The sequence below is a fragment of the Colletotrichum abscissum genome (assembly GCF_030869225.1).
Source record: "Colletotrichum abscissum strain IMI 504890 chromosome Unknown Scaffold_1.1, whole genome shotgun sequence".
Classification (NCBI taxonomy): Eukaryota; Fungi; Ascomycota; class Sordariomycetes; order Glomerellales; family Glomerellaceae; genus Colletotrichum; species Colletotrichum abscissum.
In genome coordinates, this window is record NW_026849987.1 from 1,392,545 (window position 1) to 1,926,063 (window position 533,519).

General features: G+C 52.7%; 187 protein-coding genes across 187 annotated transcripts in view; 94 read left to right on the forward strand and 93 right to left on the reverse strand.

The window, feature by feature from the left end:
• Nucleotides 1-823: 823 nt before the first annotated feature.
• On the reverse strand, nt 824-2,399 carry CABS01_00429 (uncharacterized protein; the record flags this gene model as incomplete). Its single annotated transcript, XM_060533810.1, has 2 exons — nt 824-1,856; nt 1,906-2,399. The coding sequence occupies 2 exons, from the start codon at nt 2,397-2,399 to the stop codon at nt 824-826; spliced, it is 1,527 nt and encodes a 508-aa protein (XP_060406324.1).
• A 445-nt stretch (nt 2,400-2,844) lies between these two features.
• Nucleotides 2,845-3,234, forward strand: CABS01_00430 (uncharacterized protein; the record flags this gene model as incomplete). Its single annotated transcript, XM_060533811.1, has 1 exon — nt 2,845-3,234. The coding sequence occupies one exon, from the start codon at nt 2,845-2,847 to the stop codon at nt 3,232-3,234; it is 390 nt and encodes a 129-aa protein (XP_060406325.1).
• A 4,085-nt stretch (nt 3,235-7,319) lies between these two features.
• Nucleotides 7,320-8,292, forward strand: CABS01_00431 (triosephosphate isomerase; the record flags this gene model as incomplete). The annotated part of the gene is made up of 4 exons (XM_060533812.1): nt 7,320-7,357; nt 7,477-7,547; nt 7,606-8,211; nt 8,264-8,292. The coding sequence occupies 4 exons, from the start codon at nt 7,320-7,322 to the stop codon at nt 8,290-8,292; spliced, it is 744 nt and encodes a 247-aa protein (XP_060406326.1).
• Nucleotides 8,293-8,640: 348 nt separating this feature from the next.
• Nucleotides 8,641-9,384, reverse strand: CABS01_00432 (uncharacterized protein; the record flags this gene model as incomplete). Its single annotated transcript, XM_060533813.1, has 3 exons — nt 8,641-8,932; nt 8,990-9,072; nt 9,127-9,384. The coding sequence occupies 3 exons, from the start codon at nt 9,382-9,384 to the stop codon at nt 8,641-8,643; spliced, it is 633 nt and encodes a 210-aa protein (XP_060406327.1).
• A 168-nt stretch (nt 9,385-9,552) lies between these two features.
• CABS01_00433 (U1 small nuclear ribonucleoprotein) lies at nt 9,553-11,139 on the forward strand (the record flags this gene model as incomplete). The annotated part of the gene is made up of 4 exons (XM_060533814.1): nt 9,553-9,814; nt 9,872-9,999; nt 10,054-10,303; nt 10,394-11,139. 4 exons carry the CDS (start codon nt 9,553-9,555, stop codon nt 11,137-11,139), a joined length of 1,386 nt encoding a protein of 461 aa, XP_060406328.1.
• Nucleotides 11,140-12,376: 1,237 nt separating this feature from the next.
• On the reverse strand, nt 12,377-13,360 carry CABS01_00434 (ribosomal protein L10; the record flags this gene model as incomplete). Its single annotated transcript, XM_060533815.1, has 3 exons — nt 12,377-12,455; nt 12,542-13,024; nt 13,170-13,360. The coding sequence occupies 3 exons, from the start codon at nt 13,358-13,360 to the stop codon at nt 12,377-12,379; spliced, it is 753 nt and encodes a 250-aa protein (XP_060406329.1).
• A 566-nt stretch (nt 13,361-13,926) lies between these two features.
• On the reverse strand, nt 13,927-16,651 carry CABS01_00435 (Cullin family protein; the record flags this gene model as incomplete). Its single annotated transcript, XM_060533816.1, has 3 exons — nt 13,927-13,984; nt 14,037-15,949; nt 16,004-16,651. The coding sequence occupies 3 exons, from the start codon at nt 16,649-16,651 to the stop codon at nt 13,927-13,929; spliced, it is 2,619 nt and encodes an 872-aa protein (XP_060406330.1).
• An 887-nt stretch (nt 16,652-17,538) lies between these two features.
• On the reverse strand, nt 17,539-26,789 carry CABS01_00436 (phosphatidylinositol 3; the record flags this gene model as incomplete). The annotated part of the gene is made up of 6 exons (XM_060533817.1): nt 17,539-19,996; nt 20,180-24,647; nt 24,698-25,035; nt 25,091-26,479; nt 26,537-26,690; nt 26,738-26,789. 6 exons carry the CDS (start codon nt 26,787-26,789, stop codon nt 17,539-17,541), a joined length of 8,859 nt encoding a protein of 2,952 aa, XP_060406331.1.
• A 660-nt stretch (nt 26,790-27,449) lies between these two features.
• CABS01_00437 (uncharacterized protein) lies at nt 27,450-27,722 on the forward strand (the record flags this gene model as incomplete). Its single annotated transcript, XM_060533818.1, has 1 exon — nt 27,450-27,722. One exon carries the CDS (start codon nt 27,450-27,452, stop codon nt 27,720-27,722), a length of 273 nt encoding a protein of 90 aa, XP_060406332.1.
• A 31-nt stretch (nt 27,723-27,753) lies between these two features.
• On the forward strand, nt 27,754-32,940 carry CABS01_00438 (uncharacterized protein; the record flags this gene model as incomplete). Its single annotated transcript, XM_060533819.1, has 4 exons — nt 27,754-27,943; nt 28,008-28,631; nt 28,684-32,822; nt 32,884-32,940. 4 exons carry the CDS (start codon nt 27,754-27,756, stop codon nt 32,938-32,940), a joined length of 5,010 nt encoding a protein of 1,669 aa, XP_060406333.1.
• A 654-nt stretch (nt 32,941-33,594) lies between these two features.
• Nucleotides 33,595-34,942, reverse strand: CABS01_00439 (uncharacterized protein; the record flags this gene model as incomplete). The annotated part of the gene is made up of 2 exons (XM_060533820.1): nt 33,595-33,782; nt 33,832-34,942. 2 exons carry the CDS (start codon nt 34,940-34,942, stop codon nt 33,595-33,597), a joined length of 1,299 nt encoding a protein of 432 aa, XP_060406334.1.
• Nucleotides 34,943-36,938: 1,996 nt separating this feature from the next.
• On the forward strand, nt 36,939-40,448 carry CABS01_00440 (DNA polymerase family A; the record flags this gene model as incomplete). Its single annotated transcript, XM_060533821.1, has 2 exons — nt 36,939-37,113; nt 37,168-40,448. 2 exons carry the CDS (start codon nt 36,939-36,941, stop codon nt 40,446-40,448), a joined length of 3,456 nt encoding a protein of 1,151 aa, XP_060406335.1.
• A 581-nt stretch (nt 40,449-41,029) lies between these two features.
• CABS01_00441 (ABC transporter) lies at nt 41,030-43,268 on the reverse strand (the record flags this gene model as incomplete). Its single annotated transcript, XM_060533822.1, has 6 exons — nt 41,030-41,653; nt 41,710-41,760; nt 41,822-41,901; nt 41,957-42,404; nt 42,470-42,966; nt 43,031-43,268. 6 exons carry the CDS (start codon nt 43,266-43,268, stop codon nt 41,030-41,032), a joined length of 1,938 nt encoding a protein of 645 aa, XP_060406336.1.
• A 2,416-nt stretch (nt 43,269-45,684) lies between these two features.
• Nucleotides 45,685-47,958, reverse strand: CABS01_00442 (uncharacterized protein; the record flags this gene model as incomplete). Its single annotated transcript, XM_060533823.1, has 4 exons — nt 45,685-46,231; nt 46,284-46,564; nt 46,619-47,578; nt 47,635-47,958. 4 exons carry the CDS (start codon nt 47,956-47,958, stop codon nt 45,685-45,687), a joined length of 2,112 nt encoding a protein of 703 aa, XP_060406337.1.
• Nucleotides 47,959-49,916: 1,958 nt separating this feature from the next.
• Nucleotides 49,917-53,669, reverse strand: CABS01_00443 (urea carboxylase; the record flags this gene model as incomplete). The annotated part of the gene is made up of 2 exons (XM_060533824.1): nt 49,917-53,418; nt 53,470-53,669. 2 exons carry the CDS (start codon nt 53,667-53,669, stop codon nt 49,917-49,919), a joined length of 3,702 nt encoding a protein of 1,233 aa, XP_060406338.1.
• Nucleotides 53,670-54,411: 742 nt separating this feature from the next.
• On the forward strand, nt 54,412-55,197 carry CABS01_00444 (LamB/YcsF family protein; the record flags this gene model as incomplete). The annotated part of the gene is made up of 1 exon (XM_060533825.1): nt 54,412-55,197. One exon carries the CDS (start codon nt 54,412-54,414, stop codon nt 55,195-55,197), a length of 786 nt encoding a protein of 261 aa, XP_060406339.1.
• A 766-nt stretch (nt 55,198-55,963) lies between these two features.
• Nucleotides 55,964-57,703, forward strand: CABS01_00445 (uncharacterized protein; the record flags this gene model as incomplete). The annotated part of the gene is made up of 3 exons (XM_060533826.1): nt 55,964-56,072; nt 56,168-56,525; nt 56,569-57,703. 3 exons carry the CDS (start codon nt 55,964-55,966, stop codon nt 57,701-57,703), a joined length of 1,602 nt encoding a protein of 533 aa, XP_060406340.1.
• Nucleotides 57,704-58,597: 894 nt separating this feature from the next.
• On the forward strand, nt 58,598-59,332 carry CABS01_00446 (uncharacterized protein; the record flags this gene model as incomplete). The annotated part of the gene is made up of 1 exon (XM_060533827.1): nt 58,598-59,332. One exon carries the CDS (start codon nt 58,598-58,600, stop codon nt 59,330-59,332), a length of 735 nt encoding a protein of 244 aa, XP_060406341.1.
• Nucleotides 59,333-60,125: 793 nt separating this feature from the next.
• On the forward strand, nt 60,126-62,162 carry CABS01_00447 (uncharacterized protein; the record flags this gene model as incomplete). The annotated part of the gene is made up of 1 exon (XM_060533828.1): nt 60,126-62,162. The coding sequence occupies one exon, from the start codon at nt 60,126-60,128 to the stop codon at nt 62,160-62,162; it is 2,037 nt and encodes a 678-aa protein (XP_060406342.1).
• A 702-nt stretch (nt 62,163-62,864) lies between these two features.
• Nucleotides 62,865-63,122, reverse strand: CABS01_00448 (uncharacterized protein; the record flags this gene model as incomplete). Its single annotated transcript, XM_060533829.1, has 1 exon — nt 62,865-63,122. The coding sequence occupies one exon, from the start codon at nt 63,120-63,122 to the stop codon at nt 62,865-62,867; it is 258 nt and encodes an 85-aa protein (XP_060406343.1).
• Nucleotides 63,123-64,832: 1,710 nt separating this feature from the next.
• CABS01_00449 (uncharacterized protein) lies at nt 64,833-65,559 on the forward strand (the record flags this gene model as incomplete). The annotated part of the gene is made up of 2 exons (XM_060533830.1): nt 64,833-64,861; nt 65,181-65,559. Coding segments are annotated over 2 exons (408 nt in total), but the record flags the coding sequence as incomplete, so codon positions are not given.
• A 2,843-nt stretch (nt 65,560-68,402) lies between these two features.
• Nucleotides 68,403-68,789, reverse strand: CABS01_00450 (uncharacterized protein; the record flags this gene model as incomplete). Its single annotated transcript, XM_060533831.1, has 1 exon — nt 68,403-68,789. One exon carries the CDS (start codon nt 68,787-68,789, stop codon nt 68,403-68,405), a length of 387 nt encoding a protein of 128 aa, XP_060406345.1.
• On the forward strand, nt 68,478-68,864 carry CABS01_00451 (uncharacterized protein; the record flags this gene model as incomplete). The annotated part of the gene is made up of 1 exon (XM_060533832.1): nt 68,478-68,864. The coding sequence occupies one exon, from the start codon at nt 68,478-68,480 to the stop codon at nt 68,862-68,864; it is 387 nt and encodes a 128-aa protein (XP_060406346.1).
• A 4,836-nt stretch (nt 68,865-73,700) lies between these two features.
• On the reverse strand, nt 73,701-75,004 carry CABS01_00452 (uncharacterized protein; the record flags this gene model as incomplete). The annotated part of the gene is made up of 2 exons (XM_060533833.1): nt 73,701-73,806; nt 74,409-75,004. The coding sequence occupies 2 exons, from the start codon at nt 75,002-75,004 to the stop codon at nt 73,701-73,703; spliced, it is 702 nt and encodes a 233-aa protein (XP_060406347.1).
• Nucleotides 75,005-78,267: 3,263 nt separating this feature from the next.
• On the reverse strand, nt 78,268-78,453 carry CABS01_00453 (uncharacterized protein; the record flags this gene model as incomplete). Its single annotated transcript, XM_060533834.1, has 1 exon — nt 78,268-78,453. One exon carries the CDS (start codon nt 78,451-78,453, stop codon nt 78,268-78,270), a length of 186 nt encoding a protein of 61 aa, XP_060406348.1.
• A 597-nt stretch (nt 78,454-79,050) lies between these two features.
• CABS01_00454 (uncharacterized protein) lies at nt 79,051-80,024 on the reverse strand (the record flags this gene model as incomplete). The annotated part of the gene is made up of 3 exons (XM_060533835.1): nt 79,051-79,113; nt 79,182-79,203; nt 79,792-80,024. The coding sequence occupies 3 exons, from the start codon at nt 80,022-80,024 to the stop codon at nt 79,051-79,053; spliced, it is 318 nt and encodes a 105-aa protein (XP_060406349.1).
• Nucleotides 80,025-82,313: 2,289 nt separating this feature from the next.
• Nucleotides 82,314-82,780, forward strand: CABS01_00455 (uncharacterized protein; the record flags this gene model as incomplete). Its single annotated transcript, XM_060533836.1, has 3 exons — nt 82,314-82,435; nt 82,488-82,701; nt 82,745-82,780. 3 exons carry the CDS (start codon nt 82,314-82,316, stop codon nt 82,778-82,780), a joined length of 372 nt encoding a protein of 123 aa, XP_060406350.1.
• A 1,311-nt stretch (nt 82,781-84,091) lies between these two features.
• CABS01_00456 (uncharacterized protein) lies at nt 84,092-84,722 on the forward strand (the record flags this gene model as incomplete). The annotated part of the gene is made up of 3 exons (XM_060533837.1): nt 84,092-84,176; nt 84,260-84,518; nt 84,581-84,722. 3 exons carry the CDS (start codon nt 84,092-84,094, stop codon nt 84,720-84,722), a joined length of 486 nt encoding a protein of 161 aa, XP_060406351.1.
• Nucleotides 84,723-85,127: 405 nt separating this feature from the next.
• Nucleotides 85,128-86,786, reverse strand: CABS01_00457 (uncharacterized protein; the record flags this gene model as incomplete). Its single annotated transcript, XM_060533838.1, has 1 exon — nt 85,128-86,786. One exon carries the CDS (start codon nt 86,784-86,786, stop codon nt 85,128-85,130), a length of 1,659 nt encoding a protein of 552 aa, XP_060406352.1.
• Nucleotides 86,787-87,538: 752 nt separating this feature from the next.
• CABS01_00458 (glycosyltransferase family 28 domain-containing protein) lies at nt 87,539-91,438 on the reverse strand (the record flags this gene model as incomplete). Its single annotated transcript, XM_060533839.1, has 1 exon — nt 87,539-91,438. One exon carries the CDS (start codon nt 91,436-91,438, stop codon nt 87,539-87,541), a length of 3,900 nt encoding a protein of 1,299 aa, XP_060406353.1.
• A 1,262-nt stretch (nt 91,439-92,700) lies between these two features.
• CABS01_00459 (uncharacterized protein) lies at nt 92,701-93,045 on the forward strand (the record flags this gene model as incomplete). Its single annotated transcript, XM_060533840.1, has 1 exon — nt 92,701-93,045. One exon carries the CDS (start codon nt 92,701-92,703, stop codon nt 93,043-93,045), a length of 345 nt encoding a protein of 114 aa, XP_060406354.1.
• A 262-nt stretch (nt 93,046-93,307) lies between these two features.
• CABS01_00460 (uncharacterized protein) lies at nt 93,308-95,182 on the reverse strand (the record flags this gene model as incomplete). The annotated part of the gene is made up of 2 exons (XM_060533841.1): nt 93,308-94,270; nt 94,328-95,182. 2 exons carry the CDS (start codon nt 95,180-95,182, stop codon nt 93,308-93,310), a joined length of 1,818 nt encoding a protein of 605 aa, XP_060406355.1.
• Nucleotides 95,183-96,889: 1,707 nt separating this feature from the next.
• On the forward strand, nt 96,890-98,405 carry CABS01_00461 (uncharacterized protein; the record flags this gene model as incomplete). The annotated part of the gene is made up of 2 exons (XM_060533842.1): nt 96,890-97,664; nt 97,720-98,405. The coding sequence occupies 2 exons, from the start codon at nt 96,890-96,892 to the stop codon at nt 98,403-98,405; spliced, it is 1,461 nt and encodes a 486-aa protein (XP_060406356.1).
• Nucleotides 98,406-99,363: 958 nt separating this feature from the next.
• CABS01_00462 (uncharacterized protein) lies at nt 99,364-100,806 on the reverse strand (the record flags this gene model as incomplete). Its single annotated transcript, XM_060533843.1, has 2 exons — nt 99,364-99,980; nt 100,062-100,806. The coding sequence occupies 2 exons, from the start codon at nt 100,804-100,806 to the stop codon at nt 99,364-99,366; spliced, it is 1,362 nt and encodes a 453-aa protein (XP_060406357.1).
• Nucleotides 100,807-103,047: 2,241 nt separating this feature from the next.
• Nucleotides 103,048-104,746, reverse strand: CABS01_00463 (sulfatase; the record flags this gene model as incomplete). The annotated part of the gene is made up of 3 exons (XM_060533844.1): nt 103,048-103,905; nt 103,962-104,546; nt 104,609-104,746. 3 exons carry the CDS (start codon nt 104,744-104,746, stop codon nt 103,048-103,050), a joined length of 1,581 nt encoding a protein of 526 aa, XP_060406358.1.
• Nucleotides 104,747-105,810: 1,064 nt separating this feature from the next.
• On the reverse strand, nt 105,811-106,374 carry CABS01_00464 (uncharacterized protein; the record flags this gene model as incomplete). Its single annotated transcript, XM_060533845.1, has 1 exon — nt 105,811-106,374. One exon carries the CDS (start codon nt 106,372-106,374, stop codon nt 105,811-105,813), a length of 564 nt encoding a protein of 187 aa, XP_060406359.1.
• A 3,653-nt stretch (nt 106,375-110,027) lies between these two features.
• On the forward strand, nt 110,028-110,720 carry CABS01_00465 (uncharacterized protein; the record flags this gene model as incomplete). Its single annotated transcript, XM_060533846.1, has 2 exons — nt 110,028-110,381; nt 110,484-110,720. 2 exons carry the CDS (start codon nt 110,028-110,030, stop codon nt 110,718-110,720), a joined length of 591 nt encoding a protein of 196 aa, XP_060406360.1.
• An 855-nt stretch (nt 110,721-111,575) lies between these two features.
• Nucleotides 111,576-112,319, reverse strand: CABS01_00466 (uncharacterized protein; the record flags this gene model as incomplete). Its single annotated transcript, XM_060533847.1, has 1 exon — nt 111,576-112,319. One exon carries the CDS (start codon nt 112,317-112,319, stop codon nt 111,576-111,578), a length of 744 nt encoding a protein of 247 aa, XP_060406361.1.
• A 1,545-nt stretch (nt 112,320-113,864) lies between these two features.
• Nucleotides 113,865-114,101, reverse strand: CABS01_00467 (uncharacterized protein; the record flags this gene model as incomplete). Its single annotated transcript, XM_060533848.1, has 1 exon — nt 113,865-114,101. The coding sequence occupies one exon, from the start codon at nt 114,099-114,101 to the stop codon at nt 113,865-113,867; it is 237 nt and encodes a 78-aa protein (XP_060406362.1).
• Nucleotides 114,102-118,843: 4,742 nt separating this feature from the next.
• On the forward strand, nt 118,844-121,750 carry CABS01_00468 (uncharacterized protein; the record flags this gene model as incomplete). The annotated part of the gene is made up of 4 exons (XM_060533849.1): nt 118,844-118,855; nt 119,127-119,286; nt 119,350-120,803; nt 120,851-121,750. The coding sequence occupies 4 exons, from the start codon at nt 118,844-118,846 to the stop codon at nt 121,748-121,750; spliced, it is 2,526 nt and encodes an 841-aa protein (XP_060406363.1).
• A 1,098-nt stretch (nt 121,751-122,848) lies between these two features.
• Nucleotides 122,849-124,186, forward strand: CABS01_00469 (MOZ protein represents a chromatin-associated acetyltransferase; the record flags this gene model as incomplete). The annotated part of the gene is made up of 2 exons (XM_060533850.1): nt 122,849-123,841; nt 123,908-124,186. The coding sequence occupies 2 exons, from the start codon at nt 122,849-122,851 to the stop codon at nt 124,184-124,186; spliced, it is 1,272 nt and encodes a 423-aa protein (XP_060406364.1).
• An 884-nt stretch (nt 124,187-125,070) lies between these two features.
• CABS01_00470 (uncharacterized protein) lies at nt 125,071-125,457 on the forward strand (the record flags this gene model as incomplete). The annotated part of the gene is made up of 1 exon (XM_060533851.1): nt 125,071-125,457. The coding sequence occupies one exon, from the start codon at nt 125,071-125,073 to the stop codon at nt 125,455-125,457; it is 387 nt and encodes a 128-aa protein (XP_060406365.1).
• Nucleotides 125,458-128,476: 3,019 nt separating this feature from the next.
• CABS01_00471 (uncharacterized protein) lies at nt 128,477-128,914 on the reverse strand (the record flags this gene model as incomplete). The annotated part of the gene is made up of 1 exon (XM_060533852.1): nt 128,477-128,914. The coding sequence occupies one exon, from the start codon at nt 128,912-128,914 to the stop codon at nt 128,477-128,479; it is 438 nt and encodes a 145-aa protein (XP_060406366.1).
• Nucleotides 128,915-131,946: 3,032 nt separating this feature from the next.
• On the forward strand, nt 131,947-132,637 carry CABS01_00472 (uncharacterized protein; the record flags this gene model as incomplete). Its single annotated transcript, XM_060533853.1, has 2 exons — nt 131,947-132,422; nt 132,487-132,637. The coding sequence occupies 2 exons, from the start codon at nt 131,947-131,949 to the stop codon at nt 132,635-132,637; spliced, it is 627 nt and encodes a 208-aa protein (XP_060406367.1).
• Nucleotides 132,638-134,781: 2,144 nt separating this feature from the next.
• On the forward strand, nt 134,782-135,072 carry CABS01_00473 (uncharacterized protein; the record flags this gene model as incomplete). Its single annotated transcript, XM_060533854.1, has 1 exon — nt 134,782-135,072. One exon carries the CDS (start codon nt 134,782-134,784, stop codon nt 135,070-135,072), a length of 291 nt encoding a protein of 96 aa, XP_060406368.1.
• A 1,018-nt stretch (nt 135,073-136,090) lies between these two features.
• CABS01_00474 (uncharacterized protein) lies at nt 136,091-138,274 on the reverse strand (the record flags this gene model as incomplete). The annotated part of the gene is made up of 2 exons (XM_060533855.1): nt 136,091-136,816; nt 138,221-138,274. The coding sequence occupies 2 exons, from the start codon at nt 138,272-138,274 to the stop codon at nt 136,091-136,093; spliced, it is 780 nt and encodes a 259-aa protein (XP_060406369.1).
• Nucleotides 138,275-138,610: 336 nt separating this feature from the next.
• CABS01_00475 (endo-beta-1,6-glucanase) lies at nt 138,611-140,129 on the reverse strand (the record flags this gene model as incomplete). Its single annotated transcript, XM_060533856.1, has 4 exons — nt 138,611-138,678; nt 138,729-139,161; nt 139,209-139,619; nt 139,668-140,129. 4 exons carry the CDS (start codon nt 140,127-140,129, stop codon nt 138,611-138,613), a joined length of 1,374 nt encoding a protein of 457 aa, XP_060406370.1.
• A 1,654-nt stretch (nt 140,130-141,783) lies between these two features.
• On the reverse strand, nt 141,784-142,107 carry CABS01_00476 (uncharacterized protein; the record flags this gene model as incomplete). Its single annotated transcript, XM_060533857.1, has 1 exon — nt 141,784-142,107. One exon carries the CDS (start codon nt 142,105-142,107, stop codon nt 141,784-141,786), a length of 324 nt encoding a protein of 107 aa, XP_060406371.1.
• Nucleotides 142,108-142,714: 607 nt separating this feature from the next.
• CABS01_00477 (uncharacterized protein) lies at nt 142,715-144,103 on the reverse strand (the record flags this gene model as incomplete). Its single annotated transcript, XM_060533858.1, has 3 exons — nt 142,715-143,182; nt 143,240-143,926; nt 143,990-144,103. 3 exons carry the CDS (start codon nt 144,101-144,103, stop codon nt 142,715-142,717), a joined length of 1,269 nt encoding a protein of 422 aa, XP_060406372.1.
• Nucleotides 144,104-146,038: 1,935 nt separating this feature from the next.
• CABS01_00478 (carboxymethylenebutenolidase) lies at nt 146,039-147,354 on the forward strand (the record flags this gene model as incomplete). Its single annotated transcript, XM_060533859.1, has 4 exons — nt 146,039-146,306; nt 146,357-146,745; nt 146,801-146,988; nt 147,045-147,354. 4 exons carry the CDS (start codon nt 146,039-146,041, stop codon nt 147,352-147,354), a joined length of 1,155 nt encoding a protein of 384 aa, XP_060406373.1.
• A 203-nt stretch (nt 147,355-147,557) lies between these two features.
• CABS01_00479 (uncharacterized protein) lies at nt 147,558-148,954 on the reverse strand (the record flags this gene model as incomplete). Its single annotated transcript, XM_060533860.1, has 4 exons — nt 147,558-148,069; nt 148,122-148,186; nt 148,239-148,680; nt 148,744-148,954. 4 exons carry the CDS (start codon nt 148,952-148,954, stop codon nt 147,558-147,560), a joined length of 1,230 nt encoding a protein of 409 aa, XP_060406374.1.
• Nucleotides 148,955-150,321: 1,367 nt separating this feature from the next.
• CABS01_00480 (uncharacterized protein) lies at nt 150,322-151,299 on the forward strand (the record flags this gene model as incomplete). Its single annotated transcript, XM_060533861.1, has 2 exons — nt 150,322-150,780; nt 150,952-151,299. The coding sequence occupies 2 exons, from the start codon at nt 150,322-150,324 to the stop codon at nt 151,297-151,299; spliced, it is 807 nt and encodes a 268-aa protein (XP_060406375.1).
• Nucleotides 151,300-157,379: 6,080 nt separating this feature from the next.
• Nucleotides 157,380-160,353, reverse strand: CABS01_00481 (uncharacterized protein; the record flags this gene model as incomplete). The annotated part of the gene is made up of 2 exons (XM_060533862.1): nt 157,380-159,665; nt 159,751-160,353. Coding segments are annotated over 2 exons (2,889 nt in total), but the record flags the coding sequence as incomplete, so codon positions are not given.
• A 2,451-nt stretch (nt 160,354-162,804) lies between these two features.
• Nucleotides 162,805-163,650, forward strand: CABS01_00482 (uncharacterized protein; the record flags this gene model as incomplete). Its single annotated transcript, XM_060533863.1, has 2 exons — nt 162,805-162,895; nt 162,992-163,650. The coding sequence occupies 2 exons, from the start codon at nt 162,805-162,807 to the stop codon at nt 163,648-163,650; spliced, it is 750 nt and encodes a 249-aa protein (XP_060406377.1).
• A 3,478-nt stretch (nt 163,651-167,128) lies between these two features.
• Nucleotides 167,129-168,420, forward strand: CABS01_00483 (prephenate dehydratase; the record flags this gene model as incomplete). The annotated part of the gene is made up of 2 exons (XM_060533864.1): nt 167,129-167,228; nt 167,528-168,420. The coding sequence occupies 2 exons, from the start codon at nt 167,129-167,131 to the stop codon at nt 168,418-168,420; spliced, it is 993 nt and encodes a 330-aa protein (XP_060406378.1).
• A 3,415-nt stretch (nt 168,421-171,835) lies between these two features.
• CABS01_00484 (uncharacterized protein) lies at nt 171,836-173,893 on the forward strand (the record flags this gene model as incomplete). Its single annotated transcript, XM_060533865.1, has 4 exons — nt 171,836-171,907; nt 172,252-172,434; nt 172,976-173,503; nt 173,753-173,893. The coding sequence occupies 4 exons, from the start codon at nt 171,836-171,838 to the stop codon at nt 173,891-173,893; spliced, it is 924 nt and encodes a 307-aa protein (XP_060406379.1).
• Nucleotides 173,894-174,414: 521 nt separating this feature from the next.
• CABS01_00485 (uncharacterized protein) lies at nt 174,415-175,712 on the reverse strand (the record flags this gene model as incomplete). The annotated part of the gene is made up of 2 exons (XM_060533866.1): nt 174,415-175,392; nt 175,509-175,712. 2 exons carry the CDS (start codon nt 175,710-175,712, stop codon nt 174,415-174,417), a joined length of 1,182 nt encoding a protein of 393 aa, XP_060406380.1.
• Nucleotides 175,713-176,414: 702 nt separating this feature from the next.
• CABS01_00486 (hsp98-like protein) lies at nt 176,415-179,186 on the forward strand (the record flags this gene model as incomplete). The annotated part of the gene is made up of 1 exon (XM_060533867.1): nt 176,415-179,186. One exon carries the CDS (start codon nt 176,415-176,417, stop codon nt 179,184-179,186), a length of 2,772 nt encoding a protein of 923 aa, XP_060406381.1.
• Nucleotides 179,187-182,318: 3,132 nt separating this feature from the next.
• CABS01_00487 (uncharacterized protein) lies at nt 182,319-182,588 on the reverse strand (the record flags this gene model as incomplete). Its single annotated transcript, XM_060533868.1, has 1 exon — nt 182,319-182,588. One exon carries the CDS (start codon nt 182,586-182,588, stop codon nt 182,319-182,321), a length of 270 nt encoding a protein of 89 aa, XP_060406382.1.
• Nucleotides 182,589-187,322: 4,734 nt separating this feature from the next.
• On the forward strand, nt 187,323-190,934 carry CABS01_00488 (uncharacterized protein; the record flags this gene model as incomplete). The annotated part of the gene is made up of 2 exons (XM_060533869.1): nt 187,323-187,567; nt 187,628-190,934. The coding sequence occupies 2 exons, from the start codon at nt 187,323-187,325 to the stop codon at nt 190,932-190,934; spliced, it is 3,552 nt and encodes a 1,183-aa protein (XP_060406383.1).
• Nucleotides 190,935-192,181: 1,247 nt separating this feature from the next.
• CABS01_00489 (uncharacterized protein) lies at nt 192,182-192,409 on the forward strand (the record flags this gene model as incomplete). The annotated part of the gene is made up of 1 exon (XM_060533870.1): nt 192,182-192,409. One exon carries the CDS (start codon nt 192,182-192,184, stop codon nt 192,407-192,409), a length of 228 nt encoding a protein of 75 aa, XP_060406384.1.
• A 658-nt stretch (nt 192,410-193,067) lies between these two features.
• On the reverse strand, nt 193,068-197,411 carry CABS01_00490 (PHD-finger domain-containing protein; the record flags this gene model as incomplete). Its single annotated transcript, XM_060533871.1, has 7 exons — nt 193,068-193,490; nt 193,546-193,729; nt 193,784-194,227; nt 194,322-194,650; nt 194,939-195,035; nt 195,249-197,338; nt 197,391-197,411. 7 exons carry the CDS (start codon nt 197,409-197,411, stop codon nt 193,068-193,070), a joined length of 3,588 nt encoding a protein of 1,195 aa, XP_060406385.1.
• A 1,467-nt stretch (nt 197,412-198,878) lies between these two features.
• CABS01_00491 (DNA-binding protein) lies at nt 198,879-200,540 on the reverse strand (the record flags this gene model as incomplete). The annotated part of the gene is made up of 4 exons (XM_060533872.1): nt 198,879-199,102; nt 199,159-199,950; nt 200,039-200,227; nt 200,525-200,540. The coding sequence occupies 4 exons, from the start codon at nt 200,538-200,540 to the stop codon at nt 198,879-198,881; spliced, it is 1,221 nt and encodes a 406-aa protein (XP_060406386.1).
• Nucleotides 200,541-201,797: 1,257 nt separating this feature from the next.
• CABS01_00492 (snf5/smarcb1/ini1) lies at nt 201,798-204,473 on the forward strand (the record flags this gene model as incomplete). Its single annotated transcript, XM_060533873.1, has 3 exons — nt 201,798-201,891; nt 201,974-204,093; nt 204,150-204,473. 3 exons carry the CDS (start codon nt 201,798-201,800, stop codon nt 204,471-204,473), a joined length of 2,538 nt encoding a protein of 845 aa, XP_060406387.1.
• Nucleotides 204,474-205,640: 1,167 nt separating this feature from the next.
• On the reverse strand, nt 205,641-207,011 carry CABS01_00493 (uncharacterized protein; the record flags this gene model as incomplete). The annotated part of the gene is made up of 1 exon (XM_060533874.1): nt 205,641-207,011. The coding sequence occupies one exon, from the start codon at nt 207,009-207,011 to the stop codon at nt 205,641-205,643; it is 1,371 nt and encodes a 456-aa protein (XP_060406388.1).
• Nucleotides 207,012-208,735: 1,724 nt separating this feature from the next.
• CABS01_00494 (uncharacterized protein) lies at nt 208,736-209,626 on the forward strand (the record flags this gene model as incomplete). Its single annotated transcript, XM_060533875.1, has 2 exons — nt 208,736-209,284; nt 209,387-209,626. The coding sequence occupies 2 exons, from the start codon at nt 208,736-208,738 to the stop codon at nt 209,624-209,626; spliced, it is 789 nt and encodes a 262-aa protein (XP_060406389.1).
• Nucleotides 209,627-209,986: 360 nt separating this feature from the next.
• Nucleotides 209,987-210,679, reverse strand: CABS01_00495 (uncharacterized protein; the record flags this gene model as incomplete). Its single annotated transcript, XM_060533876.1, has 1 exon — nt 209,987-210,679. The coding sequence occupies one exon, from the start codon at nt 210,677-210,679 to the stop codon at nt 209,987-209,989; it is 693 nt and encodes a 230-aa protein (XP_060406390.1).
• A 1,099-nt stretch (nt 210,680-211,778) lies between these two features.
• CABS01_00496 (uncharacterized protein) lies at nt 211,779-212,400 on the reverse strand (the record flags this gene model as incomplete). Its single annotated transcript, XM_060533877.1, has 3 exons — nt 211,779-212,066; nt 212,160-212,291; nt 212,350-212,400. 3 exons carry the CDS (start codon nt 212,398-212,400, stop codon nt 211,779-211,781), a joined length of 471 nt encoding a protein of 156 aa, XP_060406391.1.
• Nucleotides 212,401-215,566: 3,166 nt separating this feature from the next.
• CABS01_00497 (uncharacterized protein) lies at nt 215,567-221,138 on the forward strand (the record flags this gene model as incomplete). The annotated part of the gene is made up of 4 exons (XM_060533878.1): nt 215,567-215,628; nt 215,707-215,859; nt 215,951-220,673; nt 221,124-221,138. The coding sequence occupies 4 exons, from the start codon at nt 215,567-215,569 to the stop codon at nt 221,136-221,138; spliced, it is 4,953 nt and encodes a 1,650-aa protein (XP_060406392.1).
• Nucleotides 221,139-222,165: 1,027 nt separating this feature from the next.
• On the reverse strand, nt 222,166-224,434 carry CABS01_00498 (sodium/hydrogen exchanger 3; the record flags this gene model as incomplete). The annotated part of the gene is made up of 5 exons (XM_060533879.1): nt 222,166-223,301; nt 223,358-224,017; nt 224,074-224,220; nt 224,290-224,319; nt 224,389-224,434. The coding sequence occupies 5 exons, from the start codon at nt 224,432-224,434 to the stop codon at nt 222,166-222,168; spliced, it is 2,019 nt and encodes a 672-aa protein (XP_060406393.1).
• Nucleotides 224,435-227,598: 3,164 nt separating this feature from the next.
• Nucleotides 227,599-229,575, forward strand: CABS01_00499 (general alpha-glucoside permease; the record flags this gene model as incomplete). The annotated part of the gene is made up of 1 exon (XM_060533880.1): nt 227,599-229,575. The coding sequence occupies one exon, from the start codon at nt 227,599-227,601 to the stop codon at nt 229,573-229,575; it is 1,977 nt and encodes a 658-aa protein (XP_060406394.1).
• A 1,046-nt stretch (nt 229,576-230,621) lies between these two features.
• On the reverse strand, nt 230,622-233,308 carry CABS01_00500 (uncharacterized protein; the record flags this gene model as incomplete). The annotated part of the gene is made up of 2 exons (XM_060533881.1): nt 230,622-233,083; nt 233,158-233,308. 2 exons carry the CDS (start codon nt 233,306-233,308, stop codon nt 230,622-230,624), a joined length of 2,613 nt encoding a protein of 870 aa, XP_060406395.1.
• Nucleotides 233,309-234,973: 1,665 nt separating this feature from the next.
• CABS01_00501 (phosphatidylserine decarboxylase) lies at nt 234,974-236,353 on the reverse strand (the record flags this gene model as incomplete). The annotated part of the gene is made up of 1 exon (XM_060533882.1): nt 234,974-236,353. The coding sequence occupies one exon, from the start codon at nt 236,351-236,353 to the stop codon at nt 234,974-234,976; it is 1,380 nt and encodes a 459-aa protein (XP_060406396.1).
• Nucleotides 236,354-237,738: 1,385 nt separating this feature from the next.
• On the reverse strand, nt 237,739-240,068 carry CABS01_00502 (asparagine synthase; the record flags this gene model as incomplete). The annotated part of the gene is made up of 5 exons (XM_060533883.1): nt 237,739-238,336; nt 238,562-238,799; nt 238,959-239,217; nt 239,280-239,809; nt 239,879-240,068. The coding sequence occupies 5 exons, from the start codon at nt 240,066-240,068 to the stop codon at nt 237,739-237,741; spliced, it is 1,815 nt and encodes a 604-aa protein (XP_060406397.1).
• Nucleotides 240,069-240,830: 762 nt separating this feature from the next.
• On the reverse strand, nt 240,831-242,257 carry CABS01_00503 (uncharacterized protein; the record flags this gene model as incomplete). The annotated part of the gene is made up of 2 exons (XM_060533884.1): nt 240,831-241,596; nt 241,689-242,257. 2 exons carry the CDS (start codon nt 242,255-242,257, stop codon nt 240,831-240,833), a joined length of 1,335 nt encoding a protein of 444 aa, XP_060406398.1.
• A 420-nt stretch (nt 242,258-242,677) lies between these two features.
• Nucleotides 242,678-243,811, reverse strand: CABS01_00504 (metalloproteinase; the record flags this gene model as incomplete). The annotated part of the gene is made up of 2 exons (XM_060533885.1): nt 242,678-243,510; nt 243,571-243,811. 2 exons carry the CDS (start codon nt 243,809-243,811, stop codon nt 242,678-242,680), a joined length of 1,074 nt encoding a protein of 357 aa, XP_060406399.1.
• A 1,200-nt stretch (nt 243,812-245,011) lies between these two features.
• CABS01_00505 (uncharacterized protein) lies at nt 245,012-245,629 on the forward strand (the record flags this gene model as incomplete). Its single annotated transcript, XM_060533886.1, has 1 exon — nt 245,012-245,629. One exon carries the CDS (start codon nt 245,012-245,014, stop codon nt 245,627-245,629), a length of 618 nt encoding a protein of 205 aa, XP_060406400.1.
• A 120-nt stretch (nt 245,630-245,749) lies between these two features.
• CABS01_00506 (uncharacterized protein) lies at nt 245,750-250,909 on the reverse strand (the record flags this gene model as incomplete). The annotated part of the gene is made up of 5 exons (XM_060533887.1): nt 245,750-245,794; nt 245,933-246,072; nt 246,124-249,356; nt 249,420-250,728; nt 250,783-250,909. 5 exons carry the CDS (start codon nt 250,907-250,909, stop codon nt 245,750-245,752), a joined length of 4,854 nt encoding a protein of 1,617 aa, XP_060406401.1.
• Nucleotides 250,910-252,653: 1,744 nt separating this feature from the next.
• On the reverse strand, nt 252,654-254,504 carry CABS01_00507 (uncharacterized protein; the record flags this gene model as incomplete). Its single annotated transcript, XM_060533888.1, has 3 exons — nt 252,654-253,243; nt 253,323-253,863; nt 254,127-254,504. The coding sequence occupies 3 exons, from the start codon at nt 254,502-254,504 to the stop codon at nt 252,654-252,656; spliced, it is 1,509 nt and encodes a 502-aa protein (XP_060406402.1).
• Nucleotides 254,505-255,751: 1,247 nt separating this feature from the next.
• Nucleotides 255,752-258,426, reverse strand: CABS01_00508 (uncharacterized protein; the record flags this gene model as incomplete). The annotated part of the gene is made up of 3 exons (XM_060533889.1): nt 255,752-256,161; nt 256,213-256,312; nt 256,366-258,426. The coding sequence occupies 3 exons, from the start codon at nt 258,424-258,426 to the stop codon at nt 255,752-255,754; spliced, it is 2,571 nt and encodes an 856-aa protein (XP_060406403.1).
• A 7,797-nt stretch (nt 258,427-266,223) lies between these two features.
• CABS01_00509 (glycyl-tRNA synthetase) lies at nt 266,224-268,529 on the reverse strand (the record flags this gene model as incomplete). The annotated part of the gene is made up of 2 exons (XM_060533890.1): nt 266,224-266,619; nt 266,676-268,529. 2 exons carry the CDS (start codon nt 268,527-268,529, stop codon nt 266,224-266,226), a joined length of 2,250 nt encoding a protein of 749 aa, XP_060406404.1.
• Nucleotides 268,530-269,451: 922 nt separating this feature from the next.
• Nucleotides 269,452-270,729, forward strand: CABS01_00510 (brix domain-containing protein; the record flags this gene model as incomplete). The annotated part of the gene is made up of 1 exon (XM_060533891.1): nt 269,452-270,729. One exon carries the CDS (start codon nt 269,452-269,454, stop codon nt 270,727-270,729), a length of 1,278 nt encoding a protein of 425 aa, XP_060406405.1.
• Nucleotides 270,730-271,201: 472 nt separating this feature from the next.
• On the reverse strand, nt 271,202-272,509 carry CABS01_00511 (triose-phosphate transporter; the record flags this gene model as incomplete). Its single annotated transcript, XM_060533892.1, has 4 exons — nt 271,202-271,247; nt 271,304-271,494; nt 271,552-272,181; nt 272,249-272,509. 4 exons carry the CDS (start codon nt 272,507-272,509, stop codon nt 271,202-271,204), a joined length of 1,128 nt encoding a protein of 375 aa, XP_060406406.1.
• Nucleotides 272,510-273,551: 1,042 nt separating this feature from the next.
• Nucleotides 273,552-274,383, forward strand: CABS01_00512 (uncharacterized protein; the record flags this gene model as incomplete). Its single annotated transcript, XM_060533893.1, has 3 exons — nt 273,552-273,633; nt 273,730-273,998; nt 274,231-274,383. Coding segments are annotated over 3 exons (504 nt in total), but the record flags the coding sequence as incomplete, so codon positions are not given.
• Nucleotides 274,384-277,384: 3,001 nt separating this feature from the next.
• Nucleotides 277,385-278,101, forward strand: CABS01_00513 (uncharacterized protein; the record flags this gene model as incomplete). The annotated part of the gene is made up of 2 exons (XM_060533894.1): nt 277,385-277,525; nt 277,838-278,101. 2 exons carry the CDS (start codon nt 277,385-277,387, stop codon nt 278,099-278,101), a joined length of 405 nt encoding a protein of 134 aa, XP_060406408.1.
• A 738-nt stretch (nt 278,102-278,839) lies between these two features.
• On the forward strand, nt 278,840-280,292 carry CABS01_00514 (dTDP-glucose 4,6-dehydratase; the record flags this gene model as incomplete). The annotated part of the gene is made up of 4 exons (XM_060533895.1): nt 278,840-278,876; nt 278,941-279,076; nt 279,132-279,667; nt 279,724-280,292. 4 exons carry the CDS (start codon nt 278,840-278,842, stop codon nt 280,290-280,292), a joined length of 1,278 nt encoding a protein of 425 aa, XP_060406409.1.
• A 2,002-nt stretch (nt 280,293-282,294) lies between these two features.
• Nucleotides 282,295-282,828, reverse strand: CABS01_00515 (uncharacterized protein; the record flags this gene model as incomplete). The annotated part of the gene is made up of 1 exon (XM_060533896.1): nt 282,295-282,828. The coding sequence occupies one exon, from the start codon at nt 282,826-282,828 to the stop codon at nt 282,295-282,297; it is 534 nt and encodes a 177-aa protein (XP_060406410.1).
• Nucleotides 282,829-284,580: 1,752 nt separating this feature from the next.
• CABS01_00516 (methyltransferase) lies at nt 284,581-286,078 on the forward strand (the record flags this gene model as incomplete). The annotated part of the gene is made up of 2 exons (XM_060533897.1): nt 284,581-284,948; nt 285,055-286,078. The coding sequence occupies 2 exons, from the start codon at nt 284,581-284,583 to the stop codon at nt 286,076-286,078; spliced, it is 1,392 nt and encodes a 463-aa protein (XP_060406411.1).
• An 801-nt stretch (nt 286,079-286,879) lies between these two features.
• Nucleotides 286,880-289,903, forward strand: CABS01_00517 (Pep3/Vps18/deep orange family protein; the record flags this gene model as incomplete). Its single annotated transcript, XM_060533898.1, has 3 exons — nt 286,880-287,099; nt 287,180-289,763; nt 289,819-289,903. The coding sequence occupies 3 exons, from the start codon at nt 286,880-286,882 to the stop codon at nt 289,901-289,903; spliced, it is 2,889 nt and encodes a 962-aa protein (XP_060406412.1).
• A 304-nt stretch (nt 289,904-290,207) lies between these two features.
• CABS01_00518 (V-type ATPase) lies at nt 290,208-291,035 on the reverse strand (the record flags this gene model as incomplete). The annotated part of the gene is made up of 3 exons (XM_060533899.1): nt 290,208-290,356; nt 290,515-290,917; nt 290,997-291,035. The coding sequence occupies 3 exons, from the start codon at nt 291,033-291,035 to the stop codon at nt 290,208-290,210; spliced, it is 591 nt and encodes a 196-aa protein (XP_060406413.1).
• A 3,875-nt stretch (nt 291,036-294,910) lies between these two features.
• Nucleotides 294,911-296,363, forward strand: CABS01_00519 (eukaryotic aspartyl protease; the record flags this gene model as incomplete). The annotated part of the gene is made up of 2 exons (XM_060533900.1): nt 294,911-295,102; nt 295,152-296,363. The coding sequence occupies 2 exons, from the start codon at nt 294,911-294,913 to the stop codon at nt 296,361-296,363; spliced, it is 1,404 nt and encodes a 467-aa protein (XP_060406414.1).
• Nucleotides 296,364-297,463: 1,100 nt separating this feature from the next.
• Nucleotides 297,464-298,141, reverse strand: CABS01_00520 (AIG2 family protein; the record flags this gene model as incomplete). The annotated part of the gene is made up of 1 exon (XM_060533901.1): nt 297,464-298,141. One exon carries the CDS (start codon nt 298,139-298,141, stop codon nt 297,464-297,466), a length of 678 nt encoding a protein of 225 aa, XP_060406415.1.
• A 718-nt stretch (nt 298,142-298,859) lies between these two features.
• Nucleotides 298,860-300,665, reverse strand: CABS01_00521 (uncharacterized protein; the record flags this gene model as incomplete). Its single annotated transcript, XM_060533902.1, has 3 exons — nt 298,860-299,058; nt 299,117-300,311; nt 300,380-300,665. 3 exons carry the CDS (start codon nt 300,663-300,665, stop codon nt 298,860-298,862), a joined length of 1,680 nt encoding a protein of 559 aa, XP_060406416.1.
• A 1,500-nt stretch (nt 300,666-302,165) lies between these two features.
• Nucleotides 302,166-303,730, forward strand: CABS01_00522 (uncharacterized protein; the record flags this gene model as incomplete). Its single annotated transcript, XM_060533903.1, has 5 exons — nt 302,166-302,405; nt 302,460-302,496; nt 302,552-302,622; nt 302,721-303,097; nt 303,187-303,730. The coding sequence occupies 5 exons, from the start codon at nt 302,166-302,168 to the stop codon at nt 303,728-303,730; spliced, it is 1,269 nt and encodes a 422-aa protein (XP_060406417.1).
• A 3,188-nt stretch (nt 303,731-306,918) lies between these two features.
• On the reverse strand, nt 306,919-308,055 carry CABS01_00523 (uncharacterized protein; the record flags this gene model as incomplete). Its single annotated transcript, XM_060533904.1, has 1 exon — nt 306,919-308,055. One exon carries the CDS (start codon nt 308,053-308,055, stop codon nt 306,919-306,921), a length of 1,137 nt encoding a protein of 378 aa, XP_060406418.1.
• An 836-nt stretch (nt 308,056-308,891) lies between these two features.
• On the forward strand, nt 308,892-309,612 carry CABS01_00524 (uncharacterized protein; the record flags this gene model as incomplete). The annotated part of the gene is made up of 3 exons (XM_060533905.1): nt 308,892-309,190; nt 309,242-309,408; nt 309,464-309,612. 3 exons carry the CDS (start codon nt 308,892-308,894, stop codon nt 309,610-309,612), a joined length of 615 nt encoding a protein of 204 aa, XP_060406419.1.
• Nucleotides 309,613-309,764: 152 nt separating this feature from the next.
• CABS01_00525 (uncharacterized protein) lies at nt 309,765-310,358 on the reverse strand (the record flags this gene model as incomplete). Its single annotated transcript, XM_060533906.1, has 1 exon — nt 309,765-310,358. The coding sequence occupies one exon, from the start codon at nt 310,356-310,358 to the stop codon at nt 309,765-309,767; it is 594 nt and encodes a 197-aa protein (XP_060406420.1).
• A 1,354-nt stretch (nt 310,359-311,712) lies between these two features.
• CABS01_00526 (uncharacterized protein) lies at nt 311,713-314,086 on the forward strand (the record flags this gene model as incomplete). Its single annotated transcript, XM_060533907.1, has 5 exons — nt 311,713-311,759; nt 312,012-312,368; nt 312,459-312,896; nt 312,967-313,223; nt 313,296-314,086. The coding sequence occupies 5 exons, from the start codon at nt 311,713-311,715 to the stop codon at nt 314,084-314,086; spliced, it is 1,890 nt and encodes a 629-aa protein (XP_060406421.1).
• Nucleotides 314,087-314,398: 312 nt separating this feature from the next.
• Nucleotides 314,399-315,540, reverse strand: CABS01_00527 (2OG-Fe(II)oxygenase family Oxidoreductase; the record flags this gene model as incomplete). Its single annotated transcript, XM_060533908.1, has 2 exons — nt 314,399-315,029; nt 315,242-315,540. The coding sequence occupies 2 exons, from the start codon at nt 315,538-315,540 to the stop codon at nt 314,399-314,401; spliced, it is 930 nt and encodes a 309-aa protein (XP_060406422.1).
• A 622-nt stretch (nt 315,541-316,162) lies between these two features.
• On the reverse strand, nt 316,163-317,850 carry CABS01_00528 (uncharacterized protein; the record flags this gene model as incomplete). The annotated part of the gene is made up of 3 exons (XM_060533909.1): nt 316,163-317,347; nt 317,431-317,491; nt 317,552-317,850. The coding sequence occupies 3 exons, from the start codon at nt 317,848-317,850 to the stop codon at nt 316,163-316,165; spliced, it is 1,545 nt and encodes a 514-aa protein (XP_060406423.1).
• Nucleotides 317,851-318,707: 857 nt separating this feature from the next.
• CABS01_00529 (uncharacterized protein) lies at nt 318,708-322,497 on the forward strand (the record flags this gene model as incomplete). The annotated part of the gene is made up of 4 exons (XM_060533910.1): nt 318,708-318,962; nt 319,035-319,345; nt 319,402-320,734; nt 320,791-322,497. 4 exons carry the CDS (start codon nt 318,708-318,710, stop codon nt 322,495-322,497), a joined length of 3,606 nt encoding a protein of 1,201 aa, XP_060406424.1.
• Nucleotides 322,498-322,721: 224 nt separating this feature from the next.
• CABS01_00530 (uncharacterized protein) lies at nt 322,722-323,027 on the forward strand (the record flags this gene model as incomplete). The annotated part of the gene is made up of 1 exon (XM_060533911.1): nt 322,722-323,027. One exon carries the CDS (start codon nt 322,722-322,724, stop codon nt 323,025-323,027), a length of 306 nt encoding a protein of 101 aa, XP_060406425.1.
• A 644-nt stretch (nt 323,028-323,671) lies between these two features.
• On the forward strand, nt 323,672-324,685 carry CABS01_00531 (uncharacterized protein; the record flags this gene model as incomplete). Its single annotated transcript, XM_060533912.1, has 2 exons — nt 323,672-323,876; nt 324,150-324,685. 2 exons carry the CDS (start codon nt 323,672-323,674, stop codon nt 324,683-324,685), a joined length of 741 nt encoding a protein of 246 aa, XP_060406426.1.
• Nucleotides 324,686-326,402: 1,717 nt separating this feature from the next.
• On the forward strand, nt 326,403-326,732 carry CABS01_00532 (uncharacterized protein; the record flags this gene model as incomplete). Its single annotated transcript, XM_060533913.1, has 1 exon — nt 326,403-326,732. The coding sequence occupies one exon, from the start codon at nt 326,403-326,405 to the stop codon at nt 326,730-326,732; it is 330 nt and encodes a 109-aa protein (XP_060406427.1).
• Nucleotides 326,733-327,043: 311 nt separating this feature from the next.
• On the reverse strand, nt 327,044-327,271 carry CABS01_00533 (uncharacterized protein; the record flags this gene model as incomplete). The annotated part of the gene is made up of 1 exon (XM_060533914.1): nt 327,044-327,271. One exon carries the CDS (start codon nt 327,269-327,271, stop codon nt 327,044-327,046), a length of 228 nt encoding a protein of 75 aa, XP_060406428.1.
• A 7,854-nt stretch (nt 327,272-335,125) lies between these two features.
• CABS01_00534 (uncharacterized protein) lies at nt 335,126-335,666 on the reverse strand (the record flags this gene model as incomplete). Its single annotated transcript, XM_060533915.1, has 2 exons — nt 335,126-335,314; nt 335,517-335,666. The coding sequence occupies 2 exons, from the start codon at nt 335,664-335,666 to the stop codon at nt 335,126-335,128; spliced, it is 339 nt and encodes a 112-aa protein (XP_060406429.1).
• Nucleotides 335,667-341,222: 5,556 nt separating this feature from the next.
• CABS01_00535 (homeobox domain-containing protein) lies at nt 341,223-342,570 on the forward strand (the record flags this gene model as incomplete). Its single annotated transcript, XM_060533916.1, has 3 exons — nt 341,223-341,363; nt 341,422-342,256; nt 342,323-342,570. The coding sequence occupies 3 exons, from the start codon at nt 341,223-341,225 to the stop codon at nt 342,568-342,570; spliced, it is 1,224 nt and encodes a 407-aa protein (XP_060406430.1).
• Nucleotides 342,571-346,682: 4,112 nt separating this feature from the next.
• Nucleotides 346,683-347,102, reverse strand: CABS01_00536 (uncharacterized protein; the record flags this gene model as incomplete). The annotated part of the gene is made up of 1 exon (XM_060533917.1): nt 346,683-347,102. The coding sequence occupies one exon, from the start codon at nt 347,100-347,102 to the stop codon at nt 346,683-346,685; it is 420 nt and encodes a 139-aa protein (XP_060406431.1).
• Nucleotides 347,103-348,685: 1,583 nt separating this feature from the next.
• Nucleotides 348,686-350,060, reverse strand: CABS01_00537 (uncharacterized protein; the record flags this gene model as incomplete). The annotated part of the gene is made up of 3 exons (XM_060533918.1): nt 348,686-349,109; nt 349,464-349,561; nt 349,803-350,060. The coding sequence occupies 3 exons, from the start codon at nt 350,058-350,060 to the stop codon at nt 348,686-348,688; spliced, it is 780 nt and encodes a 259-aa protein (XP_060406432.1).
• A 3,906-nt stretch (nt 350,061-353,966) lies between these two features.
• Nucleotides 353,967-357,047, forward strand: CABS01_00538 (uncharacterized protein; the record flags this gene model as incomplete). The annotated part of the gene is made up of 6 exons (XM_060533919.1): nt 353,967-354,189; nt 354,250-354,553; nt 354,627-354,843; nt 354,912-355,214; nt 355,272-355,757; nt 355,815-357,047. The coding sequence occupies 6 exons, from the start codon at nt 353,967-353,969 to the stop codon at nt 357,045-357,047; spliced, it is 2,766 nt and encodes a 921-aa protein (XP_060406433.1).
• Nucleotides 357,048-358,151: 1,104 nt separating this feature from the next.
• CABS01_00539 (uncharacterized protein) lies at nt 358,152-358,661 on the reverse strand (the record flags this gene model as incomplete). The annotated part of the gene is made up of 1 exon (XM_060533920.1): nt 358,152-358,661. One exon carries the CDS (start codon nt 358,659-358,661, stop codon nt 358,152-358,154), a length of 510 nt encoding a protein of 169 aa, XP_060406434.1.
• A 1,155-nt stretch (nt 358,662-359,816) lies between these two features.
• On the reverse strand, nt 359,817-360,317 carry CABS01_00540 (uncharacterized protein; the record flags this gene model as incomplete). The annotated part of the gene is made up of 1 exon (XM_060533921.1): nt 359,817-360,317. One exon carries the CDS (start codon nt 360,315-360,317, stop codon nt 359,817-359,819), a length of 501 nt encoding a protein of 166 aa, XP_060406435.1.
• A 1,014-nt stretch (nt 360,318-361,331) lies between these two features.
• On the reverse strand, nt 361,332-363,895 carry CABS01_00541 (vanillyl-alcohol oxidase; the record flags this gene model as incomplete). The annotated part of the gene is made up of 9 exons (XM_060533922.1): nt 361,332-361,484; nt 361,626-361,903; nt 361,981-362,117; nt 362,213-362,385; nt 362,455-362,625; nt 362,696-362,794; nt 362,871-363,097; nt 363,157-363,193; nt 363,404-363,895. The coding sequence occupies 9 exons, from the start codon at nt 363,893-363,895 to the stop codon at nt 361,332-361,334; spliced, it is 1,767 nt and encodes a 588-aa protein (XP_060406436.1).
• A 768-nt stretch (nt 363,896-364,663) lies between these two features.
• On the forward strand, nt 364,664-366,392 carry CABS01_00542 (uncharacterized protein; the record flags this gene model as incomplete). The annotated part of the gene is made up of 3 exons (XM_060533923.1): nt 364,664-365,023; nt 365,093-366,133; nt 366,207-366,392. The coding sequence occupies 3 exons, from the start codon at nt 364,664-364,666 to the stop codon at nt 366,390-366,392; spliced, it is 1,587 nt and encodes a 528-aa protein (XP_060406437.1).
• A 717-nt stretch (nt 366,393-367,109) lies between these two features.
• Nucleotides 367,110-369,504, forward strand: CABS01_00543 (uncharacterized protein; the record flags this gene model as incomplete). The annotated part of the gene is made up of 4 exons (XM_060533924.1): nt 367,110-368,510; nt 368,573-368,679; nt 368,748-369,046; nt 369,143-369,504. The coding sequence occupies 4 exons, from the start codon at nt 367,110-367,112 to the stop codon at nt 369,502-369,504; spliced, it is 2,169 nt and encodes a 722-aa protein (XP_060406438.1).
• Nucleotides 369,505-370,774: 1,270 nt separating this feature from the next.
• Nucleotides 370,775-371,460, forward strand: CABS01_00544 (uncharacterized protein; the record flags this gene model as incomplete). Its single annotated transcript, XM_060533925.1, has 2 exons — nt 370,775-370,858; nt 370,930-371,460. The coding sequence occupies 2 exons, from the start codon at nt 370,775-370,777 to the stop codon at nt 371,458-371,460; spliced, it is 615 nt and encodes a 204-aa protein (XP_060406439.1).
• Nucleotides 371,461-372,432: 972 nt separating this feature from the next.
• CABS01_00545 (uncharacterized protein) lies at nt 372,433-373,180 on the reverse strand (the record flags this gene model as incomplete). Its single annotated transcript, XM_060533926.1, has 3 exons — nt 372,433-372,570; nt 372,633-372,939; nt 372,996-373,180. The coding sequence occupies 3 exons, from the start codon at nt 373,178-373,180 to the stop codon at nt 372,433-372,435; spliced, it is 630 nt and encodes a 209-aa protein (XP_060406440.1).
• Nucleotides 373,181-373,596: 416 nt separating this feature from the next.
• On the reverse strand, nt 373,597-374,588 carry CABS01_00546 (emopamil binding protein; the record flags this gene model as incomplete). The annotated part of the gene is made up of 5 exons (XM_060533927.1): nt 373,597-373,745; nt 373,806-374,040; nt 374,098-374,234; nt 374,287-374,313; nt 374,372-374,588. The coding sequence occupies 5 exons, from the start codon at nt 374,586-374,588 to the stop codon at nt 373,597-373,599; spliced, it is 765 nt and encodes a 254-aa protein (XP_060406441.1).
• An 810-nt stretch (nt 374,589-375,398) lies between these two features.
• On the forward strand, nt 375,399-376,088 carry CABS01_00547 (uncharacterized protein; the record flags this gene model as incomplete). Its single annotated transcript, XM_060533928.1, has 2 exons — nt 375,399-375,519; nt 375,583-376,088. 2 exons carry the CDS (start codon nt 375,399-375,401, stop codon nt 376,086-376,088), a joined length of 627 nt encoding a protein of 208 aa, XP_060406442.1.
• Nucleotides 376,089-376,174: 86 nt separating this feature from the next.
• Nucleotides 376,175-376,654, reverse strand: CABS01_00548 (uncharacterized protein; the record flags this gene model as incomplete). The annotated part of the gene is made up of 1 exon (XM_060533929.1): nt 376,175-376,654. The coding sequence occupies one exon, from the start codon at nt 376,652-376,654 to the stop codon at nt 376,175-376,177; it is 480 nt and encodes a 159-aa protein (XP_060406443.1).
• A 1,616-nt stretch (nt 376,655-378,270) lies between these two features.
• Nucleotides 378,271-380,804, forward strand: CABS01_00549 (tetratricopeptide; the record flags this gene model as incomplete). The annotated part of the gene is made up of 2 exons (XM_060533930.1): nt 378,271-380,673; nt 380,730-380,804. 2 exons carry the CDS (start codon nt 378,271-378,273, stop codon nt 380,802-380,804), a joined length of 2,478 nt encoding a protein of 825 aa, XP_060406444.1.
• A 1,537-nt stretch (nt 380,805-382,341) lies between these two features.
• CABS01_00550 (histone H4.1) lies at nt 382,342-382,953 on the forward strand (the record flags this gene model as incomplete). Its single annotated transcript, XM_060533931.1, has 3 exons — nt 382,342-382,351; nt 382,589-382,726; nt 382,790-382,953. 3 exons carry the CDS (start codon nt 382,342-382,344, stop codon nt 382,951-382,953), a joined length of 312 nt encoding a protein of 103 aa, XP_060406445.1.
• A 414-nt stretch (nt 382,954-383,367) lies between these two features.
• CABS01_00551 (trafficking protein particle complex subunit 2) lies at nt 383,368-384,014 on the reverse strand (the record flags this gene model as incomplete). Its single annotated transcript, XM_060533932.1, has 2 exons — nt 383,368-383,674; nt 383,830-384,014. 2 exons carry the CDS (start codon nt 384,012-384,014, stop codon nt 383,368-383,370), a joined length of 492 nt encoding a protein of 163 aa, XP_060406446.1.
• Nucleotides 384,015-384,412: 398 nt separating this feature from the next.
• On the reverse strand, nt 384,413-384,760 carry CABS01_00552 (uncharacterized protein; the record flags this gene model as incomplete). Its single annotated transcript, XM_060533933.1, has 1 exon — nt 384,413-384,760. The coding sequence occupies one exon, from the start codon at nt 384,758-384,760 to the stop codon at nt 384,413-384,415; it is 348 nt and encodes a 115-aa protein (XP_060406447.1).
• A 120-nt stretch (nt 384,761-384,880) lies between these two features.
• CABS01_00553 (uncharacterized protein) lies at nt 384,881-385,292 on the forward strand (the record flags this gene model as incomplete). Its single annotated transcript, XM_060533934.1, has 2 exons — nt 384,881-385,160; nt 385,240-385,292. 2 exons carry the CDS (start codon nt 384,881-384,883, stop codon nt 385,290-385,292), a joined length of 333 nt encoding a protein of 110 aa, XP_060406448.1.
• A 520-nt stretch (nt 385,293-385,812) lies between these two features.
• Nucleotides 385,813-386,497, reverse strand: CABS01_00554 (RNA recognition domain-containing protein; the record flags this gene model as incomplete). Its single annotated transcript, XM_060533935.1, has 2 exons — nt 385,813-386,319; nt 386,432-386,497. 2 exons carry the CDS (start codon nt 386,495-386,497, stop codon nt 385,813-385,815), a joined length of 573 nt encoding a protein of 190 aa, XP_060406449.1.
• An 828-nt stretch (nt 386,498-387,325) lies between these two features.
• CABS01_00555 (nuclear pore complex protein An-Nup82) lies at nt 387,326-390,065 on the forward strand (the record flags this gene model as incomplete). Its single annotated transcript, XM_060533936.1, has 2 exons — nt 387,326-387,682; nt 387,741-390,065. The coding sequence occupies 2 exons, from the start codon at nt 387,326-387,328 to the stop codon at nt 390,063-390,065; spliced, it is 2,682 nt and encodes an 893-aa protein (XP_060406450.1).
• A 2,804-nt stretch (nt 390,066-392,869) lies between these two features.
• On the forward strand, nt 392,870-394,127 carry CABS01_00556 (uncharacterized protein; the record flags this gene model as incomplete). Its single annotated transcript, XM_060533937.1, has 2 exons — nt 392,870-392,981; nt 393,043-394,127. The coding sequence occupies 2 exons, from the start codon at nt 392,870-392,872 to the stop codon at nt 394,125-394,127; spliced, it is 1,197 nt and encodes a 398-aa protein (XP_060406451.1).
• A 2,738-nt stretch (nt 394,128-396,865) lies between these two features.
• Nucleotides 396,866-397,402, forward strand: CABS01_00557 (uncharacterized protein; the record flags this gene model as incomplete). Its single annotated transcript, XM_060533938.1, has 1 exon — nt 396,866-397,402. One exon carries the CDS (start codon nt 396,866-396,868, stop codon nt 397,400-397,402), a length of 537 nt encoding a protein of 178 aa, XP_060406452.1.
• Nucleotides 397,403-397,795: 393 nt separating this feature from the next.
• Nucleotides 397,796-398,326, reverse strand: CABS01_00558 (cupin domain-containing protein; the record flags this gene model as incomplete). The annotated part of the gene is made up of 1 exon (XM_060533939.1): nt 397,796-398,326. One exon carries the CDS (start codon nt 398,324-398,326, stop codon nt 397,796-397,798), a length of 531 nt encoding a protein of 176 aa, XP_060406453.1.
• A 759-nt stretch (nt 398,327-399,085) lies between these two features.
• CABS01_00559 (3-oxoacyl-(acyl-carrier-protein) reductase) lies at nt 399,086-400,190 on the reverse strand (the record flags this gene model as incomplete). The annotated part of the gene is made up of 6 exons (XM_060533940.1): nt 399,086-399,123; nt 399,177-399,340; nt 399,402-399,646; nt 399,720-399,886; nt 399,958-400,060; nt 400,149-400,190. The coding sequence occupies 6 exons, from the start codon at nt 400,188-400,190 to the stop codon at nt 399,086-399,088; spliced, it is 759 nt and encodes a 252-aa protein (XP_060406454.1).
• Nucleotides 400,191-400,673: 483 nt separating this feature from the next.
• CABS01_00560 (uncharacterized protein) lies at nt 400,674-401,627 on the forward strand (the record flags this gene model as incomplete). Its single annotated transcript, XM_060533941.1, has 3 exons — nt 400,674-400,728; nt 400,792-401,003; nt 401,073-401,627. The coding sequence occupies 3 exons, from the start codon at nt 400,674-400,676 to the stop codon at nt 401,625-401,627; spliced, it is 822 nt and encodes a 273-aa protein (XP_060406455.1).
• A 377-nt stretch (nt 401,628-402,004) lies between these two features.
• Nucleotides 402,005-403,096, reverse strand: CABS01_00561 (fumarylacetoacetate hydrolase domain-containing protein 2A; the record flags this gene model as incomplete). The annotated part of the gene is made up of 4 exons (XM_060533942.1): nt 402,005-402,206; nt 402,275-402,395; nt 402,480-402,825; nt 402,902-403,096. 4 exons carry the CDS (start codon nt 403,094-403,096, stop codon nt 402,005-402,007), a joined length of 864 nt encoding a protein of 287 aa, XP_060406456.1.
• Nucleotides 403,097-403,622: 526 nt separating this feature from the next.
• CABS01_00562 (uncharacterized protein) lies at nt 403,623-406,235 on the reverse strand (the record flags this gene model as incomplete). The annotated part of the gene is made up of 3 exons (XM_060533943.1): nt 403,623-405,465; nt 405,532-405,976; nt 406,172-406,235. The coding sequence occupies 3 exons, from the start codon at nt 406,233-406,235 to the stop codon at nt 403,623-403,625; spliced, it is 2,352 nt and encodes a 783-aa protein (XP_060406457.1).
• A 648-nt stretch (nt 406,236-406,883) lies between these two features.
• CABS01_00563 (cytochrome P450 2D18) lies at nt 406,884-409,084 on the forward strand (the record flags this gene model as incomplete). The annotated part of the gene is made up of 7 exons (XM_060533944.1): nt 406,884-406,923; nt 407,291-407,597; nt 407,670-407,805; nt 407,885-407,908; nt 407,970-408,448; nt 408,519-408,553; nt 408,621-409,084. The coding sequence occupies 7 exons, from the start codon at nt 406,884-406,886 to the stop codon at nt 409,082-409,084; spliced, it is 1,485 nt and encodes a 494-aa protein (XP_060406458.1).
• A 745-nt stretch (nt 409,085-409,829) lies between these two features.
• Nucleotides 409,830-412,009, reverse strand: CABS01_00564 (2,4-dichlorophenol 6-monooxygenase; the record flags this gene model as incomplete). Its single annotated transcript, XM_060533945.1, has 5 exons — nt 409,830-410,697; nt 410,770-411,386; nt 411,455-411,600; nt 411,677-411,757; nt 411,823-412,009. 5 exons carry the CDS (start codon nt 412,007-412,009, stop codon nt 409,830-409,832), a joined length of 1,899 nt encoding a protein of 632 aa, XP_060406459.1.
• A 510-nt stretch (nt 412,010-412,519) lies between these two features.
• CABS01_00565 (glyoxalase) lies at nt 412,520-413,837 on the forward strand (the record flags this gene model as incomplete). Its single annotated transcript, XM_060533946.1, has 5 exons — nt 412,520-412,959; nt 413,010-413,214; nt 413,295-413,539; nt 413,632-413,741; nt 413,806-413,837. The coding sequence occupies 5 exons, from the start codon at nt 412,520-412,522 to the stop codon at nt 413,835-413,837; spliced, it is 1,032 nt and encodes a 343-aa protein (XP_060406460.1).
• A 740-nt stretch (nt 413,838-414,577) lies between these two features.
• CABS01_00566 (uncharacterized protein) lies at nt 414,578-415,530 on the forward strand (the record flags this gene model as incomplete). The annotated part of the gene is made up of 3 exons (XM_060533947.1): nt 414,578-414,640; nt 414,729-415,222; nt 415,374-415,530. 3 exons carry the CDS (start codon nt 414,578-414,580, stop codon nt 415,528-415,530), a joined length of 714 nt encoding a protein of 237 aa, XP_060406461.1.
• A 167-nt stretch (nt 415,531-415,697) lies between these two features.
• On the reverse strand, nt 415,698-416,813 carry CABS01_00567 (short-chain dehydrogenase; the record flags this gene model as incomplete). Its single annotated transcript, XM_060533948.1, has 2 exons — nt 415,698-416,633; nt 416,700-416,813. 2 exons carry the CDS (start codon nt 416,811-416,813, stop codon nt 415,698-415,700), a joined length of 1,050 nt encoding a protein of 349 aa, XP_060406462.1.
• A 939-nt stretch (nt 416,814-417,752) lies between these two features.
• Nucleotides 417,753-419,621, forward strand: CABS01_00568 (Sas10 domain-containing protein; the record flags this gene model as incomplete). Its single annotated transcript, XM_060533949.1, has 1 exon — nt 417,753-419,621. One exon carries the CDS (start codon nt 417,753-417,755, stop codon nt 419,619-419,621), a length of 1,869 nt encoding a protein of 622 aa, XP_060406463.1.
• A 462-nt stretch (nt 419,622-420,083) lies between these two features.
• CABS01_00569 (uncharacterized protein) lies at nt 420,084-422,666 on the forward strand (the record flags this gene model as incomplete). Its single annotated transcript, XM_060533950.1, has 1 exon — nt 420,084-422,666. One exon carries the CDS (start codon nt 420,084-420,086, stop codon nt 422,664-422,666), a length of 2,583 nt encoding a protein of 860 aa, XP_060406464.1.
• A 184-nt stretch (nt 422,667-422,850) lies between these two features.
• CABS01_00570 (enoyl-CoA hydratase/isomerase) lies at nt 422,851-423,934 on the reverse strand (the record flags this gene model as incomplete). Its single annotated transcript, XM_060533951.1, has 2 exons — nt 422,851-423,475; nt 423,738-423,934. 2 exons carry the CDS (start codon nt 423,932-423,934, stop codon nt 422,851-422,853), a joined length of 822 nt encoding a protein of 273 aa, XP_060406465.1.
• A 742-nt stretch (nt 423,935-424,676) lies between these two features.
• On the reverse strand, nt 424,677-426,125 carry CABS01_00571 (A49-like RNA polymerase I associated factor; the record flags this gene model as incomplete). Its single annotated transcript, XM_060533952.1, has 3 exons — nt 424,677-425,540; nt 425,598-425,923; nt 425,990-426,125. The coding sequence occupies 3 exons, from the start codon at nt 426,123-426,125 to the stop codon at nt 424,677-424,679; spliced, it is 1,326 nt and encodes a 441-aa protein (XP_060406466.1).
• A 622-nt stretch (nt 426,126-426,747) lies between these two features.
• Nucleotides 426,748-427,088, forward strand: CABS01_00572 (uncharacterized protein; the record flags this gene model as incomplete). The annotated part of the gene is made up of 2 exons (XM_060533953.1): nt 426,748-426,952; nt 427,009-427,088. 2 exons carry the CDS (start codon nt 426,748-426,750, stop codon nt 427,086-427,088), a joined length of 285 nt encoding a protein of 94 aa, XP_060406467.1.
• An 892-nt stretch (nt 427,089-427,980) lies between these two features.
• On the reverse strand, nt 427,981-428,670 carry CABS01_00573 (organic hydroperoxide resistance protein; the record flags this gene model as incomplete). The annotated part of the gene is made up of 1 exon (XM_060533954.1): nt 427,981-428,670. One exon carries the CDS (start codon nt 428,668-428,670, stop codon nt 427,981-427,983), a length of 690 nt encoding a protein of 229 aa, XP_060406468.1.
• A 1,716-nt stretch (nt 428,671-430,386) lies between these two features.
• CABS01_00574 (cutinase) lies at nt 430,387-431,264 on the forward strand (the record flags this gene model as incomplete). Its single annotated transcript, XM_060533955.1, has 4 exons — nt 430,387-430,734; nt 430,787-430,880; nt 430,945-431,024; nt 431,085-431,264. The coding sequence occupies 4 exons, from the start codon at nt 430,387-430,389 to the stop codon at nt 431,262-431,264; spliced, it is 702 nt and encodes a 233-aa protein (XP_060406469.1).
• A 731-nt stretch (nt 431,265-431,995) lies between these two features.
• On the reverse strand, nt 431,996-433,943 carry CABS01_00575 (major facilitator superfamily transporter; the record flags this gene model as incomplete). The annotated part of the gene is made up of 6 exons (XM_060533956.1): nt 431,996-432,230; nt 432,290-432,510; nt 432,569-432,830; nt 432,889-433,116; nt 433,194-433,625; nt 433,690-433,943. 6 exons carry the CDS (start codon nt 433,941-433,943, stop codon nt 431,996-431,998), a joined length of 1,632 nt encoding a protein of 543 aa, XP_060406470.1.
• Nucleotides 433,944-435,191: 1,248 nt separating this feature from the next.
• CABS01_00576 (oxidoreductase) lies at nt 435,192-436,496 on the forward strand (the record flags this gene model as incomplete). Its single annotated transcript, XM_060533957.1, has 1 exon — nt 435,192-436,496. The coding sequence occupies one exon, from the start codon at nt 435,192-435,194 to the stop codon at nt 436,494-436,496; it is 1,305 nt and encodes a 434-aa protein (XP_060406471.1).
• Nucleotides 436,497-436,723: 227 nt separating this feature from the next.
• On the reverse strand, nt 436,724-438,267 carry CABS01_00577 (uncharacterized protein; the record flags this gene model as incomplete). The annotated part of the gene is made up of 5 exons (XM_060533958.1): nt 436,724-437,037; nt 437,099-437,556; nt 437,667-437,790; nt 437,859-437,985; nt 438,040-438,267. The coding sequence occupies 5 exons, from the start codon at nt 438,265-438,267 to the stop codon at nt 436,724-436,726; spliced, it is 1,251 nt and encodes a 416-aa protein (XP_060406472.1).
• A 1,505-nt stretch (nt 438,268-439,772) lies between these two features.
• On the forward strand, nt 439,773-440,805 carry CABS01_00578 (uncharacterized protein; the record flags this gene model as incomplete). The annotated part of the gene is made up of 5 exons (XM_060533959.1): nt 439,773-439,952; nt 440,039-440,414; nt 440,479-440,596; nt 440,658-440,722; nt 440,771-440,805. 5 exons carry the CDS (start codon nt 439,773-439,775, stop codon nt 440,803-440,805), a joined length of 774 nt encoding a protein of 257 aa, XP_060406473.1.
• A 1,277-nt stretch (nt 440,806-442,082) lies between these two features.
• Nucleotides 442,083-442,506, forward strand: CABS01_00579 (uncharacterized protein; the record flags this gene model as incomplete). The annotated part of the gene is made up of 2 exons (XM_060533960.1): nt 442,083-442,117; nt 442,242-442,506. The coding sequence occupies 2 exons, from the start codon at nt 442,083-442,085 to the stop codon at nt 442,504-442,506; spliced, it is 300 nt and encodes a 99-aa protein (XP_060406474.1).
• An 8,798-nt stretch (nt 442,507-451,304) lies between these two features.
• On the forward strand, nt 451,305-451,703 carry CABS01_00580 (uncharacterized protein; the record flags this gene model as incomplete). The annotated part of the gene is made up of 1 exon (XM_060533961.1): nt 451,305-451,703. One exon carries the CDS (start codon nt 451,305-451,307, stop codon nt 451,701-451,703), a length of 399 nt encoding a protein of 132 aa, XP_060406475.1.
• A 292-nt stretch (nt 451,704-451,995) lies between these two features.
• CABS01_00581 (uncharacterized protein) lies at nt 451,996-453,111 on the forward strand (the record flags this gene model as incomplete). The annotated part of the gene is made up of 3 exons (XM_060533962.1): nt 451,996-452,534; nt 452,688-452,896; nt 453,089-453,111. The coding sequence occupies 3 exons, from the start codon at nt 451,996-451,998 to the stop codon at nt 453,109-453,111; spliced, it is 771 nt and encodes a 256-aa protein (XP_060406476.1).
• Nucleotides 453,112-453,466: 355 nt separating this feature from the next.
• Nucleotides 453,467-453,967, forward strand: CABS01_00582 (zinc finger protein MSN2/4; the record flags this gene model as incomplete). Its single annotated transcript, XM_060533963.1, has 2 exons — nt 453,467-453,651; nt 453,835-453,967. The coding sequence occupies 2 exons, from the start codon at nt 453,467-453,469 to the stop codon at nt 453,965-453,967; spliced, it is 318 nt and encodes a 105-aa protein (XP_060406477.1).
• Nucleotides 453,968-454,068: 101 nt separating this feature from the next.
• CABS01_00583 (uncharacterized protein) lies at nt 454,069-456,868 on the forward strand (the record flags this gene model as incomplete). The annotated part of the gene is made up of 4 exons (XM_060533964.1): nt 454,069-454,161; nt 454,230-455,165; nt 455,232-455,495; nt 455,570-456,868. The coding sequence occupies 4 exons, from the start codon at nt 454,069-454,071 to the stop codon at nt 456,866-456,868; spliced, it is 2,592 nt and encodes an 863-aa protein (XP_060406478.1).
• Nucleotides 456,869-460,043: 3,175 nt separating this feature from the next.
• Nucleotides 460,044-462,194, forward strand: CABS01_00584 (MFS transporter, SP family, general alpha glucoside:H+ symporter; the record flags this gene model as incomplete). Its single annotated transcript, XM_060533965.1, has 6 exons — nt 460,044-460,259; nt 460,349-460,648; nt 460,716-461,141; nt 461,248-461,710; nt 461,850-462,020; nt 462,118-462,194. The coding sequence occupies 6 exons, from the start codon at nt 460,044-460,046 to the stop codon at nt 462,192-462,194; spliced, it is 1,653 nt and encodes a 550-aa protein (XP_060406479.1).
• Nucleotides 462,195-463,436: 1,242 nt separating this feature from the next.
• CABS01_00585 (uncharacterized protein) lies at nt 463,437-465,386 on the forward strand (the record flags this gene model as incomplete). The annotated part of the gene is made up of 1 exon (XM_060533966.1): nt 463,437-465,386. One exon carries the CDS (start codon nt 463,437-463,439, stop codon nt 465,384-465,386), a length of 1,950 nt encoding a protein of 649 aa, XP_060406480.1.
• A 1,128-nt stretch (nt 465,387-466,514) lies between these two features.
• On the forward strand, nt 466,515-467,958 carry CABS01_00586 (alpha-galactosidase; the record flags this gene model as incomplete). The annotated part of the gene is made up of 3 exons (XM_060533967.1): nt 466,515-466,827; nt 466,895-467,381; nt 467,499-467,958. 3 exons carry the CDS (start codon nt 466,515-466,517, stop codon nt 467,956-467,958), a joined length of 1,260 nt encoding a protein of 419 aa, XP_060406481.1.
• A 1,253-nt stretch (nt 467,959-469,211) lies between these two features.
• Nucleotides 469,212-469,702, forward strand: CABS01_00587 (uncharacterized protein; the record flags this gene model as incomplete). Its single annotated transcript, XM_060533968.1, has 2 exons — nt 469,212-469,487; nt 469,550-469,702. The coding sequence occupies 2 exons, from the start codon at nt 469,212-469,214 to the stop codon at nt 469,700-469,702; spliced, it is 429 nt and encodes a 142-aa protein (XP_060406482.1).
• Nucleotides 469,703-469,916: 214 nt separating this feature from the next.
• CABS01_00588 (glycoside hydrolase family 2) lies at nt 469,917-473,347 on the reverse strand (the record flags this gene model as incomplete). Its single annotated transcript, XM_060533969.1, has 4 exons — nt 469,917-470,041; nt 470,098-472,754; nt 472,803-472,925; nt 472,983-473,347. 4 exons carry the CDS (start codon nt 473,345-473,347, stop codon nt 469,917-469,919), a joined length of 3,270 nt encoding a protein of 1,089 aa, XP_060406483.1.
• Nucleotides 473,348-476,680: 3,333 nt separating this feature from the next.
• CABS01_00589 (AFUA_2G17970 family ergot alkaloid biosynthesis protein) lies at nt 476,681-477,682 on the reverse strand (the record flags this gene model as incomplete). Its single annotated transcript, XM_060533970.1, has 3 exons — nt 476,681-476,923; nt 476,984-477,180; nt 477,235-477,682. 3 exons carry the CDS (start codon nt 477,680-477,682, stop codon nt 476,681-476,683), a joined length of 888 nt encoding a protein of 295 aa, XP_060406484.1.
• Nucleotides 477,683-478,016: 334 nt separating this feature from the next.
• On the forward strand, nt 478,017-478,229 carry CABS01_00590 (uncharacterized protein; the record flags this gene model as incomplete). The annotated part of the gene is made up of 1 exon (XM_060533971.1): nt 478,017-478,229. The coding sequence occupies one exon, from the start codon at nt 478,017-478,019 to the stop codon at nt 478,227-478,229; it is 213 nt and encodes a 70-aa protein (XP_060406485.1).
• A 156-nt stretch (nt 478,230-478,385) lies between these two features.
• On the reverse strand, nt 478,386-478,979 carry CABS01_00591 (riboflavin biosynthesis protein RibD domain-containing protein; the record flags this gene model as incomplete). Its single annotated transcript, XM_060533972.1, has 1 exon — nt 478,386-478,979. One exon carries the CDS (start codon nt 478,977-478,979, stop codon nt 478,386-478,388), a length of 594 nt encoding a protein of 197 aa, XP_060406486.1.
• Nucleotides 478,980-480,315: 1,336 nt separating this feature from the next.
• CABS01_00592 (uncharacterized protein) lies at nt 480,316-481,455 on the forward strand (the record flags this gene model as incomplete). Its single annotated transcript, XM_060533973.1, has 4 exons — nt 480,316-480,530; nt 480,604-480,837; nt 480,911-480,985; nt 481,047-481,455. The coding sequence occupies 4 exons, from the start codon at nt 480,316-480,318 to the stop codon at nt 481,453-481,455; spliced, it is 933 nt and encodes a 310-aa protein (XP_060406487.1).
• A 291-nt stretch (nt 481,456-481,746) lies between these two features.
• Nucleotides 481,747-482,344, reverse strand: CABS01_00593 (uncharacterized protein; the record flags this gene model as incomplete). Its single annotated transcript, XM_060533974.1, has 2 exons — nt 481,747-481,767; nt 481,823-482,344. The coding sequence occupies 2 exons, from the start codon at nt 482,342-482,344 to the stop codon at nt 481,747-481,749; spliced, it is 543 nt and encodes a 180-aa protein (XP_060406488.1).
• A 1,884-nt stretch (nt 482,345-484,228) lies between these two features.
• On the reverse strand, nt 484,229-484,424 carry CABS01_00594 (TAM domain methyltransferase; the record flags this gene model as incomplete). The annotated part of the gene is made up of 2 exons (XM_060533975.1): nt 484,229-484,328; nt 484,375-484,424. 2 exons carry the CDS (start codon nt 484,422-484,424, stop codon nt 484,229-484,231), a joined length of 150 nt encoding a protein of 49 aa, XP_060406489.1.
• A 1,426-nt stretch (nt 484,425-485,850) lies between these two features.
• Nucleotides 485,851-487,684, forward strand: CABS01_00595 (uncharacterized protein; the record flags this gene model as incomplete). Its single annotated transcript, XM_060533976.1, has 4 exons — nt 485,851-486,176; nt 486,241-486,304; nt 486,367-487,535; nt 487,591-487,684. 4 exons carry the CDS (start codon nt 485,851-485,853, stop codon nt 487,682-487,684), a joined length of 1,653 nt encoding a protein of 550 aa, XP_060406490.1.
• A 622-nt stretch (nt 487,685-488,306) lies between these two features.
• Nucleotides 488,307-488,618, forward strand: CABS01_00596 (uncharacterized protein; the record flags this gene model as incomplete). Its single annotated transcript, XM_060533977.1, has 2 exons — nt 488,307-488,463; nt 488,515-488,618. The coding sequence occupies 2 exons, from the start codon at nt 488,307-488,309 to the stop codon at nt 488,616-488,618; spliced, it is 261 nt and encodes an 86-aa protein (XP_060406491.1).
• A 607-nt stretch (nt 488,619-489,225) lies between these two features.
• Nucleotides 489,226-490,105, forward strand: CABS01_00597 (cutinase; the record flags this gene model as incomplete). The annotated part of the gene is made up of 3 exons (XM_060533978.1): nt 489,226-489,672; nt 489,729-489,846; nt 489,921-490,105. 3 exons carry the CDS (start codon nt 489,226-489,228, stop codon nt 490,103-490,105), a joined length of 750 nt encoding a protein of 249 aa, XP_060406492.1.
• A 1,938-nt stretch (nt 490,106-492,043) lies between these two features.
• CABS01_00598 (uncharacterized protein) lies at nt 492,044-493,732 on the forward strand (the record flags this gene model as incomplete). Its single annotated transcript, XM_060533979.1, has 1 exon — nt 492,044-493,732. One exon carries the CDS (start codon nt 492,044-492,046, stop codon nt 493,730-493,732), a length of 1,689 nt encoding a protein of 562 aa, XP_060406493.1.
• An 87-nt stretch (nt 493,733-493,819) lies between these two features.
• Nucleotides 493,820-494,683, reverse strand: CABS01_00599 (formyltetrahydrofolate deformylase; the record flags this gene model as incomplete). Its single annotated transcript, XM_060533980.1, has 1 exon — nt 493,820-494,683. The coding sequence occupies one exon, from the start codon at nt 494,681-494,683 to the stop codon at nt 493,820-493,822; it is 864 nt and encodes a 287-aa protein (XP_060406494.1).
• A 2,212-nt stretch (nt 494,684-496,895) lies between these two features.
• Nucleotides 496,896-499,256, forward strand: CABS01_00600 (uncharacterized protein; the record flags this gene model as incomplete). The annotated part of the gene is made up of 1 exon (XM_060533981.1): nt 496,896-499,256. The coding sequence occupies one exon, from the start codon at nt 496,896-496,898 to the stop codon at nt 499,254-499,256; it is 2,361 nt and encodes a 786-aa protein (XP_060406495.1).
• A 575-nt stretch (nt 499,257-499,831) lies between these two features.
• CABS01_00601 (uncharacterized protein) lies at nt 499,832-501,430 on the reverse strand (the record flags this gene model as incomplete). Its single annotated transcript, XM_060533982.1, has 3 exons — nt 499,832-500,940; nt 501,009-501,203; nt 501,256-501,430. 3 exons carry the CDS (start codon nt 501,428-501,430, stop codon nt 499,832-499,834), a joined length of 1,479 nt encoding a protein of 492 aa, XP_060406496.1.
• Nucleotides 501,431-502,867: 1,437 nt separating this feature from the next.
• On the forward strand, nt 502,868-505,305 carry CABS01_00602 (uncharacterized protein; the record flags this gene model as incomplete). Its single annotated transcript, XM_060533983.1, has 2 exons — nt 502,868-503,102; nt 503,288-505,305. Coding segments are annotated over 2 exons (2,253 nt in total), but the record flags the coding sequence as incomplete, so codon positions are not given.
• Nucleotides 505,306-505,947: 642 nt separating this feature from the next.
• Nucleotides 505,948-507,205, reverse strand: CABS01_00603 (uncharacterized protein; the record flags this gene model as incomplete). Its single annotated transcript, XM_060533984.1, has 2 exons — nt 505,948-506,160; nt 506,282-507,205. The coding sequence occupies 2 exons, from the start codon at nt 507,203-507,205 to the stop codon at nt 505,948-505,950; spliced, it is 1,137 nt and encodes a 378-aa protein (XP_060406498.1).
• A 2,356-nt stretch (nt 507,206-509,561) lies between these two features.
• On the forward strand, nt 509,562-510,424 carry CABS01_00604 (uncharacterized protein; the record flags this gene model as incomplete). Its single annotated transcript, XM_060533985.1, has 3 exons — nt 509,562-510,093; nt 510,169-510,250; nt 510,325-510,424. The coding sequence occupies 3 exons, from the start codon at nt 509,562-509,564 to the stop codon at nt 510,422-510,424; spliced, it is 714 nt and encodes a 237-aa protein (XP_060406499.1).
• An 862-nt stretch (nt 510,425-511,286) lies between these two features.
• CABS01_00605 (uncharacterized protein) lies at nt 511,287-513,907 on the reverse strand (the record flags this gene model as incomplete). The annotated part of the gene is made up of 3 exons (XM_060533986.1): nt 511,287-513,035; nt 513,086-513,676; nt 513,767-513,907. The coding sequence occupies 3 exons, from the start codon at nt 513,905-513,907 to the stop codon at nt 511,287-511,289; spliced, it is 2,481 nt and encodes an 826-aa protein (XP_060406500.1).
• A 1,709-nt stretch (nt 513,908-515,616) lies between these two features.
• Nucleotides 515,617-517,042, reverse strand: CABS01_00606 (uncharacterized protein; the record flags this gene model as incomplete). The annotated part of the gene is made up of 2 exons (XM_060533987.1): nt 515,617-516,357; nt 516,974-517,042. The coding sequence occupies 2 exons, from the start codon at nt 517,040-517,042 to the stop codon at nt 515,617-515,619; spliced, it is 810 nt and encodes a 269-aa protein (XP_060406501.1).
• A 149-nt stretch (nt 517,043-517,191) lies between these two features.
• CABS01_00607 (dynactin p62 family protein) lies at nt 517,192-518,921 on the forward strand (the record flags this gene model as incomplete). The annotated part of the gene is made up of 2 exons (XM_060533988.1): nt 517,192-517,481; nt 517,538-518,921. The coding sequence occupies 2 exons, from the start codon at nt 517,192-517,194 to the stop codon at nt 518,919-518,921; spliced, it is 1,674 nt and encodes a 557-aa protein (XP_060406502.1).
• Nucleotides 518,922-519,244: 323 nt separating this feature from the next.
• CABS01_00608 (40S ribosomal protein S7) lies at nt 519,245-520,321 on the reverse strand (the record flags this gene model as incomplete). The annotated part of the gene is made up of 3 exons (XM_060533989.1): nt 519,245-519,611; nt 519,671-519,753; nt 520,163-520,321. 3 exons carry the CDS (start codon nt 520,319-520,321, stop codon nt 519,245-519,247), a joined length of 609 nt encoding a protein of 202 aa, XP_060406503.1.
• Nucleotides 520,322-521,160: 839 nt separating this feature from the next.
• CABS01_00609 (uncharacterized protein) lies at nt 521,161-522,180 on the reverse strand (the record flags this gene model as incomplete). The annotated part of the gene is made up of 2 exons (XM_060533990.1): nt 521,161-521,780; nt 521,841-522,180. The coding sequence occupies 2 exons, from the start codon at nt 522,178-522,180 to the stop codon at nt 521,161-521,163; spliced, it is 960 nt and encodes a 319-aa protein (XP_060406504.1).
• Nucleotides 522,181-524,293: 2,113 nt separating this feature from the next.
• On the forward strand, nt 524,294-525,190 carry CABS01_00610 (carbonic anhydrase; the record flags this gene model as incomplete). Its single annotated transcript, XM_060533991.1, has 1 exon — nt 524,294-525,190. The coding sequence occupies one exon, from the start codon at nt 524,294-524,296 to the stop codon at nt 525,188-525,190; it is 897 nt and encodes a 298-aa protein (XP_060406505.1).
• An 845-nt stretch (nt 525,191-526,035) lies between these two features.
• On the reverse strand, nt 526,036-527,342 carry CABS01_00611 (acetyltransferase; the record flags this gene model as incomplete). The annotated part of the gene is made up of 5 exons (XM_060533992.1): nt 526,036-526,063; nt 526,121-526,278; nt 526,387-526,421; nt 526,545-526,618; nt 526,711-527,342. 5 exons carry the CDS (start codon nt 527,340-527,342, stop codon nt 526,036-526,038), a joined length of 927 nt encoding a protein of 308 aa, XP_060406506.1.
• A 1,125-nt stretch (nt 527,343-528,467) lies between these two features.
• Nucleotides 528,468-529,406, forward strand: CABS01_00612 (uncharacterized protein; the record flags this gene model as incomplete). The annotated part of the gene is made up of 3 exons (XM_060533993.1): nt 528,468-528,912; nt 528,985-529,190; nt 529,257-529,406. 3 exons carry the CDS (start codon nt 528,468-528,470, stop codon nt 529,404-529,406), a joined length of 801 nt encoding a protein of 266 aa, XP_060406507.1.
• A 312-nt stretch (nt 529,407-529,718) lies between these two features.
• On the reverse strand, nt 529,719-530,005 carry CABS01_00613 (uncharacterized protein; the record flags this gene model as incomplete). Its single annotated transcript, XM_060533994.1, has 2 exons — nt 529,719-529,806; nt 529,884-530,005. 2 exons carry the CDS (start codon nt 530,003-530,005, stop codon nt 529,719-529,721), a joined length of 210 nt encoding a protein of 69 aa, XP_060406508.1.
• Nucleotides 530,006-530,373: 368 nt separating this feature from the next.
• Nucleotides 530,374-532,047, forward strand: CABS01_00614 (para-nitrobenzyl esterase; the record flags this gene model as incomplete). Its single annotated transcript, XM_060533995.1, has 1 exon — nt 530,374-532,047. One exon carries the CDS (start codon nt 530,374-530,376, stop codon nt 532,045-532,047), a length of 1,674 nt encoding a protein of 557 aa, XP_060406509.1.
• A 437-nt stretch (nt 532,048-532,484) lies between these two features.
• Nucleotides 532,485-533,519, forward strand: part of CABS01_00615 (uncharacterized protein) — a gene marked incomplete at both ends in the record, with an annotated part of 1,861 nt that continues 826 nt past the window's right edge. Inside the window, 2 exons of the mRNA XM_060533996.1 lie at nt 532,485-532,758; nt 532,823-533,395. Coding sequence (XP_060406510.1) covers nt 532,485-532,758; nt 532,823-533,395 — 847 coding nt within the window. The remainder of the gene's footprint in view (nt 532,759-532,822; nt 533,396-533,519) is intronic.

Genomic DNA, 533,519 nt, shown 5'->3' on the forward strand with positions numbered 1-533,519 from the left:
TGGCGAGGGGCGGGACGGTCATCGCCGACGAAAGGGACCATTTTGAATTTGAACGGGAATGTATGCACGTGAGGGGTCTCTATCGAGGCGGCCGTCGCGGGAAGGACAACTTACCATTGGGGGTGAGGACGGCCAAGAAAATCATGCTTGCCCAGGAACAAAAGTCGGGGTAATGAGAGTGAGAGAAGGGCAGGACCGCATGATGATCAGCGGCAGCCTCGATAGACGCAAGTGATGAGCTGATGATATGGTCAGCGGACAAGACGGCAGCGAGAGTTTGTGCCCTTTACGCTTCGGCGGCCGCCTTCGGGAACGGTGCCGAGGAGGAGGAGGGGGGAAGTGAGACGCTTCTGTTCTGTAAGAAACGGAAAGTGAATGGACGATGCTTGGGCCAATCAGAATCCCATTCCCGGTGGCCGTCTGGACCAAGCCGGGACGAAAGTTCACCTTGTTCAACAAAAGGGATGGGCGAGAGCTGACTGAGAGTTTTGTACAAAAAATGAGATGGGAGGCAAATGGGCAGATGGCGGTGTTGTTGGCACGGCGAAGGCAAACAGGGAAGAAGTCTGAATTACTAGTCATTGACCTCGTTGACTAAAGCTCGGGTCTGGCTCCCGAGAAGCTTAAATAGGTAAGAAACTATAAACATGGCCGTAAAGGGAAGTGAAATGCAGGAACTGATGTCCTGAGGGTGTATCGTAAAACTCTTTGAGCAAGCATTCTTTAGCCGCCCCTCCCTGGTCTTTTACCTCAAAAGAAACAACAATGGATATTCCCGTCTGCAAGGTTTATACACAATGTACAAGCTTTTTGGGCCCGTCAATTAGCCCCCGAATGTACCGACAGATCCCGATTTCGCGTGTTTCCGCAGAGGCGCGGGTACGGCGGTGTAACTGCTGCGGTCGTATGTGCCATAGCGAATCCCTGCCTCCAGGTCGTCGATGCTCTGGCGGATGCTCTCACGATAGACAACGTCGTCAACTTCGTAAAGGATCTGACTATGACGACTGCTTTCGCCCGACGCATTGGTAAGGTGGCTGTCAGGCCGGCCGTCTTCAGCACTGAAGCTGGGCCGGTGCTGACTTGAGGGCTCTGAGTTGCTCCTCATGTGTTGAATCTTTGGACGGCTGAAATTATTGACGGCTTGGCGCCGGGCCATTTCCGACTTTTCCGTCGTTCGACCCCTCGGAGCCCTTCTCCTGTCGGGAGACCTATCCGCGGGGCCTAGACTGGCTTCGTCCAGTTGGATGTTGATAGTGTAGACTGATTGATTCTTCATCACTGCCGGTAACGGCTTGTTGAGCGTCCCTTCACTAAACCTTTTGGTTGCAGGGGACTTTGAGGGAATTACGTCGAGCTCCTTCACTGTAGGCTCGTTTGACATCTGGCTGGTTCTTGCCGAACCGGTGGTGGCCTTGTCGGTAGGTACTGGCTCCGTTGTCGCGCGAGTTTTGCGTGCGTTGGTGCCGAGGAACTTGGGAAGGTATTTGTTGAAGAATGGCTTTGTAGAGGGAATACTGGTGCAAATGATGCCGAGAAATAGCTCAAGGCAAGATACAAGCCAGTTGATCCAGGCGTTCCATGTGGCGTCGGGCTCCGTAGTCATGATCCAGGTGAAGTATGTGCGAGCAACACCGGCAAAGCATGCGAGGAATCCGGCACCAAATAAGAGGTTGACAATGGTAAGTTGTCTTGAGGTGAGCTTGTCGGCGTATACAATACGTACGAGGGCGAGGGGTAAGAGAACCACCAGGAAGTCCGTGACGGTATTGATGGTTCCGGCAACGAGAAGATGGGTGGATTCGTTGATGCAGTTCTGCGGCTCCAACGAGAGAGTCCAATAGAGCTTGAGAGGCCTTGGATACGTCAGTACTGCGCGTCTTTCACCATCGACGGAGAACTTACCGGCACTGCAACATAGCTACCAACATAAAGACGATGCAGTTGACGGAGATTAGCACCTGTAGTGCTACTACGAGCACTCTCAACTTATTCGATGCTGCACACGCGATTCTGTACATCAGAGCCAACATGGATAACTTGGTGAAGCTTGTTGCCAAGTCGAACAGGATCTGGCTGGCGAGGCCGATTTGAAGTGATCCCGTAATAGTTTCGGTAGGCACATCCCAGACATGCCGCCCCCAGCCATAGCTGTTCGTAGCTATGACTCCAAGCACCACGAAGCCCGTGGCTGGAATAAAGGCCAGCACGACGAGAATGTCGTCCCAGCCGAACCCATTAGTGATACATCGTCGTGTATAGATCCGGATGGAGAGGATGACAGTGGCGATGGCCAGTAGGATGATGGCAACGATCTCGTTGGCCGGGCCTCTCGTTACTGGATTGACGAAGTTCGGGGTCGGCCAACTGAGAATGACTTCTACAGGCGGGATTCTCATATCGTAGATGGCGTGAACATCATGGAGAACGGGGAGTTGGCCACGACTATTGCTAAGAAGCGGAGGTGTAGGAGAAGTTTGGGGAGTATCTCCTCCTTATTCCTTCCCTATGCGGCGTCCAAGGTGGTCCGAGTACACGCGGGGACGAAGAGGACACTGGACGAGGGGGGATGGGCAAATCGAATGGATGGGCAAAAAGACGTTTTTTTCAGCGGTGGTGACCGTGCTTGAGCCTAATCAACGGATGAAGGCAATGGCAAAGCATAACTCTGCTTGTGACATCAAGATGGTGATGCGAGCCCCGGCCAATATATCCTTTCGGTCTCGATGGTGGCCATCCCATCCCTGGCACGGCACTGCGGGGAGGGGGGGGGGGAGTGGTGCGAGGAGTGAGTGTTGGCGAGACATTCTCAAGGCCGCACTGACGGCTTGAACCGGGGTTCTCATGAGGAACTGGTGGTGTCGTGTCGTGTTGTCTCTCTCAGTGTCCATTGGATATCCACGGGGCGGTGCTGAAAAGGGAACGATGGATGCTACTCCGTTGATCCCACGGCATCTTGGCCGGTTGCAAGTCTGTGTGAAAGAAGCCGGGAAGGCAGTAGACTTCGGCGCCTTGCTTCTTTGCGTAAGTCATCTTCTGCGGCACCGTCGCATCGCTTCTCTAGAGCCGTTATGGGAGAGAACGTCTCCCAGCCCTATTGTTGGTTTTGCAGCTGGGGTGACAAGCCCGTTTCTCCGGCTAAGGAGGCTCAACAGCAGACTAGGCCGTTTGACGCGGCAGACCCAGGCTCAGAAACCGGGGTCATTTGCCGCTAACGCAGCGGAACCAGTTTGAAGCTACCGAGACAGCTTTCACTTCTAGGTGTCAACAGTGTCAGAATCCTTTCATGATCGTCAGCGTCATGCGCCAGGCCTGCGATCATGAGCATGACATGTCAAGGGAAGCTGTCAGGTTATTTGACAGAACGGGTTGGCCGCTGGCAGCTTCATTCGAGCGGTAAGGTGCTTGTTGGTGAGAGCATTCAAACTCAGAAACCGGCCCTGGTCTGAATATCATCATGATGGTGGAGGTGGGCGGCCGGTGGACGTAGCGGAAAGCAGGCTGAAGGTGGGGAAGACAATGTGTTCCTGGATGAGGATCAGAAATGTTTGCATCCAGGATCTGGATTGGCGAGTTGTCTTCGAAGCCGCGCCGCCTTCTCGTTTCTCTTTGGTTACTGTGGTAGAGAACTGTTTGGAGCTTGGCAGGACGCACGGGTTTTGGGTTCGTCATGGCGCATTGACGACCGGGCGAGGGCATGATAAAACCGTACGTGTCAGAGGGTGTTGGACGCCATAGGCCCCAATTCGATTCTCGCCTGTTCGACCTCGACATCCTGGACAGGTCTCTTAATACGGCTAGAGGCAGGTCATCGTGTTCCCAGAGGCTATGCTGCAAGGCCCCCGTGATGCGGCCGCTCTCTGATATGGTAGTCTTGGCCTGTCAGGTTCCGGTCCCTATCACATCGGATCTGGGCGTTCCCATGACTGGTGGCGCCCCAATGCTACCTTGTCTAACGAACAGCGGATGCCAGGGTACGCATGTCATCAAGCGAAGAGGCGGCTTCATATGTAAGAGGATGGAATAGGATGGCGTACTTTGACGTGAAGTCGTTAGCTGGCAAGGAGTTGACAGCAGGTGTTAGTTGGAAGATGCGGCTTCCATTCGGTTCTTGAGCCATGACATGCTGCCCCACACCACGAATGATCTTAGTCATCAGCCAGACGACACCTTTCAAGTCACACTCAGCAACTCATATCACAAGGCCGATTTCAACAGCTCTACTATCCATTGCCTCTGGGTTCGTCAATCCCGCCACACTCAATGAAACGAACCAGTACTGTTATCTGGATGTCATATTGCTTCTTCTTGCAGCCACCACGCGCAATAGCTGGGTGGCCAGATTGCTATTTCTGAGCCGTTTCCGAACCACCCCTCGTACGCTGCTGTTTCAACCGGCACACGATGATTGGGGCCCTGGAAGGTTGGCAGCGAATGATGTCGCGAGCGCACAGCTCGGTCCCGGTGTTCCTGTCATTAGCGGGCGACGGAGAAAAAAGTCTTCAGCCCTCTCTCCCTCCCGCCCGTCGAGAGCAACCCTCCGTGAAGCCAAGTTCCCCGGTCTGGATCATGGCTGGTGAAGATGCGATTGGGCCCTGAGATCAGGCCGGGGCTGTCAACCCCACGTGTGTCCGGCCTGCCATCAGCTGCGCCTCCCGGGGGCTGCCCCTTACGTGACCGACTCAATCATAACGACACTTGACATGGGTTCATTATACCGCCTGGAGTGCTCACCTATTGTGCGCGAAAACGGGTAGATGACGGGTTCTAGACGGCACTGGACTTCTAGAATGCCCAGGCGTCTCGTATGACAGATTGTGAGAAGACATTGTGTTTCTGACGGGGACTCGCGATATTCATGCCGCCTAGCGCGTGTTCGTGAAACGTCGGAAGCATGCTGGAGAGGATGACTCTTGGCAAGACCATCACATCTCAAGTACAGTGTGCTCTATGATATAGCTCGCTCATTCTTGCACCTTACTATGTGCCACCAAAGTGCCATCCGTCTCCCATGTCAGAGGTCACCAGTCTGGTTTAGACTCGTCTAATTCACAGAAGCTATCTATCTCTTCAACCGCGTGGTATCGGTTCTTTTGCGCCTCGCTGCATCTATTCGAGTTGAAAATGGTTTCACCGTACTCGAAGAGTTCGAGGTTTAGCTCATGATTGCACAGAACAGCCCGAAAGGGGCGCCGGCATAGCAATAGATAGATGAGGCGAGGGCATATGCCGAAGCTAGCACTAGACGAAAGCTGAGAGAGAAGGCTCCTGTCTGAGGAGCCTGATACGGAGGCGTATGAATCCATTACGGAGCTCGGTGATCGGCTTACACAGCTTTAGATCTGGAAATCGTCTCTTCCATCTGCAAACTCCACGTCAATCCTACTTCGATGCTGTTCCAATGAATATGAACGCTGCATTACTAGCAGCATTGACCGCTTACTTGCGTAGACGTCAGAAAAGACGGTGAAAGAGGGCTAGGTTGGTCTAACAAGTAGTGAAAGACTTCCTTCTCATGGAGTTCCTTTTTGGTACGGCGCAATCGAATGCGACGATGTCTTACAACAGAGACGAATTAATCAGCACTCCGCGAAGACACCACGACGTTGCCAGGATCTGGGAAGGTCCGAGCTGAAGTGGTTCTGGCTAGATGAAGGGATTCTCAATGAGCGCGACGCAAGGAAGTTGAGCACGGCCAACTTCACAGACCGGATCATGCTCCCTTGCCAAGTTTTCTCCCCTCTCATGTCAGGATGCCATCCGGAAACGAAGATCATAAGTCAGGGCAAGTCGACCAAGGCGATCCGTGCTCTGCACGGGATGCTGCATGGACAAGACAATCAAATTTGCAGATTTGTCGATTGGCGACCTTCACTGGGGCTGCGGGTACAGATCATGAATTTGGCATTAGACGAGAAACTGACTAGGACTTACCACATCTCCCGGCCCAGTGGCCTTGGAGCATGTTGAATCGTGATTGTGAAATATCTGAGACGGCGTCGCGTAGCTTTGCTTTTGATGCTCCGGATCGAAGACGCCAGACTCGCGGTCTCGAGACAGCGAAGAGATTGGGGTGCTTTAACAGCGAGGACTTACGTGTGGAACTGGTAATTGTTATTCGTTTTTTGGTGAGAAGCTAAAACATCGCAGACTTGATTAGACGAAGGGATGGTGAGTGCCGAGATTAAGGAGATATGATTATTGAGACATTATACAGGGCATGCGTTCTCAGACTTCAGTCTACTTCAGTCTAAACTTGCCATACGATGTGTTTCTCACCAAACAAAATAGAGCAAGCAAGCTTGCTGCCCGGGCATATCGTGAGCCGGAGCGATTGTGAATAATTTTCGTTGACGAGCCGACATTGCGTCCAACCGAGATGTCTGCCACTTTGCTTTGCCGGGGCTAATAAGAGACGGAGCTCAAGTAGCCGTCGATTCGGAAGAAACAGGGTTCGTGAACAGGTTGGCCGAGGTCTTTACTTCACAGAAATCTGGCGGATGCATCGTTGGCTCTTTTGGTGCAACATTGACGCCTCAATGGACAGCCTGTATCAATGCAAGTTCACCGAAGCAGGATAGGTCCGGGGTCGTCAATCTCAAGTCGTTCATGAAGAAACATCTTTGGCTGGCTCTTACTCTACAATGACGGGTTGTACATACTAAACTACACACTATCTTTGCTGACTTACGCGGTCAAGGTAGCCGTCGTTCTCTGCTGCTATTCACCTGGGAGCTAGCGGGCATCCGATTGGCTTATCAAATGAGAGACTCGGCGACCCTGGGGATGAAAGGAAGAGAACGGTCCGACTGGGCACGAAAACTGTTGAGGGGCGGTCGATGTTGGAGGATGGTCTCAGCCCACGGTAGACGGACGCTCAGGTCACTTGGGCAACTTTGGATGCTGCAGTGAGGTTGAGTGCGGGGCAGCTGCAGGCTCCGGGTCAGACCGGGGGCCGCTGGGGACCCCACCAGAACTGCTGATTGTGTGCTGTCAGCCTGCTGCTGTTGCTGCCATGGGCTCGGCCTGCCAGCGGCGGCACTCTGGCGGCACTCTCGAGGTGGGCAGCTGTGGTACCAGTTGCCCCTCCTGCGCAGCCCCTCTGCCCCTCCATGAGACAAGCGCAGCCCACCTTGCACTGGAGCTTTTGACGTGACCCAACCCTGAGGTCTTTTCCATGACTACGAAGCTCTCCGAATCTATCCTGCGTCATTTACACCCAAGACTTTGATCTGATCTTTCACTCCTGACGGAAACGCAGACGTATCCAATCCTATCAAACCTCCCACGTATCACCAAATCACCACCAATTGCCCAGCATGGCTCGCAAGTTCTTCGTCGGCGGCAACTTCAAGATGTAAGTTTCGTCCCATTGGCGGGGTCGACGATCTCTGCACCACCCTACCGGAGAGGGGCAGCCTGGAAGCTGCGGCTTCAGCCAAAACATCGTGAGACTAATGACCATCGGCCTTGTAGGAACGGATCTGTTTCCGCCATCAAGGAGATTGTCCAGAACCTGAATAACGCTACCCTCGACTCCAACACCGGTACGTGCCATGTCTTTGCAGTCCTGTCCCGCCGTTGAGCTTCTCTGACAGTCTGCAGAGGTCGTCGTCTCCCCTCCTGCCATCTACCTCCAGCTCGTCCGCGACCAGCTCCGCAAGGACGTCGAGGTGGCCGCCCAGAACGTCTTCGACAAGCCCAACGGTGCCTTCACCGGCGAGATCAGCGTCTCCCAGCTCAAGGACAGCAACATCAACTGGGCCATCCTCGGCCACTCTGAGCGCCGCACCATCCTCCGCGAGTCCGACGAGGTCGTTGCCTCCAAGACCAAGTACGCCACTGAGAACGGCGTCGGCGCCATCTGGTGCTGCGGTGAGAGCCTCGAGGAGCGCGAGGCCGGCACCACCGTCGAGGTCGTCAGCAAGCAGCTTGCTGCCCTCAAGGCCGCCATCTCCGACTGGTCCAAGGTCGTCATTGCCTACGAGCCCATCTGGGCCATCGGCACTGGCAAGGTCGCCACCAACGACCAGGCCCAGGAGGTTCACGCCGCCATCCGCGCCTGGCTCAAGAAGGAGGTCAGCGACAAGGTTGCCGACGAGACCCGCATCCTCTACGGCGGCAGTGTCAACGAGAAGAACTGCAAGGACCTCGCCAAGGAGAAGGATATTGACGGTTTCTTGGTCGGCGGTGCCTCCCTGAAGCCTGGCTGTGAGTATTTTCGGTGCACCATCATCATGGACGGACAGCTAACATGGCACAGTCGTCGACATTGTCAACGCCAAGCAGTAAACAAGCCAGATTACAAACTTGATGATGATGACCTAAAATCAGGCCGTGATGGGCCGGGATAGACCTAGGATGACCCCCAAGTGACCATTCGTAGTCGCCAACTCCTAGGGCCGTAGACTTGAATAAAAGAATTATACCCCCCTCCCCAATCTTCTGAAGGTGGTTAGACCTGGTGAAATGTTTGTGATTCTTGAATTTCGAGTTCTTAAAGGGGTACCCTTTGCCCTCCCTGACGGGTCAATGTATGGTACACGCGGCAAAGAAGCTCCCGCTTTCGTCCTGTACACGCCTAGTTCCTTTCGTAATTTTACACGTTTTTCCAAATCGATACGCTCGTGCCTCTCATATTTATACAGCCATGCCATTTCCGTGGTAAGGACTCCAGACACCTCTGACACTGGGGTTGATACTGTTGACCGGCTTGTTGACCCTCTTCAATTTCTCTCCGTTGGCGTCGCGCAGAAGCTCAGCCTTTTTCAAGATCTCGATTGGCTCCATATTCCGAACGCAAATGGCCTTCTCGCGGCCGTTGATGTAGTGGCCGACAATGATGGGGTGTTTCGACGGACGGGGCGATACGGTGAACTCGACTTGGGGGTTTGCGGCGGCGAACTTGGGAAGCTGAGACTTGATGAAGCCGCTGGGTGACCGTTAGCAATGTTCTCGATAGTCTCCTTCTGAGGGCGGATTGCCGTACTTCATTCCCTTGGAGCTGCCGGCCCAGTCGCAGTAGTGAAAGTCCAGCTTCTTGCACTGGAGGATGAAAGAGCCCAGGCCATTCTGTAAGGACGTCAGCAATGGGTTTACAGTATGTTCGTCTCCCGAGGAACTTACACGGCCGGTAGACACCGTCTTCAATGCTCTGATCGTCATGGTATCCTGCTTGGCGCACAGAATCTGGTTCGCAGTCTGGATCACGAGAGGCTCCTTTCCAGGGACGGGGAAATTTCTTAGCGCGAAAACGTAGGATGCAGCCTGAGGTGACAGCCTCCGGAGGTACGTACCTGCCTCGAAGCTCCCGTCTGTGACCAGGATGGCTCGGCTAAACCGCGGCGATTGGCCAAAGGCAGGCTGCGCTACAAACTTTCCCATGCTCGTGTCAATTTCATTCCCTTTACTCTGACGACGCGCCTGCTCCCTTTCCAAATCCCGACATCCCACCAAGCTCCGTCGATGCATCATTAGCTACGGCGTGACGCATCCTATCCGAGTCGACAAACATTTCTTGAATCGGGAATTTGACGAAGAGCAACTACAGCGATGACGGATAAGCTCCCTCCTAACCTGTTGGCGCTCTTCGCGCCGCGCCCTCCTCTGCGATGGGTTGCGCCGCCCGACCATGCGCCCGAGGCCCGACGAACTCTCCCCGTCTCTGGACTCGCCGAATTCCTTCCCGCGCTCCAGCAATACAAGGAAGAGGACGACTACAAGCCGACGGAAAGTTGGCTTCAGATGCGCGACCGCAAGAAGCTTGAGAAGCAGGCAGCTGTTGAGAAGCTCAAAACCGAGGGGCCGAAGGACTGTTAGTTCTGCCAGTATTTATCCATCGAGAGTCTATGCTGATGTTTTCGCGATCTAGTTAAGCCGCACGAGGATCCCAACATTCGTGGCGACGCTTTCAAGACGCTCATTGTTGCGCGACTCTCGTACGAGGCAAATGAGCAAGACCTCGAGAGAGAGTTTGGTCGATTCGGCCCCATTGAGCGCGTACGTACTCCCGAATACCTTTCCACACTTTGCATCGAGCTAATATTTGTACAGATTCGCATCATCACTGACACGCATGCCCATGAGAGACCCAAGAAGAAGAAGAAGCCCCACCGAGGATACGCTTTTGTAGTATTTGAACGAGAGAAAGACATGAGAGGTAATACCGCCGAACCCACCCCCTCCGACAAGACTCGGCTTGTCTGCCAGTCGTTCCCCTTCAGACGTGCGGCCCTCAAGCTTGCCCACGTTCTGCACTTCACACCGAGATCTGTGGCCCTCAAGCTTGCCCGTCTCAAATCTTGTTTTTCCTTCTTTTTACCCAGTCACGATGCAAAGGTATGATATCGTCAAGGTTTTACTGACACACGCGCCTTGGCGCACTGGTGAGTAGCTGCTCTAGATGCCTGCGATGGTATTCGAATCAAAGACCGACGTATCAAGGTAGACGTCGAGAGGGGCCGCACCGTCAAGGGCTGGGTGCCCCGCCGATTTGGCGGTGGCCTCGGTGGCAGAGGTTACACCAAGGCTCTTCCTGCCCGTCCCATGGGTGGCGGACCTGGTGGCAACTTTGGCGGTGGCTTCCGAGGCGGTTTCCGTGGCGGCTTCGAGGGAGGTCGCGGACGTGGAGGCTTCAGGGGAGGCGGTGGAGGTTTCGGTGGTCGTGGTGGCTTCCGCGGCGGCGGCGACTTCGGCTCCAGGGGTGGTGACCGCGGACCGAACGGATACGGCGCACCCAGAGACGCCCCTTCAGGACCTGGTCGCGGCTTCGGAGGCGATCGTGGTGACCGAGGCGACCGCAGCTTCTCCGGCGGTGGGTATGACCGTGGTGGTGGCCGCTCATATGACGACAGATCCGGTGGCGGTGGCGGCGGCGGCGGCTACCGCGATGGAGGCCGCTTTGGTGATCGGGACCGTGACGGTGGCCGACGGACTGGAAGCAACATGGAACCCATCAGGCCTAGAGGGGAAGGTGGGTATCGCGACCGTGGTGACCGCGGAGACCGAGGCGACAGAGAGGACCGGGACCGCGGCCGAGACAGAGACAGAGATTACGACCGACCTCGTGAAGACGACAGTAGAAAACGCGGCTACGAGGGCGGTGGCTACGAGGATCCTCGCAAGTTGCGTCGTTACTGACGAGACACCTAGTGTCTTGCGGTGGGTGACGACTAGCTCGTCTCTTCTTTCCGTCTCTTTTCTTCTTCCCCTTCTCTCTCGAGGGTAAGCAGAAGGTTTCAAGCGCGAATTTCGAGTACCTCCATATTCGGACCAAAGAGAACTCGGACAAAGCTCGGATGCAAGCTTGGGGCAAGTATACGCAATTACCAGGCAGGCCAGCAGTGTTCACAACAAATCATCACACGAACCACCAACTTCCAAAGAACTGATTCGGCATCTTGTTGAAGGTAAACCTCGCCACGTGCATACACAACCTGCCCAGGCTACGACTGCCGTAACAAGGAACTCCGACAACGGCTCGATGCTGCAGGTAAGGTCAGAGGTAAGGGACTCTGTGCCTACTGACCTGGAGCTTAGTGAAGGAGGATTCGTACCGGGAAACAATCAAAAAGGATGGGGAAAATCCACATGTACCACGTTATAATTACTTGTACCAATAGGTGAGGACTTTTAGTTTCTTACGCAGACAGATCAGACGTCGTATCCGTACTTCAGCTTCCTATCATCCGGCTGCTCGAGTTGTATCCAGTCGTTGCCGAGAGTGCATGTCAACGTCCCAGGATTCCTATGTGTTTTAAAGAGGCTGCTTCCTCAATAGACGGGAAAGGAAAAAAGGGCCGGCCTAACAAAAGGTTGTCTCGAACTGGGGATCTCTCGAATTCTGAGAGTATTCCATCCGTTATATAGGTACCTCTGCGCGCGAGCGTGTCATGGCAATTTGGCAGGCACCAAACTTTATATGATGAAAGATGCCCAAAAAAACGAACTACCCACGGCATTTTTCAGAGCCAGCCCGGCCTGCTCCTGGCCAATCTGAATGGAAAGGAACAGTCAAACCTTTCGGCTATCGACTACAACGGATGATGCTCGTTGGGGAAGCTCTGCACTTTTGCTCCCTAACAAGGTTCGACGTCCATCCACAACTTTTTTGCTTCCATGTCATTTCACCTCCGTCAAGGATGACAGAAGGAAAAGCCTGTTTTTAGTGGAAGAGATTGATGCTTTGACGCATGAATTGTTTTCAAGGAATAATAATCTAGTAGAAACCCCCTTCCGTAAAACGCCGTGAAAATTGTTTTTGTTGGTCCCACCCTTTCGCAATCCATGATGGTATCAAGCCTACATGAGGAAAGCAATCATCAAAAGTCTAAAAGCTTTTTTAATCTTTTTTACGTTTGTTCATAACATTTGGCTCTTAGTCGCTCTCGACCTCGACGCCGTCCATGGCGTTGGGGTTCACTTCGGTTACCTCGCCTGAAGCAGAGCTCCAGTATCTACGTACACATGTCAGTACTCGCAATTCTCGGGGAGCCGGCCTCGAAAGGAAGGCGGGGGAACAAAAAAGGAACAAGAAACTTACGCAAGAACCTTGACCTTGAACTCGCTCAAGCAGATCCCAAACAGCTTCAACAGCCTCGTCTGCCGACTGTCGAGCACATCGCCCTCCTTGCAGACGGTGTATCCCTCGCCCTCGCCAGAGTCGTCGCCGCCGAGGCAGACGCGGCCCTTGACCATGCGCGTGGGCATACCCAGGCGTCGGAGCTCGGGCTCGATGCTGTGCTCCATGGGCACGTCGTGCTCGGCGGGCACCTCACCGCCCGTGGCGTAGACCACGCCGGCGGGGATGACGAAGTCGCGGGTGGCGACGGTTCCCGCGCGCGCGAAGTCGACGGGGGAGACGCCGTCAAAGTACTCGAGGATGGAGGCCGGGTCGCGGTTGGTGAAGATGAGGCCGACGGTGCCGGCGAGGAAGGGGGTGAGGCGCTCGATGCCGTCTGCGACGGCGGAGGAGGGGTCTTGGCCTAGGGCCTTGGCCATGAGTTTCGTCTTGCCGAAGAAGAGTCTATTAGGTGGCAGGGCGGGTTAGCTTGGTGGGTTTAGATAGGGGCAGCTCATGTATGAGCCAGTGTATTCTGCCATGGTGCACCACCATAGGTGTGGTATCACGGGTTGAGTAGACTTGGAGAGAAGCTGTAAAAAGAACGGACCTGCAGTCGTTGAGCTCGTGGCGGACCTCCTTGAGGTAGTTGTTGCGCATGTTGTTGACGCCAAAGACGAAGCAGTGCTGGTACTGCGGCACCGACTCGCGAATGTTGGAAAAGAGCTTGTCCTTTTGTTCGCGCGTCTTCTTGTTCACCTGGGTCAGGTTGACCACTCTGTTGCGCTTTGACTTGGGCATCTTGGCGGATTGTGCTGGGTTGTCGACTTAAATTAAACAATTGGCAAATATCCCCTTATTCGGCTTTCCTTGATAGTTGCAGGACGGCTCGGCGAGGTACTTCGTCGAATCCGGGAGGGTGGTTGGTGGGAATCGGCGCAAGTCAAGTCGTCGAGGTTTCGCGGTGCACCGTACAATGGGAAATATTTCTGGCCGACCGCCTTTGGCACAAAATTTCCCAAAATTTTGGCGCCCAGGTGCAGGAGGGACCACCGCCGCCGCAACTTTTTTCTTGAACCCCGCAATGCGCTAGGTGGAACGATTATCCGCAGGGTCCCGACAGGGGCTACCATCAGTCACCGAGCTCACCGAGTGTAGATGGAGTGGTCAGTGCACCGGTGAAGGCAGTGTATTAGAGCCAACTCAAATTGCATTGTTCCATGAAAACGCCGGTTTCCTAACCATCCAGCGTCTCTTTCATTCAGTTCATTTATGTATATGGACAGATCAACCATGCCATCTACTTGACTCACCAGGGTGATCTTACGCCCTGGGTACGAACGAGTCCCGCAATGCCAACTACCTCTCTACGCCAGGTACGTGTAAGTGTTGCCCTCGCGTTCCAAGTAATCCTTGTCAATCAGGCTATGAGGTGTTAGCAACGCTTCGTTCCGCCAACGACACGGAAGTCACTTACTTTTCTATTTCCTTCTTGATTTGCGCCGCATCAACTGCACCTCGGTTCTTGGTCAAGTTAATCACCTCCGCAACCAGCTCGCCGTGGCTCATCTCCTTGCGACTCTTCATGATGCGCACAATGGCTGCCTGTGTTTCGAACCGTCTGTCCTGGGCGATACGCTCGTGTGTCGCCTTGTTCTCTTCCTTGGTCTCCTTGAGCTGAATCTGGTTGATCTTAACTCGGATCTTTGGGTGTATGAATGCCTTGTTAATCGTGAACGTGTCCGTCGGGTTGACGTCCCTCCCCTTGGGACTCTTTGTAAGCACGCGAACCTGGCCGCAGGCGAGAGATTGCAATGTTCGGTTCAGTTCCTCTCCTTGCAGGTTTGTCGAGCGAGCAATCTGTTCGTAGCCGAGGAAGCCCTCGATGCCGACCTCATTGAAGAGAACGAGGATGATGGCTTGGTACGCGCTGACGAGAAGCTCCTTTGTACCCTTGGGGAATTTTGCCTTGACCGTGCAGTGCGCTAGTGCGTGCTTCCAGTTGAGCAGCCGGCCCGTGTGCTTGTTCTTGTAGTACTGGTCGAATCGCTCAATCTGCTTGGCAACATCGTCTGGCAAGTGCACCTTGACGTCGGGATATGTTGGCCAGGCCGCCTGTGACAGGATCATTACCGACAGATCGACAGGGGCTCTATCCACGCCGGTGCCTTCCGACCACTGCTTGTAGGCTTCCATTTCCTCCTTGGCCACCTCGACGTCCTTGAACATCTGCTCCAGGTTGTGAGTAAAGTTCATACCACACTCCTCGCGGAGCTTCCGCAGCATGTTACGCTCGGCATCCTGACTAGCGCTTCTACCCATGAGCAGACGGCGAGCCAAGTCTTTCTTGTAGAACGCTTCGAACGCGTCCTTGCCTTCAATGAAACGGAAGAGCTCCAGGGCCTGGTCCAATTGCCGGTCGAGCTCAGCGTCTTCGTCGCCGGCGCTGGCTATACCGCTCTGCTCTGCCGCAGCTCGGTCGATGTTATCTGACAGAAGTGTTTTCGGCAAAGCCTTGATTCCACCGCGAAGCAGCATGTCGACATACTTTGCGATCATCTCGCCAACCTTGGATGTTCCGGAGCTCCACGTCGTTGCAATGCTGCGATCGTTCATAAAGTCTCCAAAAGCGTTCCTGAGCTCGTTGACAAAGTCTTGGTCGCCGCCATAGGCGTCGCGCACAATGAGGCTTAGTGACCTCTTAAGTTCAAGAAGCCTCTGGACCATGTCGTCGCCGCGCTCCTTGTCAGCAACAATGGCAGCACCCGTCTTCTTGATATATGTGCTCCAGGGCTGCTTGAGCTTCTTCTGTATATCGGACAGTCGCAACAAATCGTACAGGGCCTTCATGGAGTCTACCTCATGGTCGGAAAGGAGCTTGGAAAGACTCTCACTGTTGAGAAGCTTGTCGGAATACTTGTTCACAAGGATACCGTGCGCGGCGTCGAGCAGCTGCTTCTTGGTTGTAGAGTCGAAGTTGTACTCGTTGCAGCGGTAGTCCTCCTTCTTCAGCAGCCTCTCACACGCCGAGATATACTCCTTCAGGCTTGACGCGCTCCTCTCCTCTGCGAAGTCCTCAAAGAATGTCTCTGATAACTCGATGAACCGGGGCTCGAAGTATTTGGTGTAAATGTTGAATACGTGTAGCATCATGACCGAGTCCTTGAGCAATGCCGCTTCGAACCGCTCGTCCCCTGTTCGGTCGTACGAGATCAGGTCGTACATGCCCCGCAACGCCCTGCCACCGGGCGTCTGACCATCTGGGTCGTCGCGGGCCGGGAACGCCATCCTCCTGAACTGTGAAATGGTCAAGTCGTTGATGGAAAGGTAATTCTTATTCTTTAGGAGGTAGGTACGATCAAGGTAAGTGAACGTGGACCGGATCGTCATCTGTGTCGCGCGTTAATGCCAAGCCAGGGCGTAGAAATCACCTCGTAGACTCACAATCTGGCCATTCCACACCCTCCAGTGCTCGAGGACGCTCTTAAGCATGGCTACATCTGTGCTGCCAGCTCGGGACTTGATTGACCGTAGTACATCTTGGGTGAGGTGCTCCTCGCACTTTCGCCGCAAGGTCTCGTACAGCTGCAAGTCGCTGTCTTGGCCGCGCCTGCATATATCTTCCACGGCCCGAGATAGCCTCTCCAACGGTAGCTTTGGCTTGCGCCCGCTGAAGATCTCGTGCAAAGCATCGACCAATTCCTGCTCGGTCCGTTCGTAGTACTTTTCCAGCTTCTCGTTGGTGGCCGAATGTCGAAAGTTCTTGATGATCAGCTTCTTCGCGCCCGTATATGGCCGGTACGAGTTGGATTGCGTCAGGTCAATGACCTCGGGCAGCTTGCCCTTCATCTTGGTAGACATGATATTGTGAGAGGAAGGGTCGTCAGCGCCAAACTTGAAGCGCTTCGGGCTCGGTCTGTTGGACTGCTGCTGGTGCGGGGCGACGGAACCGGAGCGCGAGACGTCGGAATCTTGGCGGGGTCTTCGGCGTAGAGGGTTATGGTTGTCGTTGACCGGCGCTGCGCCGCCTGTCCTTCCCGTCGCCCGTGATGGCAAAACTCCCTCGACTGCGGGGGGTGAATTCGACGGCATGGACCGTGTGGCCCTGCAACAACTTTTGTCCAAGCTGTTACAGACGTACTATGCGCTCTCGTGGAGATGGGATGGTGTGGGCAGGGCGGGGTGGCCAGGTTGAAATCGTAGCAGGCAATCTTCTTTTGAGTGAATTGTCGGGTGTTTGCAGAGAAGCTTGTCACAGAGAGGTTGGGGAGTACAAAAGTCGTGATTGCGGGAGAGTTGTCGCGGAGTTAAACGCGGAGCTATGGACGCCATTAATAAATCACCACCACCACGGTCGTTAGCATCATCCATTTAGCACGTCCCCTTATCGTCAGTGACAGGGATTAGATAAGACATGGACCCCACCACACCTCACTTCTCGTCGTCACGTCAAACGGTCCCACCACAGTAAACACCCGATCCCATTGTCCCCGGGCACTCCACAATATGCTTCACTCAAGTCTGTACTAGTTAACAAGATTGTAACGCCTACTTACCTGCTTAATATGCCTAACATTCTTATTCTTTTTATTTTTTCTACCATTTCTGCTATTGTTATTGTCCTCTATATATTCATTAGGGAATACTCTTTAAAGAATGAATAGGGATAGGGATAATAGGCACATGGATTATAGAAAAATAGCCTGGGAGGGTACCGATAGAGCGGCAATCGGATTAACGCCCACTTGCTTGGGTAAGGTACCGTATTAAAAGAAGATTACTATAGAGTCGCCTTTCCATAATAACATTTAGTAGACGTTACGATAGCGTACTTTTCGGATACCTAGTTGTGTCAGTCTTTATGCACCCCTCTTCTTGCCCTTGTACAGGCATAGAGATATAGAGGCGCAGGCGTGATCGCCTCTTCAAAACTGATCACTGAATGCATTGCAAAATCTTCGGAATGAATCTTTGATTATCTATGCATACGCTGCCCATCCCGAGTAGAGGACGGCAAGATTACTTATGTCGGTCGCTTGGTTGATCAGGTCGTTGACCGTTGCTGTTACGCTCAACGTCGTTGACAACTTCCCCCGTACCACCTCCAAAGCCCGGTTAGCCTCCGACGGCTCATTGACCTGCTGCCCCTTTTTACCCTTCCCACCGTCTTCATCACCTTCGTCGTCGTCCCTGTTGTATTCATCTCCTTGTACTTCTCTCTGTAGTTTTGCCAGGCGGACGGGAGAAATGGACCATGAGTACAAAGGATCGTAACGCAGGACGTCGAGTATCGTCATGATCGAGTAGGTCTCCTCACGCAAGGCGTGTAGTGTGAACTCGCAGCAGCGCCGGAAGACGCCCTCAGTCCCAGTGATGCCCATTCCGTCCACAATGTCTCGTGTCAGCCGGAACGGGACGAGTTCTGGCACGGGGAGGATGCGACCCATCTCGAACGCGACACCCAGGTCGATATGCACGACCTCACCCGTCTTGCTATCTAGCAGAATGTTGTGGCCGTGCCTGTCGCCGAGACCGAGCACATGGCCAAGCATTGAAATAGCTGCAGTCGTACGCGTGTATGCGAGGCGCTTGGCAAACCACTCGTCAGGATCGACAAAATTCTCCATGAAGAAGTATTTCATCACGGGATGGAACTTGTCTATGACTTTCCTATAAGCGGTAATCCGATGCTCGACAGTCTTGCCTTGCGCATTAGAAATGTCTTTTCTGCATTGAGAGCCTTTGAGGTCCTTGGGAAAGTATCTCTCGTGGGCTGGCATGAGAAAATCGTGCAATGGAATGGTATTGGGGACAAACTCGATCAGCCCAGATGCCGATGTCAGAGGAAGGACCTTGTACGTGCGGATCCCAAGGTTTCTCTGCTGTGCCGAGCGATGCAGTTTAAGAAGATCCGACACGGCCGCAAAGACCTGCTCCATGATGGCGTCTTGACGGAGATCGTCGTTGCCGCCCTTGACAAGTTGTCGGTATTTCTTGCCATCACTCCCGACTGCCGTAATGATCTTTGGCGCGCTGACTCCAGACGCAATCGACATCTGCGGGTCTAACTTTGAGATGATGGGGACATTCGAGTAGTCCATGGTCGCTGACACCTCGAGCTGCATGGTCGGGGGCGGGATCTTGTACTTGGCCAGCGCATTTTGAAGCGATTGGGCCGAGTGAACGTCCTTGAGCGCCATCTTTTGTCCAGCCTTGAACTTATTAGAATCTCGGTCGACAGCCAGGCGATGGTAGTAAGAGCTCGTCCTATCGATCGCTTGCCATATTGCCGCGACAGACTTGGCAGACTGCAGCAGCGATGCCACCTTCTCCGTGGCTTTGAGTCTTAGGACTGCCACTTGATCCTCTTTGCGGGTCTTCACCTTTGTGCCTGACCAGATCTGGTACATCCCATGGTATGGATGCTGCAGACAAATTTTGTAGACGAGCTGAATCAGGAGCTTCTGGAAAGGCGAGCTCGGTTGATCCTGTAGTCTAGAAGACAACTGATTCATCAGCGTTGCAAACTTTCTCGTGGGCGTCTTGTCGAGGTGTTTCTTGACGGCCTCATTGGTCTCTGGCTCCTCGGAACGCTCCAGCCAGAGAGCCGTGAAACGTAAGGCATCATTATTATGATCATCAGAGGCGGTAAGTGAAAGGAGATAGTTTTCCAGGCTGAGCCGCACAAATTCGCCTCTCGTCTGCTCCATGCGACGGAGCTTTTGCTCGTCCAGTCCTAGCCATAGCCGAGCGCGATTCAGGTGACCCTGGTATCTTTGTTTGAGATGGGGATCGCGGGTGCTCGATATGAGGTCCTGAAGTTGAGAGACTTCGTCACTCTTGCCCTTCCGCAAAGTCTGCAGCCTGGCAAGATCCTGCAAACTGTCTTGGTCTTGCAACTGCTCGTCACAGAACATGGCGAATTGATGGTAGACATGCCCAGCTTGCTGTCCCTGGCTATTCCCTTTAAGATCTTTGAGAGCGGGTTCGAGGTAATTTTTCTGGATGTCATGAGGGTTCTCCAATTTGGCTACCGACACCTGGTAGCCAATTTTCGACAGGAGATCTGAGCGGCTCACTGGAATTGTCTGCTTCTTGAGGGACGAGTCGCTATCGATACTTTGTAACATGCGAATGGAAGGGATCATTTCCCCATAGTCCCACATTGAGTTGGCTGTCTCAATCTTGATGGCGGCATCCACCTTAACGCCGAGCTCGTCGCATGTACCGATCAAGCCGACAAGTAACGTGGAGAGATTCACACACTCTTGCGTTGCTTGATGGAAGCGATATATCCCCGAGGACATCAGCATGGACCGGATCTCGATTTGTCTGGCCTCGACTGTTGACAAGGCCTGGGCGCGAAGCTTGGGCTTCTGTCTGATCAAGCTCAATGATGTCCCTCTACAAGAAAGTAGGTGGCTGACATCTTCGTACCTATGGTTTGTCAGTTTGATCGTATTCGCGCAGAGATATTCAATGAGTAGCGGCAGCGGGAGATCGGACACCCGAGCAGAAAGTGGAATGGTAAAGGCAATGATAAAGACAATGATCAAGGCAATGATAAAGGCAATGTAGCAGGATGAAGAAAAACAGGGGGGGACCCAAGGTTTCACATACCTTCCGTGCCTCATCCACTGGCCATGTCGTTCGAACTTGCCAAGCATGCCCTCCAGCTCAGAAAAGTCAGCCACGTTGGAAATATCATCAAGCTCTGTCAAAACTGCGAGAGCGCCGAGATGCTTGCGAAGGCTGGCTGCATTCAGGCCACGATTGACAAGACTGCGCATGGTCTGGCTGAAGCCGGCATAGATGGCATTGCGCACAGAAAGCGTGTCAGTGGCTTGTTGGACATTCTGATACGCCTTGTAAATGGTTACGGCACAATTGTCGGCGGTTGATGGGACAGGGAGATTCCATAGCTCCAGTCGGCGTGCTGTCTGGAAAGTGTCCTCCAAGGATGCTTCATCTCCGTCGTGGCTCTGTTGCGTCTGTAACAAGGAATGAGAGAGACCCACCAGACCCAAAGTACCGAGAGCTCTGACAAGACACTGGCTATCCACCTGTGATGCAGGGTTCCTTGTCCGAATGTGTTTGTCGTACTGGGCTCCTCGGAAGACCAAGTTCTTGGAGCCGTCCTTCTCGTAGTCCAATCGAGCCAGGAAACTTGAGAAATCGGCGGACTGTGGGAGGCCATAGTACGCATCAGGATCGTCAATGTTCTCAAAAATCGAAAGAAGGACTTCAGTAGAATCGTCCTCACGGATCGCAGATGATCGCCTAGACGAGCGAACTGTCTGAGAGGCGGCAACCTCCGTGAACAGCAAGGCGGTCTTATACATACCGCAACGCGAGGCGGCAGCGGCAGCGGCAGCGAAGTCGACATCGAGCCACAATGCCCGGTCCGCGATGGATGTCTCCTGAGGAATGGACTGTGTTCTGAGGTATAGTATTGTGTTGATCAGCTGCTTCTGGTTCGTCCGCGCAGCATCATCCTCGATCTTGAGCCACTCTTTGGCGGCTTCCGACAAGTTGCGCTTGATGTGGGGTTGCTTATCCAGTTGACTGTATAAGGCCAGGTGGACGATGAATGGAAATGCATCTTGGGCAAAACCTTTGACGTTCTTGAGAATTGGCACCAGCGCGCTTAGGACAGTGTACTCGGAAACCGACTGCGCAAGGTAAACAGCGAGCTGCTGAACCCAATCAGAACTCTCCACGTGATCCCGGAAGAAGACCTGCGAATCAGGAACAATCGGGGACAGGACAAAGTCGGAAGGAGGCGTGCGATATTGAGCCCAAGCGGAGGCCAAGCACAAGGATTCTGTCAAGATCTGCTGGGCGGCAGAGACTAACGCACCGTCCTCCTGCGCTGCTGCTTCTGACACGACTGCCCTCAAAGCCGATTCGGCCAAGCCTCCGATGGCAGATTCTTTGCTCTGTGTAAGTTGTTGCAGTAGACTCAGCAGTCCCTTCTCGGAGTCATTAGCTCCTGGTGCAATCCTGCTGTACTGTGATAGCTCGGACTCTTCCAGAAGTTCAGCTTGAATTTCTCCCGAAGCGGCGAAAGACCTGCCCATAACGCGGCCTGCCCACGCGAGATACTCGTCACTGAGAGCTAACGCATTGCAGCTCTTCCACACAAGTCCGGTGTGCCGTAGGGCCTCCTCATCGTCGGAAATTACATCTTGACGACCTGTGGTGGGCACAGCGAAATCTCCACACAATAAACCGAGTGCTAGATTACGAGCTGCCTCGTTCAGAAGCTTCGACTCGCGTTCGCCATCCCTGAGAATCTCCATCAGCAGAGTGCTCTCGTGCGTGCCCTTCTCGGCGTTTCCTGAAGATCGAATTTTGGATGCAGACTGGGTAATCAGTCGGAATGCCTCCCGTTGCTGCTCATCGCCAAAGTTATTCGAGTCGTAGCCAGTGAGATAGGAACTGAACCATGAGTGGAAAGTCTGGGCTTTGCTCATGGTCGCCTTGAATTGACTTTCTTGGGTTGTACTTGACTGACTGGACTCGAGGAAAACTCTGAGAGATGCTAGAGTAGACAAGGCGTAACCAGCGAGAAAGGATGGGGTTTGCTCGAGATGGTAAGCCCCTTTCGTGATGAGATACCGACTCACACCAAGTGCATCGTCGGCACATTCCGAGTCCACAATGAACGGCCGGACGGACGAAAGTAGCATTTCCAGAGGATAAGCTTCCAACGCGACAGGGCCGGCAAGAGAAATCAAAACTCTGACCTTGCGCAGCACGGAGCAGGCGTGAAACGAGCCCAAGGCAGGGTGGACAGTATTGAAAATTCTCCGGGCGACCGAGACAACCAAAGCCGGTGTCCAGAGCTCTTGTAGCTCGTACTCCGTGAGGCGACACACATGGAACAGCTCTCTGGTGAGGTATTTGGCCCTGAACATGGGTTGTTGATTAGGCGGTAGGGCGGTTGTCGACTGAGATAACTGCTTCATCTCGTCCAGTGCCTCACAGGCGTATTCAAAGCTCTTGTCTCTAGAGAGATGCTTCTCGATGGGGTCTTCTTGGTCGAAAAGATCCAGCAACAAGGCAACAATGTCGGCAAAGTTCAAATAAATTTGATCGAGGAATGGTTCGTTACCCAAAAGCGTCCGAACCCACGTCTCGCCGGTTTCGACTTTTTCGCCTTTAGAAATAGGCGTGCTGAGCTCATGTGCGATAGCGTATGCCATGATCTTTGTGAATCCTTGCGTCACCATGTCGACTAGGGAGATACCCAGGCGCTTGGAAAGAGACTCGACGTCTTTGTAGCGATGGCGCATTATCTGCAACGCTGTCGTCTCGGTCTGCGCTTCCTGTAGAAGGCCATTAAGAGTCGGAAAGCCAAAAATCTCATATGGTATGTCCTCGATTTTGTTGATGGCTGGGCCGTTTTCGTCGTTTGCGGGGGGCGCAAGCCATGTGTATAGCAGCTGGGGGCTAAATATTCTGAATAACTCTTGAGAAGAGGACAGACAAAGGGCTTGCGAAACCGTTCCCAGGCACCGTTTGGCATACTGACTGGACTGCATGATATTCCCCGGCGTCTCGAAGATGTGATACGTGCATCTCCTGAGCAGGGTTGGCCAGCGGCATGCGAGCTGAGACAGCACAAAGAGGCGGAACGCGATGCCTTCGAGGTCTTGGGAGTTGGTAGGAAGACTGTTCAGAACGTCAAGAAAGATATCGTCATGCATCTTAAGTACGTAGGAGCTGAATACGTCCGGCAAAGCGGACCCGATGAAGAACTTGACGGGCAGCGTGCCGCTTTGCATGATTGACAGTAAAGTCGTTCGACAAGAGTCTAGGCCAAGATTGCTCCCATACTGTGGGTTGGTCCTCAAAAGCGCAAGCAGCAAGCTCGAGAGAGACATCTGCGACAGTGGGGAAAGGAGGTTATTGGGCAAATATTTGCTGACAAAGTGATGGTACAAGTCGCCGAACATCTTGGCCACGGGCTGTTGGTCGTCCTTATAGACCGGCATGAGGCTTTGCAGAATCCTTAAGCTGGTCGAGTGAGCTACTTCGCAACAGGAGTATTCGGGCTCACCCATGATGTCGCCTGTTCTTTCAACGACACCGATCGCATCTTCTTCACTGATCGGCAAGTCAGACTCGAAGAGCTCTGAGGTGAAAGTGCTACACAACATGAACTCCTTGTCAGGGAGCGACAGAAGCTGTTCCATGAACACCTTCCCGTTGTCTTTATGCATCGATGCAAAATGGTATAGACGTTGTATAGTTTCATGTATGAATGCTTCTCCATCCAGGCTCAATGAGATGTTCGAGCGGGGGACTTCGGATAGCGTAACGCTGACTCTGCTCTCCTGTGAGTCGAAATCATCGTCCACATCCATAAGATCTTGGTCCTGTCCCGAGGATTGCCGCAAGGATCTCTCTTCCACGGTTGCTGTCAGTGTCAAGATCAGCCTCAACAGTGGAGCATGTTCTTCGAGGCTGTTGATGCCCGTTGTGTTAAGTGACGGAAGCACCGGTCGTATTGTTCTCAACAGAAGCTCGAAACTTGTGTTGTCACTCGAGTTCGAAGCAGCACTTATGCTGGCCTCGGAAAGCTTGGCCAGGAGACTTTCGATGTCTCGTGACTGACCCGAGTTCAAGTCGACAAGCTGGCTGGCAAGGAGGATGCCTATGATATTTGCAGAGAAGAGACTGTAAAGTCGGTCTGAAGACATGGGAGCGCCTCCCTCTGACCCCTTTCTCGCCCACGAATCACAGAGGTCCTGCAACTCCTCGACCTTTGGGAACAGGAGCTCCAATACTAGTCTCTTTGCGGCATGAAAAGAGGCATCGTTGGCCTGGACTGATTCGGAAGTGTTCGAACGACAGCTCAGGAGGGTGCGTGGCTTCGATGCTGGTGGTGCGTCCAGCAGCAGGAGGTATCGTGTTAGGACTGCTGTGTGGTACTGTGCCTTCCACACCTCGCAAATGGACCCTCCGGTCACTGTCAAAGGTGTCGGTGTCAAAACTCGTGCGCCACAGCAAGCCCGGATCAGGTTGGCAAGTTCATTAATCGGAGCGTGGATAGAGCAGTCGCGAGCATAGCTCCAGTCGGCTTGAGAAAGGTTAGATTGGTGAATAGCTCCAGCTTGTAGAACGACGTACCTGGATTCCATCTCTGGAATATCCATCGAATAACGTGATGATTTGTTGACTGGCTTGCGTTGGGTAGCTTGACGTTTCTGAGGGACCGTAAATGAAACATGAGGGTAATGGAAGAGTCCACCAAGAGGGCTGGGCCGTTGGCGTCGGCAGTCGTGACAATGCTGTTGATGCCATCGGAAACATCGTGGTAAAGTACAAGGTTTCTTTCAAGGACAGTGTGCAAGAGTACGCTGGCGGCACGACTGGTACTAGGAAGACCGACTGCTCGAGCAGCTACTTGCCATAGCTGTCTCCATGAGTCTGAATTATCGGCCGACTTGACCTGTGATATTGCGGAGCTTTGCGTCCTTAGCTTTAGCGATCTTAGTTGTACACAGTTTAGAGGCGCCTTACCTGGAGCAAGCGAGCATAGCCCAAGATACTACCGTGGAGTCCTTATCGCCAGCAAGGCCGGCGAGATCAATAACAAGATCCGACACTTCAGCCACAGAGAAAGTGTTTAATTGAAGAAGGAAAGGCACGAGCTGCAAGGCGAGTATCCGTGCTGCCGAGTTGGGTGACTGCAGTTTTTCCTGCAAACGCGTCGCTGCAGCGTGAGTCTTGCGCTTTTTTCGCGGTTGCTCCTCTGACGACTGTGATATATCCTTGTTGCGGCTCTTCCAAATGATTCGCTCCAAGATGGCGAGGTTCTGACACAAAGCCCATCCTCGCTCTCCCTCCCGGTTGTGTATACGAAGGCCGAAGACCTCTAGTGTGAAATAGTCCTCGGGCAACCTCTGGGGGGCGAATGTGAGATCATCGAGTTGAAGCTGGGAATGTTTGGTTCGCCGCGAGTATTCCAGCCATAGGGAATCGGCGAGTCCTATTATCTCTTTGCGGGCTGTGTCGTCACCCTCGAGGCATACAAGACGCTCAAGATGGAGGTGGATGATCAACATGGTTTTCAGCATCTCGTCCCGGATCGAATTGAGCATCCCGTCTTGAGATGCTGTTCGCGCCTGCCACCAATGACTTATCAGTGGCACAAGGTCTCTGGCCAAGCTGGCAGCCCGAGAGATGTCGTTTGCTTGAATCTCGACAAAGACTTTGTTGATTGAAGCAAAGCTCAGCTGAATCACTTGGCTCAACCCAAGGTGGCGTAGCTGTAGTACCTGGATGATCGTCTCGGATAGATCAATAGATCTTTCGTGAAGCGGCGCATTTGGCGGGCGGACGAGGAGGTGGATGCAATGAATGAGGTCCTGTACGGTACCGCGATGGATTTGACCCGGCATCCTCTGGCTAGCATTGATGCTTCTTCCAGTAGAGAAGCCCAAAGATGCCGTGCCCGGTGCTGGAGATCCCCGTGAGCCGGAGTCTCTGTCAGCATGATCGAGATATACCCGCACGGCATCGACGCAGAAGTCGACACAGTTCTTCCATCCGGCCGCATCCAGTGTAGCAAGCTGCTCGACATTCGCCTGATGGGAGAGCAGGGCGAGGATGGATTTGACATAGTCTTTCAACAGTGGCTCCACGTACGGTCCGTCCCCGGATCCAGGTGGGCAGGGTAGAGCCTGGGTGACGTGGTCGATGAGAGCAAGCATCGTCTTTCTCTTGAGCTTGCTGGCAGAAGCTCCGTGGCCAACAGCAAGCCGAAGGGCCTCGGCGCATTTGCCCAATCTGCCTCCCGCTCCTGCAGCCGTCGTCCGCTTGCCCCCGGTATAGGTCTTCTTCTCACTGATGGCACATTTGAAGAGGATCTCAAGTATGCGATGGTAGTGCTTGTCGCGAAGGGTGGATCTACAACATTCGTCAACCAAGGCCAAGAATGGATCAGTGATAGGGGGAATTCCTTACAAACTGGCCGATTTGCCCTTTTTGTCCAGAAGATAAATCAGGTCTGCCATATGTTCAACATCTCTGGTCCTGAGCAGTCCACTGTTGTCATCAAGGAGAGACTCACCATCCAAACCAGAAGAACGCTCTCTGAGGTTGCCCCCCTCGATTAAATCTGCTGCGCTGTCAGTTGTGAAATTGCATGGCAGCAGTGTTACTAACCCAGCGCATCATTAACAGTGACGTCCCCCGTCTTGATCTTTGGAGGCGCCATTGTTGTTATATGCCATCGTCCTATGGCCTCGTCAGTGAACAACTATTCCCAAACGAATGTAAACAGAGTTGATAGACTCGGACACACGATTAAACGAGGGTAGAGCGCGAGGATGAAAAGCGAGGTTGCAGTGTATGTACCTTCCTGCCTGCTGAAAAAAAGGTTTGAGTGCACCTTTTAATGTTGAATGTCACGAGCGTGCTGTTGAGGCAGGCGTAAGCGTGGTGATTGTAGTATCGAGTAGTCGCGACGGAGCTTCAAGTGCAGCAGTGGCAGCTCACAAGTCTCAATGATACCACGAGGTGATCATTTGCTGGCATGCGGCTGACTTATCAAAAAGGGTGAATGTGTCGCGCAAAGCTCAGGTATGACACTTGATGAGCTTCCAGAAGATCATTCGGTGAGACGCAGCACTTCATAGCCTGCAACGAAGCTCCTTCACAGATAGATTCCTACAGCACCTGGAGAGCTCCTTGCGCCACCTCAGGTACCTTCCTTCCTTCAGCTTGTGACTTTCCCTGGTCCCTGCCCAACTGCAAGCAAATTACGGCAGAAAGTTTCACCACCTACCCGAGGCGGATAGCTTAGGTACGTCTCTTGTTGACTTCGGCGCGGAACATCTGGAGGGGCCGCGAATTTTTCTCGACACAGCAGCCGCCAATGCACCCAATTGGACACTGGAAGTCCAGGCACCCACCACCATGGACACTGACAGCACCGACCGTTCACGCGCCTGCGGCAAGCCATACTTCCAAGGTTGAAGGACAAGCACCTCTCGTTGCTGCTGAGCTCCACACTAAAATTCCCGGCATCTCGAAAAGCGTCGCCCGCGCAGACCACTCACGACCGAACAAACGAGCAGATCCGGTCGCCTTTCGCCAACGCGACAGCTTCGCGGCCTCCCCTCATCTCATGACATCAACAGCTTTTTGAGGCCATGCAATAGCGCGCCCAGCACCTCAAAATGGCCGAACCGAATACCCTCGAAGCTTTGCAGGCTTTCCACCGCGACTTGGCTGCCATTCGCGATGGTCGTCCCGAAGGCGTTGACTCCTTGGACAACCCCGTTATCCAAGCCATATTCGAAAGGGAGCTCGAAAAAACATGGCAACGGCCTGCAAGAGATGAGAAGAGCCGTCAGGCTGTCAAGTCAGGTTGGTTTGAAGCTCTGTAGCTTCCCTGTTTAAACGTGTACACTGACACAGCTCCATGCGCCAGGCAAGGTTGTGATTGACGAGGAGGAATATGCCGTCAACGACGAGTTTCAGCAATTGGTCCTCAGCCTCGCCGACGAAGCCGAAATAAACGAAATCGATGCCATGCGATGCCTATTGGATTCCGAGGATGACCCCATCGCCATCGCTCGCCCACTGCTCGAATGCGCTTTGATCAGGGTTCACCAACAACGAAGATACACTCTCGACAGTATTCGACTCATGTTTGAGATTGATGCGCTGGACGACGACGAGGTTGATCCCGAGATTCTCAATGGTGTGCAGATGTATCTGTCCGCGACCGTCTTTCAAAGCCTGCCAGGCGAGACGGCTTCTTCGCAAAAGAGGCTGATTCCAAAGTGCATGTCGGCGATCCAGGATGTTAGGACATGGCTCCAGAAGATTGCCGACAAACTGACGGCTGCAGCCGTACTGATCAATGGCAGAGGTGGTCAGGTACCCGAGGAGATGGAGACGATTGAGTTCTCCCGCGTCAGCCTTTACCAGCAGCACGAGCTTCTTTCAATGATCCTGTGCCGCGCAATCGAAAAGAGGGATGCTGAAGTTGGCGACTTCAAGGCGTTCCTGCAGCTATTGAGCAACGTGGACAAGTATGACATTCTTCTTGGTAAGTACGACGACTTCTGCGGACGAACTACATCCGCTGACATGGGCTGAAGCGCATTTGTTCCCCGCATTGGGTGCGTACATCACACTATATGGCTCGACCGAAGGAGTTTCGAACCTGAACATGGCGAGACAACTCAATCCGATCATCTGCCCACAGGCCGATGAGACGACCCCTTGGCGCTTGGTGTATCTTCAAGCAGCTGTCAAGGCTTGGTGGCTATCAGAGTACAGCGGGTGGTACCTTGACGACTCGCTCCTTGGTGGCCTGGAAGGTGTTGATTTGGACAAGGAGGACAGACAGAGATCCAAGCAATTCTTGGAGGCTCTGAAAGATGGTGCTTTCGACTTCATCCTCTCCATTGCCGCAGATGTCAAGACGCCAGAGTGGGTCGACCCGTCAAGAATAACGATGCGCAACTGGCTCCAACGAAAGGCGCCTCCGCTCATCTCAGACTCCATCACCTTCTCAGACGAGTTTCAGTCGTCCTTGATGCTTCAGTTGGAGGTCTTTGTTGATGCCTTCATTTCTAACCTTCCTGACGTCCTGCGGAAGCTTCGCGTGGAGGAGGACGAGCAGCGTCAGCTTAGCCAGACACACGAACAGGACCTCGACCTGGAGCGCTTCCTGGTGATCATTGCCTACGCGTACGAGGGCCGTCCCGATGCCGCAATGAATTTCTGGTCAGACCCCGATAGCAATTTGGCTGGCTTCATGCACTGGGCATCACGGAGAGCCTCGACGCCGCTAGTCAGCTCGTTCTGCGAGATGCTGCAGGCCATTTCAAGCAACGAGGATTGCGCCACGGCCGCGCATGAATTCCTTTTGGACGAAGGCCACCATGCTTCTGGCAAGATGAGGCGGTCGCAGTCCCTCACGTGGCACCAGATATTCAGAGAGCTTGTCTTCTTCTCAAACAAGATTAGAGAAAAAGCCCAGACCCCCCAAGCGCCATCAACATACCGGCCTGGCAGACCGACCAGCGACCAGGCCGAGGCAGAGCCTGAATCTACCATGATGTTGCAGTCATACTTGCGGCTCATTACCAAGCTCGCGTCCGAGAGCGAAGCCCCGAGGCAATTCCTCCTCAAGGAGCCCAGCTTCAACCTCGTCGAGATGCTCTTCCAGCTTGCAAGCAGTCCGATCCCTGCGGATTTGCGGGCCGGCACATTCATGGCCTTGCGCGCTCTTATCTCACGGAAAACCCAAGAAGAGGCCAACATTATGTGGCAGTGTCTGGAGGCCTGGATGAACGGTGCCTACATTGTGACTCCAAGCCAGCACCGATCGCCCCAGAGCTCTCCCATTGTATCCATGGACACCGTCAGCGACGACATTTGCCACGGCTTCGACGAGCCCCACGCCTTCATCCAGCTGCTGATCGCGCTCATTTCGCCTCCGGAAGACAGTAGCCCTCTAAATGATGGCTTGCCATTCCCTGAGAACCTCGGCTCGGCGAATCGCATGCCGGGCATCGAAGTCTACGTCGACACTGTCATGGGCAAGGTTTTTGCAAACAAGGCCAACGAAGTCAACGATGTAAATCAACTGAGGATGCTTCGCTTGAGCTGCCTCGAGTTTGCAGCAACCTGCTTGGCGACATTCAACGAAAACCTCATCATCATCGCCAATGAGACAAACATTCCCATTGACTCGGCAATGGCCGCAACGGACCTGGCGACCTACGTCAAGTTGCACCCCTTTGCTAGAGTCATGGAGTGGATGTTCAACGACAAGGTCATTGCTGCACTGGCCCAAACCATCCATCAAGACGCAGTAGACGTCGGCAATGCCGCGCCCACATCACCAATTATTCTGGGCATTCTCAGAGCGGTGGAAGTCATTTCCAAAGTGTTGGATCTTCAAGCAACATTCCTTGATCTTGTGCGCCCAATCATCAAAATGCAGTCAAATCACCGACGGGCTCCTGTGGCCAACGCCGCATACGCGTCCTTCGAGGACGGTTTGGTTGGTCATCTGAGCTTGGTTGTCGACCTCGGGAACTACTGTGGCCTCGGCCATCCCGAGTTGACCCTGTCTTGCCTGCGATTGCTGCAAAAGATGACTGCATCTTTCAAGATCACTTCTGCGTGGTCGTCCACGCCAGGCCGCAAGAGCCACCGCAACAAGGCCATCGTCGCGTTGGAGGCGAATGGAGAGCACGAGGCCATTGCCCGGGCTCTCGCCGCGGAGCTGATCACGCCGCTCGACCTCGCCGGACAAGCCGAGTCACCCAACTACCTCACCAAGACTTACATACTCGAGTTCTTGTCGAGCTGCTTGGCCGCAAGCCCTAATAAGCCTACCATTGCTCACCTTCTCCTCGGGTTCACCTGCGGCGTTGACACGCTCTCGATAGCGCCAGATGGCACCTTTGCCGCAAGAGATTCGCTCTTTCACAGCATGTTGAGGCTTCTTCTCGAGAGCCCTCACGGTGATGCCACTTGCATGCGTCACTGGCTCATTTCACTGAAGAGCAGATGCATGCGTATTTTGCGCGTATTGTGGACGTCGCCGCTGTCAGCTCCCTTCATCATTGACGAGTTGCGGGATAACGATATCTTGTTCCACTTCCTGCTTCGCGAGGTAGTCATCCAACCTCAACTCCTGTGGGAAGAGCACGAAATTAGCATGCCCCAGTTCCCACTAACGGAAGGAGCGCCGACGTTCATCGACTTCCTTACGTTGCGCAGCATGAGCTTGGAGTACATATCGATGGAGCTCTGCAGCATTTCGCAGAGCCGAATGCCATCCCTCAAGCGACGCATCTTTGAGGCTCTCAATGGCCAGATTGTGGGCGAGAACAACGAACCCATGCCTATTCCCACAATCTTTGATTTGTACGACTTCTCACTACCAGACGGCATTTGGGACGAGACACTCCCTTCACTACAGTTTTACAAGGATCTGGATCTCAGCTCATGCCTCGAAGAAGACGACCACGGAAATCCCATATACAACGTAGAACGGGCGAAGGAAATTCTGCAACTCAAGCGCAGTGAACGAAGACACGACGGCGTCGTGCTCACGGCACAAGATTTTGCGAATCTGGAACGGGAAGAGGCGACAATCATTGAATATCTCATCTTCTCCAACCGGCAAAAGCGCATAGCGTCGCAAGGTCTAGGTGTCCTCAAGACCTGGACAAGCCTGCTCCTCGTCATGGTTGCATCGAACGAGTTCAAGGGCACCACCGAAGCGTCTTTCTACCTACAAGCGCTTCAGGCCATCCTGCCTGGCTTGGAGGCCTCTGCGTTTGAGCGGCCAGAGGAGGCCATGGAGCTTGCCAAGTTGGCCAGGGTGCTCCTTTTCAGACTTGACTTGACCGCGAAGCCTTCCCTTGACCGCGAGAGCCAGGCGATTGGCAGCCTGGTAAGCGACAAGCTTTACCAGCTGTTCCAAATTTGCCTGCAGGCTATTGGCAAGTGGACCGGTTCATCAGATCTCAGAGCAGTGTACTACAGCATATGCTACCGGTACTTGACGGGCATGGTAGACCAGGGACTTCTCGTTGCCGGCCGCCAGAAGACGAACAAGACTATTCAGATGTACGGGGAGAGGCTTATCAACGTCATTTGCGACGATGCGTATGGCAGCGACGCGGCATGTCAAACGGCTGCCTTCATCCTGCTCAACGCGTTGGTCAACCTCGGACGACAGGAAGATGACCAGCACATTGTGGAAACACTCAACCGACTCAACTTTATTGGAATTCTCGTTGACTCCCTGCGGACCATTCTGCAGGACTGGAACGAGATCATTCAAACCGGCAACACGGCGCAAGAGACGTACGTTGCCGCAAAGTTTGCGTTGCTCTTGCAACTCGCCCAGACAAAGTCCGGTGCCAAGTACATCTTGCACGCAAACCTGTTCCGATCCATCGAGGCGTCGGGCCTGTTCGCCGCGGACCCGGAGCTCCAGATTGATCCGACAAACCCCAAGGCACTGGAGAAGCACTACGAGCTGCTCGCAAAGGTTACGCAGGTCGTCGGCGCCGCCATTGTCAGCCGCGGCTCGAGCAACGTTCTCCAGGGTCGTAGGTTCCTGACGGAGCATCGCATGTTGGTGACACACACCCTTAAGCGCAGCGCTGGTATCGGCACCGTTGAGGGACAGGGCGCGTTGGAGGAGAATATCGAGGAGTTGGCTGAGGGCTTCATGGTCTTGATTGCCGCGACCGGCTTCCTGGAGGTAAGGATTTTGCTTACACCTCGTCGAGATTTCATGACACAGTTTGCTGACTTGTTGACAGTTTGAAAATGACGTGATGCCGGAGCCAAAGAAGCAGGGCCCTGTTTTATTCACCTAAGAACAACCGGGGTCGAGCCGCGCAAGGGGCCGTGTACGAGGCGTAATCAGTGGAAGAATTTGAGAAGAATCAAAAAGGGGGGGAGAAAAGACTTGAACATCAGCGTGGATGTCATCTGTGCATAGAACCAGGCGTTCGGGAGAAGGTCCAAAGGGTCGGACAGGAAATGGGACACCTTTGGCCGGAGGTCATACCTAGTCTCGTCGGGAAACATATTCCCCGAGGAAAGCATATTTGAATACAGAGTCGTGACGAGTGTAGATCTGTTTGCACATGAGTTTTTTGGCCGCTCGTGGTCTGTCCTGACTCTCTGTAGTTTTCTTCAAGTAGTTTCATAGTGCTCAAGACTCGAGAGTAGTCAGGAAAATGGCTGAAATGGGCTGTCATTTCGCTTTTGCTGTCCCTAAACAGGTCTAAGGGCTCCTCCGCTCGCCCTTCGTGAGCGCAATGCTGGTTGAACGGGTATCACAAGAAATCAATGACCAGGCCCTCCCGATTTCCCCCAAACGCACTGTAAATGCTAAAACCACGCAACCCTATGCTCTCCCTTGCTGTGTGTGTTGGCCAAAGATGTATGTACCGCCCGCGACTCGAAGAAGGCAGTCCAGGGGTGTGTTAAAATAAGTAATGGTGTAGAAGAGAAGGGAAAAGTCTTCAGGCTCGCTGTTTCCCTTGACGGCTTGCTGTCATCAACTTGAGTTCTAGAGGCCAGAAGCCCTTGGTCTTGCTTGTGTACTCGTTTCGGTCCTTGGTCTCGACTTTTTGTCGGCAGATCGGGCACTTATTCTTAGTGGCGTCGACGTTGAGTGCAGAGTGCAGGCACTCGGAACAGAAAAGGTGGCCTGCTAAGCATTAGTGCGATTTCCCAGTATAGCGCAGGTTGGCACATACCGCAGTGTGTTACTGTCAACGCAGTGACATCGTCCATGCAGATGACACACTGGAAGGCTGAGAGCTTGACCCTGTTGTCTTCCTTGGGCACTTTCACCTCCTCCGACGCCTCATTAGGGCCTGCCAGATCAATAATGTCCTCATCCTTCTCCTTTCCCTTTTTCGATTCTTCCTTTTCCTCGGCAAAGGGGTCGTCGTCTATGACTAGAGTATTGGTTGCTGTCTGAGTGCGCGTACCCTGGGGCTGTGATGTCCGCCGTCTTTTCGGGCCGGCAGAACCTCGAGACGGTGCAGAGGAGGGCGCAGCTCTCTTTCGCGATGTGGGTGCCGCGATCTCCTCCGGCTCGGGATCGTGGTCGGAACTGAGTATTGTGGAGGCTCTCCGGCGCGTCTGTACAGGCATTGTGGCTGGTACTTGTTCGTCGTCTGAGCTGACGAAAAGCGATTCTTCCACCTCGCTCTCGAAAGTAGTAGGATTTCCCGTCGGTACTCGTCCTACAGGTGGCGCGGCGGGAGTGTTATTGCTGCTGTTTCTGGTGAAGAGGCGGGTTGGTCGCAGCGCCGTTTCTGGAGGGCAGCGATGGGGAGGGTTTTGTAGGTTCAAGGACTGATTCGGTTGGTGGGTGCCTGGATAGGCTTGAGCTTGTTGAGGGTACGAGGACGGCGAGGAAAAGTTCCCATCAACCAGTGCCGAAAGGAACTCGTCACTGTTCAGGTCGTGGCCGGGCGTCTGCGGGGCGCCGTTAGGGAAAAGCGCTGTCGCGTCGAACTGCGAGAAATCCAGGTTGGCGGCAAAGTCTGAAAAAGAGGGTAAAGCTTGTAGGTGCTGGGTGTTGTCTGGTGTCAATATGCCCCAAGGGTTGACTGCGTGGTTACGAGACCGCTGTTGTTGCTGCTGTTGCTGAGTACCGGTGGTGGCGTTTAGAGGCCCTGAAGTCGTAGCCTGTGCGGGCTCTGAATCGTCGTCGTCGAGCTCGATGGGTGCCTGACTACTACCGCCTCGTGCAGCACCCCGGTCCAGGCCTTGGAGGTGATTCACAGATTGACCAGAGGTAGGTCGAGTCGGCTGAGGCAGAGGAGGCGTGGGTAGAAACGGAATGAGGCCCGGCATGGGAGGAATTAGGAGGCGCCGGTCGTCTGCAGCGCGAAAGGAACAATGTCCAAGGTCAGAGACAAGAGGTTTGGGGATCCCAAAAAGACAATGATTGATAGACAATGTGCATAGGGAACAAGAAGGCAGCTAATTACCTGACAGGTATCCGCTGAAAGGAGAATGGAGGTCGACAAAAGGGTTCTTCGCCATGTCGAAGTGACGAAGGGAAAGTGGTGGAGGGGAGCGAAGAAGGCGGGATGACGGTTGGACGTCCTTGCTAGTGTCGTCAGGTCGTTTCGGGGTTTAGGCGTCGGTTCGGCGATTGATTTGTTGCTGACCAGTGGCAGCGGGCTGCTGTGGACGGGCAATTGCTCCGCGACCTGGACGTTCTGAATGACAGCTGAAGCGGCAACTGCGGCCGTGTGTGAATCAGGTCAGCAGGGCACTTCTTTTGCCGGTGCACTGGTGGCGACTGGATGGGAGGGACACTTGAGTTCTTCCAGGTTCTCAGCGGACTTACTCATGGGCAACCTGCACTAATGAGTATTTGTGATCAGCCAGGGTCAAATCTGAGAGGAAAACAAATGAGAAAGGAAAAAAACCAATAATGTCCTCGGATCAGGATGTGTACACTACTAAGGGATACCTCTGTAGCTGCCTCGGGATTCCCGATTGCGTCAAGTGGCAGACGCAGCGCTCGGGTCGTCAGTGGACAGAGGAGAAAACGCGACTCGAATAAGAAAAGAAACGATTTAGGTGGTCCTCTCCATCTGTGTCTGCCTCTGCTTTGGGATCTAGGCCGGTCCCGGCGTTGCACAACACGGCTACATGCAGCCAGTCGGTCGCCCAGTGTCGGGCAGCTCACGCACAGCGTTTTCGCTCATTCATTGGTGTGATACGTCGCTGCAAAGTGATACCAGTTCCAAACTGGCTGAGGGCCTGAGACTGGTGCGGCAAGCGCGACACAACACAGGTGGCCGCCATGCCGCCATTTGAACCGGGCATCACCGACCCCAATTCTGTCCCACCGACACGAGGTGGGCGCAACACACGGCACAGGTGCCAAGTGTATGCTTCTCCAAGCAGCTTGGACGAACTGTGCCTGGTTCATTTTACTACCTACCATGTAGCATTACGGACTAGAGACATGCCTGCCCAAGATAAGGTAAACCCCCGTTAAGAGGATTATGACTGCCGGAGCGGGCCGGAGGCAATCGACCCACAGTGCCGACCAAAGTGGGGACGACGGGCGGCGACTGCCCTCGGAATCCGACAATTCGATACCCAGGTAGCCCAAGGCGTAGACCATGGATATCATGATCTAACTTCGCTACTTCATACCTTATTTTATGTGCTTACGTAGTAGGCAGATGAATGCACCAATCTAGTTGCAAGAAATAATGTTAAAATTCAAGAATTCACTTGAATCTAATTATGTGTAGTTGCAGTTGCTCTTGCGCTACTCGTCTTAATGTGTCAACGCATGGAGGTCAGGTGCTGTAGCTGATCCTGCACAAGAATCCTGATTGACTGTACGAATAGTGGTAAATTAAGATGTATGATGGGTTGAAAAGACAGTGTCCTTCGGGATGACAGACGAGATATTAGACGCAATCCAACTGTCTTCGAAGGTTGGAACATTCCACTTTTGAGGTCGCTTCCCCTGGCCCAGGCAGGCGGGAGACCCTGAATGCTCGCAAGGTGGGGGCGACCAGGTGAGCTGAGCAAAGCAGGCAATCCCAACGATGCCGATTGGCTGCCATCCTTGCAGCAGCACATGGACCCAAGCTAACGCGCCCCTCTTCCGCCCCCTATCGCGACGCCTATCGAAATGGTGACGGCAACTTTCGAGTTTTCGCCTTGCTCCTTGTTCGTCGCTCATTCAGCGCCGCACCTCTTAGTTTCCGCGCATCCTCTCCTTCGCATCCAGGTCATGCTGCGCAACCATATATCGACAATACGCATCTAATACGCACCCAAAATCGCTGCGGCATGCTGCAAGGACGATCCAGCGATGGTTGAGATTGCGAACCATGTACTGAGGAGTTCGACTGCGAGCTTCGTCCGCCTAGCTCGACACCATGCTTCCCGTCGCCTAGCATGGCGCTCTCACGTTCGGTGGCAATCCGCAATCGCTGCAGATGCCTCCAAGACAAATGACAATGCAGAACCACAACAAAGCCTAGCTCGTACGACCATGCGCCTGCCTAGATGTATGTCTGGTCATTCGCTAACATCTGCAGTCCCGTCGCAAGCGCGCTTCAACGATATCGGTGTCCAGCACCTCAGCGCTCATGTGTATAAACAGCTCTTCCCCGATGGAAACTCCCCGCCGCCTTCAGAACTTATCGAACTATCGAAAGACCATTTGCGCCGGCATGATTTACTCGGCAAGAACACGGACAATAGCGACCCCATCGCCTTCGATTTACCAGAGCTCCAAGGACGCACATTGGACGAGCACTTCTACAAGCTGGCCGTCGATTCTGCCGAGCCGTACCTCTCTTTTGCCAAACAATTTGCGAGGGCGAGCGCGCCGCCAAAACCGCGGAAATGGGTTCGCCGGAGTGGCTGGACCAAATACTATCCCGATGGCCGAACTGAGGCGGTCGATGCGCCCGACGAGTCGATGCTCTGTTTTGATACCGAAGTCATGTGGAAGGAAAGCTCGTTTGCAGTCATGGCTTGCGCCTCGAGCCCGACGGCATGGTACGCCTGGTTGTCCCCGTGGCTCCTGGGCGAATCAGAGTTTGATCGACACCTGATACCGTTGGGCGACCCGAACAAGGAGCGTATAATAGTAGGACACAATGTTGGATACGACAGGGCGAGGATATTAGAAGAGTACGACGTGAAGCAGACTCGCAACTCGTTCCTGGACACCATGTCGCTTCACGTCGCTGTGAATGGCATGTGCTCGCAGCAGAGGCCGACGTGGATGAAGCACAAAAAGAGTAGAGAATTACGAGATAAAATCGCGAGCGAAACAGACGACGTCCAGCTTGCGGAACTTCTAGGCAACAGTGCCTTACGGCAAGAAGAGGAGGAGTTGTGGGTGGAACGAAGCTCGGTCAACTCACTCCGCGACGTGGCCAAATTCCACCTTGACGTCAATATTGACAAGGCCGTTCGCGACGAGTTCGGCTCCCTCGACCGGGACGGCGTATTGAGCAAGCTAGACAACCTCCTCGACTACTGCGCTGCAGACGTAGCCATCACTCATAGGGTGTACCAGATTGTGTTCCCCAACTTCTTGGACACTTGCCCTCATCCCGTCAGCTTCGCGGCGCTGCGACATCTTTCGTCCGTCATTTTACCCGTCAACAAGACGTGGGACGCTTACATAAACAATGCTGAGGCCACCTACCGAGAGCTTTCTGATGCCGTTCAGGAGCGTCTCATCGGGCTTACTGAGCAGGCTCTAGCAATCAAGGACGACCCCGAGAAATGGGGGAACGATCCATGGTTGAAGCAGCTGGACTGGTCCGGCCAGGAGATCAAGATGGTCAAGGGGAAGAAGAAGAATGATCCCCCACGACCAGCCGCGAGACAAAAGAAGCCGGGCATGCCGAAATGGTACAAGGACTTGTTTCCGAAGAACGATGCCCCCATTGCCATCTCTGTACGCACACGTATCGCGCCTATCCTACTCAAGCTATCGTGGGATAACCACCCGCTTTTCTGGTCGGACAAGTATGGTTGGACATTCAGAGTGGCCTTTGACGAAGCAGAGGCTTACGCGCAGAAACAAATGATTGAGTGCGATTTCTCCGACTCTGACGCCGATGCGGCACTACTGAAAGAAGAGGCCATCTTTTTCAAGCTCCCCCACAAGGACGGGCCCACGGCACGATGTGTCAACCCGATGGCCAAGAGCTATCTCTCCTACTTTGAGAAGGGCACCTTGTCGTCAGAGTATGCATACGCCAAGGAGGCGCTAGAAATGAATGCGTCGTGTTCGTACTGGATCAGTGCTCGGGATCGCATCAGGTCACAGATGGTGGTGTACGAAGACGATCTGTCGGCCAACGGTGAGAATGCGAGCCCCAAGAAGGAGAAGAGCGCCGATGAAGTCCAGGGCTACATCTTGCCTCAAATCATACCTATGGGTACCATTACGAGACGAGCCGTGGAGAACACATGGCTCACGGCAAGTAACGCGAAGAAGAACAGAGTCGGATCGGAGCTCAAGTCGATGGTGAAAGCACCACCGGGCTACTGCTTCGTCGGTGCCGATGTTGACTCGGAAGAGCTGTGGATTGCGAGTCTGGTCGGAGACGCAACGTTCAGAATGCATGGTGGCAACGCCATTGGGTTCATGACTCTTGAGGGCACCAAAGCAGCCGGCACAGATCTCCACTCGCGGACAGCAGGTATTCTCGGCATCACGAGGAACGATGCCAAGGTCTTCAACTATGGCCGTATCTACGGTGCGGGCCTCAAGTTTGCCGGACAGCTGTTGAGACAGTTCAATCCCAACCTGTCCGAGCAGGAGACAAACGCGACTGCGTCAAAACTGTACGCTACGACGAAGGGTACAAAAACCACCAGATCAGTACTCAGCAAGCGGCCGTTCTGGCGTGGCGGGACTGAGTCATTCTTGTTCAACAAGCTGGAGGAGTTTGCGGCCCAGGAGCGGCCGCGGACGTTCGTCCTGGGGGCCGGCATCACGGAGGCCTTGATGCGCAGATTCATCAACCAGAACGGCTACCTGACGTCGCGCATCAACTGGGCCGTCCAGTCATCCGGCGTCGACTACCTCCACCTCCTCATCGTCAGCATGGACTACCTCACTAGGCGGTTCAATATCGATGCCCGCCTCGCCATCACCGTCCACGATGAGATCCGATACCTCGTGAAAAACCATGACAAGTACCGCGCGGCGATGGCGCTGCAGGTAGCCAACGTCTGGACCAGGGCCATGTTCTCCCAGCAAGTGGGCATCAACGACCTGCCGCAGTCAGTGGCGTACTTCTCGGCCATTGACATTGACCATGTCCTCCGCAAGGAGGTCGACATGGACTGCATCACGCCGAGCCACAAGACACCGATTCCCCACGGCGAGAGTCTCGACATCACCACGCTGCTCTCCAAGGGCGCCGAGGCCCGTCTCGACCCCGCCATCGTGCCCGACCCCTCTCACGCGCCCAACTTTGACGGCATCGAGTACACGCCTCGCACGCCCGTCATGGACACGCTCGAGGACAGGACGACGGCCGACACCTTTTTCCTCAAGGCGCAGATCGCCAGCAGCGAGGCGGAGCTGAGCCAGGTGCTCAAGGACAGGAGGACGGCGCTCAAGGCGCAGGAGGAGAAGATGATGACGCCCAAGCCGCCTAGGGCCAAGAAGGAGCGCAGCGTGTTGCCGTACCATTCGGACGCGAGGCTCGTGCCCACGATGACGGTCTCGGACGCGATCGGGAACAGGTTCTCGCGGTACGACGGGAAGAGCAAGTGGACGACGTGGCAGAAGGAGAAGGGCGTGGGCCGGTCGGGGCCCAGCTCTAGCTATAATGTAAGATGAGAAAGTGGTGGTGGTGATGGTGTTGTACGATGTTTGTAAATGCCCGGACGGCAACCTCTGTCGACTATGTATGTTACCAGAAGCCGGTGGTCTTTAAAAAGTTGGGAGCTCGATTGACTGGGAAGAAGCGAGTTGGTGTTTTGATGTTGGGTCCTGGCGTTGAGTTGTACATGGAGGGACGGCAATGTTTCCGTTTGCGACGTCTGATACCAATCATATTTGTTTTTACCTCACGATATCCATACTGTATGTGTGTTCGTTCTCAGTCGGCTCACTCCTTTGCCACTGTCCCGAAGGATTTTTTTGGATTTTATTTTCAATTATTGAGACTTGCAAATTAAGTGATGCAAACCGTCTAAACCAAATGGACGCCATGACCCCTACAAACAAATTATTACGCTCCCCCCTTCATCTAAAGACCGACATAGAGAAACACTATAGGATTAGGCTTTTGCAAGCCGTGTAAGATCAACTATACCAGCGGAAAAGACAGACAGACTCGAACCCTATTTATACACTTCCCGACCTTACACCACTCGTACGAGGCATGAGATAACCGACCAGCGGCGCGGGCACCCTTCTCAGTTCTTCTTGATCTTCAACACGATCCACGCCGCGATGCGGTATCCGATGACGATGGAGAGCATGATGCCCACGTCCCTGCCAAAGTGGTTCTCCGTGTACCCGTACGTATCGAGCACGCCCTGCCCGGCAATCTTGCACTCGCTCGCCAGCGGGGTCTGGTACATGCACTGGCACCCTTTCCCGCAGGTATACGTGCGGTGCCCAAACTCGTTGTGCATCATGCCCTCGAAGACATACTTTTGGTAGTCCCAGTAGTGGAAAACGTATTTGTAGAACGAGTTGAGAATGGTGGGGGAGACCATGAAGCCGTTTACGCTCATCCAGAGGCCGTTTGCGAAAGCCACGAGGGCGAGGCTGATGACGAAGCTGGGGAAGAGGGAGACGAAGAAGACGACGAGGGACTCGGCGGCGAGCAGGTCGAGGAAGAGCCAGAGGACCCAGACGAAGAAGGCCGTGGCTGAGGGGCGGAAGTTGGAGAGCCAGTAGGAGATTACGGAGAAGATGAGGGCGATGAGGAAGAGGTAGGGGATGCCGATGAAGAAGTTTGAGATGAGGAGGGCTGTTGGGCCGTAGAGGCCGTTTTGGTGCTCCTTCACGTATTGGTCGCGGTCTTCGAGGAACTGTCATTCGCTCTTGTTAGTTGCTGTTATACGAAAGTGCAGGGGAGTTTGCGTACGCTTGGGACTGCGGCGACTGCCATGAAGCTCATGAAGGCACCGCCAAAGAACTAGTATGATGGTCAGTAAAGCCCGGGAATCAGAGCTGATATGGACTATAGGGGTACTTACAATGGCATTGGTCAAGGGGATAATGGACTCTTGGTCAGTCGAAAGGCGAAGCCAGACCGTACCCATCATGATAGCCAGACCTAGATCTAGTCAGCACACCTCCTTTACAATCACACAAACTAGATGGCAACTCACCAGTGTACATGGCAAACCGGATCCCGTACGCCACAACGTCCCGATAACTCTTGATGAAGCTCCGATGCAGCAACGTCAGCGCGAGACTCGGCAAGCCGGGCTTCTTCTCCGCCTGGTCGTCCTCGAAAGCGGTGCTATTCTTCTCGGCGTCGGCGATGGCGGCCCGCAGCTCCTTGGCCGGACGCGACTCCTCCCAGCCCTCGTGCATCGCCTCGAGCCTCTGCGCCGCCTGGCGCTTGTCTTTGACGAAATCCGTGTTGACCATCTCGAGCACGTGCTCGGCCGGGTTCACCTGTGTGGGGATGGGCATGCCGAGGGACTCGTAGTAGGGGACGACGTTGTCGACGGGGCCAAAGTAGTGCGTCTTGCCGGCGGAGAGGAGGAGGAGCTTGTCAAAGAGGTTGAAGGTTGAGGTGGAGGGTTGGTGGATGGAGGCGATGACGATGAGCTGTCGGTGTGTTAGTATTCAGGGTTTTCGTAGAAGTCAAGTTAGAAGCAGACGACTCGACTTACATTGCTCCGCTTGGCCACAGTCTTGAGGTAACTAATCACCTCAAAGCTCGCCGCAGAATCCAACCCGCTCGTCGGCTCGTCCAGAAACATAATCTTCGGACTCGTGATAAGCTGGCTCGCCACGCCAACACGCCTCTTCTGCCCGCCCGAGATACCCTTGCGGATCGGCGTGCCAATGATGGTGTTGGCCTGCTCGTTGAGGCCGAAAGCGTTAAGCAAGCCGTCGATGCGCGCGAGGCGCTCGCTGGCGGGCAGCGAGGAGGTGCTGGAGAGGCGCGAGGTGAACAAGAGAGTCTCGCGGACGGTAAGGGAGCCGATGAGGGCGTCCTCCTGCTCGACGAAGCAGCTCATCTGGCGGAACTGAGAGCGTGAGGGCTTCGCGCCGTTGACGAGGACGGAGCCGGATACCGAGGAGGCGTTTGTTGGGCGGCCTGCGAGAACGTTGAGGAGGGTTGTCTTGCCGCAGCCAGAGGGGCCCATGAGGGCGCAGATCTCGCCTGGAAAGTTGTGTGAGTATGGTATGTGACAGGTGAGTAGAGTACAAGGAATTGCAAGACGTACCCGCCTCCACGATCCCGTTGACATGGTCGACAATCTTCTTTGGCTGCTTCGTCACCCTGTCCTTGACAGTGACCTCGGTGCCCTCCCACGAGATGTTCTGGACAGTGGTGTTGAGCAGATGGGCGTCTACGGATCCCATCATCTCGACGTCGTGCTCGAAGAAGCTGTTGTTGTCGCCATGTGTCATGTTGGTGTGCTCCTTCTTCGCACCCGAGGCGTCGCTATCTCGAATTGTCATGGTGTTCTGTTCTTGTTTCTTTCTTGGTGATGTTGCACCGAGAAACTGTTGTAAGTCGATGCTCGAACAGGGAATCTAAAGGGGGGAAGTGCGTGCAACTCCAATGTTCAATTCACCACAATGTAAGAAAATCTTGAGATATCAGAGTAATAATGAAACACAACTATGATACAACCGGTAAAACAAGGAGAAAGGAAGGCAAGCGTTATATGAGATCCGATCCTTCCCCTCCACCTCTTCCCTCCTCCTTCAAAATCCTTATCTGGGGAACCGACATCCGCCCAGAGATGTAGCCTACTCGGCTCGCCAGGGACGGCCGTGCCGCCGCATCCACTGCTTGTGTTGCTTCCATGTTGCAAGGTATGGCGTACGGATACCTAGGGTGTGGGTAGGTAAGCAACGGGAGACCGGGGTGCGGCCAGGCCGTTTGAGGCTGAACCAGACAATAGGCTTCATTCCTGCCGCACTAGTAATCGGCGACCATCATGTAAGACGTCTCTTTTAGCTCCCATGCCACACCCACAGATACCCCGGCTCTGTTCCATAAGCCAAAGAAGGGGGAGTGGAAAAAAAAAAAAGAATGCGCCGAGGTAAGGGTGCAGCGCCAACACGCGTTGATGGTACCTTACACAATAAGCAACCTTGTGGTTGGAACAGCCATGCCGCGCAACGACGGGTGCAGCAGCCGTACCTTGCCCACATAAACATCCAGGCACGTTTATTGTTTACTGTACTGCATGTACAACACAATAGGTAGATGTGATTCCACTTACAAGAGCCCCGTTGAAATCTCGAAAGAGGTTGCCTGGGCAGGGTGGACCGGTATGTTCGGCAAGGGTTCGACGCCGCCAGAAGTACGAAGGCTCCTTTGGGAAACCTCAGCCGATGCGGGTATCACTTGGCAAAATCATGGCAATGACGTTGAAATTAATCCCCGATGGAACCTTAGACGCTGCCTACAACGGGGGACACTTCATCTATCTCGCAGGAGGTAGCCGTGGGGGCCGGTTATCTCCAAGCCGCACCGAGTGGGTGTGACATGTCATGTTGTATCCATCTCACACGCAGGCGGGAGACGTCTACAACGGGAGAAGGACTTCTTTCATCTGAGCCTCTGAAGATGTGGCAACCGGTAGGTCCCCCCGACATCCCTTCCCGCCTTGCCGCCAGCCGGTTTGCATCCATCCCGCATCTATCCCGTGCTACCTCGACACCAAATAATCATACGCACAAAAACGAGGTTCCTGCCGACAGCCGAAGGGTAACACAAAAACAAAACGGTCCAATCTCTAGCCTTTCAATAGCGTGGGAAAGCGTGGGAAACAAAAGACTAGAACTCAAGCAAGGACGGGGGATAGGGAAACATCGAATGGTCCCCGAGATGAAAGATGCGCTGGAGCAGAGTTCGGACGGGAAACCTGTGGGTAAAGTAGGCAATTAAGTGGACGCCGAGAAGGGTGGCGACGGGTATCTGGATTGGCGCTCCGCTAGTTTGCATTGAGACAGCACACACTCGGATTACAGCGCAGACATACAAAATGAGACAACCTGCTTGGGTATTACTCTGCAGACGGTGTGCATGCACCGGCTACCTTCACAGTACAAATAATGTGGCTGCATCCAAGCCACGCGAGGTAATTGGACGAGTTTCATCGAGAATCTCATGGAGGGGTCTCATTTCTCGACGCCGCCTTAGAGGGCTGAGTTTAGGTTGTCCGAATGTGTGGCTGTCTGCCACTCCACGTCGCGATGTGTCGTCGTCGTAAAGAAGAATGGGGATTAGCTTAAAGAACGGGGTAGGACACCACCACCCTTGCTCTTCACGATCCTTCAATGCTACGACATTTCCATTATGGACAGGCATTATCACAATATTAACTGGTGCCTGGAGTAGTGCGCATACAAAGCGGGGGCAACCAAGTCTTGGCTGACTCGAGATCTGGAATCTGACGATGGCTAGATCTTCAGAGGTGGCGGATCTCAATGGGACGGTGGGATCTAGCGATTGGAGATTTCCCGACGGGCTTTTGGGGGGTTAGAGATCTTTGGAATTGAACTTTCGAGCGGAGGAGCTATCGGGAAGCTCGAAATATGACAATATTCTGCTCACAAATCATGGAATTAATCCTGGAGCCTAAAAAGCGCTCCAATACTTTCCAGGTCATAGATTAGAATCATATTCAAAATTCCACGACGGTCCATGCCGCCGCGTGTATATTCTGAGCAGAGATATATGCCGTTCAGGCCAATATAAACAAGACAGATTTGTCTCTCACGGAGAACTCCTTTCAAACGCCCTCCACTGCTCGGCGCGCCTCCCGAGCTGGTATATATCGCCAACAAATCAACAAATCGCAACATATCACGCCACGCTATCCAATCCTATCTTCGTACGCACAAAAGACCTCCCCAGGCTCTAGCTGGGGAGGTTGTCGAGAGGCGGCATTGGTATCCCGCTCAACCCAGTCTCAATATCGTTCATAATCGTCTCGTCCGCCGCAATGCTGTTCATCACCTCGTCCTGCGTGAAACCCTGCCAGTACGTCGGGTTGATCTGCGACGCCTTCTTGGACCGGTAAATCTCCTGCGCGACGCCCTTGACCTGCCCTGAAGCGTTGCCCGCCGCCTTCCACACCGCCGAGAGCTTGTTGAGTGCGCCAATGTTGAGCCGAATCTGCTGTCGCAGGTCGTCGTCGTCATGGGGGATGAAGAAGAGCGCCCACTTGCTCAAGTGGACGATCGAGGATAGCGTCACCACGCAGGTGAAGAAGTGCGTGTGCGAGAGGAGAGGGACGCGGTGGGTAATCATTTTGCTGATCTCGGCAGCCGACGCAATCGTGTGGTTCGTGTGCGAGTTGAACAAGTCTCCAGACGGAACCGGTCGGTGCGGTGCGCAGGATGTTACAGATCGTGTTGGCGAGGAGTCCAGCTGAGAGTGGGGTTGGTGAAGCATGATGGATGTCCTACATCACGTCAGTTCAACAATGCTCACATACCACAGACGTTCAAACGTACGCATTGGTCATCATGTTGGCCTGGAAAATCATCTCATCCGACTGCAGCTTCTGGTTCAGGGCGTCCTTCTTGGACAGCGGCAGGTGAAGCCTCCAGTTGGTCAGAAGGGCCTCGATTCGCGAGAGATTCTCATCATCAGGACCGTATATTGGTGGCACGCGCATGAACTTTCCGAGGTTCCGCCCTGCGAGAATGCGATACGCAAACGAGGAGAATTGCCTGTCGTCCCCGGAAAAGTCTTGGTCTTCCAAGTCCGTCAGGGTCAAGGGCGGCGGAATACTCTGGTTCAGAATCTTAGCCTTTGACCGTCACACAGGATAGTAAGGAATACTCACTCCAGACAAATACTGGTGCTCCTCACACGGGAGGGCGGCATCGGCGGGGACATCAAAGAGGAGGAAGTTGGTCTGGCGGTGTACACCAGCTACCATGCCGTCTACAACGAACAAGTCCCACCACGTCCTGCGCCAGCTCTCCTCCAGCACAGGGATACCGCGCCCATACTGTGTTGCATATTCACGGGTATTCAGTCCAAGTTCGAGAGCGATGCGCTCGGCGTCACCAAGTAGATTTCGGGCCTTTTCCTGCTCACAGCTGCCGTCGAGGCCTACGATTAGGAGGATCAGGGCTTGCACGAAGAAGCCATCCCTCCGAGTCGTTGGATCTTGGACCAGACGCAAGGCCTCATCCAGGAAGCCAGCCCGCGCAGGTCCCACATCGAGGAAGAGAGCTCCAACCCACCGAATGGCAGCCAGGAGAGGCTCCACGTTGGTGTCTCTCATGATACGGAGCAGCCATTCCTTGGGTAAGGCAAATGGGTGCGAGGCATGGAAATGGTGATAAAAGGAGTCGAGACATCGTTCAGCCAAGGTAGGCACGGGAACTTGCGCAGGTACACCGGGCTGAGATTGACCCAGGGCCAGCTGGGTCGAGTTGAAGCCGATGGCAGCACCGAAAGACCGGTAGAGCTGCAGGTTTGAAAAGTTGGGCGTCGCGGCAAAGGTGGTGCTGGGCGTGTCTGGAAGGACGACGCCCGGGGTATTAAATGCCATTCCGTTCTGCATCGTCGTGGGGACTGAAGTGCCGTTTGCGCCAAGTAGCATTGGACAGCTATTGTCGCCGACACCTACGGTGGAAGTGGGGGAAGAAGACCGCGCTCTCTTGTTCGGATTGGCGGTGTTATTCCTCCTCGGGCCCTTGTAGCCGCGCCGAGAAGCGACGTAAACGCACTCGGACTGGGAGCTCAGGCATCGCGAGCACGGGTTCTGGCCGTCGCATTTGAGATGCTTGCTGCGCTGTCACAGAATAAGATTGAGGTCAGTCTTGGCCTCGCTAGGGATGGTACTCTCACGCCAAAGAGGGTGGTGCCCGTCTCGCCGTCACCGTCTCCACCGGAGCCAATGGGGAGCAGTGAGAGACGACGACGGGGGACCTGAGCTGACATGGAGGGGCGACTTACGCATGCGAGACATGCAGCGGGGACCGCTACGACGGGAGGCTGTTGTCCTTGGGATCGAGAATCACTGGTCGCCGAGGAGGATGCGTTTGGCGAGTCGCGGTCGGCTGGTGACTCGGAGTCGGGCACCATTGCCAGAGGGTTCGGGGACCCGTTGCTGTGTGTGCTGTGTGTGCTCCCCGGGGGAGGTGGGACTTCGGGCGACAGCGAGGATTGCATGTCGAAGACTATTCTTCAGGTTTGGTAATTGCGGCCGATTGCAGTGGGCTCCCCGGGATTCGTTATCACTCGATTGTGGAATGCTGTCGATATTCTGTTTCTCTCTCTGTGCCTGTCTCAATCTTTGGCCTCTAGCAAAGCGCGGGAAGTCGATGGGTGGTTGCAGGAGCGAAAGAAGACGCTTGGTCGGCGACAAAGAAGGTGCCAGAGGGCGTATTAGTATCCCGTTGGTAGCGAGGACCAGGAGAGCAGAATGTTTGTGACCTCTGGCCACCCCCAAACCATCAACCGGGAGGCAGCAAGGAAAGAGCTGCGGCGCACGGATACGGTGGGTTGAACCCGTCAAGAGGTGCCTGAACGTCCTGGAGTCTGGACTGTCTGGGAGCCCTGGACCCCTCCACACAAGCAGGGGGTTGAGGTAGCCAATTGAAAAGCCAATTGGACCAAATCTTGAGCTGCCCGCGGTGGCTGAGGCGTCGACTTGTGTGCTACGTGCCGTCTTTGTTAGTGTTGGATTGTCGTGGGACGAATGCGGGTAGGGATGAGGTCGTCGTTGGTGGCTTGCACCAAGGTTTCCTTTTTGTGGTGTTTGGTGGTTGGTTGGCTGATGTATCCGTAATGGAAGTGTAAGCCTCGCCTTCCAAGGCAATGGAAGTGTCAAATGTTTGTCAAGTGGAGACCAAATTCGGGACCGAAATCAGTTCGGGGAAGCGGGCCCTGGCTTGAGTTGAGGCCCTGTGGAGGAGAGACAAAAGGCAGGAGTCAAAGACGCAAGGTGCAGGTGCTGATCGTCGCTGCGTGTTTGAGTGTAAGGTATCCCTTTGACGCAATAGAAGAGACGAATATTGATACCTGGCAAATCCAGAAACCATCACGGATTCCAAGGTGGTCCGGATCGAGAGTTTGAAAGCCACTTATACAAACCTGAGCAGCTGTGCGCTTTCTTCAACGGCCGGCAATGTCTATGGTGGGCGGTTGTCGGCCACCACGCCGCGACAGGTGGCTGCCACCTCAGTCCGTGCAGCTGTAACTTGTGCAGTGCGGATCTCGGCCTTCCTCACCAAGTGACTATCGGCCATCAACATCGGCTCAGCCCTACAACCCATGAATCAGACGTTATGATCTCCCGGCTTGACCCGCATTATTGACCTTGCCTTGCAAGTTGTCGACTAGCATGTGCAGAAGCGGCAGCGTGAATGAAGTTGGACGTAGATTACCCGGTCACACGACGTGTCTCAATCTGCACCCATTGATGTTGTTGGGGATGCCTGGGGTCGGCAGTACATCGGGTTCTCGCCATCTTCTCTCTATCACCTCATAGTTTTATCGACCTAGATCGCTCGAGCACGACCAAGGGAGCATCGAGATCCGACCATTTCGTACACGGCGGTAGACTTTCCAGCTTCCTGGTTGACGCATGACGAATCCTTTCCGGCCGGCCACTCAAATGCTCTCCGCTTCGAGATGAAATACAAGGGCCCTTTCGGAGCCTTCTGAGATGTGCAACCTAACCCGGAACCCAAATTTTCCCCGCCGGGCCGACAGCTTTACGGACACATACTTCCAATGGGGAAGATAGCTTCTGCGGGGGGTGGTGCCAGGGTGCTCCCGGATCCACGACGCAAAAATGGTGCACTTATCTACGGTGCAGAAGAAAAGGGAGAACACGGGTGACGAGTTTCCTCATTCAACCTATTCAATGCTCTCTTATTTGCTCAACCTCAAGCGGGGCCTAGAGTCCGGTAGCGGCAGTCGGTCAGCCCCGGGAAAGTGGGTCACAACCCCCGGCGGGCCGTCGGGTCTGGCTCAATTCATCACCCCATGCCAAGATGAATGGAGTCACATTACACTCGGCAGTCATAAGTCACGATAAAGAAAAGGAGCCTCCGTTTGGTCATTGACAGCGTAATATTCAGCAGCTCAGGATCGTCGCAACTCAGCATACTTACTACCTTAGGCTAAGAGGCCTTCTTGCCCACTATTATTGGCATCCCAGGACTGACGACAGTCCCTGGCGGGCGTGTAATCTTCGTCACGACTGCTCCGACATGAGAGTCTGGAACAATCACCTTGATTTCCATCTTCATCGCTTCCAAGATCGCCACCGTCTGCTTCGCCTCAAGGACGTCCCCGACTTCTACCAGAACTTTCCAAACGTTGGCGTTCATGGGCGACTCGATAGCCACAGCATCTGCTGATGCATCGCCCCCGCCCCCTTCACTCTGTTCCAACAGAGCCGCATCCTTGGCGGCAGTCCATTCACCGAAAAGCCGCTGTTCGAGCTCTCCCATCTCCTTGGCAGCGGCGTCCTGACGCTGCCGCCATTCTTGATGTGCGGGATCGCGGGCTGCGGCGTCAAACTTGGCAATGTACTCGTCCATGCTGATGGTCTCATCGGAAATGTTGAACACATATCTACCGGCTTCAAAGTCTCGTTCTACTTGGTCAAATTCTTCCTTGGAGACCTCGTGGAATCTAACGATATCGAAATTGTTGAACAACCAAGGTCGCGTCGGGGAAAAGCCGGCTCGAGTACCCATCATATCCCACGTACCCAACGTGCGGCCCATGAGTTGGTAGCCGCCCGGTGAGGCCACGGGATAAACGACAAGCAGGGACCCACCGAGTGCGACTGAGCCGCTCGGAGTGTACGCGCGGTTAGGGTTGTATTTCTGCCCCGTGAACACGTACTTGGGGTCGAGCGGAAACATGACAGGGGTTCCGAGGAAGAAGCCGACTGCAACTGTGAGCCAGGGTGTCTTGAGCAGTGAGTCAAATACATCGCGGCGAGTCTCCAATGCGTTATTCTTCCGCAGATACTCGACGTTGTCTGGTAGGTAGGCAGCAGTGGGCCGAACGCTCTCCATATATCTTTCCGTCGCTTCTGTGATGGTGGGGTGGTCAACATAAAGCGGCAGGTTGACTTCGCGAACGGGCACTTTGATGCCAACAATCTCTTCGATACTCTCGTCTTGCTCAATCAGGCTTTGCAACAGCTCGGATTGGGAGACCTGGAGCGGGTCGTAGTGCACTGTGAGCGTAGCGAGGTTCGGCTCACAACGCACGCTCGCAAGGTTGCGCGCCGCAAGCTTTCCCTCGAGAATATGAACGCAGACCGTGTTGCGCAGATCCGCAACTTGTTCACCATATTCTACTATGATGGAAGTGTCGCCACCTTGCCTGTAAGTGACGCGAGGATGATCTCCATTCGGTTCGGCCAGGTGCAATATTGAACTTGTGGTCCGTGAGCCGAACTCCAACTTGAGTGGCACAATTTCTGTATCATTACCATCCACCAGAGCACCCAAAGACCTCAAGTAGGCCTCGTTTGTGTGTTTGATCTTCATGGCATCCTCAAAGGAAACCAGTCGCAACTGAACGCTGTCGCCCGACTTCAGCTGACCAACTTTCCACATCTCGGCTGAGCAGATGGTGACCGCGCAAGCAAACCCACCGAGATCCGGGCGGTCGCGGGAAAAGATGATGGGAAACTCCCCGGTCCAGTTGACACCGCCGTTGGGATACCCGTAGTCGAAGACGTTTGATGGATGAGATCCGCCTCCCCCGCCGGTGGTGCGTGCCCACTTTAGTCGTGGACCCTCTAGTCGAATGCCACTGCGACTACTATTGTGACTGACGGTCCATTTGGAGTTGGTGATTGTTGCCATACCCTCGGGGGTCAATATGTCTTCCGAGCCATACGGACCATTAAGGCAGAATATCTCCGAGTGCCCGTAATCAGGGATTGCCTTTTGTGGTAAAGAAAAGGGAGTGGCTGCCGCCGCCCAACTTGCTGTTTCAGGGGCAAGGCCGAGAATATCGTTGATCTGCAGCTTACGGCCCTGAAGACCGCCGAACGCGAGCTCTGGCGCCGTTGATTTGGAGCCGAGATAAAGAGGTATGTCTGGGAAGCCTCCTTTGACTGCGAGGTAGGTCCGAAGGCCGTCACCTCTGACGTTGCCAATCTTGAGCGTTTGCCCCTGTTGCACGAGGATTCGGGACCACATCGGCTGGTGCCTGCCGTCAACACTGACGGGAACTTGGGCACCACACACGGCCACCACGGCCGATTCATGGAAAAGGAGTTCCGGGCCAGACATTGCTACTTCGAGTACCTCGACTTGAGCGTCGTTACCAACGAGAATGTTTGCTGTCCGACTGCTCAAATCATCCATTGGTCCGCCGGGAGGCACGCCGTGCCCGATCGTTAGCCTCCCAGGGTAATCCTGAACCGTAGTGAATACACCAGGGTTGAGTACTTGTACGGCGCACACCTTTGCCTTGAAAATGGGTAGGAAAGAGGTGAGCGTATCGCCCTTGGTGAACTCATTAGAACGTAGCACCTGCAAAAGGTACTGCAAGTTCGTCTGTGTACCTTGCAAAACAGTTTGGTCAAGAGCGGCGAGCATCATCTTCTGCGCCTCAGCTCGACCGTCATTGCTGTGTACCATGACTTTTGCGACCAACGGGTCGTAGAGGGGTGTGATTTGCTGGCCGCTCTTCACCCATGTGTCCACCCGGATACCATCGCCCTTGGGCCAGCTGACATGCTGTAGAAGGCCCGGGCTAGGAGCAAAGTCGAGCAAGGGCACTTCAGCATATACTCGGACCTCGATGGCCGCACCGTTCGGCTGTGCTTGTGGGATTCTTCGTAGCTCGTCCGAGGGGATGCCGAGCTGGCCGCCGTGCTCGTAGTCGGCTTGCTGCAGCATCAAGTGAACCAGATCAACCCCATAGCACATTTCTGTGATGCCGTGTTCGACCTGGAGACGCGTGTTCATCTCGAGGAAAAAGAAATCGGCCGTTTCATCGTCGACCAAGAATTCGACAGTGCCGGCACTCTTGTACTTGAGTTGTGAGGCGTAGTCGACTGCCGCCTGGAGCATCTTCCCACGGAGACCTGGCCTTCGCGCAACGAATGGACTGGGGCACTCTTCAACCACTTTCTGGTGACGTCGTTGGAGAGAACATTCCCTCTCCCCGAATGCAACAACTTGCTCGCCGTTTCCAAAGACTTGCACCTCTACGTGTCGGGACCGAGGATAATACTTTTCCAGAAAGACGCCGCTGTTCTTGAATAGAGCGCCCGCACGACTCTCGACTGTGACGAATGCTTTTGGGATATCATCGTCGTCGTAGCATATCTGCAGGCCCATACCGCCGCCTCCTCCAGTGGCTTTGAGCATGACCGGGAAACCCAGCTTCTTGGCCCCTTCTATGGCCTCGGGGGTTGATGGAATTAACGAAGTACCGGGGATGACGGGGACATTTACGGCCTCAGCAATGGCTCTCGCCTCATGCTTCAGACCCATGGCCTTGATGGAAGCGGATGAAGGACCGATGAAGATCTTGCCTGCAGTCGTGACGGCATCGGCAAAGTCGGCGTTCTCGCTGAGGAAGCCATATCCGGGGAACACAGCGTCGGCGCCGCAGCTTTTGCAGATTTCTAGAATGGCGTCTCTGATGTGATTGTTAGAAGCATGATGCTACGGCCAACTCGGCGTCACTCACCCATCTGTGTAGGTGTCGTTACCCCGCAGTGCGATCGCCTCGTCAGCTAACAACGCATGTAGTGATGTTGTGTCGGCGGCCGTATAGATGGCAATGCTGTGGACATCGAGCTCACGGCAGGCCTTGATGCAGCGAACGGCAATCTCGCCACGATTGGCCACCAGGACCTTCTTAATGCTACGAAGTGGCCTGGAATGCATAGCTTCATTGAGGCTTTGAACAAGTCAGCGACAATTTGGACGCGGTTAGAGGGCACATGGAGGGTTAGACCGTACGAAGTTGGGTTCGTGACCCCCAGTATATCAATCAGCCCATTCCGTTCGTCCGCATATTAGTGATTCGAAGGCAAGACGCGCCCACACCAGGCCGGTGGCTACCCTGAATGCCTCTCATGTCGTTACCCCAACAGCTAGAGTCCCAGGAGAGGGGAACGCATCCAGTAGCATTGCCGGAGTACCGGGTCGAGATAAGGGATCATCGGCGAAGCGCATGAAGGTTTGTCGGGTGGAGGTCCCGGTAGGCTGTGGTAGGTTTCTGGTAAGATGATTGACCTCTTTGCTCAGTTGACGTCGTTGGTCTGTACCTCAAAGGGTGTGTGTGGATGGCAGATGCAGTAACGACCCCGCATCGTACCAATTGATGGGGTCACAATGGGCACCCCCTACTATCAAGAACCCCTGTCGGCGGAGTTTAGTGATAAGGACCGCCTGATCCAGCATACCCCAAGACGGACCTTTGGAGTAATGGACCCCAAACGTCTACCCCAACAGTAGAGTATCATCCACCTCTCACTTCGATCGTTGAAGCGCTCTTATTAGACGACATCGAGGCAGCAAAGACAAGATGCCTCCATCACGCTTACTCCATCTTCTTTCGTTACGTCAGACAGCCTTCCGAAGCTCAAACCTCCCTGAACATCGCCCGTTATCTCAACACTTCAGAATGGCTTCAGGACTGGCGAGCAAATACGAGATCAACGCCGACATGGGCGAAGGCTTCGGCCGCTGGAAGATGGGCCCGGATGAGGAATTAATGCCATACATCGACGCCGCCAACATTGCGTGCGGATACCACGCCGGCGACCCTTCCATCATGCTCAAGACAGTTCGCCTGTGCAAGAAGCACGGCGTCAAGGCCGGAGCGCACCCGGGACTGCAAGACATGTTCGGCTTCGGTCGGAGGAAGATCGAGATTGACCCCAAAGACATGTATGCCATGGTGCTGTACCAGGTCGGCGCCCTCAAAGCCATACTCAATTCTGAAGGCGTCGAGTTATCCCACATCAAGCCTCATGGAGAGCTCTTCTTCTACATGCAAAGAGACGAGACGATCATGAGGGCTGTTCTGGAAGCATGCGCCACGTTTGGGGACAACATCCCGGTATACGCATCGCAAAACGCCACACAAGAAGCTATGTGCAAGGAGCTGGGCATCCCGTTCCAAGGGGAGGTCTACGTCGACATTGATTACTCCCCAGAGGGCAAGCTCATCCCCGTGGCACAGTCCAACGTGGCTACACCAGAATTGTGCTACGAGAGGGCCTTGTCTGCGTCATTGAAGGACGAGGGCAAGGATAACAGCGGCGGGATCTTTAGCTTTGGGTTTGAGGGAAAGCCATTCAGTATCTGCGTGCATTCTGATCATCCCACGGTGCTTCAGAATGTTACGGGTGTACGCAAGGCAGTCAACGAGGCGAACAAGCAGAGGTTCCCTAATTTTTCGAAATAGTCGTTTCTCAATATGACCCTAACAATGCCTCGAAGAAAGCATGTCAAGAAGATTCCGATGTTGGTATGAAGGTAACCTGAAGAATATCTGCAGGCGTCTAAGATCTGGAAGCGCAGAGTAGTGGCGGGCATTCAGCCGACAGCTGACATATCCGTGGCAGCGGAGATGACTTGTCTTCAAAGTTCAGCCAATTTCCACTCTGAAGTCACAAAGTGAACGCAGCTCTTTTGAAACTACGGAAACGGCGACGTCGAGACCAGTAAAATGGCCCTTGCTGATTTCTTGAAAAGTCTCAACGAGACTATGATGGATCATGTCTACGAAGTGCGCGCCTGAGCTGTCTGGCTTGTCGACGGCGGAGCGCCAACCCCTTGGTACTGGAAAGTCGGATCCTCAGACACACGCCTTGATAAGAAGGCCATTCGCCAGAACGGCTCTAGGTCATGCCGCATGAACCAGCAGCAAAACATGGCAGCATGCTATTCCTACATCTAAATCCACCGAGGCCAGAGAACCGGCGTCGTCTAGAGTGCTATGGGTTGGATACGAGGCACAGGTATCCAGTGCGACGTCGGAACGATTGTCGTATCGGATACGAAAAATCATCGGAGCCGCTGAGGGAAGCGCTGTGCAAGCAAACGATGTCCATACAGAGGCCCGCAAACTTGGCGATGCCCATTGAAATGATCTAAGGGGTCACATAGGAGATACTCGGCTTGGCGATGCTGCTCTCTGGATGCTTAAAAATGGCATCTTCACCGCAAAGATGCTTCCCGCCCTGGACACTATATGGCATTCACCCACACTCTTTACTTCCATCAAGTCTTCTGCTCCTTTCAACGGCAAGGTCCTTGCCCAGTGCCCAAAGTCTTCCAGTAGAACACAGATTGAGAGACATCGCCGAACCACTCGATGCATCTACAAGCTTCGCTTACAGCCTTCGTCGCACTGACCTTACTTGTCTGTTCAGCGATCGCGGCAAACCCCACAACTCCACGCGAATCTCCTCATGGTTCTAATGGCTTTGCTCTGGTCTCTCCAGCTTGCATAGATCCTCTCTACAGCAAGCCGGTGATTGACAGCGAGGCCGACGAGATCTCTCCAGGTCCCCATCACCACGTTGCGGGGCACTTTTCTAACACGTCCACTCGCTTCAACTTCTACTTTCCGCCAAAAGATGCCTGGGGCGGTCGTTTCTTCCAACTCGCCTACCCTACACAGTCCGCGAATGCCACTGAGGAAACCATTGGGTTCGGGCTAGACAGCAAGGCCTACACGGTCCAAGTCACGGGGTCAAACGGGTTCCGTGCCGAAGCAGCAGCAGCAAGGTATTCCCGGATTTTTTGCGGCGCGATATTATCGTCTCACAAGCACTCAGCATATCTATGGCTACGTTTACGGCGGCAGCGGTGGCTCTAATCAAGTTATTGGGGGTATTGAGAATACAGTCGGCGTCTGGGACGGCGCTGTGGCGATGGTCCAAGCCGTGCCGATTTCCGCCCCCAACAGCCCATCGATCAGGGCAATGGCGGGTTTAGTTCTACGGAACAGGAAGACCGAGATTCAGGATTCCCTTAAGCCCGGGGGTAGTGGAAATCCTCTCTCAATACCATCAATGACGGAGCTCGAGCGAAGCATGCTGATTGAAGCCACAAAGCTTGGTGTCCCCATCCGTGCCTGGGAACAGTATGATGAGGTCGCTGACAGTTCACATCTGAACATCCTGCGGAATACCATTATCCAGCCTTCGGACCCTACATACGTCGAAGATTTCTGGTCCAAGCCGGGCTACCTCGGAACGGTGGATAGTGCGCTCGGAACCACCATGAGAGAGGCCGTAGTTGACTTCAATGCGACGGTAGAGGATGTTCAGCTTGACAACGATGGAAAGCTGGTCAGCATCAGACTCGACACAGTCCCGGAAGCTGTTGCTGACGTTTACGGGTACGACCTGGGTTTTCTTGGAGCCGACGATTTCAAATTAAGAACCATCAGCGGCACGTTGTCTACGGCCAACTACACCATGTTGTTCACCGACTACACTGCCGACGCCAACGATGCCACTCTTACAAAGTTTATTGCAAAGGGAGTTAAAGTTCACATCGACAACAAGTCCTCTGTTGCAATGCACTCCTATTACAGACACCAAATCCCGGAACGAGCAGGATTCTACGGATTCGACCAGTTCCGGACCGTCAATGGCACGAACTACCCCCAACGGACCCCTGACACGTCCAAGTCCCTCGCCAGATCCGTCTCTGGCGGCAATCACACTGGTACCATCGGATGCAAACTCATCGTCGTTCAGAACCTGCTGGACAGCGACGCGTTTCCGTGGCATGCCGACTGGTATCGTTCGCAAGTTAAGCGGCAACTGGGAGATCGCTTCGAGGATAATTATCGCCTTTGGTACAACGATAATGCGGAGCACTTTTACGAGAAAAGGCCTCCACACCGTCTTGCACTCATTGTGCCGTACAACGGCATCTACCAACAAGCTCTCTGAGACGTGGCAGCTTGGGTGGAGGATAGAGTGCCTGCGCCAGATACCACGTCGTATACTATTTCGGCCGACGACAACTCGGTCCAGGTGCCACCTACAGCGACCGAACGGCGAGGTATTCAACCGGTTGTTGAGCTTCTTGCGAATGGAAGATGCAGCTGTACGGTGAAAGCCGGCCAGTCGGTGACGTTACGAGCGACTGTCGAAACACCCTCCGGGACTGGCAAGGTTGTCAATGTCGAGTGGGATCTGACTTCGGAGGGCACCTTTACTGATGTAGGGCCCGCATTCACGCCTAACCAGACTGTGACGATTGAGCACACGGTTGTCTACAACACGACGGGGAACTTTATCGCTATTGCGAGGGCGACGTCTCATCGTCAGGGAGACCAGGGTGCCGTTTATGCGAGAGTGATGAATTTGGCTCGTGTGAATGTTATTGTAGTATAGTCTTGGTTTCGTCTCAAAGTGCCTGGTCAAATCAAGCTGTTAGCCAAATGCTCACAAAATTCCGGCTTGAAGGTGCCGTGAAAATATGAAGAGTTCGTTTCCTAGAGAATGAGGTGAATCATGATCTTTTCGGAAGTCAAGCCAAGGACCCAGGAAAGTGCATGACGGCGGAAGTATTCTTCCAGGCAAACGCAGTAAGGTGATAGAGACGGGAAGGAACCTAGTCACTCTGGTTAGATATGCCTGCCTGACTGCCTCAAATTGCGTACAAAATTCGGAAAGACAGGCCGATTCGGCCCACGCTCCTGCTTCCCCTACGATAATCATCCGCCTGCCCTCAGAATCTTTCACACAAACTTACATCTCCTCACTTCTGCAACTGCACACCAGCACACCAGCACACGCGCACACGCATACCCACATCCACACATCCTCTCAGAAGAAGTCATGGACTCCCAAGGCAGCCAAGCGACGAAGAAGCGGAGACTGGATGATGGAAACGAAGATAGTCAAGCCAGTAAGGACGACGGCAGTTCACTCGGCGTGTCTTGGCGTGGTTTCCGTCCTCGGACCATCGAGTTCGACCATCAAGCCTCCTGCAGTGAGTTTGAATCTCGCTTCGCACTCGAGATCTGGGCGACGGATGCACAGGGTGTTGAGCGTCAAATTGGAGAAATCTGGGATAAAATCAACTACGCTGGAGCCGAGAAAGTCAAGATCATCGCAGAGAGCCCAACGAGCCCAACGAGCATCGACACCCCCCCGCGGTTGGCCTCCGACGATTACATAAAGGCATTCGAAAGGAATAGGAAATCAGAGCAGGCTATTCAAGAGAAAGCTCGTCAGGAGGAGAAGGCTCGCAAGGAGGAGAAGGCTCGTCGGGAGGAGAAGGCTCGTCGGGAGGAGAAGGCTCGTCAGGAGGAGAAGGCTCGCAAGGAGGAGAAGGCTCGCAAGGAGGAGAAGGCTCGCAAGGAGGAGAAGGCTCGCAAGGAGGAGAAGGCTCGCAAGCAGAAGAAGGAGGCTCTCCGAGAGAAAACACTTGCCCTTGAGGCTCTTCAAGCGAGAAGGAGAGCCCTCCAAGAGAGTGAGAGAACCCTCCAGTATGAGGAAGAGGCTCTCCAAGAGAAGATTCAGTCTCTCCAAGAGAAGCAGACTGTTCAGGAGGGGAACAGGACTCTTTAGGCGAGGTGACCACCTCGAATACCTGGAATAGGAAGAGCATCTTGCCAGGTACAGAAGACTCACTAGCATGCAGAATAGAACAATGCCCTATCTGGTTTACCTGAGAGCCCCTCCCCACGCAGCCCATTTCCATCAGGAAGCATCCCTCCCACGTTCAATCAAACATACTGACAACCCTCCGAATACAGGCCCATCTATTGAGATTCACTACATTATAAGGTGACGGGACTGTGATACGGGGTCAACACGAGTCAACTCCTCCTGCTACCACTGGAATCGAGAACAATTATGTCAAATGCAACACGCTTTTACAGAATCATTTGTGGCGTGATGTGACGAGACTGAGCATGTCTTGATGCTGACAAGGTCCAAGTACAGTGCAGTCAACGTTGCGCTAACTTCCATCCCTCGCAAAAGCTAATTACTTAGCGCTGCGTGCCTCTTTACATGCAACGCACACTTTCAGTCAACCTGAGTTGTCTTCCTCTGTCCAGCCCAGAGCAGGGAGTCCAGGCCCTCATGTCCTTCCATCGAGTGAGATGCCCAGAGAGAAGGTACTCACCTCCATGGGCCGGTCTAGGTGCTCAGCTTTCCGTCGAGTTCCTTCCAATTTGGGAAAAGGCAAGTATCTGTTATACTGGATGGATCATTTCGCTTCCACACGTTAGATAGGCACCTTGCTCCAAATCCCTGGCTTACCATGTCACTCCATTAACGTGCCTCAATTAGTACATCCCAGAACACCAGAACACCAGAACGCCAGACCGCCAGACTATCGAAACACGACGAAAAAATGGCGACGCCGAGCCTTGAAATACCGGCTGAATGGAAGAACGAGATCGACAAGCTCTCGAGATGGTATGGGAGCGATGAAAGATATTCGGTCGCTCACGTGCAATCACCTCCCTCGGCCGACGACGGTAGTTGGTTGGCCTTGGTCTTGCATATCATAGGCATGAGGGCGAGCGGAGATAATGGTATCTTGTCCAGGTACCTCGTCGGTTCGCTCCAAAAAGAACAGGTGTCAAAAAGCGAATGGGACAGCGCTGGATATTCCGTGGGAATGAGACCCGTGGTATCAAGATACGGTGGTATCGGATTCGTCTCGGACTTTAATTGCAGATACAAGCTGATCATCATTGACGCCGATCACTCCAAGAGCGTCGACTATGCGATCTCGTTAGTCAAGTTAAGCATTCTCGCGAAGACCGAACCGACGACTATTTTGCGCTTCGTCTGGTTGTCATCTGCCCCCGTTGACAAAGATTTAGGCAGGATGCTCGCCGTTGCAACCAACAGATCAGAGACTCCCGTCACAGCTTTTCGATTGACACAGCGGAGCAATTCGTCAAATTTGTCAAATTTGAGATGGATTCAATACAAAGCGAGCGACGGGGAATACCCAGACGCTGTGATGGAAGCTATTGCTCCAGCGTATGCGATGGTTCAGGACCCGGGGCCGTCGGATTACAAGATAACGAGAACGATAGCCTTCTGGGACGGAGACTCCGAGTGGAAGCGGCATCATCTGAGACGAACGCTTCTAGCGGCCGCTCGGAAGTACTTCGCTAACGAGAAAGATACCAGATCAATCTATATCACCCCCGGTTTGATGGGAAGATCGCTGAATGATGCCAAGAACTCGTACCATTTGATTATTCTCAATAGCGAGATAAAGGAGGTATTCGACACAGAGACATCGCATGTGGTTCAGAAATGGGTGGCGATGTCGAGGGCCAAGATGCTGACTCAAATAACTTGCGCCTTGGATAAGGATGCTGAGCAGGCGGATAGAACCATCCACGCCCAAGTGGCACTACAGGACATCCTCGACGCGGAACCTAAAAGGGAATTCGAAGATATTCACCTTCCGGTATTCATCATCTATGTGATGGATGAATGTCCTGAAATTACTATCGATCGTCTTCGTGTTTGCTTCGTTATCAAGGAGCCGGCATTCGCTGAGGCTATCCGTCGGCTTTATATGTTGGGGCTCATCTACTACGGCATGGATGGAGTCAGTGTACATCTCAACATTTCCCAGGCCCGGAGGACTCTTGACTTCTTATCAACCACGGGAAACGACTTGTCAGTAGCCTGCTTTCTGAGCTGCATAACAGAGGACACGCCCGCCACGGCCCGGTCCGCGATGATCGACATTGCGGCTATCGTGCTCACGTGCCACGCTTTAAATCCCTTCTTCGTCATTTCACCCGATCACTTTGCTGACGAAGATTCCATCAACGGGCTATTGCAGCGGCATTGCATAGACGTGCCAAGCGATGTTATCAAGAGTGGCGCCATGTGGTTGGCTTTGGCTATCTTCCGCCAATACGAAGAGGAGTGGCATACTGACAAGGGTTTTATCAAATTTGAGGATGGGACGCTTACTATTTCATCCAATACATGCCGCAAAATCAGTTCCCGTGCAAGAAGGATCGACCATCGTGTGAACAACTTGATCCCGGAGGCTCAGGACAACGCATCAGAAGCGATGCTCAGAATTTCTCATGAAGACGTGAGAGAAATTCAAAGGTGCATGGTTCGTGCTTGGGCACACAACGTCCTTCTCCCCGACGGCAGAGGTGGCCTGGACAGCATCTTTTCTGGGACCTCGATCAAGCTAGATCCCGACCAAGGTTTGCGACTTCCTCAGGACGCGCCACTACACGTACTCAGCTTTGGATTCGCTTTAATTGAAACGGAGTACTATGCATGGCTTCCGACGGTCATACCGGAACAGATTCTGTTCGATACTGTTGGCGAAATGGGCTGTGACCTGGTGGACTTTGCTACGGTATATTTTGAGGAGGACGATGAAGATTATTAGAAAGGCTGGTCGGAAGACGAATCGGATCAAGGTGACGAAGCATAGGTGGGTAGTCAAGACCTTCCTGAAACGACATTCTCTATTGAATCGTTCGCCCACGTAGAGCCTGCGCATGTTTCGCTGTAAGACGAGAGAGTTGAGGGCATCACTTCTAGGTTAATAGACTCTTTCGCCCCTAAAGCTTCTCAAGTGAATTATGTCTTGATCCCTCCCGGGTCACTGCGTGATATGTCAATCGTAGATGAATAGAGCTGGCAGTTTAACAAGGCGGTAAGTAGTCGTAAAAGAACCTTCAACTCGTCGAAGATCAAGTACTTCAAGCACATTATCAGGTCAAATGGAACCAGTCGGCTTTATGAATAGTCGTATCTTGTGTACGTTATTCAGAGAAGAGAGTTGGGAGGAGCTCCCAAAAATCAATTGGTACTGTGTGTATCTACCTAGGATCCTTGAGAACGAGATACAAGCCTTGTGGCATGCCCAGAATGCAATCAAACTCCTGAAACCTTTTCGTTTGTTCAAAATTTTGCGTTGTATTTCTTGCTACATTCACCCACATCTCTCTGATGAAATTTCCTACTTTCCTCGTCTCTTAGAACATATCCGTCTCTTTGTTGTCTCCGTATTGTCGGCAGACTTTTGAAGTCTTTGCACACAACTTGAGCCTTGCGTTTTGATTTACTTTCAAGGGTATGATCTCACCTATTTAGACTTCACAGGCGCGGACTTGGTAGCCTTCTTCTGTCTCTCAAGAGCCATGGCAGCTTTATAGATGCAACAGTTCTTCTTATGAATCTCGATGTCGATCCCACTCTTCATGACGATGTTGCAGTGTTCGACCAAGTCCCCTTCACCATGCTTCTGCATGTGCGTACGATGGGTATCGGTGTCTGACTTCTGATCCCAGTAGCAGCCGGATTGATAGCAACACTTAATCGGAGGCTGCTGGGTGGTAGACATCTTCGCTTCGTGGTGCCAAGGAATTTGGTGTTGAGAGAAAAGGGACTCAGCAGTGCGCGATCAGGGGTCGGGAGAGAAAATTTCGATAGCAGCTAAGAGAACACATGAAGAGAGAGCGAGAGGGATCTTTTACTCCTATTTATACTTGGTCGTCGCAGACACCGCTCCTTCTCTTTTCAAAGACTATTCCGACAATGTGAGAGGGCTGTGGGCGACGAGGTGATCCATCGGCCACGTGATATCGCTCCATGAGCGCGTTATCTACCCATGAACGCTACTACCTCTACCGACGCGGTTGCCTCACGCGTTCTGAAGGATACTATTGCATTACGCAGTGTCATGGGTCGGATAGACAGGAGTTACATGAGACCAGGTGGCTGTACTTGGCTAACCAGGGCATCCAGGGATTGGCGAATGGCTGAAGGCAGACTGGGAATTGTTATGCCGGTAACCATCCCCGGGGGGCAAATTTGTTCCCTTGAGCAAGATGAGCGTCTGCAGGTAGCCAGGGATTTCAATGAGAATGCAACCTGGGGGCTGAATGCCGGGCTGTTCTTTGAGAGCTGGCCATCTTGGACGACTCTCCGCGGCTGTTCCTCCAGAGCTTTGTAGCTTTTATCGCTCAGATTGTTTCTCGGGCCCTAAAAAGATGAGCCAGACCCTGCGACTCTCAGAAACTCCGACCTATAGTGGGCAGTTGCCTACGCCTACGGCCAGCAATGGGTGTCATTGGGGTCGAAATACTACCAACTCTGGCTGGAATAGCTTCATGTCAACTAGTAAAGCACGCGAGATCGAAGGTGAATCTTTCGGTAATCAATCTGCTATAATCTGAACCCTAACGACCGAGGAAGCGATTTACTGCACATATTCCCACTGCGGTGTGAGAGCGGCCGCATTTTTGGCCTCCCAAGCATCGAAACCCCAATCACGGGGGAGAACTCCCCCCTTGTCACCTGCATCCTGCCATGCATGTTGGAGCAAGGCAGCATTGAGGTTGTGTGCGAAGGGAGATTACAGAATCCGATGCTATCCACCTACTTAGTAACTTGGTAGAGGGAAACGCATGGGTTAAGTAGTCTTAGCTGCGAATGTTGCCACGAGCTCCCAACCCCTACGAGAGCATCATGCGCTGACTCTATGTATGCAGTCTATGACTCAAAGCCTTGGAGCTGCCGGCTTGCATACAGGCATGGTGGGTGATCTGCCCGCTCGGGGCGTAGGAAAGGCCCTTTCCGGCTTGCCATCATGCCGGCTTCTCCAAGCGGACCAACTTCTGACATACCGCAGTTGCGAATCTCGCTCCGCCGTGGAGAAATAATCCATCATTTTCGAGGGTTGAGAGACGAACACGTGGGGTTCGACCACCCGTTTCGTGCTCACCGGCTACTGTTCAGGAGCGTCGACGGCATTGCGGGCGTTTAGAACACCACAAGAGCTTGCATGACGCTCCCATGGCCGCTCGGGATGGCATCATGCGGTCTTACTTGGCCCGGAGATGGTTTATTATTCGCCCCTCAAGGTGCTGTAGGGTGAACCTGCTATTGCTAATCACAACCTTTTGGAATTTGGCACTGGCACCTATTGACCTCCCATCTAGTGGAAAACTTCTGAGCACAAAGCTGTGAAAAACGGTGTCTGTTTTCTCGCGTCTATGGGCATGTGTGATGGAAGCGGGTTGTGAGCTCCATTTGGATGCGTGACTGAAACCGTCGGTGCAGAACGTTGCGGGATCAGAGGTACGAGAGGCAGTACACTTAGACATGACGACTTGCTGATCCCCTTCTTCCTACCTCACGTAGCAGTGTACATCAACGGGAATCTCTAATTGGTATATGTCATGATATTTCACTCATACCTCCCTCAATAATTGTCACTCCAGCACCGCGTTGCTCCCGGCCGTGGCACCGTGAGGGCATCACGTCACGTCAATCCTGGTTATCAGATTAGTATCATGAGATGCTCAGCAAGACATCCGGCTTCGCCATTCTATTCATTGTCAAATGCCAATGTGATGTGTGTCCCGTGTCACTGGCTAGAACCTTTCTTTTGGCGTAGCAACAATATTTTGCGTGAAGGCTCACAAGACATAGGCCCTCCTTGTTGCAAGAAGACGGGAGACCACGAGGTAGTCAGACGTACCCCTGATGCCGTCCTAGTGGGAAGCTTCTTACCTGAGACGGGTAATTGCCAACATGTGTGCCCATCTAGAGCGTCGGGAAGGTGCGGTTATTCTTTGCTCCTCTCTCCTCGCCATGCTTCTGCAGTCGCCACATCCTCGTTTCTGGAATTCGAGTCTCTGAACCGGGCCGACGAGCTCAAGGCGTTCTCTCGTGCTTGGATTGAAAGATCAAGGATCGGGCTCAAGGCAAAACCATTGCATCTCGTGGTCTGGGTGAAGGAGCAAGGAAATGCTACTATGACTAGGAGTCGGTAGACACACCGTCTGCTCAAAAGGGGAGGAGAGCTCGCTGAACATTACCGGACTAGGCAGAGACATCTTCCAAAAAGACGCGAGGGGTATAAGAGCATAAGTAGAACCGTTTCGCCCGGCCTTCGGTGGGACATGACGACTTTGCTTCCTCGGTTAGTATGTGTTTTTGGGAACTCAAGTTCGGTATTGGCTTCATCGATCGAGAAAGGTAACAAACGGGGATTCTTGGTCTAATCATGAGAAAACGTCAGCATAGATCTCTCAGTTGTCGTCAATCGAGGTCAAGAATGAAAGTCGATACGTCTACCTTCCGTATCCGCTCGAAAAGAGTATTTTCCGTAGGCTTACCGTAGTCCTGAACAGAGGCTTGAGTTACAGCAAAGTCTGATCCAAATCAAGACAGTTAGAACATCGAAAACGAAAGACTAGTGAATACCAACCTCGGAGTTTCGACAAAATTGCAGAGGCCAAGGTGCCATCAAGAAGGAAGCACAAGGAACGACAACTTGAGGGCAGCCGTTTATTGCCAGGAGAAAATTTCAGTGTCGAGACGATGTGAGGCAGCCAGGCATCCAGCCGCACGTCAGCTTCCTACATGACAAGATTTCATCCCATCAGAGGAATTTTTTTGGCAAGGCAGATTAATCGGGCTGTGTATCCTACTTTGGTCGACTTGGTTTACGGCGAGTGCTCCCAATGTAACCTCGAACCAACCAACTGTCAAACCGGCCGCATGCGAGAGACCGTTTCTGCGAACGCAAGAAGCGGTCGTGACCCGAACGCTCCCAATGATCACAGACTCCTGTTTCTCCTGATCGAGTGGCTGACGGCGCTTAATTTTCCCACTTGGCGCGAACGTCATGAACATCCTCCACCAGGCCTGGTGCCCTGCCACGTTGTGCGTGAAGAGCCCCCTTGAGTGTTTCCAAGTCGGTCACTTGACTTTCAGCTCCAATTTCGCCAATGGTTTCAATAAAAGTACTCTGCTGTTCTGCACCGGGCGTGGGTGAAGGCGGTGTGGTCGACGCTGGTGTGGTCGAGTCCTGGACACTCGGCCGCGCACTTGCACCCCGTCGACAGGGGCACGATTGCACCGCCAAATTATTTATTGCAAACCCTTCCACGAAGAAGTTTAGGTTAGAACTCATGTTCGTGAGTGAAAGGATTCTCTTGGAGGAACACATCAAGCTCACACTCACGTCGCGGCCGGAATGCCGATCCCGCGCTCCCCGTTGTTGACCAGGTTGGCGTTCGAGGAGGCCCTCGAGAGGTGTGCCTGCCAGATGCGACAGCCATGCATCAAGCGGTTCGACGAGGCGGGTTAGCTTCCTAACAGTATGATTTTCTTTTCTATTCGATTCGGTTCTATATGGGCTCATAATGCTCTGCTGGTCCTGGGGGTCAGAAAAAAAGGGGGAGGGGGTCGGTGTCCTGCACTTTGGTCCGCCAGCGGCCGCTGCCAACTCAACTCGCAGGAGGAAGAAACTTGAGGGGTACGAAGTGAAGAAACCCGTTGAAATGCAAGCCATGATAATGAGGAATATCAGTCAAGTGTGGCAAATCTAGTACAGTGTCCCAAACCTATTCGCGTCTACGTCTCCAGCGGGGCGTCCTCCGCCATCCATCATTATCCACCAGCGCGTCTCTGGAACAAAATTGCATCTCAAATTTTGCTCCCCTTTGCTTCTTCTACTAAAAACCCATGCAGCTGAAGGATTCCGGCACCCATCATCTCCTTGTCCTAGACTCAAGACAGTAGAAGCGATGCAACTGTGTGTGTGTAAGTGTGTGTGTGTGTGTGCAGCGGAACCCCTGGTATCGATCGCGACCTTGGCCTCAAAAGCACAGAGAAGGCTCTCTAAGTCCCATGCAAAGCTTGTCATATTTCTGTTTTGGGTTTCCGTGGTGATTCTTGTGACAGTTGACGGAAGCGTAGGCTTGGAAGGAGGGTGAACCTCCTCCAGTACCGCTTCATGAGTAGCGGAAAACCCTTACTCAACCCAGTGTCTCGACAAGGCGACAAAAGGCAACCACCAATAGTCTCTAGAGCCTCCGGCTAATGCAATTAATATGATGGATGGCTTCCTTCATCCTTTCCGAGGGTGTGTGGGTTCCAGCACAGGGCCAGACCGGGTGGGCTACCCGGAGGCCAACCCAGGCCTGTGCAGCAGGATATTAGAATACCAACTTCTAACAATGGCTCAAAGTATTGATCCGTGGTAATATTCTCGGTTTCAAATTTTGCACATCTCGTCAGTTCGGTCAGTCTGTACCCTGTCTCGCGTATTCCAATCTCGCCCCCAAGCTGCGGACTCAACACCAACTCACACCTACCCACTCACACGGAGTCCCAAAGCCAAACCAGCTATTCCGTTTTCGTCTTAAAAGTCCAATTGAGCATCAAATTTCCTAGAGCACTGACATGCTGCCAAGCAGGGCCAGCTTTTTGTACTCAATTAACTGACGAGGGGATGCGGCAAGTCGGGGTCCCAAATTTACCATGCTAGCTTAGAGCGTAGGCTACAGTTACCTTAGATATACGGAGCTGTGACGAGGTCTCTGTGAGTTGCAATGTGCTTGAAAAAGGTTTATTCTAGTATAGGATAAGTTCCTCCAAGTGAAGTGAAGAAGACCAAAATCGGCATTGAATCCCAGCAACTCCATCGCTGCCCTCGTAACCTGACCACCCTTGTATCGCCCTGTTATCCAAATTTCTGAAATTCACCCTCCAGTTCTGACCAATCTCGAAGGCCAGTCTACCAATATTCTGTTATCGTACGTTCTTGCTAGAATCTGTTTCTAGTCGTGGTGTCGTGCTTGACGTGTTTGTCGACATGACGAATAATCTAGCTCCTCTGACCGCCAGCGCAGGCCAGAGAACCGCATTTGATTTTCAGGGAGATCTTTCCGTAGTTTGAGCCATGAATGATGATCCCACCATTGTGGACGGAGAGAGCTCGGTGGTTGCCCTCAGGAGCGCCCTCGGGATCGTCACCGCCGTCATGTTCAACGGAAGGCATGAGGGCTTCTGCAGCTGCTCTCATGTTCTCGCAATCGACGCAGGACTCCTTGTGGCGTTCAAGGTAGTGGCCAGTGTTGATATGATATCTTCCGCAGGGCGCCCGGCCTGGCGGTCCGTGATGGTAGAAGATATGGCGACGGAGGCTACAACCTGCGCTGGGCTGCCATCGGCACCTCTGATCGGAGCATTCTTGGGAGCTTCGTTGCGACATGTTGGCTTGGAGAGTCTTTTGGTGGACACGGAGGCGAGCTCAAAGCAAAGTGATAGAGAGTCTGAAGATGACTGAGTGTTGATGAACTGCTTTCAGCTAACCTCAGACGAAGGGCCCTGCTGAGTTATATGTTTGTTTCTCTATGCCTCTGAGAAGACTGAGCTGAGATTAAGCAGCGACTTGAGTTGGGATCGGGCTGTTGTGGTGAGTCGTTGCTCGAATACAGGATAACAAGGCCCTGGGCCTGCTCCGCGCGGAACGACCATGCTACGACTTGGGATTCGCCTTTCTTTTTCATCACACCCAATCTTCCAAAGGTTGTTCCCCTGATCAAAGCGTAAATTACAGACGCGACGACGTCGTGTGGATGTGAGTACCTCCCATCAGCTGGGCCCCCGGCAATCCTAAGATCTACGTGGCTGTAAATTCTGGGGATTAGAAGCTCGTCTCTACGGATACACTCTACGGATACACTCTGTGGATACCTTGGTCTTCCAACGGTAGTTGAGGAGACTGGTGGGCACGCTGCTTGGCGTGATGGTGGGTTTAATCTGCCTGGCACCAGATCAATCCGAGCAACTAGAACTTAGCGCAAGTCACAACTTGTTCCAGAGTATCTCCAAGTCCGACCAGGTCCTGGGCCAGGTATCATGACAGCAGTAATGGAAGCCCGACAGGGCCTCGCCCCTTGGTTCCTCGGGTGCGCGGCACCACCCAATCCTTGTTGACTCGCATCTTGTGGTGTGTCAAATTTGCGTCGGCTCCGAGCCAATGCAGATAACTACGAAGGTAGATCCTCCGACGTAAAAGCAAATCAAGCTCTACGGAGTACAGCGGACGAGATGCAACTTCGTCTTTGACACCTTGGGGTGAAAGACAAGATGTGAAGGGAGTGGGGTTAGAGAAGAGAAGAAATGACTCTGCACTCTAGGGTAGGGGCAAGTAAATACGGAACAAGGGATTGGCAAAAGGGAAGGGAAGAAGGGGAGAAGAGGCTTCGGTGAGAGACATATGGGTTACCTAGGAGAGAGATTGGGGTGTCTGCAAACTCCCCGCGCTGACGCGCCGCGTCGAGGAGCGACTAGCGCGGCGGCCTTGGGATGCGGTGGGGGTGGGAGAGAGACTGGGGAAGAGAGTGACTGGGGTGAGACAGAGAGGATCTCTCTGGGGTGTCGAAATGTATCCGTTGGATGAAATGGAGACGTTGGAGCCGTTACACGAACGGCTGAAATGAACTCTGTCCACCCCCCCTCCCCCCGGTTTTTCGACCTAGAAGCGATCGCTTTTCCAACTCGAGGGAACCGCGTCACTTGCTTGTGTGCACAATTCCATCGTCGCGGGACCTGACTTTTCTTTTTCTGCTCGTCTGGAAATGATCTGCGCAATGGAAGTCTATCCTGCAGCTACGGGCCACAATGGGTGTTGCGTTGCCAAGCCCCTCCAAATTATGTTCTCGCAAAATCTTGACTCTCCGCTCCTTGTCCTTCCAAGCACGCCAGATTGTCAAGCCCCTGCGGTTGCTGAAATGGGATTGACTGCCAATCTGCAAGGTACTTTTCCGACCTTGGTGATGCACTTCGTAGAGACCGCTCTTCGTCGCACGGCCTCATACTTTCTTGGGCGTATGCTGATCAGTTCTCTCTGTGGCTCGACCGAGTTTCGTCTTCTGGTACCTCATAGAGAGATACTCTCATACTGTGAGATAGTAAGAGTTTGAACTAACCAAAAACATAATCGTAAGCGCCCCTTGCCTTTGAGCTTGGTCTTACTCACCTACCGTACGGAGCATTTCCAGAGCGGGTGTACTGGTAGGGAATCGGAATCGACAGGCTGGGGCATGGAAAGATTGACCCGCCACTGGTCAACGGTGCTCCCATATCCACGATTTTCCCAACGACAACGGCACGGACACACAGACGGCACTAACTTAGTCTCCATTCAATACCGCACACAAACGGGTTCCCGCGGATACTTGCATACTCTGCCTCCAGCGGCGAGACAGCTTGCTTGACCTGGCGGGGGTCATCCAAAGACCAAACTGATAATTTGTAGCTTACGGAGTACTTGGTCCATGTTTTGCTACCTAGATAAACCAAACCTAAAGAGGCGCCAGCATAGTGAAGTCGAAGGGGTTCCGACATCGAGAATTTACATGAGTGTCTGCTCCTCGGGGTGCCTTGCAGGAAACGTGATACACTATCCGACTATGGGCTTCTCATGTATCCACGGCAGGTCAAAGCGAACTCAAGTGAATCTCTTTTGAAGTATAGAGTCCACCGCACACGCCGTCATCTGACAACCAGGATATATTGGGAAACTTGGCACAGGCACCATCAACGCCAGTGGGGGTGTCTTCTTAGCCAGGTAGACGGCTAGGGTCTTCATGTCACTTGCAAGTCACGGACAGGGGGCGTTGGGTCTTGAGCGAACCAAAGTATTGACAGACGGTTTCTTGCTGGATCTGGGTCGTCTGGGGCTTTCTAGAACATCCAGCACGTCACCCATGCTAGCGTCACCTACCTACGTTGCCTTACCTTAGCTTTGGTCTGTCAACTACGGTTCCGTATCCATACATGTTACCTTAAGATCCAAACAGATCTCCCAAATTTGGCCAGTAAACATACGCTGGCGGGTGTTCCTTGTAGCCTATTGAGAACTGGACGGGGCGTGGCACGATGAGCAGCTCCCATTCCCGGTCCGCCCATTCCGTATAGCGCACTGTACAGATCCCGGGCACTAGGAAGCCTTACCCGTGCTGGTTTCTCTGGACCGCCCACATGCACCGCACCACACCACACCAGCGGCAGCCGCGATGGACACGGGTCCAAGAAGATCCAGAGGATGGAGCTGACGCCAATTTCCCTTCTATCCGTACGGATCTTCAAAGATTTTCTGCTGGAATATGCAATGCGAGGTCCGCCTGCGCGGACAAGGGTGTCAGACTCGTCAGCTCTCACATACTCCCTCAGTCCCAATATGCACGCCAACAGGGATCCAAGAGACCCAACGTCTCGATCCCAGTTCCGGCACACGGAAGCCATTACCCGTCACCAACAGCAAGGTAGCTAGTTCGATCAAGTTCTCGTATCTCGACATTCGAAGGGGGCCCTCTCTTGTCCTCTGTGCCAGGAGCCGCCCAAACACCTCCGATGTAGTCGGTACCGAATGCGCTTTCTGCTGCTTATGAAAGACTCAGGATTGGCGTGAGCCGAAGCGAGCTTAATTAAACGACGTCCAAGTATATCACACATGTTCTCACGAATATGAGATTAACGCAGCAACATGAAGACGGCCTGTCTACCCCAATTGTCGGATCATTTTGAATCAGTAGGCTGCGCAATACTCTTTAAGGAATATTCAGGAGGAGTCTGGCCTGCCAAGCCGGCAGTGCCGTTTTCTTCTACGCCGTCCGGCCACTATACAGCGAACGAGACTTAGAATGTCGGATCTGTGACGCCTTCCGAGGCTACTTGGCGCGTCGACCACATTGTCCGTGCCGGCGTCATCCCGCCGAGCTGATCTTCTTGTTGCCTGCTCCAAGAACTCCCGATGCGTTGAATAAACTCAGTCACGGTTGTACTATGATGGTAGAGCTCAACAGAGCCTCGCAGCCAGGGTGTTGAATGGACGCTGGGACTTGCTGGGCAGCACCTATGGCCCGGGCGATGGGCTACTTCTGTGCAGGACACGCGGCTTCCAGGAGCCTCTCCGCCCGCTGCAGCCGTAGAGGCGTAACTCATGCAAGAGAATTGGCAGACACAACAATTCCCGAGATCGCCTTCGGCTCACTCTGATGTGTGACATGCCGGCTCCGACATGTCAGACAAGGGGGGGGGACAACTTTTGATTTTGTCCACCCCCCCCCCCCCCCTTGTCAGGTCAACCCTGCAGACTCGGCCCTCCAACAGCTCATTGGATATGACGGATGATAGATTGGCGGAAACCTGCCGCCAAGCTACGAACCCCTGCACGTCGGGGCTAGATAAGCATGTCCTCATTGCTTTTTCTCCCGAGACTCGCCAGGAGCCAACGTAAGGTACTCCGGAGGCCGCAAACCACCTCAACTAGCGTCCTGCGCCGTTGGCCAACGGTGGTATCCACCATCCTTTGTCTTCGGCCCCACTCCGGCTCACGGCCTTCGGCCGGCCGTCGGATAGGCTGTTCCGCTGAAATCGGGATCAATCATCTACCGTGTTTGAACTCGCCTTTCTGCAGGAAAGGTCTTGTGAGCATATGAATCAAGAGGAATGGCTTCGAAATTTGTTGAGTTGACCGTTGGAATCGCGTATCCTAGCGAATTTTATCGTGAAAAGGCCTGCTGTCTCCGGAAGGCTGCCAAGTATCATGCTCTCCAGGTCATGCAGCTAAGACGCGAGCGGGGACTTTCTTTTCCTCTACCCTGAAGCTTACAGGTTGTCTCGAGAACACGTGCTAATGAGGTGTGCGTAGAAGATACACGCTTCTCTCCCTGCCAAGACGGCTCAACCTGGTGGCCAGGTACGGACGAATTACTAGGCAACTAGCCAGGCATGTGGCGTCAGATAAACCTTAACTCTTTTGGGGCTCATCGGAGCTATGGATATCACTTGAGATGGCATCACGACAGCTCCGGCTTAGATTATTCCAAGTCGAAGTGCCGTTGCAGCCCTCAAACGGGGTGTTCCTGTCTGTTCAAGCAGAGGTCATCAATCACGTCAGCTTCTGGATCACGACTTAAACTCTATCATCTGGATGACCTGCACTGGAAAAGAGGCAGGAGAATGAAAGAAAATATGTCTTACCTCACGGCCTCCTATCAAACACAATCACGACTCGAGGCCGGGCGAGAGGATTGGATAATATGTATGAGATCCCAAGTCAATGACGCATTCTCCATGGAGCCAACGGATCACCTGGCCTAGCCTCGCTCATCTATGGGTAGTTGGAGTCCGATGCAGGCAGCCGACGTGGCAGCCCGGCCCGCTCCTGGCTGGCCTCCTCGAGGTAGCGTGCGCGAGGCAACGCGAGTAGAGAACGGCTGCCAAGAAGTCAATGAACAATGGATCCAGGAATATGTCTTACCTTACTCGGACATGGTCAGCAAGGCGTCAAGCGGGCAGAGCTTGGGGAAGCTCTGCTTGGTCCGTGTCCGAATTGCTGGAGATACTTCCGGATCACTGGCTGACAGGGGATACCGTTGCATAGATGGGCCATGGGCGACAGCAAGAAACAATCCTCGGACCGCTGCACTCTTCATCTTTCGTGCCTTTCCATTCCAAGGATCTTGGTTCATCGCAACTACCCGTAGGACACTACCTTGAGCTTAGTCTCCCTTTCTCTGCTAATTCGAGGGATGTGCACCACAGGGAATCAATCTGTCCCAGGGGAAGTGGTCGATACTTGACACAATGTTATTGAGTGTTTTCTATTGCAACAATAAATCTACTCCCAACTTTCAAGCAAAGCTCTTCTACCCAGAAAAGTAATTGGATTATCCCGGTGGACCACATCCCTGAAACCTCTCCGTGGTCAGGTCAGTGGCCTTCTCCTCAAGGCAGCCGCTCGTTCATCGTAAACCCGGGGCTAGGATATCTCCTCAATGATGGCTCATGGCAGAAAGAGTCATTGAGCAGTGCTTACTATGCGTTTTCTTCTTCGAAATTAACTGAGTCGTCACAAGTGTACGGGCAATAGTATGTGGAAGTGTTTCCAACGTTGCCATTGCCAACGCCCATGGGTTGTCCCATTGCGTTCGAGAGGATTGTGTTCAATAAAGTTGGCGGCACCTGAGATTCGAAGATGCTGTCGATTAAGCCAGTCCAGGTTCCAGTATCAACAGGAATGACCGAGTCTAAATTGGCTGAGAGGAAGGTCCGTCCTGCTTGACTGCAGTCTGCCGTTGGAGGAGCTGTGTCCAAATGTCGTGGGTCAAATCCTTCGGCTGTGGTTGACTCCACGTGAGTCGGGTCAATGAATGCTGGAGAAGTATGAAACTCTCTCTGAAAGCTTTCTGATTCGGTTTCCGAGTCGTTCTGGCTTGCGAGATGGCCACTGCGAAGACATTTGCATGCCTCGCACTGTGTCTTATGGCGCTTCACGTTGTCTGCCCTAGGCTTGAGCCATCCACCGCAGGGCATTTTAACGCGTGCTGAATGAACGGTCTTGGTGTGTCTCTTGTGGTTGCCTTTCTGAGTGAATGTCTTGCCGCAGCACACGAGTGCCTTTTCAGAAGTCATGGTGATTCCGGCTGTCGTCTTGGGTGGTGAAACGCAGGTCTACAGAAAGATGGTTCTCTCCAATGCTAAGGCATTGGGGAATGAGCAAAGAAGAGAATGAGTGCCCACGTCTACTTCTCATCATACTTACTTGAAGAAGCGGCTCGTATTTAAGGTGAGCGGGGTTGGAGCTTTCAGTAGTGCGCATGAGGAAAACAAGGCAACGAGTTGAAGGCCCTCCACAGCTCGTGGATACGGATAGCAGTAAGTTTCGTGACGCGGAGTCATAGCTTTTCCGAAGCCTTTGGGGTCAAGTCGAGTCGTGGTAACTTGTCTGAATGGGACAAGCTGTAGAGGGCGGAACGCCTGGCAGGAGGCACGGTGGAAGCTAGCCAGGCGAGAGACCGTATGTGGTGAAAGCAAAAAAGGAATGTGCTTAGATACAGCTACCGTATGTCGCCGTCTGGGCGGAAAAGCGGGCGATAAAATCGGTAAAGTGATCTTAGCATAGGTACCTATGATGCCCAGGAGGCACGACTGTACCTTCCAAGCGAGTATCGACGCACCTCCAAAGGCTGGACTGTGCTTGGATTTGTAGGCGAGTAAGACGGTCGTCACCAAATATAGATGAGATATGGGAAACCGTTTGGAAAGAAACGGTAATCCGTCTCTCGTCTCGCTTCTGAGGAATGCGGCTGCCGTTATTCTCGCCATTACGAGTCGACATTGTAACGCCAAATGAATGACGGGAGCCAAGCCAGACGACTGGAGTCGATCATCAGCTGCCCATTTCAGGCATCAAGAGCAGGAAGCTTCGAAGGCTTGACATGAGGCTCCGGACAATGGTCGCCGAGAATACGTAGAAATTTTCATAGGGTAAATAATATTTGTTTAGGATGGAAATCAAACATACGGTCGTATCGGGTAGAATGACGGGCAAGTTGTCGAGGTTATCTTAGAAACGGGGGCAATAGCTGCTGAAGCCTTTGCTGCTTTCCGGTCCGGCACTGTGGAAATCCAGTTCATCCCCTAATCATTGACGTACTCAGAGAATAGCTCCTACTCCATTCTTACAGTGTTCTGAGAAAGCTTGAAAGTGAGGCGAGACACAATGCCAGCCCCCACATCTTGCGAACACACTCTCCTCACGCTCCATCCCGTCCCTAAGCTAAGAGACTAGCTGTTCTACTTCAAACTAACGGGCCATAAGCGGGGGCAGTCCAGACTTCGGAGCTAAAGAAGCAATAACTAAGGAAGCAGTATTGCGAAGGCAGACAGGACGCTGCAGGTGCTCCCAAAGAGACCATCATCTGACTGACGATTTCGTCCTAAGGGGTAGAGGTCGGCCAAACGATACCAGCATGGGTTCATCCAAGTGTCTAACTTTGAAAGTATCTTATATGCCCCATAGACTTTTACTTTCTCATCTGGGCTACTTCTTAAACAAAAGAGAAAAAAGAGTGTATGCCCCTGAAAGGCTGCTGTCGGACTTTGCGATACCGTAATGCGGGAGAACGACGAGGAATGACGGGCTGATGGTCTGTGGGTCTACGGAATGTTGGACAGGTTCAGCTCCTTTCTGGACTCTGATCAGCACACTAACGCGGGTGATCCCGAACGATAGGGCCTCTTGAGCCTTCATGTAGCCTCAAGTCAGCAGCACTCGACAGTAGCCAAGACGAAAGCCATATCAATTCTCGAATTAGGGGACGATGGTGTAGAGGACTGGTGGAGAATAGTCGCGTCTAGCTTCGTTGCAGCCTGCTGATGAAGAGTGCCTTCATCATGGGTGAGACACTCAAATTACATGGAACAGGGTGCAGCTCCCTTCCCCTTTCCCCTTTTCTGATATCTTCTTCCGTGGCTCTTGATTCGCCCGATTCCGTGCCGCGGCAACACCACGGACTGACCAGCCCTGTGTGAGAGCCCAAGAAGACGACAGGTCGGTGCTCCCGTGGCGAGCCTCCCACAGTGACGTATGAAAAGCTTATTCCGCTGTTGACAGATTGATGATGCCTCACTTGGAGGTAGTGAAGGAGTTGGCCACCCACGGGCACATCAGTCCAGTTGCTTTCGGATCAACCACACACCTCCTTTCCACGATGAACTGTTGCATCTTGTCAGCTTGCTTCAGACCTAGCGGTAACTACACTGTCACTTTACCTAAATGGCGACGTTCTCAGGTCTGACTCGCTGTTTTCTCTGTCTGTTTTCTCACCAAGCGAACAGTTATTCATTGAGTGTCCATGTGAGGCTGTCCAACCAATACTACTGCAGAATCGAACGAGACAGACTCTCGCTCTTATTCGAGTGAGAAACACATCTCAATTTGCCCTCCGTTGCTTGTCATCGTCGTGAAGCTTGATAAATAGTTCGTGAAGTCGGTCAAAGACGAAACCTACGGATTACGCTTGTCGCTAGTGGAAGGACTCGCACGATTTCGGGCCGTTTGCGGCTACCCACGCGAGCCCAACGCGCACTCACTCACTCCAACGCGACAGGCTAAGACTAACTCTTGCATCGTTACAACGTTGTATTTGAGCTTATTTGAACTTCATTGCAAGATTAGCTAGCGCTTGTTTGGCTGAGGCAGACGCTATCATTACTGCGGCACAGACGTGGTCCTAAGAGCCGACCGGTCCGACCACGACGCCGCTAGCTAGCGAAATCAACATCGATCGCGCCAACCATGAATTGATAGATGAGATGGTTGGTCCTATATTCGCATTGACAACATTCTTGGGTCTTAATCTTGCTGCCGTGGGGTATGCTTGTAAGGAGGTAGAGACATCATCCTCTTTCCAAAAGAAAGTGGTAAGCTGTCAGTATGTCACTGAACCGATTTGATACCTCCTAGGGACCGAACCTATTCTTTTGAAGCTGCGTCGGTAATGTTTAGTGGGTTTCCAACTCGATCCGTGCTCTCCGCTGAGGGAAGGTTCCGAAACCCGGGGGACTGCCGATGCATCTCCACAAGTGATCGGACATTGTCTCCACTTTTACCGGTAATTCGGACCCGTTGCAATCGGCGTTACCAACAAGAACATATGCGCCACGAAATCTTCACAGAACGTCATTCCACATGCCTGATACACCAAAATGATCCTGTCGCTGCTTGTTCATTCCAATTCTGAAGAAAATTACCTTTCAGCTTCTATAGTCAGAGCTATGTGCTCACATGGACCGGACTGGACTTGAAACCTGGATGGGCTCCTATGGGCTTCCACGATCACCCGGCTATTCGAGATGATAGTGAGGGTTTTCCAAAGAATAATTGCGAGTAGCTAGCCACATAGCCTATAGGCTAGGAAGCAACATGTTCCGGTAGCCCATATTACCCATCGGCTGCATGAGCTGTATCCAATCGAGCTACCCACAGGAGCGTAGATCAGACTTCCATCGACTTTGTCGCGGTTGATCAATGTAAAAGAACGCGCTTTGTTCCGAGTATACTTCATTTCCGTGAGCATCACGCCTCGTAGACTTACATTATCCAAAACACAAATCCGCAGATGCCCAAACTTCAGTCGCGAGACTTCGATGGTTTTGGCAGAGCCCCCAGACAATTGAGATGGAACCCTAGACAGAGTTGAGGCATCGCATAACTCTGTCAGATCCGCCGTGTCATGTCGAAAACACCACTCTTGGCCTAGAGGTCACAAATCTAGAGAGAACCCACCAACCGCTTGATTCAAGATGACTAAGAACCATAGAGCCACCAGGAACATAGAGAAACTGCAATTCGTTGTGCACCAAGCTATTATAGTACGGAGTCAGTGCACCTGGATAGTTCGAGTCCAAGGCCATCCTCTGTGACGCGAGCTTGGTCACGTTGCATCAAGACTGTCCTTTTTGAGTGCCAAGTGACCTTTTCAGACAGTCGAGTGCTTCTGATTTCGGTCTGAGAGAAAAGACCTGGCGTTTCGGTAGCATTACCGCCATGATTCCATTACGGCGACCTTGGCCTTCAGTAATATTCAGCCCGTGCAAATCATCATCTCCCCTAATCAACTTGCACCAGATCCCACCCTCTGCTGGGTTTCTCGAGTATAGAATCGAGGTAGGAATCACGCTCTATAGCTTTTGTCTCGAAATTCGACATCTCGGTCGCTGAGATCGTACGGCGGAAACTGTCGCATCAATAAGTGTTAGCCAAATAGCCCCACATCCAGCTAGAATATTGTGACTGCATACTTACTCCAGACATTGCCGCAGGACCGCTGTCTTGATCAAACAAGCCCCGACATCACAAAAAAAAAAAGTACTTCTTTCTGATCGCAGGAAGGTTGAACAATAATTTCGAGGTATCGTAATGTACAAAGAACGCCTTGTCGTTGAATCCGAGGGGCAGCTGCGACACATATGTATCCAAACGTTGGTCGCCTTACGACGCTGACTCATCACACACACCCTCCACGTTGTTTGGGTTCAGGCGACCACCGACCATTCCCAATGGAGCCAATCTTTCAATCTAGCCCAAAGACCCTCTAACCAGTGGTCAAAACTTCCCGTACGTATCGTTTCTGTGCCGAGGGCTGATTGCTCTGGTGGACAAGCGTGACAAGGCAACTAAGATGATGGATCTGAGTGGATACTTCTTGCGCCGGGATCCTGTGGGGTTGTCTGCACGACATCAACGATGAGCGTTTTGTTCTCCACAACAGTTACCAGTGGAAGGGGACATATCCGTATTCGTACGTTTGTTACTTCGTCCCATGTACTAATGGAACCAGTCCATGTGAAATCACCGCCAGGACTATCAAATCGTCAGAACAAGATTATCATTATGATCTCGGAGGGGAACTCACAATCCGTATGGGTAGGCGTAGATCGTGTCCAAAACCGGGTCATGGAGCGGTGCGTTGACGCCAACATCGTACGAAGTGTCTCGCGTCTCATTCTTAGGGGCATGTAGGTAGACTTCGTTAGGGGTGACACAGCCCGATAGCTCGTTCTGGGCTGGGGTCCCGTCGACTGCGCGTGCTATGATAACTTGTTGTACATGCTGACTAAGACGCTCTGACCGACGGGGCTTAGTCATGCTTGGAACTTTTTCAGTACCGACAGGCTTTCGGAGACACGCGTGGCACCTTTGCTGATGGCGTCTGATGTTGCAAGAATGACCTCGTAGAAGCTTTCCGCAACGCATTTTGACTAGTGGACCGTGCACAGCTCTCATATGCCGCTTAAGGTTGGCTTTTGTTGGAAAGGGCTTTGAAGTGCAGCCAAGTGTCACGCACGGGAAGAACTCATGGGCAAAAGTTGCCATCAACGGCATTGCTTCCAACGTGGCCATTGCGACTCTAAAGATTCCGTTTCGGATTCTCTGTCACACGCTGGGTCAGTCGAGCTATAAGGAGTGTTTAGCATTCGTTTCGTTGAGAAGAGTTGTGTTAGCAACAGGCGGTCGAGGTCGTGAAGAGATATGTATATTCGGAGGATATCGAGAAAATGCAGAGGCGACGTTCCGTTGATGAGAGCTGTACGCCGCAAGAGAATCAAGCTGTATAAGGGGTAGCTGGAGACACGTGCCCAAATTCGGTCTGGAGCTGTACGATTGTTACCATTGAACTTTTGACGAGGACGCTGGCTACCTAAATATGGACAGAGTCACAGAGGTCAGTTCCAAGGGCGAACCACTCGCCACCTAAGGCACATGCATTAGCACGGTTGCCTGAGAAGGCCTGCGAGAGCCTCAGGCTGGTTCGCGAACCAGTCGCTTGTGGCATCCTGGGGGACTTCCTCTTCGCCCACCCCAAGTTCCCGTCTATTTCATTCTTCCCAGTCCAAGTCACAAACGGCTCATCGAACCAAGAAGCCGGCACCTTGGACGATGATTCGAGCCAGCTCCCTGCCATGATGACCTCCCGGCTGACCTAAGGTAAGTCAACCTTCCTTAACCCCACCTTCAATTGAAGAGGTATCTAGCCTGACGAACTGCGGCCGTTGCAAGGAGTTGTTAGAATTGCATTGAACGTTCGGCCGGGCAAAGTTATCGCAGAACTTCGAAGTGCAAGCCATCGCTGAAGTTTGCCTGGCACGTTTTGTATACCTACCTCAAAGCACTTCCATTGCGACCCGTTTACCTCTATCATCAGTCAACGACCCAAACCCTCTTCTATCTCCCACATGCATGATGGTTATCACGATGCCAGTATGCTCTTACGGTAATATTTAAACCCCTTCACACTATGTTGTTCCGATCATGGACACGATATGATTCATTGTGAAATCATGGCGAGAAGGGGTTTTACCTTGTACACTGCACAGCGTTCACTTGATTACTTTGCTTTGGTCCAGAATGGATGGATTCAGGAGTGATACTCCGTTGACAACATTGGAGCGTGGCAATAGGAATCGGCCTGGAAGATCACTTTTGGAACCATCATTACCTTGGAATCTACCGTTCAAGGCGTAAGTGCACGAGATCGATGCAGAAATGTAACGCATGCTTCTTTGCACATTTGACCTGACTTGCCGTGAGAGCAATAGAATGACTATATTGTTAATTTCTCGCCAGGTCCACAACTCCTTCTAACTATTCGAGTCGTCAATCGTTTCTTCCGCCCGTAAACAGTCCGAGAGGTCAACAACAGGCTCAAAAGAATCTACATCATGCAGGAGATCTTTGCCACCCTGCTCCTCCTCTTCTGAGCCGCATCCTTCTGCACTCGTTCCTCTTTCCCCTCTGCCATGTAGTTACAGCTTTCGTGAGCGACGCCTGGACTCAACCCAAGGCGGTCCACACCACACACCCCACACCACCCTCTTCCCTAAGACACCCCCCCTCTGAGCCATCTACCCCCCTTGGTTGCCTTACCAAGGAGCCGCGTGGTTTGCGAACCAGAAGAAGTCGTGTTCTTCGGGGTCATGGTGACACCCCACCCTCCAGCTCATGTCGCACTCGGTATAGGTTTTGCTCTGCTTTGATGTCAACGAGCCATGCAAAGTTACCTACCGCCTTGATGGATGCCTACTCCCGTAAATCAACACAGGTCCTTATATCCAAATATTCCACTCTATTTTTTTTTCTCTCTCCACCTTCTCCAAGGCAACTTCCCCCATGATTTCGCCCTTCCATATCATCCCGAGTAGAGTGGCTAGGTATCTCGCCATCCCAAGCACGAACAAAGACTGGATGAGACAGACAGATTCAATCAGCATCTGGTTTCATGACACTTTCCTGAATCCGCAATACGCGAGCTAGTGTCTTCATTCACCAAACCCCAATTTCCATGAACCTATATCCATCAAAATCCATATGTTGACTGCCCAGCAGCTTTCGTTCCAAAAACCCAGTACCCCCCAACGCCGTCTGACTTGACTACTCATGCTCACATGTAGCCTTCGACTTACAGGCCGCTCTACTTACGAAAACTCTCAACTCACGAACTTCGACCGACGTAACCATCCATGCTTGGATTTTCGTAGCATTCGCCAAATAGATATAAGTTGAGCACAAGGACCTGCCATACAACTTGGATAGTATCTAGCCATGCTTTAGATTCCTGAGAAAAGGAAATTTGCTCAAAGTTTCACTTGACTATAAGCAAAGCGTTGAAGTCGACTACGAATACGAAGACGGCGACTTACGCATTGCGGAATTCCATCACAACAAGAGAACCAACGAAAAGGTCGACGAAAGTTCGACTCTAGCCTCCGAGAAAAGGGACTGCGACGCTTTCGAAATCCCTACGGGACGGGTTATGTCCGTCAAAGTGCGCAACAGACATGAAAACCACAGTCTAACAACACACTTAGTCAGAAGCATGGGTCCGGCTTCCGAAGCAATACTGACACCTGTCGAATCTTCGACTCGGTAATGATCAATACGCATCAATCAGCGGCTCATAGTCTCACAGGCTTGGCCGAGCATCTCGTTAATGTTGCGACTCGCCTAACGCTTCTACAACGTCTTGAGAGTCACACAAATTCAATATCCCCAAGGAGGTTTATTGCAACGACGAGTTCAATGCCTCAAAATCAACGGTGACGCTCATAGCGACTGGCTCGATTTAGGTATTAACGGTTGATGCCATCACGGCAGTACCCTGACATGGCAATAGTTGTATCATGGCTTATCCTTCTCAACATCTCTCTGGTCCACTTCCCAACCTTGCCCAAAGCCCAACATGGACACGCCGCCCCCGACCCACGATGTAAATATTCCAAAGCGACAAAGAACCTCTCAGGAACGCAGTGTCTTCCAGATGAATCTTTCTCACTTATCACCATGAGCCTAGATGCAGACTAATGCCTCCAAGCAAGAGCCCTGAATGCGGCCCATTGGTGGCACCTATAGCAACTAGTTGGAAAACGATGGTGGAAGCAACAAACCGTATAGGAAGAGGTATGTTAGTAGGGAAGTTACGAGTAGAGAGGCTAGGCTGTAGGCTCCTCATAGTCCTCATGATCCTTAAGTAAGTGCAGTAAGATAAGTATTATAACCAAGATCACTACGGAGATTTTTCACCTTGTCCCTATCTCTTCCCTCCGCGTCTTTTCTCTCGGCGTCAACTTCGTCCTCGTCTTCAATCCCGTCTTCGTCCTCGTCGTTGGCATTGTACTCGACCTTCCTGCTACTATTCCCCTTGAATACTACCTAGATAGCGACGCCGATAACGTAAGATCCTTTGACGCCGGGAACAGAGAAAGAAAGCGCCAGCCTTTAGTCACTATCTTCCCGAACCGGTGTCGGACCACCCTTCTTGATGTTCGCGCTTCCATGTAAGGCTATGACAAAAGCGATAGGCCCCGGAGTCTATATGATTGGCTTCAGCATCAAAGATTGAGGCGGAGAACTTCCCGAATTTGAATGGAGTCCAAGCAGGTAATCGCTTCTCTCAAGACACAAGCTGAGAGCCTTTGAGGGCTTTGGGCTTGATGACAGTCAGTCATAAGCAGATCTCACATTCGCCCGCGCAGCAGGTAGTATATTTGATGGCCATTCCATCAGCATAGACTTCAAAGAGTACTATCAGCCTCGGTTCGTTGAGTGCTAGGCACAGACAGATAGGGTACGGGACTTCATCGACCGCCTCGTTCAGACGCAGGGGTCATATCCAGGACTGGCAGGCGCAGAGATACACTAACAACAGAGCCCGCTCTATGTTGGATGACTCGTTCCAGCTCACGGTACGGCCGATTCAATACAGCCTGGCGGCTAGCTTCAAGAACATCACCAAGTCCCTGGGTCTTTTCTCGTCCGTACTGCGCGCCACCACGGCCTTGACCCCGTTCTTACGCGGAGGGTGGTGCACAACACATGGCTCCCAGGGCAGTTGCCCGTCGCTGAGACGCTGGTCATTGCCCTTTCTTGCTCCTACGCGTGGCAGGACGGCTTTCACATTGCCGAAGGAGGTGCAATCACTGACGACATGAACAAGAAGAAGAAGTTAAGGACTGGCAAGACGGGTGGTGTTGCAGATACCCCCAAAGTGAATATTATGGTTCGATTCTCCCGCATGAGAGACAACATGGAGAAGTCGCGAGAGGATATTGAAGGAAGATCGTCCCTTATCCGAGGCCTCGAAGAGTGCCAATCAATTAAACAAGAAGTCGAGACCGACGCAACGAGGATTGACCAAAACGCAACAGGGGCGCCCAGGCGTGCGAGGAGGGCGACGCGCTGTTGGAAAAGGCCAGCAAGGAGTGGGGGCAGACGCTGAGTGAAAAGCTGAGAATGCATGAGATTTGGAAAGAGATGAATGCGCTGGCCACTATCCTGGAACGACTGTGATCTAATGTGAGCACACCTATGTTGACCTGAAAAGAGCTCGGTCAAGAGATTCATAGACGTAGTGTTTACGGATGAAAATGGCAATCACTTGCTCAGGTCAATCGTTACTCATATTCAAATTGTTTCAGCAAAACTTGTCAATTTCCCACCCCCCTTCCCTCTCTCACTACTGTTCTATGTAGCCTTTGGCTACGTCTCATAATCGCTGAGGTGCCAGCCTCCAACTGTGCGCGCGGCTGCGTGGGCTTGTACTTTGTCTCTCAGTCCTTATTTTTCAACCTGAAGGTCCTCCAGGTGCGTATCCTCCTCAGCGTTACGCCTGTTCCGGTTTCACCTTGGTGATGGCGCTCGTACTCTTGCCTTCCACGCTTCGATCTGGCGTCCTGCTTCTTCAAGATCTGTCTTCTAGATTTCCTCCATCTGTGCATGTTCGCTAGCTTCACGTTCCAATCTCTCCCTCAACTCTTTGTTTTCGGCCTGGAGTTCCTCCAGGTGCGCGTTCTCGTCAGCGGTACGTCTCCTACGCTCCTCGATTTGTGGTCGTGCTCGTAATTCAGCCTCTAAGGCTTCTTTCTGGCGTATTGAATCGTCAAGATCCGCTCTCAGTTGAGCGTTCCCCGTCGTTTGATCTTCACGTGCTGCCCTGTGGCGACTTGTGACTCTAAAAGGCTCAGTCTTTGGCACGTTGAGTCGGGCTCGGCGTTTCTTGTTCTTTGCTTCCCATCGCAAACGCACAAGAATGGCTCGCTCGTAAACGTCAGCAATGTTGCTCTTGTTTGGTAACTCATTCAATGGCCTTCGGCCGTAGACGGCGAGCTTGGCATATTCCTTGGGCGTGAAGCCTCCCCATTGTGGCATGCCCATGTATGTAGAGTTGGCCAAGGCCCTGATGATGTTGTTGATCTCGTGAATGCTAATTTTATATGTTCGAAACTTCCTGCCATTCGTGCGAGGCTCGGCGTCGGTGACAATGCTCCCCTCAAGATCTAGCATCAAGGTTGACAGAGGTGATGCATTCAGGGCTTTGTGGGTCATTCGCGATCTTGTCTTCTTGTGTAGCTCGGGCAGCGACTTGCCTTTGCCCTTGTACTTCTCAATCACATTGATAAAGGTGGCGAGGAAGTTGTCGTCCATCGGATTAGCCAGCGGCCAGTCCTGGTAGTTCCTCGTGCGTAAGATGGAGGCGTACTGCAGAGCGATTGCGAGCAAGTCGAGGCTCCCCATCCAGACGGGATGGAGAGACAGGTGGTGAAGGTTCCGACAGAATGCTACCGACCATACGGCCGGTCGTCTCTTGTAGACTTGACCATTCTTTTCGATTTCGATCTCATCGACAACGCTGGTGTCGAATTCCATGTTGTTGTACTTGGATATGAACAACTGTGGCGAGCAGCGCCAGACGCGCAGCCAGACCTTCCAAAGCCCAATGAGCTCAGCTGGGGTATACTTGAAGGTCACGAGCAATTCCCGCTCAGCGTTCTTCTTCCACTCCCTCTGCAGCTTCTTCTCATCTTTCCTGGTCCAGTCTTCGTCGTATTTCGACTTGGGCAACTTCTTTGGGAACAAGCGATCGAGCTGACGTTTCGTCAGGATAGGAAGCGTCTCATCCATATACTCTCGAACTCGGGCCGTAGACATATTCTTTGACAATTTCTCTCGCACAAGGTCCCACAGAACGTGACCCTCGGTAGGCTCAGGCGAGGATGAATGGGAACTGTCCTCTTCTCGAGACCGCTCCGCGACTCCGCCACTGTTTGGCGTCGGATGGCTCGTCTTCTTCCTCTTGGTTCTGTCTGGCAAGACGACTTCTGCCGACGGACTCCTTCCTCGCTTGGGTGCTCTGCGTCTTGCCGGTCTCGTCGGTCGGGGCTCTTCGGGCTCAGTCGGTGCCTGGGAGCGTGCACCTCGTCGTCTTCTTGTGCCTTGCACGATGCCGTCGTTCTCAACGTCGTCCTCCTCATCGCCATCGAACTGCATGGCGCCGGCCTCTTCGAGACCTTGAGGGGAGTAGTCGCCATCGTAGTCGGATTCATCCGTCAAAATGTACTCGTTAGCAGAAGCCATGGTAGACAAAGCTGATCATACACAATCGTGTGTAAAATCAAGGTGTGGGGGATGTAATTAGGATAAAGTCGGGAGGAAGGGGGAAAAAAAGTTTTGAGGCACAAAAGTGTGCAAGCAGACTTGGGTCATATTCGAGGAAGGTGCCGTGGGAAAATAATTATTCGTACCTGCCTTTCGGGTCCATCGTGCAAGGAAGGTACCTTCCTCCAATACCTCATCCTACCTAAGGCAGGTACCTATGTATCGAGGAAATGGCAGGCAGCAGGATCTGGTAAGACGGAGAAAACTGGACACCAGATAGGAACCGAGATATGTTGAACACGGCGCGGTTCGACATGATGTCCATCCTCCATGTGTTTATCCTCCTCCGGGACCATGTTTACGAGAGATATTCCTCGTCCAATCAAATCAACAAACCTTCGTCCATCCGGGACGGGCACTCACCTACATCTCCCTCACCGCCTGACAGGCCCCCAAGCCATCAGCCATTCTCACAAACACATCAGAACCTGTCCTTGGATATTAACTTTGATTAGAAAACTACTCGCTACTCCTACACAGGAATACCAAGAAAAAGGGGGTGGGGGTATAAGTCAAAAAGTATCTAAAAAAGAATCCCAAACGCCAAACAACGCATGTGCCGAACATGCCTGGGCGATGGGGGGTAGTCTGTCTGTCTGATTTGGAAATCTCTCTTCTCAACCACTCGGAAAACAAAAGAAACGCCGTACGGACGATAGCCTCCCAAACTCCTAAACCTGAGCCGACCTCGCGCGATCAACGCTGGGCCGGCGATGCCCGTCCTCCTCTGACTGCGTCTTATGCTCTACTCCAGCCGTGCCATTAACCTGGGCCACATCCTTGGACTTAGACCCAGAAGCCTCCGTTCTTTCTTGTGCGTCTTCCGCGGCAGCCTTGTCTTTGGCATCCGCGCGGTCTGCCGCCTCGGCTCGTGCTTCCCCTTCCTCGTTCTCCGCGATATCATTTCTCCTCTTGGACGAGTTCTTGTCCGAGCCCTCCGAGTTCTCCTGATCCTCAGCAGACTTGCGCGCCCGCGCGGTTTCGGTCGACCGCCTCGTGTCAACACTATGTCTAGTCGCAGGGCTCTTTAACTTCTCATCCGCTTTGCGAAGCTCCTTTTCCGTGCCGACGACAGTGCTAATATCCTCACCCTTTTTGATCGCCTGTAGGGTGCGGTCGGCAATGTCGACGCTCTCAAAGGCTGCGTGATTGACTCGTTGCTTCTTGTGCGAGAAGACTCCCTTGATGCCTTGCTTCTTCTCGGCCTCGAGGGTCTCCAGGAGTTCGCGAATAGTATACCAACCAGTGACTACGTCCTTGTCGGTTTGCTTCTTTGAATCGCCTGGGAGGTTCCGTCTTTCGCGTTGGCCCTGGACAAGACGGGCCCGACGGACGACTCGATCCGGCTGTTTCTTCCGTTCGACTTGCTTGGCAATGCCCTTCAAAGTGTAGCCAACGGGACTAATGATGGCGCTGAGATCCTTGAGTACGAATCCCGTGAGACCCATGCCTGTTCCCTTGACGAATCCCTTGACGCCCTCCTTCTTGGCACCCCGGACGGGTAGGCGAACGAGGCCGGTCGTGCCGTCGTAGATGCCGTAAGCAAATTCCTTGCCGGCCGCCTTCAATCCAGAGCTGATGCCGGTAACACGTGGTGGGCGTCGAACGGTATCGTCACCGTAAAGCCGAGGAGCGTTGTGGAATCCCTGAGCGATGGCCATGGATAGGTCTACCGGTGCCCTCGCCAGGGCCTGTGCCGATTTGCCCACGCCCTCGCCGACCTCATTGGCGTAGTCTCCGACGGCGTCGTCGACGGTAGTTCCAGTATCGATCGATGACATGGTATCGCGACGTTCTTGCGCACCCGGTCTAGCAGAAGAAGCGTTTCCGTTGGCTTGGGATTGCTCTCCCTGGCTTTTGTTCTTGCCGTCTTCCTTATCTGCTTTGTTGTCCTCGGCTTTTCCTTCATCTTTCTTCTGCGCGTTGCTGTCGTCCCCGCCCTTTGCTTTCGCCTTGTCGCCCTCCTTTTTGGAATTGTCCTCGTCACCCTCCTGCGGTTGCAGCGCGCCGTTACTGTTAATCGCGGCCTTGCGTTCCTTGGCACTCGTGCGCTTGTCTCGGAGGGCTCTCAACTTCTTCTTCTTGTCCTTCTTCTCCTTGCGCTTGTGTGACGTCTTGGCAATCCTGTAGGGAACGCTACCGATACCGCCAAACACGTTGCCCATCGTCCCGGCGAGAGAGCCCGCGATACCAGTCACCGGTTCTCCAGGGCCCTCAAAGTCGTTCCATTCCGTGTGCCGCAGCAGTCTTAGCCTCTTCCACGAAAGTTGTCCTTCCTCGACAATGATGTCGGCGGCGAGGGCACTAAGCTTGACATTGGTGTTTTTCAGCGTCCAGACTGCCGGTCGGTCACGCAGAATGGAGCAGCGCATCGAGTTCATGCCTCCCAGAGTCAGGTGGTGGTGGAACGACCGCACAGCATTCTTGGCGCCGTCGCCTTCCAACTCAATGTCTTTGGCGACCTTGGCCGCCGCTTCTTTCGCCTCATCCGTAAGGCAATACTTGATGCCTTCGGCGAGCTTCTCGGCGTCGAGTTGCTTGTAGGGTACAGCCTCAGGCCCGGCTTTGCTTGTTGCAAGTATGGCTCCCCAGAAATGCTGGTCGCCGAAGAAAGGAACAATCATAGTCGGCAAACCGCACTTGAGAGCAATTGCGGTGGTTCCAGCTCCGCCGTGAATGACGCAGGCCTTGACTCGGGGGAAGAGCCAGTCGTGAGGCGTGTTCTCTAGCATAAAAATATTATCGGGAACATCCATTTCGTCGCCTCCCAAGCCGCCCCAACCCTTTGACACGAGCGCGCGAACCCCGGCAAGTTCAACAGCCTCGAAGATCATTTGGGTGAAACGATCCGCATCATCGACGACAATCGAGCCGAAACCAATGTAGATAGGCGGTTCCCCAGCATCCAAAAACTTCTCCAGTTCGCTTGGTGGCTCAAATGTCGAAGCCAAGTCGAGGAAGACGAATCCAGAAACGTCAATCTCTTCACCCCAATCTTGAGGCTTAGGGACGAGGCCAGGACTCCAAAGGTAGGTGAAGGGCACGTGCAGGCGATAGGTCGCTCCCGGAGCCCAAAGTGTCGAGACGGCATCCAATCCCAGGGTCTTGACGCGGAAGTCGTTGACCAAATCGCCCAGACCCTGCCATACCATCATCTCGACCAGGGGGTATGAGATGAAGTTGGTGTACCCGGGATCCACATTAGATTTCTTGATGCTGGCCAGGGGGTGAGGGAAGGCCTGTGTCGGAGTGTAGGGGAATGTGAACATGAGATGCAAGGGGATGCCGAGGGCCTCTGCGCAGTGAATATGGGCAAAGCTCGGGGGGTTGGCAATAATTGCGTCAGCGATGAAGGGGTCCTTTTCACCCATCATCTTGAGGTTGTGGACATCCTTCTCGTCGTCGGTGGCGTTGATGCAAGCTCTCCAGAAACCGTCAAACATCTCCGCCATGGCTGAACGTCGACGTCCAATGTCTCCGGCCTTGACAGCATCCAGAGTCGGAATCATGCCCGGGTTCTTGACCATGAAGGCCATCAGCTCGGAGGGGTCGCCGCCGACCGAGAAGAACTCCAGACCGGAGTCCTTTTCGACGAACTCGCGGAAGGCGGGGTGCGTCGCAATACGGACGCGATGTCCATAGTCCTCTTTGAGTATCTTGCCAATCTTGAGGAAAGGCTGCGCGTCACCGCGGGAGCCAATGACCATGATGACAATATTCAAGCGCGGCTTCGGCTCGCGGTCGGCCGTGGCCGTGGTAGCGGAGGAGAGACGTGACACGGGCGGACGCTGCGCATCCTCGCCCTGGTCCTCACCTTCGGGAACGGGCACCACCTTCTTGACGGCCTGTCCTAACGCCTTGGCCAAGTAGCCGGTATTGGCCGTCTCCTTGACCGAGATGCGCAGACGACCGTCCTTCTTCACCTTGCCCTTGGTGTTGTAATTGTCATTGCCGACGTGGAAGCGGCGGTAGCGCTCGGCAATCTCCTTTTGCCGCCTCGCATTGGCTTTATCTTGTGCCTTTTTCCTTTCGGCCGGGGTTTTGCTGTCTTGGGCGTTCTCGTCATCGGAGGAGTCGCTGGAGCTCGAACTCGAGCTCGAATCTCCTCTGTCGGCCTCCCAGAGTGCCCTATCGAGGTACGATGTTCCGGATCGCTTGGGGACGTTCCGCCGTGTCGCGCTGCTCTGGCCAGCTTTTCGTGCAGGCGCCTCGGTCCTCCACTTCTTGTCTATGGGAGGGCGTTCTTGGTTGTTCGACGTTCCGGGAACCTCGAGGTGGTCAGGCCCGTTTGGGGCCGACTCGGTCTTTGTGGCCCTTTCATCCTTTGGTGGTATTTCGGGAACTGTAGGCGCGGTCGTGGATTGCGGTGATCGAGCGTTCGGCGAGTCGACCTCGGGTGGTACAAAGGACGGGTAGACAATGTTCCTGTTCTCGTCTCGCACAACACCAATGTGTCTTCCATCGCGATCAATTTCGTCAATGTGAAGCTGCTCGGGAGGAGGGGTCGCTGTCGCCTCGGACTCGGTCGCGGTGCCCAAGGCCAGTTGTGCCGCGGCGGTTGGATGCGCCATGATGGCGTCGGGTTGGCGTGTGGTGGTGTCAGGTCTGCTCTTGAATTGAGTTTCGTCTCTGACGGTGGTGCGGAAGGGGGAGGAGGGGAGTTGCGGTTATGGAAAGGAAGTTGAGATCGATTGTGAGAAATTTGTTGTTTAGCTCAGGGCTGGCATCCCAATGTGGACATTAAGGTAGGTAGGTAGAGATACGTTTTGAAAATAGCGTGGCTAAAGAGGTCTTAGGGGCGAAGTTGGTCTTGGTGCGCAAGTCGCGTCACTTGTTCTTGGCTGGGTTGTCACGCAGAGGTTGACGTCCGGAGCAATGAAGGAGACTAAGGACCTCGAACTCCGCAAGCTAGAAAGGCGAAAGGGACGGACGGGAAGCATAAAGAATGCCGATACCACCCTCTTCATCGGCCGATCTGTTTGGTTCCGGGAATAATAAGGTACAGCAGAAAGACTTGTCCGGCCCACGGAAAGTTTCACGCGAAAATCAAGCTTGCGAGCTTTGCGGAGGAGGAGCACAGGAAGGAGGGCGCCTGGACGTGGCTGCGGCTTGCGCTCTGGGACCTGAAGCCGAACTGGTTCTTGCTTTGCTGTTTCCAAAGCCGTCCATCTGCAGCAAATAACAGTGCAGTGGTGCAAGCATCAGGAGCAGCGCAGAGCTGGAATTTCATTTCCAACCACCCCCTGGTCGAGAATGACATCACTTCCCGAAGGTGACGCTAAGCCGGTTATCTGCAAGGGTGCGCCCCTGCCGATGAGGTAGCTTCCTGGTCTGTGCGACGGAATGACATTGGCTGGGTCGGGCTGGCCCGTGCCAAACCGCTCAGAGGGCAATCTACGATGGTCACGTCCGGAGACTCTCCCCCGGTGGCTCGTTCGAATTAAACCGCCACAATCCCGTCCCGAGTGCCTCAGTTCAGGTTTTTCTTACAATTTGGGCAATCAGCGTTACCTCCTTGACAACACATTGCTTTCATTTCAATCGAATCACGTTGGCGATCTACGGTGAGACAAGTAAAGTACAGCATGACGGAAGGTACGCAAACCGGCCCCCCTCAACCGAGATGAGATGGTGAGACTGCGTTAGGATTTGCCAGCTGTTTCCTACATGAAGCCAAATTGGGCTCGAGCCCCTTGGACCGCTGCGTCCTCCAAACATGTACATCTGGACATCTGATTGCACATGAGCTAAGCCACTGGCGCCACACTTGTGCTTCGGATGTATTACCTCGAGCTCTCCTGGTCCAATAGATCGAGGATCTACACCAAGATCGATGGTGCACAGCCACGAATCACTCGCCACAGTCCGCGTCTACCTGACGGCATTTGACAACCGTGACAACGTTCGCAACGTCCTCATCCCCAGAACGTTCAAGTTGGCCGTGGATCGTCAGAGCAGGCGTTTAGAACCATGCGGCTTTCGGGTCAAATATGACGGGCTTCTAGACATTCGCCCTTCCGCACTGACGCCGTCGACGCCATCTTCCGCCCATGAACAGCGTGAGTCCGCAACGGATAAGACGACACGTGTGGTGGCCTGTAGTGGAATGCATTCCATGCATTGTAGTGCGAGTTCGGTGACGGGTGGTCTCTCGCACTTCACCGCGGCCCGCTCCTAGGCTCTGATCTTTCCTCTGATGAACTCTGACGAAGAGACGCCACAAAACACCACGCTCAGCTAGCAGCATATTTAGGAGAAAATTTTGTTTTAAATTCATACAGCTGCTCGTTGCTCAGCAGCCAAGGTAATTCGTAACTCATAAGAGACTCCGCCATGAACCTACTCCCGAAAATGCAAAGCCCATACCACAGAGCATCTCGGCTTACCCGCGCCGGGGCTACCCGTGATATCCAGCGTCCAATGTACAACAACAGCACCTTTTACTGCAGAGGCAAGCTCTTCAACCGCATCGTCAGAATGTCGAGCTGTGTCTTAACCTCCTCGCCCTGGCCCTGATCATCCACTTCCTTCTTCTCAAGGGCCGTCTGCAAAGTCTTGACGGCGTGTAGCAGAGGCTCAACATAGCGCTGCTCCACGGCGCCAGGCATGCTAGCCGGCACCAAGTGCTGGAAGCTGGTGCCGGCAAAGAGGAAGTATGCAAAGTTGGCAACCTGCAGGTGGAAGGGGAAGTTTTGCACCCAGTATTCCCAGATTTCGGGAACGGACTGCTCCTTGAGGAATGCCATGTTGGGGAACAAGACATATTGCAGAGTCTCGACTGCATCTGTTGTCGAGAATCTGTTTGTGAGCTTGCGTTTTTGAGCCACAATCAATTCTTCTCGCAACCACGTCACCGCAGAGGCCTGCAGAGCGGAGAAGATACAGTTCTCAAGGAGATCCTCCAAGATCTTGAGCCGGTCGCTATCGTCGGGGTCGTCATGCAGGACGAGGCCCGCGAGGGTTGTCGAAACATTTCGAACTGATAGTGTCGGGTGGAACACAGAGACAAGTGTGAGAAGATGGTGGTAGGGCATGAAGTCGCCTTCTGACGGTGAGATGCGCTTGTAGTTCTCTAGCCAGAGTCCCATTACGACGAGAGCCTCGGTGGTGCCAGGGTTTCCCACGATGCGCGACTGCGGGTCTTCACCAAAGAAATTTTCGAGAAGCTTGACATGATCGGGGAACATGGTCATCTGGACCTGTTCGTAGTCCGCATCGAAAACTTCTGCTGAGAAGAGCCAATATGCAACCAGGCACCAGACACCTCCGGTGGAGAGCTTGATGTTGTCGGGGCTGAGGTCATCGGTCTCGACTGCTAGCGGGCTGTTGGGGATGGAGCCCTCAAAGATGTCCTTGACGGAAAGAGCACGCACTCTGTTTAAGCCGAGATCTCCTGCAAGTGCCTGGGTTATTTGTTAGCGAGTTCGACCGTCCGAGCAACATCAGACGAAGGTACATACGACTAATTGGCCAACCAGAGCGTCCCTCGCCAAGAGATCATCGTCCTCCTTAAAGGCTCGCAACACGCTCTTGCGCATCACGACACGCTCTGGGTTGTAAAATTCCAGCAGGCGAGAGGCCCATTCCATGCCGGTGCAGTTGACGTAGGCCTCGATGATGCAGGTAATGAAGGACTGGAGCAGTCTCTTGGTCGTGTCAGGATCCGTCGGCGCCAACTGCTGCTTGTGTGCGGCCTCGGGGTCCGGTGCGTGTTTTGTGGGATCGCTCTTCGTAAAGGGAGTGTCGAGCTTGTTGCTGGACTGACGGGTAGGTAGCGGCGGGCGCTTATCGCCAGAAAGGGAGCGGACGAGGGCAATGACTGCAGCCGTCATTTCGGGATTGCGGGGATGGTAGGTGCGGTAGACGCTCTGAAGGGTCGTGTGAACGAAGCGAGAGGGGCGCGCGACGTTCAATCGCTTGTGGAGGATGCTCAACATGCCGACCAGGTGAACGAATGTCGCCGTCGTCGCGGGATCGTCTTCCTCGTCGGTGGCCTCTTCGACAGTCTTTTCCAAAACCTCGAGGACCTTAAGAATGACCTCGCGCGGGTTGCCCAGCTGAGCAATGGTCTCGAGGCACTGCTGACTGCCCTGAACGGGCACAAGCATCTCGACCAAGTCCCATCCGATATCCTGGGTGAGCTGAGTGTCTTGGAGGATTTCGTTCAGGTCAGGCAGGATCTCGGGGGAGAGGACCTCGCCAATGATGGTCAGGTAGGTGAAGGTGTCTGTGGCGGGTGGCTTAGACTCGCGCAGAGCCTGGAGGCCGCTGGGCTTGTCGGCCATGGCAAGAGGAGGATTTGTCGCTTCAATCATGGTGTTCAACTACTCGAATGACCTCTGTGACATTGGAGGGGTTGGTCGATGGTCGTTGAAGAAAAGTCTGGGCTTGATGAACACTCGGCAGACGGCAGAAGGAGGGGGGCAGATGGGGTGAAGAAAAGAAGAAAAGAGACTGACTGCGCCAGTTCTTGTTTCGTCATCGGAGCTTTCAGCACCTGAGAGACGGAAGGGAAGGCGTGAGAGAGAGGACCACACTTCAGACCTAGGCAGGCACGGCAGGGTTCCAACTCCAATTTCTCTCCACCAGGCAATATAATTAGCACCTCACCAGCAGCTCACCACTCCACGAAAGGGGGGGGACTGAGGCGGGCGATTGCAGTCAACGACAGGATCAGAAATGCCAGCAGTGGGCGCAGCAGCAACCCCGCACTAGCCCTGATTCAGAGAGGATCCCGCTGGAACACTTTACAGGTCAGGTTCACCCCACTGGAATCTGCATTCTGAAGAGGTCCCGCCAGGTCTGAAGCCTCAGGATGGCCCCGCCTCCAGGACCGGTGGAGGTCGTTGGTGCAGACATGTCAGTGGCCCAGAGTCACAGTGAAACCCGGTGCCATCGGGTAGTACAGCGCGCCAGACCAGGCTGGTTCCAGCCCGCAACACTGGCTGGGGCCAGGCCTTGGCGGTGAAGTGGCCTGCGACGAGACAGCCTGAGATGTGAGTAATTCATTCCCAGGAAATTCCTAAGACGGTATGGAAGAACAGGTTGCGGATGGAAGATCGGCTCGTGTTTGATTTATGCTTGACAATGGAAGCATCCGAACAGACGACGAAACTGGACAGTCCCCATCCCTTTAATCTGCGGAAACGGGAATGGACCCTGAAGAAACCTGAATCCTGAGGGACCGAAGTCAACCACCAGCGTCCCCACGGAAGTCTTATCGTTCCCGCGCTATCCCTTCTGTTAATTGTTATCGATAGAGAAAGTGGAGCATGCCGAGATAGCGGGATGCACTTCGATAAGACACCCCGACTGGGGAAGCGATTACAGATCCCAAGGTACCTTACCCGTATGTGCGTAGGTACCTTGATGGGAGTACACCGTACCCCTCCATCACCGCCTCTCTCATAGGTATGGCGGTCTCCCTTGCCTTTGAATCTCGTTTGGGGGCATCGTACAAACGCAACGTCTTGCAGATTTGAAGACGACAGGTTCAAAGGAGAACAGCAGAACAATTGCTTCGAGTACAGATTCATCCCCAAGGCCATCCGGCGCCATCTGCCATCCGCCACCTCCAACAAGCAACTGCCCGTGACACTCCGCACCCGCCATTCGTACCAGGTTTCGTGACTACCTACCTTCCTTACTACCCGATTATTACAAAGTACCACCACCCAGTCACATCACCGCTAACAAACGAGCGGACGGGTACTTTGAGGTTTCGTCCATCTGAGTAACATCTCCTGTACTTCCTGCCAGGCTAAACGCTCGCGGCTCGACATGTACTCTTCTGTCCCCTCCTTCCCATTCTGATCAGGTGCGCTCCTCCCCGCCCCTACCCAACCCAAGCCCACGCCCTACCTGACCTTGCTCTGACCGACAGTTACCGACTGCAGCCTCAGCGGACTGGGCGGGCTACAGCCGAACTCAAGTCAACGTCGTGCCGTCTCATCCCGTAACCTCACTCGTTCTTTTTGCCGGGAAAAACAGTCTTTATTCATTCCTCTCTCTCACCTTCCACCATGTCCGCTTCCGGAGTATCGGTATTGGAGGTGCCCGCGAGCAGAATGGATAAGTTCTGTCTCTTACCGCCAGAACTCCGTACAGCCGTTGTTGAGTGTGCCGTCGCTGACTGCCGCTACGGCGATGAGTCCGATTCCCTCGCCGACTACGCCTTGGTCTGCAAGGAGTGGCAGGCCATCGTCGAGCGTTTCAACTTTTCCGTCCTCAAAGTCACCCTGGCCAATCTTGACGACTTTGAGTCTTCCATGGTCGGCTCTCGCCGCAGGCTCGTCCAGCGGATCAACCTACACGTCGACCTGCCCGCCTACGACAATGATCCCTGCGAAAAGAAGGAGACCTGGGAGGATAAGGCCGAGAATAACTCGTGCTTTACTCTTGCATTTTACCGTCTATTTGGCATCATGAATTCCTGGAAACCAGAGGATGCGACCCGTGACGGCATCGATTTCTCACTAAGCATCTCTTCACCCAGCGACCTCCGCAACGCCAACTTTGAGCTATGGCAACGACGCAGGTGGAATATCAAAGATATCGGCGAAAAGCGTTTCGCCGACTCTTGGATCGATTTCGTCGGCCAGGATGAGGAGTTTGACCGGGTTAACCACCTGCCTGCGGTTAAAGTGATAAGGTCATTCACCGTGAGCCCTCAGAACCACCGGGCGCTGATGCCCGCCGCTCATGCCGACATCATCGCCCGGCTGCCCGGGTTGCGAACAGCCAATTTCGACATCACAAAGGACCGCAAGAAGGAAACCCGCAAAATTCATTTCAACCGTGCGTTCCATGATGATGTTGCTACCCTCCGGGTCCCCTCACTAACACTGGCCAGAATTCGCCGGTTCCATGACAAAGTGGCTCACCTCATTAGAATCTCTCACCATCATGTCCAATACGATATCATCGTGGCGCCAGATCCCCCACGAGACGCTTGCTGAAGGCGACAGCGGTGCCAAGCTCTGTGAAAAGCTCCGGCGTGCCGCTCAGCATCTTAAGGAGCTCAGCGTGACCAACGTCGTGCGTATCAGAGAATTCTTGCGTCCTCACTGGCCCATGGGAACGGACGATACCGAGCCGTTCCTGGCGAACCGCTCGTATCACCCTGAGTTCTGGCTGCTAAAGACTCTCTACATCTCTTATGGATCTATCTGGTACAATACAGAGTGGCACAAGCAGAGCGACGATATCAATGAATCCTCGGAGCTAGTCGATTTCCGCCAGAATATATCCCTCGCCGCCGCCCGGATGGCGTCTACGATGCCCCAGTTGAAGCACATGACCATCAAGCAGCGGCCTCTGATGTGGGCAGGCAAGCATGAGCTCGAGTACAAGATCGAGGGCGACGATAAGGCCTACCTGACTTGGACAAGTACCTTTGATTTCAGGCCATGGGAGCGAACGGTGGAGGCGTGGGTCGAGGTGGCGGCCCGGCAGGAGAGGAAGCTCGAAGTTCGCATCATCACTATGGCTTGGCATACTGACGGCAAAGCTCCTCTTCTGCCATCACTCACTTTTTGAGTACTCTTTCTTTTGCGGAATTGAGGAACTCCAGTGCGAGCATTCCCTTCTTTCTTTTTTGGGACTTTGGAAGGACGGAGTTTTTATGGCGTTCTCGAAGCATTTTTGGCACTTCTCCTTGGTACCCCTCTCATTACACATGGTTTATGATACCCAGGGTCGGGAACCGCTCTTCACGGCGTCATGATTATATCTCAGGGAAGGGGTAAGCGGGCAGTATTAATAGACTCAAGCCAGGATGAGGGCGAGACCTCAGCGGGGTGAAGGGGAGGCTATACCAGAGTGGTGCGACTCTTGGTAGATACGTTGAATGAGCGATACACGATTCGAACACTTGGTCTCTTTGTTTTGTTCCTTTTTGACTTCGTTTTCGTGATGGGTTTCCCCGGTCTTGTGTCATGATTCAGGATGAGATGGTTCTGCTACACGTGCTGTGACCAGCAGTAGCCCAGTGCTGACACCGCCTCGATGGCTAGTTCAAACTTGCATGACATGCAGAGTATGGGTGGGCTTTAATCTGATGGTGCTTAATCATGGTGGTTATGATTGGCTGAGTGTAATCTGAGTCTTGGAAGCAGCTGTGAGATTTACAATGAGTTTTCTCATGAGAGATGAAATTCAAGGCTCAGAAGCAGGTAACAGACTTACAATGAAATCTCTTATGAGATGAATGAGCCAAGATGCGTTCACATACGTGACATACAGTCCATACTTACTAGGTAGATAGCCATTCTCATTCACCATCTCATAGGTCATATGAAGTAATTTGAAATCATTCGATTTTTTTCATCTTATTGATGCCAAAAAGAGTAGTTCTCTCCAGATTCCCCAACGCCATGTTGTCCCAGACGCCATTACCCTGAAATCCCATGAACCAGATATAATCATCTCACGCGTACGTACACATCTACAACGAGCCGTTTCTTTGGGCAACACTCAAGAATGACCCCCACACACCTCACTCATCGTCATCGTCATCGTTCAAATCAACCTTGGGCCCGGGTCCCCAGCTGTACCTCTTGCGCGTCCTCAGCATCCAGCTCCAATGGCTCCACGGGTCCTCCGCAAGCTTGGTCATCTCAATCACATCTCCATGGCCCTCCCACAGCGTGGTGAGCCCATACTCGACCGCCATCCGCGCGTACTTTGTCGCCAGCCACGGCTCCCCGATGCCGTTGTACTCGATCGCGGCGAGGGTATACGCCTCGGTCAACAGGCTCCAGTTGTGCTCCTGCTCATACAAGGAGATCAGCAGCTCCGCCATCTGCGGGGTCGCCCTGGACGCGGGGGTGTAGTCGTTGAACTCCTCCCGCAGGGAGGCGATCTGCTCGATGCGGCGGTCCGACTCGTCCGTCTTGAGGCGGTGCTGCGTGCAGTGGTGGCAGGAGCAGTGGAAGCCCCAGGTGGAGTGCAGGCGCTCGCGGCGGGCGGCGCGGGTCTGCATGGGGTCGATGTAGGAGAGGGTGAGCTCCTCGCCGGGGATGATGTCGCGGATGGCGACGGTGCGCTGGGTGAGGGTGCGCGGGTCGAACCAGTAGTCTACGTTGGGGCGGCAGTCGTGGTTCATGCGGGATGCTGGCGGTGCCGTGTTAGCCGTAATTCCGGGATGCAGGTACATACAACAAGCAAGAGAAGGGGTGAATAGGGGGAGCTTACTGTTCACAAAGACGGCGTAAAAGTCATCATCGCGCTTCGCATCGTCCATCTCGACATCAAACGAGTTGGTCACGAGGATCTTGTCCACCATGGACAGGTGGTCGCCGTGGTAGCCGTGGCTCGACATGTTGAGCCACTGGCTGCGGTGCTTGAACTGCAAGAAATCCACGGCGTGGGCCTGCATCTTCTTCATCTCGTCGGGCGGGATGTGGCTAAACGCCGCATAGTCAATGAGCAGACTCGCCGTCTCGCGCAGGATGATCTCGCCCCGCTTGATGGGCAGCGAGGCGACCAGGCCGTAGTCCTTGCCGGGCACTTTGGCGACCTCGAACTTGGGCAGCGGCTGGTTCGAGCCCTCGAGCTCCTCGGGCCTGGTGAAGCCCCAGCTGCGGGTGATGTGGGCGGCGCGGTCGGCGTCGGTGATGATGGATATCCCCTTGCCGCCGTAGTTGGCCGCGTGGTAGATGCAGAATTCGGGTGCCTCTGTGCCGTTTTTGAAGCAGGGCGAGGTGTGCGTCCACGCGGAGCCCGAGGGCGCGGAGGAGGTTCCCGCTGAGGAGAAGGGGAACTGGTCGGCGCGGCCGCCGAGGAGGTCTTCCTTGTTGCGGCAGATGGGACCGTTGTTGGAGGAGGCGGCGAGGAGCTGGGAGGAGATGCAGATCTCGCCGGAGCTCGAGGAGATGACCTTGGATTCGCGGAAGGCGAGGGCGGAGCCGGCGCCCAGGAGTGCAAGTGAGGGCTTCATGGTGATGGAGGAGAGATGTGTGTGTATTAGAAGAGAATGATATCTTCGGGTCGTGATCTACACAACGCGCGAATAGAAGTGAAGAATGAAAGGATGAACAGTGAAAAAGGGAAGAATAGGAGAAGGAATGGGAGAAGAGAAGAGGAAGAGTTGAACACACGCTCACTTTCGTCCCATTGATCTATGATAATCGGACTCCCGGCACAGCTCGAATGATTGAAAGTGGGACGAATAGATATTAAGTATCCGCACCGCTCGACACACAATATGGCAAGATACGGCACGCAATAAGCAAGCACGGAAAAGTTGAGCAAGCTTCAGAAGCAAACCCTGGGCGCTTCGACTCTTCTTTGGAAATGCATGCATGCGCGGGACGGGGTTCGAGCTCTCGGCGCTGGCTGGACCAGCGTTTGGGATGCTCGCGGGGGAGCAACAGGATTGGAGCATGGGTGGAGGAGGAGGGATAACTCACACCTCACAGCCTACAGACCCCATAGACTATAGAACGGATGGTGATGGGGTTTGCGGGAAAGACGTGACAAGGTCCGCGAGCTTCTTGGGGCCCGGATCCCTGTCTTGAGGTCTGGATGTTTGTGTGAATGGTCGATTGCGTTGGAACTCTGAGTTGCCATTGAAGCTGTCCACGGGTTCCGTCTGACACTTCTTTTTCTTGTCTTTTTTCCCTGGTCCATCATCCATGGGATCATTGGAGTATGGACGGTGGACCATGGCCCATGGCGAACCCCAGGATGGAGAGAAACAAGACTTTTGACGAATGTAACCCTCGGTAACTTTAGTAAGGTTGTCTTGTAACGAGGAAGGGTTAAGCGACTCATGGTGCGAAGGACGACAATCCCCTGTAGCCCCTTCCCGCGACCCAATTGGACATTGGCGTTGTTTGATGATTGATGTTGTTGGTAAGGTATGCAGGATCATAAGAAAAGGGGGGGACGGAAAGGATGGCGCTAGGTTGCAGCGCTGCGATTGTTTCTTGTGTCAAGATCCTCGTTGATGGGCGTTCAAGGGGGTTGTGCGCTCGTGTCAGATGTGTTGCAGGACGCTGGGGTTGAGTTCTCGAGTGCACCCCAGCACTCCCCGTAAAGCGATGGTGGGCGGGAGAGGGAAAAAAAAAGGGGTGGCGTTGCAGACAAAACGGAATGGGGCCCGGGTTTGGAGGTCAGACAAAACAACTGACACACGCCGATCAGCGGGAGAGCCTTGGCCTGCCACTATTTTGTTGGTAACACGGCGCCGTTGACAAGTAGTAGCCTGCTCCAATGGTCCGTATGTAGGTATGAACCCCTTGGCTAGTTGGCCGTAGGGTCCCCAGCAAACTACCTTCTCTTGCATGGCGGTTGTGGAGTGTTTCCAAACCGATTCTGTGGGAGAATGTCAGGCACAAGAAGGGATAACAGCAAGTGGGTTAGAGTTAAAATTTAGGTACGCTTGCAGGAGATGGTGGTGGCCGCGGCCACCTTTTAGCCGTGGCCTTTTTTGGTGAGTGTCGTCAGGATTGACTTACCTTTCTCTGCCTCAGTCGAGCCAACCTGAGCCCGCGGACTATGGAGTGAGACGGGCTTCACATTCTCGCCTGTGGATGCTGCCTTGGCTGCCCCGCTGGGGACATGTGCAGATGGAACATTTTGATGACCAAGAATGCCTGCCCGTAAACATATTGTCGTGCAGCTGCCCAGAATAGATGCTACCGCACATGTGTCGAGGAAACTTGCGACGACGCGGGAGCCACCTGCGCCCACGGTGGCGGCTAAAACATAACACACAGCACAGGTCCCGAACCGCACAGGACGGCGTGGGCAGACCTGCAGGTGCCGTCCTATCCAGCGGATCTCACTGTACGAGGCACGAATAGCCGGCGACAAAGAACACAAATCACATCTCAGCTGCCCGCCGGCGACCGGACGGTGGTGGGAGGAGGGGGGCGTCGACGACCTTATATAGTGGAGCAAAGTGAAGAATCCAGACCCCTCGAGTCCCAGCCGTCGGGTTTCCGTGAGGCCGATGTTTTGGATTTGCATGTTCCGTGTCGCGTTTAGAAAAAAGGGTCGAGCCGAAACCAGAGCCGGAACCCAACGGAAAAAGTCTCCGGTCGCGGGGACGACCGTGACCCACCCCGAAAGTGAGCCCGGCGAAAGGTGGAGACCATGTCCGGAACACCGGTGTCTGCGGGTCGCCTTATTCGGCGAATTGATCACATCAATAGCAACTTCTACCATAATCAAATCAACACGTAACGTCCTTCTCCAACCGTCCGCCCCGTCTACTGAACTGATCCGCAACACTCTCCATCTCCACAGCAGGAAACCTCGGGTCCTTCTGCCAAGGCAAGAAATCACTACTCGCCACCATCCACCGCAACACAACCCCTTCCATCCGCCTCCTCACCTCTTGATACTCGCCCACCTTGGCCAGGTTATGCAGCTCCCCCGGGTCCCCAGCCCGATCATACAGCTCCGCCGGCTCGTACAGCCGATACACGAACGTCCACTCCTTGTCCCGGCACGCCACGCTCTTGCCCACAATCGTCGTGTCCTCGTGCTGCAAGGCGGCTTTGATATCGTACGGGTACGGCGCCTGCTCCAGCAGCGGCTCCTCGCTCGTCAGGAACCCGCCCTCGGAAAAGGCAAACTCCTTGTGCTTCATCGTAGCGTCCGCCGAGGTCAACACCTCCGCGAGCGAGACGCCGCAGTGAGGAAAATGCTCCCCGATACCCGCAAACTGCAGCACCGTCGGGACTAGGTCCACCATCTCCGCCATCTCGTCGTACACCGCGCCCCGCGGCAGCCCGCAGCCGCCGACGATCAGCGGCTCGTGGGTCAGCGAGTCCGAGAGGCCCGACGGCCACTTCTCAATCATGCCGTGGTCGCCGAGGTACTCCCCGTGATCCGTGAAGAACAGCGTCACCGTCGAGTCCCAGTGGCCCAGCGCCTTCGTCTTGTCCACGACGCGCCCGAATTGGTCGTCGAGACGGGAGATCATGCCGTAGTAGGTCGCCATCACCTCGGCCCAGATCTCGGGCGTCGCGCGGTGGGTACCGTAGCGCTCGCGGTTGAGCTGCATGTAGCGAGGCTCGTAGCCGGTCTGACAATAGTCCTTTAGCTGCGACAGTCTCTGGCATCCCCCAGGAGTGCACTCACCTTATCGTCTGGCTTCGTAGGCACACCCATCTCACCGCGATCATACATTGAAAAATACGGCTCCTCCACCTGAAAAGGACAATGCGGGAAAATGAGCGGCATGAACAACACCCAAGGCTTATCCGTCGGCGGACACTCCAACCACTTCAACGCGCCCTTTACAACAGCATCATCATAATCCATCGCCTCCTCGTTATTCCTCAATCCCTTGTAAAACAGCCTCTTCCAGATATCCTCCTTATCCTCGGGCTCCTTGTTCCCGCCACCCGCGAACCGCGGCACGAACTCGGGCGTCTCGAGGAACCCATACTCATCCAGCGACAGCTCCGTCACCGTCGGCGCAAAGGTATCGCCCCTCGGCGCGAGGCACGCGACGTGGTACCCTCCCTTTTCCTTGAGCGAACGAAAGAGGTTGGGCTCCCACGGCTTGATGAGGTTCTCGAGGGAGCGGTGGCCCGTGACGTGCGGGTAGTTGCCCGTGAACATGCTGCACCGGGATTGCGTGCAGACGGAGGCCTGGACGAAGCAGTTTGTGAAGCGGGTGCCCTCGGCCGCGAAGCGGTCAATGTTGGGCGTCTTTACGGTCTGTCAGAACGTTAGTGATGTTGCATCGATGGTTCACTTTTGAGGGGAGGGTGATGTATGACCTTGTTGCCATTGCAGCCGAGTGAGTCGTAGCGAAGCTGGTCCGGCATGAAGATGATGAAATTTGGCTTGTCCACCTTGAGCCCGCTGGGCTTCGCAGGCTGTTCATACGGAGGTGGGATATCTGACGAGGGTGCCATCGCGAGAGGTCTGTCTATTACACACTTTACGATGCGGATTGACGTTGTCGCACTGCTCGCAAATTGAGAGCGGGAAAGTCTCTTCTAGATATAATCAACATCAAATCAGGAGCCTTGCCATTTCTTTCACGAGGACACCATAATAATCCACTCACTATCCCAAACCGCAGACCCTCACTGGTCGGATGAGGTTCAACACGGTGATGCGCGTCGTCCGTAGCACAGCCGACAACCGCTGCGATTATCCGGCGAGATCCGGCGATGAGTGGAGACAATAGGGTGGTCCGTACCTAGCGGTGCCGGGATCGGGCCAGTACCGCGTCCGTTTGTTAGAGCACGAGTCGGGGGATTTTGATGGGTGATCGTCGCAAATCATTTGCTTGCCGATCCCATGGTCTAAACACTTTCCCCCCAAACACCAACTGCGAAACAAGCCGGTTCGTCGATTGAAGCTGCTTCGCTGCAGCCTGCCGCATTTTGAGGTACCGTGCCGCAGGAGCGGCTACTAGCCCAATGACAATAAACATTGACGTCGGACCTCCGGCAAATATTGCCAATGCGGGGTGGCTGTAACGTAGGGCGGCACACGGTCTCACAGGATCGACAGACTCGGGGTAGCACGGGGGCATGCGAGAAGCCATGGGTCATCATTTGCTTTGAATTGTTTAGAGGACAGAAGGAAATTATACAGCATTAGAATATACAAATATTCTACAACCCGGCATTCGCCTTCACCACACGGTGATTCCTGGTTTCGTTCACACCGCGAGACGGGCTTCCCGGGGGTAGTCGTTAAGTTTATATACGTAAGAGTTGCGCCCCGAGCCATTTCCCGATGCCGATGCGCGGTAACTCCACAGGCGGTGATAAAATCCCCGTGTGTATGGACCATGCAAAGGACAGAAGGTCATCCCGGTGCGCAGGGTATAAAAGTGTGTGTCGTCGAACGCCATGCCATGTTGAGAAAAATGCTGAGTGGTTTGTACAGCGGGAACCGATCTGTACAGAAGAAATTTGTCCGGGCAAAAGTTGGACACTTGATAAGTTTTGGTTTTGTTGGTTGCTTAGTTGAAGCGCTCCTTCTCCCGCAGGCCGCCGATTGAGTCGATATCGACAGAGTAAAACTGCGACTTGCTATCCTTCTCGTACGCCGGGAGCTGCTCATCGCGGACGGGCTCGAGGCCGACGGAGCCGCCATCGCCAACGCGGACGACGAGGACACGGCCGCTCTTGCGGCGGCCGCCCTCATCCTGCTCGTCGGGGAAGGTGATGTGGATCTCGGGGACGTTGTCGGGGGAGTGGGGAGCGGACTGGGGGTTCTGGAGCATCGGCGAGCGTCCGTCCTGGCCGATGTAGAGGACACTTGAGCGGCCGTCTTGACTTGTCTGGATGGTGAGGTTGTGGTGGTTTCTGGCGCCGCCCTTGACTTCTTGATAGGTGGGAAGCATCTGTTCTCGGCGTTGTTGCCTGCGCATGCGGCGCATGAGGAAGAGTGTGGAGACGAGGAGGAGGGCGAAGAAGATTAAGGCGAGAACGACAATCATAAGGTTGAGAGTGTCGCCGCCATCGACGTCGCGGGTGACAACGCCAGGGGCGTTGCGGGAGATGAGGTTTTGGATGGAAGGCATTGTGTTGGTCGTGAGCGGGTCTGATTATTACTGCAAATATCCCTTTTCTTTGGTGCGAGTCGAAGAAGAGAGCGGTATTCGGTATAATTATTAAAGAGCGGACGACTGCAGGAGGGGATTGTCAGCCATCGCGAAAGGGGTTTGTTGTTTGAGGGTCCGACATCTGGTGAGACATTCTGGAGCATTGTCTGGTGAACACACAAAGGGGAATAGATCCATTCCAGATCTCCCTTTTCTCACCGGCCAACACACACAACAGTCCTCGAATGTCCAGTCCAGAAGGGCGGGTTTGCCTCGCCTCCCAAAAAAAGAAGTGGCACGTACGTAAGGGATCAAGTCTTCTCTCTGTGGCAGGCCGTCGCGAAAGTCGTTAAAGAATGCACTTGTCTCTCGGTGTGTCGTGGATATTTTTGGATTTGAGGGTTGGGTGTTTTTTTCGGTGTAGTTGTGATGGTACGTAGTGAGCAGGGTGGTTATTAACGATAGGACGGAAAACTGCTTAGTGAATGCAAGCGGTATTTCCAAGGGGGGGATAGTATTAGAGAGTGACTGGAAGGAGGGTGCTAATAGAGAGCGAGTGACAACAAACGGTCCTGCAACGTACAGCAAGGACAACGACGATTTGAACAAAGTTGTTGAAGAAGAAGGGGAGGGAAGGGAGGAGGAGAAGAAGTCGAGATGGAAGGGAACGAGGAAGGATATGTCCTGGTTGGAAAATGGAGAGACAGGGGTAGCGCCGAGGAGGAAGAGGAGGTCTGCGGTGTGGTGTGTGTGTGTGTGCCTGGTACCTGCGTTGGTGTGTGGACAATTGGTGCGCAGGCTTGCATTAGGACTGGGCAGCGGGTAAGTGGCTACTGCCCAGCGTGTGTGCCAGTGTGGGCGGCATTGGACGCCTGGGAGGAAGACGCGATGGAGCCATGCCGTTCCTGGCCAGGCATCCAAGGATCTATGCAGCAGAGGCACAGCATAAGCGCACAGAAAAGGGCGGCATCATTCATCATGGCATGGGGCGGTTCGTGATCACAGATTGAATCCTTTCCTAGAGCCCCAGCCTATTGGCAAGGCGGCAGGGATCATCACCGAGCCAGACCGGGTTGAGAGAAGCTCCAGCCAGGCAGTACATAGGTACTTGTTATCCGTCCTATACGTACTGCGTATGATAAGGTAAATACATAACATCTGAGGTACGAACAGAGAGGCTAAAAACTCAGGAGAAAGCTGCTTACCGCCTTGGAAAAGAAGCGAGAAAAAACTAAGCAGGACCAGCCAGGACGGGAGTGGAAAAGAGGAGAAGATGGCAGCATCGGACGACAGCAAACGGTCCTCCCACCTTCCCTTCCATGGAATCCATAGTTCCATTGGCGCACTCCGTAGTGGATCTGGACCGGGCCAATTCTCCATTCTGGCAAGCACTGCCCATGGAGCAACTTGACTGATTTGGGAACATGGGAAGCAACGCCCCAAGATTGAGCCCATCTGACAGGCACGCACGATTCGTCAACGGTCTGTTGCAATTTCCGCCATTGGCCAATGAGGCCGTTGCGTGCCTGGAAGAAGCGGGGCGGTGCCGGGAGCCGCCTTGAAACGGCGTCGATAATTGGGCGGCCGTTGGTCGTTTCCCAACTAAGCTCATCGACCCCCTGCAGGGGCTCGTGGTCCGTGAGCTCGTGTGCAGCCAGGAACGAGCGAGTTGTTCTTGCTCTGCTCTTGCTCCAGTTCCTGAATTCTGCCAGATAATCCCCCCTGGCTCTTGCCTTCCTCCTCCGAACCTGGGCGGCTGTGACGACAAGCTGGGACTCCCCTTTTTCTGTGCAATCTGGACTCGCAAATCAGCACCCACTGCGGCCTTGTGCAAGTGGGTCCATTGGATAGAACACGCGGTTAGCGTCGTGGTGACATCCATTTCGAGAAGGAAGGTGCGTCCTTCGTCAGCAATACCCGGCCTTCCACTCTTCGAGGCAAGCCGCAAGCCGCAACACAAACAAATCATAACGACTTGGAGAATAACAATGCAACGCCCGTCGAGAACATGAACTCTGAATGCTCTCGGATTCGCCCGACCAAACTATTGCTTCTCAAATCTCTTTTTCCTTTTCTGCCCTTCCGTCCAGTCCGCTTCCTCCTCTGCCGCCCTCATCTCGATATCACACGGAGCTATAACACACCGGCGCCTACCAGTATTTTTCTCCCTCATCACAAGTCTACCGAGCGAAAAAGCTGCCAGCTTGATCCCTCTTCTGCCCAGTCTAAATGTCTCCGGGTATCCGTACCATCGTCGACTGACAAAGTTGTCCGTCCCAATCCGGTCTTGGCCTCTCCCGGGGCCCCACGAATGCAATCATTCAACATGTCAAATCAGGTTTGCTGCTTGCTGACTCTCACCCAATTCTAGAAAGACTTCATTAACTCATTCCGCCCTCTCCCACCTTTTTGGCGGCGGCAACGTCCCGATGCCAGAAATAGCGTCGGAGCTCCAGCAGCCACCTGGTCACTCCATGCCAGTGGGGCTCTCGACCCGCACCGTCATCTCTGGCAAAGCGAGAGCCTCGTGGCCCACGATGGCCCCGTTGCCCTACACACGAGATTACGAGCTCGTGAATGGACTCTTCCAGTCTTCCACGCCTACCACGGTGCTGCCGCCTGCGAGCCTCGTACTCCGTACACAACCCAGAATTCAGAATGCAAAATCCTGCCCGGCCCGTAGCGATCTTAGCATAGCCTTTTCGTCCGACTCCGCCTGCCGGCTCCTGTTGTCGCAGATCATCCCTTTCGGGACCGTCTACGAGATTTCCGGGAATTGCTGTTGCCCCTTGGAGACAAACGAGAGTTGTTCATCTCGTTTGTTGTGAAGCACCGTTGCATTGTTCAATGCAGCGACCACCTCTTATCCCACAGCCCCTGCCCCTCCGGGTTTAATGCAATACTACTCCTGACAACTCGACACCGAACATACCGAGCATATGGTCCGAGCCACATGTGGCGCTCGTTTGTGGCGTCCGTCCGCTCCGATTCACCACGGCGCCACAGAGAGACAAATAACGACTCTCCTCACTGGGTCACTTCCGCAACCATCATCATCCGGTTTGATGTTATCTTGACAAGTGTGGGATATTCGACATGTGGCGGTTCCCCTGAGTGGCCATCGCTGCCGAGAAGGTCTTTGACCTAAATACCAAATGCAATCAGGCTGCACCGTCCAGAGGCACATCTCATTGCCCATGTTCCTGAATAAGGTCTGCTCATTTTTGACACGTACAAGAATTTCATTGTGGCCTCTTAGCGGAGAATTTGGACTACTTTTGACCTCAACCGCAGCTTGACTGGAGGTAAGCCCATGGGCAGTTCCCAACCAGGCGTTTGCTAAGCCTCTTGGTGAGCATGATGAAGAGTTCTTGCAGGTGACAGCGCCTGACGACATCTTGGGTCTCCATGATAATGAAGCTTGCTAATACTCGCCCAGTACGGATGACAACGCATGAGGCAGTTCGCCCGTGATGCTCTTGCGCTGAGGTGGCGGTCACGGCCACATCTTGCCTGCGAACACGATACATGCAACGATACCAAAGCAGTCTGGCAGGCGATTATCTTGCGCAAAAGGACCATTCGGAACATGCATCGCTCATCTGTTCTGCGTCAGTCTACGGAAACGATGTATGCAACAGCACCGAAGCAGTCTGATGGGCGGTGAAGCGGACCAGAGCCTGTCCAAGTACCAAAGACAACCCGCGCATCCCTGCTTGGCTAGCAGTGTCGACCTCAACCTCGTGAACTTCCCGGCCGCGGTTTTCCAGGAAAGTTGCGAAGCACAGCAGGTGTCTGAGGATTGGCCGCCAGTGCTAGGCAAAGATTCAGTTGGCAGGCATCTGCAGTACAGTGATCACGACACACAAGACCTCGATTTGAGGATGCCCAGTGGCGAAAGAACATGTCTTGAACCAAGTCTTAACAGGATCGACGAAACACACATTGGCAAGTCAGCGACAAAGTTCCGACTCTTGCTTGGCCTTGTACGAATGCAGCTAACCGTCGCCATGCTGCGAGAGCCCCGCGCGATCACCACCGAGTTCCAGAGGCGATGACCGTCTTGTGCACCAGACTAATCATAGCAGGAGGCGGTGTGGCACTTTTCGGCATTACAAGTGCCACAGCATCAAGTAAGGGTCTGGAAAGATATCGATCCCTCGCAGTCCTTGGACATACCTACCCTGCCTGCCCACGTACGACTCTCTGTCGGCCACATCGATATTACACAGCGGCGAGTGACTGCACGATCGGACTACCTTGCCCGAAATGTCTCAGCAAAAGGTTGCCGGCAGAGGTCTTCATTGAGGAGCAAGTTTCTTTAGCCCTCCTTGCGAAGAAGCAACTGTGAGGCGGTCAGCGACTGGGCTGGCCAAGCAATATACTTCTAGCCAATAGCTGTACTCCAAGTCATCCCGACATACAGTTGATCGTGTCCGCAGAGCTTCAGACTGTCCATAAGCAAGGTCTCAATGGTAACGAGTGGTGTCAGAATCGTGCACCGGATCCAGAGGCTGGCATCTCTTCTGAGGACAGAACGACTCGGTGATACTCACTTGCTGGCGGAGGCCGAATCAGACCAATGCAATTGGCAGGCAACGACGCCCCTTGTTGCCCAATAAGGTCTGCCAACTCGCAGACGAACGTCCAGTAGGCTTTGTCGCTTCACGATAGAAGTTCGGTTTATCGAAAGCGGATGATGCTTGATCCTCGGACTTGCTTTTTCGTATGCTCTTCAGGCATAATTTTGTTTTTATAGGATGTCTTGTGGCGCCGGAACCCCGTGAAGATCACATGGACCGCTTCGTCCGTAGGGTACCGAAATGCAGCTTGGCGAGTGGCTGCTACTTGAGCAAAAGGAAACATTCAAGCCGGCCAACACGAGTCGTACACCATGCTATTTCGTCAGCAAAGCGAGAGAGTTCATGAGTACGGAGTAGTGAGAGTGTGACCGCACGAACTCCCATCCGGCCTTGTCCAGCCACTCATTCCGACCTACTGGAGCAATGAGCCTCAATCGATTTGCGCCTTCATGCAATGCTATGGTCACCAAGCCGCCAGACTTTGATGTTGGGATGCGATAGCTCGCAGCGCAGTTTCCAAATACTGGACAGGCGATATTGAGGAATGTCGATCCCTGCCGTGACCTACTCTCTGGCGTACGATCGTCCAATGAGACCCTACCCAGGCCTGTTAAGGAGGAACGTGGACGGACCAGGCCGCCTGGAATGAATAGCAGTCGTGACTGGCCCTTTCAAGTTGGTAGAGTTGAAACACTGAAACAACGACAACCCCGCCAGAGTGGACCAAGACCAATCCGGGGTTGACACACTCAAACTTCGGGCGGTCTTTTGGGGTATTTCCTCGGGAAGGGGGAGAAAGTCCCAGTCCCTTTGGAGTTTCATGAAACCCCGTCGGCTCGAACAGAAGGGGGTAGGCCATTTGACTCCATACACATAGCAATTCTGCATAGATTGCTCGCAGAGGCGGAGCGGTATGACACAGCAGTGCACGTTCTGAGTACCAGCGTTGCACCCGTGGGATGTCGCAGAGTAACGCTCAGCAAGCCAGAAAGCACCTTGCTCAATATTAACCTTTGGTAAAAAAGGACGAGCGGTCGGCGGCCACGACACTGGGTGAAGAGGCGCTGCTCCGTACGGATACAAAACACGTCTAATTCTTACCACGAGGGCTAATCCACAACCAAGACCATGGCTTTCTGCTCGGAGCCGGGCGCTGTCATCGACATACATCTTCAAGGGGCTTGCGCTCCAAGTGCAGTGTAACGCTGCGTGAGAATTTGCTCGTTGGAGATGAACACAAACAAGCGAAGGGCGAGCGGGAGCAACTTGGCGCGCGCGGGTGTCTAGAACAAGCCCTTGCCAGCCAGCCAGCCCAGCCCGTGAACTCGGATGGCAATACATGACGCCTAGAAGTGAAGTGCCTTTTACGGACACTCTTGGTTGCCATGCTGATGGGACCGATGCAGGTTTGACAGGGCGTGTTGGGACGGACGGAGAAGCTCAGGGACGAGATGGGCCAGATGGCCGGCCCCGGCTCGTACCAAGCAGAAACGTTGACGGGCTCATTTGTTCAGCCGAGGGATGGCGCAACAAGGACGTGCCAGCGCGCCCACCAGCAACATTACAGCATTCCGGTATGCCTGTTCATAAGAATTGCGTTCCAGGAGCCAACAGGTCCACGGAGGAACGAAACATGTCCATGATATTCCCATGGACTGGCGGCTCTTTTTTCTCTTTTCTTATTCTCTATTTTCCGCATCATCGCCACGCGGTAGTACATGATACACCGACCGCCCCTTGCTTGACTTCTTTAGAGTAACAAAAACAAGACTCACGCTTGGCAAACAAGTACAAGAATGTTTTGTTTCTTGCCTCTGATTAAAGACGTTGAATGTTTAGCGACGACTTGCGGGACCAACGGCACCGCTCTGGTGGATTCATCATGTATTGAAAACACGAGCCACGGTTCCTCAGCTTGCACTTATTGTTGATGCCCCTATGCCTGCCAATCCAATCAGCGCGTTTTGGTTGAATAAAAGACATAGAGATGAGGAAGCCTTTGATACCTGCAAAGTGTGTTCAACCGAGGTACATGACAACGATGTTCCTTCCTCAGACTCTCAATCGAAGTTTCGGACTGTACGAGTAAGGTGAGACGTCAAGGCAAAAGGAAGGAAGGAAAGAAGGTATGGGAAGATGGTCTGCCTGCCTTGTTGCAGAATTCAGTAGCCCAACTTGGAAGGCGAATGCTGCCTTTCCTACCTTGAACAAAATGTGCCTTCCGATTTACTTAACGAGGTGACACAGGAGGGGGCTGCAGGTAACATCGCACAAGAGCCTCCTTCTCTCTTTCCTTTCCTTTCCTTTCCTTCCCTTTCCTTTCCTCTCTACTCCTTGTCGATCATCCTACACTCTTCAACGCTTCTCTACGGTCGGACAACGAAGAAACACACGTTGAAGAAACGAAGCGCCGTTTTTTTTTGTGTGTGTTCAATCTTGCTGTGGCCCGTTTCGCTTCCTCGAATCTCAGAGACTTGGCTGTCGTTTCTGCCCCAGAATCCCTGAAGATCATACACGGAACTCGGCCGGAACATAGTCGCAGGTACATTTCCGGCACATATCGCCGCCCCCTGATCCTAAATCGCCCACGCCCCCCTGAAGTCCAGTCTGGACACTTTGGACAAGAAATCAAACGCGAGACGGCGCAGTGATAGCGAGACGGCATTGGACGCTCGACCAGGGAAAATCCGGGGTTGTGGCAGTTCAGAGGCGACCTGTCAATCTTCAAGCCACGGTTCGCCTGGGTTGCCATTCCTAATTCCATCATCATTGGCCTGTTCAGCCACCGTTGAGGCAGGCAACAACAAGTTTGCTTTTGCTCCTCACGAGACGAGAAAACAAAACATTCAAGCCACGGCTGGCCGTTCGTCATCAAGCAGTCTTCTCTTACACGGCGGCCCACCCGGCTGCTGCAGACTTGTGGTCCCCTTTCCCAACCCCTGGTCCAGGCTTGTTCTCCTCGCTACGCCGGACGAATACCTTGACCCTGGATTCGGTCCTCCACAAGTGGTGCTGCTGCTCAGTGCCGTTGCCGTCCTGTTGAGAAATTGAGATGTCTCCTTCACTGCCGCGTACGGGGTACTCTGCACGACGACAATAGTGGAGAGACGAGTAAAGCGACATTGTCGGGTTCGTGCTGCCTGGGCGGCCTATTGATCACATCACCAGCGTATTACACCCTAGAGACGATACTACGCAAACCACGGGCTGTGAGCAATCAATCACACGCGCAGTGTTGTCTCTCAACAGCAGCTGCCCCCTTGTCCGTATTATCTCGCCTGCATTGATCATCGCGCCATCCGTCCCGGACCCCCATCAACATTAGACCAGCCAGCTCCAGCTACGGATACAGCTCGTCGGTGCAGCGGAGGTCTTGGAGAAGTTTTGACCAGAGCAGAGCGATCTTTTGCGTGGCCTAGAAGCGAGCCATCTGCTGATACCTCCACTGGAAAGAGATCTGTCTGCCACGCAAGATAACCCACTCTCCGAACCAGCCTGCCCAGCGTTGTCAGCATCGAATCCCAGTTGCATCTCATTCTTTCGTGGGAGCCGTGCCTCATCAATCCACCGCCCACGAGTGCCCCCGAACAAACAAAAACCCGTCAGACGCTAAAAAGGACGGCAGAACCCCTTCTCCTCCCCTGGCGGACGGGGTTTTTTTTCTTGTTCTTGACTCGTCTCGTCCTAGCGTATCCCCGTCCGTGTGTGTCTCCCTCGATTGGACTCGCCGCCTGTTGTTCAGCCCAGATTCCTGCAGAGGTCGAGACTCAAGACTCTGGACCCAGCTCTCGGACGGCCAACGGTACGGCGTCCTCACCTCGAAGGACGAAGAAGCTTGCCGCCAGCCTGTCTTGTCTGATCTTGGGGCAGGATCCATCAGTCGAAGGTAGATTAGAACTGAGATCTCGCCGATCACCGGCGACTCAAGGGTACGAAGTACCTTACCTCTCCACGACGTTCAGCATAATCTACGAATGTTCGTATGAAGCCAGCGAAAAGAGTATCCGTACTTGCTCCGCTTCGTGTCTTGAATGACCTGCAGCTCTTCCTAGCTCTCCTCATATGTACGGACACGCTACGGATACAGCTACGGGTTAATCGAGCCAGTGTCTCCCGCCTTGGTCCCGTCAGTCAGTCAATCTCTCTCGCTCTCTCGCCTACTCCGCAGTGGGCCACACCCCCGGCTCCACGCGCTGCATCTGCATTCTCGCATCGACAAGCCAAATTGCACACTCGGCGCCTTCAACTAGGTTGCTTGAGGACTTCCGGACCAGATAAGCGTGGGCAAACCACGGCGGCATCGGATACATGTTTCCAAGTACTCTAGTGACCAGCATCTACGTACGGATTCCGCCATCGAATGAATTGTACAAACAAAACGGTCTCAGCCCGGACAGACCCTCTCTCTCTTTCTCATCGCCGTGATTCAGGCAGTCGGCCTGCTGTTTATTTCCGCAGGTTGTTTATCCCAAAGTGCAGCAGCACCTGTATCGACAGAAGCAGCACAACCGCATCCACGATCCACTCGGTTCTCGGTACACGCAGTCTGGGAGAACTTTTGACCATTCAAAGACGGTCACTTTGTGCTTGTCTGCTTTACGGCTTGCCCTACCTTGGCCAAGCCAGAGGTAACGTCAAGTACCTCACCTTGAGTTTGGTGCCATTGCAACATCAACGACTCTCCCTGTCGTGCCTGTGGCCAGCCGTCGGAGACCAATCGCAAACCGCCATTCCAGTCCAAAGGATCCAAAGAGAAGGGCTCCAGAGGCTTGCCGCACCCATCCACCATTTTCTCTGACTTTATTTGATCATCTTGGGAACCACCGTGCCTCTTCTTTCCAATCCGCATCGTCTACCTGTTTTTACATCTTCCGTCTTTTCTTCAACGTCCGCCATCTTCTGCCTATAGTCCGACTTTGCTCTGGCAGAGTTGAGCCCCAAGAGCATATCTCTCGGGGCACGCAGCGTCGACTCTCTAGTAATTACACACACTCGCACACTACAGACACGCACACACGAGCAACGCACACACCAACCGAGGCACCTACGGATACCTAGAAGCTAGGAGCGACAAGGACAAGAACAAGAAGCACACACGCGACATACTGCATACACCATTCGTCCCGACTTGTATCGACGTTTCGAACCCCGGGGACTTTGTACCTACATTGCTTCCCGCCACGCACTTGGTACCTGTTGGCCCGTTTTCTCTCGACACCTTGCGCTCAACCGCTCCTCTGAGAGCCCGTAGCTGTACTCCGTACCCAGGGCAATCAATCGGTCACTCACTCACTCTGTCATTCATCGTACCGGACCACCGTCTCCGCAAATCCATAGGTTGATTGGACGTCAAGTCCAGTTTGCCTCCACCGTCGATACTTCTCTCCGCGCGCCCAGTTCAGCCCGTACTTTGTCAACCGTCAGGTCGTGTCAGGGTACCTGTTATTCTCTCCCGCCAAGGTGCCCCGGTACCTCAGCCCTCTGAACGCACGCATAAACCGTCCATTCAAGACGTCTGCAAACGAACATTTAGCTTTTTTGTCAAGCCGCACATCACATCATTTGGAGACGAACGCTCTTCGCTCGCCCACATACGCACAATCCCAAAAAGAACGCATCGCCCCCTTTGGTACTCTGCTCTGTGACCTGTCGTCATCACCTGTCCAAACTTTCAATATTTGTACATCGGTGGAGAGGAGCAGAGAAGCAGGCAGCCAACAAAACCAGGCCAACCGCGAACGAGTACCAACCTACTCATTAACGGATAGAGGAAGAAGAGAATAGAGGAGGCAACGAGAGGCAAGAAACAGCAAGGCAGCAAGCAACCGGGGATTTGTAGTCCACTCGCACACAGACACATTCGACTGTCGATTCCTCGCAAGACAGGAGTACAAGATTTGGTAAGTTCGGCGCAAAGTCTCGTCTCTCGTCTCTGGGTTGGATCCAATAGCAGGGCCAAACTATCATTGCCCCTCCCCCCCTTGTCTGCCTATTCTGATCTTTCCCATCTCATTCTCCCGTCCTTTCGCCTCCCTCCTTTCCCGCCTTCATTGCTTGTCTCTACTTTACCTCGCACTCTATTCACACCGTCACCAAGCTATACAGAGTTGAGCACCTTGGCATCCCCCTCCAAAGCAAGCAAGCCAGCAGAAAAAAAAAAGGTACGATAATTACCGGCAAGAATGTGTGTGTGTCGTTTTCCATCCGTACCCGGCCTCACATCCCCATCCCTCGCATGACTGACCCCTTCCCGTCTGCCATCCATCAATCAATCCTTCCCGTTGGTGTCTACCACGGTGTCGTGGGTGTCTATCTACCTTGTTTCTTACTGCATTTTGCGGCTTTGCCTCCCCGAAGTTGTGTTGTCGGGTCCCCTCCCCCCCTTCTTCCCACGGCTCCATCGTCCAACTCCCAGGGCCCCCATCTCCAGTCCCGGTCCTAGGCCCAGTTCCCAGTCCCAGTTCCAGTTCCAGTTCCAATGCACCCCCGGTCGCATCCCTGACCCCTCGACTCCTCAAGACTGAGGAGCAGAAAGAGAGAGAGAGAAAGAAAGAGGGAATAGAGGGCCACTTTGGGGCAGTTGGGCCACACCCTAGACAGGAAAGCTCCATGTCAGCTCCCCTTCAAACTCCCCCTCTCACCACCCTCCTGTCCTCCCGCCCCGTCTCCGTTCTTCTCAGTGGATGCCTCCCTCCGTCTAGTCCATCTGCAAGTCGCAGCTACTGCAGCTCCCACACGAGTCTCCAGTCTCCAAGTCTCCCAGTCCCAAGGCCAGGCTTTTAGGTCAAGTCTAGGTCCCGGCTGGTAGCCCACGACTTTCCCAAAGGTCCAGGGTGCACTTGTCCTCGATATTGGATTGCGCAAAAAAAATCTCCTACAAAGTTATTAGCTGCCCGCTCCCGTCTTGTCCCTCGCCCCAGCCGACCGTGGGCGCTCCATCAAACAATCAACCTAATCAGCCTTACCAGCGACGCTTGACCTGTCGGGTGTTTTCTGTTCTGTGTCTACTCTATTATTACTGTACATTTTTGGTCTTCCACATCATCAAAAGAGCCTCCGGTCGCTTCTATACATTACATACCTTTGACAGAGTTACCTTACTCTCCGTACATTATCCGTACTCCTCCCTCTCTCTCTCTCTCTCTTCGTCATCTCTCTCGCCCTCATCCTCGCCCGTCCTCACATTCCTCCATCCCTCTCATCCCGCTATTGCTCTCCCACATACCTTGCCTTCCCGGACGAGCCCACTCGCTTTGTTTCTTTCTACATAATCCAAGTACGCACACCTGCACCCTCATCCCTCACCTTATTCCTCCTCGCTCGCCTCCCTCCCTCACGACCAAAGCGGGCAAACCCTCTCCTCAACAATCAACCCTGTGCTTCGCGCTAGAATTTCTGCCCCCCCAGTCTGCCTGGTTTTGCTGACGCCCACCGTTCTCCCTTCGTTTTTAGTCCGCGCGCCATAGACGATTCCTGGAGAAAGTTCCTGTCGCAAGAAAAAGTTTACACCTACATCGTATATAATTCACGACCGGAAAACCCAAAACTTCCCACAAACAGCTGCGCCCTCTACGTGTGTGTGTGTGTGCAGCCACATAGACGTGCCCTTCAACCTCTGTGTCCTCTCGCTTCTCGCCAGCCACCACAGCACCTCTGTGTGACAGACACACCCAAAGAGCAGCATCAAGCAGCAAGCGAGGTGCATCCGATCTCACCATCGCAGCCCCGAACTTCCCCCCCGTTCGCCGCACCAAAAACAAAGGTCAACCTCCGGAAACCCTCGCTCCTCCTCTCTCTCCGCATCCCCCGGACACTCGACCGCATCTTCTGCGACCGTCTCTCTTGCGCAGAGACCGACCACAAACATGACCACCACCGTAAGTCGCTGCCCCGTTTACTCCACGTGAGGTCCGATGGGGGTGGGCTCCGGGTCGCGAAGATGCGAGCGCGCGGCCGTGTGTGTCAAGACTGCGCTTCCCTAGCGGCCTCATGGCCTCTTGGCTCGAGTCGCCCATTCGGCGCTCGGAACTTCGCCTAGACCTGGCAAACAACTCAAAAAAAGCTTGCCTCGCGCCTTACTTTCTCTTTTGCTGTTCCTTCTACCCTCCACCGATGGCTGCCACTTTGCTAACCTGCCACGTTGTCCAGGCCCGGCCAGCAGGTCGGTACGGAAGCTTCCCCATGGCAAACGGCCAGAATGAGAAGCCTGCCGCCAGCGTCGCCCCGGGCTTCACAGGCTCCAACTTGTACTCGCAAAACATCTGGAACACAACGTACACAGGCGGCGCAGGAAAGAGAGACCCCAGAGGTACGGTTGACCGGGACGATGATTGATTGATGGACTGGAAGCTGACTTTATGTGATGTACTAGGCCCGGAAGACAGCTTCGCTGGACAGCCATCAGGGTCCGGTGCCCTCGCTGCGAACTCGGAGGCGGACACGTGGACTCAGAATCCCTGGAACCAAGACACCCAGACTCGTTCAGCATCAGGCAGTACCTCGCCGAATCGCACACGCGACAGCATCCACAACAGCAATTCCTTCTTCGACAACAACGCCGTCGGGCAGGGACGCAACCTCATCAATGGACGGCCGAAATCATACCTGGAGGAGGACAAGGAGAACACAGGCTTTGGGCCCAGCTACGGCGGCGCCTTTGATGGTTCGTACGCAAGGCAGGAGAAGCGAGGTTCCAAAGACAACGCCTATCTGAATCTCGGCGTGGTGGGTGCTCCCTCGAGAGACAGCAGCATTCCTCCCTCGCGCCAGTCGGACGACTCGCACCATTCGCCCCCTGCCTTCCGAGACAACTTTGGGGGTTATGGCCACACTCCCAGCAACTCGATTGCCTCGAGCCGTCCCGCCATCCCCGGCCACTCTTCCTCCTTCCCCACACAGACTACCAACAACAGGGCCTTTATGGCCAACGGCAGACAGATGGACGAAACGGACCTCGCTCCTCAGTTCAAGAAGTCCCTCACTCTCGACGAGGCCCAGAGCATCGCCGCCGGTGCGCAGAACTTCCAGTTCAACCCCGTGTCTCAGCCCTGGAGGAGCGACATGAACGCCGCCATCACTGGCGAAATGTACGCCGACGCCATGGCGGCTCAGTACAAACGCGGTTCCGCCGACCGCATCGCCGGTGCCTCTGGTCAGTACCGGGTTGTCACTAGCCCCAAGACATATGCGCCTCAAGCATCTGACCTGTGGACCCAACGGCCGTCGTCCCGCGATCTGAGAATGGTCCCGGATGGCGACCGCCGAACGCCCGTTCCCGCCTTCATCCAGGCGCAGGCGCCCGCGTTCTACCCTGGACCCTACTACACTCCCAACTTTGCGGGCCAGTACCCTCCGCAAATGTTCGACCCTTACGGACGTCCATCGCTTCCCCTACCGAGCTACGGCCTGCACATGGCGCCGTACTCGATGCCGGGCGTGATGCCTATCCGGCCCAGCAAGGACCAGGACCCTGGCAAGGGCGTCCGCAGCTTGCTACTGGAGGAATTCAGGTCCAGCTCCAAGTCGAACAAGCGATACGAGCTGAAGGATATCTACAGCCACATTGTCGAGTTCAGTGGCGACCAGCACGGATCGCGCTTCATCCAGCAAAAGCTCGAAACTGCAAACAGTGATGAGAAGGATCAGGTGTTCCGCGAGATTGAGCCCAACGCCATCCAACTGATGAAGGATGTCTTTGGCAACTACGTTATCCAAAAGTTCTTTGAGCACGGCAACCAGGTCCAAAAGAAGGTTTTGGCGTCACAGATGAAGGGCAAGGTTGTCGACCTGTCCATGCAGATGTACGCCTGCCGCGTTGTCCAAAAGGTGTGTGCATATTCGCGTAGCAAAGTGGACGAAGCTAACAATCACAGGCCCTGGAACACGTTCTCGTCGAGCAGCAGGCCGAGCTTGTGAAGGAGCTGGAGCCCGAGATCCTCAAGGTCGTCAAGGACCAGAACGGCAACCACGTCGTGCAGAAGATTATCGAGCTGGTTCCCCGCCAGTACATTGACTTCGTCATGGACGCATTCCGCGGCCAAGTCAGCCAGTTGGCGGCTCACATGTACGCCTGCCGGGTCATTCAGCGCATGCTGGAGTACGGCACAGAGCAGGACAAGGAGACCATCTTGGCTGAGCTGCACAACTCGACCCAGGTTCTCATCACCGACCAGTACGGCAACTACGTCGTGCAGCACATCATCGAGCACGGCATGCCTGAGGACCGATCGAGAATCATTCAGCTTGTCATTGCGCAGCTGGTCACCTTGTCCAAGCACAAGTTTGCGTCCAACGTTGTGGAGAAGTGCATCCAGTACGGTAACGCAGAAGAGCGCAAGGGCATTCGGGAGCAAATCATTTCCCAGGCGAGCGATGGTACAAGCTCGCTCCAGTTGATGATGAAGGACCAGTACGGCAACTACGTCATTCAGAAGCTGCTGAACCAACTCGAGGGTGCCGAACGCGAAGCCTTTGTGGAGGAGATGCGACCCCAGTTCCAGACACTCCGCAAGACCAGCACCAGCCGCCAGCTCGCCGCCATTGACAGACTCATCTACGCGACGACGCAGACGACGCCGTCCAAGTCTGGGGGATCCCAGGCCGACACCAACTCGGCCGCGCCAACCCCGGTTCTGACTATGGAGCCCAACAGCCCCCAGAGCAGCAGCCCGCCCAGCACCAGCGCCAGTGCCGTTGGCGAAGTTGCCGAGGACGATAACAAGTCCAGCGCGCCCGGAGGTGTCAGCCTCAAGGTGCAAGTGGAGGAGGCCTGATAACAGTACTACACGAATCTTTTGCGATGACGGCGTCTACGGTTGCTTCGGACATGCATCACGACACCAAACGGACTTGACGATCCCGGCCCATGTGCCAGACTTGTTTAAAAGAGAAGAAAAAAAGACGACGAACACTTACCTAATTTTGTTTACACATACCTGATCTGAATATGCAACTCCAAAAAAAAAAATCACCCACATACATGGCTGGAACACGGTCACAACGGTAGAAAATCTGCTTGGACAAACATTTGGGGAAAGGCGAGGGTTCCCAAAACGGACATGATTCTCTGTTGCTTCTTCTTTTTTTGGTTGCAAAGTTTTCTGGACTTTTATTTTGCAAAGTAATGAGTCTGAGGTCTCTGGAGAGCCATTGGAAGGGTTTATCACAGGAACAATGGCTGAGCGATACGAACACGGAAAGCGGCCGGTTGGAATTTGAGGTTCCTATCGGGGGTTTGTCGGGTTTCCACCAAAGGGAGCATCGGGGCCGGTCATTTTGGGGCGCAAATGATATTTTTCGAGTCTTCTTGTATTTTATTGAATTATTCGTGTCTAGGCGATACCAGTCTTAGTCTGACGGATTAGACCTGTCAATAGACGTGAGAGTATGGACAGTTTCTGATGATTTGGCGACGTGTCATTGTGAGCGTGAGGTGAGAGTAAGGGAGTCGCTTGAAGTCATTCAAGGGATTACCTGTTTGCGGTGTACAGCATTCCCAATCACCTCGACGCCCAGTGTAAGCCAGATTGTGTAAGTCGTAGTCCTCGGCAGATTTTCCGCGTTTTCGGAAACGGACCCGACAGCGAGGTCGGCATCGGGGTTACCTTGGATAAGCGGCAGGGGATCCACCTAATGACATCAGGGGGAAACAGCTCCCTCCAGACGCCGGTATTAAACGTCGGGTTCCTGAGCTTAGCCTTCCGACACACTGGACCCCGTGCCCCCCCACACGTACCATCGTGGAGATTAAACCTGAACGGGTGTATCCGCTGCCATTTTACTTTCCCATTTCCATCACCCCCCCAAATTTCCCAATTCTTTTTTTTCTCCCTACACAACCACCACGACCACCACACACCTCCACACACACGATGCAGCCTGCACGATTAACGTTTCTGTATTCGCACCTTTTCCGGACGATACGCCTCAGCGAGACAACGACGGCGACGACGAGCCGCGCGGCGTCGAAATCATGTCGGAGACGGGCACCCGCCGAGGTTCGGAGACGGGGGTACGCCGCGTTCGCGCCTACGCCTGGGGCGCAGCAGTCGGGTTTCGCGCCGAGACACGGAAAGGGGGTTGAGCCTGTGCCTACGACGGCGACGACGACAACAACGACAGCACCGGTGCCGGCGCCGGCGGGTGATGGAAAGGAGGCGAGTCCCGGGCAGGCTGCGGTCGGTGCGTCCAAGGGGGCGAGTGACGACGGCGTAAACCCCAAGACGGCGGCAGCTTCGGCGACGGCGACGGCATCGAATTCGGCGGAGAACAACGCGGCCGACGCTACGGGTGCCGCCTCTGGAGACCAACAGCAGCAGCAGCAGCAACAGCCCGAAGAGGCGGAGGAAGCCAAAGCCGCAAAGCAGGAGGCCCGCGACCAGGCGAAGAAGAGCGGGCCCCTCGAGGCGATCCTGCACATGGGACCCCCCGAAGAGGTCGCCAAGCAGCACCCGCACATGGCGCCCCCGCCCTACGTGCACCACTTTGACAGCTACTCGCTCGTGAAGGACCTCGAGGGCGGCGGGTACAGCAAGGACCAGGCCATCACGCTGATGAAGGCGATCCGCGCGATCCTGGCCCAGAACCTGGACGTGGCGCAGGAGAGCCTGGTGAGCAAGAGCGACGTCGAGAACGAGACGTACCTGTTCCGGGCGGCGTGCTCGGAGCTGAGCACCGAGGTGAAGAACAACCAGAAGCTGGCGGACGAGGAGATGCGGCAGAAGAGGACGCTGCTGCAGCACGAGGTCGATATCTTGACGCAGAGCCTGAACCAGGAGCTGCTGACGCTGAATGATAACGTGAGGGGTATGTTTAACGATCGCAAGATGGCGGTGAGGGAGGAGCAGAAGGCTGGTGATAGTGTTGTGAGTGCCCCTTTTGTTTTCTGATCCTGCTCGAAGATTGAGGATGATCGTACTGATGGTGACCAGATCCAACAAATCAACTATAAAATCAGCCTTCACCTCAGCAGCGACGCCAAATCGGAGATTGAGGGCCTGCGGTGGATCCTGATCCGGCGGTCGGTGATTGGGATCCTGTTCATGGCGGTGTTGACGCTGGGCACGCTGCGGTACGGGACGTATGTGAGCCATTCGAAGCAGGCCGAGGCCGAGAGGATGAAGAAGCAGGCCGAGATGATTAAGATGGCGGACGGGAAGAGGGATCATAGCTCTTCTCCTGATGCGGCGGAGATTCTGGCAGCGAATTGAGGTAGTGAGGAGGACAGAGGTGATTCGGTATGAAGGCTGCCGTAACTGTGCAAACCTGGAGGTGGGGCTGAGGCTCGAAAGGCCAATGAGGGAAGTGGGAAGGGGCGAGGAGTGAGGAGTAGCGCAGGTGAGGAGCGAGAAGGGGAGGTCGTCATATGTGTGTGGTCTGATACGCCATAGACTTACGACTTTGGAAATGGCAATAGAATCAAGCAGGTCTTCTGTCCCCAAGCTAGTCAGCGCGACATGAATTCCTGTGGCCAACACTGTATGGTTTACTGAATACCATACATAAGCAACATCGAAGAATCCAGACTAAGACGCGTGCCGAGTAATGACCGGCAACCCGGCTCAACTATATGTACCTGCTAGGTGTAGCCATAAGTGATTATACAGCATATGGCTTCGTTCTGCCTTAAGTGAACAGCGGTGCCTGCTAGCCCAACCGTGGAACGTACCCGTCTTTTCGGAGGAATAAAGACAAGACACTCGGTAGGCTGACTTTGCAGGGATATCTGGGAGGCTTATGGCTTTCCGCATGTAGTGCAGGTGCCAAGATGGAAGCTGTGTTTGGAAGTACACCTATTGGACGCGAGCTTACCCATGGGGTGGCTACGGGGCCGTTAGCTCAGTCAGTGATGAGGGAGGCTGTGCAGAGGGGGGGGCTACAAGACTGTTGCTTGTCTCGGACAATGACGAAGAGGCTCGCAATCCTCACTTACTTGCAAGATGCCGAGTACACTTAAAAACGATGACCATGCCTTCCTTCAGCTTTACACCGACGAGAAGAATAGACATGATATAGTCAGACTTCAACTTTGCAACTGTACCTTTCATCTTTCAAGTGCAAACAGTCTGCCAGGGAAACGTCAATTTCTTTTACCATGCCTGTTCAAGGGGATGCAGTTCCCTCGAAGCTTCGCTGCGAGAAGCCCGGCTGCGAACTCACCACTTTCACCACTCGATCCAATCTCACTAGGCACCACCATGCCAAACACGGCGCTGCTATTCGCATGTCCTGCGGCAGAGCCCTTAAGAATCATAAATCGAATATCAAGCGGCACCAGAAGTCATGTGTAAAATCCTGCACAGCCCTGGATCAGCCTTCGAGTTCCCCTGCGCAAACCAGCTTCGAGTTACCTACCAAAGCGGCCAACGATACCACGGAGACTACGTACCTCAACTTCACCCACGAACTTCTTCCAGGGGAGTTCAACGATATGAGCTTTCTCATTGATAACTATACTTTCGAAACCCCTCAGCCGGAATAGCGCCCCTAACAAGACCGACTTGATGGCTCGCATGCCGTCAGAAAAGGCGTCGACACGGAGCTCCCAACAATAAGGAGCAATCGCCCTCTCTTATGGCAAGAAACATCGTGCAATGGATTTGTGAACGTCTTATACCCGGGGCAGAGCTGGCTATTACATGTTTCTATACATAGCAAAGCTTGTTTTTACGTCAACCGCCCTTGATAATACACAAAATTATGTCCATGCGACTTGCCAAAAGTTCAAGTGTAAAAAAGGCTTGGTTCTTCTTGATGTGCCCGTGAGTGAACCCCGCCAAGGGCGGAATGGCGGGAATCCAACGCCAAGTGGAGTGACACGTGCGTGGCTCCCGGCCTGTGTAAGTGAGGTGGACCCTGACCATGAGTAAAGTGTGACTTGAATGAACTCTCACTTCGTTATAAGTCTCTGATAGAAATTCGTCAGCCGGGCTTCGACAAAGAAAAGTCGCGAAAATCCAGAATCTTATCTGAGACTTTGACAATTTCTTGTAGTAACGATGATTGCACCAATGTTGCGGCCGACTTCACATTGGGTGCGCTTCGACGAAAGCACCGGTGTTTGAGAGAGTGTTAGTGGGCGACATGGTATTTTTTACAGGGCGGAGAATGTTCTGCGTCGCATATGTCGTGAGTAATGAGGCAATTGAGCTGAGCAGTACACTAATGGTGTTCGGTGCCAGCGCTCCGGGCATCAAGTCCCAACAGCTACAGCCCTCATGATAAATCCCATGGAAGACAACGTTGCAAGTAGCCCAAAGTCGAAAGACGCTTTGGGACGCTGCGCCCTTGGAGATATTGAGCCTGTACCTATGTATAGTGGGGGCAGCCTGCCAGCATAGAACTTACCAACGGTCCTTCCCGTCAACTTGGCAAATGCTACGACGCCACCTTGGCGCCTTTTAAGGGGAGAGCTAGCCATTCTTATGTAAGGAATGCACACGAGGAGACATGAACATGGATTTTTACATCTGTGTATTCATTACATGCCTTGCAACTTGGGTACTTATGGCTCAGGGAGATTTACTGTACACCAAGCGAGAAAGCCTCGCAGCGTTATAGACTTTCCGATCTTTGTCTTCAAGGTGTTTCGAGTGACAGCCCAGGATGGTCTGGTATCCGAAGGCCAAAGTGAGACGGACGCGAGAATTTTGGTCGGCCGAGACGGAGCAATATAGGTGAGGTAGAGGTGAAGCCTCGGTGAAAGGTGTTGGGGACTCGGTGTTGCGTGTGGAGTGCCCTGACTAGGTAATGTTGGCACGACTTGGGCTCCAAAGTCTGGCCATACGGCCTTTAACAAAATCAAGTGGCTCATATGGCTCCAGTACCTCAGGTGCATTCGTGCACGGCAGTGTTCAAGCTAAAGTGTCTGACATGTGTGCCTGGTGAAGTACTCCGTTAACAAGAATCGGCAAAGCTGCAATAAGCAAGTTCCCTGTCGCAAGCCCACTGCATTAGCCATAGACTTGGAGAATTGGGAGGAGCATACGGAGTAGCAAGTGTCGCTTCCCGAGACTAGTCTTAGCGATAAGAATACCTTCCGCCAATCCCGGACAATCCGGTAGTTGCCGCCGACAGGCAACAACCGAGAGTCCAGAGTGCGACGCCTGCCGAGTGGTCACTGGCCGTCCAGCCTACCTCCATGCATTTAGTCGACGGAATGTGGTCATTCGTCGGCATTGAACACTATCTCCCATTTGTGAATTGCGGTCCCTGCATGCGATCGGACCGTGCCATGTACCGACCTTCTCTCGAGAGGAAGCGCCCACAGACCCAGCCGGGAGGGAGGGTACTCCCGACAGAGACCAGATAATCTTCGAATCTTTGAAATCTCTTCTCCATTCAAAGAAGGCGGCTCTGCTAGCATTATGGGGCAAGATATAAGAGAAATGGGTGCACTTGCCATCAAGTTAACACAAAAGCTGCATTATGTACACGAAGTGGTACTTATTATTTTGGGGGTACTATCCAATCAAGCGGCATTCAACTAGCAGAAAGAACGATTTCTGGTGTGCAAATCCCCCTGCCCCTAGAAAACCACGGCTTTGGTAGGCGTTTGCCCGTGCAATTAGCATCGTGGTCCAGAGGTATGGGAGATATTGGAACTCCCAGGTGTAGATTTGGTCATGGAGGCTTATGGAATGCATGTCCCGTACGAATACAGGGGTCTGGAAAACCCTTGATACTCAGGAGGCGTCCTGGACAGGCGAACCAAACTAGGCTAGTCTATCTCGCAACATGAGCGATGAGAGGAGAGTGATCCAGACTGTAGATGTAGAAAGAAATAGCTTCAGACTGACATAACAAGTGGCGATACACGGGATGTGCGTTTCTTTTCCTTGTTAAAGTAAGCTGATAACCTGCTAGACTTCTTCTCGAAGCCTGCCTTAGGTATATGGGTACCTGGAGTCACCTAATCGCCGAAGGCTAAAGGACAAAATGGGAAAGGGCCTCGCTCGGTTAGCCCTGCCTGAGGTTGGTGCTTCTCCGCCAGCAAACATGCTACATAGATGCACACTGAGCGGTCGCCCCACTGCCGTGACTGTAGAAGTGGGCGTGGGCAACAGGAAAGAGTTGAGTAAGTGGGCCCGAATCTGGTTTAGAAACGTCTCATTGGTCTAACTACCCAGGGAAGACCGCAGTATAGTGGAGCCAAACTCTCGAACTCACATCCCTGATCGCGGCGATGGGTGGGATGGGGCCCCGTACACAATAAGGCCGACATTTTCCTCCCAACCAAGATTGCCTCACCACCAGCTTTATCGTCATCATCTACTGAAGAGTATAAAAATGGCATTTCATCCTCCTTTTCCTGACAAAAGGACCAGCATGCCGCGCTACTTCACTCTCCTGCTTAGCTACCCGATTCCCGCACCATAACAACCCAAGATTGTCTTCCTAGCGCAGTAGATAAAAACATCGATTCCACGATGCCTGCAGCGTGGAACAGAGCACCTACCAATTTACGTTGCGAGGAAGCTGGCTGCGAGAGAAGGACCTACTCAACTCCATCCAACCTCGCTAGACATATCCAGGCGAAGCACGGCGAACCCGTTCAGATGCCTTGTGGCATAATCAGACAAGATCACCGATCCAACTCCCGGCGCCACCAGCTCGGGTGTTCTGATTGCCGCGCAGTTCTGGGGTTGTCTTCCCTCGACGCCCTCGGGTCCATAATCCTCAATGACACACTCAACGAGGTCGGCAACACCATCGACACCATCGATGTCGTCGGAGCCCATCTTTTCGACGACAACCTCGTCGAGATCGACAGCATCTTCGATGATATCGGGACCCTGGTCCTCAATGACGTCGTCGACGATTGCGCTGACGCTTTCGCTATCAATTCGAGAGACCACATCGACATCTATGATCCCAACAATGGATATTGTCCCGGGTCCTAGTATGAAGAACACTCTTCTCGGAATGCGAGACCCCATGGCTCAAGCACATGTAAACGCATTCCTACACCGCGGCTGTCTGCACCAAGCTAACTTGAGACTAGGAGCCCTCACGCCCAGAACTCCCCCGGCCTGCAGCATTGAAAGAATCAAGGGCTTCTTATGATACATGTTTTCTGGTCATCCCGTGTATCTCTGTGGAGCAAGCGGGTTATCACCTTTTTGGGATCCTTTCTATTCTTTTCCTTTTAGTGTGCTACTCCTGGTTCCGAGGTCATCAATGTCACGAAGGAGTATTTTCACGAACACTTCGTCTTCAAAACAAACCAAATAGTCATTAAACACGTCGTTAATCTGGTGTCTTTCCAAGTTTCCGCCTTGTTGAGACTGCAGAGCATGTCAACGAAGGCGTAGCATCCACGGTACGTGTTAGTGAAAGTGAGGAGAGACGATGACATAAGTGACTGGAACGCCCACGGTAGGCTCTCGACATTAAACCTAAGGCAACGCACTTCAAATTTATGCATGTTAAATCTTGCAAATCAAAAATGAGGGATGAACGATGGTTACTCCTTACTAATTATCGTCGTAAGAAAGCCTAGCGATGGATCATCAAGGGAGAACGTCAGAAACATAGCGGCAATTTGGTTTTATGGGTAACAGGGATGTTCCTATTAAGCTACCCCAAAAAAAGGCTTACGGGGATGCTGTGGGGGGGCTTACCACAATGGGGAATCCCTTCGGACACGTCCTGTTAACCTCAGCATCGCGAACATGTCGCTAGGCAATACGACTCGAATGCGAGGATAATTTGACATCATCACATACTGGGACAGCAATGATGGAGAAAAGTTTTCTAGCAATTCATCGGGATTGACACATCGAAAATTTCGCTTTCACGGATGATCAGTCGGAATACCGCCTCTAGCACGACTGACTTCCTTGCTGACTAATGTGTGTGGTCGAATCAGGCGCGGGCACTGAGCTCCCTACAAGGCGGAGCAGTTTTGACAACTTCGAATTTGGCAGGGGACATGCGATGAACCATGGACATCTTGTACCCTTACAGAACGGGAGGTTTCACGTGTCGTACGTTCATTGTTGTGCCTAATCGCTCTTCAGATACAAGAAAGTCTCGGCATGCAACCTACCAGAGATCAAGTCAGAATGATCTCGGCTCGGTGATTTGACGTGTTAGTGAACCCCACCAAATAAGCAACCGGATCGCCATCCAACGGCGAGTCTAAGACCATTCAGGCCCATGTAAGCTAGGTGGACCCCCAGCATCCGTCAGCGAGACGTGACTGGGTTGAATTCCCAGTTTGTCATCGACTCCTGACGTCGGATTACAACAGCTCGTATGCAGGTTAATTAGTAGTTGAAGAGAAGCATCCTCCATATGCGTGGTTCCATTTGAAAGTGCTGCACTGCATGCCCTCTTCCATTCTTGTCCGCGGGGCTGTAAGGCATTCCCTCTATGGTGCGGAGTGGTAGGTGCGGCGAGGAAGGTACTTCGCACCAAAAACAACAAGGGCTTCAGGTGCTCATGTCTTGCATTACAAGCAATCAGTCAGTCAAGCTTTAAGACTGTTTTCCGACAGCAATTGATCTGTCTGAGGCCGAGTACTAGAAGAGGACTCCAGGCGATGAGCAGATGACAAAGTGACAACAGTGTTGCATATCCTTATGAGTACCTCTGAAATCAGGCTGGCTTGTTACTGGTCTCTACCTACCTTAATCCACTGACAGCCAGGAGCGATACTGAAATAGATAAGATACGATCGAGGCACGTACTTACCTTGAGTAGGTACGGCGGGTGTGACGCCGGCTGTGGGGCCGAATCCTCACCCTCTTCTTTCATCGCAGTTCAGCACCAACGATGTGAGCGCCACAGTGAGGACTCGACGTTTGAATGTTTCATGTAGTTTCGTTCTCTAAATTCAAATGGCCAACCAACTTGACATTGCATTGAGGAACGGCGACAACTAGGGGTTGCAGGCGTGCCAATTTCACTCTTACGAGATCTAGCGAAAGCATTGCTTCGTAGAGTTACGCATCGCGGAGAAAGATGGCCTTGTTATCTGGTCGTTTGGCAAGGCTATTGTTCCAGGATACGTGGGGGCGCATGATCCAAAGGCTGACAGATAGTCTAAGTCAAAGGTAGGAAGCAAAACCACGAATATAAGTAATGGTGAAAGGAAGGCAATCCGCACCCTGTGTGTTCCGTGTGTCTTCAACACTTGCTCTCCTTTCCCCGAGTCCTATTTCGAACGAGAAAACGTCGTTGCAACTGTCCACAATCCAATGGCAAGACGGCGTAATAAGGAGAGCTGCGTCAGTACATGAGAGGCTCAGATGCACACAATCTCACCATGGTCGTAACATTGGAGATGCACTCCTCAGCAGCCAACGATCAAATGGGTAAAGAGAGGGGTGCACTAGGCTAGGTGCTTTCTGGTTTCTCGAAAAACCCTCAGTCAGTCAGAAGCAGGGGTCGTCTTCACGGCGAATCAATGGCATCAACGTCGGGCGGCTCATGAATCTGCTGCTCGATGTTGGGCCCTTCTCGTCCAGTCTACCACGATCCTCAGCGGGCTGGTCCAGCACATTCCTCACCCTCCGACGAGATAATTCAGACACATGCGGCGCCGATCGCAGGGGAGAACAGCCCATATAATCCCGCCCAGCGACCTACTTCAACATTTAGCAGCCAGAGTCGACTCCCGTCACCTTCTAATCTTTTATCCCTTCTTACCACTGTCATTTGAGTATAGTAATTAAGTCACTCACTTCTTTGTGCATTTGTTAGACTGATTTCTTCTTTTGCCCCTCGCCGCGGTCAACTGCCTTAATTAGCTCAGAACGACAACCTCCCCCCCCCCCCCCCCCCCCCACCCTTTTATTTTTTTTCTTCTTTCTCCCCTCTTGTTTTTTTTATGAATATTTCTCTCCCTTTTTTTTTTTTTTTTTTCGTTTTTTTTTTTTTTCCCCCCCCCCCCCCGCCCCCCTCCTAAATACCCCCAAAACACCCCCCCCCCCCCCCCCCCCCCCCACATAGCAACAAGACTGCCATGTCTGCCAAGACGACCGCCCCGAAAGCCTCTACTTTTCAATGCGACCACCCAGAATGCGGGGGTAAACCGTTCGCCAACCAGTCGAATGTCAACAGACACAAGCTAGCCGTACACGGCGAGAAGACCCTTTTGCCTTGTGGTAAACCCTACACGAACCGCTCTGATAACATCCAGCGCCATCAAAAGACCTGTGACGGCTGTAAGGGAGCTTCGCAGACGCCTCCGGCCTCCACTTACGACGGGTTGGCAACGCTGACGGCTTTCGATCCCACCATTCAAGTCACTGAACCTCAGCAGGCCGGCATCCCGCAGAGCAACCATGTGCCAATCTATCAGCCGACCTCCCAGCACTATTATCAACAAGACCATCAGCAGCCTCTGGAAGGTTTCCAGCAGACTTTCCAGAACGTCTATCAGCAAAGCTTTTCGCAGGATTGTCAGCAGCCCCTGGGGGGTTATCAGCAGAGCTATGGGTATGACAACCAACATAGCTATTCGCATGGCTACGAGCAGAACTACCAATGGAGCTCCCAGTAGCACCGCCAAACTCATGATCAGCATCACGACCGGCATCACGAACAACATCACGAACAACATCACGAACAACATCACGAACAGCATCACGACCAGAATGACGGCCGATACAATTGTCGGTAAATGGGGCAGGTCCTCCATCTACTACAAGTAATATACTCAACCACTCGTCGGAGCAGCTATCCTAGTGATCAGCAACCATATTTTTCAATATCTGTATAACCATCTTGAGGTGCATACGCGCGATAGAATAGGGGGAGGATTGACTCTCGGGTAGAGTCATTGTCGTCATCATTGCATAGCCATACGTTTTGCTTGATATATCAATTTGTTGCAGGAGTCTTTGATTTACAGAAGCGCGTTATAGAGAATGAAAAAAAAATTGCCCCCAGATTGCCTTGGTACAGTTGCGTGTGACGAACTATCTCCCATTCGATTCGCATAAGCGCGACATGCTGCCAAACGGATCAATGAAAGTTCAACTTGCTCTCTCTCTGTTTGGACGGGTCTAAGAAGCCCTAAAAAAGAAAAAGAGAAAAAAGAAAAAGAAAAAAAGGGGAAAAAAAAGTTTTGGGTAACCTAGAATCTCTTGAAGTTGTGCTGCTGCAGCAGTGGAACCCATCATTCTCGGTCCAGCGAGGCAAGTTGTTGAAGGGGAAGAACCCAAAAATAGAGGTTCTCGAAGACAGGACGGGAGGTGGGCTTCGCGCTAGTGTCCTCCAACAGGGGATCCCTGAGGCCACATGTGGACTAGGATCAAGGGGACGGATCGTCATCAACCAGTGGCTTCTACTCCGTACAGATGGTTTCATGGCCGCAGTAGTTTCGGTTCTTCACTGATTCTTGGTACTTCGATGATTTGCCAGATCTACCGACTATAGAGACCTTCGGATGCGACAATACGATCGCACGAACAACCGAAAGGACCGTATAATCACGAAGGAATAGAAACCCTTTACGATATTTGCCAAGTAGAATGCACTGTTGTTTCGAAAGACGCTTCCTGGGGTTACTTATAGGCCATTCTCGCATTCTTGACTACACGTCTTGCCGTCTCCGTTCTCTGGGATGCCTATTTGAGAGTGAAAACGGGGTTCGTAGTAGGCAATTATGTACAGCAAGAGGCAAGCCATGTCAGTTGATGACAGAGTCAGCTGCATTGTCCGAACAATCTGAAAGAAGTCAATTAGCACCAAAACGCAGACATGGGGGAGGGTCGATGATCGCAGAGAGCAGGGATCATGTAGCCGTGCCAGGGTCTACCACATACACTATGAGGGAGCTGCGATTGAACGTTTTGTCTCTCGACATCCAATGTCAATCAACCTCGGTTCAGGGATCTCCTAGAGTGATGGAGTCAGAGATGGTACAGACTCCAGGAGGTGTTCAATGAATCTCGAAGTTGTAGTTGGTACACTCATAACACCTATCAGCAAGGATATGAAGATCGCAATAACACATTGGAGTCCAGTGATTTCGGCTGTGCTGTAGAATCATCACAACTTTTCCCAGCGCAGCTAATCAACATGGTCAGGTGTAGCGGAGGGCTGCGTCTTTCGCTGTGCTGCTGTTTTCGAGAGGCGGTGACAGTCCCACGTTTCTACGGAGCAAAGACGCCTCAGCGCGTCGTGACGTAATCAAGATCTCGGTGAGATACCTGGATTGCAGGGTCATGGGACTCATGGCTAAAGGGGCAACTTATCATGATTACGCAGGAATGCGAATTGAGGAGCCCAAATAAGCCCTGCCACAACAAGTTGAATGATGGTGTGAGGATTGCTGGAGTTGCCGACATCAAATAGACCGACCCTGCAGCAGGCTGGCAGGGGTAGCTTGCAGGGGAAAATATCTCATGAGGCTGTCTTCAACGGGCGACCAGTAGCGACAAGGCGTACCACACCTACTGCCGTGGGAACGCCCACGTCAACCACTCATTCTGTGTTTCACTCATGTAGTAACAATCTGAAAGTCTCATCCGACCGCTCCTGGTTTCAGCGGCCATGATCTTCTACTTTGTATACTTAGACCCATGAGGAACAACGTGTGGTAAACGACATGAGCTAAGCATCTCTGCCATGCTCTCCGCCAACAGCTGAAATAAGTAATTCTAGACTGGAGGGTTCTGCGCTCCTCATTTGGGCGATTATATAGCCAAGGGCAAAGATGTTGGTCATCGGCATTTTCTTAACAAGCGGAGCAGACACGCTGAGCTACTATCCTATCTTACTCCTGATGTGGTATCAATAACCACTAGACCTCATCTTTTGGGCGCATTCTATCAACAACACCAACATCGCGATGCCTGTCGTAGGGACCGAAGCAAAGGCGCGTTGCGAAGCACCCGGCTGTAACAGAACCTATGCGAATCACTCCAACCTCAACAGACACATCAAGGCCAACCACAGCCAGGCTGTTGAGATGTCATGCGGGAAATCTTTTCCCAATCACCCGTGGAACATCAAGCGCCACAAGGATAGCTGTGGTTGCGTGGTTCTAGTTCCGCCGACTTTTGAAGTTGCCCACATGATGTTGGATAACCCAAACATGGTGTGCTATCCCGCGAACCATGACCTCTATGGGTCCTACTAGTAAGAGAGTCCCTACATGGCCCAACGTTCAACACATGATCACGCAGTCTATATAAAAATCGTCGTCAAGCTAACTCAATGCTAGGGGCTCTCGCGTCCATGCTTATTTCGACCTGAAGGCTGTTACACATATGGGCGTCTTACACCATACACTAGCCGTTCATCCCACGTTTTGCTGCACACTTAGCGAGCGGTCTACCCATGTTGTCCGAGGTTCACTGGTGTCCTGTTTCTTCCAAGCGTTGAGCGGATGGTGTCCATAGTCACGAGGCTACTGAATTGATGAATCCATGTATCTCCAAACTTTGACATCAAATCCTTCAAGTGACTAGAGAGCAATTCCAGCAGGCTGTGCTTTGGTCTAGTCTAGTCCTCTGGTTGGTGACTATGCGGAGCAACCAAAGTCCGGGTACTGTGTAAGTGCCATGTAAGAAATCGCCGGTGCGACAGGGATGTCCTTGCATGAGACCCTTGAAAGCCATCCACCCTGTCAGGGATCCTGGGAGTAGATCAGATGAATGGTCTGGTAACAGAGGCTCCCGGGAGCTTATTAAGACGAGTGCTATCATGTTCATCCTGATAAGGTCATTGGGTTTGTCCAGCTTTAACGGCCTTCGAAGTCGTCCTGAAGAGCATCAAGCATTCAAGGGAAACCACACGGTACCAAATCCACATCTGACAAAAATAAGGTACGTAAATACCGGCATTGTGCCCCAGTCTTGTTCGTCCCAATGAAGCAACATGGTTTTACAGCCACGTTAGTATCAACCGACAACATATCACAATGAGGTAGAAGCACTATCCGGTCTTTGTGACGTAGAGTTTATTAGGATTAGCTATTGAAACTTTTGTTATACTCCATCAACCAGGAGGTAGACCACCATCGTCAGTCGTGTCGGGACTCAGACCAAAGACAATGCCAAAGTTGCTATCGTGTAGTTGTTGCGGAACCGGTCATGAGCTCCGAGCTTCTTGGCACAGCCGTAGCCGTAGACCGGTGGGTTCCTTTCATGCATGCCTTAAGCCCACTCGCGGTACACATCAACAGCCTCGCAGGTAGGGTTGGAAGCCGGGCCGGCGGTGATCCAGACGAGTGAGCGGTAGTAGTAATTGCCGACAAAGGTGTAGCAGACGTGCCAGCGATAGTACGCCTCGTCGCCATAGGGAGCTTGCGAGCCAGCAACGGCCTTTGAGTCGTCCGCGCGGGAGTAGATGAAGAGCTTCTCGTTCTCGTCAAAGCCGAGGGTGAAGAGGGCGGTATTGCCGGGGGAGAAGATGGGGATGGCACCGTTGCTAACGATTTGCAGGTTGAGCATCATGCCGGAGGAGACTGGGTCGCCGTTGCCGATGGGCTGGTTCCAGGTCAGGGCGCCGAGGAGGTGGCCATTGTAGTCAGACTGGGTCTCGTTGAGGAAGTAGTTTGTGTGGGTCGTGGGGCGGTTGGCTTCCTGGACGGGCTCCGTGGTCTCGGGGCAGAGACCAGCTTGACCGGCGCCGGAGTGGCACGAGGCGAGGTAGGTCTCGCCGGAGCCGCCGGTGCAGGGAGTGAACTTGAGCCAGAAGGGTCTGGTCTGGTTGGTGAACTGGGCAGAGGCCAAAGTGGCACCCAGAAGGGCGATGGCGTAGGTGGCCTTCATGTTGATGGTTGGTAAGGTGATGATGATTTTGATGGTGAAGAAGTAGTAGTTGCTGATGCTGATGATGATGCTGATGAAGACGAGACGAGCCCTGTCTTTATACCTCAGCTGATAGAAGGCGTCAGTACATTCGTCTCCGGTCTAATTCATGGGCCAATGCAAGGGAAGTAGGGGACAGTGATTGTCGGAGACTATTCACGTACCTTGAAAGATTTGAGAAACGATGTTGGGCACCTTGAGGTTTGGATACGACGTTTGGTGATGCGGGATCTAACCAAGGACGGATGAGATGAGGTTGTAGAAGAGCGGGGTGGCGCGGTTTATATTAAGAGAGACAACTCTGACGACCCTTCTTGCTGCTTCCGGTTCAGCCAGCCTTCTTTCCCGGAGAAACCCTGCTGTCCCTCATTCTTTCCATATGACGGATGATCATGTCGGAAGGATCTGGCGGGAGGGGAGAAAAAAAAAAGAGGCGGTCGGGGGAAGGCGGAACCCCGCTAAACATACACGAGGTCCTTAGCCGCATCGAAAAGTTGGTGTCACTTTCCAGGGTGACATGGACGCAAACTAGCAAACTAGGAAGTCTCAAAGGAGCACTGGTAACGTGGTGTCGATCACCGCCCACAATTCGGCTCCGTTGATGGGCACGGAGCTAGCGCAAACGAGCCAGTAAGGGAGGATGCTCCTGTCCTCGGTGAAGCGAGAAATCTGGGGAAACAGCTGCTTCGTCTGATTCTGATCGTCCTTGTGTTTGTTCACAGGGTTGCACCGGGTCTGTCACTCCAGTCAGCCCTCCGTGTACTCCGCCCCGGCAGTGACTGCTCACATTATCAGAACAGCGATACCAAGCAGTCCACAGAACTGATGATGCTGACGCTTGAGTTTCCCGGCGCAGGATACCCCACACCAAGCCACGCAAACTTTACGCGGGTTCGGATTTCCAAGTTTCCGGCCGTGGGTCAATCTGAAGTTAATGAACTGAAAAGAGGAGCACACGTGGTCTAGAACCATGGACGGCAGGGCTCGAAGGGAAGCAAGATATTTGCCCAGAAAAAGAAGCTTCACAAGAACCCCACGTTTCCTGCATCGTGGGAATTGAGTTCAAAAATGGCGCTCCCCAAGGCGGGACGGAACGACGCCACACGCACGTCATAGATGACGGTGGTACGGGTTGGGCTTTTCGAGGCTGAAATGTCAGATGCAACCTTGTAATATCAGGGTGTTTTCAATATGGTGATGCGAGACATTGCGGAAATCCGCTTCAGACTTTGATGTCTTTGATCACAAACTTGTACCGAGTCCTAAGAGTCATGCGAGGGATTAGTAAGGGCAGAGCTGAATCCCATGTGTAAGTGAGACATGACGTTGGAACCAACGCGGACGTGCCGGCGGGCCGGTTAGGCATCTTGGCTCACTCTTTGACTTGGGTGACTTGGTGGTGAGAAAATAGTCGCGATGAAAGTCAAAAGATACGAGAAAAAGGCCGCTTCCAGCTTGACACGATCAGCATACCCCAGACCGGAGAATATGGACTTCCACTGCATGATCTTCCCATGTAGATGGCATTTTGTCATTGATCCTGCACGCCGGCAAGGTTGATCTCGAGGCCGTTTGCTGACTGGAGACTAGCGGGGGTTGAGGCCTTACTGGATGCGGACGAGACACCAACGCCGCCGTCCTGGTTAGGGAATCATGCATGCCGAAAGGGCCGATGATGGGGTGTGCTGTGCGGGTTCGTGCAGGTTACGTTGCTTTTGTGACAAGATGCAGTGGAACTCCGATACGAGGTTGGGTCAGGAGGGTCATTTACACGTTCAAATGCTTATGTATGGAAATATCTACAATGAGAATGCGCAATGCGTCAAATCTTCCGTTTCTCGTCTATGTAGTCAGAGATACCCTCTAACCGCAGACGCCCGAGCTGGCAATCGAGTTCAGGTCCCTGGGAATGACTCCGGCAATAACACCGTCTACATCCTCGTTAGCATACACATCATCAATCACCATAAAGGGAACTCACCTCTGTAGGACCACCGGTAATCACCAAGCTGGGCCTTCCACGTCCAAAACACCCAGCCGGCGGTGTTCTTCTCGTAGGCGTGGACTTGCGCAGCGAACCACTTCTTGTAAAAGTCCTTTTGCGTGTCGCGGTTCCAGTCGTCCGAGTTCTCAATCTCGTCGGGCGGGCTGATGCTCCACTCACCGACAATCGTCGGACCCGAGGCGTCGCCATTGCGGTTGTCGTTGCACGACGTCGAGATGTAGCTGTCGTGCGTCCAAGGCACGTCGTTCTTGTTGGCCCACTTCAGGTAGCGGTGGTCGTCAAACGCGGTGAAGTAGGTGTCGTCGAGAAACTCGGTCGGGTTGCCGGAGCCCCAGAGCGAGGACATCATCTGGATGTGGAAGTAGTTGTTGGCGCTGACGCCGAGGCTCTTTTCGACGTTGCGGATGGCCTGAGGGTGTTAGTGAGGTGGACGAAGTGTAGACTTTGGTGACCAACATTGTAGCCGTTCTTGTAGAATGTGCTGCGGAGAGACTGCACGGAAGAGTCCCAGTTGGTGGGCTCGTTGACGAGTTCGATCGTACCAACGTTGCGAAGCTCCTTGTTGTCGTGGGCAAGCCTCCTCAGGAACTCGAGGAACTTGACAGCCCGGCCGTATTGGTAGTCATTGTAGAAGCCAGGGGTGTTGGCGAACTGGATGCGGTTAGACGACGGTTGTAAGTCTAGGAAGGGTGTATTACTTGACCAGTGAACGAGTTCTTCGCCACTTGAGCACCCGGGGCACCGTGTTGGCTTCTTGTTGTTAGTCTTCGGAAGCGTCTCATGGGGTGAATGAACATACTCCAGGATGATGTAGAATCCGCGGTCACTAGCCCAGCCGCAGAGCCGGATCAAGTACTTGACAGCTCCCTACATCCGGTCAGTCATAGTCACACCATAGATCGTAAGAGGACAAACCCTTGGGAAGTGCTCAGAATTCTGGTCAACCAACGACTCATCCAACCAGTATCCTACGGGAATACGGATGGTGTTGATACCATAGGACATCATCTCATCCAAGTCACCCTCGGTGATCCACGTATCCCAGTGCTTCTGGAACGCGGCATCAGATCTCTCCTGGCCTGTGTTCATGACGCAGTCGAACTCGGACTGCTGTCCACCGCAGCCCATGTTGTTCCACTCGTTGTTGGCGATCCATGGCTCAAAGACGAACAGGGAGCCCAGGTTGACGCCCCTGATCTTGCCGGAAGCCGTCCACCAGCGCTTGCTCACGCCGTCAGAGTCATCGGATGTGGTGTTTTGGTTGTCAAAGAGGCTGAAGCCGCGGGTGTCCAAGAGCTTCCTGCTGCCGTCGTTGGGCAGCCATGCGTGGGCGAGCTGCGTGGTGGCAGCGAGTGCCAAAAGACTGAGACGGACCATGTTGACAATGTTTGGTGGATTGTCAGGCTTGCGATGAGAGGGATGTAGAGACAGAGACAAAGATGTGTGGGAAGACCGGCGGTCTTAACAAGCTTTTGATGCCTTCCCCAAGTCTTGCGGGCCGCAACGGTAAACCCCAGGATTCGCCAATGGAATAAGGAGGAAGGAAAACGAGATTATCCCAGGGGCGCAGCACCCGATGCCGTAGCACCAGCTCTTTTCTTGGGGCCTGGACGCTAATGCAAATGTCGATCGTGAGGGCTGAATAGCTCTAGTTTATTTCGTAGCTCTCCTCACGAAAAGGCCCCCTGGTCCTTCTACGCATCGGCATCGCTTCGACAAATAGCTGAAGTCTTTCAAGTCTATTTCCAGAGAACGCAAGGGTTGACGGCATCGAGCTGCGGGTGTTCGTCCAATCCATCCAATCCATCCAATCCGGACCGATTGGCGACCTCGAGAAACCCTGGTTCCTGCATCGAAAGTCGTCGCTCAACCTCGACAGCCGCACGGGCAAGCAGGATGACGGCAGGGAAATTGACGGCTGCCTGGAGATGGTCGCTGGGTCCCCCAATTGCCCCCATTGCCTCATCAGGCTTTACGACGGGTTGCTGACAGGCTCTTGGCGACCATTGGGGAGGATCGAAAGTGAGACGGCCGGCCTAGCCCGGGGGCCAAGTTCGATGGACCTCCTTAATAGGGTTTAGCTCCGGCTACCGGCCATGCTCTCAAGATACAAAGTTCAAGCTCTCGGGTGGTCGACAGGGGTTTCTTAAAGGGCTGCCTGGCACCTGCAGACTGCAATGTAAGGCACGTAGGTTCTTAGTCATCATGCAGCTGCAAGTGTACAGTCAGCAACCGCACTGCTCTTTTTTTGGTCAGTCTCACAAACGACAAAACTCGACTTATATCCACCACAAAAAACATCGTGAATCCACCAAAATTCCCAAAACACATACAACACCAGGTATTCGCTGGTCGTCACCGACCCAACTACTAATCCGGCCCTCATTGGCTTATCTATGGGAGAGCGGACGGGATCCCGAGTTTTCCAATGGGTATGGTCGTATGTGCTGAATTGAGGATTGCAAGAGATTCAAGACGGCACAGGAGCGGTTCTGTGGGCAAGTTGGGAAGGTGTACAATGCAAGAGGAGCTTAGTATCGAACGAAGACGGGCTGTGAGGTGAATTGGGAGGGTTCTGGGGTCTCAATGGTTTAAGGTGGATACTACATTGGGTATGGGATGTGTAGCGTGAGCTCACTTACGCAGCCATGTTGCTTTTACGAACTCATCTCTCATACGAAATAACGGTGACTTCTTGGAATACATTCATGATTCCCGAGTCATATCGGACATAGCAGGAAATCTATCAAGTTGAAAAATTGCATGAGAAACCGCTGGTCTGCTGTGTATCTAATTCAATCTTACGATTGTGGTGTCCTCAAATCGCCCGAACGAATGTCCAACCTAGTTAGGTACGTAATGTGACATTGCGAGAGTAGACCTTCAGTCACCTTCAGTTTCATCTCTCATCTCAATGTGCCTTCAATCAACATTCAAAATCACCGACTATTTTTTGAAAGCTCTTTACTAAGCGAGGATACTTAACAACGATACTTGTGACATCTTCTGTGGCAACTCACCTTTCAGATCTCTATGCCCCGCAACTTCCCTCAGCATACGTGCCGCACCGGATACGAAAGTAGCCATTATCGATATCATAGTCCTTGGTACTGCTTCTCGCGTCGCGGCAGATAGTACACCGGTTCGCGGGGTTATTGCCATTCTGTACGTTCTGATCGGGGTAGTACACCCGGCCGCCTATGTCCTCGGCGCAGATGCCCATGGCCTCGTCGAGACGGCCCATTGCCCACTTGTCCCACGTGCCGCTCGGGTAGGACCAGAAGTAGGCGCAGTCCTTTGCTATTGCTGCTGCTGCGAGTGCTGAGACGAGCAATGTCGTTGAGTGTCGCATCATGGTAGTTTCCAGATTCGATGGGCTGGCTCAAGAAGGGCTAGGCAGATGTATAGTCGAGGCAGACTGAAGTTAAGAGACACCTTTCGATAAGTGTGCTAGCAAGACTCTGGTGAGATATGTCCTTCACCTGCGACGAAAGCTATCCTGAGACTTTATGTATCTCAGCAAAGAACGTTCACCGCGCGTTCCGCGGGTTTGCGTAGCGATATCCGACTGAGATCCAATTTGGCAGCCTCACTGTACCCATATAGATGGGATTTCAAACTCAAATTGATGATAGTCTGTAAGTTGCCAAGAAGAAACGGTAGCTGTTGGTCGAAGCGGACAACGCGATAGCAGGTTTCTAAGATCAGCGAAGGTTACGGAGGCAAGTCAGCCATATTGGAGCAGCCTGGAGCTACAATTAGTAGTCAGAAACACGATGCCGCTCAATTTTGACTGAGGTCATTGTTTGAAGTGATATTCAATATGCATTCGTTTTCAACTATGCTCTTTCGACAGACACATGCGCCTATTGTGCACATTCATCCTTTTTATTTCCAAAACATGGAAGAAATGGTCAACGCCGAGCGCCCAACACTACATCCAAAACATGACTCAACCACTACTAGCTCGACTTGCAAGCGGCATAGCTGTCAAAGCCGGACGCTTGGTGCCAGGTCGTCAAGTGCTCAATCAAAGTCGGGTCAATGTCGCGGTTGGCCTTGATGAAGATGGTCTCGTACGGGTGCACGTTGGTGCCAAAGTACTTGCCGTTCCAAAGAACATCACCATTCTGCGACGTGTCGCACTCCTCAATGTAATTCTTGGACTTTTGGAACGCCGTCATCATCAGGTCCACCTTGTAACCTTGCTTCAAGAAGGTGCCCGTAGCACCAATCTCTGCATGCACGGCGTGGTTCCAGCCGTCGTAGCAGCCTCCCAGGCCGACAGGGTCGTTCTCGGTGCCGAAGTCATCCTTGACAGAGGAGCCCGGAGGGGGATTGAGGAGCAGATCGATGCCTACGCTGTCGGTGGCCCAGATCATGGACTGGACGTGGAATCGGGGCCAGCAGTTTGCCGTCATGCCGACCAGCTAGCAACCCATATTAGCAGCAGTCACTAGACTTGCGGAACATCGTCGTCGTCTTACCTTGACTTCATCCGTGAGGCGGTCCAGGTACATGTCAGTCCAGCACGACTGCGCCCAGTGAGGCAGGAAGGGACCGCGGATACTAGCGTTCATGGTGATGAATCGCTTGTACTTCTTGTAGAGATCTCCCTTCCTGAGCACCTCGCCGTACGCGCCAAGGTCGAAGCAGGTGTTATCCCGAGCAACAATCTTGATGTTGTCCTTTTCGGGGATGATACTGCTGACGTTGGTCTCGCCATTGAGAATGAAGATGAAGTCGGCAGCGTCGTGCAGGCCCTGCTTAACGAAGAATTGGAGGTTCTCGCGGCCGGCGTCGGACTCGGCATAGGCGTAGAGGATCAGGGGGCGGCTGCGGTCCTTGGAGCCGGACGATTCTTTCGACGTGGTTGAAGACGAATGCGACTTCAGAGACGTAGAGGCAGACGAGCTCTTGCTCGCGCCCTTGTTAGAGGCTGCGCTTGCGGTCTCCTTCGCTCCCTTGGCAGTCGTTTGTGAAGCAGCCTTGTCTGCCTTGTCTTCGTCGTCCTCGTACCATGGCGGGAGGGAGTACTCTGGCGACTTATCTGGTTTTGAAACATCGTGGGACGGCTTCGAGGACTTGTCGGGCTTCTGCTTATCCGCGGCATTGCTATTGCTGTTCGGGTACTGCGGATGGCCTACAGGATTGGCAGACTGCTGGTCGTGTGTCTGGGGGATCGAGAGTTAGTCCAGAGAGCTGGGAGAGAGACCAGGCAGTGGCTCAAGACTCACAACGTGTGTAGGCGTTGTCGACGTTGTCTGGGTAAAGGTCGAGAGCGTCCACAGGAAGAAGAGAAAGATGAGCAGACCAATGAAGGTCTGCCTATTCACTGGAGCCGTCGACATGGCGAATGCCGTCGATGGATGCTGCGGCTCGGAGTCGGCGACTTTTCAAAGATGTGTGCAATGCGATCGATGCGCGCAACTTAGGACCAGAACCAGCTGTGAGCGATGATTATCTTTGCTGGACCAAGGATCGTGAATCACTGCATCAGAGCGAATTGACAATGACGATGAGCAAGGAAGAGTAATACAGAGCACGGCCGGCGAGGTTTGGAGGTGGGAAAGAGTTGAACTTACGTCGGAGACAAGTAAGAAGCTGAGCAAGGGGCCCAAGTCTCAAAATGGACGCCAGGGAGCTGTGTCTGACATCTTGGGTAGTCTGTATAGTGTGGCGTGGCGTCGCCGACTATGGCCAGGGAGGGAGGGGCTAGAATGAAGGGCACGCGGCACGGAGGGTATTGGAGCAGCTTCAGGCCAGCTTTCATAGTCGGGACCTGATTTTTAGAGTTTCAAGACTTTGAAATACTATCCGCCATCGCCTTGGCTGGCGGGTGGTCCAAGTTTCCTTCATGTCAGTCTTCAGTAACAACTGTCATGGCGAACGAACGACAACTAGCCTGTACGATTAGACGAGAATATTCTGGCAGTTCTGTCTGGGGTAGAGTGTCTGAGCATATCAAAGCTGAGGCTCTGGATGCGGTGGTCCGAGGGATGGATCTGAGATGAGATGCAGGACGACTTGTGTGGACATGGGACACCACCGTCGACCATTCATCGCCCGCCGTACGCCTCCCACATGCGGTTCCGGGTGTCTGGACTCGTAAGGCAGTCCACAGTCCACGCACACTGCAGGGACCAAAGATCGGGCAGTTCCCACAGGGGGACGGGGAAAATCTGTGATGAACGCGGCAACGGGACTCCCCACGCTTCCGGCGCGGCACGTCATTGTGGACGGGGGCAGCCAGGATGGTCATCGAGCGTCACCTTCGACTTATTTCATCAGGCTGGAGAGTTGCTCTGAATAAAGATTGCCTCAGTTCTCCTCATGGTTGAGAACGGACGGAGAGGTGATTACACGTTATCGCAGTCTTTTCTTCTCTCGCTTCTGGACGACTACCGCCCGGCGTTACACAGTACTCGGCAGATCCCTTGAAATGCCCTTGATCCGCCCTTGGGTTATCTGCGGCCCCTGCGCCCCTGCATTGGCTCGTCCCTTGCATTCTGCACCAATTGCTTCTTTCGTCATCTTTCAAGGTGCCAATAGCGAACCTGACGCGCTTAGCTTTGGGCCGTGCAATTGAATGAGACCTGGTTTCATCGCAATGGAACAAAGAAATGCAGTTTGGTGGGCTTGTTGATGTTTTAAGCGCGATTGAGTTGAGTATGTGTTGTGCGCATAACCAGTTGTGTTTGGCCAAGATAAAAAGACACCTTACCAACATCTTCTATGTCGCTTTGCAACTTAGGGAAAAGTCCTCTCTGTGCGTTGGAGTTACAGGCTCAATGGGGACTTTGTATCTTTGGATATTCCATCTCTAAACTCAATTGGTCTCTTCTCTCGTCCCAGATAACGGCGTACTCGGGCAACCAGGTATCCCTAAATACGATTCCATGCTGAGGTTAGACAAACATGATTACTTACCGCCAAGGACTGTCAACGGAGTCTTTCCTAAACCGCCGCAATTGCAACATGGCATTGGAAGACGCAACTCTCGAGGAACAGTCGCGATTGGCCGAGGTTGTTACAGAGGGCTTGTCAACCCGGCTGACTGCCTTATCTGGGAATGGAGTTGGGAGGAATCGGCCGATATCTCGAGCGGGGGTTGCACCAAGTGGAGGCGCAACTGATCTCACCTTACCATTGAAACCTGTTCAACTGGTCATCAAAGTCGATGCCGTTCCATTGGTGCCAATTGCGAAGTCGCACATTACAAAAAGGATCCCCAACTCGTTGAGCAGAGTTTCTACCTCAAAGCGCGACAACACAACTAGGAAAAGATGAGCGCCGTGACAATTCAACAACCGCTGTCCCGCCGTGGCCACGGGCCTGGGCTCATCATCGTAGTTGAAGAGGGCATCAACCTATCCAAACACGACAAGATCCTGGACCCGCCTCCATCGCAGAAATGGGCAGAGGAAGGATACGCCGTTGCGCAGATAGTTGTTGCACCCGGAGCCGCGGACGTTGCTGGTCAGGTTACCTCGGCCATCAAAAGTCTCAGAGAGCTCGACACTTGTGACGACAAGGACAAGTTTGGCGTCATTTGTAAGTACGCCTTTGCGCATTGGAAACCCAAAACTAACAAATCTCATCAGCTCTCATTAGTGCGCCCTCTTCGCAACTCGTGGATGCCCTAGAGAGCCGTTCCGAGATCAAGGCGGCTGTGTTCTATAACTTTGGCCAAGCACTTACAATTCCCACTCTTTCGCATCTCCCCAAAACCGTGACAGACAGTCCCAAGCCAACTCCTACGGCAAAGACTCACTCCTACCCCGGAGCAAGTGACTTCTTCGTCGTCCCTAGCCATCCCAACTTCAACGCCAATGCCGCAGGGCTCGCGCACACCCGCACACTGACGTTCCTGAAACCCCTCCTCGGCGGGCCGTACTTCGATCTCGAGGCCGTCTGGGAAGAACACACTCTCTTCGAGTTTGGCGAGCGCAATGTCGAAAAGACCATGGCCACCATGGTCGAGCAGCCCTATGTAAGTTTTGTCGGGAGGCAGCTCTCAAGGGCAAGGTTGGCTAACACAAGCGCAGGTCAACCACATCCCGACGCTCACCGGCGGCGTAGGCCGTCAATACCTGACCAGCTTCTACAGAGACCACTTCATCTTCAACAACCCCGATGACACTGAGCTTGAGCTGGTCAGCCGCACTGTAGGCATTGACAGAGTTATCGATGAGTTCGTCTTCAAGTGTACCCATAACAGGGTCATTGACTGGCTGTAAGTGCCTCTCAGCACGAGACACGCGAAGAGCGTACTTCTGACCACGAACGCAGGCTCCCTGGTGTTCCGCCAACTGGAAAGCATCTCTCCATTCCCTTCACGAGTGTCGTCAACGTACGAGGTGACCATCTTCACCACGAGCACATCGCCTGGGACCAGGCTACCGCGCTGCGCCAACTTGGCCTCCTGCCCGAGTTCCTGCCGTTCCCCTACCACATCAACGGTAGCGGCCCGGCGTCCGGAAAGAAATTCGAATTCAAGCTGCCTGTCGCCGGCGTAGAGTCGGCGCATAAGCTCGTTGACGAGAGCGCGGTGGAGTCGAATGCCATGTTCGAGTATGGAACGCGAGAGGTCGATGCCTAGCTGGATGAATCTAAGACGCTGCGACGGCAAGGTACTTCGAGGGCCTAGATTTCCGGTGCAGAGTCAAGTCCAAGGTAGTCTGATTTTGGCGGGCGGTTTATTTGTTGAAGCTGACATCGCTCTTCTGTATTAGGTTTCTATTATGCTCAGTTATGATATGACAAAGTGAACGCTTCTCATTATGCAGTCGTCAAGACCCATTTTCAGACTCGGTTTGAGGCCAGATGCGAGGATCCGCTCCGTGATGAGGACTCGTACTTTGTCGATGCCGTCGAGTCCTGACGAGCCCGGCTCTCCTCGCCCCAACGGACCTCCTGGTCCACTTTGATCCGTATTCCGCCCTTCAGGGACAAGTCGTCGCACGATCCCGAGTCAGAATCATCCGAGGGCTTAGTCGTCGCTCCTCCTGCTCCTGCGGATCGGGTTGAGATGTTCGTCGTGATGCCGTACTTTCCGTCTTCGGTTCCCAAGCGCTTGAACCCTCTGTCGGCCGACTTCCCTCCCGTTCCCCCGATCGTCATGAGTTCCGTTGGTCCCCGGCTTCCAGCCTTGGAGCGCCCATCGCTCTGGCCCCCAGAGAGGTTGTATTTTGTCGCGATGCTGCCGAACTGTGACGAGACTTTGACCATGAGGGGGCGTAATGTGGGCAGGCAAGCGCTGATAACACCGCATGCGCATTCGACGACGCACCATGTACACGCAGTGGCGAGCGTCCCTAGATATACTGTCAGCGGATGACCAGAAGCGGCAGGCTGGGTGAGCCTTACATGTCGTGTCTGTAAGCTCAAACTGCATAATTGTTGTGAAGCGGTAGATGCTGGCAAAGAGAACGCTATGTTGATGTCAGCACTAATACGATTGCCTCTGAGCTTGGCATCACTTACAATCCTCCCAGCAGGAACATGAAGCACAAGGACAAGCGCTGAGCCAGCGTCACCTGTAGCTTCCACACCTGGCCGATGGGCAAGCACAAGATGGCTACGTCGGTCAAGATATTGGGGATGGCGTTGCCAATGAAGGACGCCTTAAGGTCGATGCAGGTACCTTCGATCCAGGGCATGTAGGCCTTGGCCACGGGTGTGCACTGGAAGACACACACAAAGACAATGGCGAGCCACCAGCCGATGGTGAGGAGGCCGAGGACCATGGCCGCGATCTTGAAGCCGCGGCCGGGGAAGATGCGGCGGTACATGAGCAGCAGCGAGATCTTGATGAACATGACCGCCGTCACGTATACACACTCAAATGCCAGTAGCAGCTTGAGGAACTGTATCAGCGTGTCTTGTGATAATGTTGCGGCGTGGCGGCCGAGGCCTTGTGCAATCACTATACTCGTGGTCAGTTTTCATGATGCCCTCACTTCAAACCATCGTCCTGTCTGATGCTTACTGGCATAGTTGAGGGCTCCGGCCATAAAGGTGACAATCAGGCCTACTACCATGAACCAGTCATCGAGGCCATAGTGAAAGCCAACAGTCCACCGCGCCCAGAACCGGAGACCGACAAAAACGGTTGCGAGAACGAGCAATGCTGTCGTGGTGCCACTCAGTTCAGGCCCTCTGTCCGCCAGAGGGTCTGTCAGAGCCGATGTGTCGGCCATGGAGGCTGAAGAAGGGAAAAGATGGGGGCGTGAAATCTCCGAGACCAGTACTCCTCCGTCCAGAATCCAATAGATTTTGAGTCAGTATCGTGGACACAACAACCAACGAGTCAACGAAGAAGAATGCAATGCAAGAAACACGCCAGTTTTTCGGTATCTCTTTGCTGCTTCCCGAAATTTTTCGGGTACGGGGATATCAAAGGGAAAATGAGAGAAAAAGAAGGGCTAGGACAAGAACAAAATGGAGCCTTTTCTTTCCTGGATATCCGGGATGCGCAAGCCTATAGTCCTTATACGCTCTGCCATTGATACCCTGCCCGGTGTAGAAAAACGTGGTGAGATTCGACTGACTCGGCATATGAGGGGCGACAACATGCCGGCCTGTCAAGACTGGAGGCTTCAACGGGGAGGGGAGGGTCCCCTCGACGCCTGTCGAAGGGGGCCAACGTCGTACTGGGGATCCAAAATCCGCATCGATATAACGTCCACCTCGAGGCCCTGCTACCTCTTGTGCCCTTGTCCCCTACCCAGTACTACGTAGAAGTGGTCCCCGTCGCGACCCTGTGCTCCGAGCGCGACGTCTGATCGCAGCCAGGCTCATCACGGGAGTTCAGACAAATGTGCCCCATTGCTGATGTAACCTCAGCTCGCCCCATCAACACCACCTCAATACAGTCGCTATCCTCCGGTCTTGACGACCTCTTTCGGAAAAGGGGGACACCGTTGAGGGGGGCGACAGTTGCGACACTAATTCCTTTCTCTGATATCGACATGGGCATAATGAATTCTATGAGATTGAGGCAAAGACGAGGTTCATGGGAGCACCCGGAGCTGTCAGCAGAGTAACAAGATAGAGAGTCAGAGAGGTATCCGTACGGATATTGAACGAGGATAAAATGGCATGTTCATCTCTTCCTTCCCCTCGGCTTTCCTACGATCCCCTCGGTTCCTCGCGCGTTGGCATCACAATCACTCTCTCGTGCAGCATTCCACTCTTACTCGATCGATCCTATTGCATCGTTCGCTAATACGCCTCCGGCATCCCACAACTCCTTACCCGTCGTTCATTTTACCAAAGATTCTGCACGTCAACGGTTACCCGTATCCGTACCAAAACACTCTTGAACCTTGGTACACGTTGATCGGCAGTTGTCTGTGTCCTCCCCCCCCCCCCCCCCCACCCCCCACCCCCCCCCCCCCCCCCCCCCCCACCCCCCCCCCCCCCCACACCCCCCACCCCCCCCCCTACCCAAACCCTCTTACACCCTTGTCACCGTTGTTTTTTCTGTTCCCCCCCCCCCCCCCCCCCCCTTGACGCAACTTACACCACACGCCCCCCTACCACCACTCCTCCCAAATCCATCAACATGCTCCCAAAGATCGCCAGCCTGCTTTCCTCAGCCCTCGTGGCCACCGCCGCCACTCTGCCCACTGTGGTCTTCACCCCGGGCGCCTGGCACGGTCCGCAGTCCTTCGACCTCGTCCGCGCCGGTCTGACGCTCAAGGGCTACGAGTCCGAGGCCATCACCCTCCCCTCCGTCGGCGCGGAGCCCGCGACCGTCGGTCTTGAGCAGGATGCCGCCGTTCTGCGGTCCACCATTGAGACCCTCGCCGACGCCGGCAAGGAGGTCGTCGTCGTCGTTCACTCGTACGGCGGCATGGTTGGCGGCAACGCCATCGAGGGGCTTGGATACAAGCAGCGCGCGGCCAACAACGAAAAGGGCGGCGTCATCATGCTCGTCTACCTCGCCGCCTTTGCTGCCCCCAACGCTACCAGCCTTTTGGATATGCTCAGCGGAGAGTACCTCCCCTGGATGAGAGTCGAGGTAAGCTTCTTTGACACTTTGACACTTTGACACTGGAACCCAGTGCCAGTGGCCCCCTCCCCCCATCGCTCATGTCACTGTTTTATACCCTTGCTTGGCGTGCGACATATCTAGAAACATGCCCCAAGAGACTCTTGATCGAGATAATTCCCGCTGACACTGAACTTGCAGGGTGACAAGGTCTACGCTGATACCCCAGAGACCATCTTCTACGCTGATGTCAACCCGGTCCTCAAGGCCAAGGCCATTGCGGAGTTGAGCTGGCAGTCTGCCCGTGTCTTCTCTGACCCCGCGACCTACGAGCCGTGGAACAACGGCATCGAGGTCATGTACTTCCACACTGAGCAGGACCAGGCTATTCCTCTGGCTACCCAGGAGGCCATGGCCGCCCAGTTCCCTACCGGCTACACCACCTTCTACGCAAACACCTCTCACTCCCCCTTCCTGTCCCGCCCGGACCTCGTCATCGAGGGTGTCGAGCTCGCTGTTAAGGTTGGCCAAGAGAAGATTGCGGCTTAGATAGTTTTCTTGCGAGACCGAGTGCGTGCCTTGGACAGAAGACGCTGTAGATCGTTAACAAAGAGGGTTGCCTCGTGAGACTAAGTCAAATCGAGACAAGTAAATGAAAAAAGAAACAGAGTTGCAAACACACAGCTCCAGACCGGGTCCAATGGGAAAACATGCTTGAATCTTTCGAGAATAGCCTCACTCGACCCAATCCTCACGCGTTTAAACCGAACCTGCATTTGCTCAGTGCTTCGTCAAATCCGCGTCAACCTACCGGAACTTGGCCGCCTACCTTAGCATGCGTAGTGCGTACGCCCATAACCGTAGTAGGCAATTGTGACAAGGGTCCCCCCGGATGAAGATCAGCGCAGCAAAGCCTCACTTACCCCTGGCTAGCCATAGTGGCATTCCAAATGCAACGCGGCAGATGTCGACCACTTGCGTGCTTTTCGGCGAGCGAGTAAAAAATACTGCCCACCCAGGTTTTGTCATATGAAGCAGGGCCCAGGGGAGGGGACCAAAATGGTAACCCAGTGACGTTTCGCGTAAAAGCTCGCGTAATAGTCAGGGAAAAAGCAGCAGTACGAACTATCCTTTGATTATGAAGAGTCTGAATCGGGACGGCCCCCAATGAATAGAGGCAAAGATAATTCCCGGCTTTTTGCCGACGCACGCGTGGCCCGGTCGAGATCGTAATCCTGCCTGCCGGGGACCGGAGACAAAACATGAATCAGCAAACTCATTGCAACTCTACCACATAGACCGCGGACCACGTGCCTTTTCACCAGGCCGTGACACTGACAAGTGACGACTTGCCTCGAGGGCATCGAGGGAAAAGCATTGGCAAGAGCCCACCGGCCTCATGGCATGGCAAGGGGCCCTGCCAGCTTGTGGTGGATTTACCTCCCTCCTCCCCTGGTGAAAGGGCAGGGGTTGAAGAGGAGTTTCTTCAGCATTTGCGGAACTCCTGCGGTTCAGTTTTCTTCAGCAGCTTCGCAGCCTGCAGGCCCGCTGGCTGGGAATAAGGGGAGAGAGAGGAGTTTGACGGGTGGGAACATATTGCATCTTCGAGACCCAATTGGAAATCCTCCCGCCCGCAATACCGTAACCCGGCTCCCTCTCCTCTCTGGTGAAGTTTTTCTTTTTCCCGTACGAACAGAAACGAGTCTTGCTGAAGATGAGACGGCTGTCGCGGACTCGAGGTGCATGTAGTCAAAGTAAAGCTCTCCCTGCGTTTCCTAGAATGTCCTCGGCAAAGGTCGGTAGTTGAGGCGATCCCCGAACCGGCGTTCGGTTAGTTTAGTAGACTCGCGAGACCAGATTGAATCAAGAAAGGTTTCCGCGTTTCGCCTCCTGTCCTTGGTGTGAATGGGCCTTTGTTTCTGCTTCTGGACGAGCAGCGGATACAGCCAAAGGTCGACCGTTTCCAGGCCTGGTCCTCCGTGCTCTGTCTCTTCCTTTGCTTGCCCCAATCTCCACAGTTCTTCCCATTCCTCTTTCGGAGCCTGCCGGCCGGGCCGGCGCACCTATGACATTGACAGGCAGCGGGTACTCCTGTTCCTCTCGGTCGGAGTGAAGGCCTAAGTACCTTATTATCAAAGAAAGTTAATTCTTTCTAAGTCATAAGTATAAGAATATAGTTTTAATAAAATAGTATAGTACCTACCTAGTACTTAAATTAAAATACTTTTTTAAGCTTATTATAAAAGAAAAATAACTATATTACTAACTACTTATTATCGAGGTTCGTAACTAGTACTATAACTTTAATTATAATAGTTTTATTTATAATAAATAAAAAATCTAATTATAAGTCCCTTAAAAACCTCTTTTTAAAGGCTATAAGAGCTTTTAAATATACTAAGTTAAAATACTTATTAAAATATTAATAACTAAACTAATTTTATAATAATAGCTTTAATAAAAAAATTAAGAAACGAACTAAGAAATAATATTAAAATCCTTACTAATATTAAGTACGATTTATAAAAAGTAATAACGCGGCCGTAGAGTATTAGTAATATATTTTATATTAAAAAAATTATTATTAATATTAATAAGATAAATAGGGCCGTATTAATATAACGCCTCGGCTTCTTTTTATAGCTCGAGGATAATTATTTTAAATAATATTAGAAATTTATTAAAAAGCTCTTTTAAATACTTTAGTATATTTATTACTATTTTTATAATAATAAAACTCTTAATATTTATATATAAAAATAGGTTACTTATTTTTAAATAGTAGTATTAACTTATTAATAAGCTATTAAAATTACGATTCTAGCGATCCCTTAACGAGGGAGAGGGTAGAATAGAGGAAAAAATAGGTAATTTATAAAAAGGGTTGAGGTTAAATAGTACGGAATTCGAGGGCAGGGTAGCGTCTATATGTACTACGGCAATCCTCTAGTAATGCAAAACGATGGAGTTAAATAGTGGTCGGAGTGAAGGCCGTTCACCCTGTTGCCAAGTTCTGGCCCGTCACGCCGTTGCGGTGCTCCGCATCTATATGTCATCTGTCAGACCCCTCAAAGTGTGCAGAGTCCACAGTAAGGCAGTAGTGTAGGGAGTAGCTGAGCGTGGTATTGGTATCCGTAAGGACTATTTGATGGCATACGGATACTTCGTACCGCTTCCACGGCACCGCTTTCCAAAAACTCTCCCACAACCCGCGGCAGGAGGTGTCCGAATGTGACGCCGAAAGGAAAAAGAAAGAAAAAGAAAGGAGTCCCTGAAAGTTAGAATGTGATAAGCAGCAACCCCGGACCCGGGCAGAGAGATTGTGTTTTCCACCTATCCTTGTTCAAAAACAAATCAGAAATCTGATTTTCTTCACATCAATAGTGTTGAGGAACGAGTGGGATGAGTACCCGTCGTTGCCGCCACGGAATCTCAGAGGTCCAGGCAAATTAGACTTTGCACGTCAAAAGAAATGACAAGACGAACGACTCGAAGATCCCATCCCGACCACCACCACCCAGTTTCCGTACGACGCAATCTGTTTCACCAACAAACCTGCAATGCTGCCCTCCGCCCTTGGCACCTGTAGGCCGTCATAAAACCCCAGTCCTAGCATGTGTTCGTCACCCCTCTCGAGTTTCGCCTCGCGTCTATCAGGTCTATCGTCACCCGCGTTATCGCTATCGGGTAACGGGTTGGGCTGCCTGTCGGATGTGCCCATGCCCTATATGCCTATCAGATGCCAAGTCTGAATAGTCCAAACTCTCTCCGCGGTCTGTTAGCGTCTGGCATTCTGCATACCACCCATGCAGGCCATGTAAACTGCAGCGAGCTAGACGCACCAAAGACACTAAAGAATGCAAACCCCTGACACCGGATGACGGGGGCCTCATGTCGGGGTTAACTGTCAAAGGAAATTTGACAGGCAGATCTCGTTTCAATGAAGGAGTCCGTCTCAATTTTCATCCCGCGGTGCCTGCCAACCCCCGTGGCCGCAGCCCACCCTCTTCCGAACGGGTTCTTCCGCGGACGGCGCGATATAGAACCGTCTCCTGCAGGTCTCAGCTCGTTCTCCGTTAACGGCAAGGACGGACACGGGGAAGGGACGGAAAGCACGGGAAGCCGCGGCTCGCTCGACCGGTCAAGAAAAAAAACGCGCCTCTGGTCTCACTCTCTCGACGATCGATATTGTCTGTTCCTTCGCTGAACCACGGCGGCGGGAGTGGTGGTTCTAGACTTCTTAGTCTCTCACACTCGATGTCCGTCTGTCCGTAAGTTCTAGGCCTTTCACGCCTTGGAGGCTGAAAAAGCAGTCTGTCGAAAGCTGCGAGACCTAAGGAAACTAATGCGGCTCGCATAGTAGGTTTCGATAGTACGACGTATCACGAAGCAGACGGGCTTCCGCGGCTGACCCTCAATCAGCGCCCAACATTAGTAAATCACGTCAACGCCGCAGCCCGCGCGACCCCCTTCGAGTCCGCAACTTGCAGATGACGGATCACAGAAAGGGCGGCAAAATGGGACAAAGGATGACCGGCGAGTTTCACTCTGAGCCTCGGAACTAAGATGCCGTATGGCCCCCTCAAGCCCCCAAGTTCCCATGTTCACTCCCCATACACGGTGGAAATCGCAACGTCCCGAAGCACGTTTTGCTGCTGCTAGCGTCTGCGAAGAAGACATGGGAACCCATCTAGCGGTGCCCACAAACGGCTGTCCGAGCCCTCTCCCCCTCAAAGACTTCCAACAAGTTTTTGTTGGCAGCGACTACGAATAAATCCCTGGTCTTCTTTGATGACCATCACGCTCTCCAAGAGACGATCATTGGGTAGCTGAAGGCAAAAACAAGCACTTGGAGCTTGGAAGTTGGGCACATCTCCGCCTCGGTGTTGCAAGACATCCGTAACCCGATGATCAGCAGCAATCCAGCACCCTGACCTGAATGGGGAGGATAGAAGGCGATCTCGAAGTTCGAAACCCGAGTAGCTCCAGCCCCCAGGAGCCTGCATTTGCATGTAGATTTCATTTTATCAGATTGCTCAAAGGATACTAGAGCCTTTTCTCTATACTTTGATCTATTCTCTTAGGCGCTTGGTCCAGACTTTGGGTGTTGCTAGCGGTTCAACGTGAGGCCGAGCCGCGAGATGAATCTGATCATCCGCATGGTAAGTTATTCGTCTTCGCTTTCGTACACCTAGAATTACATTCCCGCATTCACCTAATCAGGCACGTCTCATGGGCTCCATCTCCCAGCCTCCAACGACTTTGGCAAAAGGGACGAATATTTCGCGAAGCAGAGACTCAAATAATCAAATCAACGCTGGGCAGGGAAAGCAAAACCCGGGCAAGCTGCCGGGCAAAGAAACAGCCCCCAGCAGACACCACAAAAATAGCCCCCAGCAGACACCAACCAAACCCATGCAAGCCATGCTCACAACATAAACTCCACACTCCTGCAAGCCCGCAGATCTGTATTTCCAGAGTCGCCGAGAGGGGAAACCTGCAGCATGGGGGCGCGAGGGGAATAGGATGAACAACGAGGTTTAAAATAATGAAGATAATCATCATCATCTCTCACCTCACCCTCACTCCCAGTCTCCCACAAAAAATAGGGAAACGAGTAATTTACACCCGCGCGCAGAAAACGGGAACCAAGCACATGGCTTTGCCAGGGACAAATCCCCTTTGGGCACACAAAAACTGGAAAATCAGGCAAATGACACACGGCAACTATCCCTACACGAGTCGCAAAAGTATCCGTACGGAGCATTTTTCACACAACTTTGTGAAAGTCAATAGAGAATAATCTCCGCCGCCCATCGGTGAATTGATTGTGCTTATCCGTACCCGGGGACGTGGGCGACGGCAAACTTTACGTACCTGTCTCGGGTACCGCTCTCTCTTCCCAATGAGGAAGAAAAATGGGCAAAAGGGCTTCACTGATTACTTGTTTCGATCTTGGATACCCAGACCAAGGCTGGCGGGAAATGAATGGTGACAGCGGCTGATTACGAGATGTATCCGAGCTTCTACTAATTCCTTCCCCGTCCCGCTGAGTGAGCGAGCAAACGAGATGGGATGCTTGCTATGACGCCCAGTGTCGCGGGGACCTTCGACCATACCGCTGGGGCAGGTTCGTGAGAGCATCAGCTCATTCGGCCGATGACTTTTTAGGGTGTCAATTGATACTACCACGACGGATTGACAAACCGCGTCACACATGATGTGCAAGTTGTATGATGTACTGTAACCCGAGGCTCATTATTCCCCTTCAGTGTCATTTCTCATCGAGATATTATTATACACTCTCTTGTTTCATGCCCCCCCGGTGCCCGTGAAATGCCAAATCTTTATAGCCTCTCTCCATTCGCCAGCCCATGCGTGAATGTCAAGGAGAAGTCCAACCATGTCCATGCTTTATCGTCGGGTCCTTCCAGCGGCCGCTCGCACGTACAAAAAGAGAGACAACCCGCTGTCTCGTCCCAGTATATAAACCCCGTCCTGGCGCGAGGACATGGGGAAGTGTTGAGTTTCGTAAGAAAAATAGGTACAAAAAGGACAGTATCCCGCTACAAGTGTAGCGGCAAGAGCCCAAAGAATCGAAGAGGGGGGTATCTGTTGCAACGCAAAGACTATGTGATGGGAGCCAGGAAAGGGCTGAGCATCAGCTCGTCCGCACTCGGCCGCAGGTTGTGATCCATCTCAAAGGTCTGAGCAAGGAAGGTCTTGGCATCTTCAGAAGCGTGCTCCGGAATCGTGGGAGCCGCCTTACCGCCACCAATCTTGAAGATGGCCTGCAGCTGACTGCAGTCGGGGTACGGATGTGTGCCTGTCATCATCTCAACAACCAGGCATCCGAGCGACCAAATGTCGGCCTTGCGGGTGTACGAGGTCTGCTTGACAACCTCAGGGGCCATCCAGAAGACGGAGCCCTGGAGGGAGGGGCGGTGCTTGTTGTTGTTCGCGCCGGACAGGATGTTGGTGGCTTCAAGCTTCTTGGAGATACCGAAATCGGAAATCTTGATAGTGCCCTTGTTGTCCACAAGGATGTTGGCGCCCTTGATGTCTCGGTGGATAATCTCGCGATCGTGCAAATACGACAGACCAGTCAAAATCTGGCGGACAAAGCTGCGCACAAGAGGCTCTCCAAGAGCGCCGTACGAGTTGAGCATGGTCTGGACGGAACCGCCAGGAACGTACTCGAGGAAAATGTTGAGGTACTCGGTAGACGAACTGCAACCCAGATACTGAACGATATTCGGGTGTCGAAGGTCGCGGAGCAGACTGATTTCCCGCTTAAGGGCCTCGATCATGCTCTTCTTGCGTGCGTCGTTTTGGCTGTTGGCGCCCGGAGCTGGCGCCTCGACCTGCTTGACGGCAAGAAGCTCACCGGTCACGGCATGCAGGGCGAGGTAGACACAACCGAAGGAGCCTTGACCGATGAGGGCTCCCTTCATCCACTTGTCGTCAGACCAGGACTCTCCTGCGAGGAAGCTCTCGAGCTCCTCGTCGGCGTCCTCGCCGTCTTCATTGAGCGCCGCCGTAAGATCTTTGAGGGAACCTGAACCCGTTGAGCCGTCGGTCTCGAAGTAGCTTCGCCGCGTAACGTTACCTTCGGGGTCCGTCACGCTGAGAGCGGCTGCACTAGCACCGTCGGAGCTGTCGGCGAATGACACGTAGGACTTGCGGTTCGGTTCGACAGGCGACTCCTCTTGCAAGGTGTCGAGCATTGAAGAGGCGACGGAGTCGCGGAAGTGGGTGACCCGCAGGCCTGATCGCGCCTTGGGAGCACTACCGGCGTGGAGCCAGCTGTCAGCGATGGTCGGAATAGGGGGTGCATCTTGGATGCTAGACGCGAAGCTGAGGTTGCTAGCCACACTCAGACGGCTGTTGACCTTGCTCAGACGGGTTGATCTTCTCATGGACAGACGAGCGGTCCTGTCAATCTCCTCTCTGGGATGATCCGGGAAGTAGGATGTGAGGTCCGAGGCGATGAGCTCGCTGGGAGGACGCAACCCGCCAAACGACCGCAAGATGCCCTTATTCCTCCTGGGTCCGCCGGCAGATCTTGGGCCGTCGTTGGATGCGGGGCGCTCCAGCTCCTTGGCGGTATTGTACACGTTGCGCTCCCGGTCGTGGAAAGAGACCGGTGAAAGAGGATGTTGCAGCTCATCGTTCCATCTCTCACCCAGAAGCTTTTGCACCTTCATCTGGCTTCTCTTATCCACAGTCTCGAGGGCGCGGCTGTGATTTTGCTGCGCCTCCTCAATGGCGATGCCCGCTGCTCTCTCGAGCTCGGGCATGCCTGGCTCACCAGCAGGGACACGGCGAAGAATCAGGCGATTCCGTTCAGGACGTTTCTGGTCCTTGATAATCCGCCACAACTCCGTATCGCCGAGTCGCCGGCACTGGTTCGGGTCTGGCTCAATGCCGGCCAGTACCCAGAAGCAGTAGTTCCTCTCATGATCCTCTCGTAGTGCAAACTTCCTAAGGGTGACTCGCATGACCTCCTCACACGTGTTGCAGTCGGCGATTTTGACGACCTTTGTGACTCCTCCGGTGGAAATGACGCGGATAACATCCTGATTCTGCGGTAAGCCAGCCATCAGTGAACCATCCATACTGGAGTTATTCCTGGTATGGGAAGTTACCAATCGGCCGGTCTGGGGGACGGATTGCCCGGCGCTACTCACATAGCCGGGACTTTGGCCATATCTTGTTCGCAGAGGGCGGATGGCATCCGTGCCGGGAAGGGGTGAGTTGGGACGGGAAGAAGCGCTCTCCAGGGGAAGGGAGTCGTATTGTCTGGAGTAGCGCTTGTTCATGGAAGGCGTGGGCGCGGTACGAGCACTTGAAGCAGATGGTCGAGAAGACCCGCCCGACGACGGGGTGAATTGGTCGAGGCCACCGAACGAGTCCTGCAGTGGTCAAATGTCAGCTGTGTTACCCATTGCTGACGGCATATGACGGTGCCGCGAGAGGAGAAGCCGGTCTTGCACGTACCCTATTCCGTTTCTTCTGGTTGGCGTAGGCCTTTGTCCTCAACTTCTTAATGCCCAGGAACAGTCGCACGCGGTCGCCGACCTTTTCGATGCCCATCTCCTTGAGGACATCCTTGTCGAGCTCGAGGAGGTTCTCGCCATTGATGTGGTTCTTACGGAAGAGCTTCTCGTACTCGCCGCATTTGACGCTCCTCAAATAGTCGCAGACCTTGTCCTCGTCCCAGTTCTTGACGGCATCGGGGCCATCGCTCTCGGAGAATTCGGATTCGGTCGGGCTGGCGTAGGCTGTGGACTGGTTCGAGATCGTGGGTGCCCGTCTTGAGGGCGGTGCGGCACCGGTAGAAACGCTAGAAACCATGGGATTGCTGGAGCCCAGCGGTGCCGGGAATGCGGTTTTGGGGGCCAGCATTGCCATCTTGTAATTGTGATACGTCAGGTGGACATTGACTGAAGTGAAGTTGACGTGGTCGATGGCGGTGGTGATCGCGGGAGGGGTTTGTCTCAGCTGCCTCTCCTGGAGCGCGTCGTGCCGAGAGAGGATTCCGTCAGGCAGGTTTCCGAGACAGGGAACAAGGCGTCGGGCCGGATGCGATAGAAGCGAAGAAGCTGCGATATAGCGAAAATGTGGAATGTAAGTGTCTCTCGCTGGATCCGAGTTGGGGAATGTCGAGCCTCTTCAGTGCCGGACCGTAAAGGCCTGGTTTCTGCTTGAAGACGCAGAGGAGGGAATTTGGTGAGGGCGAAGGTCGTGTGTGGAATTACGGGTACTTCGGCCGGGAGGGAAAAAGAGGAGGGAAGGGGAGGGTTAATGATGGATTTTGGGGGTGCAGGGGACTTGCACTTGAGAGCCAGCGGCAGGGAGGGGTGTGTGAGTGGTGCAGGTGTAAGCAGCCTCAGAGGTATCTTCACACACAAGTTGGGATGCGAGATACTTCATCTACGGGTGGGCAGCAAGCACCACCACAGAGACTCTAACTGAGGTGAGCGACCACAGACCATACAGCAGGGGGCAAGGTCAGAAGAGGGGAGGGCGGCAACAAGCTTCCAATGCTGCTTCTTCCTTTGTCACTTTGTGTGCTGTCGCAGCAGTCCGTGAAAGGAAATGGACTTGGCTGAGGCTCCAATGCAAAGAGGGATCTCTCTGAGGTGCTGTGTGTGTACAACCTTGGAACAACGGACGGTATCACTGTATAGCAAAGCAAAGCAAAGCTGAGCTACAAAACACGAGATTTACAGGCCGCACAGTCCTCGCAACGGCCCTGATGCGTCTGTTCGCTTGAGGCAGAAACTTGGGGGAAACAAACACACTCGAGAAGCTTTCCGCAGAGTCTGCCCTTGAGTCTTGGGCTTTTAGCCACTGTGACAGAGAGAGAAAGGCAACGTTGCAAAGGGGTACGACGACGATGAGGCGTACGGCAAGGTTTTGTTCGCGTTGTTTGAGGTCTGGTCTTTTGACGTATTGTTCAGCTATCCCCTGGTCTTCTTCGTCACCGAGTCTTTGGGTACGGAGTAGTGTTTCTTCATTTTGCTTGGGCATGTTATCTACCTGCCATACAGGCTTACACAGTACTCCGAAGAGGCTTACTTACTATGTGTGCTAGCAATGTGTCCCAAGATGCCGTCAAAGAGCCTCCATCTCTGGCCAACTTGCCCGGTTCCCTCGGGTTTGCGGTCCACTCAAGAGCGATATTACACGGCAAAATGGCACGTCGATTCAACAAGGTTTTCGCTGGCCAAAGGCTTCTTCTGTTTCTCTCTCCTCTCCTTCCACGATGAGTCTCAGGCGCAATGGCGGATCATGGATGGAGTAGCCAAGCCCCTGTATGCACCCTTGGCAACATGGCAACCTTTAAAAGGGCGTTTGCAAGGGTATGGCGACGGCGGCGGCTTCATGAAACTGGCTCAAGCAGGGTCAACGCCGCACGTCCCCACCCAAACTTTGGCTCTGCAGCGGCACCTGCCCTCCTCAGTCAGTACCTTCCCTGAGCTGTCGTGACTCCTCATTAGCACTTGCCCTCACTGCTTGACTGCCCAGTCAGTACTTTCCAAGCGCATTTTACTGCCCATCACTGAGGAAGGTACTCTAGGTTGAAAGACTCTGGAGCGTGCCTTCCCGTGCTTCCAACCAGAAACATGGACAATGTACCTGAGGAAGTCCTGAGGAATTACAAAGCCGTGAGCCGTCTTACCCCCCCCCCCCCCCGCGAAACGTCCCCAATATCCCCCAATGTGTCCCCAACGTGTAATTTGCCCTCCTCAATGCGCCGTCATGCAACCCCCGCCGCCTAGCCAATCGCCGCCAAGTCGATATCTCGTGTTCTTGTATTGCAGTGTGCCACAAGAGACCCTCTCGTGCTTCTGATGCATCACGGCCTGTTCATCATGACGACCACACACATTAGAGCCTGCAGGGACTCTGAGAAGAAAAGAGGTGCAACAAAATAGCAACCACGTCCAGCCACGGAGTCCGTGAACAGTGGCAGATGGGCGGGTGGTAGTTTGTTTATTCAGTTGTGCCAACCAAGCTCAAGTTGTTCTTCAAACAAATCAGAGAACACCCCGGCTTCTCGCTCACCTCTGGAATAATCCTACACGCGCCCATCCGAGTCTTTCTCTGCTATTCTTGGCCCGTCAGCAAACCCGCTTGGTTGCGCGCGCCGCCCGCCCCTTGCTTGCAAGACTGTTCCTATTCAAAGCCTCAGACTCTGTTCGCCAAAGCCACGTCACGGCGCCTCTCTTCGGACCTCGACCGCCCTTGACTCCCGACAAAGATGGGATGCAATTTCCTCTGGAACACAATCTTCCACAACGATAGCTTCGGCCATACCATGAAAGCCACCGAGGCGTACGAATACCGAGTGGTTAGTAGCCACGCCATCATGCACGGCCTCGCCTCCGTGGTGCCAGACGTCGTCTTATCGTCAGCCTACCCGTAACCCGCCCGCAGAGGCCTGCTCACGATCCCTTCTCGGGTGCAAGTGACAAGGCGGCCCGCCAAACGTACACGTTGGCATGCCATGTTCCGTGGTCTCCTCTATCCATCCGGATACACACAATGGCCCGGCATGAGCTCTCCACAACAATACCCGGCTCCTTGGAGGAGGTCACCGTCGCAACCGGACGCTGTCAACAACAAGAGCTTGTCCGTTTCGCCCGGATCACGAGAGGGTCAGAGATCCCCGCTGCGATGATACCTCCGCCGGTTCCACTCTGCTTGGGACGATGACACGATTACACGATAGGCGAAGATTGGTTTTTGCCGCTGACCAACAGGCGGAGATCTGGTCCGTTGAATGGACGCCATACAATGGAGCCGACTCCTTGCAACGTGATAGGCCTAACGAGCAGACCAACACACCCTGATAATTTGGCTGCAATCCCCTATTTGCTTTCTCAGCCTGCCAGGAGGAGCAGGTCGCCACCAACCATCGTGAACTACCTATCAACGAACCAAGAGGTGCCCGCTAGGGAAGTCAGGTGTAAGCTGTTCGCCGAGGACAGCACAACAGAACTGCAGGAGTTCACAGTGACAAGGCCGGTGGAAGATTCGCAAAGGCCGGCAGCATGGCCTGCGTCCACCGGTGATTGGCTCCGGCGCACTCCCGCACTCAACTCGGGGCTGGATCGCTTGAAACCAGTCGTGTCGCACGTCTCGACACCCTCTCCGCTGCCCTGCATCCCTGGTTTCCCTCCTCTGGGCGCCAATATCCCGCCGTGTCTTCACTGCTCCTTCGTTGGACACCAGGGACTACCAAGACTTGACCACCACGGCACCACTGCGCTTCATTACTTCACCAGTCTCCATATGGGAATTGGCTCGCAAGACTGGGGGAACTCGGGGGAGCTACGGAGCGTCCTTTCTACTTACCTTTCGGCGTTGGCGCCCCCTCAGATTAATTAACACGGCGACGCCAGTCTGAGCCCAAGGCACGTCTAACGTGGAGAGGGCGTTCACCGTCACTTTGCGCATCGTGGATCATCCCGGCTGGGCCTCACCCCTTCCAGAGCCTCTTTGCCTTCTTTGGCACATCTCGAGCCAATCACCTACATTGTCATTTCGAGCCGCCTTTTGACTTTTCTCTGCTTGTAAGAGGCGCCATGTGACACACAGCTGAGCTCTGGACGGCGCACTTATTGCTGTGACACCTCTGATTACTACGAAAAATCAGGGCTAGGAGACATCACAATGTTCACCTGACATGTGTGTACACAGAGTACAGATGTACGTCACCTTTCTTTTTCCTGCAACCTTTTGACCCACGGTCTGCGAAATTGACAGTGCTGAGGTGCCATTCATTCCACGGCATGTTGGTGGATTTGGTTACGCCAACGCTGCTATTTTGGAAAGATACGCAGCCGTTTGTGCCGTCGTCGCACAGAAGGACGCGCAGGGCACCTCATGCTTATCCCCATCTGCTCCTGATGCTGATTCTTCGGCGAAAGCAGTCCGCGACTGTGGGGACATGCAGTGACTGCAGTCATGCGAAGGAAATGAGTTATGGCCCGATCGCCGCTTGGTCGCCACCCAAGGAGAGGGGAACACATACGGTCAACCAAGACTTGGCATTTGCCGACACAGATGACTCCTTGAAAACTGACGATATTCCCAAATATGTCCCCTAGAGCGCGCCGCTCACGTTTCAGACCAGACCGCCTGGAAACCATCCAAAAAGAGTGTGTTCCTCTGCAGAGCAGTCCTAGATCCGGCCGTCTGGTCAGCTAAAATGGAGTGCCAACGTGGCCTGGTCAGAGCGGGCGTCAACAAGCCTGAAACATGAAACCTTGGAAGATCTGCCTTGCATACATCTCGTTGCGGTACAAACATTTCGGCCTGGTGCTAATCCCCCTCATCCAGAGAAAGCCATCGGTCCTAGCCACGCTGCCACTCTGCAATAAGCGATGGAGATCGGCTTGTGGGAAGGTCTTCTCCCGGCGCGCCGGCACCTCACTACCCTTCCTAGCTGCTCATCACGGACGACGACCCTTGCTGCTTCTGCTTGAGCCTTGTCGTGTCGTTCAAACTTGACGTCGTCAGCCGTGGCTTGTGTGACCTTTGACCGGTGGCCTTCCACGTGGACAGGGTTCCAAAGAAACAGAAACATGTTGAAAGACCAAGATGAGGCCACGACCGCCTTGTCGTCGCAACTAACACCACTCGCGATGAACTTTCGAACTCGTATCGCGGTCTACGGAACGGGACCGAGACCGAAGGAGTCGCTTGCTGCCTCCGTGTTGCTATGAAAGCTACGGGGTAACTTTCACCACTGTCCCAGCATTCCCTGCTCCTTTCCAAAGGCCCGGTTCAAAGCAGCTATTGCGCCATAGATGCCGTGCTTCACCCCTGCAGCAGATTCGAAGCATCACAGCAGCATGAACATTGCAGCTTGTGAGAGACGGGGTTTTCGCAGAGAGTCTGAGAAGGAAAGAAAAAAGTCTACTCGAAATTGAAGGGGAGTAGAGTTGCGACGAACTCCCAGCTGGGATTGGTGCGGAAACGCTAAAAAATCCAATCAGGCACGCCAGGATGCGCCACTTACCGCCAGCTTCGGACGAAGTCCATGCTCCACACAGCTCCGCCGCCACCGCCGCCCCCGCCACGGCGACCATGAGTTCCTATTTTGGCACTGTCGGCAAGTCGGCCTGTCGGGCGGGTCGCCGGTCCCCGCATGGACGGCTATCGGCTTGGCCATCTGCCCGGCATCGACGGAGAAAGAGGAGTCTCGGGCTCCGGAAGTTTTGCGGCCTGAGCATAACGACGTCGTTCCGGGCGCATGACGCTGCGGCGCTCATGACTCAACCGTTGTTTCGTGTTTCTCGTGTACGCGGGCTCATCGGAATGGCTGACGAGAGAGAGGTTTTGCGGACAGGACGAGTCTCTGTCTCCTAGCATTATCGTCGTCAGTCTTCCAGTGGTTCCGTCTGAGTCTCGGTAGTATCCTTCCATCTCGTTCAGAGAACTTGTCATCACAAAAACGCAAAACTCATTCTGTTTCAAGTACAAGGTCTCGTGATGCCGCCATTGTGGTTGCTGACTGATTGACGTGTCGATGCTTAGCTGATGGGTGAAGCGACTTGGCCGGTGCTTGATGAGCAACACCCTGTGACAGCAAGGACGCCAGACCAGCGTGAGCAATCAAACATGTCGTCACCTTATCTAGGGCCTCCTATCAAGGACCGGCGAGCTATCAGGACTACTTCACTGGGAAGAAACACATTTCCTTGGAAATGGCGGGGCGTGACGGTGTTGTGTATGATAAGACACGGACGGCAGTCGGCCGGCTGAAGATATGAGCGGCAGTCAAGGGTAACCGCCTTTGCTAATAGTCCGATGGCCCCCTTTCGCTACTGAGACTGCTGTGATATCATCTACGTCCAATGTTGTCGCAGACATACACACGGCAGCCGAAGACTTTTGGTCTGATACACTGGCAAGCACACCTCGCGAGACCAGAACGATCGTCGGAATTGAGCACACGCTTAAAGCGTGTTGTGCATACCAACGCAGAGTGAAAGTACCAACAAGGAGACACCCTCAACATACGCACATGACCCAAGTTGCTAATGTCAGAGCTGGATTTTCTTGAGCGACGGGACGATCCGCTGTCAGTCCTAAGGCGGCTGAGCCGAAGGTGACAACTTTTTGAGCTGTGTCTCGTCCATGGTGAGTTTACTGTCATGGAGCGGCTACCACGACGGCAAACTTGCCATCGCAGTATAACCAAAAAATAAAATAAAATAAATGAGCATGGCTGACCACGGCTGCTCAACAGGTAAACCAATTGTCGACTCCAAGACGGCGAGTTGGCAAAGGTCGCAAATGTCTTAGTCGTGCCGGGCCCGGCATTTGCTCATCGGCGAGTGGAGCATCTTCCCCATGCCCCGCGGGAGCAACCCCTCCCCCTTCTAGCCAGAAAAAAAAAGCCCAATCCACCACTCAACCTCCGATATCGACGACGACCACCATCACCACGACATCTAAAATTCTGACAGCCCCGTTCGTCGTCGACTTTGCGCCCCCAGCGATTGTAGGACACGCGCAGATCAGTAAATGAAGTCGGCTTCGTATTCGAGATAGTACAAGGAAGCCGTCTTTTGTGTTCTGCAGCAATCGACCGCGCCAAGGTGCGACCCCGACGCGGCTACCCGGAATCCGGAAATAAAGGGCCCTTCCTCCTGCTCCTCCTCCTCATCATCTTCATCGTCCGCCGACCTCCACGGCCACGCAGACGACCTCTGTGCGTTTGTTTCTAAGCATCGTCGGACGAATATTCATCCACGGTCCATCACACTGCTCAATTTTGAAAGCCTCCTCCAAATCTACGCTCGCGTACTTTGATCCGCCCTTCATAGAGACTTTTTCGTCACGTCACGATCCAACTATGAGTGACAAGTCTCAGGTTTCGGCGGAGGCTGCAGGCGGAGGAGTCAAGCCTCTGGTGGGCTTCTTGGGCCCCCAGGCCTCGTACACGCACCAGGTAGGTACCACGAATCTGAAGAAAAGAAATCACACCTCGCACGGCATATGCCAAGTGTGGTGGGACTTGTCAATCATCTCTAACTTTATGCATCGCAGGCTTCGTTACAGGCCTTCCCAGAAGATGAATGGGATCTGAGACCCGTTGTCAACATCACAGGCACGTAACTCACCACCCTTTTTCTTCATTATGTCGTCTCTGCTGTTCTTGGCACCCACCCCCTTTTCTCATTCTCTCTATTATTCGTTCCTGCGCCGTGGCGTGTGCTACCTCCCGTCTGACTTGAATCGGAACGTCCATCAGACATCTTCGAGGTCGTACAAGCCGGCGAGGTCGCTTTTGGCGTCGTTCCCGTCGAGAACTCAACCAATGGGTCCGTCCTGTTCACGCTGGACAACTTTGCCGACCGCAACGGCTTGTACCCAGACATTTCGGTCTGCGGCGAGATCTACCTCGACGTGCACCACTTTCTCGTCGGCCGCCGTCCGGACCCGGCTCACGACGCCGCTGCCGGTCCGGGACTACGAGGAGGAGACGAAGGCTCCGGCGCCTGCACGCCGACGGCGTCGGACCCGAACCCGCTGAAGCCGCGGACGAAGCCGCTGTGTAGCCTCAAGCACGTCCGGCGCCTGTACTCGCACCCGCAGGCGTGGGGCCAGTGCGTCGCCTTCTTGCAGACGTATCTCAAGGGCATCGAGGCCATCGACGTTAGCTCGACGAGTCGCGCGGCGGAGCTGGTCAGCCTGGACGAGACGGGGACGAGCGCCGCCATCTCGAGCGAGATCGCGGCGGGTATGCACGGCATCGACGTGCTCGCGCGGACGATCGAGGATCGCGAGGACAACACGACGCGATTCTTCATCATCCGAAAGGGGCTGGACGAGAAGCAAAAGATGCCAGGCCACTGCGTGAAACCAAAGACGAAGACAAAGTCCATGGTGTCGTTCACGGTCCCGCACGAGGCTCCCGGCGCGCTGGCGGACGTGTTGGAGTGTTTCCGGCGCTACGGGACGAATCTCACGAGCATCAACAGCCGGCCGAGCCTGACGGCGCCGTTCAACTACGTCTTCTTCGTCGAGTTTGAGGGGCACCGGTTCCGGGATCCGGAGGGGAGGGTCAAGGGGGCGCTGGACGGGGTGGCTCGGGTGGCGGAGAGATGGCGGTGGCTTGGGAGCTGGGAGGACCAGCGGTCGTGAGAGGGGGAGGGACTGGCTGGTGGTCTTCCCCTCCCTTCCTCGTGACTTGGCTTGCGGTCTCTCTCTCTTTCACTCTCTGTCTCTCTGTCTGGCTTCTAGGCCCTGGACTATTCCCCTTGCCTGATTCAGCTTCGGCAACTCTGTGGATGTCGGCGTTGGCGACGGCCGTCTCTGGCGACTGCCGATGATCCCTGAGCAAAACGTTGACATGGCACGCGGGACATGCTTCGAGGCTACATCTGGTCTACATGCCAAATACTGAGAGGTTTTGCGGTACTGCGGCCTACAAAGGGCCACGAAAGGGGAAACGGGGCGAGTGGGCGGGCACGCCATGCTATTGCTGGGAACACACAAGGGGAGTCTATTGGACGGAACAGGCCTGGACTGGCTGACGACATCGCAACTAATGTCGATTCGAGATAAGGAGGTGCATTGTGAGGGCTGGAACCAGGTCACCAGGACCCTCCAGGAGCGTGGGAGCGTGGGAGCGTGGGATGACTGAACTGTCCCTTTCTTCGGTCCCCTTAGCCATTGTGTAATGGAAACGCAGCAAAGTGCCACCGCGGAACGAAAAAAGTCTTCTCGTCGTTCGTCCTTCTGAGGCGTTTACATCCTATTTTTGCCTCTTCAACCCTGGTTATATGCTGAGTCGACTCATGGATACATTGGAATGGTCTGAAAATGCCTCTTCCGACCCTGGCTCTGTGATGGAGCGATGGATACCTGGGAAGGTCTTAGATGAGCCTTTGATGGCCGAGTCTTTACGCCGAGCTGGTGGCGTTGTGAGACCTGGTTTATGGTTCAATCGTGACAAGAGGAAAAAGGGGGCCGACAACGATGACGAGAAGGACCCTCCTATTGTCCATGGTTACGGATGAGTTGTCATATGCAGAGCTTTTCGAACCCACGCAAGAGTTGGTGAAGGAGAAAAGCGACGGATCAATCGCTTCAGCTCGAGCTACATGTGATGGTCTTGAGAGAGCGTTGAGAGCGTGGAAGAGACGACTAGAGGGCTGGTCGCGTGCCCTATGTCCGAATGTCTCACAACGCCCGTCCGGCTACATTCATGGCTACGGCCACACACGCACCCTCCCAAAAGGTCAGCCAACAAGATGAGCAGATTTGCCAAGCAAGCCTGATTATCTATCGTCTCGGACATTCTTACAATGTGCTGGCTGTCGTGAAGGATGGAGACCAAGGAGTAGAGCCAAAGTTAGTTTCGCGAAGCTCTGTACTGGGTGTGGAAGGGGTCAAGAAGCTCTTGCAACTGTTTAGCGTGGCGCGGAAGGGGGTGGCCTGGAGTTGTCGGGGTTGCCAGAAGCTCTAGGAAGCTCTGCGAAGCTCTTGCAACTTGTTGAGGTGCACCTGCTCTGTCTGCCGTGCACTTGCACACTCACACACACACACAGAGCTGAACCCCTCTTTCCTGTCTAGTTTGACTTTCCCCCCTCCTCCCTCAACGGACCGGTCCATGTCCGTTTCCTGTTGGATGTCTTTTTTCCTGTGTAATCTTTGCCTTTTTTTCTGCCCGTCCGCTGTTCGGTGAGATTCTGGTGGTGGATCGGCAACTCCACGTCCATTACGTCCAGATTACATGGACAAGACGTGCTGAAATCGCAGCAGTTGCAGGACCCCCTGGTTGATATGGTCTGTTGTTGAATGGCGACCAAAGTTTGGTCCTGGATCTGGGCTGTTTTCTCTCTGAATACTTACCTCTTCTCATTTTTCTTGTTGGCTCTGTTTCCTCATCCGACTGCTCATACCCAGATGCCGAGTATCTGCCGTCGCAGTCACAAAAGGGCGAGGCCGAGGTTTTTCGACATGTCGCCAGATGGAGCTCAGCTGGAGCACAATGATGCTCGTCGCTGGATCCCGCGCGAGATGGGCCCACACGACGACACACGTTCCGCCGCGGAACGTCTCCATTTGCCCTGCTTTTTTCTGGGGTCTCTTTCTTCTCTTTGAGTTGGTGACTTTCCTAACGGGACCCGTTCGGGAACTTCCCTGGGGGCCTTGATGCCATGGCCGAGTGAAAACTTGCGTAAGAAAAGTACCCACGCTATGCAAGTGTCCAGATTCCCGCAAAATACCCTTTTTTTTTCTCGCGTCTCTTGCGTCTGCCATATTGTGTGCTGTACCTATTTGCATGCTGCTTGCTGCACGCAAAAACACAGAGTTTTTTTTTTCCCAGCTTGTCCCATCCGACAAAAGCGGGCTTGCAACACTCGGCAGACTTTTAGTGCTGCTGGGGGCGCAGAGGCGCATGTGTTGCAATTGGTGTGTGCCGGATCAATTCCTTGTGCTATGACGTGTAGTGCGCGTAGTAAGACAAGGTTCGCACCGCGAGGAAGGATGGGAAAAAAAGAATACACTGGCGCCTTCCCCATCCGAAGAATACCTCATTGCTCAGTCAGTAGAAAGGTGTGAGGAAGTATCCAAAGGCAAAGGTATGCGTACGCAGTAGGGCAAGTACCGGAGCTGAACCGTCTGGTCTCTGGACGAGGTATCTTTGGTGTGTTTCCTGTCCGATTTTTACACTGCTTTTCGCCCGTTAACGTGGATGAGAGAGTACTTTCGTCTTACCCGACTTATACTTGCCCATCTACTTGTTGGTGTTCCCTCTTCTCCCACAATTCAAATGTCCCGAGTTGCAGCAAGGCTCAACCCAAGTGGGTGAAGTGTGGACATGGCCACACACATCCTTTCGGTACCAAGTACCGTACCCTCTCTTCCTGTTCGGCTGTTCCCTACCACCACTCCATCTTCTTTGCTCTCTTCCTCGCTCTCATCCCGTCTGAAGGGAGGGGTGGGCTCACCGGGCACCGTGCTGGCCCATGGTCCAGACGCAACAAGTACGCATTTTGTAACTCTACGTACCTTTTTTTCGTCGTCTGGTCCGACGGCTGTCGGTCCAAGGCAGTCGGACCTGGACGTGAGAGGCGTAGACAGTAGGAAAAGTGGCAGTGAATAGGCAAAGGAACGGCAGCGGCGCGAGGGATCGAGTGAGGAGCGGTTGCCGTTGCCGTGGACTGGACCGTAGAAGCGGGAGTTGCAGAGCTTCTGGGAAAGCTGAACCATGAAGGGGGGGAAGAAGGACCAAACGATTTATAACCAGCTTCTCCCTCTCCCTCTCCCTCCTCGTCCCTCTTCGATTTCGCCATCGATACCTTGTTATTTCGACATTCACGATCCCCTACATCCAACATTTTTGTTGTTTAGACATCGCGACAAGAGCTTCTCACAACCAGGTGCCAATTAAGACACCAAGAAGCTCTGCAACTTTGGTTCCTTGCCTACCCGTTACCCGTTCACCCCTTGCCGGATTCCATCATCCGTCTTCCCCGTTGGCGGTTGTTCCAAAATCCAGCAAATCCCATAGGATAATTCCCCATCTTTGCTGCTGAGGTGCTTCATCATGGCCATCACGCCTTCGAAGCCAATCTTCTGCGCGACCCACCCCAGGGCCTGCTCTACAGCCTTTGAGAGAGTGAGATTTCCCAATCCCATAACGCCTGTTGGCTTGTTTCTGGCACTGCTCGTTCCTCCCTGCGTGTCTGCTCTGGGACACGAGCGAGCACGCAATCCCGCCGGACCCCAAAAACGGACAAGGTTCAGGGTGCCTGGATCGTTCCTTTTGGGGGGAAGAGAGACGGCCTGGCGGGAAGAGAGAGAGGGGAGGAACCTGTGGTGTTGAGCGAATTACCACGGGTTCATTCGTTCTGCTTGTGCACCGAAACCACCATCAGCTCGCTGCTGGGGTTACTTCTGCACAGCGAGCGCCATGTGAAGAAGAGCAGGATTAGCTAACATGGCGATTTCTCATCATTCTAGGTGTTTATGAGCCGCCGGGACAAGCTGGCGTGTGTACATGAGCCCTTTGGCGATGCGTTCTATTATGGCCCTGAGCGGACTGGTGAGCGTTTTGAGAACGACGCTGAGGGCAGAGAGAAGTCTGGCTTCGCCGAGACGACGTATGCCGATGTTCTGAGGCAAATCGAGGAGGCCGGCAAAGATGTATGTTTTTTCCTCTCCCCCTGATTCCCTTTTCCCCTCCAAAGACATATTTGCCCCTCATTATGAGGTCGTTGTCTTTCCGATCGCGATCTCACCCGCACACCCCTCCACACTATTTCCGCCCATGCATTCCCCTATAGTACGCTACTCCCCCAACCCCTGGCAAATTGAGTTGCAGAGCTTCTACGACCCCCAGTCATAACCACCGTCAATTCTAAACTTGCCCTTCCACGCCCGAAAATGATTCAATTTTCGGTCGGAGGTGTTCTTTGAAGCTTCAAACAGAGCTTCTCGAAACTCTGGATTGATTTCGATTGAAGCGGCGTTTGATGGCTGGGGGTGCTGGCGTGCGTGCACCCGGGGAAGCTTTGCAACGCAGCCGCCACAATGTCGCGCATCGCCGCTCAGCGTTCCCTGGTACCCTTGCGGAGCTTTTAGAGTCGCGACCAACGTCGCATTCGACCTATTGCTCAACACCACCACCACAGAACTATGATGATGCTATATCCCAATTGCCCAGATCACTAACACCCAACCACAGAAGCGCGCCTTCATCAAGGACATGGCTTACTACATCATCCCGCCCAACCAGCAAAAAGCCTCCATTGTCCCGTCCGCCGGCAACACGGCCGAGCCCACCAACCCCACCGTCCTGCCCTTGAGCATCCTCCGCAAGTTCCAGTGGACGTTCCTCATCCGCCACCCGCGCCGCTCCATCCCCTCGTACTACCGCTGCACCCAGCCGCCCCTGGACGCCGTGACGGGCTGGACAAACTTCAACCCGTCCGAGGCCGGTTACGAAGAGCTCCGCCGTCTCTTTGATTACCTCATTCGCGAGCGCATCGTAGACGAGAAGGACTTGTTGGTCGTCGACGCTGATGACATGCTTGACGACCCCGAGGCCGTCATCCGCGCCTACTGTGCCCACGTTGGCCTCGACTTCACCGACAACATGCTTAACTGGACCGATGAGGATACCAAGGTCGCCCAGGAGAAGTTTGCAAAGTGGAACGGCTGGCACGATGATGCCATTGGCAGCACGTCGCTCAAGCCGCGCGACAAGAAGCATGTAAGTCACCCCTAACCCCTACCCCTGATCGGCTGGTGCTTTACTGTTGTTCTGTACCCCCTCCCAAACGAAAATTATTCCCCAGAAAGAGATTGGATACAAAAAAAAGGACCTGCCCGTTTGCTTGGGCGCTTTTGAAATCACTTCCTTGAAACTCGCTGGATATTTTTTTGACCTTTGGTGTGGCGGACGAACACACACTAGACACTAGTGTGGGGTATATTTCGCAGCATGCTAATTCCCCGCGAGAAAAAGGTTATCACCCGTGAGTCCGAAGAGGCTGAATGGCTCAAGAAGTACGGCGAGAAGGGTCTCAAGGAGATCCGCGAGTGCGTCGATGCCAACGTCAAGGATTACGAGTACCTCAAGAAGTTTGCCATCCAGATCTAATTTCACCGTATACGTTTAAGTACGGGTACGGCTAGTTGTACACGTACGGACACACAACGTACACTTTTAACGAAGTTGATGACCAAGAACGCCCACCAACCAAGGGGTGGAATTTATACATGCATGTTTTTATTATAAAAACGGGAAATCGGGTTTCTTTTTTTTTTGAACGGAACAGTTCGATATAGGGATTTAGGGAAACCTTGGGAGGTTTTTCTATCAGGGACCTTGAAATCGGTCCATCATGGGTTCAATGTAACCGTATTGATACAATAGTCTACATGGCAATGCCAATAACCAGCCACTTCTAACAGGACTGCGTAGATGACTCGCAAAGTCTTTTCTTCCTTAATGAACGAAAAACCATGCCATCGCACAATACCTACTCCACGTCCATTTTTCTTGATGTACACATTTTCCCCGTATTGTGACAAAAAAGGTCTCGGCCAAAAATCTTACACGACAGTGCTGCTGCTTGCTCTCGTTCCCCTAGCTCTCGCCCCATACATAGACCTTCATATCTATGCCTTGGTATCAGCCTTGGTATCAGCCTTGGCGTCAGCCTTGCTGTCTTTCTCGTCCTTGCTCTCCTCCTTGCCCTTCTCCGCCACAGGCTCCTTGATGCTGTAGTTGGTATCGTCCCCAGCGGCCTGCACAGGCTCCGCGGCCGCCTTGGGCGCCTCCACCTCGGCGACAACCTCCTCCTCGGGGTCGAACTGGTTCTCCTCCAAGAGCGCCTTGGCGTCCTGGAACAGGTCGTGCGTGACGTTGCCGGACCACTCCTGCGCAAAGTTGCGGTCGTCCTCGTTGGCCCAGTATATCGTCGCGGGCAGCAGCTCGTCGACGGCCGGCGCCTTGGTGGCGCCCTCTTGCACCTCGCCCTCTCCTTGGCCAGACTGGCTGACGATTTCCGTCTTGGCCGGCGGCGCCTTGGACCACTTGCGGCCCTCCAGCGCCTTGCCCTCCTCGAGCACGGCCTTCTTCTCGCGGCCGCTGACGACGAGGCGGTTGCCGCGGCCGAAGCCGGCGAGGACGGCGGCCATGTCGGCGATGGAGTTTGCGCGCTGGTCGTTGAGGGCCAGGGAGCGCTCGTGGCGGTTGCGGACGATTTTGCGGACGCGGACGAGGTCCTCGGGGGCGGGCTTCGTATCCTCGGCGGCGGGGGCGTCGGCGTCTTCTGTCTCGCCGGCGACGGAGTATTTGACGTCGTCTACGGCACCAGCAGCGGCGGCGGCGGCTTTGTCCTTCTTGACGCCCCACGGCTTGATGGCCTTTGGCTTGAGGAGCTCGGTGCGCTTCTCCCTGTAGAGGAGGTCGTCCTCCCAGGCGAGCTCGTGCATGCGGCGGAACTCGCGGAGCTTTTGGAAGACGGACTGGCCTGCTGCGCCGGCGCCGGCGGGGAGCTGGATGAGGGCCATGGGGGCCCAGTAGTCGCGGCGGAGTTTTGCGGGTTTGGACTTTTTGCCGTTGAAGGGGAGTTGTTTGAGGGCTCGGTGGGACTGTGTAGGTTTGGTGATGTTAGCTGAGCTTCTTCTTCTTCTTCTTTCAACATGGTCCAAGAGAGATCTGCCATTGGCTGCCCCAATTGGCTAGCAACAAGGCCTCCAAAACGTACCTCGAGCTGCTTTGTGTGCGAGTAGATGACCTGGTTCGAGGTCAGGTGGCTCCAGACCCAAATCTGCTCGCCGTGGCCCGGCTCAAAGTTGGTGAGCTCATGCTGGGGCGTCCTGCGTCGCGACCGCGTGTGGCCATGCCGTATACTCGTCCGGGCGACGCCAAAGGACAGTTTTGAGAAGCGAAATACCGGGACCGAGTTCATCGTTGCTAGCTTTGCGGCCGATCGGTCGATGAGGACGTATCGTTTCGTTTCGTTCGTTCGTCGTCGTCGTCGTCGGCAACCCCCTAAACTTCTCGGGACGGGCAGCTTGACAAAATTTCCCGAAGCTCTGGAACCTGTCCCCCCAGGCCCGCGCCGGTAGTGTGGCTGACCGGTGGCTCGACGCTAAAGGTCACATGATTCGAGTGCCACCAGCCACATCGGACAAAACGCTCCTTGGCGGCCTTATCGATAATCTTGATAAGGTGAATGTGATGGCAGGTCCGTGCGCCCAGAGCGAACCCCGCGGTTTGGGCTCGGTCGGTGCTCAGATTCTAGTGACGTCGCGCGACTTCTACCAGGTTCTGGTCGCTGCCCTACGACTTCCCGGCCTTGCCAGCGCATGCTGGATCAGTCCATCCTCTTGGCCCACTTCCAGGTTTACGGTCTGGATGAACCTCACTTTGCAAGCATAAATTCAACATTGCAATCAAACTTCAACTGGCTTCTCTTCTCAAGTCACCAAGCTAATTCTTGCACATATTGAGATACCCCGTTGAATGATAGACTCTTCAACTTGAAGCCATTCTGAGCTTCCTTCAACAACCATACCTCACGTATCACCACTCTTAATTACCCACCACTCAACCTCACAAGACAAACCACGCAACCACACACAATCGCTACCACAACTACACCACCAACATGAATTCACGAATGGAATTCACCGACAGAGGCGAGAAGGCCGTGCAGGATGCCATGGCCCTCGCGGAGCAGTACGCCCACTCCCAGCTGCTCCCCGTCCACCTCGCCGTCTCCCTCCTCGATCCCCCGGCAGACCTCTCAAAGGACCAACAAAACGGCCCGCCGCAGACGTCCTCCATGTTCCGACAAGTCATTGAGCGCGCCCACGGCGACCCGCAACTCTTTGACCGGGCACTCAAGAAGACGCTCGTCCGCCTGCCGAGCCAAGACCCGCCACCGGACCAGGTCTCCGTCGCACCCACATTCCACGCCGTCCTCCGCAAGGCGCAAGAGCTGCAAAAGACGCAAAAGGACTCCTTCATCGCCGTCGACCACCTCATTCAGGCCCTCGCCGAGGACCACACAATACAAGCCTGCCTGCGGGACTCCAACATCCCCAAGGCGAAGCTGGTGCACGATGCCGTCGCCCAGATCCGCGGCACGAAGCGGGTGGACAGCAAGAACGCCGACACCGAGGAGGAGCACGAGAACCTCGCCAAATTCACCATTGATATGACGGCCCTGGCCCGTGAGAAGCAACAAGACCCGGTCATTGGCCGTGAGGAGGAGATCCGCAGAGTCGTGCGGATCTTGTCCCGCCGTACCAAGAACAACCCGGTCCTCATCGGTGAGCCCGGTGTCGGTAAGACTACCGTCGTCGAGGGTCTCGCCCAGAGAATTGTTAACCGCGATGTTCCCGACAACCTCAAGGCGTGTAAGCTGCTGTCGCTCGACGTCGGCGCCTTGGTGGCCGGAAGCAAGTACCGCGGAGAGTTTGAGGAGAGAATGAAGGGCGTCCTGAAGGAGATTCAGGAGTCCAAGGAGATGATTGTCCTCTTCGTCGACGAAATCCACTTGCTCATGGGTGCTGGCTCTTCAGGCGAGGGTGGCATGGACGCCGCCAACTTGCTGAAGCCCATGCTCGCCCGTGGTCAGCTGCACTGCATCGGTGCGACGACCCTCGCTGAGTACCGCAAGTACGTTGAGAAGGACGCCGCGTTCGAGCGTCGATTCCAACAGGTTCTCGTCAAGGAGCCTTCCATTGCCGAGACCATTTCCATTCTCCGTGGTCTCAAGGAGCGGTACGACAGACATCACCGCGTTACCATCCTCGACAACGCCTTGGTAGCGTCTGCCAACCTCGCCGGCCGCTACCTTACGTCGAGAAGGCTTCCCGATTCTGCCATTGACCTGGTCGATGAGGCTGCTGCTGCAGTTCGCGTCGCCAGGGAGTCGCAACCCGAAATTATTGACTCTCTTGAGCGCAAGCTCCGTCAAATCATGATTGAGATTGCCGCTCTGGAGAAGGAGAAGGACGAGGCGTCCCAGACTCGTCTCGTCCAAGCAAAGAAGGACGCCAAGAACGTAGAGGAGGAGTTGGAGCCTCTTCGCCAGAAGTACCTCAGTGAGATCAAGAGAGGCGAGGAGATTCACTTGGCCAAGACGAAGCTCGACGAACTCGAGAAGCGTCTTGAGGATGCTGCCAACGCCGGCAACCACGCCAAGGCCGCCGACCTCCAGTACGGCGCCATCCCCGAGCAGCGCGCCGTCATCAAGGAACTCGAGGCCAAGAAGGCCGCTGCCGACGCCGCTCTCAACGCATCAGGCCAGGACCACGGTGCCATGGTCACTGACGTTGTCACCGCCGATCACATCAACGAGATTGTGGCCCGCTGGACCGGCATTCCCGTCACTCGCCTTAAGACCAGCGAGAAGGAGAAGCTCGTCCTCATGGAGAAGCAACTCGGCAAGATCGTCGTTGGTCAGAAGGAGGCTGTCCAGGCCGTAGCCAACGCCATCCGCCTGCAGCGGTCTGGTCTCAGCAACCCCAACCAGCCGCCCAGCTTCCTGTTCTGCGGTCCATCCGGTACCGGTAAGACTCTCCTGACCAAGGCGCTCGCCGAGTTCCTCTTCGACGACTCCAAGGCCATGATCCGCTTCGATATGTCCGAGTACCAGGAGCGCCACGCCCTTAGCAGAATGATTGGTGCTCCCCCGGGATACGTCGGACACGACGCCGGTGGTCAGCTCACCGAGGCTCTCCGCCGCAAGCCCTTCTCCATCCTCCTCTTCGACGAGGTCGAGAAGGCTGCCAAGGAGGTCTTGACCGTTCTGCTCCAGCTCATGGACGACGGCCGCATCACCGACGGGCAAGGCCGTGTCGTCGACGCCAAGAACTGCATCGTCGTCATGACCTCCAACTTAGGTGCCGAGTATCTCACAAAGTCCACCAACCGTGAGGGCAAGGTCGACGCTACCACTCGCGAGCTCGTCATGAACGCCCTCCGCAACTGGTTCCTGCCCGAGTTCCTCAACCGCATCAACTCGACCGTTATCTTCAACCGCCTCACCCGCCGCGAGATCCGCAAGATCGTCGACATTCGCCTGCAGGAGATCCAGAAGCGGCTGGAGGGTAACGGCCGCAAGGTATACATTGACGTCTCGGAGGAGGCCAAGGATTACCTCGGCAACGCTGGCTACTCGCCCGCCTACGGTGCTCGTCCGCTGTCTCGCTTGATTGAGAAGGAGGTCCTCAACAAGCTGGCCATCCTCATCCTTCGTGGCAACATTCGCGATGGCGAGAACGCCCGTGTCGAGCTCATCAATGGCAAGATGGTGGTGCTGCCTAACCATCAGGACAGCGAGCTCGATACCGATGACGAGGACATGGATGAGGAGGATGCCGTTGACGAGCTTGTCGCTGATGAGATGGATGAGGACATTTACGACTAAAGCGAATCAAGAACAACAGAATGAAAGTCAGAAGACACAAGATGATTCACGAAAGCATGATTATTAAGATTGATGGGGTCTTTTTTTCAGTGTAGAGATATAAACTCTAGAGAGAGAGCATCAGGCGTTTAGGGATTAAAATGGCTCAAGCATTGTAGGATTTTCTTTTTTACAGGAGTTGTAAATAGGTTATAGAACTATAAGAGTTCAATGAAAACAACGTACATAATATTTAAATGTGTCAAAAAGTGAACATTTCCAGTGATATGAACAACGTGGTAGTTGACGCAACAGTGGTTGGGAATTTGATCGAGAGACATACAACTCATCCGGTGTGAAAATTGTCAATACACATCAAGTACCAAGAGACAGATCACGAAATACGGGAGGCTAGCTTGTAAATGGGTTATAGGACTCCAAAAAAAAAAACAATCTCAATGGAAGGTGTTGCGTTAATTCCTCTAGTCTACCACAATACATCGCGAGACAACAAAAGCTTCTCCTTCGTCTATCCCCCCTCCACGTTCCATTCCTTATCACCAGCAACACCAGGCGCCCCTCTATATGCAGTTCAGTACATTGTGGGCCAGGGAGGCGGTAGAATGGCACAAAGGTCACCAATCGACGAACGTACGGCTCGCAGCCTTACTTGATGACATACATACATGACTACACCGAGCTCGAGATTCGCAGTCCCCGGCATGAGAGCACCGATCTAAGCACCGAGATATATAGCCTATCGAGGTGAGCATCTTTTCATCTTTCATCTATTCAACCCGAAAGAGCGCATTCGACGTGCGTCAAGTTATGTAGTTGAATAGTACCCGAGGCTGGGTTATAGTACCGCGAAACCCAATGAGATATAATCGAAACGAACATGTCTGGGAAGCAAACACAGCAATGTCCTAGAGACTCGATCTCAACCAAAGTTGGAAGGTGATTGTGATAGTACGCACTCACCACAGGAGATTGACGCCACATGAGATGTGACCTTCTGTTAGAGACACGCAACGGCAAGAGGATATAATTCTGGCAACAAATTTAGCACATTCACAAAAGAGTTAGTGCAATGGCGAGAATGATCTAGTAACCGCGCATGTCAGACAAGTCTTGGCTTTCTCTGGCGAAGGCAGCAGAGGGAGGGGCTTCATCGTGAATTATCCCCATCGAGATATACATTCTGCACCGCTGAAATTGTGGCATACTAGCTGATGAATTGACCTGCGTCCTCAAAGGAGAATGCCATGGGAGTATCTGATATTCTAGATCGTAAAAACAAATCCTGTTTACCATTAGATTGGCATACCATCCACCTGACTGACGAATGACGTCGGAGCTACCTGAATGGCCGCCGAGGCAATGTGAGCCGAGCGTCGAGTAGCAGCGCCCGGCATGCCAAGCGGTCACGATATCTATGTGTTTGTTCTGCCCGATGCCCATCACACCTCACATGCAGCGTCCGTGACAGACGCATGCCCGGGGAGCCCCGTGGCTATTTCCAGCGGGTGTCGGGGACGGCTCACTCGATGCCAAGCAGACCTACCAAGGTTATAATAACGCCCACGTAGCTATCCACGCCAGGTAGCTATTGGCGCCATATAGCTATTCAGAGCGCCAACGTCGTTTCGACAATCTGGGCATACCGATATTTTGGAAATGATCCAGGTCTCTGGGCTGGTCGATATATCGCCCTATCTCGGGGTAGTGTTTCAGCCCCCCTTCATTGCATCAACTTGGATTTGTTCTGCTGATCAGCGAGCGCAAGCCCCTCTTCCTGCTCCAAGAACTCGCATGGAAAACACGCCTTGTTTAGTTTAGTTTTCTCATGGCTGGGATGGAGAACGGTTCTGCCCAGTCGACGCCATGCCTACGCGGGTACGACAGTTTTGTGGCTTCGAATTTTTTGACGACTGGAGCTTTTTCGCGAGATCTGCGAAACTAGTCGCGGGGGAGGGATGATGGATGAGGTCGGGGCCAAGATAAGATGCTATTTTTACCCGAGAGAACCCCGGTGATCGCCCTGGTCGGAGAAGGGGGGACCCACGATGGGGAAGTTTAGCCTCCGTTTTGCCCCCTCTCTGAGCCTCACGAAAGCAAGCCTGGGGTCAAGAATTGACTGTGGCGGGCACCTTCCCCGAACCTGGGACCGCTGTGCATGAGTTGATAGATTGCTTAGCCAAGTACCGAAGCCACCGCGCCTTTCTGTCTCGTTGCACAGCGGGCCAGGATGAGCTTGGAGCCGAGACTGGTCCTCGTGGTTGTGAAGAGAAAGAGGGCCGCATCGGCGGTGCGGGCAACGAGCTGCGAGTGATGGCCGACCGATCATGCCGTAGGCGGTAATGCATTGAGGCTGCGCGGCGGAACGCGTCACTCGCACAACGGACGTGGCGGAAGAGGGCTCTGGCGCCAGTTTCGGCGGAGGCCGCGGAGTAAGTTGAGGCTGGAAACTTGGAAAGGTCCGTGTCGTGTTGCACATGTATAGGTCAAGTAGGTAGGGCACTTTCATCCTGAATCTGGGACGAAAGCGAGGGAGGGACGATGTCCGATGTTCGCTGAGTAGAGACCACAGAGCGTACATGAACGAGGAGAAGGGCCTCCTTGTCACTCAAACCAAAGGCGGAAAGCCTCGACACAGGATTGGGTGGGGTCCAGGACGGAAAAGTGCCAGTAAAACGGGCTGGTGCAGATGGAGGACGGGCACACTCTCATCGGCCAGATTCAAGGGGCAGCGGCTGGTGTGTGTAAGGTAGGTAGGTATTCGTATCTTGGTTGATGACCGATCCAAGTCAAGAGCTGCGATGGCAGGTGTCTCTCGTCAAATCAAGAGGTCTGGATGTGAACGGGACGGCAGGACGGAAGCTTGGCCAATGGACCCCAAAGGATTTGTCTTGGGATGGAAGACAAGCCATCGTTCAACCCTTGAACGTTTGATAACGGTTGATTCAGTGTGTAGTAGCGCAGCATGCGCAGATTGAGCGTTTTTCTTTTTTCCGACACGAGACCTTGCCAGCATCCAAGTTGTGCCTTTGGAGTGTCTTTTCCCAAAGCAGAGGATCAGCTCGTCCCCGGGCCTAATCGGGCGAGCATGCGGGCGGCTGTCGGCTCAGGAGCCAGGGACGATACCTGGCCATATTAGGACACTGCACACCAGCTCTGTTGGGGGTCTGTAGTCGTAAGGATAGAGGCTATCCAAGTGCCCACGACATTCGTCCGTAGTCGTGTAGATAGCCACCATTCGAACATCCAACAGCAATGCCCGTAGCCCACAGCGAAATACGAGGGAATGCATTGGAAGGGGGTTGCGTTGTAGCGGGAGCCGTTGGCGGCAGATCGTGGCGTGGGGCGTGTGCATGGTCGTCTGTAGGTAGCGAGCGTTGCAAGGGTAAGCAAGACTAAAGCCATGTTTCAGAATTTTTAGCAGATCCTCTGACAAGCGTGGTCCGAGGTTGTCATTGGAGGAGGATCAGGGGGCGACGAGCTGGAGCATAAATGACCAGCATCTCCATCACGCCTTTGCAGTGTTGCACCTGGCGGCCCTTGGTGAAGCTGGGCCTTGGCCTGTCGATGTCAATAGCCCCATTGGGTAGCACGTCGCAAGCTTTGCTGTCTGTCTGTTGGTGGCCACCTCCCCCCTTTTATTTTGCAAGTGAAAGTATCTTTTGCTGCACCGATGATTCGACAAAGTACCGCGGGCAAGGTTCGAGTCAGGTAGCGACGTGGTGTTGTAATGCTGAACGCAGAGTGTGCGTCAACTTGACTTGATGCTCAAGAATTATCAAGCGATGTTGGAGGCCGAGGCATAGGAAAATAGCCGTTTTGTTCCTTATCATATTCGCGGACAACCATGGACTTGAATTGGAGGTATCCAAAGCTGTGGTTCGCGATGGCGGAGGGCAACCCCTGAACGAGCCTGAGAGGACACACTGCCGCTTGGACTGGCTTGATGGACGGCGTGCCTTGAACACCAGCCGGGGGTATTGGTGGCTTGTGTCAATTTAACCGTGACAGCAAGTCAGGCAGTCTGTCATTACTGCACAGGCAATTGCCAACCATAGTCAAAGTCTTGCTTGACAATGTTGGGCGGTGGCGTTCAAGGTTGAGCGAAGTTGATTGAGTTTCGTCATGGTAATTCAGCGATAAAGTGCTCACTCCTTGAGTGACAGTATCAAGATGCGAATTCGGTATTGACACAGCCTGCGACTAGAGCGCGGGCAATTGTGTTACCACGGGGTCTCACTGTCCCCGTCACTCTTGGTCTTGAAGGCTTCTTGAAGCCGCAGTTCCCGAAAGAGTCGACGGACTGACACGGCCGCCTAGACACCAAGATGTCGCGGCTATATGACATGGGCTCGCCTGGAGCGGGCAACTAGTTTGGTGGCCGGCAAGGTTCTGCAGTGTGTACTGCAACTCTGAGCTCTCAAGGCAACATCAGGAGCTGGACATGTTCCTCCGAGGGAATAGTGTAGCGTGAGCGTAGTGTAGTGGCTTGACCGTGCAGTGCGGGTGGTTTGCGATTGTGAATCGGATCGAGACTGTCAAGTCAGTTGGACCCCCAACTGTAGTTGACGACAGGCCATATCCCTATACTCAAATCAGTGGGGAGCCAGTCGGCTGCTCAACTTGGGTGGAAGATGAGGCGAAGTTGTGTGCGTGCTGGATGTGGATTTTTGTGCCAGCATGTAGTATGCAATTTAGAAGGGCCAGTATCCCAGCGGGCAAGGAGGGATGTCACATCTAATGACAGTCTGAAGGCTTTACTTGACGGTGGCCCCATCGCTTTGGATAAGGGGTACGGTCGGGGAGATGGAATGGGCGTATTGTTGATGGAGGGAGTGTCGATGGAAGTTCCTGGCAGAGAGGTTGGTTCCATGGGTAGTATCGCATCGCCGCCGGCATCTCTTGCAGCTGAAATGCTCAATCCAGCTCGGAAGGGACGACAATAGTAGGCCAAATAAGAGCCGGGGTTCTCTTTTCTCCTGGCCGTAAGGCTGCCGGGCACGGCGTCGACGAGGAGCCCCAATCTGTCTAGGCTTCGTACGACGCTTCAAACGTAGGGGAAGGTGTTCCTTAGGTAGACAATGCCAACGATATTGTGCGAAGAGTGTAGGCGTGTCCACGTAACCACCCGAGGAGCAGACTGGGTGTGGTGGTGTAATAGGATTCCTGCACGAATCTATCCAGAATAAGGTACTCCGTACAGTGAGGTGAGGTAGTTGTACGTGGTTATGGACTATTTGAGACGTTGTTGCGCTGTTTAGATTTGCCCAAAGTCGTCTAGCGGCATCGTCGGAGTGCAAGCTCTCGGCATTCGACTTGCAACCTGGCACTTTTGTCTCGAAGCAGAGGGTACGGGCCTGACGGGGACGGCGGACGCGGCGCACGCACCATTGTCCCCGTCTCTTGAGTCTTGACTCTCGGGTCAGAGTGTTTGGTCTTGCCTGTCGGTGTATGAAAATTGGACGGTGCTTGCCGCCTTCCATTCCACGTCGAACATTCCATGGGCAACGGGGGGATGGCAAGGTGCAAAGTTGGAAAAATATGGAGAGAAAATGTGGATAGGTGAGGGAAGGTCTCCACTATAGACCGCTACGAGTGTCAAATCGTTGTCCCGCTCAGCCGTTGTCCCTCGTCCCTTCCTCCCTGAGGAGGTCATGTACCGGTCTCCACTTTAGCCTAGGAGTAAGGAACATGGAAAGGGAAGGGGAGGAGGGGCGAGCCTGGGGAGAAGAGGGGAAGGCACGAGGTGCCTTGGAAAGTGAAAAAAAAAAAAAAAGGAAGGAGTAGACGAATAGCGAGATCTGATGCCTTCCCCAGAGGAAGTTGATTGACTGTCACAGTCAGCTACCAGTTCGTACTCTTTGGGTTGTTTATCGAAAGAGCAAAAATGATGTACCAACTAGCGACAACTAGACTGGAAGTCTGTAAAGCCTTGGACGCTCTCCCTTACCTTAGTGCCTTGAGCTTCGGGTCAGGCATTGACAAGGCTGGGGCTCTTTCACCCCTAAAAGACTACACTAAGGCCGATCGGCTGCCGTTTCACACTGACCTCAACCCTCCGCTTGGCCCCGTTATGGGCGCTGCATCGTGTCAGCCAGTCCCCTGTTTTGCTCTGAGCTGTCTGCCCTGGTCTAAACTGCCCTAAGTTTGGAGACAGAGACAGAAGGTGACGACTGGCGGACGGGAGATGTGAGGGTCCAGGGAAATCTGAGAAAGTATGGAGTACGGAGTACTGACGTGTGACTGTGGTCCTCTCCGTGAAGCCTTGTACCTTTCCCCACTCGGAAACCTGATGCTGACCACCAATCCCCTGAACCTCAGTCTACCTTACCTTACCTTACTCCGTACCTCCTACTGCCCGTGGATCCAAGGTATTCACTCACATCCATTACCTGCTCCGTACATACGGCATGGCATGTGTGTGGTGCTAGTAACGTGTAGAGTGACGATGGCGGCGACGGTGGCCCTGCCAGACGCTGGTTTACATCAGGCACGCCGTACCTTGCCTCGCTGCTTCGCCTTGCTGGCCCATCTACCTCACACTCCATGTTGGCTGACGTTATGTAGCCTCTTTATGCCTGAGGTCAGAGGTCTGAAGTCGGGTCGACGATAGAGCTGTGGCATCTGGTATTGTTCAGTGGAGAGGATGGGGAGGTAGGTATGATGTATCTAAGGTCGGGTCTGGTCAATTGTGTAACTGTCCAAGGTACGGAGTACATCTCATCTTTCAGAAGTACCGCGAGTCACTTCTCCGTAAGAGAAAGAAGAGGCCTTGGTCCAAGTACCTCCGCCTCAGAGGCAAGCAGCCAGAGGTACCTCACCTTCCTCCCCCTGCCTCGCCGTCCCTCCTTACCCCCTAACAAAGTGTCCTTACTGGCCAGTCGTCTAAACTCCCGTCTCCTGTCCTGCATCTGCTCTCTGCACTTGCTTGCTTGCGTTGCTTTGCTTGTACCGGAACACACCAAAACACTCCAGACCAAAGGCCAACCGCCAAAGGGTCCCTTTCACCATCAAGCCTCTCAACTCACATATCCTCTTACTCCTCCGCTCGTGTCTCTTTTTTTCCCCTCTCCCACTCCCACACTCCCCATCTTCAACCACACCCCCAAACCCCCTATCCCTTTCTCCAGGCCTCATCGTCCCTATACTAATGAAGCCTGTATATTGAGACCGTTTACTTTTGTTTCTTTCCTCTCTCTTTTTACGTCTTGCTCAAAAAGATCATCTGGAGGAAAGGACAACGAGCTGGTTTTCGCCCACCACACAATTCCATCGTCCAAGGTTGCTTGTTGGGACTCTCGACGTCTAGACACACTGGGAACCTGTGGAATCTGATCCGAGAGACTGGCCAGACCAAAAGGACGCAACGCTACGCATCCGCATCCGCATCGCACATCGCAGCAGCAGCACCACCAGCAATCGGCGGCACCAAGCATCCACATTGACCCAAGCCCACCGCTAAAAGCTACGCGACCACAAAACGGCTACCCGAGTGCCTGGCAAGAGAAATCTTTCCATCACCCCCAGCGCCCGATTTTCGTCCACGTCCACGTCCACGTCTAAAGCCCACTTGTCCCCCCCGACATTCCTTGACCTCACTCCCCCCGACCGACGTCGAACTCTCCTTTTATTTTCTCGAGCACCCAGCAGCCCTTTTGCAACCGACCGACTGGCTGGCCTGGCGTACCTTGTAATACCTGGAAACACGCACAAACACGACCTTTCAACTCTTTCAACCCTTCGACGAACATTCCTTACCGCACAAAGGCCCCAACGACCACACCATTCTTCTTTCGCGCGCCTCTGCTCTGCTCTGCTCTACGCCTACCATTGTTGCTCTGCCCACCGAAATTGGACAGCCCGACAGCAGCAGCTCCGGACCCTCCGCTCAATACTCGCCCGGAGAAGACGCTGGGAACTGACGCAGCACCGTGCCGTCACCCTCCCTCGAAACCCCCGACTGTGGAATACGAGACGTTACGGTCTCGAAGCTGTCCACAATTCATTGGGTCCATTTCTCCCCCGCGCCTGTCAACCGTCGACCGGGAGAGCATTGCTCAATTCGTCAACGACAGCAACCCGCTGGGAAAATTCTAGTGTCACAAAATTTCTGATGAGCTTTGGCCTAGATAATTGATAATGTCAACTAGATCTGATCACCTGGCCATTGGTTACCCGCCCCAATCTGCCACACAGAATCGGTCCACCTCACCAACCGCCAACAACACATCCCCCATTGACCCGACCGCTGGTTCATCTGTCAGATCACCATTCGGCCTGCCAGGCGGTTTGAATCACTCTAGCAAGATGGCTAGCGCCTCGCGATCAGGGGCTGGCTCTCCATCGCACGAGATGCCCGGCTCCAGCAGGCTATACTCCAAGAGGTTCGTTCGCTCTGCCACCCTGCGAGTGACCATCCGTTTTTGCTGACCAAAATTCGACAGGGCCCGCGAAATTCAAGCTCAAGAAGGCGTCCCCGGATTGCCGGTAAATCCTTGGGGCGGTCCGCCGACCAGCGGCAACTCTACGCCCCTCCGCGAGAACATCCCCGAGTCGCCAACCGATGGCTTTCCTGACTTTGCCCAATTGCCCACCCCCGAATCTATGCCTCAGGCGAGACGTGCCCGTGCTGGAACCGTGCCATCGCGGTTCTCGCCCGGCGGTGTAGGCAATGGCTTGCTCAACCTCCCGGCTATGGCTCCCAAATCATCCCGGCCAACTCCGTCCCACAGCCCATTCAAATCTCCGTCTCCCGGTCTCGAACCGGTCGACACGGCTTCCAACAACTCTGCGCTGCTCTCCCGCCTCCGCGCAGGCTCGATGCCTCAGCGGAGCCCTTTCGCGCAGATCCCCGGCACCAGCTCTCCCTTTGGGCCGTCCATTTTCAGCAGTTGGAACCCTACCGGAACGGGTCGCGATAGGGGTATGACTCTTGCGAGCATTGCGAGCATCGGCTCGACCAATGGGCCGAGCTCGCCCACGCAATCTCAGATTTCCAGAGAGGGGGGTGGAGAAAGCGATGTCCATATGAGGACGCTGGACTACTTGGGACTTGCTGAGACGCCGCAGCCTCCCCGCGCCCAGTTGGCAACACCGTACATTCCGAGCTTCAACGATTTTACTAAGGCTAATCGTTTCCGCTCGTACTCGGTCAACAACAAGGACAAGTACGCAGACGAGGAGGACGATGAGTTCGAGGACATGACTCTTGAGAGCCAGTACGTTGCCCACCTCCAGGATCAGCTCGCAGCTACGAACGCTGCGATCCACAACCACAATCTGGCTGTCCAGGCGTTTGCCAACCAAGCTACGCGTCCTCGTGCCCGAACAGCCGGCGTCCTCGACACTCCTGGCTCTCGCCTCATGCGAACCTACATGTCCGGTAGTGGCATGGGCAACGCCGTCCCTCCTGCGGAGATCCGTCTGCCGGATGAAAAGGAGTTTGACGACCTCCCGCAAGCTGTGGCTGCTATGAACCTGGGAAGGTCGAGCAGCCGCAATGCGGGATTGCTCAATGCCGAGGACCAGGGTCTTGAGGGTCCTACCAGCGCCCTTTGGCTCGGCAGCATCCCGACTTCCACTACTACATCGACTTTGACTGAGATGTTTAAGGCATACGGTCACATTCTGTCTGCTCGTGTTCTCACGCACAAGAACTGCGGTTTTGTGAACTTCGAGCGGATGGAGAGCGCCATCACTGCGAAAGCCAGCATGAACGGAAAAGAAATCTTCCCTGGAGCAGGACCCATTCGCATCAACTTTGCCAAGCCGCCTTCTGCCTCGAACACGCCCGGCCACGATGGCGTTTTCCCCTCGCCCAGCCCCGACCCGTTCGCGAAGAACCAGGACAATGCGCAGAATGCGGCCCCCGGTACCGCTGGCGAGAGCGCAAATGCATCGGCCCAGTCAGCCAATGCTGCTCCCGTTGTGCCTCCTCTGTCAGAAATGACGAGTGACATCATGCGCATCGTTAAGCAGTTCCAGGCCACCGAGGAGGATGCTGCCAAGATCTCCCGCAGTCTTCAATCATCGATCCAGTTCACCAACTTCATCGACGAGATTCCCCCCATCCGGGAACCGGCCCACACCCGCGTCCACGATGCCCCGAGACTCAGAGATATCAGAAAGAGAATCGACAACCAGAGCCTCTCCCAGGCCGAGATCGAGACGACCGCTCTTGACATGCTGCCAGAGATTGCCGAGCTAGCGTCCGACTACCTTGGCAATACTGTTGTACAGAAGCTCTTTGAGCACTGCTCCGATGACCTTCGGGACGCCATGTTGGCCGAGATCGCTCCTCACATGGCGGAGATTGGCGTACACAAGAACGGCACCTGGGCTGCCCAGAAGATTATCGACGTTTGCAAGACCCCGCACCAGATGAATTTGATTGTCGAGCACCTCAGACCCTACACCATCCCTCTGTTCCTGGACCAGTACGGCAACTACGTTCTTCAAGGCTGCCTCAAGTTCGGTGCTCCCTTCAATGACTTCATCTTCGAAACCATGCTCAGCCGCATGTGGGAGGTTTCTCAGGGCCGCTACGGTGCCCGAGCTATGCGCGCCTGCTTGGAGAGCCATCACTCCACCAAGGAGCAGCAGCGGATGCTGGCTGCCGCGATCGCTTTGCACAGCGTCCAGCTCGCCACCAACGCCAACGGTGCCCTCTTGTTGACCTGGTTTTTGGATACCTGCACCTTCCCTCAGCGCAGGACTGTTTTGTCCCCCCAGCTTGTGCCCTGCCTCGTCCACTTGTGCACTCACAAGGTTGCCTACCTCACCGTGCTCAAGGTTATTAACCAAAAGGCCGAGCCCGAGGCGCGAGACACCATCTTGAAGGCTTTGTTCTTCACACCCAACGACCAAATTCTCGAGGCGATCCTGAGTGACCATGCCTGCGGCGCCACCTTGATCTTCAAGGTTCTCACCACGCCGTTCTTTGACGAGAGCATTCGCAGCCAGGTGGTTGAGAACGTCAAGAACGTGTTGGTCCGCATCAAGGCCCAGCCCGGCCAAGGTTACAAGCGTTTGATGGACGAGGTTGGCCTGTCGACTCGCAACAGTGGCGGTGGCCGCGATCACGGCCATGGCAACTCTGGCAATAACAGCAACAACAATGAGCAGCGGCAGCGACCGGCCTCCCGCCAGGCCAACATGAACAACCACCAGCAGCAGCAGGCTGCTCACATGAGCAAGCAGCAGTACTATAACTCGTTGAACCAGCCCGTCAACCCTTCCAACTATGAGTTGGGATTCGGCGGCCAACGCAGTGAGCCTGCCGACGCGAGCATGGCCCCCTTCCCTCCCTATGGTGTTCAAAACCCCATGTACAACCAGTCCAACTCTCCCATGCCGACGCCTGCGAATCTGCAGCAGCTCCAGTACCAACAGAGCATGCTCAACCGTGCGACGCCCCCCATCAACAACTTCTTCCCGCCGATGCAGGCAGGCTTTGGAGGGTATAGCAGCCCAAGCCCGTCCATTGACCAGTACCGCAGCCAGAACCTGGCCAACGGAAGCCCCATTCAGCCGCCGACTCAGCTTCCTCAGATGCCTCCCGGCCAGGCACCGTACGCACCTCCTGGATTTGGTATGAACATGGGCATGTCGGGATATGGTGGCTATGGCAATATGGGCGGTATGCAGAACATGGCGTACATGCAGCAGGAGCAAGTCAACGGAAGACGTGGCCGAGTAAGCGATCCCCCATTCGCAACCCCTCTCCACCAAGCCAGAGCGCGACGTGACTGACGAGTTGAAAAGCGATGATTCACACGCCACTTGTACAGACGAATTGCTGGTCAGAGAGGGTCTGACTGGCTCATGCCGCTCTTTTTTTCGCTTGGTAAGGGATGGCTTGGTATGGGATCGGCACAGGAGTTTGGTTGATCTGGATCGTCATGTAAGAATGTTTGCAAGGGGGTACACACCGCCCAATGTGTCAGGAAAATGCGCAAGCCACTCCAGATGTGGAGGAGGCCATGTCTTGATGATAGACAGGGCAACAACAACATGAAGCTGCCTCTCCGGAAATGTGGTCGCAGCAACGAAGAGGGTTTTTTATTTTCGTTTCACTCGGGGCTCTAGAAGCCCCCCACTTGCCACTTCACTCTTCCTGTCCTTTCTTTTTTTTCCGCTGGGGAAGTTTTTTTTACAAGCTTTACTATTGCTACCCTCACTTTGCTTGTGGCGTGGTATATAGAAAAACCGAGAGAGGGTAGCCGGATGTTGTCCTGAAGCCCCACCTTCGCATGGCAGTCAAGACGCAACCCCCTAAAAGATCGCATATGCTGCTTTTTGTTATGAGAGAGCTATGGAGTCGAGAGTGTGTTTCCGCAGTCAAAGCATTCGTGTGTGTATGCCGCGACCTGCCGGGTTCGTTCGCTAGGCAGGCAGTCAGGCAAAAAAAAAAACTCTTGATAGCCACGCAAACTTTTTACCTTGGGCTGCTGGGTGTTTCTTCCTTTTTTTGTAGTGTTTTCTTCTTCATACTAGATAGCATAAGTATAAGGTATTGTTAGTCAAGCATTGTCGTAAAAGCTAGTTGATATTGCCACACGAGATCTCTCGGGTCCTACCGTTTCCCGTGCACGAAGGAGCATAGTGATGTTGATGTTAAGTAAGAAGAAGCCTGAAGTCGGAGACACCTGCTGCTCTGTCCATGAGGGAGGGACGCGACGACTGAAAGATACTAGACCAGAGAACGTCAATATGGCGAATGGATGGGCAGGATTCTGGGGAAAGGCCCAAGATTGTAACTAGTAAATGCCATCTGTCACAGCTAGGCTTTGTTGGTTTTCCACTGCTCATTGTCTCTTCTGTCAACGGCAGAGACAATAGACTAGAGTACCACTGTCGGTGCCATCCAATCCAGGCAATGCCTAGGAAACTTTCTCAAAGGAGCGCAGGCCCATGCTCGTAGAGATAAGTGTGTCGATTTTCTTCACAAATGACAACTGCAGCATTGGAGGGAACGGCAATGGTGGGTTATATAGATCATGGGGTGTAGCATTCTATCTACTGGGCCTCGTCAGGCTACCCTCCCTTCGTCTCCCGGGGTTTGCCCCATTTTCCCGCTTTCTCCTTCAACCTGGCCTGGACCCAAGGTACTCAAAACCGCCGGCCGGCTTCAGGTCGCATCAATCCCATTTCCCAAATTGGATTTTCCGCTCTTGCCTCCCTGGAGAAAAAAAAAAAGAAGTGCTCTGTTTCCCTTGGTAATCTAGCCAGCCCAGCCCTGCCTGCTGGTCCAAAAGAGAGATATTACGAGAAGAGGTAATGGCCTATGATACAAGATTGAGGCAGGGTGTGAGGGAATTCCAGTAAGGGGAAAAGAAAATTGGAGGGAAAGGTGAATAGGAAAGTGAGGTACAAAAAGCTGGCCTTCACACCATTCCTTTTCCCCAGGTGGCAGCATGGGCAGATAACCAGATGCCCGTCCCCTCCTCGCCTTCAGCACATTCTACGTGCTTCGGCCAATCCAGTTTGCACTCTCCATGGCTACAAGGCCATGAATGACTATGCGAGCTTGCTTTGTCGGGTCGCTCGAAGCCTATGTGGCTTTCTGTCGTACCTGTCTCGGTACGCTTCGATTCTATGGCCGGTCTTCCTTCACCGGTCTTTCTTTGCGCTTGCTCGCTGCTTCGTTTTGAGCCCTCCCAAACTCCAGATCCGTGTGGGGGTCGTGTCTTGGGGAATCAAATAAGAAAAGAGTAGAAAATGGGCTATATCCGCAATTGGCTGTGTTGGCTGCTGATTCCCTAGTCCTGGGACGAGGCGAACCATCCACTTCCAATTAGCGTCTCAACACCACCCTTGTGTGTTGTGTTTGGTAGGATAAGAATAATCAGTTAAACATATAGTCGAATCGCTGTTAACGCTAGCCTAGTCGATATCCATGTCGGGCACATCATCTTCGTTCGCGTCGTTGGGGACCTCCTGCGAAGACTTCTCGCCCAGGCTGTTGATCGGCTCCGGGTTATCTTGGGTCGTAGTCGCTGGCGTAGGTAGGTCGGCAGGGGGCTCCACGGACTCATTTTTAATCGAGGCTGCGTCGTCTCCGGTGCTGACAGTGCCGTTGGTATGGTCACAGTCGATCGCCGTTTGATCGGCCTCGATGCCCATACCAGAAACACCGCTTTCTCTTTGGTCGTCTCCAAGCAAGCCTTTGATGCGACCAGTCATGGCTTCCATCTGAGCTAGCATTGCGCGGAGACTCTGCTTATCGGTAACATTTAGATCTCCGCTGGCAAAGTTATTGACACTGCCACGAGCCATGAGCGAGAGCATAGCTGGCTCGGCGTTTGTCTGTATACATGTGTCAGTCACAACTGTTTGCAATTCCAAACAGTTCTTGACTTACTAGCAATGCCTCTGTGAGCTCGTCAAGCTTGGTAGTGGGTTGAGTGGAGGCCAATTCGACCAAATTCAGCACTGCTTGCTGCTCAACACGTGAACGAGCACTCATGGGCTCGCTGACTAGTGGCGCCTGGACGGTGTTTGAAGCCGTCGAGCCTTTGATGTGACCAGCGCCATCCTTCCGAAGCCTGCAGATCTGTTAGAATTTGAAAACAACAAAATAAGGATCCAAGAGAACTGACTGAGAAATGAAATCGAGGACAACGCCCTTGGAAGACAGCTTGTAGACGCGACCGAAGGTCTTGACATCGCTCCAACCCGAATTTTCATCCTCGGATTCTTCGTCATCAATCTCAATGAAGCCATTGTTTTTCATGCCGCGGCTGAAGGCAGGAACGATGACCGGGGCGCCTTTGATCTTCCGGAAGCGGTGAGCTGGGGCAAGCTCCTCTGGCAATGTAGCTAACAGGTCGTCTGCATGCGCAGGGCAACGCCATGTTCGCACCACAGGCGGGATTGCCAGCGGGGGATCGAGGCAATCCAGATGCCAGTGAAGCCCGCAGAGGCTGCAGGGAATGATGGCTCGATTGTCGGCGGTCGGGTGTTGGCAATTGTGGCATAGCACAGCAGATCCGTCAGTTTCTCGAACCTTGAAGAAGTCTGGAGCTTCCTCATAGCCCTTCTTCCTGTAGTGATTGTCAGTCGAAGCGTTCCCCAAGGACAGGCGGGATGGGATGTTTGGAACACAGCGAGATAGTGAGAACAGAGATTGTAGCTTACTTTGGCTTAGCGGGCACTACCACATCCTCGTACTCGCCTTCAGGGCCGACCTTGACGCCCTCGAAATACACACGCACGCCTTGCGGCAGCTTGTAGGCTCGAGGATTAGTTTTCTCCAGAGTGTTCATCAAACCGCCAAAGGGACCCTTGTGTTCGGGCACCCTGGTGGGGTATCTGCTGCTGAAACAGACGTTGCAAAACCATTCCTCGGGGAGAGTGTCGCCCAGCCCCAGGTCGACACACTCGAAATGGAATGACCTGGAGCAGTTCTCGCAGCAGACCAGCTCTCCAACGCCGCTGCATGCTGAGCAGTAGTCGTCGTTCTCATCCTGATGAGATGTGTCAGCAATGTGATCGTTGAGGCAATTTACGGGAAATGAGTAGGAGTGTGGGTGCAGGCTGGCCGGGAAAAATGGGAGGTCGGGACTGGCCGCTAAACTCAGTATCCCTCGGGATGTGCGCCTTGGCCCCCGAAAACCATGCCCTCACCATTCGCCGACCCTCGCCCGGCCCCATCATCTCCTCGCTCCCCGTACGCAACAGTAAGGGTGCGGCATCGATGAAAATGACCGCAGCTCCGTGCTGCTGAAGGATTCGTTATTGAACTGGCAGCTTACCTGGTTGATTGGGCCACCGCCGTTGGCGGCAACTGCACCGCCCTCACCGCTGGCACGAGGTAGTCCAGCCGCAGTGCCTCCCTTCTTCTTCATGGGTCTGTAAGAATGCGTCAGTCTATGTCCAGCTTGATTTGGCGAACCATGGATGAAATTTGACAGACGGATGATGGCAGAGACGAGGATGCTTCGGTGCGACGCTGCCAGGCTCGCGCCACTCATCACTGGCGCCCTCGACTCATCATGTCAAGTCATCCGCTTTGCCACAGCGAGGCCTAAATTTCATGATGCAAAGGGGAAAGAGGCAACTTACGAAGTTTTGATACGCAAGCCAGTCCGTTGCTTCTTCGTAGGGCGCAGGTTCGTCGGTGTCGCAGCCCTAGAGCTCGTGACGGGCGTCACCTCTCCGAGGATTGACGGCGCAGTCGGCGAGCTCGTATTGTCGATCTCGTCGTGCGTCCTCTTTGCTGATCTCGTCGTTCTCGTGCTCAGAGTCAGATTCACAGGCAGATTCGAGCTCGGCGCTGGTGTTCTTGCCGACTTGCGCAGATTTACTGCTGGTGAAGATGCGGCCATAGATCCAGCCCTGCTTCTCATGGCGGAACCGCGAATATGGCTCTCAGGCTGGGGCGTCTGGCTAACTGTGCTATCGCGTGCATCTCTCCTCCGCAGGGTGGTTGCATCGTCGCTGGGCAGTACGCGAGGAGTCTTGTCCTTGTTGGCGTTCTTCTTGCCATTCGCCTTCGAGGGTGCTGCTGTCGTCGAAAGGTTGGGGAAAATGGGCGAAGAAAGTCGACCAGGCATGTTGCTAGCCCCTGCAGCTTGAGATACGTTTGGGGGGAGGGTGGGTGAGTTTGGGTTGGATGCGTCAGACACGCTCGCCTTAGCAGCAAGGGATCTGCCGCGTCTCTTCATTGGCTGTGGATCGGCTGGCGGTGGTGCGCTGGTCAAGGTGGTCTCGGGGTCGGCCCCAGCAGCCGTGGCAGCCGTCGTGGCACTGTGACGGCGACTGTGGCTATCGCCTTGAACAGCCACGGAAACGGGCGGAGAGCTGGGCGAAGGCGAGTCGGGTGGCAGAGACGGAGATGCAGAGAGCTCTGACAAGGACGAGTCGCTGCTTGCAGAATCTCTTCGGGCACGCTTGCGTGACGGGGTCATGGTCGCGATGGTGGTTTCCGCCGCCAGTAAAGTAGTGTCGTCGTCTTCTTCGTCGTCGACGCTCATGCCCATGGGTGATTCCGGAATCTCCCTGCGCTTCCTAGCCTTTTTTGTCGGGGTAACTTGAGGCATATCGTCGTCTTCGTCGTCCGATTTTGAGAGGTCGAGAGAGAGAAGATTGCCGTAGGGCGCAGGCTTTGGCTTGTGGGGGGTGAAGCGCGAGTTGGTGGAAGGGGGCACAAAAAAGTAGCAAGCCTGATTGTCCTTCTTGCCTTCTCGCTTCTTCTCCTCGATAAGGCGAGAAAATTCGTCGAGGGTGTCTTCGTCGGCTGTTTGGTGGTAAACGTCCTCAAACATGGAGAGGAAGACCGGGTTAGAAGAATTTTCGTCGTAGAGGGTCCGGAGTGCCCACGCAGTGGGATAGCGGTAATGCCGGAGCGCCTCGTCGATTGCGACCTCCACAGCCCTCTCGACGACGTCCTTGTTCTCGGGCGTCGATTCTGAAGGCTGCACGGCGTCGCTCGAGGGAGCCATTTGATGAAGTGAAGCTGATGCACGGCGTCCTACCGATGAGCGCGACACACTCTTGCGTGAGATGGAGGCAGATGCACGACGGCCATGGCTCTTTCCTGCGGCTGCCTTGGGCGTGTAGTCCTCGTCTTCGTCGTCGTCGTCCAGACCACGTGCGGGAAGAGATTTTCTGGTCGCCTTTTGAGCGTTGGCTGGAGGAGTAGGCAGGCGCGGAGGGGGTGTCGGTGTCGGTGTCTCTGAGCGATTTGCCATGGAAGACGCATCTGCCTCATCAGCTGCTGCCGCCGCTGCCGCCGCCGCCGCCTTTGCAGCAGCAGCGACAGCAGAACTTGCTGAGCTCGACTTGAGGATAATCTTCCTGACGGGATTCGCGACTTCCTGACCCGGCTTTTTGGCCTGTGGTCCCTTTGGCAGCGTGCCCAGGGGCGCCATGTTCTCGGTGACGCCGTATCGCATCAATCCAGCCTCCTCGAAGCTCGGCTTGCTCTGCACCGTAGGCTCCAACCATTTCTGCATGAAGGTCCTCGAGGCCTCGCTTGCTCCCTTGCTCTTCTTGACAGGTTCCGATACTCCTCCTCCGTTGGCGTGCTGATGCGGGCTGGAAAAGCGCGACCGCGTGGCTCTCGTACTCGTGGGCATCATGGCAACTGGGCTCTCGAGGGCCCCTGACCTCCTTGCCTTGGACCAGACGGGCAAACGCTCCGAGTCGGACGCCTAGAATCGCGTTAGTTTCGTGTCTCTGGAGGGTGAATTTGGGCATGGTTACTTCTCTCGTCTTTGAAGGCATTCAGCGATACGGTTTGGGCGCGTTCCCTCCACTTGCGACGCGAATGACTTTAGGAAAAGGAGGGATGGGAGAAGAAAGGGTGTGAAGCTGCGGGATGGACCTCGAGGATTTTCGGAGACAACGGACTGGGGGGCTAATGGAGAGCTACAAAGCTACATACCTTACTCCTTCCCTGCCTCGGGTGCCTTTGAGCGGCCACGGGCGTCTACCTTAGGCGGGCACACGGCGGCATTCAAGGCACTCAAGGCGAGTACAGGTGGTGGGCAGGGGGGGCGGGTGCAGGTCACAGCGCTGTTGGGAACCTGTGGTTCAGTGCCACAACATCGGCCAAGCTCACTATTGGCCCTGTGACATGGACATACTTTGCCGCACGTTGGCATCAGCCATTCAACTTTTTCCAGCCTTCTCCTGTGCCTCTTTACCTTTACCTACCTAAGGCAGACTTTGCCTCTTTCACCTTTGATATGAGGTACCTTACTTACCTACCTTAGATAACGATTGAATCATCCAGGCAAGACAAGGCAGAGAAGTGAGAACGAGGTCTACTTCATGATTCTGAACAGTCGTCTTTACAAGCCAAGATCAAGGGCCTCGGGCTTCTAGGTCCGCTTCCATTTACCTTCCATCACCAGGGGCTGGGCACCCGCCATCTGGGTATCTGGCGGGTCTTCTAAGTTCTGCCGTATCGACGACGACCAGGGCCCCGGCGAGGACGGGAAACCGGACACCTCTGGAATTGGACAATTTTGTTCCACCCATCCTCGTGGCTCACCTTCTTCCCCCGGCCGACGGCGTCTCCTGGGACCTGGCGTGCTCCGTCTCATCGTCCCATCGAGACATTAATACCCCTGTCGTCTCGCTCTCATTCTGCTCTCTCAGACATCCATATCGTCACGTTGCTATCCCACTCTGTGGTGGTCGGTCAACCAACACTAGACTCACAAGTTGAGTTGCACTCAGGGGAAGAAGGTCAGGCATGCTCAAGGATGCGTAGCGCGTGCAGGTACGGAGTAGATGGATGACTTTCATTGTCTTTGTTGGGCTTGCCGCCAGTTCAGGCTTCCATTCAGTCCAACACCTTCTGTTGGATGAATCAGTGAGCAGCTGTTGAGTCCTAGCTACGCTGCTCGCTGCTTTTTCCTGCTGTGCCTCCTGGTAGGACGACTGAGGTAACGACCCGGGCTGCAGTGGCGGCTGGCTGAAGCTTCAGATGGGCGAGCAAGCAGCTCTCTCCTCGGCATTCCAAAAAGCAGTCGTGCAGCCAGCCAGCCAACTTTTTTGGCGTCGGATAAGCAGAGCGAGCGTTCCTGTTTCCGGCCTCATCCTGGCAATGGCCCTATCCATCGACTGCCCCAAGGAATACAATCACACATTTGACTTTCACGACAAAAATTGTGGGCGTAAAATCGGGCCGCCCCCTTGCTCGTCTCATTGACAGTCATCGCCATTTCCTACACTGAGATCGCTTTACTCCTCATCGCTCTCCTCCTCCTCCTCGCCGCCCGCAGCAGCAGCCTTCTTGGCCGGCTTCTTCTTCTTCTTGTTCTTCTTGCTCTTTCCGGTATTTCTGGACAGGGGCTGCTCAAGGATCTTGAGAATCTCCTCGTCCTCAATCTTCTTGTCCGACTTGACCTTCTCAAGGTCAAGAGCGGGCGGCGCACCGAGCTTGGTGATACCGTTCTTGGTGATGGCTATCGACATGTTAGCACTATGGGCCGCACTTTCTTGTACATGTGAGAAGTCTTACCAATCGTCGACAGGTAGCGGGCGACGGGGGAGTTGTCCTTGTCGCCAACAACCTCGTAGGCGCGGAAGACATTGCCACGCACGCACTCAACGACACCAGACTTGGCATCGCGCTCGTCATCGAGCTGGCGCAAGCTGAAGGGGAAGGTTCCGAACTTCTTCTGGACCTCGGAGAGGATCTTGCGGGAAGTAGGGCGCTTGAGGCCGTAGTTGGTGGTGGTGCGACGGTGCAGAGTAGTTCTTGACTCCAAGGTCTTGACCTTGCCAGCGCCCAAGCTCACGCCCATCTCGACACCCCAGACCTCACCGATCTCGGGAGTGCCATCGCCCTTGGTGCCCTCGGCGGGTGCAAGGACAATCTTCTTCTTGCCCTCGATCTCGTTGCGCTCAAAGAGCCATGAGGTGGTGCTCTCAACCAGGTTGCAGTCGTAGGACTTGACGACCTTCTCGAGCAGGCTGGTGATCTTGGCCTGGGTGGGTGCCTTGGCAGCAGCAGCCTTGGCCTTCTCCTCGTCGGTGCCGGAAGCGAGCAGACCGGGGGGGAGCATCAAGCGGAGGAGGAGCTCATTGGCGTAGTAGTTGGCGAGAACCAGGTCGGCGGTGCGGCCAGTGATCTCACCGGCGACGACGGTGTCGCAGACAATGGAGCCGAAGCCGTCAATCTGAGCACCAAGCTGGATCTTGATGGGCTCGCCCTCCTTGATCTCAGTGGCAGCCTCGGCCTCATCGGTAGTGAGGGGAGTGTAGGGGGTCACGAAGGAAGCCGGGGAGATGGTGGTAGGGTGGGAGAAACCTGCAACACGCGAAGGAGGTCAGCGATGCTCAGAAATAAGGTAGGCAGCATACGACCAGGAGGGAGAGAGAGAAGGAGGGAAACAGACCCTTGTTGACCTTCTTTCCACGGTAGACCTTGGCGAGCTCCTCCTCGATGAGCTTGTCACCCTTCTCGCAGATGGTGACGATCTTCTCGCCAGGCTTGATGAGCTCGGCAACCGCAGCCAAGACCTTCTCAGAGATCTGAGCGGCGGTCTTGTACTTGGTGAGAGTATCGGGGTTGTTGAGGGTGTAGTCTGGGGGATCGTTAGTTTGTTACTAGTTCATGGCGAAGACGCAGCTCGAGTCGTCCTCGAGTCTCGTTGAGCCTCGTCGAGTCCCTTGAGGCAAGGGCATCTGCTTTGGATAGCATGGTGTGCGTTTGTGGTGTATTTCGGGTGGTGGCGGGGTAGCTGCGTGGGCTGTTTTGGTATGTGACGCAAATGCAGCACCGGGACCAGCGACAGCACCGGGACCAGCAAAAACGTGCGAGAAAAGGCAGGCACTGCGCGCAATGCTCTGCAGAGCTTGAAAAGGAACAGGGAAGTACTAACCGATCTCCTCCGACATGATGGCGGTATTTTCTGGGGTAATTGACTAGAAAATGAAAGTGATATCTCAGAGATAGCGATGCACCGGTCCAGAACTCGAAGGACTGAACGTGAGAAGAGATGCAATGCAAAGTTGGTGTGTCGGGCGTAAGTATTTTGACGACAAATACGTCGATTTTCAGGGCGGGGAAAGGAGGGGCTCGTTGCTGTTTGTGGGTGCTCGGGCAGGTCAGGTCAAGCAGGCACGCAGGTGCTCCCTCGATCCTTCCTTCCACCTCTGTGTGCTACCTATGCAAACCCAGTACCGTCAAGTACCTTTGGTGGAGAATTTTGTGCATACGTCGCATCGCTTAAAACCGCCTTGCGCATATCCGTAGGGTGCTGGGCTATTGTTCGCGTGTCGCGCCAGCCACGGCCCACGTCTCTCTCACTCATTAATACCATGACACCTTGGCTGAGGTGTTTTTATGCAACCTTGAGTGAAAATATGAAGTAGTGCCGCTTTATGCTTGGCGGGTCGCTTGCTCAAATCTTGTCTTGAGCTGGCTGTACTGTAGGTGTGAGGCAATGACGATAATTGGCCCATACCTGAGGTGCTTTGAACAAGTTGCCAAGGTACCTGAGTGACTGTCTCAAGCTCAAGACTGTCTCATGGTGAACAACTAGAACCTTGTGCCGAGCTCTGAGCTCTACGGATACCAGCACACCCAAGGACGCATCTACATCTACACGTCTGAAGAGCAAACACGCAACGGGACTGAGAACTCAGGGCAACCTTCCCTTGTGCCTTCCTCCGAGCTTGAAGCTGCTTCCGGCAAAAGCTCGGCCCGTACCGACACGACAGGCACACCAGATGGCATGCCCTCTTTCCTTTTCTGGAGGAGCGAATGGCCTCAAGCTGGCTTCTGTCTAGGAACCTAAGGCACGCTGGGCACACACCGCTATATCTAGCGCAAGAAGATGCATTTTCCATCATGAGAATGGCGCTTATCGCGCAACTGGACGTGCCAGATTTTAGGCCCCATCTCCGCCACATTAGTCAACCCGTAAATCATTTGCATCTTCCCAGCTGCTAGGCTCAATTGCAAAACCAAGTCAGAAGAAGTGACTATCTTAGCCCTCACATACACCATCATGTCATCAGCCGCATCCTGCAATACGTCAAAGCCATTGATGGCTCCTTGCGGCGGTGCGATTCCAACATGCTGAGGTTCAGGAACGCGGTCACGTCCTGAAGCACGAGTGAGGACGTTAGATGTAGCTCTACGGCTGATTTATGCGGCAAGATACTTTGCTCGCTCGGTACCTGAACTGGGAAATTTTCCAGGTTGCGATTGGCGCTGGCCTGAACTCCCCTGGGCGCCGCATTGGTCAGTCTGTGCTAACAGTACGAAGTCTCCCTGTCATTCAAGACAGACCATTCCCAGCCAAAACACCAACATGATACATCAGATGCGTTAGCCACATCCGTGCCAGCCTTTCCCGGTACAACACCAACACGCTGCGCAGGAGAGAGAGGCTGCGACAGACGTAGCAGAATCCACCTCTCATCCCCAAGTGAACTTTGGAGCCATCGTCAATTGGCATCCGCCACGACACGCGCCCAATACGAACCCAGGCCCGATCGCGCGTCTTCCCTTCGACGTCTCGGCAGTCGCATCGCTGCGGCGATTCGGGACCCTGCACATATCTTCATCATGGCCGCGCCGCCATCCACGTCCACGCCTACTGCGGCTGGCGCGACAGCCTCGTCCTCGGCATCAACCTCCGCGTCCGCTGCCAACGATCACGATGGCACTCCTCGCTCCGCCGCTACCAAGGCTCTCCCCGTACGAGACAAGGACTCCTTCAACAAGTTGCAGGTAGAGCGCTACGTGACGCGCGACTGGCACTACTCTGTCGCGATGAAGGACGCTCAGGAACGGTTCGAGAAGGACATGCAACAGACGAGAGACAAGATTGATGACTACAACCTCATCAAAACCCAACGCCTATATTTTCCTCCGAGCAAACTGTACGGCGAAGGATATCGTGGCTACGGCAACGGCTATACCGACATCGATCCCCGCATGCGAGCGCCCTTTCCTGCCCAAGTCATCTATCCGAGCCAGAAGCCGCGGCCGGGGAAGCGCCAGTCGCATCCGCTCAGGTGGAAAAAGAGAGAGTTGAAGAAGCAGGCGGAGCAACATGAGGAGCTCGTGCCGATACGCATAGACGTTGACTGGGAAAAGATAAAGCTTCGCGACACCTTCACATGGAACCTCCACGACAGGGTTATTCCAGGCGAGCTCTTTGCGCAGCACCTTGTTGAGGATCTGGGCATCCCTCTAGACGCACAGCACAAACCCGTCTTGGATCAGGTCACGTTACAAATGCGCGACCAGCTCAACGACTTCTACCCCCTAGTCTTCTCCGAAGAAGACGCGCTCGACCCGGAGCTGCCATATTCTGCTTATAAGAATGACGAGATGAGGATATTGATCAAGCTCAACGTTACCATTGGCGGCGTGACCTTGGTCGACCAGTTTGAGTGGGATATCAATAATCCACTCAACTCCCCAGAGGAATTTGCCGCCTCAATGACTCGCGACATGTCACTGTCCGGCGAGTTCACCACCGCAATTGCTCACTGCATTCGGGAGCAGTGCCAACTCTTCACTCGGAGTCTGTACAGCGTTGGACATCCCTTCGACGGCAGACCGGTCGAAGACCCCGATCTCATTGCCGCCTTCCTGCCGTCTCCGCTGCCATCTGTATTCAGACCGCAGCAGCAGGCGAAGGAGTATGCGCCGTATCTTTACGAGCTCAGTGACGCTGACTTGGAACGCAATGAGGTCATCTTCTCTCGGGAACAGAGACGGCAGAAGCGATCTATTAACCGACGCGGTGGCCCTCAACTGCCGGACCTCAAGGAACGGCAGCGGACAATCAGGACGCTGCTCGTCTCGTCCGTGCTTCCAGGTGCTGCGCCTAATATGGAAGAGAGCACGTTGTACAAGCGTGTGGCCGGCGCGCCACCCACCACCCGGAAGAGGCCAGGAGCACGCGATGGCGAGGTTTCCGATTCCGACGATAGTGAAGACTCAGGACCGGACTCGCCAGGCGTGTCTCAGCTTGGCGGCACGGCCAGGACGAGAGGTCTTCGGGGCGCCGCGAGTGCTGCTCAGCAACGCATCACGAATCTCGGCCGCTCCGAAACGCCTGAAGCGAGCATCGTCCATCATCACGAGACTCGCAGAAACCTTGGCCGCTCCCTTCGCGATACTCGCGATGAGACTGAAGAGCCTACACAACTTATTGTTACACTGAAGGTTGGCAAGGACAAGCTGAGGAGACTTCTCCAGAACCCAAGAGCGAGGTTCACTCCGAGTGGCTCTCAGACACCGTCAACACCCGCACACACTCGCATACCTAGCGCGGCCGCGGCTGCAGCAACCTCCATGCCTCCGCCGTCTACGCCGGCCTCGAATGGCCAGGCTCTTCCTGCTCAACTTGGCACTCCTTTGCCTCAAGGCCAGATTGGTCGACAACCTGCTCCGCCGCCTGTTGCCGGTCAACCGCCACCACCTGCTGTAAGTCATGGGTATCTTGGACTTCAACTAGGAAAGGGAACTGACATGCTTGATAGCCCCCGCCGCCAGAATGGCTAAAGAACTGTTTGCAGCAACTAAAGCAAACGTACACCTTTGATAACTTTGAGGGCATGATGAAGTACTCAGCCATCAATCCTGACACAGAGATGCCGATATCAGTACCAGCAGGGTCACAGCCTCCCGAAGGCGCCAGATGGATGTTCCTCCCCCGTATCCGTTGTCTTGACTGCCCAGGCAAGCTGTACACACCTGGGCCGGAAATGACGGCAGGCAACTTCGAGGTTCACTTGCGCAATAAGCAACATCGTCAAAAGGTGGATGCTAGAGAAGGCAGAGACACGTCAGCTGGAACGACTTAAGGCGATTACATTCCGGCGTGAAGCCCTGAGCGGTATTTATGCCGAGCAATGTCAAGGCTCGAGCCGAGCTTTCTGGAAGGTGCAGCCATTTCTACCTGGAGTTATTGGCATCGGCACCGAGTCAACCATTTGAGGATGACCCCGTCACGGCATTACACTCGGATAGCAAGCCTGACTGCTGGTCATCATTCCCAGCACCTGGGAGGTCCTCAAAATATAAGGCAACCTTGAACTAAGGACGATGGCGTTGCCAAATCAGCACACTCGGTATTGTACAAGAGACCAGTCCATTTCCATTTCGTCAATGGGTTGTAGAAGAAAAAAGAAGCGATATCATTATCACTAGCGGTGGAATGGATAGATGGGAATAAGGGGAGGTCAGAACGCGTTTCTTGCCGATTTTACAGATTTAGGAGTTCAGACTCTGCTCGTGAGGCAGGGTCGGAATGGCCGGAGTTCCGATTGGAAGTGTTTTATTAGGATACGACTTGGAAGAGAGAGAAGACGAAGACGGGCTTCAAAGGCAAGGCTATTGTGGGGAGGTGTGACAGCAGTGAAAGAGGTCAGCAATAGTGACCTTGGTACAGAACCTTACTGGACAGGGGCTTCAGAGTCTCCTGGTAGTAAGAGTAATACCACAAGAAAGCTTCAAATGTCTACGTTTCCTCGCTTCTCAGCTACGTGTGTATGGATCAAAATCATGGACAGACACCGACACATGGAAGGGGGTTCACCGACAGTGTAGGCCTTGCTCATCCACCTTGATGAGAGTACGTCACAAATCTAGGAGGCTGATCAAACTTTACTATTAAATGACTGGCTATTTGCTAAGGCTAAATGATGTACGCAAAGGTACGTATTTCCCAGTGGCCTTTAGCCATTTCAACTACCAACAGGTGCCCATAATAGCCCGGATCGTTGGGATACATTCGTCCTCCGAGTGATTTCTTGGGGGACTCGACGACTTCAGCCAGTGTAACGAACAAACTACTAAATCAAACTTTTCCACCCAACGACATAGGAACACAAGAGAAATCATACGTCTCTTCAGTGAGGCGTTTTAGCCCCCCCCCCCCCCCCTGCGAAAGAAACTGAGGTGAACATTGGTTGTCGTCCAAGTTCTTCATCTTTCGAAGGAGGCCCGAGAGAAAGACATCAGCCCCGTACTTAGATGTGATCGGGGAGTACCTTCGGCGGATTCGGCGTCGGGTGATCCTCTACGGGCTCTTCCTCGAAGTGGGGGTGGTCGGGGTGGTAGGGGTGCTTCGCCATCGCCTCCTCCTTCTCCTTCTTCTTCTTCTCCTCCTCCTCCTTCTCCTTGTCGTGCTCGTCGTGGTGGGGGTGGGCGTGGTGGCCGCCGTGAGGGTGGTCGTGGTGTTGCATCTCCTCGTCCTCCTTGGACTTCTTGGACTTGGTGTCCTTGGCCTTGGGCTCGTCGGCCTTGGGCTGGTCGGGCTTGGGTTGCTCAGCCTTGGGTTGATCGGGCTTGGGCTGCTCACCCGCGGGCTCCTTGCCCTTGGGTTCCTTAGCCGCGGGCTGCTCGACCGCGATCGCCTTTTCCTTTCCCTTGGGCTCCTTAGCCGCGGGTGGCTCATCCTCTACCTTGGGCTTCTGGTACTCAACCTTGGGCTTCGGCTGCTCGACTTTGGGCTGCTCGACCTTGGGCTGCTCGACCTTGGGCTGCTCGACCTTGGGCTGCTCGACCTTGGGCTGCTCGACCTTGGGCTGCTCGACCTTGGGCTGCTCGACCTTGGGCTGCTCAACCTTGGGCTTCTCAACCTTGGGCTGGGTAGCAACGGGCCCCTTAGCCGCGGGCTCCTTGCCGAGATGCTTGCGGAAGGGGTGAGGCACGAGAGGGCGGGCAAGGCGACCGAACTTGGGGGGCCAAAGAAGGGAAGAGGAAGCCTCGGAGTTCTCCTCGGGGGCATGCACCAAAAAAAAGCCGCTCTCACCGAGCTTGAAGCCCAGCTCCATGAGCTGCTCGTCGGTGTATCCGAGGCTCTCCTTGAGGATGTCCGCCATCTTGGCCGTGTTGACGCGGATCTCGTCTTCGGTCGCGGGATCCTCGCTGACGGGATCCTCCTCCTTCGAGGCAGCGGCGTCGACGTTGGCTGTGGGCGTCGCGGTCGGGGCAGGGCTGCCCTTCTTCTCAAAGTCGGCGACCAAGAATTCCTTGCGGCCGACGGTCCTGTCCATGGACTCCTCGATCCAGCCGGCCTTGGACGGGTTGATCTTGTACTCTTCGAGGTAGAAGCGGACGCAGTAGCCGATGGCGCCGGCGTATTCGTCCGGGCTCTCGTACCAGCCTGGTGCGCGGCGCTTCTCGGCGTTGTACTCCGTGCACCACGCCCTGCGGCGGGCGATCATGGCCTCGGTCGGGCCGGAGCCGGAGTACGGCATGGGCGGGGCGACGGGGGCGGTGATGGTCGCGGCGGCGGTGGCGGGCTCCGTGCTGGTGGTGGTGATGGTGGTGAAGGAGGAGGCGCTGGCCAGGGCGAGGGTGCCCGTGGCGGCGAGGAGGGTCTTGGCGGCGACCATGTTGTGATCGATGTGAATAATCTTGAATTAGAGAGTAACGTTAGTATCTGGGTTACAAATGTAAGGTATTCTATGATGTATACATACCTAGAGCAGATGGGTACAGAGACCTAAATGTTGATGTTTTCGATGTAAGGTCAAGTATCTTAAGTCAGTTGGTAGTGTTAGTGTGATTGACTTATGAGTGTGAGGTAGTCCTTGATGTATACTTACCTAGCTGATTGGTATAGAGACCTAGCGAGCTGATGGTTGTAGAGGAAGAAAGAGAGACAGACCAGATTGAATCAGAAGAGCGGATTTTATACACATCCCCACGCAGAGGTCGCAGAGGTTCCTATTCCTACTTCTTCATCTACGGCGCCATATGCCGCTGTTGAGCCTTGAACAAGTCCTATAAAAAAGTTAATATTCGCCTCTACACGTTTACACAAGGTGGTCTAATGGGTATCATAGTTGCCGGCTGGAGGACATCGGTAGAGACGGGGGTTCTCTTGTGGTCAAGAACCACTCCGACCTAGACGCCAAGGTCAGAGTAAGCTCATAAACTTGCCAGCGTGATCATCATTTTCATGTGGAGGAGGAAGCTTGAGAGTGTACATCCGGAAAGTTTACGGTGATCCTCCTGATGCTTCACGTATTGAGCGACGTAGGTTCAAACCCGAGCCGCATCGTCCATACATATCCGTTAGTCTACCTCAGCATACAGAAGAAGCGCCTTCAAAGTCACGAGATAGCGAGCCTTGACTGGACAGGGTGTTTGCACTCAAGATGTTACGCGATATCAATGCTTCACTGAGCTCTACCGCGTCTGCCCCACATGAGCTCTCTCAAGCTCCCATCCGGGGCTGTGGTGCTCGAAAAACCGGCTAGTACCAAAACCCTTCCACCTCTTGCCGTGTGTGTACGCGCGACAGATATCAGTCCTGGTCTGCCTCCGAATGTGACCCTTGCGGCGCGTCTTGGGACGCAACCCTACTCACCTGCCTCCGGACGCCAGACTTGGCGACGGGACAAAAGGCGACTCGAGCGGCACATGATGCAGAACAAGCTTTCCTTGGCTGATGGTGGCTTTTGATAAACGTGGTCACTTTAGGAATCTCAAGGTCATCTACACCCGTAGAGTTGCAGACTTTCACGCCACGATATCATGCAGGTCTTTTTTTCTTTGCAAACATTGCTTCAACATGGGCCGTGGACACGTCAAAAGAGTGCTTCTCAATCAAGGTTTCTCGTCAGACCAGCATGCCCTAACCACAGAATAACGTAATCCCCTTTTCTTGTCCCATGTTCATGTTCGTGTGGGGGTGCGTAGGCTTTAAACTCCATACAGCCTAAATCTCCCGTGCATTCAGATTTCCCCAAATCAACGTCTACAGCTTATACGATGGGATCGGAGGGTGCTGTCCGAACAAATGCGACGTAGATAAATAAGCTTCCCCCTTCACCCCCTTGAACATCCCTGGCTAGACGGTCCGTCCGGAGTGTGTTTATATTACTCGTGACCTATTCGTGCCTGAAGCATTACCCCCTTTGTTTGCTATAGTTCGCCGACCTACTATATTCGATGTCGTGATATTTCCCCCGTCCCGGGTTGCCGTATAGGGCTCAGTCTGTGAATGATATAAAAGTGGTCAGCCTGTCGGGCGACTTTTGGGATAATTTTGGTATCGCCGGCCAAGCATCACTCGTTCCAAAATCCCCTCAACCAAGTCCAACCGCCCAAGATGAAGGTCACCGCCCTCCTCACTCTCGTGCCCCTAACCTCCGCCAAAATCCTCTGGGACGGCCGCTTCAACGACCTCAACACCTCGTCCGACCTCAACAAGTGGTCCTGGTCCAACCAAGTCGGGCCCTACCAGTACTACATCCACGGGTCCGGCGACGTGACCAAATACGTGAACCTCTCGCCGTCCTACAAGAACCCGGCCGACACGGCGTCGAAGCAAGGCGTCAAGATCACGCTCGACAGCACGGCCTACTGGAACGGGCAGAACATGCGGCGCACCGAGCTCATCCCGCAGACTAAAGCCGCCATCAACTCGGGTAAGGTGTGGTACCACTTCAGCATCTCGCGCAAGGACACCAACGCGCCGAGCATCTTCCGCGAGCACCAGATTGCGTTTTTCGAGAGCCACTTCACCGAGCTCAAGAGCGGGTGGATCAGTGGCGAGTCGGCGACGAATAACACGAACCTGCAGTTCATGGTGCAGCAGAAGAGTTTGTGGAAGACGGAGTGGAAGCCGGATGTGTGGCACAATGTCGCCTACGAGATTGTGAGTTTGACTCTTAAGCCCCTTTGTTTCTTGAGTATTGGGGAGTGAGGAAAGTCCCCCACGTCTCGAGTAGAAATATGAACTTACACAAATGTGTTATAGAACTTCTCCAGCGGAAGCGTCGGCTTCTGGCACTCTGAGGGCAGTGCCCCTCTGCAGCAGGTCGTGGCTCCCGTCTCGGCCTCGACGTCGTCCAACGGCGCGGACTGGCATCTGGGCGTTCTCGAGCTTCCCCGTGATGGATACGCCGACACCAATGAAGATTTCTACTTCTCTGGCGTCTATGTGGAGGACACCGCTATCACGACCTCTGTCACTGGACCTGGTGAGTCTACAGTGTGAGAAACCTTGTGAGTTGAGTGAAATTGACACGGATGTGAGCAGCCGCCTGAGAGAAATTTCATCTCACCAAGAGAGTAGGAGTAGGGTCAGGCTCAAGGGGAGGTCAGACAAGACGGCAACATCGTATACACTTCACCCATTCTTCAGTACATATCACTCGTTCACGTTCACGCATATAAGGTTGAAAAATCAGTATTCTTTGGTTTCCATGGCAATCTTCTTTCTAGAAACCAATTTGAGATCTGCTTCTTCGTAGCTTCTCCCGCCAAAACATCCGCCCACCTATGTTTCCAGACTAACTGTCTCGTGTACCCGTGGAGTTTAGAACGTGTGAAAGTCGTCGCTGTTTACTTCTTGCCTTCAGTAAGAACTCTTGCACGTCTTCGTCACCATAGTTGTCGGCACGGTAGTGTCGTTGTCAACAGCTGTAGGAGGCGCCTGGCAGGCTCCGAGAGAGGTACGTGTCATGCCAGGAATGGGACCGAGAGAAGGGTCGTAGCCAGTGACACCAGCCCAGTACATGCAATACTGGGTGTTGCTGTCACAATACTCGTACTCGCAGTTGACCGAGGGAGTAGGCGCCAAGGTGATGAGAATTTTGTTGATAGTATCGCGCTTTCGATTTCCAGCCTGGGTAGGAACGATGCTGCACTTGCCAATGGAGGTAACGGTCTCGCCAGGAATCGGGCCTTCAGTAGGATCCCAGCCAGTGATACCAGCCCAGTAGGCACAAAGAGAGGTGCTATCCTGACACCATTCGTGGTTGCAATCAATAGTGGTAGTAGGGATCGCCGAACTCGTGGGGACGGAGTCTGCTCTGACGTTGTCCTTGATGGGGGAGACGACGAGGGTGCCTTGGGGCAACAAGGATCTCAAATGAGTGGCCCTGGAAGCGGTTCCAGTGAGAGTTATGAAGTCGGTCTGGGGTGTGGCGATAGACTGAGTGTAAGTAGCGTGACTGGCAACGTAATTGTCGTGGATGCCAGCTACAAGACCGGCGCCGGCCAGCAAGAGCACCGTGGAAACGGTGAGGAAGATGACAAAGTCACGCATCGTGAATATTGAAGCGACTGCGTTGGACTTGGTGAAGAAGGCTAGATGTTTGGTCAGTGTGTGTTGCGTTTAGAGCTGGCTTTTGTACTTTCACCTGGGGCTTACCGAGAAGGAACGAAGTGTAGAGAATGACAGTTCGGCGCGTCTTTCTAAGCTGAGACTTGATCTATGATGAAAGAATGGCCGAAAAGAGTGAAGTTGAAATATCGCGAGTTGACTGCCGCAGAAGGATCGGAAAAGACGCTGGTGATGGTGGTGTGAGACAGGGTTCAAACGACAAAGTCAGCGCAGCGCAAGGTCTTTAACCTCCTGCTGAAATCGAATCAAAATGTCTACTATTGAAGAAAAGAACACTGCAGGTGTAAGTGTGTTGAAACGGAAAGAAGTTGAGTTGATAAGGCAGTTTCAGACTCATGAATGAGCTTCGCAGTTGCCTCGTTCTTCTATCTTAGATGCAGTATTTTCTCACGGAAGGAGTAGTTGAGTTATGTAGAACAGAAGGAGCCCATTCTGAGACCGATTCTGCCGTGAGAGTGCCGTCTCACGAGACGGGAGGCTGTGATACGGAATTGTGATACTTCCGCCACTGTTGGACCAACATTCTGAAGTTCAAAGAAGCTTAGCTTTGAAATGTTAGGGCTGACGATGAGGCTTTCCAGAATCGTTCCACTATGGGATTGGTGTAAGGTGACCTCAACCCACGTTTTCTAGTCATGCTAGCTTCGTACGAGCTCAGAATGAACTGAACCATTTCCCTTCCGGATGGACATCGTCACGATGTCTGTCACTTTCACAGGTGGCTTACTGCTGTCTCTGACCATGTACGACGATGGCGCTGGATCGTGCGTCCCGAAAGAAGCCCGTCAACTTGAAGAACAAGCTTTGTGCGCCCGCCAAAGGCCGTTTGCTTCCCGCTTTTCATTATGCAACATTGACGCTGATTAAGGACAGGCTCATACAAATAACATTCTACTGCACGTGAACATGCAACGTATGACACTGGTGAAGCTGCTTGAATTGGCGAAGAGAAAAGTTTCATTAAACGCGGCAAAGGTTGTACCATGCGCCGCTGAGAGCTATCGACATCAAATAGCCCGGCTTAGGAAGACGCCAACTGCGTAGCTGCCTTAGCATACAACGTAACGGTGATGGCGATGCTGGCAAGCCAAGCGAGACTTCGCAGGGGGCCGAAGCTACGGTTGTCCTGCAGGCGGACGTAGATGATGTTGTACAGGGCCCTGGAAGCGATGTAGCCCAGTGTCAAGACGTTAACGGTCTCGGCGTCTACCCTGGCAAAGTTGGCGGCGACCACGGCGGCAGAGTAGAAGCCGAGCGTCTCAAAGGCGTTCTCCGATGCGGCCTTGGCGCGGAGAATGCGGGCTTTGGCCTAGAGATTTCGCAGCCTCGTGTAAGATGATGGGCTACGGTATCTGGGGAGGAGGGCAAGGTCCCCTCTGAAAGGAAGGGTTGCTGTTCTTACAATCTTGTCTAGCTTGTCATCGGCCACGACACTAGTTTGGAGCTTTCTCGGGTTGCAGAGGTCGTAGTGTGCTCCTGCTCCGGAGACGGCGTAGACATTGGGCAGCATCGCCATGATAAAGGCGGCCGGAATCTGGACGCGAGGTTTAGCCTGGTGGTCAAGCTACATCGCTTATGGATACTTTACTGACAGTGTAAAGGGAGAGCCCCTTTTGGGCGAGGTCCAGACCGAAGAAAGACATGTTGGCGGCGGTGCTTGAATGTCACGTTGAGCGATGTTGGATGAGTTGGTTCACACAATGTTTTCACTTGGATGGTGAGGAGGCACGGAGGGTAGTTGTATGACTACACTAAGGCACGGAGTTGACCCTTTCAAGATCGGAAGGACGGCGCGAGTTAGAGCCCGACGGGACATCTAAAGAGAGACACGAACTCGGGGAGGAGGGGGTTGCGCCGAGGCAGTCCGGTCGCACGGGTTGCTCCGAGTTGGGAAACCAGTACGGCACGGTTAGTATGGGGGCCTAAAGGGACAGCTACCTGTGAGAGCTACGCACAATAGTCTTCCCGCACTTAGTTGACAAGAGACGGGGCCGCGGGAACGCTGCCCACATTGGGACCTGGTTTGGCCGAGTGGTGATGACAGAGTTACAACAAAAATTCGCATCGTCGAACGGGGACTGCAACATTCGATTGGCCAGCTACAATTTCCCCCCTCTACCCCTGTTGAAAGGCAAGGGCGAACTCGTGGAGTGGGAATCGTGATGTCACCCGAATCGGCATTTCATAGGCACCGACCAATCCGATGCTGTTTTCTTGCATAACTTTGCAGGATTTAACGTTGTGTAAGAAACAAAAAAGCCGGGCCTGTCATTGGGCCGCTGGGGGGACGGAATAGCATCAAGCAAACCAGACACAAAACTTCCCACTGCGGATTTCTTTTCACCGGGCTGTGTGTTTGGGTGATTTGGTGCGCCCACACATGTTTTGATTTCAGCCTCCATGTTCAACGTGATAAGGAATAAACATCGCTTAACTCATTGTCGTTGAATCTCTCTCTTTGATTATTTCTCTCTGTGTGTTGTTTCCGATACCTGCGGGGGAAGCTCAAACAAGCTACCGACGTCCGTTTCGTTTCTCTTTTCAGAGTTCTCTTCTGAGAGAATGCGATGTCTTGGCAGACGCACAATCTGGAACCTGCAAATTCAACCTTCCGGAACGGATCAACTACGCCCTCTCACAATCGAATCTTTGGCAGCCTATGAGATGAGCCTCTCACCCAGAGTGTTCGCCAGACTCACGGCAATCGCTTTTTATGAGAAGTCTCTCAAAGAGCATGATTACCTGCTCATTTGAATGCCTTCTCAATATCACCAGATACAACCTGCGCTCGATGGCTGCACTGAACTGATGATAAGTCACTCATCGACGAACAATGAGAGTGAAGGTCTTACTGAAAGTGCACGAGCGCCATACCCAAAGCATGTCGCATTCAACGAGCCAAGCAGTTCGATGGAGTGCAGGATGAGTATTAGCTGACTGTCTTATGAGAGGCACTTTGTGGCACACGAACGACTAACAAACATGAATTGTACGTTCCCGAATGAGAGAACCTTTTCAAGTTGCTGACTTTTCCTCTTCCAGCGCGGCAACTCGGAGGTATGCGACTGACTCGAAACTCACGAACCTTTTTTAGCAGAGCTTGCCCCGCGACTCCGCGACGAGACTATTGAATTCGGGTGTGCGCTGGGCTTTGGAGTTTTTGGGACGAGCACTCACAAAGCGTCCATGGGCCCCGACTCATGCTCCAGGTCTTATCCTGGTTGCCCGACTTCAAGATTGTCGGGCAACGGTCATCAGAAAGTTGCTTTGCTCGCCAACGTTCATCGAATCAAGTGATTCTGGAGTCGAAAATTTCGTCTCATTAAGGGCCAGGTGCGATAGGGTGTTCATCTCTATGGTCCTCAAGTGAGGTTGGAAGATGAGAATTGTCATCATTTACACTGCGCCGGCGTCTTCTCACGGCCTGTTGGTGCTGTGATCGACAGCGATGACGATCTCCCAAAGGCAGAATAAACGAAATCTTCCACCACTACCCAGCCCGACAGCTTTCCAGCAAAGAAAGTCGCATTGCTGGAAGCGAGCCTCGCAGGCAAGGGCCCCGAGGCTGGAAACATCAAGAGTGGGCTCTTCATGCCTGCGACCAGGTAAGAGGCGATGGCAGAAGAGAGAAAAAATAAAGCTCCAAGAGTCCAAGCCCGGGCATCCTGGGTTTCTGGGACTTCCAGCATCCAAGCAAACAGCAAGCGCAAGACGCTTGCGCCGGTGGAATGTGACCACAGCAGGGATGCTGATGAGATTGGATGCCAGACGGACCACACACAACGTGGGAGAATTTGGGTTGGTCTAGACGAAAACAGCATGGCGGCAAGAATATGCACACACTCACTCACTGACTGATTCATCGAGCGGAATATGTCGCCAGCCAGCAGCGGCAGAGCAGACTTAACTGGTAGCAGCACACTTTGGCCTGTTCAGCGGTGTTCCATCTGGTTCTGATTTCAACCATCGGCAATCCAATGTGCATATTGCTAGGTATTGCAGCAGAATGGGTGGGAGGGAGCCTGGGGAAGTTTTTGAGACTCGAAGGTACTTACTTACAAGCGCCTTATCACTTATGCAGCCACTCACCACCTTAGGTCCTAACGTATGAGAGCGAGAGAGACACCTGTCCCCAGCGACATTGAAAGACCTCATCATCTTTTGATGTGCGGACGGGCAAAAGGGCGGGTGCAATGCACCGGCGCTAGAAAAGGAAAAAAAAAAAAAGCACTGAACACTTCAGGTCGTCCCCAGGTCTCCAAGTTACCCCCAACAGACAGACCTGATGGGCAGACACATCCATCAAACTGCTGCAAGGAAGCGTTGCTGCGTAGCCTGAGTGCGCCGCAAAAAGTTGGAGGGTCCGGTCCAGGCGTCCCCATTGGAGAGACTATCTGGCGTGAGAGATTACCGCACTGTACTATCTCCTTTTTGCCTCCCCCGGTCTTTCATCTTCGCACCGCCCATTCCCCTCGGCTTTCTGTTAAAGACGGATCCATGGCCTCCTCCCAGGCACAGTGTCCAGATTCTCCGATAACAAATAATTTTTCCCGGGGTGTCTATCAACCCCCCCAATCTAGCAACTGCCCATCAGCCTGTGACTTCCAGAATCACCACCCGTCCAGCGGCGCCCGTAGACCGACAATTTTCTGGTCGACCATCCACGACGGAATTCAATCGCGATCAATTGCCACCACGCACCACCACCACTTTCATCACTTTTGATCGTCGATTTCATCTCCCCAACGCGAGGAAATCATTGTCGACATCCCGTTTTTGCCCAAAACGGATGTCGCGGCAGCTCATGACATGACTGAGGTCGGGCCTGCCGACCGCTCCAGGCTTTTGCGATCCAAACGCGATGAATTTAGGTCAGTTACTGCATCGATCGGTAGAGCTTAATTGTGCGATTCCAACGATATAATTTTCGGCGTGTTGACATTTTTCAGTTCAATTGTAACGTCGAGGAAGCGGAAGCTCCGTCAGCTCTTCGCTGTCGCGACCGAGGGCGATGCACTCCCCACAAGCGACTTCGCGAATCCCGACGCGCCGCCAGCCACCGCAGCCGAAATCCAGTTCTTGCAAGGCTGCGATATCTCACAGTACGTTTCCCTGTTCTTCTCGCGCTTTTTTGAATATTTTTGGTCGCGTATGGCTCTGGTTGTTGCCGCTCGCCGCTTACACGACTTACAGAGGACGAAAGCTCAATGAAGCGAATCTTCCTGCTCGACCTCAACTGCGCTACGATGTCCTAAGACAGTCCCTCGATAACTCTGGCCTCTTTGCACCCGAGCCAGCGCCTGCTCCTCCCGCAAAGCAAGACGCTTCCCTCCCCGAGCCCCAAACGAAGAGCGCTCCTGCGCCGTCGCCAAAGCCGGCTGCAGCTGCATCTAGCGATCCGAATGGCGCTGCATCTTCACCTCGAACACCTGCGACCTTTACCCTTCCGCCCTCACTTCCACCAAAGCCCCCGACGCCTGTGCCTGCTGCGGCGACGCCGAATCGACCCGATGCTTCCAAGCCGCCCACGTTGGCTGCCTCAGGTCCGCCGCCGCCATCACCTGTAGTCGTGCCCACGAAGAATCCTTTGCACGCATCGCGACAAGATGCTACTGAGACAACAGGTGCTGCACTTGTCGAAAAGCCCGCCTCAACACCCCTGCGAGAAAACCCGAATGGCATCCCGAAGAAGACCGAACCACGAAAGGGCGATGCGCCAAATGATGCGCCTACGCAATCCGTTGTGAAGCCACCCGTCGCCCAGCTGCCCGCTCGTCCAGACTTGAAGAAGGCCGAGGATACGACCCCTGTGGCTTCCAAACCTCCAGCCGACTCAGCAAAGGTAGTCGACGGAGCTTCATCGCCAGGCTCAACGACGCAAACGGCCGCGACTCCCGCTGTGCATGATGTTTCGACTGATACGAGCCCCGAAAATGAAGGTCCTCAGTATGTGGAACGGCAGGCGACATCTAATGAGGGGGCGACAGCAGACAGTGCAGAGGAGGCCAAGGGAACCGAAAGCGGTGCTTCCCCTGATGAGGATTCGCTCAACGGCAGAATACCAGATGGGCCCGAAGCGCAGCTTCTGCAGGAGTCTATGGCGATGGGCTCTAAGCCAACACCGCCTGTGATCGAAACGCCCGCGAAGAAAGCTTCGTCTCCCACGACACCTGTGCTACCCGCTCCACCTGCGGTTGAACTGAACACTACAGAGCCCACCGCCGCAAAGGTCACTACACCAAGCGCGGCCCAGACTGCTGCTCCCACCGCCGAGCCGCCTACGGACCCGTTGGCCAAGGAAATTCCGGACAGCCAGGAGTCTCAGGCTCCTGAGAAGATGGATGTGGATCAACCAGCCGTGGACCAGTCTGGGGGAAAACCTTCCGTCGAGGTACAAGAGGCACCTGTTGGGCCCAATCATACAGAGACACAGACTCCTCAAGCTTCAAACCAGGCTCCACAGACGCCGCAGGATCCAGAGCGAGCGGTTACTCGAACAGCTTCTGGCACAATTCGACAGAAGTCGGTGGCCGAAATATTAGGAGGAACAAGCCCAGAGACTCAAGTGACTGCCAAAATGCCAGCAAGCCAACTCACACCTCTCACCTCCACGCCTCAGTCTCCGCCTTCGAGGCCAAAGACATTTGCCAACAAAAAGAAGGACAAGGAAAAGGCAAGAAACAAGCCTTCTGAAGTCGTGTTTGGTAAGCAGACCAAACGATCAGCAGACAAGTCTTTGGTGCCTAGCCAGCAGAAGCAAAGTTTTCTGCCGACAGACGACTATTTTACACCACTCTTTGTGCAAGGTTTTACGCAAACATCAAAGTGGATGAAGCCGATAGAGGTCATCCTCAACCAGTCTCACAAAACGGTTTCCACCCCAGATGCCTACGTCGCCATACAAGACAATCAGGCATGTCGAGTGCTTCGTCGTGTGTATCACCTGCAGCAGCATGACAAATGGTCATTGCGACAGCCAAAGAGGTGTCCGGAGCCTATCCGCCCGGAATCTCATTTGGATGTGCTGCTTCAAGAGATGAAATGGATGAGAACGGATTTCCGGGAAGAAAAGAAATGGAAACTTGCTGCTGCTCGGAATCTCGCGCACGCCTGCGCCGAATGGGTTGCTTCAAGTGAGGAAGAACGCAAGGAGCTCCAAGTGCCCGCGTACATTCCGCCCAAGGAGCAGCCAGTCCAGCCTGAGACTGAAGGCGATACATCCATGGCCGACATCTCGTTGGATGTGATCGATGCACACGCAACTCCCGAGCTGGTACCTTCAGGTGACCTGGATTCACCCGAACACGTCGAAGAGTTACGGGAGGAGATTCTTGAGACTGTAGCCCCGTCTGCAATCTTTGCTCTGGAAGATGACGACGTTGTTTTTGAGCTTCGAAGTTCACCGACCGCAGACCAGCTGCTGCAGGAGCTTCCGATGTACGGAACACCACTCAAGATCCCGGCGTTTGATTTCACTGTTCCCGAATTCGACCCCGATGCGCACTGGCGTCGCCCTGCTCTTCCTCTGAGCAAGTACGTGGAAGGCGAGATGAAGCTTTCTTCAGACGGACCCCCGAGAAAAAGGAGTCGATACCAGTATGAAGAGGAGGAGGAGGATGATGACGAAAAGGTCGTGTTCGGATCCCAGCCCGCAAAGAGGATGAAGTTGCCACCGCAGAATGCTGATGTGGCCCTATTCAACCCCGAAATGAAGCCCATCAGAGACCGTCTCCACGCCGGCCATCAGTTCCGCCCGCCGGCGGAATACCAGATGCCCATGCAAAGCTTTTACGAATGCCGCAGCCCCTCGCAATGGACTTTGGCAGAGGATGACGAGCTGCGAAGCCTGGTTCGCGAGTACTCATACAACTGGTCGCTCATTTCCAGCCTTCTCACGCCTAGATCCGTGTTCACATCCGGAGCTGAGCGGAGAACGCCCTGGGAGTGCTTCGAGCGTTGGATCAACCTGGAAGGCCTTCCGACGGACATGCAGAAAACGCAGTACTTCAAGGCGTACCAGAATAGGATTGATGCTGCCAACCGTGTCATCTTGCAGCAGAACCAGATCGCGCAGCAACAAGCTGCCGGCCAGGCAGCGGCGCCGACAACGCCGGTCGCAAGACGCAGACCGTCAACGCCGCTCAGGGTTGAGCGACGACGCAATCAGAAGCATCTTACGCTGATTGATGCTATGAGGAAGCTGGCCAAGAAGCGCGAGACTGCGGCCCAGAAGCAGCAACATGCCACCCAGATGGCAGCCATGCGAAAGGCGAACGAGGCCGCGCAACCCAGAGGACCCACCAAGACACCTAGGGATTACAGCTTGATGAGGTGGGAGCGCGACCAGCAACTTGCCGAGAAGGTGGCCCAGTTCCATCAGCGCCAGGAGGCTCAGAGACGCATCACCATGCAACAACGAGGTCAGGTTGCCGCCCAGATCGCTACGACACCCGCCGCAGGCCAAGCACCGGCAGGCGTCGCGGGTCAAGTCAACGGCAACATGGCTCGTCCCAATATGCCTAATCAGCTCGCTGTTCCGGGCCAAGCAGGCCGAGGTCGCATGCCCATGCAGGCTCCGACCGCCAATATGGGCGGGGTTCCTGCTCAGATGAGTGGCCTTGTGCCTCCCATGCCGATGAACGGGGCGCAGACGGCTCAGATGCAGGCGGCTCTGCAAGCTCAGCATAGGATGCCGATGCCCAACCCTCAGCCTGATGTTAATCTCATGATGCAAGCGCGGCGTATCTCAGAGCAGCAGCGACAGGCTGTTCAGCTACAACAAGCTCAACAGCAAGTCCAGCAACAGGTCCATCAACAGCAGCCGCAGCCGCAACACCAGCAGGCCCAACAGCAGCAACAGCAACAGCAACCGTCTCAGCAGCAGCAGCAACAACAGCAAATGCACCAGGGAACACCGACGTCTCATGCGTCTCAGTCTCACTCTCCGCCAAACATGCGGCCCGCGTCAGTCAATGGCGTCCACGGCGCCAACGGCGTCAACGGTGTCAACGGCGTCAATGGTGTGAACCAGCAGAGCTTCATTGCCAATGCTCAGGCCAATGCCCAAGCCATGATGGCATTCAACGCTGCTAATGGTGGCGGGGTGGCTACGTCTCCTGCTGGTGGTCTCCATATGCCCAATGGCACTTCGGGCTCACCTCGCCCTCTCACACAAGTGCCGCCGGGCATTCAGCAACAGCTTAGCAACCTGGAAAACCAATATCGGCTCAAGAACCCGACTTGGACACCTGAGCTCGTGCGACAACATGCTACAGAACACCTTACTCGCCTGATGATTCATCAAAGGACGACCATGTCGCAAAATGCCATGAATGCGGCTGCTGGCGGTGGAGGCGCTTCGTCTCCGGGTATTGCCAACGGCATCGCTGCCACGACCAGCCCGCATCAGTATGCTGCTCTTCTTAGACAGCAGCAGCAACAGCAACAAGCGGCAGCAGCGGCACAGAATGGTCAGGCTAAGAATGGGCAACACCAGCAAGCTCACCAACAGCACCATGGCCAACAACAGGCACAGCAACATCATCAGCAGCAGAATGGTCAACAGCAACATGTGCAGCCTCAGCATACTCAACACCAGCAGCATCAAGCGCGGCCTCAATCCGCACAGCCTCAGCACACGCCGCAGCCTCAGCAGGCTCAGCAGATTCAACGGCCTCAGTCAGCTCAATCGGCTCAGGCTCTCCACGCCGCACAGTTGCTCCAGGCCCAGAAGCTACAGCAAGCTCAAAAGGCCCAGCAGGCTCAACTTGCGCAGCAAGCTCAGAAGCAACAGCAGCCACAGCAACAGGCCCGACAGTCGCCACAGGTCCAACAGGCCCAGAAGGCGCAGCAATCGCCGCAAGTTCAGCAGGCTCAAAGAGCGCAGCAGTCGCCGCAGGTCCAGCAGGCTCAAAGGGTGCAACAATCACCCCAGGTCCAGCAGGCACCAAAGCCACAGCCATCCCCTCAGGTTCAGCAGGCCCAACAGCTTCATCAGGCACAGAAATCACCGCAGGTTACCCAGCAGGCTCAGCCGCCTCAGCCGTCCCAGCAGGCTCAACAGGCCCAACAGGCTCAACAGCAGACACAGCAGAAGGCTCATCAGCAAGTTCAGCAACAAGCCCAGCAGCAGGCACAGCAGCAGGCTCAGCAGCAAGCCCAGCAGACCCAACAGCCGCAAGCCCAGCAAGCTCAACAGCAACAGCAACAGCAACAGGCTCAGCAAGCCCAGCAAGCTCAGCAACAGCGCCAAGCCAGTGGAAGCGCTACACCATCTGCTACGCCCGCGCCATGAATGGGTACCAAGGGGGCGCGTTCACGGTTACATGAACGGCATCAAAATCACTATGCGAACAACGACATGAAGGTCTATCGAGAGTAGGAATACCAACCGCCAAGGACGTGGCGGGAGGACAGGCATTGAATCACCATGCCAAAGGAGGCGTCGCGGAGGTCGCGGATGGACTTGCCCGTGGGAGAAGAAGGGCACACACATCCTGCGTAGTCGTCGCACCGCTCGCTGGCCCCCTTAGTTTCTTTGGGAACTGTGGGTTCGTTTTCATCTCTTTCTTACCTGTTTCTCGCTATGAGTAGACGACGGCGTTACTGATTAGACGAGGGTTGGGCGGGGAACACGAGAGGGGGCCAAAGCGAGCGGTTTTTTTGCGAGCAGACGAAAAAAAACAACACCTTGTACATAGAAAGAGAACACACCATCCCACAATTGTGAGAGATTCTCGGCTTGGTTCTTCTTCCTTTTCCCCCCTTAACCCAAAGATGAGAACGAAAGCAACTTGGCACGGAAAACTAGGTTGTATATAACCACTTTGTAATGCCGAAGACGAGAGAAAAGAGAGGTGGCGGCGGCGGCGGCGGCTGCAGCAGCTGAGGGGATGATGGGACGAGAACTCATCTTACCTTTTGCTTTTTCTAGAGATGGGGAAAAGGGGAGCGAGCATTCGGCTGCCGACGGAAAAAGGCACAAGATGCAAATGAAAGAATTAAGAAAGTTTTAACAAAGATACCTCCACTTCATACCCTGTTCGTGTGAGATACTATGGATTATGACTCAAGTGCAGCCGTCACCTATTTCACATTGACAATATATGTTCAAGTAAATTTTCTCTTTTTCATCAAAGTTTTGCCAGCTGAAATTTCTCATGGCCGCAGGCTACCTGCGGCCAAGCTCTCTATAACATTATGCGCCCAAAACGCCCGTTTGAATGCGACTTTACACTTCCTGGCATCGCCTCGGAGTGCGTGCGTGCGATACATGAACACGTGTCTAAAAGCAACAGGAAAAATAAAACCCAGCAAGCCCGCCCTTCCCTTCCCTTGATGACATATACAGAGAAAGAAATGACCATGGAAACGAAAGCCACACGCCATTAAGCGACAAACCACTAGTCCTAGACCGCACCCGGCCCGGAGCCAGAGCCATTGCCGCGGGTGTTGCCGTCAAGCAGTAACGTCGGCTTGATGTAATCCTCGTCCAGCTGCCTGAACAGACCCGCCGCGTCCTCGGCCCCGTGGCTGAAGAGCTGTCTGATGGCAGTCGTCGCTGAAACGTGGTGAGGCGCCACCGAAGTTCCGGCGGCAGGCTCGGTCTGCGCGAGGAGACCACCGGCAGAAGATCCGGTCGCCTGCGAGGCTCCAGGCGTGACCATTGGGCTTGTGCGACGCGGGTCCCGACGGGCTGGGGGCGGGAGGTCCGACGTGTCGATATCGCTTCCTAGGTCCGAGTCCGTCGTGTTGCCGCTCCGTCCCAGCAGATCAGACCTCTCGATCTCCGAATTCTTGCGACTGAGACTCGATTGTCTCTTGACCGGGTTCGGCGAGTGCGAGCCCGAGACATAGCTGCTGCGTTCGGATCCCACCGTTGGCCGAGCGCCGTTGCGCGAGGAAATGTTGTCCAGCGACAGGCTGCCGTTCCGCCTAGGATTATATCCGATGCCGGTGCTATTGCGCTTGACATATTGTCCGCCGTTAAACGACTCGATATCGAATTCGTCGTCACTGTCAATCTCATCGACGACCCCAGTGCGGATTCCTTGGATCTCCAGCATACGCGCCGTCGTGCCGCCAAAGATGATGACCGTTAGCACCACAACCACCAGGACGGTGGCTTTGAGCGCGTAAGAGTTTTCGCCAGTAAGAAGTGCAGCAAGAGCGACCCCGACAGCCCCACGCAAACCAGCCCAGAAAAGCATCGCCTGATAGTTGTAGGGCAATTCATCGCTCACCTCTCCTCCGCCCCTTCGGCGAGCCCTGTAGCGAATGACCCAGTTGATGAGGCGAGACAGGGGGAATACCGCTACCCAGCGAGCAGCGCAAACAGCGCAAACAGTAATGATGATCAGCAGCGGTCGGAACTGCAGCGCATTATCTGTGAACAGCGCTAGACCGAGGTAAATGAAGATGAAGTTCTCTGACAGCTGCGCAAGGATCTGGAAGATGAACTTGGTCGTAAGCTGGGTCCGACGAGACATGTTGAAATAAGCGTAATGTTTCAGCGTTATACCGCAGAATAGCAATGAGACAATGCCTTGGATGTTGTTAGCAATATGTTGATGCAAGGCAGGGAACTATTGAGGATCTTACCAGACATGTGGATGCCATGCGAGAAGAAGTAGGTAGCATACGCGATCAACACAACTAGACAACTCTCGTTCTTGGGGTATCGTCGAATGTAGGTGAGTTTCAAAAGCAATGCCGTCATAACTCCGACGAGCACACCAATCAACAAACTTCCAAAGAAGACGATCAAGAAGATGCCGATACCCTCGAAGAAGCTCAAAACGCCGAGCTTGGAGGCATCGCCTTTCTTGTACTTTTGCGCCGTCTCGAAAATAACAATAGCAATGGCGTCGTTGAGGATCGATTCGCCAAAGATGATGGTATACAACTTGGGGTCCACCTTGTATGAGTTGAAGATGGCCAAGATAGTGACAGGATCGGTGGCCGACAGGGTCGCGCCCACAGAGATGGCGTCGACGAAGGACATGCTTATAGACTCGACTCCTGTCAATGCATAGAGCCATAGAATGAGGCCGATGACGACAGCTGACAGAAAGGTTCCGGCAAAAGCGAACGTCAGGATGGTGCCCATATTCCTAAAGAAATTGGCCTGGTGTAACTCGTAACCGGAAGCAAGGATGATCGGTGGTAGTAGTAGGTTGAAGAAGATTTGGTAGTCGAAGCTAATGAGGTTTCGGATCGAATCGCCAGAGGTCACGAGCAAGAGCAGTCCCACAGTCATTCCTACGGCATGCGTTAGAAGCCATCGCGTACTAATTTGATAGGCGACGGGGACGAACCTGCAAAGATGGAGATGACCGTCTCGTGGACGGCCTCAATCTTCCTCTCTTGGAGGAAGTAGCTCGTCAAGAAGGCTGTAATGAGTAGCATGATGGAAATGAATAGCGCCCATGCGGCGAAGATCTCCTTCTGTGAGCCATCGGAGCCTGGATGACTTGCAGTCAGTCGCAATGGTCGGGAGCGCAAGGGCTGAAGGGGATCTGGTTGGTACTTACCTTCAGGGTCGCCCTCTTCGGCGGCACGTTCTGGCAAAACAAAGTCAGCTTACGCAGCCTCGAGGCCTGCGAGAGGCAGAGCGTTAACATGCAACATACGGACAAGGCGCAAGGCCGTTCCCGCAATATCCGTCGCGGATATCATATCGTAATGGCGGTTTCGCGACGATGTGGTTGTTTATGGGTTGGTGACGGAGTAGGATCCAGAGTCGAGAGGAAAGCTGGGCGACCGGCGGCTCGCGGGTGAGCTCCGAGATGGGCGGATGGCGATCATCAACAGGGCAGCTCGTCGTCCTACGCCGCAGGGTTGTGAGCTGACGACGAGAGTCTCTGGGTCGGTAGCTCTTTTCGAGATGTCGCCGAGTTTGAATGCCAATGCGGTCGAAGGACAGGCAGACTTTAGCAAAAGGCCAGTTCTGATGTAAGGTTCGTAGAGGTGTCCACTAGAGGTACAGACAGATGCAGCGCAGGTCGACAAGCAGGACGGGACGGGAGCCAGCCACTGGTCGGAGGCTGCAACACTGCGCAATGGCAGGAAGTGGCTCTGGAGCGATGCGGTGATTGGATGGGTGCTGTTTGACGGGCGGTTTTGCTTGCGTAGCCTCGGCGGGGTGGTAGAGTTACAATCGAAAGCGGGCGCGTGTCACTAGCTGATGGCGGAAAACGCAGCGCCAAGCGCAGATCTTAAAGTACCGGGTACTGCGGGCCCAGGCGATGTTAGCCTGTATCCGTACGGATAGTGTAGGGTATAAGGTAAGGTATGGTAGCTCGGGGCCGAACCCGGTGAGACGGAGTGGTGGACACGTCGAGGATTGGGTGCCTTACCTTTCGGCCACTTAAATTCCGATAAGACTGAATGTGCCGTTTGTGTCAAAATGTGACTGTTATTCTACTTCTTCTCTTGTATTGCATGAATAGTTGCTGTGTTGCATATCATACCTTGATGCATAATGAACGTCAGCAGCAAGGAGTGCAGTCCACCTCATGCAATGGAAGTGGTAGGAAGATTGGGCCGAGCTTGGCCGCTGCCTGCAGGAAGCATGACTTCATTTGACACGGCACGTGCTCGTGAGGACCAGTTGAGGTCGACGATGAGGTGCCCCACCATGGGTCGGATTCTATGTACAAAGTAGAACTCGGGCAATTACTGGGCCCAACACAGCTGAGCGAGCACCTCCATGGGCAGGCAGTAGGGTTCCATGCCACCCATTGTGGCATTGCATTGCCTACAGACGCAGTAGGGTAAGCATCGTGGGATCTGCCCTATTGTGTACGGGTTCTCCGCAAAGTGAGAAAGGCCCATTGTTTTCCCCAGCTTCCATGTCCGCGGGGGCCGTAAAAAAGATCCAGTGGAAACAGTTGTAGGGACCATCCAAGCTGAGGGTGTTGTGGATGTGGACTGCCGGTAAGACATCTGACACTTGAGGGTGCTGTGGCAGGACTTGTTGGGAAAACCGGGGTAGCACTTGATCAAGATCCCTCGTGAGGGCTCATCAGCCGGATGAAGGGCACCGTCAGCCGGAGACGGCTGTTCTACCACACGCAGAGACACGGGGTTGCGATCCGAGGGGGGGGCCAGATGAGTGAGATAGGCAGATGGTGAGATGGTGAGGTGGTGCCCTATCGTACCTGACTTTTGCCTGAAGATGGCGTATGCAGCGACCACACGAGGCCTACCCGTGTCTGTCTATGTTGTTGTAATTTTTGTCAGAGAGCAAGTACCGGTGGAGGATCCTATGCACGCCCATCAAGTCTGTTGTGTTTTTAGTGTTCTCTGTCCTGGTCTATTCCCATTCTGATTTTTTCCCAACCGTGAGGTGATGAAATAGCAACGTCGGTGTGCAGATTGTCTATCCCGGGTAGCAGCAGCAACCCATGCAGTCCAAGCCCAGGTAGGTACCTAAGAAAGGCGGGCGTTTCGTCTGGGATAACTACCTCAAGGTTGGGAAGTCGGGACTGGAAGATACCCCTAAAAAGATAGGAGGAAATGTAGCGGCCCAGCATCTCAGTACTCGGTGGAGGTGAAGGAGCTACGGGCATGACGTACTGAGTGCGGGGGCCACCCCGGGAACAGGCCAGGAAGCAAGGTCGACGGGTGTCGCTCTCTTTCACCGTCTCTGTGCGATGCCATCGCGACTTGGGCCGTCACCTCATGCCCATAGGCAGTGTGTGTTAGACTCTCGGCCCCGCCATTTTCCTGTCTTTCTTTCTTCCGTCTTCTTCTCTTTCGCCCTTCCCTCTCGTCCGTTCCAAGCCATCTCTTCTCCTCTCTTCCTCATCCGGAACCCGCGCCCTACTAGCCGTGGAAAATCCCATCAATTCCACCACTCAACTTGCTCGGAACCAGGCGAATAAATAATAACATCTCCTTTCCCTTCCCTCCCCCTCACCATCTCTTTTCAACGTTGCATGTGTCTCGACCATCAGTTGCTCTTCCTTTTCGCCACGTGCAGTCTTTATCCATCCGACCACGCCAACCTAACCTGCCCGAGGTCGCATTTAGCTGCTTTCCCCGTCCAGTCTCAGGCTCCCTAGGCCATCAAGCAAAGAGACGGATCGAGACAACGCTTCAGTCCGTTCACCATCAACACCAGTTGTATTCGTATCTCATTCGCCTCTCTCCGCCAGTTCATCTGCAAATTCGCCCCTGGTTCTATCTGCCACTGCCAGCAGTCCCAAGACGGTGCATTTGGCTGCCGCTCTCCCGCTGTCCGCTACATTGCTTGTCGAGTCGAGACTCGGAACCAGGCCTATTCTTACCCTAGTACTAGGTACTCGGACATCCAGGCGCAACCCTAGCACACCACCTCAACAGACGGTACAGCTCCTCATTTGCCCTCGCCTGCATCGAACCGCATAGCCTGGGCTCGAATCAGGAACCGACCTGCACCAGACAGTTGGTCATTCAGCCAGGGCGCAGTTTCCAGCCCAGCGAATGACGCACACTCCTGCCACCGCTCTGTCATCGTCAGAAATCGAATCACCTTGTACCAGCAGCCCGTGTTCGGGGGTCTCGTGGCATCCTCCTACTTGACCGCGTGACAACACAACTTCTTTTTCTGCCCAACCCGGCAACGAACAAACACTTGTCATTGCCATTGCAAATTCGATCCGCCATTTATATACTCTTCTGTCGCCTGTCAATTAGCCGACCCAGTCCAAAGGTTCGTCAGTCAATCGATCGAGCCGACCTCCCCGCATTGAACGAACGCTTCCCCAGCTTGCCCCGCTAGTGGGCCTGTCCGAAATCGACTTTCCGAATCGCTTCACTTCCGAGTCGTCGCGGCTTGACGCTCAACGACCGAAGAGATGCCTTCATCTCAGTCTCAGTCCCCCAGGAGGGGCCGTCCGATGCCATCAATCGCCCAGAGCACCGAATCTGCACCGTCGAATCCCAAGGAGAGAGGCGTACGCAGTGAGCGATCGCCGCTGCTCTCCTCCAACAACGACGATGAAGGCTACTTTGATCATCATGCGGTACTGGCAGCGCAGCAGGAAGATACACAGCAAACCAAGAGCGTATGGTACCTGATTCTCCTGACCATTAGTATCGGTGGTTTGCAAATCGCCTGGTCTGTCGAGTTGTCCAATGGGTCTCCCTATTTGCTATCCCTTGGATTGAGCAAGTCGCTGATGGCCCTGGTGTGGATTGCTGGCCCGCTTACCGGCACCTTGGTTCAGCCCTATGTCGGTATGCTCAGCGACAATTGCCGACTCTCGTGGGGCAAGCGGAAACCCTTCATGGTTGGCGGGGCTATCGCGACTATCATCTCTCTAATGTTCCTGGCATGGACTAGAGAAATTGTAGGTGGTATCATGAGCCTCTTTGGCGCTGATGTCGAATCTGTCGCCGTCAAGAACACCATTATTTGTGTGGCCGTGGTGGGCATTTACGTCCTCGATTTCGCCATCAACACCGTGCAGGCTTCTATTCGAGCTTTCATCGTGGACTGTGCTCCGGCTCACCAGCAAGAAGCTGCCAACGCCATGGCGAGTCGCATCACCGGTTTCGGAAACATTGTCGGCTACATTGCTGGCTACATCAACCTCCCTACGTACCTTTGGTTTTTGGGTGACAGCCAGTTCAAGGTGCTATGCGCCATCGCCAGCATTGCCCTTGCGGCGACTATTGCAGTGAGCACCACGTTGATCAAGGAGCGCGACCCTCGACTGGAAGGCCCGCCAGCTTCGGGCAAGCCTGGTGTGTTCTCCTTCTTCGGCAAAATCTTTAAATCAATCAAGCGTCTGCCGCCTCAGATCAGGAGGGTTTGCCAAGTCCAATTATGCGCATGGGTCGGCTTTTTCCCGCTTCTTTTCTACACCTCCTCGTATATTGGTGAGATTTATGTTGAGCCGTACCTGGAGGCTAATCCCCACATGACGCCGGAGGAACTCGATCAGCTATACGAAAGAGCAACTCGTATCGGAACCTTTGCTCTGCTCATCAATTCCGTCGTCAGCTTGCTTACGAACGTCTTTCTCCCCTTTTTCGTCGCACCCACCTACGACAGTCAACCACTTGGTGATCTCCCAGGAGACAGTGACAGTGGAGAGTTCGGTGATGAAAAGGCGTCTTGGTTGGATCGCCTGCAGATCCCCGGGTTCACCCTAAAGCGGGCTTGGTTTGCATCTCTGATTCTCTTCTCGGGCGCCATGTTCTGCACCGTCATTGTTCGTACGGTAGAAGCAGCCACGGCCTTGATCGGTTTGGTCGGAATTACCTGGGCAATGACACTTTGGGCACCCTGGGCCATCATCAGCGCTGAGATCAGCCGGAGGGATGCAAAGATTCGCCAGAGAAAGCAACGGCAATTCAGCCCCAGCAGAGGCGATGGCCCGGCGTCGCCCTCCACCGTCGACTCTACCGCCGACTCAGACCAGACCGATTTGAGCGACAGTGAGGAGGCAGACCAGGCCGGCGTCATTTTGGGCATTCACAACATGGCCATCGCTGCGCCCCAAATCATTGCCACCGTCGGATCCAGCATCATCTTCAGAATTTGGCAGAAGCCTCGCGGTACTCCAGGCGATCACTCCATCGCTATCGTATTGGCCCTCGGCGGTATCGCTGTGCTTATCTCTTCCTTCTTCGTTGCGAGCATCAAGGAAAGCGCCTCCTTGCCAGCAGACGCCATGGTCGCGGCCGAGGAGGGTGATCCTGCCACTCCCGGAATCCGTCCCGGCACGGGTCGCAGCCGCAATAAGAGCTACGAGCATCTCCCGCGAGCCAGTATCAAGCGTGCGACCCTCACAAGGAACAAGAGTTTTGGTGGTGCCGAGTATTAAAAGTGCTTGGAAATACACTCATTTGGCGTTGGGTTTTGCGGCGCTTGAACGAAGGGGAACGAGGTTTCCACTTTGTAATTGGGTTGGATTTGGGAAACATGCAAGGAGTTTGGGCATATGACATGACCACCGAGGCGGAAAAGGGTTTGCCACGCCACTTTTTCTTCTTCTTCTTTTCACTTATGAATTCTCGAGTTGGGATGTTTTTGGATCGGTTCACACGGAGCGCATCAAGGGAGCAACAGCGATGGTATGACGGGGAACGCATAGGGGCGATTTTCCTTTTGTCCTTCACCACCACTTCTAGAATGCGAGAGGAGGAAGGGGTCATGAGGCTGTAGACCACACGATACATAAGAAGCAGCTTTAGCTGCTTAGAATGATAACGGCACGCAGCCGACACAATAACATTCCAGATGCAGCGATGACCATGTTCACTTGCGTTGTTTAGCGATACTGTGCGAGGTTACATGTAGACATGAAATATTGATGGAGTGATTCTTATTTTATTTTTTTGTCCAATTATACCCACACCTCATCCACCATTCTTCGCGTTATTCTTCTCGTACAATCATCTCATTCGGAAGGGTGGCCTCCGTCCACCCTCCCATACATTTATAAAAACGGCAACAACACACGAGAGATGAACAGAGTCTGATTCTCTGACTCCCACGATGTGTATGAGAAGATGCCCCCCCAACCGGTTTCATGCCGCAAAAATCAAACATGACCAAACTCCTTTCGGGGGGTTCGAATTTGAACCCCCCGACCCAATGCATTCTTTCTCATTTCGTGTTTCTTCTGCTCTCCTTCGCCTCATAGCTTGCTGTTCTGCAATCAGATCATACTTACCGAACCCTGTTATGTTCGGTAGAAGAGAAAAGGGTTCAATATTGACGTCGTCTCGGTCGTGATAGAGGGTAATATAGGCGGATGAGGTGTAATGGACCTCGTGTGGAAAATGCGTTCGTCGTTTGCGCTTGCGGCTGTGGCAGGGTTTTTCTAAAAAAAAAGCTCTTTTTCTACCCCTTACTCTAGAGGCAACTTTAATCAAACATGTCGGCGCCCGTGGGGCGACTCGCGCTGCTCCGTCTACGCTCCTGCCTGCGTCTACGACGATTATCGGCTGCTGCGGTTTCGACGGGGTTAGTCTTCAGATTGTCTGCCGCGCTGGGCGAAGGGCTCATTTGGCTCCATGTACCGTGGGTATTCTCGCTGCCTATGCTCGAGACGTTTCCTTCACCCATCATCACGCCCGGTGGCGGCGGCGGTGGGCCGCCAGAGTAATATGCCGAGTCTTTCGGTTGCCGCCCCGCGGCGAAAGCAGGGTTCGGCGGTGGTAGACTGCCGTCTCGTCCTCCGCTCTCTGCTAATCGTTCTGCTGCTGATTCTGCTCTCCTCTGGCTCGAGTCCCGACGGTACCGCCGTCCGCTGCCGACTTCGCTGCCGTAGAGACTGCTCACGGATCCGGCCCGCCTCCTCCTGTCCCCGCGCCTGCTTGCCGCGGCTTCTTCCTCCGTCAACCTCCGCAGCGTGACGTTCCTATCCTTGTCGTCATGGACTCGGACCTTAACGCTCACAGGTTGCGAGCGCTCGGACTGGGCGCGGTGGCGGCGGGCGTTCTCTTCGGCGGCAAGAACGCTCGCTGATGCGACGGCGGCGGCGGCAGCTTCTTCGCCGGCCCGCCTGCGTTTGGATGAGTCGCGGCGTCGGGGCCGGCCGCTAGGCGAGCCGTAGACGTCGGTTTCGGATTCACGGTGAAGAACGCCTGCTGGGTCGGGAGGCATTGAGGGCATGCTGATACCGGACTCAACGACTTCGTGTCTGGAGTAAGTTGTGCGGGAGTGGTCGCCGACTGGGTAGATTCCTGGAGCGCCAGGTGGGGGTGGGGGACCGGCGGAGAGGGGTGGCATCGGTGGGCCGCCGTACCCGGTACCGGGAGGTCGAGGTTCCAGTTCGGAGGATTCGGTCATTTGTGTGATCTCGGTGCTCAAGGCAGACATGGGAGGTCGTGGCCGACGTCCGCTCATGCGGCGGGAGCCTCTCCGATCGCGGGAGGGCGAGTGGAAGCCGTCTCCCGTGTACCTCGAGCCTGTGATACCAGATCTCATGTCCTCCTCTTCTCGGATTCTTTGCTCCTCGGCGCGCTTCGCCTTCCGGTCGGCCATTTTCTTGGCGAACCATCCTAGGCCCAGGCCGGCGAGGATGCCCTTTCCGGCCCCACCGGCGGCGGCGGGCTGGTCTTCTCTCCGTCTGGATGGGCTGACGTATGACGAATATTCCGAGTCCTCGAAGCTGTACTGCGATCGGGTTCTGGCGTGTGGTGGGCGGTTGGTTCGCGGTTCAGCGGCGCTCAGAGCCGCGGCTGCCGCTGTCGGTCCTCCAGGTGCTGGCAGGATGGGGCCGTCTCGGGGACGCCTCGGTGGCGGAGTGTCCTCGGTCCAATCCGTGTAATCAGTGTATTCGCTCGTAGCAGGGTAACTTCGACTCGGGCGGCGTCTCGGGGTCTCAACAGATACGGCCGAGTACTCTTCGTCATAAGTACGCTTTTCCTTGCGCTTCATCAGGTTCGACACGAGTTTGCCAGCGCCTAGGACAGCACCAATGCCGGCCAGCTTAGACAGGAAGCCTCCCGACTTCTTGTCATCCCGTCGAGAATCGACTTCGGTGAACTTTTCATCTTCGAGGTATGTGCCTGAGCCCCGTCTGGATGTGAGATAGCTCGCGGATCCACGCCGGGAACCGATAACCTCCGGCCCACGACTGCGGCTCCTTGATCGCGATCTCTCCCGGCTGAGCTCCTTCTCCTTCTCCTTGTGCTTCTTGCGACTGAAGAGAGCGGCAATGGTCGCACCCGCGGCGAGGGGCGCCAGCCATTTCCGGTCCTTTTTGGTCTTCTCAGTGTAGACGTCGCTGTAGTACTCTGACTCGGTGATGCCACTCGGGCCTTCGGAGCGACCTCCACTGATGTAGGTCTCACGGCCACGGTGGTGGTCTGCACCCTCGGCGCGGTAGCTCAGGATAAAGTAGATGAGGAGCAGAAAAGCCAGCCAGAGGGAGAAGATGATGAAGGTCCACTTGGGCGAGCCGTACAGGGTCAGACCGAGAGGAACCTGGATGATGCCGAGAAGCGCAATGAGTCGACCACTCCAGCGGTGAAACATTTTGCGGAGCGAACGTCCCCTAATATGTCTCACAAGCCGGCCGCCGATGATTTGGAGGAGGAACATGATGAAGATGGCGAGGCCGATTGCGTGGTGGGGGTTGGTCCAACTTCTTTCGGGGCCAACGGCGAACCAGCCCAGGACGAAGACGGCGACGAGCATGAGCGCAGCGAGGATATTGAGTTGGGCATGGTAAGGTATCGCGTAGCCTGGTTTCGCTGTATAGAAGCGGGCGGTAAAGACGGATAATGGCACGATGAGGAGGAAGATGATGGCGGCCATGACGCCGTGGGCGAGTACGAGAGTATGGTACTGAGCGACGGTCGAGAAGCGATTGCCCATGCCTGTGGGTGGTCGCGTGTTAGTCGGGCAGGCTGCCACAGCGAATGCGCCGTGTTTGAGAGTAAGGTATTCTCACCATTGTACTGCATCGTCTCAAAATTGAGGCCGACGAGGTTAGGCAACAAGAATGTGTTCTTGCTAAAGTCCCAGGTACCATCACCAACGGTCATGGTGTTGGAGTCGTAGGAAGCGACGCCGGGCGCCGAGAACCCATCTGCCGGCGCCATGATGGCGACGACGGGCGAAGCGGACCTTCAGTTCGGGGTCGATAGATTTGAGGAATGCGGGATTGTCTGATTGCGTTTGGTGTCTCTATCGTGGGCGACTCGACTCGAAAGAAAGGGACCCCCGAGGAATGTGTTTGTCTTGGAGGGGGGTTGGGAGGGTCCCTATGAGCCGGTCGGTGAGACGTCCGGAGGTGAGTGGGGGTGGTTTCTCGGTGTTGGTGAAAGTGTGAAGCAAAAGAAGACGATTATTCTTCTGCTTCAACTCAGAAAAAAAATGAAGATGAACAAAGAAATCTCTCAAGACAGACCTCAGGTACTATCTTTAGTGAAGAGAGACTAAGGTAAGGTAAGGCAAGGCAGGCGGTCCCAAGAAAAAAGAGAGAGACGGGCGGGAGGAGTGGGTTGGCCAGTCTGTGAGCTCACCACCCAGCGGCAGCAGCATCAACCTGGTTCCAGTTCCAGGTGTCAGCGAAAGACGGTCCTTGCAGACTCACAGACGTGGTTGCGCGGGGTAACGCGGTCCTCCTTGGCGCCACACCCCTGGCTCAGCGACGGTCAGCAGCTTATCGATAGGTTGAAGCTCTTATCGCACGTGACGGATTCCACTTATTTAGGAGAGTTCTCCATAGAATCGCGCAAACAGGTGGCTGGGGGTTAATTAATTTTTGGATGAACCTGGCAGGCGCGATTATCCGTACTTCCTAGGTACCCAAGTCTACCGTAGGTAGGTACGAATATACGTTCCTGCCTTTTCTCGATGATGGCGATTTTCTCAACACAGGGCAAGATGAAACGGCGAGGAAAGAAGACAACAGAAAGAAAAATGCAAGAAATGTCTCGGATGTAGCAATGAGTCATCTGTACCCGAAAAGAAGCTGCATCTTAACGACCCCCCGAACCAGCAAACAGATGCAGCAGCCTGTGCCTGGATGCTTCAACATCAAAGCGTTGTCGGTTTGTCCCACCGTCGGACACGTCAAGCTGCACAAGCGCAAGTGGCTTTGCAACGTCACCCAACCTCACACACACCTTTGCCCGACTCCGTTTTCCCAGCCATTCAATAAGCATCCATCTACGTACTTTTTGTTTCTCCTGCCTTCCGTTTTCTCATTGAGGCTGACATTCCGCATTTACCCCTGAATACGAGAGAGCCGCAAACCTGCATCACCTTTCTCCTTTTCCATGCATATCTTGGAAAATATAGTCACCGCCTTTTGATCCATTTGCCTTGAAATGCAGTTTTCTCCATCTTACACGGGCCGGTCCGCTTCTTCGCCTTGCATCTCTACTTTCCGAGGTCTTCGTCCTCCTCCCGTCTGGTCTCCGCCGAGCTGAGTTTGTTTCAAGAACAGACCGCGACTCTGAAAACATGAGGCTCGCCGTGGCCGCCACCTCGAGCTGTGGAGGCCTCTGGGCCGGTTTGCCAGGCCACGAAAAGAAGAAATCCACTGTTGGGCACGAACAACGTTTGTGTCACTCTCGGAGTCATGGACACTTTGAGAACCCCGTCCTCTTTCACAGACCACTTCGGAAACGCGGCGAATGCAGAAGGGAAAGGAAGAGTCATTCACTCTCTCAGCAAGATTCAGAATTCAGATTTCAGATATCACCATTCGGGAGCTACTGCGTGCGAGTACAGACATGAGCCTGAGCCAACTAACCCAATCAGTGGTATCCATTCGAAGTCCCATTCGAGCCCTGCCCAGGCGCCTTCGCCAACACACTCCCGTATCTCGAGTAGTCGTCCTTGGGCGACGGCACAAAGTGCTCAGGCGTCAACTTGGCACGCGGCTCAAACACGCAGATGATGTCCGACCCGCCAAACAAGAACGTCGAGATCTCCTGGCCCTTCTGCAGCTTCTGTCCCACGCGGACCGATAGCTTGACCGACGAGACCATGGCCATGCCAATCGGCAGCACGGCCACCTTGCCGAGCACCGGGTTGTCAATGATTACCAGGCCTCTCGTCTGGAGGAACTGGTAGCCCGGGGAGTCGGGCGCCTCGGGCCGGCAGTTGGGGTCCTTCTCAATGTCCTCGGCCGTCACGAAGAGCTTGCGGATCGGACGACACTGTTGGTCCACTTCGAGGTACGCCGCTCCCTGGATGTTCTTGGCCTCGATGACTGTCCCGGAGACGGGCGCGTGCTGCCGGTGGTAGTTGAACGTGTTCAAGAAGGCATGCATCCAGACGCCCCCGTGGAAACAGTCCGCATACTCGCTGCCCTGGAGCAGGGCTCCGATGGTCCAGGGGAGGCCCTTGATCTCAATGATACCCGTGTCCTGAACGTTGACGATGCTCTGGTTGTAGAGCGAATTGTCGTAGGTGCAGTCCGCAGGGTAAGTGATGACCCTATCATCGTCCTGATCCGCAATGGGTCTCACGCCCGGCTTGAGGTGGCGGGAGAAGAAGTCGTTGAAGGTGCGGAAGCCGCCTTCGGGGATGAGTGCCTCTTCTTTGATCATGTACTTTGGCGAGTCGACAAACGTCTGGAAGGTCTTCTCGTTGATGGACGCCGGCGTGTCCATGAAGAGCCCGATGAGCTGCGCAAACACCACGATCCAGCTCGATAGCGGGGTCAGCGGCAACCCAACCGAGCTCGGGTGGACGAGCGTCTGCTCGCGCAGCAGCGGCTGCTGGTCGAGGATGAAGTAGAACAGGCACAGGATGTCGTACACATCCTTAGCCTGGACGTTCTCAGTGGGAGTCCACTTGAGCATGTCGTTGGCAAACTTGTAGAATGTGTCTGCGTCTTCGATGCCCATTTTCGCCATGAATTCTGGGATTTTCCCCAGTGCCGACTGAACAGCCTTGGTAAGGTTGTCCTTTGGAATAAGGGACATGAAGAGGATGATGATGGGGTTGAAGTGGATGATTCCTTCGTCTGCAACGGGCTCGTAGGTGTTGGGGGGCATGAAGGAACCCCATGAGGACTTGGCACCTCTGGAGATCGAGCCTGGGACGGATCCCGGCTGCTTGAGGTAGGGGTTTGACGGGATCGGCTGGAAGCCGACTTCTTCGTCAGTGGCAGTGGGAAGACCCGGCATGATGGGCGATGGTTTGCTGGAAAGTTTAGGAAGAGTGAAGAAGTCTCTGCTTGGGTTTCGAATTGGAATCTGAGTGCTTGATGGTCAAGAAGAGCCTGATTCTTCTACTCATCTCCATCTGAGGATCTCTGGCTCATTTATAGACGAGCCAGACCGCCCTCTCCCCCTTTCTTTCCTTGATCTCAATGACGTGCAAATTGGAGGTCAAGAGCTGTCAATGTCAACGGGGAGGAGGAGCAGGGAGCGGGCACTAGTCACGGCCCGTTGCCGTACCGCTGCCGGAGAACTGAGACCGGCTTTGCTGTCTCACTTCCCCTCTGTTGATCAACGGCACCCCGCGCAGGTGTCTCGTTACTCCCGCTCCTTGACGCGTACTCGGATGATGCCAGATCGGGATACAAGATTCTAGCGTCTTGTTAGCTTGGCGGGGTTGTCAAGGTGCTTTTAGTATGACATGGTGTTGATCTTTTGCGATCTGCGAGAGGTTCGTTTCTTGCTTCTCCTTATAGACGTATGCCTACTTTCACTCGCGCGATGTATGAGGTAACTTGCCGGATCGTTGCAGGTGTCAACCGAATCTGTCCAACCGTTGTGTAAGCCAGGGCGGGAAGCACTGCCGGCGTAGCAAGTATTGCGATCTGTTCGGACGTGTCGTAACTTTGCATCGTGGTGTTGTTGGACTACTTGGTCCTGCTTGCCTGCAATTTCTCTTAATTTCGTTTGACACCCGTAAACGGCGAGACATCTAGATGCAGGTTTCACTTGCACATAAATTTTACCACGGCTCCCCTCAGTTGCTTCACCGTACCGTCGAAAGATATAGCCATAAGGGGATAGAAATATGCTCGGTCAGTTCATCTTCTTTCTTGGCGGTACGAAGTTGATAATTGAAGCCAATGGTTCATGATGGAGGTGAGGACCAGGGCTGCCGATCACTACTTACTCACCCTTCTGGTGACCGGAGCTGAGAGCCGGGAAATGGCTAAGCCATTGACATCTGGGTAGAGAGAATTGGAACTCTCGTATTTAGTTGCGCGAATACACTTGAACACCGGTGCGTCTTGCTGTTGAGAGGCCAGAGGCATGGCATAATAAGAAGGTAGCTACCCTTTTCGCGGACACGACGGAAAGCAGACAAGCTCAAAGTGAAGCCCTAGAGAGATCACGGCATCTTGCCCGTAACCTACGGCATGCCCTCGATCCAGCTCTTTCTTTCTTGCGGAATTTTGGCTTGATACTATCTCGTGCGGTCTGAGCAGCTGATATGGTTGTGCGACTCTGAAAATCAATGACTTCAATCCAAGCGCGCGGTGTCTTCTCCTCATCCTGACAGAATGCATCAAGTGCCGCAGCAGCAAATCACCCCCTTCAGCGTCCCTATTGATCTATCTCTGAGATCTGGCCGGTTTCACGCCAAATTTCTGACTCAAAACCCCCCAGGTGCCGACGACAAGTATCTTCCTGAACACTGCGGGGTCACCGCTTTCACCAGATGCAGTCTCAAGACACCGTGATATGCTCCCAAAGTCGACAAAGCCAAGGCATTCGACCGCCTCTTTCGTCAGCAACCCCCTAAACATTCGCTGCATCGGCCCTTCCACGGGCCACTTCCATGGGGACGAGTACGGGTGCTTCTTGCGGTTGTAGATCTTGTCCGTGATGAACGGCCGCCCTGCCTCCCGCAGGACCTTCTTGTCAATGATGCGATCTCGGACGGCGGCCATGTTCTCCCAGAAGAAGCTCTGAGGCGCTACTTTCTTTCTCTTCTCTTTCTCGTCGTTATTGGTTTCTATGGAATCCTCGGGCTTACTATAGCTCATCTTGACCCTCGGTGGAAGCCCATTGACGTACTCCGCCAGCTCGTGGTCCAGGAACGAGAGACGCGCCTCGGTACTGTGCGCCATCTCCGACCTGTCGCCCAGACAGGTCAAGACCATGTTCGCCATGGAGGTCTTGAGGAAGACGTACAGCGCCGAGGGGAGGCTGTGTCAGCGCGTTCGAATCTTCTCCTGGGCGTCTGGGGGGATGGAGTTGAGGATCGCTTCGTAGACGCTGAGTGTGTTCTGTTTTTCTCTCACCCAGGGGGCAAACACGTCCTATGAGGGAAAGCCTCGCCAGCGGACCATGAAAACGTCCAAGCCTGCGAGAGAGTCGAAGCCGGTGCTTTCTTCCGTTCGGGAGTGATCGAACATGCCCATCCCTTTGTACATGCTTCGCAACTGCGCTGCGGCGGACTCGTTTAGCGCTTCCCGAAGCTCGGTATCCTTCGTTAGTTCCGTCAACGGCAAGGCATCGTCGGGCTCACGGAGGAAGTCGGAGACTAGGAATGGGTACCCTGCAAAGTTCTCATCTGCCCCCTCACCCGTCAGCACGATGGGGATCCCTTGCTGGCGAGGTAGCTCTGAGAGGGCGTACTTCCCGACGCTGTTCATGTCAAGTTGTGGTGCTCAGTATGGTAGACGGAGTCAGCGAAGTGCTTTGCTAGTTCTTCCTCGTCCATGGCTTTTTTTACAGTGTTCAAGTCTAGCCATTCTTCTGTGCGTTCTGCAATGTCTTGTCAAGTTGTTAGCATGAATCTAGGGCGTGGGTGCACCCAATGACCTACCGTATTCGTTATACTGGGAATCAGAAGCAAAGGAGATGCTAAAGCAAGTGATCCTATCTTTCTTATCCTGGTTCCCCGGCTTCACTCCTCTTTCTCGTACGAGCTGCGTTGTTATACCAGCCACAATGGACGAGTCGAGACCACCTGAAAGATAGATGCTGACGGGGACATCGGCTTGGAGGCGGAGGCGTACGGCATCTACTAAGCGCTCGCGAACTCCGTCGACCATCTCATCCATACTGCGTGTCTCTTTGACGGTCTAAACAGCTTTTAAGCCTATCAATCACCGTTCGGCTTATACATTCATGTGAAGCCACTCACCTTATCCGCATACTCGGCATCCCAATACCGATGCTGCGTCACGCTCCCGTCTCGACCGAACTGCACCCAATGCCCCGGCAACACCTTCTTCACTCCCTTGAACAGCGTACCTTCGCCTAGAACCGCCGCACCGCTGCAGATGGCATCGACGTCCCACTCGGGCCCCCACCCCATGGGCAGAAACCCCTTGATCTCCGAGGCGATCAAGAGTTTGGCCGGCGTCTCGCTACTGTATGTCCAGAAAAGAGGCTTGATGCCGAAACGGTCCCTCGCGGCGATAACATCACCGGATCGCTCACCGTATAAGACGAAGGCGAATTCGCCACGCAGGTGCTTAAAGAGCCCGCGAACTCCGTGGTGTTGGTACAGAGCCAGGATGACTTCACTGTCGCTCCTCCCGGAGAAGTTGTAATCGAACTCGGTGGTACAGCGGCCGCGGATGGCGAAGTGGTCGTAAATCTCGCCGTTCACGACGACGTGGATTTTCTCATCTTCACTGTGTAAGGGTTGAAGGCCCGTTGGCGAAAAATCTATGATTGAGAGGCGTGCGTGGCCGAGACCTTCATGACTGTGTCAATTACCGGCAAACGATCTCAAACCTGAGTCAATGGAGCTGAGATGAAGCATGCCGACGGTAGCGTCGCTGTTTATCCATGTTCCTTCTGCGTCTGGCCCTCGATGCTGAAGGAGAGATAGGCTTCGTGTTAGTTTACTTTGCACATCGGCGCCTCGTTCCGATGATTCGTTTTGTGGACTGCCGGATTGGATGATGGCTGTTAGCCCGCACATTCTTGAGATGAAGTTTTCTGTGATTGTTCATCGGATGAAGTTCCTGCTGGTTCTGTAAGAGAGCCAAGTACGATATGGGAGTAGTTCATGAAAGAGAAGCAGCCAGAAAGAGAAGGCGATGCATGTTCAGAAGTTTCCAGAACCAGTCGACAATGCTTGAACAACGAGCTGAGTCTGGCAGGAAGTATCGCTCCCGGGTCTTCTCTAAACTTTCTTCAACAAAGTGACGTTGGGTTGCATCCTCGCCGTTGGGATTCAGAGTTTCGTACAGAAGAATCAAAGTTTCGGGCAGCTGGGTACCGGGGAAGAGCAATACGTTTGCCTGTATCCCACTGTTGGTGAACCACCAAGTTGTGTTTGAAACTCGCTACTCCATGTTTCTCCAAGAATTCGACTCTACACGGAAGCCATGGAGAGGGAAATGAGGCGCACGGGTCGGGACAGCCTGCGTTAACCACGAAAGTTCCGTCTTGGTGAGTGACTCTCAGACGTTTTGCTTACCTTATGTTGGAGATAGGAATAAGCTAAGGCACAAAAGAGAGCCTTCCTGGGAGGAAGTTGCCAGCCAGCCTTGGTTAAAAGTCGATCAAGGTATGATTCAAAATTCAAAACCCACTTCAAACTATCAAACTATCAAACTGTAACTGCCTTCAGCACGCCAAGAATCCGAATCATTACAGAGAAACTCGAGTCGATTGCCTGGAGCGGTCTGAATACTAGCTTTTAGTAAGAACCTATCAAATTTCGGTGGCAATTCTCCATCTATTTGTGAACCAACTTTTCGGCAGAAGTCGTTGGTATAGGTCCGTATACAATCCGCGGTGGCTGCGCTCTCATGGCACTCCCCACGAACCGATCAATACTCCAACTCCGGGCCTCAACATCATGGATTGAAACAAAGGCTTGATGCTTGCTCTTCTGAGCGGCTTCCCAGATTTTCTTCATTGCGTACTCTCTCTGGTGAAAGCGTCGCACGTCATAGAAGTTATTGACAAGCTGTTGCAGCCGTACACGCATGAATCCTCTGTATCTTCCGGGCGTCTCTGATTGCCGTGGTTCATCGTTTGTGGTAAGTGTCTCGTCCGCATCGTCGTGGTCAGGGTCAACAGCCCAAACCCACATGTCGTCGACGAGCCTATGTGCACCAAGGGCCGATTTGACGCTTGGCTTGTCTACCATCAGAAAGACGCTTCGTATAATGCCGCCTTCTAGAGCACTGGTTTCTGAATACACAGGTGCGCCAGAGACGATGCCTTCTTGTGTTTGACTCCTTGTGCCTCTGTCTCGGATAGAATTGAACCTTGTACGCAAGATGCGGAAGCTGGCGAGTCTCTCTTCGTCCTCTCTTCCACCTCTCTGGTCCTCGTCAATAGTCAGCTCACTAGTATCCTCTTCTGCGTCGCCTCGACCAACAGCTTGTCTGGCGCTCATCTCCTCGCCGCCACCTGCAGCATCACTGGTAGGCCACTCAAGCTTCTGCAACTTCCACTTGTTATTGATGGCACTGCTTCCCGCCCCAACCGCGTCGCTAGCGTGGAATAGAACGCCATCTCTCCGAGCCATGTACCTATCGGCTTCTTCGTCGTTGGCGAACGCTTTGGATCGATGAACATGCCATACCCCCAAACCTTCTCCCCTTTGTCCTCCTCCCACAGACGTCTCACCCATGGGCGCGCCTTGGACAAGGCATTTTCAGTCTCCTGCCTCTGTCTCGCTTTCCATGATTCATTTTCGCGCCTCCAGTGCTCTGCCATAGCATTGTCGATGGCTTTCTCTTCATTTTCTGCATAGAGCATGTGGCGTACCGCCCCGAGACGCTTCTGGGCTTGTTCATACTCCTCTTCTGAGACTCTATCGGGTCCCATGATCAGCCCGGCTGCCCGTGAGACTTCACGTTCCTCCCCTGGCGAGACATTCATCCAGTAGCGGTTCTTGAGCAGAGAGATCTCTGCGGCGGTCAGCTGCGAGGGTGACTCGACAGCACGCTCAAGGAGATCTTCTTTGGATAGCTTAGTCGATTCAGCAATGTTCGCTGCTTGAGTTTCGGCATTTGGAAAGTCGAGCAAACGCTCCTGATCATGGGGAGCGAGTGACGGCGAGGCATCATTCTGAGAGAGTATGAGTTCCTCGGATGCTAAGAACGATTGGATGAGCTCGTCTGCGTCGTCAATCTTGCGAATGACCCGCATGAATGACCTGATGTGATTCTTCATACTTTACGAAGGCGAAGACGGCATTGAGATGTGGTTTGGCAGCAGGAGCTACAGTATTCTGGCGTTTGAGTAGTGGCCCGACCATTCGCTGTCGATTGAGGTGCACTAGATCGTGGACTGATGGTTTAGCGGGCAACCCCAAGGTGCTTAAACCCGTGCACTACCCCCACTCAACCAACACTTCTCGTTTGTACCCCTATTTTGAATAACTACAACCCAAACCGAACATCTAGGTCTTCTCATCATCTATGTATCACGTTCTTATGTAATTGAAAGGCAAGTGCATGATTGATCAATGGTGTGATATTTGTTCATGGAAGGTATAGATACATGTTATATGCTGGCTAATATTGTACAAAGAAACGTCTCAACCCGAGCCATCGTAGACCACCGCATTTAGCAGTTGGTCTGGATGCCCTGAGAGTACATGGCAAAGGAATCGGCATTGTTCAATGCCTGGGAAGTGCTGAGGGAGTCGACGCAGCCCTCGTAGCCGTAGCAGACGTCGTCGGTGCCGCCAACCTCAGTCAAGTGAGTGGACTCGTGAACCAGGACGTACGGCTGGTCGGTGGCGCGGCACGAGGTGGTGGAGGCGGGGAACTGGAAGAAGTAGTCGCAGACGACAATGTAACCGCCGCTGCCAGGCTGGGCGTAGGCGACGACACCGTCGCTGCAGAAGTTGCCGACGTCGGTGCAGTAGAGGCCGGCGCCGCTCGAAGTGCTGCCGAGGAGGGTGGCAGCCTTGCCAAAGATGCCGGCGACGGTAGACTTTGTGCTCGACGTGGTCGACTTGAAGTATTGCTGCAGGCGAGTTCCCGCGTTGGCGGCCGTCTGGGCGTTGGTCGCGTAGGTCTTGGCCTTGGAGAGGGCGGCGGTGACGGCCGTCTTCTTGGTGCCGGTGCAGTCGGACTGGATGGTGACGCGCTTAGCGTTCAGGGACTCGTGGAAGGCGGCGTGCACCGAGGCGGCCTGGGTGCCGTCGACGGTGGCCTGGAGGACGCCCGAGTCGAAGACGACCTGGCCGGCAATCTTGTTGCTGCCCTCCTCGGCGTAGCGGAGGGATCCCGTGCTGGAAATGTTGAAGTCGCCGCCGCTGCTGAGGTCGTGAACCTGGGCGGCGTCCCACTGGACCTTGACGACCTCGCCGGCCTCGATGGTCTGGAAGGCAGAGTCGGGGAGATCGGCATCGTGAACGTAGACTCGCACGCCAGTGAAGGCAACCTTGCTGACTATTGATAGTGTTAGATACTGTTTGCTTTTGGAGTGTATGAAGAGTAGTCTAGACTTACCACCAGTGCCATCGACCGAGCTCGTCGAGAACTGGGCCTTCTCAACGGGCGATCCATCGAGGATCGAGCCCGCCTTGAGAACACGAAGAGGCGTGCTTCCGGTGTTGGTGATGCTAGCCTTCAGCTCGCTGTTGCCGACCTGCTCGATTTTCACATCGAGGGGCTCCGCACGTCTGCCCAGGTTGACGGCAGCGCCGTTGGCAAGGGCGGCGAGGCAAGAAACAACAGTGGCGGCCTTCATGGTGGCTAAGTAAGGTGGTGGGACTTTAAAGAGAGTGTAGGACGAAGCCGTTGGAAGATGCTGGATTCTTCTCAAGAGGAAGGATAGTTAGCAGCGAGAGAGGAAGGCTTTATGGCTCCTCCATAACTCCTGAGAGGGAAGCCCCCTGATCTGAAGGTAACCCTTCTTGGGACCTCAAACGAACAGTAGATTGCATCACGGAGAAGAAACTTCATGGATACGGGTGCGAAGCCGGGGCAACGTTCCACCACGGAGAATTGTCCCAGTGGTTCGGGATGCGGGTGCGAAGTTGGGAGGATGGAAATTATCCGATCATGTCCAACATAGAGACGAACAGGAAAGCTGACACACGAGGCTTCCACCAACCGAAGCGCGCAGCCGCGGATAGAGGTGGGTGTGTCAAGCGGGGCCATCTCGTAACGGATCTACACAGACTACTTTAACTGAAGCCATCCCCAGCTGCTTCGTTGTACGAATGGGAGCCATGGTTATGATGGTTTAGAAGCGGCTCCCACTCCTTTAGTGAGCTTAATATGAGCCTTAAGAGGTCGTTATGGAGTAGGAGGTGCCGGGTTCGGAGTTTAAAGTAAATAGAGTAGTGGGCCAGGTCGACTCTGATTAGCTGTTTATTTTCACTACCGACAGCCGTACACCAAAACGTGGACTTGGCAAGGTCTTGGCTGCGTGCCGTTTTGATTTAAACAACAGTGGCGCTGCTTTGATTCAGACTCGCTCGGGGCAACTTTTAATCTCGGCAGCGACAACCTCATACGCGCGTGTACGTAACAAATGTTTGCCCCGCATTCATGCTCGGTCTAGCCCCAATATCCTACAAACGTCCGTTCCCTTCATGATTCTCATCGGTTCTGCGACCTGCCTAAAGGAGCATCAAAGCCGTTGACGATCCAATCAGGCATTCTCCATTTGCCTCCTCTTCCTTGCGTAGTGGACTCGTCTGGAGCTTTGTCAGGAGACTGTCGTGGCACAACATCGTCATCGTTCTCATTCTTTCTCAAATCTCGGTTCTCTTGGCCCCCTGAACTCATCATCACCTTTCCAGCAACCCAACATACAGACTTTGCCTCCATCACCATCAACCCGTTGAACTCTGAAGCTCTCGTACCTGAAGAAACCTCACTCAATTCTACATTGCTTACTCTCACTCTCCAAACACCCCTAGTCAAAAACGAGTCATCATACATGAACCCTCATCACCGTAGCCGAGGGCCTCTTTCATTCCCGGCCGCCCTAGCAATCGGCGCCGTCATCGTACTCACATTCTACTTTTATTCGCCACTGCAATCCTTCACAATGACTTCTGACTCCTCCTCATCCTTCCTCAACAACCTCGAGGTGAGCCTGTCTCAGTCCGGCACCTCGCCTCCGAAAGTCTCAGTGTCCGTCAAGAACACACACCCGGACACGCCCGTGACGCTCCTGAAATGGAACTCCCCGCTTGACCCCGCCGTTCTCGGTCTGGGCCAGGTGTCCATCCAGCCGGCCGGGGCCTCCGAGCCGATCGAGACCCATGCCATCATGATCAACCGCAAGATGCCGCCCGGCGCCGAGTCGCTCATCACATTGCGACCCGGTGAGAGCGCGGATCAAGTTGTTGAGCTTCGCGAGCCAAGAGTGCCGGGTGATGTGTGGGAGGCAGGCAAGGCCAAGGTAGCGATGAAGGGAAGGTGGATGGCTGTCTGGCCTGGTCTGACTGCGGAGGAAGTGTTGCAGAGCCCCGAGAAGTTGACCTCTGTCGGTGCTGGTGCAGGATCTCTGATAGGGGAGTGGGAAACGGAGACTATTGAGGTTGGAAACTGAGCACTCAGTTTGCTTTCCCTAGAGTTTGAAATGCTGCAGAATGGTATTTTGATCGCATCTTGAAGACTGTCGACATGTGAAACGAGGATGTGATTCAGAAGATTCAAAGCATGAAGCAACCTAAATTGAGGCATATATGAACTTGAATGACTGAAGTTTGGCGCTCTGGGGGTTCATCAGTATCTGCCTCAGATGAAAAAGGTTCTCGACACTTCAGAACGAGGTAGATCAGCGAGGCATCTGACTTCGTCATGCCTCTCTTGGAAGAGAAGTCTCATCCCCACTGGGTTGCCCTTTACTGACTCTCAGGTCTGATAAGCGTTTGTTTACTTCCATCAATTTACCTTCGAGTGGTCGATGCACGCGCATAGTGTTGGTCAACCAGTGTTGATTCAAATCGTACGGCTTCGGTTCGGCTGATACAATATACAATTTGCATCGTCCTTCGACGAGTCAGTATGAAAAATGAACGGGTTGAGCACTACAAGACTTACCCCAGGCAAGCTGGCTTAGATCCATGGCGTTGTAAAGAAAATGTTGGAACAGACGGGCGACAAGAAGTACAGGCAAAACCATGAACCCTATAATGACATGAACATAGGTAACCCAGTATGTAGACTCTGGGCCCTCCATGACACCATACGCTCGCGAAACCTTTTGAGCAGGAAGTTCAATGAGTATGTATGCCAACCAGAACCGCAAGTGCCCCGAAAAGCTGCTGCTGCGTTCCATTTCATGTCTCGCATCAACACCACCACGTTTTTGATTCTCTTTCCCGGTACCGCCGACCTTGGCTATTTCTTGTTCATGTGTGGGCAACCTCCGCTCCATTTTCCCCTGTATCTCATCTGTGGAGCTCAACTGGCTGTTTCTCATCTTAGAATAGGAGTAGCTGTTGATAGCCGTCAACACTTTCTTTGCATTGACAAGCGCTACGATCGTGAGGGCGAGTGCAATGACTGAACAGATGATCATAGGCTTCAGCACATCACGTGGCGGTGTTTCGCTCATGCTGAATACGCTTGCCGCAAAGCCGATTGGCAAGAACACGACAGTTACGTACGTGAACAGCCGGACGTTTTCTGCGTCAATCAGTGAGAGGGTGTCGCGGCTCTGCTGCTGGTAGCTTATCAGCTGCGCCTTCTGCGACCGAATGTTGTTGCGACAATTCTGCAATTCTCTGATGCTGCTGTTTGTCGCCGCTTGCATCTTTCCAATGAAGCCGCGGTACTTGCGCTCGTCGTTGCGTGTCCAACGTGGCCGCTCTTGACCTCTATCTTTCTCGCGCGTCTCCCATTTCGCAACGGTCGAGAGTACTTCCGAGATATCTTTTTCCATGTCCTGGAGCAGCTGCTGACAACTTTGCCATCTTGCGCTAGATGAGAAGTATTCGACGCTGCTCAGAGTCGAAAATGACATTGTACCGCCTTTATCGCCTAGCTCATCGATGACTGCCTCGAAGATCTCTTTGGTGCTGCGGACAATTTCCTTCAAAATTCTATCGAAAAGATGCAGCTCGAGCACTTTCCTTTGTCGCCAACCTTGTTCACCCCATGGCTTGTTTTCTGGGCCTCCGCTGCCGTCCTTGACTACATGACCAGGAATGTACTCTATCAAGTGACAAGTCCAATATCTGTCAAAGAAGTCTCCAGATATGCGGAATCCCATCGCGGCTCGCGCTAGCCTCTTGTCGGTGCTACCTGGGAGCTCTTTCAGAACCAACTCGGGTATTCCTCGACGATGGACGTAGTTCTTTTCTACCATACGATAGAAACTAAGGTGAATTTCGGTCATCCAGGTGTTGAGAACCATTGTTGTTTCTTCAAGGAATTGGTTCTCGAAGTGGGAATGACAATCAAAAAAATGCGACATAGCTGGCTGTTCATCTGGTGGGCTACTGATGTAGCAGATGAGAGCACTTTCGGTATTCGCGTCAGGTAACCAGACGAGCCGTTTCTTGGCTATTTCAGCTGTTCGAGGCTGCGACAAGGCGTCCCATAGCTTGTATTGGTTCAGTTCATCTGAAGGCTCATCACGGTGCGCCCTCTCACGTTTGCTGAGGTTCTTCTGCTTTCGAATGTCTACTACCCATGCTTTGCGAGAGATAGATCTGAAAAATGGATGAGGGAACTGAATGCCTGCAGCAACTGAGACTCCGAGGTACTTCTTCAGAGCCTCGAAGTATTCTTCGGCAACCTTCGCAACGATGGTGCCTGAACGATTTCTCTCCGCGGGCATCAACAATTTCTTTGCCTCCTCGTTGAAGCCTTCGGGAGCACACGAAGTATTCCCCAGGAAGTATGGGTAGTTGTACAGCCATTCTTCTTCCAGGTCAACTATGCTGCTCTGATCAATGAGGCTATTGAATGGGACGCTCTTTTTCATAGCTGTCACTTTCAGTCGCTTGGGAGCTTCATCATTTTGGGAGGCAGCTGCTTGATTTGTCGGTGACTTGTGATCCTGGTGTTTTGGCTGTTGTTGCATTCTTTCTACCACATCGTTGAAGAGTCTTCGATCTGTTGTCTTCGTCGCCGAGTGTATTTGCGAGATCTCGGGGTCTTTTTCGGAGACTTCCTTGAATCTATATTCGATCCTCCAACAATGCGTCAGGAGAATATACGGAATTTCAAAGGTGGCGTGGAAATAAAAGTCGCGATCTCGCTCTCTGCCAAACAGCGCTGGCTCTTTTGTAGTTCCATCAAGCTGCCCATGAAACAGCCCATTCGGGCTGGTGGACCGAAAGAGAACATCAAAGGCAGACTTGACCAGGTCTTTTGGAGACCTTTTGTTCAAAGACATGTTCCTAGCTCCCATCATGATTGCCAGCGCATATCGGGTGGAATTGTCCCATCCTGTCTCCGAATTCTCAGTATGATGCACTTGTGCCTCGATCGTGTTGTCCCAAACCTCATCGACTAGCTTCTGCAAGAAAAAGTTCCACTCGATGCCGTAAAATAGAGCAGTATCGCTCGCATGGAGCAAGAAACGCGTTTCGCGGGAAGATCGTGTCGTTGCCAGCATACGTTTCTTCGACACATCATTCTCGGCCGTGAATCGTCGTAGAATGTCTCTTTGAATGCCATCGGAGCCAAATTGCCTAAATAGTTTCTCTTCTTCGCCAGCGATATGGTTCCCCTGTGCCACGTCGTTGTCTCTCTGATATTCCCTGCCAGCATTAGGAGCCTCTCCATGAGTATCTCCCCCATCATCCGGCAGGTTTTTCGTGTCGGTGGTTCTCCTCCGGTCATCTTCGATTGTCTGCAAAGCTCTCCAGATCCAGACGTGTTCATTGAGTCTGTACTTATTGCAACCTTCGTCCTGTGCATGTGGCCAAACGTGGGATGAACGCTTGTCAAACTTATGAAGTGTACCGAGCCATGCCTGGGCAACTCTTCGGATAACTCGCCTTGCTAGGTCCAGATCTTCATTGCTTGTGTAGAGGCTCGTAAATGCAGACGCTTTCATCAATTGAAACGGCGTATCGGTGAATGAGTTGCTTGGCATGAAGGATTCGCTCTCAGTATCGGCAAGCATGATTCGACCTGTTGGCCAGTAGTTTGCTGCAAAAACATTTTCTTCAGTTAGGCCAGCCTCCAAAAGCCACTTCAAGTGGCCCCGACAAACCAAGTAGATTCTTCGTTTCAGCGACTTGTGAGGATCTTCGGGGCCGGGTTTCTCGATGGCGTGCAAATACTTTGCGATCTCAAGTAGAAACGAGAAAGCAAAGCTGAATCGATTAGAATGCTGATCGAAGACACAGGAAGACGTGGGGAAGGGACTGTTCTCTTACAAACTTGCCGAAGAACACACTCGGTGCCCTGATACATCGCCACACGTCAAAACAATAGCCACTATCTCTTCCGTCTCAGAAGATCTAGGGAAAGGTATGACGCATGTGGACAGGATATGCTCCAGGTTTCGGCGAACAACAAAGTCAATGTGATTGATTGAGCTGTCCTTCGGGAGTCCATGCAGCTGCGTATCTCTCGTCGATGAAGTATATCTCATCAAACGATCAATGAAACCTTCGGATTGCTTTTCCTCCATATCTTTGGGTGGTTTAATGTGGTCCGACAGACGGAACGCAGTGAACGACACTGATGCAAGATGCTTGCTTACATCCGCCCAGGCCGGTGGAATTAGGAAGCTGTCCCATTTAGCTTTCGATCTGGTCAAATGCGTCATCTTATAAGCAGTGACGACTTCGAACAAACCATTCTGCTTCAAAGATTTGACGAACAATTCCGTGACACCGTCATCGTGATCGCTGACATTTCCAGTCTCCCATCTGACAGCTTGGCCATCTAGGAAGACAGATACCACCACCGCGACTGCATCTGGTTGTTCGGGTGGTGAGGAAGGCGGAGCTGATGAATTCATGGCCTTTCTTTCAGTTTGGCCAACTGTTGTTGACCTTGAGTTTGGAAGAAAGGGCTCTGGATCATCCTTTGCATCTTTGTCCACTGTTTCGTGCTTGAAAGGATGAACTAAAACCCACCCATAGCCGTTTGGCCCCAGTGTTTGCAATTGGTCGTCCTGTCCTTCATTTTCATTGAATCGGAAGGACTTGTCCAGATAATCCAAGTCTCGAATGTGGATACCCCTCGCGAATTGAATCGGGACATCTACATCATCTACCCCATTGTTCGCGATGATACACTGTTGTAGGACCGTCTTCTCGTGAACCGTCCACTGTATAGTGACTCTAAGAATTCCGTCATCAAACTCGTACCGTGGCCATCTATCATGGACGTAGCCTATAGCCTGACATTGATCCGGGGTTATGTTGGGTATTCGGATTCCGTATGTAATTTCCTCTCGGTCCCGATCTCGCCGCATCTTGAGCAACTGCTCAGCCCTATCCCGCACCCAATACGGCTCGTCTATGCTGCGGTGGTCTGCGGAGAATACGCCCGAGTGACCAATGCCCAGAAAGCTGCTGAATTGCATCAGGTCACCGTATGCATTGACCGTAGCCGTGACTCCATCGTCTCCAAAAGAAGCATGACACTCTGGGTTTGGGGCGCTGAACCAATTGCTGATTTCGTCTTTCTTCGGTCGAAAGACTTCGTGCTTCAGTTTGGGATCTCGGGGTGGGCCTGATTAGTGTAAGTTGGTCAACTTATGATATTAGGCAGCCCTCACCAACTCACGATTGATACAGCCCTGGAAGAGATCGCTGTCCTCTTCTGGAACATCATCGGCCTCCCAGAACTGTGGTTTCGGGATGACAGGCCCGCCTGAAGCTAATGTTGGACGTCCGCTCCCATGGTCCGACATGTCTGCGGCCTGTAGGAAAGGTTTCACCTCGTCGTCTGGTTACTTGATTGAGCGAATTTGCTTCCAGAGTCTGGGCGGGGACAGGCCTCAGTTATATGCACGCTGCCAAGTCTGGTCCGCATTGAAGACAAGGGTGTGAGAGACATCTCCCAACCGAGTCCTCCCCTTCTTGGTTGGCTGTATCTTTTAAGCGTCGCGCGCGAATATCAGTCACGAGGCTATTTCCGCTTTAAGCTGCTGACTGCATGTCGCTTGTGCCACATCACTAGGAGAAGGTGTGGGTGACGGCAAGGCTGTGGGCGAAGCTGGAAAGTCCAGATGTCTGCCCTTCCCAGATCCCAAGTTGTTCGCTTCTTCCACTCTCATGGTGGATTCTCGTTAATTTCCTTCGACGGCCAATCTTCACCGTCATCACATTTTCGAGAAGAGGATTTATACCCGTTCAGGCACACGAGACAAGGTTATAAAGCAGACTCAGAAAGCTTCCAGAAATAACACCATCGTGCTGCCGAATCTTGTCTCGGACAGTAAGGCTCTGATGACAGTCCAGGGGTCGGCGCGTCAAGTGTAGACTGATGTCACTTCTCATGCTGACACTTGTGAAGTGACCAAATAGTTGCCCCCCCAATACTACCAGATGCTGACAGTGACACAGAGCATATCAGTAGCCTTGCATTTTGCGGCTCACAAGTCTCGCTTTCCTAAGCGCAGCAAAAAGTTCTCCCAAGCTAGACGGTGTAATTTTGTGAGACAGCCGTGGTTGTAGTTGGAAGCGAAGCCCCATGTGGTCTTGAGTTCCTCATAAATGCGCATGCTATCTCGAATACCTAACAACAAATTCCACCAGAGAATTTGGGAGCTATTATTTGTCCCGTTCTGCAACTTTCCAAGCACTTCCACGTCGGGCTCAAGATTTGACGAACCGAGCTTGGTGCTTCCTTCGCCATGAGGAGGCCCATCGCTTACGGCACAGACATGATAATTCATCTTTGGCCGTGTAAGAACCTGCTACAAGCTATTTCGACCAGACTGCCAAGCCATCGAGGGGTGAGATAAGACTCCAGAATAAGGTAGTATGACGAAAAGCCTCTTTGCGCGGGCACATCATGAATGGGGAGGCTCTAGCTCATGTTCAAATGGCTGTTGTACCAGAGAGGCCCTCGTACCATTCAGTCACCCGGCCTTCAATTTATATTCCGGGCCGAATATGCTACAAAGCTTGAAAGAGACTTTGTGTGCTTAGGGGGTGTTGATTTGTCTTATATGTGATTCCTGTCCTAAGCCCTCAGGCGCGAAAGCCTCCACAGACAAAACCGACGGCTGGTGCCGTAACGCCCTCCTTAACATCGCGCACGTCGCCAGATTGCGCACGTCGCCGGGTTACGGTGATGATGGTTTGTAAGTACGCGGTGTTGTTTGTAGACGAAGAATACAGGTAGGTTGCTGCGGTCTGCTTTGCTCTTCTTGGCCGGTCTAAATAGATGGCAGCAACACAGTATTGATAGGAGAAAGGAAACCCATGTTTTTCAACCGTTTCAGTACATCCATCTATTGAGAGCATCCTATCAGTAAGAACACATAGCCTTCTGAACATCAGATACATGTAACGACATCCGATGTTTTATGTACCAAAAATGACCTCGCAACGCTCAGCCAAACGTGACATCGTACACCATCATAACAAACACGAAATTGCTCACTCCTATACACAAAACCTCCACCAACACCCCGTCCCCCCGTACAATCAAGGCGGCACCCACCCAAGCTCCTCAATAGGCCACTGAATCCAAAGCCGATGATCCTGATCCAGCACAGCCCACGCCCTCGAGATCAAATGCGTAGCCCACCCCTGAAGCCACCACTCATTCTCCAACCTCTTTAGCAAAATACAAAAATGCGAAAAGATCGCCACAGCCTCCTGCGTGTGCCCGGGACTCTTCAAAAGCGGCAAGAAATCCTCCGCCATGAGATACTTCCACACAAACGCGTCCGTGATATCCATGCCCCTCCCGCCGTCCCACAGAAACACGCTCAGCGTCCGCCGCAGCTCGTCGATGGCGCGGTTGTATATCGGCAGGAGCGCGGCGTCGGCGCAGGTTTTGTTGACGAGGCGCTGGAGGTCCGCGAGGAGGTCGGACTGGATCTTGGACTCGTCGCGGGTGTGCATGTAGCGCTCGCGGCCGTGGTTGAACATTGGGGTCAGGGGCCCCGCGTAGGTGTGCGGGTCGAGTTCTTTGAGGAGGGAGCGGGTGCCGCGGAGGAGGAAGAGCCAGTCTGGGAAGGAGGACTCGCCCATGATGAGGGAGTCTGAGGATTTGCGCGGGCAGGCGAGGGCTTTTGGGGAGGTGTTAGTCCTGATTGCTGTAGATTTGTGTGAAATAGGGGTAAAAGGGGGTGAGTGACAAAAACATACCAAAAAAGATGGTCAGCACTGAGAACAGATACAACTTTTCACAATTCTCCCCATCTAGAGCGCCCATCAACCCCATGGCCGTACGGCTCGCCATCTGGTGATACGTCAGGGCCCGGCTGATAAAGAAATCCCGCCTCTCGGGCCTATTGTGCGCGAGGTGCAGCGCCGACACGCTCAGCAGCGCGCGCATGACGTAGTCGCACTCGAGCGCCAGCCGGACGACGGGCACCTTCCACATCTGCCGCACCACGGGGTCCGTCGAAAGCGTGTTGAAGGCAAAGGTTGTGAAGTTGTGCATGAGTTCCAGGTCGATTAGGTTAAGGGAGAGGTCGTCGATGCCTCCGCCATTGCCGAGGCTGAGACCACCACCACCGGCCCTGGCCCCGGCCCCGATGTCGTCACCGTTGACGGGCCCTCCCGGGGTCGAGAGGCTGCCTGGCGAGCGCGGGACGGATGAGGAGGAGTGTCGTTGGGACTGGAGGAAGTCGCAGGGGACGGCGTGTTTGATGCAGTTCCTGCATGAGGGTTTGTGTTCGTCGCACTGTGGGGGTGGTTATTTGTCAGTTTGTCTCGGTGCTTGGGGTCACCTATTGTGTAACAAGAAGAAAATCGAGTAAGAGGGTATGGAAAAATAGACAAGACCTGAGATTGAGGGAAATGAAATGAGATGTGATGGTGGCATCAATGAGAGTGCGTGAGAAAGGAAAGTGGGTGGGGTGTATGTCACAACACCAACACCCAGGTAAGAAAAACACTCGTAGCAAACGATTTGCAACACCAAGAATGGTATACTAAAGAACTCACTTTAATCTTTCGGTTCTTACACGTCCTACACCCCGTCCTCGACTTGGGATGCGACCGCCTCGAGACAACAGTCGCGCCAGTATTCGCCGTAGCCGCACCAGGAGTAGTTGTAGTAGTGCCACTAGGCGTGCTCCGCCTCCCAGCACCAGCACCCGAAGCCGAGACCGTCGTACTCGTCGTGGACGAACCACCAACGCTGCTGCTCGCCGCCAAAATACTCCCCAACGGCATCGCAACGCTAGGCGACTTGGTGGTGGTGGTATTGGTACCACCGGCAGCAGTCACCCCAACACCACTGTGAGGCGTCGTCGCCGTAGCCGTCGGCGTCGAACCCGGCGCCGAGGACGAGCCGCCGGACCCATCCATCGGGCTGTCCATCATTTACCGTACCGTGCCGGGTTACGCGGCAGCCCAGCCACTTCGACTTTGGTCAGCGGCGCGCAACTCGCACACAGCAGCCAACCAACCAGCCAGCAGTCTCCCCCCTGGGGACGCTTAGGCCGCCGCCGCCGCCCCGGAGTAGGTAAGCAAAGGGAATGTGAAAGGGGCCGGTCACAACCCGTGTAGCGATCGGCGGGTGTGCGCGACGGTGGCGGAACCACGGTTCGAAATGCGAGAGTATGACCGAGGCCTGCGCAAATTCGGCAAAGCCTGGCTCGGGGCAGAAAAACAACGGGGACGCGGATTTTGGCAAGAGAATGGTGGCATGAAAGGAAGAGGAAGGAAACCAGTTTCGAGGGACGTGGTTGGCGGCGGCCTCGTTTTTCTCGGATGCAAGGGCTACGGGGTTCCGAATACGAGAAGGTTGTTGAGGTGTGCCCGCGGTTTCGCAAGTAAGAAGAGCGGGGATTGGCTAAGCTCCGCGCGGGCCGAAAGTCAGGTCTTCTCTACCAATATAAAGAGGTGGATGCTTCCGTCTATGTTCTAGATTAGCAAAGATGATGGGACTACTAGATAGTCCTAGGTCGCCGAGGCTCTCGTACTGGCACGGATTGGCATACCTTCCTCAGATCACAGGGAGGCCTTAGGCTCGACAGCGGTGCTCGAGTTTGTCAAGTTTCACGTCAAAAGCTGCAACGTTCATTGATCCATTCCATTGAGACGATCTATCAGCGCTGTCTGCTCGCCTTCTACTCATGCTCTCTGTTGAGAACCAGGCAACACGCTTGTCTCCCTTGGCCCCTTATCTCTTCCGTTGCCTCTCCACGATTGAGCCGCCGAGATGTCGCGGGCTGTACCTTTCCTCTAAATTACCATTCTTCCCCTACGGTGACTAAACAACTATGCAATGTGACCGAAACCATTAGCAAAAAGATTCCCATGCCGCCGCCATGATGGGATGAACGAAGCATTTTCTCGTCCTGCGTAAGTCAGAAGGGGGTGTCAAGGATATCCGCGTCGATTGAAATTGGAAGTTTTCATGAGTACGTCGTGTGAATGGTTGATGAGGAGTAGGGAATTCGTTCGAGAAGCCGAACGTGATGTCTCTTTTGCTTGCTTTCGCGCACGTCGGGAAGTGTTGCACGATACCGCCGGTGCCAAAATAAACGCCACTAATCGTCAATGGCATCCGCTCCTCAGCGCTGACCGCCGTGGGCTACACCGCCCGTGCTGTGCTTGCCAACTTATTTGGCGTGCTTCTTGAAGGCAAGAAGCTCAGACAGGCTGCCCAGCGGGCATCCGTGCTTGAGGAAGTCGTGCTGAAGAAGCTCGTCGGCAGAGGCTCTGCTCTTGACGTCTACGCACAAGCAGACCGACAGGAAAGCCTTGAGCTCCTTGCTCAACTTCTCGGGCTTCTTGAGGCGCGGAGTACCGTTGGTGGCAATCAGGTAAAGAGCCTTGAGGGGCTCCTCGTTCAGGTAAGGCGGCTCAGATTCGATCATCTCAATAGCCATGATACCCAGAGACCAGATATCAACCTTGGGGCCGTACTCCTTCTGCTTGACAACCTCAGGGGCCATCCAGTAGGGCGTTCCGACCATGGTCGCACGCTTGGACTTGGTTTCGGTGAGCTTGGCGCAGAAACCGAAATCGGCTATACACTTGGTTAGTAGGTGCGCAAGAACGGGTATTGCGATTCACTTACTAATCTTGACATTGCCACGAGCGTCCAGAAGAACGTTGTCACTCTTGATATCGCGGTGAATAATGTTTTGGGAGTGGAGATGTTGCAGACCACGGCATGTCTAGATCCTGTTAGTATTGACCCGCTGGTGTCATGTATCGGTGAATCTCTTACCTCCAAGCAAATTGTGGAAATCTGCTCCTCAGTGATGCTGGGGTTGTTATCAATCACATCCGTCAGAGCGCCACCCTCCATGTACTCCATGACGACCCAGAGCTCAGCGTTGTTGTTTCGCAAGAAGGCGTCCAAAAAGTTGACAATGTTGCGATGCCTGCTGTCCTTCATGACCATAATCTCGTTCACAATCAGCTCTTTCCTGGGCTGGTGAGCAAGATCCATCTGCTTAATGGCAACTTGAGCCTTGATACCCTGAGCACGCAGGACATCACGGGCAATGGGAGAAACAGCGGTTTCCTTGACCTTGGCAACGTAGACTGAACCCGAAGCACCCTGTCCAATCTTCTTTTGCTTGGAGTAGGAAAGGTTGGGGTCGTCCTTGGATACGGCCTCCTTGAGCTTGGCCATAACCTCGGTTTCGGACATGGTGGACATTCGCACATCTTGCTTGCGTTCTTGCGCAGGTGGCTTGGCAGTGAGAGCTGCCTCGGCGGCCTTGACGCCATCGCTTTGAGGGGCGGCGGGCTGAGCCTTGGACACGTTCAAAGGCTTGACAGGAGCGGGCAGTCGAGACGGTGGCGGAGCCTGAGCCTGAGGAGGTTGCCTCTGCTGCTGGGGGCTGCTGTTGGGATACCGTTGCTGCTGGCTCGAGGGCTGGTCTTGCCGAGGCATGCGCTGGCCCTGGTTGGGATCTCGCATGGAACTGGAGCTTTGTTGCGAAGTCATCGGGGGACGGTTTGGCGTGCCCGCGGTGGTGGGCGGCGATGGTGCCGGGCGCTGCGCACGCAGGCCATTGACTTGCTGCTGCTGTGACGGCTTGGGTGCTGGGGGGGCTGCCCTCGAAGGGTTGTATCTGTCTGTTTGTGGGATGGAAGAGCTGCCGCCATAGCCACCAATCTCTTGTTGGGCCATGGGCGTCTTGGTTTTGGGGATGGAAGCGTTGAATACTTCTAGGTCCCGCCGGTTTTGCTCCTCAATCTCCCTTTCTCGGGAACGCTGCGCCTCAAGCTGCTTCATGCGCTGCTCCTCGCGAGGATCCGGCTGGTAGTTGGGAGCCATACCCTGCATTTGCTGGCGCTGCTGCTGCTGTTCCGTGGGCGAAGGCCGGCGTTGTTGGCCTTGCGATGACGGCTGGGTATTGTAGCTGGGTTGACGCTGGGCCTGAGAAGGCGGCATAGGCCTAGGCGGCGCAACTCCTGCACCGCCGCCGCCATAACCAAGCTGCTTGTTCTGCTGGCTGCTAGCGGGAGGCGTGGGTGTGAGGCTGGAGTATTGCTGGGGGTTCTCGGCGCGCTTGGTCAGGTCTGAGTAGAAGTCGAGGACCTCAAAGACAGCCTGGGGGTTGCGCTCGTAATCCTCCTTTGTGATGGCGGATGAGTTGAGGAGCTTCGACCATTCGGGTGGCAAGCCGACAAACTCGCCAGTCTGGGGGTCAAAACCAACGTGGACTGCATGGGAGAAGTTGGTGGGGTTGCTGACACCGCCCATTCCGGGGCAGGCGCCGTAAATAAGATCAATCCATTCGTACAAGTCGTCGTCGCTCTTGACACGAATTTGCAACGTCTTGGTCTGGCCATCGTCCTCGCCGGGGCTGTTTGACGAGCCGCTAGGGTTTCTCTTAATCTCGAAAATGGTGCCAGCGGCCTCGACACGGCCGACGTTGACGACGTCTTTCAGGAAGAGGGTATACGCGACCTTGCCACCCTCAGTCTTGTGGAAGTCGAGCGACTCTTTTCGCAGGATGAGGTATTTCTGCTTCCACGGGTTGATAAAGTTCTTGGACTCCTTCACGGAAGCCCAGCCCTCCTTCTTGACAGCGACGCCTCCCATGCCATCGTTCTGATTGCTCTGTTGGCGGGCGATGGGGAGGGAGATTGTGGAGCCGGTGTAGGTCGAAGTCGCTGTGCTCCGGATAGGAGAAATAGCCATGTTGGCCATGCTGCCGGGTAGGGTATTGCTTGGGGTGAGGGCGAGACGAGGTCGATCGGTAGGTGGTCGTGGCGCCGGGCCTGGGTTCATGAACTGGCCGGACGAGTACACACTGCGTTCGTTAGCCATGATTGCTGCGCAGCGTGGGCGACGGCGGCGGGCGGCGAGGTCTGCATGCGACGAAGACGTGGGAATGAAATGAGAGAGAGTCGAGGTGGTGGCGACAATCAAACAGCGACGAAGAGCAACAGAAGGGGCGTCGCCGGCCGAATGAAGATGATGCTGATCAGGGAAAAGGGGGTGTTTTTTTTTTTGCCGGGAAACAAGGCAGTGGACGGGTTAGAAGAGGAGAATAAGATGTGGAATGGGAAGGACAGCGCAATTAGGAGGCTGTTGGTGGTTGACAATCGGTGAGGTGCGCCATGACAGATCGAGACGAAATGAACCCCACTTCTAGCCTCGCTGAAGGAGTCGAGTCGCAGCACTGGGGACAGAGGAGAGCGCTGCGCAGTGAGTGTGTGTGTGTGTGTGTGTGTTGGCTGATTGATGCACATGCACGTACAGAGTACCTTGGACACACACACACCGTACGTTTATCCGTACACGCAAAGGGAACAACACACTTGAATTGCTTGTGCTCGTGCTTGTATGCTTAAGCTGCTAAGGTGAGGAAGACGGTATTGTTACTGCAGGGCAACTTGCTGGTACTGCTCGTGCAGCTTCTGCTTCCTTTTACTGCTTGCCGCAGCCGCCGCTTGCTGCAAATTGCCTTGCAGAGGGCCTAAACTGCGGGTGCAGACTGCAGTAGTGGAGGGTGGAGGAGGGGGATGAGTGAGTTGGGATGGGACGGATGGGGAATATGCGTGTGCGGTGCAGACAAGACGCATTAGGCAGGAAAAGGCTGGCTTGACCAAGGAAGCAAGTAACAGGTAGTACATACAATGCAGGGCTGGACCACGAGGATCAAGAGAGACGAGGGAGACGGACGTATCGTATCGATGGGATGACGATGGTGGACGACGACAATGTCGAAGAAGGAAGCCGGAGGAACCAAGCAAGACCAAGCAAGGCAAGGAGAAGCAGTTGCAGAAACAGAAGCAGAAGCAGAATGGGAGAGCGAGAAAGCGTGAGAGAGGAAGATGCTTACCGATTCTGCGTCGCCATTTCTCTCTCACTCACACACGCAAACAAACACTTTCTCGGTCTCTCTCTTCTTTTTCTTCCGTCCGGGTCGGGGCAGGGAAAAGGGTAGAGGGATTACACTTTTAATAAGAGGCGAGTGTTTCTGTGGCTGTCCTCGGATGCGAGCCCCCGGGTAATGGCTTAAGGTATGGAACACGCGATGTTTCGTAGATTTGGGCGGCACTTTGTACGGAGTACTCGTGCGGCGTGCCTCCTGGGAGTCCTGACTGTGTGAGCCTGTGAGGGGCTCCGCTTCTCTGCTTGAGGTTGCTTGTCTCTGCTGCCGCCGCAGTGGGCTGTCGACTGTCGACTGTGGATAACGGGTTCAAGGTTGCAGGCCAAGGCTCCTCCTGGTTGGGCTGGCTTTGCGTTTGGGTTTGGCTGCTGGTTCGGACGTCCAGCAAGCAACCTGGCTTGTTGCCGGGTATCTCTTGGAATGAAGGAAGCAACAGGGGCATGTAACTGAGTAGACTCTCACTCGCCGGGAAGTAAGGTACTCTGTGGAGTATCCGCAGGTAGGTAGTGGTGGTATCCTCTATCCGCCCGTGCCCCCTGGAAGAAGACAGCCGTCGGGCTTCCAGAAGTTTTGCAACAGAGTTTCGAGAGAATCGTACGGATATCCAACAATGGGGCCTGCAGTCTCGTATGTCGTGATGAGTGGGATATTGTTCTGCCAGCGAGATTGCAAAGGGCAGAGGAGACGGGTTGAAAGAAAGGAGGCAGCAAGCAAGCGAGCAAACAAGAGAGATTCAAGGACTTGAGAGTCGAGCCGGATGGGGGTGAGATTTCCGTTTCGAGGCCGGGTGGTTTTAGGAGGGGGTGGGCGGAATCCGTTGGTCCAAGAGGGGCGAAGCTGGGATTGGCTCTGGCTTTGCTTCTGGCGGCACCCTTCTTTGTCGCGGTCGATCAGCCGAAAGGAGGGAGGGGGAGGCGGAGAGGAGTTGTGTGTGTCCCGCTGAGTGAAGTCGTGAAAGGCTCTTGGGAGTGCGCCGAGTGTCAGCAAACCAAAGACAGGTATTACTGTGTAGATACTCTCGAGATGGTTTGTCTCACGTTCAAGAGACAATCTCTCTCTGCTTCGTTTTCAACCTCGATGTCTTTGACCTCGGCAAAGATGAATGGATATTGTCGACTGCAGGGGAATAGACCTGTGTATCCGTCTTGAGTATTCGAACAAGCAGGGTATATTACTGTGGTAGACCGGGGTTTGGGCAGGCTGGAAGGGCCAAGGCGTCATGTGTCGATGCTATTCGGGGAAACGACGTAGGGCGTCAAGGGGTCCTTTTTGTGAATCGAATCGTCTCCGTGTCTGTCTCGGTCTATTTTCATCAAGCGCCGAGGCACTGACGGTCAAGTTCTGGTCTGTCAGACGGTACGGTGATCTGACGGACTTACAGGCGCGAAGACGATGTACGGATTGAGAAGAGTCAGTCGAGGATTTCGGCTGTCTGCTGTGCCTCCGCAGTTCACGGTAGAGTTTGCAGATGCGGAAATGACAAGAGGGTCAGCGGGCAGGAACACTAGGAGAATTACTAAGTCTCCGTTCCTTCCATGTTAAAACTTTTCCTTCTTCCTTCCATCTCTAATACGATAGTCAAGGCAGGAAGGCCATGTACCTTAATTGCTGCCTTCCTCCAATTCTTTCAGGCTGCACATTATTCTGCAGCAGCGCTTCTGGCAGGTGCCTGTCCGACCTCTCCTTCCCATCTCAGTGATCTCACACATCAAACCTCAACTAGCGCCAGACATCTTTTTGGGGGAGGGGGAGGTGCCAGGGGTCGATGTAGTCAAAGTGTCAAAAAGAAGGAGCGACCGACTTCCTATTTGCCGCCCCGATACTCCGTACTCCGTACCGTGACCCAAGGCGCCTTCCTCAAGTTAGGTTGCATGATAACTACCTTAGGTAGCACGAAAGGTACCTTAGTGGAGGGAAGGCAGTACCTTACACTACACAGTAGACTTCCCGCGTGGGTCGACGAATCAGGAGACGATGCAGCACGTCGGGTCGTACGTAGTAGGTAAGGTAGTCTCGCCGGTGGGGAAGGGGGCCGACACTTGACTGAGCTTCTGAAGTTGACTCTCGATTCTCGACCTTCCAAAGGCCCTGCGACCTCCACAGGTCCGTCAACCTTTTTCCCCTTCCAAGGCCCGCCCCGGTTCAGATCAAAAGCACAAAAGTATCGCCAATGATCTCTGTCGCTGGTTGGGCAAACATACGGTGCTTGTTGGTTACCCCCTGAGCTACTGCGACTTGTCTCTCTACCCGTACCACACTTCTCATTAGACTGGCCCGCCGTCTCGGCGATCTCACCCTGACCGCGACTGGCGTTGAATCCTCTGGGTGCAGCTCCCGTGTCATCATATCCTTTCCATCTGCCGCTACCTTATTTTTCGCAATGTCGTCGAAGATGAGAAGCCGCAGATATTTTCCGATTGGCATATAACGGCATGTTGGTACCAAAGGCTCAAAACACACCTTCCTAGCAGCCGATACTGAGAATTGGAAGTCACGACCTCGCGCTACATGGTGAGACGTCATAGCGGGGTGGGAGCGAAGAATCTCCCAAAATGCCCCAGCTGAGGTCCTTCAAGTTGCCCGCTGGCTCGTTTCCGATAAAGAAGCACTGTGCAAGGGACATGAAGGTCCCGCCCACTGTCGACCAGCACACCCAGTGACCCAGAGGAAGAACCAGAAACCCACGGATACTCCGCGTTTGCTGTGTGGTTTGGTACGTGACCGTACGCCGTACATTAGTACTGACCAAGTAAGAGGGCTGATGCTGGCGTCGCGTGGACATGGGCGCTGGAAGCAGGAACCGAACAGGATGATGGGCCGTGGAAGAATTGGGAATGGCGTCGTTAGCTTCCACACACACAGCTATGAAGTAAAAGTGTAGTGACACTCTTCTTCGCTCCCGATTGCTTCCATGCAGAACAAGATCCACCCTTCGGAGGAACAGCCCTCCTTCTGCAACTTCGTCCCTTCTCGTTTCCAACAGCCTGCAACGAGTCCACACGACACTACGCTGATATCCAAGACCGACGCGTTTACTGTTGCCCGTCTCTGTGTACCCCTCGATCCGACCCTGCGCCTGAGAGTCTTCGTCTCAGACGCAATCTACATGGATACTAAACTTCCCAACTGAGCAACACATCGTCGTCCCGTCTCCTCTAGCAGACCACATGACATCAAGCCTGACTCTCTCCGCCTGCCTCGTCTCGGTTCATCGGTAACTTGACGAACACCTTATTGACGGCAACTCTACGACGCAATATCATGCGCACACGACGTCAAGATCCGTTAGCCCTCCATCAAGGAAACCCAACGCCCAAGCATCCACCATCTCAGTAGACGGACGCAGAAACAAGAAATTGCCGTAATCGGAAGCGACGAGCGACAAGCCTACTGCCAGCGATTAGAGGCACGGCCTTGTCATCTTGTCATCTATCACAGCTTAGGCTGGCATTTCACAGGCTAAGAAAGCCGCCGCTCGTCGTCCAGTCTCGACAGGGAAAGTACTACCAATTTTTACTTCCCCTCGTACAAAGACCCAGCGAGTCGCAATCGACTGCAGCCATCGAAACGCAGCCACTGGTCGACGCCTCGAAACTTGACAAGACTAGAACATTTGTGGCTGGTATACCCGATGGCACATTGCATACCCTAAAGGCAATGCTGGAAACATCCAAACCCTTTTCGAATCTTGTAATTCAAGACCAGCAGCGAGTTGCCTACCAGTGCTCACTGCTCAAGCACGCCAGCTGCACTCCGATTATTGATCATCCTCATGCTTCCTATCAGCGCCATACCGGTGCTCACACAAATACAGCGGACAGCAATCTGTTGATGTTTCGGATTTCTGCTGTCGCTGCATCGAAGATATGCAGCGCCTTCACATTAAGGGTATTCCATAGCAACAGGAGTCTTTAGTGTCTCACGGCCTAAGAGACGTTTTGCCCTCACCCCCTCCCAGTCTAGACACGGGTCTGATGGGATCAATGTTGCCATTTGGTCCTCACGAGCAGTGGCATGCGAAGCATCAATTCCGCGCCAACGATTTAATCCGGGTGCTCGGAAAACAAAAGTAGCTGCAGCTGAGCCGCGGAACAATTGACCACGCAGCTCAGCACAGGTTGAGAAACGGGTTCTCAGTCACAGTGCGGAATGGCAAACCTGGCATCCCATACGAACACTCTCAAGTCTCAAATCGGCATCGCCCGAATCGAAGCAGCCTAGGACCCTGTTTTGAAGTTTCCCATGGTTTGGTCCCCCACAGCCGCCCGAGGCCCAAAACATCCACAGACCTTCAATTTGGGGTGTGCTCGAAAGCGGCTGGCTATCTACGATCCACCGAAGATGGAGGAACGTGCCTCGCTTTTGCAGCGACGCCTCCTGTCAACGACTCGCCCATCCCACGGCGACGGCCGTGGAGTGTTTCACATACCGTGGAATCTTCCATTGCATTTTCCATCCCAGCACGGCACAAGAGGGAGGCAGCCTGCGATGTTCTGCATACAACACAGACCTGCACATCATACCCGCACAAGACATAGACCAGGGCTGCATTTCGCATCGTCTGCACTGATGTTTCCAGATCTACTGCTTGGGTGCGACGCCATTGGCAGATCAGCCATCCACCGTCCCGTGCACCCAAGAACAATGCTGGCGTTCGAACATGTTCTGAGCTCACCGGCGAGAAGACGGTGACTTTGGGCGTTGTCACCGTAACCATTGTTCTTTTAAGAACTTTCCCGGGGATTAGAACAATTAGATGTTCTATGTATTCGGTCGTATTGTGCGTCTAACGTCGCCTCTCAGTCTCCAGCCAAAGATCGAGCGAAACGGCCCGTGGACAAACTGCTCAGTTTTGTTTCCAATACCGCGGATCTGTCGCAGGTTCGAGCCTCCGGTTTGCCCCCTTGACGTTGCCTCCCGAGTCGGAATAGCCGCCCTCGACCTGTCCTCCCCTTCATTTCCTTCGATGCCAAGACGAAAGATTTGAGATGCGATGAAAAGACGTGATGCACAACTTGCCCCTGAGCATCACTTGGACTTCTTGTTTCTGCGGCTACCAAGGTGGTATAAGTCGGGCTCGCCGCTGCCGTGGCCGCATCAACGCGGTGAAGTGCCCGGCGCTCAACACGCTTGGCATCCGACGTCACAGCAAAGTGTGCTTGAGGAATGTCATTTCAGGCAGCCGGCCTTCCGCTTCATGGGCCCGGTGGTATGCTACTCCAAGCCCCTGGTCCAGACCCCTCTGAGGTGTCATGCCATTCCCGTAGAGGGCATCCACGTCAGTACTAGCAACGACTGTCGTGAAACCTGACCACTCGGTCGGACCGTCACCAGCTGGCCAATATTCACCACCATCTCAACATGAACATTGTCCGAGTAGGTATAGGTATTGATTCATTTCTGCCCGCTCCAAGTTGTACAGCTTTAGACGTCAAGAAGTCCTTTTAACCTGGGAAATGGCGTGAAGAGAATGTCGCCTAAGGAACTTCACCGCGCTTAGCGTGGGCTGCTCAAGTCGCCTCCTTGCATCACTTGGGCAAAGGGCGTCAGTCACCACGCTGTCCCCGTAAACCCGGCCCCTCTCGGGTCCGTGGGATCCACTTTACGGGATACACTCCCGCTGGCCCGTCTCGAATCGGTCACGTGCCATTCTATCAAGGTAGACAATCTACACCGAGGCCTAACATCTGGACCAGCTCGTGTTCTTCAGCATGAAACAAGAGAGAACACAGGGTAGAACGTGAGGTGGGAAAGCCTTCGTCTTTTCCTCTAAAGTTGTGGTCACTTTGGGGTGAATCGTACAGGTCAGTCATTTTGCGTTTGACCAAGTTGCCCCCCTTCACGATCTTTTTGATCGTATAGCATCTAGAAAACATCAACAAATCCAAAGGAGGAGTCCTCTCGAAACCCCTCCTTCCACTACACCCCCGACAGCGATCCCGTATTCACAAGACAGTCTGGAAACGCACCCCCTCTTTCCGGACAACGCAACAGCGGCACATTAGCGAGTATGCTCCAAGAACAAACGCTGCTCGCGTCCAAAGTGTCGCCTCCCTTTAGTTTCCAATCTTCTTTCCACGCTCGTGCGAGTGTGAGCTTGATTTCACGATTCGCTCCCCCTCGATAAGCGGAAGAGGGGAAAGTCTTTCAGAACGTGACGTGGTCTCTGCTGTAAGACGAATTGAACCTCTACTACAACAGATACATCTCAGGGTAGCATAACAAAGTTTTCACAGCCTCTTCGTTGAAAACCTGCGAGGGTCGAATACGCACTCGTTTGTAGCGGCCCCAAGGAAGTTACATTATGCTACATGGGATGCTCCCTTGTGTAGGGTATACAGCTCTTGCCAGACACGAACGGAAAGGGCCCCCCTATGCCTGGAATAACAACACAGCGTGAGGTAGCTCCCTCGGATCATCGTGTGAAGAAGGGTAGGAAGGCGATACGAAATTCCATCATACCTGAGGTACACCAGGGCATGAGGACGCACCGACAAGGTATCAGGAAATGATTCAAATCCACAAAGGCTCAATTGAGATTGTCTACAGGTGTCGCTTCTGGGCGACTTTTTTTTTAATCCCCCCTCCCACGGACTTTTTCAACATCCACCTATTTCTTTCTTTCTCCATCTCTATAGAGAGGCCCTTTGTGACGGACAAAAAAATAAGGGGGGGAACATGGTATCCATATGAAAATTCTTTTTTTGCTGCTGCCATTTCTGTTTGGTTTACCGGACAGTGACATCAACCTCCTGGCTCTCAAACGTAGGGAGCTCAGCCGCGACGTCCTTCCACTCCTTGGCACCGGTGACGAGGCTCTGGATGGCCGCGATGATGGTGTCCTCGTCGGCGCGGACCTGCTTGGTCGAGTCGCGGTCGCGGAGGGTGATTGTGCTGTCCTGGACGGTCTGGAAGTCGATGGTGATGCCGAGCGGGGTGCCGAGCTCGTCGTTGCGGCTGTAGCGCTTGCCAATGGTGGCCGAGGACGAGTCGACGCGGGCCGAGATGCCGTACTTGCGCAGCTTCTGCGAGATCTTGCTGACGAAGGGCTGGAACTGCTTGTTGGCGGACAGGGGCACGATCAGGACCTTTGTGGGGGCGACTGTCGGGGGGAAGGACAGGACCTGGAGTCATTTGATTAGTAAATCGTTCATCAAGGGATGCTCGGGGGTTAACTTACACCACGGGCCTCGTCACCGGCACCATCCTCGGTGGCGCGGTTCCAGTAGACGTGCTCAATCAGCGAGTACAGGATACGGCCGATACCAAAGGAGGGCTCAATAACGTTGGGGGTGAACTCCCTGGTGTTCTCGACGCGCTTTCTGAACTCAATCTTGACGAGGTCCTTGCTGACCTTGACCGTGCCGCTGCCGACGCCGGCGACCTCGAGCTCCAGCTCGCCGTTGTCGGTGAGCTGCTTGGCGAGCTTCTCGCGCTGCTCCTGGGTGGTTCCCTCGAGGGCGGCCTCGACCGTCTTGCCGTCCTTCTTGAACTGGGGACCAAACTTCTTCTTGTCGATCTCGACCTGCCACTCCTCAAAGACGAGGGGCTCGTCGAGGCGCTCGCGCACGACGAGGGGCGCGCCAGTCTTCTTGGCGTGGACGGACAAATCGTAGGCGCTGCGATCGGCGCAGCCGACACACTCGATCCAGCCGGAGGAGGTGAGGAGCTCGGCGTCCCAGCAGTCGGCGGCGTAGTGGGCCATCTCGTTCTCCATGTGCTGGCGGAAGCGGACCTTGGTCATGTCGACACCAATCTTTTGGAGGAAGAGGTGGATGCGGGCGAGGAAGTAGCCGAGGGTCTCGTTGTCGACGACCTTGTTGCTCACGGCGTCGCCAATGGTCATCTTCTTGACCTCGGTCTTGCCGGCGAGCTGGGTGTGGCGATCGAGGAGGGTGAGCTCGACGGTGTTGACCTCGGGGAAGCGGACGTGCTTCTTGCCGCCCTCGGGGTCGACAAAGTGCTCAATCTCGGCCATGAGGAACTCGCGGACTCTCAGGAGACCGGCGCGGGGGGAGATTTCGTTTCTGTAGGACTTGCCGATGGAGGCGGAGGCGAAGGGCATCTGCTGCATGTTGAAGTCGAGGAGCTTGGCAAAGTTGAGGAACTGGCCCTGAGCGGTCTCGGGGCGCAGGTAACCGGGCAGGTTGCTGCTGGGGCCAATGGCGGTCTGGAACATGAGGTTGAAGGCGACGGGGGGCGAGGGCTGGAGGCCAGTGTTGGGGTTTCTGAGGTCGTACTTCTTGATGAGCTCGCCGAGCTCCTCGCCGTTGTAGTTGTCAATCTTGGCCAGAATCTCTTCGTACTCCTGGACGACAGCGTCCTCAAGCTTGACGGCCTCGGCCTTTGTCTTTCTCTTCTTCTTCTTCTTGGGGTCATCCTCCTCCTCGACCTTTTGGCCGCGGGCCTCCTTGTCACCCTTGAGGCGGGCCTCGAGAACGTCCTCAACGAAGTGGTCGGCGCGCAGGATATCGCCGTTCTTGGGGTCCTTGCACATCCAGTCGGCGAACTTGTCGACGTGGCCAGAGGTCTTGAGGACCTCGTGCGGGGTCAGGACGGTGGTGTCGATCTCGAGCATGTCCTCCTCGAGGATGAAGTGCTTGCGCCATGTCTCGACGATGTTGGCCTGCAGAGCGCAACCGGGAGGGCCGTAGTCGAAGAGGCCAGCGACGCCGCCGTAAATCTCGAAAGCCGGGGTGAAGAAGAGACGGCGACGCAGCATGGCGTCGAGGGTCTGCCTGTCGAGAGGCTGACCCTTGAGGGTCGTCGCGGTGGTCGTCATCTTGGAGGAAGAGCCGGCGGCAGCGGACGAGGGCTTGTTCTTTTTCGAGGGAGCGAGGACTTGAGCCCGGGAGAGGTGACGGGAGGTGGTGAGGGTGCGTTGGTGGGAGGAGGAGTATGGGTTTGAGCAGTGGGAGGAGGGGGAGGGGTAACGTTGGTGGGAGTGGAAAAAAGCGGCCGGCCGAACTGCACAGAAGCTAGCTGTGGAACGAATTGAAGGTGATTGGTGTGCAACAAAGCGAAAGGGCTTCATCTGCTCGATCGTTTGGTGGGGTTGTTTAGAGGAGCGTGAGTCATCTGGGGAGGATGGAGTCACTGGCAGCTCACTGTAAGGTAGTCTGGGCTGCTGCAGCCAAGTAAGTAATGCCTATGGAGGGCTAACCTGGATGGATGGCCGGCTCTCAATCGGAAAGATGCCCCGAAGAGAGAGAGTGCGTGCAGTGCAGACTGCAGAGGGTGAGCTAGGTATAGAGGGGTAGGTAGTGTGTATGAGCGAGTGTGGTCGTGGTCGATGTCAATGTTCGTCTGCCCTTTCCAGTTTTCACACCCCTCGTTGGTGGGCAGCCTGAGGTGGGAAAAAAAAGTTGTACCCTCCAATTCCAGGTTGGCATTGGGTGCACCAAAAGAGGCCTGTCTGTCAGTTGAGGTGGCCCTGTCGTTGCGATCCGCGCCAGGCCAGGAACACACACGGCACCGGACGGACCCCCTTCCTCTGTCCCGCAGCCGCAGACCGGCACCAGGCGATTGGACTCGACCAAAATCTTGCCTTTTGGACCCCCACCCCACTTGATAGGTACCTACGTATCTTACAGTGGAATCACGGATCATTCAATTCGCCGTTACTTCGTCCACCAACGGCGATCGAGGAAGACAATCCCTGGCGCCCCCGCAAACCGAACGTCGGGACCCATCTCAAATGCATCTGCTGCAGGGATTGGTTGGTGCCCCGCCAAAATTTCTCCAAAGCTGATTTTCACTGATTGTACGGCCTTTTTTTTTTCTGGACCGACGAAAGTTGTACAGCATCATTTTCTTTGCGACAGATACCCTCAAACCGAACCTCCAAACGATCGAACGAGCTTAATCCACGGGCAAGTTGTCTACGAACTCGGATAGAGGAAACTCACCTTCTATCAATCGAAACGAAAAAGAGAAAACAGAAGCCAATCTTCAAGATGGGCTTCTCCAAGCCGGGCAAGTCCATGGGGGCTTCGCTCACGAACAAGACGTCCAACAAGCTCAAGCGCAAGGAGATGTACGTCCTGCAAAAGAAGGACAAGGATAAAGCCCAGCGCGAGATGCGCTTCCGCCGCAAGAAGGAGGAGGACAAGAACCCCGAGCTCCGCGCCGCCCGCCTCGCAAAGAACAAGCCCCAGACCATCGACAGCAAGCGCGTCTGGGACGACGTCGACGACGACAGCCTGGGTAAGGTGGTGGACGTCGAGAGGCTCAAGAAGAGGAGGATAGAAGAGGAGGAGAACGCCGCGCTGGAACAGGAGCTCGACGCCGAGGATGGCGAGGACGATGGCGAGGACGACGACAGCGATAACGACAGCATGCTCGACGACGAGGAAGACGAGGCCGCCGCCGCGGAGAAGAAGGCCGAGAGGGAGGCGCGGCGCGAGGAGAAGCGCCGCGCAAAGAGGGACTCCTCTGCCGCGCCCTCGACGACCTCGACGAACCTCGACCTCACCCCGTCCTCCCTCGCCCTCAAGTTCCCCAGCCTCTTTTCCGAAGACGCGCCCCCGCCCCCCAAGATCCTCATCACCACCTCCCTCAACTCGACCCTCCACCACGAGGCCAACATCTTCCGCACCATCTTCCCGAACTCCACCTACGTGCCCCGCTCCGCCCACCGCTACGGCCACAAGTACTCCCTCCGCGAGATCTCAAAGTTCGCCGCCAACCGCGACTACACCGCCGTCGTCCTCCTCAAAGAAGACCAGAAGAAGCTGACGGGCATGTCCATCGTCCACCTCCCCGTCGGCCCCACCTTCACTTTTACAATCACAAACTTCATGGAGGGCAAGAAGCTCCCCGGCCACGGCAACCCGACGAACCACTACCCGGAGCTCCTCCTCAACAACTTCAAGACCCCGCTCGGCCTGCTCACCGCCGCCCTCTTCCAGCGCCTCTTCCCCCCGCAGCCTGAGCTCGAGGGCCGCCAGGTGCTTACGGTGCACAACCAGCGCGACTACCTCTTCTTCCGCCGCCACCGCTACGTCTTCCGCGAGAAGCGCGAGACGGAGAAGAATATCACGACTGCCGAGGGCTCCGAGATGAAGGGCGTCGAGGGCATCCGCGTCGGACTGCAGGAGGTTGGCCCGCGGTTCACGGCTAAGCTGAGGAGGGTGGACAAGGGTATCGGCAGGGCGGGCAGCGAGGGTGAGGAGTCGCAGCCGTGGGAGTGGAAGGCCAGGATGGAGAAGGACCGCAAGCGGTTCCAGTTGTAGAGAGTGGTTTTCTTTTCCCCGTGTGGTCTTTGGTCACCTCGGTCGCTGCGGATGTCGGGGTGTCAAGTACAGTGATGCATTGTGTTATTGGCCAGGGAGTACCCCGTACGGCGTTATTTACATGGCTTCAAAAAAAGGGTAGATTGGGTTTTTAAACATGTCATGTCGCGTATCACAATAAAAGAAAGAGGCATAAAGATGCGTCAGGTTTTGGTTGGAAAATAAAGTAAGTGTTTTATTTTTCCCTTGCTACGAATTCGAGTGCCTGTGTTCCCCATACGCCGAGCCATGATAGGTTTGGGTTCATGTAAAAGAGGTATCATCCCAAATAGACCCTGTCTAATCCCGACGGGCTCAATCTACTCAACGCCATCTTGATTCCCATGATCACCATGCTGCCAAAAAAGAAAGGAAAAACCGTTTCCGAAATGTTATAAAGTCAACGTAGAGCCTCAGCCAATGTGACCATGGCCTACTTGCGCTGGTTGCGCTGGTGCTGAAGCATGACGACAGAGTAGCTGCGTGAATCGTTAGTCTGGTGTTCATATGCAGAGAGGCTCTGTTCACAACTTACGCAACAATGCCGCCAATGGCAACAAAGACACCAAGAACCGACTTGTCGCCAATGGCTCTGCCTGACACCATCCAGCCAAGAGCAACAATGGTGCAGGTCTTGAGGTGACCAACAACGGTGCTGGACACAGGACCGGTCTGGGCGATGATGAAGAATTGGGAAATGTTGATGAGCGAGGCAAAGGCGCCAGACTATACGTTACCGGTTAGCAACAGTGAATCAAGGTACTCAAGACAGAGGAAACCTACCATGCCAATCATAATCCAGCGGTTGCCAGGAACATTGACCCAGTCGGGGAAGGTGTCAACAAAGGGAATGACGTAGAGAAGCATGAAGGAGGCGATGGGAGCCTGGTTGTAAAGCAGCTGCATGCTGGACATCTGGAGCTTACGGTGGTAGCTGGCGATCCAGACGGTGTAGAGAGACGAGGCAAAGATGCCAGAAAAGGCAAAGACGACACCCAGGGTAGAGGTGGTCTTGACCTTGTCGTCCTTGGTAGGCAGAGAGTCGTAGTAAGAGACCATACCGACTCCGAGGCAAGCCGGGATGAGCGCCATTATCGCATTCCTGGGCAGTGTCGCCTTATAGAGCACATAGTTCATGAGCGCGACGGTCGGCGTCAGCAGGATCCGGGCAATCTGGTAAAAAGTCACGGAAGAGAAGGCCAGGGAGAGATTCGGCAGGATGACGTTGAGGCACATGGCGACGGAAAGCGGCAGCAAGTCCCGGATGGCGGCACGGCGCGGAGTAAAGTAAGCGAAGGTAGGCCGGGAAAGGACGAACAGCGTGCCGAAAGTGACCAAGAAGTGGAAACTCGCAAAGGTGAGCTGGCAGAGCTTCCATTGAGGGTCGGAGAAGATGGCCTTGTTGGTGAAGACCTGGGTAAGGTATTGTCAGCATATTTTCGCATTCCTGGGAAATCGCAGGTTTCGGTGGTATACTCACGATTCCAATCGTCGCCAAGGTGTTGACGGTCATCCAGATAATGGCAGAAGTCATGCCAGACTTCTGGGGCTCCTCCTTCTCATTGGTCTTGGGCAAGAGCTTCTCGTCCTCCTCGGTGCCCAGCTCTTCGTCATCGTGCGACTTGAGGTTCTGAACGCTGTCCTCCATCGGGTCCAACTTGGTTAGCTCGTGGAGAGTCGCGGCGTCGGTGGAAGACGAGGCGAAAGAGCCCGCTCGCTCGGTGCGGTAGTCGTCAGTCATGGTGGGCAACGACGAGAGATGGCGAGACGAGGTAGTTGGTGTGGAAGGAAAAGAAAAAGCAGACAAGCTGAGTGAGTGAGTGAGATTCGAGTCCACGGTAGTGAGCGGGAGCAAAAGGAAAAAAGGGCGGGCAGTCGGCGAGGCGGTGCGTGAATTCAGGCGAGGGCCGGTGCTGATGGATTGAGATCGTCGCCAGGTAAGGGCTTTGGGGTCCTATTTCAGTGTACCATGGGAAGTCGGGTTGCACAAGGGAGTGTCGAGAGTGCAAGGTCGTCGGTTCGTTGGAATGCTTCAAAGGGAGACGCCTCGTCTGGTAGAATTCCGAAGGGCAACCGCGGAATTGAAGGGAAAGGGAGTAAAGTAGACAGACAGGTGCAAATATAACGAAAGTCGTATGGAAGGTCCGAGGCGGCGGCGTCCCAAAGTAAGTACGTCGTTCTTGCCCGCCTGGTCTGCCAGTTTTGGGGTCTCGTTCTTTCTCTTTTGCGTCAGACTCAGGGCAAAAAAGGCTGGCGGGGGTCTCGGTGGTGGTAGTACGGGCAAAGTACGAGACTACCTGGGAGGTTCCTTCCCTAGTCGTAGCTACTAATAGTTACTAGGCAGTGACCAGCACCTACCCCGGGCTGAAAGCAGAGAGAGCAAGAGCAAAAGCAGGGATGAGGGATGAGGGATGAGAAGGAAGGAGGGAGACGTAAGGAAAGGGCAGGGGAAGGTGCGGGCCCCACGACCCCGTACCGGGACTTGCGACGTGCGATTTGCGACTTCCACGTCCATCACACACATTGATGATGATTCTGGCACTCCCGTTGCTGTGTCGCGGCGCACACTCTCTCAACTTACCCACACAGACTTGCGCACCGCTGACAAGACTGCATAGAAACAATGTCTGCATTCCGAAAGCTTGGCACACGCTTAACCATCGTGACGAGAACCAGCTAGTTAAGCTATGGCTGCATTGCTCTCTTCTCTCTCGATCCGGCGGCATGGACCATAAAGTAGCCAGCCGTCCCATCTGAACAAACAAGACGAGGCCAAACCCTGCTCTACCACCCCGCCGTCGCTGCCGCCGCCCTTCCTTCCCTGGGAGAACGCCCAGTACAAGGCTGCAAGCCATTTGGACCATGGTCCGTTTCCCTGGACTCGGGTTTAGGGGGGCATCGACTCCTGTACCCTACGGATACAAGCACCAAGGTCTTGAACGTCCTTACACCAAGACATAGAAAAACACCTGCAGATCGAGATGGCTGCATCAAAAGCCACCAATCCAACCGGACGCAAGCCCACGGGTTCCTTGAACTGGACGGGAGCTGTTTTCTGGAGACCGCCTTTCTTTTCTGGTCTGTCTCTCTCTAACTTTTTCTGCCTGCCTGCCTGCCTGCCTGCCTCGCCCTCATCTGCCACGGTGGCTTTCCTTCTCTTCCCCAAAACAGAGTCTTGTAGCGCACATTGTGTAGGTATCCGTACGAGTACATGTTGTGGTCCACACCACGTAAGTTAGCGCCAAGCCACTAATACTTCGTAAGCTTCAGCCCCGCTCAAGATCCAATTAGACCCGACTCGACAATCTGCAAGTCTCTCTTCACCCGTCGTACCCGTCACATCTGCAACACCACAGCATGGCACCAAACCCGCCGTATGCAGCGCACTCGCACTCGATCTCGACGTTAGCTTCGCTCCAGTCGGGTCCCGTCGTCAGTGTTCTTGACACCTAGGGCAAATAGGAACACGAGATCTTACTATTCTTCACCCGGCGATCGCTCGTTGCACCTGGTGCCGATGCTTCGAGCAAGAACGAACGCAGCCTCATATTCTGCATCAAGTCGTTTGATCAAGCAGGTCGACAAGCCATCCTCCGCGAGCAGCTCAAGAAGTAACGGACAGCCCGATATGCGCCCAACTCTCTCCGACAGCCGCCCCAACTTTGTCTAATTGTCTGCACTCTCGCTCTCGCCGGCATCCCAGCGTGAACTTTCTGTGATCCGATCCAATTCGCACACGCGTCACCGTGTGGACCGTGGGCAATGGCCTTGACACAGAGAGGGTTTCGACGGAGCTTCCCCCTGGGATGGCGGCTGCTCTTGAGGGACACACGGCGCTGTTCCCATGGTTGCGCCGGTTCGCTCGGTTCCTTCTGGGTCGTCTTGCTCCATCGACTTGAACTAATTGTCCAGCTGTCAGAAATTCTCGCGGATAGAGTTTAGTAGAACAATTAACGCCTAGATTGGAAAGTTTACTCCCTGAGACATTGGAGTCACAGTACGAACCTCCGCCAATGCTGCCAAGTGGCCTACTTCCAGCCTCACTCCTTGTCGCCAATATCTCTCGACGTCTGAAGGAATGCACCATGTCTTGGCCGCTGTCGCAGCTCATTCCAGCGGTCCTTCAGCATGAACAGCATACAATGTGCCGCAACGCAACGGCATCTTCTGCCGTTCGTCTGTCGGATTACTCCACCGTTTCCCGCAAATTCTGGCGCGGCCAACCGTTGACGAGACTCTGAAATGTCTAGGACATGGGGGGTTTGAAACGAGCCGACAGCAAGTCATGTGTTTTGGCTGGGCAGCAGCGTGCAGTTACTGCAGTGCCTGGCATCTGTCGCTGGAAATGCCGTCCATGGTCCTGATCCATGATCGTCACTGCCCCTGCGCCAATCTCATCTGAAGACGCAAGCATGCAAGTCGAGTCCGCACAGCCGGGAGGAACGGGGGTTCCATGGTCTTGCCGGCTCCCTTGGACGCCAAAATTAGTTGGCCTTGTACGGCGTAGGCCGCTCGCTTGACTTGGGGGCCATCTGTCGTCGGCTCATCTTGCTCAACATCCCTCGCGATGAACATGTCAGCGATTGCGTGGAATCTGGCTATCGTCCACTCCATGCCAGTCTGGTGTTGACCACTATTGTCTCCTCCCTCCGATAAGTCATCCTCGAGCGTTTCAGCATTCCCCAGAGAGACCCTGAGGCAATGTGGTCTACCATGGTGCTTTGGTCGATTCGTGGCATGAGGGGGAGGATGGGAAAGATGAGCACCACATTCTTGCGCGTCTGCCACCCCACATGGCTCATTGCAAGCCACCAGGGACGCGCGCCCGGCCTCCCCAGCATCGACGGCGCCCGCTGGCGCCGGAGCTGGTGTTGCCTTTGCCCATCACGGCTCCACGTTCGAGGAGCCGGGCGAGTGGGAGAAGCCGGCTTAGCACGCTCCGCTGTCGCCATCGTCCGTCAGCCAATGGAGCATCATGAGCCGGAGACACATTCGTCAGTCTATCCGTGAACGTCGGCCCTAGAGTGGCTCGTATCGGATGTTTACAGCATTGGATGACTGCATCTGTGGCGTCCGTCACGGGCCGGTTCACGAGCATGTTTCTCGCTGTCGTGTTTACTCGCAGACTAACTCGAAGCTCCTCGACTCTCACTGGAAGGTGTGGCCGGGGACGGAGCTCGATGAGCAGACAGCTGCATCTAGGTCTTGGCGGTGTGATGGAGTCAAAGTGTAAGTACTTGGAGCCAGGGTTGCAAAAGGTGCGAAATCGTTCTACTGTGTAGACCTTACTGAACGTGGGCGTGTTGGACATTCCAGCGCTTCTTAGCCCCTGACATTCTTTTTATTGTTTATTTGCCCCTGCTACCCCTGCTTTCTCCCTGATGAACGAAAAAGAGCCCAAAGTATCACGGAGGTAAGGAGGCCAAGAAAGTGATGAAGAGATTGGTTGCGAGCCCCATCTCTCTAGGCGCAGAAGCAAGAACAGCGTATTGTCAGACAATAGGCTGAAAAGGAACTAGCGGCCGGTCTGGAGGCGTTTGTGGAATGGTCCCCCGCCCACGGCGGCCACGGCTGAGAAGCCAGCTGAGACTGGGACGGGCTGGGAATCTCAGGGCACTGGTCTATCTGTGGCTAGTTGACAAACTATTCAGTCTCGACGCCTCGTGGTCGGCCGTGCCGCCATGATACCCGTGGAAAGCGGTGTCTTGGACGTACGTAGTCGCTCTCCCTAGTTTCCATTAGCTTGCGCGGAAAGAAGGGGTCCCATTCCATTGGGAAGTCTCGTTTAAATTGGGGTTGCATCTGTCAAGTTGCTGCACGGCATCTCATGAAAAGAGCGGCTCCGGCTGGGTATGGATTGGGTTTTTGGGAGGGAAAGGTGTTGGGAAGGGAAGCAGAGGGTAAGGGTATGGGTACCGAGAAAGTACCTGTCGCCTTGGACGTCAGAAAGCAAATACGTACCGTTACTTGTCCGGTTCAACTCGCTGCCAATCGGCTCTCGAGTCTTGATGCCTTTCCGTACGTATCCCATCATCACATGATCCGTCAACTCCCTATGGTGAGTGTATTATGTAAGGCACATCTCCCGGTGATCGATACTCGAAATCGCCCGTTCTGACACGTCTAGATACGCCGTTCAAAATACAAGCTTTTGCCGGCCGGGTGTCTGCAAGCTCCGGACAAAACTGCGCCGTGTGCGTACTGCCGGGAGACTAGAGCTGTATTTTATTTTTGGGACATCGCGAGGGGCCGCGGCGGGAGAGCCTGAGAAAGTTGTCGTGGACGCAGCCTGTGCCTGGATGCCATGCCAGGGTTCCCTTGGAAAGTCCCCGGTTCGCACTAATCACGCAGGTGCTCGAGGAAAAAGCAAGCACATATACCTCGCTGTTCGCATAGGTAGTAGGTAAGCTGCTGCGATGGTCAGTGGCAGTGGCTGACGTATAATACTGAGGAATCGAGAGTGATGGAAGAGATTGAGAGTACGGGTGCAAAGTACAGATACTTTGAAAACACAGGCAAGCGTCATGTTTCAAGATGTTGCTTCCCAGCCAAGACCCTCTTGGTGTCCACCCCCACCATCCACCTCTCAGTCTCGCTCCTCCGTACCACATTGCGGATGTCACAACGATTATTTGCGATCCCATTCTCATCGCACTTGTTATACTGCACTTGTCTAGTACCTAAGTACGGTCAAACTGTTCCTTTCCCACCAGTTACCGCAGCACCTGCTTCGAGGGCAGCAGGCCGGCAGCAGCAAGTAGCCATCGCACCATCCACTTTCTCCCACACCGGGCTAGATCGGCATCCATGAGATTGCCCCCAAAACATCAGCCAAGCACCCACACTCAATCGGAGCGACGACCGTGGCTGCAGTCGTAATCGCAAGGAAGCCACATCCACAGCTGCTAACCAAAATCTGAGTGAGATAGAGAGAGAGAGAGAGAGAGAGAGAACCCAGCTAGTTAGCTGACCTACCTACATGTCCCGCTGTACTCTATACATGATCCAAGCTACTCTGATCCCGCTGCGTGCGAATAACCTGAATCCATCTCTCAAGTCTCTTAATTAGAGACGGAGAGACGTCAAGAGACACGTTGCCAAGTACTCGCCGCAGCTCGGGCCGGTACTTGATTCTATCCTGGAGCTACAGATACCCGCCCTGTACCTGGTCGTCTATGCTCGTTCCCCAGTCGAGCTTACGCCAATCATCTCGGCCCTTGCTGATCTGCTGTCCACCGACCGCCTCAACTTGGGATGCCTCTTACAGCCTACGCACACCATCTCATTTGAACGCCTACGACGGTCCCATATGCACCTTGCCGAAGCTATCTGAACTCTGGCTGTCACTCTGCCACAGACTTTTTAAAGGTGGCAGGTATCCAGTTCTCGCCCTCCAGACCTCCGTGCCACTGCTCATCTCAGCCTACTGCATCCATCATCTCGTGAGACGGAACAACAAGCGGCTAACCACAAGAAAATTGGGCTGACAGAACTCCTTGAATTCTCTCTCTCCCTCATACCTATCACCGCCGGTCCTGCCCACTCACTTGCTCCTGCCAATATTTCTCACTACTAGCTACTACCACTACTTTTTCGCGCTGTCAATACGACTGATTCGCCATAGCCACTCCGCTTGGCTCTCACTAACGAACCATCCATCCTTCAACCACCGCGGACCACGTTCGGCCTCCCTTGCCTCAGTTGCGCGCGACTCGGGGTGGTGTGAGTGAGACAGAACAGGGCACAGATCGCCAATGGCCTCGATTTAGACGTGATAGGGATATCCCATATCTGAGGTAAGATTAATTGCCCGACATGAGCGTGTCTTGCGTGTGGGCATCCAGCTAAACTCACTTTTAGGGCCACATACTCTCTCCCTTGAAAGCCCAGCTGGCTTTCCCTACTTGTACTTCAACCTCGCACAAGCCTGACTCGCAGTCGAACCCGAACCTTAAACTCTCTTCGAGCTCCCGACACCGACCAGTCCACACGACTTTCCTCAACCTCTCTCACACGCACACAACCAAACGACACGCCAATTTACAACAGAGATACCGTTCCGACCGTCGAAATGACTCAACTCAACGGCCAGAACCGCGCGCCGAGCAGTACGTTGGAAATCGTCCTTATCAACCCTTATCACCATCCGTGGTTGCTAACCCTCAATCCAAGCCTACAGCAATGGTCACGGCAAGTTCTTCCAGGATGGAGGTATTTGGAAGGAGGCGCCCTTGCTTAAGGGTACCACCAAGTTTGAGCCTCTTCCCGATGTCAAGAACATCATGATTACCGGCGGCGCAGGCTTCATGTAAGTCGCGGTCTTGGCACTGCGGTTGGACCGCAAGCTAACAAAATACCTCAAGCGCATGCTGGCTCGTCCGTCATCTCACTCTCACTTACCCCGACGCATACAACATCATCTCATTCGACAAGCTGGATTACTGCTCATCACTGAACAACACTCGGGTTCTGAATGAGAAGTCAAACTTCACCTTTGTCCACGGCGACATCACCAACCCCACAGAAGTCCTTCACTGCCTGAAGCGGTACAACATCGATACCGTCTTCCACTTTGCCGCCCAATCACACGTCGATTTGAGTTTCGGTAACTCATATGGATTCACTCACACCAACGTGTACGGCACCCATGTTCTGCTTGAGAGCGCCAAGAGCGTCAACATCAAGCGCTTCATTCACATCTCTACCGATGAGGTCTATGGCGAGGTGAACGATGACGATGACGACCTCCTCGAGACCAGCATCCTCGCACCCACGAACCCTTATGCTGCCTCCAAGGCTGCCGCCGAGATGCTTGTCCAGTCCTACCAGAAGAGCTTCAAGCTCCCCGTTATCATCGTGCGCAGTAACAACGTTTACGGACCGCACCAGTTCCCCGAGAGTATGTCATCAAAATACTTGAATACCTATCGAATGATAGCTGACCAACTCGCTCAGAAATTATTCCCAAGTTCAGTTGTTTGCTGAACAGAGGCCAGCCCGTCGTCCTCCACGGCGACGGAAGCCCCACCCGTCGCTACCTGTTTGCTGGCGACGCGGCCGATGCATTTGACACCATCCTCCACAAGGGCCAAATGGGTCAAATCTACAACGTCGGATCCTACGACGAGATCTCCAACATTGACCTCTGCAGCCATCTCCTCAAGGAGATGAAGATCCCCTTCTCTACGACGGACGAGTTCAAGAAGTGGGTTAAGTACACACACGACCGTCCCTTCAACGACCACCGCTACGCCGTCGACGGCACCAAGCTGCGCCAGCTCGGCTGGGACCAGAAGACGAGCTTCGCCGACGGCCTGCGTATCACTGTCAACTGGTACCGCCAGTTCGGCGAGGAGTGGTGGGGTGACATCACCTCCGTTCTCACGCCTTTCCCTGTCGTCCAGGGACTGGATGTCTCTGCGGACCAGGAGCCCGTGGCCGACTCACCGCCTACTCCCGAGTCGAAGAAGAGAAAGGTGATTGATGGTGTCAACGGCACCAACGGCCACTCTGTTAGAGCATAGACCATACTCTCATGAGTGGACGAGTGATTGGGAGGGAAGGAGAGGGGGAATGAACGAGAGACATGAAAATTGACATGAGGAAGGGTGTGCTCCTTCAATTGTTACGATGTAAATCCTTTTAGAGACGTGCAACATGGTCTGGCGTATGGCCAAAGAAAGCTTGGCAAGTTTGCAGAACACACAACACAACAAACACAACACATTTTTCTGGCTCCGGTTTATGGCGGGGGCGTAAAAGGCACACAGTATGGCGGTTCAATCATAGAGAGAACATATGGTCGATGGTCGGCAAATCAAAGCTTTTTTCCAAAAGTCAAGTCCATATTCGATATGCATATGTGATGTGTTGGCTCGATAGCCTTTGTGAGACTTCTTTGATAGTGTGTATGATGACGGGCGACTGTTACCCAGGTAGAGTAGTGGGCCAAGACAACCCATGAAAGTGAGGAAAGGCGTTGCGTTATAGCTCAAAGAGCAATGATCAGGTTACTCGTATCGTTGGGCCCACGTGAAGTTTCTTCTGCTTCTATCCTTTGTCATCTGCATGTTATGCAATGAAGTATGTAATGAACTCTTACAGTCATCATCATCCATTCATAGAATGAAGTTGGTGTCCCCCCCCCCCCCCCCTCTTCTCATGACGACATGTGGGCCAAGGTGTAAGCGAGAGAGGGGGCAGCGGTGGTGGCATGCAGGTTCACACGTTTGATGTTGGTTCTTGTTGGAGAGTGAACCATCTCTCTGGGTTCTTTACTTTGGTACCGAGGCGAGGGGAGGCAACCGGAACAACAGGCATATTGACCTGGTCTAGGGGTATCGTTATTCTGGAATACAGAAGCTCAGATGATGATCGTCTCGAGTTCTTTCAATGGGATAGACAGGCACACTGGCTGCATTGTGTGGTCTGAGGAGGGGGGTTTTCCCACGTGTGATGATGGCTGCGAAGCTCGTGAGCCGCGCCTCTCGGAGACTTTTGGCGACATTCGGCTGTGGATGGTCATATTGCTTTTTTCTTGGTATTCCTTCTTTGCTCGTGATCCTTCGCATGAGGGGAGGGGAGGAGGGGGCTGGACCACGTGTTTTTCATTCTCTCTTTCTGACATGCAGATGCGAGGGGATTTGTTGCTGGGTTCGTTTGATTGCTTTTGGGGTATTCAAAACTTGAGCAAACCAGCCGAATGGTCTGAGAAGGTAACCCTCTTTCTCCCATTTCCACATGTTTCTTGTTACTGCTGTTCTTACTTTTTTCTCGCCTTTCTTTCTTAGGTCCTAGTGTCACTGTTAAATGGTCAATGGACCGTCTGTACGGACAGAGTTGTTGAGAGTCACAAGGGAAAAGGTCTCGACCCCTATGAACGGTACGATTACTCCGCTCTCCCCTCTCTTCTCCTCTTGGGAGGTCGTCAAGGGAAGGAGGGCAAGGCAAGGTAAGGTACCGCGCGAATGGTTCGAGATGGATTTACACCCCGGTCATTCAACTTTCGTTAGTTCGGGATCGGACTTCTCGGAGGCGGAGGGATTCAAACCTGTTCTCTTTGAATTCGAGGTACGGATGGATACCTACCTGCTCCATGAGGTTTGTGTAACCTACCTAGATTGGCAGGATTGGTGATGCCGTGCAGCAGTAGTAGATAGCTCACCTCTCCTTCTTGCGTTGTTCCGGCTTGCTGCTGGTGCCACCGGTGCATATTGAAATACCTATCTAGCTACGAGCGATAGCCATCGGGCTCTTGTCCATCTCCGGACCCCACCTTGTACGGACTTCTTCAATTTTATCGAAGGAGGGGAATTGATGTCCCATCTGGGATTCGATTGGAACATGATGGGCTGGTGGGCTGAAGGTTGGAGCGAACGTCAAGTACATAGCAAGGTACAGGAAAGTCACGGCCGAGGAATAGCCCTCTTTATCGCACAGATTGGAATCTGGGTGAGGGCTGGACAGTACATTTCCCGCTTTCTTGGTGGATAATTCTCGTAGATAGATAATGATCCTGTAAAACTGCTAGACAACGGTCCTTGAGGCTTGATTCGCGTGAACCGCTTGACCCCCTCTCTCTCTCTTCTCTCTTTTCTTCCCTTTGGGTTCCCATCCTCTTCCCCCTTGGACGTGCTTGAGCTTCTGGGTAAGGGCAACATTAGGTGTGGTGTGGGCGGGGGTCCCGGGGGAGGGAGACGACCTAGGTTGATCCACAACGACCCGGACCCATTCATCCCCGAGACCCGGGCCAACCAGAGGTGGCAGCGAGAGACCTGGGAGGGAAAGACAGAGCCCCCGAGGCGCGGTTGTGGGCTCTGAAGTTGTGGTTCGGTGGGGTCTAAGCCCAAGCCTCCAAGGTTCCAACGGCGGGGGCCACGGAGAGGGGGGGCTGTCCCTCATCCTTGGGCCTGGGAGTCCTTGGACGCACCGCGGCGATGGAGAGTTCTGAACGAGTGCCTGTGCGTGGGTTTTCCCTTTTCTTTGAGCCCAGACTTCCGTCCCATGCTGTTGGGAACAATATCGCGGGTGGGAGCCGGAATTGGGGTAAAGGATGCGCATAAGGGTTTGGTATGCTTTGCTTACCAATGGCGAGGAGCAAGTAGCATGTATCGTACTCTCAGAGGTCAAGAGATGAAGTGATGCCAAGGTAGGCAGTGGAGGGTATATTGCAGCTTGCCTGCAGCCTCCGTCTACTACCTCAAGTGCTTAGGTGCAGTAAGGTGCTGACTGCCCGTACCGGCGGTTCCCTGAAGTCGTACCAGTCCTCGTTTCTGGACTTCATTCTAGATGAGGGGAAGAAAACGAAGGAGGCAGATGGTCCATGATAATTTGGTCGACTCCTCGAGCATAGCAGGCAGCCCTATTTATCCAATCCGTGAGCCGCTGGGAATCTCAGTTGGTTGCGAGTACAATCCTTACGTGCCCAGTGTTTCTTCACGACTACAATGTGTACCCTGATGTAGCACACTGACCTTGCATATCCAGCGTACCAATGCAGAGAGCTTGGTGGCTCGAATGTACGAATGAAATCTCATGTCTTTCGCGTCCTGCATGCCGCGTAGGAGTACGTAGGCGTAGAAGCGTACTAGAATTGGAGCAAGAGGTCCAGACGCAACGAAATGATACCTTACCTCGAGCCCGCACCACCATCTCTGGGTCCATTAAGATGCCGTTTTAACGACATGGCCCTCGTCCACTCCCGCAGCTACTGTGCAGTAAGGTATCCAAGCTCGTGTCTCCGTAGTAGTTCCAAGCCAGTCGGACTCTTGGAACAAGAGACTCTCCGTAGTAGGTTCCATTGCTAAGGTAAAGCAACGATCTCCACGGCAGCTCCCACAGTTTCTGCCGCTGTGTCTGTCTACAGTCTAAGTGATTGACGAGACGGACAGTCTATGGAGTACAGTAATGCATTGTATGTATGTATGTATGTATGAATGCCCGTTGGTAATTCAGCAGTGAAAAGAACCCTTGATCGTTTGCCCCGTCGGTTCCACCCACCCCCCCTCGTCCGTCGTCCTCGTCGTCCCGGTCCCATCACCAGCGTCCTTGCAAGTTGCGAGATCCCGGCACCTGTCAGGATTTCTGCACAGGATTAGAGCAATGCACTGGCCAAGGGCACCCGCACTAGGACGTCCTCCCCGGAGCAGCCATACCCTTTCAGTGTTAATCCTACCCGACTGGCAAGTCACGTCGTCGCCTGATTATCCTCAAAACGAACGTCCTTTCCACTACTTCGTACCCCCCTCGAAAGCCTCTACGGAGTTTCTTAAGCCATCGTCCCTCTGCCAGTCCCGCCCTCCCGCGTCTTCCTTTCCAAGAGAGGCCCCTTCTTTCAATCTTCTCCCGCTTTACCGCACTCGGCCTCGTACCATCTTTTCTCTTTTGTTCCTCTCTCTCTCTCAAGTCTACACCAAGGAGCAAAAACACACTTTCCACAATCTGCCCGAGCAATCGCAATCGCGACCACCGATCGGCCGACCGATAGCATCCGGATTTGGCACCAAAATCGCCAGCCCTCTATTTCCGTCCTTTGAGATTTCCGCGAGAACCCACTCCGCCGCCCCCCTTTACTGGCCCTCTACTGCTACCTAATCAACCTCGACGAGAACGACGAAACCCATTCTCCTTTTCTACTCACAGCCGCCAAACAAAATCAACCAACCTCATCCTCCCGGCATCCCGTCGCGGGTCATGACATGACGTTCCGGGGCCGCCGACTAGGAACAGAAAGACCGCGATAGGGACCCTTTCCAACTCAGACCCTTCCCGGGTGGCACAAACGGACGGGACGGGTCTCGGCCGCCGCCGCCCATGGCCAGGAAGCGGCGCACCAAGAAGCGCAACAAGGGAACCAGCACACGACCAGACCCCGCGCAGGGCGCCGAGTCCAGCATGTCCACCACCGACGAGCTCGCCTCCCACTCGAGCGACGGCCTGTCGAGCGGCATGCGCGATACCGGGAGCGCCGCCACCGAGATGACGAGCGTCATGGGCAGCACCGAAGATGGTTCGCAGGCCGGTCTCGAGGCCGACGAGGAGTGGAATTCGCAAGAGGAGGAGGGCATGGAGGTTGACGATGACGATAATTTTTCTGTGTTTGCGCCGAGTCACTACCCTCGACCGAGCGAGTCGCATCGCACCGAGATGCCCTACATGACGTCGCCAAATCACCAAGACATGTGAGTAATTTTCTGGGATGTGTGCTGCTTTTTTTTTCTTCTACACCTTGCAGAGCGCGCCAAGCGATGACGGTTCGGACGAAGGCTGACTAGGAGGTTACTGCAGGTCGTCAACGAGGTCATTCATGGAGCGAGAGTTGGACTACCAGTGGGAAAACGGTCGTCGATACTGCGGATCCCACTACCACCTTCCAAACGATGAGTGGGAAATGTGCCGCATGAGCTTAATCCACAGAGTCTATCTCCACGTTTTCGACGGCAAGCTGAGCACGGTACCGATGGAGAACCCACAGAGGATACTAGACGTCGGCACGGGCATTGGCGAGTGGGCGATAGGCATGGCGGACGAGTTCCCCAACTGCGAGGTCATTGGCACAGACATTTCCGCCATAGCGCCCACGTCAATACCGATGAACTGCTTCTTCGAAGTCGACGACGCCGAGCTCGAGTGGGAGCGCGAGCTCAACTCGTTCGACCTGGTACACTTCCGCCACATGATGGGCGCCTTCCTCGACTGGAATTTTATCTACAAGGAGGCCTTCAAGGTCATCCGCCCCGGCGGCTGGATCGAGCTGCTGGACTGGGACGACCAGCAGGGCTTCAAGAAGTTCCTCTCAGAGTTCCCTCCCACGTCCGAGATCCACGAGCTCTCGAGAGACCTGACGCAGGCGGGCGTCAAGGCCGGGCGGGCGAGAGGCGTCGCGCACATGAACCCGAAGCTGTTGACGGATGCCGGCTTCACCGATATTAAGCTGACGGAGCACACGATACCTATTAATCTCGAGTCGAGCGAGGGCAAGCTGTGGCTGATTGCCTGCATCGACGGCCTGGAAGCCGAGTGCCTGCGGCCGCTCACAAAGTACATGGGCTGGGAGCCCGATCACGTAAAGACGGCGTGCCACAACGTCGCGAGGGAGATGGCGCGCCTGGCGAGGGATCCGATCAAGTCGCATGGTCTCATCGTCAAGGCGCGCGTATTGGTGGGAAGAAAGCCGACGACTGCGGTCACGCCGCCGAGGGTGTACCCGATTTTTAACGACGACGCGGATGAGACGGATGATACCGCGCGTGAGGATGCTTGCAGCAGACACCATGACGATGACGAGTCCGCCATTGAGACGGCGGCCTGAGTTGTCGAATGACCTGCTCGCCTTCACCTTCTTGGTGAGGCGAAGGCAATAATTTTCTGCTCTATCCGGGTGACGAACAGCCCGGGCCTAACTAAATTAGAGCAACCGCTATTACCTTCATGTTCACTTGCATACATCGCAACTTTCACACCGGCAGAAGAGCTTGGCCGGTCATATTTAAAAGCGATCAACAAACTTGCATAGCTCCTGCTTATTTTACCTTACCTTCTATGGAAACCGGACGGGGTCGAGAAAAAGTACCTTGCCTTTCAAAGCGATCAACTGAAGATACTCGTATCAAAATGGGGGATGGCAGGTTCGAGGAGGGCTCGAGGTGCACCATTGTGCAGACCAAAGGGGTCGAGAGATATCCTAGCTACTAGGCAGATTAAGGATAGTCATCGAAATTAAGATGAAAATAGACGAAGCTCTCCATTTGCTGCAATATGCTTAGCTATGTGGTGAAATGAAGAATTCCCAGTGAGGATTGCCGCAGAGGTGCCGAATAAGTTGTGAAATGTCACAACTGAATACCTCGAGCTTGAGGAACTTGAGAGCTCGGTGCTTCAGAAGTACGTACCGCCAAAGCTCCGTTCCCAGGTTGCAGTGGGGGGCCGGCCGAGCTCCCTGCCTATGTCATCCATCCTCTACACCAACAGCGACCACACATACAATCACCAGCCTCCAACGAGTAGTCCACTTTGCGCAACCGCAGCTGGTGCACTCACCAACGCTCGAAGCGAAATCACGATCCCCAGCGACGATGCCCGTATGACCTCGACGTAGCCGCACCTTCGAATCATGGCTTTGAACCCCACCGACGGCTTCGTCGCCGCCGGCAACGGGGTGCTCGACCTGGACGACGCCGCGCTGCCCATGTTCATCGTCGAGCGAGTCCAGCTGCAGTTCTCCATCGCGGCCGACTTTGTCGCCGCCCAGGTCGCGAACAATGTTTTAGTTTTGGCGTTATCCAACGGACGTATTTTGCGCATCGATCTTAATAGACCCGAGGATATTGATGGTGCGTTTTTACAGTCGGACGGAATGACGGTACTTTGCTACCTACGAATAATGGGTTGCTAACCATGAGACTATTCGCAGACATTGACCTCCCCAAGAAACCGGCAGAAGTCGGCGTCATCCGCCGCATGTTTCTCGATCCGACCGCCTCTCACCTCCTCGTCTGCACGGCGCTCGGCGAGAACTACTACCTCCACTCCCAACACAAGCACCCGCGCGCCCTGGCCCGCCTGCGAGGCGTCTCCATCGAGAGCGTTGCCTGGAATCCCTCGCTGCCCACGGCGTCGACCCGCGAGATTTTGCTCGGTGCCGCCGACGGCAACATCTACGAGGCCTCCATCGAGACCACCTCGGAGTTCTATAAGAAGGACATCAAGCTCAAGAACCTGCACAAGCTCCCGGATGGACCGATCACGGGACTCTGGGCCGATACGTTGCCGAAACGACCGGACATGCGGCGGGTCATGATTGCGACGCAGAGCCGGCTGTTTCATTTGGCTGGCAAGGTCGGCAGCGGCCACGACAGCGGAGGGTCGGTGTACACGAAGCTGTTTGAGTCGGAGCAGCCCGTCATTCACGAGCTGTCGCGCGCCTCGGCCGCCGCGACGTCTGCGCTGGTCGTCTCGCCGGATCCCCCTGACCAGAACCCGTACGAGGACGAGGCGCACGAACGGGCCTACGCGTGGCTGTCTGCGCAGGGTATCTTCCACGGGCAGCTCGCCTCAAGCGCCGAGGGCAAAAAGATATTCAATGAGTCGAGCATGCTTCCGCGGGACAAGATTGGTTCGTCTTCTGACGGATCGGGAAGCAAGCGGAAAGCTACGGCGGATTACGTCGAGGCGATTGCGCTGACGCAGTGGCACATTGTCAGCCTGATTGGAGGCCGCGTGGTAGCCACGAATCGCCTGACTGGAGAGGTGGTCTATGACCAGATCGTGTTGGACCCGGGCCAGAAGGCTGTGAGCTTGTCTGTGGATCTGCAGAAGAACACATTCTGGATGTTCACTGCGCAGGAAATCTTCGAGGTCGTCGTCAGGGACGAGGACCGCAATATCTGGCAAATCATGCTGAAGCTGCAACAGTTTGACTCTGCGCTGCAGCATGCCAAGACGCCCGCGCAACGGGAGACGGTAGCGACCTCATATGGTGACCACCTCGTTGCCAAGCGGCAATATATGGAGGCCGCCTCGGTGTACGGACGAAGCAATAAGCCATTTGAAGAGGTGGCTCTAACCTTTATCGACAACAACGAGCCGGACGCTCTGAGGAAATATTTACTAGCGAAGTTGAGCACGTCGAAGAAGGCGGCCGTCATGCAAAGAATAATGATTGCGAGTTGGCTGGTAGAGATCTTCATGGCGAGGCTCAACTCGCTAGACGACACTATCATTACGCAAGCCGAGCTAGCGGACGGCCTCAACCCGGCGCAGTCGAGAGAGCAGCTCCACGCTGTCCAGGGCGAGTTCCAGGAGTTTGTCAACAAGTACAAGTCTGACCTCGACCGGCGGACAGTGTACGACGTGATCAGCAGCCACGGTCGGGAGCAAGAGCTGTTGCACTTTGCCAACGCCGTCAACGACTACAACTACGTCCTGTCGTACTGGGTTCAGCGCGAGCGGTGGCCCGAGGTACTGACGGTGCTGAAGAAGCAGACGGATCCTGAGGTGTTCTACCGGTACAGCACTGTGCTCATGACGCACGTCGCTTCGGACCTTGTTGAGATCCTCATGCGCCATTCCGACTTGAAGCCTCGCAAGCTGATTCCTGCGCTGCTGGAGTATAACCGCAACTTCGAGGGCACCCCCCAGCAGAACCAGGCCGTCAGGTATCTGCAGTATGTCATCAACCAGCTCAACTCCAAGGATTCGGCAGTACACAACACTCTTGTTTCGATATATGCACAAACCTCCAAAGATGAAGCTGGCCTGCTGTCGTATCTAGAATCGCAGGGCGAGGAGCCGAATTACGACCCGGATTTTGCCCTTCGCCTGTGCATCCAGCACCACCGCACGCTGTCTTGCGTCCACATCTACACCAGCATGGGTCAGTACCTGCAAGCCGTCGACCTGGCGCTCTCGCATAACGAGGTTGAGCTGGCGTCTGTGATTGCCGACCGGCCCATGTCCAACCCGCCTCTGCGGAAGAAGCTCTGGCTCGCCGTCGCGCGCAAGGTCATTTCGCAGTCCAACGGCATCAAGACGGCCATTGACTTTTTGAAGCGGTGCGACTTGCTAAAGATTGAGGATCTCATCCCCTTTTTCCCAGACTTCGTCGTCATTGACGACTTCAAGGAGGAGATTTGCACGGCGCTCGAGGATTACGGGCGCAACATTGACTCGTTGAAGAAGGAGATGGACGAGTCGTCGCAGACGGCGACGAATATCAAGGTCGACATCGCCGCCTTGGATCACCGGTACGCCATTGTCGAGCCCGGGGAGAAGTGCTACGTCTGCGGGCTGCCGTTGCTGAGCAGGCAGTTTTTTGTCTTTCCCTGCCAGCACTCGTTCCACTCGGATTGTCTGGGCAAGAGGGTGCTGGAGCAGGCTGGGGTCGGCACGAGCAAGAGGATCCGCGAGCTGCAGGTGCAGATTAGTAAAGGTCTGGTGAATGGTGCCAAGAGGGAGGCCATGATTACGGAGTTGGACTCGTTGGTGGCATCAGCATGGTGAGTTTACAACAGGTTGTCTATTTGCGAGTGACGTATTGCTAACATGACGCAGTATTCTTTGCAGCGAGTTTGCCATTAAGAGGATTAATGAGCCATTTGTGACGCCACAGGATAACCTCAATGAATGGAGGATTTAAAGGGGGTGGGTGTGTGGTGGCCTCTGTGGTGTAGACGTCCGCGGTCTCTTCTTATCTTTGTACATGATAGCAAAAACAAGAACCTTGCATGAGCAAGCGTTGTCTTAATGGCTGCAATACCCGGCGTTTTCAAATTCAAGAGTTTGTTCAGAGCATATCCCGGAAGATCATGGTTTAAGACTACTATATTGATTCTGTTTGTATTGTAACCCGATATCTCGGTTTCGACAACAGCGTAAGTCTTGCTTTGGTGTTGAAGGTTTTGATTTGGATTTGTGATACAGAGACAGGCAGGGGGTTCTTTTCAGGAGCCTGAGCAGTCGGTGACTTGCGTTTGCGAAGTCGAGAGCAGGAGGATGGAGACGATGAGGCCGTAGAGGCCTAGAACCTCTGCGAAGATGAGGATTAGGACCATGCCTGTGTACAGACGCGGTTGTTGGTTCGTGGCTCTGACTGTTGGCTGGGTGTCAGTTACCGTTACGACCTTGCTCTTGTGACCCTTTGTTCCTCGACCGAAGGCCGTAGGGTGTCATCGACAGCGCAGAGTAAACGACACAAGGGGGAGGGGAAAGGGGGCAAGGGAAGAAGTGGGATAGAGGAGAAGCAGTTACCTCCCGCATCGCCAACGATCCCGATCGCGAACCCCGCCGCAAGCCCACACAGGCCGACGCTTATCCCCGCGGCGAACTGCAGGAAGCTCGTGTGCAGGGCCTGCTTCTCGACGAGGCGGTTCGCGATGATGACGGCGGCGACGAGGCCGTAGATGCTGAGGATCTGGGCCATGATGGCGCAGAGGGTGTTCTGCATGAGGCGGTCGGGGCGGAGGACGCCCGCGGAGAAGATTGCGGCGGAGGACTTGGCGGTGCCGTAGGAGGAGCCGAGGACCGTGAAGACTATGGCGGATATGCAGCCCATTGCGCCGAAGAAGGACTGTTTGTCGGTGGTGGTTAGAGGAGGAGAGGGGATGAGAAAGGGGAGGGGGCTTGGAGGGAATGACCCACGGAGTATGATGGACTTGGAGGATGAGGTGCGTTAGCTGCGAGTATTGCGGGATTTGGGACGCTTGGAAAGGGGGGAGATGGGGATGTGATACGCACCAGCGGTCCAGGTTCGCAAAGACGATTTCGTCCATTCTGGTGGCGGTAGTGGCGGGCGATGTGAGGATGGATTGCATTTAACTTTTCTTGTTGATTTAAGCTTATTTGATGCTTAGGGGGCTTTCCAAGATCTGATGAGATGACGGGTAGTTTTACCGGGAGAACGTATGGTCACGCATCACAACTTATATATCATCTACGTTTGGTTGCGTCGAGGAGGCCTACTTCATTCGTCGCCATACTACACACATGCACAGCTTTCAGACTTAGTTGCCTAAAATACGTAAATCAGGCTCAAGGCATACCTATTTCGCGGTACACCTTTTGACTTTCCTTCGCTGAACCACTCACCATTCGCGGTGGCTTGTCACGAACGGGATAATTCCGATCCGATCTTATCTTTTGCACATAACATGTACGGTGTCGGGCGAGAGGTAGCCCTACGCGTGGCACGAATGCTGACTGCCTTACGGATACTTTCAGGCCCTGTGCACTTCCAGCCGTTATGGTGTACCAATGGAGAGACCTACTTTCAACGAGCTGGCTGGAAGGATGCGGTGGCCGCGGATGCTCATGATTGGTTCGTGGTGGCGACAAGATGAGGTGAACCAGACGGGAGCGGCGCGGTCGGCGCCGGAGACCCACCCCAGCCGGCCGGTGCCAGTAATCCGGATTTAGACAACCCACGTGATTATACATGTGACTTTGGAGGATACCGTGCACGGTCCAAGGGGGAAGTGGGGAACACCGTCGCAGAGATGCTTCTTTTCGGGGGATCTCCAGTTCATGATTCGTCCTCGAAGCAAATGGCTGGCAATCCCCTTTCGGGAGGAAACGAAAAAAGAGTGCGGGCGAGTCAGGGGGGATTCTTGCGCGCCGGATGTGCCAGATAGATGGGCGAACTTTGAAGAACGAACGGTCGCCTCCATCTTCGATCTATGACCTGGGTCCTTACACATGATCTGCACCAAGAGCGGTGCTGTCAGGCGGGTTTTGGAGTCCTGACACAGTGACACTTTGAAGTCTCATACTCCATACTCACATACGGAGTAGTATCCTTCTTTTCCTATGCCACGGTTCAAGGTTGACCTTATTTACGGATCCCGTTCTTATTTTTACTCGGCCCGCGGACGGTAGAGAAAAAGCGGACACGCCCACCTAACAAATCCACTTCTCGTACGAAATCATGAGAAATACGACAAATTGGAGAGGCCGACGGAACCGTGGTGGCCTCGTCATCCCTCATTTTCTTTCGGCCTCCTGGAGTCTTGGAGTTCCTGGACGTCTTGCCTACCTTTTGCAGTAGCGCCGGGACTTGGTGCTCTTGGCGCCGGACGCTGCTCGCGCGCCACATCCCGGACCATCGGATCTCGGCATCGGTATGGAGTGGGGGGGAGAAGAGGGAGCGTTTGGACGAAGCGGCGAAGCGCATGTGGTTGGATGACGGGCACTTCCTTTTTAGCTCATTTACGTTCCCTTTCGAATTCCCGTTCCCGCCATTGCCTTACTACACCGTCATGGGAGACTGGTTGACGATTCGAGCCTAAGGCAAGGCAAGGCAAGGCTCGATGGACGGGCTCTTCCGGATTCCCGGAGTGGCGATGAACGCATCAACGCGATCGGGTCTGTCGGCTAGACCAAAGTGAAGATTATGAGGCAGATGATTCCTCACCGCGTTGCGCGTTGCGCAATCCATGAGCCAAGATGCGCTGGTGATGCTACGATCTCCGACGTCAAGAGACGCAAGCAGGAGTTCTTTTCTAGAGGACTGATCAGTGATGCGGCTCTGGCGGCATCGTGTTGCCGGTGCCAGCACTTGTTCTGTATCGTGAGACCTGGATGAAGGGTAAAGGTATGAAGGAGATGTAGGTGTCGAGTGTCGAGTGTCACCAATTTTAGAGGTTACAGTTCTTTTTTGTGTCTTGCTGCGTTCGTCGTCTTACCCCATGCTGGCTCGGACCGAGAGGATGTCTGATTTTATCAGGGAACGCGACGAAGAACACCTCCTCGGCTGGCCTCGAGTCGCAAGTCATATCCGTAGGTCGGGTGTGGCAGCGAGGGCGCCTGGCTGACCAGAGCGTTGGTGAGAAGCCTACAAGGTAGAGAGAGGGACTCCGTGAGCCCGTAGCGATGTTGGTTCCAGAATCCAACGTGTCTGATATTCCGCTAGCTGAGACAGAAAAGGGTTCGCTGTTGGTCGGGGGTTACATTGATGCTCGCGTTTCACATGCAGCCATTTTTACCCCTGCCCAGCTGCTGCAGCGCAACCGCACGACCGCAACCGCAACCCGCACCGCCCTCTTCTTCTGCGCAGCCGCGGTGCGGGAGACACTCACACGACTATTGCGCGCTCTTCCTTCTCCGAGTACTCAGAGCGCAAGTGTGACTCTCACTCTCCATACTACCGTAGACTGTGTGAGAGAGAGGGAATGTGGGAGCAAGGGGGGCTGGGTTGTCTTTCCTTACAGGCTACGGACCTACGGCTACCGGCCCACGCAAACTGCAGAAAAAAGGGCAGAGCACCGCAAAATAAAGGGGACGGGATGCTTAGAAGGGCAAGATGCAAGCACGGCCACGCGTCTTTTTCGACTCCGCCTGACATGGCTCTCACCACTCGCTAGCCTCCCTTCCCTTTCCCCTACCCTTCCTTCCCTTCCCGTTACCAGTGGCAGTGGTGACTGGTGCGTGAGAATGAGAGTCTGTGATACTTGTGATACCTGTGATTCCAATACCCCCCAACCCTGTCGGTGAGAAGGTTTGACCCGGGGTCGTCCCGGGCTGGCAAGTCTGGAGACCGTTCGGCCTTCCCCTTTCTTGTCCAACCATCTTGCACCAATTCGCTGCTCCGTCCGTCGACATCCCTTCCTTCTCACCCTTCTAAGCCTTCCGCTGTAAGCGTGACCAAGTGGTCTCTCTCTACGGAGTACGCTGTAAGTCTCTCTCTCTGTCTGAGTCTCTCTTGAGGAGCAACTCGCTACTCCCGGCCTCGTCCAAACACGCTCAACCCCGGACCCTGTCCGCAACCCCCCGTCAACCCGTCCAGTGCCCCGCCGAGCATGACGACGAGGTCAAGTCTGCGACTGGGTGAGACCTTTTGGACGAGACTGTGGCGCTTGGCAGTGTCAGTTCCCGCCTTGCCCATGGTCCGCGCTGTTGCTGTTTCTATTCCAAGAACAGAGGGGGACCAGAAGTTTGACTTTTGGTACAAAGAAAGACTTGCATCTCATCTTTTGGCCTGCTTTTCTCGTCCAACCGCACTTTTTGGCTCTGCTTCTGCTCTCTTGGCTTCCTCTGTGCTTCCATTGCATTGGACTATCCTGCTCGTGCTTTGCTCTCTACTGCAACTTACTCATCCAAAAGACCACCACCTACACGAGTTGGTATTAACCACTAGACACTCCGAGTCTACTTTCACTTTCTTAAATCCTCCGGATCGCCGGATTTTCCCACTCACTACGTTTACGCGTTGCGCCGAAAGCAAAACGGAAAGGAAAGAAAAAAGGCCTTTGCCTTCGCCTTCCTGTCTCTCTAGTCTGGTTTGGTGGTCCAGTGCCAGCTCACCACTCCCGCCGCCCCCAATTCGTCTTCATCAGCAACGCAAGCTCCGCCACCATCACGGGTGACGAATCCTCTCCCCACCGTGCCGTATACCGAGCCCACTCCCCCCCCGCGAGTAGTCGCCTTCACCGAACTCCGGAATTTCGCAACCGACTATATTTTTCTCATCCTTCTAGTTTTCTTCTCTACCGTCCGTGTTGCGCCATCAATGACTTCATAGCACGACGCCATTCTCTTATATCTACATCCTTCCGGCACCCTTGTCTTGGCGGCCGGTCGACACTCACAGCTTGGATATCGATCTAATTCAGAGTCGTACAACTCGCTGTACAAACACAAACACAGACTCAAGATGAAGTCAACAACATTAATTGCCCTCGCGGCTTCACTACTACCCACGGAGGGACTCGTACTCAGGAAGAGCGAAAGCAGCGCACCAAGGGTGGTTGGATTGGACCTGCACCGCGCGACAATACCGTACACACGCAACAAGAGGGACATGTTGAGGAAGAGAGGTTCAGTGCAAGCGACTTTGGACAATTTGGTAGGTCTACAAACGATGTCTTTTCGGTACTATCTCTAACACTTCCAAGGAAACTTTGTATTTTGTGAACGGCTCTCTCGGAACACCAGCACAGCCTATGCGACTTCACCTCGACACCGGAAGTAGTGATCTCTGGGTTAACACTGCAAGTTCGGCTCTTTGCAAAGGTCAAGGCACGCCATGCTCCGTGTCCGGTACCTACTCGGCCAACGATTCGTCAACCTACAACTACGTCGGAAGCTGGTTCAACATTAGTTATGTCGACGGCTCGGGAGCGACTGGAGATTACGTGACGGATAAGTTCACCATTGGCGGATCTACTTTGACCGACTTCCAGTTCGGTGTCGGCTACACGAGTTCATCCGCGCAAGGCATCCTAGGAGTCGGATACAAGGTCAACGAAGTGCAGGTTGGGCGTGCCGGTTTGGCCTCCTACGACAACCTGCCCGCCAAGATGGTCTCTCAGGGCCTCATCCAATCCAGCGCCTTCAGCTTGTGGCTGAATGATCTGGACGCGAGCCAGGGAAACATTCTTTTCGGCGGAGTCGACACGGAGCGTTTCGAAGGCGAGCTCAAGACCGTACCCATCCAGAAGGAGTCTGGCAGCTACGCCGAGTTCCTCATCACCCTGACAAAGGTGACGCTCGGCTCAAAGACGTTGGACGAAAACATGGCCCTGGCCGTCCTGCTCGACTCGGGTTCCAGTCTCACGTATCTCCCCGACGACATGACCACGACAATCTACTCCATGGTGGGCGCCGTCTACCAGCAAGAAGAGGGCGTCGCCTTCATCCCCTGCTCCACGGCCAACTCGGGCTCCAACATGACCTTCACCTTCTCGGGCCAGCCCATCACGGTACCCATCGACGAGCTCGTGCTCGACCTCGTCGCCATCACCGGCAAGCGCACGTCCTTCTCCAACGGCGTCGAGGCCTGCCTCTTTGGCATCGCGCCCGCCGGCGACGGCACAAACGTCCTCGGCGACACGTTCCTGCGCTCGGCGTACGTGGTCTACGACATTGACAACAACGAGGTCTCGTTGGCGCAGACCAAGTTCAACGCCACGAGCACGAATGTTCTCGAGATTGGCAAGGGCAGCAGCGCCGTGCCGTCTGCCGTCGCCGTCGCGAGCCCCGTGTCCGCCACGGACGGCATCGTCCGTGGAGGAAAGAATGCCGCGCCGTCGTTGGCGCCACTGGCGGCGTCCATCTTTGCGGGGTCCGTTGCCTTTGCGACTGGGTTCTCGCTCTACCTTTTCTAAATCACCAAAAACAACAAACACGCCGCATTCTGTTGGAATGGGTTTCGGGGGAGCTTAATGTTTCAAACGGTCGATTTTTGGCTTCTTCATAGCATTGCATTGCGAGGGCGTTTTTTTGGGGTTCTCATGTTCTACACAAGATGTTCAAGAATTATGGCTGATGTACCTGCATCGAGCAAGGCGTTTTTTCGGATGTGCATTCAACAAGACAGCACTCATTCCTTTTGGAGGAGGTAGGCAGAGAGAGGAGAGCAGGATACGAAAGAGACGGCCGAACAGCCTGAAGCTGTTGAGTAGAGCGATAACCTACAAAGAGATACCTAGAGCCAGAAACTTCGTCAATGATAGTATTGGCTGATTCTTCATCACTTTTCATCGCATTCAATGAAACCATTCTCATGTCGTGATCCCGTATCTAGTGATATTCAGCTGCTCTAACCAGTCGTACCAATCGCTTCCATTCCCTGGACTGTGCACCAACCACGTGCTCCATTCGGACCATTCCTCTTCATCTGATGTCTCTCTCTCTCTCCCTGCGTGTGTGTGTCTCATTTGGGTTCTAAAAAAAGAAGTCTCTTCTCACCACGGAATACCGACTGTCCGGTTTCCAATTGCTGCTGTAGGCCTGTACGCAACCTCCCGGCCTGGCCCCTGACAAAAAGAAAGGGACAACAGTACTCATCACACGCTTCTTGGAGAGAAGCTTGAAAAGGGGGCAGGCTACCCCCCGTTTCCTAGTTGGGGTTTTGCCAAGGCGTTTCTTGACTATGCCAAGAGGTTTTGGAGTGTTTCCTGGGGGATTTTGGCGACGGGATTATGCGGTTGGTCGGTCTTTCTCTCTCTTACGATTGCCCGTTTCTGAGGTGCTGAGGTATGATGAGAATGGTAGGAAGGGGAAAGGGGGAGTTCCTCGGCTTGGGTGTATAGTTTGGGAATGGCGATGGGTAGGAAGCAAGTGCTTCGAGGGGATCGAAATACCGCTCGCGAGAGTCGGATCGTGAAGCCCAGGGCCCTGTCCAAGTTTTCTTGGGTAGGCTGTACGGGGAGATCGTGCTTTTTGGCGCCGTCTGATCCCAGAGCAGGACGAATGCTTAAGACACTCAAGAAATTTCGAGAAACGGGTCCTTGATGGTCTTGGTATCCTCTTCCGAAGAAGCAGCAGCAGCCGGGATATAACCCCGAATCACGTCATCGACATATCCCCGCGGCAACCCAAACCTCTCCGTCGCCTCGTCGACGCCGCGGTTCATCCGGTCGACGTACTCGGCCCGCGGCGTCGAGGGTTCCGTCCGCTCGGTGTCTACGTAGACTAGTGCCGTGACGTTGCTGCCCGGTGCGAGACCGGCGGCGGCAGAAGCGGCGCCGATGCCTTTGGAGGCGAGGTTCGCGATGCTGACGGCGAGGTCTTGTTTTTGGTAGGCGTGGGGCACGCCTTCGCACCTGTCGAGGGTTGCTTCGTCTCGGGGCGGGAGGGCGTAGAGGACGCCGTAGACGCCTGGAGCCGCTGAGGGCGGAGCCGAGGGTGGAGGAGGAGGCGCGGAAGCTGAGGCCGGGTCCGTGGTCGGTGCGGCGGCGGCGTCGGCATCGGCGAGGTACGCGGGATTTACGGGGCCGTTGGGGACGACGTTGGCGTAGCGGCGGGCGTTTATGATGAATGTGTGATCTGGGAGGTGGGCTAGGCCGAGGGGTGTGGAGGCGGGGCAGCGGAGGGACATTTGGGTTGGGGAGAGGTTGGAGCCGTAGGCGAAGTAGAGGCGAGGGGGGTCCGGTGAGACCATATCGTTCGTCGGCTGTGACTGAGATGGTGTCCGAGATGTTGTGGGTTGGGATGTTGGCGGGCGTCGGTCTTTCTGACTGGTGAGTTGGGCTTGAGGGTTCCTTGGTAGTTTGGGCTGCTTGCGTATCGTGTTTTTCTTTTCTCTTCTCTTCTTATATTCTCCCAAGAAGGTAATCGCTAATGGAGTACAAATTGGTATCGATTTGGATATTGCAAGTGGGAGGTGATGAGCGTCCCCAATTTATGGCGAGATGGCTGAGACTTAGGCAGCTAGCACGCCACAGGTCGATGCTCGATGGTCTCAGATGCGGATGCGAGGTGGGGGGAAAGAGGACACTGGAGGATTCGACCTGCCTAACTTCATATAAGCCATCACACTGGTCTTGTTTTTTTGACGAAACCTTTTCGTTTCCACTGTTGCCTGCAATCGCAGTCCTTGATTCTCATTTCAGACTTGTTTCTATTCTGAGTTTCCGGTTCGGAAATTGCTACAGTTAGACATACCTCTACGGAGTTTTGGGGGAGCACCTAAATCAGCCCAGTTCCGGGCCGAAAGTGGGACCGGAGACACGGCACGGCACGGTTTTAGCGGCATAAGTGCCTTACATCTTCATTAATTAAGCATTATCTACTAGTATGTATCCGTACATCACTCATAGAGCCTCCTCTCTCATTTTCATGCATAATTTCGTCAACGTTAGAAACGAGAGGCCTTTAACCTATGACGAAGCAATGATCTCGGCAGCCTGCTCGGCGAGGGCGTACACCGCGGCCTGGATGTGAGCCGTGATGATTGTCGGGAACACGGAAGCGTCCACGACACGGAGGTTGCTGACACCCTTGACGCGCAGATCGCTGTCTACGACTTTGCCCATGGCGCATGTGCCCATCGGGTGGTACGTGCCGCTAGAAGATAACCTGTTAGTTTCGAGGGCTGAGAAGTGTAGCACATCCAAAGGTCAGGTAGTTCACTTACATGACGGAAGCACGGATGCGCTCCTCGATCTCCTCGTCCGTCGACTCGAGCGTAAACGCCTTCAGGCCTTCCGCCGGCGCCTCAGCCTCGACGATCCCCTGGCTCAGAGGCGACTCGCCGCCAATCATCATCCGCGTCATTCGGCGGATCGAGTCGCGCCACACGAACCGGTCAACCTCGGAAGCGAAGAAGTTGGGGTCGATGAGCGGGGCCTCACTCGGGTCCGCGGAGGCGAGCGTCACGGAGCCACGGCTCGTGGGGTGCAGGCCGACGTTGGCGGTCGTGAGGTAGGTGCTGTTGGAAGGGAGCGCCGGGTTCGTGTTGACGTAGAGCACGAACCCCTCCATGAGGGTGCGCTCGTTCTTGAGGAGCGGGTGCGTCGCCGGGTCGGGTGCGGCGCCCTCTTCTTTGGTGATGGCGGCGACGAGGCCGTCCTGGTCTTCCACGCCAAAGGAGGCGACAAAGTTGTTGGGCTGGCCGAGGCCGTACTGCGGCTGGAAGAAGAGGGTGTTGCCTGAGTCGACGGTCGAGTTGCGGTACTGCGGGGAGAGGCGCCAGTTGTAGGTGAAGAAGGGGTGGTCGGCAAAGTTCTTGCCGACCTCGGGCGCGTCGAGCTTAGTTTCGATACCGTGCTTGGCGAGTTCGTCGGACGGGCCGATGCCGGATAGCATCAGGAGCTGCGGCGTGCGGTAGGCGCCGGCGGCGGCGATGACCTCCTTGCCGAGGATCTCCGTGCCGTTGGCGAGGCGGACGCCGGTGGCGACAAGGGTACCGGTGCTTGAGCTGTTGTCATTGCGGAGGAGTATCTTCTCGACGAGCGTGTCTGTCATGACCGTGACGCCGTCGAGGGGGTAGTACTCTGACGCGATCTGACGGACGCCGTTGCGGCGGTTCTCTGCAATCTCGCCAAAGCCGAGGTTCTGTCCGGCGTTGGCGTCTAGGCCCAGGAGAGCCTTGACGCCGACGGACTCGTACGAGGCGTAGACGGCGTCTCTGAGGGGGTAGACGCGGCCCGTGACCGAGGGTACCTCGACCTTGAGGGGTCCGTCGTACCCATGCTCGTCGGCGTTGACGTCGGTCCAGTAGGCCTCGGACCGCTTGAAGAACGGCAGCTGGCTGTCGTAGCTCCAACGGGAATCGTTGGCCAGTTCGGCCCACTCGTCATAGTCGACGCGGGCACCACGCATCCATCCACCTCAACAAGGGGTCAGTATTTTCGGATGCACTTTTTACCACAGAACAAACTCTGGGGAGTTGACTTACATGTGTTGATGAGGGAGCCGCCGCCGAGACCCTTCCCAGCAGCGCTCTGAATCATGCGGCCGTTGAGCTGAGATTGCGGCGTGGAGTAGTAGTTCCAGTCAAAGTCCCCCGCGATCAGGTTGGTCGAGTTGACGTAGAGAATGTCCGTCCGGCCAGCAGCACTGGAACCGGCCTCGATGACGAGAATCTTGGCCGTGTTGTTAAGCGCCAACAGTCGGCTCGAGACGACGGAGCCGGCGAGGCCGCCTCCGACGACAATGTAGTCCCAGACGTCGGTTGGCAGCATGATTTCCTGATTTGTGTGTCGTTATGCAGGGCAGCGGCACGTAAAACAGGATTCGACGCAAAGATTCTGAAAAGGGAAAACTTGGCGCAAGTTGTGATTGATGCTGCAGATCGGGAACCGGGAGGCTGGGACTGCAGAGTGTGTGACGAGCCGTTGCAGAATGCAATGCAGAGAGAATCGGGCGTAGTAGAGGGACGAAGAGAGAAGACCTCACACACTCGAACCGGACAGACGCCGCAGCCGCTTCTCTTTTAAGAGCAGACGCATCGGGAGATATCACGCACACATCGCCCGTCAGCATCGTCCTCCGAGGCTCCGTTCTGCGGCCGTTGCGGAGACTATTGCCATGTGGAACTCGGCGCAATTTTGGGTATTTCGATATCGCAAGAAGAAAATGGCCAGGGCCAGAAGGTGGCTCGGGTACGGCGGGTGAGCGACATCGACAGATCAAGAGGTTCTCCCCCATTGCCCTCCCGTTGAAGGGGATCCACCAATATTCCTCCTCCACGGGGAACCTTTCCGGGCCAAGCTCTGTCGTTATCCTCTGACCAGGTTCCTGACTAGTTGACAGAGGCCTCTGAGTGGGCTCATCAGTCGATTGAGTGGTGTTGGATGTTCAAGGATCCGGAGTTGTGGGGTTTCTTTCGGACCAGGTTACCGAATGCAGAGACGACTTGTTTTGCGGCCCGTCATCCCCTGTTCCCTACGACGCGGTCCGCGGATAGGGTTAATGTGATGATGGGACTTGGCTGGTCGATCGACGTAAACTGAGTTTACGATATGCAATGGGTCTACGGAGTACTGCAACTCTATGGAAGCCGTAAGCATATTCCGACTTCGTCAGCGGACAGACAGAACTAACGTCTGTTATGCTTGTTCTCCAAACGTAGTCTCGTTGGTTTGAGATAACTCGACATAGCCGTCTCCTTCACCTGGATTAGCGCGGCTCCATAGCACTTTTGGAGCGGGCCCTATTTCAATATCCCAGCTTCATGCAGAGTGCAAGCACAGGAAGTACGAGAGACTCTCGATCTTTGTATCGCACAATCGTATCACCATGTGGGAATTTTCGCGCCCCGTCTACATGGTAGACCTCTTGCGTTATCATGAATTTGTGATATCTCATCATTGCCACGCGGGATCCCAGTGCGCCCGCCTCCCGCATGGCCCATCGGCCGGTGAGCCATGACCATAACCTGGGTTGGTTTCGGGGGTGCCTAAGACGAGGCCTGTTGGACGCCCCTGTCAAGTAGGTCTTTGCTTTTTTTTTCACCCCTTCGTACGGCTAGAACCTGTGTCTTGACTCGATCATGCATATGTTCTGTTCGCTTGAAGAATGTGGATCACTCGCTGTGCCGTTGCGGAAAGGAGGTTGACGGATATGTTAAGCCATTAGGCTCCCCCGTTCCGTCTGGTGCGGCGTCTGCGGTATTAGTTGAAGACTAGATCTCCAGCCATCATATTCGCCCTGTCGTGCGAGACGACACCCGACACGAATCCATGATGAGAATCAGCGGTGCGCTCTTTGCTCGTCTAGCCGTACCGACAAACGCTACCGTCCAACCAGAGGATGTTATCCAGACCGAGATCGTGCCCCTTTCCGACAGAGCGGTTCCCATTGTCGTCGTCAATGTGCTACTGACGTTTGCCACAACACTATGGACGGGCATGCGGTTATACAGTCGGCGGAAGAAGGGACAGTCATTTACCATTGAGGATTTCTTGACTGTTGTTGCTCTGGTAGGACACGACGTGGTTGCAAGTCGTATTCCAGGTGTATTGACAACATAGTAGATCGCCTTCTATGGGCTAGTGGCCTGCAATTTTGTTAGTGAGTTGGACCACAAAGTCTTGCAGAGCTGAACTATACTAAAAGGTGGTTCTAGTGGTCTATCTTGGAGGAACTGGGCATCACTACTTGACCCTCCAGCCATATCACGTCGAACGCATGTCAAAGGTCAGCCTACAAAGATATCCCCGTGTTGCCCCTGATTTCTTTTCTGTTGCCTCTCCTGAGAGCCTCAACTAACAACACGCCTCTCGGGGACAAAACAGGCCGCATACGGTGTCCAAACCCTCTTCGCCATCTGCCTCGGCTTCATCAAGATCGGCATCACCCTCATGCTCCAGCGCGTATTCTTCGTCCAGGGTTTCAAGATCGCGGCCCGCATCACCACGGGCCTCTGCGTCTGCTGGATGCTCTTCACCATTCTCATTGGCATCTTCATCTGCCAGCCCGTGGCCATGAACTGGAACCCGGCGACGCCCGGCGGCAAGTGCGGGGACCAGAACGCCGCCTTCGCCGCCGTGGGCTACTTTGACCTCGCGACGGACCTCATCATTCTAGTGCTGCCGATACCCATGGTGTATAACCTGCAACTGCGGTGGCCGCACAAGGTGGCTTTGTATATCATCTTTGGCGCAGGCGCTCTGTAAGGGAATCCCCAGCTTCTTCATCTCGCCCTCACATTGTTATGCTAGTATATGGATAACTGACCGTGGCCTGTACGAACTTCTCTAGGACCATGATCTTCGCCGCCCTACGATTAAAGAACGTCTTGACAATGGACTTCACGGACGTGACATACTCCCAGGTCGGCGTCGTGCTGATGGGAACTCTCGAGCCCGGCGTCGCCATCATAGTCTCGAGCAGCCCCCTCCTGAAACCGATATTCGATGCCACCGTCGGCCGCTTCTGGTCCCTACGCGGCACACGCGGTGCCACAACGAGATCCGGCGGGGCAGGGGCGGCCTCTGCCAAGCCGAACACCCTCCAGACGATTGGCCAATCCGGGCTTCTCGGGTCGAAACTTTCTAGAGGCGGGGGAGGGAGGTTTAGTCAGATGCACTCGACACACAGCGACGATGATGACGATTTGGAGCTGGATAGGTTGCGAGAGAAGAGGCATAACGTGGCCGTCATGGCGGCCAGCGGGAATCCGTCGGAGGATAGCGTGGCGAGGGACTTCAAGGGGAGAGGGGACGATGCTTCGGGCTCCGAGGTTGGGATTTTGGTGACGAGCAAGACGAGTGTTGTGAGCGAGGCTAGGGGGAAAGGGTTGTAAGTTCTAGTCAATGCTCACGTCCAAATTATACTACGGCCATTTACTGCTTCACCCTGGCTGCCTGAGATATTGACGTTCGTACTGAAGCGGTGCCAACGGTACACTATATCATGGACGTCTTGAAAAGGCCTATCTGCGTGTTGAATGTTTCGAAGTGGCTTGTGGTCGTTCAAGAATGCTTTAACAGCCGTCAAGTATCGCTGATGAAAAGCTGAAGGTCCGGGTACAAAGGTTCTGGGCAACAAAACCTCAGGAAGACGCAAATAACATGAAATTTGATCTGTAGAAAGTCATGAATCTAGCACCGGTGATGTGCCTAGTCCTCAGGGAAGCTTTCTCGATCCCCATAGCGGGCCTCTTCTCTTCTCTTAATGAGTACGATTCCGGTTGGTGAACTTATACATAACGAAAGGGACTAACGATGTGGTCCGCGTATCGACAACTAATCAAGGCTTAGAGCAACGGATTTGTGGTTCAAGTTCCTGCTATTGAACTCAGTGCTTCCTTCAGCCATTCTTGGGCAGGGCGGTAGACGTTAGCTTCATTCAAATATATCTTGATCTTTGTACACGGTTTCAGTCAGAAGTCGTTCACTGGGTGAGGCATTCTGAACAGTTTCTTTGGCATAATTGCTGTTACACAGGTCTGTAATCCATTGATGAGAAGAAGGTGTGACTTCTTCAATGTTTACCGCCATGAACAGGCATCCTTGGATCGGCAGTTGCGGGCACACGCAGAGACCTTGAGGGTGCTGGATCAGGAGGAGAACGTGGAGCCGCCTACGGGTACAGAGTGAAACTCATGATGTGACCAGTCTCGTGAGTTCGGCCAGCAGTCTCGTAAGTTCGGCCAGACAAAGCCAGACAATGATTAGATGATCGAAATACCACCGTTATTGGCGGTGGCTATTTCATGCTCGCTGAGTTCCGCTTCTATATGGTCTACTATAGGGAGAGATGCGGTGGAATTTCCGTCTTTTCAGTACCTACCTATATCAACCTCTCGGTTTCATGACTGCTTTGAAGTCCTACCATGACCTTAAATAATGTCTTGCATGCAAGCAGACATGTATTCATCTAGGGAGAGAAGATGATTTGTGGTGACGAGCTGCAGCACGGTTTCCTGAGTCCGCTTCCGACGACCCTCCATTACACCCGATTCAGAGGCAACGCCATGACAAACGTCTTCCAGTCATTTGTCCATGGTAGCGCTGAATCAACCACGAGGGTAGTATTCATTGCAAATGGTGACCACCTCCTGAAATTCGCTTTCAAGAAGATCTGATATGCTGGTCCTTGGCACCAAGAAGACGGCCTCGGCGGCTAATCGAAGAGAACAACAGACATGCAGCGCGGATCATCACCTTTCTGTTTGATGCTTCGTCTGGTAATCCTTGGCGTAGGCGGTTAACATTGGCTTTCTCTAAATCATTGTCTGTTATCGTTCTGTGTTTTGAATATCTCTCGTGACAAACAAAAGAGGGTGGCTGTCCACAACTATGGTTTCTTTGATGCGAGGTAGTACTATCTCAACCATGTTCATCGTCAATAGCATGTGAATATCTACACTTCGGGATGCTGCTAAAAAAAAGGTGAGGCCTTCAAAACAGCTAGGGGTTATACCTATATAAACAGCATGACATAACAGTCAAGTATCCTGTCCAGCGAGCTTTCACCACCTACGACACAACTCACAGTCCCAGACCAACACATCCGACATTTACTCGAATCGCCGCGCCTTTGCCAGAATGTTTCAGCCTCCATTCAAAGATGATTCTGTGAAGGAGACATCCGGAGATCTGCCCAGATTTCCAGAGGATTCCGGAGACAAGCCGTATGCCGGAGAAAAATGGAATTCTGTCGGGCAATTAGGCGTATGGGCACCACTACCTGCGAATGAGACAAATTATGCACTCGAAGTCAAGCATCGCGAGAAAGACCGCAGGCCAATCGTGATTTTATACTTCAAAAATGACGAGAAGAATAAGTACGAACCACAAAGCTTTGCCTGGCTCGAGCCACTCCACGAGAACCCTCCAGAAACAGGAAAGGACGAAATGTACAACCATGTTTACAGCAAAAGTCTATGGCGACCCCTAGAAGAGGCAGACGGGCCGTACAAGTTGGACACCTCGCGTCCTACTGGTGGCAGGAACATCGTAATGAAAATCGAAGCGGGATTTCTGAGGATGGCATGGATACCAGAACCGGGCGAGGATGACCCGCCGAAATGGCACTTGCTTGTGCCAGTAAACCATCCATTTCAAGACTCGGCTTTGATGCAGTTATTTAAAGGAAGTTTGGTTGTACCCTAAGACATGTACTGCCGGCGTCAAGGCAGCCTTCTCAGTTTATCGCACTCTCTTTTGGCATAGCAATAATCAACACCAAATCGTTGACCATGCCAGTAAACATGTTTTAAAGAATACGCTGTCGCTTGTGCGCTGATGATGCTAGTTCCCATGTCCCTTTGCCCATACAGTCCCTACAGTTGTTGAGTGCCCCCTTGTACTAGACACGACGGTTACGTATTACTTGACATCTATCGCGTCTATAAGTAGGCAAGGAACTTTTTCAAATGTAACGCAAGGGACATAGCTTTGCATCATCAATTCGGAGTCCACTTCTATCAAAGTGAGTTCATCCTAATATAGTAGCCACAATCAGAAGCAGTGCCGTGGTGACACTAAAGATCCTTGCCAAATCACCCCCTATAGGCTTTTGGGTGGGCGCTGACTCCCGGACTTCATACTTCTGAGCAAGGTGGGAGGGAACGCAAAGGGCCTGCGAAGGGCGCGAGATCTGTTCTGTTCTTGCTCCAGATCTCACAAGTGCCACGAGATATGTCATCCCGGTGACAATCCCTATGATATCGTTTTCCAGCGTTGACAAAGTTTTATTTTCGCGAAACTTTGAGCTGGCGATCTCCTTGACAGGGCAGTCCAGAGCCAGCACACGACGAGGGTGCTGATCGTGTGCCAGAGGTTTCCGCCTTGGTCTACTTGATTCCACGGGGCATTCGAGATGCTGCCCTACTCGTGAGTAAGACTACGCGTCTCTAGAACCTTTCATTCTTGGTTCAAGTGGTTACACTAGCCGTAACGGATATGCGTAGGATCGGTAGTGCGGCAGCATCTGGTATTCGCGGAGGAGACTCGAGGCAACAGGCGGAATTTCTTCAGCACGTTGCTAGTTAAACACCTCGCCCTTCATCAGCACTCGAGCCGTGCGGCGAAGATCCGCCGACACAATCTCGCCATTGTCAAATGTAGCCCCGATATCCACCTTACCGCTCGGGTGCCCAATAACGACAGACTCCTTGGCACGGCCACCGATGAGCTCCGCCGGTATCGTGCCGGGCAACTGACTAGCAGCCCCGAGACACAGCGCAAGCGTCAACGGCACAGCCTTGTGCGCCTGGCCCATGGACAGCGCAAGACACCGGATGTCTACGTCATCCGAGCGCGTCTCGGAGAAGAGCAGCACGATCTTAGGTACGCTCTCTACGTCCGGGTTCAGTCCCATCATAGACGCTCCCGCGCGCCGGATCCCGTCCAGCTTGGCCTTGAGCTTGGCATCCGCCTCGACGACCTGCGGCGTGAGGTCTTCGGGCGAGGGGATGCCCAGGTCGGCGGCGCGGACAAAGACACCCGGGTTGCTGACGTCGACGAGCGAGGCCTGGATTGTGCTCGCGTCCGGGAGGAGGAGCCAGTCGCGGGGGTTCCCCGTGGGGAGGGCCTTGCCCGTCTTTGCGCCGGCGGGGTCCAGGAAGCTTAGGGTAATGGGGGAAGCGGTGCCGGGGACGCCGTCCATGGTGTAAGCGCCTTCCGGGGCGTATCTTGGTGAGCTGGTCCCGTCAGCGACGACCCTGAAGCGCGATGAGATGACTTTTGATGTGTTGGTGTTGAAGATGCGTACGGTAGCGAACGTCTGGCCGTCGGCCCCTTGTTCGAGGCGCGGGTTCCGGATGAGACCTTCGTCCAAGCTCATGGGCCCCACTGCCGACGAGAGGTTTCCGCAATTACCTGCTGTGTCGAGGCTGCCATCCTTGATGCCAACTTGAACAAAAGTGTAGTCCACGTCCACGTCGGGGCGCGAGGGCGGAGACAGCACGACGATTTTGGACGTTGATGAGATGCCCGAGCCCATCCCGTTGAGTTGGCGGCCGTAAGGATCCGGCGAGCCCATGGTGGCAGGCAATACTTTGTGCCATTCGCTTTCTAGCGGGAGGTTGTGTCTGTGGATGACGAGACCGTTAGACGTTCCGCCGCGGACGAAGAGCGCGGGAAATGACCGTGACGACGAATAGGGGCGCGTCGATGACATGTTTGCGGATAGTCTGGATAGCCCGGAAGCAGCGCTCTTTGTGTTCCTCAAGAGACTGCGGTGAATTTCCTGTAGAATCATCTTTGCCAACGATTGCGACAATCAAAATAATTGTTGTTGTAGTTGATGTTGGTATTATTGAAATAGACAGTCCTGTGTGGTTGTTTTCCGCCTGATTCCTTACCCACCACACGGGAAATGTCCGTACCTGGGCCAGTTCAAGCCACAGGCGGCGCGGCGTCCGTCTACAGGGGTCGTGGACCACTGAAAACCGTTAAGCACCGCCAAGCCGGAAGCAGACGAGGAGGATCCCTGCAGTGATCCTCTCCAGAGTCTCACATCTCTTCTCTGCATTATGAGTAACTCACCATATTTTTACTTGGTGAAGTACTCTATGTCATTTGGCGTGCGGTCGAGTCTCATACAAAGGGAAAATAGAGGTAAAAGAAGAGGGAATGGGAGATTTTGGCACTAATCCAGACCTCAATTGCCTGACGACAGATCGATCGGCCGAGTGATGACCGAATCGGCACCGAAGTCATACAAGTCCAAGCCACCCGGGCTTGAGGCTTATAAGACCGTCTGAAGGCAGGCATCGCGTCCGCTTAGCTGGAGATAAGCATGGACATACCGTAATAAGCGTTTCGGGTTGCGGAAACAAGCTTAATCATGGGTTCTTGAGAATCGTCGGTATATGAGATTCATATTCCCCCTCTTCCGCCTCATCTCATCTGACATCATCGCTACAGCCACGTTTTCAAACCACAACACAAGAAGCATCAATAAACTCTGATAATCATTATACTAGAAATCAAAGGATTCTCAAATTCGACAGAATGAATCCATACGTCGAAGTGACTTTGAGCTGGCTTCTCAAGAACTCCCGCGCCCACGACGCCAAATCCTTCTACACATCCCCGGCCTTCGCCTCGCATACGGAGCAGACGATCACCGTCACGTCGCCAGACTGCGGTGCGTCTCCAGCTACTTTGGGTCCGGAGTACATCACAGAAGGCGGCGGCCGTATTCCCGCGCTGTCGTGGTCCGCGCCGCTAGACCTCGAGTCAAAGGTCAAGGAGTGGCTCATCGTGGTCGAGGATCCGGATGCGCCCCTGCCGACGCCCATCTGTCACGGGTAAGTCGCACACATTTCAAAGAGAGGAAAATGCTGACTTGTGGACTGTAGTGTATACGGTGGCATTGCGCCTGAGAAGAAACAGGTGAACCCCAAAGACTTTGAGATTGAGGATGAGAGCAAATCTCTGCTAAAGGGAGGGTTTTACTGGGGTAAGGGGCGGAGGGAGGGTGTGTATGTTCCCCCGCGGCCCCTTATGAACCACGGTACCCATAGATGTGAGTTTTGATTTCTCTTGCATTCAGGTAGAATGGGAAGACTGACAGTCGACAGATTTCTTCCAGATTGTTGCCCTGAGCGAGCCACTGGATAGGACAATGCTGGAGGCCCGGGCTACTAGGGAGCAGGTCGCCGAAGCCATCCAGGGCAAGGTTCTGGGTTGGGGTATGTGGGTTGGAAGTTGTGAGAGGAAGTGGACGTGATATCAAGGATGAGAATTCCAACATTTAGCGCCATTTCCTAAAGGATGATGACAAGCAATGCGCGAATTTCTAGGTATCTTGATGAGAATACGAAACCATAGCGCTTGATGAGGTCGCCGATGAAATTATGTGGTGTGAATGAAATATGACCTTCAATTGTCTTTATCAAGACGATGGTGAATCGCGTTCACATGTTGTAAAATCAGGAACGCAGAATGATCGGGCTCCAGGCTCGTGACGTCCAGACACATTTCGTTTTCATCCCCAAACTGAAATATGGTTTCCTCCTCCCGAATCTTTCTCAGAATCTCATCGTCAGTCAACTTGGTGTTACTAGCCCCCTCACCATCTTTAGCACACCTCCGGCCTCCAAGTCTCCTGACATTCTCGTCCACGTCGCAATGTAACACGATCGAGATGAACGGCACGCCTCTTTCCTCAGCGGCCGCCTTGTAATTTTGCGCCGCTTCGCTGCCGAGAGGACCCGACTCCCGCGCGTCTGTAAAGATGAACGTCTTGTCCGCAAGCGCAGGGTGTGTGGCGATGGTGTCCAGAGCGTGTCTGCGGAATGTGGTTCTCAGATCGTTGTAGGCATCGGCGTCGTCGCGATCGAGCATGGCGGCGACGGGGTCGATTACCAGGTGGTTGTGGAAGACGCGGCTGCGTGGAATCAGTTTAGAGAGAGCGCTGGCGACGGTGAATTTGCCGACGCCCGGGTAGCCGTTGATGTAGATGAAGCAAGCCATTGGATGGTGCATAGTTCCCAAAATACGCAGATGTTCTCGGCGGCGATTTCACCAAGATGGTCAAAGTGATTATCGACCTGATTTTATTGAGAAACCTGAGAGCTTTCTCCGACTACCAGCCTCATTCAAAAGCTTTCGAGGCCGTTGCGCCTTGCCTCAGTGACTCATCAACGTGAGACCAAGCTTCATACCTCCTCTATGGCGCACCGTAAGGTACATTGACTCAATAGAGAAATTGGTAAGTGGTCCTTCTCAATATTTTCCACATGGTCAATAAACGTCGGCATGCATCGGCCTGAAGCATGTGTTCGAACATGGCGTCTAGGTAAGTGTGTATTGAGTAAGTCGTGTGCTACACGACAAGCGTCTGACTCGTCGCCCTGATCGCAAAACACCATAGACTTCTCGCGATGACTCAAACGGCGGATCGAAAGAGAGGCATCGGCTTCGTTGTTGGCTAGATTGCATATCAAACGTGCTTACCTTAAGATAGAAGAAGGTACGGACATTGTCCGCGATAAGACCGCCGTTGAATCCTTCAGAAATGGACTTGGTAAGCGCACGTGATCGTCTCCTCTTTCTCTGGTTGCGGTCGCGTCTTTCCCAGCATTTCTCATCAAACCGCACTCCTCCTCACCTTTCTTCTGCATTGCCGAAACCGCGCCGAGTTTCCCTTTCTCTCCTCTCCACCTCTGCCATCAACAACTCACACAACCACAGCAGCTGCCAGCAAGTGAGCCAGACAATCAGAGCGAGCACCCACAAGTGCGCCAGAATCGGCTCATTTAAACACACAAAGAGGCGTTTAAACCTGGACAAGGAAGCAGAGCGCACGCACGCACGCGCGCACCCTACCCTAAACTTGATGGACCCGCCGCTGAAGAGCCCCGCGTCGGCACAGAGGGATACCTCGCCCAGTCCTCCAGTGCCGAACCGGATCCGGCGCAATACAGCATGCACGAGCTGTCGCGACTCCAAGGTGGGCTTTCACTTTTCCTCTGATACTCCCTTTTTGTATCTCTACATACCTTTCATACATACCCTGGACCAGTTCATCTTGTATCTGTCCCTCAAACCCCTTGCATGGCGACCTTACCTCGTGGTGTTTTAATCTTTTAAACGTTCTGCTGCCACACATGTCAAGCATGCCCCGTGCCCCTCCAACGCCTCTCCCGGTTCCCATTCCCATTGGATCGCGGTTGACATCCGGGACTCGGGAAGGACGGATGGGGGGCCACCTCGTCAGGTCCCCTGGGGCTCATCATGCAATGTCAGCAAACATGCCGACGAGACTTATTCTGTTCCTTCGGCCTTTTTGCATGTTCTAGGAATCCGTCGCACTGCTATACCGAATATGACGTCCCGTATGCTAACAGAACGTCTTTGGACGACTGGAAATAGGTCAAGTGCAATGCGAGCTACACGCCCAACAAGCCGTGTCAACGTTGCTCTAAGCTCGGTATACAATGTGTCATTGACAAGTCTCACAAGCGGATGACCAGACGAAGGTGGCTTCCCTTCTCCTCTCTTCTCCTTTCCTCCCTGCTCCAAAGGCGCCCGTCTTTCAATTCCCGGTGCCCTATGTTATTGTGTGTGTCCTTTCAATACAAGATCACGGTCTAATATCTCCGCGCGTGTGTGAACATCAAACAGCAAACTAGAACAACTCGAAAAAGAAGTCCAAACGATCAAGAATGCCGTCAACCCGAGCCCCGTCTCCGCCACTGGCATCCTCCCTCCGGCCGCCTTGCCGCTGCCGCTGCCGAGCCCGAGCACTGCCTACCCCGGAGCCGCCAGTGCCTTTTTGGACCACCGGCCGCCCCCCTCCGCATCAAGGGTGAGCCTGCCGGCCTTGTCTCCCGTTCAGCAGGCCCGCCAACCGGAGCAGGTCCCAACGCCAACCCTCACATCACATACGACACCTACGGGTCCCGCGAGGCAGCCCGCCCAGCCAAGGGCTTTGGGGTCCAAGGTACTGTCTGGGGAGGATATCGATTTTTACTTTGACCAGTGAGCTACCTTAACCCTTCTTCATACATCATCTCCAAGCCAGCACATATCCATATCAGAAAAACAAAGACTGAGACGACATGACAACAGCTACTTTGAACACTTCCACCCTTATTTCCCCATCGTCCGCTCTCAGGACCCAGACAAGCTCTACAAACAGAGCCCCATTCTCTTCTGGACCCTCATCGCCATCTCCTCGCGGCGGTACACCCGCGACGCCGGCCTCTTCCCTTTTCTCATCGAGAACCTGCCCCGCGAGGTCTGGGCCGCCGTTTCAAGCCCGCCCATCAGCATGTCTACTGTTGACGCCCTGCTCGTCCTATGCACATGGCCCTTACCCTCCATCCGCTTCCTCAACGACCCGTCGTCCTCGTACGTCGCCATCGCGCAGAATGCCGCGCTGCTGTTGGGTTTGCATACGGGCCGTGGCACACATCCCGAATTTTGTATAGGGCCGAACCGGCAGACTGATATCACCGACGAGGAGGCCTGTTTTACGTGGATGGGGTATAATATCCAGGCTCAGAGGTACGTTTTTGTTTACTTATAAACATATGTGACTCAGTTTCGGCAATTGGTATCTGACTACGTGGCATAGAGTCGCCTCAAGTAATGGTTTCCCGCCCCCGGCCGGCTTCTTCAATGAAGCCGTCAACAGGGCCGCCGGTGGGAGATCCCTCCCTGATGCTCTGGGGTACTTTGGCCTCCTTTACGAGATGCAAAAGTTTTCCAACAGACTGAGCCGGACCGTCTTCTCCGTCGCCGAAGAAGGCGAAGGCGTGCCAGACACCGTCATTCAGCTTTTGGAAGATGAGCTGAACAAGCTAAAGCAGCTACAGGCTCGTCACAACTCTGGTTCGTCAACATGATTCTCTTTTGCCTTCCCCCGAAACCACGTCGAGAACCGCCCTTTACTGATGAGTACAGACCTCGACCTCTTTACCATCCTAGCAGTCCAATTCGAGCTCCAATCCTACTACTTCATCCCCCTCTCCACCGTGGACAAACCCACTTTCCGCCACAACGTAAACCGCGCCTACAGCACAGCCCAAGCCCTCATCAACCTCTCCTTACGCCTCGAGTCCTCGCACCGTTTCCTCCTACACGCCCCGCAACACGTCTTCCGCACCATCCTCGACGCCGCCGCCGTGATATTCGACGTCCTCGTCTCGGGCCACGCCACAGATGTCGAGCTCGCCAACGCCGACGTCTCGGTCAAGAACGCGCAAGAAGCCCTGCGGCGGTGTTCCGTGCAGGAAGGCGATTTCGCCATGCGCGTGCTGCGCATGTCGGAGAGTTATTGGAGTCTGAGGCACATGATGCCCAAGCTGGAGGCGCCCATCTCGCAGTACCCGCACCGTACGGGTGCTGTCATCGCGTTTGGGACGCTGAGACGGTGGAAGAAGGAGCTTGATCAGGCGAGGGTTGGGCAGGGCGGTTCTGGTGTCGGTGTCGGTGGTGCCGGTGGTGTTGCTGGAGGAGGTGGTGTTGGACAGGGAACCGGGGTGGGGGGCACGGCGTCGACGCGTGAGTGTAGGGGTGGCCGGGGGTTCGGTGGGAGTGTTGCTGACCTTGTGGTAGCGGCGGCGACGGATTCGAACGCGAACCTTGTGCCGGCGAGTGACCCGCTGCAGGATATCGACTGGTCGATGCTCATGGACGATTTTGACTGGACGGCTGGGGGTGGGGGAGAGCCGAATTTCCTTGGTCTTTCATAGTAGGCGTCGTTGTGTTTGTGAGAAATGCGGCTAACGTGCGCGTGTGTGTTCACTCGATAATTTCTTCCTTGTTTTTCTTTCTCATCTTCTTCAAGCAAGCCGGAGCATTTTGGTGGCTGGATATCTTTGCATCATTTTGGGACGTATGTTGGGGGGGGGGGGGGGGCTATATCACTTGAGAAGGCGTGCTGAAGGTTGGCGTTCATATTGTCGTACAAAAGAACAGACTGAGCAACACTTTATGTTACCATGTTAAACTGAGCATGATTCGAAGCTATGATGCTGTATGGAGCACGTCCGACTCACGCCATCTCACTCTATCCTCCCAGTGCTCCAGATATTCAGCCCGACCTTGACGCCTTTTATGACCGGCAGTCCGGCGTGCCACGTCTCGTCATACCCGGCACCGCTCCCATCAGCCCGGAAGTTCTCCCAGTATACCGCGTTGCCCGGAACGGGCTTGAAGGTAGTCCCCTTGGCCTCCTCGTCACCTCCCATCTTCTTCTCATCACCACCATCCCTCCCTCCACACTCCACAAACCGACACCAAACCTCCTTCTTCAACCCCGGAACCTCCAACAACGGAAACTCCGTCCCGCCACCAACCAACCCATCCCCGTTCCCCGTCCCAGGTGGCACCTCGTTCCCGTCCTCGCCGCGCGCGTCAACCCACGCCATCATACTACTCACCCGCCCCCACCCGCCGCGGTTGGCGGTCCAGTCGAAGTGATACGAGTAGTGCCCGCCTTCGACGTACCGCTGCGTCCGCAGCCTCTCGATCCAGAGGTCCTCGCGCCAGCCCTGGAGGGCGCGGGCGCGGGCCTCGACGCAGCGGACCGTGTCGTCTCGCGGGAGGAGGGCGACGTCGGAGGAGCGGATGGAGGTGTCGCGGTGGGTGTTTGCGCCGTTGTGGGTTATTGTTGAGGGTTCGAAGATGGGGTTGCTGGTGAGTGAGTGAGTGAGATGAGTTTGAGATGAGTTGGGGTGAGGTGAGATGAGATATGAGTTGAGATTGAGTGTTGGGCGAGTGGGAAGCTTATGAGAAAGCATGGATTCATCTTCCTCATCTTCAATTGTAACCAAGGTTCCGGATGCGTGTGTGACGCGACACGAAATAGGGAAGGCAAAATACATGCATGTAATAAAACAACATACCTAACCTCAAGTAGGTGCTTCCTTTCCTCCACACTCAAAAACCCTTCGATATACAACACCAACGGCTCCTTGGAAAAGATGCGCACAGAGTAGTCGTCGGGTGGGCACGACAGAGCCGTGGCGTTGGGATGTTCGATGGCGAGAAGGGACTCGTTCATCTGCGGCCGGGGCGTGCGGGCCACCCGGCTCCGGCTTGTGCCGCTTCGGCCACCGGATGTTGACGACGGGGAGAAGAAGTCGACGAGGGGGTCGGAGAAGAAGATGAGGAATGCCACGAGGGCGATGACGTAGGAGATCATTGTTGGGTTGGTATGAGATGCATTGGTGGCTTTAGAATTGTCAATTGGGAGTTGATTGGGTGTGACTTCCTTTGAGACGAACAGAAAGCCAAGGTGAAGAAACGAGAAATGTCGTTGGGATAATCAGGCGACTTTCATGTTGGAGGCTTCCGCGTCGCCCGCGTTCTGCGGTGTTGGTTGTCAAGGAGGGCTCCGCCACAGCCGGGCCGTGCAAATCCGCGACACACTGTAGGAACATGGCCATATTGGACGCGAGATGACCCTTATTTCATCTTCAACTACCTCGCATGGTACTACTTAATCACATACAATTACTACAATGAACCAAAAAAGAGTTCACCCCCCCGGTGGCGAATGGGGGCTACATCTCTTGGTGCACATGCTGGGATTCGAACTCGGGTACTCGCTAAGCCTGTCGTCGAGTAGGCTGGTTGGCGTATAAATTGATTGTTGACCATGAACCATTCCACCACCCAGCCAGTTTGACCTGACCCCCGACCTAGAGGGCGCCTGCTGGCTGGTGACAGGAATGGAATTGAGGAGGTCTATATACCCATCAAGGTAAGGCGGTAAGGCACGGTAGGTAAGGTGGTGGTATATTCCAGATGTCCAGGTGTGTGTTCTACTGCTTCTTCTTCTCACCAACATCCGCCCCGCTACGCCTTCCATATCCCGTCTTGGAGTACGCCGCCACGAGCCTCCACAGAACCCACGCGAACCCAACAACTACCGCAGCCGCCGTCCCGGCGCGAACCCACTCTGCCTGCCCGGCCTCGAGAACAGGCACGCGTACGGTGCTCGTGAGCCGACCTCCGTCTCGTCCGGCAGCGGGTCGCGGCTCCACGTGCCAAAACACCGTCCTCGGTCCGAACAACGCGTCATATCCGAGATTCACCCTCTCAAACGGACTGCTCGGGAACTTTGTCCCCTCTTCGGACGAGCACGCCCAGAAGACGGCCGGGTAGGGCACCTCTACCTCGGTGTACCCGCCCAGCGCGGGCTCCAGATATCGGAGGTGCAGCGGGACCTCCGCCGTCCACTCTTGGTTCGTCTTCCCCTCTCCTGTTGTCGTTGGCGGCGCGAGCTCGAGAAGGACACCGGAGCCCCACGGCTTTGTGGCGTACGCGGGCGCCTCAAGGTCCACGGGCGCGCTGGCGTAGCGCAGGGCGGTCAGGTTCTTGGACTTGAGGAACAGGTCGTCGGCGAGCTGGTAGCGGTCCGCAAAGATAGTTTTCGGTAGCGTGAGGTGCGCGTGGATGGAACAGTAGGCATCCTCCACCGGCGGCTCAGCCGAGTCGAAGCGCAGCTGCAGTGTCGGGTGCAGGCCCGTCGGCTCGAGGAACGTTGCAGAGAAGGAGCTGGCGCGTTGCGATCCCTCGTCTCCCGAGTCCGAATGCAGCCGGTGGCGGGCAGGCACGTTGAAGAGGACGGGCGCGGGCTTCTTGTGCTCGCCGAGGACGGTGAGGCCGCCCGCCATGCCGATCTCGTGCGGCTCCGGCTTCGCGGTGGAGTCGGTTGTGAGGATGCCGACCTCGGTCCTGTGGTTCGATGTCGAGGCGACGGCGACGCGGTGTTTGCCGTAGGGCCATTGTGCCGTCAGCTTGAGGGCGTGCGAGATTGTGTCGTAGGAGATGTCAAAGGATGCCGCCGTCTTGAGGTCCTCTGCGCGGGACTTGCAGTTCGCATCAGATGCCGGGCAGAGCTTCTCGGCTGTGTACTGGCTGAAGGCGGCGAGTTTCTCTAGGGGCTCGTAGTATTGGAGTGCTGCGGAGTGAGAGAACCTATCGTTGGGGAGGGTTGTGAATGACTTTGTTTGACAGAGTTAGTCTTGATGGTCTTGCCTGGTTGGGTGTGACTTCGGGAGGAGGATTGTCTGGAAGTATAGCTTACCTCTGACGATGTACAACTGCTCCCACCAAAGGCGTCCTTGAGAGCCGTGCAAAGTCTTGTCCTTTATCTCATGTTAGTTTTCCTTATGTTGCCCAGATGATACCCTCTGATCGAGACTCACGCGTCCCATTTGGTCTCCTCCTTCTTTGGCGTATAAAACAGATGGAAACCTGGTGATACCCTCGAAGCCAAAGGGCCAATAGTGTCATAGGCGAACGGGCTAACCCATCTAATGTGTAGCTCATGACTCTCACTCAGAAGCTGGGATAGCTCAGAGGGAAGCTCCTCAAGGGCCAAGGTTATTCTATCTTCCCTAACAGATAAGAGCTCGGGACCCTTTACGCCGGCATCACTAATCTCAAGAGACTCCGGAGGCGCGCCGTCACTAGGCTTATGAATGAAGGTGATTCGCTGACGCATATTGTACGATGACCTACGCAATCTCGCTGCAGACTGGGGCAAATGAGTTCCGCTTCAATGTATCCGTAAACGCTCTGAATATTACCAGAAGATAAGTAAACAAGATGCAAGGTGGTAAGGTCAATGAAAGTGGATTCTCCGGTGACGTGAACGGGTTGGTGTGATCAGTGAGTGAACAGTGTGCTCGGATGGGTCCGTTGGCATCGATGTCGGAGCTGGAGACCCGTTGCTGAGGACACTTCGCTCGGTGCCGAATGCAGGGACATCTACTGACTCCACCCAAGCTTCTGGTGTAGGTGCTACCTATCTGAGGCACTAGCCACACTCAGCCACAACATACCAAGCACGTGCAGGATTATATAAGCCAGCTAAGCACGTGTGGGGGCTAAAACTGTACCCATACTTTCACGGGTCCAGCCCGCCCTGCCACATTCGGTCACCGGCTCATCAGCCACGCTAAGCCGTTTTAGCTACCGAAGCTGGCGCGGAGTGGGATGCCCCTCCAGCCCGTCCGCCTTCCGTCGACCGAGACGAACGGGGCCTTGTCGAAAGACACCGCCGACGACATCTTTTCTCTTATTTTTCCCTCTCTCACAACCCAGAGGCTCTTTTTTGCTGTACCTGACGATGCATCAGACGTCACTACGATTTCTACAGACCATTTGGCTTCCACGGCCCTCCTAGCACATTTGGTTTTTTTTGTCACTATTTGCATCTCATGACTACTTAAATTGTGGTAAAAGAGACATCCGGCGCCGTGTTTCACTGTTTGGCCACGAAAGCGCGTATAACTGCAACCTGAATACCTACATATCGACTCATAGATTGGCCAAGGCTTGCTTCGAAAGCCAGTGAACATGGGCGATCACCAGCCGTATGTGACCATTCGGTCTCGGCGACCCCATGACGGGAACAGCGTGAGCAGTGCAGACTCAACTGTAGGTGCCAGGGTCTCGGCGATCCAGTCGCGCAGAGTACGTGTAGACTCACAAGCCGGCCATGATCAGTACGGTTCCAGCTCCGGCGATGCGCCTCGGCCCGCCACACATGATATCAGCCGCGTGAGCTATCACGTCAAGCACCTCGATAGCTTCGCTCAGACCTTGGAGAATGTAAGTTGGAAGATGAAGTGACGAGGCTAGGTTATGTGTTCCAGGTCACATACTGACACTTCATCCACAAAGTCTGCAAACCGAGCATTTCCGAACCGCGGAAAATCGTCACAGCGGTATTCAAAGGTGCAGGCCTTGCTCCTGCATTGGGGCTGTGATGACCTTTTTGTGTTACCTGAGCTGGAGGACCTGGAACGGTGCCTCCGCGAGGATTATGTCTTTGGCACGGAAATATTTCCTATACCGTCTGAGAACTCACATCTAGAGCTCATGATGCAGGTCGGTAAGCTGATCAAGGACCACGAGGCTCAAGACACGCTCTTTTTAGTCTACTACGGCGGCCATGCCAGGATAGATGAGTCTCGTCAGAGCACTTGGTGCGCGTAAGTCTGCAGCATTATCTCATCTCTATCACTCATATTCTCACAAATTCCATTAGCACTCGACATCCCGACTCGCCATGGCTCCAGTGGTCTGCCATTCAGACCTTGCTAGAGCGCTCGGCATCCGACGTTCTCATCCTCCTCGACTGCTGCGCGGGAGCGGCGAGCGCAACGTTCCCCAACGGCAACAGCATCACCGAGACCATCTCCGCCTCGAGCTGGGACGCCATCGCCCCAGATCCGGGCCGCTACTCCTTCACAAACGCCCTCATTGAGGTAATGCAGGAGTGGAGGCTCCGCACCTTTTCCGCGGCCATGCTGCACGCCGAGGTCCTCGCCCGCCTAAAGCACCCGCGCCCCGTCAACATCAACGGCAAGGTCTTCGAGGCCAGGTCGACGCCAGTTCACTTCATGATGACGTCGAACCACAAGGCGCCGAGCATCGAGTTGTCCCGGGTCGTGCCGGCTGAGCAGCGGCCGCCATCGCCGCCATTGGATGCCGCGATCACTGCAGACGAGAGCGGATCGCCCGAGGGGATGATAGGTGGGCGAGGGCCTGGCGCACCAATGGCAGGGGAGCCGAATGAGGATACGCCGCATGTCATGATCTCGCTGGCACTGGAAGACAATCAGCAGTTGGATCTGAGCGCCTGGGAGCAGTGGTTATCCAACTTCCCAGCCCTAGCAAAGTACGTCAAAGTCCAGGGGGTATTCAAGAGTCATTCCACGTTGCTCCTCTTATCTATGCCAGTCATGGTGTGGGATCTCCTGCCAGAGGACCATGCAACCTCATTCATAGCCTTCATTCGTTCCAATAACCTAGTGTCAGAGAGGAGTCGCAAGGACGAAGAGGCTAGGGTGGATGTTCCGGTGAGCCGAGGCGCTCGTATAGCGCATGACAACACACAACCGGACTCCGCGTCGATGGGCACATTTTTCTCGGAAGTCACATATACGAATGCTCCAACGATAACAGGCAGCGTCGTAGGGACGCATGTGAGAGGCAGTGAACCAAACGTGAGAGTAAACGAAGGAGGACAGACCAACATACAGGAGCTAGACGCTGAATCACCATTATCGTCGCCAATCGTCAGACCATCGCGGCCCCTTCAGTCGCCAAACTCAACAGCTTCGCTTGGAACCCTACAACGGCACCACACCTCATCTTCTCAAGTATCATCGGATGGGGCACCAATATCCAGATCCATGATTCCGAACCAGCAGAGAAGCGCGCGGAGAACCATGTTACACGATATCCCAGAACCGCCCAAATTCTCACAGCATGTTGAAATCCTGCTTCAACAGTACTACAAGCAAGAGCCGTTGCCAAACGATGATCAAAAGAACTTTGTTGCCTCAAATTTGGGCATAGAGCTGTGGCACGTCGAGGTAGGCTTCATCATCCACACTGTCGCGTATTCAGAATAGCATAGTAACTGTAGTAGGCCTGGTTCCATCACCGGCGGGAACGGGATGTCGTCTCGCAGCAATTCCAAACCCTTAGAATGGGTGGTGGCCCAACCTCAGAAGCATACCAAGGAGCTCAGATGATACTGCCGCATCACCTTCAAAGAATCATCAAGGTCCTTTCTTCTAGCATGATCCTAATGATTGATCTCCGTCCTCCAGCAGACTTTGAGAAATCTCACATCATGGGAGCAATCAACCTCCGCGCCCCCTTAAACTTTATCAAAGAAGCCTCGTTTGACATGATCGAGCGAGCGTTCCCAGACCAACGCAGCAGACAGGTCTTTGGCGAGTGGCAGTCCACCACATGCATGGTCATCTACGACCGCGTCATAGACGCCTCACGGGACTGCCCGTTAGCCGACACCCTCTACGACAAGTTCAGGACCTGGGGCTGGCCAGGCAGGTGCTTCGTTCTCAAAGGCCACTACAAGGAGTTCAATGTCTCGTACAAGACTTCCATCACCGGGTCCAAGGTGTCGGGCGAGGCAGGGCATCAGCAGCAGCAGCAGCAGCAAAACCCGGATCCCCTCCGCCAAGAGACATCGGCGGCCGCACCGTCAGAGACTGATGACGCGGCGGCGAGGAGAGCGCAGTACCAGGAACTGCTGGCTCAAATCGACGACGAGGGAATAGTCGCCAGCAGTAGCAGTAACAATAGCAGCGGCTACTACGCCTCGTCGTCGAGGCCCGATCCCAACCACGACCACGACCCGTCGGCTGCTAGCTCGGGCCGCGGCGCGCGAGCCACGACGAGCCAGCATGAACGAGACCTCGAAGCCGAGTTCCGGCGTCGCGTCCCGAACCTCTACCGCAAAGCCCTGGAAGCCCATGACAACAGCGGTAGTGGCGGAGGCCGGGCTGCCGAGACGCCGCGCGACACTCCCGCCTCTGCGCCCGCCCCTGGCGCTGCTTCTGATGACACTGGCAATGGCGGTGGCGGTGGGGGGACAGGAATAGCAGAAACGGTGACGGGTACAGCAGCAGCAGCAGCACTAGCAGCAGCCAAATCATCAGAGGAAGCAGCGACAGGAACAGCGACGAGATGGGACGGCGGCTCTGCCTTGCGACGAGGTGGAGGTGGAGGTGGCAATGCCAACAACACCACCGACGGGGAGGAGGACAGGAACAGTACCACAACCTTTGGATTCGACACAAAGGCGCCGCTGGTCGAGTATCTCGACAGAGGCCTCTCCCACATCCGGCAAGGGAAACCCGTCACGTCCGCCGCGAGTGACAGCCGGCGACCCATCGACGTGGCCCCGACCTCTTCGTCGTCGTCGCTGTCGCTGTCGTTGACAAACACCACCAACACCGCGATTGGTGGGATGTCGAAACTTGCCGCGGAGGGCTGTCATGCCCACTTTGACTCAGGGGCCGCCGTCGCCGTCGCCACGCCGCTGGGTTCTTCAGATGATTCTTATGTGAAGATCAGTAGGGGAGATGCGCAGTACGCGGGCGATCTCCCTGCTCGTCTTGGTAGCCCCCCGAACCCGGGCCATCAACACCAGCAGCACCATCACCATCACCGCCAGAACCAGAACCAGAACCAGCACCGCGGCGGCCTCGTCGGAGGAAAAGACGGGACGATGAGGGATGCCCACGTCGTCGTTGGTCCGTCCGGGGATGAAACGCCCAAAAGGGGCCGGGGCGGTTTCCTGAATAAGGTTCTGCGAAGGGCATAAACGTTGAAAGCGTGCTTGCCCCTGGTTCAGGTGTCATGGTTTTCTGCAGAGTTGAAGAGGGGGGGGGGGGGACTTCTTTTCCCGAACATGGGGCTGGCTTGGAGGGCCAGAGGGGAAAAGGGGAAAAAAAGATGTGATGCTCGTGGGCGTTCGTCTCAGGAACCCTTTTTCATCTCGCGAGCTGGCATCTTTTTTCGGACTTTTGGTTTTGGAAGGAAAGTTGTATGGCGTGTATGGTGTGTGCGTGTCAATGTCGATGGCCAGGGCACAACCAAGCAAGAGCCCGTCAATGGAGGAGAGTTGGGCTGGGAACCATCTGTGGATACACACAACATGCGATGCTATTCGCGACACACCACCACCACCACCACCATCTCCTTCTCCTCTGTTTTCACTTTGGGCTTTCTAGATTGAGCGTTTCTTTCCCCCTGGTTCGATGTTTTGGGATCAGGGGCAAATTTCTACTTGGCATTGATGGCAAGACTGTAGATGAGCATACTTTGGTTTGGTTTGATACCGGTCTGGAGTAAGCAGTTTGTTCTTGGTGGGTGCCCCGTCAGCCCTTGGTGTTCAAACCAGTTCGGAGAGAGATATGTCACCTTCACACAAGTAGGCGAGTGCGGGTTGGATGGTGGCAATGATGTTCGGAAACCGGAGTATCGTAGTTTATCGGACATGGACCACATTAGGACAAGATAATCAGTATGTAGCGTAACAGGAGCAACAGCTGCATAACCTGGTCACAGCCTTGTAAGGTGTTCCCCTTCTTCGTCTTATTCTGTTTCCCGTGTGCTATGCCTCACTCTATCTCGCTACCCCTCCATATTGTATCGTGTATCTGTGTATGGTGGCATATGTTGGCCCCTTCAACCCGTCCATGCTCCCTCGCTTTCGCGCCTCTGCCTGCTTTCGTCTCTTCTTTACAAATCTGATAGTCACAGTGTCGTTTGGAGATATAGGCCAGAACAACGCTCCTGCCTGTTTCTCCAAGGGGAGGGGGTGTTGGGTTTGGAAGTTGGGTTTGGTGGTTGAACGGACGGACGTTCGACAAAAATGCCAGGGGGCATGATGGAAGAGACGGACGAGAGCGACAGAGACAGAGAGAGATGCGATGGAAAGGGTCACCCCTCGTCCTTCTCCGCCAGCACGCAGCGTACGCACCTCTCGATCCCCCATGGATCACCCCTTCCCGCGACCCTTTCTTCCCGTCTCTTCGGGATGTTTCTGTCTAGGCTTTTCGTTCAGGCATACAAGGGGGAACAAGAGTCCGACAGCCAGACCAGGCTCAAACTCAGACTCAATACCAGACAGACCCGGCAATGGCCTCGTAGCACCGTTCGTCTCGAACAGAAATGTCAAATACTTTTTTTTCCCACTTGGTACGTGCCAGCCCTTGACGTTTTGGAAAAATCCGCAGTTTCTCAATGCTATCCATTCTTTTTTTCTTTTCTGCTTAGTATCTCTCTCCCCTATTTCTTTCCCCTTTGGACAGCACTCCCCTTCCTAACCTTTTGCCCCCTTGAACCCGGAAGCTCGGGTATCACGTCATCCATTCCTGATCATGGTTTTTGCTATGCTATAAGGACCCCCAACTCAACAGCAAAGACACATACGCGAGCACAGAGAACGACCGAGAGGCAAGAGAGAAACAGCAAGTCGCACCAAGGCAGGCATACCCTTTGCCGATTCTAGTCGGGCTTACCCATGCCTTGTCTTATTTGTCAAAAGGTCCGGACGGAGTTGGTTGGAAAAAAGGGGGCATACGGGGAAAATCTCCAACGTAAGGAGAACGAAGGAGGGGAGGGAGGTTTACCCGAGTCTACCTACTCTACAGGGTTGCAGCAGTTACAGTGAGTGGTTGATCATAGATCTGTGGCGAGAGATAATCAATGTAGATCCCCTTGTTTCCTATACTACAAACTGCCGTTTTGTTTATAACATGGTTTTTCTTAGTTCCAATATATTGGCTCAGCTTGTGGCAGTGAACGGTGCTCAGGCATTGGGAACCTCGCTGCTGTTATCAGGTACTTCATACCTAGTACAGCTGGAAAACAGTAGACGAGGAAAGAGAGAAACATCACGAGTAGCTGGCTGGTCGCCTCCGGGGGAAGAGGGGAGAAACTGGTGTCCGATCCGAAGATATGCAGGTTTCGATCCCATGTGTGCAAATCAACCTACGGCACTTTAGTCTCACAATCGTCCGAGTAGGGAGATGCTCAACGGTCAGTCGCGAGCGGTTGTACCTGGTCTGATGTCTGCTCGCGTGTGGTGTCCAAGAGTACAGGAGACATACACTAGTCCCAGCGGGCGTTTGCCAGGTATGGGCAAGTTTCTATCGCATGGCAATGGAGAGGAGGTTGGGCAAGGACGAACGTCCGGGGAGGGGGGGGGGGGGGCGCCGCCACCGTCAGCAAGCAGCAGCAGCAGCATTAGTCGCAGCAAGTCAGAGCGAGAGAGAGCGCGCGCGCGGGATCATCTGTGTGCCTGCTGCCTTCTCATGTTCTTGCCGAGCTGCCTGTCAAGTGGAAGAGACGACCTGACCAATCCAAAGCTCGGCAAGACGAAGGTCAATCACGGGCGTTCTTCTTCAGATCAACGAGACGAAAGTGACAAATCGCTCTGACGCCGGGTGTCAAAAAAACGTCCATAGTTGACAGGTAGGCGCAGCAGGGCAAGGCAAGCATAACGTGCGAGCGGCCCCGAAGAGACGGGTCGGGTTGGACGGTTGGCTCGTTGGTGGTGGTGTCGTCGTCTTTCCTGTGACAAGCTTCACCTCAAGATGCTCTACGGATACACACACTCTCTCGCTCGCAGGATATCGTCCAGAAGAGGCAAACAGGTCAGTGACTTTTGTCTACACGAGCGTGCGGGCGGGGAGAGAGGGACTGATGTTTCTTCTTTCGCGACATGTCCAAAGGGGAGGGGGTGCGGTGGGCGTGGCGCAGTCCGTCAACTCGGTCCCCAACGTTTGCTGTCAAAAAGAGATTTTAGAGAATGCGACTGGTTGGCAGATGTGACAAGTCGTCGGGCCCCCTTCTGTCTTCTGCTGCCATGCCAAATTCTGAGAAGGGCGTGAATGGGGTTGGTGGGTTGCGTAGTGTGGTGTAGGTAGGGATCCTACAAGCAGCAAGATCCTGTAGGTTGCAAACCGTCCCATTTTCCAGAAAGGAAAAAGAAAAGAAACAGAGGAGAGAAGGCAGACCCCCCATCCCTGCCTGCATCACGGACGGAGAAGAAGGGGGAGAGTCAGCGAGAGTACCCGAACATCGACAGACGGTGGTTTGACAGCGGGTCATAGATATGCACGACATAACATCATGACGAGAATCCGAAGGGAAACGGAGACAAATCAGAAGGCGGATAACTCGAGGTCAACGTGGTGAAGAAACAATTCCGCGCCCGCTTTGGCACTCCGACAGGTTCTGGAGTTTCTCTCTAGATTCCGTGCGCTGTGTCTGCTGCTGTACGCTACGTTCGAGCCCATCTATCGGGAAGAGAAACGAATCTCTGCATGCTGAGTTCCCCTTGCCCTGTTGTCTCCTCTTCTAGTTTTCTTCTCTCCGCACGACGCTCGTTGTCAGAAGAAGGGAGACAATGTATGAGAAATGTCAAATTTCGCTGTCGTCGGGAATTCGCATCCAGACTTTGGATGCGAGAACGGAATGCGATTCGCTCGCCAGAAATCGTGACAGGTGCTAGGGTACACCCTGGCACGCCGGGGGAGGAGTTCCCAGCCCCAAAATGAAGTGTTTTTTTTTTTTACGATTTGACAGGGCGCTTGGACCATGTTAAGGCTGGGTTCAAGCTCCAGGGGACGATAGATGGGAGGGGATGAGGAAGCGGATGGATAGTGGACTGGATAGATGAAGACAAGGAGTCTTTTGGGTACGACGTAGGGATTGTTGATGAGCATCGCCATCCGGCTCTGGAGTCTGGCACTGGCCCTGGCCGCTCTTCCCTGTGCCTGTCCTTCTCCTGTCTCCCCCCCCTTCTACACATCGATCTTGATTACAATCATTTTGGGGGCCCTTGGAGTCCCTTTCAGTTGCAACATCATCCATATTCGTATGCACGAATACACCAGAATTGGCAGATTGGAAGCCAAACAGTCGGCTGGCTGGCCGGGATCAGATCAAGGCAAACGGGTGGAGAACGGGCATCGAATTCTGGCACCGGTCGGACCTGCCTGTTCAGTTTCAGATGTCCGGAAGCAACGCCAGAAGATTGCCAATTGAGCACGGCTTCCGGGATAAGGTCTGCCGCGAAGAACAAGCCCAGAATTTCTACCTGCGGTCATTGTCCGCGGGGCGAGTTAACAAGTTGCGAGTGGATGAGATTCCTGACAAGCCCCATGTTTCCCTTCGGCCCTCAGGGGCCGGGAAAGCCAATGTGTGAGCCCTTCGTGCCCTTCTGCCTTTTCAGATCCCTGCTGGTCACGCCAGTCTTGCGTCCAGCGTTATGAGGGTTGCTCCCCCAAGCCTGGCTGATCCATGGTTATGACGGGGAGCATGGTGTCGGCAGAAGGCATGTTTGGATGTTAAACCTCCTAGCCACTTTGCCACCCCACTCGAATCGTCCTAGTCCGATCCATCAGCGTTGGATCTGGTGGTCCCCTTGCGGCTGTCAAACTTGACAGATCCCCTTTACAATTTGGTCGCCAGTGGGGAGAACCGAGGCCGATAATCGATATGACTCCCACCGTCGAGGGGTGCAGATGGAGCTTCCGACCAGGTCTGGCAATAAGACCTTCTGTGCCGGCGGGAAATGACTTCATAATGAGCCCAGATATCTCGTCAAACTGTCCTTTAACACGCTCCTAGTGGAGTTCCAATATCTGCCGATTCCCAATAATCTTTCTGCGATTCCTTCAACCTTGCGACCGCCGCTTGGATCTGGGCCTGGACTTGCACTATGCACCTTGTCAAATGTAAAGGTATGCACGTCGCTGGCTCGGGACTCGGGAGTCGAGTCGGGAGCCTTGCGCCCGGCACGCCTTGCTCGAGATCTCATCGAACCCAAAATTCCCTTTCATTGCCAATTCCCCCCTCAACCGATTGAAAAGTGTCACCGAAATAATCCTGAGCTGTGCCCGATAAAATATGCTTTTGCCCCTGTAGGATGTTGACAGGCTGTGGTTGTGACGGCATCGGAGCCGCAAACTCTCCACAACAACGTCTGCGCCTGCCTTTCACAGAACAGACGATGTGACTGCCCATTCTGGCGCTGCTGTCCTCTTCCCGCTGCGACGCTACCGCTGGGCGTTGACGGTTGCTGTCACCCTAAAGGTTCGCGCTTGACATGCGGAGCAGAAAGGCGGCTGCATCAACTGACGTTGCCGACAGCTCGACGTTGCCGCAGCCGAACTTCTGTGGACGAGAGTGTAGGTCCAGTCTGAATGGAACTACCGGTTGGTGGACCTCATGATCTCCATTTGATATGTCTGTGTCACTTCCAGGGCGCCCTGAGGAGCAAGGCCCGTACATGATGTATCCAGCACGGCCGCCCCAAGGCGGCTGTGTTACTCAATAAGGAGCAGCTTGCGCGACGCGATACACGGGGCCGTGACCAGGGTCACCACAGCCCAAAGATCCGATCTGGGTGTTCCAGAGAAGAAAATATCGTCACGACTTCTACTCGCGAGGTACAGGTGATGCCCGTCTTCGTAAAGGATCCACTGAATCCCCAGGTCCACGGGATGGTTGGACAATATGACTTGTCTTGATTGCACCAAGAGATTCCAAAGCGGCGTAGGGCCCATTTGGAAGCCTGCATCTTGTACGACGTGCCTGACTGTAAATGAAAGGTTGGGCCAAGCTGGTGGTGATGCCGGCGAATCCCGCCTGTGCAATACGGTGGTGTCTTCCATGTCCAACGTGAAAACGAGCCGTTGACGGCTTTACGTTCACGAAGCCCATGGTGAAAGCCGTTTGGCCCAGTTAGAGGCATAGCAAATATGAGTTGCTATTGATAGGAGAAATTGGGTGTTCGAAAAGGCTGTCGAATCGACTCAAGGGAGCCCTGTCCTCGAAAAGCGGAAATCGTCAGATGGCAGGCACTTGTATCCGAATATCCGACAGACCCATTAGTCTAGATTATGACAATCTGTAGAGCCTGGATCGAAAGTACATTAGCCTTTACTGGTCAATAGCGTGGTAGTCATTCGACATTCTCTCGTCCTCAAAATCCATCACTGATCAGAAGCATGCAGGAAACCGGTGGGACGTCGGCCATAGTCCACATTCGAAAAGCAAAGCATCTGGCTTATCGGTCGTAGATCATGCGAGAGCATGCTTCATCTTGCAGCAAACTGCTACAAGGAATCTTGCAAAAAAAAGCAAAACTTTCGGTGCTGTTCGAGTTGCTAGCTATCCATGAGGTTGTACTTCGTACTGTATCAACTATACTCTGAAGACAACCCGAGTTCCACAAATGGTCTCCAGATCCCAGGAACTAATTGTGGCTACGGAGTAGACCGATCAGTTATACGGCTTGGTCATGGCTATATCCTGTATCCAACTGGCGGACATTTGACCAAGCCTCTTGGACACACTGCGAAGACATACTGACGCAACAGAACAGAATGTGCACAGATAACTCTGTTACGAGTTGAAGGTTCCGCAGAGTACAAGACACGCTGAGCTCTGTCCCGACTGAAGACCGAAAACAAGCACGGACTCTGTGTCATGTGGACGAGAAGCTGCCAGATGACAGGCTATAACACGAGTCTTGGTAACACGCCGGTTGCGGTATGTTACTGCACGTCGTCCTGTCGTACAGCCGTCCTTCCAATTGAGGAACTACTGATGTAGAGAGCCGTTGTATTTGTTAGTAGTTACCGACGCCGTGAGTGACAGCAGTGTTAGGAGTCAAGGGTGTATCGTAGACTGGGAGTCCTCGACTATTTGCCTAGAACAGGTAAACCATGCGGCTGGTTCCAGGGACCACAACTGTGCAGCACAGTCAACTCGTCAAGCCCGTCTTTGCGAGACCGACTTGCCCTCAGCGGTTCGCAAGAGGCGCGAGCAAGGGGCTCTGGCTACAATAGAATAAAGGCCCGCCCATAGGCCCAACATGAATGAGCGGGTCATTGAGGCGGTGATTGTTGGCATGAGGTGTCAGACCGGGAGGGTGCGGCTCATCCACATTTGACAGGCGATGGAGGATTGCTACTGCAAGATTATCGATCTTGCCACGATTCACTGGCGCGGTCCTGCCATCCAGCTCCAGGGTCGTCCAACAATTGTTGGTCTCTCCACGGCAGCGTGCTGGATACGGTCCCTGGGCTGTATCAAAGGACCAAACCCCCGGGAATGACAACTACGGCAAAGCAGCCCACTCGTTCGTTGCCCTAGAGTTTGACAAGGTCGTGATGGCAGAATTTCTCCCGCTGCGTTCTCAGCTGGCCCCCCATACTTGAGTAGCGTCCTCAGCGTTGGCGTTGCACCGCTTCGTATGGCCTGCGCGTGCTTGCAATTATTCTCTCGCAGACTGCATCAGTGGTGTTCGTGTCCAGGCTTCAGACGTTCATCAAGTGGCTCCTTACATGGTCGCCCGTTCGGTACGTTTCGGTAGTGAAATAGGGACGGAGCCGGTTCCGAGTCGAATCGAAACGTGGGGCCCAGAGAAGAACAAGATTACTGGGGTGGTACGGTAGCAAGACATCCCTGAAAGCACCCCAGCTGGCGGGCTCTGCCGTCTCATTAATGGAAAGCCGTCCCCTTGTCTTGACAAAGGAGATCCATCTGGATGGGAACCCTCGCGACGGGTAATCTTTGCTTAGTTTGGTCATTTTTGCGAATATGACCCCTGCAAATGCGGTTCAGTGGGCCACCCAGCGATCTGGCAGGCCGAATAAGCCTGGCATTTCGTCGAGAACAACGAGTCCCGTTTCTTTCTCCCTGATGGAGACATCGTGGAGCTGTCAAACGTACGATATCCGTAAAAGCCATGTGTTGGTGCGCAACAACCTGGAGTTCGAATGTCCACCTCAGCGATCCTTTGCGGGCTCTTCTGCAATACAGACCGGACATGCCGCTCGAGTCTCGACAGATAGGATGCGAGGACGTACGTATGTTGGAAAATTTAGCAAAAATAAAATTCTGGAGGGATTGTCAGCACAATCGTCCATAATCGCGCCGCCCGCCGACATAGCACATCGCAGGACGGATATCTGGGCCATAATCCGTGCAAATAGATGAAGGGAGGCTGAAGCAAGTCAATCGGGTCTTCTGAAACATGAGGCGTTGAGGCGAACAGACGCTCACCACGCGATGGTGATGTTGTGTCCGTTCGGGCGGACTATTAATCGATGTTATGTTCTATTTCAGTCGATTTGAAAATGTGCTAGAATCGTTTTTCCGTCAATTGTGCTGTTGCGTTCAAAGTTTTCTAGAAAGACATACCTGACAGCTACCTGAAGCTTCGGGGAAAATGTTTGGAGTCGGCGGGCGCCATTCCAACCTAAGTCGCGGATGAACGCCTTCGGGAGCAATTCGGAGCATACACTGTTGTGACACGGGGTATTTTTAGGGTTCCATCGTTCACTCCCCCGTACATCATTCCTTATCAATGCGGTCAGAACGGACCTGGATCGTGTGGGTATGACAAGGCAAACCTCCACAGCAGCCCGTGAATCCCCTTTTTACCCTTGAAAGGTGGAGGAGCAAAAGTGCGCGGTGAAGCTGGACCGCGTTGACCGCTGCCATGCACTGTTTAACTCCATCGTTTTATATTACTAGAGGATTGCCGCAGTATATATAGACGCTACCCTACCCTCGAATTCCGTATTATTTAATTTTAACCCTTTTTATAAATTACCTATCCTTTCCTTTATTTTACCCTCTCCCTTATTAAAAAATTATTAAAATCGTAGTTTTAATAGCTTATTAATAAGCTAATATTACTATTTAAAAATAAATAACTTATTCTTATATATAAGTACTAGGAGTTTTATTATTATAAAAATAGTAATAAATATACTAAAGTATTTAAAAGAGCTTTTTAATAAACTTTTAATATTATTTAAAATAATTATCCTCGAGCTATAAAAAAAAGCCGAGGTATTATATTAATATAGCCCTATTCGTCTCGTTAATACTAATAATAATCTTTTTAATATAAAATATATTACTAATACTTTATAACTACGTTATTACTTTTTATAAATCGTACTTAATATTAATAAGGATTTTAGTATTATTTCTTAGTTCGTTTCTTAATTTTTTTATTAAAGTCGTTATTATAAAATTAGTTTAGTTATTAGTATTTTAATAAGTATTTTAACTTAGTATATTTAGAAGCTTTTATAGCCCTTAAAGAGAGGCTTTTAAAGGACTTATAATTAGACTTTTTATTTATTATAAACGAAACTATTATAATTAAAGCTATAGCGTTACGAACCTCAATAATAAGTAATTAATAATATAATTATCTTTTTTTATAACAAGTTTAAAAAAGTATCTTAATTTAAGTACTAAGTAAGTATTATACTATTTTATTAAAACTATATTCTTATACTTATGACTTAGAAAGAATTAACTTTCTTCGATAATAAGGTACTTAGACCGCTGCTATGCCCAGTGGTACTGAAAATCGCTGGTTCGGACAAATCAGAAGGGCGGCAACGTGAGCGTATGTATTGTACTTGGCGCCGAGCGATGTGCAGACGGGAAGCAAGATCGATTTGGGAACGGCAGCGAGTCAAGATCGCGCATGCTGCTGGCGTCTGCAGTGCCGACCGATGCAAATTGCATCTGGCCGCATCGGCGAGGCGGGCGAGCTGAGGGGATTCGGACATGGTCCAAAGAAACGACAGCACTCATGTATGCAGTTTGCTTGACACGATGTTGTCAGCCAATGGGGCGTACGCGTTGTCAGGCGTAGGCAGGCACACAGACAAGCATCTGGAGCCCATCAGCTAGCACTACAAAGTGCTCCAGTATGAGTCCAGTGGGAAGATCATCCTGTCCCGTTCTGCGGGTGGGCGTGTGCTCCGGCGCACAGGGCAGCGGGAACGTGCAATGATGGCGGTAGATTGTGATTGAATGATGATTAGTGATGTCGGGACCGCCCAATGGCTGAGGCTTTTGGAAGATTGGTCGAAGGCTTCCAAGGAGCGGAGACGAGCAGACAACGGAAGTTCCCAGCTGTCCCTCAGGGATTGATTAAGTCGACTGTGGGAATTAAATTATCAACCCCCTGAACGGAGTGAAGAAGAGTCGACTTCCGACATCGTAGAACGATGTCGATGTATTCTCGATGGGGCTCGGTCCCGATTTGATAGCCAAAAGTCGGTCCTGGATGTCAACGCGCAGCCTGTGGCGTCCAGCCTTGGGACGACGGGGAAAAGATAATTGACGGGGGGGCCAATCCCACGACGGCAGTAGGAAGAGCAGAGTTCTTCTAGTCTGCTTCGGTTTTGCCCAGGTAGAAACGTTTAACCTCGCCGAAGAATGAGTCTGGCCAGAATTTGAAACGGCACCGAACAATCGGTCGGTTCTGTGCGTGGACCGGAAGGAACCCGCGCTTGACGGTGCCATATTGGGAACGATAAGAAGCCTGTGTGTGTGCGTGTGCTCGCGGAGTTTGTTTGTTGATCGGGCTCCCAGCAGAGTGTCCATTGAAGTGTCCGATGTACACGGGCATGGCACATGTTTCTGTGGAAGGGTGGTCGAGTACGAGGGCCGGCTACTTGCACAAGTGCCTAAATGATGGATGTCCTTGGTGTGCTTGCTGGTGCTTGGTGTGAGTGGTTGGATGGGGGTGGGATAGGAGAAGCGCCATCGGGCGCATGTACGGCTTGCGCATATGCGTGGCCCAGATACCGGCGATGGCCATCGGTGAAGGTGAGGTTGGTGAGTTTGTTGTCTCCCCTCGGATTCATCACATATCACATCGGAAAGGGTCGTCGTTGGCGGATGTTCGCAGCAGTTGTCATGCCCGGGTCTATGGCACCGGTCAAGACGGGTGTGGACGGTTAGCAAATGAGAAATCTGGATCGGAAAAAGCCTCCCCGCTCCATCTACCAGATACTGGATGGGAACCAATGGGAAGGGGCAGTGTGGAAGGGGTCTCCTCCGGAAGGAGAGATGCTCACGGATAATTGGGCCCAATATTCCGTGAGGCAGGCACGGCGCACACCGCACTGGAGCTTCCCAGTCTATTGTCTTCGTACCGTCCTTGTCTTTCTAGCTGATTCTTAGGGGTAAAAGTAAGGTACTTTGTCATGGAAGGTACGGATATCTGTCCCAAATACGGCATTTAGACAGATCAGACACAGATACAGATACCCCGTACGGAGTACTCAGTCCAGAGAACAGGGCAAGGTACAGCCGAGACCTTGCACTTGCTTTCGCTTGCAACTTGCAGGCAAACAATTCATCAATCCAATTCACCTTGGAGATGGAAAGTGGGCCTCTGCTTACGCCAGGCGTCCCTTACCTAGTACACAGTAAGGCTCAAGGTCCAAGGCCAGCCAAGGGTCAATGTCACGGTTGGGCGGGCAGGGCAGATTCGAGACCGGGGGCCAGGGGCCGGCCCAGACAGGGAGTCGACGACATTCAATGCAAGTCACACTCGCTGTCCGTCCTTTACCTGCTTCCGACTATGACTTGTCGGTTTTGCAGCCTTGCCAGAGTGAGGTTGGGGGGTTCTGTTTTCTGCAAGGTCACAATAAGATTACACTTCTATTTTCTCTCTAATCTCCTTCAGTACCGGTGTAGAAGCAAGCCATCGGCATGTAGCCCGTGTGTCAAGTGACGTCTGGGCGGAACTGAGGACGCAACGGCGTGCGGGAATCGGAACTTGTTTTCGAACGTTCTGGGGGCGTGATATCGTGCGAAGACCTGAACGGCAAGGTCGGTGAGCCTTTGAGGAACTACCAGGAGACTAGAGATGGCCGTCTCTGAAGCCAGCTGTGTCAGGCTGCTGGAGCCCGCTGTCTTCTGCTTATGCTGGCGGCCCAGCCCATTGCTGATGGAAATGGGAAGTCTGGGCTTGAGATCCACGGCTTGGGCGAAAGCAGACTAGTGTTATGAGCGTAGTGGCTATTTGTGTCCCGTCTGAGAGTCGTTGATTCCATTGTTTACCTTACCTAACTTTGGTTTGACGTTTTATGAGGGGATAGGAAGAAAGTGCGACGAGAGAAAAGAGTAAGGAGGAAAGGAGGCTGGCCGCTAAGAAAAATGGCAGGTGCAAGTGAGACGGCAGGCGCAAGTGCAAAGTGCAAGAACCAGTTGCAAAGTCACCCAGTGGCTCTTTTCCCTTCAACCCGACCTCAACCCGCGTATCCACTTTTCGGACCTTAATGGAAAGAACCAGCTGCACCACTTGCTCATTGGCCAGCTAGACCTTGGTCATAGGAAAGCTTGGATAACCGGGGCACGTACCTGGCTCCATTAATACCTAAGGTAATAAGGAAGCTACCTAGAGAGACGACTTGCCTTAGGTAATACTGTGGGTAACTCCCAAATCACTAGTCACAACCACACAACCCGAACAAAATTGCTGTAGTTTTCACTTTTGAGGCTAAGGCACCTCAGTAAACAATGCATCTTATGCACATCTCAGACTTGTGCTAGCCAGGCTCCTCTCTGACGGACGTATGCAGATGCCATCTAATCAGGACGCATCAGCTTCTGCGTCGCACCTCGAGCTGGCGCCCCTGCCATGCGTGCCAGATGCCAATCGCACCAAAGGACTGAAAGTCTGAAGACGATGCACGCGCCAGGCCGGGTACAAGCAGAACGCCCTCCACACCATCACCACTGACCACCACCCTGGGTCTGTCGGTCAAGCCTACCGCGGTAAGCTGGAATACCTATCGATGCATACAGATACACGCCATCGGGAGCTCCATACCGATGGTTATGACAATGGCGAACGAACAGAATAGCGACCACAAGGGTGGAAATCCCTCATGCCATGCAGATGAGAGTCGGTACAGTGCATCCCCGAGATCGATACCCAGCATCGGCTACGAGATCTGGGCAAGCAAACCAGCAGCCTCCCGCGCCTCCCACCATCACCCGACCCTTGCCGTTGCCGCTCTCAGCCAACCAGAGACAACCGCCGTGTCGACAAGAGCGCCATGTGCAATCCCGACCGGCCTGGAGAGGCGTTCCGGTGACCCAGATCCAAAGCTGGTGACGGCGATGGCGATGGCGATGCATATTGCACGACAAAAGAACCAACCGTTACAACACAATATACGCCATTTCATGCACTTCATAACAAGCAAACACCGACCCCGCCCTGGCTGGTCCGTATCACTTCACGAACCAGCACGCATCCATCTTCCCTAGATATGCACTTGGACCATCCAACAACACAGCGACCTCAGACAAGCCAACGATGGACTACGGTGCCATCTTCTATCTAGCCTGATCCCGTGCGAACGTGCTCATGGAGCTCGGAGCTTTCTGCACCCAGCTTGGCTTCCTACGTCCAAAAGGCAGTATGTTCGCCATCACAAGCGCCAAAACCAACCATGTACTGTGCGCTGTCATTCTTGTTCGGCGTTGCGACAAGCATGCATCAACCAACAAAGAGCCCGTTGGCTGGTGGCGTGCAGCGGTTGTCGTCCTTGCCAGCCCTAGACACAGACTGTTGGCCTATCGCATGGGCCGCTCTGCGCTGGGAGAGGCCGTTGTATCGCCGGAGGAATCGGTACCTGCAGTGGGCGCAGAGTCCGCGTGGTTGCTCTGGCTAACATGCTACTCTAGCGCAAAGTGTCTGGGGGATCGTCATGCTGGCCATTGCTGAACCGCAGAGCAAAAATGAGCAGCAAAGCCTGGCAATGAGTAACCTGAGAGACACGACTGGATTCTGGCCCAGAGTTCGCAGCTGTGACGGGATCGGCCTCGCACTGCATTCTCACTATATCAAAGAAACCCAGCCAGCAGGGGGCGTCTGGGAACCGGGATGCCGTCAACCGCCGCGCCAGGGCCAGCAAGTGATCACGCTGCGCTTTGCCATCTGAGCCAGTTGAGCCAGTCGGAGTGCGGACTACTCGAGGAGTGAGTTAAACAGATAGGCGACCCAAATCAAGGGCACTCGAAGCAACATGCAGACTGTATTCTGGACTGAATATCCATCCGGCACGTCCCTTCAAAGGACGAAAGGCACCACAGCTGCAACGTCTCTTCCTTACAATACGGAGTACATCTCGAACGTCAGGCTCATGAAGACACCATGGCCCCTGTCGACCCATCAGTCAGCACCCGGGCTTCCGTCTCGCCTGGTCTGCACTCCTGTGTATGATGTGCACCCCGTTCCGACGGAACCCCAACTCAACTCTTGGGGCGCAGCAACTTGAGGCGACACCTGACAAGGAGCCTTCATGACAGTTCCTGAAGAGCCAATCGCAAGTTGAGGATGCGTTTGACAACGTGAGCAATCCCATCTTTGGTTCCGATCAACCTCAGATCAACCATACCGTGGTCGCACCTTACAGCCAATCGCAATTCTTGTTTACCTAGATCTCACGAACCTTCCAGCCCTTCGAGCTGTCATGCACACGTCTTGAGCCGTTTCTGGGACCTGTCAAAGGGATTGTGAGCAGAAAAAACATCGTGGGACCCCAGGCAATACCGTCGCAAGGATTCGCCACGGCCGCCAGGGCAAAACATTGATGCTACTCGGAACCTGCCACTTCCTTTCCAGCCACAGACAGGCCCAGTCAATCGTGGTGCTGACCGGGGCCACATGATCACCGCGGTAGATCTACGTTTTTGACAGCTCTCCCTCGCGCGGACGGCTTCGGCTCCGGAGGCGCTGCCTGTGTACCCTGCGACAGACGACAGACTCGGCCCCTTCCTGGAGTTGAGGCTTGACGATTGAGGCGCCAATACCCTGATTAGCTTGCTTCCGAAAAAAGGTCTTCTACCAGAAGTTGAAACGGTAGTCAACGGTCTTGACCAGAATGCACTTAGTGCGTCTCTCTGACTCGGTGGTTCTCTCAGCCCTGAGTGCATCCTCAACAACGCAAAGGCGTTGCTGAAGAAAAAGTAAATAAAAAATCACACATTCTGTGGGCGGCTTACAATGGGCGACGAATAGGATATGGAGCCAGAAAGAAGACGCCTTGAGCCGCATGACACGCTGCACCTCGATGCTTTGCGGGGAGAAAGAACAGGGAGGGGGGAGGGTTGAGTGACAAAAGTTACACTTGTCAAAGTTTGATCATCACCAATCGCAGACCAGCAACTCTGCTCAAATGGATGCTTCGTTTTGAAGTCAGGCCTGCAAACACTTCCTGATAAGGCAAATGTCAGAACGATCCGATAGCTAGACGTGACCCGTCATGGACAGCCGCGCCGCATACATCGCACGCAACTGTTCCAAAACACTCGGACGGAAGAAAAGCATCCAATGGTGAATGCCGTTTCAGTCTACATCGGTTGTCCTTGAGTCGAGGTGCCATGGCTTTTGTTGACAAGCACAGCCACCATCATCGAATGTTGCGGACGAGGCATCAAGCCAAGTTGGAAACTCAGCGACTGGTTGAACCCAAGAACACCCAGACACACCCACGAGGGAAGTTTGGGGCACGTCACAGACGTTAGCTGCGACCGGGCGATTGACGGGTGGCTTGAAGAGTCAAAGGCAAAGGGAAAACAACAACAGAGTTCATCGGCTTGGTTTCTTCAACCCAAAGCTTGGGAAAGCTTGGGATGGACGTTTGAATCGTGTTCCCTGCCCTCTCACTCGTCGACAGACTCGCGCGGCTATGTCAAATACTTGAGCCTGCGACGCTCGCGGACCTTATTCAGGACTCGCACAAGAATGCGATACCTGAATAGCGTTAGGATTGGGCTGAAGGGGGTGGGCGTGTCAGCGGCGGATGGCATAGCCGCTCTAGCGCACAACTCAACCTTTGCTTGCTTACCTCTCCTCCCATCCAGGAGACTTCCGGACCCGCCCTATTGTTTAGGATGGCTGTTAGACAGGAATTTTGGGGGAGGGGAGGGGGCGTGGACGGGATCGAGAAAAGACAAGCAGGGGAGCGCCATCACGTCAGGGCTCCCCTGGCTGCTACTCTCCTGGCCTACCCCCCAGTCCCCCCTCCATGAAAACATCGTCTGTCCATCCATTCACCTTATCCGCAGGCACACTCGTCAGACACACCACCAACTTGACACCAGACATGCACACACGCGCACATTGGCATACGAGCTCGAACCGGAACTTCAACAACCAGTTGCAGAACCATACGCCCCACTGCAGCTTTGTGACACACCACCATTCGCTTTCGTGACGGGAGTTCCCTTTCCTGTCAAGATGTCTCCAAGTCATGACATGTTGGACGTATGCCTGACAGTGTTGAGAGTTGTCTCACTCCCTGACCATGTGCACAAAAAAGAAAGCTGCTGGTATTTGCAGAATTAACGGCGCCTCCCTGGGTCGAGGGCGCGAGCACGAGCGATGGATTTCGCCCATCAACAACAAGATGCTAAATCGAGAGATTCGAGAGCTCGAGAGTTACTAGTCCTCTTCTACGGCTATGTTGACCAGTCTTCAAGAGCCGATTGCTCACGGACGATGAAGGTTGGTCCAGCAAGAGGTTCAGGAAAATTCAGGACTCCCGCTGTCTTCTATTTTGGACTGCTGAGCTCAGACGGCAGTTGTTCGGCGGGTCAAGAACGCCATCTTGAATAACAGATAATTTCTTGGGGGTGATCGCTGTATTGCCGTTCACGACATCCGGGACCTTGATTCTCAAGGTTGGAGGGTGGTGGATAGAGCCGACAGGGCCTTCACTGCTCGCCCTTTATCGCTTTTGTTAGACTTCATCTTTCTTTCGGTAATGCTATGGGCACTCATTCATGTCAATATTGGACAGAATCTGTCGTATACTGAACCCATCTCCGGTTTACCATGTTCCCTCGCTGAACCTGCTCCGATCAGGAAATGACGGCCAGCCGGGTCAGAGACCGTTACGTACCAGAGTAGGAACCAGGCCACCAGTGCCAACCCCCGGTCTAGTTGATGGGGGCCTATTCTTCATTTATGTCAATTGTGCAAATCTCTATTTTATCCTCGATTCTTATACAAAGACTGCCTACGGAGACGGAAGTCTTGTTCACTTTAATCCATCATAGGACCTGAGCGCGGCCAGAGCGTTACAAGCGACAATGAAGGGGCTTGGCTGGGAAGGTGAGGTAACTGGTTGAAGCCAGCGCGCCAGTTGCATATGTGATGGCACGTTGAATAGTGTATCCGTAGCAGGTAGTCAAGTCGTTGGAGTAATGCAGCGCCATTGACTCTTGAGTACTCCGTACCAACTGAAGTGTCTCCATATCCATAATCCGCCGCCGCCGCGCGCGCCCCCCCTTCGGGCAATTTCATCTACACTACGTACATCACAACCGTCCTGGCCCCGGGTGGGAGCCCACGAGCAGCCGGGGAGCACAAGTAGACCCCTGCCCACAGACGCTACGGCTTCCCTAGTGGCTCTTTTTCGTGTCACTGTTCGAGCAGGCTAGTGCTTCTCCCATCTCTTCCACTCTTCTTCTTGTATCCTGGTCACTTTCTTTCTCGTTCAGACCCCTATCCATGCTGTCCTGCTGGCACATCCTCAAGTACCACCTCGAGCTAGCATAATCAGTCCGTTGCCCGCCAAAGGGAACGCCACCGAAGCAATCCTAGGACCAGGCCCTGACTGGGGTGTGGGTACGGACGGTGTGGTCCTGCGACCCTGGTCGAGATGGGCAATCCCATCCTCCTTCTTGTTCCTCATCGACGGCCTGCTTGTACCCTGATCGTCCTCTTGCCATGCCACCCTTGCCCATGCCTCGCAGCTCTGGGCTAGTTCAGGTTTAGTCTGTTCCGTCAAAACCATCCTCCCTCCCCCACATCAGCAAAGGCCTCGTTCCCAGATACATAGCAAGGCATTAAGCATCCGTGGGCTGTGCGCTTCTTCCTCTCCAGTCCAGTCCAGTTTACTTTGCTCTACTACGGATACCTCACAAGCACAAGTCTACCTACCAACCTACTCTCAGTCAAAGTCTCCACGGTCCGATTCACAAGAACCTACTAGTTTGGGGCTCTTTCGTCTGAGGCTGGTTCGTGTCAGTTTCAGTGTGCTCAAATCACCGTCTTAATTTGTCCAATTTGGCCCGTCGCCGGGTCCTCCTCTTCCTCCTCCTCGACACTTCTCTCCCATTTCCTATTTTGGCACCACATCTGTGCACCGCTGCCCGTTAATCTTCCTGCACAAGACCTCTTCCCAAGCTCCAAGATATACAAAAGGACTGCCATCCCACCTTGCGTCTACCTCCAGCATCACCGACCATCATCCCATTCGAGCTGCTTGTTGATTCACGGCTGGGACCACTTGACCATCACATCAGCATCCTTTTATCGCTTCTACTTCTTCACGCCTCTGTCTGTCGTTGACGAGCAATAACAATACTACTACTATTCGACCTCGCCGCCGAACAAGCTTCATCAAGCAAGATACAACAAGCAATCGTTCTCCGACGTGCTACTTTCACACAAGAAAAAAACGAACTTTCCTGGCTGGACCGTATTAGGTACAGCTTACTCGCATACCTTTCTCCACATAAGAACCTGGGCTGATCAGCAGCAGTCCTTAAAACCGCCGTGCGGCTTCATCATTCGAGTCCGCCAATCTTCTTTTTAACCCACAGGATCGAGCACCCAAAGTGTCTCGTCCGCAACGGTCGTGTCTAAAAGACTTTCATTCTCAAAGAGAACAGCACAAGATGTCTATGCTCGCCATGGCTGCTCCGTCCCCCCATTCAGCATTCAAGAACTACCCCTGGGATGGCGGCAGGTCTTCCTCAGACTACTCCTCGCGCCCTCGTACTGAGCCCGAGAGAATCGCCTTGCCATCAATTCGTCAGGTATGACGATTCTCGCCGCCCACAGAGGCGTTTGAACACACAACTGACTAGTATACAGGCCATCCCAGAACTCCACCTTCGCCTGCAACCCCAGGAGGCATCAACCACCAGAACTACCTCTTCCAACACCTCGCCAACAGTCGGATATGCCGGTGTCATGACGCCTCCCGAGTACGTTCACTCGCCAAACTCAAACAAGAGGAGGAGACTCTCAATCGACGAGGAGCAGGAGAGTGAGAGAGCCAGCCGTGTCCCCAGACTTTATGAGTCTCCTGCTCGCATTCCTCAGCGCCAGATTTCCCCGTCAGTTCCTTCCCGCGCTGCCACTGAGAGCTGGACTGGATCCGCAAGGACGAGCCCTTACATGTCTTCATCTGGCATGCCTTCCATGAGATCCCCCGCCATGGAAGTCAACGAGCGTCTCGAGTCTCGCCCAACACTTCCCAGCCTCCCGCCCATGAACTTCGAGAGGGAATCGATCCCCATGCAACGTGTTCGCGGCCACTCCCAAGACGAGTTCCAGCCCATCCGCCCTTCCATGGCCATGTCTTCAGGACCCATGATGGAGGCCACTCCTTCATACCGCCCCAGCGGATACGCCTATGGATACCACCACCCCAGCCGAGTCCAGTCTCTTTCCCTCGGCTCCATTCACCCCTTCGACCGCACACCATTCTCAGCCGCCGGCTACGGTCACTACCCTGAGTTCATGCGCATCGGAGAGCTTGGAGCCATGGGAATGCACGGTGACAGCAAGCAACGCAAGCGCCGTGGCAACCTGCCAAAGGAGACGACTGACAAGCTGCGTGCTTGGTTCGTCGCTCACCTGCACCATCCCTACCCCACGGAGGACGAGAAGCAGGAGCTCATGCGTCAGACCGGTCTGCAGATGAGTAAGTTTACACTTTTCAGAGCCCGTTAGGTGTGGGACCAAAAAACGCTAATCTTTTTGCCTCTAGACCAGATCTCCAACTGGTTCATCAACGCGCGGCGCCGTCAGCTTCCTACCATGATCAGCAACGCCCGTGCAGAGTCCGACGCCATGTCCAGCCGCAGCGGCGAGAGCAAGATCCTCCCGTCGACAGAGCGCAGCGAGTACGACGACGGCAAGCGCAACAGCGTCCCCCTCAGCGATGGCGAGGCCTTTGACGAGGACATGGACCTGAAGCAACGGCGCTCTGCACACATCAAGAGGGGAAGCATTTAGAAGAAAACGCCTCTTGAATCATCCGAGACAAAGAAACAAAAAACGTCAAACCAAAAAAATACTACCAACGCCCAAGACAAAGGGCAACCTCCTGCGACTCAAGAATTCTTTCATCACTATACCAGACGCGCGCTTCATTCTATCTTATCATCATTAACGACGGACCACGACCGCAAAAGACCCAACCACAACAAAATTCGGCAAAATCAGGGGCAAATTTCTAATATTCATGAGCTTTGTATAAAAAACAATACCGCCAGGAGTTGATGGGATCAAGTCCCTCCTCCTGGAAAGCACCCTTTTCTACGTCGACTGTATCTATGGGGATAATGTATTCTTACACAACACACAAGAAAAGGCGACTTGGGGTTTTACATCACAACACACACAAATGGGACAACTAGGGGCGGGATCTGGAAGGGGGGATAGGTGGGAAACCGGATTGGGCTGGTCGGACAGACAAATCTGCATAACAAGTTTTCTCGACAACTGTTTTATTTTTTTTCACAACTGGGGTGGGAGGTGTTTCATGGGTTGGGCAAAGGGGTCAAACATTTTTATTTCTCTTTCTCTTCAGCCCAAAGAGCCAAACCAGAGGCTTGAGCTTCTCTCTTCATCACAGGATACGTAGAACGATATCATTGTAACAAATTCTCTTTATTCAACTGTCTATGAGCCTACACACAAAAAGGATGTTATTCTCTTGTATATAGTACAAAAATATTCCAAGATTACATTTCTTAACTCATATCTCCAAATCCATTGCTGTGTCCAACACTCAGAAAGATTAACAAGTTTTTTCTCCTATGTATTTCTGCATAGTCCACCTGGTGAACCCAACAGTCCGGCACCATAGGAAAAGCAAGACAGCCCTGCCTCAGAGTAAAAGGGGGTGGGTGTGTCAGTGTCTGATGCGCTTGTTTCTTGACAGTGACAGACAAACATGTTCCCTATGTCACATCCCTCTTTGGTAGAACATTTCTTGTCCAAAACAAACAAACAAACCGTGGGAGACTTTCAAGTCCACGGGCCTCTTTTCTGGTTCTTCAGCTGAACAGAAGTCAAGAGACGGCGAACAATCCAAGCGCAATGTTTACATTTTGCACGCAGATCCAATCGGACACAACAAAACACAATCACCACTAACACTGTAACTTTCTACAACTAGGCAACTAAACAAGAAAGCAAGAGGCTGGGCTGAGAGGTACGTACGTATGTGTGTGCATGTATGTGCATATGTGCGAGTGTGTGTGTGTGTGTGTGTGTTCGAACATCAAGCAACAAGAAACATGAAAGGTCTGTGTGGTTTCCCAGTTCCTGGATGACAGTCAAACCAAAGGCACTCCCACCCCTCCCCTCCTTACCCTGCCTTACGAAAGGCCTGGCTGGCTATGTGCCGTGGTATTCCGACAACGTCACACGCATGGTGTTGGGTCTCGTTTTTGCTCTCCACATCCATCCAACCGGGGCGCTTTCACCGTGCTCATCACCTTGCCTTAGTCAAGGGCTGAAGGAGGAGGAGGGAGGGCTGGTAAGAGCCCCCTCCAGGGCTGCGTGTATGTGCATGTGCGGGTGTGCGTGATGCGTTTTGCGTATCGCTGTGCATTTGCGTTTACCTGTGCGGTTGTTGCTGAAGTGTGAACATGGAGAACTTGGAGGCGTGTGAGAAAAATGGCGGCGACCCGAGATCCTGGGCGGCGAGCTTCTTAGTCCCGCGGAAAAGGTCCGTCCGTTTACAGCTTTGCCCCTTCAAACTACCCCCGTTTCCCGCCTTTTTGCCGGTGCCGTTGTGACCGAGACGTCGATGATATCGTTGTTTTGTGCGCGGCGGATGGACGTTTCTCTTCAGAGACTTACGGTCAAGGTGAAAGGGCGGACTACTGCAGTCGCCTCTTCCCTCGATCTCAGTCTCTGTGTGATTTTCCCGCCGTCACCGCCGCTTGGCCTCTTTTTCTTCCCCCTCAGACTCCGGTTGCTCCGTCATTACACACGGATTCTGCAGCGGGCGGGCCCTTTTCCTCGAGGGGCTGATGGTTGAATGAATAGTCGTCACGCAAAAAGGCGGGATGGAGACAAGATCAGACACTGTAAACGCACGTTTGTGTTGACAAACCCCTACAACAATTCTCCGAGATTGGTAGAGAGCGGCCGCCCTCTTGGTGTTAAATAAATTGTTAAGCTGACCGAGTTTCTTCAATGAAGGCCACCATCTCTTTCTCTAGTGTCCCTCTTAGAGCTCTTTTTTGGTGCCGGGCTAATTAATGTCTGCTTGCTAAGTTGACTAGTCTGGTATTGTAGTTCGTCGTTGGCCCCCCCTCTTTGGAATTATCCCGCCATTTCGTTGTGACAACAAGTCCGCCTTTTTTTTCCAACGCGATTAGTTTGTGTGGAGAAGGTCCAAAACTTCTGCAAGCACATTGCATCACATTAGGTGGTTCATGTGGGCAGCAAAAAGCGAGTGACTGACGAGGATTGAGGAGGCACAGAGGCTGGAGGATGAGGTGAAGAACCAAGCTACTGTATGCTCTAATGTGAGGTGATGCGTGTGTTTGGTGATTTTTGTGTGTGAGTACATGTAAGTCTACCTTATGTTGTACATGGCCGACAGCGTTTAGTAATGTATGTGGCGTCGTGAAACGTGAAACCTCTCACACACAGCCATTTTCCTCGGGTTCTGCAGCTCTCTTCCTTTCTCTCTTTCTCCGACATACAAAGGTGAAAAGAAGACTAACGCTTCATGTCAGGGCGTTACAGCTGATTCGCTGGATTCCGAACATTGGATGGGTAACGAAACTGTAGGTATTTCCCTGCGTGCTTGTACGAGATGGGGCGGGTATCAAATCAGGCCAGGGCAATAAATATTTTCCTTTCTTTTTTCGGTGGTTTCACAAAGAGCGCTGCAGGCGCGGACGGATTCGGGAGGGGCCCTCCCCTTCCGCCGCCCCTTCTCTAGGGGAATCACGGGACTCGCGGAAAATGATAATACGAGAAAGGAGAAGTCAGGAGCGTAAAGGTGAAATCGGGTCAGGTCAGGTCAGGTCAGGTACCTGCAGTTCCTGAGCAACCCACACCAAAAGTTAAGTACGGATGCCGTGGCGTAATCGTTCATCAAGAAAAACGAGGCCAGCCGCAGTCTCCGGACCCCAACAACACACCAACACACAATGACATTGACATGATGGAGCAAACACCGAAAAGGCGGAGCGGGCTAAATGTTTAGAAACCTCCATCCTCGGCCGGCCTTGCGAAATACATGGACCACACTCACACTCACACTCGCATTCACACACATAATATCCGGAATGGATGCTTTACTCCACAGGAACTAGACACGTCCCCTACCTTAGTTTACCCATGGCCCGCCGCGCCGCCCGTCACAGAGGCACACCTTGGGCAGTTCGAGTTCTGAGTGCGACCCTTCTTTTCCCCTCGGTGGCAGGCCTCGCCGTCCTTTCGCGCTACCTTACCTTGCGGGCCTGGCTCATGGGAACGTCGCCGAAGCTGTGGTAGCCACGCAGACGCACGCCAACGGCGCAACCTCTTCGCACAGGTGGGATGGACACCCGCCACTACACTACTACCTCTCTTCTTCAGGTGCTCTGCGAAAGTGGGTTGCCTGGTTGCATATTCGGGCAGTGGACCAACGCCTCCCGATCTCGATAATGGGAGCTGCAGATCTCCTTGACCACCTTACCTACGTCCGTCCTACCCTCTGAGTCCCTGCGTACGTACAGGAGCACTGGTTCTATCCCGCCCTTTCTATTGTCTTTGAGGCTTTCTTCTTTTTTTCTTTTTTTTTCTCCTTTTCTGCCCACACTCGGAAGGGGGACCCTCAATGTCAGGTACTTCCACGAGAACCCCAGTGTACTTTGACAATGGGGCGAAACATTGGCATGCTACTACTAGTTACTGATGATGCCTTGCAGTTGCTTTCCCACCCTTCATGCCATGCGGGTGTCTAACCTTGCTGCTCTCCTGACTTGTCCTCAGACTAGGTTGCTGCTGCTACATGCAAGCTGCAAGTGCATGACCCGTGGATCATTGGGAGCTCTTTTGCCAATTACTCTTTCCGCAGGTGGTTGAGATAAACCTCCTTTTCCTGTCTCTGTCTCTCACATCTTGGCAGGACGCAAACCTTCATTAATTCCCGGGACAAAAAAAAAAAAGCAAGGAACCATAATGGCAGGTAGACACGGACATGGATCGCTGGTCCACGTTGCCCGTGTCAAGGCCGAAAGTGATCGACTGCCGGTGTCAGGATACCTCCTCGAAGGCCCCTTGACTGGTCGTGACAGAAGAACCCAAGACAGCTGGATAGGGGGGGTAATAGAACAGGTCGGAGCCATTAGCATGGTCATCCGATGAAGTAACCTTGGTCTTGCTGAGACGTTGACGTGAAGGGGGAAGCAAGTCAGTCCTTCCAAGGGGGTGTGAAGTTTGATAGGTACGAGGCAACAACCACCACTACACCATAAGCTCAATCTCGACAACCAACCCAGCCAAAGGGGGCCTTCGATACGTTTCCGCACCATTTCCCCCCTCTCATATCGTGCGTGTGCTCTTAGGGAGTTGGGCTTGCCGCCCGAAAGTCAGATTAACATCTGCCAGTGTGCTACGGCAAAATCCTGACAAGTGACTGGGCCCGATGCAAGGTGCGGCAGGTGTCTAGAGGTTGAATGAGGGCGAACCAGAGTGGGAAGCGAGACTCGTCGTGATTGCGATGTCACTGGGCCTCGCGTCCGATGCACAAGCGTCGTAGCTTTGTGTGAGATGACAGCCAGTCGCAACGGCCACTGGACGAAGAAGGGGGGGGAGGGTGTGCAGATTCACAACGTGTGGACTGCAGCACAACACAAGACGAGACCCAGGAAAGGCCGCCGTCGACAGGGAACAGGGCTCGCACGTCCGGTTGCTTCAAGCCGGGCCAAGAACGGCCGGCGCTCAGAAGGGATGTCAGTTGCCCACCCTCAGGCACGGGACATGAGACTTGGGGTGGAAGGTTGGCGAGTCAAACTCCGCCTTCTGGTACGGCTCTCGCTGTTACAATGTTAATAGAGCTTGAGGCGGCAGGAAGCTATCATGGATGTCAGCAACGAGGCCAAGCTCAGCCCATCAATGAGCGTGAGGGTGGGAGAGCGACCAAAGAAGGCATGGGCTTGCCATGTCAGCGTCGCTAGGTTCGTAGGGCCTGTTACTGCAGCATAGAATAGGAAGGCCGAAAGATATTGGGATGGGAAGGCGTAGATCCATCATCCAAGGGTGTGTGACTTTCTCATTTGTTCGGCACTTTCTGGCGGAGCTGGGAGGCGTTAGATGCAAACGACCTTGCGCGGCGCAATCGAAGCGTGATGCCTATGGAGATGTGCAAGAACCTGGAAGCCCTGGATGGATGGTGACATGCCGTATCGCCACTTGAGATGCAGCATTAGAGAGCATGGCCATGGTAGACCGGGGAGTATGGTGAGGAGAAGTTCAAACGACGTTGGCGCGATGGAGAAATGGCGGGCGGGTCTACAATCTGTAGCGGGTCCACGGAGATCAGCGGATCTACATTGGACAACGACAACCACGGTGCCACAGTATTATCATACAGGCACATAGAACGAACACAGGGATTTGCGCGCTGACGAGGAATTGGGATGAAGGCAAGCCATAGCGGCTGGATGTATCATGTATCCGTAAGGGGGATGCCAGTTCGTGATGCCTGGGCCCTGTCGACGAAAGCAATTCCGTTTCCAGGATAGCAGATTGGGGCTATGTGGATGGGCGTCGTGAGCATGCAATTTCATGGCGTGGTGAACAATTTGCAGGCCAATAATTAGATGGAACTTGGAGTCGATGCTTGTCTTGGTGGAGGGCCATGTTCGATACATGTCAAGGCGATTGGCTGTTTGGGATTGGCGGAAGGTATCGAGACTCATTCGAGAGGGTCCAAGGTGCGGATGTCGGGAGTGTTTCGAGGGCATTCAAGGGTCGATAGACTATGGCGCCAGGAGCGTTAGTTTCGTGCTCTGCTCGCTCTTTGGCGTTTGTGGCTTGTCTGTTGGTCGGCCAGACTCGCATGGCAAGGCCGATGAGGCGCATCTGGAAAGGGTAGAAGGAGAGCGTCTTTGTCTCAGGGCATTCCTTTGACGGATTCAAATTGTTCCATGAAGTTGGTTCGCCTCTTGAGGATGCTTAGCGGATAGCCGCGGCCGTGTTGGCGTTTTGAGAAGTTCTGCAGCAACAAGTAGTCGAGCACAGTCGCCGGGCCCCCATGTTTCGAATACTTCTGCTGGGGTTCTCCAGGAATGCTTCTCCTGTGTATGGGTAGGCCAAGACGTGTCAGGGTATCGAATCCCTTGAGCAGGTACCACTTGATGATTTGAATTTCTTCGGCCCCCTTTGTTTTCGGAAACGTAGCAAAGTACTGAGCCGGTTCGGGAACGAGGTGTCTCCTGTCAGAGCCGTCGTGCAGCGGGCAGAGAGAGGGCCGAGGGGCGGGTGCCGCACACATCATTGATGATTGACCAAAAGTGCCTTGACGTGCCGGGAAAGGCCTGGTACGAGAGGGATGCCAGCGATGACTCGCCGGTGGAGGAGAGCCGTTGGGGATGTAACTCTGTGATGTGTGTGAAGTATCTTTCTTCTCTTTCGCGGCAAGTCGATTTCCAAGAAGCGCATTCTCCGTACACTACCGATACAGAGTAGTAGGAAGCGTGATGAAGAATGGACGGGAACGCAAGATTGTGAGTGGAGGATTGACGTTCACGCTGGAGATTGAAGATGGCTTGTGCCCCACAACCTAACTCTAAGGTACGAAGTGCTTCGTACCTCACCATGCTCACTAAGCCCAGGGTACGTACACGGTAAACCCTGGTCAGGCGGTCCGGACCAGTAGCGACGATACGTACCTCTGCCTGACGTTGGTGAAGTCCCGTGGGATCCACTTGAGCTTCATGTTCCTTCCTTCCTTTCCAGGCCTTGCCGAAAAGGTACTCCCAATCTGGGCCTGAGCGGGTGGGTCTTTGATGTACCTTTCTCAAATAAGCTCCCAGGCAACCTAAGCTCTGATCCAGCTCCATTTCTGTTGGGCCGACCAATGAGAATGGGAGTATACGTATTCCAGGAACATATCGAGATACCGAGACCGTTAGGAAGTACCGGGGTTCTTCCTCCCTATTTCTACCAGGTAGATATCTAGTAGGTATCAATTGAACAAGGGTTTGTCGTCGTTTAAGCAAGGCGTGAACCGTTGAATCCCTACTCCAGTGATGTACGACGCTCAATCGCCATTGCCAACAGTGCCGTATCGCGATCATTATCCGCGATGTAGCACTGACTGGATGGCTGCCATCCTCCAGCCTCCAGGTCCGGGCTATAAGCGGAAGGGTAGGGGAGGGAGGGACGGGGGCCATGTGGGGAATGATCCGGTCATGGCTGCCATAATCCCGGCGCCCCGATTTCCGCCTATCATCCGCAGCAAATGATCGCCGGGCCCCGGTCGCCATCTTGCAGCCGCCCTGGTTTGGCCCTGGTTCAATCGAGCCTGAATGCCACTCGACTTGTCAACGGCTGCGTACTTACCGCGTAGTAGTTTGCGGATTTTCCGACCCATGCTCCAAGAGATTTTGTTCCTTGACAAGGCTTTTACGATTCAAGGTTTACCTGTCGCAGGTACGTAGTAGAGAATGGACACAATATTGTGCCTACTGCGCAAGATCAACCACGAATACCTAGTCGCGAGAGACGGATATCCCACCTACCATTCAAGCGATGCCCTCGTACCAATTCCGCCGTCACCTCCATCCCGACGACATCCGTGCTTCCTCGGACTATGCCCCAATGGTCCGTTCAGAGACACTTACCTACCTTAGTCACTCGAGGATTCAAGCCAAGCAAGGTAAATCTCTGCAAAAACGGAGCAGCGGTCAGGTATCCCACATAAACACTGTAGCATAGTACCAACCTATGTACAAGTGCGGGTACGTGAGCAGGATATCCTCCTCTTATGCCTTCTCTAGGTACATGCTGGACACTGCTACTTGCTTGCTGGGTCATGACCCAGAAGAACTAGTACATCCGTGGCGCCTTGCACCTGCTCTCACAGAACCAGCTCGTCACTGGATCACAGAGGGCCTCAGAAAGAGTGCTTCCTTCCTCAATCCGAGCATGTCACGCATGGCGACCCAAGGTATGTACAGATCTGGGGCTGCGGTTGCCGCCAACGTAGGGCAATGCGACCTGACTTGAGGTGCCAGTCAGCGAGACATTGGACGCCGCCCCATCTGCCAGCTTGCCAGTGCATCGTCCAGACTCCAGTGGACGCCTTGGGAGGCTTCTCGTTGCATAACTCGACACTAGAGCGTCGCCATACCATCTCCACCTTGCATTATGTTTCGTCACGATAATGGGCCACACTCGGACCTTGACTCAAGGCGTAAGCCTAGAGCGGCCTCTTCCCAACATCACGCTGCCTGGCTCACTCAATCAGAGTCTCCAACACATCGTTTCTGCGTGTGTGCCCCCCATCGCTTATCACACTTTGCCTCCTCAAGACCAGTGTGCCCTGCAGGCTGAGAAGGTCAGTCTAGCATGGCCTGGCCTGCCGAAAGCCAAGGAGTGTCACTGACTTCACAAGTTGTGAGTTGTCCCTGGCCCCATCCTCACTCCTCAAAACATAGTTTGCTCTGACGTCTATCCCGATTCACACCCGTCAGCCGCTTGGTTCCACTCGACTCGCAACGCACCGGGCGGTCATAGGTACTTCCCCAGCCTAACCCACGTCGGCTCGTCTCTCATCCTCAAAGTTAGTGTTTCTACGAGGGCTGCCCTGAATCGCAACGGCCGACGATCCCCGTTGCTTGTCTGCTCCCTTGTCAGGTGCGTTTGGCTCCTCGACTCTAACTGGCTGGGACCTTCCTCCGATGCGCGGCTGCTTTGAAGGATGCACAGAACACGAGGGCGCTCAGATGACAAGTCTGAAGGGCACCACCCACTGGCAGCAAGCCAAACAGCATATTTTTGGTGAAACCACCTAACAGAGGCCACTCCAGCCCCTTTCATTCTACCATCATGGCAATCCTCATACTTTGCTTTGATGGGGCTGGATTTACCTACGCACAGCCCTGATAACAGGGCATTACAAAGTTTCCAAATCCATGTCGCCAATCTTCGAGAATCACTAAGATCACGGCTTGTCTGCTGACCACGCGGCGGGAAGATCATGAAGCCTGGGCCACCGTCGATCCTGATCAGCAAGAGTCCTGCGCCAAACACCGAAATCCCCGGGTCCGTTCGGCTTGTCAATCTTAGTTGGCTTCATCTCCCGTCAAGTCTCTCGCCCACATATTCCTAAACTGGCCTCCCGAGAAGCCACTTGAGCAATCCTCTTAGTGCCACACAAAATACCTTCCGAAGAACTCGCGATCTGTGGTCGCTTCGGCCCCGCAGAGGAGTAAGCCAAGCATCCCAGTCAGCAAGCGGTGGCGGGCAAGCGCTGCCTGCGCAAGAGACATTCTTGGCAGTTCGTAGTCAACCTCAAAATCTCTTGGCCGCGTTCGTTGAATGATTATCCCCAAACGCCGTCGTGTGTCAATTTCTCACTCGGCGTTGTGCTGACATCCAGACCACGACGATCATCAGCCTTGGGGCCAAGCCTAACGATGTCTTTTGCCATGAGGCGCTAGACTGGGATACCGTGTGCAGCTGTCAAAAGGTTCAATGTCTCGCTCGCATATTCGGCTTCTCAAATCCAGTCAATGGTGCTACCTTTGGTGTCATACTCAACCGAGGGACAGTGTTGGAAGCGTGGTGGAATAGTGGACCGTGGCGTTCGGCGCGCGTCAATCCTCCACGCTCGCCCGTGTTTTAGTTCGGCAGCAATGTGAGACTAGTGGCAATTCTCTCGGCGCGGTTTCGACTGGTAATTTCCCGACTCCGTTGCAAATCACACTCGCGACTACGAGGAGGATGCCGTACAAGGCGTAGTTGGAAGGCCTGGCCGTCACCTTGATTCTGGCGGGCGCCATCGTCAGTGGCTGCCGTTCCTCGACACGCTTCACCGATGAAGTACATAGCCGGATCTCCCGTCATCCTTCGAAGAACAGAGTTTCAGACCGTCGACTGTGACGAATGAGAGTAGGTGTGATCACTCGTGATCGTCCCACCAAGGTGAGAACAGTCCATCTGACCGCGACTGACCACGAGAGACTGGCACTCAGGCACTGTAGGTAGGTATTCGCCCTATGGCCGAATGCTATGACAGCACAATTGGGATGGCAGTCGGTGAACACCTTGACCCAGGGCCCAGAGTGCAGCAACTCTGTCCATCACGTTGGGTATTCGTTCCTGAGGCGCCACGGAGAATTTTAGTCTTTTGACGACGCAAACTCAAAAACTCGTCATCACCAAGATTGCAGACGTTTCTTCGTCGGCTACTTTCACCTGATACCTTAGCTCTGGGGACACTGACAAGCTTGGCTGTCGGCTCGCCATTAACTTCGGCCTTTGGCGATGGATCCAGATCATCCAGGGGAGGCGGCGATGAGCCTCCGCCGATCGTTGAACATCCCCCGAGCTGTCCGTGAGCCTGCGCAACTGCGGTGCTGCGATCGGCCTCAGCGTTCCTGGCGAAGATCACCGGGCCAAGAGCCACCAAAAAGGGCACTTAGCAGCGGCTAGGCGGAAGGCTCGGCCGAGCCGGAGCCGGATGGGATGAGATCACCGGAAGAGGTCGCCGAGTGTCGGCCAATCCATCCGCGCGTGGAGTTTGCGGAGTTCCACAAATTATCGGCTGAAGAGCGGGAGAATATCGGACAGTGTCCGGCAACGGCGCCGAAGATCTCGACGTCGTTAGTATCCATTTTGCGCCGTTTAACAGACTTGGCATACCTACATGAATTGCAACCCACGTGGAGAGCAGCGTGCACAATTGGTCGCTCAGTCTCTGGGCAGTAAGAAGATCGAATTGTTCAACTCCTGGGGCTCATGATGAGTCATCACAGAAGGCTCGTCATAGAACTCTCCAGAGCCAATCAGAACGAGGCACTAGATCCATCTCGGACATCGGACATCGGTGCAGAAACTGTCCGACTGAGTAAAGAATGGGGCCGGCACACGCTCGAGCGCGTATCTGCCTGGTGTAGACCTGTTCCTAATAGTGTAGCAAAGGGCCACAGAGAAACTGTGAGTTACTCTTTGGCCTTTTTCGCCGCAATAGTGCTTCTCCAAAGCCCGCATTACGTACCCATTGTCTCTTGCGTCACGCTGCAGCCCACCCGAGTCCGACTCTCTCCCGTATCTTCCGAGTTGTCCTGAGTCTTGGAGCCCCCCCGGCGCCGCCGAGGCCCACTCCCGGCACTTTCTCCCTATCTCCCGCTTGCCGAGGTCTCGGAAGGAAGTTTTTGCGGCTCATCATGGAGACTGACGACGGCGTACAAGCGGACCTTCCGGGCTCCGCCGCCAACGGTTCGGAGCCGTTGGCGTGTGTGACATGCCGGTCCCGGAAGCTTAAGTGTGATCGAGTGAAGCCGGCATGTAGCCGTTGCTTGAAAGTCAAGGGAGAATGTGTGTATCCGGAATCCAGGAGGAAGCCCGCGTTCAAGCGGAAGAATGTGAAGGAGCTCGAAGAGAGGCTAGGTAATGCGCTCTCATATACTTTTCCGCCAAAAGGAGCGTGTTACTGACCAATATGTATAGCCCAAGTGGAGGATCTTCTCAAAGAAGCTGCCAACAAGGGCAATGGGGCACTACCTTCTGAGGGTGACCTGGATAGCCGGATCAACATTGGCATGGACGACTTCCATGTCGACATTGAGACGATCATGGCCATGCAGAATGGTACCTTTGACGACGGATCGTCTGGTTTTCACACGGGAGTGAACATGAACAAGACGGCACCGCCCTCTCAACCTGAAGCACCAAGCTTTGCCAATGCCTCGGGGGAACTCATGGGGCTGGGGCTCTCAGAAGCTCTACCCCCTTTTGAGATGATGGAGGAGCTGTATGTTGGCATCTGACGCTGTCTTCCTTTTCTGCTCTCGCAATGGCACGAGCATATCTGACTGGAGAACCAGAAACAAGAGCTTCTTTGAGAGGCAACAGCACTTCATCCCTATCATTCACCCTGGGCGATATCTCCAGGCGTTCTACTCGGCGCCTCATAAACGTCCGCCCATGTGTCTGCAGTACGCGGTCTGGTCTATGGCCTCCAACGGGCATGAGAAGTATAGCCAGTATCACGACATTTTCTACAAACGGGCTCGACAATACGCAGATGCGGATGAGATGAAGGTGAGTTCTCCCTCTCCCTCACCCTATGCTCTGGATAGAATTCGCTGACGCTCACACTACTACGTTAGGGATTCGGCGAGCACTTCCTCACTATCCAACATGCGCAAGCGTGGGCTCTCATCGCGACGGACGAGGCGAGGTCTCTCTTCTTCACGAGAGCGGCCATGAGTTCCGCAAAGTGCGTACGGCTCGTGGAGATGATGGGCCTTCACCGCATCGACGGCGACGGGCAGGAGATGGCGCCGACCCTTGCGCCGCCCACGTCGTGGGTTGACCTTGAAGAGCGGCGGAGGGCGTTTTGGGGCGCTTACTGCATCGACTGCCACGCAAGTATTGCGACTGGTTGGCCTACTCTCATTGACCCCAACGAAGTATGTTTCCCTGCATGTCCGCCCCCCTTTTCCCTTCTGAATACTGACCATCGGTAGATCACCACACATCTTCCCTCGTCAGAAGAGGCCTTCAACTCGGCCCGCGAGGAAGAAACATCTACCCTACCAGAAGCGTTCCAAGGCGCCTCGTACTCGACCTTTGCAGGCGCCGTCATAATGTGCTACATCTTCAACATGCTCCTGAAGCACGTGCACTGGGAGCGGCCCAACGACAGGCCCGCGGACGTCGAGTACGGCGAGTTCTGGAAGCGGCACAGGGACATTGACAACATGCTCTCGAGCGCCTTCATGTTCTTGCCGGAGCGCTTCCGCCTGCCGCAGAGCATGCGCGACCCTACGTCCGTTCACACGAACCTCAACCTACACGCCTCGGTGATCTGCCTCCACCACGCCGCGATTGACAGGATCGAGCGGAACAAGCTCCCCGAGCCGCTCAAGGCCGCCTCGGAGCTGCGGCTGCGGACGGCGGCCGAGGAGGTGGTGAGCATCATCAAGTTGACGAGCCACATGAACTCGGGTTATGTAAGTGAAAGCCACGTCCGCCTCGAACCCGGCTTCGGAAACGCTCATGCACTGCAGAAAAGTCCCATGGTCGCCTTATCGCTGTACTCGGCCGCGTCTGTGTACGTGTACTCGGCGAAGTGCAACATGGACACCGGCTTCTCGACGGCGGACCTGCAGAATCTAAAGTTCATCATCAACGCCATGGAGGCGATTGGTCGGCGGCACATTATTACGCAGGCCTTTCTCCAGCAGATCTTCATGGACATCGAGCGCAACGGCCTGTCGGGCGTCATCGATCTGCCCAATCTGGCACACTACAAGAACCTCTTTGGCTGGACGTCGTCCAACATTCCCTTGCTCGCGCGGACGTCCATCTCGAAGCACACCGAGATCCAGCCGCCCTTGCCCGGCAGACTGCCGCTCGGCAACCCAAAGGGCACCGCCTACGAGCACTACCCGATCAGGGTGCAGCACGACGGCGGCTGCAACACCCCCGTGTCCATGGGCGGCACCAACCCGATGCTCGGGCCAACGCTCGGGAAGTTCGACCAGCCTATCGGGATGGGCCCGCCGTCTTCATCGGCGTCTATTGATACGCGGGACATGGGGCCGAATAAACGGAAGCGGACATCGGAGTCGACGACGACTACATCGACAAAGAGCCCGGACGTGACGGGCATGGCGCAAGGGGCCGCCTTTGCTTGTCCGCCGGTGCCTGTGGCCTCTGGTATCGATAGCGTGGGCGGGTTCGGGTCGGGACTCCTGCGAGGGAGCGGCATTATTGGACCAACAGCAGGAACGGCCACTTTTCCAGTCAACCTCCCGCACCGGAGTCCCGCGGCGGGACAGCCGTCGCCAACGTCCGTGTTCAACAAGAGCACGCCGTCGCAGTCGACGGGCGGGAGCAGCAGTAACGATACGCCGCCTGGTCTTGTGCGGGGTAGCACGTCTTCGCCGGACGATGGAGGCACCACGCAGGGTGCCGGCGGTAGCGGCGGTGGGGGCGGGAACGTCAATGAGATTATCGATATCACGAGCATTCAGAACGCGATGCTGGGCGGTGGCGCCGTAGGGTCCTCGTCGACATCGACATCGACGACGACGTGGGACTCGAGGGGCTTGCAGTATGCCCCTAGCACGGATCCGGTTTCTTTTATGAATATGAACTTTGACTCCATTCCGCCGGGTATGGGGATCGATCCGTGGACTGTGTTGGCGAACATGGACGATTTGACGTGGACTGGGGATGGAGAGGTGTCAGCGGAGGCAGCCACGGGAGGGCTGAATGGGAATGGAGCTAGCGGGTAAGGTAGGATGGAATGGGAGTGGAAGGGATGCTTAGTTTAGATACGAGGAACGGATGGGTATGATACCGGAAATCTAGGCTTTTGTTTTTGGTTTTGTCGGGGGTTCCTGGATACAAGGGTGAGGGGAGGCGGTGGGATGAGGATTCAAGGTCTGATGATATCCAACGGGAAGGTGAGGTTTGGCGTCACAAAGCAGGCAAAAAATGCGGTAATATTTGCATCAAAGTGGCGGCGTACGAGGAAGAAAAGGAGGCTTGTTTGCGTGTCTGATGAACAAAAACATCACGGTTACTACTGATCCTGTGGGACACGAGACGCATCTCATTCACTATACCAACAACTCCACAAAACATCACTCACCACTATACCAAAATAAAATACCTTGCGCAATAGCAGAGGAGTCGATGTTTGACAAAAAAAGCTCGGGCGTTGGTTCGAACCCTATCCCTACGAAAAACCAGCGTCCCAGTTTATTCATCACCCGTTTAACCACCAGGCTACGTGGCCCCAGCAAGCTTGCGCTGTACCGGGGAGACACTCCTTCCTTCGAATCTGTGTCCTATGTATCCTCTAGTCGAAGTGGGAATACGCTCTGTGGAGGTGGAATACACTCCCGTTTGGCCGAGGTGGGAATACGGTCTGTGAAGATGGATTACGGGCTAGATATTCGTAGGCAGGTGCGTTGACCTGGACCTTCCACGCCTAATTCAGTCACACTGTCCGTAAATATTAAGATCCAAAGGCAATGAAATTGAGCCAACACAGGTCGTCAATATCTCTGAAACGGTTTCTATTCACAGCCTTCCGTCGACATAGTTTGTTCATTGTAACATGGAGGCAATGTTGGCCCCTTAGCCGATTGTAGTCAAAGACTTTTGTATAGAGGGCGCTTCATTGATGAAACCTAGTATCTACGCAGTCTATCGCCTTATCTGAGAACTCAATGTGCTCCTCACAGAGTGGTGCAGAGGTGCGGGTAGTGGACCTGAAATAGCTGCGGTCCATCGCTATGATGTTCCAGCCGCCTCGGTCAGGTTTGGCTACCACGTACATGAAGTTGAACAGATTCATTGGCCATGTACACACGCTTCCAATCATGCTCTGTTTACTTGTCTTGCTTCCTTCGAAGTAGTACCAGACCCTCGTGGTCGAAGTCGTTGGTCCATCTCATTTCCCATAGAGCATCTACTTTGTTGAACGCGAATTCAACTTTGTGCTCCTCCTCAGTATATATGGGGATGCCTGAGGGCCCCGATTGTTTACCGTCCGCTCCAAGGTCGACTTCCGTGAGCCCACTTCGTGCCCAGAATCTGCCACCCTCGCCGATGAGTGTGGAGAGTCGTGCCAGGCGACCAATTCTCTTCGGATACTTCACAATGCCCTCGCTTCCGCCCTTAAGTTGAGTGTATCTCATCCCAAGGACTGGTTCAGTGTTTCCATGATTATCTTTCTGTGATCGAAGTTTCCAGATCTCGACTTCATACTGGTTTTCTTCCTTCCTTGGATCGGGTTTTTCAGGACGGTACGTGTAATAGGTGCCGACGAACTCCTTGGGGTTGATTATATCGTCTGGAGTAGCTTCTGGCACTGTCTCGGGCTTCTTAGCGCTAGACATTGTTGAAAAGACTGCGGCGAATTGAGTAAATATTGGACGTAATGGTCTTGAATTGCAGGACGCTGTCTAGGGGGTGAATACTCGGTAGATAGGCAGCCAATCCATAGCATTTATGCAGACGATTTCTCTCATACTTAACCTACGCTGAAGACTTGAAAACTTGAACTTCCCAAGCGAAGTTACAACTTCGAAGGAGGCACTTTTGCTGGGGAGTAGTGAGTATAGACTATGCGGTGAACTTCTCCTTTATACTCATCAAAGGATCCTTCGTTGTGTGACATTAGCCGTCTTTGCTGAAGAACCCATGTGACTTCTACTGTTCAGTGTCACAAAGGAAAAATTTCATGGAACTTCCGAACATATATTCAGGATTCAAGAGAAGTCTCTCGCTAATAACCGCCCCTCGCTTAGTGTCGGTAGATGAACACCATAATGAAAGACGACGATACTTCTGTTCAGGATCTGAACAAACTTTACCTAGGTATTCCCCACATCGTTCAGCGCTTCAGAGCCTGTTTCAGAGATTCTGATGACGAATCAAGATACAAGACGTATAGCTACAAGTCGACTCAGTCAGATGAGCATGCTACAGATAACACTTGGCAATTCTACTCATCCAACCTACTCTCGAGCTTGATACGCCCTTTACTAGACTCGGATTTATTTACTGATTCTTGTCCCTGGATGCCGATGAGATTGATTCAGTTGAGTATGATCAGGTTCTTAGTCGATGACAGAAGTCACGCCCCGCCAGACTGCACTACCAAATAAGGCGCAAAAGAGCTATACTATGGCGGCGGAGTGACTTCCACCGGTGCAGTAAGGATACCCCATGATCTGTGAGCGCACTCCTTGTCTTCTGATAGAAAGTAGCGCATCTAGGAAGCAGCACATGCTGACCGGTTCGGCAAGAAGGGGGAAACTCGGCTGTTAGAGAACTCTGTGGCAAGGGGGGCATCAGGTATTCACCATCAGAACACGAGCGAAAGCGCGCCATTTGTCACATAAATAACAAAACAGTTAAACATTTGATTGATTCTGTCTTGTTGAAGACGTGCGTGCAACAGGCTGACAAAAGCTGCCTTAGCACCCTACCCGCGGCAATATCTCCTATGAGGTGGGAGCCTCAGGGAGCATGACGAGTTCATCCCCCCACTACGACTCCGTCTCGACCGAATTATGAGCATTTCCTTGAAGCGGAGTAAGCATATCCCATCGCTGGCGAGGGTCATTTAGGTTCCTCAACCATCGCATCTCCATAGTCGCGGCCTCGATGATGAACTCGATAGACTGGCCGCCTTCGGGACGCGCCTTTTCCGGGTCATACGGTCCGTCTTGAGTTTTCGCATCGTACCAAGCGCTTCGAGAGTAACAGTGGTTTGGTATACCAGTATCGCCATTTCCAGTCTTTGGGACCGTGCTATGCAACGGCTCGAGCCAGGCCATTCTGGTCTCGACATAATGGCCAGTTGCGACAATCTTGATCCGCTCGGCAATGATTGGCCTATGGTCTGACTCGCGGAATTTGATCTCGACTGTGTAATCTTCCGCAGAACCAGGAATCGTTTTCCAGACATTCAATAGCCCGGCACTGTTCAAGAAGGCTCCGGGATACGGTGTGTTTCCGGACTTGACTGCTGATTTAGACTTAGGCATGTCGGCAAAGGCACAAAGCTCGAGAAAAGATTGGATATAGTCGTTTGGAAATATTGGGATCTTGTCCTGGGTGGTGACAAGTCGCTGCATAGGGTAGGTAGCTCAATTAGAGCGTTGTTGATGAACACCCTTTCCATTTTAAGTACTCTGCCTTACCAAGCAACATATCAAACGTATCAAGTGAGCTTCGTCGATTGGTGACGAACATGACTATGGAGATTACTCCTTTGGACCAAGGCATTTTCTTTGCTGAAGAACGTGTGTGACCGACCACTCCTGGTCAGTAGTGCTTACCTACATTCAACGAGAGGGTAAAATGCTCATGAATGTACAATACTCGATCTATTTTCTGCCTTTGCTGATGAATGAATAATATAAAGGCTGAAAAGATCACGGGGAAGCAAGCTAATGTTAACCGCCACCGCCGGCAATCACCAGATGAAGCATCACTACGTTGGTAGTCAAGGCGACGATCCACATAACCCTTATTGTGTTCAGAATCTCAAGTAGCAGCCAAGACCTATTTCATATAGCCGGAAGGATAAGTCGAGCAGCCTCTTGCAAGACAGCCAGGATGCTGGTCGAGTTCACCCTTCGGAAGGCTCAAAGAGAGTAGAAGTCGCCGCAGGGATCGAGAGGGCTCCTCCGAGAACCAGTCGCACCATCGCCTGTGGTTCTCCCTTAAAACCACGCACGGGACTTTACTGCCAACGACTTTGTTAAAAGAATACGCCATGGGGTTATTCATGATCTAGACATGATGAGGGACGGTCGAAGCTAAGGAAGGGGGAAAAGAACACCCGCCTGTCTCTCTACCGTTTCTAAAGAGATTCTTTAGCAGTGACAGTCAAATTATTTCACCTACATGTTTATGAACAACGTGATAGTTAACGTTGGCTGAGTTGAGGGGTTCATCCACTTCACGAGACCTCGTCACCGCAGTGGGGGGCCACATCGGCTTGCCTGATGGCATTCTTACCCCGCATAAGTGGGTACCGGAACGGAGGGTGGCACCTAGTGTGCGGTCCGGACTTCGGCGACCTGGGTGTGCGAAGCCAATTTAAATGGTGCCGCAACGGCTTCGGTGGGCATGTGCCAAGCCTCCGGTGCCTGAGGGCTGACCGGTTGCGGGCCCGGAGTCGTCAGCTCCTTCATGGCGTCCACGAGCTGAAGTCAATGGGTGTGGTCATCTGTGGCTCAAATGATACGTAGCAGTATTTGACTGCGATTGTGGCATTACTACAAGTGACTCTTTATAACGCGATTCCTACCGCTAGACAACATGTCTGCTTCATCATCTCGAAGCACCCATTCCCGTTTGTCGTACTTCTTTGGCCAAATGCCGTTTTTCCCAGGAGCAAGAATGCCGTTCGGATCCAGCGCATTCTTGATTTTTTCATTGAGCTTCATCTGAGCATTGTTGTTGAAGTTATACGTATTTGCGATCTGGTCCATCAACGCCAAATGTGTTCTGTACTCGCCCCAGCCACGTTCTGCACAGTCCTGGATCAGTTGCCGGATCAACCATCGCGCTTTCGAGCGCTGCTGAGGGTCTTCGCGGTTGAAGACAATGCACACAATGTGGTCTGCAAACTCTCTCAGTATCGTGTATATAACGAGGTTGGCTGAAGTAATAGAGGGCACTCACGCATTTCTCGCATACCAATGGTGAAGGTGCCAATAAAGTCGAGCCCAGCCTCTGCGAACCTGCGCTTCGTGACCTCGTATTGGAGCTTGGCGTCCGTCCCAGAAATTTTTGTGATGGGCGAAAAGAATAGATGCGCACCATTTGGTAGCCAGCTATTGTAACAATGATCAGTAAACTGGACAATATTGAGTTATGATGTCAAGGTCAGGATAGGCCAGATATGACAGGATGCTGGCTAGACACATACCTCACCCAACGAAGCTCGTCCAGGGAAGGAACGCCTCGCAAGGTCTTCTCCCTTGTCTTCAAGACGCTGTATGGTTCGTTTCGATCCTCCGCTAGGAAGAACTTTGAGCCGGGAACCTTTAGGAAAGCGGCCTTGATGGTATCAAGAAAGAATCTCCGCACAGGCTCCGGGCCCTATCGCGATAGGGATTAGCCACTGTTTCTGTGAACAGCGCCCGAAAGGATCTTAAAGAGGTTCTTTACATAGACAGCACCGTAGAAGTTCCAGCGACCAAGATTTAGTCTGGTTGCGATCGCATCAAGGTCTTCATCGGATAGTGGTTCGGTCTTGTTCGTATAAGAAGCCTTATTACCAGCTACGGCGGCGTCCAGAAGTAAATGACGAATAGTGGGCACATTCTGAATGACTGTTTGCTGTGGGCATTATTCTCGTCAGTCTCCGTAGGTCGATCAATTAATCGAGAGACGGAAGTATTCAACTTACTAGCCGCAACGGTCTGATAATATCTACGATCTCTGACAGGTCATCCTCGCGAGGGAATGTGATCATGTAGGCTTGATATCCTCCAGGATTCGGCATCAACTTTCACGGTTACTGTCAGCACATGTACTCTTGGTCAAGGATCAGGTTACTGAGGAGAAAGACATGGTTGACTCACCCACACTCCCATTTTGACAACGATGCCAAGGCTACTCTGGGAAAAGATTCCGTCGTTGTAAGGGCCGAACCCATAGTTGAACAGCTGCCAAGCAGAATTTGCTTTCTGTTCATGGGGCGGAAGGTCTGAATTCCCTGAAGACGGGTCCGGAAGCGCTCCCATGCCAGTGCGGATGAGGGTGCCGTCGGGGAGAATGACCTCCATACCGCAATGCATCATGAAGTGATCTGCTGAGAATCAGAGGTATGATCAACTTAGTACAACAGTCTTCTCGACGACATCTTACCTCCGTAAGGCGCTGCAAGATTCCCAAAGTAATCAGCCTACAAATACGGGTCATGGTTGAGGCCAGCCTTCAGCGCTTACTGTAACCGACACCTCTCTCAAGAGTGTTCCCTGCACGTGTACGTCAGTCGAGGACTATATGTAGGCAAGCCGTGATTCGTACCAATGATTGAGCCACCTCCAAGATCAGGCACCTAAATCCGTGGTCAGAAAACCGCTTCCATGGTCCTTGCAAAAGAAGAACGTACATCTAGCCACAGGTGTTCGCTGAGGCCAGTCTTGACAAGATACTCATAAAGACCAGCAAAGGTGACCCCAGGCTCGACGAGAGCGTAAGCTCCATCGACGTTTACCTCGAGGACCTTGTTGAGATGCTTTCCGAGTTCAATGCCGAGACTGCCTGGAACTCGCGGTGCTGCGCCGCCGTACCCCGTGTTGCGGCCAATGGAAAAGGGCCAGACAGGCATCTGCAGCTGGTTGCAAAGCCGCATCACATCTTGGACTTCGGGGACAGACCTGGGATTGACAATGGCGCACGATACGAAAAAGTCCCTCTCATAGACGGCGTGCATGTCGTGAGACTTGCACGGGTTGACGTAGTCTCCATCGGCCAGCTCCTTGTCTGCGGAGATGATGTCGAGGTTCTCTGCCCCTACGATTGGGACTACGGACTCCACGAAACGCTCAAAGTCATTGGCGTTCCAGCCGGGGGGAAGACGACGAGGTTGAGGGCAAGGCATTTTGTATGACGCTGAAGTATCCGGCCAGCAAGTGCTGTAAGATCGCTTGTTGGTGCGTGGCGCGATGAACTAGTTTCAGAGCAAGGAAGAAAGAGCTTAGTAGTAAGCTTTCACTCATGGTACCACAACGCGTTCATGTTGTCTTATAGATACGGATTGAACATACTTCAAGTGCTTCATCCTCTACCTGCGGTTACAACATCCGCCCCAATCCCGAGGCCGAGGTCATGAGCCTGCCGATGCAGCACACCCTCTCGGGATTTTCCCCACACAACTCCGCATCGAAACCGCCGCTCTACTGCCCGTGTAAGTGAAACTATCTCCGAGTGCGGGGCACCGGTAAACTCTCACCACTATGCTTGTCGCTGCCAGTCCAGTTACCGAAGCCTCCTGCGATTAGTGTCCATCGATTGAAAGAATTGGGTGCGAGATAGAAAGCGTTCCCCGTGGGGTGTGGAGTTTGCTCCGACGTCTCTTCATTATGCTTGCCGGCAAACTCCACACCCCACGGGCAACGCTTTGAATCCCGTACTAATCCTCTGGCGATACGTTCCTATGCAACATGCTTTCAGGAAAGCCACTATGGCTGATCAACCATATCCAGTTGAGAGTACTGCCCGGGGTGAATCTTCCATATAAGTTTATGGTGTATTCGCGCAGCAGTATGACGGAGTTGTCAAAGGAAGCCTCTATCTTGGTATCAAACGGACTCACCCATGTGAGGTTATATTTCCAAATCTGATCAGTACTATCCACGCAGCAAAAACAATGAACTTGGTCTCGACACAGTCTCTGAGCCTACCACGTGATGGTTACATGTCCTCTGCGAGGGACATTATGGGTAATTGGAGTTATGTGATGGTGTTTGCGGTTGTTCTACTCCTCTGGTTCTCTTCGACCATATATACCGTGTTTTTCCGTCCTCTCAGCAGTGTCCCAGGGCCATGGCTGGCCCGTTTCAGCGAGGCCTGGAGATCCCACAAGTACTTTCGAGGGACATGGCACCAAGATGTCGTCCTGTTGCACCGGAAGTACGGGAAAGTCGTCCGAATTGCCCCAAACGAGTTGAGCATTGTCGATGAAGCCGGGCTGAAAGCACTATACGGCCATGGTCAGAAAGTTGTCAAGGTCAGGAACCCGAGCCCCAACCAGAAGCTTGCCATTATGTGAAGTCTGTTATCTGACTGTGGATCACAGAGCAAATGGTACGACACTTGGACCGTTCCCAACATGAGTATGAGTTTCTTCGCCGTCAGGGACATCAAGACTCATCGGCATCTGCGGTCTCGCGTCTCGTCCGGGTACTCCATGACTGCTATTCAATCCATGGAGCCCTTGATACAAGATGTCTCAAACTCTATGTGGCAGAAAATGGGAGAGTTTGCCGATAGGAATGCTCCGGTTCGCATGGATGAGTGGGCAAACTACTTCGCCTTTGACGTGGTTGGTAGCCTGGCTTTGGGCGGCCCTATCGGTTTCATCGAGAAGGGAAAGGATGTTGACGGTATCATCCGGTCAATCCACGACGGCTTTTGGCTCATGGCGAACATGGGCAACATGCCATTCCAAATGGTGTGGTTCAACAATCGCATCGCGCAGTGGGCCCTTAGGTCCTTTGGCGGCGAACGGCTCCAGGCCTTCTCTAGATTTGTGGACTGGCTAGAGGTCCGCGTTGACGAGCGCTACCGAAATGGCCTTGGTTTCAAGCGGCGAGATATGTTACAGCTGTTCATCGATGCCAAAGATATGGCAGGGCAGCCGGTCACAAAGGGCGATGTAATGATGGAAGGCGTCAATATTCTGGGCGCCGGAGCAGATACGACAACTATTGGCATTCTTGCCACGCTGGGCTCGCTTCTTCTTCATCCCGAAGCGGTAGTTCGGCTCCAGGCTGAGATCGATGAAGCGTATTGCTCTTTGGGACTTGAGAAGACAGGGCGAGACATCGAGTTCTTAGAGTCGTCCAAATTGCCGTTCCTATCCGCCGTCATCAAAGAGAGTACAAGACTGCACCCTTCTATTCAGTATCAACTTCCACGCGTGGTTGGTCCCGGAGGCTTGCAACTCGATGACGTGGCAGTGCCTGAAGGCACGATATGTGGCATAAGTCCCGCTTCGATGAACCGGTCGCTGGAGATATTTGGCCCAGACGCTGATGAGTGGAAGCCTGAGAGATGGATTGCGACTGATGCAAACCATGAAGAAAAGATCAAGTATTGGAACTCCCATTTGACAACGGTAAGAACACGTCCAAGTCTCTTCCCTGTGTGGTAATCAGAAAGGGCAGCAAAGGTTGCTAACGCGATTACAGTTCGGCATGGGAAGCAGAAGCTGCGTAGGGAAGAACTTGGCCACGGTTGAAATGCACAATTTCATTGCGCAGTTCTTCCGCAAGTTTGATGCTTCATTGGTGGATTTGGACCGCCCCTGGCAAACAAAGACGCAATGGTTTGCTTTTCAGAGGAATTTCTGGGTACGCGTACAGCGTAGATATTGATCTAGATCAGTGACTAGTGTTTAGCTTTTGGTGGGAAGATGGATTCACTCGGACAATGGGAATCATCCAGATCGGCCCATACATAGGCATCGCATGAAGTATTGGTATCAAACAACTGAAGTTAGGCACAAGAAACAGATCAAAAAGCCTTGCATTCGAGTCTCTGACCAAACTCACGCTGCTCATGTCGAAGAAACATAATTCAGGTGAGGTGCCGAAATAAAGATACACACTCGAAAGACAGTGTAGCCAGAAATAGCCGGCCCTTCACGCCCCCTCTCTGCCGATCCTCCCGGCAAGGCGCGGTTCCCCGCAGATCCACATTGGGGAATGTCTGGGGAAGCAAACGGTATTTCATGAACATGTTGCCTTGAAGAACCATCACCCCCGATCACCCACGCGTAGTGTCTATTCGGCGCCCCATGATCCCCGACACTGATAATTTAATCAATCATGGCTTCCGGCACGCTGTCTTCTTCTGCTACCTCTGGCATCACATGCCAAGTGTGCGACCGAAAGTTCACACGTCTCGAACATCTTCAACGCCACGAAGTGATGCGTATATAAGCCCAATCTCCCATCATCCACGCTCGATCATTGGAATTTCTGACGTTTAGGCTCCGCCACAGATAGTACAAACCGCCCATTTAATTGCCATTTCTGTTCGCAATCTTTCGGGCGCAGGCAAGTAAGCTCATTTCGTGTGAAGGGACGACCATGCTAAAGCCCAACTACGTTCGGAACAGAGACGTTCTCAAGCGTCATTTCAAGGCCTGCAAAGAGAGGCTTCGGGCCGACGTAGAGATTCCGCAACTCCCTCAAAACACTAGAGGCAAGAAGAAGACAGCCTGCGATCGTTGCAGTCATCGGAAGCGAGCTTGCAGCTCTCAGTGGCCATGTCGTACCTGTCTAAAAGACAACAGGCCTTGCACGTATACAGCACAGATTGCCAGCGATGAGAACGATACTTTGGCTGCGCATGATACACAACGGGATACATCACCTATGGCAGACAACAACCGCAGCGATGCTAAATCAGGTACTCTGACGGAACGATCCATGGCCCAAGAATCTCCAGTCCCGACCACACCACTCGATGCGCGCGCTTCCAGAAACGACCTATTTTACATGCCTGCAACTGGAGGCGGCATTCTAGATACATATCTAGACGAACCCCTGACCGACGAGTTAGATCTAGGTGGTTCCTTCCATTACCATGCTGAAGAAGCGCCCGACCTGCTCATTCCCGACCTGGTCTACTCCACATTCGACTTCCCATACGAGACCCAGACACAGAACACGATCAAATATCACTTTAACTATATGAAAAGGTTTACCAAGTTCGCGGGTCTGGCGCAGTCCTTCGAATGTGGCTCACTCCAAGAACGACAGTTACTACTCCAGCAGATCCGGAGACCAAACCTCGGGTGCGATGGTCGCAGTTGGGACAACTACTTGCGCTCGGTATTTCCCCTAACCGCAGAGCCTAAGATATCATGGCGCAGTAGCCAGACCCCTTCTGTCTCGCTCTCGACCGAATCCCAATACAGCCTCAATAACCGGTCTGACGATCAACTCTCCAGGTTCCAAGTGGGGGAGTCTCTTGACCTGACGTGCAAGATTGTCGCAATGCTTAAAGACATCACCATCAGCAAACCAAGAGGCAGCAAAATCAACATCTCTTGGTCCAGCTCCATCGAGTTTTCCTGCCACAACTTCTTCTCCCCTCAAAGACTACAAGACAACCTCGAGCTATTCTGGTCATGCTGGTATCCCAACTGCCCCATCATTCACAAACCATCCTTCTCGACCTCCAACGCATCACCCTTGCTCATCGCCGCCATGGCCGTCTTGGGAGCATGCCTCTCTCCGTCGCCGAGCGTCCGCGCGAACACCAACATTTGGTTCAACAGTGTAGAGGACCTCGCCTTCCTCGACGAGGCTCTTCTTGATGAGTCTATCACTGTTGACGATTCCATCTCATGTGACGATGACGCGGTCTATAGGCGACTCGAAGCGATCCAAGCTGCCTACTTGGTTTGTCTGATACAGTACTGGGAGGGTGTTAAACCGAGTAAACGTCGTATTCGGAGGAACAGATATGCTGTTGTCTTGGACGTAAGTCAGATCCAAATCTTGCACATAGTCCTCCCGTTACCAGCTGACCACCGTACTTTCAGGCAGCAAGAGACTTCGGTTTGGATGATCTTACCCGTCATAAGCTGCCGGTTGATGATTCCTCCACTTTCAGCTGGAAAAGGTTTGTCTTACTGGAGATGCTTATTCGGTGAGTTTACCACATAGGAGGCATGGAGTTCCCAAAAAGGCAAGCAGAGTCTGATGTGCGACAAAAAGAACCGGGACCTACATCTTCCTACTCGATGGTGCGTTTGTCATCTTCCACAACTCACCTCCGAGACTCGTGGTCGCCGAGATGAGAATGAGTATCGTCTGTCCCGACTCCTGCTTCCAAGCGTCCTCTCAAGAAGAGTGCTTCGTCCTCCTACACAATTGGACCTCGAGCGAACCGAGACAAGCTCACATGCGGGTCGTCGATCTCGTCGAGGCCATGTGCAACAACCACCTCAGCGACGAAGAAACTTGCGAAGGTCTAGCGGGTCTCAGCATGCTGAATCTGTTCACGGCCATCACTGGTATGTACCTTACTTCAATTGAATCTTTCCTTTTCATGGTACTTCAGGTGTTGTTTACACGCAAACGAGGGCAGACGCTTACGTGGTATAACTTAGCATTACACACCCTCGGGTTCCACTACGAAGTATCCCTCGCGCCCAACAGCGGATCGTGGCACCTTCAGATGGGGCTGAACCGATGGATTTCGCTCTACGACCAGGCCGACAGCTGGGTCGTTGAAAATTCACCCGGTCTCCTGCTGTGCGACGAAATGTGGCGACGGCTGGGTTTCATACGCCACGCAAAGGAGTTTTGGATGCTTGCTCAGTTGATGCTGGATAAGTCGCAAATCGAGTTGAACACGGCTGGCCCAAGTGGCGGGCCGTTTGACAAGACCCGAGGTACGGTGTATGACGAGAACACCATGGATTATGTTCACAACTTGGTGCAAAGTCTCGGAGACTTGAAGATAGCTTAGGATGTCGGGTTTGTAATGCCTATATTGTCACTAAGCTGAAGCCGTCGTTTCCTGTCTACGTACCCATACCGTCTCTCGGCTTGGACTAATAACATAGAGCACTCTGGGCCTCATGAAAGTGTAGCAAAAATTTCTGGCTGTATACTAGGAGTTCTCCTTAGAACCAACACCGATCTGCTATAGCGTTGATCTTCCATCTACTGGAATAAGCCATAGGGAGGTGAACCCCAAAACGTGCAGGGCATACTCCTCGTGCACGCGTTTCCTCGAAGAAAGCTCTTCGCCGACTCGCCGATAATCCAAGACGACTGAATTTGATGTTTTTATGTTCATCGAATGCCGTTCCCATCTGCCGTGAGTTGTGCCTCTAGGCGCGGGTGTCATGTGTGTTGACAACACAGCGGCGGCATTTTCCCCACCTCAACGGCAGATGGGTCTTCAACCACGACATAAGGTAGCTCAGGGAAAACCGTTGACGCCTGCAAGTAACCGAGGTTGAAACTCAATAACGAAGTAATAGCTTTGATTGAGAGCCGAGACCAGTTTTGGAATGACCTAAAGTATCGCTTCATGGAGATCGAGTGGGCACCACCGCACGCTAAGCTTCAGAAGTCTGCTTCTCCCTTGGGACTACCACATACGACCATACCCATTGGAAAATTCGGGATCCCGTCCGCTCTCCCATAGACAAGCCAATGAGGGCCGGATTAGTAGTTGGGTCGGTGACGACCAGCGAATACCTGGTGTTGTATGTTTTTGAAGTTTTGTTTTGTGAAGCTATCGTCGTTTTGTCGTGGTTGGTGACGATGGATAGCATGGGCGGATGTGGTGGGTTTTGGTGGTGGTGGCCGATGGGGGTTCTGGCTTCTCCAACTTCCAAGTACGTACTATGGTCCTCCAATTATCATGCTAGCCCAGTCCATCATATGTTGAAGACGCATGGGCCTGCCCGATGGTGGGTATTAAACAGTAAACAAGTTTCAACCATATCTGTCTCGCAGCGTCATGAGTATATTCGATCAGTTGAGGGATCAGCTTTTGCGCTTTCAGGCGCTGCTGAGGGTCCACTGCGCTCAATTACTTCTAAATCGAGTAAAGCTGCCTACTAGTACGGGGTGGCTGTGGAGCTTTCGTATAAGTCCGCACTGCCACCAGTGACCACTCCCGAGACATCTAGAGCGCTACTATTTTGTGCACCTCCTGTTCGAATCCCGCCTTCGAGAGATGGAACTCTACTTTGACACATAAACATTCATATCCGCACACTCAAATGAAGATCAAGCGTGAGGTCGGTCCGCTGGATCACCGCAGGAGACGGACTCGCTGTCTGCCATGCGCCAAAAGGCGTATCAAGGTAGGTACCTATACACAGCTCATTCCCACATATGGCGTTACTTGAACTCACACACAGCAATCACAAATCAGTGTCAAGGCGGTTCTCCCTGCGAGTACTGTACTCGAACCAAGAAGCGTTGCCTACCTCAGGCCACATCTACGACCGAAGTGCACTTCATCAGCCCCGGATCCTCCGAAGAAGGCATGCAAGTCGCTGGACTACCGGCACACGTCAACATACCCAGCGCTATACTCTACCTTGACTATTTTGATCTCTTCATGAAGCGCTGTCTGTTTGCAGATGAGTTCAGCGGCCTGGCTGCCGACCTCTTACCCCTGGCCCAAACATGCTTGCCACTCGGGCAAGTAGTGACAGCGATTGGCGCACTCGAAGCCAGCCGGCGCGCGACCGTCAAGTCCTCGCGCGGGCAGCAGCCACCTTACACCGTTGCCTTTGTGTCATACGGGGAAGCCGTCAAGACGCTCCGAGCTCGACTGCAGGTATCAGACGCGTTCCGCTGCGGTGGAGTTCTCTGGTGCACGCTACTTCTTGGGCTATTCGAGGTGAAATACCTCAACCATGTCTCGCTTTTTGAATCGCATTTACTGATTGGTAGTTGAAGTTGATGACTGAAACTTCTGGAGACCTGTGGGCCAAACACATGCTCTACGGGACGGCTAGGATCATCCAGAGCGTAGGAGCGACGGGTCAGTCGTGTCAGCTTGACAAGAGACTCTTCGGAGCGTTTAGATCGCTAGAGGCAAACCGAGCGATTCTGTACGGCGAAGATACGTTTTTATCGCAGGAGCCGTGGTCAAAGTCTCGAGGATATCTTGTCGCAAACCCAGCAAGTCAAGTAGAGGCAGTCTTCGACCTCCTGATCGAAATCTCTTCCTTTAGTAAAGCGTAAGCAAGCCGCATTCTTGACTGAAATGAATCAGAGCTCAAAATATTGATAGGTTCTTCGACCGTATCGAGTCAATTCCGGACACACTTCGACCTGGGCACCCGGCGATACACGCTCTAGCTGAGCAAGGTCGACGTTTCCAGCAGCGACTTTGCAGCTGGCACGACCAAATCACACCGTATTTTGATCACCGTGATCCGTATCGCATGCTAGCTTTATCAAACTACAATGCTCTCCAACTATTCTTGTGTAGAAACTATGCCTATTACGCATGTTGGGAGGGGCAAGACATCCCCTCGCTAGCAGCACATGAGATTGAGGCGCATGTAACCGCTGTGGTAGATCTGTCAAACCAAATCCTCGAATATTCCAACATACCGGGGGTATTACTCCTGTTCTCTCTCCGAATGGCTGGAGCAAACACAAGTCAGTCTTTACAAAGGGATGAGATTGTGAGATTGCTTGACAGAATAGCAACAAAAGGGTTCGCGGTCTCTGGGAGAATCAAAAGGGATTTACAAGAATTGTGGGAATACCAGCACGCGGAAATGGCACGGGACTACACTTGAAATATATTGAGTGTACCGAGCAGGAGCCTCTATGGATCAAGAAATGAAGTCAAGTAGGCCAAGCCGAACATGTATGGCGCGAGTGTCGAAGCCCCCGGGGAAACGCGGTTCAAAGCTCACTTTGCCTCGATATTGAAGAACTCCATGATCACTCGGGTTCGCAAGTCAGGGGCAAAGTAGTCGTAGCCAACGACAACATTGCATTCATTGACGTAGACCGTCACCGGAATGGCACCCTGGTACATGATGCTCCACTGAACAAATGGTCAACTCGACGGTTCACGGGAGATGAATTGAGATAGCAGGGGTCTCTTACCGCGGCAACAGGCGATGGGATGAAATCCCTCTGCACGAGTCCTTCGTAGACTGCTCCAGCTTCAACCAGAATATCACTCTGGAAGATGGGGAAATTCGAGTTCACGTAACCCCTCCACACGCTCGGGGTGGTGGAGTTCGGGCCATACGTCGTCATCGTGTTGTCCACGAGGCCTGACTCGCTAACGTTGGAATAGTCAAACAACGACCACGAGATCTGACCCTCGTAGGCTTCGCCCACACGGACGAAAGCACCGGAAGGGGAATTGTCGATGTAACCAGTCGTGATGTGGGATAGGTTCACATTCCTGGCTCTCGCGATTAGAAAGAATGTAACATTATTACCGGTCGGGGAAAAAGTTACCATTTATGCTGAACAAAACTGGCCTGATACTCTGGTTTGATCAGAGGTGGCTGTGGCTGTTCGAAGCCGGCAGAGAAGGTGATCATGGATGACGGGAAGGCAGGGGAACCATGGGATGATGGGAGACAGGTTGCCCTAACTGCTGTCGCGGCAAGGGCAGCGAGAAGAAAGTTAAGGGATTGCATTGTGAAGTATGACAAGATTTTGGGTGAGATGCTTGAAAGTGAGGAGGTTGAATGTTCTCGTCTCCCTCATGTCTGGACATTTGTTCCCCTTTATATACATCGCGAGCATTCTATTTCTTCAGCGTCGCTATTCAAGTGCGTTCTATAACTACCAATTTGGGATAGCTGACTCCACTCACTAGGAGCGCGGCTGTACAACATGGCGAACGGGAAGGCTGCAAATCGCGCTCGATTGGTTCCAGAAATGTTCGAGAACCAAAAGTTCATATGGAGAAGGAGTGTGAGCCTGCCTGACGGTGGTCATCGAACGGTGGTGAACATGTTTTAATTGGATCAGCCTTGTGGTGTTATGAATCTACTCCACCGCAAAGACAGTTCGGCATAATTAAACCACCACTTATACAGCTACCATAAAGCTAGTTTGTCTTCTTCTCCTCGTCCTTAGGCACGTACGTCTGCCAAGATTTGTCGCCCATAATGCCATCAATCCTGTTCAGCTTGGCCACCACGTCCGCACGGTCTGTGAGGTGCCTCTTGATATGGACCGTGGTTTGGTAGAGAATAACTAGGGCAGAACGGCGTCAGAAACAACGGAAGAACGAGGGGTGAAGAAATGTTGACTTACTCGCAGGCACAATGACCCAAGGAGCATTGAAACCAATGTAGTAGACCCAGAAGTACAGGAACTCAGGTCTGCTGTGCGATACTCCGTTGGAGTAGAACTCGATCAAGCTGGTTGAGTAGTAAAGCACGACGCCGTACAGGTGCCCAACACTCATGATGATCTGCAATGGGTAACGCAACTGGTTCCGATTGGCAGTAGTGATGACGATGGCCCAGCAGAGGGGGCCCCATACGAGCTGGAATCTTGGTCAACATTGGGCTCTTTCGAAATACCAAGAAGCAGTGCGACCTACTACTGTGAAGGACTCAACGCAGAGCATAAATGGATCAGAGGTCAAGTAGCGAGAGTCGGAGAGTGCATACTCCTTCCACAGCTGGCCGAAGAGACTTTGGTCACTGGCCAGGCTCTTGTGGTTGAGGATAAAGTATCCTGTGGAGACGTTAGACTTGGACTGAGAGGAACCGAAGAATCGCGAACACACCTTCGAAGAAACAGTGAAGGAAACCGCCTGCGTGAATGAAGCGATTAGCCAGAGTTGGGCGAGCAATGTTCTGAGCACCACCCACAAAGAGCAAACCAAGCCACGGTAAGCTGGTCCGAGGCTTTCAGCTGAGGATAGGTATTTCTAGCACCCGCGACGGCCGTAAAGACGACGAAGGATATTATGCTCCCGAAGAATACGAGCAAGCTGAGAACGGAGTTTTTGTTGGTGACATAGTGTGGTAGGGCAGCGGTGACTGGGTAGTAAGGATGCGCAAAGGCGGCGTCTGTCGAGTTATCCATGTTGGGCTGGTGCTCAGTGTGATTATCTCAAGACTTTGTGCATGCGTAGAGTAACACTTTAGTTCGAGTGATGCCAGAATTTCGTCGTCTTGTTTGCGAGGTGGTTGGAGTTGGGGTTGGGCCAAAGTTGAAATGGGGTTCCCCGTTATTCAAGATCGCTAGAAGACTTGCTTGCCGAACCAGGGTCGAAGTTGCCCGATCAATGCCAGACACACCTTCCACTCAACATTCGGCAACAACTACGAGCGTCCGCCTGTTTCTCGACGTAACGAGAATGTCGAATTAAGGTCTGGAAGGATTGCTCAGGTCAAGGCCTGATTACCAGGTGCCTACTTCCTCGTGCAGAGGCAGCCAGCACTCGGCTCAACCAGGTACCTGAGAAGCACGGATCCCTTGCAGCACTAGCACCTGACGACACCTCGGCGAGCTATCGATGCCTGGTGACTTTCTTCCCGGTTCTTTTTTGGTATTAGTAACACGGTGCAAAGAGATTGAATAACCGGAAGCAGCATCATCGGTGCTCGAGAAATGGGATGAACTATGAGGTGAAAGTTGTCGCCCTGCCCTACATGGTAGCTTGTCGTATCCCAAAGAGGAAATCGGACCGCTGATCTTCCGCTGCTCGGGGGCCGCCCGCACCAGACAGCCGTTACTTACCGCCAACTATTCAACTTCGTGACACGCTTATCCTTACTCCCGTCCTTGAAAACGACTACATCCTATCTTCCGAAAAGGCCTCACTTACTCGCCCCAACACCCATTACAAGCCGGACATATAGCTTACCTATTTACTCAAGCTAAATACTCAACATGGGTGACGTTCCAGTTGAAGAGGCACCTTTCCCGCTCACAGACGTTGATAAGTGGGTCCTCTCACAGACAGATGAGGAGTTCAAGAAGCATGGCTGGGAGGAGCTCAAGGAGATCATTGGTAAGCGCGTTTGCGTTGCGTCTTCTATAGATATTCTGTTTCAAAGATCTGATTAGACGCCAGCGACAAATAAGCTCGAGGTTTTGAAGCGAAAGCCGTCAGACCTTCGTCGATACATGAAATGGACGGCCGAGACTAAGGCCGAGTACGGCTCCATGACCAAGTTCCTTCTCACCAACCGCCTACCCAAACCCTGGGGCGAACCACCTTTTACTCCCAAGTCCATCGTGCCTTTTGAGGATCCTTCCGATTACCGGGTTCTAGTCAACGATTGGCCGTATGGACTTGACCCAGGCATCACCCATATCGTGGTTTGGTCGCGCACCATCATCCCTACGGACCCTGAGACCGGGGACATGACAGTAGAGAGCAGGCGCACTGTTCAGGATTTCATTGACAGGTACTTTGTCAAAACTCTTGGTGATGTCGGAGAAGACAGGGTTATCTGGTTTAAGAATTGGGTCGCCCTTCAGAGCGTCCGGGCCTTGGAGCACATCCACGTGCTGGTGCGGGACGTCGACCCGGAAGTCATCAAGAAGTGGTCCGAGGAGCAATCCTGGCACAGATAGACCTAGTCGCTGCATTCCCGGTAGAATAGAACAGATAATCTGGCTCGTAGCGCTCAAGTCCTAGGCAGCACAAGATGTGACTCTGACTATGCGGCTCGACGCTGCCTCCTGTTGGCGGGCGGGGCAGGCTCATCGCTGTTCGCAGCGCCCATCTGTGCCATACGCTTGCCAGCTCCGAGCAAGCCATAGCCAGCGTATGCGCCGTAGGCGGGCACGGCGAGCCACAGGAACCAACCCCAGTTGCCGAATAAGATAACGAGAATGACGGAGGCCCAAGTCACCCATACGACGTCGAACATGTACTCGGTCAAGCCCGCAGCGGCCAAGTCCTCGCCAGAGGACTTGAGGCCTCCCCCCGCGTCGTACTTGGGACGGCCAGATTTCTCAAGGACGTACTCGCAGATGAGGGCCGGAGAGGAGAGCAGGATGAACCAGAAGAGAGACCGGGACTTGAAGATGAAGTAGAAGATGAGAAAGGCGACATTGACAACGGCGGAACCGATGTGGAGGTTGTTCAAGGTGGTGGCATTGGATTTGGCTCTGTCCTTCTTTGCCTTTTGCGCCATGGTGGAGGATGCTGAGGGTTGTTTCGTGGGGTATGAAGTTGGATGCAAGGTACGGAGTAAGGTATTGTGACGATTAGAGGCCTCGAGAACGTGAGTGAGGTCAAGTCAATTAAGTTAATGATGTCTGTCTTCGAAAGTGGGGTCCAACGTTCCTGGGAGTAGAAGACAGGTTGCGACCTTGTTGGAATTGAGGCTGAAAGGATCAGGGTGACGAAATTCCAGCAGTCGAGGCGGATGGCTGATATTGTGGCTCAGGCGCGGCGGGACCCAATGGAACGGGCAGACGGCGATAAGTGGAGCCCCGGGGATGGAAGCGAAAAGTGGCGGGTAAATGTCTCTGGCGCAAGGGGAAGGCACGGGGGAGGCGTTGCGACTGCGACAGCGACGCGGACACAGAACGACAGAACGGGCTGGCAGGTGGGGGGCTGGCGGCAGGGGGGCTGGTCAGCTAGAGTAGGTATCTAAGTATCTTTTGGTAGGCGCTTCTTCCGGTCGGGTTGCTGGGCAAAGACGGCGGCGGTCGCTGAGGTATCGTATGAGCCAATCAGCTTTGTAGTGTCACCACACCAAGCGCGACCTAAGGAAGGAAACGCCGCAGTCAGGTCAACACACCATCGTCCAGACTTGGAGCAAGAGACGCTGACTGGACATGCACATAATGGAAAGCCGCAACATGGCCTTGGATCTGGACCTAAAGTGACACCTTCACGACCATCTCTACCTCTCTCCCCTTCCCTCCTGCCATCCCACGCAGAGTGCACGGTTGATCTGGCCTGACGCCTGTTGATCTGACGAGCTACGGAGAATTCTCACTTCGCTCACTTTGAGTCTCGTTCGTCACCCGCCTCCCGCCTGGCTGTTTCCCTCTGGACAGCAACCCCCCATCATCCTCCCCCTCCATCCTGTTCACTTCCACTTCACTCGTTCCCTGGGGAGTCTTTTGCCGTGCCCATCTCGCTGCGTTCTCGTTGCGCCCGTTTTGCTTTCTGTTGGGTGCGCTCTGTTTAGTCAGTCAGATGGACCGCGAATTTTGTCTTGTGTTGCTGCAAAGAGCCGATACTGCTGCACTTTGACTGAGTTTACTCACTGCCCACCTGTTGCCGAACCCAAACAACAATCCACGGGGACCCACCACGCAACGAACGCCTTCTTCGCCCCGACAGGCAACAATCCGCAAACTGCCCATTGAACCACTTCTACGACCTTACGAACCTCGCCGTCGCCTTTTGCAGCATTTACCGGTTCAATTCGACCTTGCACTCTCGCCTTCTGCTGCTCTATAATTGTTAATCCTCAATCATCTGTCGACACAAACGCGCCTCCAGCATCCTTGCTGCTCTCGGCCTCAGGCTCTGCGCGAACGCCCACCTCGAAATTCACGGACGCAACTTTTTGCGCCTGCACAAAATCCTATACCCAAGCTCGACAGAACCCGAATAACGCTTCCCGACCAAAGCTGCACGTTCAGTGCATCGGGACGCTACCGAGGACCGCGATATCTATCCTTCAAATTCAATAGTTGCTGCACCACCCGCGAGATCCCATGGCCATAAACTGCCGTGGACGTTAACCCTCCTCCACCGAACCGCCCACCTCTTTTCCAACACCCACCGAGAATGGCGCCCACGAGTGCCGCCATAACAGGGCTGCTGCGGCAGGTAGTGTACTACCATGTCGACAACAATGCCTACGAGAACGCCCTCTTTTTCGCCGAGAGGCTAAGCGCCCAAGATCCCAAGTCGAGCGAGTCTGCACATCTCCTGGCTCTATGCCACCTCCGTCTCGGTGACCACCGAACTGCCTTCGAAGTTAGCAGGCCATCAGCTTATCGTGGAACGAATTTGGGCGCTGCCTGGATATTTGCGCACGCATGCGTCAAATTGGAACGATACAAAGACGGCATCAATGCCCTAGAAAGAGCACGAGAGAAATGGATCGGCAAGACGAACATGGGCAAGCACACCACCTCGACCCGCTCGCTCTATCCAGACGAAGCTGCGGTTCTGTGTCTGTTGGGCAAGCTGTATCGGGCGTACGACGACAAGCGAAGGGCAATCGAGTGTTTCGAGACTGCAGTGAGAGTCAACCCTTTCATGTGGGATGCCTTCCAGGCACTCAGCGACATGGGAGTAAAGTTGCGTGTACCCAATATTTTCCAGGTCACCGATCCTCTAGTTCATTGTTTTGAACAGGAGCAGGGAGTATTGCCCCAGGAGCCAAAGGAGAGTTCGGCAAACTCCTTTGAGCCAAAACGGCCTCCGATTCGATCAACAGCGGACTCATCTGACCCATTCAACCTCCATCGATCCTCCACATATCAGGATATGCCTTATAGTGCCAATCTCTTCTCCGCGGAAGCAGAGGAGAATGATTTCATGTCAAAAATCACAGCAGCAAGATCTAGGCTAGCCCCACCGTCCACGAGCAACGGTGAACTCGACCTCATGGAAACACCCACCGGCCCAGTGTCTATGCCAGAGGTCCCTACAATGCGTTCAGCTTTCAACGCTGCGGAGCCACCGCAAGCGCCGCCACGGAGGACAAGAACAGCCCAGGCCGTGGATCCCAGCCTTTTCGAAGCCCCACCGAAGGTCAGTTACAAGCTAGGTGCCAAAAGAAGTACCAGAAGCCAAGACAAGGACTCAGTCGAGCTGCATTCCGATACTGGGACCGGCACTCTGCGGTCGACCATGGCACCCACTGAGCGGAAGAGGACGGTTTCGGGCCATCCGGTATCTAGGCAACACACGGAAGAAGCCAACGCACCTGCACAACGGAGAAGTGCCAGGCTTAACATGTTTAACAAACCCTCAATTGCTAAAGCGAATTCCGGTGCCGCTACCATCGGCGCCGCAGCAACTCGTGAGCTGAAGAAGGCTAGGCCCCAGATCTCACGGATAATGCGACCTGGGTCTAGTGGCTCCAGTGTTGGCAGGGTCGTGAGCGGCAATCGCAAGCCGGTTGAGGACAGTGGCATGGATGTTGATCATGCCGAGACCACCCGTGTGAGAGAGCCCCACGCGGTACAGCACGCAGTACCGAAAGCTGCCTCACACGAACTAGACAACGTCAGAATCGAGGAAGCTTTGAGATGGGTCATGGAGCTGCTCAAGAAATTTGCCTCTGGGTACTACTCACTCAAAGCGTTCCGGTGTCAGGAGGCGCTGCAATTCTATGCTTCCCTACCAAGGAGCCAGCAAGATACACCTTGGGTGTTGGCGCAAATGGGCCGAGCGCATCACGAACAGGGTTCGTACAAAGACGCCGAGAAGTACTTCAGAAAGTTACGCGTGGTGGCGCCGACGCGGATGGACGACATGGAAATCTACTCGACGATTCTGTGGCATCTCAAGCGGGAGACGGACTTGTCCTTCTTGGCTCATGAGCTGGTGGATGCCGACTGGACATCCCCTCAAGCCTGGTGCGCTCTCGGCAATGCTTGGTCGTTGGCAAGGGAGCATGAAATGGCTTTGCGCTGCTTTAAGCGAGCGACGCAGCTGAACCCCAAGTTTGCATATGCCTTCACGCTTCAAGGCCACGAGCACGTTGCCAACGAAGAGTACGAAAAGGCTCTCAGCGCCTTCCGAAAAGCTGTCACGGCGGATCGACGTCACTACAACGCGTACTATGGCATTGGCCAGGTCTTTGAGAAGCTCGGCAACTACGAAAAGGCCTACGTTCACTTCCATACGGCATCCGATATCAACCCGACCAATGCTGTCCTCATTTGCCGTATCGGAGCAATCCTGGAAAGGCAAAAGCAAATGATAGCTGCGCTACAATTTTACACCAAGGCGACAGACCTGGCCCCGCGTGCACCCATAGTACGGTACAAAAAAGCACGCGCGCTGATGAGTCTGGGCAAGATAGATCTCGCGGAGAAAGAGCTGCTCATTCTGAAGGACGTGGCCCCTGATGAAGCCATGGTGCACTTCCTTCTTGGCAAGCTGTACAGAAGCCTGAATGAAAAACAAATGGCGGTGCGCGCTTTCAGCAATGCTCTTGCTTTAGATCCAAAGGTAAGGTTACCCAGTCAGGACAGCACAGCAGACATTTGAGCTAACAGTCTGAGCAGGCCAGTCAATCGATCAAGGACGCCATCGAGAGTATCGAGGATGACATGGGTATGGAAGACTCCATGATGACATAGGATGAAAGGAGAAAGAAGGTTGTCTTCGACTAAGGCTTTTTTGCCCTACCGTACCGACAGGAGCGGAAGGGCGTCGGCGATTGTGCGTGCGTTTTCTGTGGGGGGGTGCGAGAATTGGCAACGAGTCTGGGTACCCACGACTTGACGAAAGCGAGTTTTGGCCAAGCTTTGAATTTGGGCATGGTATAACAGCACGATGACACGGATTCATGTTGCATGCTGCATGGCATCGGCGTTTAGGAAAGTACAGCAGGGTTGCATATTGGCTTGCTTGGGGAGGGCTGAATGGATGACCCTCTTGTATATTAGCGCCCTATGAGGCGCCGCAGTAGTGACTGATACGACAGATCGCTGGTCATGAAAAGTAATGCATCACCTAACTTTGATGGTCATTGCCCTTTGGTGCATGGTGATGGATGAAGCACACAGAAAAGTAGGCGCAAGCGTCCTCATCATACCAGTTTCGTTAGGTGACACTACCTGCGGACCAACTTCACCGGCAGATCACTAAGGTCTAACGGAGTGATCCATGTCGCGTCAGATCTACCTTAGGCTTTAGAGGCCGGCCAGCTCGTTACCAGGGGCGGAATGCGCCATGAATCTGGCCTCCTGGGCTGTCAAAACCTTTTGAGAAAGGCCGTTACCCCGGATTATGAGTCGCAGATGGGACTGTTCCCTCGATCTGAATGTCCACCAGGTCCCAAGTCATGTGAATCGGCAGAGGGAGGGGCTGATTTACGGGACTCCCCTTGCAATTGCATGAACACCCAGCAGCGGGGAGGAGGATGGCAAAATTGGACCAATCAAAAATAAGTCTCGCTGAGCAAAAGAAACGTGAAAGATGAAAGCGGTCGGCAAATCGGGAGCGGCAGTGGCCATTGGCAGAGTGCAGGAACTTAGGAAAAAGACCATTGGTGACGCGTGACCGCGACAATGGTTCAATGTCTGGAGTTTGAAGTGGAAAGAGAGAGCTCGGGCCAGTCAAAAGTCACCGCACTTGCCTTGACCTCTGCTTTTGGCAACCAACACCCCCCCTGCTTTCGACGGCTCTTTCTGCTTGGCCCGGTCCCCTTGGGAAGTTGGGTCCTTCCCCCGACTAGAAAAAAAGAAGCCGTGCACGTTCCACCCCCACCCAACAATGCGTGCAGCGTTCCATAACAAAAAAGCGCGCCTGTCAAAATAGCGCTTCGTTAAGCAACCATGTCAGCCAAAGAGTCCCGATTTCCCGGCGGAAAATAGAGGACAATTGCCCGTTTTTTCAGAAATAAAGAGCACTCGCCAAATCGGGACTAGCCTACTGATCCCATCAGCGCCTGCCGCACCACACAATCAGTAACCATCCCCCCGGACTTGCATCACCGCCTTATTTATTCTTTACCCCCCTCAGCTGTCTCTTCTTTCCCCCATTCCCACTCTTCTCTTTTCCCACACCCAACGTATCCATCAACACCAACTTTCAACGTCATCAACGACACGTCTTTATCGAGACGCGCTTATCCCATCCACTTAAGCATCTACTTCAACAACCTCATACACAATGACTGGACGTAAGTTGCATCTCTGTTTTACCTACTCGACCCTGCTCTTTGTCGTGGTGTCGTGGCGCGTTTTGAATGCGGCGTAACCCCGCGGTTTAATGGATGAGGATCCGTTGGTATGCGTCTCTGCTTTAGAACGCGTCTCAACCTCATCCATCGCGGATACGCGTCTCGTTCTGGTCGCATCATGCTCTCTACTTTGAGTCTTTATTACTTAGTAGTTATCATGATACTAACGTCCTCCAGGCGGCAAGGGCGGCAAGGGCCTCGGAAAGGGCGGCGCCAAGCGTCACCGCAAGATTTTGCGTGACAACATTCAGGGTATCACCAAGCCCGCTATCCGCCGTCTCGCTCGTCGTGGTGGTGTCAAGCGTATTTCTGCCAGTAAGTTGAATCAACATCCTCTACCATGCTCATCAATAGTGTACTAACATATCCCCCTTCTAGTGATCTACGAGGAGACCCGTGGTGTCCTCAAGTCCTTCCTTGAGGGTGTCATCCGTGACGCCGTTACCTACACTGAGCACGCCAAGCGCAAGACCGTCACCTCCCTGGACGTCGTCTACGCCCTCAAGCGCCAGGGCCGCACCCTGTACGGTTTCGGTGGTTAAGCGTATCACTTCGATGGTTGCTTTGCCTTTTGCGCGACTCGGATGCCATGGCGCCGTGGTATCTGGACTGCTGAAAGGCGAGCTTTCGTTGTGGATTCATTGGTCTTTTCAACGGTAATGGGGATACGGATACATCACGTTGATTTATGGCGTTTGGGAATCACGAGACTCTGGGAATGATAGTGCTCTCATGGCGTCGATAGGCAGACGCATTGTCTGAAATGGAACACCAACCAATATGGTGATTTGAACACAACATACACTCTTGTTCATCTGGCGTGATTTGATCGTGACGCGTGTCTTGTTTATGTTTTGTAAAGTGATCCACTCTGAATAATGCGAGTAGTCTAGGCTGCACCTGCTGTAAAACATGACTCGCTTGGTCTATCTCGTCCACCATGGCCCTTGCAATGTCTATAGATATTTCCTACCCGCCGCCGCAACTCGTGACCTGAACACAGGACTCTTGACTTCCATATTGACCCTGTAGAACGGACTCATAATGGCCTTGACCCAGTTCTCGTACACCTCTTGGAAGAAATTCTTGATGGCCTCCTCGGTCGCGGGGCTGGTGGGGTTGGCGCCGATGGCCGTCGACGAGCGCGAGGACGCCGTGGTGGAGGGCGCGGAGGGCTGGTGCAGGAGGAGGAACTTTACGTTGCCCGCCGTGACGAAGCAGGAGACGTAGTTGTTGAAGAACTTGTCTACGATTTTGAGGTACCTGTATCGGGTGAAGGAATCGTGTCAGCAGGCTTGCGTTTGTGTGTCTGGCCCATGTCGTCTTTGCGTTGCGATGGATGCGAGCGAAAAGCTCGAGCACGAGAGACCGAGTGGAGGGATGTGTTGGGAGTTGAGGTGGGAATCTTTTTTTTTTACATTTGCCCCTGCGCCCACTGTACCTCCTCCACGATATCCAGACTGCTGTGCAGGATGAACTGGTTCAGGTGGCGGACCTGCTCGTTGAAGCGCGACTGGCCGTCGCCGCCTTGCTTTGAGGTGCCGAATTCGTATTCGAAGAGGGGGTTGTCTTGCGTGCCGACGATGGCGAAGTAGTACGACATTGTTGCGTCGTGTGTGCGCGCGCGGCGTTTCTTTACTTCAATCTCTTGGTTCCAGTCTTGCGCTCTTGATTACAACGAAGTCTCTATCACTGGCGCGGCATGCGTGGGCGGGGACTGCTTGTGAGAATCTGGCTTTGAAGGGTCCGGGTTGCGCTTGTTCGGTTCGAGGATAGGTATGCGGCTTCACAAGGTTGTGTCGTCCAGAATTAGAGCGCCCTAGTCGTAGAGTAAGGTGATGTAGCGTTCGCCGGAATAAGGGCAGGCAGTCGTCGTGGGGGAGTTGGGTATCTCAAGAATTGCTGGATCTTCGTATCGTGATGTCTCGCGTCTCTCTCACCGAGTTCCCGCTGCTGCTGTACACCTCACCTCCAGCGACAGCTAACACCTACCCAGGAACCTTAGCGCAGGGCCCGCGGGGCGGGCTGGCGGGCCTGCAGGACGACAGTGGAGACTCCCTCCCGGGTTGGCACCGTGGTCCATTGAGGTGGGAAATTCCGTACGAGCGCGCAGAGCCAGCCAATTGAGCTCTCCAATATGTCTCCACTTTGAATCGGCTTTCGTAGCTCCAAAATTTCCCTAGGAAGCGACTGCATCGAACGGTTTTGTTCGTCAATTGAAGGAGAGAGGCTGAAGCTCCTGAGCACCACAAGCGACGACGACGCCAGAGACGACGACGGATTGCGAGGCAGCGCGAGATACGACTCTTGTGGGAAAGGGATCATCACAACACTTGGGACATAGTCCATTCGAAGTCGAGGCGAATCGAACCCCCGAACAGCCGTCCTCCACGAGCAGAGGAAACATCACGGCTCGACAATCTACGCCCTCCCTTCTTCCATCAGTCGACATACAAACACACATCCAAAATGTTTGGAGCCTTCCGCATGACCTCCCCGCTCTCGAGCGGCCTCCTCTGGAAGATCCCGTGGCGGCTCTCCAAGTTCCAGAAGCGCCGCCACCGCGAGCGCCTCCGCGCCGTCGACGACGTGATTGCGACGGTGGACGCTGCGCTGGCCAAGAAGGGCGAGACGGTGGCCGCGCTGGAGCGGTGGAAGGCCGAGATGCCGACCGAGGCGGAGATGCTGCCGAGGGACAAGTATACCATGTTTGATCGCAAGGAGAAGAAGTACCGCAAGGGCATTCACAGTATGTTTCCCCCCTCTTTGTCTTTTCAACGTGGTATCGAGCCAATGGGGGTATGAAGCTGATAATGTGTCTTTTGCAGAACTTCCCAAGTGGACGAGAGTTTCGCAGAGATTGAACCCGCCGGGTTACTAGACTAAACTATCAGAGGCATTGGGACTGGCCAGATGGGCTGCGAGAAACTCGGGACGGAAAGAATGGCTTGTTGGGAATCACGGCCCTTGTACGAATATGTACTCTACGCAACCCGAAGCTGAGGAAGGGGAGGGGATCCAACGGACGGCTGCCGTTGCAGTGGACAGGAGCAGACAAGAAAGCTTCTCTGTATATTATAGCATCTGCTTTGGGCTCAGGAGATAAAATCACACACCTTTATGTACAACTGCATGGGGCGAATATGAGGCTGAAGCAGAAAGTTCCAATCACGCACCCAGGTTTCTATCATTTCAATGTCCATGATTGTGTCATATTGGGGTATCGATTCCCAGAAGCCTGCCTAGTTATTGCGACAGCATTGTTTCCCACCACCCAAAGTAGAGTCTCTCGTTCTCCTTTTGCGTCTTCTCCCACGTTCCATTTGCTTTTGATGCCGTCCTTTGTCGGACAAAGACGTGTTCCCCAGTCCCAAACATATCCGTACACAATCGCCCAACACTCATCGCGACTCCTCATACTCGCCCATCCGATCGTCCCGATCCCTCTGCATCTGGATCGCCCTACCATGCCCACCACGTCCCTCGTCGAAGTCCTCGCGGTACTCGTCACGCACCTGCCCACCGCTCTTGCCACGACCGTACTGTCTCCCCTCCTCAAAACCGGGGTCGAGATCGGTACGGATGACGCGCTCGTCGAGCTTGGTGCCGCCAATGTACTTCATGCAGTCCAGGGCGTCCTGGTGGGTGTAGTACTCGACGAAGCAGAAGCCGCAGGGGGTCTTGTTGAAGCGGTCGAGGCCCATGACGAGGCGCTTGATCTCGCCGCACTTTGAGAACAGCTCGTAGACCTGCTCCTCGGTGGTGTAGAAGGAGAGGTTGCCGACGTAGAGCGTCGTCGCGTTGGCGAGGGGGTCCTCGGGGAGGGGCTCGTTCTTGGTGGCGGCCTCGTCTTCGGCGTCGCGGGCTTCGCGGGCGGCGTCGCGGTTGTCGTTTCTCCTGCGCTTGTTCTGTGAGGGGTTTTCTCAGATTAGCTGCTGGCTGCTTTGAGAGTTTGCTTGTTTCCTTGCTTGAACTGTTGGAAAGACAGAAGGCTGGAGGGAAGCTGTGGCCGTTGCTCACCCGGTTGTGGTAGTATGCGCTCGGCCTGTCGAGGCGCTCTACTGTGTTTCTGTGCCGGACCTGCATCCTGAAGGTGTTGGGGGTTTGCGGTGGAGGACAATTGGTTCGTTGTCGGTCGTGTAAGTGGGAATTGAAGGTCGAGGGTCGAGAAACGGCACTTGCCTGGTTGCAAGTCAAATCGAAAGGTACCAAGGTACCTCAGGCAGGTGCACCTTGCTGGGACTTGAACTCGATGGTCTGTGCGCAGCAATCACATCACGTCGTTGCTTCAACGTCACTTGGTCAATTCAATTGACGGCATTTCTAGAGAGAAGCTACTCTATCCGGTCATGATTTTGAATTCTTGATTCAATTGAGAAGATTCGATAGCTTCAGCATATCTAAAAGTGGCAAAACACTAGTCCATGGCTTATTCCTATACCTCAGAGATGCATCCACTGCTACAGGATCCCTCCTATTTCATTCATGAAAACATTACAATAGTCAGTATAACTTATGACAACGAGTCTGAGGACCCCGTTCTCTTGCTGTCTAGTCCATATAGTTGTCTACTTCAGATGGTAATTACGATACCTTACCTCACCTTACCTTAGGTACCTAGTAGGTGCTGAGGCATGAATAAAGACTTACATGGTCCGTTGTCTGGTCGATCTGATTGGTGCAGCGCAGATGTAGGCAGCGCCGGGAAAGCTCAAAGTGGGTCTCGGTGTGGCTGCTACCAGCAACCGCGTTTTTTGACCAAGAATAATTCTAGCAACAAGCTCACCAGCAAACACCACTGAAAAAAGTCCACGAACGACACTCGAGCTCAATTTGGCCTGCAGCACCCATCCGACCATCCGAAAGCCTGCAGAGAATCCCCGATACACGAATCGTTCGATTGAGAGGGACGCGATGCCCAAGGTCAAGAGCTATACGGCCCCGTGGCTATCGCATGGGCCCGGCCACAGCTTGTTCGCGCCCTCCAGCGACGCCTCCAACAAGGCGTTGAGCGCCCCGTCGCCCTACGGGTCCAAGAAGAAGAAGATCCAAGGTCCGAGGCGGACGATTGCGAGACGAGGAACCGAGGTCTTTGTCGCTGTAGGCAAAGAATTGCGATGGGGCGATTTGGCATACCTGAAGGAGAAATGGTCGACAAAGCATGCGCACCGTCGCATGGGCAGCCGTGTCAAGCGGGAGGACTCGACACAATCATTTGACGACGATGCTATTCCCTCGACGGAAGAGGCGGCTACGGCTCAGGGTTTCAGGGTAGGTTCGGTCCAGTCCTCAACAGGACGGGCGACCAGGATGCTAACAAGTCTTACAGACTATCAAGACATCTGTCGCAGACGACATCCGGCAGCTTGTCATCTCTCCCAACTCCGATTACCTCGCTATTCTCACGGCGCATACCGTTCACATCTGCGTGGTTCCCGATTCTTCGCATCTCACGGCCGAGGACACTGGACCTTTACGACCCAAGATCTGGACACTGGGACCTACAACTCATGTCACCTCGCGATCCCCAGTTGCATCAGCTGTATGGCACCCACTTGGCGTCAAGGGATCTTGCCTCGTCACCGTAACGACCGATGCTATTGTGCGCGTCTGGGAGTTGTCATTGACCGATCGGTGGTCATTTGACTCTCCCACACTGTCGATCGACTTGAAGAAGCTGGTGGATGGTACGACGCTGGACCAGGACTTCAGCGCATCCACGGCTGCTACGAATGCCAGCTTCTCGCAGTACTCTCTGGAGATGCAGGTGGCCTCTGCTTGCTTTGCTGGCCGCGGCTCAGGAGGATGGAGCCCTATGACTCTCTGGGTTGCGATGAGAGAAGGCGACGTCTACGCATTGAGCCCCTTGCTGCCCCAGAAATGGGCACCGCCTCCTACTCTTATCCCATCGCTTTCGGTTTCCATCGTATCCAAGGTGGCTGCCCTAGAGGATGACCCTGCTGTATCTGAAATGGACAAGCTCCTCGCTCAGCAGCAGCTCGAGTGGATGGGTGATTTGGATTCTCAGGAGCCCCAAATCCTCGATACAGCGCCCGGCGAAGAGACCGTGGAGGTCTACACACGCCCTTCCCGGCCGGGAGTTATCCCAAGATTGCAAGGCCCGTTCGAATTCGATGCCGATCCCGAAAGCGAGGACGTCGGGGACGGCCTTCTAACGGATTTGCTCGTAATCGGGAAGAAGGTGGACACTGACGACCTGATGATGGGCGAGGACGAAGACTTGGACTTTGACGAAGGTGACCAGGAGGGACTCTCTCTCTCGGTCATCTGCCTCCTGTCTACCACCGGTCAGGTCCGCGTGTACTTGGACTTGGAGGGCGTCGAAGCACAATGGCTGCCCCCGCGAAACAAATCCAAGCTTGGACGCCTCTTGTCCGCTGCCGACCCACCTTCACTGTTGACGTTCCAGTGCATCGACACCATGGCCACAACTGAAATGAACGACGACGCATGGCCGACGTTTTCATCGGATGTCATGTCACGCTACTCTCTTTTTGTCACCTCGCACGCCGGCGTCACCTTCCTTTCTCTATCTCCCTGGGTTTTCCGCCTCGAGGGTGAGCTCTCGGGCGAGTCGGAGGCGGGCTCTGACTTCCGTCTCGGTCTTCTTGTCAACGGACAAAACTCTATTCGCGAAAGACTCTACAACCAATCCTCAAGCGATGTCAACGTGCCGCTCGCCGCATGCGCCGCCATCCGCGATCCGGATTTGGGATACTTCCTTCTCTCGGCCACCCCGTATGAGCCAATTGCCTTGACGTTCGAGACGCCTGAGGACGACTTCTCGCCTGTCCGCCACGAAACGCCCTACGAAGAGAAGCCTACGACTATGGAACCATTGGACTTTTATGAGCCCCGTCCAGCTTTCCAGCCCTCGCACGCATTCGAGCAGCAATCCGACCTTCCTGAGCTGATTAACAGACTCCGTAGCTCACGCCACAAGACCATTCTGAACCAGGAGATCAGATTGTCTCCGGTTACGCTGCAGATCTTGACTGACGCCCATCGTGTTCTTGGTGAGGATACCTACCGGCTCGGCACAGCTGTGGCGGAGATTTTCCGACGCTGCGCTACTCTTCAAGACGAGCTCAGGGATCAAATTAAGAAGGCGAACGAGGTCAAGGAGAAGATTGACAAGATTGCGGGCAACGACAAGGCCGGCGACGGTGAAAGTGACGACGTCCGATTCGAGAGACGTATCGCAGAGGCACAAGATCGACAGAAACGACTCAACGAGAGACTAGAGGGCGTCCGCAAGTATGTTGGCAAGGCAGCAACAAGAGAGCTCAGTGCCAAGGAGAGGGCCTTCGTGGCAGAAGTCAAAAATATGGAGGTCAGCGTTCTAGGATCACCCTCGGAAGACAGCCCGGGAGTGAAGCAGCAGAAGCAACTCAGGAAACGTGTGGAGGACGTGCAACGACTGAAGGACGAATTGTTGGCAGAAGTGGAACGGATTCAAAAGCAGAGTGAGGACGGCAAGGGCGGGAAGGATTCATCGTCTTCGGTATCGGAGCTCAAGATCCCGACAGAGATCCGCAAGGCCAAGCTGCAGCAAGTCATGTCCCTCCTCTCACGGGAGACGGCTCTGGTCGAGGCTGTCACATCGCGCCTGGAGCGTCTCCAGACGCAGTAAGATGGAGTTGATGTAGACAGAGTGGGATGACAGGATACCGGGCGGCAGTTACTTCAAGCCTCGTCCCGCTTGGTGCCCAATAGCGACACAAGAGCGTTCACTACACTGACTATTGAACCATAGAGGCGCAATGGATCGATATCTGGTGAATGGTCGAGTGCGCCAATCGGTGCGAGGGCAAGCGCAGGGCGTCAGGCGACATGAGCACAACGGAGGACCACGGACATATGTTTCGAGAATTGGGAACGCACAACCGTAGCATAATTTGAGGTTGGATCAATCATCAAAACGTCTGAGTCGGGCAAAGATTGTCTTTAAGGCCGCCTCATGCCCGTCTATCGTGTCTTGGTGGTGCCATTGGACAAGGAAGATGCCGGGTTCTGGAGGTTTATCACATAGCCTTGAAGTTGAATGTCGTCAAAGAAAGATAGATGTTGGTGTCACCTTGATCTAAGGTAACCCTCTACTCAGCTGCCATTTGTGGGTCTCCAAAACCACGTCCAATCAACCCTTGGTCGCCCAACAGCCTCACTTAAGGAATACTTGGACATGCTTCGCCTATCAGCTATTGATGATCTTCCATTTGCATACTTTGTACCCAGTATCACGAGAACTGGTGCCCGACCGGTCTTGTGAAGCAAATTCGCTTGCAGGACACGAGAATTCAAGCTACCTTATCCAGGAGTTCAGAACAGCGTCCCAAAGTGTTGCAATGCTAGGTAACGAAGCCACAACCTCACGTGGACCTCTTGGCTTGTCGGGTACGTGGACATTCGGATATCGTAGCTCTCAGTAGCACCCGAAGACGGTCGAGCCCGCCTCTCGTCTCATCTAACCTCGTGGACGGCGAAGCTTGCATGCAGCAGCGAGCGTCACCTTCAGGCTTCGCCCGGAAGGAAAACGGGACATGGTTACCGTTGCTTTTCCCCACGTTCCACTTTCCGCTTCGCATTGTACTCAGCGTGGGCGTCCATCAAGTCTACAGTCTATTAACCTATGGTGAGATCGTACTGCCCTAGTGCCTAATCATCCCTGTCATACACATACACTGCCCTGCCAGCAAAAGCTAAGGTGCTTCGCAAGGTCCAATCGTTCCCTGCATGGGCTGGGATGAGGCGTGCTTGCAAGGGCATTCCTCGCACGTCCACTTTCAGTAACTCTTACCTTTCAGATGAAGCCCAGAGACAATAGGCGAGAAGGTCTGACATTGTCCTGGTGTTCGCCCATTCCGACGTCTATACACACGCACGAGCGAGGACTCTCGAAGCCCAATTTTTTCTTTCTTGTTTCGTTTCTTCCCCTCCTCGAGAGCTCTGTGCGATCGCCGTCGTAGGGTTGCGAGCTCACAGATGCTCGACTCCCAACCAACGTTCGCTCGCAGAGTCGCAGCACAGCAAAGACCCGAGCGCCAGTCATTTTGTTGTCTCAGATTGATCTTGACCCGCGTTCTAGAGAAAGATCCTTCTCGCCTGGGAGGACATGCCAATTGTATGGCAGTCCTGCGCAACGGCCCAACGATGACGGCAGGCAAGCATGAAGTATGGTCAGTACTCGGCAACGGAGCCATAGGGCGGGCGTGTGTATCTGAGGGTACCTCTACGCCAGGACAGCGGGCTTCTCCGTTGTCGATGCGAGTTTTGAGTAGTGCAACCAGAGCAACGACCAGAAGCTTGTGAGTCGGGCCACGATGGATATTTTCTGCGTATTCGGGTTTGAAGCTTGTGCGAGAGAGTCCAAAGACATATGACTCTTGGAGTGAGATTCGGTCGGCATCTTCACCGGTTGCTTGCACTACTCGTGCCAGCGAAACATACCGCCAGGTAAACCGAACAGCTGGCTTTTATATCCTATTTTCAGGTCCTCAAGAAAGGTCGTCTAGCTAGCCACGATTCCCTTCGTCATCGTGGCCCTTGCAGAACGGGAGGCATAAGGTGAGCCGCATCTTGTGTCAGAAGTAGACGGGAGGGAACAAAAGTGCAAGACGCATCGGGGCCAGCCACACCAGTTGACTGGCCACCAGCCCGCATGCAGGGCGGCCCAGGATATACAAGGGACGGACAAGCACGATCAGAGCTTGTGATTGGTAAGAACAAAATCGAAAGCAGGGCAGACACACTGAATTTGGCTTTCGAACGGTGGTATCTCTAGGTATCGGGCTCGAGTGAAGCCTTTCGTTTCTTTTCGTTACATTCTTCAAACACTCCTCCTTCCAGCGAGTGGCTTGGCCGCTTTCAATACTAGGTACAGCCCAAAAGAAGACTGTATCGAAACGTTCCTTTTTTCCATTTGCACTACAGTCCTCCCCTTTTCCGGTTACCGCATGTTCCTTGTTGGCAGGCAAACACTCACGCAAGCATGAGCAAGTCACCCCGAAGATCAGATGGCAAATCGCGTATGGACATGGGGAAGCACAGCAGCTGAAGCTCCCTGTCTCCGTCGCTCGGTCTGAGATCCTCATTCCTTGCTTCTCGGCCGGCTCGGTAAATCTCAGGTCCTTAGAGACTTTCGACTCGTGCCATGTCGAAACTACCACTTCCATCGCCTCACTTTCCCCTTTCTGTCACTGTCAGAACGTGCCGTCCCTGAGCATACCTCGTGGACCACGCAACCGCCCAAGTACTGCTACGGTACGCCCGAGGTGCGCCTTTCAGGCTGCAGGGTCCTCTGCATGCCACCGATTTGAGTTGCTTATGGGATGATGACCCGGAGATGCAGCCGTGATGTATAAGAAGCGTCCTTGGCCTTCCGTCCTCGCCCTTCTTCTTCGCCAACCTTATCAAGTCTCTTCACGCCTTACACTGCACATGCTCGTTCTGCTGAACAACACAACCGAATCCGCAACATTGTCAAGACGTCCTGCATCTACGGTAATGGCTCCCAACCCGTTGTGCCTTGTATGGCGCGAGCAGATCATAGGTAGGCATCTTCACATCTTCTCAAGGGGTGTCAGACACACGAGAACTAACTCGTCCTACAGACAATCTTCGTCTGATATCTGGCCGCAGTGCTGTCATTGATATTTATACCTCTCGCCAGCCTAACAAGTCATACGCCATCTACGCTGTCAAGGTCCACCGGGGTAAACGCCAGGAGATTCTTTCAGCAACAGGCCGCGATCTGGAAGATGCCTTTGAGAACCTCCACACCAAATCCTCTCAGGAGGTGTACCAATTCATCGAAGCCAACGGCTTCGCCTTCCCCCGAGGCGTGAGATCAGAAGACTCTGAAAGCTCAGGCAGTGAAGCCTCAACCATGGACGCCTCTGATGTGCTCTCTCTGTCTGCCGGCTCTGACAGCGACAACGACGACATCATTTCCAGGAGGGGTAAGAAGACAAAGTCCTCCCGGCGCAAGAGCAAGCGAAAATCCCGCAAGCACACCAAGGACGACTCTTCTTCCTCCTCTGAAGAAGACGTCGACTCGGAACCAGAACAAACCACGCGTATGCGCCGCCCGGCCCCTGGACAACGCCCGTCGTACATCCCCGCGCCCCCCATGGCCGCGATATCGCAACCTCCCCCTCCCCCTCCAGGCTGGACTGGCCACCGTCCACGCACCTTCCCCCGCGCACCAGACGGTGTACCACCGCCGCCCCCACGGGGGAGCTTTCCCCCTGGCATGCGACTCCCATCACCACCTCAAGGTATGGTTCCCGCAGCGATGACCACCGCCGTGGTTCCGGCAATCTCCACTGCCCCCTCGAAGCCCGTCCGCCTCATCATCAACTGGAGAGGCCACGGCGAGAAGAAGATTGTCGAGAACTGCCAGCCGAGCCACCGGGCCCTGCAGAGGACGGCGCTCGCCCACGTGCGGTCTCAGTGGCAGACGTTTGACAACGTGCTCGCCCAGGAGATGACGCCGGGCAGGCTTTGGGGGCTGGGTGCCAAGGTTCGCAAGGTGGCGCTGGGCAAGGACATGTACTCCATCTCGGCGGCCGGCGGGGACGACCTGGGCATGTACTTCAAGGCGGAGGATATTCCCATGTTTGAGGTCGAGGTCGATCACGATGGCAGCATCATGCCGCCTCCGCCGCCGCCTCAGCATCACCACGGTCAGCGTTGAGTTCTCGAGGATCGGATTCGGTGTGATATGGAGGAATCTCTGCATTCATCTTGTGAATTGGCTTCGGATTGGTTGTAGGGCGTGATGTTCCATGTAAGCATACGTGCATCTCTCCCGGCAGGTTTCGATTTCGGTCACGACATCTGCGTGGGTTTCGGGGGAGTCATCAAAATTGCATTTCGGATTTTGGTTACAGGGTAGAAAGCAGGTTCGATCGGAGGAATTTGTCTCCCCTTTTTGTCTTCTTTTATTTTTTTCAGCTTTTACTTGGGATTTTGCTTTTCGGAAAGGGAGGTTTAGGTCTAGATATTGTGTTACGGCTTGGGAGAAGGAGCAAAATCATTCATGGGGTTTCTGTTGTTGGTGTGTTACACAAGCTTGATATCAAATGAGCGCCAAAAAAAAGTCTCTGGTAACGCTCACCTCCGTCTCTTGATCCGCAGTTTTCGTGATTGATGTTGCGATGATGTTTCATCAAATGGTGACATGATGGTCAGCGTGAGCCATTTCCTCATATCTAATGCTCGTAAATCCAACAATTGTTACGTTGACCTGGAATATCCAACCCGCGCGCCACAATCCGTCGTCAGGGGGGTCGGAAAGCATTTCTCATCACCCCATCTAAGGCGTCGCCAAAATGGTCCATGTACCCGGGGCCCACGCGGGGGTCCGGAGCCGGGATTCCAGTGCAGGGAGGGGTGGCATTTAGGAAAGGAAAGGGGTCAGGTTACGGTGTTGCGACCCGGGACTTGAGAAGGGGGGTTCCGATTTGAGTGGGGGCGAGGGATATGCACCATCGTCAGCCTCACGAGCAGGGGGTCATGGGTGGTGGATGGTGGGTGGTCATCCCACGGAGCTGAGCGGCAGACGCCTAATGAATGAGGCGGCCATTAATGAGAGATGGACTTTCGATAGTTTCCGGGACTCGGGTTGGGGAGGGAAGCAGGATTTCGGTTTCTGGGTTGAGGCCTGCCGAATTACGGGCGTGATTGGGTTGTTGGTGGAGTTGCTAAGGACTCATTGGCGATGTGGTTTGAGGTGCTGCTTCCTTCTTCGGTGAGATATCTTCTCCGAGGCAAGGCGATCGGGTCGGTTGAGGAATAGTACGGGAGAGGGTTCGGTGTGACTGAATGATGAGATGCAGAGCTTTCCGCGAAGATGGAACCATAGGACGACGGATGTTTTGTCCCCTATCTGCTAACCAAATGAGAACGCATGTGCGAAGCCTCTTGGATATCGTCACGAAACATGACGGGCGTGATGAGCCCAGATCAAGCGCTCTGCCGCTACTCTCTCTATTGGCCACCTTTTAAATGATAGGCTACAAGAATATATCCGCTGGAAGGCTTGCCAGACATCGTAACAGATGTGAGGAGCTGCTCTCACTGGTGAGAGCGGGGCTCTTCTCTAGCAGTCAGACTGTGAGTGTGACCTAGAGTACATCACCCTTGGACCTAGATACGACCTAGTCGATTAGCGAACATAGGCGAAACGGAAGTCAAATTTGTTAGTGAATCTTCCACCCGAGATGCGAAGCGACATAGCGTGTAGTCAGGAAAGTTGTAATGAGTTCATGCATGTAGAGCGTCGAGTACGACTTCTCACAAAGCGCGTCCTCAATAAAATTCCGCGGCATGCGTGAGAAGCAAAGCTGTGTAAGGTGGCTTCGTGATCGTTCCTCGAGCGTTTCCTAATCATCAAGGGAGTCTGTCTTCGAGTTCGTCCAGACCATCGGTGAAGCAGGCCATGCTGCATGGCTCGTCGATGTGAACCCTGCAAGGAGCCTGAGAAAGCTCTCCATCTCATATTGCATACGTCTGAGTCTATCAAGGGACGTACCAAGCTCATAAGTCGGTTCAGTAAGCAATGCTGTCAAGTCTCGTGGCATGTCCATCTGGCTAGGCAAGTATCCATGGAGCTCTGCCAAGCTCCACGAGCAAAATAGGGCGACACTGCCCATTCCATCGTTCTTGAATGATGCTCTTTATCACCGTCTCTGATTCATGCACGAACAGCCCCGCAACTTGATTCTTCCATCGGATTACTCGAGAGGCCGCTACTGGTAGCTATGGAGGGGATATCTGGCGATTATGTTATCGGCTGTCACGGGTGTCTCCTTGCCCTTGACGGTCGTCCTATTGAAGTTTTTTGAATTGCTGAACCAACGCACTTCAATGGAATAAATTACTTCTTATGGGGCCAAACTCTGACGGGTCTATGAAAGGGCTTTTGTGAATAGTCTCTCGATGATCAGGGAAACGGTAGAGATTGTTCAGATTTCTGAACAGAATTGCCCTCGCCTTTCAGCATGATGCTCTATTTAGCGAAGCTTGCCGAGAGCTGTGAACATTAGCTAAGATACTTTCCTATGATTCTTCAGTCGTTATCCGTCAGTTGAATAGGATGTTGCTGAAAAGAGATGGTCACCCGCGTCGTTCAGCAAAGACGGTTACTGTTCCACAACGATGAACCCCTTTGACACGAAGCAGAGGTTGACCGCATTTACCATATTCAATACCGCGCGGTATATGCCCGTACTTTGTATTCATGGTACCGTTTGAGATGACGAGTCTTCAAAATGGGATACGGGGAAAGTCGTAAGTATATAAAAGCGATGGCAAAGCTGCCTATCCAGCCAGTATTGACACCCCAAGGCAGCTTCCATCCTCAAACTATCTGATTGCACCCAATATTCACTCGACCCACCACGGCTTTAATAAAACATCGTTCCGTTCAAAATGTCTGGCAAAGGCGAAGATTTCATAGTTGAAGCAGAAGATGCGTGGCCTGGAAAAGGACCTGATGAACGTTTGCTCGGCACCTATCGGTACGATGGAGACCCCGAACATCCCTACCATGTCATCATCTCGGTGCACCCCGACTTCTCCAGTAGTTCGCGTTTACGTTTTGAATACCACGAGTCAAAATTGATTCGGAAAGCCAACATGCTTCCATGTAAAGGCGCCCCCTTCGTTTACCGCCGAACCGATCTTGGTCAAAAGAAGCAAAAGTGGGACGGAATCGGTTGGCCAGACGAGGTTTGCCAAGAGAAATATCGCCCAGACATGAGAATTGTCCGTTTCGAAATCAAGGTCTTAGATGACCCAGAGCACCCGACGAACAAGGACAAACAATACGTGGAAACAACAATAACTTGGATGCCCCCCAATTGCGCAAAAGGTTGGGCAAATTCGCACGTGCTAACGAAGGTTGCGGATCCATGTAAAGTTGTTGATGAGGCACTGAAGCAAGGCAGTGCAGATACGAAAAGCTAGAACACCGTTGCAAAGGACCATGGCTTCTCTAGGCTCACTCGGTTCGTTTTGGCGTACCCTGAGAATTTGTACCATTTTAGCAGTACCTAAGGTACTCTGCTATCGCATTCTTTACACTTGCAAATCGAATCACATTGCCCGAAGGGGAGAACGAAGCCTTTACCTCGTGGGTTCGCTACCACCGTGTGCTGTTTGTCATATGCTAGTACTTTACTGTCTAACTTGTTAGTTCTGGCATTTCCTGTTCCACCATAAATAGTCTCTGAAGTTGCTGTGATGAGATATTAGCAATTATGATATTCCACAGCCCAAGTCCGAGCAGCGGCTGGACCCCCTTAGCAGTGGTAAAGAGTGAATATGTGTCGTCCATACAGTCAGGTATCATTACCTCCCTCATCCACCGCTATTTACCAATCGATCCCAACCATTGGAGAGGCTATAGCCTCCAGCTTGAATAACATCCCCGGCAGCCTGCGCAAAGACGATCCCCTTCGCTACCCCGCCGTCCGGCGTGACATTCACCCACTTATGCTTCATCCCCCTCTGCGTGACCGAATCGTCGGCCCTCACGACCCGCTTCTCCCCGGAGTCGAGGTGCAGCTCCACCACGCCTTCTAGCATATACACCATGTCAAACGTCATGGTCCTGTGCATCGGCCACTCCTCGCCAGGGTTGAGGACCGTGACGAGCGCCGAGGTGCCCTTGTCTAGTACGATGACGCGCGAGCTCAGGAACAGGGACTGCGTGCGATCGATCTTGTACTGTTCAATGTCCGCCTCGCTGGAGAGGTCGAGTGGTGTGTTGTGGGTGGAAGCGAGGACTTGAATTGAGCCCGAGAGGACTTGGTGCGATTCTCGGGTCCCTGAGGCGTGGGAGAAGATGGCTTTTCCGGCTGCGTCGTGGGTTGTGATGTGGTGGGACATGGTATACGTGAGTGAGGTGGTTGATGCACGAGACGGGACTTCGTTTTACCTGGAGTTTAAAGAGCTCGGAACGGCGCTTATCCATATACAAATATGGCAGCACAACATGGGATATACGGCATTGGCGTTGTTTCCCAATCAGTGAAAGTTGGCAAAGTTGTCCCCGGAACCCAAAATTTGTCAGCTCAGACCAGCCGGGCTTTGTGGTCCCTTCGAGCAGACGGTCCTCAATGTCTGTATTTGGCAATTTTAACACGAGGCAGTATTTGGAAACACGTCACGCTAGAATCTCCAGCGACGATCGTCCAGCACCATGGCCCGCGGGGCTGAAGCTGCGACTGCTAGAGAAAACTTTTAAGAGTGACATTTACTGCTGGCTTACTGCTCGGAGTTCCATGGAGGTGATGACAGGATCAAGAGGCGTATCATGAGTCAGGTGGTCAAGGAATATGAAAACCTGAGGACCCGCATGCTTTCTTCATAACGTTGGAAGGAGAATGGAACATTGCAAAGTTGTTGTACTTGAATGATTACAGCATGGGACCTACGAAAACCCTCCTCGTGAACTCTCAAGTTCTTAATTGCAAGACCTCGGGACATGGGCTAGACACTGGTTGTCGTTCCCTGCGCGCATACCTTATGAGGACGGTGGTCGAAGACGCCTGCGCCGATGGATTGACGAGAAATTCTGACTGAAGGCTGGAAATGAATTGAATAGCATAAAAGTGTTTCTAGCATACAAGACCGTCATCAACGAATCTAACAAGCCAGATAGCCCCCGTCAACATTCCAGTGTGCTGCGTTGACTGTAAGTTTATGCCAATCAAGTCATTATCAGTCTTTATCTTACCTCCTGTCACGTATGAGGCATCTTCACTCAAGAGAAAGCAGATGACCTTTGCGATCTCATCAGGTTGGCCCATCCGGCGAAGCAAAGTATCCTTGGAAAGCGTGTCCGAGTCAAAGAGTCCCAATGCCTCGCCGTCTCGAAAGATTTTGGTATCGACCGGCCCGCTGATTCCAGCCTTAGGTTAAGACTCACAAAGCTCTCGTAGCACTTGAGGAGTTCACTCACGGCAGTATCGTGTTGATCCGGATGCCATCCTTGGCGTATTCCCCAGCGGCTGATTCTGTCAACCCAATGACGCCGAACTTGCTTGTTGCGTACGCGGCGCTGTGCGGTAGACCTCTCCGGCCGGAGGTGCTTGACACATTGACGATTGCTCCTCCTGGCTTTGGTAACAACGGTAGTTGAGCTCGCATGCAGTTGAGAACCCCGTTGAGATTGACGCCTATGGTTCTGTCCCAGTCTTCTTGTGCCTGCGAAGCTAGGACGTCAGCGAACACCGATCACGACAGATACGAGCTCTGGAGAGGAGGGGCTGATTCTCACGATTGTCTCAATGATTGTAGATCCCGTCCCGCCAGCGACTCCAGCAACGTTGGCAGCCCCATCGAGTCTGCCAAACTTGGCGAAAGACTCTTGGATCCAGGACTTCACCTCATGATCTTGGCGGACGTCGACTTTGGAAGCTAGGACTTTGGCCCCAGCTTTCTCGCCTTTTCTCAATTGTCAGTAGCTGGTTCATCTTCGCGTTTCAGCTGAAGTGGTATGGCACAGAGGACCTCACACTCTCTGACGGTCTCATATAAACCCGCTGCATTCACGTCGCTGACCGCGAGAGCAGCAGCGCCTCTTTGCGCTAGTATTATTGCAGTAGATCGACCTATACCCTAGAAATTTGTATGAATCAGCTATCGCACTGGGAAATCATAACTGAGGCACCAATTGATAACACTGGGTTAGTTCGGGAAGCTTTACCGATGCGGCACCGGTGACGCAGAACACCTTACGCGCGAACATGACGAATCCGAGGTTTGCCTAATCGGCGCATGCACGGCGAAACACTCGAGATGAGACACAAACTCGTGATCTTTTTGCCGTAATATTCTTGCGTATCGAAAGGCATCTTAAGGGTCGTTGGAGTAGCCGTTATCCAAGCAACACCCTGGTTATGTTGGTCGATAATTGCGCCGTATTCAGCCTGCCGTCTCACTGCGGACTGATATTCGGCCTAACTTTCGAATGCCGGCCAAGACAGGACATCAACCACACATTACTGAAGCTGAAAGTCCATTTGAATTGCACCAGTTCTGACTTTGAAGTGATTTAAAAGTTGCAACAACAGACAAACGCCTCTAACGCCACACCGTAGTGTCTTGCAAACTGATTCTTAGAACCACCGCGATTTCAATTACACGAAAACCACTTCTACCTCATTCAATAGCAGCAATCCGAGACTCTAACAAAGACTTTTCGCTTTCTCAGATTCAAAGTTTTGCAAAGATGGCAAGACAATTGGATGGGAAAGTGGCGTTGGTCACAGGCTCCTCATCTGGCAGTGAGTCCCGCCTCTATGTAGCAGGGTAGCAACAACACATGTTGACGATCGTGGCTTCTGCAGTCGGAAGAGCAATCGCCATCCAGCTTGCGTCTCTCGGAGTCAAAATCGTTTCCTTTGATCTTCATGACCTGCCAAACTCCAAAGGCTACGAAGAAGACATCGACCAGACGACGGCAGAGGTGATTTCCGCCGCGGGCGGCGAGGCCATCTTCTTCGCGGGTGACATCACAGACACCAAAGTCGTCGAGGATGTTTTCAAGAAGTCAAATGAGGTGAGCTAGAAACTTCCCCAGATCTGCAGCCCTCATTCCCTCTAGGTCTCAACTAACTCAAGTTTGCAGAAGTTCGGCCGCCTCGACATACTCATCAACTGCGCAGGGTACTGGGCCCCATTCCACCTCTTCGCAGACGAATCCGACCAGCTATGGGAACGAATGTCGGCCGTAAACACCCTCGGCACCGCAAAAATGTGCCGTCTTGCCATCCGCCAGTTCCTCCAGCAAGACCTCGACCCTGCATGGGGCAGCCGCGGACGCATCGTCAACATCTCGTCCTGCGCGGGCGTCGTCGGGTTTCCGGGAGAGGTGGCCTACTCCGCGACAAAAGCTGCGGTCAACCACATGACGAGGGCTGGTGCTTTGGACCATGCCAAGGACTACATCAACATCAACTGCGTAGCGCCGGGCGTCGTGGCGACGGGGCTGGCGAGGGGGAATCTTGAGGATGCTGGGATACACAAGCTGATGAAGAAGGCGACGCCGTGGCCTCGATTAGGGACGGCGGGGGATATTGCTGATGTTGTAGTGTTTTTATGCAGGCCGGAGTCGAAGTGGATGACGGGTCAGGTTCTTGCTGTTGATGGCGGCATGACGATTGGCGTGGCACCCGGTAGTTGAGATCCCCCGCTGATGAGCTATTGAAATAAAACTCACGTCGTTTTAAGCTGATGTCGAGATAGCTGGTAAATAATAGCATGGGTGGGTTTCCACGATTCGGTGCTTATATTGGTGTGCGCTACCAAGGATAGACTGGTGAAGTGATGTAAAAGGTGATTTTGAGAGCCATCATCCGCTTCGCAGACTTGAATAGACCTCGAAATGAACCTGGGTAAGTCATAGGTGAATTACCACGCAGTTGCTTCGCTCTTCGGGAGTCACAAAAGTCGCTAGAGACATGTTGCGACCGTAAGTTCGATGAATTTGGGATTTAACCATGTCTAAGTCTAACCCGGCCTTGTATATGAATCTCCAAAGCACATCCTTAGATGGCCGCTTCACTCATACCGAACACGGTTGACAAGAGTGCCAATCTCAGAAATCTCAATCCTCATGTCATCTCCGTCATGGAGTGCGATGGGCGGGTCCCTCATCACGCCAATACCAGGACCAGTGCCCGTCATGATGATTGTGCCCTTCTCCAAAGTCGTACCCTGTGACAGAAACGAAATCATCTGTGGGATGGTAAAGATCATCTCCCTTTTCATCAAGTCAGCATTCAACTGTAACGCCCGCTCGTATCAGTGCAAGGAGTACTGAAAACTCACTTCGTGTTGGAGTCTTGGACGACCTGATCGTTGTAGATGGCTTGAATCTGTAGAGAATGGGGGTCTTTAATCGCGGATTTTGCAACCAGGACAGGCCCTATGGGACAAGATCCATCCAGACCTATGTGAAATGTCAGCATCCGAATCCTGAAGTGAGCGACTTGCCCTTCATGAATGTCCCATTCGCAGACTCTTCACAACTCACCTTTCGAAAAAGACCACTGGCTGTTCTTGAACTGCTGCTTCCGGGCGCTGACGTCGTTGCTACAAGTATACCCAAGCACGTATTCCATAGCCTCTTCCTCTGGGATATCACGGCCAGACTTTGAGAGAACCAGAGAAAGCTCGGCCTCGTAGTCGCTCGACCCGTCCTGAGAAATCTTGGGGATGTTGATCGTGGATGGGTGCGGGCCAGTCAAAGCTGTCCTCGGCTTGATGAAGAGGACGGGGACCTCGGGGATTGGCATATTGGCTTCCTTGGCGTGGTCGCGGTAGTTGAGTCCCATGCATCGGATGATTGGGACTTGGTCGGCGGTGACGGGTGATAGAAGCTAGAGGTCGTTTACAATCTTCTCAGTAAACATGCAAACCAAGTAACCACAGATGGTAAGATATAGCGGAACTTACGTGTTCAATGTGCAAGACATCTTCTGTGACACGCCCATCAAAAACATCTCCAACTACAACGTTGGCTTTGACCTTCTGGCCTTCCAGTGTCGCTAGGCCCACATCAGGATACTGGCTGGCGTCGATCTGGCCTAGGTGTATCTCATTGTCTTCTTCAGCGACGAAGCGCACCAAGTGTGTCCACGAAGGGCTCATCTTGTATCGTGGTGTTATGGTAGGTCGTGATTGTGAGGCTCTGGCTTGAAGCTGTGAATGGCTACGAAGACTGGTACTCGAATGAAGAAGGTTTATGGTGAGATGAATTGATTCCCGGAATTCAAAATGCGCAAAGTACACAGCCTATTTCCCTGTCACAACCTATTTCTCGTTGATTCGTATTAGACCGGTATGTGGGATTGAGACAGATTTGCATAGAATCAGTCCGTCCGTCGCAATGCAGCCCAAATTAGTTTAGCATTTGACCGGAAACACAGGGATTTATTCCTTTCACTGGGCAATTCTACTGTGAAAGACTGAAGGGCGCACACAGTTGCATACTGTACTCGGTCGACCTGGAGTAGAAATACTTCAAGCCAGCCTAGCCCGGCGGCAGTCACGCCTTGTGAAAAGAACCTCAAGCAACCTTATCACGACTTCGAAGAAAATCGATTCCAGAATTCAACGCTGACTGCCTTGGAGACTTAAATCTATCCTCGATCTGACAAGGGGTATCACGCACTCATTACAATAAGGTAGACATGAAGAAGCTCAGCTCCGGGTCACCCTCCGGAAACCCGGCAAACTCATCCGAAGCATTGAGACCGGGAATCCCTAATCCATCTGTAGTAACCTCCGCGCCATCTTGCTGCCCGTCAACAAACCAGTTGGCCTGGGCGGTTGAAGCGTTACGCGGCGACATTGGTGTGGGCACGTCTTGGCCTTGGTGTCCCGGCCCTACGGATGTGAATAAAGAGTTCTGGTCCAGCTCAGGCCCCATCATGAGACCAAAGTTCTGCAATGAAGTCGTTCCGTTGAAGGCGGAGGTATGATGTCCAGCGTGTTGATATGATGCGCAGCCTAGCATGTGAGTCGCTTCAATCGCCGCAATCTCTGCCTTTTTCTGTGCTAGCCGTTCCTCCAACGAATCAAGATTCTGTAAGAGACTTTCAGGCGTTCCCCAAAAGTCGGTATATTTCTGACATACTGCACGGAGCTCCTTGATCTTCATCTCCGATGCCTCGTTACACGTCGACGGTGCAAACACTTTGCGGAGGACCTGTAATGAGGCGGCGAGCCATACCGTGCTCGCCAAGAATGGGTTCGTCCATTGTATGTGTGTTTCTGAAGAGCGGCTGACGATGGAATGGATGTCGTCTGATGCCTCGAGGCAGTTCCGGAGGCCTTCTGAGTTGGACAGCCTCTCCTTTTCATCCTTGGATGACGATGTCCACCCAAATGAAGGAGGACTGTCTGTTTCTGAGAAAATTGTGCCTAGTAAGATCTCGTTGAATGCGAAATGGTGGTAGATCATGAATCGTGCTAGCTGGATCATGAGGTAGATTGCGTGCTGTGAAGCATTCGAACGTCTCTCGGATGGCAGCTGAGGGCAATCGCTGCTCGACGAAGTACCCGTGGACTTGAAGTCTAGTTGAGCCCCTTGGTATGTGAGTGATCTTGGTAGTAGCGCGACAGTCTGCTTGAGAGCTCCGATGAGAACGGGTAGCTGTTGCCCATCTTCTGCCGACTGCCTTTTGCGGAATGATCCGTGGAGATACTGCTTGAGAGGCCGAGAATCGGCTCCCGGTGCGGGACTGAGGTCCGAAAGCACACTGTGAAGATTGCCGCGAGCCAGAACCTGAGCGTTACGCATGATAGAATTGAGAACGATGAACCACGCGACATCGCTGGTGTTCCCAGACTTGCTCAGCTTCTTCGCCCGCTCCAATGGAGCAGGATCAAGCGGACAGCTCGGTTGGTACATGTTTTGAAACCACATCACGTCTGGCACCGGGAGGTGATTCTCGTTCATGCCTACGCTCTGGTCAATCGCGGTGGGCAACCTGTGCACCGTCGAGGCGAATATGTCCATCTGCCAGATGGCCCACCAGCTGCGGCGCCTCTCCTCCATCGCTGACCATTGAGCGACGCCAGACGTTCCTGGCTGAGGTCTGGCTTGCGTGATGCTGTCAACAAGATGAAGTCGTTGCTCGTAGGCGATTCTGACGCAGTTGCCCAGCATTCGCCATGCGCGACCGCGGACGCCTCTTGTGAGCTCATAGAAGGTGCATAATATGAGAGCCTGGAGGATGCAAAGTGGCGGGGGCTTGTCGTCGTATTCTTCGATTGCCTCGTTGACGAAACCCATTGCCGATTTGTGTAGTTGCTCATGGCTTGGGCCGCTGTAGGCTTCCATTGTTGGCGGAGACTCTGCATCGGGAGCTGTGGCGAAACGAGCTGAGAAGGAGAACATTGATGCCAATAGCGCCTTGAGGTGAAGTGCATTCTTGATTCCCTGGACCTTGTCTCCGAATGAAGGTTGATGGAAGAGTGAGAATGCAGTCATGTTGTCGAAATATGCGTCGGTCCTGAAGTAGATGTTAGTGACCAGGCGAAGCCGCCTACATCAATTAGTGAAAGCCTGATCCTCTCACAATGTTTGCAGCGATGCGATTGACAAGTCTAGCGAATCGCATACCTGCTGCAATGTGTTTTGAGCGCCGGCAAGTTGCAAGAAGAAGCCACGACGGTTCGGCGAGGGGACACTCGAAGGGGGCGTCAAGTTTACGTCGTGAGATGGATGGACAAGGGAGGACAAGCTGATGGCGCGAACGAAGCGCGTATCGGAAATGTACGAAGAATCCGAGTGAAGACTGGCCAAGTCATCGTGGTCTGTAAGCCCCGTAGAAAGGAAGTCAAGGAGTTGTGGCTCAACAGCGGGCAGTGATCTTGAGCAGACTTCCGGTCTCACGGAGGGAGCGTCGTCCTCCGCCTCGACATGCTGTTCTTCGTCAACATGAGCGAGACTGCTGCTTAATCGCCGCCGCTTACGATGTCGTGAGCCTTGGTAGTTCGCTGTCAGCCGGCTCTGACATGGAGCTCAATTTACGGTGCTAGTGCGGTACCTGTCTTTGGGCCTGGTTTTAGTCGCGTTGATGGATAATCGCACGCCTGGGAATTCCTCTCGCAGAGTGTACAGCTTGGTAAAAGACGATCACTGGTATTGTTAGACCACACGGATACATGCAGGTGAGCGCTGGAAGAGAGTAAAAGCTAAAGTATGAAATGACCTACCATTTTGCTTTCCTCCTAAATTCCCAATCAGGGAAGTGTCAGTCAATGGTGGTGCTGTAGACATGGGCGAAGAGACAGACGATCTCTCTCACCTCTTGCATGATTTGCAAGCAAGATCTGATATCTCGCCCTCCTGAGTGACGCCCTCCTGAGTACGGCTCGGAGATGGCACTCCCGTATCTCTATCACCATCAGATACCATGGTCAAGTAGGTCACTGAAGGCCAAGCAACTGTGTAGGAAGTCAAGATCGTGTGCATTCAACCAGTCTGGAAGGGGTCCGCAGGGGACGCGATCTTGTTTGGTGCTTTTGCGGCACCTATGGTGGGTCAGTCAGTTTCACAAACCCCCCCAATAAGTGCTGCAAAATGACGTGGAAAGCTCCGCTGCCACTCATACCGGCTGGGGCCGCGGCTGGACCGGGTTGCGGGGAACAAGACCCCATAGTTGTCTGGATCCTGGCCCCAAAGCCAAGCCCGTTCTGGCATCTAGCATCTTGCAAATCCGGGGAAAGCTGCTAGACGTTGGGGGGCAGCTCAACGGCCAAGGGCCAAGGACCATTCCTGATCTCACGCTATAACGAATAAGAATATGGCAAGACATGTTGGTTGGTAGATGAGAAACGCGGGGTTCCCGTAGGAGCCGGTTCCCCGCCCCCGGACTGATTCTCTCACAGTATGTACTCCGCCGGACAAATTTCGTTCAGGAACACCATGCCTTTGACAGATGGAGATTCGTCCGGGTCCAATCAGTGTAAGAGCATTGCTAACGAGGATGTAGATGTTAACTTCACGAGTGTTGGTCGACACCAGAGGTGTAGGGTAGTATGGATGGGCGTGTACAAAAGCAATGGAGGCTACTCGTTCCAATGATGAAGTAGCTCAGTAGATATCTTGAAATTGATTGAGATGTGGCAACTTGCAATTATAACTCTCATTTTCGGCGTCTTGCTGCATAAGAATTTGCAGATAGGAAAACGAGATCCGCGGATGCCACCTGGACCACCTACACTGCCAGTCCTCGGAAACTCTCATCAGATCCCCAGAACAGGGCTTTACAAGCAGTGAGTAAACCTGTATCCTATTTCAGTCAAATATTATTACTTCATGGGACGCGTGAGCTGAGAATATTCAACGGTCTAGGTTGCGAGAATGGGCACTTCAATACGGATCAATTTTCTCCTTGAAAGTTGGACCATCCTCGATCATCGTCCTGTGTGACCGTGAGGCTATCCATAAGCTTCTCGTAGAGAAAGGCAGCATTTACTCCGATCGACCTCCTAGTTATGTGGGGAGATTACTCACACACGGTGACCACCTCGCTCTCGAGCAGATGGACACCACATGGCGGTCTAAACGCAAGGTGATTTCGCACAACTTCTCTCCAAAGAGGCTTGACGAGCAACACTTTCGAGTTCAAGAGGCAGAGTAAGCTACCAACAGACATCAGACTCTCTTTTCTGAGTTGTCTTTTCATGGTTGCTGACATGTTTGTGAAAGGGCCACGGTTTTAATGACTCGCCTTCTAGACAAACCTGAGGGGTTCTTCAACGAGATCCGTAGGTACACTGCTTCAGTGGTAACATCCATCACATACGGCTTTAGAGCACCCGATATGAACTCTTTCTGGGGACATGTAAGCTATTTCAATCAATGCAGTGACGCTTAGCTTGGCCCCCTTTCGTTGTGAAATCCGAGCTAAAATACAGATCTAGGGAGTCTACGATGTAATGGCAAAGGTGAGATCAAGTTTGCATGGCACACAGGCAGACATCAGTGTACTAACGTGAACCCTCATAGTGGACAGCATCGATGGAGCCTGGAGCCGCCCCTCCGGTAGACGTCTTCACCTTCCTGCGATACATCCCCTCCTCAATGGCCTTCTGGAAACGCCGCGCACTCGACGCCGGTAAGACAATGGACGCGACCTGGTCCAAAGCACGTCGACTCGTCGAAGAGCGTCGCGCGCGCGGAGAGAGACGAAACTGCATCATCGACGGCCTGCTTGACGAGTACGAAGAGAAGGGTTGGCCCGAACAGATCAGCCAGCACGCCTTCACCAATCTCATGGGGGAAATCATCGAGGGTGGTGCCGACACCACTGCCGCGCAACTTTTGACTCTGGTCCTCGCTTTTGCGCTGCATCCTGATGTCCAGAGGAAAGCACAGGTTGAGATTGATGAGGCTTGTGGGAGTGGTCGGTCTCCTCGCTGGGATGACTTTTCGGAGCTACCTTATGTGAACTGCATCGTTAAGGAGGGTATGCGCTGGCGTCCGGTGTAAGTCTTCTCGCCACTTTGTCATCTCTCGTGGAAGCATTTATAGAACTAATCATACGGAAACATCCAGTGCTGTCACTGCCCTTCCGCACAAAGTTCGCCAAGGTTCGTTCATGATACCGGACACCTCCTTTTCCAACCAACAGTAGTACTAACGAGAACGTGTCTAAAGATGATGAATACAAAGGCATGTTGATCCCAAAAGACTCAACAATATTCATACCCACCTGGGCCCTCCATCACACCGAAGAAAACTACCCCGACGCAGAGCGATTCGATCCGGACAGGTACCTCAAGCACCCCAAGCTAGCCAACGACTACGCAGGCAGCCCGGAGTGGGAGAACAGAGACCACTACAACTACGGCGCCGGCCGTCGCATCTGTCCCGGCATCCACCTCGCGGAGCGCAACATGTGGCGTATCGCCTCCAAGCTTCTTTGGGCCTTCGAGTTTGCTGAGCCAGTGGACCCTGTCACAGGCAAGGTTGTGCTTTTGGATCCGCATGCGTATAATCCTGGGATTTTGCAGGCGCCTTTGGAGTTTCCTGTTCGGATTACACCGAGGAGTCAGGCTCATATTGAGACGATCCGACGGGAGTTCAAGGAGGCTGAGGCTTTGTTGGCTCAGTATGACTGACTTGATCATAAGAGACTCAAATTGGCGGTTAGGCCTGGTGGTTCCGACGATGCCAGTGTGACTTCTAGACTTAGCAAAGGATACGGGTAACAAGCTATGCTGTAGAGGAATGACAAATGTGAACTGCCATTCCTCTACCTTGCCGCCAGTCGATCTAGATATCGTTTCGCTGCACTACTGTATGTTGGTCTACTCAGCACTTTTGCACTCCCCTGCGCCTCTTTCATCTCCAAACGAAATGTCAGCGAGAAGTACACTCTTATAAAAGGGTCAATGACTACATGTACGGGAGTCTTCGATCCCACAAATTCAAGGTGCTCGCGAAAGCTCCCCAAAGGCAGCGGCTGCAAAAACCGGGACTGAGCATGGGACCTTTCGTGGCCATCGTGAGGATTGAGTAGCAACTTTCAGTCATCCGGTTCCACTTTCTGTCACCACTTCCGCTTCCCTATCTTTATCATATTCGTTGCAGAATAAGCTTTGACACGTAAGTGGACAGCCAAGACATAGGAAGGTAGAAAGCTGCAATTGGCCAAACCGCAGGACGCTCATGTCGCACATGTTGGAAAAGAGCGAGTTTCACCAGCTGATCGAAGTCAATCCAGGCCACAACGACCACCAGAAAACTCGTGGAAAAAAGATTGTGGTCTTCTGATGAGACACTAGAGTTCAGAGAATACGGGGAGCAATGTATAAGTAGATCTGACAAGTCTAACTCAAGTATGTCTATGGCACTAAAGCTCCATCATTCATCAACACGGAGCAGGACGGTCTTCATCACCAGCAGGAGCTTCTGGAAACACGAGTCCAAGTCAGCAGATACCTCACTCTGTCTCCAAGCCACAAAGCGATCCGGTCGAACTAGAACAATACCCGACTCCTCAACCCCCTGAACGCGCTCCCATTCATAGTAAACGTCCTCCCAATCCTGGCGGAAACCAATGGAGTAGACCCTGATCTCGCAACCCAGCTTCGCCGAAACCGCAGCAGCCGCTTCGCGCCAAAGACTTCCGCCGGGACCGGTGAAGATGGTAAAGCCACCTTTGCCAGCCAAATCAATAGTTGAAACGGGCTCCTTCGGTACCGCCCTATTTAGCCATACATGAGGAATTCGTCGGCCAGGATAAGTACCAGGACCGTAATACGCAACAGGGTCCTCAGCTTCCTGCGTTGAAGGCGCATACGGCCCATCTTCATCCTCCGCATAGATCGCCGGCCCTGAGTAAACCTGGTTCATCTCAACGCCAAGCCCATGAAACTCGTGCGCCGTCCGGCCAATAGCCTCGCGGAACGCGCGACGCTTCTCCCGCCCCTCTCTCGTCGTGTGCGAGAGCTGCGCAAAGACAGCGGCGCGTTCTTCCGCCGTCTTCTCCAGCATGCCCAGGGACTGCCACACGGCGTAGTGGTCTCGGAAGGCTTCGTTGGCGCGGGCAACGATCCCGAGACCGACGGGCTGCCGTTCGACGCTGTAGGTTTCGAGGAGGGCGGCACCGGCATGGCCCTTTTCGACGTGGGCGATTTTCCAGGCTAGGTTGAAGGCGTCTTGGATGCAGGTGTTTGAGCCGAGGCCGTTCATCGGGGGGTGGCGGTGGACTGCGTCGCCGAGGCAGAATCTGATTTCTCGTTAGCTTTGTGCCATGGCGATGGATGTACGAGGATGAAAGGTTCGTCGGGGGCTTACTGACATGTTCCCTTCTGAGTATCTCTCGGCAACAATATCGTTGACGAACCACTTCGAGACAGAAAGGACCTCGACTTCAGTATCGTCCCCGATGAATTCTTTGACCCGCTTCTTGTACGCCTCTTCAGTCACCTCGGCCGACGGGTCAAAGTCCTTGTCCGGAAACAGGATGAACATCCACTCGAACCACGGCTTCACCATCCTCGCGATGCCCATCCAGCCGAAGCTGGGATGGTCTACCCCGGGCTGCATCAACCAGTGCAAGTTGCCCTTTCGGTGGTCCATTAGATGAGAGAGGTCGGCCTTGACTAGAACGTTGATGGCCAGGCCTCCGCCAGGCTTTGCTACCAGAGGTAGTTGGAGTGTCTTTGCGACGAGACTTCGAGCACCGTCTGCGCCAAAGATGTATTTTGTCCGTATGGAGTAGTGGGTCTTGGAGACCATGTCCCAGACGGTGGCTAAGTACCTCCCTTCGGGAGAAGATTCCCTGTTCCAGGTTACGAGCTTGGTGTTGAATCTCACGACAAAGCCGTGGTGTGCTGCGTATCGAACCAAGATCGGTTCTAATGCGGTTTGTGGTATGTCGACGGGGTCGCAGGGGCTCGCGAGTTCGTAGTCACCCTAAAGTGATGTGAGCTTCTGAGATCTTTGCCTGGTGCGAACCTGAGCGTGAAGTGTTGAATAGTTACCTTTCTTCTGGGATCACTTCCCCATGAAGGGATACGCGCAAACTCCTCACCCGCCATGCTATAACACCAACGCGTGTGTTGCATGCAATGACCCTGTGTCGCAATCGCTTGAAGCTCTCTGTCCAAACCAATATCACGGAGACACTCTGAAGACATGTCAAAAAGTTTTCGTGGTGAACATCGGAAAGAAGCGGTCGGAGACCAGCGGAAACTAGAACATACCCAGAGCTGCCATGTTTGTGATATGAGCTCGCGGTGTATCTGCGGTCGAGGGGCTTGCGCTGATCATGATTCCCTTAAGTCCTAGGTCAAGATACATATCAGCCTAAGGTAGCTCCCATCGAGAACCAATCGCACTCAGAACGAACCGTATGATGCGAGGAAACAAGCCAGTGAGGCCCCGGCAGGACCTGCGCCGATGATGAGCATGTCAGTCTCGAGAGCTGCGGAATCACTGCTGCCCTCATGAGATTGAGTATCTGCCTTTGGAGGCACCGGCGCCGGGCCATGGCTCCCACTGGCCGTCGTTGATGCGACGGTCTCCGAAATCGTCATCTTTAGAGACCCCAAATGATTTTCAATTGCGATTGTTGTTCAAGAGCTTGCCGCCGAAAAAATATTCTCACGAATGGATGACAACGATCGAATTTCGTCATATACGAAGAAGAACTCGGCCGGTTATCTCGCAGCATCAAAGCGTCGTAAGTCCGAATGAAACAATACATGGTGAGTATTTCCGTTCCGCGGACAGATGTGACGGGCTATTATTCTTTGGCTTGATTGCGTTGCGTCGGGGTAATTTTCTCCAAGACAAGAGGGAGTCGGGCACGGTCTTTGACGATGCTGCTCCGGTCTACCTCGGATAGACACTACGGCAGTGCAAACATTTTTATCAAAAAGGATGATAAAACTCGAGTAGCTCAGACTTATAGCCAAAATGCCAAGATTCAAGTTTTCAAGTGTTCCTTTACCTCCAAGTGTATATCGTGTCAATATCCGACCAGGAACAAGTTATTCCCACCTCCAAAGACCCAACCAAGCTTCAATTACCTTACAACAGCAAAGATGACCGCTCCACCCCGCAAAATCAACCTCGTGCGAATAGCACACATAAACTATACTTACCAAAATCTTGAACGAGCCGAAGCCTTCTTCCGCGACTTTGGCTTCGTAGAGGCCTCTCGCGAGGGCACTCGCGTATACTACCGGGGCTACGGGCCCGAACCCTTCGTCCTCTGCGCCGAAGCCGGTGCCAAAGACGGCTTCGGCGGCGCGGCCTTTGTCGTCGAGTCCGAGGAGGATCTTGAGTATGCGTCCAAGACGCTCCCCGGGGCTTCGGAGCCGTACGAGTTGAGCAAGGCTCCTGGTGGAGGCCGGTGCGTGACGTTCGAGGGCGGTGTTGATAAGTTTCCCTTTCACCTTGTTTCCGGGCAGGAGATTCGTGAGAAGGCGACGGTTTTTCCGGAGCGAGACTTCAATTTTGTATGCATAGACGTGCTTCTGCTGTCATTCTTGTCTTGTGATGGTGTAGCAAGATGTCTGACTACAATGACAGCCGACTGAGAAGCACAGAGAGGCGGGCACATTTCAGCGGTTTGATAAAGGTAAGTCGAGATCTCAACGTGTTTTTGGTCAAGTCAACTTACAAGTCTATTGGTCCGGCACCGGTGCACAAACTGGGACACTTTGGCGCGTGCGTGACGGATTTTCAGCAAACGTACGACTTCTTCACGACTCGGTTCAACTTCATCCCCAGCGACGTAAGTCAGACACACTCCCTGATTTGATCCCCTTGTATCATTCTGGCACCCGAGAAAAAGTAACTCACGAGAGAGTGCAGCTCGTGCACGACGAGACCGGACGCAACGTCACAGTCTTCCTACGGCTCGACCGCGGCGAAGAACTCGTAGACCACCACTCCTTCTTCTTCTTTGAGGGCCCAAAGTTCCACGTCCATCACGCCTCCTTTGAGACCCACGACTCGGATCTGCAGTTCCTCGGGCATGACTGGCTTCGCGAGCGGGGGTATGAGAATTGCTGGGGCGTTGGGCGGCATGTCATGGGGAGTCAAATCTTTGATTATTGGTGAGTTCACTTCCTCTTTGCCATTTCCGAGGGGAGTTTGGGCGTGCTTGGGTGGCATTACTCCCGTCCGGCTGACAAAAATATTTACGTAGGTTCGACCCTAGCAAGTTCATCTTTGAGCACTACGTCGACGGCGATCAAATGAATAGTTCTCATCCGCCGAATCATTCCAAGGCGTCTCCTGATAGCCTTCACATCTGGGGTAAGTGTCCCTTCTCATAGAAGAGGTTTAACTGATGTCGGTCTAACTTGACGATTTGCCGCAGGGCCTGATCTCCCGGAGGGATTCTTACTTTGAGATTTCTGGGGCCGGGAAAGATTTGGACATTCAAGTGGAAGAGAAGACTTAGAAGATAATTACTTCTGTAGAGTACACCATGTTTTAGACATAAGAGTTGTCGTGAAGTTCACTGTACAGCCTTCACTAGAATATGCTCTATCAAACACTATTTAAAACCGGATTCATGGTATCGTACAAACAGACGTTTCGCCCAAATTAGCGAGGTTTGACACTTTAGAGTCATGAGTGAAGCTTATTTCTCAATTGTAAATATTTTGAAGAACGTATAATTGCCTACATACCTCTTACCATGCTGGCACGCTCAAGACAGCTCCTCAAGCGACAGGAGCACGGAATCAGGAAAAGTATTCCCGCAACATGCCTCATTACCAGCTCTCGTGATTCTGGTCGGCTATGTATGCGAAAAAGCTATTGAATGCTGTGCCCGAAGTATTCCGCTAAGTAGCTGCACAAGGTCTCAAAACGCCGGACGGACTGATTTGGTGACTGCACTGTTGAGGATAATCATACCGAATCGCGGGGTAAGCCCAGATGCCAACTCCAAGAGCTCTCACCCGCACTCATTGAATGTTGGAATCTACCGTCCGAATGAGCAGCCGATGCGAAATATCTGAGAATGTGAGGGCTTTAATATGTGAAGCAGGCCGTGATGTACGTGGCAGGGCTCGTCTTGCGGCAGAAAAGCTCTCGTCGACGTTAAACCCCATCTACCTAACACTTCAAACTTTTGAGCCAGAATGTCGTGCCCGTTGTTCTTCGTAGTTGCCCGTGTCGTCGGGTCAGATGGCTCCCTGGAGAAAGTAAGAAGCCTGCAACCTATCGCGTTGAACTCTCAACGCCTCCGAGGCACTCTCACGCACCCACTCTACACACGGCTGACCCCCTCAGTGGAAAGAAAGACTCGTAGCCCTCTGCGCCGTCTCCGCAACCGAACCCTTGGGAAACAGCTACTACTGGGGCCGCGACCTCTCCGCCTCCTCCCCAGACACCCTCTGGGGCCTCGAAGGCTACACCCACCCGGCGGGCTTCTTCCTCGGCCACACCTCGACCGACGTCTTCAAGCGCGAGATGCGCCTCGCGGACGAGCAGAAGCTGCTAAAGACCGTTCAAGGCATCGGCAGCCCGGACTATGATCTGCATCACTATGACCTCGCCGGCGGCTGGTTGAAGCGGGAAGATGACCCCGGGAAGGATTCTCGTGATAGCGCGGTTGCTGTTTTGCATTTTTGGGCGGTGGAGGAGGGGGGACGGGAGGAGGTTGTGAGGAGTTTGGAGGAGTTTGGGAAAGCGCAGAGGGGGAGGGAGGTTGGGGAGGGGGAGTTGCAGAGTTGTGCTGTTTTGAGAGAGGTTATGGATAGGAGTTTGGCGACATTGTGGTTACGGTATGTGAGTTTGTTACGAACGGCCCATCTGGGTAGTAGTTGCTCCTGGACTGGGTTGTTCTCGCTTTTCCTCTCGCTCCTACCTTATCATACTACACCGGGACATATGTTGCAAATCGCTAACACCTATTTTTCTTCTCGCCACATGTAGTGCAAAGACTCAGGAGCACCTCAAGTCTCATTTGGAGACACAAGAGTACAAGGCTTTGCTCGCAACTTTGCAGCCGTTGACCGTCCGGACGGAGACGCACCTATCGCAAGTCTTTAATGGACATATTGATCAGCCACCGACAGGGACTGAGGCGTGAAAAGGGCCAAGTCAACCAACATTCTACTCTATGATCACCCGCCGACCCTGGGTTGTAGGGTGTTAGAGAACCGCAGTAAACTCATAGCGTGATACTGGAGTTGTCATTAATAAACATTACGGGGTATCAATTATCCTTCATTTTTCTTAAGCACCAAAGTCGATTCCTCATGAACTTGGCTTCGGCTGGGGCTTAGCATAAGTCGCAGGATGCCCGTGCTTCTTGCCGTAATTCCTAATTTGCCTCAACATATCGGGCAAGATAAAGATCCAGACCAAGGATGAGAGGCAGATGCCCAGCGTGTCGACAACCCAGTTGTTGCGCAGGGAACCGCCGAGACCGCTCCACCGCATCAAGCTGCCCAGCCACGCCACCGTCACAAAGTAATCCCCACGCTCGAGTCCCTTAATGGCAGCCCTAGCGACCTCGTCGGGCGACTGGACGGGGTCGAGCTCCTCGAGCTGGTGTGTGATCTGGGGCTTGGTCAAGTTCTCCTTCTCCAGGCCGGGGCTCGTGATGGTCCCGGGGAACACGACGTGGACCTTGACGTTTTGTGGGTAGAGCTCAACTTCCTGCGAGAGGGTGTCGGCCAGGCCGCGGATGGCCCACTTGGAGCCGGCGTAGGGGGCGTACCCGGCGACGGTGAAGAAGGCGACGACGCTGGTGGTCATGATGAGGTGGCGCGGCTCGGCCTCGACGGGGGCCTCGGGGGCGAGCCAGACGCGGAGGATGGCGTGAGCCATCTCGGCGGTGCCGTAAAAGTTGACGTCCATGTTCCTGCGGGTCTCGGAGAAGGGCACCTCGGTAAAGAAGCCGGTGGAGGCCATGCCGGCGATGCACCAGACGACGTCCGGGCTGCGGCCGCCGTTCCAGGCGGTGGCCTCGGCGAGGAGGGGCGTGGCGTAGTCCTCCTTTGTGATGTCGGCGGTGATGTAGGTGAAGCGCTGGGTGGACGGGTTCTTGGCGGCGGATTTGCACTCGGCGACGAGCTCTTGGAGGCGGGCGGCGTTGCGTGCGATGAGGATGAGGTTTGCGCCCTTTGCGGCGAGTTGGAGGGCGACGCTGCGGCCCATGCCCTCGGAGGCGCCGGTCAAGAGGACGGTCTGGGGAAGAGTGCGGGTGAGTATGCGTATGTGAATAAAAGGGGGGATTCAAGGAATTGAGCGTACCTTGCCATCAACGGGCATGTGATTCTTCCAGTTGAACAGACCCATTGCGGATGCGAGAAGGGCTGCTGCGAGGGCGGGCAGGGCGATCCAGAGAGCTTGCGACGCGTATTTCATACCTCTCGAGTTAGGAGAGAAGATGGCCGAGGGCGATTGGAAAAGGGGAGAGAGGGAGCCGTCGTGACTTTATGTTCCGGCTTTGTCGGTGATGAATTGCTCGAGACGCGCGAGGCGTTGATGTTGGAGTAGCTCCCGTGCTCCCCTCAGGTATTTGTAGGTACGGTCCAGTAAGGTGCGTGGGTGTGCGCAGCCATTAGGATCCAGGTCCCTGTCGTTCCTGGTGGGGTAAATTGTACCTTCAAGTGGCTGCTGACGGCGTTGGTTTAGGTGGAATGGTATGACAGGTTGGCCAGCTTGGGTTAGCCCTCCTGATTTCAATCTTGATTTACAGCAGTGCTGACACTTCGAAAGCTTGTTGAATTCAATACGATTTTCACCAATTGTATATTCCTGCCGCTCAATACCCAAGGTACCCATCTCAAACGGCTCTGTCAACTGGGCATGTTGACCCAGCTTGCCAGCTTGCGCCGCTAAGAAAGTACAATGTGTAACTGTGAAGTAGTCTTAGATCCTTCATATCTCGTGCAACCAGCTTGTATTCGAATTCAATTTTGGTCGGAGATTATCATGTATCCTCGAGCTTTGAGAAAAAAATATTCCAATTTTTCCCATTGAAGAGAGCAAATGATGTGCTTGAGACGGTGATAGTTGAGTGATATGTTGCTGACTTACATCGATTTGACCGTGGGACGGCCAAGTGTGGACCCCACCGTTAGGTTGAGGCTCAAAACCAATGAAAAACATCCCTGCCGATGCATCTCCACTAAAAAGTTCTGCGCTCGACGGTGCAAGAACATTTTTCGTAGCCGTCAATGTGCAGCAAAGAGATCCCGCCCCATCCAACGCCCGATTCTCATCACCGAAATCGACTTTCGCTCCAACCCTTCCACCCTACGCTTCGACCCCAGATCTGTTCGGTCAAATCAATCGGCCACGATGGCGAAGAAGAGAAAGGCCTCTGGCCAAAACGAGCGCACTGGCCCCAAGGACTTCGACCCCGCCGATGCCCGTCTGGGCCCCATCACCAGCTACGAAGATGTCGCCGATTCAGAAGACGAGTACTTCTTGAACCGCGACAAGATCATGTTCGACGAGGGCCCTAAATCCAAGAGGAGAAGGAAGGCCGACGAGGAGGACAAGTTCCTGGAACACTCGGACGAAGAAATCCTAGACCTCGACGACGGCGACGATTCCGACCAAGAGACCAAGAAGCCCTCCCGGAAGTCCAAGAAGGGTAAGGCTGCTGCGGCCGAGGAGGAGGTTGAGGAAGAGGGCGAAGGAGCAGAGAATGAGAACGACCCGAATTGGTGGGGTTCCTCAAAGAAGGAATACTACAATGCCGACCAAATCGAGACCGAGGCCGATGCGCTCGAGGAAGAGGCCGAGGCCAAGCGCCTCCAGCAGAAGAAGCTGGCTAAGATGTCCGAGGGGGATTTTCTGTTCGACGAGGGCGAATGGCTGGCAGCCGCCGAGGAGGACGAAGAGGACCAGGACGTTGTCACAGAGGTTCTCAAGGACGTCGAGATCACGGACGACATGGGTCCCGAGCAGCGCACAAAGATCCTCCAGAGCAGATACCCCGAGTTCGAGCACTTGGTGAACGAGTTCCAGACCCTGCAACCGCAACTGGCCATCCTGCAGAAAGACGCCCACGGCAAGTCGAGCCAATCGCTCGAGGCCGTAAAGTACTGGATCCTCGGCTGCTACGTCGCCGCACTGGCAAGTTACTTTGCCATCCTCACATCCCCGGCACGCGACGGTTCAACAGCCCAAAAGACGCTCGACCCCGCCGAACTCCGCGATCACGACGTCATGGAGACGCTGCTGGAGTGCCGCGACGCGTGGCAGCAGGTCAAGAACGCTGCGCCAGTACGGCCCGACGACTCGATGGAGGTATCCTCCACCGATGAGGACATCAGCGCCGCCCCCGCCGGCGATGCAGACGAAGATGCCTTCGCCGCGGCGAGAGAGGAGATCAGGAGACAGCGGAGACTCGAGAAGGCGGCCAAGTCCAAGAACAAGCAGGCGCAGAAGAAGGCCGCCGCCGTCGAGGAATCGCTCGCCGACCTGGACGACCTGCTCAAGCAGTCCAAGAAGAGCAGCAAGAAGACCAAGAAGGCTGCCAAGGCTACGGAGGAGGGCGACAACTCCGACTTTGGCGAGGAGGAGGTCCTCGACGCCCGGACGGCCGCGGACAAGGCCGCCCGCAAGAAGAGTCTGCGCTTCTACACCTCGCAAATCGTCCAAAAGGCCAACAAGCGCGCCGACGCCGGCGCCGCGGCCGGTGGCGACGCGGATATCCCCTACCGCGAGCGTCTCCGCGACCGCCAGGCCCGCCTCAACCGCGAAGCCGAATCCCGCGGTCAGAAATTCGGTGCCGACCTCGGCGACGGCGACAGCGACGACGACAACGAGGGCAAGACGGCGGCGGCGCTGCGCGAGGAAGGGGACGACGAGTACTACGACATGGTGGCCGCCTCTTCCAAGAAGAAGAAGGCGGACAAGGCGGCGTACAGTGCGGCGCTGGCGGCGGCCAGCAAGGCGGACCGCATCGTGGAGCAGGAGATTGTCGGCGAGGACGGCAAGCGCAAGATCACGTACGCGATCGAGAAGAACAAGGGCCTGACGCCGAAGCGCAAGAAGGAGAACCGCAACCCGCGCGTCAAGAAGAGGATGAAGTACGAGGAGAAGCAGAAGAAGCTGAGGAGCATGAAGGCCGTGTACAAGGGAGGCGAGCCCAAGGGCGGCTACGGTGGTGAGATGTCGGGTATCACGACGGGCATTGTCAGGGCGAGGAAATTGTAGAGTTACGTTGTCGTCGGTGCCTTCACGTAATACAATTGAATTTCAAAAGTTTATAAACTTGAAGCGTTTCTTTCCGACGATGTGCTTTCAATTGGGTAGACTACCGCTTTGCACCGATATGTGGTTATGAGTGGTTCAATGTGAGGGAGGGAGACTGGCACTGTAAGTGAGATTGATTTGTTAGCTGGGGTAAATTGCAGGGTCCCGAAGCTCGAGAAAGCTGGCCCCACCAAATTCCGTTCCATGTGGCCAGCACAGCTTCAACATCCAAGCTCAAGCTTCCAACTGCAAATCTACAATCGCCACCCAAAAGGCAGGCGCGAGACCAGCGCAGAAGCCTCACGAATATAGAAACATCATAGAAGGAGAATTCCGCATACGAAGAAATCTCAATGAATCCGACGACCCACCGATAACGACGCCATCCGAAACCGTCCTCGAAAGACCACCACCACCACCAAAATGGCGACCCCCGATCTCTCAACCCTCACCTCCTCCGCCCAAGTCTTCTCGTCAACCTACACCCTCCCGCAGATCCGCGGCATCCATAGAGCCCTCCATGTCGAAATTGACGAAAAGGCGAGCCGCCTGCGCACTCAGGTCGGCAGCTCTTACCGCGACCTCCTCGGCACTGCCGACACAATCGTCCAGATGCGCAAGGACAACGACGCCGTGCAGAACGTCCTCGGCGGTATGGGCGGGCGCTGCGGCCGCGGGGTAGTCGGGAAGAAGGTGACGGGCCTGGGCGGGTTCGAGCGGAGCGCGAGGGAGCTGGGCGGCAGCGGCAACGGCGCCGGCGGTGGGGCTATCGGCGTGGTTGCCAGGGCGAGGCTGCTCGAGGCCTGCGGGCTCGTCGTTGGACGCGTGCTCCGGGGCTCCGGGGCCGCTGGTGTTGGGAGCCAGGATCTGAGCAAGGGTGATAGGGTCGTGCTTGCCAGCAAGGTGCTGGTACTGAGCAGGCTTTTGGTGAAGAGCCTAGAGGCGGAGAAGGGGGCTCTGCTTCTGGAGAGTGACGTCGGACACACAGTCGAGACCGCGAAGAAGAGCCTGGGCGGGCTGAGGAGGAGACTTTTGCGGAACATCGAAACCCTGCTGGAGCGGACGGGCGAGTCCGTCAAGCAGCAGGACGTCCTCAAGGCGCTCTGCGCGTACAGCCTGGCCACCAGCTCCGGCGCACGCGACGTCGTCAACCACTTCCTGCGCGTTCGCGGAGCCGCCATGGCGTTGGCCTTCGACGTCGAAGACACCAAGGAGCGGCAGAGGAGCACGGCGGACGTGCTCAAGAGCCTGACGCTGTACACCAAGACGCTGCTCGACGTGCAGGCCCTGGTGCCCTTCAAGCTGTCCGACGCGCTATCGAACCTCAAAAAGAACCCCTTACTGGCGGACGCGACGCTCAAGACGCTCGAGTGCCTGCGCCTCGACGTCTACGAGCGGTGGTGCGGCGAGGAGATCCAGTTCTTCACGCCCTTTGTGCGGCACGACGACCTCGACGGCCCGCAGGCGCGGGACATGCTCTTCGGCTGGGCGAAGCGTGGCGGCGAGGTCCTCGTCGACGGGCTCAGGAAGACGATGGAGCGGATGACGGAGTTCAGGGCCATCACGGAGCTGCGGACGAGCGTGCTGCAGCTCTGGATCCGCGAGGGCGGCAAGGCGCGCGGGTTCGATCCCTCCGAGATGCTCGACGAGCTGCGCGGCGCCGTCAACGGGCACATGCTCCGCGTCGTCGAGACCAAAGTCAACAAGCTCCACCTCGTCGGATCCGAGGTGTCGGCGACGCTGGACTCGTGGCAGGACGGCGTGACGGACGGGGGGGTCGATCTGTGGAACGCGCGCGGGTTCGACATCGACCTGATCCACGGCGCCGACCATTTCCTCCAGGAGCTCGTCGCGCGGCTGCACGGCCGCAACGACGCCGTGTCCAAGGCCGTCAGCGGGTTCCAGTCGTGGCGGCACATCATCGACGAGGTGGGCGAGGTGGTGGAGCAGCTCAAGCGGCAGCGGTGGGACAACGACGTTGACGAGATTGAGGACGAGGAGACGATCGAGGCGAGGCAGCAGCTGCTCAGCAGAGAGGACCCGCGGACGCTGCACGAGAAGCTCGACGCGACGCTGGTCAAGGCCTTTGCGGACCTGGACGGGAAGCTGGCGGGTCTCTGGCGGGCTAGGGAGGGTGCGCAGAACAGCGGCAAGGTGGCCATGTACCTCCTCCGCATCCTGCGCGACGTGCGCGAGGGTCTGCCGAAGCTCGACGCCGTCAAGCGGTTCGGGTTGGAGGTTGTCCCGTCGCTGCACGAACGGTTGTCCGTTACCGTGGCCGCGCAGCCATTAGAAACGTTCAAGGCCAGGGCGCTCACGCAAAAGACTGTTGTCGGGCGGCCGCTGTGGGAGGGGAGTCCCGAGCTGCCCACGCAGCCTTCGCCTAGGGTGTTCCAGTTCCTGCGGGACGTGTCGACGGAGATGGGCGATGCGGGTATGGATCTCTGGAGCGCGGTGGCCGTGGGCGTGATTAAGCGGCATCTCGGGACGCAGCTGGGCGAGATGTGGCTCGAGGCCTTGGACGCGCACCTGGCGGAGGATGGCACCGGGAATAGCTCTGATGTGAACCCTGACGATGGTGCCAAGGACTCGGTAGAGGAGAATGGTGACGACAGGGAGGTCGAGGCGTCTGAAGCAGAGAAGCCGGAGGTTCCTTCAGGCGAGGAAAAGCCAGACGACGCAAACGGAGAAGACGAAGACGAAGAGAAGGAAGAGAAATCAGAACAGGGACCAGAGACCACCGAACCCGCAGCAAAGGCACCGGCAAAGGCGGACGACGGCCTCGCCCAACAGCGTCGCGATCTCCTCATCCAATGGCTCTACGACGTGTCCTTCCTCCGCTGCTACCTCGATGCCCCCGCGGCAAGCCAAGACAACAACCTCGCGAGCCTGGAGGACAAGATCTTCAGACACACGGGCTTAGACGGCGACGGGGCGCGCCAGCGGATAAGCAAGTCGTCGCAGGAGTACCACAAGAAGACGAACCTGCTTTTCGGTCTCTTGTGAAGTTGAGAATTTGTATATAGATACCCCCCACGAGTAGATCATGGATGGAAATTCCCATCATATGCCGAGTCTAAAAGTGGTCCATGACATGATGAAGACGTTGCACTCTATCTTTCTCTCTTGAGACGTTCTATAAAGTCCCTTTACGATTCATCTCAATCTCAATCTCTACGCCAAAACCACCTCACAACTTATGCCTCTTCTCACCGCTCGCAATCTTCCTAAACTCCTCCTGCGGGATCCCCCTCATGAACCTCTCCAACCCAGCAAACACCTCCTGCGAATTCTGCCTATCCATCGCATCCATATCCGGCCGCCGAATCAGCGCCTTGATCCCCGTCAAACTATCCCCGATCAAATGCTCCCCCAACCTCTCGTCGACCTCTCTCAGGACCAGCTCCCTAAACTCGGCGTCCTCCCCCTTCCCCGTCTCAAACACCTTGTTCACGAACCCGGTATGCAGCAGCTCCTCCGCCGAGATCCGCTTGCTCATGATCAGCGCCTCGTTCGCCTTGGAGACGCCCAGCCTCTGCACCAGCGCGCGGGAGGCGCCGCCCTCGGCCACGAGGCCGAGCGACGAGAAGGGGGTGAGGAGGAAGGTGGCGGGGGTGGCGTAGACGAAGTCGGCGAAGGAGACGAGGGCGGCGGAGAGGCCTATGACGGGCCCGTTGAGGCCGACGACGAGGATCTTGGGGTGGGTGTAGAAGGCTTGGGTGATGTTGAGGTTGAAGGCGACGAAGGACTGGAGCCAGTGCTTGTGGGCTTCTGGGCCCGAGGGGGAGGCGCGGGCGATGCTTACGTCGGCGCCGCTGCGGTTGACTTCGGTTAGTACTCGTTCGGATTATTTCTTTGTTTGGATGGCTTGTAATTTCATCTTCTCATCCGGTTGATGCGCTTGGCTTGCAGGTTGGAATGGCTGTTTGAACAGCTTCAGTTTCTCATGAGAGTTTTGTTGGGGGGGGGGGGGGGGGGGGGTCGCAGCCGCGGTATGAGATCAAGCCGAGGTCCAATTCACCACAAAAGTTTACGGCAGTGATGAGCCAAGGTAGGAGAAGATGTAAAAAAACTCACGCAGAAAAGTAGCGTCCCTTGGCCGTGAGAACAGTGACGAAAACCTCGTCGTGCAGGGCAATCTCGCGGAGCTTCTGTGCGAGGTCGTAGTACTGCGGCTGCGCGAGGGCGTTGAGCTTGCGGTCGTTGTCGATTGTGAGCAGCGCGACGCGGCCGCGGTACTGGAGGGAGATGACGGAGTCCTCGGGGCTTGCCATTGTGATGTGTGTAGAGAAGAATCGTCTTGATCAGATGTGTGTGTTTTCTTGAAGCAATTGGTGTTGGTTCTTTCTTGTAGATATGAACTTGAAGCAATGAGATGTTGTTGAATGTGACACTTGAAGTGAGAATCCTAATCTACCCCAGGTAAGGTGAGCTAGGGGGGTGGCAGGTCGTCGGGTTTATCAAACTTCAAGTGGCCACTTGGGCCAGGGTGGGAAGGTCTGGCTACCCCGGACCCCACACTGCACCGAGATGCCTCGGCAGGTCGGGGTGGCATTGCGGGGTGCTAGCGCTCCATTGCACCCAACAACGAACGATACGTGCTTCATACAACTCTCAGCGCATTACATATCAGGTCCAATGTCATTCATAGTTGTTGTTGCTTGAATTCAAAATTTTAGACTCCGGGCCCCCTATGCAGCGTAGCGTTTTGTAATTATACGCCCATCTACTTCTTGAGAGTATCGCGTACGTAAGGTAGGTATGTGTATCGTCATGAGTGCCAGCTACAGCAGACTCCCATCATTCTTTGTAAACGTCCCCTGGCCACCGCCTCCTAAACCTCAAAAGGTAAGGAATAAAGCCCTTCTCAACCTCACCACAATGCCATAGAGGCATCCGCCGGAGGGTCGCTTTACACCCGTCTGCAAGCAATCAAACCGATCTGATCCTGATCGCCTCGCGAAGCCGCCTCCTCTCTGGTGTCCTCGGCTCATCACCGTCGCCCGCTTCACCACCCTAACGGCGTTTCGGCGCGACAGATCGGAGCTTGGGGAAGTTGAGCGGCAGCGCGAGCTTGGCCACGTGCGGGGCCTTGACGCCCTTCTCCTTGGAGGCGCCCTGCCTGACCTTGGCGCCAATCTCGAAAAAGTAGTTATTCATATCCTTCTGGTCGAGGCGCAGGTCCTCGCGCAGCTTGGACGTCTCCACCTCAAAGTTGTCAATGATGCACGCGACCGCGCAGCAGTGCGTGATGAGCAGGTCCATGTGGAACTTGCGCATCTCGCCGCCGTCGGAGAACTTGCGCCGGATGTGCTCGATGACCACCTGCGGCGCCGGCTCCATGCGCTCCTTGAGCTTATCCCGAGGCGGTATGCGCTTCGTGCCGCGCTGCTTGCCCGGCGTCGCCATGGTGTAGAATGTGAAGAGGAAGTAAAAGTAGCGCAGCAGGCGCATCTTGGTGATGTTACCCGAGTCGGCAATCTTCTTGACGCGGGCTGCCACGTGCCGAGAGTAGCAGAGAATCTCCTCGCCCTTCTTTGCCGGGTCGATCCAGTCCTTGACGGGGATCGCCGCCAGGATCTCGCGGCCGATGAATTCGTCGGGGTCGTAGACGTCCTGGATCGCTTCCGCTTCGAGGTTGGGCCTGGGTACAGGCTTGGCTTCGTCGACGACGGCCTGCAGCTGCTCGCGCGATGCCATTGTCGCGGTGACGCCGCCAATCTCTTGCAGGATCGCCTTTGCTGCCGTGTCGAGCTTCTCGGGCGCGCTGTCTCTTGATTTGCCGGGGGCGATGGCGTTGAGAGCGACCGACTCGATGGCCTTCTTCGCCTTCTTCGTACCGAACGTCTGGCCAAGGTCTTTCTTGAGATCGTAAAAGCTCTGCTCGGCGTTAGTGATTGTCTTTCAAGGACCCTTGTGTGGCGTGACTGGGCATACCTGGTAATCTGCCGGCGCTGTCATGGCCTCTTCTGACGCATGCTTTGCTCTGGCCACACCACGAACCACCATCTTCTTCGCCTCCACTACCTGAAGCTTGCCGGTCTCGGGGTCGTAAATGCCGACATAGTGCTTCAAGGCCTGCTGGCTGTCGCTGATACCGTCCTCTCTCGCTGTATAGTCCATCGTCTGGTGGGTATTGGAGTGCAGAACGAGATCCTGCGACACTGCGGGGGTTTTTGATCGTCGCTTAACGGATGAGGCATCTTGCTTGACGTATGGGTTGAACTGCACACCCTTCGCTAACCGGATACCGGGAGAGGAAGCTTCGAACTGTTAGCGATCGTCTGCGGCTGCAATTGAGAGGCAGACGGGGCCTAGATCGTCCGTACCTAGTACTGGCGGGCAGAGCTGAGGTCTCTGAAATGAAGAAACGACAACTGTGGAAGGCTCGGTGGCCTGCTTCTTTTTGGACTTGGATGAACCGTCGAGGTCGCGCTTTCTCTTTCGTGCACTTGCGTCCGTCATGTTTGCGTCGGTGATCGAGGTTTGTGCTAGGCTCGGGTAGTGATCTGCCGTTGGTGGGATGGCGACGGCCTCTGGAAATATTTTCTGTAGGGGTCCTAGGCCAGAGACAGACTGAGGTGGAGGGAAGAAAAAAAAAAGTCGGCAAACCGGCGTTGGATTATCCCTAAGGGGCAGGCGGTGTGTAGCCTAGCAGCAAGCGTGCGGGAGCGCCTCATGCCGGCGACCCCACTCGAGCTGGGTCGACAAAACGTCACAGCTCGGTTGTCGCACTCAAACTGACAGGATGAAATTGAAGAAATTAGGTGGGTTGAGCTTGCAGACGCTGCAATTGAAGCAAAGCGATGCACAAGATCAAACGATGTCTTATTCAGTTCACAGTCACTCAGATAGGGACTTTTGTTTTGGAGTTTTTAATTCACTTTTTGATTTTGTGAGGAAGCAATTATCTGCCTTTCAATTGTCGTGCAAGTCCTGATCCCAGTTCCAAATCCGCGTTGCGTCAAGACATCATGCTTCCTGCGGCCTTGTTCCATAAACACCGCGTCCTCATCATATCGTCATCTCGACCGATCATATTGTCGGGGTTTCCATTCTTCGTCGAATTCTCAATGCGTCTCCAGACATGCGCGCCGTTCAAATCATGACCCCAAGTCCCCTAGTTCCAATCCGTAGTGTGAATGTAGAAGTCTCGAGCGAGCCGAGACAGACTGAGTCGCTGGTGACGAATGCTGGCCATCGCATATCCGTTTTGGCGAGTCGCGTGAGTTGTTTACCGTCATCTCAAAAGATGGTCAGGTCGAGGGGAGGGGGGGCGAGTTGTTTATTTGCTGTGTTTCTGTCAGACCACAATCCTCGCATCAATGATATCGATTGGTAAACTTACGAGCGAGCCCTCATCTTTCTTCTCTTACGCTTGAGACGACGCACGCGCTTCTTTCTCCACTTAGCTCTCATCTTGAATGACGAAGCTGCGATATGTTAGTGATGGATTCGCATTGCGCGCAAATATCAACCCTGCCAATTGCTTGCCGAAAGCTCTTCAATCCCTCGCGGAATTGGCGCTGACGACATCGCGATGGGCGTGGCGGGCAGGGGAGGGGCGCAGTACTTACTCTTCCTTGGTGAGAGATGTTGGTGATGAAACTTCCTTCCTCCAACTGCAACGCGCCTGGAGGGGAAGTTTTAGTGGTTGAGCTCCGTAGGGCAGCCAACCCTACTACCGCATTATGTAATCCACACAGACCCCACACTGCCACCTAAAGCTCCTCGTCCCTCACCAAAGTGTTGGAACGTCCAGGACATGGCAGGCATGTAAAGTGCCTTCAATTGGCTTGACCTCACTGGTCCTCTGCCCTGACGGGAGCTCACTGACAGGCACTCCAGGTCCTCTGCTCCGTTCATCCCGTCCTCAGCTCCCATCCTGCCCCGCACCGGATCAACGCCGGCATTTACGGACCTATCGAGGCGGGCTATCCGGGTTCCACTTATGCCCGGAGTGGGGCCTGTTCCGGAACCGGGTGTATTGGCAGCGCTTGAGGCCGCATTCGCCCTTCAGATGACCAAAGCATGGAGAAAGACAAGATCCCACGAGCATTGCTTCACTTTTCTTTTCAGCTCATACCCGTACTCCGAGTCCCAGCTAGCCAGCCTTTCTGAAGTTACCTTACTCCAAGTGAAGGACAAGACTAAGCGAACTAAGCCCCTAAGGCGGTCTACGGGTGGGGCTCTCAGTGCAGTCTACTTATGTTTTGCAGTGCGAACACTGAATTGCATACGCTTCCATTCCTCTATGATCTGCGCATCATGCCATCGGAAATAATACAGGTAGTACTACACACGCAATGGGACTTCATCCTCACTGATAATCGCTGTGTCCCTTGGGCTCAACACCAGACATCTTGTCCGAACCGCCCTTCTTCTTCTCGCCCGCCTTACCATCACCCTTCTTCCCTCCCTTGGCCTCACCACCAGCATTTCCCCCATCCTCAAACCCAACAACCTCAATCGTCGTAGCGACGTTACCCCTCGTAGCCCGACTATACGGACAAACCTCCTCCGCCCTCTGCACAACCTTGTGCACCTCCTCGTCGCTCAGACCCTTGACCCGAACCTTCAAATTCACCCTGAGTCCCATATCAAGCTTCTTCATATCGCCCACGAGATGCACAGTCGCATCCACGACGCTGTCCTCGGGCTTCTTGGGCATCGTCACCCCCAAGCTCGCCGCCGAAGCGTTCATCGCGCTCTGGAAGCAGGCGCCGTAGCCCGCGGCGAAGAGCTCTTCCGGGTTGGTTTTGCCCTTGTCGCCGGCGCCGCCGAGGGCCTTGGCCATGGTCAGGTCGACGACGAGGTCGTCGCCCTGGACGTGGCCCGTTCGTGCGCCGACGACTTTGGCGTGGGCGGAGTAGAGGATTGGTGCGGTTTCGGTGTTGAGGAGACGGGTTTGTCGGTGTGCTGGTGGCGTGATGCGGGCTGCGGCCGGACCGCGGGAGAGGATCTGCGGTGCGCGCTGCGCCAGTCTGAGGGAGCGAATCGAGGCCGACATTTTTTGCGGATGGATGGTCTATCGAGTGCTGAGAGCTACACAATTTTAAGCAAGGAATATGAAGGATACAGAATTGAGGTGAATTGAGTAATGTGACTGGGTTTGAACAGAGAGAGCTCGGTAGCTTTGCAAGCTTTTTTGTTGACCTTATAGCTTCTCGCATTTGGAGCTTAGCTCTGGATCGTCTTGAGAATGTACCGGTCACCGGTGACGTATTGGATAAGGCACCACAGGTCGAGCATCTCAAGCCCCCCTAACGGACCACAAAGTCCTGAAGCTGACTCATCTGGGGCTTTCCAAACCAAAGAATTGCGAGTGACAAACATGGACGTTTCCAACATAGTATCTAAGGTATGTTAGCACAATATCTGTTTCCGTTCACGCCAAGTAGCTCAGGTACATTGGTTGTCAGAGCCATCAACTCAAATAGTCTCGAGACAAGGGCGAGGTTCTACCGCAACTCCGAACATCGATAGAAGCCACGTAGAAGCAGTTTCCAAGAGAGTGATCGGACAAGTTCATTTCAACCCTGTTAATGTACGAGGACATGATTCATGCTAATTTCACGACATGCACCTTTTGTAGAGCTCTTTTCACTGTATATCCTGACAGTCGCCTTGTTCACGAAGTAATGGAGACGAAGACAGAAATGAGAAGCAAGTAGCGAGAGTCTCCTGATGCGTAGGGTGTTATCTGGGAGATGGGGACTTGCTCTTCTCCTGCCGTTCATGTTGAGAATCAGACTTTTTGTTGTGCCGCGGTCGCTGCTACTGACTGCTGCATTTCAGTACATACGCCCCATATATGCAGCCGAGAGGCAAAAAACATGAAGCCCAGCCAATTGGTGGTGTTCGTGTACAATGATTTGTCGGCTCCCACATGACATGTTCAGATATTTGTAAACAAAGGTTCGTGTGTACTTTTGTCGTGTGTGTGTGTGTGTGTGTGTGTGTGTGCGTTTGCGTGTGTCTGTATGCGAAAGAGAGAACGCAAGTCAGTTTGATTTGTGTGAGTAAGGTAGTAGTCGTGTGTGTGTGTGTGTATGAGTGTGTCAGTAGGTATGCCAGCCGGCGCAGTATTCTGGGAATAGTTTCATCCCATCTCGTGCGTGTTTCCGGCTCTGCGGCAAGATGGCACTGGCCGCTCTCCTGCCCTCCCCCAATGCCCAAATCCCCCCATCCCCCAGTCTCTTCTCACACGATGCCCCGATCGGGGAAAGGTTGCAAATCCACACCAACTCGGGACAAAGTCGCGCTGAAGTTCTCCAGGGGTTCTTCGTGAGTGGCTCGGACGTGGGTGAGCACGTCAAGGGTGTTCTCGGGAAGAGAAGGGCGCCTGCCAACAGGCAAATCACCCAACCCCAGACAGGGATCATCCTTTTTTCTTCTGCATGTCTGTGATATCAGAGATTCCAAAAGAGGCTCTGGCAGCGGATGTCAAAACCCCCATTTCAGCACATGGAGGGTGTGGTGGTGGCCCACTCCTCTCGAGATGCCGAGGGACGTGTCGTTCTCTCTCGTCCCAGACTCTGGATGGAGGTCAGTACAAGAAGACGGTCATGACCCCACGAACTTGGACGGATCGGGCCAGCGAACCTTTTTACTCCATTCAGATTTCGTTCTCGACTTTGGTTCTTCCAATAAAACACACGGACATCTTTCACATTCTGTTGTGGTCCACCTACTCCGGAAAGAACAACATCTCGCAGTCGAAAAGATGCAGCCTCAAAGTAGTCTGTCGGCGCTTGCCGCCCTCGTCCCCATGGTTCTGGCCTTGCCTCAACAGCAGCCTCCCCCACCAGGCCCTCCAGCTGCTTGTGCACCGGTCAACATCATCGTCGCCCGTGGCAGTCTCGAGGCGCAGGGCGCCGGTTTGTTAGGCAATATTGCCATGAACGCGTCGATGCAGATTCCCGGCTCCGTCATTACGCCATTGGTGTACCCGGCACAACTCGACCCGTATCCGCCTTCCGTGTCGGCTGGTGTGATGAACATGACGACTCTTCTCAATCAACAGGCGCAGCAGTGCCCCCAGTCGAAGCTCGTTCTGATGGGATACTCTCAGGTATGTCTTTCTCGTGAAGTGAAGGCTCGGCGTCGCGTCTGACATGTCGCAGGGCGCACAAGTGTCGCTGGACACTCTTTGCGGTACCACGGATGGCCCGAACTTCAACACGACTGTTGCCCAGGCACCCATGGTCGGAAGCAAGAGTAAGTTTATAGACCTTTGATGCCGTGTGATGGTCATGGCCAGTTTGCTGACATGGCTCAATAGTCGCTGCCGTCGTCTTGTTCGGTGACCCAACCTTCATCGCCGGCCAGCCCTTCGCCAAGGGAACCTCAAAGAAGAACGGCGTATGTCCTTCAGACCTCGATCTTATCTCCGCTCTCGCGTGACTAAACATTGCATCACAGATCTTCCCTCGTATGGATCTCGGCCCATGCCAGACCCTGACGAGCAAGTTCGCATCATTCTGTGATGACACGGATCTCTTCTGCGCCTCGGGCCAGAACTTGACCGTCCATCTCGGCTACTTCTCGAAGCAGGACTACGTAGCCCAGGCATCTTCATTCATCGTGCAGCAGACCAAGTAAAGGTCTGAAGCAATGAAATGGCGATAATCGCATCCAGAACTCGAGGAGCTGGCGACTCGGGCAACTAGAATGACTTTTGATGGAGACGAGGAGGTAATGCTTTCACGATTCTTGACGATAAACTTCTTTTTTTCTTCTTTCTGCTGCAGTAGCATTTTCAGTCCGGTCTTGATGATCGACGCATGGCGTTTCGTGGTGGAGGCAAAAAGACACACTAGCCGTAGCGTTTTCCTTTCTCCTGATATCAGCAGAGGCCTTTGAGCCAAAACAACTTGAATAAACGAAAAGATTAATTCTCAAGGAACTGGAACATTTGTCGTCCGTGCTCGTTTCGTCACCGAGAGAAGTGGGTCGGCCGTGGAAAAGCAGAGTGGGGCTGTCACACCTGCCTACTAGCCGAATACGGAAGCGGGCTGGTGGTGAGAAGCATCCGTGCACCGGCCAGCTACGATTGACAAAAGTCTCACCGTACACACCGAAAAATGGTCTTACCTAGGTATCTTACCAATTGGAAGGTGCCGGCCTGGCGATAAGATAACCGGCCATAAGCGATAAGAAGCCATAAACAGCCACAGCCACCTCGCCGTGGCTTGCACCCAAGCCCTCGACTCATTCCTTTCATAAGATTAAGACACACTCAACTGGACAGGTATCATGATGGTAGGTGTTTTGCCTCTCAAAATCGATATACAGACAAGTGCTCCGTCACACGACGGTATGTCTTCCACTTTCTAGTACACAAAGATGAAATCCTCGTTCTTTAGATCCGTCATGTCCTGCAGGCCGTGGTCTTCCTCAATGGCACGGTGTTGAGGTTGGGGGTCCTCTTCGATCTCGACCGCCTTGCCCTCCTGCTTATCCTTGTTGCGCATCATCGACTCGTCGACGATCAGTGTGCTCTTGCCGAGTGCTTCACGACGCTTGGCGTGCTGAACGTTGAGGTACTTGAGGTAAAGAGGAATCAGGCTGAACAACCAGTCAGTCAACTTTATGCGAGAGGAGAAAGGAGGGATGTGGCCACTTACGCTCCCATGATTGCAACGAGGACGAACATGATAAGGTTGGAAATCAGACCGGGACGGTACACCGGGGCGTCATCAACGGAATATAACAGCGGTCCAATGATGTTGCCTGTGCACATCCCGATGAAGACAACAGCAGATGTAGTCTTCTTCTTGGTGTCACCGGCGGTATTTTGTGCCTGCCATGTGAAGATGAGAGGCGTGATGGCAGCCAATGCAGAGACCTAAGTGTCTCAAGTCAGTACGTTGTGCAGCTAGCAGTATCATCAACTGGACCCTTACCAAGTAGTATCCGAACAGCAAGACGCCCTTGTGCTCACGCGGTACGGTAAGCATCAGGACGGTACCGATTGCAGGGATGATTGCCACGCCTGCAATGACAATGCCCTTCTTTTGGATCCGAGTGGCAATCCAGCCGCTTCCCATGATGGCGATGATCTGGATGGCTCCAAACGGAATGTTGAACAGGATGGTAGTGAAACTGCTGTATCCAAATGACTGAACGATCAAGTTACCAAAGGTCGAGATTCCACCACTGGCGATGCTGTACAAAATTGTTAATATTACAGCAGTGTCAGTCGAAGGTGGTCCGAGGAACGTACGAAATGGCGATGATGAGAATAAACCAGCACCATGTCTTCAAGTCAAGGAATGTCTCCCAGACGTGGTCCCAGCGCCAGACTCCAGACTGAATACCCATCTGGTTCGCACGTAGTCTCTCAACGGCGATGACCTTTTCTCTCTCGGTCAGGTACTTGGCAGACATTGGCGAGTCGGGCATGAAGATGAGAACAACGGCGGAGTAGGTGACGGTGAGCAAGCCGCAGAACCTATGTCACGCACAGCATTAGCAACGCATTTCCAACGTCAATATTGCCCGCCTCAACACCGTTGGTCCATGACTTACAGAAAGATGATCTGGTACTTGTAGAGCTTATCGCTGTTAATGTGGCCTAGACCATAGGTGAAGAGACTTCCGACGATGAATGTTACACCGTTCATGGCGTTCCACGAACTAGTGACAAGTGTCTGCTCGCTTCTTCTCCACCAGGTGGTCGTAACAGCCAAGCACGACGGCGCGATCATTGCTTCGAAGGACCCGAGCATGAATCTCAAGCCGAGGAGTGATTTGAAGTCGGTGCAGGAAGACATGATGGCCAGTGAAGAGCCCCAAAGGAAGATGGCAGCAGCGATGACTTTTCCGTTGGGGAGTTTGACGAGGATCCAAGCAGCGACGGGTTGCATGACGAGTTGAGCGATGTACAAGATAGAACCGAGCCAGGAGTACTGCTTGCCGACGAGGTGTGCGTCTTCCTTGATGCCGAAGATGGAAACATAACTGTCGGAGTCGATCCATCAGCGATCCAGTTATGTCTGCCGTCCTGGATGCGGGTTTCACTCACCTAAGGGAACTCTTGTCCATCTGCTGAAAGAAATACGCTCCGAGAATCAAGGGAAGAATGCGAAAGTTGATCCGCTTCAGAACGGCTTGCTCTTCCTCGTATGTAAAAGTCGTGTCACCGCCTCCGTGCTCTGCGAGGAACTTTGCCGCCTTTTCTTGGACCGTGTTCGCCGGTGCTGATGGTTCGGGGATGGGCTCAATCGCGTCGACGGCAGGACCGCCGGCCCGCTCCTCGGCTGGAGTTTGAGAAGCCATGATGGATCGTTGATAGCGCACAAAGATGGCCCTGATAGGTGTCGTTGAAGTTCAAGAACGACGTGCTAGTACCGTGCGAGTGGTACAGATGTCGAGCACACCTTTCGAAAATGACACTGCAGCACCCTGATGGAAAGAAGGAGAGTAGCGGAAACCCAGCGATGTGGTTCGGGCTCGTTCATCTTATCCGTCATATACCCTCATGCAACATGGCCCCTTGTCCGCCCCCAATAACCGGTTTCCTCTCAGCCGGAGGCGAACGGCAAAGCCGAGCGTGGAGGCTCAACATCGATCTACCTTGGCAACACCTGACTCCCGTGTTGCGTGTGCCCATCGCATGGTCTCTGTTGGTCTTCTTTGCTAATACCCGGAGATTAAGTCTGCCCTCCAAGTCGGATGGCACGTTGCCAAGATTGCTTGCCGGGTGCTTGACAGAACCCAAGAGATCCCTCGGAAACACCCCCAGTCCAATTTTGAATAATGCTTCTCATTGGAGGGAAAACTCCAGGCTATTTGCGAAGCCGAGACATCAGGGGTCTCTGTCGAATCAAGTCCCAGCTCAACGCCTGAGGGCCGTCGTTGACCTTACGAGTCGTGCGCAACCATGCCAGGCAAATCCAGGCTTAGTGCCAAAGAGTCTGGGGTAACGATCTACCGTTTACTACGTACGAGCGGGTGGCTGGAATAGCCAAGTTGAGAGAACACAACAAGGGGGTTCCTCTGGGCTGACGTTGCACTTGTTCCCACTTCTTCCCCAAACTCTCTCCGCACGCTACTCCTTCCAGATGTCTAGTCCTCGGTTTACCCCAGTATCCCCGACATTTCCGACATTTGAAGCGGAGAGCCCCCGCGTTCCGCTACATCTTCTCTCCGCAGTGTGGGGATCGTGAGCGTCGAGTGACTGGTCCATGAGTCGGGCATTCAAACCCCCGCGCCCAGAAACGGGTTGCCATTTTGGCTAAATTCGGGCATTTGGGGTATCTGATCCCGAGTAGGATCCCTGACGGGGGCCGTCGATTGCATGAGATCTTGCGGATTTTGAGTGCCATCTGCCGAAGTCATGACGATTGACGACTCCGATAACGCGGGCGTGTGTCTCTCAATAAACTCGCCGTGCCCATTACAATTCATCGTTTAACAAAGGACTCCGCAGTGTACTCGAATCTGACGCTTCCTTGCACTGGACGTTCTCATACCCGACCACTTTCAAGCCATCGACACGACCTAAGCACACAACCGACCTCTACAATGGGCGAGTCAACGCAAAAGAAGCGTTATGCCATCGTAGGCACCGGCGGCCGATCGGGCTTCTTCTACACAGCCATCGCAAAGGACTACAGCAGCACTTCAGTCATCGTCGGTCTCTGCGACACGAACCAGACGCGCATGAACTATGCCAACTCAAGATTGAAAGAACTCGGCCACGGCGAGGTCCCGACCTACATCGCAGCCAACTTTGACCAGATGATCAAAGACACCAAGCCGGACGAGGTCATTGTCACAACCATGGACCGCACACACAACATCTACATCGTCAGAGCAATGGAGCTAGGCTGCAACGTCGTCACCGAGAAGCCAATGACCATCGACGCGCCGCGGTGCAGGGAGATCTTCTCGGCAGTCGAACGAACAGGCCAAAAGGTGCGCGTAACGTTCAACTACCGCTACGCGCCACACAACACAAAGATATTTGAGATTATTAAGTCAGGCGCCATTGGCAAGGTGACGAGCGTGCACTTTGAGTGGATGCTCAACGAGAACCATGGCGCCGACTATTTCCGCCGCTGGCATCGCGACAAGCGCAACTCGGGCGGCCTCCTTGTGCACAAGTCGACGCACCACTTTGACTTGGTCAATTTTTGGCTTCAGACGCGGCCGCAGACGGTGTATGCCCAGGGTGACCTCAAGTTCTACGGACGAGAAAACGCTGAGGCGAGGGGCGTGACGAAGTTTTATACCAGGGCTCACGGGAGCGAAGCAGCCAAAGAGGATCCCTTTGCACTGCAACTGGATCAGAACCCGCAGCTCAAGGCCATGTACCTCGACGCAGAGCACGAGGATAGTTACTACAGAGACCAGAGCGTGTTTGGCGATGGTATCAGCATCGAGGACACGATGAACCTGCTTATCCGATACCGCAACGGCGCGGTAATGACATACTCTCTCACAGCATACGCGCCGTGGGAGGGCTTCCGCGTCAACTTCAATGGTACTGGTGGTCGTCTCGAGGTCGAGGTTGTGGAGAAGAGCTACGTGAACTCTGGAGGTAGCCAAGCTTTGGAGGGCGCGATTGAGAAACGGACGATGCTGCTTCGGCCGCTCTTCGGACCGCCTCAGGAGATCGATCTCGGTGAGGCCAAGGGTGCTCATGGCGGTGGAGATCTCGTTCTGCTTGCGGACCTGTTTGGTGAGCCAGTGTCTGATGAGTACATGCGGGCGGCTAGTCACATTGATGGTGCCGCATCAATCTTGACTGGTATTGCTGCCAATCGGTCACTGGCAACTGGACAAGCTGTCAATGTCGACGACATCCTGGTGGTGCCCGAGAAATGAGTAACGCATGTATGAAGGCCAATGGTTCAATTTTATGATAATTATGCAACGCAGTAGGATAGAATGAACCACGAATAGATACACATATGAGCAGTGACACTCCTTTGAGTCTTCATCACAATGTCATCTACAGGGACCCGATAACCGAACGACCTAACTATCGGTGTGAGACAGCCAACGTGGAGCATCAATTGATACGACAACGCTCTTGACGCTCTTTGATCATGCTACGCTAACTCACATTCTATCAAACTTTCGACGCCATTGCCGCCACCATAGATACCTAAGATTCTCAAACCAGCCTTCTCTAGGAGACTCTGCCACTCCACCCGAGTACGCTCCTTGCTACTGACTAGCGTCAACATCATGATATCCTGGCCAGTGTTCTGCCAGTCGGCACCGGTGTCGGGGATGCAGTTCTCATTAACCAACAACCTGCTGTATCCAGGCTTCATCGCAGCTGTAGTCCGCGCAAGAATCTCTTCACACTTTTTGTCCGGCCAGTCATGAAGGACCGAATGCATGTAATAGGCTCGGGCACCTGAGTGCGGAGCGCATTAGTCTTGGATATCTTGTACAACAGGGAAAATATGCGTTCTCACCTTTGATCGGCTGCTCAGTGAAGAAGTCATGTCCCATCCTCTCGATCTTTTCGTCCAGTTTCTCAATCTGATTGATAACGGTTGGAAGATCCTGGACCACAAGCCTACCAGGGGCCTCGGGATGCTTTCTGCGGAACTCATCAATGTCATGGCCAAAGCTTCCTCCGACGTCAACAAGGAGCACGTTATCTTGAGAGTCGTCAAAGCCGTCGAGCAACCGGTGTTTCACGGGGTAAATGCCTTCATCCATCCAGCTCGGTCGGCCTTGCCGGTATGCGCCCATGTGCTGTGCGAATTGCATCTCGTAAGGATGGCGTGCTGCGAGCCAGCTGAAGCAGTCGAGTTTGGTGTTGTATCCGTATTGTAGGGGTCCGTTGAAGACATCGTTGGGCTCGCGGTAGTTGGTCTTCTTAGCGAACTCGTGGAATTTGGCTAGGGACTCCATACAGGCTCCGGCGCTGACGATGACAAGGGTCAGCTTACATTGTAGATTCATAGAAAGGCACGCGCAAAAGAATATAGCTTGTTTTTGAGTGGGTTGGATAATCGGGAGGTATAGATCACTTACACACACGGGTAGCCAGCGCCCATGCTGGTGATTGTGAGCGCATCCGAGAAGTTTGTTGACTTGTATTCGTCTGGTCCAGTCTCAGTGATGTAAAGCATCGCGCCGAGATGTCGCATTATTCGTCCTGCAGTACGAGAAAAGGAGTCAGTATAGACTCGGTGAGGGAGTAACGTCCTGCGGGAGATGACACACCCAATAGGGCAGGATCGTGTCCTAGTTTCAGAGCTAGATCAGACACGTTTTGAGACTTTTGGCTCTGTGATAACAGAGCAAAGAGACCCGAGTCAACTGCGTATGTCAGGGCTGTGAAAGCGGCTGGCTGGTTGGCGATATTTAGCGAGTGCGTTGAAGTTCAAGAAGAAGGCCATCTTACTTGCGCCCAGCAGTGCTTAATCATGGTCTCCCGCGGTGTCTCCAATGCATGTACCAACAAACGAGCGCTCTGCAGCATGCTCAGGCGTGCAGTGTTATCACCCCCAGCAACTGCGCTGGTAAGATTGGCAATATTCTTCACGTGTTGATTCACGCTTGGAAGGTCGCACGCGGCCAAGGCAACAGATATGTCAACCTCGCGAGGTATCTCGCTTGGGATAGAGCCCATGATAACCAAATATGCAGGCCAATAAGTTCAGATGTCAAAATTATGGTGCAATAGAGAGGTGAATTTAGGTATCACTCGAGGGGTGGAAAGAATCGAGAAATCGAAGGAGAGTGGAGGGCTAAAGGGGCAAATTATAAGGCTTGCTGGACACACTTGTTAGCCACGCAGATATATCGAGTACAAATTATCCTGCACAGCAAACTGAAGAGGCACCTTCTACTTGTGACGAATCCGCACGAGGGAACGACATGGGTCTGGAACCATATGGAAGTACAGGGCGGAACACATGAGTTGATGGAAGCCCCGCACAACACGGAGGGGGCGAAGAGTCAATTCAACATGGGTTCGCGACATGGTGTGCATGTGAATGTCAGGAATTTTCCTCTTATTATCAACGTTTCATGGATAAAGTATACATAGTAGGTACTTTCAGCAGATGTCCGAGATAGGCACAGTGAGTTTGCAGACCGCATGTCCATAATTGGTTGATACTCCGTCCCCAGCACCAGGAACTGAGGACCCATAGGCGTACGTATGTTTGTTGGACGGTCGTGCTCTTGACCCTGTTCCAACGCCGACAGAGATCCAATCCCTAGAATTTACGCAATGTACGTTTGTTGTCGAACTAAACTAGTTTGTGGAAGTGTTCGAGCCAATGAGACTGCTCGGGAGGAGGGGGCAAAGATTCAACGAGGATTCTTTCGACTTAGAATTTTGGTCAGCGCATGGAAATATGAAATCACTCAAAATGCTGCGTGAGCTATCTATGAGAACCCCAGTCGGAGACACCAGGCAGTAGATGTTGTTGTTTGCTGTTGGTTCTGGAGTCTTTCAACACGATCGCCTGATTGGCAACGGAATCAATGCCGGGTGGAGAGGAGCGAGGGACCCCTGGACTATTCGGCGGGGCTGCTAGAGACTCTGCACCACGTCCGGGCCGATGTTGCGCAACTAACAGCTCACAATACCTCGTGGGTTAATGTCCAACCAACACGATGTCTTTCTTCCGAGCAGACTCTCCTGGTTGAAGGAGGCAATCAATATCATCAACGGCAGCACCCACACGAGATTGATGGCAAACTGGCTATGGTTACTTTGGTCCCGGACGAAAGCCTCGGGTCTACTTGACCTAACCCTTGAAACGTTGTTGGGATCATTGGTACCTTGTCAAGCGACCTTCTTCTTTTCAATTTTGGATCAAGGATGTATGGGCCGGCTCAGGTGAGAGTGCTTGCGTCTGCATGAGGCGATAGACGTCGCCACCGGATCCCCCTTGATCACCGTTTTTCCAACCGCGGCACCTCACTCTGCGAGCCTGGTCCAACTGCCTCTTGGCGCATATCACCGCAAGAAACCTTTAGCGGAGACGCTGGAGCATTGTCTTTTGTGTCTCGCGTCCGAATCAGACTTTTACTTCCGACGGAGTGAGTCTGAATCCTACCTTTGAGAGTACTGGGACGTTCTGAGTTTATCTTTTGGCCGCAAACCGAGCTCAGTTCTGCAAGATGACAAGTCCGGATTCGACTACAACGTCTTACTCAACAGACAACAAAGGAACTGGAATCATTGTTGCAATATGTATCATTGTCGGTATCAGCACTCTTTTCGTCGCCATGCGGCTGTTTGTCCGCATCAAGATTCTTGGACAAACCCATTTGGATGATCACCTTACTGTTCTTTCTCTGGTTCGTTCAATGAATCCATTCCAAGAAGCAATGCCTGAATAATAAAGATGGCCAAATGTTTAGCTGACACATCGCAACTTGGCTAGCTTCTCAGCTACACGACGATAGCTCTAGAAATTTGGGCCATTCGATGCGGTAACGGTCGGCATGCGGATACCCTTTCTCAAGAACAGCAATCCGCAGCAATCCTATCCACAATATCAGGATTTCCTCCAAACGTCCTCGCATACACTATACCGAAGTTTGCCGTCGTGGCACTCCTCGTGAGGATATTGAATCCAGGAAGGATGCATCAAGTACTGCTCTGGGGCATGGCGACCGGGTGTCTGGTGCTGGTGTCCCTCTGCATCATCATTCTCTTTGCTCAGTGCACCCCTACTCACGCTCAATGGGACTTCAAAGTGACTGAAAAGAGCTGTTGGAGTCCATGGGTTCTTGTAAACGTCGCGTTATTGACAGGAGGTTAGTGTTCGGTCCAGTTTACGGTGCGTTCGACGTGGCTTTCGCTGACTACAACCCGATTAAGCATACTCCGCGGCGCTTGACTTATACCTTGCAGTTTATCCAGCGACGGTTTTGATGAGGCTTCAGATGAATATCAAGAAGAAAGTGATCCTGAGTACTGCTCTTGGGATTGGATCGATGTATGGAGCCAAAGTTCAATGCGTCTATTTTCCATTATGACATGTCTGACGGAACCCTCAGCTCTTGCTTCATCTCCATTTACAAAAGTACAAGACTACCATCTCTCGCCAGCGAAGACTTCACGTGTAAGAGACACTTCACAAGCATTTTTGTGCTAACTAACAACCGACTAGATGACAGTGCGGAGCTTGTTGTGTGGACCATGTGAGTAACCAAGAAATTTGTATTTTTTTCTAATCAGATATGTCCAGCTAACAATCTCGGTAGTATAGAGGGCAATACTCTTATCATTGCTGCCTGCATCCCAATTCTCGGGCCTCTCGTAGAACTGGCTCTTGGGCGACGCGTCCTAAGTTCAACAGATCGAAAATATCAGAAGCAAAGTGACCCAATGGGATTGCAGTCGGGTGGAATTGAGATGAACGGGTCTCGGTCATTTCCAAGGGACGGAAACGTCGTCGGCAAAACAATGACAACTATAGGTTCGCGAATTGACATGGAAGGTGGGAGTAGTCAAGATAGTATTGTCGGGGCGGAGACTGGACCGAGCTCTAGAGTTACAGGGATCACGAGGAGACAGGACATCACGGTGGCTTATGAGAGCGAACGCGCCGTTCGTGATCAGGGACATAAAGACAACATGAAGCCAGCAAATTGGGATTCCTTCTGAGACGAGGCCCTAGGCAGTGTTGCTGTGACAAGTTCATATGCACAAGAAGCTTTAGGCCTTTATCCTTCGAGGTCCGCAACCTGATAAGGGTACCTTACCTTATGCAGCTTTCGATCGAAAGTATCGCGGTGAACATTTAGAGTTCCTTAGTCTATGGACTTCCCCGGAAAACAGGAATAGTCCTGTTAGCTATTGGATATGAAGGTTCACCAATGTAAAGGCTAATTAAGTGCATGGCTTGACACTTGCTACTATAAGTGGGCCAAGACAACTTAGGGTTCTATGGGGTGACCTGATTATGCATGCTAACACACGAAAAGTAGCCGAGCCGGCTTTTTGACGCGCCGGTGAGATCATACATTCTCTCAGATTCGGCTTTTCTACGAGCCCAAACAGACCGTCAATACGAAGGCCACGACCTTCTGGGGTGACTTGGGGATAATGGCAGTCAAACTCTCGATGCCGGTCTGACCAGGTGACGGGCAAAACTAAGTCCAATATTGACTACATACTTTGAAAGCAATGAATTCAGAGCGCACAATCTATACCGCGGCTCTCAAATCGGCCATGTAGTATAGGAGAGGCAGAACGCCCGGAAGTTGATAGTCGAATGAATAGAGGCATTGTTCCAACGTATTGTTGTCCTTCCACAATCAGTATCCTCACAGTTTCCACCAAGACTTCGCAGAGAAGACTATTTGTTTCAGGTGAGGGGGGTTGTAACTAAAAGTCACACATCGCTCAGCAACTGGAGTTGTACTTACATGTACCAATGTTCTAGATACCAATCCATTGCCACCAGCATCCTCTTCACCATGAAGTTCTCCTCGCCCATCACTTTCTTCCTCTAAGCAGGTGTTGCAAATGTACGTCGACTTGATTATTGTGGTTGAAAAGCTTGATTATCAAGCGTTCATGGAATCATTCGTAGTTGATTATCTCAAAGGCGGACATACGCTGACCTGCATCCTCAACCAGGCGCAATATCGGTGCTACTGCACTGGATCTGGTGGTCCAAACCCTGACACCTTCTCTAACACTTGCTGTGTAACGGGTGATGGTGTCACTTGTCCGGATGGTAAAGACCGTAAAGGTACTTGGCTGAACAACGGCGGCCTCTGCGAGTTCAAGTGGCTACCTTTTACCCAGAATCAATTCATCTCTTCCTACGCCGCTTGCTGCAGCAGCACCGGTCCACAGACCGGAAACAAGTATGGGGGCAACTGCTTCAAGCCCTAGTACGGCTGGGCTAGACCAGTAAGCTGGATGATAGCAGTGGGATGTATACGTCAGGGGGGCGGGGAGCTTAAAGATTTATTATTCAGGAATTGCACATCAGCTACCATCTTCGAAGCTATTGCTAGCGTATATACTTCAGCCATAGTGCCACACTTTATATTCGGCCACTAAGGCCTGAGCAGTTTATTCGCTTGGCATCTCACTTCACTTTAGTGAACCGAAGAAAAGGGAGAGTGTAGAACGGACCGTTTTAGGGGCCCGGTACAGTCCTACATTAACTGAGACTATTACAATTCTTGCTTTCATGTCTTTGGGAACAGGCGATACAAAGGAGGGAAACTTATAGTTATTGGCCCCTCCAGGCCTACTATCGCTCGAGCTTGGATCAAAATAACAATCAGTGCACCACTAAGTATAGACGCATAGTACAGCCTAGTACGCAATTCGTAGAATTTAGCTCTACCTCCATGATTGCCACTCATCGAATAGTCTTGTCTTTGACACTTGGTACGGAACAAGAGACAAAATCATGGAAACCTCTTTGTTTGAGGCAGTAACTGGGCTAAGCTCAAGAGCTGCAAGGCCTATCAGTTGACACATCACCACAGTATCGTATGAGGGAGACGAGATAGCACGTGATCAGGAGCGCCCAAACAAGCGTCAGAGGTGAGTAATTACTTGGTTCGATATGAGTGCAGTGCAATGGAGAAAGAGGCAATTACGCATTCAATTCGAACACAACTAGAAGACCTGTGTGCTTTCAGTCCCTTCCCCCATTGTTCCATGGCAGTGAAATTTGCAAAGTCAGGAAGGTTTTGGCATGGTGTAGTCAGATTCCTGCTTGTGCATCGGCATCGGACTGTGGGGTGGGGGTGGGTAATAGTGGAGGTGGAGGTGGACTTCGTTGCTCCAACGTGAATCTACCGCATCTACGCTACTAATTTCCTCATTCAGAAAACCGAGTCAAGACCAATTCTAAAGACTATCCGATTTACGTAGAGAGTAGAGCTACAGATAATTAACGATTAAAAAAGCTCGCAAGCTAGCGGAAAGGTTATAGCTATCGTTCCCAACTTCCTCGACTTTTAACGTTACTATCGGATTAGAAGTCTAATTCGACTATAACATATAGCTAACTACGTAGGGGCTAATTAAGAGCCCTATTTATAATTATTATAGCTAGCCTAACTTATAATTAGAACCTCTTTTTAATACTTATTATATAAATATTTATATAGTTTAATTAATCTTTTTATTAATTATAGTTCGAACTAACTACTTTATAATAAGGATATTAATACTAATTAATAATTAAGTTCTATTATTATAAATTAGTAAAGTATCTTATTATATAAAAAAGACGACCTCTTAATACTATATAAAATAAGAAATTCGTACTAATTAACCTTATAAAAGTAAATAAAAAAAGAAGTAATTTTTAAATACTATATAAAATTAAGTAATTATAGCCCTTTATTATTTATAAAAAGTCGATATTTATTATATTAAACTACGTTAATTAATAAAATTATTTAAATAACTAGCCTTTTACTATCGTTTTAAATAGCTTTTTTACTAAATAACTTTTTTATAACTAGCCTATAATTAGAAATTAACTAGTTAAATTAATAAAAAAAAATACTTACGTAACGACTACTTACTTAATTAATTAGTATAATAAACGAGCTTAATAATATAATATAAAAAAGTACTATATAATTAAAAAAAAGGATCTTTAAATATAAATATTTTTATTTAATAATAAAAGTAATTTTATAAGAGTTATTAAGCTAAAAAATCTATAATATATAAGAAAATTTATTATTACGAGGATCTTATAAATATAACTTTAAACTTATAATCTAAATAACCTCTTTACAGCTCCCTTAATTACTTCTTAAATATTATTTAAAAATATAATATAAAAGACGGTTTAATAAAAAAGGAGGGGATTTAAAAGTCCTAATAATATCGAGTTAAGAATATTATAAATCTTAGAAATTAACTTAAAAAAAAGGCAGCTATTCTAAAATAATCCTACGACTTTTTAATAAAGTTATTATTAATTTAAAAAAAAGCTAAAAAAATAAAGATTTAAAAAAAAAAATCCTTTAAAAAGCCGCTAAAAGGCTTTTTTTATACTAGCTCTTAACGTAAAATTACTAATTTTAAAAAATTAACTAAGTAATAAAAAGATTACTAATAAATAATAATTACCTAACCGTAATTAAATTATAAAAAAAACTATTTAAAAAATATAAAATAGAGTACTAAGAGGCTATAAAAAATAAGATTTTTAAAATATCTAACCTTACTATATATAAGTAATAAGTAAGCATTTTTAATAAATCCTTAAAATCTACGATTTTATAAAAAAGAGGGCTTAATTTTATTAATTATACCTAACGGCTTATACGGTTTTTAATAACTTATATAGCTCTTTTATAAACTACTTAGTATTTATTTTTAACTATTTTTATAAAATACTATTTTAAAAAAAGTAAGTTAAAAAAAAAGGCTATTTAGAAATTATAAAAAGTACGAGGCTTAAGAGGTTAGAAATATATAAAATAGTAAAAATTAGTAATTAATAAAGATCCCGAGACTAATTATTATATCGTTCTATAATAATATAAACGTTTATTATTACTATTAAAAAAAAGAACTATTAAAACCTACCTTTTTATATTAAATAAAAAAGAGGATCTTAGTAAGTATAATAGCTAATAATTTAAAAAAGTAATAATAATTACTAAAAATAATAAAAACGAGAATAATAATAAAATAATAAAAAGAAATAAGAATCTCTTAGACCTTAATAAATTCGTTAAGTAATAAAAGTACGGATTTATTATAATTAGTACGTAGATTAAATATATCTTAATTAAAATTAAATACGTTAATAATTATTAATACGAGTATAAACTAGAGCACGACCTTTAATAAATTAAAATAAAAAAAAAGAGGATAAAATCTAATTTTAAATAAAATCCTAATCCCTTATAAATAAGTAAATATTAACCTAAATTATTAAGGGATATAAATATATAGAATTATAAATTAGTTTAATAATAAGTAAATTAATATAATATTAATTTATTTAACTAAGGTTTATAAAAAAAAAGGGCTATAGGGGTAACTCCTATTTTATAAAATCATAAACGACATTAGTTACTAACTAAATAAATAGTTCGTAAACATAAGCTTAAGAATTATAAAAATAGTTAATAAATTCCTTTATAAATAAGGGGTATTACTAGCGTAATTATAATTATAAAAACCGTATAAAATCCTAATAATAATAATTATAAAAAAAGAATTCGTACTATAAAACTAAATATAAATTAATAAAGTATATAATCGCTTTAATAAATTTAAAAAAAAGGTTAATAACGCAAATTTCCTCTTTATAATTATTAATAATAATTTATTATTATAAAAAGATATATAGAGGTAAAATATAATACTAAAAATACGATAATTAATAATTCTATTTATTTCGATTTATAGCTCGTTACCGTTATTAATACGAAATTTAGTACTAATTAGTTAATAAAAAAAAAAGTAAACGACTTAAAGTTATTAATAATATATAGTAACGTAAAGATCGTATATAAATACTAAAAATATAATAGTAAATATAAAGTAATTTATAAACTTTAAAAAGATCTTTTTAAAAAAAAATTATACTCTAAAAAGAAGTATAAGGTCTTATAAAAAACCTTAATAATATTTTATAATTACTATAAAAAAGTCGGGATTAGGGAATACTAGTACTATTTAGTAACTAATATTATACTTATAAATAAAGCCTTTAATTATTATTATAAAACGGTACGTAATCTTAATTAAAACGACTTTTTTAATACTATTAATATAATCTAAAGCCGCTTTAAAACTTATAATAAAAACTTAAAACTTCTATTTAAGCTATAAATAATCTCTTTTATATTTATAACTAGAATAATAAAAAGTAAATTATAAATAAAGATCCTTAAAAAGCTTATTAATTAAATTAATAAACTAATAAAAACCTAGCTAAATAAAAGAATTAATAAGTAAAAAATCGGATATTTTTATACTATAATTTAATATATATTAAAAATAAAAATAACCTTATACTAAGTACTTAAAAACTATAAAACGCTTTACTTAAAACTAAGATCTAGCTTTAATATTAAAATAAAAATACTATACTAAACCTATTTCTAAGTATATAACGGCCCTTATTAATAATATTAAGTTAATTAAATATATAATAAAAAAAGAAAAAAGACTAAATACGGTAATTACTAATAAAAAGGCTTAGATTTATTAAATAGGCTAAAATTTAACTTATAAATAAGGTAATAAAAAAAATAATATTATATTTATAAAAAAGATAAATATTAATTAAGTAATTACTCTAAGAAAGAGCGTACTAAATTATATAAATAATATAAAAAATTAAAAATAGTAAATAATAAAACTAACCCTCGTTAATTTAACTAATTCCTTATTATATATAAAAACAAATCTAAGAGTACGGAACTTAGTAATAATAATTAAAATAGCGGCTTAAAGTATTTGCCCCTTATAAAAAATTTAAAAAATAAAAAAAATTTTACCCCCTATATTAACGAATTAAATTATAATAAAATCGATAATATTAACTACTCTTTTTCTGCCCCGTTAGCCTCTAGAGGATATATAAAACTAAATAAATAAAAAATAATAAAAACTTTTAATAAATAGGTTTTTATTTACGGATAGTAAGAGAAGGTCCCTTAGATAATAAATATAGAAGTAGCTAAAAAAATAAATTTAATAAAGCCGAAGTCTACTTTCTTAACGTTTAAAAAGAAGACGCTACCTCTCTTAATCTTTAAAAAAAAAAATACTAAGTAAATTTAGGAGTAGCTAAAAGGGTCCTTTTTATATTACTTAGATTATTTAAATACTAAGCTTGTATAAATATTTTATATAAATAAAAAATATAGCTTAGATAATTTCTATAAGCTTATCCTAAATATTAAAGTATTATAATAGTTAATAAAAGGAAAAGGGTAATTCTAAGTATTATAAAAAATCGTACTAATAATATTTAATATATTAATAATAAGTATTATAAAAATTAGCTTTAGTTTAAATAAAAAAATCGTTATCCTAAGTATAATAAAAATAAAAACGTATTTTAAAATAATAACTTTTTATATTTTACTTATTAATATCCTATTTCTTTTATATTTAAAAAATATAAATTAACTAAGTATTATATTTAATAATATAAAAAATAGAATCTTTAGTAATAAGTATTTTAAAATAGTTAAATAATAATAGGGGTATACGTTTATAAAGCTTATTAATAATATAAAGTTAATTAATTACTTAATAAAAAGTAAGCTTAGATAACTATACTAGAAATTCGGGTACCCGTTAGTTATAAGGCTATATAACCTCTTAAAATAATCAAATAATAATAATATTAAAATAGGGGCGCTAAAGTAATTAATAAAAGTATATTACTAATACTAAATAAATATATAGAGCCTACGTAAATTTAAATTTAAATTACGTAATAAGCTTAACTTTAATTAGGAAATTGTCGTTAATATTTTCTATTTAAATAGTTAGCTAGTTCTATATATAATTAACGTAATTATATTTTTTTAAATAAGGCAATTCTTTCGGGATTTATATATAAAAATAGTATAAATAGCCCTATAAAAAGGATAGATTAATATATACTAAGGACCGCTAAATAGTATTAGAACTAACGTTAATATTAGTTTTAAATTAGTAAAATTTAAAAAAAATATAACGGCTTATAGTATATAACTAAACGTCGTATTTATTAAAACGCACTATAATATTAAAAAAGTAAAAAGGGTATATTAGTAACTAAAAAGAGCGTTTAGAATTATTAAAAAAAAAATCCTAATTCTATTAATAATAAATACCTCTAAATAGTATTTAAATACTATAACGATACTATAGGGCCTAATAGGCTTATACTAACGCTATTAGTATTTAAAGTATATTTAAAAACGACCTTAGTTTTATTACTATTACTAAATATAAGCTAATAAGCCTATATAATTAAAAAAGTAATACGAATACTACGTAAAATAAGTATAAAAAAGTAAATTAATAAGGTAATTACTACGCATAATAAGCTTAATATAAAAAGTAATTTAAATATACTACTAAATTCGGATATATAAATATAATATAAAATTATTTAATAATAAGCTAGGCTATATAAGTTAATTTTTATTAACGAGCGCTCTTATATAATTATAAGAAATCGTAACTAGCTACTTAAAATATTAATTATAATAATTAAACCGTACTATATAAATCTTAATAAAGTAATTTTTAATTTATAAAAAGAAAAAGAGCTAGGGAAAACTATATAACCCGTAATAAAAGTATAAAAGATTATCCTTAATAAAATCGTCGTAATAATACTAATAAATAACGAGGAAAAAGAAATTACTAAAAGGGTACTAATATTACTAATAAGACGTTATAAAAGACTACGATAGTAAGCCCTAACGTAGTAATTTATTATTAATAATAAAATAATTAATACTTTTTATATAGTAAAAAAAAAAAAGCTAATTTCGAGCTAGTAATTAAACTATATAAAAAAAGTATAATTATAATTACTAAAAAGCTATATAAAGGATTAGATTTTATTAAAATAAACACTCTTTATAATCGAGAGATTTATTAATTTATTTTCTATAACTTAGAGAAGTATATAAACCTTTATATATTTAAATCGTAAATAGTTCGTAAGATTAAAAAAAAATACCCTAGTTATATAAAAAGTCTAGATACGTAATTTAAAAATATAGTAATATTAAAAGAATAATATTACTTATATAATCGCCTATTATATAGCGCTATAGCTAACGATTAATAATAGTACTAATAATATTACTATAAAAAAAGAGATATAAAATTTAGAGCTATAATATTACCTAGGCCTATACTTAATTAATTACGGGACTTATAAAGAAAATCCTAGCTTATTTATTAAAAAAAATAGCTAGTAAGTACTTAAAAAGTATAATTATTAAAGTACTTAAATTACTATATAAGCTCGTAAAATCGGGTACTTATTAATAAGCTACTTATTATAATTTTTATATTAATTAATTATTAATAATTACCTCTATATACGACCCGTACTTACTAATTTCTAAATATAAAAATAACTAATTTAGGATTATTAAAATATAAACTAATAATATATTAAGCTTATTTAATATTAATTTTATAAGAAAGGAGAATAAAGAGCTTTCAAAAGCGGGCTTTATAATAAAATTAAAAAAAGTCCTTATAATAAATACCCCCCTAGCTTTTAATAGCGGGATTTTTATAATTAAAAAGGAAACTATCGTTTTTTAATAAAAGGGGTAAAATAAAAAGATTAACCTTATTAATCTAAATATAACTAATATTAAAAAGTAATATAAAACTAAGCTCGTATAAAGGGTATATATTATAAGTATTTATTAGCCTAAAGTAATTTTTAATTATATTAAGGTAACGTAGGCTATAGATCTAACTAAATAAAACGTCGAGGTACTTAATAAGTAGCTTAAATAATAGTAAATAAATCTTAATTAAAGCCTCGTTTACTACCTAATTAACTTTATAATTAATAAGCTCTATATTTTTATTAATAAGTTATTTACGAATAATAACGACCTTATTTTATAATTAAAATATATTATTATCTTAGTTAATAAGAGTATAAGTAAAAACAAATTTATTATATATAATAATATAATTTATTATTTATTAACTAAAAATAAGTAAATAATAAAAAATATACTAGCGTTAGAGGTTTATAATATAATTAATAATATTAACCTCTCTTTTATAATTTTAATAATACTAAGGAAAATTACTAATTAACTTAGCTTTCTATTTATTTTAATAGTTATTTATACTAATTCCTACTTATTATATAAATACCTTATTAAATTAAAAATAATAAAAAAAAAGAGGCTTATAATTAATATTATAACCCTTAAGTAATTATATAAAAAGCGTAAAATACTTAAGATCTATTAAATTAATAATAAAAATAACTTTATAAACGCTTTTATAAAAATAGTACTAAAGAAGGGATTAAAATAATTTATAAGTAGTAAAAAGGTTATTATATAAATAGAGGGATAAGTTATATAAAAAAAGTAGAAAAAAGAAAAAAAAAACGACTTAATAAACGGGCCCGAGGTTAAATTATACCTTTAACTATAATAATTAAATTAATAAAAAAAAAGAAAGTTAATATTAAATTAAAAGTCTAATTTAATTACGGTATATAGTTAACTACGTAGGGGCTAATTAGGGGCCCTATTTATAATTATTATAGTTAGCCTAACTTACGGTTAGAACCTCCTTTTTATACTTACTACGTAAATATTTATATAATTTAATTAATCTCTTTATTAACTACGGTTCGAACTAACTACCCTATAATAGGGATACTAACAGTCACACTACTATGCCTCCGGTATGAGATGTTTAAGTAGACCACCCATCCATCACAAACTCCTTCTTCCTCCCTGGGAGCGACTGATAGTTATCAATTCTTTTCAAGTTACTGCTGGGGCTCTGATATAATCGATTCCGCAACCCTCTCAACTGCGTTCTAGCCAGATCTAAAGGTACTGCCTTGGAGTCGTAGAGGGTCATTTCTAAGCCTTAGCCGCACTACTCGACTCGCGCCTCCCCTGAATCTCGCGCCACAGACCGACCTTTACCTCGTATCTCAATGCGTCGCTTTGTCAGTACCCATGTTTGCTCTCCGGCCTCTGCCCGGAGGTCTTGGCCTAAATGAACCTCCCGGATTCCACGATTCGCCGTCGCCAACCACCATCCAAGCCACAGTATCGTCTATCCAATGGAGCTATGAGAGTAAGATCGTCTGTGAGGCAACATTTCAGGATCTGCGCTCCATTCGACTCCGAGGAAACGTGCCTCTGGCCTTTGATAGCGACGTTCGATCAGACCCCAGTGTCTATATGGGGATGTACGTCTTCGAGCGTCCACCATACGATGGGCTCAAAGCTGGCGTTGAGGTCACGTACAAGACCTTCCCTGGCTACCGATTTCTTCCCACCAAGGGAAACTTGACTACTGTTAATGGCCAGACCAACGCCTTCCGAACCAACCGCCGTATCCAGATTCACTAGGTCACAGATGACGACCCGCAGTGGGAGTTCATCATCCACGAGCTCGGTGTGCGTGAGAACATGCCACAAATGACGTGGAAAGGGAATTCGTGCAAATTGGCACTCGAGGAAGCCAAAAATACCACATTTGAGAGAATGAAAAAAGATGGCCAAGGCATTCGATGACTTCGTTGTCGCCCTATGACCTTGGGTTGGGGGCAAGCCAACAGAGGCCGTAGTACTTGCTATTAGCTATGTGACCTGGACCTCCATGGTCCGCGCTGAACACAGATTCACGAAGAAAGCTATCTTGATGTCCAAGCTCTGGATGAACAAAGTTTGGAGCTGGGATCACTGCTTCAACGCGCTGGCTATAGCTTGCCTTGATCAGCAGCTCGGCCTCGACCAGCTCACCGTCGTCTTCGACCACCAAGCCCGAGACGGTCGTCTCCCTGACTCAGTCGACTGGCAGAATGTCGAGTGGGGGTTCACAAAGCCTCCCATCCAGGGGTGGGCTCTTTCCAGGCTTCTCACCCAGTTTCCTGACATGAGTGACGCCAAACTGCAGCCCCTCTACGATGCTACTGTCAGACTGACGGACTTTTGGATGGACACGCGAAGAGGCAACACCTCGCGTCTTCCTTTCTGGGCTCATGGTAATGACTCTGGGTGGGATAACTCCACCGCGTTCGACAGCACGCCAATGATCGTCGGGCCTGACCTCGCGGCTTCCCTTCTTCTCCAGGCCAGCTGCCTAGAACAGGTCGCTAGGCGCCTACGACACGAAAACGAGTGCGAGAAGTGGGCAAATATGAGAAGTCTTTTGATCAATGCACTCATCGAAGAATTATGGTATGGCAAGTCTTTCCTCCTCAAGAATGCTATAACAGGCGAGACCTTTACAACAGCCGCCCTTCCATAGTTCATGCCTCTCGCCGCCGCGCGACATCTACTAGATGAAGTCGTTGACAAGATGGTCACAAGTATTGTGTTCAAGCACCTAAGCGAGTGGGGTCTCGCCACCGAGGAAATCACCTCGCCTCATTACGAGAGCGACGGATACTGGCGCGGCCCTATCTGGGCTCCCTCAACTCATCTTGTGGAATCTGGCTTGCGTGATGCTGGCCGAGCCCATTCCACCAATGAGATCAGCATGCGATTCTTACAGCTGTGTGAGAAGTCAGGGTTTGCAGAGAACTTTGATGCTATCACGGGTGAGGGGCTGCGGGATCTGTCATACACGTGGACCTCAGCGGTATACTTGGTTATGCGACGAGAGGCCATTGAGAGGGGCAATACTAAATAGTTTTAGGGAAAAAGAGAGACGTTTCTCAACATCGGGGCGTAAGGATTGCTTAGGCCCCGGCTAGTAGCGAGGTCATGATGTAAATGCCATTGATCCGTAGGGACCTACTGGTTGAGAAAGTAGACCAACGCCAACACCTTGTGCAGGGGCTGCGGCTGTAGCCGCTTGGTAGGCGAGATGAGAGGAAGGAACTTTTCAGCAGGTCGTGGATCTCGAACATTGAAATTCATTCTTTGGCTAAGATGATTCGCGGGGTTGATGACAAAGTGGCCGCGTGCGGATTGGTGCGGCAATCGGCTCACACAGCCGAGCACATAAATAAACATTAGGGAATGTTGGATTCCGCAGTCGCCCAAAGCTTCCCTAAACACAACCAAGCGGACAGACACTTGTATGAAGCTCACCTGTCATAATTAGTCATAAACATCTACCTTGTATATAACAAAGATCTGTCGAGGAATCTCCCTTCTAAAGCATCATGTCATCCTTGCCTATGGCCTCTCAATCGGTCGAGACACCTGCGGCGACAGAACCCGCATTGCACGTGTGCAGCATATGCGGTAGGAGCTTCATGAGACGAGACCATCTGAAGCGTCACAAGCAGACTCATATTACCGAAAAGCCCATCGAATGCAACTACTGTGGGAGAAAGTTCGCGCGCAGGTAACGTTGTCTTGTTTTCTTCAGACAGCTATCCATACATGTATTCCCAGGCCCTATCACCTGAAATTGTTTTGCCCATTTTCACGACAGGTGCAATTGGCATCGAGAAGCATTCGATTCATGTTCTTATAATCCTTGAAAAAGTTGGCCTAATTCCTGACATTTTATTTCCTAGAGACGCAGCGCGACGCCACGAGCAGCTTCACGTTGGCCCAAGGCCGGGCTTGAGAGGCTCCACAGCCTCATCTCCCCTCCTCAAAACGTGCTCGTTCTGCGCCATTTCACATGTCAGGTGTTCTGGCGATTTTCCGTGTAATCGCTGCGTGGAAAAGAGTATCCAGTGTCAATACAACCCCCCTCAACGTAGATATACAAGCTACGGGGACGAGACTCCAGTATCAATGGGAACTCTTAATCATGGTCAGGAAGAATCTCACCCTCGACTGGATGATGAGCTTCCAGCGTTTCAACGCGGCGAAAGGTATTACTCTCGAAGAATTGGTTCCTTGGGTAATCCCCAACCATATTCAACCAGGTCAAGGCTGTCCCTTGATCAAGGTACTCTGACAGAAAAGCAGAGCACGGATTCGAACCTTGACAGAAATGCAAGTACTTGCGTCCAGGGCATTGAATCAAATCACGAGACTGAGAATGATGCGGGCATAGAGTTGGATACAAGCCTCCAGGACTGCGATACGGCGCCATGGGAGGAGCCGACTGTTAATGTATGCCACGCCCAAATTCATCAACCAGTCGTAGCCCAAAATATCGCTCCGAGCAATGATTCCATTGGACGATCTCAGATGATGGTCACCTCACAAGCAGACATTCGCTCCATTGCTGGAAACAGTACCTCTAGCCCGGGAGGGTCGAACTTGGTCACAAATCTGGATGAATCCTTGCTGAATCATCAAGATCAGATGTCAGCGTTCATTACATACATGCGTGATGGATCAACCGCCACAGAAACTTCGGCCTTTGATAGAAGCCATGATACGACCAGCCACAGACAGCTCTATGTTAATGGCCGTGGGTTTCGCCAGTCGCAGGCCGACAGGGGCTTTCAAGAAAGACATGCTACCGTTCTGCGACGTGGTTTAACCGAGCATGACTCTCATCCTGGTGCTTCATGGTCAACGGTGCTTCTGGAGGAAATCAATCGAGCAAAAAGTCAGCAAAAAAGTTCTCGCTTCACTATTCCAGATTCCGTGTATCGGGAGATTCAAACGAGGCTGCTATCAGGAGCCGGAAGACCTTTGCTACCTGAGAGGTTTGCTGCAGATTTGGATGTTCTTTTGGGCCGAGACACATTTGAGTATCTTATTGCGCAGTACTTTGAACATTTCCATCACTTGCACCCATTCGTCGACAACTCCCTTCTCAGCATTCCCGTTTGGGGTTGGAGTTTGTGCATTGGGGTTGCAGCCATTGGGTCCCGTTATCTGAGTCTCACAGAATTGACCGACTTCGGCGAGCAACTCTGTGGCGCTTTACACGACCTACTGATACGTGAGGTAGGCCTTTCACATTCCATAGTCCGCTAACTTCACGCCGCGGCTGACATAAAATTGCTTTAACAGCTAGATTTTGGTCGCGTACAAGACTGTCTTCCTTACATCCAGGCCCGAACGCTCGCTGTCGTGGGCATGTGCCAAAGCCATAATAACTCGCTGGTCAAATGTGGCTATAGCGCCATATCTCTCGTATACAATTCCTGTCTTCAACTACAGCTCCTTGAAGAGGATGACAAGATCGGGCACTATCTCGAAGGCCAGAGCGTGGAGCAAGTGTGGCTGGCATGGCGCTTTCGTGAAACAAGACGTCGAAGCGGACTTTTCATATGGGTAAGAATAGCGAGAATATCTGCTGTTGTCACCGTTTGTTAGGCCGGAAATGACTGACACATATGACTTCAAAGCTTCTAGATGCTTGGCTTTCGTTAGCTGCGAACCGTCCTCCAAGTATACCGTCTGGCAAACTGGCGCTCAAAATGCCTAGCGCAGAAGGTTTGTGGGACGCGGACTCCGCTCAAAGCTGGTTCAAAGCACTCGCGTCTCATACGACCACGAGGAGTGGAGTGGACGCAATTCTGTCGGAGGAGTCTCTCAGACCAAGCGTGCGAGATTCATTCGGCAAGCTCTGGAGCAGCCAGAACTCTCCGCAACCTGAGAATCAACTAGGCGTCGTTATCATAATACATATGCTACTTAGGCGGAAATGGGATATAGGACAGTATTTCGGTGAAGCAGTACACCTCAATATTACCTACAGTCACAGAATAGGCGGAAGAGAGGCGCAGCAGCAACAATACCTAGGATCCATACCCGAGTACGCTGAGTGGAGGGACTACACCTGCGACTGTCTGGACCTTCTTCATTGGGACGCTGTTGGCTTCATAGCACAGCAGTCCATGTTTGAGAGTCCATCAATCCTACATCTGCACCTTTCCCGCTTACTCATACTGGCACCTGTCGAGGCCCTCCTGCGGTGCGCTCAGACAAACGCAACTAGTGCTTCCATCGACAGCCTACCCCATTCGATATACGCATCATCAGAAGATCGGACTACATGGCATACTACGATTCTCTCCTGGGTTCGAGAGGACAGGCACAAAGCCCGCCTAGTTGTCATCCACGCTGGTGCCATCCTATGGCACGTCAGGCGATTCTCCTCACACCCCATCATCGAACCATTCGCAGTCTTTCTGGCAGCGTTGACCCTCTGGGCTTTCGGAAAGTTCGGTCCCCGACGTGAACACACTTGCTCCAGCTTGACCTGCAGTCAACACACGGAGCGATTTCCCTCCGACGAGACTCCTTCGACTACCGGCCCATCCCCTTGCACAGGTTCATCTGACACATCGTCACCGGCGTCTGGCAACTCCAGCATAAACACGAATCCTTCACAAAAGCGTCGTTCTGCATCCACACGCTGCGAAGTATCCTTGACAAAGCGTCGCATGCCACGCATGCTACAGCTTGATCGCCCTCTGGACGATGAGTTTGTGCAATATTTCATCCGATATGGCGGTAATACTCAGCTCTTTCTCGAAGGCGTTGATGATTTGTGCTCCGAGGAGGGTCCCGCCCAGATTCTAGAAGAGGCATCAAGGATCTTGAATGAGCAGCCCATGTTCTGGACCATATCAGCGGGTTATGCGGCTCAACTGGATGTGATCTCAGTCAACACTAAATGTACTACTACCGAAGAATCGTAATGGAGTTTCTTTCATCAGCGAATTTTGTTTCACTTCTTAGACTCTCTTGTGCTTGGCAAAGCCAGAACCAAGTGATGACCAAACACGTCAGCTTATAGTGTCTTGAGCACCGCATGTAAGTACTGTGTACCTAGGTGTGCTTTGCCGAACCCATCCGGCCCAAAAAATATAATATCGCTTCTCGCGTTCTATGCATCGAGGACAATGTTAGCTTACAGAACCATGCTAGTCATTTTGTGACGTTCTAGCAACGGTTCGAATCGAGCTATAAGACCGCAAATCTTTTAACCACGACCCATCATCCTGCGATTCCCCACACATTTCCGTCTGGTCTTTTATAGAGTGGATATATGGAGATCCCGTTAGCTAAGTCGGAACACCCCCATTCGGCCACCCCCCCCATTCGGCCACCCTATTAAAAGTAGGTCTAGGCATATCGCTACTAACTATAGTTAATTAATTAACTACCTTTTACTACTACTATAATATAGTTATTACCCTTACTAAGTAATTCGACCTCTATAGTTTAACTAAGACTAATTAAACGCTCGTTAGCGTCTTTTTAAGCTCTTTTTATATCCTTAATATTAGTAAACTTAGTATTTAGGTCTATTTAAATACTCTTTTTTTTTAAAAAACTATATACTTAACTTTAGTTTTTAGAACTCGAACTTATTATTAAAATAAGGTTAATAAGAAGGACTTTTTATTAAAAACTTTTTTAACTTTATAAAAAAGTAAACGTTAAGTATTATAATTAGGCCTAAGCTCTATAAATAGCTTTAGTTACTTATAAAGATTACTAGCTTTTTTAAGAATTAACTAGTTAATAATAAATACTATAAAGGTCTAGTTAACGACTTTAATAATATTAATAGTTATTTACTTAGTATTAGTAATATTATTTAATAGTATAGCTAGGCTAGATAATATTATAAGATTATTAAAAAGTATAGTTATATTAAATAGTTATAAACTAGTTACTCTCTAACTACTTTATATATTATTCCTTATTAAACTAAATAAATAAGTAATAATATAATAGGTTAAGAAGTATTACTTTTTAATAATAGTAAAATTATTTATTATATCCTCCTTACTAAGCTCTTTTTTATAATAAGTTTTAATAAGACTAAAAATAGCTATATTTAATAGTTAGAGGATATAAGAGGTATATAATAATAAAAATAATAAGTAAACGTTATTAATATAGTACTCCTATATAAATTTTATTATTATATAACTCCTATACTTATTTAGAATTAATAATCGAGGCTCTAGCTATAGGTTAAGTCCCCTAGTTAGGGGGGGCTTAGTCTATAATAAAAAGACTACCCTTAATTATATAAGGGTAATCTAATCTATAATCTACTTATTATTTATTATTATAAACTCCTAATTATTAAGATTTTTAAAATTAAGAGGGAACTACTATTATTAAACCGACTTTCTTTTATAAATTAGTAATAATTTAATAACTTTATTATTAATAAAAATATACTTAATAATAAAGATCTAAAAACGCGATTTAGGCTCTTTTTTCTATACTACGTTAGTCTTAGCTATATTTAAAACTAACTTATTAAATCCCTTACCCTTAAAAATACTAATCTTATTTATATTATATTTATTAACCTATTTAATATTTTTAATCTCTAGGATATTAAGTAATTAGAACTAGGGCCTAATTACCTTAGTAAATACTCTATTAATACGCTTTAAATTTATAAAACGACTTTTCTAAACTTTAATAAATAGGTTCTATTTTAAAAAAAATATCTATCTATCTCTTTTTAAGAGGATAATTATCCCCCTAAGTTTATAAAACTTACTTAGCGAATTCTTTAACTTATTTATAAGTTAATATAACTCTTAGAGTATATTAAATACGAACTTATTTAGCTAGCCTATTTTCTTATTAAAAAAGAAGCTTTTATTAATTAGTAAAAGTAATTATTTTAGCTTATTAACCTTGTTAATAATTCCGAAATATACTCCTTAAAATACTAAACTTAATCGAGGCCTTCTTAATTAAGGTACTATTTTTAATTATTTTAAGCGCTCGAATAACTTTATTTTTAATATATAATATTATAATATAATAAAGAATATATATACTAAAAAGAAATTTATTTAGATAATAATTATAATTATTATAGTAGTTTATAAATTAAGGGTAGGATTTTAATTAGGGGGGCTAGGAGGGATTTTTAGGGTGGCCGAATGGGGGGGGTAGCCGAATGGGGGTGTTCCGACTTACCCCCGTTAAGCCGATTCGTCGGAGTCTTAGGGCAGCCTACCGCGCTAATTATGTAACATTATTCAGAAGAATTTTGGAATTGGACCTTTCTCCTTTCAACTTCTTATTGCGGAAGCGTTGAGGCATTCAAAACTAGCCACGTTGGCTCTAGGTACATGACCAGTTAGTCGTTCGATTATCTGCTCCAACAAGCCTCAATGGCGGGGTCCCCTCATACTGGAAGCTAGTGAGTCTTCATTCCCCAGGATTCCTTGCAAGTGACGAGGATAGAGCTAGGAACAATTTGTGGAGGTGGAGTCTAACACCCTTGCGCCCAATCCCTGGCATTGTAGGTACCCCGTCCTGGGTTCCCACTTGTGTCTTTCCACGCGACGCAGGCTGATGTTCGCATGAATTGTCTCTCTACTGCTGAGCCCAGCGCTAACCCGGATATCAACCTTTAAGCTCACCATGCAAAAAAAGCTCCACCATCAGGCTTATTGAGGCGCCCTGTAGTGTTCCTCATCACACGGGTAGTATGATTCAAGCCGTCAATGGTTGAAGAATACGGATCAGCCTAAAATGAAGCTATTACTCTCACTTGCCAGCCGGAGAATGTGGGGGTGGAGGGCTGAATAGCATGTTGATCCTGAAGCACACATACACGCCATATGTACATGGTAGAAATGTACTTTCTCAATTCGCGTGGCTCTCTCTTCAGCAATCCCACGCGTACATAACGCACTGGGACTTGGGGACGTCGCGTGCGAATGAGGCAGGAGTATAAGGCTAGCTGAGAACCTCGTCGCCCAGCCCCTTACTCGGACTGGACCCTTTAATCCCTTTGAAGAGCCATCGTCTCGACAAGGCTCGATATTGCAACTGACTTCAACTCGCCTCCACTTCCTAGCCTCTCGCAGGCCAGTATCAACCATCATGGCAGCATCTAATGTCACGGTGGCCCGAGGGCATCTTGACAAGACCGACATTGTCAGCCCTGAATTTAAGAAAATGGTTGAGGACGCCAAGGCTAGCAACGATGCCGACGCGCAGCTAAAAGTTCGCGAGGCTCTCAAGAAATACAAGGCTGCCATGTTCTGGGCCATGCTTCTGTCTGTCGCCTTGATCATGGAGGGTTTTGACGGCAACATGGTAATTATTCCTTACGAACAACTTCTCCCCCCACCATTCCTCTTCTCCATGTTGTCGTGGGCTTGACTGACGTACACGCTCCTCCCTAGATGAGCTCATTCTATGGACAGGCGCAATTCCAGGCTCGATTCGGCACATACAGTGAAAAAGAAGGCAAGAATCTCATCCCGACTCAGTGGCAGACAGGCCTGTCCAATTCATCCGCGGTCTCCCAGCTACTCGGTCTTGTCATCAACGCTTGGGCACAAGACAGATTCGGATCGCGCAAAACGCTCATGTTTTTCATGGTTATCATGGCACTTGCTATCTTCATCCCTTTCTTCTCTACCAGTCTGACGATGCTTGCCATTGGTCAATTTGCTTGCGGCATCCCTTGGGGTGTTTTTCAGGTAAGTGACGTGACCCTCACTTTGTTGCCGAATGAAGTAGTCCTGAAAAAACTCACATCGTATACAGACGCTCAGCACAACGTACGCCTCCGAGCTTGTACCGACGGTTCTACGGCCATACGTCACTGCATGGGTCTGCATGTGCTGGGGTTTCGGTCTCACTATCTCGGCCGGAATCCTTCGTGTCGTCCTTACCGTTCCTGGTGACTGGGGCTGGCGGCTGCCCATCTCGCTCCAATGGATCTGGCCGTTGCCTCTCTTCATTGCCGCCTATTTCGCGCCTGAGTCGCCCTGGAATGCGGTACGCCGAGGAAACATTGAGGAAGCTCGCAAGAGCTTACACCGTCTACGCAATGCCCACGGAAACAACGATCATGAGGTCGAGATTACCCTGGCTTACATCCGCTACACAACCGAGCTAGAGCACGCAGAAACGGAAAACGCAAACTTCATCGACTGCTTCAAGGGCACTAATCTACGCCGCACTGAGATCGTGAGTATTTTCCCACTTTTGCCACCATTACTGCGGTGTGATATGCGTACTTGTAGTATGCTATGGGCGGTTCAATTGGCAGAGTTCGCTAATATTCTGTCACTAGAACATCGTCGTTTGGTGTGCGCAAATTCTGTGTGGCAACGCCATCCAGGGCTTTGCTATCCTGTTTCTTCAATCTGCCGGCTTCAGCGTCGAGCAGTCATTTGATCTTAACATCTCGCTCAACGCCTGCTTCATCATCGGTGGCTTCATCTGCTGGTTGCTCTTCCCCCATTTTGGTCGCGCGACTATCTACATGAGCGGCTTAACGTTCATGTTCTTCTCACTCATCGTTATCGGTGGCTTGGGTTTTGCCCACTCTTCCGCGGCCCGTCTCGCCATAGGCATTGTCATGATTGCATGCCAGCTCGTGAACGTCATCACCATTGGCCCTGTCGCCTACCCAATTGTGGCCGAGACGCCTTCTGGCAAGCTACGTTACAAAACCATCACCATTGGCCGCTTCTCATATGTCTGCACGGGTATCGTCAACAACATCATCACCCCACGAATGATTTCCCCTGATGGTAGGAAGTGTTTCATTTTTTCTCATTCTCTCTCTGCTCATATCTTCTTTTGTCCATCAATTGTCTTCGCGGATCTCCGTTCGTGACTCTCAAGACACCGCACAAACAGAAAGTTCGGAAAGGCTGACGTGAATGTCAGATTGGAATTGGGGCGCCAAGGCTGCTCTCTTCTACGCCGGCACTAATCTCCTTTGCAATATATGGTGCTGGTTCCGTTTGCCCGAGACCAAAGACCGCCCCTTTGGTGAGATCGATCTACTGTTTGACAATAAAGTGCCCGCTCGCAAGTGGAAGTATACCAATGTCGACCGTAAGTCTGCTCCTATTCTTGGAAGCCTTAATACCTTCTTATCTACTCATTTGAGGTCTTCTTCGATTATCAAGTGTATTAATAATCTTGTTTACAGAGTTTGCCGACAACGATCGTCACATATCGAAAGAAAAACACGATATTGTCACCACCACCACGATCGAGAATGCTTAAGAATCCGCCAGACAGGACGTGAAGCCACACTTGTTGTAACATGTGCTGAAGAGCTTGGAATATGAAAAGGACGACAGCAGTCAAAGGTCTTTGGTACTCACTATCTGAAGGAGAAAGGACGTGTTATGCGTACATATGCCATTGGATAGGGTATAGGTAAACATAGGTAGCTCACACCAAAGCTTAACACTATGTAAACACGGAGCCTATTACAAAGCTGTTCCTCCATCTATTTTATTCAGATACAGAAATATGCCGCAATTCTGAAAACATTATCTGTACGCTATTACTTTTTTGGCCATCTGACCTCGTGACGCCATACACTACATGCACATACGTGCCTGTGCGCTTTTCAAGTCTCCGTAGACGGTGCTGCGCAGAAGAATGAGGCTGATTGAAGATCTCGTGTCATGTCTAAGCTGGTATTTACCGACAAACTACGTGTGGCCTTCATTAAATTGGCGTTTAGTCCAATGTGGGATCTTGGAATACGAGGTGAGATCGTCGAATCGCTATGTGAAAATGGGTCACCCCTTCGCGAATGACATTCTTTGGGGCTTAGCGCAAGATAGATGGTACACAAGAGAAGTGATTCCGTTGATAGCTGGAGCGGAGCCGTCCACGGGATTGAGGTGGGGGAGGGACAGAGAGGGGCAGGGGCAAGAGGGGCAAGGGGGGGGGGGGGATGAAGTAGTCTTTACTCTTTAGCACGCCAATAGGAATGGGATTTCGGTCAGGTTACCATGTAGTAGGTCCACTGTTTGTTTGTTCGGAAGACTGTGGGGGAGAGGGGTTCTCTCTCAAATCCGCGTTTCTATACTTTGCATTAGGCCGGTATTTTCAACGCCATCGGATTTACAGCTTACAAGAGTATGCTAGTAGGACTACCCGAGAACAGATAACCTCTAGCGTGCGTAGCATGAGCCTGAATAAACCTCGCTCAACACTGGACCAAACTGGGGCCCCTCTTATGAACCCTGCGCGTATCCTGTGCCGCCAACCGCATCCAGGTCTGACTCGTTCCTTCAAATGGCCACAGGCCTTCCAGAATTGAAGGCTCAATAATTGAGAATGTGTGAACATGTTCTCTTTATTATCCCCAGGCTTCTTAAGCATTGACGCTCCCCTCTGCTTTCTCACATCTTAGCTGACCTTGCCCATTCCGAAACTGAATTCCCATCTCGAACAAGTATCCAGTCACAGGACCTGAAACGCAGAGTTTCTCTTCCGCCGTCCGCCAGCATGCCGCTCAGTAGCGTATCATTTCAGAGTGCCCGCGTGACATCACCATTCTGGGCCAAATTCCAGCGATGTGTCCGCGAGTCCACGGTGCCTTCTATCATCAAGGCGCAAAAGACCGAGGGCCACTGGGATTGCCTCACATGGAAGAAAGGCCACCAACCGCAGCCCCACGCCTTTTGGGACAGCGATATCTACAAAACCACGGAGGCAGCCTGTAACTTTCTACTCATCCACCCGAACGAAGATATGCTACGGGTTGTGGAGGAGACTGTCGACATGATTCGCAATGCCCAGCATCCGGACGGCTATATCAACTCTTTCTACACGGTCCGTGGCCTCGAGAATCGCTGGACCAACCTGCGCGACCTCCACGAGCTTTACTGCCTTGGACATCTATACGAGGCGACCGTAGCCTACGAGACTCTCACCAAAAGCGGACGCCTTCTGGAAGTAGCAACTAAATCCATGCATCACATCGACTCGGTATTTGGCCGCGAGGAGGGCAAAAAGCGCGGATATCCCGGTCACCAGGAAATCGAGCTAGGGTTGCTTCGCCTTTACGATATGACTGGCGACCCCTTGGCTCTGAAGCTCGCCAAGTACTTCATCCTGGAGCGAGGCACACAAGACGACAATGGCGAGACATATTTTGACCACGAAGCCTTTGCACGCGGTGCCGATCCGTACGATGGTCTGGGCAGCGAGGTCAAAGGGTGGTTTCATGGCCCTAGAGATTATGCCTACAACCAGGCTGACCGACCTATACGCGAGCAGTCCGAGATCAAAGGACATGCCGTGCGCGCTATGTACTACTACACGGCCGTCACCGACCTTATTCGCGTCGAGGCCGCGTCGGATCCTGATGTGGCCGAGTGCAAGCAGGCGCTTCAGCGGCTCTGGAGGAACATGGTAGACTGCAAGATGTACGTTACAGGCGCCATTGGCTCGTACCGCCAAAACGAGGGCTTCGGCGAAGCCTTTGTTCTCAACGACCTAGAGATGGAGGGATGCTACGGCGAGACTTGCGCAGCTTTTGCTCTCATTATGTGGTGTCAGCGAATGCTCCAGATGGAGCTCAACTCAGAGTACGCGGATGTCATGGAGAACTGCCTATACAACGGCTTTCTCGGCGCCATCAGCTCCGACGGTGAGGCCTTCTACTATCAAAACGTCTTACGAACCAAAACCGGACAGTTCAAAGATCGCGAGCGATGGTTTGGCGTCGCCTGCTGCCCACCCAATGTGGCTAAGCTCGTCGGATCGCTGGGTTCACTTCTCTACTCCACCGATGATGCTGAGGACCTTGTTGCCGTCCATATGTACGTCCAGAGTGAGGTAGAACTGACGCTGGGAGGCAAAGGGGTCAAGCTATCCGTCATAACCGAGATGCCTTGGTCCGGCGAGGTAACTATTCGCGTTGAAGGTGCTGCCAGGCTGGCGCTGCGGATTCCTGACTGGGTGCAAGACCAAGGGTACACATGCTCTATGGAAGGCGAGCTCAACCAGGGATATCTACACATCACCGACGTCCTGGAAGACACTGAGGCTCGTCTCTCGCTTCCAACACCGGCTTACCGGCTGTACGCGCACCCTAAGACGGGCAAGGACGCGGTCTGCATCCGTCGGGGGCCGTTCGTGTATTGTCTGGAGGATGTCGACAACGAGGCCGTAGACATTGACCACATCGCCTTGGAAGATGAGCGAGCACCTCAGGAGGGATCGCCCGTATCTATTGCAACCACTCATGATGTTGTCCCCCTCCAGGTCACAGGCCGGAAGCTAGCTCGCGTGGGCGTTGTCACGGGTGAGCGGAGTCGGCTCTACGGTCCTAAGGCGTGGGAATATGATGTCGAGTCACTGCAGTTGACAGCCATTCCGTATTTTCTACGCGCAAACCGTGGAGGCAACGGCGCCATGCGAGTCTGGACGCCAAGGCTCAAGATGAAGTAGGATGATGATGATAGAAGTTAGTTGTCCGTCAGGATCAAAGAATTTCAACTCAATTCGGCGAAGCCACTACAAAATGAAATTGTTCCACCAGCCTATCGTGATGATCTAGAAGCTGGCGATGACTCTCGCGATAGGTTCTGCATGTGGGCTCACACGGAACATATGTGTTATATCACGGAGTCAAAGCAAATGACCAAGGTGAAAATTCATCCATTGATGTTCAAGTTCGAAGTATCGGCATATTGATTAGATTGGTTTTAAACATGGCATCATGGTCACAATGAGCCCACCACTAAAAAGTAAATAAGCTGCACAAATTCCCTACAGGTAGTGTTTGAGCGATCTGGAGCTGAAGATGAAAGCTATTTGAAACCACATGCAGAAGCAGGCATCGGCCCTCAAGCTCACAGAGGGGACTGTGTCAAAGGGGCTTGACTACTAGGGAGACCTTCGGATAGAACTAGTTTGGGGACAGACATGAAATTCTTGCCAGATTGTGTATGCAAGATAAGAATGGTGACGATCATGGATTCACTGACTTAACCCCCACCCCCACCTACCTTCAGCCCCCGTACCCGTGAGGTAATGGGCGCCTTGGGTACTGACCTGACGTGAAGAAAGATAGCTCGTGGCGATTACCTTGGAGTTCATTAATACAAATTACGTTAAGAGGATCGATCGATGCGGCAAGCTGCAGAACGCTGCCACCAGTGCTGTGCTGTTCCTCTCCACAGCAGCGGGCGCCCGCCCGACTTTCGGGCCCGGGCGTGGGGGTGGAGGTGGGGCTAATCGGGGCCCCGTCCCCGCTGCTCGGTGAATGACTCTCGATCGGCCGCTCAATGCAATTTGTGACCATACGCGCCTCTGGCGCAGTGTTTGTTACACCACACAGATTGGAGTGCCTGTGATATCTCATCAAGCAGGCGCTACTTGCCACAGTTCATAAGTTAAGCAACATGAAGAATCATCGAAAAAGGCTTGCTAAATGTAAAATACATAGTAATCGCTTCTCAATCCAAATGCCGCAATCATCTGTTGTGTTCACACTGCCTTATTCCTTCGTGGCACAACGCGACACCACACCACACAGCAGACCAATTCTACTGAGACTTTGCCCAAAAGCCGAAGATGGGTGAGAAGCAGACAGGGACAATTCAATGGTATACTGATGCTCTTAAAATTGACTTTTTGGTCAACAACGCCGGCGTCATCTGCCTGGATCGTATCTTGCCACCCACCGTGGAGCCATCTCCGCATTCTTCGCCCAATTTTGAATTTTCCAAGCTCCCACTTGTCAGCATTCGTATGAGCGGTGAAGGCAGTGGTGACATCAAGACGGCCAAGACGCTCATTGGTACCACTCTTTCTGACCGACTGCGGTACCAGAGCCATAGAATCATTAAAAGCGACGACGGCTCTAACGAGACGCTGATTGTCGAGTGTAGCGACAATGCCACAAACAAGGATGTGGCAAATCGAAAACAACGGATCGTGGAGATAGGACTTAGGCGACTTTAAAGATAGCATCTATCTCGCCGCCGGTGGTCCAATGCTGAGGAGCCACGGTTGGAAGAAACGATTGTCCTCCGGGCAGTCCTTTACAACTGTTCCAATTGCCTGTTGTCGCGTTCAGGGCGACGAACAGGCAGCGTTTGCGGCCATAATCGACTATAGAAGGCAGATTCGAAGGCCACACAACGACATGGAAAGGATGCCAATCATCTTCGATGATTACATGAACTGCTTCATGGGAGATCCAGACGGAAACAAGGTCTGCGCGCTGCTGGAACCAGTCGGGCAGCTCGGTGCCGAGTATTTTGTGATAGACGCTGGTTGGTACGCCGACGACGGCAACTGGTGGGACGATGTGGGCCTCTGGGAGCCGTCGACCAAGCGCTTCCCGTCAGGCTTCATGAAGCTCATGGGCGAGATCCGAAACAAAGGACTGATCCCGGCCTATGGCTCGAGCCAGAGGTGGTCGGCGTCCGTAGCCCTGTAGGCAGCCAACTGCCCAATGAGGCCTTTTTCCAGGAGGACGGTCACCGTGTGGTGGAGAAACGACGATGGACACTTGACTACCGCCACCCCGAAGTCATAGTCTGGATGAACAAGGTCATACATAACCCAAGGCACTGCAGGCGCCGCCCATCTCGAGCACCAGCGCGCCTATCTAGGCTGGATAAGGGCACTTCTGGACAACTATCCCGGCGTCCTCATTGAGACATGCTCTGGAGGGGCGAACCGTCTAGACTACGCCATGCTAGCCGTTCACTCAATCCAATCTACGAGCAACCAGCAAGATCCAAAGCTCTACGCTGCTATCGCAGCCGCATGTCCCACGGCTGTGACTCCGGAGCAGAGTGCTAGCTGGGCCTACCCTCAGCCAGGATGCAGTGATAAGCTCAACGCCTTGAGCTTCGTCAATAGCATGATGGGCCACGTCGACCTTCTCAGCGACAATCGACTGGCCATTGTCAAAGAGGGCTTGGAAGTCTACGAGAGTATGCGAGGAGACCTGCGTCACGCGCATCCCACGTGGCCCTTGGGTCTGCCCAAATGGCACGACGACTAGGTGGCCCTTGCTTTGACGTCTGCAGACGGCAAGACTACCTACCTCGCTGTCTGGACACGAGATGGACCGACTGAAATGACTATCTCGCTTGGCAAGGGGTTGAGAACATACAAAGACAGCAGGGTCAGTGTACTATATCCGACCAGGTTCACAACGAAGGTGGAATTGGCCGGTGCGGACAGCACGGTGTGCTTGCAGCTCCCAGATGAACCTTGCGCGCGCATTTTGAAGATTGAGCGATAGAGTGGTCGATGCCTTTGGGCAAAGGCGAATGCGTTAAGGAGGGGCTTAGAACCATCTTGTGTTTGAGTGAACTCAGTCTTCTTCCTATAAAGGACTGCTTGTAGTGCAGAAAGATGGGCAAGAAACATGACCTCGGCTTCGAACTTCTAACAGTCTTGACTCATTCCATTTATTTCAAACTGTTCAGGCCTGGCGCCAAATAGATTACACTACCTTAAGCCGTACGATCATGATGGCTTTCTACATCGTAACTTTAGCCAGCGAGGGTCTGGAGTTTAAACTTTAGATGATGCCAGCTAGACGATCCTCAGGCTGCGAAGCATCCCTCATAGAATACTACAAGCTACCACAGGATATCATCCAGCACTTACGCAAGTACACGTCCTTTGTCTTGGGGCATGCTGAATCGTGCATGGGTCAGGATCCTGCTCGTGCCACAAACCTCATTCAACAGCGCCTCCAACCACTTCTGGTCAATAAGAAACGGCATCCAGGAGGTCGAGGCTAGTTACCACTTGGCTACTGTAGGGATCAATCTCATTTCCACTGCAGTTCGTGTCCTCGCTCTTCATTCTACCAACACTAAAGTGGCATCCAGATTCTTGCTTCATGTCTTCGGGTCTTAGAGAATCAGCTACGATTACGTGGACCGTGAGATGACACCCGAAAACCAAGTCTTCAAATAGAATGACACCAGGCCTGATTGTTTCAAGGATCTATCGTGATATTTCATCGTTTTATGTGAAACCTAAGAATTGCACAGCATGGTCTTTGTCCTAGCGTTATCAATTTGCTCGTTGGAATCTTACAGAGTAGAATGTTGAGCTTAATGCACTTGCTCTGCCCGTAGTAATACGGTGGCGCTGCTGTTTGCCTTTTCAAACCATTGATCCCCAAGCAACAAAGGATGCATCCGAGTATAAATGTCGGGCATCGAAAGGCAAAGTACCACCAAAAGATAGTTGGGACTTGATACTTCTTCAAACCAATATCCCACCTGATACTTCAAAATGCAACTGAAATCCATTGTCCTGACGCTTAGCTCCATCTACGGCGCGTTTGCAACACTCCCAAGGACGTTTGAGCTTCTTGCATTTCAGAACGGCCAAAGAATTGGCTGCATCAACGGGTACGGCAACATCATTACGGGAAGTTTAGCCTGCTATCCATTCAATACCGTCGGAACTCCTGTCAAAGAAGTCGCCATCCGTGGCTACGAGCCTTGCAGCGCAAGCAACGGCAGTCTCGTCTGTTATCAAGCAGCCGAACCGTTATCTCTGTTCGGTGTAAGTGAACGCTTCACACGCTTGCAGTGTCTGTAAAATACAATTCTGACAGACAACATCAGGTCGCCGGAACATACCTTGATCTCATCGGCAACGGTACACTATTCTCGGCAGATTCGTTGCCCCAGACATCTGATAGGGTTGGCGTGTCTGTAGATGTCGGTGCTAATGGAAGCGTTGTCATGGCTCTCCAGGTTAGGGGTGTCAGTGGATGAATACAATTGCGACACACGATGCTCAGCTGGAAAACGGCAAGATGTATAATGGGGCTGCTTCTCTTCAGTCTCGACAGGACATTCCGGTTCTCATTTTCCGTTCAGAAAAGTAGTATTACAGTAAAACATCACCAATAACACCTATGACTAAATGACCGTACAATTTTGCTCATCCTCCTTGATCGCGGTTGGAAAAAAGCCAAGGCTGAGATACTTATTCGGCCAAGACAATCCACTCTTCACTCCCCTCGCCGGCCTTAGATTCCACAATCAAGGAAGGCTTTTCCAGGACTCCGGTAGGCTTCAACAGATACTCCTCGCTCCAAGCCCATCCGCCAGCTGTTGAGGATTATGTTAGCATGCTGCCATACAACGATTACCACTAGATCACTTACTTCGCCACATATCAGGCCAGCATCCAAAGACACCTTCTGTGAGATGTATATGACCAAATGAATTGTACCGGTAACCGAAGGCTGTGATCGAGATTTCGTGTTTGCCGGCTTCTAGCTGCCCAAGGTCTAGCTTCCTTGGCTGTAGGGCAATGTGCCCGTTGTTCCCCTTCCATTGAACCTTGATGACGGGCGTCGCAAACTTTGGAATCGAGAGGGTGACAGTCGAGCGAGACTTCAGTGAGAAGCTGCAGTTGTAAGTCACGTTACCAGCGTAAAATGGGTGACCTTGTGTAACCACATCGCCCCAACCCAAGCTCTGTCTTCGTTCACATAGTATAGGCAGATTGTTCTTCAGCTCGACGCTGAAGCTCCCAAGTAAGTAAATCCTCTCCAGGTTTGTCAAAACACCAAAGGGCATACTGAGCTCGATGATGTTCTTCCCCTTGCGAATCGTTCTCTTCGGGATCGAAATGGTTTTGATATCCTCATCGACCCACCAAGAAAGCCTTTTCTCCTCGACTAGGAGTTTGTTGCCATTAATGGTGATTCTTGCGTTTTCGGGATTTTCCATCGCGAGGTAGGCTAGAGTCTTAATAATGACGGTGGAATCAAATTCGAACCTGAGGTCAACATAGACCTTTGCTGCTCGCTCCGACTGCGGGACGGACCAGGGCTGCTTCCAGGCGGAACCCTTAGCTGGGATGCGCAGACGTCCTCGAATCTCATTGTCGATCTTGAGGATTTCTTGTCGTTCAGAGTCCTCCCATGGGTCATCGTCGATTCTGTACAGCGCGTAATCAAGCATCAGAACGTTTGGCTCCGAAAGCACGACTTCTTCGAGCTTGATTTCAGCAGGCGCGTGTTGGGCTGGGGTTAGTGCTACTGCTTCTTCGATACTGACGAAAGACAGTTCCTCCCCTGGCACGGGGTAGAGTCTCAAAAGTAGGCTTGCGCAGCCTTCAAATCTGTGATCGAAGATGGTCCAACCACCTTCATAACGAGCTTTGTGATGACGAGTTGAGCCGGTGAAGGTATCCAAAACCTCCACATCCCAGTCGCCCTTAATGTTGACCAGCGTGTCGTATGGGTTATTCCTATCGGTGTTGCAGATGAAGACAAATCTTTCATCCTCATCCTGGCGCATCTGATAGAGAAGGGTATCGGAGGGTCCCCCATCCTTCAAGTCGATCTTCAAGTCACGGTTCTGAGATACCGCAGAGAGAATATCCCCTTGACCCCAAGCCACTTTGACCGACGGCTCGATGTCCAGGCTAAGATTCGGCGGTGCAGCCTGAGCATCAATAAGAACCGGGCCGTCACCAGCGATTATGACGGTACCCCCAGCTGCAGCGAATTTCTTCACAACTTCGAAGGTCGATGACCGAATAGTTCGTAGGTTCGGCAGTATGAGGACATCGTACTCACACTGACCAACTTTGAGAGGCTTCGAGATATCTTCACCGATTTGATTCGGGAGAAGGCTCTCGGAGATGAAGTCAAAGTCAACCAACCCATGCAGCAGCCAGTTTGTGAGCTCGGCGAAAGCCTGATCACGGCGACCGATCTCATCGTCACCGCTATTATTGGGACCGAAGCACAACCAAAAGCTCTCGATGGGGTGGATCACACCAACTCGCGTGACGGCCTTGCCGCGCGTCAAGGCAACACCAACACGGGCGAAATGGTCCTCGACGTAGCCGTACTCCTTATACCATGGACTCTGGTACCCGATACTGGCTGGATAATCGCGCTTGCCCTCGCCCGCCATGCTGACCCAACTGAGGTGCTGCACGCGGAACGTGATGCCGAGAGCCGCGTGCCAGTCTCCGCAGCCCTTGTGCCCTTCAAAGGTGAAGTACCAGTGGGTGCACCCATAGATCTCGCTCATGGCGCCGCGAACACCGTTCTGGCGGGCGACGCTCGTGCACTGTTTCGCGGTATTATACTCGACCCAGTCGTTCAGAAGGTCCATACCGGGAAGCGTCTGGTTTCGGTAGCAGCGCATTGCTTCGCCGTGGGCAGTTGTTTGAGAACGCAGGGTGGGCTCCTCCATCATATGGCCATTCAGAATGATCTTGTTCTTTCTGCACCAGTTTGCCAGCAGATCGAGGAATGAGGTAACAAATCTTTCGCTGACATGGTCGTGGAATCGGTAGCGGGATAAACTTGGGGTGTCCCCCGGGAGATCCCACAGCAATTCCGGAATGTTGGCCACGAGATCTGCACCCTCACCATACGTCGCTTTGAATGTGTCGGGTAGATCTGCTGTCCATGGAAGAAAGACATCTTCCACTCCAGTCGGGCTGGAAAGTTGTGTCTTGATAGCTACTTGAGGTTCATCGGTGAAGATGCAGGGCACTGTCGTGCCAAATTTGTCGCCAATCTTATCCTTGTAAACCTCGTGGGTGCTCTCTAAGAAGCGGTTCATGGCCTCAGTGCTCATCGTATCGATGTAGGTCTGTCCGTTAAACCAAGATGATGGGGGATTGATCTCGACATATGCGTACCAGACTCTACCGCCTGGTTCAGCATCCTCACCTTCTTCGAGTTTCTTGTTCGATTTCAGGCGCCCATTCTCATCGAGTGTGATTGAGAATCGTGCCAAGAGGTATCCCTCTTCACTCCGGCAGGCCTGTGCTGAACTTGGGGCGCATCCACTAAAACTCGCGTTAAATGGATACAAGAAGAATGGCCTGAAGACTTACCCGCCGAGCTCAACTGAGCCATATGGATACGGCGTGAACAGAATGTGCTTCGTCTTATGCTCTGGGTACTGCTTTACTACCTTGCCTCCAGCAACGCCGGAGGGCCACCGATCATCGTCATATCTGATGAGTGTCGTCAGCAACCCCATTGAACAATGATCGGGATTTGCGGTTCCTTACAAGCAGGCGAGCATGCCCTTACTCTCCGCATACTCCACGCAGTCCCGCACACGATCCATGAACTCCGGACCCATATACTCGGTATCCAGTCCGGTCCGGACGTGCATGTGAAAACCCCCCATGCCCATCTCACTGAGATGGTCAATCTGGCGGAGGAGCTTCTTCTTTTCCAGCTTCGTATTCCATGACCACAAAGGGCACCCTCTATATTCTGACGTTGGGTTCTTGAAGAGGTCCTGACTGAATGGCTCGGCTGCCTTGGGGTACGTCAATGGATTCGCCGCCTCCTCCGGGCTCCGGGCATCACCCCGGCCGCCGGCCTTCCCCGGCATTTCATGCTCAATCGCGACAAATGATGAGTCCATATCGTGGGATTCATGCGCAAGTCATTCGAACTGGAGTTTGGGCAATCTGATTAGGTAGGTGTTGTAAAAAGGACAATGAGCTTGCATTTCATGTCGCGGACTTTCAGGCACGCAGGGAGGCTTTGTGATCTCATGACTTGTTTCAACCTTAGCGCACATCCCCGCACGCGAGGACAAGCTGTATTAGCTTTCGGCTGAAAACGGCGGCGTTTGCTGACTGAAAACGAAACCTTTTTCCCCTATTACTCGTTTTTATGTAAGTACAGGCGACATGGAATGCTCGCCGAGAACGAAAGTCTGGTGGAGCGACCAGATAGTATGAGCAAGGGCGGAAGGCATCTTACAGCGTCACTGCCGCATGCACTCATCCTTCTCACCTGAGTTCGGTGAGCCAATTCTCACTTCAAGCCTGAGGAGCCCCTGTTGTGAACATGCTTTCAGACATCTTGCGCCCAGACTGCCTTGTTTCTCTCTGCAAACTCACGGAACTTCCTTGGCTGCTTTCCAGTCACCGCAAGGACGACACTGTTCGTCCGGTTCTCACTCCCGTTCTTGATGGGCGAGGATATCCTGCCAGCAGCTGCCGATATCCTGCCCCCAAGTGTGGCTACGACCGCCCCTACCTCTGACCACGGAGCCTAGCTGCCCATACCCACCCACTTACCTACCCACTTACCTACCTACCTACCTACCTACCTACCCACCCACCTATAACTACTACTTTATTAACCTCGCCGTCGCTATTACTACCGCTACTACTAATTAAAGCTATTCTTAACGTTAATATACTATAAAAAGAGAATAATTATAAAGTTAACGATCCCTTTATTTATTAATATATTATTAATTATAATAATTACGGTTACGTAAAATATAATTACTTATTTTATAACTAGCGCTTCTTTAGCTTACTTAAGATTAGAGTAGTACTTAATAAGGCTACTTATAAAGCTAGTTTTATAATCCGAATTATTTAATATAAGCTTTTTATTAAAGTACTAATTATTATTACTTATTATTATACTTATAGCCCGTATTATAATTAAAAATAATAACGCTTTATAAAATTAACTTATTTAAATAAGTATTATAAATCCTTAACCTTATTTATAAACTATTATTAATAAATTATTACTAGCTTTTTAAGTAGTAATTAGCTTTTTTATCCTATTATTAATAACTTTTATAATTATTATAACTATTTATTTAGTAATACTAACGCTTTTATATATTATTATTATACGCTACTATATAATAAAAAGGACTAAATTGTTAATTAATAAAATAAGGGTATTTAACTTATTTAAATCTTTTTAAGCTTATAATTAAAAAGTAATAATTATAATAGTATTATCGCCCGTAATATACTTAATATATTAGCTACTTATTATTATAATAAATTAAGTAATAGGACCCTTATTAAGTAGTTATTTAATTAATTATATAATTTAATAAAGTACTAGTACCGCTTTTAACGTAATAACGCGGGCTATATTACGAGCTTATATATCGTACTTATTATTATAATTTCTCTATTTTAATAATATTTAGATATTTTATTAATAGATTTTATATATAAAACTAACCGATTTAATATATTATTATTTAATATTTATAAAATAATTAATAATAATTATACTTTCTAAATTACAAGCTACTTTCTATTTAATAAAAAAGAAGCTAATTATTATTAAGTTATTAACTAGTTATTAATATTACTCTAGGCTTATAAAATTTCTTTTTCGTAAGTTATATATATAAATTATAAGATTACTCTACTTAATACCTTTAATAATAATACTTAATTTAAAATAGTACCGCACGTATTTTATTATTAATACGTTAATTTTAATATACTAACCCGGACTAAGTATTACTTTGGCCTAGTTACGAAGGAGGAGATTAATATAATTATATATAACTCTTATTTTTAATAATTCCTTACGGATTAAAATAATCTCTTTTATAGCTAATTAATAACTATATATTATAATTAATTATTTAAATTTTAGATTATTAAGTACCCTACGGTAGTAATTAATTATATTATTAATACTTAATTTAAACCGTAGTATAAAAAACTTATATTTATTTAAATTAACTAAATTAAGTACTTTAGTTACTTAACTACGTTAATTATCGAATCTTTATATACGAGTATTAAAATACGAGTTTATTATTATATAGGTAATTTTAAAACCGTATTTAATAAATTAATTATTTTTTAAATAAGTTAAGTAGTTATAATTAGTACTTATTAAACCCGTTACTAAGCTAAGGTATTAAATATTATTATAGAATTATTTAAAAAAAAAAGTACGTCCGTATATATATTATAATACTCTTAAGTAACTTTTATAAAAACTTAGTATACTAAGTAAATAGCTAAATTTAAGTTTATTAAAAAAGTTATTAAAAAAGTACGTATACTACTTAATTCGAACTACTTATAGGCTACTTTATTACTACGTCCTTTAGTAATATATTAAGAATAGTACGCTAATATTATTAAAAGAAATTTATTTATATTAGTTCTAGTAATACTCAGAGCTTATTATTAATAATAATATTTTTATTCCCTTATTTAATCCCCTATAAATCCGAGGTAAGGGTCTTTTATAAGGCTTTATAATAAGTATTATAATAATTATAATAAGTAAATTAAAAAAGCTAGTTATTAATTAAAGTACTTTTTTTAAATAAAAGCCCTCTATATTTAAATATAAAGAAGCTATTAAACGTATAAAAGTAGTACTTATACTAATATTATTCTTATTAATAATACTTCTAGCGCTAGGTAGGGCTACTTCTACTTAATAAGGCCTTAAAATTATATATAATTTTAATATATATAAACTTAATATAAAAATATAATAGAAATACTAGCGGGTTATTATTAATAAAATAATTAATATAATTAATAGTAATATAATTAATTTTATAAAGGCTCCTCGGCTATTAACGTTTATAAAATTACGATTTTAATTAATTAGTAATTTTATATAATTAAACGTATTATAGGATCTAACTAACGAAGATTGCGCTTATAATATTAATTTTATAATAAAAAGTAAGATAAATAGACTTATTAATAAGTATAAAGCTAAAATAGAGTACGAAGCTAAAGTAAAAAAAGTTACTAAATTACGGGCTATAGGCTATATAGAGTAATTAAGTAGTTAATTAAGTAATTAATTAAGCTACTTCGTTAATTACGTTAAATTAGGTTAATTTATTAATTATTATACTTTTTATTAAAATAATTTAATTAATTATAAATTAATTAATAGCCTCTAATTAGTCTAATCTATTTAAATACTAACTACGTAGAGCCTAGCTTACGTATGTGCCCGAGACTGGCGGTCGTGTGGCGGCTGTAGCTACACTTGGTGGCAGAATAGCGGGAGCTGCTGGCAGAATATCCTCCCCCTTCTTGATAGCCGTGTCCAACCCGCCCATCATCTCCGCGTAGTCCCGCGGCATGCCCTGAGTGACGTAGCGCTCAACGAGTCCCTGCACCGAGAGACGTTTGTGAACAATCTTTCGACCCAAAACTTCGGAGAGTATAGCTGCGATCTGCTATGTGCTTTAGAAAAAATATCGTTATATGGGTTCAGGCCGGCTTATGGTACTCACGTCATCGTAGCCGAGCAGCTCAGGGCCAAAAATGAGATACTCGTCATTTGGCGCATCTTCTTGGGTGAGTAGCTGGAATGCACAGGCCGCAATGTCCTCCGCTGCGACCCAAGGAAGTTTTCCGTCCGCCGTAGCGGAGTAAATCGTGCTTTCACTCCGAATCGCTAGCCGGTGATTGTCTTGTTCCGCGAAGTTTTCTTCTTTTATGTCAGCTCGTTGGTTTTCTCTCAGGACACAGTCCAGATTCTCACGTTGAAACCACGTCGGCCTCAGCGCAGCCCATTCTATCTGGCCCATGTCGCCAAGTTCCTTCAAGTACGCATGCGGTCGGCCCATCGCGTAACCGTTAATGTCAGGTTCTGTGAGGCTCCCGCTCAGCAGCACAAATCTAGTGGTCGGGCCTTGCCGCCGTGCTTGGTCGATGAAAGCCTGCATCGGTGGGAGCATGTCCATGACCGGCGGAGCCACCAGAAAGATGCTTGTCGCGCCAAGGTCTAGCGCGGCCGTCCATGTCTCTTCGTTCCCCCAATCGAAGGCAATAGGCTTGACATTGCCGGCGTCCGGCTCCGTGGTGACAGCTCCGTTTCGGGAGGCTTGAAAAGTGAGTGTGGATGTGGTCGCGAAGAGTTTTGTGATCTGACGGCCGACTTTCCCGGTACCTCCTAGAATCAAGACTTTTTTGGATTGGTTTAATGCCATCTTGATTTCAAAGAGTTCGATAGTTGCTCAATCGATTTGAAGTATTGATGGTCACGAACCGAGGTATTTAGGCGCAGTGCACCCCTACCTTAGAACAAATTGAAGTCAATGGTGAGGAAATAGCGGAGGTAAGATGGTGTTTGCGCTACGGATTTAAGCCTTCGTTCGACTAAAACGCGAACTTGAATCCTTTGAACGTTGTCTTGCCAGATCGTTCTGCGCAAGATTAAAAATCTTGGTAGTGGTCTTCGAGGGATGAAGGCACGCGCTCGGACAGATTTGGCACCGACGGAGCGGCTCGTTTGTTTTTCACTTACCCCTCAACACGCCAAATATGTTCACGTCATTTCTGCAGATGCAGGCTTCAGGGGCGCTGTTGGTTGCGAAGGTTTCTGTTGCCAACCTCATCTCGACATTACCAACCGCCGACTTGTTTGATGGTGGTGCTCCACAACAGACTACCACAAGGTCTAGTATTTCCAGGTCGCACAAGGCCTCTTCATTTCTACCAAGAAATCATAGACAGGCAGGCGCATGGGAAACATAAAGACATTGAATGAGTTACAAAATTTTGAAGTCAAAATAACATTCTTCCGCCTCCAAGCAACTCAAGTAACTTTTGAACAATAACTTTGCACGATGGTTGGGGGAGTTTCACCGCGTGAGGGTATATCGGAACCTTTTTCATGTCCACTGCCTCCCTTCAACAGAATGATAATGCTTCACCCAGAGACGCAGCCATTCCCCTGCTGACATTGTACTTGCAGTTCACAATGCCACTCTTGTCCAACTTTTTGCAATCCACCAATTCCAACTTGAACCCCCCAAGCGGCGTGAGCGCCGAGTCCGGCAGCATTCTGGTTCCTTTCCTCAGCATCACGGGCATGATCGCGGTCTCGACGGAATCTAGGATCCCCGCATCCAGACACGGCCCCGCCAGCTGCCCGCCGCCCATGAGCCAGATGTCCCGGCCCTCCGCGTTTTTGAGGTCCGCCACGTAGCCGGTGAAGTTGCGCGATACGATAGTCACACTCGGGTGATCGTCGCTCCTCAGAGTCCTGCTAACAACAACCAGTTTCTGCTTTGGGTATCGTCGTACAGGGTTTTGCTCGCCCATAGCGAACATGCACTGGTATGTCTTGCGGCCCATAACAAACGTGTCGAACTGGGCATAAAGTGCTTGAAAGTCGATGTTGTCGTCTTGTACGATCCAATCTGTTGACCCATCTGGAGGCGCGATGAAGCCATCGAGTGATATGGCGACATTGTATCGTAAACGTCGCTGCGGTTCTTTCATCTTGAAGTATAGACGTCAAACTGCGTGGGATGCTATCACGATGCACTTGCTTTCTAGTTAGGAAACGAGAGGAGATCCCTTATAAATGCACGATCACAATCTGATCTCTCATCACCTGCCAACTCGAAAACATTGGCAAAGAGACGCTGAAGCAGATGCCATCCTTGGCACGACAAACGGACATCCGAGCCTTGGGGTGCCATGTGATGTCATTTCCTCCAACCGTTCGTGCGCGGCCTCTGCTGATTTGCGAAGCGGACCGCGGCGATGCGAGGGCGGCCGTAGCTTACACTCGGCTGCCGCTGCCGGATGGGAGACTGAGTGGGAGGAAATCCGGAACGTACTAGGCATGCTTACCTGAGATTTTCTATACAGTCTAAGGTGAAGAACTCGGTGAGAGATGACTCTAGTCGTGGCCGTTTCACCTTGGCGGACAGCGAAGGGTTGTTTAATGATTTGTAATCTTCTTGTGGCTCGTGAAACTTGCACGACCGAAATCGCGACGTTGGAAGCCCGATTATCGGCCGACTTTCATTTTTCGTGAATTACTGATGTACTACATAGCATAAAAATCGTTTGAATTGCTGCTATACTACAGTTGTCGTCGACTCTCCTTGTATCTCAGCCTCTTGACGTCTGCATTTCTACCAGGATGACCTTGAGAAAACAAATCTCAATAACTTGAATATTCAATGCCCTCTTTGCTGAACAAAACCCCGGCTGTTAACTACTTTACATACAGTAGATTATGATGACTCTGATCTACCTTCGGCCAAGTGGAACGAAGACTACAGTCCATCGGAAGCAAACACGCCCGGGTAGTGTCATCTTGACTAATGCCTGCAAATTATTAATCGACGGAATGCACCCACTGTTCCCCATTAGTATACAGAGGCAAAATTTGCTCAGAACCGGCTACGGTTATTTGCACCCAAGGTTGACCAATTGAATCAGTCTTGTTCCACAGATACGATTGAGAAACCGCTGTTCCTGCTGGTTACACAGCGAGCGGGGATGTCGGGTGCATGGGAATCACCATCTACCATGACGGAGGTGGCACGGCGGCCAATGCACCTCGTTTTCGTTAATAAGAGACCGGAAAGTTCTCCATAGTCCCACCACCAAGAATGACCAATCTTGCTTCTAGTCAGGTCTCACAGATGATAACTCAAGTGATAGCTTTGAAACACAGATGTACGCTGGTAAACTGATAGATAAAGTAAGTTGCCTTGCTGCCACTAGTTCGGCTATCCAGGTAACTAAGGTAACCCCATTACATACTTCCCTAAACTACTCAGCCAGATAATATTGGCAATTCTCATCTTTCAGTCCCAATATGCCGTCTTTCAATCGTATCGCCATCTACGGCCATCGAGGCTGGGCAAGTTCCAAGATAACCGAAGCCTTGATTGCATCAGGGGCACCAATTCGAATCATTTACCGACCAGGATCCGATATCTCAAGCCTACCCGCCTCCGTCACCAGTGTGGAGGTGGATGTCGACGACGAGAAAGCCCTCGTTGATGCCCTACATGACATTGACATCGTAATGTAAGTACTTCTCGGCCTCGAGATATCATTCGGGTCCAGCCCATCCCGACCAGACGCTCTGACAGTCTTACAGCTCCCTGGTCGGGCACGAAGGCGTTGAGCGACAGCATGCCTTTATCAGTGCCATACCCAAGACGGAAGTCAAGTTGTTTTCGCCGTCGGAGCTCGCGGGTCGATACGACGAACAAGGGTTGAAGATCGGCGTCAACAAGGCTAAGCGCCAAGTTGAGGAAGCTTCTATCGCCGCTGGTATACCAACGTCGCTGGTACTGCTTGGAAACTTTGCAGAGTTTGCACTGAACACTCCGTAAGATCACCCTCTATTGCTCGCGTTCAACCTTTGAACTTCATCTCGGCTGACTAGAATATCGACATAACAGTGGCATGGGTGTAGACTTGCCCGGTAACAGAATCGTATACTCGGGAAACAGTGCCAAGGAGGTTGTGGACTTATGGTAAGTCGCGGCTGATGCTGAAATCTGAGCAAATTCGAATGCTTAACAATGTGACGATTAGCACTAGAAATTACGTGGCCGCGGCATATGCTGCTATCTTCGCTTCGACACCAATTGCTCAGCTTCAAAATAGGTCAATCTCAATTTCAGAGTTGAAGGTCACTGGAGAACATGTTGCTACCACGTTGGAAAAGAAGCACGGCGTTCCTCCTCGTCTCTCCTCCTTGAGTCTTGAGAGAGTCAATTCCGAAGTCGAAGAAGGGCTTAAATCAGGTAGTCTCTTCACCCTGGCTTGGTACTGCCGTAAGATATGGGGCACTGGCCAGCAAGCTAAAATGGTTGGAACCGATATCTGGGAGGTCCAAGGATACGAGAAGGCAACTCTTGAAGATCTTATCGTCGATGCAAAGCTTGAAGCGTATCGCCAGCTCCCACCCCAGGTCGCGGAGTACTTTCAAGGAACGTTTTGAATACCTCCCACGGTATATCAATGCAGTTGAAGATGAATGGCTTGCATATGGGGAGCCATCAGCGTTATATATCAAGAGCACTTGGGTAACCGATGGAATTAGCTTCAAAATAATTTTCCACGAATCTTCTTTGAGTGTCCAATGGATTCATTGTGCCTTTAAAATTGATCTAATTGCTTCCCAACTGATGCTTCTCTCTGATCCCTTTGTAACTAAATAATTCAGGGACTTTGCATGTCTTCTGCAATGATAGACCAAGCATTTGAATCTATCACAGTCAATGCCATGGGACTAGTTGAAGTTCTTCTTGGCCTGATTGAGCGGCGTTAGTCAGAAACGCCGAGGTATCATGATCGATATAACTTACCTCCTTAAGGTTCTCCTCATTAGTCTTCTTGCCCTTCTTGAAAGTAGCATCGAGCTTATCCAACGACCCCTTGTCCTTCTTAGGGTCGCCAGTCAAGCCATTGACTGTCTGCTTCGCACCCTTCTGCGCATTCTCGACCTTTCCCAGTCCCTTGGTCAGGGCAGGGTCCTTATTACCAGCGATCTTTTGGTTCTTCTGACGATCCTTGGTTGCCTCATCCAATGCGCTATTGATCTTCTTTTCGTCCTTCTTCAGGCCCTTGGCGTCGTTCTTCTTCGCAGCGTTCTGTGCCTTCTCAGTGGCAGAGATCTCCTTGTCGCCGGCTTTAAGATTATCTTTGATGCCCTTCTCAAGTTTCTTCTTATCAGAAGATGGCTTTGTGTTTGTTGCCTTAGTGGGTGCTTTAGTGGTTGCCTTCGTAGTTGCCTTGGTGGTGGAGGATTTATTATTGGCGGGATTGGCTACTGGAAGAGCCACAGTGAGAACAACCAAGAAGAGAAGTAAAGCGAGTGTAAGGCGCATCTTGAACGATTCAAGGAGTCAGGTTGAATGATTGTCTTATGAGATTAAGTAAGTAAAGTGATAGAGATCCGAATCCTGTCGGATGTTGTGGAAGAGACAGTAAAGTAATGATTGGGTGGTGCGATGATCTGAATAGAACATGGAATGCAGTTGGATTTACCAACGGTTTTATACTCATCTTCTTTGATCGAAAAGAGATGCTGAAGAGTCAGCAACTCAGAGGCTTAGTGGCCGGTCTCGTGAGGTGGTCCCTGACGAAGCGGCATCTCAGACAATGTAAACGTCGCAGTCAAACCTAGTTCACTTGGCTAGAAGGTTCCGACAGTCAGTGATAGTGTAATCTTGACTTGATGATGCAGCCTCGGGCTCATCTGGTCAACGAAGCTGTCGTCAGCAGCATCAGGCGAGTCATCTGGCTTACACTCCGACTCGTCTGCAGTTTCCGGGGGTGTGCCAATGCCAAGACATTCCCTGCGATCAGCGGAAAATCACCAACTCTAATGTCCGTTGGGGAACACCCAAGAGGAATTGACTTCAGATGATAGCAGAGCAAGTTGTTTTAGGATGAAACCCAGGACCGCATGTCATTGGCGGGCGTCGAGCTGCAAGGACGACCAGCTACAGGAAGCTGGAGAATGATCGCCATAAGCATAAATCGGGGAATCCGAGGATATCGGAACCGCAGCGTTGGGACTAAAGAAAGCCCGCATGAGGATGTCGACATCGGAAGGGCGTTTGCTCAAATCCCCGAAAAAGAGACACACGGAATATACTTTGACTTGGGAACGTATCGCATCCCAGACAGGAAGAAGCCGCCAAGGCTGCGACACTGGACGAAAAGCATATATCCAATAAGGTTTAGACAGCCAAGTCTCCGAGACGGCAGTCTGAACCGAGACCATTCAGTCCCCAGATGCTTAATTCAAGCTTGACAGAAAGGCGCCACAGCATGTTCTGTTTGAAACTCAATCAGATAGATATTTCAGAGAACCACACGATACAAGTTCGATGAGATCAATGGGCACAATAGATTTGCCATGGTCCGAATCATGTGGGATTCGCATTTACAATGTTACTGAGCACTCAGCCTCAAGTACCAAAGTTGCTGTAGGTGGACAATGAGGACAGTGCAACTAGCGAACAGAGTGGCCAGTGAGCAAAGACCGCAAAGAAAGTCTGATACTTGAGCAAGGAAAGAAAGTTTAGGACATATTTCTGGGCAATCATCAGAAGAACTTCGTCAGAACTCCGTCTGAAACGACTCAACATGTAACAGAACTGCGTTATAGATGCAGGCTTGAATTTAATCTCAACTAGCAACCCACGCAGCAGCTTTTACGGCCTGAAACTGCCACAATTCGGCTTTGTACTTGAGAGAGTGATCATAAGTTCGAAAATGAGAATGGAAAGAGACCAGCATTGGCAGATGAATTATTCTCAACTAGCCAAATCACTCAGTCGCCATCCCCAAACCCTATCGCTTCTGCCGTAGGCTTCCTGCCGTGAATCGACCATCTGAGCACTGTTAGTAAGAGTCTATCTGAGATTCAGAATTTCTGCTTACATGTTTAAGTATGTATGAATACTTTTGTCGTTGAACTCATAGCGAACCTGGTCCATGAGCAGCAGAACTTCTTCCCTCGTCCAGTTCCTCGCCCTCGTGAACGGCGCCATACAGAAGCCTTCCCACCCAGATGTGATGTTCTCATTATTCCAAAGTCCTAACTCCTAGTGCCTAGGGTCTCTAGGTCATACGTTGGTTGGCCATCTATATCGTTTGATGTAGACATCCCTGAAGCCATTGCCCTTCATCAGGTCTGCTAGTCCCACAACATCCCTTAATGGGCGTCCAAATATCGCAGCAGCTTCTTTGATAATTTTAGATTAATTCCATATTGCGGAATCTTCCCTCAACGATCCGTCGTCGGATGTGGGAATGATGTCGAACTCATTGAGGTCCTGATACCCGCCAGCATTCAGGTTGCTAGAATTTTTTAGCAAGGCAACGAGTAAGGCTGACCCTGACTAACTCAAAACATTTCTGTATGTATTTCTCCCAATCGCCGATGGAAGACGCCATAATGCGGCTATGGATGTAATCAAACGGCTTGTCATAAGTCCAGGGCTCCCCAATGTCATCTGTCACGAATTTCACGTTCGGTCCCATGCCCAAAGATAGTCAGCTACGCTTTACCAGAAGAATCGAATCCAAAACAGGTTGACAACGTACTAATTCAACCAGGTTGCAAAAAGATCGATTCCCAGGACCTAGTATTGAGCATTTCTGCCTTGGCCAGAACCACCAATAATCGTTCGCTGCAAGAAGGCTATACATTCAATCTTTTTGCATCCAAAGCTAGTTGTCACGTACTGAAATAAGCTCTCTGCATTAATGAGAGACATTCATAGCTCAGCGCATCTGGGGATGAGCCAGATACAACCATTTCGGATAAAAATAAAACGGAATGCGATGTCCAATTTCCCAGCCTTGACTATTGTACCCGTATCTGAAGTCATTCATACTACTGCAAGGTGCCTAAACTATGTCAGAAAATGAAGCGGATTGTCGATGATGGTTGACAATGCCATTAAAGTGGGACGTCTATTACCGTATTACTTCTCCTCGTGTTTAGCAATTCCTTCAGGCAACCTCATTCTTGTGCCAGATAGATGCTCGAACGAACGGCAGAAAGGGCAGATCTGAGTGTATCGCTCCCAATTCTGGCAATCTTAGATTAGATCAGTCGAGTGACTTGAGCAGAGTCCACAGCGACCGACTGGACAGCTTGGCGTCCCCGGACATTGGCCTGTCCAGAGTCGGCGAAAAGAAAATTGCCAGATACCTCCTTCTTTTCCATATTAGTGCAATCAATTAACAAAATCGATTCAAACTGTTGTTCTTGAATATAGGTCCACCGCTGATTCGAGGGCTTTCTATCTACCGGCTTATTGAATGCCGGTAGTGGTTCATGTTGAGAAGACTGCTTCGGGCTTCCCACCGATCGGGCAACCGGCCCGGAACCGCCCGGTGTATCAAACCGGTATTTCTATGCGGGAGTCCGAGCACTATCTGCCGATCGCAGGATTCCAAGCTACCTTAGGACGAGAAAACCCATGATTACTATCATGGCTTTCTCGGTTAAACGGCATGCATGTACAATCGCACTACGAACCGGCACAGGCACACAGAGGCTAGTCGGAACGTCGAGATCGGCACGTCACCAGCCAAGGACGATCCCCCACCATTCACTACGCCTCCACAAGGCCCCCTCTCTGGAGTAACAATAGCATGTACTATGAGGAGACGATCCGAGATGTTCGCTCATGAGAACGACTCGCTCTCGCCGAAGCCGGCACTGGCCTGTGATACTGCTGTACCGGTCTTTGCCGGATTCAAACATTATTTATAAGTGAAGTTGAGGAGTTAAACGGATTTGTAGCAACAATATTCCAACGCGCTGTTCTCATCCACGTCCCAAAAAGATTGGGATATTATCTTCATCAAAATGTGGCTGTCGACAAAGAGTCTCGTTGCGGTAGGCTTGCTCAGCGCCTTGGGCCTGAAGCAGCGGGCTACTGCAGTTGAGCTATCGGGCTTCACAAAGGACTTGTTCACCGAGTCCATGGACTTCTTAGATAAGATCTATGACCCTGCAGCCGGCTATCTTCATTTCTTCTACTACCCACTTGCGGCAGGAAAGCACGAGACACGATCCTCAGTCTGGTACGCAGCTGGTCTCCTGCAGCGTAACATCGGCGACGATGTGGCTCATGCCACCAAGATCATCAAGAACGTAATCCGAGATCAGAAGAAAATTCCCGAGGAACAATGGTTAGTGCCCCCTGCCATCAAGAGTCTCAAGATGAATTTCACCTTACGACAAAGTTTCATCCAGGTATGGCGACTACACTGTTTATCCAGAGGAGCCAACTGTTGGTACAGCGGCGTATCCCAAGAGCGTAAGTATCTTTCCCCTCGCGCAGATACCAAGTTTCGGTTGTGACGCTGACCGTTTTTGAAGATTTACAATACTTGGGACCCTAATTGGCGAGGTTTCATTGGCACAACTCTCATCGTCATTTATGAAGAGTTTAGGCATCTTCTTTCAAGCGACGTACAGGATCTTATTCTTGAGAGCATGTACAACAACACCATCGGAGACAGCTACCGTGTTGGTGGAGTTGATGACGACAATCTCTACCCTTCTTACAGCAACCCGGCCATCATGCGCGCCATTGCTACCGGGTGGACAGGTCGTACACTCAACGACTCAAACATGACAGCTGCCGGCGAAATGTACGCCCAAGAGATCTTAGACTTGTTTGACCGCAACGGCACACTCTCTGAATTTAACAGCCCAACGTACGCAGGCGTCAGCATCTATTCGCTTACCCTATGGGCCAAGTACATGCCATCAGACTCGTCACTGATGGGCCAGCATGGTGGTCGCATGATCAAAGTCATTTGGGAATCCATTGCTGCCATGTACAATGCCAACCTCCGCAACGTCGCTGGACCATGGGATAGGACTTACGGTTTCGACATGAACCAATATGTCGCCATAATCAACATTTACATCTGGTCTCTCGTCGGTAAAGACAGGGCCCCTGGCATCTCACAGACCTGGAGCATGGCGCATGCAGACGACTTCGAATACGCGCCGCTCATCTCTGTCTTGGCACCTTTCCATGATGCTCTTGTACCATCGGACGTTGTGGAGAAGCTTAGCGTTTTCCCTGGTGAGCACATGTATGAGACTGCCGCTTTCTCGCCCCCTCACGATTCCGTTCCCCGAAATATCACGACCTGGCTGTCGGCCAACCTCACTATTGGAGCCGAGTCTTATGATGAGGATACACTCGGTGGTCCTCGCGAAGATCCTTCTCAATGGTCTACTGCGGTGGTGCAGTGGGCTAGGAACGACGGCAGCGTCGGCTATGCCGTTCTCCATGGCACTGAAGAGGCTTTGAATGTGGATGTGAGTCCTGGGCATCTCAGCCTGTCATACCCCCGCGGTAATTCCACCAGTATTTTTACATTTCTTGTGAGCTCCAATCCACTTGGTGGGAAGAGAGATATCTCCGGGTTAGACGATCTTGAAGGTATACAAGTTAGCGTCAGTGGTTCGGTGAATCCACAGCCGGGAATTGGATTCTGTGGCCTTGTTGGCGGTACCTGTTCAATTATTCAGTGAGTTCACTCAATCTCCCAAAGTCCCTCGGAACTTCGTACTAACATCAGGCAGTGGATTTGAATTCTGGAACATTACGTTTGTTATGCCTGGTGACTCGAGTGCAGTTCCATCAATCGAACTCGACATTAAGAGTATCATTGGTTGAGGGTGAGATGAGCCATTAAAGTGGGATTGGAAGCATACGTTGTGTTGAAGTACGTCTACTCCAATGAGACAGAATATGGTTTCCAATTGTTGATGGTGGCGAGCTATTTGAGGACTATTTCTCACTCGACATTGACATCGCTGCTCTGGATTCTTTGTGGACGAGTGAAACCTCCACAAAAGAAACTTCTTGTCTGGTTCCGGATTTCATTAAAGCCCCACCGTAACCTGACTTGCAACTCGCAAAGACTATGAGGTGAAACTCAATAAAACCACCTCTTGTCTATTGCGCAACTTATCAATATCATAATCAAAACCGCGTATTACTCTTTTTTTGTCCTGTAGTATGTAATCAATGCGAAGCTTTCGGCGGGTCCCGCTGATTAACTTTCAGCTAACTCCCAAAGAGGCCATCAATTACGCCAGTTGAGCAAATGATTCCTCTTGCCAAGCTGCTTTACCGCCCGGCGGTCATACATCATTATTCATAGCTCCCACCCTCAAGCTCTTGGGGGCGGGACTCCACCGTCAAAGTGGAAGGTCAATGTTCGGCTCGTAACCCACGTGTTCTTCGTGACACCCAATCCCCAAACTCCTATCACAAGTGCCTCGATTACCCCGCGATGAGCGGCAGAACTCCGTTACGATTTGGGATTCGACGCCGATATGCTTACCTTCAATCGGCCGACATCCCCGAGGCGATGTCACATTGGCCCCGTCTGGGAGCCGGTCAACGCAACCCTCAGCTGCCACGGGACTCAATGACAGGTTGGTGGCTTGGTAGGCGCCCCCCCGGTCCCGAGATTTACTGCGAACTGCCGGGCCTATCAAGTTGCATCATGACGCCATGGGGTCACTATCAGAGTCAGGATGATCACTTCCAACTCCAGACTTCACCTACAGCTGTCATCCGCGCAGGCCGTGGCCGTTGCTGACCCCTCGACGATTCCCTTAAGACATCCAAGAGTTTTGACAACTCAATATCAGCTGCACAAACGGAGACCGGTGCGGGCCGAGGTGCTATAGTGGGCTAGTCAATCTGCAGGACAAATTGGGGAAACTTGCTTCAGCCGTCCCAGCTTCCTCTTCGAAGACCGACGTTCCTGGTTTTGCACTCGTCTGACTGGTCAATGGCACTAGATGGCAGGCGTCAAGAAGCCATGCACTGGCCGAAATGGGGCTCGGGCCAAGCTTTCGAGTCGCACTGCTACACCGTTGGTGGACACCAATGGTCGATGCTGGCCCTGGCCCTGCGACGCATTGCAAACTGAGAGAGGGACTGAAGCAAACAACGACAGCCAAGGCTTGGCCCAGCAACCCTGCCGGCGCGTGAGGCGCGCCCATCTCGATCATGAACAGGTGCGAAGCTCCGCATAAGGTAGTCGCGGGAGATGGAGTTGAGGGCATATAAAGTAGCTCCTGTTCCCCGGCACCAGCATCAGGAGAGATCTTCAGAGCTCCAGACTCCCAAGCCCGACAAGTCCCTCCTGCTTCTCAACGCAACCCAGGTCCAGCAGCTGCCATCGTCCCCGAACCGTCGCAATGAAGGCCAGCCTCCTCTTCCTCGCGGCCTCCACGGCCCTCGCTGCCCCTCTCGAGAGCGTCCCCGTCGCTCGCAGCGAGATTGGGTCTTTCCCCATCGCCGAGCTTGAGGCTTACTACAACGCCGCTTACTCCGTCAAGCCCGAAGACACCGCCGCTCTTAGCCCCGCGATTTCCAAGCGCCAGTACAACGGCGACACCTTCAACCAGCTCACCGACGGCACGGCTTGCCGCAAGGTTACTTTGATCTGGGCCCGTGGCACCACTCAGTCCGGCAACGTTGGTGAGGCTGGCTCCGAGGGACCCGTCTTCTTCAACGCCCTTGCCAGTCTCGTCGGAACCTCCAACTTGGCTGTCCAGGGTGTCGACTACTCCGCTAGCATTCTCGGCTTCCTCGCCGGCGGCGACGCAGCTGGCAGCACCACCATGGCCAACTTGGTTGCTCGCGTAAGTTCAAGACCCTTCATGCAGGGTGTTTCTTCAAGCTAACAGGCTCTCCTCAGGCTGTGACCCAGTGTCCCAGCACCAAGATCGTCATGTCCGGCTACAGCCAGGGTGGCCAGCTCGTCCACAACGCTGCGTCCAAGCTCACCGCGGCCCAGACCGCCCGTGTCTCTGCCGGTATGTCTACAGTCTACAGAATTCCTAATCTGAATATTCTCGAGATCCGCTTGCTGACAGCTTGTACTATGTAGTCCTCATCTTCGGCGACCCGTTCGATGGCCAGGCTGTTGGCAGCATCCCTGCCTCCAAGGTCAAGGTTATTTGCCATGACGGCGACAACATCTGCGACGGCGGTATCATCATCACTGCCGACCACAGGAACTACGAGCAGGATGCCCCGGCCGCGGCTGCATTCGTTGCTGGCCTCGTTGCGTAAAGCATTGTAATGATTATATGTCCAAGATGAGACTTTGGTTGGATTAAGGGAAATACTATTTCTTAGTTCAGGATTCCTACGCCGACAACCTACCTAAGTAACTCTCAATTCTAATGACAACATAATACCAACGATTGTGTCACACAAAGAGCGAAACGGAATCGGGCACCCGTCTTACTACAGTGCCGAGGATGAGTGGTCGTGTCTTTAATGTGCTAGCAGACTTTCTGCTGCTAGCTCCATCCGATCAATTACCTTCCTTACTGGGTCTTCGGCGACGTGGATAGCCTTCCACACTGAACCGCCCAGTCTCCCGGGTGCCATTTCTTGTTGCGCGCTTGATGATCGATGAGGCAAGTGAAGTTATGTGATGGTCAATTCCAAGGGTATTTGCTGCCTCTATCCAAGGCCCTAGGTTCCTGCCCATTTTGAGGCCAATGCATGCGGTTTCTTGCTTTAGGATAGATAATGTAACTCCAAGTTACCTGCTCCAAATAAGTAGCCAAGTCCATTACTTCTGATGGTAGTTTCACTTCTACGTTCTCTTCTTAAGGTCAATGATATCGGTGGGCGTGATACGCGTACGAAGAACACTTTTTCAAGTACTCGAAATGAAAGATGGGACTTTGAAGGTTAAGGTAGTCGTTGTTACGGCCGAGTTTCGCCTTCATCGGCCATAACGGCTTTCTCGGCTAGATGCCTAGATGCAAAAGAAAGGGAGGAGTAGCCTTAGCTCAAAGTTGATTCTATTCTTGGAGCACACGGGTGTGTTGATTTATCACTGGAACTCTCTTGATAAGTACGATTGCGGCGCGGTTGGTTACATGTACCTCCCTGTTCCCTCGGCGACGTCGATCACTTGTGCTGCGCGCCTACCCGTCTGCCCACCAGCCTCGTGATACAAATATCACTGCTATCTTCAGACTATGAAGCACTGTAGCGCGGGAAGCCGCAGCACGCTTCTTATCCCCTGAATATTCCGAATAGATTATGGGCATAGAGATGATCCTCGGAAGACAGAACTATTTGAGAATAGTCTCGGAGGTGTTGGGTCGAGAGCTGAGCAGACACGGAAGGGCACAGGACAAAGTTGGGTGGGTACAGACATGCAGAAGAACTTGTTTGGCCTTTGATGGGAATATCTAGGACTCCTATGATGCCATCGAACCCAAATTATAACCAACTTAGGCAACTTTCGTCCATGTTTCTCCGTATGAACCCCTGGACCAACATGCAGCTCTACGCCGCAGCCTGCCAAGATACCGACCGCCTGACTATCAGCTTGCTTTTCCGCCTTGCGCCTGTAGACTTGACCACCAAGTACTCTTTACGTTCCAAGGAAGCCTCCTAGTACCCGTCATGTTTGTCACACGATACACAGGCGCAGCCACCGTGACGGGGCGGCCAAGCCTACTCCGCCAACCAACAGCTTTGTCTGCTCCAACATGCATATGCAACTCAAAATCATCCAAGCAACATCGCCTCCGAGACTTAAGGGAGATTACTGTTTCCCGACAATGTATTACAGATATCCCTGTAGAAAATTCTTCTAGACTAAGAGGGAACTTCTATTTTGCTTCGTTGACCCGCCTTCACGACCCCCTCCTGGGACTGCCAAAGGACATCCCACGTCTCTCCTTTTTCTTACCAGCCATCAGTTGTTATCTGGTAATTGGAATCTTTCCTCCGACGTCACTATCGACTTTCTCTATCGAGATGCGCGACGGCATATTGTTGGTAGTTATTCTCTCATGGATAACATGCGTGAGGAGCCAATACCGGCGCCTTTACTGGTCGACGGACCCTGAATTAGGGGTTAACTCAAGCTCATTTGGCCCAGATGGACCATGGCGAGCGATAGGGCTTTCGGACACGCCGGGGTCTCTTGATCACGGGTCTATTGCTTACTTCCTTTGGCCGACGGGTTCAACAGACAGCATGATGATTTCTGTGGAAGAAGGGGGAAGCTACAACGGTACTGCATCCAGAGAAAGCGTCCTCAAATCAAACGCGAGCGCTGTCGCACTCATGGATGACTGGCCTCTCGGACTTGACAAGAATGCCATGAGCAAGGTATATCGACAGCGCACGAACCTGCTTTCGCGCATGGGCGACATTAAAAGAAGTTATTGGGCCGACATTACCATCGACATTTACAACCCTAATTTGTACCCGACAGCATACTCCAACATCTCGAATGAAACCGCACCCGTCGGAACGATTGGCTTGGGCGATGAGCTTAGTTACGACTATTCTAATCCCAACTCCATTTACAGCATCACCGACCAAATGACTTCGGAAAATTTCATCGCCAATAGCTCTTGGTACATGCATTTGGGAAGCGTCACATTGGGCCAGACAGGATCGCTAATATTGGGGGGCTATGAAGAAAACCGCATTCTAGGAGACGTAGGAACGTTTCGCCTAGATTCCACTCTCCCTCGGGTGATACTTGTGGACGTACTCCTCGACTTTGAAGCAGGACCATCGCCATACAACACAACTGTTGGAAGCGTATGGCAAAGCGAAAGTCTCCCTGCCGCCGTTCAGAGTATGGCTGACAAGTACGGTGGCCCTACCGGGTCTGCCATGGTCCTGCCAAATGCGGCTGCCCCTTACTTGTATCTTCCTCCAGAGGTATGCGAGGCTGCTGCTTCTCACCTACCCGTCCGCTGGGTGCCAGAAATCGGATTGTATGTGTGGGAGTTTCACTCAGATCCCGTCGGCACCACGCGCTTCGTCAACTCTCCGGCTTCCATGACCTTCGTATTCGCAGACGAAAATTTCCGGAACATTACTATAAAGATTCCTTTCAGGCTATTGAATCTCACAATAGATCGAATGCCCGCCAGAGAGAACTATGTGAACTGGGGGGTGGATACTTATTGGCCTTGCAAACCATGGACTGAATCGGACATCGTGGCTTCCTCATCACTGAACCGATATACGTTAGGTCGAGCTTTTCTGCAAGGTGCTTTCACCGGTTTCAACTATGACCGAGAGCGATTTTTCATGGCACAAGCACCAGGACCAGGAATGTCAGAACAGCTCATTGTCCCGGATAACACTCAAGACTTACGGTCGAGACCTGCGGATACCTTTGTCGATACCTGGCGGGAATATTGGACAGAGGTGGAGGCAGGAACTGGAGCAACATCAGGCACACCATCCGAGACCACCAGCGTCAACTCCGCTTCTCCAAGCGGATTAGGAACAGGTGCAATAGCAGGAATTGCAGTCGCGGGTGGATGTGGCTTGGTTGCGATGGTGGCCATGATATGGTTCCTCTGCTGGCGGGCTCGGAGAAAGAGGAATTTCGACGGAGAACACAAAAACGAAAATGAAAGCGGGCGTGGTTTACATGATGCAGATATCTTCACTGGTGGCAAGGCTGAGATGGATGGAAAAGGGGTGCCAATATCAGAATTAGAGCACCATGATCGGAAGTCCGCTTTAGGCGAGCAACAACCTCAAGAGTTACCGTCGCCTTTCAATTCGCAGATGAATAGCAGCCCTGGTTTCAGCGACTTGGTTTTCGAGTTACCTGACGGCAACTGGGGTCGTCATGAGAAGGGAGAGAAGGGAGATGTGTCAGAGAAGGGAGGCGGAGACAAGAGAGCAGAATAATGTAAAATAGATGGATATTGCGAGGTGCAGGAAAAAAGACCAACTTTTATTTATCATTTCCGTTTAATGCCCTATCCTTTTTGATGCCTAATTGAAAACAACCGTCTTGGTCTTGTTGAGGAACACGCGTCCCTCAGCAGTCCACTTGACTGCGGCAGCCAGAACCTGGCTCTCAATATTGGATCCCTCCTCGACAAGGTCCTTGGGGCTCATGCAGTGGTCAACTCTAGCAATGCGCTGCTCAATAATCGGGCCCTCGTCCAGGTCAGCCGTGACGAAGTGGGCCGTCGCGCCAATGATCTTGACACCGCGCTCGTAGGCCTGGTGGTAGGGCTTCGCGCCCTTGAAAGATGGCAGGAAGGAGTGGTGGATGTTGATGATTTTGCCGGACATGGCCTCGCACAGCTTGGGTGACAGGACCTGCATGTAGCGGGCCAGAACGATGAGCTCAATGTCGTTCTCCTTGACCAGGCGCAGGATAGCCTCCTCCTGCTCAGCCTTGGTGTCCTTGTTGACAGGCAAGTGGTGGAAGTCGATGCCGTAGTTGCCGGCCAGGCCCTGGTACTCGTTGTGGTTGGAGACGATGAGAGGGATGTCAATGGGCAGCTGGCCCGACTTTGCGCGGAAGAGGAGGTCGTTGAGGCAGTGTCCGATCTTGGAGACCATGATCAGGGTGCGCAGCTTCCGGGCGACGGGCCGGATGCGGTACCAGTCCAGCTGGAGATCGGCGGCGAGGGCGTCGAACGGGCCCTTGAGGTGCTCCGTCGACTCGGACTCGGTCGGCCCAAAGTGCACACGCATGAAAAACTTTTCCGATACGGGGTCGGAGAACTGCTGGAGGTCCAGGATGTTGAGCTTCTCGGCCGCAAACACCCCCGTCACGGCGTGGACGATGCCGGACTTGTCCGGGCACGAGAGCGTCAGGATGTGGTCGTGAGAGGCGGGAGCCATGTTGAATGTCTGTTTTATGGGTTGGTTGATTGGGTTGAAAAGGGGCGTTTGGTCGAACTTGAAGGGATGTTGACTCTTTCTCACTCAGAAATTCTCATTAGTAGCCTTTGGTTTTCTCACTCCTGAAAGCGATGAGTCAAACACTAAAAACAGCCGCGGGGCACCAGCTCCGTCTCCAGGGCCCCTCCGACCTCGGGGATGTCTCGGAGACCCGCAGCTAGCTCAACTCATTTTAAATGAGACGTTTTCAGTCATCAGCCGTGAGGGTTTTAAGGGAATGATGATCAAGAATGAAATAACGTGATGAGTTTCGTGAGAATGAGAAAGTGAGTAAGTCGAGAGTGAAGGATAAGAAGAGATGGGATGGGCAGTGGATGAGACACTCAACTGCACGTCTCATTCGACTCAAACGTGCGCCTGTGTCTGCGCAGGCATGCCACTCACATGCCCCTCACCAGCGTCGCACTTCACGGAGGCCCTCCATGGATGCGCCCTCTCAACCTCTCAATCAGACTGCCAACAATGCCCACCATTTTTCAAATCAAAATGTTGGCTTTGCAGTAAACCGATTGTCGCTACATGGATTTGCGGCTGTTGCGCCACTACCAAAGACACAGTAGTTAGTGTCATCATGGGATGCTGGAATTGGACCCATGCTTATTCGTGAGGCCTCAGCCTAGCTCAAAACTGCCCCTAATACATTCCTGAGCGAATATCAAAACATAATCCTGGAGAGTTCATAATCAGGTGTTCCTCGATACGTGCGATCTTAGGTCACTTGAGAGGTACTAGCCGCTGGCAATATACTTGGATATTCAAGTCGGGTATTGCTCGTCGGGCGGATTAGACATAATCTCGACCAACATGAACCATGTTGACTGCTCACCTTACCCGCCTTTCCTCGGCATCTTTTGACCTCCTAGAGCTAGATGAACAGTTCTGAGGATCTTTCATCGTGCTCTCGGACGCAGCCTGTCGTTAAGGATTTGTTTCGGAGCATTTCAGCCTGGCCTCAGACACTTGCAACGGTTGGCGGAATTGGCAATACCGGGTTCCAGCGGCGAAATAGGGTTCATCATTTTCTTTGTTTTCGCTGTTCAGCCGACCTGCCAGACCTTGGCCTACCGCCTCAATTGCCTTTCCAATTGGGCGTCAAATGCAGTCAGGCCACAAAGCTTGCCTGAGACCCGCACAAAGTCGGTGTTCATGATCATTTGGCTCAGCCAAAGGGCTAAGGATTCTCAGCGTAGAATCTCCCGGCCATCCGCGGACAAGGTCACATCACAAGACCCTCGGTGTGGATAGGCACCCTCATCATCCGCACTATCTTGTAATACGAACCCAACTATGAATGTGGCACCGATGCTGTTCGATACGATAGGCATGCTCTGTACCAGAACAGCTCTTTTCTTTGCGCCATCTACTTGAATTGTTTGTCTTTCCCCGTGATATAAACAGGCGCCTTAGTAGACTTTTCTTCTTTATTCAGCAAAGTACATGGGCTACCCAACGGTACGTGTGGGTCGCATGCCGGTAAGGGCAGTGATGTGTGTCATTCGACTACATGCAACCAGTATTACCGCATTCAAGGCGTCTATGGCATTGTTCCATCTTAAGCGTAGACCTTGCATATGGGTTCACGATTCAAGGAACAGGCATGAAGTGTCGACGATGAACTTCTGGCTGGAGTATCTGCGAATGGCTTGTCGTCTTGATTCATTACCTGTGGACTGCTTCGCCTCGTTGTCCGCCAAATAGTGGTTGTATCAATGGTAGTCGACATTTGAATGTCGCACTTCCAATCAAATGGCAACACTCGCGAGTTTGCAAAAAATTCATTCATAAGACTGAATAGTGCATGCTATAAGTTCACAACCTTTTGAACAGGCCGGGGAGCAAACAGTACATGTAGTTACCACAAGTACTCAGGTACACGCGTAGAGTTCTAATGTGGCGCTATCGCACCACAAAGACGCCCCGATCGAAGTTGTTCAGATGTTCCATGCGGGCCAGAACGGCATGCCACCACTTCAAACGGGCCATTCGCGAGGCGTTTCCATGCCTCTTGCAGCGTCAGGCTACACTAGCCCAGTGCACAGCTGTGCACACAACTACACGTCCACAAGGCTACATCAGTTGTCGGAGAGTGACGCAGTCGTTCTCTGTCATATAAAAGTTCTGGGCCCCAATTCCTCACTTCCGTCCAGCTCATATGCAACGCACCCTCAAACACGTCCTTCCCACCGACCTCGGGCCACAATCTCCATCACCAACACCTACGAAAATGAAGCTCGTACATTGCACGACCAGAAAGATATCAAATCACAGCTTCCCTTTACTAGTTGACTATGCCATCTTATCTCATGTTTACTCGACCCCTGGACATGATGAGTGGGACGCATACGACTCGGCCAGCTTGCCCGATAACATAAGCCGCAAAGCAGTCATCGACAATGCTTGTCTCCTTGCACGCCAGAATGGTCTGGACTACATTTGGATTGACTCGTTATGTATCGATAAAAACTCGTTTGATGAGGTCTCTCATGCCATCAACTCCCTTTCGGAATATTTTCAAAATGCCCGCATTTGCTTCGTTTACCTATTCGATCTGCCCTGCTGCCCGCCTTACGAATGTGCAAAAACCTGGAAGAAATCTCTGTTCTGGAATCGATCCTGGAGTCTTCAAGAACTCCTGTTCCCTAAGAGAATCTACTTCTATGACTGCAATTGGCACCTTCGAGGGGACACTTCTTCGCTCGCTTTCCAATCTTTCTTAGAGCGTGTCACAGGCATAGAAGACATACCCAGAGATACATCACGACCTATACATTCTTTTTCAGTTGCACGCAAGATGTCTTGGGCAGCAGGAAAGAAGGATACTCGTGGCGAGGATTCGTCATACGCTCTTCTTGGCATCTTTGGCGTCACCTTGCCAATAATTTACGGCGAGGGTAAACAATTAGCATTCCGGAACCTTCAGGGGGCAATTCTAGACAAGACAGGCGATATGTCGTTGTTCGCTTGGACCAGCTTTGACGGTTCAATTCCTCGAGGCATTTTTGCCAATTCAGCCGATGAGTTTAGCTGGTTTGGGAGGACGAAATTTGCCGGTGTCCCTTTCAAAAACGCCAGAACCTTCACTATTTCTAGGAGTCGCGACGGGGTCGTAGTAGAAGGTAATTGCATTGTTGAAAGCGAGGACACCATCTTTCTTGACCTTGGAAACGGAGCACGTTTGCGCAGTTACGACTACCTACTAGCACAGAGATGCGGAATCTTGATCCGCCGAGGCGTATCTGGAATATATCATCGTGTGCAGCCTAGCGCGATACAGACAGCCTCTGCAACTGAGCATGCGAAAGCCATGCGAATCACGATTGATGCGGGTGACTTCACTAACGGCTCTGTCAAAGCGACTCGATTCAGCCACCTACGAAACTCGAAGACTCGCACACGGTCGATTAGCAACAAGAACACTGTACTTTCGATAGACGGCATTCCTATACAGGATGATCCCTCAAGTACCGGGAGTCCTTTGCAGCAACGCGCCCCCGTCGACGATTCTGAAAAGAATTGTGCAGGTTCGATGCGTGAAGAAAAGTCTCCGACGATTGAGCATCAAAGAAACCAGTCCCAGGAAGCAGGTCAGACATCAGTGAAGCAAGAATGCATTCTTGATGCTATACCAACTGGTCTCGATCCAGACACTTTCGTCGAGCCATCGTCCGCTAGGGCTGTCACCCCAGAATCTCTTGACGACAACACCGCTGGCAGTTCCACGAAGGCGGCTACGGCGACATCAGCAAAGCAGTCATTTGCTAGTTACAGAGCTCTGGCGGATGACAACATACTTGTCAAAAGTCTAGCCAGGAAGGCGCACAAGAGTTTCAAGACATACCAGCACATTGTCAGTTACGACACAGGAAGGGAGAAGCGACGAAGCAAAACAAACACACTTCCCATCACTTCGGGTAGACGTGGGTCACGTAAATCACAACGGAGAGGTATTCGCGCTCGATCTACCGAATTTGCATGTCCCTTGTTTGTCGATAGCCCTTGGGAGCATCTTCAATGTCTGCGAGTCGATGCTTTGATTACAATGTCAGATGTCAAAGATCATATTTGGACGGCGCACCGGATCCCTTACAACTGCCCAGTTTGTGCTCATACATTCTGCAACGCTAGTCTACGAGACAAACACATTATCAGTCGCGGTTGTGAGTCTTCAGGTGAAGTTATTTTCGGGGGCGTCACAGAAGATCAAGATTATCTCATTGCACGCACTCAACAGCTTCCTGGTCGCAAAAAGCAGTGGTTTGCAGTCTGGAAGATTCTGAATTCTTCAACAGCTCAACAGCCACCAAAGTCTCCTTTTCTGAGCGACACAATGGGCTCTGAGGTGGCCTATTTCAGGAACTTTTACCAGTCTTACAAGCTCAGAGGAAAGAAAACGATTGGAGTAGGAAGTGAAAGTCTGATCAGGCTCGATGAAGCGGTACTTCGGGAGGTTATCAATATTTTGGTGGACGAAATGTTGAAATCACCCGCCAGACTTAGATTGCTCCAATCATAGTCGACACTGCTGAAATAACAGTAGTTGCCATAGTTGACTTGGGAGGTTGTTGCAGAAGTCAAGGCTGGATTCTAGCACAACTATACGCGTGTTAGTTTTCTTCGGTGTGTCGTATATTTTAATACTGAAAATTGGAGATAGTAGTTGGAGTTCAATTCTAAACAAGATGTCCGAAGATGCCAACATTACAAAGCCTCAGTGTCCTGTATTCGCGAGTACATGTTGGCGGTGAGGCCCCCTGTCCATTTTTATCCCACAGTTTTGCCACAAGTGATGAAAATCAAGAACTATATTCGGCTTAGAGCTACGCTGATCAACGTTTATCTTCATACGAGATTCTAGATAAAGATGATGAAATGTCGATGGCAGAAGGTCTGGTCTAAGTAATGCTTGGAAGTGTTGGGACCTGCTGAGCTGCTCCAAACTGTCAGATTGGTGTCATTTAAAAGATTAAATCTGAAGTGAAATCGACCCAAATACGAATCGTGTCCTGTTCATGTTTTGTCGGTATAAACGCGTAAATTTCTTGGTTCAAGTACAACTTTAGACCAAAAGTCTTTTATACAGAGATTTCGTCATTTCTCTGTGCTCCTTCTCGACCCAAGTGTTATATTGTTCAAGTCGTCAACTTTCAGAGCAGAAGACACCATCGCATGACCAAGCTGCCACCTCTCTTTGTCGTCGACGGCGCTTAGAGTCATGACCGACGTGGGTGGGGAGTAAATTGCAGGCGACGAAGGGTAGAAACACGATTTCGTGAGGCTTGTCTCATCGGCCTCGCTTTGTGTTGCACTCACTTTCGCGAGCTGGCCCAAGATCAACAACAAATCCTCACCTGTGGAAGAGTTAAAGGGAGAGAAAGGTCTTCCTCTGGGCAACTCCGTGCTGGTTATCAAGTCCGTCGGCGATGAGCCGTTATTAAGAGATGACAAGACCTTGGAACCATTCTTGTGCCACAAGTCACACACGGTCGAGATGACCTCTTCCACTTCGGTCCTTAGAAATGGTGAGGCGGGAAAGGATCGTCCGGGGAACAAGATATCCCAGATAGTGAACCAGGAATGTTCATCCCCCTTAGGACCGCTATTCATCCTTTGCAAGAGATCGTTTACCTGATGCTCCGAAATGCCTTCATCGATCTCGGCCGACCGCGTACCGGCCCTGCTATCGCACTGCTGGGCATCGATATGAGCTCTGCACTTTTCTTTATCCTTAAAGCCTTCGTGACAAGTCTTGCAGTGAAACCGATGCTTCCTAAGAAGATGCTGCTTAACGTCCTTAACTCTCTTCAGGTGGAAGCGAGCACAGTGGAGGTGCGTGATCCGATCATACTTATAGAAAGGACAGGCAAGTCTTTTGCTCGGCAATGGCTCTGCTTCCACGTGATGAAGCTCCCCTTCCACTTGTCTGCCATCATTTACAGCTGCGCACTCTCCGTCAAGGCTATCGGTTGTTTCATCACCCAGGGGCTCTGACTGCGATCTCGCTCGCTTGCGATGGCTTGCCCTGTTGGGAATTAGGTGGCATGTTTTGCCAGAGGTTGATCCTGGATCCGCATGTCTGTCACACAGAAATGTCTCCTGGCTAGATGAGATGTCATTCCGATCGTAGATGGATTGTCTCGACCCCTGGTAGTGACTTGGTAGGACTACGCTTGGTCCAGGAAAGGTCTTCATGTCACAATCTGAGCAATGTCAGTCTATCTGTTATGTATAAACCAGCCCATCTGGGGTTGGATTCCCCAAAACCCACCTTGTGAAGGCTGACAAAAGTAGCTTTGGCCATGAACACCAGGGATTGCTGCAGCCTGACATTCCGATGGCTCAAGATACGCCTCATTCTGTGACTTCCAAGGGCGGTCTTGCGGGAGAGCAGGGCCGAGGGACGGTAACTCTGGAAGCGGCAGCTGTACCCAATCGCCAAGAAAGTGACTTCCAGGAAGCTCTTCTACAATTCTCTTAGTGATGTTCAATCTTCCATGCACATTACTCATTCTCACCGCCGTAAGACGTCTGTGTTTGGTCCTGGAGAGAAGGGAGCCAGGGCCAAGACGACTCGAGCTCCTCCCAAAACGTCGTGGTGGGCGAGGGAACGACGAAGTAGGAGCCCGATAGCTGGGAAACATCGTCTACGTTGGGGGGGTACTCTCGATGCTGAAGACTTAGGTCCATCATTGAGCCCTCGAGCTGGGTACTAGCAGTCACAAGCTAGCTAAGGCGCTTTCTTCGAAGTCCCTGAACATCTCTCTCGATTCGGGGGCATGTGTCAATGGTAGGTGGGATTTCCAAACTTATAGGACAAATTCTTCCATTCTCTCCTCAGGATTTCGAGGCGCGCACATGACCAAATATCCTTCCTATATATTCCACACTACCCAAATTCGTATTGTTGATGCCGGCGCAGAAGTACCAGGCTTAAATTGAGATGCGTTAGGTGTGACAAGCTGGATTGGGGCACGTCTCCCCCACTGGAAGGGAGCGAGATAGTTGCAGAAATTAGGGCTGTGCAACCTTAGACAAGCCTCCCTAGCTACAGTAGGTGTAAGTTAGGGCACGCATTTGCAGCCTGAAAGTGCACAGTGTCCGTCTAATGGTCTGAGGGCGTCCAGCCCAAGTCACTTTATTGGCGAACCAACATAAAGGCTCTAAGTCAAAGTCAAGAAATTCGAAGTAAGCATTCGCTGTTTGTGTGATGTGTGCCGGGTATCTTCTTTATCTCCTCGCAGCCTTCTCCCACGCCTGATCAAATTTCCTAATTCCTGAGTGTGTTCCTTGGCTCTTGCTGGTTGTCTGTGCGAGACCGTAAGCCGCGAGTGGGATTGGCGGTTCCTCCGTCATCCACGCCTCGAGTCTGGTGGTTCGCACAGCCCGCTGGCCGCTTTTGCCTGAGCTGCTGCTAATCAATGAGCGCGACGAAAGTCGGTTGGGGACTGAAGCACCCACCTCGAGTCTCCTGCATGGAGGGAGTGTACATCGCTGCTCGGCATCTCGAGCTTCCAACTGGACTGGTTCTTCTGAGTGATTCTACAAGGTTGCTTGATTTGTTTTTACTTGGACGAACGTTTCATGACCAAAAAACATATTCAGAGAACACCTCGTGCTCAAGTTCAGAGTGTTTTTTCACGTCTTTTCTACGTCTTTCCAGGCGGCTAATATCACGAGTTTTTCCTTCACTGCGCATTTCACCAGACTATCGCGCAGCGCAATTGTGCGCAATCGAAAGTGATTTCTTGAGCAGTTGCGCTCGCTTTCTAAATTGTGGCCCGGCGAACTGCTGTGAAGTGTATGAAGTGGTTCGCCTTTAGGGGGCGTGTCGTTATTGTACGTACATCACGCATTTCCATCATTGTAGAAACGAGCACTCGCGCGTTTCGATGTGTAAATCCGCCCGCTTGTCATGCGCAACTGCCCGGCAGTGACGTAGATGCATGTCTACAGGTGGAATCAAAGTAGAAAAATGCCTTGTAACACCGCGCATCTGGATCAGGATTTTCGACCTCAGGGGCTGTTGTGGCGCGAGGCAACGGCTTGCCTTGTGCATTGACCTCGAGTGCTGGGCGGTGAGGAAGAGACGCCTCGAAAGCCTGGCAAATCAAGTGACTGACGACAGGACTCACATCAAGGGAGAATTCAGATCATTGGATCAGGAGTCGGCATACGAGACAACCTCCCTATGAGCGTGATAGCCGTGAGGAAGACGCGATACTGAACAGATCGATGGCATGGATACGGAACAGTGCGCCTCCGAATCCGCCCCGACAAATCTACGATGGCTGTGCAGAGCTCCGTACGTTGAGAATTACAAGCTACCCGGCCGAAGAGCCTCATCGGAGGTACTCATCGGGGCGTGAGAACTCGGGAGTAGATGTTGATTACCAGGAGACGGGAAGGCAGCCGCGCTAAGGGGAGGAGTTGGTTGAGGAGGCGACTGGAGTCTAGGATTTCTCACAGATGGAAGCCGTCGCTGGTTTCTTTCCTCCTTTATCATTTCCTACAATTCCACAAGCATATCATATAGCTTTCACCTCGTAGACGCTCTCAGCCAACAGCCTGAAAGCATTTCGTTTCGTTTCCAACCACCTTTGTCGATGAGTTTGCTACTGAGGTTCTCAAGTGGCTTGATCGTCTATTCAGACACTGTAGCCAACCGATTGTCAACCGTGGGGGGTAACAGTTTGGGCCAGTCATCGGGCCCGTACACGGTCGTCGACGTTTGTTCCACCGCTGCAGACGCCCTGGGAGGCTGTCCGACTTTCTTTGATTCGCTCTTTAGTTCTCTCTCGTCACAACTAAATCATTCCCACGTTCAACTCTCTCCGGCCGGCGTTGCAGTACTGCAAACACCCTCCCGTCACCTCGGCCCAACTCTCGCACAGCATACATGTTCTCAGTGGCCAGTCTTTAAAATAGACGACGTCAAAGTTCGCCATGGCCTTTACAACTTACTTGCGGTCTGTGGCACTGGTCTTTACCTACTAAAGCCAGTTGCCGTCGCTCTATTCGCCAAGTGGGTGCCAGCAGCGCTCTGCCCCAACGAGAATCCAAGTTCCCAGATCAGTGGACATTCAGCTACAGGCTGGCGAGCCTTTAGTGATTTACTCGCCCGTCCGCCGATTCCACAGCTCCTTCGAGAACTGTACACCGCGCCTGGACTGTACCTCAAGCATCTCGTGTACATACCAAAGAGCAGCGCTACAGGCGGTGGTTCTGGAAAGACTAGCGGATCCGGGGGCGTGGCCTCTGGAACTGACCAAAGTCGAAGAAGGAAGAGAGCTACCAAGTCAAGCGGGAGCACTGCTTCTAGCACCACGAGCCGCGGGCGTGGTGGAAAACGCCCGCGTGTCGCAGTCGCCCCCAAAGCCAAAGCAGTCAGGAAGGGGAGGCTTTTCGCGTGCCACTTTTACGCGCACGACACTGTCGCCCATGAGTGCTGCCGCCATTACAAATTCGACGAAGTTAGGCACATCAAGAGACACTTGACAGAAGAGGGCAGGGGTAACCACCGCCAGCCCATTCACTGTGTCATTTGCTTTTCCTTATTCACCACATTCACAGAACGTAGTGCACATATAAGGTCACGAACATGCCGCCCCGGTGTCTGTGATTTCGATGCTTCTGGACTCAATGAAGACCAAATAGCCTCTATTCGAGGACTGAAGAAGTCTCGCGGTGAAGATGAGAAGGAATTCTGGTTCAAGGTCTGGGACATTGTCTTTCCGGGCGAGCAGAGACCTGCGTCGCCCTACTCTGACGACGTCGATGAGCTTGCGACAAGACGGCGAGTGGCTCCCAGAATGGCTGTTGGCGTGCAGCAGCTTGGGCTACAGCTTGGATGGAGTGACAACGACGTCCAAGCAGTCATTCGCGTGTTGGACAGCAGCTGGGGTCAAGGCCCGGGAGTACCGCCATCGACAGTTGAGCAACACAATTCCTCTCAAGCTGCCAACGGCACCCGGGGGCCACCATCTTCGCCAATCCAGAACCAGGTGTTTCCCGGTTTCGCTCCGACGGCGGCTTCTCTTATGTCTCCTCCAAACTCATTGGGTCCGACAAACATAACCTACATCGGTGGATCGCAGCCCCGCTCAACGTTGGATTCCTTTCAGAGCCCGTATCAACCATTTAATGCTCCAAGGGACTCTCATCAGGCTCGGGCAGCACACATATCATACAATTTAGCGTTAATGGATCACCATAGCTCCGCTGTCCAGCAGCACTGGACAGCGCACCAAACCAATAGGTCTGGCTTCAGAACAAATCCCATGCTCAACACCACCTCCCCCCAAGTGCACTACGCAGCCATGAGGCAAACTCAATCGCGATTCAATACTACAGAACCTGGGGTCAACGTCTTTCCGCAAGGATTGAACCAGCCACAACCAGCGAACAACCCGGTAATTACCGACAGCTGGGCGCGTCTGCTCGACGGACATACAATCGCGTCCGACAACGAAGGTTACCAGTCACTCAGCAACCTCCTCCCGCTAGAACACTGCGAATGCCGGCGCGAACCGGGAAGGTCTCCGAGGGCGTGCTTCTTACACTGTTAACTTGGTCTTTCTCATCTAATTCTTTATGTTGTCTACTTGTTGTCTTTGTTTCCTTATGTCAATTGTAATGGACCATCAAAATGAGATAGAAAGTCTATTGGGGGCCAATGCTTTCAAAGCTGGCTTTATACCCGCATCAGCCGGTTCAAGGACTTGAATAGAATCATAGAGCTTCCATCGGTGTTGAATTGGATATTATGGAAACTCGGCATTTGGGGCAAGAGCTAACCAAGAACACAAAGTAGATGGTTGAATGTATTTATCTAAATACCAATTCCCAGCATGACCTCAAATCCTTTCTCTTTCAGAGTCTCCGTCGAAACATAGCTGCTCCTCGATTATGGTCTATGCTCCATCACTACGACCACTTTGCCTTGCCTTCCTCATGGACAGCGCCACAACGCCTGCGACATCGATCAGCATCTATGTAGTCTGTAGAAAAAGAGCTAGATACAGCGACAACATGTAGATGAATGGCGGGTTGAAAAGCCGTCCTGTGCTGGTGCCTTTATGTATTAGTTGGACGAATTGAGAAATCAAGTACAGTTTCATGTCCCTCGTCAAGGGCAGGTGGACCTGCATCAAGGAAGCTCAGGTTGCCTGTATCGAATCCGTCGAACGTTTGCAAGTCCAACCAAGACGTCAAGTCCAAGTCGCCCAGCTGTGGCCCGCCGAACTGTAGTCCTTGGTCTGGGGCGGATTTGTGGCCTTCCTGGAGTAAGTTCTCCTGCATCTCAAATGGTTGATGATGAGTCGTGTCGGGACCATCTTGAGGAACACCGTGAACACGGCCAGGGGATTGAGGTACTGAACCTGCTTCAGATTGACAAACGCCCTGATTCCACCGGACTTTTCCTGCTGATGTAACATCAGGATGCTCCAACACATGTCGGACAATATCAATGATGCATCTCTGGAGCAGACTCCTGTTCTCCCAACTCAGAGGTTCTCGGAGTGTGGCTTCTCGTTGCGTAACAAGTTCCTCGACAATTTCGCGGCCGTGTTCTTCCCAGAGCTCTCGCCGTAAGGTGCTGAAATCTTCAACCATCTTGCCCAGAAAGCAATGCGGCGGATTTGGGCGTGTTTGCCCTGGACAGACAATATCCCATATCGTATACCATTGTTCCACGGTTGACCCTTTTGGAACTCTTCCCTCCAACCGGGTGTCTTGCTCTCGCGTGATCCACGGTGTGCTTGTTTCTTGCGGGGCGCTACAAGAGCGTTCAATGACATGTTCATCACGCTCGTCGGGTCCCGAGTATGTTTTCCAACAAATAGGACAGTAGTACTGTGGTCTCCTGTGTTGTCTCCTCATGTGCTGCTTTACATCCCTGATGCGCCTGAGCCGACGTTTCGCACAAGCCGCGTACCTTCGCGGGTCCTTTCGAAACAGAGGGCAGGCAAGATATTTGTGTTCTGCATCACTGGCATTACCGCCGTCATGTTCCTCTTCGGGGCTGGAGCCATTCTTGTCCTCGTCATTTGGGGAGTCGTTCCCATCTCGGATGAGGCTCGCCCGCTCTCTTTTAGACGATACTTGTTGTTTCGAGGACGGCGGCTGCTGCGAATTGCTAGATTGGCGATCACGTTTTCGTGCCGAGGCTTTGCCCCCTCCCCGGCCTAAGGTGTTCTGGTCCTGGGAAATTTGATGCTCCAATCTAGTCTCGAGGTCTTGTAAAGCCTTCAACACCAACTCGTTCAAAATGCGAAGTGAAGTCGTATCTTTTGGCGTTGCCGGTGACAGCTCTCCAGATGCGGGGTCCAGGTTGGTGACACTCCACTCTCTTTGCTTCCCAGCATCTCGGTAGGGATCTATTCGGTCGGGGTCTAGGCCAGATGAATAAATTGGCAAGAGATCCATTTCAGGGTCTGGAGATGGAGGCTTGTCGGGATGGTGCATCCTTGGGCTTTGGGGCTCGGCGTTAGAGAAGAATACCATAGAATTGTCGACTAACATGCTCGTTTGGTCACTTTCCAGATGCCTGAGCTCTCTGCACCGCTGACAGCTCCGGGAGTGTCTCTTCAAATTCGAAGAATGGTTTACCAATTTTTTCCCGCACGGCATTTCCACAGGCGCGCTATGCTTTGATTGAATATGTCTCTTCACATTACTCCTACAGCTGAATTTCGAGACGCAACCTGGATGGGGACATAGGTATGTTCTTCCAATCTCCCGAGTTTGATTGAGTTGCCTCGTTGACTCGTTTTTTGGATTTGGCCCGGTGCCGCTGCCCATTGAAGTACGTCGATGGAAGTCGAATGACACATTTTTAGTCTCTTGGATTTGCTTGAACCGCCTCGGTGGTTCGTTTGTTGGATCCGGTCCAGTGCCGTTGCCAACTGGAGTACGTCGGTACAGGTCGAATGACGGATTTCCAGTCTCCTGAGTCTGATTGAAGCGTCTCGGCGGTTCGTTTATTAAATTGGGCCATGTGCCGCCGTCCCTTGGAGTGCGTTGGTACAGCTCGAATGACGGATTTCCAGTCTCCTGAGTCTGATTGAAGCGTCTCGGCGGTTCGTTTATTAAATTGGGCCATGTGCCGCCGTCCCTTGGAGTGCGTTGGTACAGCTCGAATGACAGGTCATTCTGGTGTGGTGATAACGACCTGGTCATAGACCGAGAGACCGCCACTCCGCCGCCGGTCATACAAGAGCTACCCATTTGTAAAAGGTCCATTTGGCAAAGAGTTTGGAGTAGAGACGATGGACAGAAAAGTCGTAGTCGCGATGAGTTCATGAATTAGTACATACCTGCACTATGGAAGAAGCACCTGCTATGTGGTCGGGAGAAGAGTCCCTTTTAACGTAGTATATGAGGCAATATAGCTCACTTGAATTCAGACAGCACCTACCTCATGAAACCCAGTAAAAGTGCCTCTTGTTGGTCTGCTAGTTGCCCTCACGTCACTGGCGCTTCCTGAGCCCCCGTCGAGCAATCAGATTGCGCGACTCGTCACAGGCCATACGCCTCGCTGCAGCACTCAGGGGAGAACACTGAAATACTTACAGATGATGAGCACACCAGTGCTCAAGTTTTGTCACGCCCAAGGGGCGCGCAAAAGTCACCCGTGCCGACGGCGGCCAAGAAAGGACAAGTCACAACTGCGTTCTTGGCAATGTGTGCTCTCCGCCCCTTTTCTCTTCCTTTTTTTCTTGAGTTTTTCTAAATGTTCTTGCGTATGTAGACACGGTTAGTCAGAAGGTCGTCCAGGAACAAGTTGGTTCTTTGCTCGTAGATCGCTAGTGTCTTGGTGTAGCCGTTAGCGGTCAGGAAAATGTGTGATCGTTCATGGTTGACAGAACTCGCCATTGCTTGTGCTTGCAATTTCCTTTTTTTTTCTTTCTTCTTCTTCTTCTTCTTTTTTTTTTTTTTTTTTTTTTTTTTTTTTTTGTTTTTTTGGTTTTTTTTTTTTTTTTTGGTTTGTGTTTTTTTTTTTTTTTTTTTTTTTTTTTTTTTTTTTTTTTTTTTTTTTTTTTTTTTTTTTTTTTTTTTTTTTGCGGGTTCAATTCTCATCCGTAGCTGAGGCCATTGACCCAAGTCGTGTCTGGGCGTTGACCTCGTCGTGAAGCAGTCGAGGCTTCTTGTGGCTCGTCTCCTTTCCAGCTTCGCTGCCTGCGTGCCTGCGTTGCTGTCTGCCCCTCCCCCGCAATTCGCTAGAGATGCACGGATCACTGAGTATCCGTTGGAAGAGTGGGGACGCGGCACTCGGGTTGACTAATCGCGCCGCTGCCCCTCTATGTACGTACTGCGAAGGCGCGAACCGTTTCGGGAAGCCTGCACAGGACTGCTCCGAGGGGCCAAAGAAGGTTTGAGAGTGTCGCGACACACCAGCACGCTGCGCCAGTCCGTCTGTCGTATTCGGGTGCCACCCACCGTTGTTCAAGCCTCAAGCCCCAGGACTGCCGGTCGGTTCCTGTGTGGAGAGTGTAACGGCACGGATCACGTATTCTGTGGTTCCTGGCCGTTTGTGAACAGGTCCCTGGGACACTGGGACGGGCAGTCTAATTGACTTGATCCCGGTTGCTTTACCTGTCCTTGTCCTTCTCGGTCCAATTAACCTTTCCGAAGCTTCCCTCCTCCTCCCCTACTACTACTACTTCTCGACGACAACACACGTACACGAAGACACATACACACAACTCGATAAACAACGCGTCAAAGACTCGACGGGTCATACCGAGCCAGCGCTTCCTCCCCCACGATACCTCCACATCGCGAACCTACCCAAATCCATATCCCCAGCGTCGACAACAAGATGGTCTCAACACGATCCTCCTCCCGCGCCCTCTCAACCGGCCCCGAAGCCTCCCCAATCATCCCCTCAAAAGCCCGCGCCGTCGTAACAGCCGCAACAACCCACCCCGAAAACAAATCCACCCCGCAAGGCTGGTCCCATGCGCCAACCTCCCTCACCTGCTTCTGGCTCCTCGTCTCCCTGCCCCTCGTCATCTGGGACACGGGCTACGTCCTCCTCCGGCCCTGGACGATGCCCGGCGGCCACCTCCACTGGCCCGTCTGGGCGCCCTACAAGCTCTACGGCGAGGTCGACCACGTGTACGGGTGGAAGGCCTTCAACGCCGGCAACGGCTTCACCTCTGCGCAGGGCGCGCTGAACGCCGTCGAGACGGTCATGTATCTCGCCTACTACTGGTTGTACTTCTCGCGAGGACGCGCCGTTGACGGGCCGGCTGGGTTGAAGAAGGTTGTTGGTGGGAAGGCGGGCGCGCTGGCTATTGTTATTGGGTTCAGCGCGGCTGTGATGACGTTGAGCAAGACGGTGTTGTACTGTAAGCGCGACTCTCTTTCCTTTTGCTCCCGGAGCCCTGCGAAGCGATACTGTACTAACGACGATGATGCGACAGGGGCGAACGAGTACTTCTCTCGTTTTGACAATATTGGCCACAACCCCCCTCTGGACCTCCTCTTCCTCTGGATCATTCCCAAGTAAGCTTTTCCCCACGAACAGAAGAGGCGGATTGCTGCACGGAAAGGAAGCTGACTTGAAATCGCGACTGTAGCGGCGCATGGCTTCTCGGCTCAGGCTACATGATCCTCTCCATGGGCGGCGAGATCGTCGACGGGCTGGCCCTCGCGTCAAAGACGACCAAGACTGAGTAATATCCGTTTGTTGGTATTTGCGACGCAGCGTTGAACTCTCAGACTCTCGTATGATCGCATCTGTACAGGGACAACCGTGTACCCTCATTCTGTACATTCAACGCTGTAAGAAGCGCGAGCATTGCGCGAGCATGCCAGCCGTAGATGAAGGCCCGGAAGCTGAGTTGTATGGCAACGGTAAATATAGGACAAAGATAAATGGACATATGCAGTAATGTTTGAAATGACGACAGCCCCATTTACGTCCCTCCTGAATGGGCGTCGAGCCTGATTCGATGCATCCTGTGAGCGATAGGCATATTTTGCCATGTGCACATCCAACTCCGTGATGGCTGCATTCCTGCAGGTACCATCCGCAGAAAACGTCACGGGGCTGACGAGACAGGTCGTTGCTGTCAGCACTTGCGCCCATCGTACAAATATGATGTGCTTCGCAGATGAACTGCGAATGGGAAGACAGGAAGCTTATGGAATACCAGCCGGTCGCAGCCTTTTTATCCTTTACAAACGTAGTGGTGTGTAGACACGTTCAGTCCAAAAATTGCCTCGTCTCATCGGACGTCATCTGTGATATGGAAAGTCACTGTTCAGGTGTAAGAAGCCCGTTATCATCTCGTTCTCTTTTCTTCAGATTTTTCAGTGAGAATATTGTACAATGTGCCATAACAATCCAGGCTTAAACTCCTTCCCCAACCTTATCGCTCATATCAATCATCGCCATGCGCAGGCCTGTATAAGGAGGGTGCGACAGGGTATCTCGTCATTTCCAAATCAATACATACAAAGAAAACAACACCAGTGGTAGCGTGCCACTACCATTCGTACATTCCGGCCAGAGTAGTACTCAGTACACCCAGCCGGTCTAGATATTCAGAGGGGAGCAGCTAGTAAGACCACCAAGGTCCTTGAACTGCTCCCACACAGGCTGCACATCCATCTGCCCCAATACCGGGGACTCATGAATCGGGATCGAAGACTTGCGGATCTGCAGGGGAAGAGGCTCCAGCTCATGACGGTGGAAGTCTGCCTCCTGCTCCTTAATCAGCTCCTCATAGTCATGAGCGTAGCTACCAGCGCCGCCCCCGATAACGCTGTGACGCCGGTTATTTACCGTCCAATCCGAAGAACTGGCACGGGGCGGCGTCCCCGCGAAGGAAAGCACATTTCTCATGCGCCGGCGACCACGCAGAGGAACGGGGCTCAGCATAGGCGACTCCTGGTTCGGCCAATTCTTGCTCGGCGCATCGGGCGAGGTCGGCGGCGCCGTGGAGTCGATGGTCGCATAGCTGTGACCACCCATCGAGGGAGCCTCAGAGGCGCCGCTGGACTCTGAGGAAGTCGAGAAGGAACGCGGTGCAACATGAGTCCGGGGCGAGACCTCTGCGGGAGGACCCTCCCACTTCTTGACAGCATTGGTGCCGTTGCCGTAACCGTGGACCACGATCTCGCAGTATGATGCCTTGCGGGGTGCCGGAGCACATTGCTCCTCCAGCTTGCGGAAGATGCTGAGGGATCGTCGGAAGGGGTTGTTGCGGGACAAGCTCCTGCTCCGTGAGCGGGCCGGGGCCGCCGCGGATGGGACCCCGCATGTTGACTGCCGACGGGAGGCTATTTCGTCGCGGCGGGATCTGGCAGTGTAGTCGACGTCTGGTCGAATCTCGATAGTCGGCGACACAACCACAGACGGTGTGCCATGGCAGCCCGTTGCCCAGTCCGTGACGGATTGCGATCGCTTAGTATCGACTGCGATGTCTGTCTGCTTGCGCAGGAGGGTTTGCAATTGGCGTCCCTCCTTCCAGGGCGGCAGCTTTTCACAAGACACTGCGAGGTGATAGTCCGCACCAGTGTCGCGAACTTCTGATGGCGCCTGTGTGCAGCTGAGGAGCACTTGGTACACCGCGTAAATCAGAATCCAGCGCACCTTGCGGGCGTCCACGAGACTAATCTTCTCGGCCTTATCGACGCGAATAAGAGGTGAAACGGAGTCTTCTTCAAACTTCCGGTAGGCGCGGACAAAGTCGTTGTCCAGAAGTGCTGGGTCACGCATGTTCATTGCCTTGATCATGGCACTGTGGGCCACTAGGCGTTGGTCAGGCTTTAGCTTGTCGCCTCGCGCGGTGTTCGCCAACCACTGTAGTGACATGCGACGGGATGCTTTGTCGCTGACAGTCTCGGGCAGTAATGGCAGCGGATGCCTCAGAGACTTGAAGTTGCATCGCTCATCGAATTCCTGGACGCTCTGCACGGCGCAGATCCCGCCTTGCGCAAGGAGCGGGCTGCTCTCGATTGAAGTGAACTCCTCGTCTACGAGCAAGTCATAAACGGCCTTGAAATCCTTGCACATGGTACTGAAAATCTCAGGGTCGAAGATGGTGCTACTGCGAGTGTCGAAGGACAATGGCGGGTAATAGCCAAACTTTGTCGTGTAAAATGATTGGATAAAGGATCGGAATCGGTCCAGGTGGGCACGTCCGCCTGCTGGAAGGCCAAGATGTGTCTCAGAGAGCTCATCTTCCAGGAAGTTCTTAAGCATGCCACCTGCTTGACTGAGTCTAGAATTCATCTCAGTCCGCGCCCGTCGAATCAGCGTCTTAGAGACCGAGCCAATGTGCTATGTTCTGTGAGTCAAACGTGCAGCCGTTGGAAATAAGCGTAACATACCTGATACTCGGGACTGTAGAAGAGCTCCTCGCTCATTCCAACGCAGTGGCTGAATGCGTCGACGTACAAGTCTCTCAATTGGAAGACTTCAGCCAGATGCAGCATAGCAAGTGCGTGTTGCGGCAGACCCTTGATGTCGTAGTAGCCCTCTTCATCTAAGTAAGAAGTGAGATCCGACACGTTGTCCTGTTCGTTGCCTCTGAACTCCGCCATGCTGTTAAGAAGGCCGATGAGTGCGGTGCCGAGGTGCTCGCCGACCACTGAGCGTCGGAAGATCCACGCAAAGAAATTTCTCGTTGCGAGATGGTAAGAAAATGCCTGTTCCTTGTCTGCCATTGGGGGTGCTGGAATGTAGAGCTCGATCCGCTCGTTGGGGTTGAGAGCATTCCACCGGTCCAAATCATCATACTGGTCATGGAATGAACCTGGCGTCTCAGGCATGTCGCGAGCCATAAATCTCTTGACAAACGGATGGCAGTTTGCTGAAAGCAAAGCACCGAATGGTACTTTAAATGCAGGTCCTCTGCGGGACTGCCCCTTGCCGTACAAGTGTACGAAGCAGTTTCCACCGCGAAACCATAATTCAGGGTCCTGAGACAACAACGTTAGCGAATAATCTCAAGGTCAAGAGACATCGCGCTAGCTGAATTTCTCTCATCACGATAGGAAGGATCATCTTACTCTTCTCAGATTATCCCAATCACTGCATGACCTTGCTGCTCCGTCCCACCTCTTGACTTTTGAATTTTGAGGCATCCTTCCCTCGATAATAGGGTTCCCAAGCGTCTTAGGCGTCCAGCCTTGTGTTGATGTTGTTGACATTGTGCGAGTGGGTGGTAGAGACATTCGTTTTCGAGAATCTCGTCGACCGTACATTGTGAGACTTCAAGCGCGAGACAAGTCGCGGGATCAAGTACGTTGATATGGGCGATCGTTGAATAGCTCCCGTGACGGGAAGCCTTAGCCCTCAGCTAAATGCGGCCAGAGAGCTTCACCCAGGTTGAGAGCTGACAGCAGTGGATGGCGCCGATGACTGTAGAGGAGGTGTTCCGGACCGCCAATAGTCCACAAGAACCCCTGTCAGATCTGCGTTGATCACTGAAGTGATTGAGGTAGCTAGCGGATGTACCCAGTACGCCCGTAGCAGTGAACAATGACTTGAGATCGTCGCTTGTCCACGGCCTTGTCGAACCTGGTCGAAAGCAGCCGGTCCGGATGAGCAAAAGAGCTGTGGTTGGATGGGGAAATGGACGCCGAAAACCTTACAAAACGTCTTCGGGTGGGCGTCTGGATGGCTTTATGTCACTTGTCCCGGATCAAGAACTGACTTGACCCAGAATCCGGGACTGGGCTGCGTCCTGGCAAAGACCCGCCAGCTTGCCCACGGTCCGAGCTGCCTGTCGTAGAGTGTCGAGTGACGCGGCGGGAGACAGAGGGATAGCTCCAAGCCATGTTTTAGACCGGGCCGCCACTAGAGCGATGGGTGAACCCCTCAGTCCGGACCCTACCCTGGTCTGCAGCTTCTTCGAGGACGGCCAAGCAAATGTGCCTGTCATCCACAGCTCTGATGCGCTGGCAGTCTCTTCAAACTTCTCAGACTCTGTGCAGCAGCATACGCATACAGGCGTAGTGAGTCTGTTCCTGAGGAACACTGCTGCTGCAGCATCCGTCAGCTCCAGGCTGTGCCACTGCAGGCTCCCCGTCCGTGAGCCGACTTCTCGCAAAAAAGGACGGCGAGAGGAATGATTTTGCCTTTCAACGGCGACGTATGATGTCTGGAGGTCTCAAACAGTCTCTGCGTCTCCACCAACGCTGTTGTGACGGAACCCTAGGTAGTCGACGTTGAAGTGATCGGCAAGGCGCCAGATGTGATTTGTTTCCTCGCTGGTATGAGCATTCTTGCGTATGCAGTCCCTTCTCCCTGTGACATTTGGGGAATGCTAGTGATAGGGTGGTGATGCAAAGCGTCGATGCTGGCTTGCCTCTGCCCACCATCAGCCCAAACTCCGGGGGCATGTCTTTGGGGATCGCCGTCCTCGATGCATACTTCGGCGTTGGCTTGCATCGACAAAGAAGCTCAATGATTGGTCAGAGTCGCGTCCCGCTTGCTCGATTGAGCAATGTCTCATGACAATTGGCGACTAAACCCCCGGGAGCTGGGCTTCCCTTTGCTAATTGTCTTGGGACGATCGCAATCGGCTTTCTTCTGCTGAATCATCAGTCACACGGCGGCCAAGATGTGAAGTCATCCCAAGGTGATATAACGGCCACGATCGCATCCGGGAGGTGTGGATTGAAATTGACCGTCTTCATCTTGTCGAGAGGCAACATTGAACCTGGGTCTTGCACCCACGTAGGCCTGGTGATAGACAGCATCGGGACCAAAGAACGTCACCCCTCATGAGGGTATTCGCCACGGCGGGAAACTCCATGATGTGGATGGGGAATCCTGAAAGGTCGGCCGCCATGGACGCTCCATCGTCGCTAGATCAGTCCGCTTTCCGTAATTACTGTTTGTAGTACAGATAGGTTTAACTTCGTGCCTCTCTGTCTCTCTCACTTGCGACCGATATTGTGCTACCGAACCAGACGGTTGCTAGTGATGGCCGGTGCTCGGGATCTACCAGGGTAGACCAAGTTAGAGAACCATCGCCATGGAACGATGAGCGTGCGTTTGGGTTCCCTAGCTTCATGCCGTCGGCCGACAGAAAAACCCTCTTTCCCGTGGTTGGGGCCAGCCCCAGGACTGTTGCTGGCCGCGCTCTCTCGACTTCAGATAGATATTTTCCGACCCGAGATTTCCATCGCCGGTGTGCCTCGCGCAACAGATTCGACGAAAGCTGCGAGTTATTCGGGACCCAAAACACTGGCGTTGACTTTCTGCAAGAAGGACATGGCCACTTACACCCATGCACAGTCATCGACGCCTTGACGGGCCTCTGCCCTACGTGGAACAGCGGCTCCAAGAGGGGATGCAGGGCATCTGCAAGACAGAAGCTGCGCTGACCACACTCGTCCAAGTCCAGCCATCCCTCATGCGGGGCAACAGTCATCTTTCCAGAAATCGGCTCAGGGTCGTGAGGCACAAAGGAGTTCCGGAGGCGGATCCCACCACCTGGCAAGGGCTCCTGTCCACCACCGGACCGGAGGCCAGACAAGCCCAACCATAACCCATGTCCTCTCAGCCCTCGCTCGCTTCGGAAGGCCTTGCACGACCCAGACCCCCGCGGCTGGCTTTTGGCATCCTGTCGCACTTGAGGAGGTCTGGACCGCTATCAATTAGCGCAGCGCCGGGCCGCAACGAAAACGTCGAAGCTGAAGAAAGAAGACCCAGCCCAGTGGGACTAAGGTGAACGGTAAAAGGAAACCGCAGACGAGTCGGAGTGCGCCAAGCGAAGCTGGCCGCCGGCATGGCGGACGGCAGAGAGAAGCTTAAGACAAGTGCAAGTCTTATAATCCAGATGCGGGAAGCCTCTCGAATCCCCAACCGGAGACACCGAAATCTATCATTGAAGACATGAAGCCCGTGGCGAGGAGTGAGGTGACAGTCGTGACAGCGTCCTCAGGGCGTTCTTGGCGAGGGATCGACGATGGTTTGACAAGAATCGGTTCTTGGTCTCGCGTGGGTTTGACAAGCTTGAAGCATGTTGATCAATAATGTCCGTCCAGAGAGAGAGTTTTCTCGGTTCAATAGGCGATTTTCCCATGCAGTCGAGCGCAATAATAGGCGATGGACTGAAGGCTAACAGCAGCCTTCGGAGGGACCAAGCTGAACTTCCATGTAAGTCCTGAGTCTGGAGAGCCGAATTGGAGGGTGGGATCATTCGAGGCCGCTTACGTAAGGGCTTATCTACCAGTGGTTGGTCTTATCGATAATAAGAGGCTCACCTTCTTATCGGTCTTATCAGCCCACACTCCTGGGCTCTGGTCGCGCGGGATTTCGGTGAGGAGGAGCATTGTCGCGTCCGGGAGACAGCTCCGTGCAGACTCTCAAACGCCCTTCCTCGAGCCTTTCTGCGCGGCACAGTGGCCCTCCTCAGCTCGTGGCAAACCACACATTCTTCAATCCCAGAATTCACTCCGCATAGCATTATGTCGGAGCGAAAATGGCACCTCTGACCCCCTACACCTACATCCGCTGCCCCTGCTCCGAGACTCACCAGTCCAGCGAGGACGGGTCGTCAACGCCGGGAAGCCCAGAGGACGATGAGCGGACATTCGACCCGCGCGCCCCGCGCGCCAACTTCAGTCTTTATCCTTTGGAGCATCTGATGTACTGCGAAGACTGTCACCAAATTCGGTGCCCGCGATGCGTCAATGAGGAGATTGTCACCTACTACTGCCCCAATTGCTTGTTTGAGGTCCCAAGCAGCAACCTCAAAAGCGAAGGCAACAGGTATGCGCAGGGTTTGCTTTGGTTGAGAGTTCCGGCGTTGGCTAACACTATCGCAGGTGCACACGAAGCTGCTTCCAATGTCCCGTCTGCGTTGGTCCCCTCGCTGTTACGGCTCTCGATACTCCGCCCGAGAGCAACCTTCTCACGGCTGATGGAACGGCTCCTCAGGGCGCTTCCTACGTGCTGTCATGTTCATACTGTAACTGGAGCTCAACCGAAATTGGAGTCAAATTCGACCGACCCAATGGCATCCACGGGCAGTTGGCCAAGCTGCAGAATGGAGGCCAGCCCAAGCTGACTCCCAAGGAGCACAAGGAGAGGAAAAAGGAGAGCAATGGGGAATACCACTTGAACCCGGAGGACATGGATGCCGAACTGCAGTTTGCGCAGCTCAAGTCCTTCTACCAGAACCAGATGGCCGGCTCGAACCCCTCAGCGGGTGGGCTATCATCACTAGGTGATCTAGGCCTCAACTCGCCTGGCTCACTCTCACGCATCATGAGTCTATACACTGGGAACAACTTTGGCAATAAACAGGCTCGCGGTAAGGTGCAGATCATGAGGGAGGCCGTCAGTCCTGACGAGGGCTTGAAGACCACCGACCTAGACGAGTCGAAAGAGATTGAGAAACTCAGACATACGCATCCCGACGACACAACGACTCTAGCCCAGAATTGCCTACAGCAAGACCACGTACGCTTCCGTGACCAGCTCCGGCCCATCCCCTATCTCCTCAGAACCAAGCGATCCAAGAGATGCCCGCTGTGCAGACACATCATCAGCAAGCCGGAAGCAAAGATCTCCAACACCCGGTTCCGCATCCGCCTCGTGGCCGGCAGCTACATCCCCACAATCACCATCCGACCGCTGCAGTCGGAGGTCCAGAACCTCCCCTCGACCGCTCGGCCGCCGATACCCCAGGAACTGTGGCTTACGCCACTCAAGCCCGTGCAGTATCTCCTGACCTTCAAGAACCCCATCTTCGAGACGGTCAAGGTGTCGCTGGCCACCCCGTCAAGCACGCCTGGGCGGTTCGCCAGCACCGTGACGGTGCTTTGCCCGCAATTCGAGATTGATGCCAACACGGACATGTGGGACGATGCCCTCAAGGATGACGGCGATAAGGAGCGCAGGAGAGGGGAAGAGGGCGGGATGCAGCAGGCTGAGGTGGGCAAGATTTACGAGCGCGGCCGCAACTGGGTGAGCATCGTGCTGGAGGTCGTGCCGGCTTCGTTGAGGCTTGAGCAGCAGCCAGGTGGTGATAGTGCTTTGCGGGAGGACGAGGATGTGTTGGAGATACCCATGTTTGTGCGCATCGAGTGGGAGACGGAAGCTCAAGGCGACGTCGGTACTGCGACAAGCAGGGAGAAGGAGGCGAGGGAAAAGAGGGAGCTGGCCTACTGGTGTGTCTTGGGAGTTGGACGCATCAACCAGGACTAGACTAATGTCAAATGAAAAATGATACCCCCAATTCCTTTATATATCAGGCAATGGCTTCAAGCACAATGAACATAATCACGAAGAGACGGGAACAGATAGTTAAGAAGGAGCGGTCAAGTGTTTTGGTATATGCATTTTTTGGGCAGCCTGTAATGGAATCGCCCAAGTTTATATCCCTGTAGACGCCAGACCCTTTTGATCAACCAGTCATTGCCATGCCTTCATTGCAGCAGACTAAATGCCAAACCCATCATTGACCATGATTCCTTTTTTGATTTTTCACCAAACACCCGCCCAATGCGCAAGACACTAGATACGATAATCTAGTACTCGGCGGAGCCAGACTGGGGGAACTCGAAGGTGACACCGCGGCCGGTAAGCTTGCGGTAGACCTCGGAGTAGGTGTCGAGGCGGTAGTCAACACCGCCGCGTTCCTTCTCGTCGAGGATGACCTTGAGGAGCTTGGAGCCGTCCTCCTTGGTGCGGAGGCGCTTGCCGACGATCTCGACGGGGTAGACGAGGTCGGTGAGGATGGCGTCGTGGACGGCGGTGAGAGTGCGGGAGCGGGGGCGCTTCTGGGTCTGGTTGTTGCGGGAGCGGGCGGAGCGCTTGGGGCGGGGCAGGATGCGGCGGGAGGCCAGGATCAGGACGTGGCGGTCGGAGAACTTCTTCTCGAGCTCACGGGTGAGGCTAGGAATGGTCTTAGTATTGGACAGAGTAGGTCTGGGAAGAGAAAGGGGGAAACTTACCGCTGCTGGACGCGGTGGAAGCCCTGCAGGGATGGAACGGGGACAAAGATGGCAATAGCCTTCTTGCCGTGGCCGACCTCGATCTATAGGAAGATCACAAGTCAGCATGCGAGCTCCAGGACGATGCCTTGGACCGCTTCCCGTCCTGTTCCTGAGATTATCATTCTTTTCAGCGTTCAAATCTCCGCCGCCACGGTGAAGCTGAAGACACCAACGATGGGCACCTCCCAAGACTGGAACGCGCGATGCCAATGCCAGCAACTTCTTTCCCTTTAGTCCTCTTCAATCCTGATGTGTTTCAATCGAGAGAAAGGCTTCGGGGATTCCATTGCTTCGCACCGCGCTCGTCAATTGGGTGGGGTGTAGCTCATGTTCGTAGCTCTTCGTGCTTGGATTTCCGTGGCGGCTGGGAACAGGATTTTCGATTCCGGAGAATTCGCGGGTTCGGAAGTCTTCAGGACTTTAGGATTGTCGCTTTCAGGTAGTTCTCACCTCGCGGGCAGAGACGATCTGCAGAGGGCGGAGGGCGACCTTGAGGTCGGCGGTGTTGCTCTCGAGGTCGTACAGAGCCTGGGCAATGTTCTGCTCCAGCTCGGAGGGGTTGGCCCGCGAGGGGCTGTTGGCAGCGATCTTGTTCAGGGCGGCGGACATCTTGACTGTTGTCGTGGGGTGGTTGACGGTCGGGTTAGTCGATGCTGTAACGGACGGGGTCAAGAAGAGAGAAAAAGTTCACGAAGTCGATCGCGGCAGACTACACGGAATTCGAAATGCACCGTCAGAATTTCCGGTGGGTGGGTCCTCCCGGGTGATTGGGGTTTGTAAACCCTGGGGTGGTCTGTGCCTATCGGCATCTCTCAGTGGTTTTTGGAAGCCTCTGAGTGGACCGTCAAGCCCGCCATCGTATCCACCCTCGAAAGTGCGCCAGTCTTCTTTTGGTTTCGGTGAATCGTTCACCGAGGAAAGGGCTCGGTGAGATCTCCAGCATCGATTTGGGTGATGATTCCCATAGCCCACCTCGGCTTTCTGCATTATAACTTTTCCATATGAGACGAGTGATTGAATGACCTTGGGAAAGTACTTTTAATCTTTGTTAATTACCCTCATACGTCTTGGCTCTGCGGCGTTGGTGGTGAGCATAGATTGATGCCTGCCTTTGAGACATAACCGCAAGATGCAACAGGAAAGCGTTTAGTAGCGCATGCCCCCCTGTCGCTGGCCTCGAACTCAAATTTTGAAGATGATCCATGATGAAACAGGCTCTCACTTCACTATTATGTCTTTCAAATGCAAGTTTTGCTTTATGGAACATCTTCAATGATTTTCGTGGGTAATTATCTGGTTGTTCTTTTTGGATACGGGTATTATTATGTTGAATTAAGATTTAGTTTGCCGCCCATTTGCACCCCAAGCAGAATTAAGTGAATGTGTGTCAAACTGATAGCCATACAATCTGTGTGTCTGTCATTCTTTCAGTGGTAACAATTATAGTCTCACATCATGGTCTGCGCCCTCTCGTTTCTCTCTTGCCTACTCATCTCGTTACGGAAGACATTACCCTCCGAAGGCGGAGGCGGTCTCGGCGGGGGCGGCATCATTTCAACACCCCGATCAGGCGACGAGAACGCATTGTCTCCAAGCCCAATCTTGACGTCAGCCGTTCTCTGGCCACAACTCTTGCCGACACCGTAGCCTCCGCCGCGGGAGGAGAACATGCCCTTTCTGCGGCCGTACCACCACACGAACCAGCCGATGCCGACCAGTGAAAGCACGCCAAAGACGATGGGGAGAACGATACCAAACACGTTGGGTCCGCGGCGTCTCTGGTTGCCGTTGTCGTTTTGTGGCCGGTTGACGATGCTGACCTTGGCTCCTGGGTGACGGGCGGTGATGGAGCCGTTGGTCTGCGGGAGGGCGAGGAAGATTTGGACGGTGAGAGATTCGTTGGCGGCCATGTTGTAACCTACCGCTGCCCAGGCGAAGTGGCCTTGGGATGCGGGGAGCATTTGGGAGGTAAAGCCGTGGCCTGGGTCGATGGCGTTCGTGACGCCGTAGTCACCCTGGACTTGAACCATTGTATTGGGCAAGGGGAAGAGACTGGTGTCCCATGTTACTAGATTCCGTATTAGTGTCTGTTTGCAAGTCGAATTTACTTTGTGAAGGAGATACTTACTCCAATAGGTCTTGCCTCCATCAACCTTAGTATCAGCCTTGGGAGAGCAAAAGGGCTGGTTGACGCCGTTGGCTCCCGCAGCCTGGTTGCATGAAAGGAAGGACCCGGCGCCGTTGGCATCGGCCGTGGGGAGAGTAGAGCTGCCCGTGAAGGCAGACGTGGTCTTGCCGTCGTTGACGGTCGGGGTGATGGTCTTGGCTGCGCCGTCGGCTTGGACCGTCACCCAAGGTCGAAGGGCATCATTGCTCTGCCGAGGAAGGATGGCGGCGTTGACTGCTTGTGATAGAGCCAAGACTGTGGCGGCCAGGCCGAGGCCTCTTGAGAAGTCCAAAGCGACCATGACTTTATTCGTATACCAGAGAAAAGACTCGTTTACCAGAACGAAGGTTGTATTATTATAACGTGCCAACTGGTGGCATCTATGAAGGAAATGAAAATTCACTCGAGGAGCAAGTCAAAGTCAGGGAACGTAAGTGAGGGATTGCCATGGTTATGTACCAGGAACCAGCACTGGACATTGGTATGCAAGAATGCGACGACTGCTTATCATGCGTGACTTGCGCTCACGGGACGCCTTGTTTCCTCGTCTTGAAACGGTGATGAGTTTGCCTTGAACCTGAGCGACCTGCAATGCAACCAGGAAACTTCGTGGCAAGTGGGCTGCGAGTAAGGTGAAGTACTTCATCTTCAACGTTCTGTCACTCTAGGCAGTGAACATCTTTTGGGATCTCAGCGTCTCGGTTGTGGTTCTTTGGCTGCCGTACATGCTGCCGTCTTTCATCGTGACAGCAACTACTAACCGCCTAGGATCGAAGGATGTGCCCGTAGCTCTGTGAGGCTCTTGGTGGATGACAAGACGAACAAGTGGTGGCGTCGGCCGAGAAAGGCAACAAGCTTACCGGCGCCGGCACACTGACAATGCAGGGGTTCCCCCCTGGTTCCGGTTTCAAGAGCGAGGAGCAGTCTCTTTTCTCACCGGACTGAGTGATCAGACCGGGTGCGCAGAGTGGCTCTGCTGGCGAGACCCTTGGGCGTGTTGGTTGCGTGCCGTCGTGATGGCCCAAATACCGGGGACCGTTGGGGCTTGAGCTGCTCAGAGGGATTTGAGTGATGAAGGGAGGATGGTAACATGAGTCGGCACTGTGCCCATGGAGGTCCTGGCGCTTGCACACCCCGCTGGGTCCCCTTGATGCGCTCGTTCACACGTCCGCGGCGACCCGTTGAGTTTTGAGGTAATGGGGGGTATCATCTGCAACTTTCGGCACTTTGATGGGATTTCTCTGGCGAAGCGAGTTGGTGCTTCAGATGGAACGGGTTGGCGACCGGGCCAAGAGGGGCAACTGCCGGTGCCATTTGGTGCCGGATCATCGGGATTTGTGGAGACACCCGGGCATTCTTCGGGGGCCGTTGTGCCGGGGTTTCGGGATCGTGCCGCACTGATGCGCGGCTAGGCTTGGCCAGCCGGGAAGTAGCCTGCGAGTATATATTTCTCTGTCTGCCTCAAGCAAACTCGGAAGATGACCCGGTATCTGCACATGCCAATCGCGGCTGAAAGACTCAATGGAGGCCAGCCTAGGTAAGGAGAATTGGCTGTCGTGGCTCGAGTAAAGGCCGGATAATATCCCGTCGGGTGTTATAAGCCAAGAGATCGAGAGTGGCAGTTGAAACTTAGCAGTCGAGATGGTTGAAACTTGTGTGGCCATTGCTCTATAGCCTGACGGGATCATCGCTGCTCTGCATCCCATCATAAGGTACTCGAGGATAAGTGGAAGATAATCAATCAGATCTCGCCATCTGAGATCGATCATTCCCGTCCCGTTGCTCCTTGCCTTTGACTGGGTACATGTGCAATCAGAAGCTAGATCATCAACCTTTGCTCATCCGTTTCGCCAAGATTACCATCGCATCTGCCGGCATTAACATTTCTCCCCCGGCTCTTTTCCCTTTTGCACTGTATTTCTATTCAGGAATTGAGTCATCCACCGTGGCTGAGGTCCCCATCCACGATGATCTTGACCCAAGTTGAACAGCAATTAGCCTGCCCGTCACCCCAACAACCCGCCCGGAGCGCCGGACTATCGAGAAGGAGGCCGCACCGTCCACGCACCGTTCGCGACACCGTCCTGAACGCTGAGGTGCGCAGTGACGTCTTTGTGGTTCCTCTGTGGTCTCTGTGGCCCTCTGGTAACTAGCGGCAGCGCGTGCAGCCGCCAACGGTGCGCGATCGCCGGAGCTTCCCAACAAATCTTCCGTGGGAAGAAGGAAAGGTGCGACATTTCCTTCATCTTGGGTTTCCTTGGCTGCCATTGCTCCGATCTGACAACCTCCACGCCCGCCCGCCAGCTCAAAGGTCCGCTTACCTGCAGCAAACACCGAGCTACATCCTCCATTAGGACTCCTCCATTAGCTTCGCACTCTCCTCTCTCGATCTTTCCATAAATAAATCCCCTCTAATGTTTAAAGCAAGCCCATTCCCGCGCTCCCTCCCTTCCCGCCTCTTCTCCTCCCCTGCGCAACCTTCACGTCCTCTTCTCAGATTCACCAACACCACCTTTGGATCTCAGCATCAACACCTAAACAACCACCGTACCTCCAGCTTCTCCCACATCGCCTATCAACGCGCACCGCCATCATCGTCATCGTCTACCCCTCCTTCTATCAGACCCGACCGCAAGATGGCCGAAAGCGACATTGAGAAGTACCTCAAACAGACGCATGACCGCGTCTTCGAGAACAACCGCAAATGGGCCGAGGAGAAGAAGAAGCAGGACCCCAACTTCTTCGTCAGCCTGTCCCAGGGCCAAGCTCCCGAGTACCTCTGGATCGGATGCAGCGATTCGCGCATCCCCGCCGAGCAAATCACCGGCCTCGAGCCCGGTGAAGCCTTCATCCACCGCAACATTGCCAACATGGTCAATAACATTGACCTCAACGTCATGAGCGTCATTAACTATGCCGTCCGCCACCTCAAGGTCAAGCACATCGTCGTCTGTGGCCACTACGGATGCGGAGGTGTTAAGGCCGCCATGACTCCCAAGGATCTTGGTCTGCTCAACCCCTGGCTGCGTAACATCCGCGACGTCTACCGCCTGCACGAGGCTGAGCTGGACGCCATCAAGGAGGAAGATGCTCGCTACGATCGGCTCGTCGAGCTCAACGTTCTCGAGCAGTGCCGCAACGTCATCAAGACGGCTGCTATCCAGCAGTCGTACGCCAAGAACAAGTTCCCCATTGTCCACGGCTGGGTCTTTGGTTTCAACGACGGTCTCCTCAAGGACCTGGAGATTGATCACGAGAAGATGCTGCACGACGTTCAGAAGCTCTACCACCTTCCCGGTGCCGACTTCTAAGTTGCGACCGACCGACCGACCTACCTTGGGAAGCTGTACGCTGTCCCAGTGCGGGGTTGAATGGGACGGGAGAGATGGGATGAGGAGGGGTGGACCGGAGCGTTCGCCCACGGGTGACTCACGGATGGAGTCTCGGCTCTCGACGGCTACCGTTTGTGTGCGCGCGCTGCACGGCGCTCATCGCGACATGGGCAAAATTTTCTTGTTGAGGGCGGCATCTTCCATACCCGTTGCAGATCCGGATGGGGTTGGTTGGCAATACTCTTAGGTTCTGACCGAGACATGCCACCCCACCACAACCGTTCATCCGGTTTAGCTTAGTGGGAACCTGGAGCTGTCAACGAGCCGGGGACCCCACTACCGTGCATCTCCGAGGGAGGAAAGATTGGGAGGTTGTGGCGGTAGAGATTGGTTATCAAGCAGCTGTCACCGGCGGGATTGTACCGGAGTTGAGGATTCGAGTTTTTTTTCAATGGGATGCGGGTGCTCTTGGGGACCGGAGCGGTGTTGGTGAAGAAATGAGGTGCACAAAGCCAAAAGACTTGATTCTCGGAGCTGGCAGTCTTTTCGGAGTAGGACATATCAAGGGAAAACGCAAAAATAACACTTTATTACCCATTACCTTTTCTCTTAACTGAATATTTCGCGAATAATGTCTGCCACATCACTGCGCAACAATGGTCGATCCCGTTTGGAAACAATCATAGTTTCTGTCTACCAACCAGGTTGTCTAGGTAAATCTTCGACTACCTTACATCAACGTAATTTATAAGGTGGCTGATATATACATCTACAAGGTGATTGATAGTATGAAGCAAACTTCTAGATCGATTTCCCATCTTCGTCTATACCTCGTGAAGATGAATGACATTCCTAGCCGCTTCACCGTTAGATAAACCATGTTACTACGCGGGAAATGGAACGACTCACCACGAAACGTTCCAGGTATGTCTCCCACCGAGACTCTGGCACATCTTCTTGCTCCCCGTGTTATACGGCGCCACGTCGGCGGACGCCCAACCATCGGCGCCGTACTCGCTCGTACCTCTCTTGATCAACTTCGACGCCAGAGCCTTCGCGTAGCCTCTCTGTCGGTAAGGTGGCTGAGCGGGGTCTTGTGTTAGACTGAAAGATCATGATTGAAGAGTATTGAAGTATTCTCTTCGTGTTGGGTTTGGGTATTTTGCACAACTTACCTCGCAGTGGAGACTTGATAACGATGCATCGGTGCCTACGCAGGAGTCAGAGAGTTATGATGCTGCCGAGGAGCGGTGGGTGATGTATGTAAACAGATCGTGGCGGGAGCGATGAATGTAAGACGCCTTGCGTATCTAGAACGGATTGAAAAACTCACCGAGGAATGACCATGCGATAGGCGTTCCATCCTCTAGTTTGAGAAACAAACTAGGCCACGACATCAACGTCTTTCTATCTAGTTGTCAGCCATTATGTCCATCTCTGACAAGTTCCAAAACAACTTGACAAAAACGAAAGACACAGGGAGGCCGACAAGAACTCACACTTGACGCGGAATATCCGTCCTGGAAATCACAATCTCACAATCCCTCTCCGTTGCCGGGCCCCATGTAGCTCCCTCGGGCAACGTCACACGGTCCTCGAAATCCGGAATATCATCGACGCGGAACAGCCATTTCTCATACTCGTAGTCCTGGCGAGGTGTCACGCGCACGCCGGCTCGGAGCATGGCGTCCCGCGTGGGTGTGGCGAGGGTTCCGGCGAGGCATGCACCGGGAAGCGTTCTATTGTCTGGCTGTTGCTTGCTCACTTGTGTTACAGCATCGAGGACTGCTGCGATTTGGGATTCGGCCGTTTTCTTGTCCGCGTCCGCGAGAGTTTTGTCGGCGGCGTTTTCGACTGTTGAGTACATGAAGAGTTGGGTTTCTTTGGTGCTGCCGAAGTCGAGGTATGCTGCGCAGAAGTTCCGTGGCTCTTGACCTGATGCATCGGCATCTTGTTGCGAGGCACTAGAAGGGAGTGGTGCGTCTGAAGCTAGGATGATGCGGGCTGTTGGGCGCATGCCGTCCTTGAAACGGGTGAATTGGAGGCGGCGGAGGAGGACGAGGGAGTTTGGGAGGTGGGATTCCAGGAGAGGGATGAGACCCTCCGGGACGGAGGTATGTACCTTTGCCATTATGACTGATGAGTCTCAATACTCGTCTACGTGGTGTAAAGTAGAGCGTGGTTCTCGAGGGTTTGTTTTTTAGACTCGTATGTGATGATATTGTGTGCTGCAGCAATGATGTGAGAGATATGTGAGGTGCTAAAATCGGTGGATTAAATATCCGCTATTAGTAGCTACAGTGCATCAAATTTCAGCGCTGCAGCTTTATGATAGCTCGCGATTGAGGGTGACTCATATTCGCGACTCAACTCACGACACCGCCCGGGAAACGAAACCGAAGGAGGAAAACTCATGATCCATACGAATGCCTTCCTGTCTACGTCACCTCACCAGAATCATTATCAAGTTCGGCTGAGATCCTGTGGAGCCACTGGCTGATTCAAATCGAATGGATTCATGAGAGATGCCGCCGAAAATGTTAAAGTAGGTCATGCAGATTTTAACAGCGGTGTCGCAAATGGGAAGTGTTAAGTTAACTGCAATATGTCTTCGGGCTCATGAGCTGTGAATAAGTAATGTGAAATGAAGAGGTGAACTTCATTACCCTTTGAAGTACCTGGGCAAGTGCAATTACTAGGGAACCGAATCTCGCATTCACCCTTCGGTCACAGCCTCCAGAAATACGAGAAAACTGAAGTAAGCCACACTCGATGTGGGTAATGTGATCTTCAGAACCGGCGATCGGGTCTTTGCTGGTTGCGTGGACTGGTGAAGGTTCGGGTCTTTTTCAAAAATGGTCGCCTTCAACTCACTCTCTTTACCCTAAGGACAAGCTTGCAAGCATTACTCATGACCCCCTTCTCGTCGTGGTACAGCCGTAAGTCCACTTGCTGCGCAGTGAAGATAAAAGGTACAATGTAGTTGTCATGATGAAACTCAATTTGCGTAGGCAAGATATCAAGAATTGCTCGAGGTGATATGCCAAAACACCATGTAGACGGGATCAAACATAATCGCCGAATCCAGTCATTGGCTCAGTGAGGGACCAGTCCATTTGGGCCTCGAATGATATGCCCCACAAAGGGACCGCTCAGTGAAAATCTCATCTGCAAGGCTCTCCAACTCCTCATCGTCTGCTTATCACATCGGCCTAATATCTTCAGCAAAAGCAGAATAAGCAAGAATCGAAAAAAAATGACTAGCTACGATCGCGACATCGTCGTCAACTGCCTCAAGCGGCACTACGAGCTGCTGGTGCGCATGGGCTACTTGGACGTTTCAGCCATCGAACTCCCTCCCGCCGCCGGCTGGAGCGACACGGAGCTCCGCGTGGATGCTCTCCGGGCCATGGGCCGCTCCGAGACCGTCATTGATCTCCTGCGGCACATCCCCTTCGTCCACGAGAACGAAGAGTCGGACCCCGTCGAGATTTATACCGAGACGTTCCCGCTGCGGTATCTGCGCGACGGGCGGTGGTTCGGCGGCGCCAATGGGATTCACGGCGACGGCGCTGAAGTGTTTGCCAACACGGCGCTCTTGGACCTTGGCTTTGCGCCGTTTGATGGGCCCGTGCCGGCGGACATGGTCTCGTTGACGCATGCGGACGAGGGAATTTGGTGGTTGATCGATACGAATCAAGGTCAGCTGGACTATGCGCAGAGCTGTTTTGGTTCAAAAGTGCTCTGTGAAGCTGACGCATAGGCCATCACAGGATGCATCTACCCTTACGGGACCGAGTTCGACAAACGCGAGGAGGACGTTCCCGCAGACAAGCAGTGGCTTGTTGTGGACCCGGTCCCCATCCAGGCTTACTTTGACAAGATCTATGCCCAGGTCGGCAACTTGGATGTTGTGCCAGCGCCCCGCTCTGGGAAGTGGGAGGCGAGAGTTGTCGAAGGGTATACCGAGGAAGGCCAGGTGAGTTCATCAGCAACAGGAAACGTAGACCCGTGACTGACCAAGACATTTCCTCGTGTTGTACAGGAGATCAAGCGACTGTACGTCGAACACGGATGGCCCAATGCTTTTCGTAGAGAAGATTTTGTTCAGGCTGTTGAGAGAACTCGGGCGGCGTTTATCGAAGCTGGGCTGGGACAAGATGATGATGACGAGGATGATGAGATGACGGGCTAGATAGACCAGACTTTTGGACATGGCTTTAGTCAAAAGACACGAAATAATGAATTGGCCAATGATAGAGACCCAGTGATGGTTTTTCGCGCACGGCCATGCTGGTGGGTTTTCGTTCCTGAGCCCAAGTTCGATCACAGCGATAGCTGAACTCAAGAGTGCGCCTGATTTCCTCAACCCAAGAGAACAGTGATAACAGATATCGGATCGCGGAAGATGGGATCGGGTGACGGAAGTTTCTGGCATCAAGACTATGTTATCATGTCCTGTCTCCTATCCTCTCTCAACAACACAGCCATCGTCGACCCCACAAATTCAAGCCGGAGCTCCCCATCTGTGTCGTTGACCAGCATCCTGGACGGGGAGGTTGGGCCCATCAATCAAGGATAACATTGCGGGGCCCCTAGGTGAATGTTTCGTTAGCTGATTTAGTCATTCACGCGTCTTATCACATTAAATCACTTTCAACTGGCTGCTTACACTGAATTCACTGATATCACTGAGAAACCCCAGGGTCCCCGGACCCCAGATGTGAAGGCCGACGATATCGGAGCGACCCCGACTTTGTTTTCCCCTCGTTGAATGACATCGATCCGCGCCATTCTAGCGTGCTCATTGCCCCAGTCGCTCGGGACTTCTCCGCTCTGAGGGCTCTGCGGGTGCCTGAGTCAAGGGTTCTAGCTCTGTTAAACCTCGCATCTTCACTGATCAATGCTTCGAATGGGTTAACGCCGTCTCCGTCGAGCGGCGAGAGGTTGCTTTCTGAGCGGGTCGCTGGGAAATTGTCTACTCGATAGCAAAGAGAGGAGGAGGGGCAAAGCACCGACGAGGGGATTCGAAAATGCGTTTAAAGCTCTGCGATGGCCGGCCCTGCCTCTTAGCAGTGGTGTGCTCTCTTGCTACCATCTTTCCTTGCGGTCAAGCAGCAGCAGCCCCATTCGGAGACGAGGGATCGAGCACGTCGTCAAATATGAAGTTCTCAACGTCCTTCAACACGCTCTTTGCGGCGTCGCAAGTCGCCATCTCGCCCGCCACCGCGTACAACCCAGTTGAACTAAAGGGCTACGGCAAGTTCACCGGCACCGTCGTCAACTCGACCTATAGCGGACGCGCTCTCCCCGCCCCCGTAGACGCCTGGCTCGGCATCGACTACTCAACACAGCCGGTTGGCGAGGGCCGCTTTAACCCCGTAACCTGGCCCGCGTCCTTCAACGGCACCAAGGCGGCGACAAAGTACGGCAAGACCTGCGTCCAGGACCCAACCTCGACCGATGTCAGCACACAAGATGAGGCCTGCCTCAACTTCAACGTCTACCGTACGCGCGGCATCCCGCTCGACCAGAAGACACCCGTCCTGGTCTGGATCCACGGCGGCGCGTTTTACGCGGGTAGCTACAAGAGCTTCGATGGCGCTGCGTTCGCCGCATCTTCAAAGGAGCCAATCACGGTCGTCAACTTCCACTACCGCATCAACTCGTTGGGTTTCCTGCCGTCTGCTCTCTTCGACGAAGAGGGCCTGCTGAACCTAGGCATGCGCGACCAGCACTTCTTCCTCCAGTTCGTGCAGAAGCACATCGCCGCGTTCGGCGGCGACCCGGAGGCCGTCACCATCGGTGGGCGCTCTGCTGGCGGTCACTCCGTCGGTATCCTCTACTTCCATAACTACAACGAGGATGAGGGCAAACCACTCTTCGCCAGAGCAATCCACCAGTCCGGTGCCGTTACCGCTCGTGCGTTTCCCAATGCTACATACCCTCTCTACGTCAAGCAGTATGAGGAGTACATGAACTACCTCTCCTGCCCGCTCGATGCCGACAATGCCGCGACCTTGGCCTGCCTCCGCGCCGCGGATATCGACGCGATCCGGAACATCAGCACCAAGCTTTATAACGACTACGACCCGGCTCTGACTTGGCCCTTCCAGCCCACGCAGGGTGGACCGTTGCTGGAGAAGTTTGGCTCGCAGTCAGGCTACGACGGCACATTCTTCAAGGTGCCTGTCATCACCTCCAACGTGAACGACGAGGCCAAGTACTACATGGCCGGCGACAAGGAGACTAACCAGGAGTTCCTCGACTACCTCCACAATATCTCCCCCGCCCTCAACAGCACCGACCTCCAGCTCCTCGAGGACCTCTACCCGGACCCCGCCACACACCCAGATTCACCCTTTGCCAACTCCCCCAACAGCACGCAGTACAATCGCCTTTCGGCTGCATGGAGCGATTATGCATACATCTGCGCTGGACAGGAGACGGCGTACCGCGCCTCCATCGCGGGCGTGCCGACGTGGAAGTTGCACTTCAACACCAACAACTCGTGGCCTGCGTGGAGGGGTATCCCGCATACCGCCGACACCAAGTACACTTGGGACGAGCCGGTGGTACAGTACCCTGAGGTCAGCCACATTTACCACGGATATCTGTCCAGCTTCGTTCTGTCCGGCGACCCCAACACTTTTAGGTACCCTGGCAGCCCCGAGTGGCCTCAGTACAAGCCAACTGGTTACGGACTTGAATCGGAGCCTGCATTGCAGCTTATCGTCCAGCCTAATAATGGAACTAAGGTCGAGAAGGATGATATTCGCAGGGAGGCTTGTCTCTACTGGAGAGACCCCGAGAGAGCTCCCCGCCTGAATAAATAAATGCAAGAGAAAGACATTTAGAATAATATACATAAGTTACCGTACCATACGGCTCACGTATCTAGAAATACTGAGCGTACTACTTAGAGACTGAATATTTGTTCTGTTGGCACAGACCTGTCTTCGGAGAGCATGTTATGGGACAAAAGCTCTCATGAATCACGTACTCTACCGTAAGCAACATGCAGACGTTTCTACAGGCAGGCTCACCTTTACTGCCGTTTATTGGCTATCGGCAATTTCCTACCACCCAGCGATTGGAGCAGATCTGCCACGTTGCTGCGCATTTGTGGCTGTGCGGCGGCCACCAACAAGACCCAAGGGCACATTGGTGCCTTTCATCGAGAAATCAGGCTGCAATCTCGTTAATATATGAAGACTCGCAATAGCTCATCGTTGGACTATAGATCGACTTATGTGCTACGCCGAAGACACGAATGTCATACGAAGGGCCTAGAGTCCAAGAATATAACAACAAGATCGACATGTTAGCTGCGCTCTCTGACGATCGGGCTAGTGCCTCTCACCAGGGCAGCTTCCAGGCGCAGAGCTCAGCGCTCCCGCTTCGTCCGCGGAATACTTTAGGAGAGACCGATAAAGAGGAGTTGGACAAATCGAGCAGGGTCATGAAATGTGAAGAAGATTGGACAAATACTTCAGATCTGGCAGAGCGCCGGAGAATACAAAACCGAATAGCTCAAAGGAACTACAGTAAGTAGATAAGAAGAGTTGATTGGTTGCTGGAAGAAGAAGCCATGCATTGACAAAAATTTAGGAAAGAAGTTGAAGAGAAGGCTTGAGGATCTGGAAAGGAGAGCATGTGATGAGGGACGACCTACTCCGGCAGAGACACCTTCATCCAGCAAGTACGAGAACGAGTTCCTGTCACGCTCCAGTCCATTCTCAGACGTAGCATACATGTACCCATCTCCTTCCGAAACACCCAAATTTTGCAACATCCCCCTACTGCGACATGCCGATCAGGAGCTTTCCTTTTCACCGATCGCCGATGAAAGTGAAGACAAGAGCTCATCGCCTTCTGAAACCTCAGAAGTAGCGCCTATCTATGCATTGCCGTCAGACCATCGGTTTCGGTCGATCGAAAAGCTGCTAGTAGAAGACTGTCTTAGCAACTTCTTCGAATGGCAAACCTGTCCCCAGAAATCGAACAAGCGAGCAGCAAACCCTCCAGCAACACAAACTCAGCAATCAAGCAAGAGATCTAGGAAATACGAGAAGTCGAACGACGAGAACGACAATGAGGGTAATGGAGGAAATGAGGCGGGTGAAGATTCGAACGCAAATATTGCGAGCGGCTCGACAATGACTCCGTCCGGCAAGAGCAGAAGTATCATTCTTGCTTGCCCCTTCTACAAGAAGGATCCTTTGAAGCATCTTCAGTGCCTCAGAATCGAACTCAAAAGGATCAAAGACGTCAAACAGCACCTCAATCGAAAACATCGCTAACCGTC